Genomic DNA, 558,889 nt, shown 5'->3' on the forward strand with positions numbered 1-558,889 from the left:
AGTGGTTTGCCATTCCCTTCTCCAGTGGACCACATTCTGTCAGACCTCTCCACCAAGACCTGCCCATCTTGGGTTGCCCCGCAGGCATGGCTTGGTTTCATTGAGTTAGACAAGGCTGTGGTCCTAGTGTGATTAGATTAACTAGTTTTCTGTGAGTATGGTTTCAGTGTGTCTGCCCTCTGATGCCCTCTTGCAACACCTACCATCTTACTTGGGTTTCTCTTACCTTGGGCGTGGGGTATCTCTTCATGGCTGTTCCAGCAAAGCGCAGCTGCTGCTCCTTACCTTGGACGAGGGGTATCTCCTCACCACCTCCCTTCCTAGTAAGCCCAATTGTGTAAAACTACGAAATACAGCCTTAGTTAGAGTTTGTGCCAAGATTATAGTGGCTGTGATACCTTTGGGAGCGCCCTCACACAGCAGGTGGTCTGTGTGTGTCACTCACTCACTCACTCACTTCAGTCCTGTCATGTCTGGCTCTTTGTTACACCATGAACCACAGGATGCCAGGCCTCCCTATTCATCACCAACTCCTGGAGTCCACCCAAACCCATGTCCATTGAGTCGGTGATGCCATCCAACCATCTCATCCTCTGTTGTCCCCTTCTCCTCCTGCCCTCAATCTTTCCCAGCATCAGGGTCTTTTCAAATGAGTCAGCTCTTCGCATCAGGTGGGCCAAAGTATTGGAGTTTCAGCTTCAACATCAGTCCTTCCAATGAACACCCAGGACTGATCTCCTTTAGGATGGACTGATTGAATTTCCCTGCAGTCTAAGGGACTCTCAAGAGTCTTCTCCAACACCATAGTTCAAAAGCACCAATTCTTCAGCACTCAGCTTTCTTTATAATCCAACTCTCACATCCATACACGACCACTGGAAAAAACATAGCCTTGACTAGACAGACTTTTGTTGACAAAGTAATGTCTCTGCTTTTTAATATGCTGTCTAGGTTGGTCATAACTTTCCTTCCAAGGAGTAAGTGTCTTTTAATTTCATGACTGCAATCGCCATCTGCAGTGATTTTGGAGTGTGTACCCCCAGGTATTAGGAGATGGGACACGGTCCTGCACCATGTGCTTGGGATGTTTGGGACTCATGGCAGTAAGATTATCATTCACTGCCCACATCCTGGTGTTTGTCTGGCCCCCTCCAGGGTTCACCCTGACCCCACTCCTATCCCACCCTGTTAGGGCAGGGCAGGATGCATTTCACAGACCATCTCCCTTAATGGCCAGTGACTGATTTCCAGAACTTATCACCTTTGTAGAGAAAAAAGCTGGAACTTAAACAGGTCCTAGAACCATGAGGATGCCTATACCAGGGAAACATATCTACAGAATCTATAGAGAAGCCTCAGGAAGGCCAGTCATCCTTGGTACCATGGATGCTAGGATAGGACACAGGTCCCAGGACATTGGGACCAACAGGACTGCCACAGGGGTGTACACCATTGTGGATAAAGGGAACAGGATTAGGTGGATGGGGATGCCTGGATCCAGTCCTGATTTAGAGAGTCCCCACAGGACCTCCGAATGCAAATGCTCCTCTCTGGTGTAAGAACATCCTCTCCTTGAAGGAATAATGGGGAACAACCTATTCCATTCTCAAGAGTCACTCCTCAGGTGAAGGAATAATGGGGAACAACCTATTCCATTCTCAAGAGTCACTCCTCAGGCGAATTTTGAGTCATTAGAACAAGTTGCCTCCAGACTTTTTAAAATGAAAAGGCTCATTTTCTTTTGTAATAAGGCTGAATCTCAATATAAACTTGAAGACAATGAGGCCTGGTAAGAAATTGGAAGCCTCAACTACAATATCATTCTACAGTCAGACATCTTTTGCAAAGGGCAGGGGAAATGGACAGAAGTTCCTTACATACAGGCTTTTATGGCCCCAAGAGAAAACCTGGAGCTATGAAAATCGTATTTTAGGTAACTTTGCCAGCTGGGACCCATTCAGGCTACATAGAAGCCCTCTCAAGCGGCAGCCCTGGAAGAACAGGAGCCCCATACAGAAGACCTGGGCCCCACACTCTTCCATCCTGTTCAGCCTCTCCCCTACCCTATAAGCCTCTTTACCCTTCTGTACCCAAAAATGCAAGCAGAGTCTCTTTGCCCCCATCAGGAATTATAGTAGATGGCCTCAGAGAATTATCAGAGTCCATACCCCTTTTTCCTTGCCTGACCTTAACCAAAGTCACATCACTTAGGCAGATTCTTGGAGGACTATAACTGGTTCACCAAAGAATTTGAGGCCAGAAGTTTGCCATGGCGCCCTAAACTTCTCTCAGCCTTTTTATTGATGCAGTCTTCAGTGTTTTTAACAATAGAGACCAGGCTGAGGATAAAAACAGTGAATAGCCTGACTTAAGGAAGAGATGATGGCAAGCCAGGCTTTTGACAACTGTCCTGACAAGACCTAACCCACCTCTGAAAAGTGAGAGTGAAGTCGCTCAGTCAATGTCCTACTCTTTGCAACACCATGGACTGTAGCCTACCACGCTCCTCCATCCATGGGATTTTCCAGGCAAGAGATCTGGTGTGGGTTGCCATTTCCTTCTCCAACCCACCTCTTGGTCACATCAAAAGTACTCCCAGAAGACCTCTCCCAAGAAAAGGAGAAAATTTCAGTTTGGGGTGTCTTGAACACTGAAGTAAGGAATGCTCAGGAAATAGGCCCCAGCCTATGACCAAACACTGTGCTCAGTCTGAAAATATATGGGCCACTGACAGAGGGGATTCCCTCAGGTCTAAAGGGAACAAGGAAATTCCCCCATGCCAGTCATGGCAGTGACTGACAGGACCTGGAACTTCCTAAGGCTCCCAAGAAAACAGTCATCATCGCAAGGGAGAAACCGCAGATGAGGTGACCGTTGATGTGACAGTCTTTTGTCGTTTACATTTTTGTACTCTGATGCTGTTACAAAAAGTGCTTCTTTTATCAAGGAGATCCACAGGAAGGTTAAGGAAACAGTTACAACAGTTCCACATCAAGGTGCTGGCTATGCAAGGATTCCAGCTGATACCAACTTAAAACAAGGAGCTGTCCTGCCCCTGGGCCCACAGTTCAGGCATCCAGAGATTTTAACTCCCTGACAGGCAGGGTCAATGGCCCTACTCAGCCTTGAAGCAGTTACAGGAGACGAACCATGGGCCTTCTGCTTCTCATAAAAATATGGGAGTAAAATCTTTGAAGGGAACAAGAAACAAGAGGCAATGGGGCAGGGCACAACCTTTAAAAAATGACAGAGCCATAGGACATGACAAAAACTGGTTAGAAGCAACATGGCAGACAAGTCAACCTCTAATAGACCTTGAGCCTTATCATACACTCACTGTAATACATTAGCAGTAAATGATACACCCACCAGCACCATGACAGTTCTGAGGCTTACCATAAAATGCCAAAAAGTGGGCAGTGGCCCAGTTCCTGGAAATCTCCACTCCTTCATCAAAATAATTGGAATAATCTTCCTACTCATTGGGCTTTCCTGGTTGCTTAGATGATAAAGAATCTGTCTGCAATGCAGGAGACCTGGGTTTGATCCCTGGGTCAGGAAGATCCCCTGGAGTAGGGAATGGCAACCCACTCCAGTATTCTTGCCTGAAGAATTCCATGGACAGAGGAACCTGGTGGGCGACAGTCCATGGGCTGACAAAGAATCGGACAGCACTGATCGACTAATACACACTTATTAGCCTATGAAATTACTCACCCTGTAAAAATTAACCACGTCATATGATGGCCCACACTGCCTGTGGAAAGTGTTTCTCTCTAAATAAATCCACTTTTAACCTATCGCTTTCTCTCCAAATTTTTTCCTGACAAAGCAGGAACATTAAATTCACTGGCAACAAGAGAAATTCAAATACAAATAAGAAGGGTGTTCACTTAAAAGTTCATAAAGCTCAGTATGTCATTTTAATTCAATTTGGAAAGATTTTGGAACATTTCAATAAAGTAAATAAGAGAGCCATAGACTCCCAATATTGGCCCATGTGAAGGTGACATTCATTTGTCATCTTTAAATACATTTATTCAAGAACTGAGAGAAATTTCAGGGAAAAAGTCACTGAAAAAAGAAAACTAATGAAATAAATGAAAATTATTCTGACATCAAAGATAGAACTATTACCAAAAAATGTTTCATCATATTAAAAGAAGTAATTCAGAAAGTGGAAGAGTTAACTTTCCAACAGAATAATAATGACTAGATTCTGGGATTGTTTAATAATCCAGTCAGTGAAGAGGAGTTAACCTTATGACTGTGTTACAGAAAGATTTACATTCTTCACTGACAAACTGACACCTATGAGGATAATATACAACACATAATATGCCTCTATAAAAAGGACATGGATGACCAACTGATTAATCAATCAATGATTATTTCTCAATTCAAAGAGTGTTTAAGATTAGTTACCACTGGAAAAAACTCGATAGGCTCTGGAGTCTTGAAATCATATAGGAAAGAAATTTGTTGGAGGTTCCCCCCAAATTGACAACAACTGTAAACATTTACATGACATTTCCAATAACAAGTCATGAAACTGGAAAATTTTTAAACTGTCAAGAAAAAAACATGGAACAAACATGCTACAAATAAGACTGACTTGTCTCCTCTCTGCAGAGCTATTATTAAATTGGTGACATTTGGAGATGTAATCTGAGTAGATTTTTTGAACAGGTAGCTCAAAAAAGGTAACAAAAGATATTTTAGTCATACATCAGAGAGCTAATAAAATATAATTTTTCTAGACTTTCTGATATTTATGGTGTTGGTCAGCATTTTTAAGCTTTGAATTTTATGATTTCTCATGCTAAGTAAATTATGACTTTCAAATCTCAAAAAAAAAAATTAGTGCTGGAATGTATTGTTAAGAATTTAACGTGGAGTTTGAACTGAAAAAAGTGTCACTAGCCTTTTTAGCAAGGCAGTACTAAATGATGGTGAATTTTATTCCCTCACAGACAGTAAAGATGAGGAGGTGTCTTCTGCAAAACTTGTCTTTTTCAAAACTTATTCAAAGTGTCTTACTCAAAACTTGAATAGTATAACACTCTTCCAAATCAGAAAATAAAATAGTACATCTTTATATCTATGGGACATGCATGTTCAATCTAATTTCTATCCAATAAAATAATCTGGTTTCTATAAACTTTAAATCTTAACTCGTAACAGACTCTGGGAGAAACATAGGTAATATGGTAAAATAATACATCTATGCTCAGAAAGGGCTTCCCTGGTAGCTCAGAAGGTAAAGTGTCTGCCTGCAATGTGGGACACCTGGGTTCAATCCCTGGGTTGGGAGATCCCCTTGAGAAGGACCTGGCAACCCACTCCAGTACTCTTGCCTGGAAAATTCCATGGACTAAGGAGCCTAGTAGGCTACAGTCCATGGGATCGCAAAGAGTCGGACACGACTCGGGCGACTTCACTCACTACTATGCTCAGGAAACTTAGCATGACAGGTCTGGAAGACGGTATAGTTTATTCTAACAACTTTCAGCTCCCTTGAACTGGAGCAGGGCTCACTCTTTGAGCATTATGTACACCTCTGGGACTCAGGAGTAGTGCCTTCCGGCCATCTGCTTTTCATTTCACAGCTCTACATCCCTCAGAGTGAAAACTAGGGTAGATCTTATCACTAATGTTACCATTTGGAAGTTTCAGAGTGATTCTTTCCACAATCATCATTTTCTCGGTTTCCTTTCCTATTCCTTCCACCTGTGCTAAGTCTCTTGATATTTGTTTATCTCTGTGCCTCCTATGGGGCTTCCTAGGTGGCTCAGTGATAAAGAATTTGCCTGCAATGGTTTGATCCTTGGGTCGGGAAGATCCCCTGGAGAAGAGAGTGGCAACCCACTCCAACACTCTTGCCAGGAGAATTCCATGGACAGAAGAGAACATGGTCACAAAGAGTTGGACATGACTGAATGACTAACCCTTGTGTCTCCTATCCCAATCCTAAGCTCATTTGAAAGCAAGTTCTTTCTCTCTGATTTACCTCTGTAACTCTGTTTCTAGGCATAGAAGTTCTATATAGTAAAAATCTAACACGTTTGTAAAATAAAATACCTCTTCAGAATTAAAGGAAAATTAAAATGTCACAGTTATGCATTGGTAATTCCATATATTCTATAATGTTGTTAGCATTATATCAGAACATATAACTTCTGTTTCTTCATTTCAACTGTATTGCACCAAAAGGAATAAATTTAAAGAAAACTGAAAACACTGAGGCAGAAGACAGTCTCTCTGGGAGGGAGCCATGAGGTATTTGGATATTCCCTCAACATTTCAGTGTTAACATTCGACAATGTTAAGGTAACATTCAATGCTTGTTTAGTCAACAAATAACTATTGAATATATTCTAGATGCATGGCCATTTTCCAGGCTCTGAGCTAAAAATGGTGTCCAGGAGATGTGGTCTTAGTCCTCATGGAATCAGGTCACAGCATCAGTCCAATGGAAACAGGATTTATTTTTATAAATTAGTGGAAGCCTAGTTTGAACTTATAAGCTATACTAAATATACTGCAGGACAAGTACATTTAGAAGCAGCACAGTCTGAGGTCCCAGGATTGTGAAACAGTTTTCAATAGGCATCTTCTTTCAAAGTTTCACTGTTGAGACGTGGCAGAGAAAACTGAGCCAAAACTTGGTTTGGAGCAATACTGAATTCTAACTGTGAGGAAGTCTGTTCTGCTCAGCATATTCCAAGTCCTTTCTCATTAGGTTATTCTGGAAGAACAAATCAAGGCTAACAAGTCAAAAGAAAAAAGTCTTTTCTTCATAAATTTCCAAGAATGAGTTTGCAATACAAACCAACATGAGTGTATTGGTATGTTCTATATCCCTACATTTCCTAAGCTTGAGAACTAAAGTAAGATTTTTCTAAAGAGAATATCAATACATAGCATTGTAAAGAGAATATCAATACATAGCATTGTTATTAGCCATGTCTACTTGATTTCAGAGCTGGAAGAGTCTTTTTTAACTTAAAAAAAGATCAGCAAAAACTGCAGGCTGCTAAAGAATCTAGTGGATAAAACAAACTAGGTGACTTTTCTACCAAATAAAGAATTTAACAAAGAAATTTTTGGATAATGGAAATGTTTTAGATCTGAATTATGATGATGATTAGACAACTATAAAAATTTACTAAAAGCCATTGAATTGTACATTTATAATACTGCTGCTGCTAAGTCGCTTCAGTCGTGTCCGACTCTTTGCGACCCCATGGACTCTCCTCCGCCCATGGGATTTTCCAGGCAAGAATACTGGAGTGGGGTGTCATTGCCTTCTCCGACACTTATAATAATAAGTGAATTTTGTTCTTTTTAAATTACACTTCCATGGGGGGAGAGCAAATTAGCCAAGATGGCGTGTATAGGCTCTCTTGCCCCATGCGCTGTAAATAATGATTATGTAACAGCTGAGAGCATTTATAGCAGTGTGCACGTGTGTCATGAGGGACTCACTTGGTCACGTGTCACTTTGTGCTGTAGGGATATACAAGCTCCACCTAGAAAGTGGGGCATTTACTGCGGTGTCACAGTTGTGTCTACTGGGTCAGTAGCTAGAGGAGAGAATATGGTGTTTCTACTGCTATGGCTGCTGCTTCAGCTGGGAGCAATACTGTTATGGCTGCTATGCCAGTCAGGAGAGAAATTATGTGTGTTAGGTTATGCTATGGCTGCTGCGTCAGCTGGGAGAGAATAAACACGTCTGCAGTTCCTACGGATCCTTTAGTCCCCTTCCAGCCTCTTAGCTCGCACCTTGCCTACCCTGGGTCCAGTGAACACTGCACATAGTGAGATACAGCAAGACAATTGGCGTCACGAACAGGATGAAGAGCGATACAACTTCAAAAAAGTTGTTTGTAAAGAGACAATAAACCTTCTCCAAAGAAAGTTTCTCCAATAGATCTTCACTTGGTAACAAATCTCTAATAGCAGAAAAAATTCACTTGTACGACTTTGTATACTTTGGATACAAAGGAAGGCATATTTGCTGGAGACAATAACTATTTCTAGGAATCATGATATTCCAAAAGAAATGAGAATGAGGCTATTTGCTAAGATTATGTATTGCCTCCCAAACTTCTTCCACTCACATGAATGTGATATACGCATGGGCTCAGGTAGAAGCCATCACATTTACTCTGAAGTTGTAATACCAGTAACAGAAACAAGAACTTGTGCAGGGCTCTCAGTGTGTTTTCTCATTGACAGGCACAGGCAAGCTCACATCTCTGCCTCTAAGCCCACACTTTCCTTCCAAAGATTGTTTAATGAGTCCATCAGAGCTATTACAACTTAGAAGGCAAAGAAGGTGAGGAAGGGAAGAAACCCCAACAAAATTAAGCCAGGTTGCATTTCTTTAAATTGTTCATAATGAGCCCAGAAAATATATTATTGCCAACATTTATTGTTCTGCAATTTAAGCTATAATGTACTGGGTACTGTTTTTTTAAAAAGGCTAATTTGTAATTTGAGAGATACTTCAAAGAATCATTTAATTGTTCAGTGAGTTCCTCTAAAAATGAAAGTTAGGAATTCAAATATTTTTCCATCCACAAATTTCAAGTGAAAGAAGCATATATAAATATATGAAAAACTTAAATATCAAATGAAAAAGATACAAATGTTCTGTAAAAGATATTTGAGCTGAAATTTACAGAATTAGACTGAGATCTGCCATTCTATCATGGCAGAATATAGAATGAATTCTGCTTTGTTCAGACAGGTAGGAAGAAATTTTGGGGTATAGAGACTATATACAGACTAAAACAGTTGAAAATGTTCGATAGGTTACAACATAGCCCCCAGTTTTTATGTGTTTGGACAGTTTGGGGCTGTTTTGTGGGTCAAAGCACTCACATTATATTATAGTTTTTTGGGGTTTTTTTTTGTAATTTGAAAAGAGCAAGCAATACACCCTATAGTCATGGTCTAAATAAAAAGTTTATCAATGAGATTAATTATAATGTGAGTGGGTGTGTCTTTGGAATGGGAGTGGGTCTTCCACACACGACATCAGCTGGGTTCCCCATACATGCTTACATGCATAGTTGCTTCAGTCATAACCAACTCTTTGTGACCCCCATGGACTATACGCTTCTCTGTTCTTGGGATTCTCCAGGCAAGAATACTGGAGTTGGTTTCCATGCCCTCCTCCAGGGGATCTTCCCGACCCATAGATCAAACCCATATCTCTTACATCTCCTGCATTGGCAGGAGTGTTCTTTACCACTAGTGACACCTGGGAAGCCTAGGGGCCCTATAATTCAACTCAATTTCAACACTATCCACCCAGAGACAGCATCAGATTCCATTGGTTAAGGGCACAGTCCCTCAAGTCTGCCTCCACTTCAGCTGCCAATTGCAGGTCCAGGTTGTAACTTGTACTTCTGACTGACCAGATATAACTAAGGCAAAATTACCATGACCACCTCCTTGAGTTTAATCTGTTAGAGAGGCTCACAGACCTCAGCAAAACATTTTACTTGCTAGATTCCTGGCTAATTACAAAAAGCTATTAACTCTGAATCAGCCACATGGAAGCAGAGGGCAAGTTATGTAGAAAGAGCACAAAGCTTCTGTACTCTTTCCAGGCATGCCACTCTCCTCAAATCTCTACAGGAATACCAAGCTGCTCTCTGAACCTAATCCTTCTGGGTTCAGGTAATGCTAGCCTCATTACCTAGGCAGAACTGATTAAATCTTTGGCCATTGGTGATTGAATTCAATTTCCAACTCACTCCCCTCCTCAGAAGTCACTGGGGTGGGACTAAAAGATTCCAACCGTCTGATCACATCATTGGTTCCTCTGGCAAACAGAACCCATCTTAGATGCAATCTGAAAGTCACCTCTTTAACAAAAGACATCTCCATCCCTCTTCTTAAGTAGGAAATTCTAAGAGTTTTAGGACCTCTGTTCCTGGTGGCTCAGACGGTTAAGCGTCTGTCTACAATGCAGGAGACCCGGGTTCAATCGCTGGGTCACGAAGATCCCCTGAAGAAGGAAATGGCAATCCACTCCAGTACTATTGCCTGGAAAATCCCATGGACAGAGGAGCCTGATAGGTTACAGTCCATGGGGTCACAAAGAGTCGGACACGACTGAGCGACTTCACTTCTTCCAAAAACAGGGACAAGGACCAAATATATAGTTTCTTCTTATAAATTGCAGTATCACAACTCAAGCTCATAATTATGGATATATTAGGCTGGGTAATTTGTTATTATGGCAAGCTGTTCTATACAATGCAGAATGCATTGCAGCCTCCTTGGTCTCCATCCAGTAAACACCCATAGTATTTCTGCCCCAATTAGACAACCAAAATGTCGCAGAAACTGACAAATTCCCCCTGGGAGCAAAATTATCCATAGCTAAAAACCAATGGTCTAAATAATAAGTCCAAATTCTTTAGTCAAAAGATTGCATATGAATTTGGAAAAAAATATAATGTCTCTTGCCATCAAATTACCCAGATAAACTTTAAATCTGTTGATACCGAAACAATGCAAAGTGAGTATCTTGGAAAGTTTAGACATTTGCAGGAAGGAAAGTATCATTAGTTATGTTTTATTTCATCAGCAAACGGCAGCATCAGGAATAGTGAGTGAGGTGAATGAGTCTGTTTTAAACTTTCAAACTACATAAAAAGAGACTGATTTTTACTACATGGCTGATCTCCATTATGCTAAATAAATTGCCTTTATTATGAAATATTAGCAACGAGTCAAAAGACAAAATCAAAAATCTATACCCAACCAAAGTTTATCACCACATTTGACTAAAAAGCCCCACTGTATATACAGATGGTCACTTAATTAATTAAAATGAGAGGAGACAGAATGTGCTTATTTTTGAAGAGCAGTGTTTGTTGACAGACATTAAAATTCTCTTCAGTAAACTGAATTAACACTCTGTTCTAACTGCAACCTCTTCACTTTGTTGGTTATGGAAAAATCCACCATTCCAAATGGCGCAAGATGGTTAAACACACAACACCAAACACTGGAAAGGTGAAATAGCAGTTAGAGTCACATATACTCACAGTCTGGGGGAGAATGAAACTCTGTTCCGTGAAGGGATGAACTGGGGTTGCATTTGAGAGCAGAACAAGCAAGGACTGTGAGGGGAAGGCTTTGAAGTAACAAGAGTGTGGGAGCGGCCCTTGGTTCCCATCTGAGGATGTGATTGGCTTGTTTGAAAAACTCGGGCTGGCAGGGAAGTGAAATCTGTTTCGTTGAGGACTGAGAGGAATACAGCTGTTCTGGCTGATAGAGAATTAGCCAGGTGGGGAGCTTTTCATGCTAAATGGGGCTGTTCATGCACCTAGAGCAAGAACAGGGAATTCATGGTTACCTCTGACAGGTGGAAGTGATGTATGATGCCTTGCTCATCCTGAATGCAAAGAGAAGACCATGTGATAGGTATATTTTTCCTGTATGAGTTAGCTGTGTTAAACCTTTTCAAACTGAAGTGAATCTAAAAATAATAGACCTGTGATATTTCCAGCATCCTTTCAAGACCTGCACTGTGTACAGAGCATACTTGAGCACTGAGGGAATCTATAGAGGAAGCAGGAAACACAGATTTTTTTTTCTTTAAATAGCTTCAGGTCTACATCCTCAGATAATTTTGCATTGATCTCAGTGCTCCTGTGGGGCTTTTCCACACAGATCACCGTGCAAAGGAGAAACTAAGGTGATGCCATGGGTTGCAGTATTTCACACCTGTGCACATGCAGCCCACACATGATGGTGAACCTTTACACTGTCTCATGCCCTAGAAACAACACAAGGGCAAACCCTGAAATCTGGTCATGTGTGTGAGCTCTGTTGTGCCTTACTGTTTTGCAACCCCCATGGACTCTAGCCTGACAGGCTCCATTGTCCATGGAATTTTCCAGGCAAAAATCCTGCAGTGGGTTACCCTTTCTTACTCCAGGGGTTCTTCCCAACCCAGGGATTAAACCCAAGTCTTCTGTATCTCCCACATTGGCAGGCAGATTCTTTACCACGGAGCCACCTGGGAAGGTTGAAATTCCGAGATCAGATGATAACTTTCTGTGAGAACCATGAAACAATAAACAGTCCCCCACCAAGTAACATTAACATTTATTTTATTTTTTCAAGTGCTTATGTAAAAACCAGGTATCTAATGCAAATCTAAGAAACGCTTTGAGGCAAATATAAACATGGTGTCAGAGCTCTGGCTTTGAAAACTTTCTCTGATACTTTCTAGCGTATGAGCTTAGAAAAGGCTCCTAGTCACCCAGAACCTGTGGTCCTGAGTCTCTAATGGGGTCACTGGGGGCATTACATATGAAAGTAATTAGGACTCTATGGAACAAATGATAGACAATTCTATTTATCTATCTATCCATCCACCGGTCTATATACAGCATACAAAATATTAAGAATCTTGGATTTACAAGAAAATCAATTTGAGTAAAACAGTAAAAATAGGGGCAAAAGCACAAAAGATGCAGTTCTGTGTAAGCCATAGATATCCTGTCAGGGCATGCAAGGGAGGCTTATAAAGGAGGATATAGTTGTTGGTATTGAATTTTGGTCCCCGTGTCATGTTCAGTATAAGCACTAAATTGCCATGCTCACTTGTAGGTAGAGAAGTTGGCTGAGAGTCCTAAACTTACTCAACATTTAGGGGCCTCTCTACTGCTTTACCATCAACTTTGGGAATTTATCTTATAGCTCTGAATCATAAATCAGAAAGGATGCTGAAACAGTACTTAATTTCCAGTTGGTGTACCAGAGATTTCATAAGATACTCTTATTGAAAGTAAAAATGTTGAATGGTACTGTTTCTTGAGAATTTCAGATTAATTAAATTAGGACTATTATACAGCCCATAAGTTAATGAGGTTTTTAAAAATATATATTTTATTTCCTGAAGTGGGAGGTAGGACAGGAGAGGGTGTGTGGGGTATGTGTTTGCCTTTATGGTCGATAGGGAAGTAAAAGCACTCTAGCTGCTAACCATGCTTGCACAAACTGATCTTGTCTGATTTTCTCTATAAAGAAGGTTAGAAAATCTGGAACATCAGTAGAAATTGGGTGTCATGTGTGTCACTGATATTTATGACTCCTCAAATAAATTCTAGAATCTACCCTTGAGTACTGGAAAAATTAATAGTAAATAGAAAGAACCTCAAGTTTTGTATCAGCTTCCCAGGTGGTGCAGTGGTAAAGAATTCATCTACCAATGCAAGAGATTCAAGATTAACGGGCTCGATCCCTGGTCGGGAAGATACCCTGGCATAGTAACTGGCAACCCACTCCAGTATTCTTACCTGGAAAATTCCATGGACAAAAGAAACTGGTGGGTTACAGTCCATGGAGTTGCAAAGAATCGAACACGACTGAGCACACACGCACACACACACACACACACACACACACATGCACAGATTTGTATAACTCATTAACATTTTCAAAGTACTTTCACTATTATCTCATTTGATTATGCCTACCTACTCCAGCCTGCACAAAAATAAAGTACCCACTAGTAGATGAGAAGACTAGGTGAGAGGCTCCCGGCAGCCCCAGAGCACAGCAGTGTCTTATGTACTGCTGGCGCGCTGAAAAGCAGCTCTCCTCTGTCAGACCCTGTCATTAAGAGGGTTTAATGGTGATTGCTAGATATCTTGCTTTAGTTCTCCCTTTTTCTTTCCTGAGGCAGCTAGGGAGTCCCAAAGACATCAGCTCAAGGTCACCTGCAGAGTGTTTCTTCTCTCCCCCTGCTTAGAGCCCAGTGGAAAACTACAGGGAACAGCAGCTAGTGTGCATGGGCAGCAGTGAAAGAAACAGGATTCTAAAAATCTGCTCTCTTCTCTCTTTGCCCAAATTGTTCAGAGTTAGAGGAATGGTGGAGAGGGCAGAAATTTAAAGAAGGTATGAGAAAAGAGATGAGAGGGTTAGACAGCATTACTGACTCAATGGGCATGAGTTTGAGCAAGCTCTAGGAGACAGTGAAGGACAGGAAAGCCTTCTGGGCAGCAGCCCATGGGGTTGCAAAGAGTTAGACAAGACTTAGCAACTGAACAACAGCAACATGAGAAAGCTGAAATTCTTCCCTTTCTCTAAACCCAGGAATCATTCTTGGCACTCCTGCCAATCAGTAAATTAAATAGCTCAAAAGTCATTAGCATAAGCATTTCAACAGAACCTCGCTGTGGGTGTTAGAACAGAACATTCACAGCTCTGGAAGACAGCCAACCCTAAGGTCCATACCTTGGGTGTAGCTGTATTTGATCAATATGGTCATCATATCATGCACAGAAGCAATGTTTGTTGATGAGTTGAATGATTCCAGGTGACAAGATGCCAGCACTCCTCTACCAGCCACTGACCATATTGAACACTTTTATTTATAAACTGTAACATAGACATATACTTTCCCTTTCTATTGAAACAGTCCCAGTGAGCTTTAAGAATCAAAGAAGATACCTTCCCTAAACACACACATATACATACATACACACATTTAAAGACTTAAGTTTGGGTACCAGGAGAGAGTAGAATCAGGCACAATGGAAAGTAATGTTTGATGTACCCACATGGACTGCAGGAGACAAAAGGCCCAGAAGTTCTAGCTTTTGCTCCTCACACAGTGATCTGGTTTGCTCAGCAACCAGCCAAGTTTTTGCATCTTCTTGATCTCTTTCCCAACTTACATCATTAGCCAGATACAACAAACTTGATCTATTTAGTTCTGACTCTAAAATTTGTAAGAATAAAGAGAGCATTATGATTGTAGGACACTAAATAATAATACAGAGGAAGAGTACATTACATCTTTTGTGAGATACCATTTTAATAAAACTGAAATAAAGGACACACAGCTTTAATTAAATAGCACAGTCAGACAACTATTATTTCAACAACACTCAGAGATGACGCTAGCAATGTTTTTAGTAGCATTAGCTGAAATGTGTGTGTGGGAGACAGAGAGAGTGAGCAAGTGTTCATTATGGAAAATGAACACAGCCATGTGATATAGCGGAACAGGCATTGGACCTGAAATCAAGATAGCTGAATTTCAATCCCAGCTCCTATGTAATCACAATTAATATAACATATAACTTTGGAGAATCACTTACCCTCTCCAATTATTGGTATCTTCATTTCTTGAAGTGAGTGTGGTGCTGATTCATTTCCAACATCCATTCCAGCTATAAAATGTCAGTTCTGATTTGCTCACATTGGGCACATTTTTATTTAATCCAGTTAACTTATGCTTGTTTACCTAGATTAAACAAATGGATATGACTTGTTTTCAGCAATGTTATAGCAAGCAAAAACTTCCTTGTTGGTTGGGAGTAGAAGCATGCTAAAATAAGATTGAGAACCTAAAGGTTCATACAAGCTTTGTTTTTCATCACACACACTCAGGAGAAAATGTCTCATGGGAGAGAAATTTATGTTCTATCCTCCCCTTAATCTTATATAAATCCATAATATGTTTTATCACATTTTAAAAAGTGATGTCTTTGTCTATTACGGTATTACCACCAAATTTGCATGGAGAGAATGTAGTATATTGCTGACTGTGTGTGTGTAAGGAAAGAGGGGAAAAAAGGGGTAAAGAGTGGAGGAAGCATTAGTTACTGATATTTTGAGCAGAACGTATGCAGCAACTTTGATATTCCTTTAGTTTTGTGTGATCATCATATCCTTGGCTTCCATACGAGAGCTGACTCCTCTAGAACCTCTGCCCTCTATAAATATACCCTAATGTATCCATACCAAAGAGAAAGCTTTATTTAGTTCTCTCTTAATCAAAATGTTACATTTCAAAGAAAAGAAATAGATATCACTAACTATTCAGTGCTGTTATTAATGTCATAAGTGAACAATACAAAAAAAAAGAGGAAAATAATAGAATGGGAAAGATCTCTTCAAGGAAATTAAAGATATCAAGAGAACATTACACACAAGGATGGGCATGATAAAGGACAGAAATGGTAAGGAACAGAAGCAGAAGAGATTAACAAGAAGTGACAAGAATACACAGAAGAACTACACGAAAAAGTTCTTAATGCCCAGATAACCAGGATGGTGTGGTCACTCACCTACAGCCAGACATTCTGGAGTATGAAATCAGGTGGGCCTTAGGAAGCATTGTGGAGGTAATGGAATTCACACTGAGCTATTTAAAATCACAAAAGATGATGCTGTTAAAGTGATGCACTCAATATGTCAGCAAATTTGGAAAACTCAGAAGTGGTCACAGGGCAAGAAAAGGTCAGTTTTCATTTCAATCCCAAAGAAGGGCAATGCTAAAGAATGGTCAAACCACCACTCTATTGTACTCATTTCACATGGCAGCAAGGTAATGCTTCAAATCTTTCAAACTAGGCTTCAGCAGTATATGAACTGAGACCTTCCAGATGCACAAGCTAGGTTCAGCAAAGGCAGAGGAACCAGAAATCAAATTGCCAACATTCATTGGATTATAGAGAAAGCAAGTGAATTCCAGGAAAACATCTATTTCTGCATCATTGACTATGCTAAGGCCTTCGGCTGTGTGGACCACAACAGACTGTGGGAAATTCTTAAAGAGATGGAAATAACAGACGACCTTACCTGTCTCCTGAGAAACTTGTATGCAGGTCAAGAAGCAACATTTAGAACCAGATATGGAATGAGTATGTCAAGGCTGTATATTGTCACCTTGCTTATTTAACATATATGCAGATTGTTGCTGCTGTTCAGTTGCCAAGCAGTGTCCAACTCTTTAAAACACCATGGACTGCAGCACGTCACTTCTCTCTTTCTTGCCATCTCCTGGAGTTTGCCCAAGTTCATGTCCATTGAATTGGTGATGCGATCCAACAATCTCATCCTCTGTCACCCTCTTATCCTTCTGCTTTCAAACTTTCCCAGCTTCAGGGTCTTTTCCAATGAGTCAGCTCTTTGCATCCAGCGGCCAAAGTACTGGAGCTTCAGATTCAGCATCCGTCCTTCCAAAGAGTATTCAAGGTTGATTTCCTTTAAGATTGACTGGTTTGATCTCCTTGCATTCCAAAGGACTCTCTAAGAGTCTTCTCCAGCACAAGAGTTCGAAAGCACCAACTCTTTGGTGCTCTGCCTTCTTTATTGTCCAGCTCTCACATCTGTACATGACTATCGGAAAGACCATAGCCTTGACTATAGGATCCTTTGGCTGCAAAGTGAAGTTCTTGCTTTTAACACACTCTAGTTTTGTCATAGTTTTCCTGCCAAGAAGCAATTGTCTTTTAATTTCATGGGTGCAGTCACCATCCAAAGTGATTTTAGAGCCCAAGAAGAGGAAATCAGTCACTACTTCCACCTTTCTTCGCTTCTATTTACCATGAAATGATAGGACTGGATGCCATGATCTTGGTTTTTTTTTTTAACATTTATTTTTAAGCTGGCTTTTTCACTCTCCTTCACCCTCATAAGTGAAAGTGAAGTCATTCAGTCGTGTCCGACTCTGTGCAACCCCGTGGACTGTAGCCCAACAGGTTCCTCTGTCCATGGGATTTTCCAGGCAAGAGTACTGGAGTGGGTTGCCATTTCCTTCTCCAACTCTCATAAAAAGGCTCTTTAGTTTCTCTTCACTTTCTGCCAGAGGGTGGTATCATCTACATGTCTGAGGTGGTTGACATTTCTCCCAGCAATCTTGATTCCAGTCTGTAACTCATTCGGCCTGACATTTCTCATGAGGTGCTCTGCATATAAGTTAAATAAACAGGGTGAAAATACATCATGTGAAATGCCAGACTTGATGACTCACAAGCTGGAATCAATATTGCTGGAAGAAATATCAACAAACTCGTATATGTATATATGCGCTCTAATGGCAGAAAGTGAAGACAAACTAAAGAGCCTCTTGATGAAGGTGAAAGAGGAGAGTGAAAAAGCTGGCTTTAAGTTCAACATTCAAAAAATAAAGATCATGGCATCTGGTCCCATCACTTCTTGGCAAGTAGGTGGGTAAACAGTGCAAACAGTGACAGATTTTATTTTCTGGGCTCCAAAATCACTGTGAATGGTGACTGCAACCATGAAATTAAAAGATGCTTGCTCCTTAAGAGGAAAGCTATCACAGACCTAGACAAGGAATTAAGCAGCAGAGACATCACTTTGTTGACAAAGTTCTGTATAGTCAAAGCCATGGTTTTGCCAGTAGTTGTGTATGGATATGAGAGCTGGAGCATTAAGAATTCTGAGCACCAAAAAACTGATGCTTTTAAATTGCAGTGCCAGAGAAGATTCATAAGAAGCTTTGGATTGTAAGGAAATCAAACCAGCCAACCTAACAGAAATCAACTCTGAATATTCTTTGGAAGGACTGATGCTGAAGCTGAGGCTCCAATACTTTGGCCATCTGATGCAAAAGTTGACTCATAGGAAAAGGTCCTGATGCTGGGAAAGATGTAAGGCAAAAGGAGAAGAGGGCAGCAGAGAATGAGATGGTTAGACAGCATCACCAACTCAGTGGACATTACTTTGAGCAAACTCCAGGAGACAGTGGAGGACAGGGAAGCCTGGGGTGCTACAGTTCATGGGGTCACGAAGAGTCACAGACAGCTTAGCAACCAAACAACAACATTCAGTGACCTTAAAAAATGTACCTCTTATCTGGATTTCTTCAATTAGAAAAAAAAATGTTGTATTCTCAAATAACAGTCTTTATTATATATTCAACCCTTACCTTTTAATGCTTCAAGGGCTAGTGGCAGAACCATTTATGAATGTTTCCCCAAAATGAAAGTACTCTATTTTTCTGTGTATTATACATTCTACCCTTATGCTTCATAGACTGGGGTAAACCTATAATGTTAGGGAAATAATAACATTTTTATTTATTGATAGAATGAAGAAATATTAAGAAATCTCTTAAAAATAAAAATTTCTCCAATATTCTATCTAGATTTTATTTTCTATCTTTCATAAAAAAGATATATCTTCTAATTCAAGCACACTTACCACTGGGGTTTAAAATTCAGTTTCAGATATGACTCTAATTTTATTACTTCTCCCATTACTACAATTTATCAGAGGAAAGGTATTATAAAAGTTTAAAATAACATTTTAAGCTAATATATTAATATCAAAAGATTTTTCTTTGAACCCACTGCTTCATATGTTTGTAATGTGAAACTTTTCATTTACTAAACTAAATTCAAGACAATAATTTTCAACAAAGACTCAATTCAAACAAGTTCCATAAAATGCACATTTTATTCTGTATCATGAAAAAATATTCACATTTAAATAAAGTGGGGAAAAATGAAAGTTAATCCTCCCTGATGAAATACAGTTTATTGTGCTGAAACCCAGAATTCTTTTGGGTTAGAAACTTCCACCTGCCAATTCACTTTTTAAAAATGATTTTTTTCTTGAGAACAAATCTTAAGTAAAGTGATAATCACCATAAACTTCCCAGAAATAATTAAATTTTGATTACAAGCATTCAAAACATTTTCACACATTCTCTCAGCAATCAGTTATAAGTCAATAGTACATACAAAATGTCTGCATTACACACTGCAATACCTTTAAGTAGAAAAAATGATCTATTAAACATGAATTAATTTTGAACAGAACAAACTAGTACTGCTTAGCATAGGTATTAAAAACATCACAAGAAGTATTTGCATTATTTCCTTGGCCAATACATAAATCAGTTGTTTCCAGTGAATTAACCTTTATAGATACAGACATTTTTAATATCCCAAATTCCCATTAGTATGGTTGCAGTGGCAAAAACATTTACAAATTTGCAAAAGTGAATTTCCATAGTAACATCAGTGTTTTAGTCAGGAATCTGCAGTATAATATACAAAACACTGCAACTACTGTAAACAAAGTCACTAGAGTATAGAATAGAAAGAAATCTATAGTCTCTTATTTATCATAAATGTGCACATTTTACTTTGTTCTGTCTGAGTACCAAGCACTTCTAGGAATCATTGCTTTTCCCATAAACTACAATGGACATTTGGGTAGAAATAGATCTAAACTGGCTTCCAGTTTCAGTGCAGTTATAATCACATTGTTCTTAACATCAAGTTCATGTTTTAGCTGACTTTAACTGTGAATAGAATCTAAGGAGGAAGATGGCTGCTCAGTGGAAGATGGCAGTGCTGCCAATAAGATGGATGGGACAAGACATCAAGACATTTTAACCCTCTTTGAAAAAGAACACTGAGAATCATAACATGAAAACATTTCTGAAGAGATCAAAAACCAATCTTTGCTACTATTTTTATAAATATGGAATATTTTAAATAATCTTGATTTTAAATGAAAGCACATTGGGCTTTTTTTTAATAAACTGGCAATGCATGACTATGATATATTGTTATTAAATACCCAGGTCTATCGAAATGTCTTTCATATGAAATTAAAAATGAATCTCAATCATGATTTTGCATAGTTTGCTAGCTGTTCTTCCTTTTTACCTCAATCATGGTCTCATCTAGAATCTTTCCCATCATACTTTGGTTGGAAAAAGTTGAAGAGCAAATGAGGGATTCATGATACAAACATCTCTGTGACCTAAGTAATCTTTATGTTGCCCTAATCACAAACTCCAGTTTCCCAATAGAGAGCCTGACTGTGGAAGGAAGAGGTTAAATTTCATGTCACTGAAGAGGATTTAGCAGAGGAAGATAAATTATTTGGTAGTGAATGACTTAATTTGGTTACTATGAGTACTCAGTATGGTTTATTTAGGCATCAGTGTAGATATTTTCAGCTTGATTGGGCTCATCATTCAACAGCCAGTACATATGCATGAATGAGAGAGTGATCAGATCATTTTGGTTTTACCCCATGAAGACAGAGCCCAACCAGCTAGGTACTTATGGGCCTCGGCTTCTAGGTTAGAGCTAGAGGTTCTAAACGCAATTGATGGGGGAGCACTCACTTATATATGTATTAAAGCTATGGCACTTGACAAACTTTCACATCACATCCTGTGTTTCATTAAAGGTTCAACGATCTTTTTTTGACAACATAAATCATCTATAAATAAATAAACATCTAAAAGCATCACACAGAGGAAAACACATTAAGAGGAAGCAACTGTTATTCCCACTCCTCTTTTATTTTCCTCAATTATAACTCGGCCCAGTTGCACTTTTAGGTCAGCTATTCCTTGAACAAATATATTTAGATGTAGCACAAGTCATGACCTTATTTCTATAGTAACACAGTGATAATGTAAAAGCCAGGGATGAAAGTGAACCAACTATAAAAGCTTTCTGCAGTGTCATCGGGGTCCTCCCCAGTTGTTATGAAAAAGGTAGACTGATCTTTTCTATGGTTACCTCTCATTGTATTATCATCAAAGTGAAAACAAGATGGTTTGGGCCGAGGGTCCCAGAGTATAATGTAATACCTTGCTTTTCCTCCTTATACCAAAACATTAGTTTAAAAACATTTCAAAGGATAGAATAAATAAATCACATTAAGAAAATTAACATTTTTTCCATTAGAGAAAACTATTTAAACTCTCTGAAGTACATCTGTGTCTCTTTTGCTGTCTTGCATACAGGGTTATCGTTACCATCTTTCCAAAGGTTCGATGTAGGATACAGGATGCTTGGGGCTGGTACACTGGGATGACCCAGAGGGAGGGTATGGGGAGGGAAGTGGGAAGGGGTTTCAGGATGGGGAACATGTGTACACCTGTGGCGGATTCATGTTGATGTATGGCAAAACCAATATAACATTGTAAAGTAAAAAAAAAAAAAAAAATTAATTAATTTAAAAAAAAACTCTGAATTAAATATACATACAAAAAGTTAATTAAATTTGGAAATAATAAAAATTGCTATTCTAAGCTGAAATAGTTCATTTGGATAATGCATTTAGTAGTGATTTGGCCAAGAAGCCAACAGTGCTATAATTAAAAAAAGAAAAGATATGCATAATCTACCTAGAACTCAGTGGGCCAAAATAAATTTTAAAAATAAAATATTCTATAGTCTCATGCAAATACCAATAATAAAAAGTAAGAGAGATTATAGGCAAAAAAATTGAATGTCTTGTTTTTCTTGAATATCATACATTACCTCTTTATATTAAAATAAAGTTGGAAAAAGAAATATTAATACTAGTAACCACAACTTGCTTCTTACTTATAACCACATTTGGCAACTTACCTCTACTGATACCTGTCAATTGTGGGGAGAAATAAAGGAAAAGTTCATTATTAGAATGAGGCACTCTGTGCTTGCAACAGTTATGACTTCAATCTCTGTCATTTATTCCAATCTACTATGGAATTTTTAAAAACTACATTTATATCATAGAATGAAGTTTTAAAAATTATTTTAATTTTAGGAAACTTTTAAAGTATGTGTCTTGAAATATTTGAAATTTGTGGTTGGACTAAATAGCCCTTGCAATGACAGTAGTTTGTAAAATAAAGTTTTCTCTCCAGGGTCTGCCTGCCTGTGTTAAAGTCTCAATAGCTATGCTATCCTGACAAGCTTCCTCATCCACTCCCCAGCCATATATACATGATGATTAATGAAAGATTCAGACTTAGCTACCCCTTCTCATTCAGAAGGCTGCACATATTTACACAGAGCAGTCAATAAAAGTAATGTAAAGCAATGTACACCATTAAAACTAAGGGAAGTAAAAAAAAAAAAAAAAGAAAAAAATTCTACATAAACTCACCAAAGTTGATCTGATTGTACCTGTAAGCTTTGCCAAAGACCACACTCACATCTCCATGCACTAAACTGCAATCTACATTCTTTGTAGATTTGTTCCAAATGTGAAAATGCAAATCCTGATTTGGACTCCTGTGAAATCATGCAGTCTGGCATGACTATCCTACTTAAAACCTTACTCTGTTTTTCTTCTGATCCTGTAGTCCCCATGTATAACTTGTTGGTATGTTTTCTCAGATCAAGATGAGAAGAATTTTCCTATAATGTCAAATTAATATATATCAACCCTCTAAAAAATAATAAATGTCATGCCATACTTGGAAGAGTCTTTATTACTGAAGTTGCTAACAACATTTAGGAAGTACCAGTTTATACTGAGAGCAAGCTGATTGAAACCATTTATTCACATATGCAAATACATATGTAATAAGACTGTGAGCTGGAATGCCACAGGCCCATCACAGTAGATAAAAATATGTTACTGACCACCTAGCAAATAACTCATAAGGATTACAATGCATAGTAAAAAGTCATGGTCAATGATGATCTATCTATCTATCCCTTTAAACTTTCTCTAATACTCCTTGAAAGTTTCAAACAGTTATAACTATTCTTCCTTTAACTTGAGATATTGTGTCTGTTTTCAAAATAACACCTAATTCCTAATTTTTAATAGCAATTTTAAAATGCTGATTTGATGGAAAGATTAGAAAATCCAATAAGAGATCTAAATACCTTTTGTAGTACATTAAAACTTCCCCTTTGTTTCTACATACTTTTGCTGTTTTCTTTGCTCAAAGGGTCATAGCAAATGTAATACAGCAGGTTTGAGTGTATCTCTTAGCTTGAAAGACTGTCTTTGCAGAATGAACAATCATTAAGAAAATGAATCTCATTTTTGAAAATAAATTTTTACATACTGTAAGTAGCTTCTTTTGACTTATTGACATCACTAATTATAAATTATAACTTTTAAAAATTAAAACACTCTCATTAGGATACAACATGAGTAGTTAGTTCTCTAATGTAATTAAAATGGTTTTCCTTTTTTAAAACTGTTCATTTTCCAGTTCAAGTTACACATTGAAAAACTGGTCATTGGAAAGGATTCTTTCATAGTTAAAAATTTTGGTATAAGAGCATCTACCTACATGGAGACACTATCTTGAGTAAGTCATGATTATTTTCATACAAAAGGTTGAAGATGAGATATACCTTGAATACTCAATTTGTTTACATTTTCTCACAAAATTGAGAATTTTTGCTGAGCTATATGATTAAATAGAATAAGAAAAATCATAATATTTATATATGACTTTTTCTCTTATTTCTCTCTTTTCTAAAAGTTCTTCATTCTTTTCATGTTTGATTAGTAGCTCTATATCCCCAGATAATTTTCAAATCTTATGTTCACACATCAGTGACCAATAATTATTTAGCCACTTATGTCTTTCGCCACCACCGTCTGACCAGAGAAGTCTTCTCTAAAACCTAGAATATTTAGAAAATACATCTTGGCTGGTCTTCTATGAAAGAAAAAACAAAACAACATGATAATTTGTCTTTAATGTTATTTTCATCAAAGAGGAAGATGATTTTCCACTGACCTAATATTATCTTGATATAAGAAGAGGACAGTTCTTATGAATTACTGATTGGGAAACGGAAGCCCAGATATACTAAAAAACAGCTAACCTGCCCATAGTTACTGTGATTATGGCAAAGACAGAGATTCTGAATCCAAGACAGAGCTCAGATAGTCATCCTAGGATTGAATTCTAGTTTTCCAAAAAGATGTTCTTTCTTCTCTCCCTTTCCATCTAGACCACAAGAGAAATACTCTTATACATAAAGTATGAAACACAACACATGATTACAAATATTCCTGTTTTAAAGTTATCCATGTATGGTATGTACATTCTAGACAAATTCTCTGATTACCTACATGAAATTTTGGAAAGGAGACATAAAATTAATTAAAAGATAAAAATTTTACAAGATAGTTGAATTTATTAGGGATACGACAAATAATTTCACTAGTATCAGCCACTGCATACTTCATAAACAATCATTGCTCTGAAGGCTAATTTAAAAATAAAGCTTTCTAAAAGAATTTAATTATTTAAACTAGAACAGGTGAACCAAATCTCCTTAAAGTTAAGGACAGAAAACTGAGATTTTCATTTAGGCTCCAATAAGATTAGCTTTCAAAATGCACTTTAGTTAGTGGTCATAATTAATATTCCTATTAAAGTGCTGGGTACTCTAGGAATATATATTTGTTCTTAGGAATAATTTTAAACTCCAAACTTTCTAAATCTCTTGCTCTGATCTACATAATTTTTTTAACTGAATATTTAGGACATTTGTGTTGCTGTTGTTGTTCAGTTGGTAAGTCATGTCCAACTCTTTGCGACCCCATAGATCAAAGCCAGAGAATTAGAACGGACATTTGTACTGCTATACTTAATGTAAGATGAAACCTGTGTCATAACAAAAAAAATTCCAGTTTTAACAATGAAGTCTGTGTCTCTATTCAACATCTATGCCCAGACCATTCTAAAGACTGTTTATGTCAATGTGGTACATGAACTGTTTTGAAATTGTCATCTGCCTTTTGTGTTCCTGTCTGCCTTTATCATAAGCTCCTCTATTTACTAGATCAATGTAGTGCAATAATATCCTAATATAGACTGATAAAACTTGTCATCCTGATATGCAGCTCACATTTTGTTTTTGTTTGACTTCTGCTATCATGTTGCAACCACCTGTCCCGGGTACAGCATCTGATCTTATACATATCATAGAAGAATATTGAAGATGTGTAAGTTGCTTTGGAAAATGTTCCAATTTTAAATACATATCTATTTACTCCTATTATTACATTGTTCAGAAAGATATAATAAAAAAATTTATTTTGGATGCACCAAGAGCATCTATACAGCGTAAGAATAAAACATGCAGTCCTCTGGTCCCCTAAAAGAGAACCTACTGTCTATGTGCTGGTTGAGGCAACACAGAACATGATTGTATCATTATTGGACATATTAAAGTAAGCGATCACCCTTTACCCAAGTCTGAGTAAGTCTGACTGGAAAGAGTTGTGGAATCTGGGAACCTATAAGATTACTCTATATACAATGTTTGCTGAACACATGCATTTCTGCTGAAAACAGCAGAGTGTATTCAGCGCCACATCACATCATGCACACAGGAACAGGGGTGGCTGGAGAGAATACTGTGATAACTGCACCGTAAATAAGCAACTTATACTCTTCCCTCCTTTGTACTAAAGTAGTTTTAAGCCATATATTTCTTTTCCCAATACATGAACATCAATATTGTAGGTCAATTAGATGAAGTCAATGTTAGAACACAGTAAATATTAGCAATGCCAATAAGCAAAGGCAACTACAAACCACTCTGATGTTTCAGTTACTCATCTTTTTACACCAACCGTTATTTCTGAAGCACGTGGCTAAAGTTAAACTAACCATTTCTGTACTCAGATTATTTTTTACCACTCACTTTTGAAAGCTTAGGCAAGTTTGTCTCAGACATGGTTAAATAGAAAATACCCTGAAATTCAATAAATATCAGAGGTCAAGGAAAAGTACCATCCTCATCATGAAAGCAGTGGAGTCCCACTTTCAACGTTGACTTCTTACACCATGATTATTTCATTGTCCTGTGCCTATGGTAGGTAGTTATTGTAGCATAGCATGAAGACGTGCTACCCTGAAAACTTCCATTATGAGTAATGGAAGTTATGGGCACAAAAATAGGAAAATGGAACCCATGGCACATAACATCTGTCCTGAAATTCCTGGATTAAAGAGGCACATCTTGTGGGCATGTGAAGAAGCTCTAGTAGAAATTCTAAAATATCAACTGTTTACAAATCATTTTGCTTTATACTTCTCCAGGCGGATGGTTGTAACTTGTCTTTTAGTTCTGTTGTTTTTGTTTGGGGATCCTGGGAGATAGTTTAAAAAGCTCATAAAAATGGGTACAATACATCAAAATATCTCTTTTGATTTTGCTATCATCTCGTGTATGTTAATATATATGTACAGATGGTCCAATAATATACAAATCACTGTTATATATTTTCAACTCAATGCAAACATTAACTGCCCTGCCTCCACTATTAAACATCATTCATGCACCAATTTAAAAGTATGCCTCTCTGATCAACTTTACAAAATAAACTTTAGTCAAAAGAAATAAACTTTCCTAAGTTCTTACAAATGAATGTGCATTTTATTCTCAATACATAGCATTTGAGAGTGTAGCTATACATGATCTTTTGTAACTTTTTTTTTAGTTGATAATAGGCACTTTCTAAGAAGAGGATTTGTGGCCCCAAAGACATTTGGTCTTTAGTACCCTCCTTTCATAAGCAGATCTGCCTGAGCCTTAGTAGTCTATTGTATCAACTCAGCAGAAGTCCAGCAGTAGAACTGTGTGCAAAAAAAGCTTTAGAAAATTGTAACTAGAATAATATTATAGAAAAGCAGTTGTCTGAGTTGAACAACTTAACATCTACTTTTTAGTGTTTTGGTTTTTTCTTCCTAACCACATTTCACGTAGTACCTCTACAAGCACTAAGAATCGGGTGTGAACAATTCTGTACTTGTGTTTCATTCTTTCTAAGTCACAAATATGCTACAAAACTTCTCTTTTTTATATTCTTTTTTGTTTTATGTCATTCTAGTTAAATTTTTTATATGTTAAATATTGTTTGCTTGATTTTCTTTTGCTAAGAACCTTTCAAGTTCATCTTTGAGCAAGTTTAAAAAAAAAACAAATTTAGAACATTCATCACCTTTGGAAAATCAGCATCTCTAACATAAATTGTTAAAAAGACCCTTTTACCCTGTGGTGCAGTATTTCTATAATAATATACACTATATTAATAGTTCAGTATTTATGGGGTTGAAAAACATGAGCTTATAAGATGGTGGCTGTTATCCAAGATGAAGGGAGTAGGGATATCCTTACATAAGAGTTAATGACTACTATCTAAGTGAATGTTAAACAAGGAAAGGTACAGTTGAGCAAAAATGCAATTCATGCACAAACCCCAGAGTAATAAGTTCCATATCCCACGTCGATGTCTGACTGAGGCAACAAAACAGTTATTTCAATGGAGCAAATACTGCTTGTTGTGGAAAATAACCTAACATTATATTACAGAAAAATATCCTATGGAATGAAATCATAAAATGGCACTAATAGTTTAAAAGGTTGAATGATTCCTTGGCATTAATTTATACTTTTAACTTAACAGAAGATGAGGAAATGACAGATCAGTATACTCAGCCTGAGATCAAATTTGTCATGGCAACATTGGCAGGTTGGACCCTGATTCTTCAACTATTACACTGCCTTGGTTAACAAAAATCATACTTTAAAAATTACAGAATAGAGATTATAAATAAATGTCAATTGTGCATGCAGTCAACTGCATAATATACAAGCAATATCTATGTTTTTAATAATTATCTTCTTTGGCAGGCCAGAATCCAGCTGGACATGCAATATTTACACATCAAAATCCATATTGTATTCATCATATTGAAAGCAAGTGAAAATATATATATGTATATACTGTATATATACACATATGTATATAGATGTATATACTGTTTTTAATATATTAACAAATATATACGTATATATATATTAAAAGTGGATTTCATCTTTGTCAGATTCAGGTGACTCAGGCCTTGAAACACTAAAAATATCCTGACAGGGTATTTGAGGAGGTACTTGGAGAGGCATTTGGGATTTTGGAGAAGAGATTGGGGGTGCACTTTTCTCTGAGAGTATTTTTAAGATTTCTGCCACCTGCTTCTCCAGGGCAGTCATTCTGCAGCTTAGCAGCTGAATGTCCTCTTTGAGTTCATGTTTGACTTCCTGCAGTGTGGTCTGTAAGGCCTGCTCCGGGATGGGATAGAAGGGGTGTTTGGCATCAGCCTGGATGGGGCTGTGCTCTAATGGACTTCGTGCCTCCCCAGCCTTATCCAAACGAAGGTCACTTTTTGTAATCCCACTGTCACAGGAATCCGTTTTCCTTAATGGGTTTTTGGTCACACGGTTCTCTGAGTCACTGCCCTTGGGGTCCTCGGACAATAGCCCCATCGACTCAGCTTTAGTGACGTTATTCCAGTCTTCCTTCTTCTCCTCATGGGCTCCCATATTATTCTTGAGTCGCAGCCACCCTTTCCCATTTCCATTCTTCATTCTTATGGGGCTGTTGACTTTGAGGCATTTGGGGTCAGCGCCACCACTGGGCTTGAGTTCCATGGCATCGCGGTTGTTTTGCTTGAGGGACTCGCTGGTTTTCACGTAGGCCAGAGACGTCTGAATGGGCGTGATCTGTGACACGGTGACCACGCTGGTGCCGGTGATGGGCGCTCCATTCTGTAAGGAGCGGCTTTCTACCTGCAGCTGGTTCCGCTCGGGGTCGCTCTGCGTTGACCCCTGATTCCGCAGCTCCTTCTGCTGCTTGAATTTCTGGAAGAGCTTTCTTACCGGATGATCCACCGGGATGCTGAGGGTGACCTCATTCTTTTGCCTGAGGCGCTCCTCCTCTTCTTTCTTCACATCACTGATTTTGCGGAAAATGATCTGTGGAGGGGCAGAAAGATTAAAAACTTGACTATAAAAACAGATGACTTTATACTTGTGTGACAAGATACCAGGTGTATTCTGTTTTCCAAAGGAAACTCTTGCAGACAGGGCAAGCCAGACCACTTCTGAAGGGAAAAATAGTCCAGTGCCAGTTAACAGGTACAATACACTTGAAATCAGACATAGAAACACTGACTAAGCTTGCTCAGCTCATTTTGTCCCACTTCCTTGCATATCAGAGGGGGAATGTAGTAAAGAAACAACTAAATAGAGCTATTTACTTTCTTGTTCACATTCTCATTTCACAGAAAATATACAAATACATAAATGTAAACATCTACTAACCTGTTAGTACATATGTATATGCATATATGTATACATGCATGTGCAAGAAAACATATTTGTCTCTTTGCAATATATCACTATTTTCTGTAAGTTTTTCTTTTTTCTTTTAGATCATATTATTATTCAAACCCATTCTAAATGTCACCCTCTGTTTAGAGGTCAAATAATAAGAGTTCTAAGCTATAAAAATACTGAAAAGTTAGGCAGTCTACCGACAGCAGTGTAAGTTGGGTAGAAGGAGGGATTAAATTTATATATGTGGCTCTGAGGCCAGAACAAGGATTTATATATAGAAGCTTTGGGAAGGTAAATACCAGGTCAGTATACAAACTTCATTTCAAACTACTATGCGTTAACGGATTACACTGCCTCAAAAACTCATGAAACTCACACCACTGAAATATTTGAACAGAAATAAGAATGTTGTCCATGTAATACTTTCACTGAGTAGGAGGCTGGACTCTTCAAATTCCAATATTTAAAAAATTCAAATGCAAAGTTAAATACATAGTACATGCAGGATTAGATGAGCACTCACAAATAAGTAAGCATGCTGTTGCTAAGTCGCTTCAGTCGTGTCCGACTCTGTGCGACCCCAGAGACGGCAGCCCACCAGGCTCCCCCATCCCTGGGATTCTCCAGGAAAGAACACTGGAGTGGGTTGCCATTTCCTTCTCCAGTGCATGAAAGTGAAAAGTGAAAGTGAAGTCGCTCAGTTGTGTCTGACTCTCAGCAACCCCATGGGCTGCAGCCTACCAGGCTCCTCCACCCATGGGATTTTCCAGGCAAGAGTACTGGAGTGGGTTGCTATTGCCTTCTCTGATAAGTAAGCATAGATTTTATTAAAAATGGATTTTGAAAATAATACTGTGAAGAAGTTACAATTCCATCAAGAAAAATATAAAAGACTGACTATGTAAGAAATTATTACCATTTATATTATCAGAGTCAGAGGTGAATTTGGAAAGTGCGAGATTTTTTTACTCAGTCTTCTAAAGAACAAAATAACTACAGATGAGGGTTATAAGGAATATTCACAAGGGAGTTATATTAATGTGCTTTCAGAATCAGATAATTCTATGATGCTAGCAAAATTACTTGCCTCCATCACCCTCTCTTATTAAGCTGTTGGTTGGATTAGAAATACATGTGAAGTATATAGTCTCTCTCATGTAATAGACTCTCAAAATATGTAGATTATCTTCCTTGAACTCTCATAAAACACTTTCTGTTTGAAACCATTTTCATCACCTCTGTCTCTGTATAGTCATTGATCTCATGCTAGAACCAATACTAGTAATGATCACTGTAAACAGAGAAGTCAGGGAGAAGCAATTCTCCCTATAAAAGCACATTTTCTAAATTGATATTGATGCACTAAATATAGCTTATCAAGGAGTAATAATTTATATTTTAAAATAAATATTCTCTAAATTCAGTAACTGACTATAAAGACCAGCATATTTTCCCTTCTCTACTAGTACATGAAATGGATCTTTTTTGAAAAATGTAATTCGAATCTCTTTAGCCTGACATCAAAGCTCCAGCAGTTTAATAAGAAGTCTTTCAAAGGGTTGACATGTTTCTCATGCTTCCTAGGTAAATAAGGCTTGTGCTAAACTTCAAGATATTAACACTTTTTGAGACCAGACAAATCCAAACATGGAAATGAAGATCCTCTGTTCCTGGAGCATTCCCTTTCACTGTAAAGGCAGTTACTTTGATTCTATGAACTGACATAAAGGGACTAATGGAAATGGTGGGTGACATCCTTCTTCCCACTGGACTCCAGCCTTGTTTGTTTTTAAATGTAGTTAGTTAGCCTTGAAAAGACACAGCCTTGGTGAGGGGTGGTAACTGAGGTTACCCTTCACATTTTGGGGGTGGGGAAATGCATCTATGTCAAATGAACAGTGGAGGAAGGCAAGTGCCTGGTGCACAGGGATGTCAGATAAAATACAAGACATCCATGCAATATTTAGGACACACTAAAAAATCATACATTATTTATCTGAATGGGATAAATTTATACTGCCATGTGAGGTTCACAGATGAAAGATTTGGAGTTAGTGGAGACTGAGAATCTGTGGGCATCTTAGGCTATACCTTCATGCTTTAAATTTTCAATAGAATGGCTAATAATTGCTTCTAATTATTGTGTGCTTACCAAATTTGGGATGCTTTGTGATTTAAGGATGTAATATGCCCAAGTAAAACATCAGTAAAAAAAAAAAAAAAAAAAAGCCTTCTTTCTCCAGTTTCCCTTACCAGCCAGGCCCTCTCCATCAACCAAAAAACAACAAAGGGCTTTGACACTGCGACCATTAAGTGGAGAACAAAGACTTCTAATGCCATACTCCTGAGTACAAGGGGAGTTCTGCGACAGGGCCAGGGACATCAAGGGACAAATGAAATAGAACTGGGTTGGCGTAGTTTGTCACCAAAAAGATGTAAAAGCAAATGAGAAAAAGAAAGAATGAGGTTTTATATATGAAAAACAGAATCTGAAGAATTCATACTTGGATTTAATCAACTATTTAGCATAAACAGACTTGTAAGTCAGAGCTCACTTAAAAAAAAAAAAAAACAACTTTTAAATTGAATGGAGTTTCCTGAATGAGACTAAATTTATCTATTTTGACTGTAGAACAGAAATTATGACTTACTCAAAAATACTTGTAAAAATACTTATAAAAAAAGAGGTTACTTCTACATGCGTATTATCTCATTTAACTGTCATTACTCCTCTGTGAGATAGGTCCTATTATTCTCATGTTACAGAAAAGAAGACTGAAGCACAAAAAGTTTGAATGGTTTGCAGTAGGTCACACAGCTAGTAAATGGCCAGGATACAAATCCATGGGGTCAGATTCCAAACAGTTAACCATTACAGTCTAATGCAGTTCTTCAGGATAACTTTGACACCACCTCCTGGACCTGTGAAAACCCAGACAGGTGAATGGATGAAGTAGGGAGTGATACAGCAGTTTAACATCCAAAAGGTAACCCTTGACAGAGCATTTGTCATGATGAACCATCCCTCAAAGTGGAGAAATTTAATAAACAGTTGAAGCTCTGTGCTTGTTGAATAAGCAGAGTTGACAAACACTTGCTGAGTAGAATCAAGTTCAAATTTTTGACCCACAGATCAATCTTTAAAGAACTTGAGTAAGAATCCTTGAACTGTAAGAATAGAATAATACCCATTAGAATGTATTTTCTAGCTGATGACAAAGCAAAACTGTCCTAATGTGAGGTACGAGAATATAGGCCCTGAAATTTAAAAAAAAATTACAGAGGTGTCACAACCAGTTGGCCTATGTCTTCCGTGCAAAGCCTGATAGACTTTGCTATCACTTATAAAAAATGTGCAGGATCCTCTATGATCCACCTCCCAGAATTCTGGAAATAAAAGCAAAAATAAACAAATGGGATCTAATTAAAATTAAAAGCTTCTGCACAACAAAGGAAAATATAAGCAAGGTGAAAAGACAGCCTTCGGAATGGGAGAAAATAATAGCAAATGAAGGAACTGACAAACAACTAATCTCAAAAATATACAAGCAACTTATGCAGCTCAATCCCAGAAAAATAAACGACCCAATCAAAAAATGGGCCAAAGAACTAAATAGACATTTCTCCAAAGAAGACATACGGATGGCTAACAAACACATGAAAAGATGCTCAACATCACTCATTATTAGAGAAATGCAAATCAAAACCACAATGAGGTACCACTTCACACCAGTCAGAATAGCTGCGATCCAAAAATCTACAAGCAATAAATGCTGGAGAGGGTGTGGAGAAAAGGGAACCCTCCTACACTGTTGGTGGGAATGCAAACTAGTACAGCCACTATGGAGAACAGTGTGGAGATTCCTTAAAAAATTGCAGATAGAACTGCCTTATGACCCAGCAATCCCACTGCTGGGCATACACACCGAGGAAACCAGAATTGAAAGAGACACATGTACCCCAATGTTCATCGCAGCACTGTTTATAATAGCCAGGACATGGAAACAACCTAGATGTCCATCAGCAGATGAATGGATAAGAAAGCTGTGGTACATATACACAATGGAGTATTACTCAGCCGTTAAAAAGAATTCATTTGAATCAGTTCTGATGAGATGGATGAAACTGGAGCTGATTATACAGAGTGAAGTAAGCCAGAAAGAAAAACACCAATACAGTATACTAACACATATATATGGAATTTAGAAAGATGGCAATGACGACCCTGTATGCAAGACAGGAAAAAAGACACAGCTGTGTATAACGGACTTTTGGACTCAGAGGGAGAGGGAGAGGGTGGGATGATTTGGGAGAATGGTATTCTATCATGTATACTATCATGTAGGAATTGAATCGCCAGTCTATGTCTGACGCAGGATACGGCATGCTTGGGGCTGGTGCATGGGGATGACCCACAGAGATGTTATGGGGAGGGAGGTGGGAGGGGGGTTCATGTTTGGGAACACATGTAAGAATTAAAGATTTTAAAATTAAAAAAATAATAATAATAATTAAAATAATAATAATAAAAAAATAAAATTTTATCTTTAAAAAAAAAACAAAAACAAATAAGAAAATAAAATCACCATATTTCAAAAACACTAAATGTAGTAACATTAAATATAATAAATGCTCATAGTTTGAAGATAGTTTTATGACTCTAAACCCCAACTTTGTATAACAACATGTTTTTATTATGAAGAAGACATTTCGTCATAAAAAAAGGATGAAAATTATTCTACATTACCATTACAAGCATGAACATTCTCATATAAATTTATCTCATATAAATTATCCAATGTTTCCTTCTAGAGAAGTGCTTCTTACCTTTAATGTTTTAATCATGTAGAATAAAATGGTTTAAATTCATAAGGAAGAGAAAGATTGATAATTTTTAGTTAGCTAAATCTTCAAAAAATAGTGTGTTTTTATTTTAGATTAAAATAATCTGCAGGCTACTTTTTGGCATTGAAAGAATCTTCAAATAATAAGAGTTTTCATTATCCAATTGATTCTTACATAGGCAATGTGTCATACAGGAAGTAAAAAATTTCCTATTAATTCAATACATAAGCTATATACATTAATTCTGCTAAATGATAACATAAAATTATGATTATTTTTCATTAGAAAACAAAGATTAAAAATAAAATCCCCCAAAACATTATTTTAAAAAATAATTAAAGGATCTGAGTGAAGTTCAGAGGAGATCAACTTATATAAGAATTAAATCATGTAAAGAAACAATTTGGATTAAAATAAATCAGCTTTTAAAAATGCAATATTTACTTTTTTCTTTAGGAACCTTTAGCAAGAGGTTCCTACAACCTCTTGCACTGTGTCTATCTTTTGCTGAATGGCAAGTCAAATTGCTAATAAACACTAAAAAATTAAGGACAGAATTAGAAAAGAAAAATCACAAATCAGAATATGATTAGAGCCACACATTTAGTGGTAGAATGCACAATAGCCTGTACTGTTTCTATGAGTAAAGGGGTTTATTTCATTTAAGCTTTTCTTCTCCTTGCTTCATTATGTTCTGTGGAGCCCATGCTGGAAGGTTTAATTTATTTAAATGATAAAAGCTTCTTAAACTTGACAGGGAACATGGCCAACTGAGCTTTCCATTTCAAAAGTAGGACATTTGATAATAAAAGGGATATCAAAATTGAATAATTTGAATGTGTACTGAACTTTGAAATCCAATAAAAGCAAGGGGAAAAAAAGGGTTAGAATCATTTATTTAATGACATGCATTTAGTATTCTGTAATTTGGAGGATAGTGCTATACTCTCTGAAATGGCTCATCACTTCCCAGATCTGTGAATCTATAGAATTGACTAGGAATTTATAGCTATTTATACAATCAAACACTAGCTCCAGATTATCTGACTCTCTTTAAGGACTTAGTTGTTTTGGTGCTTTGGTTCCTTTTACTGTTTCTATAAACTTAGCCACTATTCTAACTCTAGTCTTTTCAACCATTCCAACCTGAACTAATACAACAAAGAAGTACTTAGCAATCACTATTGTGTATATATCAGATGCTACAAACTTTTTTTAACAAAGGCCGCAGTGACAGAGCTGTAGGAGGTGACCATGTGTGACTGAAGGATAACAATGATACACAATACTCTGATTTGAAATATGGCTCCCTTGCTTCATTCAACCATTCATAGGCTCTTCCAGGGCAAACAATGTGTTACAGATCTAGTTCAGCCTCTTAGGTCCTAAATGAGCTTTGAGGAATTAATTAATTAAGTGATTAATACAAAGAAAAAGGAAGGAAAGGAGGTGAGTAGAAAGGAAAAAGTAAGGAAATGAGAGAAAAAGAAAATTGTTTGATTTTGTTAATGTGTTGGGAAATACAAATAGGTGTGGTTCATAAGACGCAAATGCAGGACATTCTCAGAGAAGGCAACGGCACCCCACTCCAGTACTCTTGCCTGGAAACTCCCATGGATGGAGGACCCTGGTGGGCTGCAGTCCATGGGGTCGCTAAAGTTGGTCGGACACGCCTGAGCTACTTCACTTTCACTTTTCACTTTCATGCATTGGAGAAGGAAATGGCAACCCACTCCAGTGTTCTTGCCTGGAGAATCCCAGGGACGGGGAAGCCTGGTGGGCTGCCGTCTGTGGGGTCGCACAGAGTCGGACACAACTGAAGCAACTTAGCAGCAGCAGCAGCAGCAGGACATTCTAGAATTAACTGTTAAAATCACACATTTCTATTACTAAAGTTCTTTCATTAAAAAAATATAAAAGAAGGAAGCCAAAGTCTTCAAAACCAAGAATATAGCTAGTCCAAGGTAAAACTGGCCAAGTTTAGACTCAGTCTCAAATATTGCAATAATCCATGATTTGTCTTCCCTGTCTCAGTTTCTACCTTTATTTCCCTTTATTCCATTCTTTTCTATTATATATCAAATATGATAGTGTCCCACAGAAAAAATCACAGAGTAAAATCAAAACTCTTTAATGCAGTCAGCAAGCCTACAGTGGTTAGTTAACCTTCCTTTCCAACTTCTGTTTTCCTTCACTCTCACTTGACCTTCACACACCAGCTACTGAATCAATTTGAGATTTAGAGTCTAACACTGCACATAGTGTTCTCTCTCCTCCTCCTCACCTGCTGGGGAGCTCCTATTTATCCTTTAATCCTCAGCTCACTCGGCTCTTCTTTATGAGGCAGGACCAGCTAAACAATGTGCTTAGTGTGCTTTTTTTTTTTTTTTTTTTTAGTTGCTCAGTCATGTCCAACTCTGTGACTCCATTGAATGTAGCCCACCAGGCTCCTCTGTCCATGTGGATTCTCCAGGCAAGAATACTGGAGTGAGTTTCCATGGCCTCCTCCAGGGGATCAACCCAGGGATTGAGCCCAGGTCTCCTGCATTACAGGCATATTCTTTACCATCTGAGCCAACAGGAAAGCCTGGCTATACAATATGTAAGGCTAAATACAACACAAAAATTCAGGGCCTCTAATATCATACTTAATGGTAAAATACTGAAAGCTCTTTCAAGAGTTCAGGAAAGAGACAGGTACGTACCATCTTGTCAATCCTATTCATCACTGTGCTAAAGCGAATAGTCAGGGAAATTGTCAAGAAAATGAAATAAAAGACATCCAGAGTGAAGAAGAATTAAAACCATCTCTATTTGGAGATGACATGATTAGGTACACAGAAAATCCTAAGGAATCCACATACAATTATGCATGCACGCACACACACACAAACATACAGCCAAAAAATCTAGTAGAGCTAATAAGGGACTTCAGCAAAAATGTAGGATACAAAATCAATAAAATGTTAGTTGCATTTCTATACTAGTAATGAATGATCTAAAAATAAAACTAAGAAAATAATGTCAGAAGACAGCATCAAAGAAAATAGAATACTTAGGAAAAATTTTAACAAAAGAAACACAGGACTTAAACACAAAAACTATAAAACATTGTTCAAATAAACTAAAGATCCAAATCAACAGATATTCATGTTTATAAATTAAAGACTAAGTATTGTTAGCATGACCTTATCCCCCAAATTCATCTGTAGATTTTATTCCTAAATTAATTAGGAATTAAAATAAAAACTTTATTTTTCAGGAACTGACAAGCTGACCCTAAAATATAGGTGGAAATGCGAGGGACCCAGAATATCTAAAAATATAAAAATATAAGAATGTAGTTGGCGGATTCATACTTTCCAGTTTAAAATTTTATTCCAAAGCTTTAGTAATCAAGACAATGTGGTACTGGCATAAGGACAGACATATACATCAATGGAATAGACTAAGAGTCTAAAAATAAACCTATGCATTTATGGTCAATTGCTTTTTGACAAGAATGCCAAGAGGATTCAATTAGGAAAGATTAACCTTTTCAACAAATGGTGCTGGAGCAACTGCATGTTCACAAAAAAGAAAAATAGATAGATAGACAGACAGAGATGCCAGTCTCATACCATACAGAAAATTCAACTACAAAATGTATCAAAGACTAAAATGTATCAAAGACTTAAATGTAAGAGCTAAAACCATAAAATTCCTAGAAAGAACCCAAGGCATAAATTGTAGTGACCTTGAATTAGGCAAAGCTTTCTTAGACACCTAAATCTCAAGCCATCAAAAATATTAAATAATTTGGACTTCACTAAACTTTAAAACTTAATCATAAAAAAGAATGAAATAATACCATTTGCAACAATATGGATGGACCTAGAGATTATCATGCTAAGTAATTCAGAGAGAAAGACAAATGTAATAACACTTATATATGAAATCTGAAAAAGCTTTCACAAATGAACTTATATACAAAAGAGAAATAGGCCAATAGAAATAGAAAACGAACTTATGCTTACCAGAAGAGAATCAGTAAGGGGGAGGGATCAATTAATAATGAAAGTCACTTTGCTTTACACTTGAAACTAATACAACATTGTGAATCAACTGTACTTCAATAAAAATTGACAAAAATACTCAAAGAATTAGAAAAGATATTTACCCAAAGATGCTACACAAATTATCAACTGGCGCATGAAAAGGCTCTCAGCATCATTAGTCATTAGGGAAATGCAAGCCAAAACCACAATTTCACATCCTCTAGGATGGCTATAATAAAAAGATAACAAGTATTATTAATAGCAGAAAATACCAAGTGTTGGGAGGATGTAGAGTAACTGTAACCCTCGTACACTGCTGGTGCAAACATAAAAATGCCTCTGTGGAAAACAGCTTGTCAGTTTCTCAAAAATGTAACACAGAGTAGCCATACAACCCAGCAATTCCACTGCTGCTGCTGCTGCTGCTAAGTCGCTTCAGTCATGTCTGACTCTGTGCGACCCCAGAGACGGCAGCCCATCAGGCTCCCCCGTCCCTGGGATTCTCCAGGCAAGAACACTGGAGTGGGTTGCCATTTCCTTCTCCAGTGCATGAAAGTGAAAAGTGAAAGTGAAGCCGCTCAGTCGTGTCCAACTCTTAGCGACCCCACAGACTGTAGTCCATCAGGCTCCTCCATCCATGGGATTTTCCAGGCAAGAGTACTGGAGTGGGGTGCCATTGCCTTCTCCCAAGCAATTCCACTAGTAGGTATATATCCAAGAAAAATAAAAATGTAGTGATGCCAAAACTTGTACATGAATGTTCATAGTGGCATTATTTATGATAGCCAAAAAGTAGAAACAATCCAAATATCTAATAATGAATGAATCAGCAAACAAAATGTGGTATACTCATACAAAAAATACTACCTAGCCATAAAAGGAAACAAAGTACTGATCCATGTGACACCTTGAAAATATTACCCCAAGTGCAAGAAGCCTGATACACAGTGTCATGGATTGTATGATTTCACTTATATAAAATGTTTAACATAGGCAAATTTAGTCAGGAAGTTATGTTTTCCAAAGTTTAGGGGATATGGGAAATGCGGAATGAGTACTAGCAAGTGTGAGATTTCTTTTGAGGGTAATGAAAATATTCTGGAGTTAGATAGTGGTGATGGTTGCACAGTTTTGTGAATGTACTAAAAATCACTGAACTGTCTCCTTTAAAATGGTGAATTGTATGGTGCATGAATTATATCACTAAAAAAAAAGCAGGTCTCCTTGTTCAAAATGATGAAGAATTTCAAGATAGCAGCAACAGAGTATTCAACCAAGATCAGGGCTCTTTGCCTGAGAGCAAAGTCTTAAGGCTGGGCATCCAGGAAGCCACCATGCTGGGAGACTTTCACTCACTGCCCCTGGGTAGAACTGGTCCTGTCCTATTCTGCACCCTCAGGGCATTTATTTTATGACACATGAATGGTGGGATACAGAAGCAAATAAGATAATCATTCAAACTGTATTTATTAAACACTTACCATGTTTCAAGCCCTGTTTAAGAGTTATGTATATATCAAAACAAAACAAAACCTCTTAACTATTCCATAGAATGTCAGGTGATGTGGGCTACAAAGAAAAAGAAAGAGTATCAGGACCTAGAGAAGGCAAAGTGGTTGGATCTCTATTGGGAAGTGATATTGGAGCAAAGACAGTCATGGAATGAAGAAGCTGGCCATGCAGACGGCCATGGGGACAGGGGGAACCCGAGCTGAGAGCGTCTGCATGTTTGACGAACAGTGAGGAAGACAGAGCAGCTGGCATTTAGTAACCATGGGGAGAATTACTGCCGAGGAGGTTGGAGAGGAGGCCATGGACTTCGGTTTTTAAATGTGAGGAGACGCCATGGGAGACTTTGGAGCAGAGGGTCTCACTTCCACTCTGAAAGGATAGCTCAGGCTGTTGTGGGAAAAATAAATTATATAATCAGAAGGACAAGAAGAAGATACCAGTTAAGAAGCTTTTTGGGTAACTCTGCTGAGACATCATGTTTGACTAAGACAAGAGAGATAGAAATGCAAGTAGTGACAAGTGGTCAAATTCTGAATTTATTTTGCCAGTAAGACTAATGGAGTTTGCAGATGTACTGGATAAACAATCTTAGAAATATAAAAAAAATTTAAAGTCTCTCTTTAGGCCACACAAAAGTATAAATAGCAGTACCATTTTCTGATGGTGAAACCTGATATGGTGTCCTGTAAACTAGAAAGACAAGTTATCTGTCCCCCAATACACACACACACACACACACACACACACACACACACACACAGATGCATATATACATACATGCATATATAAACATGTGCACAATGTATCAAAGTGGAACAAAAGCAGTATAATTGACTTAGCACTCCTATTAAAGGCTGTAGGGAATCACAACTGAGAGGCTCAGCCATCACTGGTCCACAGCAATGATGAGATCTGCCAGGCAGGCACTGTGATGCCCCTCTGCCCCGGTAGTGGGGTAAAGTCCTTTATTAGTTTCTCAGTCTGCTCTTTGGGATAAGTTCTGTCATCCACTGTTCTCTGTGGCTCATGATTCCTTTTCTTTGGATGCTCATTTTTGTCCATTTCCCTCTACAGTTCAAACCTGTTATCAGGGTTGGAAATTTTATCCTATTTCAAGATTGTAGAGCTTCCTCAGCTTCTTCCTGCCTGCAGATTAGGGGCCTGAGGTTTGGTTTTGAGCTCACATTAGAAACAAAAAAATGATTTTTTAAGACCAAGCTTAAGAGTGAAGGCAGGAGGAGAAGGGGGCGACAGAGGATGAAATGGTTGGATGGCATCACTGACTCAATGGACATGAGTTTGGGTAAACTCCGTGAGTTGGTGATGGACAGGGAGGCCTGGCATGCTGCAGTTCATGGGGTTGCAAAGAGTCAGACACAACTGAGTGACTGAACTGAACTCAACTGATGGTTTCTTTGGCCATATAATTATCTTTAAAAAATTAGCTTCTGATCTGTTTATAGTCGATTCCATATTCCTGCAACCTCACAAAAAGGTATTTCCTAGATACAGTTTCTCAAGTCTGGTTTAATCCTTTACTTTCTTGGCACCAGCCTCTGTTACTCTCAGTCTCTGCCTCTGTCTCTTTCTCCATGATGGAAACTACATTGAAAGCATCAGGCTTGATGGGATGTCACATCTCTCTTATCTGGTCTTCGCCATGTGAAAGTCACTCAGCCGTGTCCGACTCTTTGCAACCCCATAGACTGTACAGTGCATGGCATTCTCCAGGCCAAAATACTGGAGTGGGTGGCCATTCCTTTCTCCAGGGGATCTTCCTAATCCGGGTACCAAACCCAGGTCTCCTACATTACAGGCGGATTCCTTATCAGTTGAGCCACCAGGGAAACCATGAAACCATCTAAATAGACTCTTTTTTTGTACCAAAAAGCCATTTTTGTACAAAAACTTTTCTGTCTTATTTTTACATTTTCATGTTCAAAATCCTTTCCATATCTGCTTACAGGCCATCCAATTCCATGCCTTGCTAAATGTAACCAGTCACAACTCCTACTCACTACTAGTATTGTGCTTTCCAAACTTTCCCAAAAGAACTAGTGCATTGGAACACAATCTCAGGTGGCCACTATACCACATGTTCCATCACTGTAAAATATTGGTTTCCATCTTTTCATGTCTCAAATATCAATTTTCTTACTTATTTCTACTCCTGTTAAGTTACTGCCTCATATTTTAGAATTAATGTTGGCAGAGTCTCACTCTTGGTATTAACTTAAGCTGATAGCCAACAATTTATTTCCAGTGACACAAATATGAGAATATGTTTAACACAGTGGACTATATGGTTTAAATAAAGCTGGTAAATTTTTATATTTTTTCCAACAATTAAGAATTCAAATAATATCTAAAAATAGAATCATAAACTTTTTTTAAAATTACCTTCAATTCTAAAAAGTCCTCTTGCACAAAAAAATATATAAATTCATCAATAAATAGACATGAAATTAAGACTATGTCCATAACTACTGATCAAGACAAACTAAAACACTGATCATTAACCAAGAAGGAAAATAAATTACATAAGACAAGAACAATGGAAGGGTAATAATTAAACAAACACTCACACAGTTTTACTGGCAACAGATATATGGGAGATTCAAATTTGAATTCAACATCACAGTTTCAAGAGTACTGAGCAGAAAACTGTCATTTACATACTTGAAAGAAAAAGAAAGTGAAGTCACTCAGTCATGCCCAACTCTTTGCGAGCCCATGGCCATGGGATTCTCCAGGCAAGAATACTGGAGTGGGTTGCCATTTCCTTCTCCAGAGGATCTTCCCTACACAGGGATCGAGTCCAGGTCTCCCACACTGCAGGAAGACTCTTTACTGTCTGAGCCACCAGGGGCTCCATACTTGACATATCGATAAAAACAAAAATGAAATTAATTTTGGGGAACAAGTCATAAAAGGAAATAATTGTTAAGGCAGTGCTAAACAAAAATTAGAGAACATTTATTTTCCCAGAATCTGAACACAACATACATATATTATTAGAAAAAGGATCCTTCTTAAAGAACTATAATTTTCAACTGCAACTATTTGTAAGCATTTAGATATTTAGAAGAAGATTCAGAAGAATAAAGTTATTTTACTTTTAAGTTCTTATAGAATTTTTAGCACACTCAAGTTTAAAGGAACAAAATTGATTAAAAAAAAAATCACCATTACATGTTGCTTGCTATGCAATGTAAGACGAAAGCCACTAGTACTGGCTTAAATCCATAAATGGAACATTAGATCACAATGTTTTTGATAACATAGTTATTCTGTCACAGTAGCAATTGTGTCCACATGTCTTCATCTTGGTATTGCTGCAATAAAAATACCAGATTGGGGGGTTGTACTAAGTATTTCCCATGGATTATTTACTCCTCTAAATTGAACAATAATCCATTTTATAGACTAAAACACTGAGGCTTAGAGAGATTTTTAAAATCTTCCCCAAGTCTACACAACTAATGAGAGACAAAACTAGGTTTCCAACCTGGTTCTGTTGAACTCAAAAACTAGATTTCTCTGATTTAAGAATGCCTGATCTAAGTTTAGGAGAGATGCAAAGGATCTAAAGGCTAAAAGGCCTAGAGAGAAGGAAATTAAATGATAAATGAGGTTAAATCACTTTAGTAATAGCATACACCAAAGTCATGACTGGGCTGAAAGTTTAACACACAGAAGGAGATACAGACATATGAATATGTAATAGGACTTTTCAGTATGCAAGTAGAAAATAACACTGCTTAACATTTGTCAAATGTGATACATTTTATAACACACTTTAGCATATGTTGCCTCATTCCCCTTCTCCAAACTCTACAAGTCAGGCAGGGCAATTATTATTATCCCTATTTGACAGATGAAGGTCAGAGAAGTTACATGAGTTGCCTGAATTCATTTAGCTAGCAAATGGCCAAGCCCGGACTGAAATCTATTTTCTACTGCCAACTCCAGTGTTCCTTCCACTATTCCACGCTGACACTCCTAATGCTATGTATAATTTTGTTTTATAGTTTACAATGAACTTTCAGCTATATTACTCTATCAGATCTCATTTGATACTATTTCTTTGTTCCCAGGAACATATTTAATATGTGGCTTTAGCATTTGCCTTGTAAGATAATTGCTGTGCCTCAGGGAGAACCACTATTGAAGTAAGGCAGTTACAATACCTCAAAAAAAATATTTTCTTAATGAAAGAAAATTTCTATGGTTTTGTCTGAAAAATCCACTCTAGTATATATAAATATGTGTTAATTTTTGCCCCTGATGCTAAAAGAATGTTGCAGCTTTTAGTTACTATCACACACAAATTCTTTGCTGCTGGGAAATATAGATTGATAGGTAAATAATTATCTGTTGGAGTGTTATCTTCTAGAAAGATTTAGCTATGTATATCTAGTCTAGACGCTATCTTATTGTTTCAATCTTTTACATTTGGAATCAAATTTACATGAAATAATTCTTGGATATTTCTTTATTTTGTGGAATTTGATAGCTGAAACTCGAGAGGAATCAAGTGAATGGCACTTGGATGGATAGGCAACCATTCAGTTAGATTCAGAACTAAGTCCACTCTCTTGTTCATAGATTAAAATGGTGCATCATTTTTTTTTTTTAAAGATGTCTCTGAGAGTCAGGAGACTAGGGTTTGAATACTATCTCTGACTACCTGTAGACAGTTGGCCAAGCCACTCAGTCTTTCTAAATATCAGATGTACTTAAATATCTATTTATACAGGTAAATAATTCTCTATTTCATCAGGGTGATTTAGCTATTCTATGTCAAACAGACATCAATTGCTTATGTTGAATCTGCTGCTAAGTTGCTTCAGGTGTGTCCGACTCTGTGCAACCCCAGAGATGGCAGCCCACCAGGTTCTCCTGTCCCTGGGATTCTCCAGGCAAGAACACTGGAGTGGTTTGCCATTTCCTTCTCCAGTGTATAAAAGTGAAAAGTGAAAGTGAAGTCGCTCAGTCATGTCCGACTCTTCGTGACCCCATGGACTGCAGCCTACCAGGCTCCTCCATCCATGGGATTTTCCAGACAAGAGTACTGGAGTGGGTTGCCATTGCCTTCTCCAATGTTGAATCTAATGAGTGGTATAAATATAGCATATGTTGACCCAGCTGAATTCAAAATGGTGTCTGTATTTGTTGACTGCAAAATAACCAAGTTCTTGTGTAGAAATCACTCCTCTTTCATTCACCACTTGGATTATTGAACTTTCCATAAAAGCTAAATTAAATGTGCAAGTAATTTTTCCCTGCCTCTTTGGAACATCAATATTCCATTTGAATAACTTGTATAATACTTTCAATACATTACATTCTAGTAAAAGGCTAGTAGAAACAGAATTGGTGATAAGTGCCCCCTTCCAACTTAAAAACACCTTTTGCAAGTGACTTGATGTTTAGAGGATCCAGTGGAAAGAACAATGATGGGTCATTTGGAGACTGGAATTCTAGTCCTACCCAGGGATCTAATTAGCTATGTGACCTTGTGTACAAGTCCCATAATCTTTTGGGACTTTAGTTTCTTTACTTAAAGACTTATCTCTTGGGCTTCCCTGACAGCTCAACTTGTAGAGAATCCGCCTGCAGTACAGGAGGACTGGGTTCCATCCCTGGGCTGGGAAGATCCCCTGGAGAAGGGAAAGGCTACCCACGCCAGTGTTCTGACCTGGAGAATCCCGTGGACTGTGTCATCCATGGGGTCACAAAAAGTCAGACATGACTATCATCAGATATATGAAATAAATCAGACAACCTATTTTACTCTCTTTAAATTATTCCTAACATAACTTTTTCTTGCTAGAAGATTGCCCCTTTGCCTAATTTTCCAAATGTCAAAATTCTTTTCATCAAACCCTGGCTCTGCTGAGGCTCCTATGACCCTCAGTAACAATTACAGAGCTAGGATACATACATGTGCTGCTTTTATTTTTGTTTTGATTCTGCTTCCTCCACAGGCAACTGCTCACATGCTGTGCTAAGATAAGATGAAAGTTTGCTGCTAATTACCAAGGTTGTGCTTCTAAAGAGTGTGGGCCAGTAATTGAATTGCAGTGTCTAGAGTTGGGTATTAGCTAATAACTTTGTTCCCACAGTGCTACGCTGTAATTAGTTATTCTAGTCAAAGAAGAGTGAGAAGCTCTGTGGCTGTTTCTTTAGTGCTGCCGTTGTCAGGAGTTGGAAACTATAGTTTTAAAAGAACAGAGCTGCGGATTGACTGAGTGATTGAGAAGTGTCAGTTCAGTTTCCCACCAACATGCATGTGCAGACACACACTGCAGAGCCAACAGAGGCTCCTGGAAGTAAAGTTTGACCTCTCATCATTGTCAGGTCTGGTTAAAGATATCTAGGCTTTGGGGCGCAAATTTTGAAAAATCATATGTGAGTATTAGATGGCAGTATAATATATGATAACCTCACATATATTCATGTATTGTTATGAAATTACTATTCATTCATTAAAACATATATCTGTGATTTATTCGATTTGGAAATATGTTTACAAATATGCTTACAGTCAAGATAGATCTGCCAGTATCATTTTCTATTTATTATTAGCTATTATTTATTGCTAGCTAGTTGTGTTATCCTTATGTGGAAGGGCATCATATTCCATACATTACTGTGATTGGAGGTATTGTCTCCTAATAACACAGGTAAAATAATATGTAACTTGAGAAGAATATTTGCCCTGTTTTCTTAGAAAGCACAAACTATATAGCTCATCTGATAATTCAGAGAATTCTGGATCTGAATGAAAGATAATCTCTGAGGAGCAAGCTAATTATTTTTAGTTGAGAATCACATGGGATAAAAGGAAGAATATGAGAGATCATAGTTGATTGTGGACATAAGCAGGGAAGGAGAGGGAGTATAAGAGTTTATGTTTTTGAGGGTCAGCTGGGTTCCAGGAAAATTTTGCATAGAGAATATAAAAAATAAATGATAAATAAATGCAGAGATAGACCATGTATATGGTTTGGAACACTGACTATAATGAAGATGGAAGAAGCTCTCCCCTAATTTATTCATAGATTTATTATAATGCAAATCAAAATCCTAGGAGGATCTTTTGAAGAATTAACAAGGCAACTTTATAATGTATACGGATATGTAAAATGTATACAACAGCCAGATCACAACCAATTGATAGGAAAAATGCTAGAAGACATACTGCCTATATTTTCCTACTAAAAACTATAGTAATTAAGATACTTTGGTATAACATATGTCTTAGTCTTGTCAGGCTGCCACAACAGAATATTATAGACTGGGAGATTTATCAGTTCAGTTCAGTTCAGTCACTCAGTCAGTCATGTCTCTTTGTGACACCATGGACTGCAGCATGCCAGGCCACCTTGTCCATCGCCAACTCCTGAAGTTTACTCAAACTCATGTCCATTGAGTCAGAGATGCCATCCAACCACCTCATCCTCTGTCTCGTCCCCTTCTCTGCCTGCCCTCAATCTTTCCCAGCATCAGCGTCTTTTCATATGAGTCAGTTCTTCACATCAGGTGGCCAAAGTATTGGGGTTTCAACTTCAACATCAGTCCTTCCAAAGAATATTCAGGACTGATTTCCTTTAGCATGGACTGGTTGGATCTCCTTGCAGTCCAAGGGACTCTCAAGAGACTTCTCCAACACCACAGGTCAAAAGCATCCATTCTTCAGTGCTCAGCTTTCTTTATAGTCCAACTCTCACATCCATACATGACTACTGGACAAACCATAGCCTTGACTAGAAGGACCTTTGTTGGCAAAGTATTATCTCTGCTTTTTAATATGCTGTCTAGGTTGGTCATAACTTTTCTTCCAAGGAGTGTCTTTTAATTTCATGGCTGCATGAATTTCATGGCTGACTTATAAATACCAGAAATTTATTTCTCACAGTTCGAGAAGTTGGGAAATCCAAGATCAAGACGTTGGTGGATTTGGTATCTGGTGAGGCAAGAATACACAGAAAAACTGTACAAAAAGGATCTTCACAACCCGGATAATCACGATGGTGTGATCAGTCACCTAGAGCCAGACATCGTGGAATGTGAAGTCAAGTGGGCCTTAGAAAGCATCACTACAAACAAAGCTAGTGGAGGTGATGGAATTCCAGTAGAGCTACTTCAAATCCTGAAAGATGATGTTGTCAAAGTGCTGCAATCAATATGCCAGCAAATTTGGAAAACTCAGCAGTGGCCACACAACTGGAAAAGGTCAGTTTTCATTCCAATCCCAGAGAAAGGCAATGCCAAAGAATGCTCAAACTACCACACAATTGCACTCATCTCACATGCCAGTAAAGTAATGCTCAAAATTCTCCAAGCTAGGCTTCAGCAATACATGAACTGTGAACTTCCTGATGTTCAAGCTGGTTTTAGAAAAGGCAGAGGAACCAGAGATCAAATTGCCAACATCCGCTGGATCATCAAAAAAGCAAGAGAGTTCCACAAAAACATATATTTCTGCTTTATTGACTATGCCAAAGCCTTTGACTGTGTGGATCACAAGAAACTGTAGAAAATTCTGAGAGATGGGAATACCAGACCACCTAACCTGCCTCTTGAGAAATCTGTATGCAAGTCAGGAAACAACAGTTAGAACTGGACATGGGACAACAGACTGGTTCCAAATAGGAAAAGGAGTACGTCAAGGCTGTATATTGTCATTGTGCTTATTTAACTTATATGCAGAGTACATCATGAGAAACGCTGGACTGGAAGAAGCACAAGCTGGAATCAAGATTGCCGGGAGAAATATCAATAACCTCAGATATGCAGATGACACCATCCTTATGGCAGAAAGTGAAGAGGAACTAAAAAGCCACTTGATGAAAGTGAAAGAGGAGAGTGGAAAAAGTTGGCTTAAAGCTCAACATTCAGAAAACGAAGATCATGGCATCCAGTCCCATCACTTCATGGGAAATAGATGGGGAAACAGGGGAAACAGTGTCAGGCTTTATTTTGAGGGGCTCCAAAATCACCACAGATGGTGATTGCAGCCATGATATTAAAAGACGCTTGCTCCTTGAAAGAAAAGTTATGACCAACCTAGATAGTATATTCAAAAGCAGAGACATTACTTTGCCAACAAAGGTCCGTCTAGTCAAGGCTATGGTTTTTCCAGTGGTCACGTATGGATGTGAGAGTTGGACTGTGAAGAAGGCTGAGCGCTGAATAATTGATGCTTTTGACCTGTGGTGTTGGAGAAGACTCTTGCGAGTCCCTTGGACTGCAAGGAGATCCAACCAGTCCATTCTGAAGGAGATCAGCTCAGGAATTTCTTTGGAAGGACTGATGCTAAAGCTGAAACTCCAGTACTTTGGCCACCTCATGTGAAGAGTTGAATCATTGGAAAAGACTCTGATGCTGGGAGGGATTGGGGGCAGGAGGAGAAGGGAACAACAGAGGATGAGATGGCTGGATGGCATCATGGACTCAATGGACGTGAATCTGAGTGAACTCCGGGAGTTGGTGATGGACAGGGAGGCCTGGCGTGCTGCGATTCATGGGGTCGCAAAGAAGTGGACATGACTGAGTGACTGAACTGAACTGAACTGAGGCCCATTTCTTGGTTTTTTGTTTTTTTTTCTTTTTACTTTATTTTACTTTACAGTACTGTATTGGTTTTGCCATACATCAACATGAATCCGCCACGGATGTACATGAGTTCCCAATCCTGAACCCCCCTCCCACCTCCCTCCTCATACCATCTCTCTGGGTCATCCCAGTGTACCAGCCCCAAGCATCCTGTATCCTGTAGACTGGAGATTCGTTTCTTACATGATATTATACATGTTTCAATGCCATTCTCCCAAATCATCCCACCCTCTCCCTCTCCCACAGAGTCCAAAAGTCTGTTCTATACATTTGTGTCTCTTTTGCTGTCTCACATACAGGGTTATCGTTACCATCTTTCTAAATTCCATATATATGTGTTAGTATGCTGTATTGGTATTTTTCTTTCTGGCTTACTTTACTCTGTATAATCGCTCCAGTTTCATCCACCTCATTAGAACTGATTCAAATGTATTCTTTTTAATGGCTGAGTAATATTCCATTGTGTATATGTACCACAGCTTTCTTATCCATTCATCTGCTGATGGACATCTAGGTTGCTTCCATGTCCTGGCTATTATAAACAATGCTGCGATGAACATTGGGGTACACGTGTCTCTTTCAATTCTGGTTTCCTCGGTGTGTATGCCCAGCAGTGGGATTGCTGGGTCATAAGGCAGCTCTATTTCCAGTTTTTTAAGGAATCTCCACACTATTCTCCATAGTGGCTATACTAGTTTGCATTCCCACCAACAGTGTAAGAGGGTTCCCTTTTCTCCACACCCTTTTCAGCATTTATTGCTTGTGTGTTTAGTCACTCAATCATGTTTGAATTTTTGAGACCCCATGGACTGTAACCCACAAGGCTCCTCCATCCATGGGATTCTCCAGGCAAGAACACTGGAGTGAGTAGCCATCCCCTTCTCCAGGGGATCTTCCTGACCCAGGGATGGAACCCAGGTCTCCTGCATTGTAGGCAGATTCTTTACCCTCTGAGCCACCAGGGAAGCCCTGGTTCATCTTTCACTGAAAGGAGAGGAAAATTCTCTGGGGCCTCTTTAATAAGGATTCTAATCCCATTTATGGCTCTACCAAATGACTTACTTATTTTCCAAAGGCCTGTCTTCAAAATACCATCACATTAGGGAGTAAATTTCAAGACATAGATTTTGAGGGAACATAATAATTCACTCTATAGTAGCACATTGATAGACAAGTAAACAAATGAAGAGAATAGACTGTCCAGAAATAGACCCATATGTATTTGGACACTAAATTATGATTAAAGTAATAGTATAGTAAATAGGGGGAAATAATCTCTTCAATACAGGTATATGATAAATGGAATACCTGAAATACCTTGCCTTTATCTCACATTATAACACAAAAATAAATGAGATAGATTGCAGATCCAAATGAGGAGAGCCATACCTATAATGCTCTTAAAAGAAAATATAGGAGAAAATCTTCAGTACCTTGAGATAAGAAAAGATCCCTTAAACAGCAAGCAGAAAGTGGGAATCAAAAAGGAGGAAAAGAATAAATGAAACTAACTACATTAAAATTAAAGCTCTCTGTTCTTTGAGAGACACCATGAAGGGAATCAAAAGACAATCAGAGTGAAATTCAATACCTATACCCTATAGAGGACTCACACGCAACATTTATGAAGAATTGTTACAAGTCATTAAGAATAAAGACAGATAACCCCAATAGAAAAATGAACATTTTACCAAGAAAAAGCTATATATAAATTACTATTAATTATATGGAACAGTACTCATCTTAAATAGGAATCAAGGCAGTGCAATTTAAAACCACAATGCGTTTCCCTTACACCCTCACCAGAATGGTTCCAATGAGAAAAAATAACAAATATTGGTGAGGATGTAGAAAAACTGAATGCTCATAAACTGCTTTTGGGTGTATAAATTCATACAACCACTTGTAAAATTTGTTTGATGAGTATCTACTAAAGCTAAAGATAAACATACTCTAAGAAATTTCACTTCTAGGTGTATATCTCCTCTCAAAAAATGTATACAAATGTAAATAAAGAGGCATAAACAAGATGTCTGTAGCAATATAGTTTCTAATAATCCAAACTGGAAACTCAAATGTCCATCAGGAGTAGAACAGACAAGTTGAAGTATATTTATTTAGTAGAAAACCACAGTGGATATTAGTGAACAACTATAGGCAACATGAACGATTCCAACAAAACAATATTGAGTGAAATAAGCCAGATAAAATGGGTATGAAATATGTATTTCTATTCATATAACTCTAAAAATCAAAGAGGTGGAACTAAACAAAAGTCAGAAGTCAGAACAGTAGTTAACTCTTGACCATAATCTGTCTGCAATGCAGACAAGCTGGGTTTGACCCCTGTATTGGGAAGATCCCCTGGAGAAAGGAATAGCAACCCAGTCTAGTATTCTTGCCTGGAGAATTCCATGGACAGGGGAGCCTGGCGGAGAATTTCATGGACAGGGGAGCCTGGCGGGGTGCAGTCACAAAGTGTTATGCTGAGCGACTCACACTTGAGATTTAATTTGAAATGTTACAACCATGAACACCTTAAAAGATCATAAGAGATTGCTATGAAGAATTACATGCCAATAACATGGACAATCCAAAAAAAATGGACAAATTCTTTAAAAGGTACAATCTCCCAAGACAAATTCTTAAAAAGGTACAATCTCTTAAGACCGATCCAGGAAGAAATAGAAAATATGAATACATAAGTACCAGTACTAAAATTGAACCAGTAATTTAAAAAGTCCCAACAAGCCAAAGTCCAGAACCAGATGGTTTCATAGGTAAATTCTATCAAATATTTAGAGAAGAGTTAACACTTATCCTTCTGAAATTGTTCCCCCAAAAATTTACAAGGTAGGAACACTTCTGAACTCATTCTGTGAGGCCAGTATCACCCTGATACCAAAAACAGACACAGATATTACAAAAAGGAAGAAAATTACAAGCCAATATCACTGATGAACATAGATGTAAAAATCCTCAAGAAAATATTAGGAAACTGAATCCAACAATATATTAAAAGGATTGTACCCAATGAGCATGTGTGATTTATCCCAGAAGTGCAAGGATTTTTCAATATATGCAAATACTCAGTGTAATACACCACATCAACAAAATGAAGAATGAAAACCATATGATCATCTCAACAGAGGCATATAAAGCTGTTGATAAAATTCAACATAAGTTTATAATTAAAAACTCTTCAGAAAATAGGCATAGAAGGAGCATACCTCAACATAATAAAGGCCATATAACAAACTAACAGTCAACATCATACTCAATAGTGAAAAGTTGAAAGCATTTTCTCTATGATCAGCAATATGACAAAGAAGTACATGTTCATCACTTTTATTCAACATAATTTTGTAAGTCCTAGCCACAGCAATCAGAAAAGAAAAAGAAACAAACGTAATACAAACTGGAAGGGAAGAAGTAAAACTGTCCCTGTTTGCAGATGACGTAATGCTATATATAGAAAATCCTAAAGATGCTACCAGAAAACTACTAGAGCTCATCAATGAATCTGGTAAAGTTTAAAAATCCAAAATTAATATACAGAAACCTGATGCATTTCTATGTATTAATATCAAACTATCAAGAAAAGAAATTAAGGAAATGATTCCATTTACCACTGCGTCCACAAGAATAAAATACCTAGGAAAAAACCTATCTAAGAAGGTAAGACCTCTAGTCAGAAAACTGTAAGACAGTGATGAAAGAAACTGAAGTCGACACAAACTGATGGAAGGATATAACACATTACTGCATCAGAATCCCTCTTGTTGTTAAAATGACAATACTACCAGAGGCAATCAATAGATTCAGTGATATCCCTATCAAAGTACCAATGGCATTTTTCACAGACAGAGCTAAAACAAATAATTTTAAAAACTGTATGGAAACACAAAAGATCCTGAATGGCCAAAGCAGTCTTAAGAAAGAGCAAAGTTGGAGGCATCAAGCTCCCTAACTTCAGACTCAACTACAAAACTTCAGTCATCAAAAAAGTGTGGTACTAGCACAAAAACACACATAGATCAATGAAGCAGAATAGAGATCCCAGAAACAAATTCACACACTTATTATCAATTAATATATGACAAATGAAACAAGAACAAATAATGGAGGAAAACCAATCTCAATAAATGGTGCTGGAAAAAACTGGATAGCTACATGTAAAAGGATAATGGTAGAGCCATCTGTAACATTGTACACAAAAATAAACTCAAAATGAATTAAAAACCGAAATGGATTAAGATTGCCACTATAAAATTCCTAGAGGAAAACATAGGCAGAACTTTTGGACATAAATTGTAGCAGTATTTTTTGGCTCTATCTTTGAAAGCAAAAGAAAGAAAGGCAAAAATAAATAAATGGAACCTAATTAAACTAAAAACTTTTTCCCAGCAAATGAAACCATCATCAAAACAAAAATATAACCAACTAAATGGGAGAAGATATTTGCAAATAATATGACCAGTAAAAGGTTAATTTCCAACATATATAAATAGCTCATAAAAGTCAATAGAAAAGGATTAAAAACAGGCAGAAAACTTGAGTAGATATTTTTCCAACACATACAACAGGCATCACGTGAAAAGATGTTCAATATCACTAATTATCAGAGAAATACAAATCAATACAACAATGAAATATCACCTCATACCTGTCAGAATGACTGTCATTAAAAAGACCACAAATACAAATATTGGAGAGGATATGAAAAAAGGGGACCTTTTTGTATATTGTTGGTAGGAATGCAAATTGGTACATCCAGTGGAAAAAAGGATAGATTTTATTTTCTTAGGCTTCAAATTCACTGCAAATGGTGACTGCAGCCATGAAATTAAGTGACACTTGCTCCTTGGAAGAAAAGCTATGTCAAACCTAGATACCATATTAAAAAGCAGACATTACTTTGCTGACAGAGGCCTGTATAGTCAACACTATGGTTTTTCCACTAGTCATGTATGGATATGAAAGTTGGACAATAAAGAAAACTGAGTACCAAGACCCATGGAGAGCAAGGAGATCAAACCAGTCAATTCTAAAGGAAATCAGTCCTAAATATTCATTAGAAGGACTGATGCTGAAGCTCCAATACTTTGGCCACAAGATGTGAAAAGCCAACTCGGAAAAGATCCTGATGCTGGGAAAGATTGAGGGCAGGAGGAGAAGAGGGCAACAGAAGATGAGACGGTTAGCATCACCAATTCAACAAACATGAGTTTGAGCAAACTCCAGGAGATAGTGAAGGACAGGAACTCTGGCATACTGCAGTCCATGGGATCTCAAAGATTCAGACATGACTGAGTGACTGAACAAAAACTATGGAAAACAGCATGGGGGTTTCTCAAAAAACTAAATAGAACTAAATATGACCCAACAATTCCAGTACTGGGTATATATCCAAAAAAAAAAAAAAAACGCAAAAACACTAATTCAAAAAGATAGATGTACCCCAATGTTCATAGCAGCATTATTTACAAGTGCCAAAACATGGAAACAACCTAAGTGTCCATCAAGAGACTAAACGGACAGAAAATGGTGTAGTACATGCATATACATATATATATGTAAATATATATATCTATATTTTACACATACATATATGTACATGTCATAACTTTCTTTCCAAGGAGTAAGCGTCTTTTAATTCCATGGCTGCAATCACCATCTGCAGTGATTTTGGAGCCCAGAAAAATAAAGTCTGCCACTGTTTCCACTGTTTCCCCATCTATTTGCCATGAAGTGATGGGACCAAATGCCATGTTCTTCGTTTTCTTAATGTTGAGCTTTAAGCCAACTTTTTCACTCTCCTCTTTCACTATCATCAAGAGGCTCTTTCATTTTTCCAGTAGTCATGTACGGATATGAGAGCTGGACTATAAAGAAAGCTGAGTGCCGAAGAATTGATGCTTTTGAACTGTGATGTTGGAGAAGACTTGAGAGTCCCTTGGACTGCAAGGAGATCCAACCAGTCCTGTGCTAAAGGAAATCAGTCCTGGGTGTTCATTGGAAGGACTGATGTTGAAGCTGAAGCTCCAGTACTTTGGCCACCTGATGTGAAGAGCTGAATCATTTGAAAAAAACCTGATGCTGGGAAAGATTGAGGGCAGGAGGAGAAGGGGACGGCAGAGGATGAAATAGCTGGATGGCATCACCGACTCGATGCACGTGAGTTTGGGTGAACTCCGGGAGTTGATAATGGACAGGGAGGCCTGGTGTGCTGCAATTCATGGGGTCGCAAAGAGTTGGACACGACTGAGCGACTGAACTGACTGACTGATATGTATGTGTGTGTATACAAAAATGGAATATCATGCCTGTATTCTCAGTCATATCCGACTCTTTGCAATCCCATGGACTGTAGCTCTCTGGGCTCCTGTGTCCATGGGATTTTCCATGCAAGAATACTGGAGTAGGTTGCCACTTCCTCCTCCAGGGGATCTTTCTGACCCAGAGATCAAACCATATCTCTTGTGTATCCTGCATTGGCAGGAGGATTCTTTAACACTGAGTCACCTGGGGATCCCTAGCAGAATACCACTCAGCCATTAAAAAGAAACATGAAATTTTATCATTTATAACAACATAAAAGGACCTGAAGGGCATTATGATAGTGAAATAACAGACGTAGAAAAACAAATTCTGCACGATATCGCTTTTATGTGGAATCTAAAAAAGTACAGCAAATTAATAAATAATAAATAAACACAACAAAAGCAAACCCACAGACTTAGAGGACAAACTAATGGTTACCAGTGGGGAGAAGGAAGGGGAAGGTGCCTTACAGGGTTAAGGGAAAGAATGGATTATAATGGGATTATATGAAATCATGCATGTTCAACTTTTAAAAACTGTAAAGCACTATAGAATTTAAAGAATGCTTCATTCAATTTAATTAAGCAATTAATTAAAGTGATAATGAATTATTTGGCTTTTCAAGCTAGATGGTGATTATATCTGTGTGCTCAGTTTGTAAAAATCTCAGGCTGTAGAAATCAGTCCTAAATATTCACTAGAAGAACTGATGCTGAAGCTGAAGCTCCAATACTTTGGCCACCTGATGCAAAGAACTGATTCACTAGAAAAGACCCTGATGCTGGGAAAGATTGAAGGCAGGAGGAAAGGGGACAATAGAGGATGAGATGGTTGGATGGCATCACCAAGTTGATGGGCATGAGTTTCCGCAAGCTCTAGAAGTTAGTGATGGACAGGGAAGCCTTGTGTGCTGCAGTCCATGGGGTCACAAAGAATTAGACACAACTGAGTGGCTGAACTGAACTGAATATTTTGGTTTATACATATATCTATATATAAGTTATTTATCAATTAATAGTTTACTTAAGTAATAAATGGGTTTATCCTTTCCCCTACAATTATCACTGTAGTAGATACGAGTAGATCCTCTCATTAGCATGCTACTAAAATGCAGTAGGATAACTTAGTATAATTCATCACAAATTTATAGGAGCCCTTATCATGTGCATGATAGGTTTGTAGGAGCTGATAATATAACGATGATTAAAATAAGCTTGCTTAGGTTGGATCTTGGGAGGAAGGAATAACTAATGATAGTTAATTGTGTGAAGTCACTAATGTTGCCTTGGATGGGGACTGGGAAAGTTTCCTAAACTTTTGAGCAAGATCTTTAATCATGAGTAGAATGGAAGGAATTGTAGGCAGAAAGACTCATCTGGTAGAACATGCAGAAGATGAAGATCATGGTGTGTAAAAAGAAACTTGGTAAAACTTTGACTTGGAATCAAAGTTTCTTGGGACTAAAAGATGGAAGGTTAATCTAAAAATGTAATTTAAACTTACTTTTAAAATTTTTCACTCTTTTTCAGAAGACTGTGAGTTCTATAGGGCTTCTCTGATAGCTCAGTTGGTAAAGAATCCTCCTGCAATGCAGGAGACCCCAGTTCAATCCCTGGGTTGGAAAGATCCACTGGAGAAGTGAATTCCATGAAAGTAGTCATCATTTCTACCTTTTCTCCAAATCATGTGACCTCCACATTCTCCTACTTCACTTCCTAGTCACTGGCCTTAGTTTCCTTTTCTGGATCCTCATCTTCTTCCTGATTTCTAAATATCAGAGTGCCTAAGGGTCTACCATTTTAAATAACAGACATATCCCAAAGAATAACCAAAAAATTTCTGTAGTCATAATCTAAACTTCAAGCTTTCATATTCACATATCATCTAAAATGAATATATTTTAGATAGAGAAGTTCCTATTAACAATTATTCCAAGGTAAGCATAAATCAGGACTGTCCTGGGCAAAGCAGAACATCAGGACACCACATATATATAGCTACTGACCCAATATCGCCAATAGGCACGTAAACCTCAACATGGCTCAAAACAAATTCTTCATATTCAAATGAGAGAAAGAGGGTGGCACACTGTTCGGAGATTCCAGACATTGAACTGGATACAGTGCTTAGATGAGACTTGCTATTGTCTACTCTGTTTTCTGTAAGACATATAGTCAATATCCATTGCAGATTACTAATTTATCACTAAACTTTTTTTCCCCCTTGCACAAGGCTGGATGACATTTCTTGCCTCACTTAGAAGTTGCCACATAACAGCTCTAGCTATGGGAACATGTTCAGAAATTAAGTGGTGCCATGCCCATGCCTAATCTAGAATAACTTCCATACAGGATCCACTCTTGTCAGTTGGAAGTGAAAGGCCAATGCATCTAGGGAATGATGGAGTAAAAAGATGGAAAATTCTGGGTCCCTGAATCACTCTATTGGAGACTACACAGCAAACATTTTCTTTGGGTTTTTACATAAACAACAATTAAAATTTTATGATAATACTGAAATTTGGGAGATTATTGATATTTTGATGCTAGAATTTCCTTTACAAAGAAACTAATAGACTTTCTGTGAATTTTCAATTTGATTTAAATGTTGTCATAAATATTTTGTTGAAGTCAAAGAGTATGTTTAAAATAATCTACATTTTGCATGCAAAGCAGAATACAAGCATGCAAATTTATCCCAGGAATTTCCTTTTATAGTTTGAAATAAAAAATGATCCTTTGGGACTTAATGGACTACATCAAGGACAAGAAATATGGGTCAAGTATTATCTTCTGATCCTTATTTTTTAAAAGCCCAAATAAAATAGCTGATAGACTCTAGCTATTTAATCTCAAGCATTGCTTTAGAATTAATGATTCCTGTTGATAAGATTATCTTACCTTCTTTGATAGTTATGGAGAAAATAGGTTGCAAGACAGCAAAATAAATAACTTTACAGCAAAAATGTTCACAGTGAATCAAGTGCTACAATCAATGGCATAGTAAATCAATTTATCTGACACATCACTCCTCTTTATTTTCCTTTGGTTACTCTTCATTACATGGAAAGAAATCTCTCCAAGTTATTTCACTTTGTTTAATATTAACAGAATTAAGAAACCTCTTTCCATATCTAATCAAGAACAACACATGGAAAGTTTATTTGTTAAATGAATCAGGAAACAGACTCTCAGAAATCTTTATTTTTGTCAGGAAGACATTATATACAATTAAAATCTGTCTTTACTGATAGGCAGATTATATCCCTGACACAAGAATGCATATTTAAAGTTGGTAGAATAAAACTACAGAGGCACAATATCAAATTGTATGTTATTTAATCATATTCCAAACAATAGGTATAGATTTGGGATGTGTGTAGCTGAAGCATGTGCCACTCTTTTATAACAATACCATTTTCCCATTGATTTTACTGGCAAAAATTAATGATTTAGGAATTTTGAAATTGTTTAACAACTGATCATTTTAAAATACTAATCATATTAATTGTTGTTGTTTGGACACTAAGCTGTGTCCCACTCTTTGCGACTTCATAGACTGCAGCATGCCAGGTTTCTCAGTCCTTCACTATCTCCCAGAGATTGCTCAAACTCATGTCCATTGAGTCAGCAATGCATTCCAACCATCTCATCTTCAGTCACTTCCTTCTTCTCTTGCTCTCAATCATTCCCAGCTTCAGAGTCTTCTCCAATGAGTCTGTTCTTGGAGGCCAGAGTATTGAAGCCTCAGATTCAGCATCAGTCCTGCAATGAATATTCAGGTTTGAAATCCTTTATGATTGACTGGTTTTTTCCTAGGGACTCTGAAGTCTTCTCCAGCACCACAATTTGAAAGCATCAATTCTTTGGTCGTCAGCCTTCTTTATAGTCCAACTCTCACATCCATACATGACTACTAGAAAAACAATAGTTTTGACTAGATGGACCTTTGTTGGCAAAGTGATGTCTCTGCTTTCTGATACATTGTCTATGATTTTCATAGCTTTCTTCCAAGGAGCAAGTGTCTTTTAATTTCATGGCTGCAGTCACCATCTGCAGTGATTTTGGAGCCCAAGAAAGTAAAATCTGTCACTGTTTCCACTTTTTACCCTCCTATTTGTCATGAAGAAATGGGACCAAATGCCATGATCTTAGTTTTTTGAATGTTGATTTCAAGCAAGTTTTTTTCACTCTCCGCTTTCATCTGCATCAAGAGGCTCTTTAGTTCCTCTTTGCTTTCTGCCATTAGAGTGGTATCATCTGCATATCTGAGGTTGCTGATATTTCTCCCAGCAAACTTGATTCCAACGTGTGATTAATCCAGTCTGGTATTTTGCATGATGTACTCTGCATAAAAGTTAAATAAGCAGGGTGACAATATACAACCTGGACATACTCCTTTGCCAATTTGGAACCAGTATGTTGTTTCATGTCCAGTTCTAACTGTCGCTTCTTGACCTGCATACAGGTTTCTCAGGAGGCAGGTAAGGTGGTCTGGTATTCCCATCTCTTTAAGAATTTTCCACAGCTTGTTGTGATACACAGTCAACGGCTTTAGCATAGTCAGTGAAGTAGAAGTAGATGTTTTTCTGGAACTTCCTTGCCTTTTCTATGATCCAACAGATGTTGGCAATTTGATCTCTGGTTCCTCTGCCTTTTCTAAGTCTAGCTTGTGGATCTGGGAGTTTTCAGTTCAGGTACTGCTGAAGCCTAGCTTGAAGGATTTTAAGCATTACTTTGTTGGCATGTGAAATGAGTGCATTTGTATGGTAGTTTGAATATTCTTTGGCATTGCCCTTCTTTGGGGTTGTAATGAAAATTGACCGTTTCCAGTCCTGTAGCCACTGCTGAGTTTTCCAGATTTACTGGCATACTGAGTGGTTAAAAGATGCTTGCTCCTTGGAAGAAAAGCTATAACCAACCTGAAAGTGAAAGTGAAAGTAACTCAGTCATGTCCAACTCTTTGCGACCCCATAGACTTTACAGTCCATGAAATTCTCCAGGCCAGCAGAATACTGGAGTGGGTAGCCTATCCATTCTCCAGCAGATCTTCCCAACCCAGGAATTGAACCGGGGTCTCCTGCATTGCCGGCGGATTCTTTACTAACTTAGCATTTAGGGAAGCCAATAACCAACCTAGACAGCATATTAAAAAGCAAAGACATTACTCTGTTAACAATGGTCTGTCTAGTCAAAGCTATAATTTTCCCAGTTCAGTTCAGTTAGCTCAGTTATGTCCAACTCTTTGTGACCCCATAAATTGCAGCACACCAAGCCTGCCTGTCTATCACCAATTCCCGGAGTTCACTCAGACTCATGTCCATCGAGTCAGTGATGCCATCCAGCCATCTCATCCTTTGTCATCCCCTGCTCTTCCTGCCCCCAATCCTTCCCAGCATCAGAGTCTTTTCCAATGAGTCAACTCTTCACATGAGGTGGCCAAAGTACTGGAGTTTCAGCTTTAGCATCAGTCCTTCCAAAGAACACCCAGAATTGATCTCCTTTAGAATGGACTGGTTGGATCTCCTTGCAGTCCAAGGGACTCTCAAGAGTCTTCTCCAACACCACAGTTCAAAAGCATCAATTCTTCGGCGCTCAGCTTTCTTCATAGTCCAACTCTCACATCCATACATGACTACTGGAAAAACCATAGCCTTGACTAGACGGACCTTTGTTGGCAAAGTAATGTCTCTGTTTTTGAATATACTATCTAGGTTGGTCATAACTCTCCTTCCAAGGAGTAAGCGTCTTTTAATTTCATGGCTGCAATCACCATCTGCAGTGATTTTGGAGCCCCCCAAAATAAAGTCTGACACTGTTTCTACTGTTTCCCCTTGATTTCCCATGAAGTGATGCGACCAGATGCCATGATCTTCATTTTCTGAATGTTGAGCTTTAAGCCAACTTTTTCACTCTCCTCTTTCACTTTCATTGAGAGGCATTTTAGTTCCTCTTCACTTTCTGGCATAAGGGTGGTGTCATCTGCATAGTCATGCATATATGTGAGACTTGCACCATAAAGAAAGCTGAACCCTAAAGAATTGATGTTTTTGAACTATGATGTTGGAAAGACTCTTGAGAGTCCCTTGGAATGCAAGGAGATCTAACCAGTCCATCCTAAAGGAAATCAGTCCTGAATATTCACTGGAAGGGCTGATGCTGAAGCTCAAACTCCAATACTTTGGCCACCTGATGTGAAGAACTGACTCATTAGAAAAGACCCTGATGCTGGGAAAGATTGAAGGCAGGAGGAGAAGGGGACAACAGAGGATGAGATGGTTGGATGTCCATGGGGTCACAAAGAGTCAGACATGACTGAGCAACTGAACTGAACTGAACTGAGTGCAGCACTTAAATAGCATCATCTTCAGGATTTGAAATAGCTCAACCAGAATTCCATCACCTCCACTAGCTTTGATTGTAGTGATGCTTCCTAAGGCCCACTTGACCTCACACTCCAGGGTGTCTGGCTCTAGGTGAGTGACCACACCATCATGGTTGTCTGGGTCATTAAGAGGGCAGACAGTAGAAGAAAGAACTACAATCCCATAGCCTCCAGAATGAAAACCACAATCACACGAAACTAACCAAAATGATCACATGAATCACAGCCTTGTGTAACTCAGTGAAGCTATGATCAATGCTGTGTAGGGCTACTCAACATGGACAGGTCATGGTGGAGAGTTCCTAAAAAACATGGTCCACTAGAGAAGGGAATGGCAAACCATTCCAGCATTCTTGCCTCAAGAACCCTATGAACAGTATGAAAATGCAAAAAGATATGACACCAAAGATGAGCCCTTCAGGTTAATAGGTATCCAATATGCTCCTGGGGAGTAGAGAAATAGTTCCAGAAAGAATGTAGAGGTTGGGCCAAGGCAGAAATGACATTCAATCATATTGACATATTGATAGGAAAAAGAAAAGAAAATACTACAATAATTCAATGTAGTTCTCTATTTTGAGACACAATATTAATTTGTTAGTTATAAGCTGCATGGAATTAGCAAATACCATTAATGGTTTACACAGGCAATGTAGAGATATAAATATTATTCAATTGTTTACTAAAATTTGAACCTACACTATGTGACATTTGCTTTAACCTTCAGAAAAAAATGTGTTACACTAAGAATGAAAATGATAGCTAAGATACTTATAGATATTTTATCTAAAGTTAATGAAATATTTCCAAGAATGCCACCATTAGCATGGATTTAAGTATATATGTTGCCAGTATACTTTTAAAATAGCACCCAAAAGAAGATGGAGAAAATTAAATTATTATAGTTGTGTGAGATGGATATTTAGGGAATATCACCAATGGCCTCATTTCCTTTGGTCTTACTCTGCTACCAAACTAATGTGATAAAACCTGTATCCTGAAGCATCCCTTTAACTGGCCTTGCATTATATCATCAGGCTGTATAGAGAACAATCCCTCAGTCACATATATAGGGCACATGTGAAAGCTCAGGATCTCCAACATTAACCAGGCTTTCAATGGGTACATGAGGTCTTGATCACTTCCTGCTTCTGCTCCCCACAGTGTCCGTTTAAAAGATATATAGTTCTCCTCCAATCCACCCAGATATTCCACCCTCAAGAGATCTGGGTTCAATCACTGGGTCAGAAAGATTCCCTGGAGGAAGGCACAGCAATCCCCTCTTGTATTGTTGCCTGGAAAATCCCAAGGACAGAAGAGACTGGCAAGGATCAGTTCACAAGGTCACAGAGTTGGACACAAATTAAGTGACTTTGCATGCACGTATGCTCAACAGATGATCATATCCTTTCTATGGAGAATTCTTTCAATTTCTTACCTCTCCCCTTTACTACCTATAGTTTCAGTACAACTGTGCTTCTTCCTCTTGTTCTTGCCAAACTGAGAAAATAAGATGTTCTTCCTTCTGTTTAAAGACTCCCCTTCACTTTGACTCTTTATCACCTGAATTCTCCAGGACTTGTCTCTATCATTTACCCTTAAATACTCCAATAGAATGAACTTTTCTATTGAGTTTTTAACCTCAGCTTTTAGCTCTCTGCATGCTTGGAAGAAAAGTTATGACCAACCTAGATAGCATATTCAAGCAGAGACATTACTTTGCCATCTAAGGTCCATCTAGTCAAGGCTATGGTTTTTCCTGTGGTCATGTATGGATGTGAGAGTTGGACTGTGAAGAAGGCTGAGCACCGAAGAGTTGATGCTTTTGAACTGTGGTGTTGGAGAAGACTCTTGAGAGTCTCTTGGACTGCAAGGAGATCCAATCAGTCCATTCTGAAGGAGATCAGCCCTGGGATTTCTTTGGAAGGAATGATGCCAAAGCTGAAATTCCAGTACTTTGGCCACCTCATGTGAAGAGTTGACTCATTGGAAAAGACTTTGATGCTGGGAGGGATTGGGGGCAGGAAGAGAAGGGGACGACAGAGGATGCGATGGCTGGATGGCATCACTGACTCAATGGATGTAAATCTGAGTGAACTCCGGGAGTTGGTGATGGACAGGCAGGCCTGGCGTGCTGCGATTCATGGGGTCGCAAAGAGTTGGACACAACTGAGTGACTGAACTGAACTGAACTGATGCTGGTAAAGTGGGAAAACACTTAATAAAACTCAACCCCTTCCTTGGACTCTGTAGCCACTTTAACTAATACTATATCTTCTTCCTGTTCTACTCAAACTAATTTTGTACTGAATATATTCCATGTGCCCCTCCAGATCCACTCGTCACCCTGCTTGACCTTGCTCTGTGCACTGGATGTTGGCCTGTATGTATCAATGGACCTACTTTCTGCCTTGCTTCCAGTTAGGTTTGGCCAATGGGAAGCACTAGAAGGAAGAGTTTAAGGAAGTAAGGAGACTGAGGATTGGACTTTCTTATCCCAGCTCCTCCTGGAGTGTCCCCATGGTCTGGCTTAATTCCTTATTTAAATGTCACAGATTCTATCAGGCAACTTTCTTGATACAAGCTGTCTCTCTCTTTTTCTTCTTATCCCTCTCTCCCTCCTTTCTCCTACCTCATTTAGGTCAATAGACAGTAACTGTGTGCTGTAACTTCTCCATGGGTAGCAGTATCCTTTATGTGGAGAAACCATAAGAGCTACCCACATTTTGTATGTAAGTCTTTTATTTACATCATCTCAAATTATCCAATAAGAGTCTGTGATTTTTCTCCTTCTAGGTTCCACTTGATATAATTTCCTTGAAAGAACAGTTTATACTGATACTACTTGTCGTTGTTGTTCAGTTGCTCAGACACATGTGACTCTTTGCGACCCCATGAACTGCAGCATGCCCAGCTTCCCTGTCCTTCACCGTCTCTCAGAGTTTGCTCAAACTCATACCCATTGAGTCAATGATACCATCCAACTGTCTCATCCTCTGTTGTCCCCTTCTCCTCCTGCCTTCGATCTTTCCCAGCATCAGGGTATTTTCTAATGAGTCAGTTCTTTGCATCAGGTGGCCAAAGTATTGGAGCTTTAGCATCAGTCCTTCCAAAGAATAGTTAGAGTTGATTTCCTTGAGGATTGACTGGTTGGATCTCCTTGTAGTCCAAGGGACTCTCAACAGTCTTCTCCAACACCACAGTTCAAAAGCATCAATTCTTTGGTGCTAAACCTTCTTTATGGTCCAACTCTTATATCCATACATTACTATTGGAAAAACCATAGCTTTGATTATCCATAACTTTGTTGGCAAAATAATGTCTGCTTTTTAATATACTGTCTAGGTCTAGCATAACTTTTTGTCCAAGGAGCAAGGGTCTTTTAATTTCTGCATGGCTGCAATCACCATCTGCAGTGATTTTGGAGCATAAGAAAATGAAGTCTGTCACTTTTTCTATTGCTTCCCCATCTATTTGTCATGAAGTGATGGGAATGGATGCCATGATCTTAGTTTTTTGAATGCTGAGTTTTAAACCAGTTTTTCTACTCTCTTCTTTTACCTTCATCAAGAGGCTCTTGATATACTACTCACACACATCCTATTTAGTTATCAACCTATACAACTTAGCTTTTGTCCCATCATCCCTACACTGAATGTATTTTCTTTCTCTCTGGTCAATATTGCTGGTCTCTACATAGACAAATCCAGTGGTCATCCTTTCAGTTATATTTTACTTGACATTTTTTTCTCCATTTTATACTGTTGACCACTTCATTCTTCTAGGAAATTAACTCCCTTAGACTCATCAAATGCTTTTTGCTGTCCCTCTTTATCTCATTCCTGAGTTCCTCTTACTATTATTCCTTCCAATATTGGTGTTCCTCATGGTTCAGTCCTTTACCTAGTTCCCTTTTAACATTATATGATTTTCCTAAGTTAAGCCCTTCACCCTCAAGACATTAAGCATTTCCAAAACAGTTCAAATTCAGCCATTCACTTAGACACAAGTACTTTACATTCTAATGATACTTTAAGTGCACCATGGCCAATATTACAATCACTGTCTTTACACTACATGCCTCAGAACTTCTCTTTTCCTCTAGGCTAATGGCTCCATTCATTCAATCAGAAGTCTGAGTCATTCTAGTATCCTCTCTCTTCCCCACTCCTTACCATATCAGCTTTCTCACAATTCACTGGAAATTACTGTTATGCTTCTACCAGAGAGAAATTCTGGAGTGAAACATCTGACCAGGCCACTCCACTATATAGGACCCTTAAATGACTAGCTTGAGCTCTTTCAAGGCAAACAAGTGTTTTCTTCCATGTTAAACCTTACTTGTATCCTCAGTCTCAGCAGTTGGGATTATCATGCTTTGTGCTTTCCGTGTTATTAATACCAAACTGCTTATAGTTCCCACTTCAAATCCTACTATTTTATGCCTCCACGTCTTCTTTTAAAATTTTTTATTTATTTAATTTTAATTGGAGGCTAATTGCTTTACGATATTGTGGTGGTTTTGCCATACATTCATATGAATCAGCCATGGGTGTACATGTGTTCCCCATCCTGACCCTCTCTCCCACCTCCCTCCCCATTCCATCTCTCGGGGTCATTCCAGTGCTCCAGCCCTGAGTACGCTGCCTCATGCATCAAATCTGGACTGGCGATCTATTTCACATATGTTAATATACATGATTCAATGCTATTCTCTCAAATCATCCCACCCTTGCCTTCTCCCACATAGTCCAACAGTCTGTTCTTTATACCTGTGTCTCTTTTGCTGTCTCACATATAGGGTCATCGTTACCATCTTCCTAAATTCCATATATGTATGTTAGCATACTGTATTGATGTTTTTCTCTTTTTTTTTTGAATTTTTATTTTTACTTTATTTTACTTTACAATACTGTATTGGTTTTGCCATACATTGACATAAATCCACTACGGGTATACATGAGTTCCCAAACATGAACCCCCCTCCCACCTCCCACCCCATATCATCTCTCTGGATCATCCCCGTGCACCAGCCCCATACCATGTTCATGGATCGGAAGAATCAACATAGTGAAAATGAGTATACTACCCAAAGCAATCTACAGATTCAATGCAATCCCTATCAAGCTACCAGTGGTATTTTTCACAGAACTAGAACAAATAATTTCAAGATTTGTATGGAAATACAAAAAACCTCGAATAGCCAAAGCAATCTTGAGAAAGAAGAATGGAACTGGAGGAATCAACTTGCCTGACTTCAGGCTCTACTACAAAGCCACAGTCATCAAGACAGTATGGTACTGGCACAAAGACAGAAATATAGATCAATGGAACAAAATAGAAAGCCCAGAGATAAACCCACACACATATGGACACCTTATCTTTGACAAAGGAGGCAAGAATATACAATGGAGTAAAGACAATCTCTTTAACAAGTGGTGCATGATGTTTTTCTTTCTGGCTTACTTGACTCTATAATCGGCTCCAGTTTCATCCACCTCATTAGAACTGATTCAAATGTACTCTTTTTAATAGCTGAGTAATATTCCATTGTGTATATGTACCACAGCTTTCTTATCCATTTGTCTGCCAATGGACATCTAGGTTGCTTCCATATCCTGGCCATTGTAAACAGTGCCACAATGAACACTGGGGTACATGTGTCTCTTTCAATTCTGATTTCCTTAGTGTGTATGTCCAGCAGTGGATTGCTGGGTTGTATGGAAGTTCTATTTGCAGCTTCTAAGGGATCTCCACACTGTTCTCCATAGTGGATGTACTAGTTTGCATTCCCACCAACAGTGTAAGAGGGTTCCTTTTTCTCTGCACACTCTCCAGCATTTATTGTTTGTAGACGTTTTGATAGCAGTCATTCTGACCGGTGTGAGATGGTACCTCATTGTGGTTTTCATTTGCATTTCTCCAATAGTAAATTATGTTGACCATCTTTTCATGTGCTTGTTAGCCATCTGTATGTCCTCTTTGGAAAAATGTCTGTTTAGTTATTTGGCCCATTTTTTAATTGGGTCGCTTATTTTTCTGGAACTGAGCTGCAGGAGCAGCTTGTATATTTTTGAGATTAATTCTTTCTCAATTGCTTCATTTGCTATTATTTCCTCCCATTCTGAAGGCTGTCTTCTCACCTTGCTTATAGTTTCCTTCGTTGTGCAAAAGCTTTTAAGTTTAATTAGTTCTTATTTGTTTATTTATGCTTCTATTTCCATTACTCTGGGAGGTGGGTCATAGAGGATATGGCTGTGATTTATGTCAGAGAGTGTTTTGCCTGTGTTTTACTCTAAGAGTTTTATGGTTTCTGGTCTTATATTTAGATCTTTAATCCATTTTGAGTTTATTTTTGTGTATGGGTTAGAAAGTGTTCTAGTTTCATTCTTTTACAAGTGGTTGACCAGTTTTCCCAGCACTACTTGCTAAAGAGATTGTCTTTTCTCCATTGTATATTCTTGCCTCCTCTGTCCAAGATAAGGTGTCCATAGGTGCATGGGTTTATCCCTGGGCTTTCTATTTTGTTCCATTGATCTATGTTTCTGTCTTTGTGCCAGTACTATACTGTCTTGATGACTGTTGCTATGTAGTATAGCCTGAAGTCAGGCAAGTTGATTCCTCCAGTTCCATTCTTCTTTCTCAAGATTGCTTTGGCTATTCGAGGTTTTTTGTATTTCCATACAAATTGTGAAATTATTTGTTCTAATTCTCTGAAAAATACCATTGATAGCTTGATAGGGATTGCATTGAATCTATAGATTGTTTGGGTAGTATACTCATTTTTACTATATTCATTCTTCTGATCCATGAACATGGTATATTTCTCCATCTATTTGTGTCATCTTGGATTTCCTTCATCAGTGTTTTATAGTTTTCTATATATAGGTCTTTTGTTTCTTTAGGTAGATTTATTCCTAAGTATTTTATTCTTTTTGTTGCAATGGTGAATGGAATTGTTTCCTTAATTTCTCTTTCTGTTTTCTCATTGTTAGTGTATAGGAATGCAAGGGATTTCTGTGTGTTAATTTTATATCCTGCAACTTTACTGTATTAATTAATTAACTCTAGTAATTTTCTGGTGGAGTCTTTAGGGTTTTCTATGTAGAGGATCATGTCATCTGCAAACAGTGAGAGTTTTACTTCATCTTTTCCAATCTGGATTCCTTTTATTTCTTTTTCTGCTCTCATTGCTGTGGCCAAAACTTGCAAAACTATGTTGAATAGTAGTGGTGAGAGTGGGCATCCTTCTCTTGTTCCCGACTTTAGGGGAAATGCTTTCAGTTTTTCACCACTGAGGATAATGTTTGCTGTGGATTTATCATATATGGCTTTTATTACGTTGAGGTATGTTCCTTCTATGCCTGCATTCTGGAGGGTTTTTATCATAAATGGATGTTGAATTTTGTCAAAGGCTTTCTCTGCATCTATTGAGATAATCATATGGGTTTTTTCCTTTTAATTTGTTAATGTGGTGTATCACATTGATTGATTTGTGAATATTGAAGTTTCTTTGCATCCCTGGGATAAAGCTCACTTGGTCATGATGTATGATCTTTTTAATATGTTGTTGGATTCTGTTTTCTAGAATTTTGTTAAGGATTTTTGCATCTATGTTCATCAGTGATATTGGCCTGTAGTTTTCTTTTTTGGTGGCATCTTTGTTTGCTTTTGATATTAGGATGATGGTGGCCTCACAGAGTGAGTTTGGAAGTTTATCTACCTCTGCAATTTTCTGGAAGTGTTTGAGTAGTATAGATGTGGGTGTTAGCTCTTCTCTAAGTTTTTGGTAGAATTCACTTGTGAAGCCATCTGGTCCCGGGCTTTTTTTTGTTGTTGGAAGATTTCTGATTACAGTTTTCGATTTCTGTGCTTGTGGTGGGTCTGTTAAGATTTTCTGTTTCTTCCTGGTTCAGCTTAGGAAAGTTAAACTTTTCTAAGAATTTGTCCATTGCTTCCAAGTTGTCCATTTTATTGGCATATAGTTGCTGATAGTAGTCTCTTATGATCCTTTGTATTTCTGTGTTGTCTGTTGTGATGTCTCCATTTTCATTTCTAATTTTCTTGATTTGATTCTTCTCCCTTTGTTTCTTGATGAGTCTGGTTTGTCTATTTTATTTATCTTCTCAAAGAACCAGCTTTTAGCTTTGTTGATTTTTCTATGGTCTCTTTTGTTTCTTTTGCATTTATTTCTGCCCTAATTTTTGTGATTTCTTTCTTTCTACCAACCCTGGGGTTTTTCATTTCTTCCTTTTCTAGTTGCTTTAAATGTAGAGTTAGATTATTTAATTGATTCCTCTCCTGTTTCTTGAGGTAGGCTTGTACTGCTATGAACCTTCCACTTAGCATTGCTTTTACTGAATCCCATAGGTTTTGGGTTGTTGTGTTTTCATTTTCATTCATTTCTATGCATATTTTGATTTCTTTTTTTATTTCTTCTGTGATTTATTGATTATTTAGAATTGTGTTGTTTAGCCTCCATATGTTTGTATTTTTCATAGTTTTTTTTCCTGTCAGTTCAGTTCAGTCAGTTCAGTAGCTCAGTCATGTCCGACTCTTTGCGACCCCATGAATCGCAGCATGCCAGGCCTCCCTGTCCATCACCAACTCCCAGAGCTCACTCAGATTCACTTCCATCGAGTCAGTGATGCCATCCAGCCATCTCATCCTCTGTCGGCCCCTTCTCCTCCTGCCCTCAATCCCTCCCAGCATCAGAGTCTTTTCCAATGATTCAACTCTTTGCATGAGGTGGCCAAAGTACTGGAGTTTCAGCTTCAGCATCATTCCTTCCAAAGAACACCCAGGGCTGATCTCCTTTAGAATGGACTGGTTGGATCTCCTTGCAGTCCAAGGAACTCTCAAGAGTCTTCTCCAACACCACACTTCAAAAGCATCAATTCTTCGGCGCTCAGCTATCTTCATAGTCCAACTCTCACATCCATACATGACTACTGGAAAAACCATAGCCTTGACTAGATGGACCTTTGTTGGCAAAATAATGTCTCTGCTTTTGAATATGCTATCTAAGTTGGTCATAACTTTTCTTCCAAAGAGTAAGTGTCTTTTAATTTCATGGCTGCAGTCACCATCTGCAGTGATTTTGGAGCCCAAAAAAATAAAGTCTGACACTGTTTCCACTGTTTCCCCATCTATTTCCCATGAAGTGATGGGACCAGATTCCATGATCTTCGTTTTCTGAATGTTGAGCTTTAAGCCAACTTTTTCACTCTCCTCTTTCACTTTCATCAAGAGGCTTTTTAGTTCCTCTTCACTTTCTGCCATAAGGGTGGTGTCATCTGCATATCTGAGGTGATTGATATTTCTCCTGGCAATCTTGATTCCAGCTTGTGTTTCTTCCAGTCCAGCGTTTCTCATGATGTACTCTGCATATAAGTTAAATAAGCAGGGTGACAATATACAGTCTTGACGTACTCCTTTTCCTATTTGGAACCAGTCTGTTGTTCCATGTCCGATTCTAACTGTTGCTTCCTGACCTGCATACAGATTTCTCAAGAGGTAGTTAACATCTAATCTTACCACACTGTGATCAGAAAAGATGCTTGAGATGATTTCAGTTTTTTTTTAATTTACCAAGGCTAGCTTTTTGGCCTAGGATGTGACCTCTCCTGGATAAGATTCCACGTGCACTTGAGAAAAAGGTGAAATTCATTGTTGTGTGCAATGTCCTATAGATATCAATTAGGTCTAACTGGTCTATTGTATCATTTAAAGTTTGTGTTTCCTTGCTAATTTTCTGTTTAGTTGATCTATCCATAGATGTGAGTGGGGTATTAAAGTCTCCCACTATTATTCCCCTTTCATATTTGTTAGCATTTGCCTTACATATTGTGGTGCTCCTATGTTGTGTGCATATATATTTATAATTGTTATATCTTCTTCTTGGATTGATCCTTAGATCCTTATGTAGTGTCCTTCTTTGTCTCTTTTCACAGCCTTTATTTCAAAGTCTATTTTATCTTATATGAGTATTGCTACTCCTTCTTTTGGTCTCCATTTGGTGAAATATCTTTTTCCAGCCCTTCACTTTCAGTCTGTATGTGTCCCTAGGTTTGAGGTGGGTCTCTCATAGACAGCATATATAGGGGTCTTGTTTTTGTATCCATTCAGCCAGTCTTTGTCTTTTCGTTGGGGGATTCAACCCATTTACATTTAAGGTAATTATTGATAAGTATGATACCATTGCCATTTATTTTGTTGTTTTGGGTTTGAGTTTATAAACCCTTTCTGTGTTTCCTGTCTAGAGGAGATCCTTTAGCATTTTTCGGGGAGCTGGTTTGGTGGTGCTGAATTCTCTGAGCTTTTGCTTGTCTGTAAAGCTTTTGATTTCTCCTTCATATCTGAATGAGATCCTTGCTGGGTACAGTAATCTGGGTTGTAGGTTTTTCTCTTTCATCACTTTAAGTATGTCCTGCCATTCCCTTCTGGCTTGAAGAGTTTCTATTGAAAGATCAGCTGTTATCCTCATGGAGATCCCCTTGTGGGTTAATTGTTTTTCCCTTGATGCTTTTAATATTGTTCTTTGTGTTTGATCTTCATTAATTTGATTAATACGTGTCTTGGGATGTTTCACCTTGGGTTTATCTTGTTTGGGACTCTCTGGGTTTCTTGGACTTGGGTGGCTATATCCTTCCCCATTTTAGGGAAGTTTTCAATTATTATCTCCTCAAGTATTTTCTTGTGGCCTTTCTTTTTTGTCTTTTTCTTCAGTGACTCCTATGATTCGAATGTTGGGTTGTTTGACATTGTCCCAGAGGTCTCTGAGGTTGTCCTCATTTCTTTTAATTCTTTTTTCTTTTTTCCTGTCTGCTTCATTTATTTCCACCATTCTATCCTCCACCTCACTTATCCTATCTTCTGCCTCAGTTATTCTACTATTGGTTCCCTCCAGAGTGCTTTGGATCACAGCTATTGCATTATTCATTATTGATTGATTCTTGTTTATTTCTTCTAGGTCCTTGTAAAACTTTTCTTGCATCTTCTCAATCCTTGTCTCCAGACTATTTATCTTTAACTCCATTTTGTTTTCCAAATTTTGGGTCATTTTTACTATCATTATTCTGAATTCATTTTCAGTTAGACTCCCTATCTCCTCCTCTTTTGTTTGGTTTGCTGGGCTTTTATCCTGTTCCTTTACCTGCTGCTGAATATTTCTCTGCCTTTTCATCTTGTTTAGGTTGCTGTGTTTGGGGAGGCCTTTCTGTGTGCTGGCATATTGAGCACAGCATTTTCACAGCATCATCTTTCAGGATTTGAAATAACTCAACTGGAATTCCATCACCTCCACTAGCTTTGTTCATAGTTATGCTTCCTAAGGCCCACTTGACTTCACATTCCAGGATATCTGGCTCTAGGTGAGTGATCACACCATCATAGTTATCTGGGCCATGAAGATCTTTCTTGTAGAGTTCTTCTGTGTATTCTTGCCACCTCTTCTTAACATCTTCTGCTTCTGTTAGGTCTATACTATTTCTGTCCTTTATTGAGCCCATCTTTGCATGAAATGTTCCCTTGGTATCTCTAACTTTCTTGAAGAGATCTCTAGTCTTTCCCATTCTGTTGTTTTCCTCTATTTCTTTGCACTGATCACTGAGGAAGGCTTTCTTGTCTCTCCTTGCTATTCTTTGGAACTCTGCACTTGGATGGGTATATCTTTCCTTTCCTCTTTTGCCTTTAGCTTCTCTTCTTTTCTCAGCTATTTGTAGAAAGTGAAAGTGAAGTTGCTCAGTCGTGTCTGATGCTTTGCGACCCATGGACTGTAGCCCACCAAGCTCCTCCATCCATGGGATTCTCTAGGCAAGAATACTGGCGTGTGTTGCCATTTCCTTCAGACCTCCTCAAACAACCATTTTGCTTTTTTGTATTTCTTTTTCTTGGGGATAGTCTTGATCACTGCCTCCTGTACCAATGTCACGAAGCTCCATCCATAGTTCTTCAGGCACTCTATAAGATCTAATTCCTTGAATCTATTTCTCACTTCCTCTGTATAATTGTAAGGGATTTGATTCAGGTCTTACCTGAATGGTCTGGTGGTTTTCCCTATTTTCTTCAATTTAAGTCTGAATTTGGCAAGAAGGAGTTCATGATCTGAGCCAGTCTGGGCCACAGTCAGCAACCAGTCTTGTTTGTGCTGACTATATAGAACTTCTTCATCTCTGACTGCAACGAATATAACCAATTTGATTTTGGTGTTGACCATCTGGTGATATCCATGTGTAGAGTGTTCTCTTGTGTTGCTGGAAGAAGGTGTTTGCTATGACCAGTGTGTTCTCTTGGCAAAACTCTGTTAGCCTCTGACCTGCTCTGTTTTGTACTCCAAAGCAGAATTTGCCTGTTACTCCAGATTGGAGAAGGCAATGGTCCCCCACCCCAGTACTCTTGCCTGGAAAATCCCATGGACGGAGGAGCCTGGTAGGCTGCAGTCCATGGGGCCACGAAAAGTCAGACATGACTGAGCAACTTCACTTTCACTTTTCACTTTCATGCATTGGAGAAGGAAATGGCAACCCACTCCAGTGTTCTTGCCTGGAGAATCCCAGGGATGGGGTAGCCTGGTGGGCTGTCATCTATGGGGTCACACAGATCAGACACGACTGAAGTGACTTAGCAGCAGCAGCAGCCAGATGGTTCTTGACTTCCTACTTTTGCATTCCAGTCCCCTATAATGAAAAGGACATCTCTTTTTGGGTGTTAGTTCTAGAAGAACTTGTAGATCTTGTCTTCATAGAACCCTTCAACTTCAGCTTCTTCAGCATTACTGGTCAGGGCATAGACTTGGATTACTGTACCAAATTACCTTGGAAGAGAGTAGAGGTCATCTGTTGTTTTGGAGATTGCACCCAAGTAGTGCATTTTGGACTTTTTTATTGACTATGATGGCTATTCCAGTTCTTCTAAGGGATTCTTGCCCACAGTAGTAGATATAATGGTCATCTGAGTTCAATTCACCCATTCCAGTCCGTTTTAGTTCACTGATTCCTAAATGCCAATGTCCACTCTTGCCATCTCCTGTTTGCCCACTTTCAATTTGCCTTGATTCATGGACCTAACATTCCAGGTTCCTATGAAATATTGCTCTTTACAGCAATATTGAGTGCTGTGCTGATGTGCTCAGTTGCTACTGACTCTTTGCATTCCCATGGACTGTAGCCCACAAGTTTCCTCTGTCCGTGGAATTTTCCAGGCAAGAATACTTTAATTAGTAGTAATTGCAAGCTTCTTATTACTACTTAACATCAGTGTCACTACTTAGAAAATGAATATGGAAACACTTTGGATATTGAAACATTTTGGATAGCCATGAAAAACCTAGTATTCCGATATATTATAGGAAAGTTTTTCAAAGTCATGAATTGATTTATTATATACAGCAGCCATATACCAGTATAAGGTTCTACATTATGTATTCACTTGAAATTAAGACAAGTGCAACCAAGTACTTGGTGCAGATGAGGCTGGATTTTTACATCTCAAGGCCAAGGAAGGTGTCATGTCAAAATGTTCTCACTGATTATATATATATAGTGATTATATATAATCACTGTACCTGAGACCCTGTTAGAGATATTGCAGGAAACAAAGCTTAATGATGTTCAGTTTGGAAAGTAGGAGGACAACTTTGTAGCATGCAGACTTTTAGGTTCAAGAGGAAGAGTTGATATCAATTTTGGTGACATAAAGAGGTAACAAGAATGCTGGAGCTGCAGCTGCAGTTAGGAATCCCCTTGGGTGGCCTCAGGAATGGTAATTATCCCAGTTACAGGGCAAAGCAAACAGTGGAACACAGTGAGGCAAGACAACTTAGGACCATGTGAGCTACCTAGAGACCCCTTGAACTGAAGAGAGGTATTTGATGTCTGATGTTCCTCAGATGCTTTCCTCTTGCATCACCTAAAGAAATATGCATTTGTTATATACTCTTGAAGTATAAATAATTGAAAATATATACTTCAATTAGTCTGTAAATATTGATGCTTACTATTTCCACTAATACCAATACCATTCTGGTCTAAGCCACTACTACAGGCTGAATTGTGTCCCTCAGGAAAGATCTATTGTAGCTTTTACCTCTAGTACTTCAGAATGTGGCTTCATTTGGAAACAGCCTTTATAGAGGTAATCAAGTTAAAATAAAGTCTCTAGGATTAACCCTAAACCAATATGACTGGTGTTTTCATAGAAAGAGGAAACTCAGAGACAGACATATACAGTGGAAAGATGTGATGACATAGGAAGAAGACAGCCACATGACTGAAGTGATATGCCTACAAGCCAAGAAATGCCAAGGATTCAGCAGAAGCTAATAAAGGCAAGCAAGGATTCTCCCCTAGAGGCATCAGACAGAGTATAGCTCTGCTGACACCTTGATTTCAGACTTGGGGACTCCAGAACTGTGAGACAATAAATTTTGTTCTAAGCCGCCCAGATTTTGGTGCTTTATGAAGGCATCTTTAGCAAACTAATGCAGCCCCAACACTTGAGTAGGTGCAATAGCCTCCTCACTGGTCTCTCACTTTGCATTTCTACATCTCCCTGCTTCTCTACCCCATAACATATTCTTAGCGAATAAGATGGAAGCAAAAGTGCATCTTTAAAGCATGTATGTCATCATGCCTTACTAGCCTTCTACTCCAAATTCTCCCATGGTTTCCCATCTTATTCAGAGTAGAAATCAAAGCTCTTATAGTAGCTCCTAGACTCTGTACATTTTGATCTTATCTCTCACTAGCCTCTCTTTTGCTTGTCACAGTCTGGCCTCATTGGCCCCATTTCTGTCCCTCAGACATGCTAAGAAAAATCTTATTTCAGCCCTCTGCACTTGCTATTTCCTCTGCATAAAGTCCCTCAATATCATAAGACTTTCTCCAACTTTTTTAGGTCTTGCCTCAAGAGTCACTTTTTCACAAGGTATAATTATCCTATGTACAGTTGCAATCCTCTGAAAATGCACCAATCCCTTTCCTTGCTTCATTTTCCTCCACATTATTTATTACTATATAATAAATTATATATTTCCTTTATTGAATTTGTTGTTTTTCCAGCCTGAATTTAATCTTTAAAAAAGATTTGATATTTGTTTTTTTGTCCACTGATGTACACTGAGTGCTTAGAGCACACAGCATCTGGCACAATGTATAAGGTGTACCTGTTGAGTGAATAAATAGATTTCTAATTCCTTAGAGGTAGCACAAAGTAGAATGACACTGACTGCCACAGGAGTTAGAATTCCTGGGTTCTATACCCATGGAATCATTTACTGAGGGTAAGTGGACTGGTGTGGGTCATCTCTGAGTCTGTTTATTCATCTGTGAAAATGGGAACAAAATCCACTCTATCTACTTCACAGTGTTGTTTTGAGGATCAACTTGGATGATACATATAAAAGTCCAAATGTAATTTATACCATGCTATATAAATATGAGCTATTATTAAAATAATTCTATTCAGAGTTTTATAGAGTGAAAGTGATTCTCTACATTGAGATAAGTAATAAAAAATGGCATTCTTAATTGTGGAGAAGTCAGACTTACTGAAAATAGGTTCTAAAAAAGAAAAAATAAAATAAATCCCTGCCAAGCATGACTTAAAGATTTTTTAAAGTGGGAGCTGAGAAATGCAATATTCATTATTAACAACTACTACTTACTAAGAGTTATTGAACATAAGAACCCAGGACATTTACACTTTCTTGAAACATGAAGAATTCATTGTGAGTGAATAAGACTCGGCACTATTGCCTGAAAGCGTATCACTCCATAAAAAAGGGAAGAGAAAACACTTTAAAATATCATACTGTGATTTCTTTAATTTACCTTACCCACTGTGATTTACATATGCTAATATATTACTGCCAAGTAAGTATTCTATGGATAATGTATAGTGCTCATCTTCCTATCAAATCCTAAAATCGCATTTAGGATATCTAGTATAAACTTAACATTCACCCCAAAATTAAACAGAAATCATTTTTTAAGTATCTGTTGAGGGTCAGGCAGTGACTGATGGAGGGAGCAATGATGAATAAAACATAGTCTCACTCTTATAGCACTTTGCAATCTACTTAGGAATATACAGCCATATAAACCTCAATACAAATCAAACTCTAAAAGGCCTTTAATAGAAGGAACTCTCTCATACACACATACAAAGCACATTATGAAAGATGGAAAGTGACTGAAGTGTTCTCAAAGAGATTTTAGAGATGGTAGTATTTTAGCTGAGTCTTAAAGGACTTAACAGAAAGAGAAGTAGGGAGGATGTAGGGCATGCCAGGCAGTGGGAGTAGCTTGATCAGGAGTAGTACCAACTTCAGGAAGAATTTAGACAGACTTGTGGTAACTTCGTCTGTAAGTAGATTTTAATGGTAATGTGGATATTTAGGGGTCATCCTTGATCTGTGGAAATTAATAACGGCAGCAGTAAACTTTCTGTCCAGTAAAAATTATAGTATGGTTCCAGAGTCAAAGGCAGTGGTATACAGCATGCCTTATTAACTAAATTGAAAGAAGTGTTCAATCTCTTGTGAGGTCATGTGCTTCTTTGTGAATAATAAGGCTTATAAAATATCCCTCAAGAATATATATTGCCCAAGACATGAAACATTTTAAATGTTATTTCAAAAATTTAATAATTTCTTTGAAGTTTGATTTGAACAAAGGTTTATAAACTTTAGTCCAAATGGCATGGCTCTTTGGGGATTTTTTGTTTCCTTTTTTGTGTCGGTGTAAATTTAAGAGTTCTTAGAGAGGGAGTTCTGAGGCAGTGCTAAGGTAACACATCATTTGAAAAACAAAAACTTATGCATCAGTGTGCTGAAGGACATCTAAGATATTGTTAGCATGCCAAGTCGCTCCAGTCATGTCAGACTCTTTGAGACCCCATGGACTGTAGCGTGCCAGGCTCCTCTGTTCATGCGGTTTCTCCAGGCAAGAATACTGGAATGGGTTGTCATATTCCTCTCCAGGGGATCTTCCAGACCTGGGATTGAACCCAAGTCTCCTGCATTGGCAAGTGGGATCTTTACTGCTAGCGCCACCTGGAAAGCCCCAGATATTGTTTAATAAATACCAATATTTACCATCTTAACAGAGAAACCTGTTAAGGAGCATAGGGAGTTCTGTGACCCATTGAAACTATAAATCCCAAGGGCCACCAACTTCAATCATGGCACCATTGTGCAGATTGAAATTCTATGAGAAAGTTCTGCCCGAACATTTTAAGTGGACAAAGATTTATGTTCCTATAGACTCAGGGCATGGGATTTGAGTGTTATTCTTTGTTATATAAACCTGAAAGAAGTTTGAAGAATTGAAGGGAAAGTTTGCTGCATAGCTCAAGGATTGCCAATAGCACATTATCTTTAATTTACAATAGCATTTAATGGTGCTTTATAGATAGGCCATAAACATAAAATATAATCAAATGTGAACCTTTTAGCAAAGTAAGATGGTGTTTTTGGTGGTGTGGGATAAGAATGCTTTAAAATCTGAATCAGCACTGCTAAAAATCCTTTCTCTGACAAACAGACCATATAAATAGCTAAGCTGCTTTCCATTCCTATAATCACACATTTAAATAAGTCTGGTTAACTAATAGAAGAAAGAAAATCAAGTAGGAGTCAGTTTGTAATAGAATCATTACATGGACTAAAACATTAATGTATGTCTTTCAAACCAAAATGTGGCCACATTATACAGCAGGTATGTATACGGGCATTTGTGAGGATATATTTGACTACAGAAAGACACACTTCGTGTCATTCTTCACATTTGTCTATTGTTCAACCTTTCTGTGTGTATATGTGTGTGTATTTGTCTTATCCGATCTTATAAATGCAATTATAATAATGACCTTCATATCTCTTACCTAGGTGTTCAGACAAAGGTAGCCTCATTTCATCTACTTTTTAATCTATTTCTCTCCTCTTGCTCATCAGCTCCCTACACTATGTTGCTCTCCTGCTGATTTTCCCAACATTACACCCGAAATTTCTCCTTGCTTTCATCTCGTTCTGAAAAAGTCTTACTATTCTGTGAAGTTAGTTCAAAGAATGTGACTTTTAAGAGATATAATCCCAAAAAGAAAACATTCCTATGCTCTAACCTCATTCTGGTTTTCTTCTTTTATTTTAGTAAGCTCACCTTGCTATTTTGACAAGCTATACATAAAAGATATTTAATACTGTGGTAGAAATGAAGTTTAATCAACTGTACATTCACAGCTAATTGTTTAGTGTCAAGAAATCATTTTTGGATAATTCTTAGTAAGAATGAAATTAGTAGCCACCAACATATAAAGCCTTCTCCCTGTCTCTTTAGAGCAATACTGACTGATGAGCTCCATGCTGCAATTTAAAACAAAGAACTCATGGGAAACCTTTAATCGTCTTATTTCTGGCTTCCATTACTTACTTAACTAGACTTAATCTGCTAGTTTGCAGACATGTCTTATTTTTAAGTAGAAGTCACTTAAACATATGCCTTGATTTCACTGAGTGTGAAAAAAAAAAAGGAAAATGCTTATAAATATAAAAGACATCCTTCTCCCATTCTAAGGGCAAGCATTATCATCTTAAACTCTGTAGATAACTATGTGAAGAAGACTTCTAATGGAATGGTCCCAGCAAAACAAGCATACTTTCAGATGAAGTGGCTTGGATCTATTCTTCAGAACTTTTCTAAGGTACTTAATGCTTCAGATGTAGGGAAAAAAGACTATATTATATTTTCAGATGAGAGGATGATTGACAATACAAGGACCTGTTCTGTCAATAGACTAGATTAAGATGGGAGAAAAGCATTAAGGACAGCTCATGATACTGCAGATAGAATGATCTTCTAACTCTGTACTGCAGATTGCCTGTAGATAGTGAACTACTAGCATAGTACCATACCATGGCTCATTTTTTTAACGAACCGAACATGCCAAACCAACTTTCAGTTAAAATTGATTGAGTTATCCAGATTTCAGATTGTAAAAACTCTGTCATCTCTTCCAATATCCTGTAGAATCTCTGAGTCCTCTCCCCCCACCCATAATAGTGTAAGGCTCGGAGAGAATTCATCCACATGAGTGATATTTGCAACTTACTTAGAATGACTTTTTAAAATGTATTGCCAGAGAGAGAGAAATGGAATATGATAAAGAAACTTTTAGCTAATAGAAGTTAGCATTATTTTCTAAAAATTATATTATCTATCTAATATTCTTCCCTGGCAATACATAGCAATAAAGTTTCATTTTCTGCTTTTATTTTAAAAACAGCCTCTACATTTGTGTTCTAGCAAAAAAGAATAGAATTAGTAAGAAGTATTACAAATTGTTAATTCTATAAAAATCATCTGTGATTTATTTTTAACTATAAGAAAAGACCAGGTTTACACTCTTTGGTCTTCTGTGGATCTCAGTTTTCTGGATTACACAATGGAACCACAATATCTTCCTCAAAGGCCTGGTAGGATTAAATGTAATCATATCTGTAAACAAGTGGCATGAAAAGCATACAAAATATTTAGAAACTTTAGTTTGCTAATGTCACAAAAAGAGAGTATGAGGTACCTTATAATATGTGATTCAACTTACTTTTTTACAGCAAAATTATTTTATTTTATTATTTTATTTTTTAATTTTTCTTGCCACACAGTGTAACTAAGTGGTTATCTTAGTTTCCCAATCAGGAATGGAACCTGTATCTGCTGCAGTAGATATGCAGAGTCAACTCTGTAAAGGCAAGAGTCAGAAATCTGCATCAAAAGACAAACTTGCCTTTACACACAAACCTCCAACTTGGCCTCACTGCTAAGGCCGGGATGGTCCTTCACCACCCAAATGTATCTTGCCTACATTTATTTCAGAGGAGTAAATATTTGGATTTTTCCACTGGACTCCACCTCCAACTTGGTTAATTAAATTAACCAAATCAGTTCCCAGAATAAAATTGACACTCAAAAGAGGTTTTTTACTTCATTATTATTTTTCATTCCCTTCAACCTTTTGTCACACAGTAGTCATTCAACATATATTTGTTGATCTACATATTTGTGGATCTCTGTCTTAGTCTGATTGGGCTGTTGTAACAACAATGACATAAACCACATGGCTCATATAGATCTCACAGTTCTGGAGGCAGAGGGGTGCAAGATGGAGATGCTAGTAGCTTTTGTGTCTAGTACCTCTTTTCTGTTTCATAGATAGTCTCTTCTCTCTATGTCTTCACATGGTGGAATGGGGTGAGGGAGTTTCTTGCATCTCTTATTGTTTTTTATTTTTATAACCAATTGAACATTTGTTATTTGCAACACTCTATTATTATTATTATTTGCAAACTCTACCAAGTTTGTGTTTGTTTTTCTTTTTTTAACTTCTAAATTTTTTTAATTGGAGTATCATTGTTTCACAACATTGTGTTAGTTTCTGCTGTACAACAATGTGAATCAACTATATGTTCACATCTATCCCCCACTCTTGAGCCTCCCAGCATCCCCCCATTCCACACCTCTAGATCTTCACAGAACACTGAGCTGAGCGGCCTGTGCTATACAGCAGCTTCCCACTAGCTATCTGTTTTACATATGGTAGTGTATATATGTCAACGTTACTCTCTAAGGCCCCTTTTATAAAGGAACTAATCCCATTCACATGGAACACAGCCTTATCTAACTCAGTGAAACCATGAACCATGCCATGTAGGGTCATCCAAGATAGATGGGTCATGATGGAGAGTTCTGACAAAACGTGGTCTACTGGAGAAGGGAATGGTAAACCACTTCAGCATTCTTGCCTTGAGAAGCCCATGAACAGTATGAAAAGGCAAAAATATAGGACACTGAATGATGAACTCCCCGGGTTGGTAGGTGCCCAATATGCTACAGGAGAAGAGACGAGAAATAGCTCCAGAAGGAATGAAGAGGCTGAGTAAAGCAGAAAAAACACCCAGCTGGAGATGTGTCTGGTGGTGAAAGTAAACTCTGATGCTGTAAAGAACAATATTGCATAGGAACCTGTAATGTTAGGTCCATGAATCAAAGTAAATTGGAAGTGGTCAAACAGGAGATGTCAAGAGTCAACACTGATATTTTAGGAATCAGTGAACTAAAATGGACTGGAATCAGTGAATTTAATTCAGATGACCATTATATCTACTACTGTGGGTAAGAATCCTTTAGAAGAAATGGAGTAGACCTCATAGTCATCAAAAGAGTCTGAAAGTGCAGTACTTGGGTGCAATCTCAAAAATGGCAGAATGATCTCTGTTAGTTTCCAAGGCAAACCATTCACTATCACAGTAATCCAAGTCTATGCCCCACTAATGCCAAAGAAGCTGAAGTTGACTGGTTCCATGAAGACCTACAATACGTTCTAGAACTAACACCCAAACAAGATGTCCTTTTCATCATAAGGGACTGGAATGCAAAAGTAGGAAGTCAAGAGATACTTGGAGTAACAGGCAAATTTGGCCTTGGAGTACAAAATGAAGCAGGGCAAAGGCTAGCAGAGTTTTGCCAAGAGAACGCATTGGTCATAGCGAACACCCTCTTCTAACAACACAAGAGAAGACTCTACACATGGACATCACCAGATGGTCAATACCGAAATCAGATTGATTACATTCTTTGCAGTCAAAGATGGAGAAGCTCTACACAGTCAGCATAAGGAACCTACTATATAGCATAGGGAACTCCTCTCAATACTCTGTAATGGCCTACATGGGAAAAGAGTCTAGAAAACAGTAGATATTACATATATATATATATGATTCACTTTTCTGCACAACAGAAACTAACATAATATTTTAAATCAACTACAAAGATACATATTCTTTGTAAGAAACAAATTCTTTAAAAATAATTAAGTCCAAAGACTAAAAATCAAGTTTAAAAACTGCTATCCAACTACAAAGCTACAGTCATTAAGACGGTATGGTACTGGCACAAAGACAGAAATATAGATCAGTGGGACAAAATAGAAAGCCCAGAGATAATCCATGCACCTATGGACACCTTGTCTTTGACAAAGGTGGCAAAAATATACAATGGAGAAAAGACAATCTCTTTAACAAGTGGTGCTGGGAAAACTGGTCAACCACCTGTAAATGAAACTAGAACACTTTCTAACACCATAAACAAAACTAAACTCAAAATGGATAAAAGATCTAAATGTAAGACCAGAAATTATAAAACTCTTAGAAGAAAACACAGGCAGAATACTCTCTGACATAAATCACAGCAAGATTCTCTATGATCCACCTCCCAGAAAATGGAAATAAAAATAAACAAATGGGACCTAATTAAATTTAAAAGATTTTTCACAACAAAGGAAACTGAAAGCAAGGTGAAAAGTCAGTCTTCAGAATGAGGGAAAATAATAGCAAATGAAGCAACTGACAAAGAATTAATCTCTAAAATATACAAGCAGCTCATGCAGCTCAATACCAGAAAAATAAATGTCCCAAATAAAAAATGAGCCAAAGAACTAAACAGACATTTCTCCAAAGGAGATATACAGATGGCTAACAAATACATGAAAAGATGCCCAACACCACTCATTATTGCAGAAATGCAAGTCAAAACCACAATTAAATATCATCTCACTCCAGATAGAATGGCTGCCATCAAAAAGTCTACAAACAATAAATGTTGGAGAGAGTATGGAGAAAAGGGAACCCTCTTACACTGTTGGTGGGAATGCAAACTGGTACAATCACTATGGAGAACAGTGTGGAGATTCCTTAAAAAACTGGAAATAGAACTGCCATATGACCCAGCAGTCCCACTGCTGGGCATACACACTGAGGAAACCAGAATTGAAAGAGACACATGTACCTGAGTGTTCTTTACAGCACTGTTTACAATAGCTAGAACATAGAAGCAATCTAGATATCCACCAGCAGATTGAATGGATAAGGAAGTTGTGGTACATATTCACAATGGAATATTACTCAGCTATAAAAAAGAATGCATTTGAGTCAGTTCTAATAAGGTAGATGAAACTGGACCCTATTATACAGAGTGAAGTAAGCCAGAAAGAGAAATACCAATACAGTATATTAACACATACATATGGAATTTAGAAAGACGGTAATGACAACCCTATATGCAAGACAGCAAAAGAGACACAGATGTAAAGAACAGACTTTTGGACTATGTAGGAGAAGGCGATGATGGGACAATATGAGAGAATAGCATTGAAACATGTATATTACCCAGAGAAGGCAATGGCACCCCACTCCAGTACTCTTGCCTGGAAAATCCCATGGATGGAGGAGCCTGGTAGGCTGCAGCCCATCAGGTCGCTAAGAGTCAGACACAACTGAGCGACTTCACTTTCACTTTTCACTTTCATGCATTGGAGAAGGAAATGGCAACCCACTCCAGCATTCTTGCCTGGAGAATCCCAGGGATGGAGGAGCCTGGTAGGCTGCTGTCTATGGGGTCACACAGAGTCGGACACGACTGAAGTGACTTAGCAGTAGCATGTATATTACCATATGTAAAATAGATGACCAGTGCATTTTTGATGCATGAAGCAGGGCACTCAAAGCTGACAACCCAGAGGGATGGGGTAGGGAGGGAGATGGGAGGGGGTTTCAGGATGGTGAGACACATGTACACCCATGGCTGATTCATGTCGACATGTGGCAAAAACCACCACAATATTGTAAAGTAATTAACCTCCAATTAAGATAAATTAATTAATTTTAAAAATTGCTATCCAAATGTTTACCTCTATATTAATTTCTTTATTTCATATGAGCTTTGAATCCTTCTAATCTCAACGAACTAAAGAGAAAAGTAAGAATCTCAAGGGTTTCATTAGTAAAAAACAATCTTGCTTTATTAAATATTAATATACCCTTGTATAGCTATTGATTTTTTAAACCCTTTTGCTCTACCTCACTTAACTTCTCTTAATAATTCCCTGAGTTCTGTAGAACATATTCATATAAGGGAAAAATTAGTAGACTTTCTGAAGATGGGTTTTGGTTCCAGAACTGTTATTTGCCATTTCATATTGAGAGGTCTTGGTAAGTTATGTTGCTTTTATAGGCCCTGGTTTTCTCATTTATTAAATGGAGATATGATCCCTGAAGGATACATAAAATATTGCATTTTAAATAGATTCCTAAACTTCAAGAGCTACAAATGTGTCAGATATTACAACTATTTCAGTTTTAAAGATGACCAGATTGAGGCACAATAGGTTAAATGGCCAATCAATATAAAGAGTAAATAAGAAATGTTACCTTGGTTTAAATATAGATTCTCTCATTCTTAGTCAATAATTTCTTTTTCATATTACCACAAATACTCTCAGAACATGGCCAAATGGACTTTTTGACATCAAACCAAGTTAAAAAAAAAATCTATGTCTATTTATATCTATCTATATCCACATATAGATATAAAGAAGAAGAATCAGAATTTTGAAAAAAAATCAAGTAAAATATCACAGCTTTCAGAATGCCTAATTCAAAATCTGATTTCAAATCTAAAAGACTCTCAGGTGCAATGAATGGAGAAGGAAGGAACTGAGATAAGTAACCAGGAAGAATGTAAAGGGTATGTCCATCCAAGGACATATTAATATCAACAGGCTTACACAGTTTAGTCTTCTCCTCTACATTTTGTTTTGACCTGGAGTTTAGCAGAGTTCTTTACCACTTGCTTTCCTATAACACACTTATATTACACAAATTGACAGCAAGAGTGAAAGTCAAATTGTCAGGCTTTTAATGTACAAAAGTGATCTTGCATGGCAAATCAATTCAGTAGCTGGTTACTCAGTTTGTCTATGAAGATCATACTCATAATGTAGAAAGCCTTAAAGAATCACTGATCCCCCCACCTTAAGGCCTGCGTTGTCTAAGACGGAGCAGCAGTCATGTTACTTGTAAAGAAGGACAAGCTGTCCTCATGCTACGAGTGGTTATCATCTTAGACAAGGCAGCTTTAACCTAAAATCAGTATTGAGTCTGACTTTCAAACAAAAGCAGTATTTCCTCAGAATATTTAACATCATAGGGAATGTTCTAAAGCACCAAGTTGATCAACTCTCTAAACGAGGATGATTTAAAAGATCTATATGGTATATAATTTAAAATGGGCTTCCCAGGTGGCACTCATGGTAAATAATCTGCCTGCCAATGGAGGAGATACAAGAGATGTGGATTCAGTTCCTGGGTTGGAGTAGATCCCCTGGTCAAAGATTCCCTGGAGTATGAAGTGGGAACCCACTCCAGTAAATTCCATGACAGAGGAGGAGCCTGGCAGGCTATAGTCCATAGGGCCACAAGAGTTGGACATGACTGAGCGACAGGGCACACAGCACATATAGTTTAAAACTTTTGGAGAACCAATCACATGTATTTTATCCATTTTTATTTAAGCAATCATTGGAAGAGGGTCTTTCATTAGAGCGAGTGGCCAGAGAGATATTTAAGATAAGGACTGCAGGGGACTGAGGATTGGCCAGGGGGAAGGCATTAATCACAGAAGCCCTAAACAAGACAGACTGGATACTAGTCAGTGCCCTGCTTCTCACGTGCACCAGATGTCCTAGTGTAGACCTAAAGTGCCAGAAATCTCTGGGAAGGAAATACTGCACACTTGGAACCATCCTCAATTCCCTTACAAAGCAGCCATTTCCCTGGTTACCCTTAGTCTCTGAAGAGTCTTCACTCAGAATTTAAAGACTTCATCTTCTCCATCTCTTTTCAGTAGGGAACAAGGGATCACAAAGGCAGTCACAACCCTGGGTAGGCAATTGCCACTTTAGCAATGGCTTTCCACCCATGCTGGGCATGTGAATCACTTGGAGTGAATTTTCCTGATTCAGGGCTAATGCACTAGAAAGTCCACTTGATAAAGCTCTAAAGCAACAACCTCCAATCTGCTTTACCAGTAGTAATATTTATAATTTAATAACTTGATTGGTTGCAAATATGAGTTAGACAAAGAGTTTTTATATCTTAGATCCGTCAGACCTCTACCACACTCCAAAAGATGCTATAGTCAACAGAAGACTGGGTGTTTCTAAGTTCCAAAAAGCTACATGGAGAATAAAGCTTGGGTAGGAAGGACAGAGGCAAAACTAGAAGTTTTAGAAGGTAGTAGGGAGATATGAATGCATTAAAGGGAAAAATTATAATTTTTTTTTACAACCTGTCTCTACTGCAGATTTTTATGACATAAGCTCCTCTTCAAAAAATTCTTAAAATAATCTAACCTCTTTAAACTTTTCGTAGAGATATTATTATGTTCAGTTCAGTTCAGTCGCTCAGTTGTGTCCAACTCTTTGCGATCCCAAGAACTGCAGCATGCCAGGACTCCCTGTCCATCACCAACTCCCGGAGTCCACCCAAACCCTTGTCCATTGAGTCGGTGATGCCATTCCTCCATCTCATCCTCTTTCGTCCCCTTCTCTTCCTGCCCTCAATCTTTCCCAGCATCAGGGTCTTTTCAAATGAGTCAGCTCTTTGCATTAGGTGGACAAAGGATTGGAGCTTCAGCATAAACATCAGTCCTCCCAATGAACACTCAGGACTCATCTCCTTTAGGATGGACTGGATGGATCTCCTTGCAGTCCAAGGGACTCTCAAGAGTCTTCTCCAACACCACAGTTCAAAAGCATCAATTCTTTGGCATTCAGCTTTCTTGATAGTCCAACTCTCACGTTCATATAGGACCACTGGAAAAACCATAGCTTTGACTAGACGGACCTTTGTTGGCAAAGTAATGCCTCTGCTTTTTCATATGCTGTCTAGGTTGGTCATAACTTTTCTTCCAAGGAGTAAGCGTCTTTTAATTTCATGGCTGCAGTCACCATCTGCAGTGATTTTGGAGCTCCCCAAAATGAAGTCTGACACTGTTTCCACTGTTTCCCCATCTATTGCCCATGAAGTGGTGGGACCAGATGCCATGATCTTCGTTTTCTGAATGTTGAGCTTTAAGCCAACTTTTTCACTCTCCTCTTTCACTTTCATCAAGAGGCTCTTTAGTTCCTCTTCACTTTCTGCCATAAGGGTGGTATCATCTGCATATCTGAGGTTATTGATATTTCTCCCAGCAATCTTGATTCCAGCCTGTGCTTCATCCAGCCCAGTGTTTCTCATGATGTACTCTGCTGCCAGGGGCCAGTGTGAGGAACTCCGCCCATGGCAAAGGTCATGAGGAAGGAGGCTTGGCATACGCAAAGGTGTGATCAAGCCTCAGGAAACCCCCTGTTCCCGAGCATCTAACCCCAAAACCAGAGTCTGTTTTATGCTCTCACCTACACCTCTGACTTTACGGGGGGCTCTCCCCCATAACCGTTTCTCTCGGAGAAGGAGTAAATGTGCAGCTCCAAGGCAATAAAAATTCTTGGGCGTGACAAGAGTGTTTCAGCTTATGGACTGCTCTGAAGGTTATCTAGCCCGCCTGTATAGGTTAGTCCGGCCACATGTGATTGTTTACAGCCTCCCAACCTGAGAGGCACGAGATGTTTTAGACTTACTAAAGGCAAATTCTTTTGGGGAGTTAGAAATTATTAGTATAATGGGTTGGTTAGGAATTATATTGGTGAAGGGTTTTTTCATTTGTTGTGTCAATAATTGCTGCTAATTCCCTGCTCTGGGTGGGACAAGGATGTCTCAGGTCAAACCTCTCTGCTGACAGACTAGCTTGTGTGACAGGATTATCCATACTCCTGCCACATGATTGTTTACTACCTCTCAACCATAAACAGCACAGAGAGTTTTGGAGTATTTTGAGAGTCTTAATTAGCATAGGGCTTTTTCTTCTTGTTGAGTCAATGATTGCCGCCAGGCCTCCATATCCTTAGGTAACTGGGAATATATTAATCAATGTATTTGGAATATAGCAAAGGAAATATAGTAGTTTTTGATGTTAGCAATACTAGACTTTTTGAGTTAATGGATTTTCTCTTTTGTAATAGATCACTGTACTTTGTTATAAATCACTGTGTCCTTGCTATGTAAGAATGTAACTTTATCATATCTTAAGACTAAATAGATCTTAAGGGGAGCATTGGTGAAAGGATTTTCATTTGTTGGGCTGATGTTTGCTGCTAAATCTCCATGTTCCCTACACTTATAATGACTATAACTAGCATATAGGAAGAAATAAGTATTAACCTTTAAACATACAGGAGAAATAAGTATTAACCTTTAAGACTAATCATGTTAACCTTGGGTTAAATAAATTCCTTTCTTGATTGTAACTCACTACACCCTCACCCTATAGGAATGCAACTTTATTTGGAGGGTGGTGCCTGGTTTAAGAAAAAAGACCCTTGGAAGAAATAAGTTTTTTGGTTATCAGAAAGAAAGGATCATAAAATGTCAGCAGGTCTCACTCATGGCCAGAAGATGATGTAATATTCCTAAGACCTTTTTTTGTACATTTATGTGAAGCACCTGATTTTGATAAAGGTCAGGACTGCTGACTCCCGCATGACTCTGTATTCATCCCTATGTAAAACAAAAGGTATATAAGCAAACCCAAAAATAAAGAAATCGGATCAGTTTCCGGAAAGACTGATTCCCCCATGTCGCTTCTTTCTTGCTCCCGTTTTTCTGGCTGAATTCCCATCTGGAGCATGGATGCTATTCCACATAATCCAAGTTATTCAGCCTCCTTTTCTCCACTAATCTTCCTACTACACTATCCATTTCTAATCTCTTTATATCTGTGATTAAATATGTATTTTTCCAAAGACGCTGACTCTGTCCCCACCTTCGAATCACCCTGGATCCACCGGGGCTGGACCCCGGCACTCTGCATATAAGTTAAAAAAGCAGGGTGACAATATATAGCCTTGACATACTCTTTTTCCTATTTGGAACCAGTCTGTTGTTCCATGTCCAGTTCTAACTGTTGCTTCCTGACCTGCATACAGGTTTCTCAAGAGGCAGGTTAGGCGGTCTGGTATTCCCATTTCTTTCAGAATTTTCCATGGTTTATTGTGATCCACACAGTCAATGGCTTTGGCATAGTCAATAAAGCAGAAATAGATGTTTTTCTGGAACTCTCTTGCTTTTTCGATGACCCAGCAGATGTTGGCAATTTGATCAGGGAATATAAATCTGTGTACATGATAGCTATGTTCAATCCTCTTGCAAATAGGATGCACTCCAAATATTGATTCACTCATTTGTCAAACATTTTGAACAACACATATAAAATGCTAGTAGATGCTATGATTACACTATTCACAATCTTTGACCTCAAGTAGTTAACAATTCTGTGAGAAAAATGGACTAAATGTAAGAAGTATAATAAGAGTATTAAGTACTAAGCTCAAGGAGTTACTTCCTTAAGTTACCATGGCTTTGATGTAAAAGTACCTCATGCCCAGATGACACAGGTACCATCCAGGGTATAGGTGAAGTTCACTTCAATGGCCCGGTCTGCCACCTATCCTGGAGAGAGAACTTCCCTGAGCTGTATTTTTGATGAGGGACTTTCTCTAATTCATGAGTTGCTCTTTTTACATGACAGTTCTCTCTTCCTGCATTTCTTTTAATTAATAACCCTGCGGGATGTTTTTCATTAAAAATGAATTTTACCTTTACTATGAAATGTCAAACATGAATAAAATGAGCAACTTTTTCTTGCAGAGAATATTAAAAAAAGAAAGATATTAATTCACCTTTACTTTGACAAATTTGACTGGTGGAATGAGCTTGTTAAAGCAATATATCTCATTCTTCCCATACCAGAGGGCTCTCTATTATGTTTTTTCACAAGCAGATGAATGGATGCAAATAATTTTTTTTAATCAAGTCCTTCAAAGATGCCAGAATGTTAAGGGCAGGTAAAGCTAAAATTCTTATGGAAACAAAATGTAGTTGCCTCTTACTTCTAAAAGAAGTTCAAATTTGAATTTGCAATTCAAATTTAGCTCGAGGTTCTAAATAAGAGTAAACTTAGCTCTTGGTTTATAGAACTACGAGGTTAATACTAAGCACAGATTAGAAAAGTTTTTTTTCTATTTTTCCCAGTGCCTCCCGAGTGTTTCCGATTACTGAAACACATTTATGTAATAACTATTTCTATATCCACAGGGTCATAGTTAATAGGACAGTATTTCAATAGATTGCAGAGTGCTCGGACAATCAAATTTTATAGATAAAATTCAGCATGAGTTTAGAACCGTTAGCTAAAGTACACATTTTAGATCAAGTTAAATTGGTAATATTAATCTTCACACACACACAAAAAACAGAGGATGGAAGTGTGTTCATTAACCTACATTAGAGAAATGCAATTCATGGGTTAAAAGGGCCAGGAGCTATGCTTGACATCATAACCCCTGCCTGTTCTCTTAACGTGTATCATTAGCAAAATCATTTCCTCAAATATTAGGGACCACAGCTGCGATTTTAACCCTAACAGAGGTTATGCATGCTGAATACGTGAAGTTGAGATAATACAGTAATACTGAGACTAAAGGTTGACCTTTTCTTCCCATTAGAATTTTAAGAGGGTCTTGCATACCAGTCTGGCACAGACATTTATGAAATGCATCCTTATCAACATCTTCATCACCATCATCATCCCCATCAATACCACTAATCTCCACTAAGACCCTCATGGGATAGTCTCTATGCATTTAACATTTGCAAAAACCCTATGAGGAGGGTACAAGACTCTAAGCCCCATGAGGACAGGCAACTATTCGTTTTATTCACTCCTAATATTCCTGATTTACAAAAGTATCTGGCACTTAAGAGGCACCTCTTGCATGTTTATTTACTGTTATCTCATTTCATAGATGTACAAACAGATATACTAAGTAGACCAAGATCACACTCTTGAGCCCAAAGCTGGCTCTCAAGTTCTCACAAAGATAGATCCTGGAACATACCCTATTAAAGAGCATAGATGTCCTTTGACTATGGGTGTAAACAAAACTGCTTTTAGTTCTGAATCGGGTGGAAGCTGTGGTCCACTTTTCCCCCCGAGTTTGTTAGGAAAGAAGCAGCCACGTGTTTGGGACATATTTTCCCTTTTTCTCTTTTCACCAAAACAACAACTAAAGATTCATCCTAAATTCAGCGCCTACTACTGGCAAAAAAAAGAATTCGGGTACCTCTTGGAGAGTCCCCAATATTACCATTTTCCCTCAATATTTTTGGACAGGTTTTAATCAGTTAAAATATATCTGCTCAGAGTTACCCCATGGCAAGTCTACATTTTTTATCTTTAATTTCCCAAGGAATGTTTTTAAATTCTCAAAAATGTAATCTTTGCAAATTCCTATTAAAGATGTATTCAAAATGATCCCAGTAGTTATCAGAATTTTTAAAAATATGAAATTGGATATCTCTTTTCCTGCTACTTTACTCTCAGTACTTACTCCCCCATGGGTATCAAGCTCTGCTGCCAGAAAGGGAAGCAGCACACAGTGCTTGAAAGTAATGAACTCTGCAATAGCACTACTCATTCGATCAACGAATGTCAGGGGAGTGCTGGAGCACAAAGAACAGTCGGATGTCGGGGATAATAGACATTTCTCTGTTTTCAAGAGCTTGACAGTCAATGTATGGGGACAGGGCATCTGTTCAATACATATAGCCCTTCAAAATAGCATACAGTAAACACTGAATAAATGACACAGTGGTGGGTAGTACAAGAGTAAAGAGAAGGAAGAGGTCCTGTGAAGCTGGAGTAGGTGGGGAGGCCCATGGAGAAGGTGGGGGCAAAGCTGATCCTGGAGAAGGCAGCGGAAGTCATAGGATAGGTGATTGATTGCTTTCATAAAACTGCAATTCAAGTGGCACATATCTTTTTCCTTGTAATATATTCTTTTCCCAAGCTCTCCTGTATTTGTCTAAATCTTGATGATTCCATTGTCCCATATTTTAAAGATGTGATCTCAAATTTTTAGTTTTGAGAAAAAATGTCTGTTATCATTCAATAAAGGAACACTTTTGCCTTTGTTCTATATTTAAAAGAACTACTTCTTAGCTGTATGAATTGTTATACTTTGCCTTTATTGTAACCCTGGTCATTCTTTTCTTTTTTCTTTTTGGCCACATAGTGTAGCATGCAGAACTTCCCTAGGGATTGAACCTAAGCCCGCTGTAGTGGAAGCACGGAGTCTTAACCACTGGATCACCAGGGAAGTCCACCAGCTTGACTTTATTTTGGTGGTATTAACTGCATTTCTGATATCCTTTAATAGAAATTAATCAGCTGCATTTTTGACAAAGTAGAACACATCTGAGTGTTGAATACTTCCACTGTCTGAAATCTACACTAAAAGTATCAGTTTTCCAATTTGGACATATTTTTCCAAAGAGGATTTGGACAAAATGAGAAAATGCCTGAATGATTTAAAGCTTTATGGCAACAATTATCTATTGGTTTCAACTATTTGGATATTTGACCATGGGAAATGCAGAGGTGCCTTGCTTTCAGAAAAAGAGTGATGTGTTTGCTTTATAAAAGTTCAAAAGCTGGAGATCTAAATCTCTTATATCTTGTTATATAAAGTCAGCTTACCCTTCAATCATCAGATACATTTTCGTATAATTGCATTTGTTGCAAGTCTTTTCTGTTGACAGACTTGCTCTGATTGATGTTCTGCATTTTTAAAGTCTCTCCCTCTGCATTGTTTGAGCTTCATTACTGTTGCCAACCTCCATAGAATTTCTGGTTCATAATTAAAACATCCATCTAAAAGGAGTATGCCAAGTAGAATGGCCTAGGAACGTAAAATAGAGATTTTGCAGTTTGGCAAAACTACCAAATTCAAATCTACTTTCATAGTTTTCTCACCAGAGCAAAGGTCCACATTAAGTCCTCTTTTTGCAAGCTCTTTGGAAAAGTCAGCTGCATTAGAATGAAGGTGCTCAAGCCTTGTCAGGTAGTTTTCTTTGCTCTCAATCCATACCCATTCCAAAGAGCCTACAGATAAAGTCCTCCTAGTGTGTGATTTCAGTAACAAGCCACTTGGTGATTGCCAGGTGTGAAAATGTTGCTATTAGCAAACCCGCAGACAGCCTCATTTTTATGGAGTCATAAATCCAGCAGGCTGGATCTGATGTTTCATGCTTGCTTTTTGCTCACATAACAGACCCTTCCCCATGTAATAGCATGCCCTACAATGGCTAAGTAGGTCATTCTACATCCTGGTGTCTGAATTTCCAAGCATTAGGGAACACTATTTTCTTACTCAGAAGGGGCACAACACAACTTCTCATCACAGTAAACTACTTTCAAAGGACCTGTGTTACATATCACCCATTTTACGTGCTGGAATTATGATGCAGTCCACAACCATATCCAAGGTAGTTGCTAAGGCATCTGCTGAAGGAAGGAAGCAAATTCCTGGACAAAGTCCAATGCCCCACACCACCTCTCTTTGCTGCCTGCAGGGAAAACTGAGTGCATTTTACATGCAGATTTAGCAGTTACAGTTTTTACTCTCAGTTTCCATTCCATACTGTGACTTCCTAAGGGACAGCACCTCTGCTGAACTTCTACAGATGACATCACTCCCTAACTGTGGACACAGAATTAACCTCTGTAAAATTAAACGTCAGCTTCTCAAAATGTTGGGTGAATCAAGTATAACCTGATTCAGAAAGAGGCAGAAAATGAAGGATTTTTTCCAGGAGAACCTAGCATCTCCGGGTCATCTGAGTGTCTCTGGCTATTTAGTAGAATGACTTGATTGGATTCCTTTGGGAAAAGATAACTTGATTGGAATGTCAAAATCTGTGACATGCATCTCTGAGCTGAGGAAAAAAATAGACATTCCAAGACGGCAGATTCTATTCTGGTCAAAACAATCAACTGTTAAGAAGTAAATCTAACCACAGAACAGCTCTCTATTTTCTCATTTGCAAAATGTATACAATGCTTTAAAATTCTTCTTTGTTTTATAAAAATTGTAATGTTTTATTACAATATTTGTTTTACTTTATTGGAAAAAGTCTGAATTCTCAATAAACATCTTGAAACTCCTCTCTGAATAACCAGACCCTTCTCAAAATATTACAAACCTACTTCTCAAAATCAGTGTGAAAGGCCTTTGAATACATGACTTTTGAGCTCTCTATTTCCTCAGGTACAGAAAAGGCTGAGTCAATAGGTTTTACTTGAAAAGTGAAGGAAGAAATCTCTACAATAAGTTCAGGTGTTGTCTTGGGGATTGAGGAGGAAGGAATTCCCACAAAAGAACTCTGCCTAAAAATTCATTAAAATGCAGATCCATAAATAGATCCAGATTTGGTATTTTACATTCAACCACATACATTGACTTCTTTTTCCATAAGAGAGAAAGAAAAAGAAAATACAATAGGAGAAATTGCATGCATACCAAATTTAAATAAATACCAAAAGGCATTAGGGAATTAAAAATATGTATATTTCAGCCTTAATACTAATAAAAGTCTTTGCTTTTACATTCAAAAGGAGTATTTTTCTTTAAATGAAGATGGCATGATACAGCACCAGGCTTTCTGTGGTCCCTTGTCAAATATTAATTTCTGAGAATTAAGAATGGTAGACATATTGGAAATGAACAATCTGGCATCCAGTTATGATGCTCCTAGAAAGGCACTACTGTAAGGCAGAATTCAACTCTAAAATAAAACAAATGATTGTTTCAAGTGATTGTTGGCTACTTTGAGAATTCCCAAGAAAAATAACTTATCAAATATCTACCTTCTTTTATTATGTTAGTTAAATACTCTTCTGTCTACAAGTTTATTCATTTTGTTCTTATTTACTACTAAAACACACACTGTCTTGCAATCAGAATAAATTCCAGTGTTGCAAAAGGTGGTCAAAGGATAGCATAATCTACTGGCAAGTATGTTGATAAATTATTCAATCTAGCCCCCCTCTGAAACTTGGGAAACTCTGTCCTTAGCTAATGCTTTTTGGAGGCATTACTGAAGAGCAACGTATCTGTGAACCTATGTCCTGGTGACTAAATGTGGGGAAAGTTTCTTTTCTGTCTGGAAGCAGACCAACATAGAGCTCTAAATAGAAGCAGCTTAAAGGCTCAGAGGACTACATAATTAGGTTTCTGCTTCATCTAAATGCACATGACAAACATCTGGAATTGCTGAAAGTCAGATCCTTTTTACCAACATTAGTGAAATGAGAGCTATCTTGGAGTTGGGAAACCAAGGCTGGGGCCTCAGGACCGTTATCAGCTCTGTGGCCCCAGCAAGTCATCTCATCTCTCTTTGTTCACTTCCCTATAGTGTTGATTTGAAGCTAAAATGAGATAACGCCTGTGGTGTGCAAACTACATCAGTTTAGAGGTGAAAGTTCTACAAACCATAGCGTGTAAGCAGAGCAATTGCAAGCAGGGCCAGTAGTTCACAGTGAATTTGCAATCCTGATATTCAATTGAGGTCATGAGAGTTATAACAACACTCTACTCAGATTCAAGTGTGGTGTGCAGATTCTTCAAAGGAAACTGCAAAATTAAAAAAAAAAAGTTTGCTTTTGGAAGTTATTTAGAATGAGATTAAGGCACTGTCGTGGTAAACATAGCCCCTGGCATCAGGTGATCTTAATTCATTCAACAGTGGTGATAAAATTGCTTTACTATCCTGAGAACACTAGCATTATACAGAATCTACAGACATAAATGGTTAGAAACTGCAGCTGAAGTTAACTGTAATTGTGATTTAACACTAATTAGTAACAGTCATTTTCATAATCCTATTTCATAAGGCTCTTTGCCAAAGTTGTCAAGACTATCATTTGTTTCTCAGAATGACCGAGATTATTTTGTGCTGGGCAGCATGACTGATTCATATTTCACTCCTTCAATTAGCAAGCACTACAGGTACTATTCTGGTCACTGGCAATAAAGAGATTACAGAAAATATCTTCTTTAGGAAGCTTGTTTTTCTGTTGAAAAAACAAAAATGTAGATAGGAAACCAAAATATCACAATCAATGCTGTGAGAGAAGTAAACATAGGTACTATATAGAATACTTCAGAGTTTTATATATCTTTTGTTTCAACTGTGGACAATGTTTTCTTAATGTCTTTTTCATGGGATTAAGAAATATGGATTTGTGAAATGAATGTGCTCCCATATTTTATCTAGCAGATATGGGCAGGAAGGGGGCAAAGAAGGTAGTGAAGCTGCAATTTCCATTATCACATTTCTAAACTATTTCCTCAAAGATGCCAGTCTTGACTATTAAAATAAGTGTGGGCCACAACACAAGTACACCAATAAAACACTTTAGACTTGTTTGATATCCAATTTCAGAATGTTTTCCATCCACAAAAGGTAACTGCTATAGAGATGCTTCATTGCTCACAGAAAATAGGGCATTCTGCGCCGCTGGATTTCCCATTTTAAGAACGCTGTCTGGAAAGAAACACCATTACTTAGTTCTGAGCCTATGATAATGCAAGAGTGAGTCTAAACCACTATTTCTTAGCACTGACACATTAAAATACAGAATTGGTACTGTGCTTATCCATGAAATTGCCAGTTGGCTTCAACTGCCCTCTACTTAAAAACAATGCCATCTGTGGAGGATTCTGGCTTTATGGGGAAAAGAACACTACATGTACCTGTACCCCTACTTCTGTTTTTCCAACTGAGAATTTGTGTTGATCATTCTTGGAAATTTTTCTAAATTTAAATGAGAATCCTTTCTCATATTCCTGTATTCAAAGTGCAAGAACATTTATTAGGTATCGATAATTATGCACTTCCCGGGGGCGGGGGGGGGGGGTGGGGTGGGGTGGGGGGTGGGGGGAATAAAAAAAAACAGTGCTGAATATTGATACTGTTGAACATCCCCAGTAATACAGACCTATTTCAGCTGTAACTTTTGATTTTAGAATATTTCTAAAAATTACTCCTTCACATTTAATTTAAAAAAATAGGATTGTTATGGACTGAATTTTTCTTACCTGCCTTCCCAATTCACATATTGAAACCCTAACACTTAATGTGACTGTACTTAAAGGTGGGATCTCTAAGGAAGCAATAAAAGTTACAAGAGGTCATAAGAGTAGGCCACTGCTCTGGGGAATTTTCTTTTTGCTTTTTTTTATTGTGGTAAAAGTTACATAGTATAAAATATACTATTTTAACCATATACGACCCAGATAATCATGATGATGTGATCACTCATCTAGAGCCAGACAGCTTGGAATATGAAGTCAAGTGGGCCTTAGAAAGCATCACTAATAACAAAGCTAGTGGAGGTGATGGAATTCCAGTTGAGCTGTTTCAAATCCTCAAAGATGATGCTGTGAAAGTGCTGCACTCAATATGCCAGCAAGTTTGCAAAACTCAGCAGTGGCCACAGGACTGGAAAAGGTCAGTTTTTATTCCAATCCCAAAGAAAGGCAATGCCAAAGAATGCTCAAACTACCGCACAATTGCACTCATCTCACATGCTAGTAAAGTAATGCTCAAAATTCTCCAAGTCAGACTTCAGCAATACGTGAACCATGAACTCCCTGATGTTCAAGCTGGTTTTAGAAAAGGCAGAGGAACCAGAGATCAAATTGCCAACATCTGCTGGATCATGGAAAAAGCAAGAGAGTTCCAGGAAAACATCTATTTCTGCTTTATTGACTATGCCAAAGCCTTTGACTGTGTGGATCACAAGAAACTGTGGAAAATTCTGAAAGAGATGGGAATACCAGACCACCTAACTTGCCTTTTGAGAAATCTGTATGCAGGTCAGGAAGCAACAGTTAGAACTGGACATGGAACAACAGACTGGTTCCAAATAGAAAAAGGAGTACGTCAAGGCTGTATATTGTCATTGTGCTTATTTAACTTATATGCAGAGTACATCATGAGAAATGTGGGGCTGGAAGAAGCACAAGCTGGAATCAAGATTGCCAGGAGAAATATCAATAACCTCAGATATGCAGATGACACCACACTTATGGCAGAAAGTGAAGAGGAGCTAAAGAGCCTCTTGATGAAAGTGAAAGAGGAGAGCGAAAAAGTTGGCTTAAAGCTCAACATTCAGAAAACGAAGATCATGGCATCTGGTCCCATCACTTCATGGGAAATAGATGGGCAAACAGTAGAAACATTGTCACACTATTTTTTTGGGCTCCAAAATCACTGAAGATGGTGATTGCAGCCATGAAATTAAAAGACGCTTACTCCTTGGAAGAAAAGTTATGACCAACCTAGACAGTATATTCAAAAGCAGAGACATTACTTTGCCGACTAAGGTCCATCTAGTCAAGGCTATGGTTTTTCCTGTGGTCATGTATGGATGTGAGAGTTGGACTGTGAAGAAGGCTGAGTGCCGAAGAATTGATGCTTTTGAACTGTGGTGTTGGAGAAGACTCTTGAGAGTCCCTTGGACTGCAAGGAGATCCAACCAGTCCATTCTGAAGGAGATCAGCCCTGGGATTTCTTTGGAAGGAATGATGCTAAAGCTGAAACTCCAGTACTTTGGCCACCTCATGCGAAGAGTTGACTCATTGGAAAAGACTTTGATGCTGGGAGGGATTGGGGACAGGAGGAGAAGGGGACGACCCAGGATGAGATGGCTGGATGGCATCACGGACTCGATGGACGTGAGTCTGAGTGAACTCCGGGAGATGGTGATGGACAGGGAGGCCTGGTGTGCTGCAATTCATGGGGTCGCAAAGAGTCAGACACGACTGAGCGACTGAACTGAACTGAACTGAACCATATTTAACTGTACAGTTCAGTGGCACTAAGTACATTCACATTATTGTGGAACTCTTTCCATTATCAATCTCCTGAATTTTTCCCCTTCCTAAACTAGAACTCTGTCCCCATTAAACACTAACTCCCCACTCACCCTCTCCATTACGCTTCCCCTTTTCCCATCAACCCCTGACATCTAAAAATGTACTTTCTAACTCTATGAATTTGACAATACTAGGTACCTCATATAAACGAAATCAAACAATATTTTCTACTTCATACATCATGCATATATATACACTGTATAAAGTGGAAGTTGCTCGGTCATGTCCAACTCTTTGCGACCCCATGGACTATACAGTCCATGGAATTCTCTAGGTCAGAATACTGGAGTGGGTAGCCTTTCCCTTCTCCAGGGGATCTTCCCAAGCCAGGGATTGTATTGCAGGTGGAGTCTTTAGCAGCTGAGCCACCAGGGAAGCCCATACACAATACACAGCAGTGTGTATACATCAATCCCAATTTCCCATTCCATCCCACCACCCACCACGCCACCGGGTGTCCATATGTTTCCTTTATGTCTGTGTCTATAATTTTTATAAAAAGAGACATCAGAGAGTCCACTGTCTCTTTCCCCATACTCAAACACAGAGTACTGGCCGGCCATGTGAGGACACAGCAAGAGGGGAGCCATCTGTGACCCAAGAGAGTTCCCACCAGACACCAACCCTGCCAGCACCTTGATCTTGGACTTCTAGCCTCCAGATCCTGTGAGAAAATAAATTTCTGTTTAACGACCCAGTCTGTGTTATTTTGTTATGGCTTTCTGAGCAGACTAATACAAGGGTTAAAAAAATATCATTGAGGTGTTTCAGATTACCCTGTCTTGAACGAAAGGATACAGAAATGTATGGTAAAAAGCAGTATCAACCAGAAGCAAGAGGATTCTCTGAGGCAACATGGAGGCATTTCTTTGCAACTACAACTAACAGGCAAGCATCTGTTTGGCGTCATTTTTTATCAATATCCAATGGGCTCCCCTCCATGAACAAGCCTCTAAGGGTCCTCTCTCTAATTCCGCCAGCAATGAGTTGTGATAACACCTGTGAAGTGTTGCCACCAGGGATGCTCATTATGGACTCAGTGCCCAGGGATTTTACTGGAGTTTAGCCAATAGGTATCCTCTGTCTAGCACATACTAAAATTCCACACTCCTTGAAGGAAAGCAGATGTCCAGCATGAACCATATTGTTTGAACAAACAGTAGGCATAGTGAGCTACTCTTACCTGTCAAAGTATTAGAAACCATCTTAAAATTCAAGTTCTCAAATGCCAGCCAAGGGCCCACTTTAGAAATAGGACTTTCGAAGTCTAGCAGTCATGCCTGCTAGGTTAACTCTATACACAAACAGTAAACATCAGTTAATAACAGGAGGCAGAATAAGCAGAAGTATGATGGTTACTTTTATTTTATTTTTTTAATATAAATTTATTTATTTTAATTGGAAGCTAATTACTTTACAATATTATATTGGTTTTGCCATAGATCAACATGAATCTGCCATGGTTGTACACGTGTTCCCCATCCTGAACCCTCCTCCCTGATGGTTACTTTTAAAGTCTGATTAGAATTCTTTAAACTTTAGATATCACCTTCACTGGTTTTGCTGTGTGCCTTCTGGGCCTATAACTGAGTGCCAGTCCTCAAATTAATAAAAGAATTTAGTCATTTCAGGAAACGGTATCTTAGATTGGTAAAGGAAATAATCTATGAATAAAGTCAGAAAGTATGGCAACCTTCCTCTGCTGCTTTCCTATGCCTTTTCTGAATATGTTTAAATTTATTGGAAACTATAGAATTGCCTTATTATTACTGAAAACTATATACCAATCAGTTCTTTTGCTCAACTTAGCCCAGTTTCTGACTCTCATATTGGGGGTGGGAAGGGGAGTGGAGTGGTGGTGCTGTCTTAATCTCCAGAAGTCTGGTAAAGCCTGTGAAATAGGCCTCATTCCAGAAGAGTTGCTTTAACAACTCTTAAAAGAACAAAACAAAACAAAATACATAGTGTTGCAAAGGAAATATAATGAAATTCAATTATCAAAATATTAAAAGCAATTTAGAAAACAATAATCTATGTGCTTTTTTATTAACACAATAACACATCTAGCAGCAGGTCTAATAACTATCATAATTATGAAGCACTGATTAGCATGAACATTTCAGGATGTCTTCAACAAAAATAATGTGCTATGAAAACATAATCTCTTTTGGTACCAAAATAAAACCATAGTTTGGTATTAACATTCATAATTGAGAGAAAAGCTAAATTCCACTTAGAAATTAATAATGTAATAATTTTTCTCATCCAAATTTACAAGATCCAGGTAAAAATATCGGGCTTCTAATATCATAAGATCAGGGTTCATGAAATCATTCCATTCAGTTCGGAGATTGTTGACAAAGGGCAGGTAGACCTGTTTTGTTTCACTGGGATTCCAAGGCAAATACAATCAGAGTAAGTAGCAGCTTCCCTTTCACATTTGGAATGAGTTCTCTGGTCTTCACAGACACATAGTCTTAACTCATGTGTGTTGTCTGACTCCTATAGCCACCTCTTTTTTTGCTTTGTTCGTTTAGATTTTGTTTTCATCTGCATCCACCTCTTATATGGCTGTGCGGGCGCCAGAGGGCCTAGAGGAGCTATTCCACATACAAGGTCTGGAGGGGCGGCGGTGAGGAGATATCCCTCGTCCAGGGTAAGGAGCAGTGGCTGTGCTTTGCTGGAGCAGCCGTGAAGAGATACCCCACGTCCAAGGTAAGAGAAACCCAAGTAAGGCGGTAGGTGTTGCAAGAGGGCATCAAAGGGCAGACACACTGAAACCATAATCACAGAAAACTAGTCAATCTAATCACACTAGGACCACAGCCTTGTCTAACTCAATGAAACTAGGGCATGCCCTGTGGGGCATGGTGGAGAGGTCTGACAGAATGTGGTCCACTGGAAAAGAGAATGGCAAACCACTGCAGTATTCTTGCCTTGAGAATCCCATGAACAGTATGAAAAGGCAAAATGATAGGATACTGAAGAGGAACTCCCCAGGTCAGTAGGTACCCAGTATGCTACTGGAGATCAGTGGAGAAATAACTCCAGGAAGAAGGAAGGGATGGAGCCAAAGCAAAAACAATACCCAGTTGTGGATGTGACTGGTGATAGAAGCAAGGTCCGATGCTGTAAGAGCAATATTGCATAGGAACCTGGAATGTCAAGTCCATGAATCAAGGCAAATTGGAAGTGGTCAAACAGGAGATGGCAAGAGTGAACATCAACATTCTAGGAAACAGGGAACTAAAATGGACTGGAATGGGTGAATATAACTCAGATCACCATTATATCTACTACTGTGGGCAGGAATCCCTTAGAAGAAATGGAGCAGCCATCATGGTCAGCAAAAGAGTCTGAAATGCAGTACTTGGATGCAATCTCAAAAACGACAGAATGATCTCTGTTCGTTTCCAAGGCAAACCATTCAATATCACAGTAATGCAAGTGTATGCCCCAACCAGTAATGCTGAAGAAGCTGAAGTTGAACGGGTCTATGAAGACATACTGAGCGCCAAAGAATTGATGCTTTTGAACAATGGTGTTGGAGAAGACTCTTGAGAGTCCCTTGGACTGCAAGGAGATCCAGCCAGTCCATTCTGAAGGAGATCAGCCCTGGGATTTCTTTGGAAGGAATGATACTAAAGCTGAAACTCCAGTATTTTGGCCACCTCATGCTAACAGTTGACTCATTGGAAAAGACTCTAATGCTGAGGGATTGGAGGCAGGAGGAGAAGGGGATGACAGAAGATGAGATGGCAGGATGGCATCACTGACTCGATGGACATGAGTCTGAATGAACTCCGGGAGTTGGTGATGGAGAGGGAGGCCTGGCGCGCTGTGATTCATGGGGTTGCAAAGAGTTGGACACGACTGAGTGACTGAACTGAACAGAACTGATGAAGACCTACAAGACATTTAGAACTAACACCCAAAAAAGATGTCCTTTTCATTATAGGTGACTGGAATGCAAAAGTAGAAAGTCAAGAAACACCTGGAGTAACAGGCAAATTTGGCCTTGGAATATGGAATGAAGCACGGAAAAGACTAATAGAGTTTTGCCAAGAAAATGCACTGGTCATAGCAAATACCCACTTCCAACAACACAAGAGAAGACTCTACACATGGACATCACCAGATGGTCAACACTGAAATCAGACTGATTATATTCTTTGCAGCCAAAGATGGAGAAGCTCTATACAGTCAGCAAAAACAATACCAGGAGCTGACTGTGGCTCATATCATGAACTCCTTCTTGCCAAATTCAGACTGAAACTGAAGAAAGTAGGGAAAACCACTAGACCAGTCAGGTATGACCTAAGTCAAATCCCTTATGATTATACAGTGGAAGTGAGAAATAGATTTAGAGAACTAGATCTGATAGACAGAGTGCCTGATGAACTATAGATGGAGGTTCGTGACATTGTACAGGAGACAGGGATCAAGACCATCCCCATGGAAAAGAAATGCAAAAAAGCAAAATGGCTGTCTGGGGTGGCCTTACAAATAGCTGTGAAAAGAAGAGAAGTGAAAATCAAAGGAGAAAAGGAAAGATATAAGCAACTGAATGCAGAGTCCAAAGAATAGCAAGGAGAGATAAGAAAGCCTCCTCAGTGATCAATACAAAGAAATAGAGGAAAACAACAGAATGGGAAAGACTAGAGATCTCCTCAAGAAAATTAGAGATACCAAGGGAATATTTCCTGCAAAAACGGGCTGGATAAAGGACAGAAATGGTCTGGACCTAACAGAAGCAGAAGATATTAAGAAGAGGTGGCAAGAATACACAGAAGAACTGTACAAAAAAGGTCTTCATGACCCAGATAATCACAATGGTGTGATCACTCACCTAGAGCCAGATATCCTGGAATGTGAAGTCAAGTGGGCCTTAGAAAACATCTCTACGAACAAAGCTAGTGGAGGTAATGGAATTCCAGTGGAGCTATTTCAGATCTTGAAAGATGATGCTGTGAAAGTGCTGCACTCAATATGCCAGCAAATTTGGAAAACTCAGCAGTGGCCACAGGACTGGAAAAGGTCAGTTTTCATTCCAATTCCAAAGAAAGGCAATGCCAAAGAATGCTCAAACTATGCACAATTGCACTCATCTCACATGCTAGTAAAGTAATGCTCAAAATTCTCCAAGCCAGGCTTCAGCAATACGTGAACCATGAACTTCCTGATGTTCAAGCTGGTTTTAGAAAAGGCAGAGGAACCAGAGACCAAATTGCCAACACCTGCTGGATAATGAAAAAAGCAAGAGAGTTCCAGAAAAACATCTATTTCTGCCTTACTGATTATGCCAAAGCCTTTGACTGTGTGGATCACAATGAACTGTGGAGAATTCTTCAATGGATGGGAATACCAGACCACCTGATCTGCCTCTTGAGAAACCTATATGCAGGTCAGGAAGTAACAGTTAGAACTGGACATGGAACAACAGACTGGTTCCAAATAGAAAAAGGAGTACGTCAAGGCTGTATATTGTCACCCTGCTTATTTAACTTATATGCAGAGTACCTCATGAGAAATGCTGGGTTGGAAGAACCACAAGCTGGAATCAAGATTGCCAGGAGAAATATCAATCACCTCAGATATACAGATGACACCACCCTTATGGCAGAAAGTGAAGAGGAGCTAAAGAGCCTCTTGATGAAAGTGAAAGAGGAGAGCGAAAAAGTTGGCTTAAAGCTCAACATTCAGAAAACGAAGATCATGGCATCTGGTCCCATCACTTCATGGGAAATAGATGGGGAAACAGTAGAACCATTGTCAGACTTTATTTTTTTGGTGTCCAAAATCACTGCAGATGGTGACTGCAGCCATGAAATTAAAAAACGCTTACTCCTTGGAAGAAAAGTTATGACCAACCTAGATAGCATATTCAAAAGCAGAGACATTACTTTGCCAACAAAGGTCTATCTAGTCAAGGCTATGGTTTTTCCAATGGTCATTTACGGATGTGAGAGTTGGACTGTGAAGAAAGCTGAGCGCTGAAGAATTGATGCTTTTGAACTATGGTGTTGGAGAAGACTCTTGAGGGTCCCTTGGACTGCAAGGAGATCCAACCAGTCCATTCTGAAGGAGATCAGCCCTGGGATTTCTTTGGAAGGAATGATACTAAAGCTGAAACTCCAGTACTTTGGCCACCTGATACAAAGAGTTGACTCATTGGAAAAGACTCTGATACTGGGAGGGATTGGGGGCAGGAGGCGATGGGGACGACGGAGGATGAGGTGGCTGGATGGCATCACTGACTCAATGGATGTGAATCTGAGTGAACTCCGGGAGTTGGTGATGAAGAGGGAGGCCTGGCGTGCTGCAATTCATGGGGTCGCAAAGAGTCAGACATGACCTAGCAACTGAACTGAACTGAACTGAACTTCTTATATATGGCATTTTCCATTTCATGATAACCCTCTATGTTGGTGGCACTTAGCAGAGATTTGTTTTCTAATAAAGGGAGAACTCTATTTGCAAACCTTCTGCCATTCCCATCTGACTTGGAGGCTTCCACTCAGCTATTGACACACTAAGGCCCACCAGAAGCCGCCTGTATTTATAAACAAATTTTCACTGAAGCACAGCAAACCTCATTTATTTACATACTATCTTTGGTTGCTATGGACTGTACTGGGTCCTCCTGATATTAATATGGTGAAGTGCCAATCCCCTCAATATGATGATATTTGAAGAGTTTCTGGGAAATAATTAGGATTAGATGAGGCCATGAGGGTTCTCCAGAGAAGGTGATGCCACCCCACTCCAGTACTATTGCCTGGAAAATCCCACGGAAAGAGGAGCCTGGTAGGCTGCGGTCCATGGGGTCGCGAAGAGTCGGACATGACTGAGCAACTTCCCTTTCACTTTTCACTTTCATGCGTTGGAGAAGGAAATGGCAACCCACTCCAGTGTTCTTGCCTGGAAAATCCCAGGGACGGGGGAGCCTGGTGGGCTGCCGTCTATGGGGTCACACAGAGTTGGACACGACTGAAGTGACTTAGCAGCAGCAGCAGCAGCAGCATGAGGGTCCTCATGATAAAATTTAGGGCCTTTATAATTGGGCTTCCAGGTGGCTCAGACAGTAAAGAATCTGCTTGCAGTGCTTGCAGTGCAGGAGACCTAGGTTCGATCCCTCGGTCAAGAAGACCCCTGGAGAAGGGAATGGCTACCTACTCCAGTGTTCTTGCCTGGAAAATTCCATGGACAGAGAAGCCTGGTGGGCTCCAGTCCATGGGGGGCAAAGAGCTGGACACAACTGAGTGACTGACACTTTTAGTTTCACAAGAAGAGATACCAGAGAAATTGCTTCCAAACTCTCTGTCCACCACATGAGGGCACAGAAAGAATCAGATGTCACCAAACCAGAAACAAGAGTCCTTATTGGGGACCCGAATTGACCAGCACCTTGATCTTAGAGTTAACCTCCAGAACTGTGAGCAGTAAATTCCCATTGGTGAAACCAACCAATCTATGGTGTTTTGTAATGGCAACCCAAGTTAAGACAGCTATATCATGCTACAGTAGGAGAGCTGAGTGGTTGAGACAGGAACTATAAGGCCCTCAAATATCTTGTCCTTGCCAGAAAAGTTTGCCAACTCCTTCTCTAGTTTTTGGATGAAAATACCAGTTACAATTATAGAAATTTTATATTGAGGGACCTAATAATGGTTAGTGGGAGCCATATTTGCATAACAAGCATCTTGTTTCTCTTTAATGGATATGAAAGCAAGCAGCTCGTGCTATCACATTCCTCCTACTACAGCCACTGAGAACTACACACTATAGAAAACTCCCCACTGAGACACCTTAAGTGCTTATGTGGCCAGAGCTACAAATCTATGAAGGCTGAAAACCTGGCTCCCAAATATGCTTCCCCAACTTAGTAGGAGCACACTCTTAATTAATGGTTACGATAGCTAGAAGACGTCAATGGTATGCTAAAGACATACTTGACTCTGTAATTCACAAGGAATATTCACTTCAAGAATGCTTAAAATGGTAGCAATAAGAACAAAATATTTTTTGTTAATAGTTCAGTGGGGAAACTATTAGTGGAAGTGTGTCTGTGGGATATTGTTGTGGGGGGAAGAGTCAGCTATTCAAAAAACAAAATCAACACCATATAAACTAAAGAATATGGGCTTTAGAACAGGCAGAGATGGATTCAAATCTAGGCTGTGACCCGTCATTTATTTGGCATCCAGCTATCTCACTCTCGGAATCTCAACCTCCTCATCAATGAAATGCCTCATTTGCAGGTTGTTGATATTTAATTTGATTAATTATATGTAAAATATGTTGAAGTACATGGATATAAAATAGACTTTCAAAATGGTAGCTCTTCTCATGAATCATAGGAAGATACTGTCTCAGTTTCTCTTATTTATGAAAATACTTCTATCTGAGAATGAAGTGGCACTGATGAGAAATACACCTGACCCAACATTCAAGTTATTGACACCATTCATCAATTACAGAAGGGCAGGGAATATTTTTTGAAAACAAGCAAACAAAAATCCTGACACACATTATAACAAGGAACAGGTTATTAAGGGAAGAAGTCATTTGATTTAACTCACACACTGGCACCTACAGAGGCAGGTGTACAATTCCTGGGTCCCATTAAAAAATAGCACAAGTTTTCTGCTCTACTTCTATGCCTGTCAGAGATAGACATGCTGCTACACACACTTGGCTCTCATAACCAGTGTGTGTGTGTGTGTGTGTGTGTCCAGACACGTGTGATACGCATGTGCTCAGATGTTTGAAAGAGAAAAAAGATGATAGAGCTTTGTGATTAACACATTTTGAAGAACTAAAGTTTATTTTGTCTTTATTACCCCTCTTTGAGGGATACAATCATTTACATTGCAAGTATATCACTTGGTTATTTAATACTAATCCCTCCCATGTGTTTTGCAGGGAAAACAACTGCCCTTTTTTCCCACAAGAATATTATAAACATCAGATGAGATAATATATAAACAACAATACTTAGAAGAGGACAGTGATAAATAATATCTGCCCTGAGGACTGTAAGGACAGATCCAGGTTATGGTAAGTTTGTAGCATGTGGGAAGATTCTAAAACTGGCAAAATGTATATTGGGAAGATTTAATAAAATATGAGTTTCAAATATCCACCAGGCAGCCCTGTAGAAGAGGAATTTGTCACTGGAAAAGGTAGAGCACAGAGTGAAGAGACATATTTCTGTGTAATAACAGACAGGACTCCGATCTCCCCAATGAAGGAACAGGTGCTCTGTTTAATTCATATTTGGCACCAGTCTCCCAGGTTTATCATTACCTTAAATCCCAATTACTTGTACAAAGAGATGTTTCACATATTTGCATTTCACATAACATTCACACTCACCTGTCAGCTCTTTGAGCATAAAGACTGTGTTATTCAGGCCTCATGTTCTCTATAGCTCTTTACATTTTGTCTTTCAGGTTGTGGATGCTCAATAACTATTTGTTAACAAAATATAAACTGAAACTGCTTTTCAAATATAAATCAAGTGTTGTGACACTAGTATGAATAGGACTCCTGCAGTCTTATCCCCTCTTAGAACCCTGAGTAGAGAATTGTATTGATTTGCTTATGCTCATTTCTTTGTTGATGCAGTATAGATGTTAATTTGCCGCTTGGATTGATTTTTTTTCTCTATGTTAACTAGCAGGAAGGTTCTATTTAAGGGGTTGGTGGAAGGGAAGGCTTGTTATTTCAAAATACTTCATTGCAGACAGGCAATCATCTTAGATGAAATTCCTTAAGTGCAGTTATCCAAACGTCTATTTCAGTCTTGGCAATAAAAGAGCCCTCACCAATGTCCAATGACCTATAAATCAGAGCTAGAAGAATTCTTTATGCAAATTAAATTTGTGCCACATTCATCAATAAAAAAGAAAACAGCAAGAAGATTAAATTTGCAGCAGCCACACAAAGTAAAGGATTCCTGTATCTATTTGTAGGATATGTCAGTATGGCTTATTATTTTTTGAGATAGTGTACTTTGAAAGAATTAATGGGAAATGAGCTTTATGAATTGATTATTAAATGAGAGGGAGGGCGTAAAGAGAGTCAGGAATATAAAGTAGGCAACCAGTTTGATTAAACTTAGAAGCTTTAAAAGACTCACATAATAAAGTAAGAGACACTGATATTAATTTTACAGCAGTATTATAAACCCCAGGAATTAACTAATTATATTATAGAACAGTTTGTTCCTCCTCAGGTCCATTTTTCATTTTACATTTAAATAATAGATATTCAAACCTTTATCCATGTATTCAGGGTTTTTATCACTCCTTTAAAAAGTAAGCAAAATAAAAAGAAAGGGGGAAAATTATGTCACTTTACATTGATGGGAATGTACTACTACAAAATAAAATCACTATACCACTCTTTAACTAATAGAATATAACGTATTAACCCGCTAGTGGCTAGTAAGTGGAAATGGATCCAGACAACTTACCCGTTTTCTTAGATTGCAAGTAAGAGTGAGATTCCTTGAGAACGAGTTTGCAAAAGCTGTATAAAAGTCCAGGACTTTAAGCAAGGCTTCTCGCTTGATGATGTGGAGGTCACAGTATGTCAGTGCTCGGACATTGGCACAAGCGTGAGCAAGGGTAGTTTCCTTCCAGAAGATGTCTCCAAACACATCTCCTTTCCCTGGAAAATAGTTAAGATTCATACATTCAAGTACCTACACTAGTTTTTTTTTTTTTTTTTTATCCTAGTCATGTTCTTTTTTCGAATTCAGTTTCATATGTTACTGATCATTGAACATAATTTAAAGTCTAAGTATGCAACACCACATATGTACATATAACAATGCACAACACTTTCATATAATATGTAAAGTAACATCATCCTAAATTCAGTCTTTGATGGAAATCTCGAGTGACATGAATAAACGAAATCCAACAGAGAAGCCAAGAACCTCATTTTAAGAAATAGTTTTATTACCTTCTGCCACCTTAACTTTTCCCATTCTGACTAAAAGGAGCAAAGGTGACTTCTCAGTTTCATCTTTTTTTCTGCTCCTTCTGGTAGAAATGACAGTAAAATGCAATATGCAAGAACCTCCTGTTATAGCTTTATAAATCTGGAACTGACTCGACATATATTAAACATAAATTATTCAGCACCTAGGGCTTGTGCTGGAGGCAAACAAAAGCTCACCAAAACTGATTCTCCAAGGATGCCTTTCCCTCTTCACAGAACTAAACCTCATGCACAGCTTCAGAGCCCCTGGAGAGAGCTCTAGTTCACAATTACAGAACCAAAGAAACTAAGCTGGGTAAAACACAGAGGCCCAGATTTGCTATGCCATAAACAGTTCCATAAAGAGTGCTGTACTGTAGTCAAATGTGGATGTTAAAATAATAGAACACAGAAATCAACTATTTACTTCAGAGCAACACCCACTGGTGATCTGAAATCAACAGTTCACCATCCTGAGTCAAGAGTACTTAGTTGCCCAAACACAGGGAAATGAGGAAGCTTCAGAGTAAGTGCTAAAAGGTTTTTCTGCTGAGGCAGTTCCATACATGCCCCTGGCTTGTGAAGGGCCATCAACTGTGTTCTCCATTCTTCTGCAGGAAGGAGAAGGTTTTAAAGTGAAAAAGATGGGGAATATATCCAGGAGGGAAAAAAATATCTTTCTACAGTCACTCTTTCAAAGATTTATTTTTTATGTACTCTAACCACAGAGATAAGTGAAGATTAAAGTGAAGAATAAAACGTTCTCATCATGAAGATTAAAGTCAGAACTGACAGGAACTAAGGAAGAAGAAAGATGCCTTATAACACGTCAGGCATCAGACCAACAGAGAAAAGATAGCATGCAACCAGATAAATGAGAGAAAAAGAGAGAGAGAGAAAAAGAGACAGAAAGAGAGGCTGAGGTTAAGTGAGATTATGGATTCTTTGCCTACCCCACACAGAAAGTTTGGAAATCCTTATAGAACCAAGAGCCACTCTGGGATGGAGAGAGAAAACACATATATCACTGAGGGGGTAGTTAAAACCACTATGTGATCAAATGATCATCATAAAACAACCATGATAGATACTTAATAAATATTGAGCAATCTCATTTGTTTCCAGATTCTCCCAACATTTACTTTTTAGTTAGTGATGATGACCTTTTAAGCTGCTGCTGAACAGCTTAACTGTATGACAGTCACATATTTGTTCAAGGAAGGATTAGGGACCTGAGAGCCAAATAAGATGTCTAGGGTGATACAGCATCTAAACAATCCAGGGAGACTTTAACCATAGAAATTTAAAAGATAAACCCTACCTCCCCTCAACACAGATGAATTTTAGAGCTCCATTTTCTTTAAACTAGCAATTCCAATTACAGGTATTTATTTCAATTGCATTATCTGAAGTACCGAGTTCACTGAAGTGATATTTATAATTGCCAGAAAGGGTAGAAACAATATAAATGTGAGTAAAAATAAATAAATAACTGATGGAATATCATGCAGACACTAAACATCATAATTTTTTAAAGTGACAGCAAATTTGCCTCAGCACAGGAGTCAGTGTGACAGTCTCATAAAAATGACAGAGAAATGTTCACATTATGTGAAACAATAAAAGCAGAATATTAAATCATACATATAGTATAACCTCATGTTCAGTTCAGTTCAGTTCAGTCAGCCAGTCGTGTCCGACCTTTGCAACCCCATGAATCGCAGCACACCAGGCCTCCCTGTCCATCACCAACTCCCGGAGTTCACTCAGACTCACGTCCATCGAGTCAGTGATGCCATCCAGCCATCTCATCCTCGGTCGTCCCCTTCTCCTCCTGCCTCCAATCCCTCCCAGCATCAAAGTCTTCTCCAGTGAGTCAACTCTTCACATGAGGTGGCCAAAGTACTGGAGTTTCCGCTTTAGCATCATTCCTTCCAAAGAATCCCAGGACTGATCTCCTTCAGAATGGACTGGTTAGGCACCCTCTTCCCAGAAACACACACAAAGCAAATGTATCAAATAGTAGGTTTTCTTGTAAAAGGATAATTGTTGTTGTTCAGTCGCAAAGTCGTGTCACACTCTTTGTGACCCCATGAACTGCAGCACGCCAGGCTTCCCTGTCCTTTACTATTTGCCTAAGTTTACTCAGACTAATGTCCATCGAGTCAGTGATGTCATCCAACCATCTCATTCTCTGTGGCTCCCATTTCATCTTGCCCTCGATCTTTTCCAGCATCAGGAAAAGAGTTTGCTCTTCACATCAAGATAATGGATCAGTTTTACTACATCTTTTAATTTACATGTGCTATTTTTTAACCAGAAGAAATCAACTATTATTATTATAGTCCCCGGTGTTATGGAAATAACAGGTCTTTTAAAGGGCTGCTTTGAGCCACTATTGTGATTCCTCTCCCCCTATTGCCATTGTTACTCTTTTTATACTGGGTTTTACATTGAAGAGAGACAAATGGTTACATTTCTTTCTGAATCATTTCTGAAACGTTTTCTCAAGCTATCACTTATATTACAAGCTCTGACCTATTTATAAATACTCATTACTTTTCAACTATTTGATTTTCATGTATAGCAACAACAATAATTATTAGTGTCTTTGACCCAGTAATTTTGCTTCTGGGACTCAATCAAAAGATTTAAAACAAATGCATATAATATTCACTGAAGTGCTATTAACTATAACCTCAGATTGGCAAAAATAAATAAATTTAAAAATCCAAATACAACAGAAATCTATAGCTATGTATATATTAATTCATGAGAATTCAAACTAGTTTCAGAAATTCCATGCAAAAATGTAGATCTCATAATGTTAAGCAAAAAATAAAGATACAATTACGGTTACAGCTATAGTAAAGTACACAAAAATGAAACTGAAAATTTAATAGAATTTTCTATTAAAAGTCTATCTCGACACTTCTCCAAAGAAGACATACAGATGGCCAATAAAAACATGAAAAGATCTCAACATCACTAATTATTCAGTTCAGTTCAGTTCAGTCACTCAGTCGTGTCTGACTCTGCGACCCCATGAACTGCAGCACACCAGGCCTCCCTGTCCATCACCAACTCTGAGTCCACCCAAACCCATGTCCATTGAGTCAGTGATCCAATCCAGCCATCTCATCCTCTGTTGTCCCTTCTCCTCCTGCCCTCAATCTTTCCCAGCATCAGGGTCTTTTCTTTTTTTTTTTTAATTTTATTATTTATTTATTTATTTTTTATTTTAAAACCTTTAATACTTACATGTGTTCCCAAACATGAACCCCCCTCCCACCTCCCTCCCCATAACATCTCTGTGGGTCATCCCCATGCACCAGCCCCAACCATGCTGTATCCTGCGTCAGACATAGACTGGCGATTCAATTCTTACATGATAGTATACATGATAGAATGCCATTCTCCCAAATCATCCCACCCTCTCCCTCTCCCTCTGAGTCCAAAAGTCCGTTATACACAGCTGTGTCTTTTTTCCTGTCTTGCATACAGGGTCGTCATTGCCATCTTTCTAAATTCCACATATATGTGTTAGTATACTGTATTGGTGTTTTTCTTTCTGGCTTACTTCACTCTGTATAATCGGCTCCAGTTTCATCCATCTCATCAGAACTGATTCAAATGAATTCTTTTTAATAGCTGAGTAATACTCCATTGTGTATATGTACCACAGCTTTCTTATCCATTCATCTGCTGATGGACATCTAGGTTGTTTCCATGTCCTGGCTATTATAAACAGTGCTGCGATGAACACTGGGGTACATGTGTCTCTTTCAATTCTGGTTTCTTCGGTGTGTATGCCCAGCAGTGGGATGGCTGGGTCATAAGGTAGTTCTATTTGCAATTTTTTAAGGAATCTCCACACTGTTCTCCATAGTGGCTGTACTAGTTTGCATTCCCACCAACAGTGTAGGAGGGTTCCCTTTTCTCCACACCCTCTCCAGCATTTATTGCTTGCAGATTTTTGGATCGCAGCCATTCTGACTGGTGTGAAGTGGTACCTCATTGTGGTTTTGATTTGCATTTCTCTAATAATGAGTGATGTTGAGCATCTTTTCATATGTTTGTTAGCCATCCGTATGTCTTCTTTGGAGAAATGTCTATTTAGTTCTTTGGCCCATTTTTTGATTGGGTCATTTATTTTTCTGGAATTGAGCTTCATAAGTTGCTTGTATATTTTTGAGATTAGTTGTTTGTCAGTTGCTTCATTTGCTATTATTTTCTCCCATTCAGAAGGCTGTCTTTTCACCTTGCTGATATTTTCCTTTGTTGTGCAGAAGCTTTTAATTTTAATTAGATTCCATTTGTTTATTTTTGCGTTTATTTCCAGAATTCTGGGAGGTGGATCATAGAGGATCCTGCTGTGATTTATGTCGGAGAGTGTTTTGCCTATGTTCTCCTCTAGGAGTTTTATAGTTTCTGGTCTTACATTTAGATCTTTAATCCATTTTGAGTTTATTTTTGTGTGCGGTGTTAGAAAGTGATCTAGTTTCATTCTTTTACAAGTGGTTGACCAGTTTTCCCAGCACCACTTGTTAAAGAGATTGTCTTTACTCCATTGTATATTCTTGCCTCCTTTGTCAAAGATAAGGTGTCCATATGTGTGTGGATTTATCTCTGGGCTTTCTATTTTGTTCCATTGATCTATATGTCTGTCTTTGTGCCAGTACCATGCAGTCTTGATGACTGTGGCTTTGTAGTAGAGCCTGAAGTCAGGCAAGTTGATTCCTCCAGTTCCATTCTTCTTTCTCAAGATTGCTTTGGCAATTCGAGGTTTTTTGTATTTCCATACAAATCTTGAAATTATTTGTTCTAGTTCTGTGAAAAATATGGCTGGTAGCTTGATAGGGATTGCATTGAATTTGTAAATTGCTTTGGGTAGTATACTCATTTTTACTATATTGATTCTTCCGATCCATGAACATGGTATATTTCTCCATCTATTAGTGTCCTCTTTGATTTCTTTCATCAGTGTTTTATAGTTTTCTATATATAGGTCTTTAGTTTCTTTGGGTAGATATATTCCTAAGTATTTTATTCTTTTTGTTGCAATGGTGAATGGAATTGTTTCCTTAATTTCTTTTTCTACTTTCTCATTATTAGTGTATATGAATGCAAGGGATTTCTGTGGGTTGATTTTATATCCTGCAACTTTACTATATTCATTGATGAACTCTAGTAATTTTCTGGTGGAGTCTTTAGGGTTTTCCATGTAGAGGATCATCATGAGAAAATCCTTGAGGAGATAATAGTTGAAAACTTCCCTAAAATGGGGAAGGAAATAATCACCCAAGTCCAAGAAACACAGAGAGTTCCAAATAGGATAAACCCAAGGCGAAACACCCCAAGACACATATTAATTAAATTAACAAAGATCAAACACAAAGAACAAATATTAAAAGCAGCAAGGGAAAACAACAAATAACACACAAGGGGATTCCGATAAGGATAAGAGCTGATCTTTCAATAGAAACTCTTCAGGCCAGGAGGGAATGGCAAGACATACTTAAAGTGATGAAAGAAAATAACCTACAGCCCAGATTACTGTACCCAGCAAGGATCTCATTCAAATACGAAGGAGAAATCATAAGCTTTACAGACAAGCAAAAGCTGAGAGAATTCAGCACCACCAAACCAGCTCTCCAACAAATTCTAAAGGATATTCTCTAGACAGGAAACACGAAAAGGGTGTACAAACCCGAACCCAAAACAATAAAGTAAATGGTAACTGGATCATACTTATCAATAATTACCTTAAACGTAAATGGGTTGAACGCCCCAACCAAAAGACAAAGACTGGCCGAATGGATACAAAAACAAGACCCCTCTATATGCTGCTTACAAGAGACCCACCTCAAAACAAGGGACACATACAGACTGAAAGTGAAGGGCTGGAAAAAGATATACCATGCAAATAGAGACCAAAAGAAAGTAGGAGTGGCAATACTCATATCTGATAAAATAGACTTTAAAACAAAGGCTGTGAAAAGAGACAAAGAAGGCCACTACATAATGATCAAAGGATCAATTCAAGAAGAAGATATAACAATTATAAATATATATGTACCCAATATAGGAGCACCGCAATATGTAAGACAAATGCTAACAAGTATGAAAGGGGAAATCAACAATAACACAATAATAGTGGGAGACTTTAATACCCCATTCACACCTATGGACAGATCAACTAAACAGAAAATTAACAAAGAAACTCAAACTTTAAATGATACATTAGATCAATTAGACCTAATTGATATCTATAGGACATTTCACCCCAAAACAATGAATTTCACCTTTTTTTCAAGTGCTCATGGAACCTTCTCCAGGATAGATCACATCCTGGGCCATAAATCTAAACTTGATAAATTCAAAAAAATCGAAATCATTCCAAGCATCTTTTCTGACCATAATGCATTAAGATTAGATCTCAATTACAGGAGAAAAACTACTAAAAATTCCAACATATGGAGGTTGAAAAACACACTTCTGAATAACCAACAAATCACAGAAGAAATCAAAAAAGAAATCAAAATATGCATAGAAACTAATGAAAATGAAAACACAACAACCCAAAACCTGTGGGACACTATAAAAGCAGTGCTAAGAGGAAAGTTCATAGCAATACAGGCATACCTCAAGAAACAAGAAAAAAGTCAAATAAATAACCTAACTCTACAACTAAAGCAACTAGAAAAGGAAGAATTGGAGAACCCCAGAGTTAGTAGAAGGAAAGAAATCTTAAAAATTAGGGCAGAAATAAATGCTAAAGAAACAAAAGAGACCATAGCAAAAATCAACAAGGCCAAAAGCTGGTTCTTTGAAAGGATAAATAAAATTGACAAACCACTAGCCAGACTCATCAAGAAGCAAAGAGAGAAAAATCAAATCAATAAAATTAGAAATGAAAATGGAGAGATCACAACAGACAACACAGAAATACAAAGGATCATAAGAGACTACTATCAGCAGTTGTATGCCAATAAAATGGACAACATGGAAGAAATGGACAAATTCTTAGAAAAGTATAATTTTCCAAAACTGAACCAGGAAGAAATAGAAAATCTTAACAGACCCATCACAAGCACGGAAATTGAAACTGTAATCAGAAATCTTCCAGCAAACAAAAGCCCAGGTCCAGACGGCTTCACAGCTGAATTCTACCAAAAATTTCGAGAAGAGCTAACACCTATCCTCCTCAAACTCTTCCAGAAAATTGCAGAGGAAGGTAAACTTCCAAACTCATTCTATGAGGCCACCATCACCCTAATGCCAAAACCTGACAAAGATGTCACAAAAAAAGAAAACTACAGGCCAATATCACTGATGAACATAGATGCAAAAATCCTCAACAAAATTCTAGCAATCAGAATCCAACAACACATTAAAAAGATCATACACCATGACCAAGTGGGCTTTATCCCAGGGATGCAAGGATTCTTCAATATCCGCAAATCAATCAATGTAATTCACCACATTAACAAATTGAAAAATAAAAACCATATGATTATCTCAATAGATGCAGAGAAGGCCTTTGACAAAATTCAACATCCATTTATGATAAAAACTCTCCAGAAAGCAGGAATAGAAGGAACATACCTCAACATAATAAAAGCTATATATGACAAACCCACAGCAAACTTTATCCTCAATGGTGAAAAATTGAAAGCATTTCCCCTAAAGTCAGGAACAAGACAAGGGTGTCCACTTTCACCGCTACTATTCAACATAGTTCTGGAAGTTTTGGCCACAGCAATCAGAGCAGAAAAAGAAATAAAAGGAATCCAAATTGGAAAAGAAGAAGTAAAACTCTCACTGTTTGCAGATGACATGATCCTCTACATGGAAAACCCTAAAGACTCCACCAGAAAGTTACTAGAGCTCATCAATGAATATAGTAAAGTTGCAGGATATAAAATCAACACACAGAAATCCCTTGCATTCCTATACACTAATAATGAGAAAGTAGAAAAAGAAATTAAGGAAGCATCAGGGTCTTTTCAAATGAGTCAGCTCTTTGCATCAGATGGCCAAAGTCATTATTACAGAAATGTAAATCAAAACTACAGTGAGATACACATCATGCCAGTCATAATGGCCATCATCAAGAAAATCTACAAACAATAAATTCTAAAGAGGATGTGGAGGAAAGGGAACCCTCTTGCACTGTTAGCGGAATGTAAATAAAGCCGTTCTGGAGAACAGAATGGAGATTCCTCAAAAGACTAGGACTAAAACTACCATATGACCCAGGCATCCCAACTGCTGAGAGATATGCTGGGTGTATATGCTGAGAAAAACAGCAATTCAAAAAGACACATGTACTACAATGTTCACTGCAGCACTGCTTACAATAATCAGGACATAGAAGCAACCTAGATGTCTATCAACAGATGAATGAATAAAAGAAGTATGGTACATATATACAATGGAATATTACTCAGCCATAAAAAGGAACAAATTTTAGTCAGTTGTAGTGAGGTGGATAAACCTAGATCCTGTTATACAGAGTAAAATAAGACAGAAAGATAAAAATATATAGAATATATTAAAGCATATATATGGAATGTAGAAAAATAGTACTCATGAAACTATTTGCAGGGAAGAAGGAATAGAGAAACAGATATGGAGGACAGACTTGTGGACACAGAGGGGGAAGGGAGGGTAGAATGAATTGAGAAAGTAGCATTGACATATACATACTACCATGTGTGAAAATAGCTAGCTAGTGGGAAGCTGCTGTGTAACAGAGGGAGTCCAGCCTGGCACTCTGTGACGACTTAGAGAGGAGGAAGAGGGGTGGGGTGGGAGGGAGTTTCAAGAGGGAGGAGATATAAATAAAGAGTTATGACTGATTCTTGATGTTACACAGCAGAAAACAACAAAACATTGTAAAGCAATTATCCTCCAATAAAACATCTACTATTCCTTAATTTCTTATAGAAGAGTAATCTTGATGGACACAAAATTATTATGTTTTATTATTCTATGTTAGTCTATAGGGTATATTATAGGTTACTATTATTTATCAATTGATAATAAATTGTGTTAAAAATCAAAAGGCACATAAGACAAAAGAAAATGCATATAACTATTTCAGAAATTGGCTTCAAGTGATGTGTTCATTGTTTTCCTTCTCTCTACTTTTTGTTTTCTAAATTTTTTCTAATGAATTTTTTATATAAAAATAACAAATTATGTTCACAGATGTTTTTCCTTATAGTTTTTAGTGGGACTGAATTAATAAAGTAGGTACACATATCTGCAGAACAGTAAATAAATATCCATTAATAAATAAGTGTATCATCAATAGATAAAAGATACTCAATATATACATAAATTTCCCTTTGCCACTATAGATCATTTTAAATTGTGGAGGCATTCAAATGTCTGTTATATGTTTTATTTTACCTAAATCGATGAAATTAAAATTCTCACCATATTTCTATCAACATTTTAAAATTTAAATTCTTTATCTTTTTTAGTATCATGGGGAAATAAAAAGTCTATGAGGCTGAAAAGTAACACGGGAAGTTAACCGACTCAACCACAGTAAAATTAGCCTCTGCTCCTCTCCCTAAAAAATGTCTAGAGAAGCATAGCAAAATTGATAAATATGAATTATCCTACTCCAAACATGAGAACTCATGTTACATATAAGTAATACTGATTGTTTTCTAATACAGAATTTCCATTAGGACACACAGTGTATCAATCAGACATTAATTAAACTATTTTTCTTTATCCAGTTTTCCATATCACCTAATTGTCACTTAATTCACAACTTTTAAGGCACTTGTGGGAAGATGGTTGTCACATAACTCAACTAACAAATTTACAACCTGACTAATGTTCCTCAGGAAATATTATGCACATTTATGCTGAGTAACATGCAGGAATCACAGCAGTGAAGACACAGGGTTATGTATGGACTGTCGAATAGAAAAACACCCTTTTTTTCATCACAAAGGCTTTGTACACTTTTAGAACTGGGAAATCCTGTTCATCCTCTTAACTATAGAATATTTGATATTAGTTTTTAGGTCAGCTCCCTCTGGGTGCAAATAGTTTCATCTATAAACATTTTAGAGTTTGAGAAAACTAACCTTCTCCCAAAGTGCTAAAATTAGTAGAAAAGCTCACACTCTAAATGAAAGTTGTTGTTTGGTCTATTTATATTTTCTCAGTTCTTTGCATCAAGTCTTATGAATCATTTCACTTCCAAACCACAGGAAACTGGATTGTAAAATAGAAGAAAATGTAACAATTTATACAGCAGAAAGCTGGAAAATTTAAGACAAAATAGAGACAAATAGTTACAACGTAATTAAAGGAGTAATACAGATCATAGTATGCCAGTCCCCTGATGTGCTGATTTAACAGTGTTTTTATTTTAATGTAAAACACATCATTTGATGAGTTGATGATATAGATAAAATGAATTCATAAAAATTATCTCAGTTATTCATCAATGAGTACAGCGATCCACTATAGCCAATGACTTCCTAAAAATAGAGTGCTTGAGGCTACTTAGGTAGTTTTCTGTGACTATATGTGATACAGTGATAGCTCTATTTAACAATTCGTCTATAGAACGGACTTAATTCACCTATTTACTTTTATTAGTCAGCCCTTCACTATAACAGATTGTTGTAGTCGGCTCATAAACTTTATTGTGAATTCATATGCACAAAAATTCATTTATAAATTAACAAAACTAAGAGTTCTTAAATTGTGTGATTTTAAATTGACTTTGACTTTATAAACAGCAAATGTTATAAAGTAATATTTTGAAGGAAAAGAACATGATGAGCACTAAAACTCAGAGATTATATAGGTGTGTTAGAATAGAGTTTTTGAAACATTTAGAACTGATGCCTGCCAGTCTTTAGTGATTGATCTTGTTGAAAAATTATAACAGATGCAAATCTGACACCTTGAGAGAAGCAAATAATTCTTATCTACCTAAAAAATTACTGATTTAGCTTATGAATTTTTATTGACATGCACAAAGAATGAGCCAAATAGTTCTCATTAAGTGGATGTATAAAAACAGAAAGTATTCTGATGAATAAGTGAAGGACAATGGCAGCTACCTTTGCGAAGGTAGAAGATGTGGTAATAAGCAGGCTGAAAATCCTGAATTTGGCACTATTAGTATTAAGAACAAATTGGTTATATACAGAAATCTGAACATGTGTCCAAATCAAGAAAGTTAGTAGCATATTATTTTTTTTAAGTCTAAGTAAGAGACTAAATTAAAAAGTAGTTGAGTCTTAAAATTCTATTTTCTCTTTCAAAGAAAGTATTCAGAGTTGAGACTTATTATAATTTCATACTACTTTCACATCTGTCAAATGGGAGAAATGATGGCTGTCCACTTCACCCCATTCAATGAATGGAGCTAGCATCCTAACCCTAACTCTAGCACTACACTTAAGCTAGAAAAATGTGTTTTATACTGTGGGGGAAAAGACATGCAGAAAATAGAAATCCTGCTCTCAAGAATTTTTAAGTATATAATACAAGAGACATGTCCAAAAAATATAAGTACTGTAGGATCAGGAATGACAAAGTACATAAGAGAAAATGTTTATTTTTAATTCAAGGGAGTTTCGTTAAGACCTCACAAGTAAAATAGTGTGTGAGTTTAATCACAGTGGAGACTTTGAGAGAAGAGCAGTATTTTTTTTTGTGGAAGAGCAGCATGAACATGATTTGCCCAGGGCATGATGAGCAGTGTTACCCCGATACTAGAACCCTATGGGATGTAGAGAGAAGGCCACGTCCAGAGGGAAAAAAGAGCATCCAAGACGGAGAAACATTAGTGCTGTGCAACAGTCTGCTTCATCCTGTTCGAAAGACAGAACCACCAGAACTGTTTCAAGTAAAGACAGTCATGGCCTATTCGGTGCTTTAGTGATGGTATGAAGCGTGTCAAAGGAAGTACTGCTACATCACTGAGAGACAACCATATGATATTTCAGAGATTACAGACATGTGACTTCACCTTGCCTCACAACCACTCATCACAAGTTAAGACAGTGACAAGATTAAAGAGGAAAGAAAGATATAAAGGACATGATAGTAGAAAACAAAAGCTCCATGATTTGTCTGTTGATGCGAGTGAGATCGAGGGAGTAACATATTTAAAATAGTCTAGGAAGAAATATGAACCAAGAATTCCATACCCAGCAAAACTGATTTTCAAGAGCTCAGGGATTTTGCTCCCATGGATTTTCCCCAAGATTAGTGAATATCCTTTAGACAACTAAATTACCTAGAGAGACACTGATACAGACTAGTGGTAGCCCTAACTATATAGTTACTTGCAGAATTAAGACTAAACAAAGGTTAAAGGGAAAGGGTACAGTATGCTATGCTATAGGCTCTGAAAATATAGAGTTAGTACAGCTGCTAAAAATAATGATGGGTGGGGAAGAATGGGAAAACAAGCATATGCAAAAATCTTTATATGTATTTTCAGTAATTATACTGGTGGTAATGGTATTAGTATGTTATTCTGAGGTTGCTATATTTGTAATGTCACATAAAGCAACTGAGCATTTATGCAATACTTTAATTTGATCATCCCCAGCATTCTTAATATGGAAGAAGTAGTTGAAGATGTAATACAGAAGTGAATAAATAAAGCCCTACTATATTGAATTTTAGTTAAATATAATCTGTATTAACTCATTAGAAATTTTATTTTATCTATCTATATATATGGGTGTATATACACATATATACAGAGACACAGACACAGATACGTCTTTCTCCTCATTTTATTTATTAAATGGACCAAGAAACAATGACTGACTCAGTAGCTGTGAATATCTGTAGGACCAAAACTGTGAAATAAATTTCACAAAAAATGAATTCAAGCTTCTTGGAGAAATGCATCAGGTGTGAGGCAGATTTATACAAGATGAGGATCTGCTCATACTGCATAGCAATGAAGTCATCAAAGACTACTGTATCAAAAAGACATAGGAGCCAACTTGAAGGGGCTCTAACTTGGCAAAGACAGGACACTGGCATTTCAATAATGGTCAAAATTGTAATGCACTGAAATTCATTTGTTTAAATTCATTAGTCCATAAAGATATTTTTAAGGAACTATCTAGGTACCCTTAAAGGACAAGAAACCAACTGGCTATCTTAAAAGCTGGTAAATAATGGAAAAGTATTAAGTATATGTGCAGTCACTCCTATGTGAACTGCATGCGGCTGCTAAGTCGCTTCAGTCGTGTCTGACTGCCATAGACGGCAGCCCACCAGCCTCCTCTGTCCCTAGGATTCTTCAGGCAAGAATACTGGAGTGGGTTGCCATTTCCTTCTCCTGTGAACTGCATACTGGGTAACCAAATAGTAGTTGAGAGGTGACTCTTTATAAAAGCACTCCAATCAAAAACAAAAATATAAACTAGAATAATTCCCTTTTGCAACTCCCAATGAGTTAATGGAGCTAGGCATTGAGTATTGACAGTTGCTGCTGCTGCTGCTAAGTCACTTCAGTCATGTCCGACTCTGTGCGACCCCATGGACGGCAGCCCACCAGCTCCCCCATCCCTGGGATTCTCCAGGCAAGAGCACTGGAGTGGGTTGCCATTTCCTTCTCTAATGCATCAAAGTGAAAAGTGAAAGTGAAGTCGCTCAGTCGTGTCCAACCCTCAGCGACCCCATGGACTGCAGCCTTCCAGGCTCCTCCGTCCATGGGATTTTCCAGGCAAGAGTACTGGAGTAGGGTGCCATTGCCTTCTCCGTGACAGTTGCTAACAAAACAAAAATACAGCTAAAGACAAAAATACGTGTCATCTGATGAAGGAACACAGACCCACTTATAATCTTGCAAAGGGATTGAACCTGAGTCTGATGAGGGCTCTGGATCCAGCTGCTAGTTGACAGGAAATAGAGAGGATGGAGAAACCTGCTAAATGACAGTCAGGATGCAATCAGCAGAGTCCAGACTGTGGGAACTCTGCAGGACAAAGGGCTCAGGGTCTTCAGCAAACAATTATAAAGAAAAGAAAGGGGTAAAGGAGGAACTTGCAGATTTAAATGACAGATCAAATTCAGAAGTAGGGGAATTAAACTTGGTGTTTAGAATGGATCACAAGGTGTAACTTCTCCCAGGTGGATGGAGATTGTACAAGGTCTTTCACTTGACCTGTGAGACAGTCACAGGATCTTTGAACTACAGAGCTTCATTAGGTTATATGTTTAAATTGTTATACTTTATGAACCTGTTTTTTAGTTTACAAATTAAAAAATTCTAGTAGTTTTGATGTGCACCTACTCACTAACACCTCCACCTCCATATACCAAAAGAAGACTGACTTCTCAATGGCATTCACAGAGCAAGTCAACAAACACCTACAATATACTAGCTTTGATCTTCTCAGTGACAAAACAAAACCAACTTATTAAACTTGTAATTAGTTAAACTTTCAATTTCTTAAAGGCTAAAGCACACTTGATACTTTTTGAGAAAATACGAAATGATGGGCTTGACTAAGGGAAGGCAGGGTAGAGAAGCATAGTGGGAGCAAGACACTGGTATGTAGGTAGGTATAAGAAATCTAGAAAAATAAAGATGAAGCTTTCTAAACATGGATGCCATGACTTCAGAAAAACAGAAGAGCAATGAGAAAAGCAAGACAAGCCTTCCAACTCTATCCAGGAACTGTTAGCACTTAAGGGAAGAGTGGAGGATTAAGCATAGGAACTGAGACAAGTCACCAGACCAGTACAGACTCAAGGAGTGGAAAAATAGACTCCACGTCTTCACGGAAGAAACTGAAAAGATTTGTAGCCATTCTTGCAATCGTGATGCATCCATCACATTCATACCCACCAACTAGATGGACTCTGAAATTTTCCAATACCCACATGAAAGACAGAACTTAATATCCTCATCTCATGTTCTGAGGGCTCATGTCAGTTCTCCCCAGACCTAAACACCTTTAGGGGGTAAACTAGTCACTTGGAGCAGGGCCATATCTGTAGACATTTAGTAGCTGATTAACCATCTTACACTTCGGTTAAAAAAAAAAAAAAAACTGTAAAGTGGAGTCACTCAGTTGTGTCTGACTCTTTGTGACGCCATGGACTATATATAGCCTACCAGGTTCCTCCGTCCATGGGATTCTCCAGGCAAGAATACTGGAGTGGGTTGCCATCTCCTTCTACAGGGGATCTTCCTAACCCAGGGATAGAACCCAGGTCTCCTGCATTGCAGGCAGACGCTTTATCCTCTGAGCCACCAGGGAAGCCCTTTTACACTTTACTTTTTATGGTACTTTTTTTAAGATATGATTTATTTTTTATTGATTCACAATTAAGCAATTGATTTTAATTTATCAATTAAATTATTAATAAATTTAGTTTATTTAATTTATTAATTGATTTGTTTAATTGTAAATAGTTAATTTATGATTTTGTGTTAATTACTGGTATGGTATTTAACAGTGTTGTTAGAAGAAAAGCTTATTTTTGGCTGTGTGGCATGTGGGATCTTAGTTCCTCAACAATGGATCAAACCCATGGCCCCTGAATGGAAGAGCAGAATCTTAACCACTGGACCTTGAGAGAAGTCCCAGAAAAAAATATTTTTAGTAAAAGGGAACAAAGCGGTAAAGTTAATATTCGGCACTCTAATTTTTGTCAAGATTAAACCAAAATTTCAAATTCTATTTTAAAATTCCTGGTAAAGAAAGCATCACATTTGAAATGTGATGGTTAAGAGAATGGACACTGAGTCAGACAAATCTGGGTTCAAATCCTACACCCACCATTCATTTTCTAGGCATGACCTAGGGTGACTCACTGACACTGCAAAGCACTGGCTTCTTCATCTGTAAGATGAATTCCCTAGGGCTCAGATGGTAAAGAATCTGCCTGCAATGCAGGAGATGACCTCGGTTCGATACCTGGGTCAGGAAGGCTCCCTGGAGAAGGGAATGGCAACTTACTCCAATATTCTTCCCTGGAGAATGCCATGGACAGAAGTGCCTGGTGGGCTACGTGTATGGGGGTCACAAAGAATCAGACACAACTGAGCAACTAACAAGATGACTATACTAAACACTTTTTTCACAGATAAATTAGAGAATCTGATGTAATAATATTTATAAGATAGTGAATATTTAACAACTATTAGTATTTAAACCAAATTTTCAAAGGAGTCTAGGGGTCTAGACTGTATTTCTCAAAAATATACTTTAAAAGCTGTGATAGGAAATCTTAAAATCCAAACATATCTAGGTGTTTAAATTGTACTTAAGCATGGGCATGTTCAATTACTAACTAGAGATAAGATGTTTCTTTCTATAAGTCCCTTTTAACCCTAAAGCATTGATATTCCAATAAATAATACTAATTTGTAGATCTATCCATTCCAGTTGATGGTAAAAGTAATGGCAATTTCATGAATTAAAGCCAAATTCCCTTCCAAAGGAAAAAAATTTTCTACCATGGCAAACAACCAGAGTGTAAGTTCAATTCTTTCTTGATACTGGGAGTTGCTAATGGAGAACAAGGAAACGGTGTTTTAGTAAAGAGTTTTTAGTGGCCTGAGATATTTATCATTTATCCCTTCGTATTCTCCATGTTCAAATTGCCCAACTAACAGTAGGGAAGTGTTTTCTCAGTTTGTATTAGATCTATGCTAAAGCTAGGATCCTAGAGACACACGTTTTACAAAAACCACATAGATGAAAGAGAAACAGAGGGTAGTCAGTATCTCAAGATAAAACAAAGAAAATGGCAACAGAATACAACACAAGAACTAAAACAGCTGTAAAAACAACTTAATGGCAAAACGAAGTGCTGAATAATTTGGCTCATTGAACCCTTACTGCTGCTGCTGCTGCTAAGTCACTTCAGTCGTGTCTGACTCTGTGCGACCCCAGAGATGGCAGCCCACCAGGCTCCCCCGTCCCTGGGATTCTCCAGGCAAGAACACTGGAGTGGGTTGCCATTTCCTTCTCCAATGCATGAAAGTGAAAAGGGAAAGTGAAGTCACTCAGTCATGTCTGGCTCAGCGAACCCATGGACTGCAGCCCACCAGGCTTCTCCATCCATGGGATTTTCCAAGAGTACTGGAGTGGGTTGCCATTGCCTTCTCTTAACCTTTACTGAGAACCTATTAAAGAGGTCCTTATCACAGATTCCCTGGCGGCTCAGATGGTAAAGCGTCTGCCTGCAATGCAGGAGACCTCGGTTCTATCCCTGGGTCAGGAAGATCCCCTGGAGAAGGAAATGGCAACCCACTCCAGAACTCTTGCCTGGAAAATTTCATGGATGGAGGAGCCTGGTAGGCTACAGTCCATAGGGTTGTGAAAAGTTGGACAAGGCTGAGCAACTTCACCTTATCACAGATGACAGAGAGACAAAAATGAGTAAGACCTTTCAAGTACTCACAACACAGTAGAAGAATAAAAGTAAAAGACAGATGAAGAACCCTGTATAGGCATGTAATGGAAGCCCAGATTAGAGGTACTTAGTCCAGACCAGGGAAAAAAGGGAGAGGGTAAAAGAAGATGAAGAAGCAAGAGTCAGACAAAAAGAGGAGAAAAGATGTTTTAATCAAAGAAGCAGTGTATGCAATTGCTTGCCAGGAAGAGAGAACATGGTGCTCTGAAAATTTTCTGTAATTCAATATGGTGAAAAGAGAGCAGGAATAGGGAATGGCACAAATCAGGCTGGAAAGCAGGGCAGACCTGAACCTAAAAGGCCTCACAGTCTAGGCTAAAAGTCATGTTTTTATCCTGAAGGGGCTAAAAAGCCAATCCTAACTAAGAGACTAAAAAGACATTCTATATTTTAGAAAAATTATTCTGATGGCAGCATAACATAGAACTGGAGGTTCAAGTTGACAACAGATAGCAAATAGATAGGCCGTTCAGATGGTAGCCATGACCCAGAACCGAAATTTTAAGAGCAGTGGTCATGGGAAAGGACATTCAGTTCAGTTCAGTCGCTCAGTCATGTGCGAATCTGCAACCCCATGGACTGCAGCAAGCCAGGCTTCCCTGTCCATCACCAACTCCTGGAGCTGAATCAAACTCATGCCCATTGAATCAGTGATGTCATACAACCTTCTCATCCTCTGACATCCCCTACTCCGCCTGCCTTCAGTCTTTCCCAGTGTCAGGGTCTTTTCAAATGAGTCAGTTCTTCATATCAGGTGGCCAAAGTATTGGAGCTTCAGCTTCAACATCAGTCTTTCCAATGAATATTCAGGACTGATTTCCTTTTAAGATTGACTGCTTTGAATTTGCGGTCTAAAGAACCCTCAAGAGTCTTCTCCAAACACCACAGTTCAAAAGCATCAATTCTTCGGTGACAGCTTTCTTTACAGTCCAACTCTCACATCCATACATGACTACTGGAAAACCCATTTGCTTTGACTAGATGGACCTTTGTTGGCAAAGTAATGTCTCTACTTTGTAATCTGCTCTTGAGGTTAGTCACAGCTTTTCTTCCAAGAGCAGTGCAGTTCAGTTCAGTTGCTCAGTCATGTCTGACTTTTTGCGAACGCAGGGACTGCAACACGCCAGGCCTCCCTGTCCATCACCAACTCCCAAAGTTTACTCAAATTCAAGTCCATTGAGTCAGTGATGCCATCCAACCATCTCATCCTCTGTCATCCCATTCTCCTCCTGCCATCAATCTTTTCCAGCATCAGGGTCTTTTCAAATGAGTCACCTCTTCCCAACAGGTGGCCAAAGTAGTGGACTTTCAGCTTCAACATCAGCCCTTCCAATGACTACCCAGGACTGATTTCCTTTAGCACGGACTGGTTGGATCTCCTTGCAGTCCAAGAGACTCTCAAGAGTCTTCTTCAACACCACAGTTCAAAAGCACCAATTCTTTCTTAGTCCAAATCTCACATTCATACATGACTACTGCAAAAACTGACCTTTGTTGGCAAAGTAACATCTCTGATTTTTAATATGCTATCTAGGTTGGGCATAACTGTTCTCCCAAGGAGTAAGCATCTTTTAATTTCATGACTGCAGTCACCAGATGCAGTGATTTTGGAGCCCAAAAAATAACGTCTGCCACTGTTTCCACTGTTTCTCCATCTATTTGCCATGAAGTGATGGGACAAGATACCATGATCTTAGATTTCTGAATGTCCAGTTTTAAGGCAATTTTTTCACTCTCTTCTTTCACTTTCATTAGAAGCTTTTTAGTTCTTCTCTAATTTCTGCCATAAGGGTGGTATCATCTGCATATCTGAGGTTATTGATATTTCTCCCAGCAATCTTGATTCCAGCTTGTGCTTTCTCCAGCCCAGCATTTCTCATGATGTACTCTGCATATAAATTAAATAAGCACAGTGACAGTATACAGTCTTGAGGTACTCTTTTTCTTATTTGGAACCAGTCTGTTGTTCCATGTCCAGTTCTAACTGTTGCTTCCTGACCTGCATATAGGTTTCTCAAAAGGCAGGTCAGGTGATCTGGTATTCCCATCTCTTTCAGAATTTTCCACAGTTTGTTGTGATCCACACAGTCAAAGGTTTTGGCATAGCCAATAAAGCAGAAATAGATGTTTTTATGGATCTCTCATGCTTTTTTTTTGATGATCCAGCAGATGTTGGCAATTTGATCTCTGGTTCCTCTGCCTTTTCTAAAACCAGCTTGTACATATGGAAGTTCATGGGTCACATATTGTTGAAGCCTGGCTTAGAGAATTTTGAGCATTCCTTTACTAGCATGTGAGATGAGTGCAATTGTGTGGTAGTTTGAGCATTCTTTGGCATTGTCTTTCTATGGAATTGGAATGAAAACTGACCTTTTTCAGTCTTGTGACCACTGCTGAATTGCTGACATATTGTGTGTAACACTTTCACAGCATCATGTTTTAGGATTTGAAATAGCTCAACTGTAATTCCATCACTTCCATTAGCTTTGTTCAAAGTGATGCTTTCTAAGGCCTACTTGACTTCACATTCCAGGATATCTGGCTCTAGGTGAGTGATCACACCATCATGATTATCTGGGTCATGAAGATCTTTTTTGTACAGTTCTGTGTATTCTTGCCAGCTCTTCTTAATATCTTCTGCTTCTGTTAGGGTCTAGACAATTTCTGTCCTTTATTGAGCCTATCTTTACATGAAATGCTCCCTTGGTATCTCTAATTTTCTTGAAGAGATCTCTAGTCTTCCCCCATTCTATTGTTTTCCTCTATTTCTTTGCACTGATCACTGAGGAAGGCTTTCTTATCTCTCCTTGCTATTCTTTGGAACTCTGCATTCGAATGGGTATATCTTTCCTTTCTTCCTTTGCTTTTTGCTTCCCTTCTTTTCACAGCTATTTATAAGGCCTCCTCAGACTGCCATTTTGCTTTTTTGCGTTTCTTTGGGGATGGTCTTGATCCCTGTCTCCTGTACAATGTCGCAAGCCTCTGTCCATAGTTCATCAGGCACTCTGTCAATCAGATCTAGTCCCTTAAATCCATTTCTCACTTCCATTGTATAATTGTTAGGGATTTAATTTAGGTCATACCTGAATGGTCTGGTGGTGTTCCATACTTTCTTCAATTTGAGTCTGAATTTGGCAATAAGGAGTTCATGATCTGAGCCACAGTCAGCTCCTGGTCTTGTTTTTGTTGACTGTATAGAGCTTCTCCATCTTTGGCTGCAAAGAATATAATCAATCTGATTTTGGTCTTGACCATCTGGTGATGTTCATGTGTAGAGCCTTCTCTTGTGTTGTTGGAAGAGGGTGTTTGCTATCACCAGTGTGTTCTCTTGGCAAAACTCTATTAGCCTTTGCCCTGCTTCATTCTGTACTCAAAGGTAAAATTTGCCTGTTAGGCCAGGTGTTTCTCGACTTCTACTTTTGCATTCTAGTCTCCTATAATGAAAAGGATATCTTTTTTGGGTGTTAGTTCTAGAAAGCCTTGTAGGTCTTCATAGAACCATTCAACTTCAGCTTCTTCAGCATTACTGGTCGGGGCACAGACTTGGATTACTGTGATATTGAATGGTTTGCCTTGGAAACTAACAGAGATCATTCTGTCATTTTTGAGATTGCACCCAAGTACTGCATTTATAGACTTTTTGTTCACTATGATGGCTACTCCATTTCTTCTAAGGGATTCTTGCCCACAGTAGTAGATATAATGGTCATCTGAGTTAAATTCACCCATCCCAGTTCATTTTAATTCACTGATTCCTAAAATGTTGACATTCACTCTTGCCATCTCCTGTTTGACCGCTTCCAATTTGCCTTAATTCATGGACCTAACATTCCAGGTTCCTGTGCAATATTGCTCTTTACAGCATCAGACCTTGCTTCCATCACCAATCACAACCACACCTGGTTGTTGTTGTTGTTGCTTTGGCTCCATCTCTTGATTCTTTCTGCAGTTATTTCTCCACTGATCTCCAGTAGCATATTGGGCACCTACCGACCTGGGGAGTTCATCTTTCAGTGTCCTATCTTTTTGCCTTTTCATACTGTTCATGGGGTTCTCAAGGCAAGAATACTGAAGTGGTTTGCCATTCCCTTCTCCAGGGGACCTCATTTTGTCAGAACTCTCCACCATGACTCGTCCATCTTGGATGGCCCTCCATAGAAAGGACATTAAGTGTAGGTTAAAGAGACACCAAGAAAATAGAATGAACAAGGTCCGTTTTGAAGGATGGTAGGGAAAGGGTGGGAACTTAAGTCTAAACGCTGTGCTGTTGTTTAGTCACTAAGTCGTGTCCAACTCTTGGTGACCCCATGGACTGTAGCCCACCAGGTTCCTCTGTCCATGGGATTTCTTAGGCAAGAATATTGGAGTGAGTTGCCATTTCCTTCTCCTAGATGTCTTCCCAACCCAGAGATCAAACCCAGGTATCCAGCACTGTCAGGAGGACTTTTTTCCTCTTTTTTTTTTTTTAAACTACTGAGGCAGCTGGGAACCCCCTAAGTCTAAATTACCAGATAATAAAGACTATATTTTACCTTAAAATCTACATACTGAGGAACTCTAAAGTGTACAATATAAGCTATAGACAAACAATGTTTTACTCAATCCTTAGAAAGTTTAAAAGAAGACAGGCATGAGTTTTTTAAAGCAAACAGTTGGTTTACTTTCATAAAAATGTCTAAATTAACTAAGTTCATCATCATCACAATATGTACGGCAAACTTACCTCGTTCATAGTACAGCATTTCAAAACAAAGAAATGTGGATACAAAAGAGAATAATTTTCTGGAGCTTGGGAAAAGCCCTCTAAAGAATTTAAGTGTGAAACACTTGACTTTCAACAAGTATATGGGAAGAAATCTTAGCCACACACTAAAGTAACATTTTCACAGATTCTCAAAATAGAAGAATATTAGTCATCACATCTCAGGTTTCTGTTTGTGGGGGGGCGATAAAAATAAGAAGTAGATTTTGAGTTCTTATGTTTTCTTCAAGAGAAATTTTCAAATTCTTTGAAGAATTTATGTTTTCTTTGATAACTGAAAATATTTATAAGAGATGAACTGATTCTAAATAACGATTCTAATTAAAATGGAATCTTTACCCAGGTAATAGAAATTACACTTTTCATATTACTGTTTGGGTTGTATGTGTGCGCTCAGTCTTGCCCAACTCTCTATGGACTCCATGGACTATAGACCAGCAGGCTCCTAAGTCCATGGAGTTTTCCAGGCAAGGATACTTCAGTCAGGTTGCCATTTACTACTCCAGGGGATCTTCTTCACCCAGGGATTGAACTTATGTCTCCTGTATTGGAGGCAGATTCTTTATCACTGTGCCACCTGGGAAGCCATTTTGTATTATTAAGTTCATTAAATTCTGTCTCTTTCTTCTTCTCTTATGCCTTCTTCCTCCAACTTAAAAACAACATTTAAGCCTCTGTTCAAACTCTACATAAAGAAGCATGGTTCTCTTGCGAACTTAAAGTTACAGTTAACAGTCTTAGATATAGATTGCCTTAAATTAATAATTCTAACCATATGATTCTAATAATCAGTAAAAAGAGAAAAGTCAAAATGTGAATGTAGTAAATCAACTATTTTAGAAGATGGGTCTAAAGTTAGTGGGGGAATGCCATTTGTATAGTCTCTATAAGGTACAGTATACTTTGTCAGACACTTAAAAGTAATCTGGCTATTTTAGGCATACCAATAAATCTGTTCACATTAAGTAATTATAGGGTAAAAACAAAAATGCAAGAAGATATTAAAGCACATACAATATTATGCATGCATCATGAACTTAATTTGGAATTCTTTGTGTTTTATAAAAAGTGGGAAGGTCAAAGAAAAAAAAAGTGGAGGTGTAAGAACTGAAATTCTTTCAGTTTAGAAAAAGACATGAACTGCAATTATCTTCATGTGCCCTATTTAGAAAACATCTTGAAGCCATCTCTCCATGTTAAAAAAGAAGGTATTTATTGACTATATTTTTATCTTTCCATTAATTAGTTCTGCTTCAGAACTTATTCATTAAACACCTTAACACTTTTGACACACTAAAGAATTATGGAGCTACCAAGAGACCGTTGAGAGGCAAAGATCCAAGGGAATGAACTGCATCTGGTTTTTGGATTCAGAGATTTTAATTAATTTTAAAATGACCTCACCTCTACTTTTCAACTGGCAAATAAATCAGCGTAAGAAAGAGCAAGGCCTACTTATTTCTCCTATCAGATCAACTTAGACAAATCCATTTTTCTGAGGTATATGCAGATGGGGGAGGGGATGCTGTTTCTGTCTGACCCACTTAAACATCTTAAGTGTTAAATAAAAAATAAAAATCCTTTTTAATTATAAAAGAAAGTATTGCTGGCTTAGAAAAGTCTGAAAACATGCATCCCCAGTGGAAACCACACTGTGAAGTCACACAACAGAGCTGGTGAGACAATCTACAAGTCAAGAAGCTGGTTCATTAAGCAAGACCCTTCTGGCAGGTTCCATGCCCCTTAGATGAAGCACAGGTGGCAACAGACACAAGCCTCAGCAGGCTCATAGATGGACCCTATAAGCCATATGAGCACAAGAGCATATCTGGACCATGGCAGACACACTCCCTGGGGCATGTGGTGCAAACACCTCTCACACGTGACATCACACACCATCTCCCGCAGAAAGTCACTATGAGTCCATACTCCTTCTGCACAATCTCCTCAGACTGCCTTCCTATAAAGCCAGATTGGTAGAAGGTGCAACACCAAGGCAGAGTTCTCAAAGTTTTTCCTCCACAACCATTTTGTCACTGATGATCCAAATCACAGACACCATGAGGATGTGACTTTGGCCAGCACTAGGGCACCTAGGCGACCCTTTGAGCCTCTCCAGCGTCATACCTTCCCACACACCCGCCCCCGCACTTATCTCTTCCTTGGAAGTTCACTTTCAGGGCAAATTGTTTTTTTTTAATGGAAACCTTTTGATTGCCTTTTGGCTGAGCTAATCTTTGTTAGAGACCCACAGAATAAAGGAAAGAAAGATCGCCAAAGAGGTATACATGTAATTTAACTCATTACACCAAGAGATGAAAAGTCTCTGAAATGTTCAGATTTCTGAGGAGGATAAACAAAAAGCATTCATTCAAAGAAATAAAATATGACAGATATATGATGAGACTGGACGAATACCCAGAGGCCCTGTGTTCATTTTTACTGTGTCATTGGGCAAAACTAGCTACCATTTTATTTTAAAATGGAAAGAAAATGCATTTTGTCTGTTTCACTGAGCAAATGATTCCAGCTTAGCAGACCTAGCCCAGAGGCACTGCACTCCGGGCTTTCTCAATCCATCTTTTTAGAAAAGAAACTAGCAAGGTGAAGCTGCAATGAAGAAAATAGGACAAAACAAATGACAATGAGTGCACAGTCTAGGAAATTTATCACAACAGTACTCGCTTTATTATATTTGATGTCTGCTATCCCACCCATCATTGACATGAACATGTAGGAAAAAATACACCTGTTTTGGGCTTGTGTTTTATCATCTTCTTTAAGCAAACAAGAATTGTTGTAGTGTGTATATGCTACATTTTACCACAAAGGATTGTTCTGGTGAAAAGTACACTTTTTATGAAGTATTATATAACTCCTTTATGCTCCAAGAAACAAAGCAGAACACACACTAAGCAATATTAAACACACCCAGAGTGCTGATTCTAAGAACTGCATGCATTTTTCCAACCAAACAAAAAAATAAATAAAAATAGCTTCTAAAAGAAATTTATGCATAATGTAATATTATTTCTCAACAGTTAAAGAAAGTTTTACAAACAATAGTATTCAGTCATTTGCATCCTTGAACTAATTTTTGTAACCCTTACAAATTTATTGAACCTATTTTCTTAAGAAGAATCATTGTTTCTCAATTCTCAATTCTGTCTCTTTCAGGTAATTGTGCTTTTTGAATCAATCCTTCATTTTGGGGCTGGATTTTGCTTTTGCAGTTTCTAAAATACATCAATCTTTTACTTATGAGAATAAGTAGCATTCAAGCTATGGTAGGTTGACCTCAGTACCTAAAAAATCCAATAGTTTAAAAATTGAGCTCATTTTTCATGAGGCAGAAGCCATGAAAAATGTGATCAAAAGAGAGCTGACATCCTACAATTCTAACTTATTTTACTTGAAGAAACACAAGAAATTATTCTCCTCTGGCCTCATTATTGCTTCCTTTTTTATCTATGTGGACTTCATGCTGCAGATATTTGAGCAGAAAATGATCTAAAATATCATTTAGCAATTTTTACCAAGATAAAATATAAAATATCCCCAAACATGCAATTTTTAAAAATCTTTTTTTCATTAGCCCAACTATATCACGTCTCTGAATTTTAGAACAAATTTATTACTAGCTGAATAATTTTCCTCACTCATAAATATAGATGGGTAGAACCAGCTTTAAAAACCTAAGTTTACTTGCATTGTGATCATTTCAATATAACAGGTCAAATTCATGTACCTCCTCATTACTTTCTGCTCATTACTTAGGTCCACTGCGAGCAAGCAGAAAGATTTGGGGAAAGATGATCTGTACTCAAGTACTAGTTCTCAGGTAACTAGCTGAACCAGCCACTGAACTGGTTGGCTGTTGTTGGATGTATAAAGCCTCAGTTTATACATCTCTAAAGGGAAGTGTTGATCTGCAAAGGTTCTGTTGTCCCTCTGAGACAAATACTGTAGGTTACTAACCTGACAATCATTTCACAAGCCATTTTCACACTTACCAACATGGAAGTTCAGTCACCCTAGGCTGTGATCACCTCTCGTCTAAAAGGCATTGTCGCACTGTTGCCAAAGAATGTTTAATCAAACCCTCGTGCAGCCCATTAAGCTATGACCAATACTAATGTTCTTTGCTGAAATGGCATTACTAGTTTTCACTGAGATTCATCATCTCATTAGTGACCCAATTTCCAAAGTCACCCAGCAAAGGAAATTTCTCTTAAGAAACCTGAGAAGTAAAACCTCTAAAACTGTTACACGTTTGCTACTACATTAGGAAAGTTCACAGTACCTAAAATAGCCACCACCTCATCATCCTGGATGACTTCCAAGGATCCTGACACCACAAAGCAGAGGGCATCCACACTTTCTCCAGCATGGTAAATGAGGTCCCCAGGAGCACAGTGAATAGTTTGGAATTCTACTGCCAAGGCTCGCAGACACCCATCGCTGGCCAATCGAAAAGCAGGATGTTCATTAAAAACCTTCCGGTTTAGATGAACACAAATATCGGCTCTCATGTCCTTGGGACAGATGGAGAGGACCTGAAGAAAGTGAGAGATGAATAAGTAAGAAAAAAAAAGAGAGAAAGACTATTTCCAACAAAAAGGAATCTGACAAATACTTATTGACTATAGCACAGTCTGCAAAATGCTGTATTGAGGAAAAAGGTAATGAGACACAGCTCTGCTCCGAAAGATCTAATAATCCAGTGAGATGAGCTGATGAGCATATGGGCTATTACAACACAGCACCATGTAGTGAATCTCTGAGTGGGTATGGATCTCAATCACGGAGCGAAGACAGTCTTAAGATGGCCGGGAAGAGTCTCAGAAAACAATGTATTACAATGTCATCAAATAAATAAAATAGGTCATTAACATTCATTTCAGTCTAGTTGCTACTTTATAATTATTTTCATAACTACCTCAAAATTCAGGACAGCGGACCTTACTACGCATTGGAAGTGGATTCATATTAACCAATTGCAAGACAACAAAATCAACAAATGCATCATTGCAATATGTCATGCAACTTGACATGGCTGATAACAACTCCACTCTCCATATGTTTTCTTCACTCTGAAATATTTTTATTTTACTAATAAATTTATGTTCAGGGAGCAAAACCGTATTCACCAGCCTTCTGTAAGGCTTAAAAAACTGGCAGTGTCCATGCTGGCAGAGGTGGGCACTGCAGGCGGCATGGTAGCCCTTGCTCATTCAGGTCTTTGACTCCTAAAGACTCCTGAGAGCAACAGCAGAATTCAAGCTCCAAGCACAATTTAGAAGGGGGGACAAATGGCAGAAACATGCTTACAGAGACGGAGGTATAGAAATTTTATTCCCTGTAGCTTTCAGACAAGGCAATTAAAGACCCAGATTAAAATGGACATATACTCACATTATCATCAGAGCATCATCGAGCAAGATATGATTATAGATGTCAGGACAGTCCCTGTGAAAGGTGCATGTGCAAACTCAGAATCCCCTCCCAACTCCCTTGGTAAACTCTTCCTAATAATCAGATATGTTTTTCTTTGATAGAATTTGAATCCCTTGAGCTGAAGTCTAAGTTGATTTGTCCTCATTAAATTATACCAAATAATGTTTTCATATAAAATAGTTTTCTTTCCTATGCTAATTGCATTTTAACCTTTAAAAAATGACCTAAGGCCTGGAATATTCCTTTCACTTGGAGCTCACTATCCATGAAAAGCAGGTTGCTTCTGTGTATAGAAGACGAGCTGTCGTAAATGTAAAGACCCTTAATTAAATTATGCTTTCAATATCCATCCCCTTAACCTTTCCTAATACTGTGATACCACGTCACATCACTTCAGGATCTTTGCAGATTTTTTCTTACTCTTCTGAACTCCTATATGCAATAGTGATCAGCTTTCCTATTTTCCTGAAAGAGTTCATCCTTGAAAAAAGGAACATCTAACAGAACTATAGAAGCAATTGGCACTTTCCAGATCAGTTAGTTTCCATAACAATACAATATTTTCTTTACTATATTAGTTTTCAGTGACTCCTGAAAATATTAGTCTTTCAATGGGCACTTACTGAGCTTCTACCGTGAGGCATGTCACGCATTAAATTCCTGGAACTAGAAGGGTAATACGCTGTCTTTGCCTTGGCAGAGCTAACGATGAAGCAGGGGGAGGTGGGAGGTAAAAAGACAATTATAATACCATGAGAAAAGTATGATAAGGGAACGGCCATGGTGACTTGGAAGAGTGCCTAGAGGTATCCTGAAAGATCAGCCTCAGGAGGCATAGTTCTGGGTACAGATCTACCACTTACCTTTGTAACCTAAGGCAACTTATTTATCACTGAATCTCATCTGTGAAATGGGATGATAGTGTTTATTTCATAGGTTCATTGTAGGGATTAAATGAAAGGATTTGAGTTTAGCCCAGTTTAGTCTTTCACATGGTAAATGTTAAAGAAAGGCTAGGCTTTATTTTCCCTACTGAACATCTGAGTATTCCAACAAAATGTAATGCTTTTTTTTAGCTCTCTTTCAAAGCCGTTTGCTTTTTTTTTTCCATTCTCCACTCCTGCCTGAATCCTGTTTCTTGACTGTTTGATGAAGTTCTAGGCAGAATTAAGAAAGTATTTCTGCATGAGCTTGAATATATTTCAAGTTTTATCTAATGTTAATATTTTCCTCAATTTGAAAATAGAATTGGTGCTAGGGGAGCAAAAACCATAAAAGCAATTTTAAAAGATATACATACATGTATAAATATTATACTGAATAGCTTAATGGTCAAACAGATCAATCTATTTCTATTTTTGTTACCTTACAAAATTTTCATTGTTTTAGATTCATTTTGGTGATAGTCATTTTACATCCTTTAAATTATTTCTTTCAATATTCATGCTGAAAATGAAATCTCTCAGTATTAGCAATATTCTCTGTTTAGTAGCATATCAAAAGAGGACTTTTATTACATTTTAAATGCATCTTCTTTTCTTCACTTTCCTTAAGACATTGACTTTTTTATTATTTTGATTCACAGAATATAAGAAAGTCCAAATGTCATAAAGTGACAAATTAAAACTAAGTGTTAAATAGACCAAAGTCACACCTACTGGCAAGCTCCACCCCGATCCCTTATATATAGCATGTGCTCTATCACGGTGTGTCTGTCATTGAGATATGAGCATAAAATTTTTTTTTCTGTAAATGAAAGCCCTAATAAGTATCTTTGTGCTGATGCTTGTGCTCAGTCATGTCCAACTCTCTGTGATCCCATGGGACTGTGGCCCACCAGGCTCCTCTATCCATGGAATTTTCCAGGCAAGAATACTGGAGGGGTTGCCATTTCCTCTTCTAGGGGATTTTCTTGACATAGGGATTGAACCCTCATCTCTTGTGTCTCCTGCATCAGTGAGCAGATTCTTTACAACTGCACTACCTGGGAAGCTAATAAATGTCTTGCCTGAATGTGTGTGTGCTAAGTCACTGCAGTGGTATCCATTTCTTTGCGACTCTATAGACAGTAGCCCTCCAGGCTCCTCTGTCCATGGGATTCTCCATGCAAGAATACTGGAGTGGGTTGTCACGCCCAGCTCCAGGAAGCTTCCTGATTCAGAGATCGAAACTGCCTCTCTTATGTCTCCTGCATTGGCAGGCAGGTTCTTTACCACTATTGCCAACTGGAAAGCCCAATAAGTGTCTTATGCAAGGCAAAATTTAGTTTTAAGTTATAAAATAAAACTTTCAAGATAACTGTCACACCTGGTCCATTATTCCCAATTTCAATGTACTCTGCTTTGAACGTCATATCCAATCTCTTGTCAAATAGCTCCCAACTGAGTATCTTATCAGTTCACTTTAGTCACTCAGCCACCAACTCCCAGAGCTTGCTCAAACACATGTCCATCGAGTCGGTGATATCATCCAAACATCTCATCCTCTGTAGTCCCCTTCTCTTTCTGCCTTCAATCTTTCCCAGCATCAGAGTCTTTTCTATGGAGCCAGTTCTTTGCATTAGGTGGCCAAAGTACTGGGGCTTCAGCTTCATCATCAGTCCTTCCAATGAATATTCAGGACTGAATTCCTTTATGACTAACTGGTTGGATCTCCTTGCAGCCCAAGGGACTCTCAAGAGACTTCTCCAACACCACAGTTCAAAAGCATCAATTCTTCGGTGCTCAGCTTTCTTTATGTGAGAGGTTCAACTCTCACATCAACACATTACTACTGGAAAAACCATAGCTTTGACTATACAGACCTTTGATGATAAAATAATGTCTATGCATTTTAATATGCTGTCTAGGTTGGTCATAGCTTTTCTTCCAAGGAGCAAGCGTCTTTTAATTTAATGGGTGCGGTCAACATCTGCAGTGATTTTGGAGCCCTCAAAAATAAAATCTGTCACTGTTTCCATTGATTTCCCATCTATTTGCCATGAAGTGATGGGACTGGATCACAACAAACTGTGGAAAATTCTTAAAGAGATCGGAATACCAGACCACCTGACCTGCCTCCTGAGAATCTATATGTAGGTCATAAAGCAACCGTTAGAATCGGACATGAAGCAACAGACTGGTTCCAAATCAGGAAAGGAGTATGTCAAGGCTGTATATATCACCCTGCTTATTTAACTCATATGCAGAGTACATTGTGAGGAATGCTGGACTGGATGAAGCATAAATGAATCAAGATTGCTGGGAGAAATATCAATAACCTCATATAGGCAGATGACACCACACTTATGGCAGAAAGTGAAGAAGAACTAAAGAGTATTTGATGAAAGTGAAAGAGCAGAGTAAAAAAGTTGGCTTAAAACTCAACATTCAGAAAAGTAAGATTATGGCATTGGGTCCCAACAGTTCATAGCAAATAGATGGAGAAACAAATGAAACAGTGACAGACTTTATATTTGGGGGCTCCAAAATCACTGCAGATGGTGACTGCAGCCATAAAATTAAAAGACGCTGGCTCCTTGGAAGAAAAGTTATAACCAACCTAGATGGCATATTAAAAAGCAGAGACATTACTTTGCCAACAAAGGGCCATCTAGTCAAAGCTATGGTTTTTCCAGTAGTCATGTATGCATGTGAGTCGGACTATAAAGAAAGCTGAAGAATTTATACTTTTGAACTGTGTTGTTGGAGAAGACTCTTGAGAGTCCCTTGGACAGAAAGGAGATCCAACCAGTCCATCCTAAAGGAAATCAGTCCTGAATATTCACTGGAAGGACTGATGCTGAAGCTGAAACTCCAATACTTTGGCCACCTGATGTGAAGAACTGATTCATAGGAAAAGACCCTGATGCTGGGAAAGATTGTAGGCAGGAGGAGCAGGGGACGACAGAGGATTAGATGGTTGGATGGTACCACCGACTCAATGGACGTGAGTTTGAGTAAGCTCTGGGAGTTGGTGATGGACAGGGAAGCCTGGCATGCTTCAGTCCATGGGGTTGCATAGAGTTGGACATGACTGAGTGACTGAACTGAACTGATGGGACTGGATGCCATGATGTCAGTGTTTGAAATTTGAGTTTTAAGCCAGCTTTTTCACTCTTCTCTTTCATTTTCAAGAAGCTCTTTTGTTCCTCTTCACTTTTCTCCATAAGGGTGGTGTCATCTGCATATCTGAGGTTATTGATATTTCTCCTGACAATCTTGATTCTAGCTTTTGCTTCATCCAGCCTAGCATGTCACATGATGTACTCTTATAGTCACAAACAAATGAAGCTACATTTCAGTAGACTATATCTAATAAATAGTAACTTCTTTTATTTGACTCCAGGGTTGATTTTTCTATCCCCTCTTCATGTCCTGCTGCTGCTGCTAAGTTAATTCAGTCATGTCCGACTCTGTGCAGCCCCATAGACTGCAGCCCACCAGGCTCCTCTGTCCACGGAATTCTCTAGGCAAGAATACTGGAGCAGGTTGCCATTTTTTTTCTCTGTCTTCATGTCCAGGTAGTAATAAATCAACATTTATTCTTAATTAAGACAGTATGCTTTGTCTTTGGAAGAGCTCTGGCTATATATACGGGATCTATTTTAGAATTCTGCAAGTTGAGCTCAGTTCAGTCACTCAGTCATGTCCAACTCTTTGCAACCCCTTGGATTGCAGCATGCCAGGTTTCCCTGTTCATCACCAACTCTCAGAGCTTGCTCAAACTCATGTCCATTGAGTCAGTGATGCCATCCAACCATCTCATCCTCTGTGGTACCCTCTCCTCCTTCAATCTTTCCCAGCATCACGGTCTTTTTCAATGAGTCATTTCTTCACATCAGGTGGCCAAAGTACTGGAGCTTCAGCTTCATCATCAGTCTTTTCAATGAATATTTAAGACTTATTTACTTTAGGATTGACATATTAGGATTGATATATATAAGGAATCATTTTTAGAATTCTGCCAACCAAGTGTGAAAAAAGAGAAAGTACGCCATTTTTCTGAAAAAAGATAACATTTTGGAGTGTTTACGATACCAGTTTCATTAAACTCAAGATCAAGAGGTATCTTAACAGATAACCCTCGGACTCCAAAGAGCTAATCTCAACACTGAGACTCATATGTGTTTTACTCATAGTAAAACACAAATATCTCACTTTCTTAAAAATCTAAAGGCTTGCTTCCCTACCCGATACAGCTCAAGTCCTAAGCAAGCATACAAGGCTTTTTATAGTGGGAGCCTCTTCCAGCCACATTTCTTACTATCTTCCTTCAACCTTGCACCCAAGTCTCATATTTCTTGCCTGTCTAAAGTTGGGCTTGCCTTGTGGCTCAACTGGTAAAGAATCATTCTGCAATGCAGGAGACCTGGGTTCAATCTCTGGGTTGGGAAGATCCCCTGGAGAAGCGAAAGGCTACCCACTCCAGTATTCTGGCCTGGAGAATTCCATGGACTTTACAGTCCATGGGGTCACAGACTCAGACATGACTGAGTGACTTTCACTCTCATTTTCAAAGTTGCCATGCTCACTTGTGATTGTTTCCCTTTGTGCATGCTGTTCCTTTGACTGGCATACCCCATCATCTCCTTCTCTGCCTTGTCACCTCCAATCCATCCATCAAAACACATATCATCCCTTGCTGTTTCACAAATACAACTTATACACAGCTCTATCATAGATTTTTAAATCGTACAGAAGGGAAAAATAAGAGTCACAGGTATTGTGATCTGCATTTTTAAATAATAGCACAATAGTAACATTAAATTATCACAGAATTGAAAAGACTTTATCCTAAAGCTTTTAAACTTTTATTTACAGCAGTAGAATTATCCTTTATGTTTTTAATGCAATCTTACCTTATGTCTACCTGATAGATAAAGCAGATACATGCACCATTATGCTGGCTGAAAATCTGATAGAAAAGCTGACTCCAGGCAGGGCTCCAGAGGACACATTCATTCATTTAACTCACGGCACTAAGCTCTGGTTATGTACTAGCCACATGCAGGCTACTATACAGGCCCTCTAGACCTGAGAGATAAAACTCTCATGGTGCCTATCTCCCTGGAGCCTCCAGTCAGGAACAGTTTGAAAAATCACTGTTCCTAGTCCAGTGTCCCATTTTACAAAAGAGTATCTGATGTGCTCAAGGCCTCTCAATAAAGTAGCAAAGCCTAAAACTCTTGAGTTCCAGCTCTTAAGCTAATGCTCCCAAGCAAAGCTCAACCAGTATTAAAATACAACATCTGGCACTTTCTGAGTCCTCTGGTTCTTAGTGTATTACAAAAGTATAACTGCTGATTTCTGAAAATCAAAGTCCAATTAATCAAACTAGTTTATTAGGAAATCAGTAATGCCACCACCACCATCACTGAACAGCCTCGATTCTTTGCAAATTTGTTTCCGTTTCTAACTAAACATTTTATTTTAGCTCCATTTGTATTGCATACAAAATATGTTGATAAAGACATGAGGATTCACTGAAAAAATATTAGTTTATTTCATTATCATTTGCCAGAGGGAAGGCATCTTATTCCATATGTAAGTTTTAGCCTATATATCGAAAGAATCTGAACTAGGTATTAGTATGAAAATGAAAGTGTTAGTCACTCAGTTGTGTCCCTGTCTGACTCTGCAACTCTATGGACTGTAGCCCACCAGTCTCCTCTACCCATGGAATTCTCCAGGTAAGAATACTGGCATTGGTAGTTATTTTCTTCTCCAGAGGATCTTCCTGACCCAAGTATTGAACCCAGTCTCCTGCTTTCTGGCAGATTCTTTACCATCTGAGCCACCAGGAGGCCCAGATTATATCATAAAGAGAAAATTTGATAAATGTCATCCAGGTAGGTCCCTCCCCCAACAACTTCATCCTCTATACGGTATTAGTGTTTAGAAGAAGCTTAGCAGAAGAGAGACCTAAATATTTTCACTAGAAACCAAGAAGGTAAATCAAGATTCTCTGAGGAAATGATTGACTAGAGTCAAAGGAAAATGGCTGATTCTCTCTAATTCATTCTTTGACTATACTTTAAAATGTATTTTAATACTCATCATACAAAACATGGGAAGTCAAAAAACTATAAAGAAGAACACAGAATTTTTTCATTATTTATACATACTTATACACATACAGGGGCTTCCATGGTGTCTCAGATGGTAAAGAATCTGCCTGCAATGTAGGAGATCCACGTGGAACTAGTTGAAAAGAATGCACCTGCCAGTGTAGGAGATATTCCATCCCTGGGCTAGAAGATGCCCTGGAAGAAGACATGGCAACCCGCTCCAATATTCTTGCCTGGAGAATCCCATGGACAAACAAACCTGGTGGGCTGCAGTCAATGCGGTTGGTCACAAAGAGTTGTACATAACAGAGTACACATATATTCATGTAGAGTATTTTTATAAAACTTGAGTCTCTAAAGTTTTATTTCAGGCTATAGTCACTCAATGTCATGTCATAATTATTTCCCATGCCATGAAATACTGATTCAAAAACATAATTTGAATCACTGCAAAAAATTCCTAATATAATTATAACACAATTCATTTAACCATTGCATTATAATAGGATGTCGAGATTTTCAGTTTTCCCTTTCATAAAACAAGTCATAACAAATACCCTGTGCCTTTTTTTCTAGCCATCAACACTTCATATCAGATTGTCTTAAGGACAGCAATTTTAGAAGTAAAATTACTAAGTAAAGTATAAAAACATTTTTAAGGCTCTTTCCAAATTGTTTCCTGGAAAATTTGTACCAAATTACACTTAACTGGTAGTATATGAGAGTATCTTACACAATTTTAGAATCTGTCTCTAAAATCTCTTGCTTGCATTTGAAAGAGAAACAAATGGCAATTTCATCTGAAACAAAAGAACTGTATAGTGTAATGAGACAGGGGCTGGAGAGCTTTAGTTTTAGTGGAGGTATCTCCTACCACTGCTCCTGAATTCAGTGATCACAGATAGACCACTTCTAACTCATTTTCAACAAATCTTTAATATGAAAATGGGGATAATAAGTACAATCGTATTTTAAGTGCCTGAAGGTAGTGAACTAAACAAGCTCCCTCTTGACATCTCTTACTTCTTTAAAATGTTTTACTGTTTATCTATAAAATTTTATATCAGGAATAATATAGTGCTAGTTTTTTAATAATAGTTGATCACTGAAAATGATCATCTCCCAGTTTTCTTTTTTAAAACAATAGAATAAATACATTGATGACATTTTGATAGGCATTGAAGTCATCATTCACATTCTTCAAAATTCCTGCTCCCTTTGTTGCAATTAAGTTATGCCTGCTAATTAATCCCTGTTCACCAGTCCAACTGAATTAGTATTAAGTTAGTGAAAATTAGTTCAAAATGTCAAGCAAATGACATTTGCACCTAAAACATTTTTACTATCTTTCCTGGGAATGAGAAGCTCAAGCAGTGCTAAAGCAGTGTTCTCTGCAGGAATTCAATTCTCATTCACTTTATGGGAAGAAAAGAAAGTTAACCTTACTATTATTATTATTACTATTTTTCTTTTGAGTATAGCCAGGCAGCCATGTAGACCAAAGGAGAGCAGCTGACTGGATGTTAGTCTGCCAATTCCTGGGGTGTCAAAATCCCTACAGAATTAACTCAGAGAAATGTAATAAAACCAAAGTAAATTAATTTCCATTATTTAAAAGTAAAAGGACATTTTTAGCAATAGAGACTGCTATAATCATTGAATGATTATAGGTTAAAATTCATAGGTTACAATTTACATATAAATTTTCTGTGACTAGACTTCATATACAAAAGTGAGACATAGGTTTTTGTTTAAAAATACAGAAAGCCACTCCCACCAAGCTTTTCATGGTCTTTGTTTTCTAGCAAACTGAGCAGTGAAAAAAAAACAAATAGCAATTGTTATCAAGTTTTAACTTGTGAAAGCTACTGTTTGGGGCTATTAACTTTTCAAATGTAGGGCTCTGATGAAATTTAGAGTTTCTTTTGTTCTCTGTCTCATCTCTGTACTTTTATACATGCATAGGAAAAGGAGTACGTCAAGGCTGTATATTGTCATCCTACTTATTTAACTTCTATACAGAGTACACTATGAGAAACGCTAGGCTGGAGGAAGCACAAGCTGGAATCAAGATTGCCAGGAGAAATCTCAATAACCTCAGATACGCAGATGACACCACCCTTATGACAGAAAGTGAAGAACTAAAGAGCCTCTTGATGTAAGCGAAAGAGAAGAGTGAAAAAGTTGGCTTAAAGCTCAATATTCAGAAAACTGAGATCATGGCATCCAGTCCCATCACTCCATGGCAAATAGATGGGGAAACAGTGGAAACAGTGGCTGACTATTTTTATGGGCTCCAAAATTCCTGCAGATGGTGATTGCAGCCAAGAAATTAAAAGACGCTTACTCCTTGGAAAGAAAGTTATGACCAACCTAGACAGCATATGAAAAAGCAGAGACATTACTTTGCCAACAAGGTCCATCTAGTCAAGACTATGGTTCTTCCAGTAGTCATGTATGGATGTGAGAGTTGGACTGTGAAGAAAGCTGAGTGCCAAAGAATTGATGCTTGTGAACTGTGGTGTTGGAGAAGACTCTTAAGAGTCCCAAGGAGATCCAACCAGTCCATCCTAAAGGAGATCAGTCTTGGGTGTTCATTGGAAGGACTGGTGTTGATGCTGGAACTACAATACTTGGGCCACTTGATGCGAAAAGCTGACTCATTTGAAAAGATCCTGATGCTGGGAAAGATTGAGGGCAACAAGAGAAGAGGATGACAGAGGATGCAATGGTTGGATGGCATCACTGACTCAATGGACATGAGTTTTGGTAGGCTCCAGGAGTTAGTGATGGACAGGGAGGCCTGGCATGCTGCGATTCATGGGGTTGCAAAGAGTCAGACATGACTGAGTAACTGAACTGAACTGAACTGAATATAACTAAAAAGAACCTTTTCCACATGTGAAAATATTTTCTAAAATTATATTTTAGAAGTAATTTGATTAATTATCCAGTAGACTAGAAACAATCTGGCCATAATATTTGTAAAAGTCACCCATGGCAAATGATGTTCCTGGTGTCTTTAAAAGAAGGAGTTCCTCTCATATATTGTAGGTGGAAAGGAGTTACCTGACTGTATGACAAAACTGAATATATATATACATACAGACACACACACACACAGACATATATATATAAAATCAGTTGCTAAGTTGTGTCCAGCTCTCTGTGACCCCATGGACTGTAGCCTGCCAGGCTCCTCTATCATTGGAATTGTCCGGGCAAGAGTACTGGAATGAGTTTCCATTTCCTACTCCAGGGGATTTTTCAGATCCAGGGATTGAACCCTCATCTCCTGCATTGATAGGGAGATTCTTTACCACTGTGCCACATACACATGCACACACACACACACACACACACACACACACATATATATATACTTTCCTCAAGGACTGCAAGATCAAACCAGTCAATCCTAAAGGAAATCAACCCTGAATATTCATTAGAATGACTGATGCTGAAACTGAAACTCCAAAATTCTGGCCATCTAATGTGAACAGCCAACTTATTGCAAAAGACCCTGATGCTAGGAAATATTGAAGGCAACAGAAGTGGGTGGCAGAGGATGAGATGGTTAAGTAGCATCACTGATTCAATGGACATGAATTTGAGCAAACTCTGGGAGATAGTGATAGTGAAGGTCAGGGAAGCCTGGAGTGCTACAGTCCATGGGGTTGCAAAGAGTCAGACATGACTTTGCAAATCAATAACAACAGTCCATCCTAAAGGAGATCAGTCCTGAGTGTTCATTGGAAGGACTGATGTTGAAGCTGAAACTCCAATACTTTGGCCACCGGATGCAAAGAGCTGACCCATTTGAAAAGACTCTGATGCTGGGAAAGATTGAAGGCAGGAGGAGCAGGGGAAGACAGAGGATGAGATGGCTGAATGGCACCACCGACTCAATGGACATAAATAGGCTCCAGGAGTTGGTGATAGACAGGGAGGCCTGGCATACTGTGGTCCACGGGGTCACAAAGAGTGAGACACGACTGAGCAACTGAACTGAACTGAACAACAAAAATACAATACTTCATTCATTAATTTTACTTCTAAAAATGCTGTCCTTAGAAAATCTGATATAGGTAGAGGGTATTTGATATGGCTTTATATATACTTCTGGTGACAATTATTTCTAGAATGAAACATTATTTTATAACTCTTAACACTTAGATAAATAAGAAATAGTAATGTATGAATGTGTAAAATGACTAGGTACTATAAAACCAGAAATCATTCAAAGAACCCCAAGCTCTTCCATTCACTCTCCCAATATGCTGACATTTATCAGACTGGACACTGATCAATATGTTCTTAGTGAATAAAGCCTGCTTTGTTATTGTTTATAATTGAAATGGGATAGCAATACCAGACAGAGCTTCCTTATGTCTCAGGAATTTACCTCTCTGGGACCACTAGAACAGACAAAAAAAGTATAGTTACTTGAATATTTACATGCTCAAGTATTCCTCCTAAATTTTCTATGGCAGTATTTCATGCATAAGTAAGCTATAAGAAATAACATACAGACTACATTAAAACCAACTGTAAAAAAACTTGTATAATATAATTTTAAAAGTTAAGAAAATGAAATATAAGCCTTAGATTGAAAGAAGATATTTGTCACACATGTATCTTTCAAAGGAGACATATCCAAGATAAAATGAAAAAATTCTTCAATTGAATAGGAAATAGGCAGAGAATCTAATTTATAAAAAAGAAAGAAACTTATGCGTTGGGCAACTACAAAAGAGATTATCTAAACAATGTGATTTTTAAAGGTCTTCAAACTAATTAAATATGGGGAAATGCAAATTAAAACCACAATTACATGTCAATATATACACACACAGACTGCAATGGCTTAAATGTAAAAGGCTGCCAATATACCAAGAATATACCAAGAACATGGAGAACATATGGAGCAACCGGTCTACCAGGTATTCTAGTGGGAATGTCAAATAATGCTATCACTTTCAAGACTCTCTGACAACTTCTTAATAAAACCAAACTCCTACCAATACTACAACTCATCAATTTAATTCCTATGAATATACACTACAGAAGTCTGTAAATATGTTCACTAAAAGAAATTTCATGTTTATACATAACAGCCCCAACTTAGAAGCAACCCTCATGTTCATCAGCCACAGAATGAAGATGGCACCTTTGATATATCCATATAATTAAATACTGCATATATACTGTATGATTCCACTTATATGAAGTTCAGCATCAAAATAGTGATTACAACAAACAACTCAAATGTCCATCAATGGATAAATGAACAATCAAAATGTAGTAAATTCATGCAAGAGAATATTATTTACTCATTAAAAAGAAATAAAAGTACCGATACATGTTGTAACATGGATAAAACTGGAAGACATGCTAAATGAAATAAACCAGTCACAAAAGACCACATATCATGTGAATATGATTAACTTATAAGAAATGTCCAGAACTGCAAATCCATAGAGACAGAGAGTAGATTAGTTGTTTCCAAGGACTTGGGGGAAGGGATAATAGAAAGTTATCGCTAATGTGGCTGAAGTTTATTTTCCAGGTGATGAAAATGTTCTGGAGGGTGGTGATGGGTACACAACATTGTTAATCTACTAAAAACTACTGCATTGTACATTTTTAAATGGTGAAATTTATATGTGAATTATATCTCAATTTTTGAAACTGATTACTTCGGAGTGGGGAAAGTGAAATATGCATATGAAAGTGAAAGTGTTAGTCCCTCCGTTGTGTTCGACATTTGCAACTATATGGACTGTAGCTCTCCAGGCTCAGTCCATGAAATTCTCCAGGGAAAAATACTGGAGTGGGTGACCATTCCTTTTACCTGGGCATAGCATTAGATGCAACTTTCTGAGTGATAAAGATGTTTTTATCTTGATCTAAGTAGCAGTTATATAGTATACACATATATAAAAACATATTGATCCCTATGCCTATGATTTGTATGCATTATGTGTGTGTGTATATGGGTGTGTCAGATAAAACACTGTAATCATTACTATCACCAGTTTGCAACCACTAAAAATATCAGCATTAGGCAAATTGGGATAGAATTAAGATATACCACATATGGAATAGAACAGGAGACATGACTAATTTCATTAAATAATTACATAGTATTGCTACAGAATGTCTTTTACATGTAAAACATATAGGAGATGGCATTAATAGTTACAGTTTCTGCATGTGAGTTGCTTGCCTATCACACCAGAAAAGTAAAACACACTCACTAGTCAGTCAAAGTTACAGGGAAAGGTAAGCAAGTTGGGAAAAAAGAAGCCAGCTTTAGAGGAAATAATTGACAGCAGCTCAGAGGAGGGTATTATTAAGGAATGTTTGAAGGAAAGTGAGCTGGTCCACGTAGGCCAAACCAAAGTGAAAGTTGGCTATTTTATAATTAATCAATCTTATGAGTGTGAAATCTCTTTTTCACTTTACATAACTGAAATGACTTTTCTTAAATTATTGGTACATCAATTTCTATCACTAAATGCAGTGTCTACCATCTTAAATTTGTATCAGTGCTGTTCATAAGACTTGAAAACATAATGGTAAATACTGCTAGTTATTTCACTGTCTACTTAATAGTATGGTGATAGAAACAAGATTTGACACTGTAAAGAGCAATATTGCAAAGGACCCTGGAATGTTAGGTCCATGAATCAAGGCAAATAGGAAGTGGTCAAACCGGAGATGGCAAGAGAAAAAAATCGACATTCTAGGAATCAGCGAACTAAGATGGACTGGAATGGGTGAACTTAATCAGAGGACAATTATATCTACTACTGTGGGCAGGAATCCCTTAGAAGAAATGGAGTAGCCATCACAGTCAACAAAAGAGTCCAAAATGCAATACTTGAATGCAATCTCAAAAACGACAGAATGATCTTTGTTTGTTTCCAAGTCAAATCATTCAATATCATGGTAATCCAAGTCTATGCCCTGACCAGTAACACTAAAGAAGCTGACGTTGAACGGTGCTATGAAGACCTACAAGACCCTCTGGACCTAACACCCGAAAAAGATGTCCTTTTCATTATAGGCGAGTGGAATGCAAAAGTAGGAAGTCAAGACACACATCGAGTAACAGGCAAATTTGGCCTTGGAGTACAGAATGAAGCAGGGCAAAGGCAAATAAAGTTCTGCCAAGAGAATGCACCGGTCATAACAAACACTCTCTTCCAAAAACACAAGACTCTACACATGACATCACCAGATGGTCAACACCAAAATCAGATTGATTATATTCTTTGCAGCCAAAGATGGAGAAGCTCTATACAGTCAGCAAAAACAAGACTGGCAGCTGACTGTGGCCCAGATCATGAACTCCTTATTGCCAAATTCAGACTGAAATTGAAGAAAGTAAAGAAAACCACTAGACCATTCAGGTATGACCTAAGTCAAATCCCTTATGACTATACAGTGGAAGTGAGAAATAGATTTCATGGACTAGATCTGACAGACGGAGTGCCTGAGGAACTATGGATGGAGGTTCATGACATTGTACAGGAGACAGGGATCAAGACCATCCCCATGGAAAAGAAATACAAAAAAGCAAAATGGCTGTCTGGGGAGGCCTTAAAAATAGATGTGAAAAGAAGGGAAGTGAAAAGCAAAGGAAAAAAGGAAAGATATACCCATTTGAATGCAGAGTTCCGAAGAATAGCAAGGAGAGATTAGAAAGCCTTCCTCAGTGATCAATGCAAAGAAATAGAGGAAAACAACAGAATGGGAAATACTAGAGATCTCTTCAAGAAAATTAGAGATACCAAGGTAACATTTCATGAAAAGATGGGCTAAATAAAGGACAGAAGTGTAGGGACCTAACAGAAGCAGAAGATATTAAGAGGTGGCAAGAATATACAGAAGAACTGTACAAAAAAGATCTTCATGACCCAGATAATCACATGGAGTGATCACTCAGCTAGAGCCAGACATCCTGGAATGTGAAGTCAAGTGGGCCTTAGGCATCACTATGAACAAAGCTAGTGGAGGTGATGAAATTCCAGTTGAGCTGTTTCAAATCCTAAAAGATGATGCTGTGAAAGTGCTGCACTCAATATGTCAGCAAATTTGGAAAACTGAGCAGTGGCCACAGGACTGGAAAAGGTCAGTTTTCATTCCAATCCCTAAGAAAGGCAATGCCAAAAAATGCTCAAACTACCACACAATTGCACTCATCTCACATGCTCTTAAAGTAATGCTCAAAATTCTCCAAGCTAGGCTTCAGCAATATGTTAACCATGAACTTCCTAATGTTCAAGCTTGTTTTAGAAAAGGCAGAGAAACCAGAGATCAAATGGCCAACATCTGCTGGATCATCAGAAAAGCAAGAGAGTTCCAGGAAAACATCGATTTCTGCTTTATTGACTATGCCAAAGCCTTTGACTGTGTGGATCACAATAAACTGTGGAAAATTCTGAAAGAGATGGGAATACCAGACCACCTGACCTGCCTCTTGAGAAATCTGTATGCAGGTCAGGAAGCAACAGTTAGAACTGGACATGGAACAACAGACTGGTTTCAAATAGGAAAAGGAGTACGTCAAAGCTGTATATTGTCACCCTGCTTATTTAACTTATATGCAGAGTACATCATGAGAAACACGGGGCTGGAAGAAGCACAAGCTGGAATCAAGATTGCCGAGAGAAATAACAAAAACCTCAGATGTGCAGATGACACCACCCCTTATGGCAGAAAGTGAAGAGGAACTAAAAAGCCTCTTGATGAAAGTGAAAGAGGAGAGTGAAAAAGTTGGTTAAAGCTCAACATTTAGAAAACGAAGATCATGGCATCCAGTCCCATCACTTCACAGCAGATAGTTGGGGAAATAGGTGCAACAGTGGCTGACTTTATTTTTTTGAGCTCCAAAACCACTGCAGATGGTGATTGCAGCCATGAAATTAAAAGACACTTGCTCCTTGGAAAGAAAGTTATGACTAACCTAGACAGCATATTAAAAAGCAGAGACATTACTTTGCCAACAAAGGTCCGTCTAGTCAAAGCTATGGTTTTTCCAGTGGTCCTGTATGGATGTGAGTTGGACTATAAAGAAAGCTGAATGCTGAAGAATTGATGCTTTAGAACTGTGGTGTTGGGGAAGACTCTGGAGATTCCCTTGGAATGTAAGGAGATCCAACCAGTCCATCCTAAAGGAGATCAGTCCTGGGTGTTCATTGGTAGGACTGATGTTGAAGCTGAAACTCCAATACTTTGGCCACCTGATGCGAAGAGCTGACTCATTGGAAAAGACCCTGATGCTGGAAAGATTGAGGGCAGGAGGAGGAGGGGATGACAGAGGATGGGATGGTTGGATGGCATCACCGACTCAAGGGACATGGGTTTGGGTTTACTCTGGGAGTTGGTGATGGACAGGGACGCCTGGCGTGCTGCAGTTCATGGGGTCTCAAAGAGTCAGACATGACTGAGCAAACGAACTGAACTGAACAGAATAGTATGCATGTTGTCATGGTGACTAAACTGTTCTAATGTTTTAGGACCAAAAATAAACTTTTCTTATTTACATATGCTTTTTGTAAGTTTAAGATATTCTGTCAAAGCTCACTGGTCTACCATATTCCAGAAACCAAATTATCATCTTTCTGTTATAGCATGTTATGTTGACATTATTAAAAGGATTTTGGGGAAATTAACCCAAAATGAATTTTGATTTATGTATTACTTTCATTGATATTTGTCACCATTGTCTTCATTGCTGAGAAACCAGACATATCAGTAATCAAACTTGCAATTTTCATCATCCAGTAAACAGCCATGAACACAAAAGTATGCTGCTGCTGCTGCTAAGTCGCTTCAGTCGTGTCCAACTCTGTGCGACCCCACAGATGGCAGCCCACCAGGCTCCTCCGTCCCTGGGATTCTCCAGGCAAGAATACTGGAGTGGGTTGCCATTTCCTTCTCTAAGGCATGAAAGTGAAAAGTGAAAGTGAAGTCGCTCAGTCGTGTCCGACTCTTCGCGACCCCATGAACTGCAGCCTACCAGGCTCCTCTGTCCATAGGATTTTCCAGGCAAGAGTACTGGAGTGGGGTGCCATCAGAGTAAGCATAACTGCCCATGAAAAGAAGAAGACTTGCAAGCATATGATATCTGCCTCAGAGGTCACTTGATTCTCTTTTTTCAACCATATACTTAATTCAACAATTCTTTTTCTAACCATTCAATATATGGAATATTTATTCCATATTGAATACTATGATTTTTGTATATTATGATTTAGTTTCCATAGGCACCCCATGAAGTAGGTACCACTATTGTTCATCTCCATTTCACAGATGATGTCACTTGATTCTTTAAGGAACTCTACCAGAGTCCCAGATCCTGCAAACATGATCAAGTTTCTGCCCATGGCAAATCAAAGACAGCAAATTATTAGAAATTTTGCAGGCAGTGCATGCTGACTATGAGGAAAAGCAATAGATGAGAGCAGAGCCAAAGAAATAGTCAAGAAACTAAAACATAATGATGAACATGTGGAAATGAAAACTTAAATCATAGTATCAGCTATAATCTATAAAATAGCAAATCTATCAAAATATGGACAGGATCTATTTTCTGAAAATTACAAGATGTTGATGAAAAAAGTCAAAGAACATCTAAAGCAGTGGAGAGATATACAATATTAGTGAATTGGAAGACTCAACATATTGATAGTAATTAATTGGGTAATTCTCCCCAAATTTATCTATAACTTTAATGCAATTCCTATCAAAATTCCAGCAAAGTTTCTTGGCAGACATAGACAAGCTTATTCTTAAATGTAAACAGAAGGGTGTAATATCTAGAATAGCTAAGAGCATTGAAAAAGGAACAAGGTAGTAGAAATCACTCTATCCAGTGTTACAGCATATTCTTTCGCTGCATCAATGAAGACAGCACGATACTAGCAAATGTAGTCTTTCACCATTTGTTGGAAAAATTGCTGGAAAAAAGTGCTGGAAAAATTGGACTTACATTGGGGGGAAAGGCCAACTTCAACCTAAACATTACATCTTACACAAAAGTTAACTCAAAATGCATCATGAACTTAAATATAAAATGCAAGACTATAAAACTTGAAGAGAATTTAAAAGCCAACTACAAACTGGGAAAAAAATACTTGCACATATCTAACAAGAGACAAATATCTAAAATATATGAAAAGTATCAAAACTTGATGTTTAAAAAAAATCCATTTAGAAGAAAAGACATGAAAGATGTTTTACTAAAGAGACCATACAGATAAAAACTAAGCACTTGAATGTATGTTCACCATGATCAGCCATTATGAAAGCAGAAATGAAACCCATGATGTGGTATCATTGTACACCTAATGTAAGAAATATGATGACCCCAAATGATGAGAAGATGCAAAGAAATTAATTTATCCATATAATGCTGGTGAGTATACATAATTGTATATCTACTCTGGCACTTTCATACAAACCAAAAATGTGCTTAACATGTGACCTAACAATTACTCTCTGGGCATTTATCTCAGAAAAATGAAAATTAATGTCCACTCAAAAACCTGCCCACAAACGTTTATGGTTCTATTTGTAACAGCTCCAAATGGAAACAGTGTAAATTTTCTTCAGTGGGTGAACAGTTGAACAAACTGTTACAGTAACTGTTACAGTAACTGTTTACTGTTACTGTAGTGAATCTATGCCATAGCATCCATTCAGTAATAAAAAGGAACAAAACTAGCAATACATGCAGGAATTTAGATAGATCTCAAGGGAATTATGCATAATGAAAGAAGCTAACCTTAGAAGTTTGCATGGTTCTATTTATACAGCATTCTTGAAATGACAATATTAAAGTGCTGGAAAACAGATTAGTGGTTGCCAGGATTTAGGAAGGTGCAGGGGAGGGAGGTGACTGTGGCAGTGAAAGGTGAGCCCAGTGGTGGAACTGCCCTGTACCTAGACTGTGGCGGTGGTTGCATGAATTTATGCTTCTGATAAAATTGTTTGTTGTAGAACCAAGCACACACACACACACTCATGCACACACATACACAGAAATTAGTGTGTGTAAACGTGAAATTTCAATAAAGTTGATGATTCATATCAATGTCAACTTCTTGTTTATATGGTAAACTGGGTGAAAGGTAGATTCTCTCTATGTTATTTCTTATAATAGCTTGTGATCTACAATTTTCTCAAAATAATTTTTTTTAATAAAGTTAAGAGTTTTGTATTAACAAAAACTAAAAGTTTTTTCTCTCCCTGTCCAGGAAGAGAAAACTATCCCTTCAAACATGAAACATGTATAATATCATATAAAAAACAAATCGCCAGTCCAGGTTCGATGCAGGATACAGGATGCTTGGGGCTGGTGCACTGGGATGAACCAGAGGGATGGTACAGGGAAGGAGGTGGGAGGGGGGTTCAGGATGGGGAACACGTGTACACCTGGGGCGGATTCATGTTGATATATGACAAAACCAATACAATATTGTAAAGTAATTAGCCTCCAATTAAAATAAACAAATTTAAATTAAAAAAAAAAAACATTGTCTCTAGAACATCAGCTAATAACAGAGTGTTGCATTTGGTGACGTTAATACACTTTTATTAAGCATTACTTTTCATGAAGCCAAAAATACTTGAGAATGCCCCTCAGTAGGAGAACTGTCTGTATGCTCTGGATTTACATGAGCCAGCTTGGCTGGAAGATCAGCTTAATCTCATCAGAGACAACTACAGTTTGTCCCCCTGCCTCAGGGTAAACCCAATGCCAAACCTCTGACCTGAGCCATTAGTCTCTAGCACAAAGCCAAAGGCTTTAGCCAAAAAACATTTTGCTATGGGAAATCAAGCTGTAATTTTGCAATTTATAACAGAGCTCTCTATAAAATATTCCAGTTTCATCTTCTTAACTGCCAAGACCCTTCAAAACTGTACTGAAAATCTCATTGAGACAACGAATTTATTTGGATTTAGTGATGTTTTATATCTGAACAAAATCTTTATGCAATTATTTTGTTTTCATTTAGTGAATCCTTTAATGATATTAGCTTTGCAAATTGTAACTAATCTAATAAACTGAGAAGCAGTATCAAAGAAGTAAAGGGAATAACTCCTTCCCTAAATTCACAATTCTATCAGTTTGCTATTTCATTTGCTCATTAGTTGATGGTCACCTATGAATTCTAGAATGAATGGTTTGTCTTTCAGATATAGACAAAAAAATATATACAGCCATTACCTTCAGAAGTTTCTAGTTTTCTGATTAAGATAGTTTAACAACAACAATAACTAAAACTAATGTATGTTATGAATGAATTATCAATAACATTCTGGGAAAGTCCAAAGACCTAAGTGACTCAGAAGTTATCTTGCCCTGAACAGTCAGCAGCCTTCAGCCTATTTTTGAAATCACAGTATCTAGTAAGTAGGAAACAAAATATCCCTCTTCTAAGGTTCAAATATAGCTTGAAAGGGATTTCAATATCGTTTTCTTAGATTCAGTTGGTTTGCACTTTGAAAGAAATAGAAAATGACACTATTTTAATCCGTATGAAAATGATACAAAGCAGATCTTATTTCCATTTTACAAGGTTGATAATAAATTCATGGTCTGGGTGACTTAAAGTCCCTTTGCTCTTTCTATAACATAGCATTTTCTTATATCTGTTGGCTATTTGTATGTCTTTTATGGAGAAATGTCTATTCATGACTTTCCCCTATTTTTTAATTGGGTTATTTGGTTTTGTCACTATTAAGTTTTTTGAGTTCCTAATATATTTTGGATATTAATCTCTCATCAGATATAGGGTTTGCAAATATTTTTTCCCATTCTATAAGTTGTCTTTTCACCTGTTATTTTCTTCCTTTGCTATGCAGAGGCTTTTTCATTTGGTAGAGTCTCATTTGTCTATTTTTTGCTTTTGTTGCCTGTGCTATTGGTTATATCCAAAAAAGTCACTGCAAAAATTTAAATATAAGACCTGAAACTCTAAATTTCTTGGAAGGAAACACAGGGGAACGCTTCTTGACATTGGTCATAGCAATTTCTTAATTCATTTTGAGTTGATTTTTGTTGATTTTGGGGGCTTCCCTGGTGGCTTAGAGGGTAAAGCATCCGCCTGCAATGCGGGACACCCGGGTTAGATCCAAGATCAGGGTTCAATCCCTGGGTTGGGAAAATCCCCTGGAGAAGGAAATGGTAACCCACTCTAGTACTTGTTCCCTGAAAAATCCCATGGACCGAGGAATCTGGTAGGCTACAGTCCATGGGGTCACAAAGAGTTGGACACGACTGAGCAATTTCACTTTTTCAGGTAAGAACCCAATTTCATTCTTTCACATGCAAATGTCCATTTTCCAAACACCAATTATTGAAAAGACTATCTTTTCCCCATTGTGAATTTTTAGCACCCTTATCAAAGATCAGTTGACTATCTATGTGCCAATTTAATTCTGGGCTCTGTATTGTGTTCCTTGGTCTATATGTCTGTCTTTATGCATGTACCACATATTTTAATGACTGTAGATATTTTAAGTATTTTGTTATCAGTTAAGTGTGATGTTTCCAGTTTTGTTCTTTCTCAAGATTGCTTTGGTTATTTGAGGTGCTTTGTGGTTTCATATGAAACTGTGGGGAAAAGAGGTCAAACTGAACTTTCTTTTCCCCATTAAGCCCAATAACATTTATGGTCTTGCCTTTCTCACTCATGTATTAACACGCTGGTGGATCTCTGTCATATATAATATCTCCTCATATGTTTGGGCTATTTTTTAGATTTATTAACTTGTGCCATTGTGGCTCTAGTGGTAAAGAACCCACCTGCCAACGCAGAAGACTGAGAAATGGGTTTGATTCCTGGGTCGGGAAGATCCCCGGGAGTAGGACTTGCAACCCACTCCAGTATTCTTGCCAGGAGAATCTCCATGGACAGAGGACCTGGCCGAACACAACTGAAGCAACTTAGCATGCACACACACCATTACCATATCTTAATTTGATCATCCCTATGCCAAAATCACACTCCTAATTACTACACATTACTGCTCCTCACTTCAATGTTGCATCTGTCTCCACTACTCTAAAAAACCTGCTTCTATTATATCAAGTCCACCAACATGTTCTATGTTGAAAAATCCAAGCAGACTGTTTCACGTTTCATTTATATTTTAGAAGATTTCAAGATAGTTGTCCATTTTCTCTTTTGACTTCCATGAAATCAAATATTTCTGCTTTTGATCTGATATCACCAACCACTTTTCAATGTTCTTTCAGGCCTTTTCTCATTTTTTCACCTAAATGTAGGAGCCTCTCAAAGCTTGATCCTATTCTCTTTTCTCTTTCCTAGCTACAGTGTCATTTTGAGTTATCACAGATAAATGCTTATGGCATTTTATATATTAATGGCTTCCAAATTTATATGTCCTATAAACATCAGAACTATACCTATTGATAAAATAAGTACTGATCATATAACACGTACCAGTCACTATTCTAGGTGCTAATTATTTAGCAATGAACACAAGACACAAAACTCCTTGCCTGTGTGAAATGTTTATTCTAATAGTGACGCAACGAATAAAGAAATGAACTATGTATACAGTATTTAAGGTTGTGATAAGTTCTCTGAAGAAAATTAAATAACAGAAGGGACCTAAAGACTCTAAGGGTAGAGATGTTGTAATTTTAAATAGGATAGAAATCTGCAATCTGACTAGAGATGTAGTAATCTTAAGCAGAGGTCACCCAACTAAGACCTGAGGGCCAAATGTGGACTGCTACCTGTGTTTGGATGGCCAGTGAGCTAAGAATGGTTTTTACATTTTTAAGTGATCAGTGAAAAAAAGGAAAGTAATGTTTTGACATGTAAAAATATATGAAATTCAAATTAATGTGACTATAAATAAGCTTTTATTGGGAAACAGCAATGTTCATTATTTACATTTTGTCTGCGGCTCTTTCCACACTACAATTGCAAAGTTTAGTAGTTGAGACAAAGCCCACACGGCTCACAAACTCTAAACTTTGTATTTTCCTGTCCTTTATATAAGAACTTTGCTGATTCCTATCTTAATCAATACACTCTATTGTTTGCAAACAAAAGATTTGCATAACAAAGTCCTCTTTGGGTCTAATGGCAGCAGCAAGTATTTTAGTGTTTAGGCAAATATGTTTTCTTCCTTTAGTAGACATTATTTCTCTTTTTTAACTCAGCTTTCCAGAAAAACAAAATCTCAATAAGAGCAAGTTCAATAAAAATTAGACTGCAGGTGGTTGGACACCTATATTGCGTGTAATCCTTTCCTTGTAAATGTATGTGGAAGTGTTTGTGCATGGCTTATATTGTCTTGTTTTCTATTGGTTTTAATTTTATGAGAAGTCTAATTTTGTGGGAAAATGTATGCATATATGAACAAACAAGGATACATTTGATACACTATTTTAAAAGGTTACCCTTAAGATTATAGTAACAAAACTGCCTAACCCTATTATGGAATTTGGAATTAAGGGGATAAATTTGGAGTTCGAGTACGTGTCCAAATTCATGAGGAGGTATAGTGCTCCTGGTGATGAAAATATTTTCTTAATTTATGTAATGTATAATATACACTATAAAGAAAATATGTAGTGTCATTTGAAAGACTTTTCTCAAATTTCTGTTTAAATAATTGTGCAGGAAGGTACAAAGTTGTCTGGAAAATACACTCCTATGAAATAACTCATGCTTTCACACTGACATTTTTATGTATCATTGCCAATAGCGAACAAAAGTATATTAAGATTAAGCGATATCAGGTCACATGTTTTATTAGTTAGAAAGTAAATGTCATATAATTAAGACTTGGGGTTTTCTATCAGATCTTCTGAATCTTCTATAATATACTTTATTTTTTTTTAATTCTTTTTTTTTTGTATTAAGTTTTTTATTTTTTTAATTTTAAAATCTTTAATTCTTACATGTGTTCCCAAACATGAACCCCCCCTCCCACCTCCCTCCCCATAACATCTCTGTGGGTCATCCCCATGCACCAGCCCCAAGCATGCTGTATCCTGCGTCAGACATGGACTAGCGATTCAATTCTTACATGATAGTATACATGATAGAATGCCATTCTCTATAATATACTTTAAAACTAAGCTATCAAAAAGGAAAAATTAGACTGGGTGTTTTTGTTCATTTGCTTGTTTATTTTGGTTTGTTTTGTTTATGAACATCTTTTTGTCTTACTTTTGAACCTTTTACAATAGCCCTCAAAATGTCAGATAAATGAAATTCTTCCTTTGTGAATTTATAGGGAGATTTTACTACAAGAACTTTCTTAAAACCAATTAAAGATAAATCTATTATCAAATATACTAGCTCTAGTACTCTACTAAATTTTGATTACAGAATCAGGTCTTTTTTACTATGTGTTCTACATAAGTAACAAGTTCGATGGCAGTACCACTACTAATACATTCATTCTGTACTTTCTTATTGTGGTACTGTACATTTCTTAGCTTAAATAAGGCCTCACGGCTTTCTGAAATCTGTTCATTAAAAAGTTTTTAAGGGAACTGAAGTTCTTAAAGGAATTTAAGAAAACAAACTTTGCATGTTTTTTCCAAAGAGTACGTACTAAACATCTGCAAAAATGAAAGCAGCTTTTCTTAACCCCAATACAAATAAGAATACAGGAACTCTTTTTTTTTTCAGTATTGAAAACCCTGCTGCCGCTGCCACTGCTGCTCTTTGGTTGCTAAGTTGTGTTTGGATCTTTGTGGCCCCATGGACTGTAGCCCGCCAGGCTCCTCTGTCCATGGCATTTCCCAGGCAAGAATACTGGAGTAGGCTGCCATTTCCTTCTCCAGAGGATCTTCCTGACCCAGGGATTGAACCTGTGTCTCAGTATTAATCTAACATTTATCCCAATTTTAGGCAGCATAAGCTCACTAAAATTCAAATTTTCACTGTTCTTTGTTGTAATTATATCAATTCAGTCTAATAAAATTACATATCTCCTATTGATAATTAAAAACAATACTTGTCATAATAATGTGATTAGTTTGCTTCAGGGTATTTACAAGGTAGCAGTCGAAAATCACCTCATTGTAACATTTACATATGTGGCTCAGATGGTAAAGAGCCCACTTTCAGGGCAGAAGACCTGGGTTGGAAAGATTACTGGGTTGGGAAGATCCCCTGGAGGAGGGCATGGAAACACACTACAGTATTCTTGCCTGAAGAATCCCCACGGACAAAGGTGCCTGGCAGGCTACAGTCCATGGGGTTGCAAACAGTTGGACACGACTGAGCAACTACACACAGAAAGCACAAAATGTTTATAGTTCAGTTGAGTTCAGTCACTCAGTCATGTCCGACTCTTGGCGACCCCATGAATCGCAGCACGCCAGGCCTTCCTGTCCATCACCAACTCCCGGAGTTCACCCAAACTCATGTCCATCGAGTTGGTGATGCCATCCAGCCATCTCATCCTCTGTTGTCTCCTTCTCCTCCTGTCCCCAATCCCTCCCAGCATCAGGGTCTTTTCCAATCAGTCAACTCTTCACATGAGGTAGCCAAAGTATTGGAGTTTCAACTTCAACATCAGTCCTACCAACGAACACCCAGGACTGGTCTCCTTTAGGATGGACTGCTTGGATCTCCTTGCAGTCCAAGGGACTCTCAAGAGTCTTCTCCAACACCACAGCTCAAAAGCATCAGTTCTTCGGCGCTCAGCTTTCTTTACAGTCCAACTCTCACATCTATACCTGACCACTGGAAAAACCATAACCTTGAAGAGACAGACCTTTGTTGGCAAAGTAATGTCTCTGCTTTTTAATATGTTGTCTAGGTTGGTCATAACTTTCCTCCCAAGCAGTAAGTGTCTTTTAATTTCATGGCTGCAATCACCATTTGCAGGGATTTTGGAGCCCCCCAAAATAAAGTCTGACACTGTTTCCACTGTTTCCCCATCTATTTCCCATGAAGTGATAGGACCAGATGCCATGATCTTCGTTTTCTGAATGTTGAGCTTTCAGCCAACTTTTTCACTCTCTTCTTTCACTTTCATCAAGAGGCTTTTTAGTTCCTCTTCACAAAGATTCTGCTAAATCACAGAGCACAGTAGATTTAGGAGTAGCACTTTTACTCACCATTCTCAATGCAAGCAGAATCAGCCTTCTCTATGTTAAGAAAGAATACCAAAGATTTTTTTTTTAATTTCTTCTTTCACACTGAATGCTAACACTTCAAAATTATTTAGATTTTTAATAGGGATTAGAAAATATTAATAATTCACTCAATTATTTTTCTGTCTCCTCCACTAGACTGTAGGTTTTTCAAGGCAAAGACCTTACCTATCTTGTTCAGTTTCATCTCCATTGCCTGGTATAGTGTCTGGAACACAATAGGTTTAGATTGAGTGGTGCAGGGCAAAGAGCATGAAATTGGGAATTAGAACCCTAAGAAACAGAATCAAATTCTGAATCACCATCATATTCATTAAATGTGTGTTCTGTTATCCTTCAATTCTTGGTCTATACATTCTTCCAGGTTCTCCAGACCTGGGGGCCAAGTGCCACTTGGTGTAATTATAAAAGATTATCAGTAGGTCAAAGAGAGTGAAATTGACTTGATCAGTCTGTTAGACTTGGAGTCCTGTAGAACATGCACTCTCCCACTCACCATTGCAATTCCAGAGACTAGAACAATGTCTTTAATATAAATAGAGGTTTAATCAACATTTATTATTAAATACTGGAACAGGAAACAAATCTTTAATGTATTGATAAACACCAACCTACACATCAATATGTTTCTAAATATTTATGCATTCTTAATTAAACTTCTCAGAATTTCACCTCCATTTAAAAAGAATTTTCCATTTTTCCTCTAACCATACAATATTTGATTACAGTTAATTAGCCATTATTAAATCAAAATCCCTCTAACAGAACATTTAAATGATAATGAATTGTTACCATGAACAGTAAAGAGGATTTTGAGTTTGAGGTTTTAGTTTCATTTGCTTCCTTCCTTACCATATGGAAGGATGGTTCTCAACGGTCTTGAGAATGGCTGAATAAATAACTTACTTCTAATCATACTGTGATTTATTGAAGTATATCAACCATTTAAAAATGCTAAAATTATGCAGCCATTGATTTAACTACTTTTCAAGGTACTCTGAAGTCAAGTAATAACTGTCAGATTAACTGGGCATAGTTCTCTTGAAGGTTCTTGCATTTAAATTGTGCCATTAAACAAGAGGGATCTTAATGGAAATAATGGGTATAACTCATAACTCACTGACTAGGCTGGCTTGTTTCTCCTTTTATAGTAACTGGTTTTCCCTCAGAAAACTGCTTTTGCTTTCCATTAATTTCTCATTTACTGTCAAGCTAAAGTTAGATATAAGGATTACAATATTAAACTATTAATTGAGACCCTATTTTCTGATTTTTCTTGATAAAAAGAAACTACTAACATTTCTCAAAAAATCTTTCCAAAATTTAATTTTGGAAGTGGAAAGATCACTAAGTGTAATACCCTTCAAGTGTATCCATGTGTTGTTGCAAATATATGGAATCTAAAAAAAAATAAAACCAGTGAATGTAACACTAAAGAAACAAACCCACAGATGTAGAGAGTAAACTAGTGGTTACCAGTGGGAAGATGGAAGAGGGGAAGAGGAAAGAGAGGGGAAAAGGATCAAGAGGTACAAACTACTATGTATAAAATAATCAAACATATACTACTACATATAAAATAAATAAGCTGCAAGCATGTATTGTACAGACAGGGAATTTAGCCAATATTTAAAATATTATAAATGAAGTATAACCCTTAAAAACAGTGAATCACTATGTTGTATATCTGACTTATACTGAATACCAAATATACCTAAACTTAAAAACAATTTAAAGATCATGAAAGAATATATATTCTGAGACCAAATGAGTTTAAGTGATTGGTCATTCACTGGAAAATGGCAAGTTGACTGGAAGGCCAGCTGACTAGAATGCAAGTCTCCCTACTGCTGATCTAGCATTTTGTTCCTCATACTCACCTACACAACCTCCAGTTTGCACCCAAACTATGGAGTTTTGATCTTCTAAGAGTGGAACCTCTAACTCTGCAGTAGAAGACCTATTTCCAATATCTTTAATTGCTTCTCATGAGCTCACCACATCTCATCTGACAACCTGTACAAGTTTTCAGATGGCCTCTGTGGTATGTTTTAACTCTGAGATTCTGACAATGCAACTCCAATCAAAAGCTACTGGGATTTATCTATGGGGATATAGGAAGATGATAAGTAGAAAGGATAGGGAAACACTGCTTGGAAATGTAAACATGTGAAAAAATAGGAACAAATAAGATGTGAAATCTCAATAACCTCAGATATGCAGATGACACCACCCTTATGGCAGAAAGTGAAGTGGAACTAAAAAGCCTCTTGACGAAAGTAAAAGAGGAGAGTGAAAAAGTTGGCTTAAAGCTCAACATTCAGAAAACGAAGATCATGGCATCCAGTCCCATCACTTCATGGGAAATAGATGGCGAAACAGTGGAAACAGTGTCAGACTTTATTTTTTGAGCTCCAAAATCACTGCAGGTGGTGACTGCAGCCATGAAATTAAAAGACGCTTACTCCTTTGAAGAAAAGTTATGACTAACCTAGATAGCATATTCAAAAGCAGAGACATTACTTTGCCGACTAAGGTCCATCTAGTCAAGGCTATGGTTTTTCCAGTAGTCATGTATGCATGTGAGAGTTGGACTGTGAAGAAAGCTGAGCACTGAAGAATTGATGCTTTTGAACTGTGGTGTTGGAGAAGACTCTTGAGAGTCCCTTGGACTGCAAGGAGATCCAACCAGTCCATTCTGAAGGAGATCAGCCCTGGGATTCTTTGGAAGGACTGATGCTAAAGCTGAAACTCCAGTACTTTGGCCACCTCATGAGAAGAGTTGACTCATTGGAAAAGACTTTGATGCTGGGAGGGATTAGGGGCAGGAGGAGAAGGGGACAACAGAGGATGAGATGGCTGGATGGCATCACGGACTCGATGGACGTGAGTCTGAATGAGCTCCAGGAGTTGGTGATGGACAGGGAGGCCTGGCGTGCTGCGATTCATGGAGTCGCAAAGAGTCGGACACAACTGAGCGACTGAAATGAACTGAACTGAACTGAAGGAGATACTTGTCTACTAGATAACAATATGCAACAAGGGATACAGTGGCTAAAAGCATAGCACCTGTAATACAGATCTGGTCCACATCCAAGTTTCGATATGTGTGATCTAAAGCACAGCTGGTCTTTACCTCCTGCTATGCAGGAGACCTGGGTTCGATCCCTGGGTTGGGAAAATCCCCTAGAGAAGGGAAAGGCTACCCAGTATTCTGGCCTGGAGAATTCCATGGGCTGTGTAGTCCATGGAGTCATAAAGAGTCGGACACGACTGAGTGACTTTCACTTTCACTTTCAAGGCAGTCATTTACTCTCTTACAGCATAGTGTCCATATTAACAAATGGGAATGATTATGGCATTTATGTGTTGGAAAGAATAAAAATTCACATAATAAAACTATTAAATTCATGAAGATTAAAAGAAGATCACTACCTGCTCTTAACAATGCTATTCTGAAAAAGGACACATATAAACTTATGTTGGTTACAGCTCATTTGATCTTTTAGAAGAAATGAACAATAAAAATAATATAAACTTTAAAATGTGAATACCCTTTGACTGACAAGTTCCATGCTCAGTGTTTACCTTAATAGAATTCTAAGCCATCTTAAATACCCAATACTAGGACATTGATAAACTATGATATATTCTTTAAACAGACTACAAATGGGTAGGTAGCATATAAGTGAAAGTGAAAGTCACTCAGTTTTGTCCAATTCTTTGCGACCCTATGGACTATACAATCCATGGAATTCTCCAGGCCAGAATACTGGAGTGGGTAGCCTTTACCTTCTCCAGGGCATCTTCCCAACCCAGGTTTCAAACCCAGGTCTCCCACATTGCAGATGGATTCTTTACCAGCTGAAACACAAGGGAAGCTCAAGAATACTGGAGTGGGTACCATATAACATAAAGCATTTCACAAAATCTCACAGCATAAATGTGGCAAGCTATATTCCTGTGAGTGGTAGGATTATGGGTGATTTATAATAGTTTATTCTTTTTCTAGCACTCATTTTTTATTCTTTATAACAGTCATGTATCTCTATTAAATAAACATTTGGGGAAAAATGGTTAGAAAAATATTTTTCTTCTAACATTTATCCATCCATGGTAGAAAAGATATTAACAGAATATTTAAAGTCTACTCTAATCATGAATGTATTCTCTAATATTTGTCTACAAAAGCAGCAGGCCTATTTATAAACAAATATATGCTAATTACTTTAATCAAAATTGGGGTACCAAGGAAGCTAATATGTTCCCATATGTATTGTTACTGCTTTTAGAATAAGCTTTTTAGCCAATATGAATGTTCAGTTCAAACTAGTTGATAGCACATAGAATTTGAGTTGGCAACTGGACGGAGAAGGCAATGGCAACCCACTCCAGTACTCTTGCTGGGAAGGTCCCATGGACAGAGGAGCCTGGTAGACTGCAGTCCACGGGATCGCTAGGAGTCGGACACGACTTTACTTTCATTTTCGTGTGTTGGAGAAGGAAATGGCAACCCACTCCAGTCTTCTTGCCTGGAGACTCCCATGGACGGGAAAGCCAGGTGGGCTGCCGTCTATGGGGTCGCACAGAGTCAGACACGACTGAAGCAACTTAGCAGAATGTATAATCTAGGTAAAGTTAATTATTAATTTGAGTAATTAATTGCCGGGGGCCAGCGTGAGGAATTCCGCCCATGGCAAAGGTCATGAGGAAGGAGGCTTGGCATACGCAAAGGCGTGATCAAGCCTCAGGAAACCCCCTGTTCCCGAGCATCTAACCCCAAAACCAGAGTCTGTTTTATGCTCTCACCTACACCTCTGACTTTACAGGGGGCTCTCCCCCATAACCGTTTCTCTCGGAGAAGGAGTAAACGTGCAGCTCCAAGGCAATAAAAATTCTTGGGCGTGACAAGAGTGTTTCAGCTTACTGACTCCTCTGAAGGTGAACTAGCCCGCCTGTATAGGTTCGTCCAGCCACATGTGATTGTTTACAGCCTCCCAACCTGAGAGGCATGAGATGTTTTAGACTTACTAAAGGCAAATTCTTTGGGGGAGTTAGAAATTATTAGTAGAGTGTGTTGGTTAGGAATTATATTGGTGAAGGGTTTTTCATTTGTTGTGTCAATAATTGCTGCTAATTCCCTGCTCTGGGTGGGACAAGGATGTCTCAATTAATGGACTAAATAGATCTTTGCTTTTTCTTCTTTTTTTCCCCATTTTCTGACCGATCAGTTGAAGATAAGCACATAGCTAATTTGAGTTTTGTTATAAAATTCATGAAGTTTCCTTTTGTAACAAACTTTTATGTCCAAATTTTATTTCTTTCTCTATTGCCTTCTTTAACCAACATCTTCCAATCTAAAGTAGATTTACTCTCTCTCCTTTTATTTTTAAATATTCTATAGCTCCCTGTATTGTATTTCAAGTGTCCTCACAATTTGGACTCACACACTTATCTCTGTGGTTATTTAAGCCTTTCCTCTCACAATAAACTCAGAGCAACACAAAATCAGAAACTATGTTTATTTTCTTTACTGCTGCTGCTGCTGCTGCTGGTGCTAAGTCGCTTCAGTCATGTCTGACCCTGTGAGACCCCACAGACGGCAGCCCACCAGGCTCCCCCGTCCCTGGGATTCTCCGGGCAAGAACACTGGAGTGGGTTGCCATTTCCTTCTCCAATGCATAAAAGTGAAAAGGGAAAGGGAAATCACTCAGTCGTGTCCGACTCTTCACAACCCCATGGACCACAGCCTACCAGACTCCTCTGTCCATGGGATTTTCCAGGCAAGAGTACTAGAGTGGGGTGCCATTGCCTTCTCCATTTTTATTTACTACTCCATAGCAATTACAACAATATCCTACAAAACTATGTTTTCCTTTTCTTCCTTTCTATCAACTTGATTTACAATATCATAATTGTTTCAGGTGCATAACATCGTGATTCAAAATGTTTATAGATTATACTCAATTTAAAGTTATTATAAAATACTGACTATATTCCCAGTGCTGTATAATACATCCTTGTAGGTTATTTATTTTATGCATAGTAGTTTATACCTCTTAATCTTCTATCGCTATGTTTCCCCTCCAGCCTTCCCTCTCCCCACCAGTAAGAGTAGTTTCCTCTCTGTGAGTCTGTTTATTATATTCATTTGCTTTATTTTAGGCTGCATATATAAAGTGAAAGCATACAGTACTTGTCTCTCTCTATCTGGCTTACTGTACTAAGTGCAATATCCTCCAGGTACCTCCATGTTGCTGCAAATGGTAAAATTTCAATCTTTTTATGGGTGAGTAGTATTCCATTGTGTGTGCATGTGTTTGTGTATGGCATGTCAATTTATTCATTCACATGTCGATGAACATTTAGATTACTTCCATACCTTGGCTACAGTACATAGTGCTGCTATAAACACTGAGGCACATGTATCTTTACAAATTAAGTGTTTTTCTTTTCTTTGGATATGTACCCTGCAGAACAATTGCTGAATTGTATATTAATAACAGTTCTATGTTTAGTTTGTTGAGGAACCTCCAAACTGTTTTTTATAGTGTCTGTATCAATCTGCATTCCCACCAACAGTCTACAAGGGTTCACTTTTCTCTACAACCTTGCTAACATTTGTTATTTCTGGTCTTTTTGATAACGGCCATTCTGATGGGTATGAGGTGATATCTCATTGCTCTTTTGAATTGCATTTCTCTAATGATTAGCAATGTTGAGCATCTTTGCATGTGCCTGCTGGTCACATACACGTCTTCTCTGGAAAAACATATATTCAGATCTTCATATACCTTTTAATCAAGCTGGTTTATATTTTTATATTAAACTATATAAGCTATTAATATATTTTGGGTATTTTTTAACAGCCATATAATTTACAAATATTTCCATTCAGTAGATTATTTCTTCATTTTATTGATGTTTTCCTTTTGTATGTAAAAATTTTTAGGTTTAATTACCACCTGACCTGCCTCTTGAGAAACCTATATGCAGGTCAGGTAGCAACAGTTAGAACTGGACATGGAAAAACAGACTAGTTCCAAATAGGAAAAGGAGTACGTCAAGGCTGTATATTGTCACCCTGCTTATTTAACTTATATGCAGAGTACATCATGAGAAACACTGGGCTGGAAGAAGCAGAAGCTGGAATCAGGATTGCCAGGAGAAATATCAATAACCTCAGATATGCAGATGACACCACCCTTTATGGCAGAAAGTGAAGAGGAACTAAAAAGCCTCTTGATGAAAGTGAAAGAGGAGAATGAAAAAGTTGGCTTAAAGCTCAACATTCAGAAAATGAAGATCATGACATCCAGTCCCATCAGTCAGTTCTGTTCAGTTCATTTACCAAGAAGTGATCCAGTCCCATCACTTCACGGCAAATAGATGGAGAAACAGTAGAAACAGTGGCTGACTTTACTTTGGGGCTCCAAAATCACTGCAGATGGTGACTGCAGCCATGAAATTAAAAGACGCTTACTCCTTGGAAGGAAAGTTATGACCAACCTAGACAGCATATTTGTCTCATAAAAACAGAGACATTACTTTGTCAACAAAGGTCTGTCTAGACAAAGCTATGGTTTTTCCAGTGGTCATGTATGGATGTGAGAGTTGGACTGTGAAGAAAGCTGAGCGCCAAATAACTGATGCTTTTGAACTGTGGTGTTGGAGAAGACTCTTGAGAGTCCCTTGGACTGCAAGGAGATCCAACCAGTCCATTCTAAAGGAGGTCAGTCCTGGGTGTTCTTTGGAAGGACTGATGCTAAAGCTGAAACTCCAATACTTTGGCCACCTCATGCAAAGAATTGACTCATTGGAAAAGACTCTGATTTTGGGAGGGATTGGGGGCAGGAGGAGAAGGAGATGACAGAGAATGAGATGGCTGGATGGCCTCACTGACTCGATGGACGTGAGATTGGGTGAACTCCGGGAGTTGGTGATGGACAGGGAGGCCTGGTGTGCTGCAATTCATGGGATCGCAGAGAGTCGGATACAACTGAGTGACTGGACTAAACTGAACTGAGGCCTCATTTGTTAATATTTGCTTGTTTCATTTGCCTCAGGAGACAGATCCAATAAGAATATTACTACAACATATATCAAAGAGTTTTCTACCTATGTTTTCTTCTAGGAGTTTTATGGTTTCTAGTCTTATAGATCTTTAAACCGTTTCAAGTATTTTTTTATATGGTTGAGGAAATGTTCTGATTTCATTCTTTTACATGTGACTAACCAGTTTCCCAGCATCACTTATTGAAGACTGTCTTTTCCCCATAATATATTATTTTTATGTTTTTTACTGCTTTTGAGTTCACTTTATTTTTATTGGAATATAATTACTTTACAATGCTGTATTGGTTTCTGGTGTACAATATTGTGAATCAGCCAGATATATATATATATATATCTGTGCCTCCCTCCCACCCCCCAACTCCACCCCTCTAGATCATCCATGTGTATTCTTGCCTCCTTTGTTGTAGATCAACCTATTATAGGTGTGTGGGTTTATTTCTAAGCTCTCTATTCCATTCCATCGATTTCTGTGTCTGTTTTTGTGCCAATACAATACTATTTTGATTACTGTAGCTCTGTAGTATAGTCTGAACTCAAGGAGTGTGATACTTCCAGCTCTGTTCTCCTTTCTCAAAATTATTTTGTCTACTGGGTCTTCTGTGTTTTCATACAAATTTTTGAGATTATTTGGTCTAGTTCTGTGAAAAAAAAAAACCTTGGTATTTTGATAGGAGCTGCACTGAATCTGTATATTGCTTTGGATGGTATGATAATATTAGCAACATTAATTCTTCCAATTCATGAACATAGTATATATTTCCATCTGTTTGAGTCATCTTCAATTTCTTTCATCAGTATTTTAAAATTTTCCAAGTACAAATCTTTCATCTCCTTAGTTAGATTTATTCCTAGGTATTTTGTCCTTTTTGATAGGATTGTTTTCTTATTTTCTCTTTCTGATAGTTTGTTGTTGTTGTTGTTGTTGTGCAGTCACCCAGTTGTGTCCAACTCTTGTGACCTCGTGGACTGCAGCATGCCACACTTCCCTGTTCTTCACCATTTTCCAAAGATTGCTCAAACTCATGTCCCCTGAGTCAGGGATGCCATCCAACCATCTCATTCACTGTTGTCCCCTTCTCCTCCCACCTTCAATCTTTCCCAGCATCAGGTTCTTTTCCAATAAGTCAGTTATTTGCATCAGGTGGCCAAAGTAATAGAGCTTCGGCTTCAGCTTTAGCATCAGTCCTTCCAATGAATATTCAGGGCTGATTTCCTTTAGGATTTGCTGGTTTGATCACCTTGCTATCCAAGTTTGTTGTTAGTGAATAGAAATGTAACAGATATTTGTATATCAATTTTGTATTCTGCAACTTTACCAAATTCATTGATGAGGTGTCATATTTTTTTGCAGGTATCTTTAGGATTTTTTAAGTATAGTATCATGTCATCTGCAAATAGTGACAATTTTACCTCTTTTCTGATTTGTATACCTATAATTTCTTTTTCTTGCCTGGCGACTCTGGCCAGAATTTCCAATAGTATGTTGAATTAAAGTGGAGAAAGTGAGCACCCTTGTCTTATTCCTGATTTTAGTGTAAATGTTTTCAGCTTTTTACCATTCAGTATGATGTTAGCTTTGAGCTTATCATAATGGCCCTTAATATGCGAGGTTTGTTCCTTCTGTACCAACTTTTTGGAGTTTTTTCATAAATGCATGCTGAATTTTGTCGAATTCACAAGCTTTTTCTACATCTATAGAGATTATCATCATATGACTTTTTATTCTTTAATTTTTTAATGTGATAGATCACATCATTTGATCTGTGAATGCTGAATCAACCTGGCATCTATAGGATAAATCTCACTTGATTGTGGTGCATGATCCTTTCTATATACTGTTGAAATTGGTTTAGGGTTGAATTTGATTCATAGGATGAATTCATTGAATTCATTCACAGAATGAATTTGAAAGCATTCTTTCCTCTGCAAATTTCTGAAATAGTTTGAGAAGGATAGATTAACACCTGAACATTCTCTAAATATTTGGTGTAATTGAGCAGTGAAGTCACTTAGTCCTGGAATTTTGTTTGCTGAGAATTTTTTTTATTAATGACTCAGTTTCATTACTGGAAATTTTCCTGTTCATATGTTCTAGTTCTTCCTGGTTCAGTCTTGGAAGATTGTACATTTATAGGAAATTGTCCATTTCCTGTAAGATGTCCACTTTATTGGCACATAATTATTTGTAGTAACCTCATATGATCCTTTACATTTCTGTGATGTTGGGTGTAACTTCCCTTTTGTTACTGACTGTATTGTTTCAGGACCTCTTACTTGGTTTCTTGTTATGACTGACTAAAGGTTTATCAGTTTTGCTTACCTTTTCAAAAAACCAGCTTTTCGTTTACTAAAAAAATTTTGTTCAATCTCTATTTAATTTTTACTGCTCTAACCTTTATGACTTCTTTTCTTCTACTAACTTTGGGGTTTGTTTTTTCTTCTTTGACTAGTATAAGGTTAGGTTGTTTGCTGTGTACTCATTTAATTTGTCTCAAGGTATCTTTTTTATTTCTTCTTTGAAATAAAAGATTACATGATTCACTTGTTTAGCAGCATACTGTTTAGACTTCCTGTGTTTGTGTATTTTTTGCAATTTTATCTTGTAGTTGATTTCTAGTCTCAAAGTATTATGGTCAGGAAAGATGCTTAATATGATTTCAATCCTCTTAAATTTACTGAAACTTTTGTGAACAATCATATGATCTATCTTGGAGAATGTAAAATCATGCTTCCCTTTGATGTGGATGTAAATTTTAAAAGATAGCCATTTTCCTTTTTGTAAATTCTACCATAGCATTGATGCTTCCTTAATTGATGTCTTGGAGATAGCCCAGCAGAAATCAGGGAAATGAAAACTTCCACAAGGAAGTTTGAGATATAAAGAAATAAGAAAGTATGTTAATATAGGAAAACAAGAGAATGTTGAAAGGTCTCAAAACAGATCAATACCCAAAAGAAGGAAAATTTAAAGAAAGATGCTACATTGCATGGCAATATGTCTCTCTCCTTAACTCCAGGAACATCCACAGAGGAGGGAATGAAGCAGCATCTCAGGCAATTGTCAGTGAACAACTAGAGGAATTTCTTTCTTAAATAACAAATATTCATTCTCTTGTTATGTATTTACTCTATTTTCTCCACTCTCTTGCTGCCTTCGGCTGTGCCAGACAGGGCTGATCATGGTTATCTGGCACTACTAATAAAGAAGTTAAACATAGCTTTTTATACTTCATAGACAATGAATGACCAAAATAAAAAACTATCATCCTGAGCTAAAAAAATAGGCATTTTTTAGTCATTATCATAAAAACCAGGAAAGAGATGGGAAAGTGGATGAAGTGTAGAAAGTCACAGGTCCTGAAATAAAAAATAAAACAGACATCCTGGCATGTGAAGTCAAGTGGGCCTTAAAAAGCATCACAAAGCAAGTAGAGGTGGTGGAATTCCAGCTGAGTTATTTCAAATCTTAAAAGATCATGCTGTTAAAGTGCTGCACTCAAAATTCTTAAAGAGATGAGAATACCAGACAACCTTACCTGCCTCCTGAGAAACCTGTATGTAGGTCAAGAAGCAACAGTTACAACCAGACACGGAAAGATGGACTGGTTCCAAACTGCAAAAGGAATACGTCAAGGCTCTATATTGTCACTCTGTTTATTTAACTTATATGCAGAGCACATCATGTAAAATGCCAAGCTGGATGAAGCACAAGCTGGAATCAAAATTGCTAGGAGAAATGTCAATAACATCATATATGTAGATGACATCACCCTAATTGCAGAGAGCAAAGAAGAAGTAAAAAGCCCCTTGATGAACGTGAAAGTGGAAAGTCAAAAGTCTGGCTTTAAATTCAACATCCAGAAAATGAAGCTCATGGAATCCAGTCCCATCAGTTCATGGCAAATAGACGGGGAAATGATGAAAACAGTGACAGACTATTTTCTTGGGCTCCAAGAGCACTGTGGATGGTGACTGCAGCCATGAAATTAAAAGACACTTACTCCTTGGAAGAAAGGGTCTGACAAACCTAGACAGTGTATTAAAAAGCAAAGACTACTTTTTCAATAAAGGTCAATACAGTCAAAGCTATGGTTTTTCCAGTGGTCATGTATGGATGTGAGAGTTGGACCATAAAGAAGCCTGAAGAATTGATGCTTTTGAACTGTGGTGTTGGAGAAGACTCTTCAGAGTCCCTTGAACTTCAACAAAATAAACCCAGTCCATCCTAAAGGAAATCAACCATGAATATTCATTGGAAGGACTGATGCTGAAGCTGAAGCTCCAATACTTTGGCCACCTGATGCAAAGAGCCAACTCAGTATAAAAGAGCCTGTTGCTAAGAAAGATTGAAGGCAAAAGGAGAAGGGGATGACAGAGAACGAGATGGTTGGATGGCATCCCCAACTCAGTTGACATGAATTTGAGCAAGCTCAGTGAATGGTGAAAGACAGGGCAGCCTGGCATGCTGCAGTCCATGGTGTCACAGATAGCTGGACATGACTGAGTGATTGAACAACAGTATCAACAACAACAGAAATAACGCAAGTGGAAGTTTTTTTTTAAAGCTTAGTTTATAAAATCCAACCATTTAAACAATCCTACCTTTATCTCATACGCTGCAAAAATTGTAGGAAACAGTATAATATCATTCATAAAATAAGTATTTTGATGGCCATTTCTACAGATTGGCTGTAGTAAGTTTAGAGAGTTTAAGAACAGAGCAATCAAGGTGGCTTAGTACAAAATAATAAGTTGTTTACAAACACCTACTCATATTGTAACACCACCTACAACATTCATGGATTTTTTTTTCACCAAAGTCCAAAATATATTTATTTTCATTCATGGTGTTTGTATATATAAATATTTTATTCATCCAAATTGTCCTCCAACTGAGGTTCTATTTTCATCTATATTTAAAGACAACAGTACGTTAAAAAGAATACATTTGAATCAGTTCTGATGAGATGGATGAAACTGGAGCCAATTATACAGAGTGAAGTAAGCCAGAAACAAAAACACCCAATACAGTACACTAACACATATATATGGAATTTAGAAAGATGGCAATGATGACCCTGTATGCAAGACAGCAAAAAAGACACAGATGTGTATAGCGGACTTTTGGACTCAGAGGGAGAGAGAGAGGGTGAGATGATTTGGGAGATTGGGATTGAAACATGTATAATATCATGTAAGAATCGAATCGCCAGTCTATGTCTGATGCAGGATACAGCATGCTTGGGGCTGGTGCAAGGGGATGACCCAGAGAGATGTTATGGGGAGGGAGGTGGGGGGGGTGGCTCATATTTGGGAACGCATGTACACCCGTGGTGGATTCATGTCAATGTATGGCAAAACCAATACAGAATTGTAAAGTAAAATAAAGTAAAAATAAAAATATAAAAAAATAAATTAAATAAAGACAACAGTATGCAGTGAATTACAAGCAAAGACTATGATTAAAAATGGTGCCATGCATAACCTAATTCTTATAGTTTATGATTGGTAAAGGAAGAAATCAAAAGTAACCACAATAAATGAAATTATTTGATATCGTATATTACTGCTTATCTTATGCAAGCCCTATGTGCACACTTTTCATACTCTAACCAACTAAGTGACAGTAATCTCTATTGCGGGTGTGAGTTTCATAAAAGCATTGAAAGCAATTCTCATATCAAGATGAATCCAGGCTACTGAGCAAATCAGGTCTTATATGAACAACTCCTTCTCACTCCTGGACTATAGCTATCAAATGATTCCTTAGTCCCTTCCTCAGAGGCTATGACAAGAATGTTGAGAGAATGAAATACAAACTAGCCCTCTCTAATGCACTAAGGTAATTTCAACATGATACAAAAAAAAAGTGCACTTAATATTATTCTTAGAGAATGATTTGAGCCACTCTGGTTTTAACCTGTTATACAATGTCTCCCTGCCATTTGGAGGAAAATAATACCACCTACTCCTTGACACACAAAATTTACTACTAATTATACTAGCTAACAGTAAAATAAAGCTGGCACTGGAGCACTCTTAAAATATTTCAAAAGCCATGACACATCCAATATAACTTGACGTTTCAAATTACTATCACCAAAAATATTACTTAAAATTCCTATCTACTTACAATGTTTCTAATAAACCCTTGAATGGTATTTTGGTTAACTTCTGATTCATTAAAGGAAAAATATAATTGAGGTTTTAGATAAAGTCTACCTTTTCAGATAATGCCTTCAGGTGAGCTAGGAAAGTGTGAATGCCTACCCTGTAATTTTTCAGAAGATAACAACTGAGAAGCACATGCAGACATGATAATAATAAAGTTTCCTTGCCATGTTAAGGTATAGATAGAAAAGTCATAGTTTTCAGATATTTGGAGCATGTTACTTTCACACAACAGGCTGAAGAATAGTTTCCTAAAATAATAAACCACCCAAAGTCTCTTTTGCTCAACAAGCAGTTTATTTAAAAACCATATGAAAAAAAATGCTAGTTGTCCCATGGGCCTGGCCTGGCTTAGCCACATCAGAGATTCTGAATCCTCAAGATTATTTTTAAGATGGTGTTTGTTATGCCACATTGGAAAAACCAGTTAGTTTCATGTGTAAACTACAGCCATTAGATGTACTAATAAAAATTGTTGAGAAATAAGTATTGAATCATTATTGTATTTTATTATATAACATTCAATAAAGGATTTCTTGAATATATGTTTTTGAATTGTAAAACGGCTATGATGTTTAATAGTACTCTAAGTCATTTAGATACAATTAGCATGTAATTTTAGTGTTGGGACCCTCAAAATTCACTTTGCACCCTGCTCTGTCTATATTCTTACTGGCAGGGAGTTAATTGCTGCCTGATGCAGACAGAGCACTCATCTTTAAATACTTCCAATATCTAAGGTTTCCCATCATACCTCTTTCCAAAATCTCTAATTAGACAAACTAAGTGTTCATATTTCTTTAACTATTCATCTATAACGAGAGTCCCAGAAATTTATGGTATCATGATTATGCTCTCATATGTGTACTGTCATTTGATAACATTTCTTTAAAATATTCAGCTAAACATAATACTTTGCCTATAATATGAATAGCATGGACTATATTGGGATGATTATTACCTCCCTTGACCCAAATGCAAAAGTCCTATTAACTCTCTTTAAGATCAATTCAGTTTTGTTTAACTATCTTCACATGTGTAGGCTTACATGGCATCTTTACCAGGTGAGGCTCTTAGAAAGCCAGTGCCTTCACTCGGGTTCAGCTATAGAAACTTCTCGAAGTACTTAATAATTTAAATATTGAACCAAGGATAATGACACCATGAATACATAAGAATGTCATCCCTGTTTTTCACATTTAGGAATACAAAGAAATATTTAGACAGGCTTTTCTAATTGAAAAACAGTATAAAAGTAAAAAAATTAAAAGAAAGTTAATTGTAGAAAAATATATATATTGCCTACCTATATTTGGAAGAAATAAAGTGCTTTGGTGAAAGATATGCTTAAAATAATCCAAGATTTTAACATACTCAAAATCAATCTCTTTATATTCTAAAGGCATAAATCTGCTTGAATGTTTTGCATAATTCTGCCAGAACTTTTCATATAATGGGATCTGCCTACTGATACTTCATGCTTATTACAAAACCACATGAAACAAGAAATGAAGACCAAAGAATTTTTTTCTTATTGAGATTTGTCAAAGAATATATTAGAAAAAAATGTGTTAAGACAGTGGAAAATAAAAAACAGTAAGGTTTTAAACTATATTCTACAAAACAAGCAGAAAATAAATCCAGTATTATGAGAAATATGTGGTCCCCACATAATACAAGTTGTGTAGTATTTCATATACTCCTAAAGCTGAAATAAACTCTCTAGGCATTTACGTCATTTAAATTATTTCTCAGAAAAGTTACCTCAAACCGTGGGATAGATTTTTTTAGGTTTAACGATCATCATTTCTATTTCCTCCCCATAATTTGCTCTTTCCCTTTTAAATCCTCTCCTTCCACCCATTTCTCTTGTCTTTTAAGGCCACAGAATGTTATCAAGTAGCAAAAGGCCAGAGGATGGATTTTGGCTATTGAAGTTAAAAAACTAAAGCAACTATAGTAATTAGTAGTCAATAAAATACTTTCAACCAAATAAAATTAATCTAGATACTGTTCTGTATTTTTAAATTTCCTAAGGCAAACTTTCAGGATAAAAATGCTACAACTTCACATCAGTACTAATCTTAATGCCACAACTTATATTAGAGAAAGCATTATTCACAAAAGACAAGTTAAGACTGAATTAAATCACAGTGACTAATTTGCTTGTGGGTTTAAAGCTAAATTCAAAAAAAAAATCTATAAACTAAATATGTGGAAGCAGTAGAATAAAATCTCAGTAATTGGGGTGAAGGTTTTCTCTAATTAGCTGCAATGCATCATTAAATTCTATAGCACCAGCAGCTGAAAAAATATATATATAGCTGTTTTAAAACTAACAAGAGAAGCATTAGAACAAAGATTTTGTTTCACACATTATTTTTATTCCAGAAAATAATACTGAAGTGGGTAGTAGCCATTCCCTTCTCTAGGAGATCTTCCTGACCCAGGGGTCAAACCTGGGTCTCCTGCATTACAGACAGATTTTTTTAAGATCTGAGCCACCAGAGAAGCCCAGTGTCAAACAGCATAACTCTTAAAAACCAGGTGCTGTTTACTAAAGCTATCTTCAAGTAAATCCATATTTCTAAGATTATTTCTACAACTATAAGATTTATGTGATTACTGTCATCAAACTTTCATTTTCTCTCTTCTATCCTATTTTAACAGGCTCAATCAATGTCATTCCTATTATCAAAAGTAAAGATGAATTATATAACAGATAGACATACAATGGATGAATGGATGGATGGATGGATTAGATAAATAAGATGAAAAGAGAGACAAGAGAGGAACAGAAAAGATAGAAAGCTTTATTATGAAAGCCAAATAAGCTTACTGGTTGCCATTTTGAAAATAATTTATAAAGGGACAGGGGAGGATGCACAGATCAATCACTTGGCTACAAAATAACATACATAGGACAAAAGAGAGTGACTTTAACCAAGTAATAGCAATGGAGGTGGTGAGAAATAGAGATGGAGCCAACAGGATTTGGTGGAAGTTTCAATGTAGGAGGTTTGTCATAAACAACTGAGGGGTGGAGTTTCTATGAATTGCACTGGGGAAGAATGTCAGTGGAGTTGGTTTATGGGAGATGATTAGGAGTTCAGTTCTGGACAATTTCATTGGATATGAGTAGGCAGTTGAATAGGGGAATCTGTGGATCAGAGAATAAGTCCAGGATGATTATGTACACTAGGGTGGTGTTAGCATATATTATTATAGTCATCAGATTGTATGATATCACTAAAGGAGAGATTCTAGACAGAAGAGGGTAGAGGCATAGTGACTGAGGTCTAGATACTTCCAAATTTTGTATATTTTCTTGGTCAAACTGCTTTCAAAAGAAGTGCCCTACTAAATTACATATAGACCAGAATAACATAATAGTATCAGTCACTACAGTCTATGTTAATATTGGGAATTATCTTTAACAGTCTCTTGTTCCTTAGGTATTTATTCATTACAAGTGAAAGGAAGACATTTTGTATGTTTATTAGTAATTTGTATTTTTGCCTTCTATAAGTTATCCTGCAAACAAAAAATATATGGGGATAAGATTAAACTTCTTATAAAAATATAATAAATATATATAACTTATATAAAATATATTCTAATTTTTCCTATTGCTCTGTAAGTCACTTTACATATTAAGGCAAAAGTACGAAGTCAAGAAACACCTGGAGTAACAGGCAAGTTTGGCCTTGGAGTACAGAATGAAGTAGGACAAAGTTAACAGGGTTCTGCCAAGAGAATGCATTGGTCATAGCAAACATCCTCTTCCAACAATACAGGAGAAGACTCTACACATGGACATCACCAGATGGTCAACACCAAAATCAGACTGATTATATCCTTTGCCGCCAAAGATGGAGAAGCTCTATACAGTCAACAAAAACAACACCAGGAGCTGACTGTGGCTCAGATCATGAACTCCTTATTGCCAAATTCAGACTTAAATTGAAGAAAGTGGGAAAACCACTAGACCATTCAGGTATGACCTAAATCAATCCCGTATGATTATACAGTGGAAGTGAGAAATAGATTTAAGGGACTAGATCTGATAGACAGAGTGCCTGAAACTATGGATGGAGATTCATGACATTGTACAGGAGACAGGAATCAAGACCATCCCCAAGAAAAAGAAATGCAAAAAAGCAAAACGGCTCTCTGAGGAAGCCTTACAAATAGCTGTGAAAAGAAGAGAAGTTAAAAGCAAAGGAGAAAAGGAAAGATATTCCCATTTGAATGCAGAGTTCCAAAGAATAGCATGGAGAAATAAGAAAGCCTTCCTCAGCGATCAATGCAAAGAAATAGATGAAAATAGAATGGGAAAGACAAGAGACCTCTTCAAGAAAATTAGAGACACCAAGGAAATATTTCATGCAAAGATGGGCACAATAAAGGAAAGAAATGGTATGGACCTAACAGAAGCAGAAGATATTAAGAAGAGCCAGCAAGAATACACAGAAGAATTGTACAAAAAAGATCTTCATGACCCAGATAATCACGAAGGTATCACACTCATCTAGAGCCGGACATCCTGGAATGTGAAGTCAGGTGGGCCTTAGGAAGCACCACCACGAACAAAGCTAGTGGAGGCGATGGAATTCCAGTGAGCTATTTCAAATTCTAAAAGATGATGTTGTGAAAGTCTGCACTCATATGCCAGCAATTTGGAAAACCAGCAGTGGCCACAGGACTGGAAAAGGTCAGTTTTTATTCCAATCCCAAGAAAGGCAATGCCAAAGAATGCTCAAACTACTGCATAATTGCACTCATCTCACACGCTAGTAAAGTAATGCTCAAAATTCTCCAAGCCAGGCTTTAGAAATACATGAACCGTGAACTTCCAGATATTCAAGCTGGTTGTAGAAAAGGCAGAGGAACCAGAGATCAAATTGCCAACATTTGCTGGATCATTGAAAAAGGAAGAGAGTTCCAGAAAAATATATATTTCTGCTTTATTGACTATGCCAAAGCCTTTGACTGTGTGGAACACAATAAACTGTGGAAAATTCTGAAAGAGATGGGAATACCACACCACCTGAATGCCTCTTGAGAAACCTGTACACAGGTCAGGAAGCAACAGTTAGAATTGGACATGGAACAACAGACTGGTTCCAAATAGGAAAAGGAGTACGTCAAGGTTGTATATTGTCACCCTGCCTTTTTAATTTATATGCAGAGTATATCATGAGAAATGGTGGGCTGGAGGAAGCACAAGCTGGAATCAAGATTGCCGGGAGAAATATCAATAACCTCAGATATGCAGATGACACCACCCTTATGGCAGAAAGTGAAGAAGAACTAAAGAGCCTCTTGATGAAAGTGAAAGAGGAGAGTGAAAAAGTTGCCTTGAAGCTCAACATTCAGAAAACTAAGATCATGGCATCCATTCCTATCACTTCATGGCAAATAGATAGAGATACAGTGGAAACTGTGGCTGACTTTATTTTTCTGGGCTTCAAAATCACTGCAGATAGTGACTGCAGCCAGGAAATTAAAAGACGCTTACTCCTTGGAAGGAAAGTTATGACCAACCTAGACAGCATATTAAAAAGCAGAGACATTACTTTGCCAACAAAGGTCCGTCTAGTCAAGGCTATGGTTTTTCCTGTGGTCATGTATGGATGTTAGAGTTGGACTATAAAGAAAGCTGAGCACAGAAGTATTGATGCTTTTGAACTGTGGTGTTAGAGAAGACTCTTGAGAGTCCCTTGGACTGCAAGGAGACCCAACCAGTCCATCTTAAAGGAGATTAGTCCTGGGTGTTCATTGGCAGGACTGATGTTGAAGCTGAAACTTCAATACTTTGGCCACCTGATGCAGAGAGCTGACTCATTTGAAAAGACCCTGATGCTGAGAAAGATTGAAGGTGGGATGAGAAGGAGATGACAGAGGATGAGATGGTTGGATGGCGTCACCGACACAATGGACATGGGTTTGGGTGGACTCCGGGAGTTGGTGATGGACAGGGAGGCCTGGCATGCTGCGGTTCATGGGGTCGCAAAGATTCGGACACAACTGAGCAACTGAACTGCACTGAACTGAATTCATTTTAATATTTTTACTTATTTCTTTAAAAACATTTTCATGTGAATAAAAATTTTATTTCAATTTTAATATTATCTTCATCTTTTTTCCCTAACACTCCATTTTCCGTCAATATTCTACCAATCAGTAGTACATTCCTATGACCATAAATAGTGAATAGCAAACAACCAAAAAAATGTCCATACTGAAACGTCATTGTGGATGCACTTCTACCGGGGGCCAGCATGAGGAACTCTGCCCATGGCAAAGGTCATGAGGAAGGAGGCTTGGCATAAGCAAAGGCGTGATCAAGCCTCAGGAAACCCCCTGTTCCCGAGCATCTAACCCCAAAGCCAGAGTCTGTTTTATGCTCTCACCTGCACCTCTGACTTTACGGGGGGCTCTCCCCCATAACTGTTTCTCTCGGAGAAGGAGTAAACGTGCAGCTCCAAGGCAATAAAAATTCTTGGGCGTGACAAGAGTGTTTCAGCTTACGGACTCCTCTGAAGATTATCTAGCCCACCTGTATAGGTTCGTCCAGCCACATGTGATTGTTTACAGCCTCCCAATCTGAGAGGCACGAGATGTTTTAGACTTACTAAAGACAAATTCTTTTGGGGAGTTAGAAATTATTAGTAGAGTGTGTTGGTTAGGAATTATATTGGTGAAGGCTTTTTTATTTGTTGTGTCAATAATTGCTGCTAATTCCCTGCTCTGGGTGGGACAAAGATGTCTCAGGTCAAACCTCTCTGCTGACAGACTAGCTTGTGTGACAGGATTATCCATACTCCTGCCACATGATTGTTTACTACCTCTTAACCATAAACAGCACAAAGAGTTTTAGAGTATTTTGAGAGTCTAAATTAGCATAGGGCTTTTTCTTCTTGTTGAGTCAATGATTGCCACCAGGCCTCCATATCCTTAGGCACCTGGGAATATATTAATAAATACAGTAGTTTTTGATGTTAGCAATACTAGACTTTTTGAGTTAATGGATTTTCTCTTTTATAATAGATCACTGTACTTTGTTATAAATCACTGTGTAAGCATATAGGAGAAATAAGTATTAACCTTTAAGACTAATCATGTTAACCTTGGGTTAAATAAATTCCTTTCTTGATTGTAACTCACTACACCCTCACCCTATAGGAATGTAACTTTATTTGGAGGGTGGTGCCTGGTTTAAGAAAAAACACACTTGGAAAAAATAAGTTTTTTGGTTATCAGAAAGAAAGGATCATAAAATGTCAGCAGGTCTCACTCGTGGCCAGAAGATGATGTAATATCCCTAAGACCTTTTTTTATACATTTACGTGAAGCACCTGATTTTGATAAAGGTCAGGACTGCTGACCCCTGCGTGACTCTGTATTCATCCCTATGTGTAACAAAAGGTATATAAGCAAACCCAAAAATAAAGAAATCGGATCAGTTTCTGGAAAGACTGATTCCCCCATGTCGCTTCTTTCTTGCTCCCGTTTTTCTGGCTGAATTCCCATCTGGAGCATGGATGCTATTCCACGTAATCCAAGTTATTCAGCCTCCTTTTTTCCACTAATCTTCCTACTACACTATCCATTTCTAATCTCTCTATATCTGTGATTATATATGTATTTTTCCAAAGACGCCGACTCCGTCCCCACCTTCGAATCACCCTGGATCTGCCGGGGCTGGATCCCGGCACACTTCTATACACACCCGATTCCAGTGCATTATACCCTAACTGTATCATGAAGCAGACAGGTGAGTAAGTACTAGAGGGGAAGCTTGTGAGAATCTGTTGATTCCATTATTCCCAGTATCTGGGAATTCAGAGAGAGAAAGGAACTCGAAGATCAGATCCGTACCAGATCTGTGGCATAGGCTCTGGGTTTATGTAAACAGCTATCATTCCAACATTTTACTGATGTTTTCTGTCAGCTACCATTAGACCCCACTGAATTTTCTGGAAAGAAAAGCTTCTGACCAAGACACTGATTGACAAGGTAGATGGTTGCCTCTGAGCTCAGTTTCACTGAGTGTGGACCTCAAAGAAAATCCTGCATTTGGCAATTTAAACACTGATTCCCACATGCACCTCTGAGGAAGACTTTTCCTTCTTGGATTCCCTCACTAATAACCTTATATCAGTTCAGGCACACATTAATCAAATTCCACAATGTGCAATTTGTCCTTTCCCCTCTGTGGTCACATATTCCACATTAAGGGACCATTTAATTGCATCTTGCAAACTGTGGAAAAACGAGCAAATAATTCCCTCTTTCATAATTCTTCCACACAGCTATCCTCCAGAATCTCACTTGCACTCTCTGCAGGCTTCAGTCCTTCAACTCTTACTTTTCAAGTCCATTCCCTTCAACTCCCCTCAGCCGTTCTGCCCCTAACAACAGCTGTTCTGGCTTAAAACGTCCTACTTGCTTCATGAAATTCCCCTAACTAAAAATCTACTTTGTTCGTTGGTTCTTTCACCATGACACTGAAAGGTGCTTGTTGAGACGGTCTGAAAGAAATTCTATGTCAACCTCCTATGATTAAAAACACAAAATTTGTGGGAAATGGCAAGGAAGATTATGTGCTGATTTGCTGTTGTTTTTCATTCGCTCAGTCATGTCCAACTCTTTGCGATCCCATGGCCTGCAGCATGCCAGGCCTCTCTGTCCTTCACCATCTCCTGGAGCTTACTCAAATTCATGTCCATTGAGTCAGTGATGACATCCAACCATCTCATCCTCTGTCATCCCCTTCTCTTCCTGCCTTCAATCTTTTCCAGCATCAGAGTCTTTTCTAATGAGTCAGTTCTTCGCATCAGCTGGCCAAAGTATTGGAGCTTCAGCTTCAGCATTAGTCTTTCCAATGAATATCCGGGACTAATTTCCTTTAGGATGGACTGGTTGGATCTCCTTGCAGTCCAAGGGACTCGCAAGAGTCTTCTCTAATACCACAGTTCAAAAGCATCAATTCTTCAGCGCTCAGCCTTCTTTATGGTCCAACTCTCACATCCATATATGACTACTGGTAAAACTATAGCTTTGACTATATGGACTTTTGTAGGCCAAGTTATGTGCTGATTACCATATGTCAAAAATGTGCTGATTACCAAATGTACTGATTACCATATGTCAAAAATCAGTACCTAAAAATAAAGCCTTCATCAATGCTTATAAAGTGAAATAGTTCAAGATCAGTTTTCTCTAAAATTCTTATATGCAAGCCCTACTTGTCATTCGCTACATTTGATGTGAATCAGCTGGGTATAGGAAGTGAGGACTTTTTAATTTGACTTTATCTATCATGAGAGGACTTTGATTTCTTCTTTCACCCTGGTATAAGTTAGATCGTAAAAATTTAGAGATTCCATGAAAAGACAAGATAGAATTTAGCAATGTCAGGTGGATTCCAGAGGTGGTATTCATTTCATAAGTTTTGTAAAGAAATGGGAAAAACAAGGAATTTTAAGTTGCATTATAAAACATAAAAGTGAGAGAAGAGGAATTTAAGTAGAGGGTAAAATAGAAGACACATAACCTTTTAGCTATAATCAAGGACATTTCTAAATTTTAAATGAGCAAAGTGTCAAAAGAGAAATGAGGAATAAAATCTAGCAGGAGAAATGGCAACACTGTTAGCATTTTTGAGGAATTTGGAAAATTATTCTGAGTGTAATGAAAGTGTTTTAGGCAAATGAAGTAATCAGTTGTTTTCAGGAACCACAATCCCTAAATTAAGTGTGATGACTACTAGTACTAATTGATGATTAATGGTTGACTGCTTTCTACCTTCTAAGTGCTAAGTAATATGATTGACTGATATTTGCTTGTGAAATACAGAATAACAATAATATACAAGTAATATGTGAGTGACAAAGTTACATGCATCTGAAGATCCTATTGAAACATAAAATCAGTAACAAAAACAGTTATAATAATCCATACCTTTTCTGTGTCAATGCCTTTCGACATGGACCATGTTGAGACAATATAATCCATGACTCGTTCACTAAGGCCTTTGGGGACCTGATAGAGTTTCAGAAAGTCCCGTACATTATTTAGCATCTCATGGTATCGGTTGGTGTTGGCATACATTTGCTGGAAAATTGTGGTAACATTTCCAAAAATAGTTGCATAAAGAAGAGCTGAAAGAGAAGAAATGATGAAAATAAAACAAATATCCCAAGTGAAAATAAATGATATGAATACTGGCCAGATCAATAAATTATCTGACAAAGATACCTTAGTAAACTTTTCAGGATTATGCATGATAACTCCCTGAGAAGAGTGCCTACAATTTGGTGTTCACTCAGTAAATCTTATCTTTAGTATGATAAACATGATTTTATGAGTGACCACCAGCTAGTCAATTTGGTAAAACATGATGGTGATTGATAGATTTCATGAAGAATTAGATGATCCAAGTTTATGATTTGCCTCTTAGCCTTATCACTAAAATTATCCTCCAGCCCTGTCTTCCTGAATGAAGCTTAATCAATTTAAAATTTTGAGGAATTGATGATTCAGTTTAGAAATATATGCTCATTCTCATTGCATGCTTCTTCCAGCTTTTGGAATATTTCCCTGCTTATCAATATTTTTGACAGAATATCAAAAATATAGGATGAGAAGGCAAACCAAGGTGTTTCATTTCTAGAAGATTCTAGGAAGAAACAGAATTGGAATTAACAGCTAAAATAAAACTTTGGGAGTGCCTATAATTTCTACTTACTAAGTTTATGTCAGTAATCCAGTACTGTAAGGATTTTTTTTTACTTCATTATTTTAAGAATAACTTGTAACCTGCAAACCACTGTTATTTATCTACAGTAGCTAAAGAAAAGTATAAGGTGTTCTAATGCCCATAATTGCTACTTCCTCCATCAACCAATAATGTGCCAACTCCTCTTTCTCCAGATCTATCAGGTTACTAATGTTGACCTGATCTTGAAAAAACTTTTAAAAGCAGTTGAGTTCAGAGCCAAATAAATACATCTTCAATCACACACCACTCCTAACCTATCCTGTCCCTTTAGTTTTATCCCTTAACAGCCCTCTTTTGAAAAGAAGGCACTATTTTATTCCCTTTAATATTCAGTAAACACTATGTTTAATAACCACACTCATTGCAAAAGCATTTCACAAGTAAGTAGAATATCAGATGATGATCACTTCCATTCCTGTTCCTGTAAGCATTTGAAAAAATAATTCCTCTGAACAAAACGTATGAACTGTTTCATTTCACAGTTTCATCAATCAAATTCCATTTGATGGAAAGAGTATTATATCAAATCAGCGAACCAACTTAAGATCCTCAATCTATTCTCAGAAAATCACTTGTTTTCTTTAAGAACAGTGGCTCTTTGAGCATAACAAATTAAAATTTCACAATAGGAAGCTATGATTTTACAAGCAGTTACTCGGGTTCTGTTTTAAAATCACTTTTTAGGGTTTTTTTGTTGTTGTTTTTATGGGGGGGTTGCTATTATTTTGGGATGTTGGTGTCAGCACAGAACAATTTTTAAGATAGACAATATTTTGTTAAAACTAAGTAGGAAGAATATAATGCTGACACTTCTCAACAAGATCTTTAAATCGTTGAATATTTATATTTAAAAACAACAAAAAAGTAGAGGTAATCACCGACTTAAAACTCTATTCCTCATTGTTGGTATTAAGAAAGACAAGCACAGAAATAATGTGAACAAACTAACGGTAGAAGAATCATATAACAAACATGGAATTTTGAATTTCCAAGAAAGTGACATGAAGAAAATCTGTTTTTTAAATAATGAGCTTTTTACAGGTTAATTAAATAATGCTACAATCATGCTTTTGAATAGCCTCCAGCTATTTTAAGATGTCAATGAATATTACAGAACTATTATTTTGACATGTTCAACTTGTTTGGCTCCGTAAGATGCTTGTAATATGCTCTATTTGCCAAAGTGTCTTACTACTGTCTTTTAGTTAAACAAATTACCACACATTTCATCTTTTGGGGTACATTAAATATGCACACATTCTAGTCATATGAATAGCTTAAGCACTGAAATATGAATAAAACTGTCAAGGTATTTACAGTTTTCAGCATTAATAAATGAAGGATATAATCAACATCCCATTAAGCTGGGTATATTACAAAGATATCTTCTGCCTCCAGCTTTCATGTGAGTGTGGTGTCCTATACTGAATAAGATTAATCAAGGTCATAATTTAAGGTAAGACATTCAACTATATACATATAATTATGTGCATGCATATATGTATATATAATATATGTAATTTATTTGTATAAATACATATGTATATTTGTACAGACATACATATTTGTAATACATACAATATATGCATAATTATATATACATATATAATACATACATTATTATGTATAAAATTTTTTACTTTGAAATGTTATAAGAAGGAAATAGCAACCCACCCCAATACTCTTGCCTAGAGAATCCCATGGACAGAATTGGAGGGCTACAGTCCATGGGGTCACAAAGAGTCGGACATGACTTAGTGACTGAACAACAAAAACAAACAGACATTATATTTAACTAGTATTTTACATGCAGTCATTTTGGGGGTATCCAACGTTATGTAAGTTTTATCATCTATACAAATCTATGTAATAAATGTGTATTTTTAAAAAGAGAAATCACTTCTTTAAAAATATTTTCCACATTTAAGACTAGTGCACATTTCATAAAATATGGTGACAGCAAGTATGACATTCCATGGCAAGCAACAATATTGCTTCCCACCACAGTTTCCGTTCACAGGATACAAGAGTACATCCTTAAGGAAAGTGACCATGGAACATGACACCCAACAATGAAAGAAATCGATCTCAGTAGAAACTAGCTCTATGCTGCTAACTCCCAAAGTAATAACCTCTCTCTTGAACTACAGACAAACAGATATTCTTGAATGTCTAATGCCATTCAAATCTAACATGTTCAAAAGAGAACTCATTTAACACTACCTTCTCTTCAACAACCAAGTGCATTTTTCATCTCATTAAATTGCAAAGCCACACCTATTTCCTCAGATTAAAGCTACAGAGTCTTTCTTCAATTCACTCTTTGATTCATCTAATCTACTCCATTATCAATTCTTATTGGCTCTACCTTCAAAATAGAGCCTCAATTCAATTTCTTCTCACCACCTCTACCAGCCTTCTTGTCTCCTTTAAGAGTACATGCTTTCCCACTGACTAGCTATGTGTCTTTGGACCAGTTACTAGAGCTTTTGAGTATCCTATTTCCTCTCTTTCAACTTTACAGTTACTCTAGACTCCTTACAAAGGAGTTGTGCTAAATGAGATAACTCATATAAAATAGTTTTAAAAGAGTCCAATACGGAGTAAGCATCCATGAAATGTTATGTATATATCAGCATCAGCATCATGGAAATAGCTTCCAAACAATTGACTTTCACTCAGCAAAAAAAACATCCCCTTCCTTCAGCATCAGTCTCCACCCCCTATTATGTCTGTTCCTAAACTTATTCATCACTACTTTAATTTATATGACATATTTATCTGTTGATATCTACCTTCCCAATTAGAAATGCAAAATCCATAAATACTAGCCTGGGCCTTGTTCTTTTTTGCTCACTGTTGTATTTCCAGAACAAAGATCAGTTCCTGGAACATTATAGGTATTTAAATATTTTTCTTTCAGTAAACTGACACACCAAAAACCTAGGAAACATTTTTTTCAGAAACATTCTTTTTTTCAAATCAAAGTTTCACTACTGGTGACGAAAAACACAGAAGAAGTACACATTATTAATGCACGTGAGAGAATAAAGTGTTGAGAAACCAAGGTGATACATGTCCTGGCCATATTAAGATAGCAAATGAATTGGGAAGTCCTATTGTCATTCATCAAACACGAATGCTCTTGCTTGACCCAGCAAGGTTTGTAGGGGACTATTATATAACTTTATACTTTGAATGGGATGCCATAGAGGTAATTTTCCTATTTTACTACCTGGTGGCTCAGATGGTAAAGCATTTGCCTACAATGCGGGAGAGCCGGCTTCAATCCCTGGGTCAGGAAGTTCTCCTGGAGAAGGAAATGGCAACCCACTCCAATATTCTTGTCTCCCTCTGCCCCCCGCAAAAAAAAAGGGGGGATCAAAGAAATATATTTTAGAACTTCCCTGGTGGCTGAGATGGTAAAGCGTCTGCCTACAATCCGGGAGACACAGGTTCTGTCCCTGGGTCGGGAAGATCCCCTGGAGAAGGAAAAAGCAAACCACTCCAGTACTCTTACCTGGAAAATCCCATGGATGGAGGAGCCTGGTGGGCTACAGTCCATGGCGTCACAAAGAGTCGGACAAGACAGCGATTTCACTTTCATTTTCACTTTCTTTGAATGGGATGCCATAGAGGTAATTTTCCTACTTTACTACTAATAATTTGATTGACCAGTTAAAATTTGTTAAGCCTCTTTTTATATGCTCTCCTGTAGCCTTTTAAGCTTGATACAATTTAAGACAAGCCCAGTTTTACTAGCTTATCATATTTAAGTGCTTCCCTCGTGGCTCAGCTGGTAAAGAATCCACCTCCAAAATGGAAGACCTGGGACCAGTCCCTCGATTGGGAAGATCCTCTGCAGTAGGGAAAGGCTACCCACTCCAGTATTCTGGCCTGGAGAATTCCATGGACTGTATAGTCCATGGGATCACAAAGAGTTGGACGCGACTAAGTGACTTTCACTTTCACATCATATTTAAAGACTTGGTAATTCTGACATCAGTTAGGTTCAGTCACTCACTCGTGTCCGACTCTTTGCGACCCCATGAATCGCAGCACGCCAGGCCTCCCTGTCCATCACCAACTCCCGGAGTTCACTCAGATTCACATTCATCGAGTCCGTGATGCCATTCAGCCATCTCATCCTCTGTCGTCCCCTTCTCCTCCTGCCCCCAATCCCTCCCAGCATCAAAGTCTTTTCCAATGAGTCAACTCTTTGCATGAGGTGGCCAAAGTACTGGACTTTCAGCTTCAGCATCATTCCTTCCAAAGAAATCCCAGGGCTGATCTCCTTCAGAATGGACTGGTTGGATCTCCTTGCAGTCCAAGGGACTCTCAAGAGTCTTCTCCAACACCACAGTTCAAAAACATCAATTCTTCCGTGCTCAGCTTTCTTCACAGTCCAACTCTCACATCCATATATGACCACTGGAAAAACCATAGCCTTGACTAGACGGACCTTTGTTGGCAAAGAAATGTCTCTGCTTTTGAATATGCTATCTAGGCTGGTCATAACTTTCCTTCCAAGGAGTAAGCGTCTTTTAATTTCATGGCTGCAGTCACCATCTGTAGTGATTTTGGAGCACAAAAAATAAAGTCTGACACTGTTTCCACTGTTTCCCCATCTATTTGCCATGAAGTGATGGGACCAGATGCCATGATCTTCGTTTTCTGAATGTTGCGCTTTAAGCCAACTTTTTCATTCTCCTCCCTCACTTTCATCAAGAGGCTCTTTAGTTCCTCTTCACTTTTTGCTATAAGGATGGTGTCATCTGCATATCTGAGGTTATTGATATTTCTCCCGGCAATCTTGATTCCAGCTTGTGCTTCTTCCAGCCCAGTGTTTCTCATGATGTACTCTGCACATAAGTCAAATAAGCAGGGTGACAGTATACAGCCTTGACATACTCCTTTTCCTATTTGGAACCAGTCTGTTGTTCCATGTCCAGTTCTAACTGTTGCTTCTTGACCTGCATATAGGTTTCTCAAGAGGCAGGTCAGGTGGTCTGGTATTTCCATCTCTTTCAGAATTTTCCACAGTTTATTGTGACATATATACTGTAAATATCATACCTAAAAGCCCTATAGTTTTCTTATTCACTGTAAGGGGATTATTTTAAAGAAAATTATATTAGATTAAAGATGGCTATAATTGTCTGACACTCTTCCCATAGATAGCCATAGTCTTTTTTCCTTTCCCTTGAATCTAGGCATACTCTATAAACTATTTTACTAACGGATTATGGTAACTATAATCACATGCCAATATCTGGGCCCATGCCTTATGAAACTAGAAATTTCTAATTCCTCACTACTAAAATACCTGCTAAATTAACTAGAATATAGTTTCTGTGTTGTGAAGGAGCCAGAATATTCCTCTGGAAAAGTCCACATGGAGAGAAATCAAGGCCCCTGGCTAAGGGTCTTGGCTTAGCTCCCAGCTAAACAATGGCCTTAGGCTGAACAATTTTAACTATGGATGTAAGAAGACATTTCTGATAACACTTAAGGCAGGGTGGATGGTTCAACCATCACTTCCCCTTCTATTTATACTGATATTTAATAATGATAGTTAAGATGGGAAGGAAAATGTCCTATCAATTTATGATTCCGTATGCAGCACATAGCTTGACAACATCAGCTTACTAGCCATGTATGTGGCTGAGCCAACTAAGAAGTGAATTTTTCAGACCCACTCAAGCAAACCCAGCAATAACATATGTCCCAGAAATAAGCCATGCCTTCCTAGCCCTGCACAAATTATAGATTCTTGAGTGAAATAAATGGCTGTTCTTGTCTTAAGCCACTAATTTTGATTAGTTATGTAACTCTAATGTTCTAATAAACAGTTTTATGAATAGTTGATTCTCAACTGATTAGTAAACCTGAGAGAGGAGAGTAGTGAGTGCCTTATGATACACATCAGAGTCTAATAGCATATTTAGGAAAAATAAATTTTAATATATTTTATTGAATATATCTTAATACTCAAAAATATCCATTATTTTTATAATATAAACATTGAAGTCATGAATGAATGCTTTCAAAAAGAAACAAAGTTTAAATGATTGAATAATGTCATATAACTTAATCCCAGATTTCATTCATGCATTGCTTAATTCCATGGATATTTATTGAACATCTATTATACGCCTCCACTACAATAGTCACTAAGGATAAAACATAATCTCTGTTCTCAAGTAGTACTTACTACTTCCAAAGGAAAAGTGTTAACCCTTAATTCTCCAAAATCATAGCCTTTGAAAGAAAACTAGTGATCATCATATCCTTTGCATAGTTTACAAAAATTCACAAATGCACTTATACCAATACCAACTATATAAATTAAGTATAGTTTATTTCTCATGGTTAAACAACTGGCAGCATCAAACAGAATCTGTATTGAGCTAATTAATTCTAACTTTACCTACACTCTTATAAGTTGCACAGAATAACAGATCAGATGATGATATCCAGTTCTTTGAATAAATTATGTTCTCAGTCACTTCATTTTGTTTGCTCCTTAGGTCATGCTGCAGCCATTCACCTTCTTATAATAATTTATATTTTTCAGACTTTTTGTGCCCATTCATGTTGACATCAAACATTTATTTTTCCTAGTTATCTTTCTTTTATAAATCTTGGCAAGTAATCATTAGCCTTAAACTATGTAGTTTAAAATACTTATATAAGGATTTTTGCATCTATGTTCATCAGTGATATTGGCCTGCAGTTTTCTTTTTTTGTGGCATCTTTGTCAGGTTTTGGTATTAGGGTGATGGTGGCCTCATAGAATGAGTTTGGAAGTTTACCTTCCTCTGCAATTTTCTGGAAGAGTTCGAGTAGGATAGGTGTTAGCTCTTCTCGAAATTTTTGGTAGAATTCAACTGTGAAGCCCTCTGGACCTGGTCTTTTGTTTGCTGGAAGATTTCTGATTACAGTTTCAATTTCCGTGCTTGTGATGGGTCTGTTAAGATTTTCTATTTCTTCCTTGTTCAGTTTTGGAAAGTTGTACTTTTCTAAGAATCTGTCCATTTCTTCCACGTTGTCCATTTTATTGGCATATAATTGCTGACAGTAGTCTCTTATCATCCTTTGTATTTCTGAGTTGTCTGTTGTGATCTCTCCATTTTCATTTCTAATTTTATTAATTTGATTTTTCTCCCTTTGTTTCTTGATGAGTCTGGCTAATGGTTTGTCAATTTTATTTATCCTTTCAAAGAACCAGCTTTTGGCTTTGTTGATTTTTGCTATGGTCTCTTTTGTTTCTTTTGCATTTATTTCTGCTCTAATTTTTAAGATTTCTTTCCTTCTACTAACCCAGGGGTTCTTCATTTCTTCCTTTGCTAGTTGCTTTAGGTGCAGAGTTAGGTTATTTATTTGACTTTTTTCTTATTTCTTGAGGTATGCCTGTATTGCTATGAACTTTTCCCACGCACCTATGGACACCTTATCTTTGACAAAGGAGGCAAGAATATACAATGGGGAAAAGAGAATCTCTTTAACAAGTGGTGCTGGGAAAACTAGTCAACCACTTGTAAAAGAATGAAACTAGAACACAATCTAACACCATATGCAAAAATAAACGCATAGATTAAAGATCTAAACATAAGGCCAGAAACTATAAAACTCCTAGAGGAGAACATACGCAAAACACTCTCTGACATAAATCACAGCAGGATCCTCTATGACCCACCTCCCAGAATATTGGAAATAAAACCAAAAATAAACAAATGGGACCTAATTAAAATTAAAAGCTTCTGCACAACAAAAGAATCTATAAGCAAGGTGAAAAGACAGCCTTCTGAATGGGAGAAAATAATAGCAAATGAAGCAACTGACAAACAACTAATCTCAAAAATATACAAGCAACTCCTGCAGCTCAATTCCAGAAAAATAAATGATCCAATCAATCAAAAAATGGGCCAAAGAACTAAACAGACATTTCTCCAAAGAAGACATACGGATGGCTAACAAACACATGAAAAGATGTGTTTCAACATCACTGCTTATCAGAGAAATGCAAATCAAAACTATCACGCCAGTCAGAATGGCTGCAATCTAAAACTCTACAAACAATAAATACTGGAGAGGGTGTGGAGAAAAGGGAACCCTCTTACACTGTTGGTGGGAATGCAAACTAGTACAGCCACTATGGAGAATAGTGTGGAGATTCCTTTAAAAATTGCAAATAGAACTGCCTTATGACCCAGCAATCCCACTGCTGGGCATACACACTGAGGAAACCAGAATTGAAAGAGACACGTGTACCCCAATGTTCATTGCAGCACTGTTTATAATAGCCAGGACATGGAAGCAACCTAGATATCCATCAGCAGATGAATGGATAAGAAAGCTGTGGTACATATACACAATGGAGTATTACTCAGCCATTAAAAACAATACATTTGAATCAGTTCTAATGAGGTGGATGAAACTGGAGCCGATTATACAAAGTGAAGTAAGCCAGAAAGAAAAACACCAATACAGTATACTAACGCATATATATGGAATTTAGAAAGATGGTAATGATAACCCTGTACGCAAGACAGCAAAAGAGACACAGATGTATAGAACAGTCTTTTGGACTCTGTGGGAGAGGGAGAGGGTGGGATGATTTGGGAGAATGGCATTGAAACATATATAATATCATATAAGACGAATTGCCAGTCTAGATTTGATGCAGCGACAAGATGCTTGGGGCTGGTGCACTGGGATGACCCAGAGGGATGGTACGGGGAGGGAGGTGGGAGAGGGGTTCAGGATGGGGAACACGTGTGCACCCGTGGTGGATTCATGTTGATGTGTGGCAAAACCAATACAATATTGTAAAGTAATTAGCCTCCAATTAAAATAAATAAATTTAAATTTAAAAAAGTTAAAAAAAATAAATTACTACAGAAAAAAAAAATACTTCTATAAGAATGCATTTTGTTAACCATTAAGGCCACATAAGTGGTTCAACCATTTCCATTTCTATTTCTATTTACTAAAGTCTACCTTTAATAAATGAAATTTAAGACATGGAAGGAAAATGTTCCACTAAAATATGATTGTATATGTATCACATAGCCTGTTAAAACACTTGAAATCACTCCAAGTGGCTGAACAAATGAAGCTGATCATCAGGTCTCCAATTTGGAACTTTTATTCTCCTTCCAGCTGTCTCATAATGGCTTCAGGTTTCCTTGGATGCTCTTTTGCAATGACCCATAAAAGAAAGCACCCTCCAGGCATCAGTTATGAACCAGATATTTTCTCTTTCCCAGTATTCACTTAATCCATGTCCCATTTCACCTAGTACCCGAACCATGCCAACTATCTTGTTAGAAATTAATTTCATTAATTACTTGATGTTAAGTGTTAAATATTGAAAACTATTTGTTACACTATCCCTCTTAGGGATGTTGGCATTTTGAAGGAGGAATTCCAGGTAATACAATGAATTGACTGAATTATTATTAGAATTAATGCTCAACTAGTAAGATAAGTTGATACCGAGAAGAAAATATTTTTTAACTTTATCAAATTATAGCAAGATATTGGAAAGATTTCAATAGCTTTCAGCTGATACCATGATCATCATGAAAACTGACTATATCAAACTAGTTTCAATAATTACATGTGTGCATGCTAAGTTGCTTCAGTTGTGTCTGACTCTTTGCAACCCCATGGACTGTAGCCCTCCAGGCTCCTCTGTCCATGGAATTCTCCAGGCAAGAATGTGGGAATGGGTTGCCTTGCTCTCCTCCAGGGATCTTCTCAACCCAGGGATCAAACCAGTGTCTCTTACATCTCCTGCATTGGCAGGCAGTTTCTTTATCACTAGAGCCATCTGAGAAGCCTGCAATAATTATATGGCAATGCTTACTATTTTTTATTGAAGTGTAATTCATTTACATAATACTCTCAGATATGCAGGCTTCCCTGATGTCTCAGTCAGTAAAGAATCTGCCTGTAATGCAGGAGACCCCGGTTCAATTCCTGGGTCAAGAAGATCCACTGGAAAATGGATAGGCTACCAACTCCAGTATTCTTGGACTTCCCTTGTGACTCAGCTGGTAAAGAATCCACCTGCAATGCAGGAGACCTGAGTTCGATTCCTGGGTTAGGAAGATTTTCTGGAGAAGGGAAAGGCTACACACTCCAGTATTCTGGCCTGGAGAATTCCATGAACTGTATAGTCCATGGGGATGCAAAGACTTGGACATGGCTGAGCGACTTCCACTGCTCACTACAATGTGAGCTATTTATATATTTTGGATATTAACTTCTTTCCAGCCATATAATTTGTATATTTTCTCCCATTGAGTGTGTTGTCCTTTCATTTTGTCAATGGTTTGTTTTGCTGTGTAAAAGCTTTTAAGGTTAATTAGGATCTGTTTGTTTAGCTTTGCTTTTGTTTCCTTTACATTAGAAGACAGATCCAAAAAAAAATAATATTATGTCCAGAAGTGTTCTGCCTGTTTTCTTCTAGGAGTTTTGTGGTTTCTAGTCTTACATTTAGGTCTTTAGTCCATTTTGAATTTATTTTTGTATATAGCATGAAGAAATGTTCTTATCTCATTCTTTTAACTGTCATGTTTTCCTGGCACCACCTCCTGAAGAGAGTCTTTTCTGCATTGTATATTCTTGTCTCCTTTGTCTAAGATTAATTGACCATATGTGTGTGGGTTAATTTCTAAGCTCTCTATTTATTCTGTTGATCTATGTGTCTGTTTTGTGGCAGAATCATACTGTCTTGATTATTATATCTTTGTAACACCGTCTGAAAACAAAGAGCCTATATTACAGGGAGGCCATAATATAGTTTGAAAACAGTCTGATACTTATAGCTTTGTCCATTAAGAATCTTCTGCGGTTCCATATTAATTTTAGGACTATTCGTTCTAGTTCTGTGAAATTTTTCATAGGTATTTTGATAGGGATTATATTAAATCTGTAGATTGCTTTGGGTAGAATGACCATTTTAAAAATATTAATTCTTCCAATCCAAGAGAATGGGCTATCTTTAAATTTACTTCTATCATATTTAGTTTCTTTCATAAGTGTTTTGTTGTTTTCAGAGTTCAGTTCTTTTACCACCTTGGTTAATTTTATTGCTAGGTATTTTACTCTTTTTGATAGGATCTTAAATAGAATTATTTTCTCTTTCTTATAGGTCATTATTGGTATATAGAAAGATAACAGACTTCTGCAGATTAATCCTATGTCCTGCAACTTGATTGAATTCATTTATTAGTTATATTTTTCAGGGTATTCATATATATTCTTATACCTTTTTATTTAAAAAACTTTAAAACACAAAATAATCCAACTACAATGGTGAGATCAGATAGTCTTGAAGTAGTTCAATGATTTGATGCAGAGATTTCCCTTTTCTCTTCAAATTATAAAATGCAAACATCAATTCACTATACCAAGTTGTATGTCTAGTTTTATCAGCTACAGAAAAGAAAAAAAGTAAAAGAAAAAATATGGTGAATACAGAATGGATCCACTATAGTGAAAAAATAAATTTATTTACAACTCTCTTCTGTTTATTTTGTACTAAATAGACATTTTAAATGTAATTTTCATTAATTATACCTGTAAGCCATTTCTCTAATCTTCAGCACCAGAATGTAAAAAGACATAGTAGAGGGAGGTAACATTAGATCACTTATTCTTTCTATATAAAGTGGGTGTTACTATTATACTTACATTAACATGGAAGCATTAAATATAAAACTTGAGATAATATTAAAATACATCTTTGCCAAAACATGAGTATTATTGATCCAAGACTCAGAATGAAATGGCACTGCCAACAACCTAAATAAACTGTTGAGGCTACTAAGAATGGTATCTGTGGGACAGACAAAATTTTCTCATATATTCTGAAAAATAGTGTCATAACCTATCTTCTTGGTGAGCCTCCAACAGTTTACTCTTGCTTCCAAATCTTTGTCATTAAGTTCCTTTGTGGTAGATTTCAAAATCTGACCATACATTTTTCCTATCTTGGTATGTACATCATTTTGCAATAAGACTTTATTGCTTTTCCCACCAAAAGGTGGAATATGCTTCCTTTCATATGGGCTGGTTTATGACTTCCAATAGAATATGGCGGTGATGATATTATGCAATTTCCAGAGCCAGACATTAAAGGGACTGGCATATTTTAGAATGTTGTCTTAAGATCATGATTCCTGAAGAAACCTAGAATGTACTAGCAGACCGCAAGAAAGCAAGAATGGCAAGTTATTCAGTGGTCTCAGCTGAAGTCTTAATGGGTACACTGTTTGAACCAATTATTCCATTTCTTGGAAGTTACACCATGACATTATAAAATAAGTGCACAAAAATGATAACTGAAGTGTTCTTTATAATATGCAGAAAGAGTAAAATATTCAACAATAAAGATTGGGTAATACAAATGATGGCAAAACAACACAATTGAAAACTAGGTGACCATTAAGATGATGAAGGGGATCTCTTAGGAGAAATCTGAAAAGATTAACAGCATATTTTTAATTATAAAAGCCACATTTATTAATTCATACATATATTTGGCAAATATGATTTATAATGATTTTGATGTTCTTTACACTTCAGCATTATGCAATATTTGCATTAAACAAAAAGAAATACCAAATTTTTTTAAAAAAAGAATAATTTATTTGTATTCCTTAGAAAGGTAGAAGCTATAAATCTCTTTAGAGAACATTTAGGTCAATCCCCAGGTGACACATACAGAAAAGATCATCAGGAAACCTGAGATGAGCAACAGCACCACTGATCTCAGGTCTGTTGTTATCTCCAATCTCTGTTTGACCCCTTTATAAAATTAATTACCAAGAGTTTTCATTCTGCCTTCAGAATGTTTCAGACTAATATCCTCCTTTCAATTAAGAGCCTAAAATCTGTTCTTTCAACCTATGGATAGGTTACCACCGCAGCTTCCTTGCTGTTCAGTCGCCAGTCTCTGCTGGAATACAGCTGGCACACGGCTATTTGGCAAAATTTCCTAAAATATTAAAATGTTGTGATCTTATTTTCTCCATAAAAAATACTTCGTGTATACACACAGCCTTTAAGGTAAGGGCACTCTGAAAGAATCTATGGGATCTATTCAATGGGGGAAAGTTTCTACCTACCAGACTCAGTACTTTGTATTGATATTTCTTCCATAAGCTAATTTATCATTTCCCTATCTGCACTCATTTCCCTGCACACAACAACAGCAATCTCTCCAACTGCCTGTATGGTATATGAATAATCTTAACGCCTAACAAAATTTCATGTAATGCATAGCAAACAATTCATAAAAGGGTAGGCAATATAATCCTTAAATAAATTTTTACTCTAAGCTCTTTAATGTAGAGCCAGTAGTATCAATTTCCTTCATAATCCCTAAGAATAACTAGACGGTAATGACAATCCTATATGCAGGGCAGCGAAAGAGAAACATATGTAAAGAACAGACTTTTGGACTATGTGGGAGAAGGCAAGGATGGGACAATATGAGAGAACAGCATTGAAACATGTATATTACCATACGTAAAATAGATGACCAGTGCAAGTTCAATGAATGAAGCAGGGCATCCAAAGTCAGCGCTCTGGGACAAACTAGAGGGGTGGAGTGGGGAGAGAGGTGGGACGGGGGTTCAGAATGGGGGACACATGTGTACCTGTAGCTGATTCATGGCGATGTATTGCAAAAACCATCACAATATTGTAAAGTAATTATCCTCCAATTAAAATATTTTTAAGTGGGTTACTGATAGAAGTAGTCAACTAATATGAAAATATTAAAACAGTTAGCCTACACTCTGTACCTTATGGTGAAATGATAAAACTAGTTTGTGTCTCTATGCAAGACATTAAATTGTATCAGTCAGTTCAGTTGCTCAGTCGTGTCTTACTCTTTGCGACCCCATGGACTGCAGCACTCCAGGCTTCCCTGTCCATCACCAACTCCCGGGGCTTACTCAAACTCATATCCATTGAGCTGGTGGTGCCATCCAACCATCTCATCCTTTGTTATCCCCTGCTCCTCCTGTCTTCAATCTTTCCAAGCATCAGGGTCTTTTCAAATGAGTCAGTTCTTTGCATCAAGTGGCCAAAGTACTGGAGTTTCAGCTTCAAAATCAGTCCTTCCAATGAATATTCAGGACTGATTTCCTTTAGGAATGACTGGTTGGATCTCCTTGCAGTACAAGGGACTCTCAAGAGTCTTCTCCAACCATAATTCAAAAGCATCAATTCTTCAGCACTCAGCTTTCTTTATAGTCCAACTCTTACATCCATACATGACTACTGGAAAAACCATAGCTTTAACTAGATGGACCTTTGTTGGCAAAGTAATGTCTCTGATTTTTAATATGCTGTCTAGGTTGGTCATAACTTTCCTTCCAAGGAGCAAGTGTCTTTTAATGTCATGGCTTCAGTCACATCTGCAGTGATTTTGGAGCCCAAGAAGATAAAGCCTGTCACTGTTTCTATTGTCTCCCCATCTATTTGCCATGAACTGTTGAGACCCAATGCCATGGTCTTAGTTTTCTGAATGTTGAGTTTTAAGCCAACTTTTTCACTCTCCTCTTTCAGTTTCATCAAGACTTTCTGCCATAAGGGTGGTATCATCTACATATCTGAGGTTATTGATATTTCTCCCGGAAATCTTGATTCCAGCTTGTGCTTCATCCAGCCCAGCGTTTCTCATGATGTACTCTGCATAGAAGTTAAATAAGCAGGGTGACAATATACAGCCTTGACGTACCTTTTTTCCAATTTGGAACCAGTCTGTTGTTCCATGTACAGTTCTAACTGTTGCTTCTTGACCTACATACATATTTCTCAGAAGGCAGGTCAGGTGACCTGGTATTCCCATCTTTTGAAGAATTTCCCAAGGTGTTTTTTTTTTTTTTGTTTTTGTTTTTTTTTTGTGAACCACAAAGTCAAAGGCTTTGGTGTAGTCAATAAAGCAGTAGTTAGATATTTTCTGGAACTCTCTTGCTTTATCAATGATCCGGAGGATGTTGGCAATTTGATCTCTGGTTCTGCCTTTTCTAAATCCAGCTTGAACATCTGGAAGTTCATGGTTCACTTACTGTTAAAGCCTGGCTTGAAGAATTTTGAGCATTCCTTTGCTAGTGTGTGAGATGAGTGCAATTGTTCAGTAGTTTGAACAGTCTGTCCAATTTTAAATTCATTTAAATTGTATGCCCACTGTCAAAACTTCTAAAAAGGTGTTTTAGCTATTTTATAATTATATTTATGTCTTTTTGGTACTAGCCAGTAATTAGATTATACATTAACATGTCAAGTACACATTTATTAAGTGCTTACTGTGTGTAAATGCAATACTAAGTGCTATGGAAGATAAAGAGATGCACAGTTTCATATATATAATTTTATTTTCTGACTAGTACTTAAAGCTATTTAGTTGTAAAAGTCTATGCTCAAGAATGATTATTAATTTTCTCTTATTTCTTAAAAATCTTCCAAACAATGTATCAGAAATCTGACAAAATATCAACAATAAGAGACCTGATCATTTAATAATAATACAGTTGGCAAAATGTCCTGAAGGGTCAATAAGGTCAAAACTGAACAGGTAACTTACTCTCCTACTGAAACTATTCTACATTAAAATCTTAGGTCTGCCTCATCATCACTGACTTAACATTGCCCTTAACAACTTTCATTATTTTTTTCCTTTTAAGTAATGTTTATTTCCTTCACATTTAGGACACATTGATTCTTATCTTCTCCCTTATCTTAACTGTCTATAGAATTAATCAATCAAACCAACACTTTCTTGAGAGTGAAAGAGGGCAATCTTATTAGTTATGCTGGGACAACAAGGGTAAGGAGAGGTATCCCAGGTAAACCAGACACACCATGGGTGACTCCATGTTTATTCCAATTCCTTTCTCTATGGCCCCTTCTCTTACTACAAGAGACAAAGTCTGTGGGCTTGTAATGATCACTTGTATCACAGCTCACTCTAAGAACTTCTGTTCATTCATGGGATCTCAACTAACATCTGAACTCATATGTCTTCCCTGATTACATGCTGTATCATCCCATGACATTAAGAGGCTACACAATCACCTTATTTGGATAACTGTATCTATCAAACTGCCTGATGCAATGCCTAAAAGGAATCATGTCATTTCCTCCTAGCTGAGAATACTACTCTTCCCCAAACTGCTTTTTACATTCCCTGGAATGGGCATGAAGCATAAAACCAAGGCTCTAGAAGCTAAAACCACTATGCTGCTTTTTTTTGCTGAGACTGTATACAGACTAATATAACTGACCATGGAATTTTAAAATGAACAATGAAAATTTTTTAATATGAGTGATACGAAAACAATATTTTCTAGAGAAGGAATGATGACTTGTTCACGGTATAAGCAATTAGATTTGACATGCAGTCCAAAATTTGCAAAATTTATTCTTTGGAACACTATAATTCCCTGTGATGGTGACAGATGTTTGTCTTTAAAAAAAAGTTTCTGGATCAAATAAGTTTTATATTAGTTCTCCCTCTTAGAATCCCAATTCACATTAGCATATCACAATGCATGTTAGCATATCAAAAGCATCAAGAAGCCTTGCAGTAAAGACACCCTTCTTCATACTAGTTTGTTCTTAGAACCCTTTTTCTTCATTAAAAACCTTGTAACATTTTGCAGATCTCCATGCAAACCATTTCACAATCATTGCAGTAGACAGGAAGAAGCAGATGCAGGCATTGGAGCACAGAAGAAATTGTTGCCACAATCCCAGGATGCTCATGCATGTGAGCAACTGAGGGACCCATTTTAGCAAATCTAAAAACTGGTGTGCTACATCAACCCATGTCACAGATTGATGGAGAGAAGGAACTAGTTATGAAAGGTAACACCAATCTGTAGGAAAAGCAAGAGTAAAAGTGCCAGGTGATGAAGTCAAACTCAAATTTGGTCAAAAAATAACCTAGGCAAGTGGCAGAGAGCAAGGTGAAGAACAGTATATGTGAGCTGACGAGGCTCCTTACTTTCTCTAGCCAAGGCTTGTTGAAGTTTTAGGCATAGACTTCCTGCAGTCCTCTGACACTATGCTATGTGAGTCTCTAAAGTGGCATTCCTTAATTGACTCTTGAATCAATGTTTGATGAATAATGGATAAAAGGCAAATTGAAAAAAGGCATATTTTTATCATTTCAGACAAGCTTACTAGAGTGGGAAAAAGATTACAACAGGCAAACAAGCTACCAGCTTGGATACCATCTCTGTGGAGCTAAAATGATGAGGATCTAGAAGATAAACCAAAAGACATGAAGAAAATTCAGCAATGCAGAGCAACTGAACTTAAGTCAATGGACTCTAACACAGTTATGTTCTTGTAGTCTTGGAGAACCTGAGAAAGGTTGGCTATAACTTGACACTAATCAGTCTGTCTTTCCTTTATGTTGATCTGTATCTTCTAAGTTCTATTTTTTTCTCTTGTCAGTTGTATATCTTTAGAATCTCCACAGAAGTGTAAATTGATTAGGCATGAGAAAATATATATTCCATGAATTGCACATTTCCCAGGAGAATCTTGTACACTGATTGCAACAACAAATTAACTGATGTTAAGCAAGCACTGTAAGTATGTATTTTATATATGATAGGGTACTTCCCTGACTTATTTTAATGATAATATCCCATCCTATATTTAGACAGGATTGGATCTCTTGGTGAGTAATCATCAAGAGATTATAATGTGTAAGACAGTCATATCATCATAAAATTAAAAGAACAAATTCATGTAATAATATATAAAAGCATGAAAAAATCCATCAGCTAGAAACTTAAAAAGCAGAATATATTACTCACTTATGATTCCTGGGAACTATCATTCCTAGAAACTTTGAGCATTCTATCTACAGAAACTTTGTAACCTCTGTCTTTTCATTAGGATCTGGCTAAAGAGTAACCCACTCCAGTGTTCTTGCCTGGAGAATCCCAGGGACAGGGGAGCCTGGTGGGCTGCCATCTATGGGGTCGCACAGAGTCGGACACGACTGAAGTGACTTAGCAGCAGCAAAGAGTAACAGTTAACTGCTTATAATGAATGCAGTCAACACAAACCTGTTATGTCTATAAAAATGGCATTGATTTAAAATATTTCAAAGGTTTTAATTCTTGATAATATAAAATTATCTTCATCTTTCTAATTTTCAAGATGGTGTAGCCCGTGAAACACTGTGTATACAAAAAACAGCATGATACATTACTAAACTTCTTTATCTCCCACATGACTAGGTTTCATTTTTTTCTAGTAACACTAGGTATGAAATGTTCACTTTTTCAATAAATCATTACTGTCAAAGTCTGACATGTATGGAATAAAGCCATACCAAGTTCATTTTACTGGGCACATCACTGTGGCAGAAATGTCAACTATAATAAACGTGTGATGAAAAAGATCTTCAGGGCTCCCATCAGGTGGTACCTAACCTGACAGTGGGTTACAACGGAACACTTCTGGAAAGGTCGGTGAATGAGGCTGATGGCTGCCATTAGCATTCTGAAGAAGAAAGACGCTACCTAAGAGTCTCTGGCTGTCACAGTTCACATGTGCCCTCACAATCCCATTTAATCCTTCTAACAAACACGGGCCTGGGCATTACTCCCCCCATCTACAGATAAGAAATCTGCCTCTTCTCCCCACCCATACTACCACTGTTGTGGTTAAGCACTCATCACCTCTCAGCCTCCGGACTGACAGCCTTGCCAAAGATCATGTTCCAGTTGTAATAATTGGATAATATTAAGCTTTTCTGGGGAGAAAAGCTTTTCAGAGGGCAGACACACTGAAACCATAATCACAGAAAACTAGCCAATCTGATCACATGGACCACAGCCTTGTCTAACTCAATGAAACTAAGCCATGCCTGTGGGTCTGCCCAAGATGGGAGGGTCAGGGTGCAGAGGTCTGACAGAATGTGGTCCACTGGAGAAGGGAATGGCAAACCACTTCAGTATTCTTCCCTTGAGAACCCCCTGAACAGTATGAAAAGGCAAAATGATAGGATACTGAAAGGGGAACTCCCCGGGTGGGCAGGTGCCCAATATGCTACTGGAGATTAGTGGAGAAATAACTCCAGAAAGAATGAAGGGATGGAGTCCAAGCAAAAACAATACCAAGTTGTGGATGTGACTGGTGATAGAAGCAAGGTCTGATGCTGTAAAGAGCAATACTGCGTAGGAACCTGGAATGTCAGGTCCATGAATCAAGGCAAATTGGAAGTGGTCAAACAGGAGATGGCAAGAGTGAATGTTGACATTCTAGGAATCAGCGATTTAAAATAGACTGGAATGTGTGAATTTAACTCAGATGACCATTATATCTACTACTGTGGGCAGGAATCCCTTAGAAGAAATGGAGTAGACATCATGGTCAACAAAAGAGTCCAAAATGCAGTACTTGGATGCAATCTCAAAAACGACAGAATGATCTCTGTTCATTTCCAAGGAAAACCATTCAATATCATGTAATCCAAGCCTATGCTCCAACCAGTAACACTGAAGAAGCTGAGGTTGAACAGTTCTATGAAGATCTGCAAGACCTTTTAGAACTAACACCCAAAAAAGATGTCCTTTTCATTATAGGGGACTGGAATGCAAAAATAGGAAGTCAAGAAACACCTGGAGTAACAGGCAAATTTGGCCTTGGAATATGGAATGAAGCAGGGAAAACACTAATAAGAGTTTTGCCAACATAACACACTAGATATAGCAAATACCCTCTTTCAACAACACAAGAGACGACTCTACATATGGACATCACCAGATGGTCAACACCAAAATCAGACTGATTATATTCTTTGCAGCCAAAGATGGAGAAGTTCTATACAGTCAACAAAAACAAGACCAGGAGCTGACTGTGGCTCAGATCATGAACTCATTGCCAAATTCAGACTTAAATTGAAGAAAGTGGGGAAAACCACAAGACCATTCAGGTATGACCTAAATCAAATCCCTTATGATTATACAGTGGAAGTGAGAAATAGATTTAAGGGACTAGATCTGATAGACAGAGTGCCTGATGAACTATGGACGGAGATTCGTGACATTGTACAGGAGACAAGGATCAAGACCATCCCCATGGAAAAGAGACACAAAAAAGCAAAATGGCTGTCTGAGGAGGCCTTACAAATAGCTGTGAAAAGAAGAGAAGTTAAAAGCAAAGGAAAAAAGGAAAGATATAAGCATCTGAATGCAAAGTTCCAAAAAACAGCAATGAGCGATAAGAAAGCCTTCTTCAGCAATCAATGCAAAGAAATAGAGGAAAACAACAGAATGAGAAAGACTAGAGATCTCTTCAAGAAAATTAGAGATACCAAGGGAATATTTCATGCAAAGATGGGCTCAATAAAGGACAGAAATGGTATGGACCTAATGGAAGCAGATGTTAAGAAGAGGTGGCAAGAATATACAGAAGAACTGTACAAAAAAGAGCTTCATGACCAAGATAATCACGATGGTGTGATCACTCACCTAGAGCCAGACATACTGGAATGTGAAGTCAGGTGGGCCTTAGAAAGCATCACTACAAACAAAGCTAGTGGAGGTGATGGAATTCCAGTTGAGCTATTTCAAATCCTGAAAGATGATGCTGTGAAAGTGCTGCATTCAATATGCCAGCAAATTTGGAAAACTCAGCAGTGGCCACAGGACTGGAAAAGACCAGTTTTCATTCCAACCCCAAAGAAAGGCAATGCCTAAGAATGCTCAAAGTACCTCATAATTACACTCATCTCACACACTAGTAAAGTAACGCTCAAAATTCTCCAAGACAGTCTTCAGCAATACGTGAACCATGAACTTCCAGATGTTCAAGCTCGTTTTAGAAAAGGCAGAGGAACAAGGGATCAAATTGCCAACATCTGCTGGATCATCGAAAAAGCAAGAAAGTTCCAGAAAAACATCTATTTCTGCTTTAGTGGCTATGCCAAAGCCTTTGACTGTGTGGATCACAATAAACTGTGGAAAATTCTGAAAGAGATGGGAATACCACACCACCTGAATGCTTCTTGAGAAACCTATATACAGGTCAGGAAGCAACAGTTAGAACTGGACATGGAACAACAGACTGGTTCCAAATAGGAAAAGGAGTACATCAAGGCTGTATATTGTCACCCTGCTTCTTTAACTTATATGCAGAGTACATCATGAAAAACGCTCAGCTGGAAGAAGCACAAGCTGGAATCAAGATTTCCCAGAGAAATATCAATAACCTCAGATATGCAGATGACACCACCCTTATGGCAGAAAGTCTTGATGAAAGTGAAAGAGGAGGGTGAAAAAGTTGTCTTAAAGCTTAACATTCAGAAAACTAAGATAATGGCATCTGGTCCCATCACTTCATGGGAAATAAATGGGGAAACAGTGGAAACAGTGTCAGACTTTATTTTGGGGGGCTCCAAAATCACTGCAGATGGTGATTGCAGCCATGAAATTAAAAGATGCTTACTCCTTGGAAGAAAAGTTATGACCGACTAAGATAACATATTAAAAAGCAGAGATATTACTTTGCCAGCAAAGGTCCATCTAGTCAAGGCTACGGTTTTTCCAGTGGTCATGTATAGATGTGAAAGTTGGACTGTGAAGAAAGCTGAGGGCCAAATAATTAATGCTTTTGAACTGTGTTCTTGGAGAAGACTCTTGAGAGTCCCTTGGACTGCAAGGAGGTCCAACCAGTCCATCCTAAAGGAGATCAGTCCTGGGTGTTCATTGGAAGGACTGATGCTGAAACTGAAACTCCACTACTTTGGCCACCTCATGCGAAGAGTTGACTCACTGGAAAAGACTCTGATGCTGGGAGGGATTGGGGGCAGGAAGAGAAGGGGATGACAGAGGATGAGATGGCTGGATGGCATCACTGACTTGATGGACATGAGTTTGAGTGAACTCCGGGAGTTGGTGATGGACAGGGAGGCCTGGCATGCTGTGATTCACAGGGTTGCAAAGAGTCAGACACAACTGAGTGACTGAACTGAACTGAGGGGAGAAAAGAATATGAAAATACAGTTGCTTAATAATAATCAATTTTCACTTATAGTTCACAACCACAGGGTGGATGTGGATCACAGAGTTCTCTGTGTTGTTACCAGTCTAAAGGCGTATAACTTGGCTCTTTCTGAATGAAACAAATGCCTTTTGTAATTGTTTAAGTCATTAGGCAAATTTGTATAATTATCTGATAATAAAAACTATACACAAATCAGATATTCCAGCACATATTGTATGCTATATACCCTTGGGCCCTTGATAAAAATGAGTTGTCCAACCAGTTAAATCATAGAATGTATATTTGGGGAGAATGATTGTCTAATGTCCCGATATTTTGAATTTCTTTAACTATTGTCTGGAGGCACTTAAAAAAGTGAACACTAATATTTTCTTTTTTGAGATTTGGAGTAGAAGAAAATGCTACAATTTTTTACCTATTTATCATAAATCCAAAAATCCTACTCAATATTTTCTCCCAGTTAAAGGATCAGGTGGCAGGATATAGAAGTAGCTGGAGAGGAGAACAAGCCCTTAGACTTTGCAAAGCACATGAGTGACTGTCACCAGTCTGCTTCTGACAGATGCAAAGTGATTTCTCTCTCTGTGGATGTCAGCTGACAGCTCAGCTCCAAGGGCTGATGCATTTTGAGCTTTCCATTTTTTATTTTAAACCCAGAATTCTAACATAAGAGGGTTTTTTAAGGGGCTAATACCTATTAACTCTTAAGCAAACAGGAAACCTGAAACTCCTGAAGCTAATGATGAAAACAGTTTATAATAATATTCTAATTGTTCAGTTCCTAAGTCATGTCTGACTATTTGAGACACCATGGAATGCAGCACGCCAGGCTTCCCTGTCCTTCACTATCTCCTGGAGCTTGCTCAAATTCATGACCATTGAGTTGGTGATGCCATCGAACCATCTCATCCTCTCTTGCCCTCTTCTCCTTCTGCCTTCAATTTTTTCCAACATCAGGCTCTTTTCCAAGAACTCAGCTCTTTACATTATGTGATCAAAGTATTGGAGCTTCAGCTTCAGCATCAGTTCTCCCAAAGAATATTCAGGGTTGATTTCCTTTAGAATTGACTGGTTTGATCTCCTTGCTGTTCAAGAGACTCTGAAGAGTCTTCTCCAGTGCCACAGTTCAAAAGCATCAGTTCTTTGGCACTGATCCTTCTTTATGGTTAAACTCTCACATTCGTACATGACTCCTGGAAAAAGTAATTAAACTAAATTATAAACATAATTAAACTAAAAATATCCTTCCATAGAAGAAGGAACAGAGTATAGACTGAAGCTTATCTCCTGTACTCCATTTCTGAAGACATGAGGTTTTTTTCTGGAGACTCTGCTTGTGTGTTTGTTACCACAGAAGACCTGAACTTCACAAAGTAGCTCATAATAAAAAGTTATAAAAATGCTGTGTATAAATGTGCTTCTTTTATTTTAAATGGCTGGCAAGATTAAGAGCATGGGATTTTTGAATCAGGTGAATATGGGTGCAAGTCCCAAAATTACTACAGACTAGTTTCTAATCTTGTTCAAAGTGAAAGTGAAGTCGCTAAGTTGTGTCTGACTCTTTATAACCCTGTGGACTGTAGCCCACCAGGCTCCTCCATCCATGGGATTCTCCAGGCAAGAGTACTGGAGTGGGTTGCCATTTCTTCCTCCAGGGGATCTTCCCGACCCAGGGATCAAACCCAGGTCTCCTGCATTGCAAGCAGACACTCTAACCTCTGAGCCACCAGGGAAGCCCTCTAATCTTGTTAAATTTATTCAATTTTTCTAAACTGTTTCCTCAGATAAAAAATAACAATAATAGTATGCCTTGCCTTTTCTATATGGTTTGGGGAGAAAATTGAATGACATCATGTGTATAAAATGGTCTGTACAGAGGTTGCCACATGCAAACACTCAGGAAAAGTGAGCTATAGTTCTAAAATAAGAAATAGAAAAATTTTTTTAATATTTACTTATTTTAACTGGAGGATAATTACTTTACAATATTGTGATGAATTTTGCCATACGTCAACATGACTCAGCCACAGATGTGCCCGTGTCACCCCTCCTGAACCCTCCTCTCTCCTCTCACCTCCCTCCCCACCCTATCCCTCTGGGTTGTTCCAGAGGACTGGTTTTGGGTGCCCTGTTTCATGCATTGAACTTGCTTTGCTTATCTATTTTACATATGGTAATGTACATGTTTCAATGCTATTCTCTCAAATCATCCCACCCTCTCATTCTCCCACTGAGTCCAAAAGTCAGCTCTTTGTATGTTGTTAAATGAGAAACTTGAAATCTGACATTAATATCATATTGACATACATAAAGATTTTGGAAGCCAGAAAAATACTTCTTAAGCATTTTCATGACAAGAACTTGAGTGCAGGTGATCAGCAAAATCCCAAATTCTAAGATTTTCTTGCTATCTTAAATGTATTTTGGATTTTTTCTTTATTAGTCTTAAATAGTAACCTATTGTTTTAAAAATTCTACAAAGCAAATAAACAAGATGGCAAGGTATGAAGTCTGCTTTTAAAAGTATTGCCTGATGAAAAGCTAATAAGGCTAATTTAGACTAGAAAGATTTATTTTTTGTAATTTTTCTTGTTTCCCATTAAGTTCATCTCTGAACAAGGTGAAATTATGGTAGATATGTTTTAGGGAAAATTAAGTGATTTTCTAAAAATGAAACCTGAATTTCTTCCAACCATGATAAAGTAATTGATAACAGACATATCTTCTCATTGTAGATAATGAGAGAACAAAAATAAACAAAAAACATCTAACAACTGATTTAAAAGTTGGGAAGGAAAAGGACATAACTATTACACTGAGGGACAGGGAGTAAATAAGATGAGCCAAACAACTACCTTGAATATCTTTTTGGAGACAAAAGAATTGGGTGGAAGAGAAAGAAGAAAAAATGGATTTCAAGTTGATGAGGGTGATCAGGCTGAGCTGATGAGACTGAGATCAGAATTTGGGGAAGGCTAACAAACTAAGATTTTTGTGATTAAATATGAGAAATGAATATGCTAAGCAAAGGGAAAAGCTCCAGAAATAAACATATACCCCCCATTTTGAGTTTTTGTCTGAATATTATGCTGTATATGGACAAAGAAAAACTCCTTAGACCAAATAAAAATAGCTGTTGAATATGTATGCTGAATCCAGATATCATAAAAAGCTATCATTGACTTACTTCCAAAAACCCAGAATGAAGAGACCTTATTGAATATACAGGACACTCACTAGAGAGCACAGAATAGTCATGTCTTGGGAGTAGGGTCAAACTAGTAAAAGAATAAAGGATATTTCATTGTTGTTGTTGTTCAGTCACCCAGTTGTGTCCGACTCTTTGTGACCCCATGGACTGCAGCACGCCAGGCCTCCCTGTCCCTCATCATCTCCCAGAGTTTGCCCAAGTTCATGTTCATTGCATCAGTGATGTGGTACAGCCATCTCATCCTCTAATGCCCTTTCCTCCTTCTGCCCTTGATCTTTCCCAGCATCAGGAACTTCTCCAATGAGTCATCTGTTCACATCAAATGACCAAAATACTGCAGCTTCAGCTTCAGAACTTCTAGTGAATATTTAGGGTTGACTTATTACATCTCCTTAAGATTGACTGATTACATCTCCTTGCTGTCCAAGGGACTTTCAGGAGTCTTCTCCAGCACTTCAGTTCAAAGGCATCAATTCTTTGGCATTCTGCCTTCTTTACAGCCCAGCTCTCACAACCACTGGGTTCTTATCATGAAAAAGCTCCCAGCATGTGACCACTGGGAGGACCATGCTGCTGCTGCTGCTAAGTGGCTTCAGTCATGTCCGACTCTGTGTGACCCCATAGACGGCAGCCCACAAGCTTCACTATATGGACCATTGTCAGCAGAGTAACGTCTCTGCTTTTAAACACACTGTCTAGGTCTGTCATCACTTTACTACCAAGAAGCAATCGTCTTCTGATTTCATGACTGCAGTCAGTCTGAAGTGATTTTGGAGCCCAAGAAGAGGAAATCTGTCATTACTTTGACCTTTCCCCCTTCTATTTGCCATGCAGTAATGGGACTGGATAATAATAGAATGGGAAAGACTAGAGATCTCCTCAAGAAAATTAGAGATACCAAGGGAACATTTCATGCAAAGATAGACTCAATAAAGGACATAAATGGTATGGGCCTAACAGAAGCAGAAGATATTTAGAAGAGGTGGCAAGAATACACAGAAGAACTGTATGGAAAAAAAAAAAAAAAGAAAGATCTTCATGGCCCAGATACTCACAATGGTGTGATCACTCACCTAGAGCCAGACATCCTGGAATGTGAAGTCAAGTGGGCCTTAGGAAGCATCGCTACAAAGCTAGTGATGGAATTCCAGTTGAGCTATTTCAAATCCTAAAAGATGATGCTATGAAAGTGCTATATTCAATACGCCAGCAAATTTGGAAAACTCAGCAGTGGCCACAGACTGGAAAAGGTCAGTTTTCATTCCAATCCCTAAGAAAGGCAATGCCAAAGAATGCTCAAACTACCGCAAAATTGCACTCATCTCACACACTAGCAAAGAAATGTTCAAAATTCTCCAAGGCAGGCTTCAGCAATACGTGAACCATGAACTTCCAGATGCTCAAGCTGATTTTCGAAAAGGCAGAGGAGCCAGAGATCAAATTTACAATATCCGCTGGATCATCGAAAAAGCAAGAGAGTTCCAGAAAAACATCTATTTCTGCTTTATTGACTATGCCAAAGCCTTTGACTGTGTGGATCACAAAAAAACTGTGGAAAATTCTGAAAGAGTTGGGAATACCAGACCACCTGACCTGCCTCTTGAGAAATCTGTATGCAGGTTAGGAAGCAACAGTTAGAACTGGACATGGAACAACAGACTGGTTCCAAATCGGGAAAGGAGTATGACAAGGCTGTATATTGTCACCCTGCTTATTTAACTTATATGCAGAGTACATCATGAGAAACGCTGGGCTGGAAGATGCACAAGCTGGAATCAAGATTGTCAGAAGAAATATCAATAATCTCAGATATGCAGATGACACCACCCTTATGGCAGAAAGTGAAGAAGAACTAAAGAGCCTCTTGATGAAAGTGAAAGAGGAGAGTGAAAGAGTTGGTTAAAGCTCAACATTTAGAAAATGAAGATCATGGCATCTGATCCCATCACTTCATGGCAAATAGGTAGGGGAACAATGGAAACAGTGACAGACTTTTTTTTTTTTTTTTTTTTGCCCCAATGTCACTGCAGATGGTGATTGCAGCCATGAAATTAAAAGATATTTGCTCCTTGGAAGAAAAGTTATGATCAACCTAGACAGCATATTAAAAATCAGAGACATTACTTTGCCAACAAAGGTCCATCTAGTCAATGCTATGGTTTTTCCAGTGGTCATGTATGGTTGTGAGAGCTGGACTATAAAGAAAGATAAGCACCGAAGAATTGATTCTTTTGAACTGTGGTGTTGGAGAAGACTCTTGAGAGTCCCTTGGACTGCAAGGGGATCCAACCAGTCCATCCTAAAGGAAATCAGTCCTGAATATTCATTGGAAGGATTGATGCTGAAGTTGAAACTCCAATATTTGGCCATCTGATGCAAAGAACTAACTCATTTGAAAAGACCCTGATGCTGGGAATGATTGAAGGCAGGTGGATCAGGGGATGACAGAGGATGAAATGGTTAGATGGCATCACCAACTCGATGAGATGAGTTTGAGTAGGCTTCAGGAGTTGGTGATGGACAGGGAAGCCTAGCATGCTGCAGTCCATGGAGTCACAAAGAGTGAGATACGACTGAGTGACTGAACTGAACTGAACACAAAGACTTTAGTGTACTTAGTGAAACAGATATAGATGTTTTTCTGAAATTCCCTTGTCTTTTTTATAATCCAACAAATGTCAGCAATTTGATCTCTCATTCCACTTCCTTTTAAACCCAGCTTGGACATCTGCCAGTTCTTAGTTCACATAATGCTGAAACCTAGCATGCACGATTTTAGGCATGACCTTACTAGCATGGGAGATGAGTGCAATTGTCCAATGGTTCGCACATTCTTTGGTGGGATTGGGATGAGGATTTACCTTTTCTAGTCCTATGGCCAGTGCTGAGTCTTCCAGATATGCTGACATAATGAATGTGAAAACTTGTTGGCCTCCTCCTTTAGGAATGTGAATAGTTCTGCTGGAATTTCATCACATTCACTAGTTCTATCAACAGCAGTGCTTACTAAGGCCCACTTGACTTAGGACTTCCCTGATAGCTCAGTTGGTAAAGAATCTGTCTGCAATGCAGGAGACCCTGATTCGATTCCTGGGTCAGGAAGATCTCCTGGAGAAGGGATAGGCTACCCACTCCAATGTTCTTGGGCTTCTCTTGTGGCTCAGTTGGTAAAGAATCCACCTGCCGTGTGGGAGACCTGGGTTTGATCCCTGAGTTGGGAAGATTTTCTGGAGAAAGAAAAGGCTACCCATTCCAGTACTCTGGCCTGGAGAATTCCATGGATAGTCCATGGGGTTGCAAAGAGTCAGACACAGACTGAGCGACTTTCACTTTCACACTCACTTTACTTCCCATCCCAGAATGTCTGGCTCTGGGGGATTAACCACACCATCATAATAATCTGGTTCATAAAGATCTTTTTTACACATTCTTTCATGTATTCCTTCCATCTCTTCTTGATCTCGTCAGCATCTCTGAGGTCTCTATCATTTTTATCCTATATCGTGCTCATCATTGGGTGGAAATCTCCCTTGATGTTTTTAATTTTCCTGAAGAGATCTTCAGTCTTTCCGCTGTTGCTGTTTTCTTTCTTTCTTTTTTTTTTTTTTTTTGTTTTCTTCTATTATTAAACACTGTTCATTGAAGAAAGCCTTCCTGTTTTTTCTAGATATTCTTTTAAACTCTGCATTTAATTGGTTGTATCTTAGCCTCTCTCCCTTGCTTTTCACTTCTCTTCTTTCTTCCACTATTCATAAAGCCTCCTCAGATAACCACTTCGCTTTCTTGCTTTTCTTTTTCTCTGGGATGGTTTTGTTCGCCACCTCCTATACAATATTATGGACCTTTGTCCATAGTTCTTTGGGCACACTGTTATCTAGATCTAGTCCTTTGACTCTATTCTTTACTTCTACTGAAAATTCATACAGGATTTGTCATATCTGGCTGGCCTAGTGTTTTTTCCAATTTTCTTTAGTTTAAGCCTGAATTTAGTTACAAGAAGCTTATGATATGAGCCAGTCAGTTCCAGGTCTTGCTTTTGCTGAATGTATACAATTCTTAGGCTACAAAGAATGTAATCAATTTGATTTCAGTATTGATCATTTGATGATGTTCATGTCCAAAATCACTGCAGATGGTGATTGCAGCCATGAAATTAAAAGACGCTTACTTCTTGGAAAGAAAGTTATGACCAACCTAGATAGCATATGAAAAAGCAGAGACATTACTTTGCCAACAAAGGTCCATCTAGTCAAGACTATGGTTTTTCCAGTAGTCATGTATGGATGTGAGAGTTGGACTGTGAAGTAAGCTGAGTGCCAAAGAATTGATGCTTTTGAACTGTGGTGTTGGAGAAGACTCCTGAGAGTCCCTTGGACTGCAAGGAGATCCAACCAGTCCATTCTAAAGATCAGTCCCGGGTGTTCTTTGGAAGGAATGATGCTGAAGCTGAAACTCCACTACTTTGGCCACCTCATGCGAAGAGTTGACTCATTGGAAAAGACTCTGATGCTGGGAGGGATTGGGGGCAGGAGGAGAAGGGGACGATAGAGGATGAGATGGCTGGATGGCATCACCGACTCAATGGACATGAGTCTGAGTGAACTCCAGGAGTTGATGATGGACAGGGAGGCCTGGCGTGCTGCGATTCATGGGGTCCCAAATAGTCGGACACAACTGAGCAACTGAACTGAACTGATGTAAAGTCATCTCTTGTGTTGTTGAAAAAGAGTATTTGCTATCACTAGTGCATTCTCTTGGCAGAATTCAGCTAGCCTTTGCCCCACTTCATTTTGTTCTCCAAGGCCAAATTTGGGTTTTACTCCAGGTATATCTTGACTTCCTACTTTGCATTCTAATTCCCAATGATGAATACAACATCTTTTTTTAGGCGCTAGTTCTAGGAGGTCTCCTTGGTCTTCATAGAACTGATCAACTTCATCTTCTTTGGCATCAGTTGTATGGGCATAGACTTGGAGTACTGTGATGTTAAATGACTTGCCTTGGAAACAAACTGCAATCATACTGTCATTTTTGAGGTTGCACCCATGTATTGTATTTCAGACTCTTTTTGTTGATTATGAGGGTTACTCCATTTCTTCTATGGGATTCTTGTCCACAGAATGGTGGTAGTAGTAGAATGGTCATCTGAATTAAATTCGCCCATTCCCATTCATTTTAGTTCATTGATTCCTAGGATGTCGATGTTTATTCTTAGCATCTCCTGCTTGACACATTCAATTTTCCTTGATTCATGGGCATGACATTCCAGGTTCCCATACAGTACTGTTCTTTGCAGCATCAGATTTTACTTCCATCACCAGGCACACCAACAACTGAGTGTTGTATCCACTTTGGCCCATCCGCTTCATTCATTCTGGGGCTATGGATAATTCTCCTCTGTTCTTCCCTAGTACCATGTTGGATACCTTCAGACTTGGGGGAATATGGGATGGTTTGCCATTCCTTCATCCAGTGGATCATGTTTTATTAGAACTCTCTGCTATGACCTGTCCATCTTGGGCATCCCTGAATGGCATGGCTTATAGCTTCAATGAGGTAATGCAAGCCCCTTCATAACAACAAGGCAGTGATCCATGAAGAAGAGTCTTTTAGCCTCATCTAAAGGAACTGGCCTTCCAATGCAGGGAACATGGGTTTGATCCCTGGATCAGGAAGATCCCCTGGAGAAAGAAATGTCAGCGCCACTCCAGTATTCTTGCCTGGGAAATCCCATAGACAGAGGAGCCTGATGATTGCAGTTCATATAGTTACAAAAGGGCTGGGCATGATTTAGCAACTAAATGACAACAATAAAGCTTTTAAAACAAGCCTTAAAAGGATAAAAATAATCTTCAAATTACCAGTTCAGTTCAGTTCAGTCGCTCAGTCGTGTCCAACTCTTTGCGACCCCATGACTCACAGCACGCCAGGCCTCCCTGTCCATCACCAAATCCCGGAGTTCACTGAGACTCGCGTCCATCGAGTCCGTGATGCCATCCAGCCAGCTCATCCTCTGTCGTCCCCTTCTCCTCCTGCCCTCAATCCCTCCCAGCATCAAAGTCTAAGCCATGTATAAAAACAATATTCAAAACACTTCAAGTGAAGGCAATAAAATCTAATCAATAACATAAAACTGATAATGCTTAACATTTGTTCAAAAATTACTAGATACATGAATAAGAAAACATGATGTACAGACAGAAAAAAAAATTAGTCAATATAAATAGATTAAAAGGGCTGATATAACTAGCACACAATAACTTTAAAATGACTTTTATAAATACACTTAAGGATTTAAATAAAAATATGAGCATAAAGTGGAGAGAAAGGGAAGGTGTAAAAACAACCAGATAGAACTTCTAGAGAGAAATATACAAAATCTAGAATAAAAAATGTACTGGATAGGGTTTATAGCTGATTAAACTCTTTCACAAGAAAGAAACAGTAAGCTCGAAGACATAGCAATAGAAATTATCCAAACTGAAGAATGAGTGAAAAGACTTAAACACATGAACAGAACATGAATAACCCACGGAACATGGCAAATCCTTTTACGTGTATTACTTAGAGTTCTGCTGCTGCTGCTGCTAAGTCGCTTCAGTTGTGTCCAACTCTGTGCGACCCTATAGACGGCAGCCCACTAGGCGCCCCCGTCCCTAGGATTCTCCAGGCAAGAACACTGGAGTGGGTTGCCATTTCCTTCTCCAATGCATGAAAGTGAAAAGTGAAAGTGAAGTTGCTCAGCCATGTCCGACTCTTTGCAACCCCATGGACTGCGGCCTACCAGGCTCCTCCGTCCATGGTATTTTCCAGGCAAGAGTACTGGAGTTGGGTGCCATTGCCTTCTCCTAGGAAGATAAAAAAGATAGCAAAATATATTTAAGGAAAAGGAGATGAAATGCTCCCAAATTTAATGAAAATTCAAGGCATAGATTGAAAAAGTGCAATAATCCCCAAGCAGGATAAAATATCCCCTGAAGGAGGGCATGGCAACCCACTCCAGTATTCTTGCCTGGACAATCCCCACGGACAGAGGAATCTGGTGGGCTACATTCCATGGAGTCGCAAAGAGTCAGACATGACTGAGCAACTAAGCATAGGACACAAGATAAAATATATATATAAAAAAGAGTGCATCATAATCAAATTGTAAAACCATTGGTAAAAGAAAACTCTGTCAACATATAATTTTATATCCCATGAAAATATTCTTGAAAAATAAAGACAAAAATATCTTCACAAAAATATAATTTGGGGAATTCATCACTAGAAAACTTGCACAACAAGAAATATTAAATAAAGTTTTCTAGGCAGAAGGAAAATAACTCCAGATGAAAAATGAGGCCTATATAAAAGAATGAAGAACATTGGAAAGAATAAATATATGGGTAAGTATAAAAGACATTTTCACATATTTAAATTTATTTAATGTAAAGTGACTACTTAAAATAAAAAATAATACATTGTAGAGTTCACAACATATTTAAAAGTAAAGTATATTATAGCCATAGCAAAAGAATAGTGATAGAATTTAAATTTAAATTTTAAAGTGATAGAATTTGAACAGCTTACATTATAAGTAAAGCAGCCTTCCCAAGTGGCACAATCATAAAGAATCTTCCTGCCAGTGCAGGAGAGAGGAGAGATGTGGGTTCAATCCCTGGGTCACTAAGATCCCCTAGTAGGAACTAGCAACTTAACTCCAGGATTCTTGCCTGGAAAATTCCATGGAGAGAGGAGGCTGGAGGCCTAAAGTCCATCGGGTTGCAAAGAGCCAGACACAGTTGAGCACCTGAGCACGTGCACACGCGCGCGCACACACACACACACACACACACACACACAATATAGTGATAAAGCATCATGTGGAGGTAAAATACAGTGATAAAGTTACATATTGTAAACCATAGAAGAATCATTAAAAATTAGAATGAAGAGGTTTAGCTAATTAACCAACAGAAGCAATAAAATTGAATGTGTAAAAATACTCACTAAATATCAAGGCAGAGGGGAGAAGAAAAGAAAAACAGCAAAAACAAATAGCAAAATAGTACATATAAACCCAACTGTAATGACAACACATTAAAAGAAAATATTCTAAGCATTCCAATTAAAAAGCAGAGAAAGTCACATTAACTAAATATGCAAGACCAAACTATAAGAAGTGTGCTTTTAATATGAAGACACAGCTTGAAACTTTAAAATGGCCAAAAATACAGTAAACATAAGAAAGCTAGGTGTACACCTGTGGCAGATTCAGGTCAATGGATGGCAAAACCAGTACAATACTGTAAAGTAATTAACCTCCAATTAAAATAAATAAATTTATATTTTTTAAAAAGAAAGCTAGGTGGGATAAATTTATCAAAGGAGGCTTCAGTATAAGAAATACTAATAGAGGAATACTTTATGATAATGAACTCATTACTTCATTAAGAATACACAAAAATTTTAAATGTGTATGCGTCTAGAAAAGAGTCTCAACATAAATAAAGCAAAAACTATAAGAATTAAACTTGGAAAGAGTCAATATCGCAAATAGAGCTTTTAATTCTCCTCTCTCAGGAATTCATTGAACAAGTATGGGAAAATCAATTTTAAAAATGTAAAACCTGAACACTACTATCAAGCAACTTGACCTAACCAACTATAAAACATTATTCCAAACAATGTCAAAATATACTAAATTTTCAGGTGTATATCAAATATTCACCTGGCTAGACCATACACCATACGATGAAACTGTTCATGACTGACACTAAACTAACACAGTGCCATGAAAACAGAAAATTTGAAGAGCATATTAAAGATATGACATTTGAAATTAAAGGTCTTCCCACAAATAAAACTCTACCCAGATGGCGTTTCTAGGGAGTTTCTCAAATATTTAAGGAAAAGATGTTTGGAATCTTAAGGTTTTTTTCGGAAAACAGATTCTTAAAAAATAATTCCTGACTTATTTGATGAAGGTAGCATTACCCTGATGCTAAAACTAGTCAAATGTGTTAGAATACTAATATTACAGAACTGGAGAAGGAAATGGCAACCCAAGCCAGTACTTTTGCCTGAAAAATTCAATGGATAGAGAAGCCTGGTGGGCTACAATTCTTAGGGTTGCAAAACTGAGAAACCTGTATGCAGGTCAGGAAGCAACAGTTAGAACTGCACATGGAACAACAGACTGGTTCCAAATAGGAAAAGGAGTACATCAAGGCTGTATATTGTCACCCTGCTTATTTAACTTCTATGCAGAGTACATCATGAGAAATGCTGGGCTGGAAGAAACACAAGCTGGAATCAAGATTGCCGGGAGAAATATCAATAACCTCAGATATGCAGATGACACCACCCTTACGGCAGAAAGTGAAGAGGAGCTAAAAAGCCTCTTGATGAAAGTGAAAGAGGAGAGTGAAAAAGTTGGCTGAAAGCTTAACATTCAGAAAACGCAGATCATGGCATCCGGTCCCATCCCTTCATGGGAAATAGATGGGGAAACAGTAGAAACAGTGTCAGACTTTATTTTGGGGGGCTCCAAAATCACTGCAGATGGTGACTGCAGCCATGAAATTAAAAGATGCTTACTCCTTGGAAGAAAAGTTATGACCAACCTAGATAGTATATTCAAAAGCAGAGACATTACTTTGCCAACTAAGGTCCGTCTAGTCAAGGCTATGGTTTTTCCTGTGGTCACGTATGGATGTGAGAGTTGAACTGTGAAGAAGGCTGAGAGTCAAAGAATTGATGCTTTTGAACTGTGGTGTTGGAGAAGACTCTTGAGAGTCCCTTGGACTGCAAGGACATCCAACCAGTCCATTCTGAAGGAGATCAACCCTGGGATTTCTTTGGAGGGAATGATGCTAAAGCTGAAACTCCAGTACTTTGGCCACCTCATGCGAAGAGTTGACTCATTGGAAAAGACTTTGATGCTGGGAGGGATTGGGGGCAGGAGGAGAAGGGGATGACCGAAGATGAGATGGCTGGATGGCATCACGGACTCGATGGACGTGAGTCTGAGTGAACTCCGGGAGATGGTGATGGACAGGGAGGCCTGGCGTGCTGCGATTCATGGGGTCGCAAAGAGTCGGATACGACTGAGCAACTGAACTGAACTGAACTTGTGACTTATCAAGCATGCACTACAGAATACTACAAACCAATAACTCATAAATGTTAATACAAAAGTACTCAGTAAAATATTTACAAATTTAATTCAGCAATATTTTTAAAAGATAAGTATCACAACCAAGCATGATTTATCCTAGAAAGGCAATGTTGATATAAAATTTGGAAAATTAATTAACCTAATTCACCATAATAACAGACTAAAGCAGCAAAATCATACAATCATCTCAATAGATTCCAAGAAAGCACTTTATAAAATTTAATAGCCATTACTGATGAAAACGCTCAGAAAAGTAGAATTTGGTTGGAATATCTTCAAAGGAATAGAAGTAATTCACAAAAACAAAGGTGATATATTTAAAATTAAATGATTTAAGATCTTCCTCTAAGGTGGGAAGTAAAGCATATTGATGCTCAACACTTGTATTTTATATTATGTTGAAATCTTAACCAGTGGAATAAGGCAGGAAAAGGAAAAGACACAGTAGTTCGAAAGGTGAAGGATAGCTGCTTTGCAAATAACATGATCATACAAATAGAAAATCCCAAGAAATCTACCAAAAGCTATTGGAACAAAAAAGTGTGAACATACTCATGTGCAAGACACAAAAAGAATAAACAAAAATCTAATTTTATTTCTATATACTACCAATAAATAACATAATAATTAAATTTATAAAGCAATAATACTTAAAAATCAATATCAAATAGTGCAAAATACTTAAAATAAGTTTAAATATATGTACAGAACAATAAAATTCTACAAACATACTATATATTACATACTATATATTACATACTATATAGTGATCTTTATCAAGATAACATTGTATTGCCATATGGGTAAGTTATATAGATTAATGGAACAAAATAGAGTCCAGAAAGTTAGTTTATGCTTGTTCAGGTAATTAAACAGAGAAAAGACAGTAGTCCACAGTAAAAAGAGGTGGAAAAATAGCATCTTTACACACATACACAAAATCTTGACTCTTACCATACATCACATATTTTTTAAAATTCAAAGTATAATCATAGACTTAAAGTTAAAACCAGAGCCACAAAATTACTAAAAGTAAACATCAGACAAAATCTTACTGACTTTAAGGTAAAAACAGTATTTCTACAGAACACCAAAAGCACTAAATATTTTCAAAATTGATAGACTGCACTTCTTACAAATTAAAACCTTCTGCACTCCAAAGTATTTTCATTACAAAATAAAAATTCACATTACAAACAGGGGACAAATGTTCCCAATACATATATACAAGTATATGTGGATATATGTATATTCAAAACATATAAAGAATATGTTTTAAATCAGTATCTTAACTAAAAATGGCCAAAAAGTTCAAAGCCCCTTTGTACTAGTTTGCTATGGTGCCCATAAGAAAGTACCCAAAACTGAATGACTTTAAAATAATCAGAAATTTATTTTCTCACAAGTCTAGAAGCTAGAATTCTGAGATCAAGGTATTTATTAGCAGTCCTTTCTCCTTGGTCTACACATCATGTTATCCCTGTGTCTTCAATAATCTTCCTTCTGTGCATGTCTCTGTTCAAATTTTCTATTCTTACAAGGATATAACTCATAATGAATTAGAGCCTACCATAATTACCTTACTTCAACTTAATCACCTCTTTAAAGAATCTATATTCAAATAAGGCCACATTCTGAGGTATTAAACAACTTATGAATTTAGGGGGCACAATTCAGCCTATAAAACTTTCATTAAAAAATATATATATAGTAATGAATAATAATCATGATCTCTGATTTCAAGCTATATTATAAAATTATAAAGACTAGAACAGAATGGTATTGGTATTAAAGCAGACATAGAGCCATGGGAATAGAACAGAGCCCAAGAAATAAACTCATGCATATATGGTCAGTTAATTCGACAAAGTACCCAAGAAGATAAAATGAGGAAAAGACAGTCTTTTCAATAAACTGTGTTGGGAAAACTAGATGGTCACATGTAAAAAGAAAGAATCTTCAACACTATTCTAGACCATATGCAGAAATGAGCCTGGAATGGATTAAAGGCTTGAATGTAAGAGCTGAAACCATAAAACACCTAGAAAAAAACAGAGTTGGTAAGCCCTTTGACATAGATCTTAGCAATGATGTTTTTTTTTATTCTGACACCAAAAGAAAGAATAAATAAGTGGGACTATATCAAACTTAAAAGCCTATGTACATCAAGAGAAACCCTCAGCAAAATGAAAAGCCAACACACTAAATGGGAGAAAATATTTGCACATCAATCTGATAAGGGACTAATACCCCAAATATATGAAGATCACATACAACTCAGTAGTAAAAAACAAACAATACAATTTTTTAAATGGGCAAAAGGTCTGAATAGACATTGTTCCAAAGAAGAAATACGGATGGTCCACAGATACATGTAAGAAATTTCTCAACATCAGTAATCATCAGGGAAATACAAATTAAACCACAATGAAATATCACCTCACACCTTTTACACTGGACATTATCAAAAAGACAGTAAATTACAAGTGTTGGTGAGGACATGGAGAAAAGGGAACCCTGTACACTATTAGTGAGAGTGCAAAATGGCTCAGTCATATAGAAAACAGTATGGAGGTTCATCAAAAAATTAAAAATATAAATTTACGATCAGTAAATTTATTCCTAAATATTCACCCAAAGAAAATAAAAACATTAACTTGAAAAGTTATATGCACCCCCATGTTCACTGCAGCATTGTTAAAAGAGCCAAGACATGGACATAACCTAAGTGCCTATCAATGGATGAATTGTTAAGAAAATATGTGTATACACTGGAATATTCTTCAATCATAAGAAAGAATCAAATCTTGCCATTTATGACAACATGGATGGACTGGAGGACATTTTGCTAAGAAAATAAGTCACACAGAGAAACACAAATAACATGTAATCTCTCTTATATGTGGAATCTAAGAAAATAAACAAAAAAACAAGTTCATAGAGAGAGCAGACTGGTAGTTGCTAGAGGTGGGGATGGGGGTTAAGAGAAATGGGTGAACTGAAACTAAAAGAATGATTAATAAGAACAAAATGAATTCTCAAAACCTTTAACAGATAGGCCGATACAAATTTATCACAATGAGATATTACTACACACCCACCAGAATGGGTAAAGTTATAAAGACTAATTACACAATATGTTGAAAAGTACATAGAATAACCAAAACTCTCATACCAAGCCAATGGAAATGCAAAGTGGTACAACAACTGGGAAAAAACAAGTTTGGCAGTCTCATTTTTACCATACAACCAGAAACCTCATGTAATCCATGTGATTAAACTCTTAATATTTTAATCTATGTGTAGTATCAAATCACGTACATGTCATCTGTCCCCAGCAATACCCCCAGAGACTAGAACAGTGTGTGGCATATAGTGAATATAGACAAAATACTTACTAAATGAATGAAAGCATTTCTTTAACAAGTTCATTATTATTGAACATTTAGTTTATTTTCAATGTAAAGGCAAACTTTTACCTTCAATCACATTTCTGGTAACTTAAGCACATTTTAAGTTCCTTGAAACATATTTCCTACTATCCAAGAAACTTGTAGCAATTTATATTCCCATCTGTAGTGTGATACAGCTGTCTCATTCTCTCTCTACCCAGTATCAGGCATTAAAATTTATTGCAATTTTGCCAATTTGATTTGAGATTTACATTCTATTTGCATACTGTTAATTATCAGAGTATAAAAAATCTTTTCAGAATGTAAAAAACTAGAAAGCAGCATCTGGTTTTCAATGCTGGTATAATGAGAAACTGTTTGATCTCATTTGGCACACCTATTAGGATACTGTTGCATTCTACAACCAAAAGGAGATTCTCACTCAAAAAAAAAAAAAAAGTGTTTAGTACCAACTATGATCCAGAACTACACGCAATTGCAAGTTTTTAGGCTGATATTAAAACAATGATGTATAGATGTTCTGGGGAACAAGGGCAAGAGATAAAAGAAACTGGGCTGTAGGCAGACAGAAAAGAGAAGATTCTGAAGAATTTCATTAGCATTAGTGGCAATTTTATCACTGTGCACAACTTTCATTTATTTCCTCTTTTTTAAAATAAGAAACAGCCATTATGGATTTGGTGTGCTATTTGTCCATTTTAAAATATCTGAGAAACCTAGATCTATTTTTAGAAAAAGATGGAAAATAAGTTCTGGATATGTTTGTTGCCATGTTGAACTTGGAACTAACAAAGGTTCCACATACAGAGCCAGCCAGCCACTAATATATGGCTCAGTCCTTCCTTTAATTGACATGGCCTGGCAAAAATTGCTACAAACTGCAATAGCTCAGTTGGTAAAGAATCTGCCTGCAATGCAGGAGACCTGGGTTCCATCCCTGGGTTGGGAAGATCCCCTGGAGAAGGGAATGGCTACCCACTTCAGTACTCTTGCTTGGAGAATTCCCTGGACAGAGGAGCCTAGTGGGCTACAGTCCATGGGATCGCAAAGTCAGACTGTGTGACTATGTCCAATTCAGTTTAGCAGCCACTTTATAAGAGCTGAGTTTATTGAACTTTATCAACTTCTTATTGGAACAAAATTGCTTTACACTGTTGTGTTAGTTTCTGCTGTAGGAGATCGTGAATCGGCCATATGTATATCCTCACCCTCTTAAGCCTACTCTCCTTCTGTCCATCTTGGTCATCACAGAGCACCAAGTTGAGCTCCCTGTGTGAATTATCATACAGAGTAAATTAAATCAGAAAGAGAAGAACAAATATCACATATTAATGTATATATATGGATTATAGAAAAATGGTACTGATGAATCTATTTACAGGGCAGGAACAGAGGTGCAGAAATAGGTGTTCCTCTGGAACTCTCTTGCTTTTTCGATGATCCAGCCAAAGTTAGCAATTTGATCTCTGGTTCCTCTGCTTTTTCTAAAACCAGCTTGAACATCTGGAAGTTCACAGTTCACATATTGCTGAAGCCTGGCTTGGAGAATTTTGAGCATTACTTTACTCATTTGTGAGATGAGTGCAATTATGCAGTAGTTTGAGCATTCCCTGGCATTGCCTTTCTTTGGGATTGGAATGAAAACTGCCCTTTCCAGTCCTGTGGCCACTGCTGAGTTTTCCAAATTTGCTGGCATATTGAGTGCAGCATTTTCACAGCATCATCTTTCAGGATTTGAAATAGCTCAACTGGAATTCCATCATCTCCACTAACTTTGTCTGTAGATATCTCCTAAGGCCCACTTGACTTCACATTTCAGGATGTCTGGTGTGAGTGATCACACCATCGTGATTATCTGGGTCGTGAAGATCTTTTTTGTATAGGTCTTCTGTGTATTCTTGCCACCTCTTCTTAATATCTTCTGCTTCTGTTAGGTCCAGACCATTTCTGTCCTTTATTGAGTCCATCTTTGCATGAAATGTTCCCTTGGTATCTCTACTTTTCTTGAAGCGAACTCTAGGCTTTCCTATTCTATTATTTTCCTCTATTTCTTTGCATTAATCTCTGAGGAAGGCTTTCTTAGCTCTCCTTGCTATTCTTTGGAACTCTGAACTCAAATGGGTATATCTTTCATTTTCTCCTTTGCTTTTCACCTCTCTTCTTTTCATAGCTATTTGTAAGGCTTCCTCAGACAGCCATTTTGCTTTCTTAGATTTCTTTTTCTTGGGGATGGTCTTGATCCCTGTCTCCTGTACAATGTCATGAAACTCCATCCATAGTTAATCAGGCACTCTGTCTGTCAGATCTAGTCCCTTAAATCTATTTCTCACTTCCACTGTATAATCATAAGGGATTTGATTTAGGTCATACCTGAATAGTCTAGTGGTTTTCCCCACTTTCTTCAATTTAAGTCTGAATTTGACCAAAATCACTGCAGATGATAATTGCAGCCATGAAATTAAAAGGTGCTTACTCCTTAGAAGGAAAGTTATAACCAACCTAGACAGCATATTAAAAAGCAGAGACATTACTTTGCCAACAAAGGTCTGTCTAGTCAAGGCTATGGTTTTTCCAGTAGTCATGTATGGATGTGAGAGTTGGACTGTAAAGAAAGCTAAGAGCTGAAGAATTGATGCTTTTGAACTATGGTATTGGAGAAGACTCTTGAGAGTCCCTTGGACTGCAAGGAGATCTAACCAGTCCATCCTAAAGGAAATCAGTCCTGGGTGTTCATTGGAAGGACTGATGTTGAAGCTGAAACTCGAATATTATGGCTACCTGATGCGAAGAGCTGACTCATTAGAAAAGACCCTGATGTTGGGAAAGATTGAAGGCAGGAGGAGAAGGCGACAACAGAGGATAAGATGGTTAGATGGCATCACCAACTCGATGGACATGAGTTTGGGTAAACTCTGAGAGTTGGTGATGGACAGGGAGGCCTGATGACAGGGAGGCCTGGCGTGCTGCAGTTCATGGGGTCGCAAAGAGTCGGACATGACTGAGCGACTGAACTGCGCTGAACTGAACAGGGTGCAGGTGTAGAGAATGGACTTGTGGACACAGTGGGGGAAGGAAAAGGGGTGCGAGTTGAGAAATATTGACATATGTAAATTTGTCACTTATCAACCATTGACTTGACACTGCATAAAAACACCATTAAGGCATCAGTAAAATTCATATACATTAGGGGATATTTGTGCTGCCTAACGGGTTTCCACCTAATGTGAAGAACTGACTCATTTGAAAATACCCTGATGCTGGGAAAGACTGAAGGCGGCAGGAGAAGGGGACAACACAGGATGAGATGGTTGGATGGCATCACTGACTCAATGGACACGAGTTTGAGTAAACTCCAGGAGTTGGTGATGGACAGAGAAGCCTGGCATGCTACAGTCCATGGGGTCGCAAAAAGTTGGACACAACTGAGTGACTGAACTGAACTGAATGGGTTTCCCAGGTGGCTCAGTGGTAAAGCATATGCCTGCCAATATAGGAGATGCAGGAGACGTGAGTTTGATCCCTGGGTCGGGAAGATACCCCAGAGGAGGAAATGACAGCCCACTCCAATATTCTTTCCTGAAAAATCCCATGAACATAGGAGTCCGGTGGGCTACACTCCATAGGGTCTCAAAGAATTGGGCACAACTGAGCATGCACAAGTATAAGAAGTCCCATATTTGGCAGTATAGGTGATCAGTGGTACACTGAAATGGTGCTTAGCTTCCAAGAGCTTATATTCTAAAATAAGCAACAGTGAGGTACACAAGAACAAAAGAAACTAAATACATATCACTTGTCTAAAGATGTCCATGGAAGATTGCATTAGTTCCACTGTTGATAAATTCTCATGACAAGAATGTCTCACTTCTGAATTCTCTGAAATGCCTTGTGCTGTAACAAATGGAAAATATCTCATTATCACTGTATATATTGCTAGTAATAGTGCCATTTAAGAAGCACTTTGTATCACAATACTCTGTGAAGTTGATATAAATTTCCATATTTTACAGATCTAGATGAAGAAGAAGGATATTCAGTAGATTAAATAACTTCTCAAAGTTACATTGTTAGTGAGCAGTGAAGGCTGGGTTCAAATTAATTTCAGGCTACTTTCAAAATCCTGCCTCCTGATCAGATATATTCTTCTAAAATAACTCTGATGGTTCACTATATTTTTACCACCCTCAAAAACCTTTTATTTTAGACATTTAATCATCTTTTAAGGACATTCTGGAATCCACTGAAAACTCTTCAATCTTATTTTCCAGCCTCGTCAGCTTGGGAGGAAGCTGAAAGACTTTGTTAAAAGTCTTCAGGAAAATAATCATTGCTTCTAAGGGGAGTGAATGTGAGTTACACAATCAGTATTGAGCTTCATGCTGTTATTTCTATGTTCAATGGCATGCAACACCATGGGACTTTAGCCAGGTCTGATAAGCAACGTGCTCAGTTAGTTCCATTAGGTCGCTCAGTCATATTCAACTCTGAGACCACATGGACTGCAGCACTCCAGGCTTCCCTATCCATCAACAACTTCAGGAGCTTGCTCAAACTCATGTCCATCGAGTCAGTGATGTCATCCAACCATCTCATCCTCTGTAGTCCCCTTCTCCTTCCGCCTTCAATCTTTCCCAGCATCAGGGTCTTTTCTAATGACTCAGCTCTTTGCATCAGGTGGCCAAAGTACTGGAGTTTCAGCTTCAGCATCAGTCCTTCCAATGAATATTCAGGACTGATTTCCTTTAGGATTGACTGGTTTGATCTCCTTGCAGTCCAAGGGAATCTCAAGAGTCTTCTCCAACACCACAGTTCAAAAGCATCAATTCTTCGGGACTCAGCCTTCTTTATGGTCCAACTCTCACATCCATACATGACTACTGGAAAAAACATAGCTTTGACTAGATGGATATTTGTCAGCAAAGTAATGTCTCTGCTTTTTAATATGCTGTCTAGGTTGGTCCTTTTCTTCCAAGGAGCAAACATCTTTGAATTTCATAGCTTCAGTCACCATCTGCAGTGATTTTGGAGCCTAAAATAAAGCCTATCACTGTTTCCATTGTTTCCCCATCTATTTGCCATGAAGTGATGGGACTGGATGCCATGATCTTGGTTTTTTAAATGTTGAGTTTTAAGCCAGCTTTTTCACCCTCCTCTTTCACTTTCATCAAGAGGCTCTTTAGTTCTCCTTCACTTTTCTGCCTTAAGGGTGGTGTCATCTGCATATCTGAGGTTATTGATTTTCTCCCGGCAATCTTGATTTTAGCTTGTGTTCCATCCAGCCCAGCGTTTCTCATGATGTATTCTGCATAGAAGTTAAATAAGCAAGGTGAAAATATACAGCCTTGACATCTCCTTTCTCAATTGGAACCAGTTGGTTGTTCCATGTCTGGTTCTAACTGTTGCTTCTTGACCTGCATCCAGATTTCTCAGGAGGCAGGTAAGGTGGTGTGGTGTTACCATCTCTTTAAGAATTTTCTGCAGTTTGCTGTGATCCAATAACAAGCAATGTACCACACACTCAGCAATCAGACTCATGCTTCATATGTAACACTAATAACTTGACAGTGTTCACAATATAGCCCTAGACTATAGAGCAGGGCCGCGTGCCTTTGTGGTTGTAATTTATACTGTAATATGTGTCCTGGAGTAACAGTGCCACTGTTCTCACTCACTCAACAGTCACTTCAAAACTCAGCTTCGAATGTTCATTTTCTTGCCTTTTCTTTCCTCATGAAGCTCAATAAATCTGTTTTACTATTAAAATACATGCTGAACATGCTTCTTGGGTGGATTTTAACTGAGAGGCATTTAAGGCTTCAGGATTAGACACAGATGCAAATTTACAACCAATCAAGGCTTTTATTAATAAAACACGCAACTTCCGCCTCATATTGGTCAAATGAATTAGCATTTAGGAAACTAAGCTAAAGAAAACATTTAAGTACTTTCTGGACAACATGAGTTTGTAGCTTTCTATTACTTCCTTTCTACTATATGGCCTAAGAAATTTTTCTAATATGCCTGAAAGTTTTATCAATAGTTTACAATGACAAGCTTCTGCAGTTAGGTTTTAAGTCTCTGACATCAGATTAGCCTGAAATTACACTGAGGAATCATAGTGGGAACTGTTTAATGAGTTAATTAGTACTCACTCTACAAATAGAGCTGCACTCATTAATCTGGGAGATAAACAGCAGATGCTTGCTTTCTGCTCTCTGAAGTATGGTTCTTCTCCCACATCCTTTTGTCCATATAACTATTTGATCCAATCAGGACAACTTTGTGAGTAAGAATTAGATCTATCTCCAAGTTCAATAGAAATAAATTACCCATGCAAAGAAGGAAATGGCAATTCACTCCAGGACTATTGCCTGGAAAATCCCATGGACAGAGGAGCCTGGTAGGCTACAGTCCATGGGGTCGCAAAGAGTCAGACACGACTGAGCAATTTCACTCGAGTCACTCGATGCAATATCGAGGAAAATTTAGCTGCCCAGTTTAGAAAGCTCATAAATGAGTTAGTTCCTTAGGTACTCCATGAAATGTAATGATTTCGCCTGAAAAGAGCAGAAGTTTTTCTCAGTATGGAGTATCATGATTAACTAGAGACTGCTTCTAAGTTCAGGACAACTCTGCTGTTAACTCTGCTGCTTCATGTTAAAATAAAAAAACAACTGAAGACAGCCTTGAAACATTCCCCGATGTGACAAAACCAGGCAAACAAGCAAAGCTGAATTTAGCTTATTTTGCAAGCCTAACATCGCTCAGTTGTGTCTGACTCTACGACCCCATGAATTGCAGCACGCCAGGCCTCCCTGTCCGTCACCAACTCCCAGAGTTCACCCAAAATCATGTCCATTGAGTCGGTGATGCCATCCAGCCAGCTCATCCTTTGTCGTCCCCTTCTCCTGCCCCCAATCCCTCCCAGCATCAGAGTCTTTTCCAAGGAGTCAACTCTTCGCATGAGGTGGCCGAAGTATTGGAGTTTCAGCTTTAGCATCAGTCCTTTCAAAGAACACCCAGGACTGATCTCCTTTAAAATGGACTGAGCGACTGAACTGAACTGAACTGAACTGAACATAGCCTGGGTCATTTCTTGCTTATACCTCTGGAAATCATAAGCTAACCTAAACTGCTTCCCAAAGTTGATAAGAGATAACCACAAAAAAATTTCCCATCATTTAAGAAAACTCTGGTATTATAACCACACACTGTGAAGGATTAAACAATGACTGTTTTCTTACTTTATAAACTGTTTTATAACCATATACCCCTGAGCCTTCTTCCATGTTTTGGTTTGAGTGTTTCTGGTTTGCAAGCTGTCCTTTTGGTTTATGCAGAATAAATTTTCACTAATTACTATTTGGTAAATTCATTGGTTTTACCTCTGTTATTTTTAAACTTTTGACATTTTATGGCATCAGAATTGGGATCTAAAGAAGACTCTCAATGACTCTGGAGCAGGTCCTGATATCCACAGGGCTCACTGAGTTCACAGCTTTCTCAGTGACTCCAGAATTTGAGAGTAAGTTTCTTGGATGTGAGCTCTCTGCTCTCATTTTGTTTTGAATGCTTAGATTATATTATACACACCTGTATTTTGTTTCTTGGTAAGTTATCCTAATCTGTTCAAAAAGGGAGAAAATATGTGATTCCCTGTGTTTTGGAACTGCTGTTGGTGGGGGGAAGAAAACACCCCTCACCGTTAGACATCTTAGAAAACCTAAAGACAAAATTGGGTTCCACCTGGTCTATGGGCAAAGCTCTTGTGCCTTTGGTGAAACAAGTGACCTTTCAGGAACTGTAGTAGCTGTTTTGGAACCTTTATCTTAGGTAAAACCACCTTAAAGAACACCCTTAAAAGAGAGGATTCCAAAACTCTCAGAGCTTCCCTAGTGGCACAGTCATAAAGCACCGGCCCACCAGTGTAGGAAACCTGAAATACATGGGTTCAACCCCAGGGTTCGGAAGGTCCCCTGGAGAAGGAACTGGCCACTCACTCCAGTATTCTTGCCCAGAAAATTCCATGGACAGAGCCCAGTGGACTACAGTCCATGGAGTCTCAAAGAGTCAGACACAAATGAGCATGTACATACAGAAGCTTGTAAAAGGCAAAATGACTCCAAAATTAGCTCAGTATGCAAATAAAAATCTTTAGTGAAAAATTCTGGCTATCTGAGCAGGTAAAATTAACTTTAGTGTGTCTGCAAGAAATATAATTTGGATCCATGTATAATTTGAGTTTTATATCTACAACATGGCTAGAATTTTTAAAACAAAAGCTACGGGATTCCTCCTTGCATCTATATGTCTATTTATGTATGTCTATGTCCATGTTTTAGATATGTGATATTATTCTACCTTAGGATGATATTGTCAAAATTAATTTCTAAAGAGCTCCATTTAATTGGCTTAAAGAAAAAATTTTATATAAATTTGGTATTCCTAAAACTCTCAGAAATATAGAAAATAACACAAATTTCTTTCAAGTTCACATGATCTGGGGAAATTTTTCATGAATGAAAGCTAGTTTATGTTTGTTGGCTTAATGAAAGAAGGCATTTCTTCACATTTGTCCACTACAAAAATAAGATGATAGCTGTTTAATCTCTGATCCAAGCATAATTGTTTAAAAAAGTAACTTATGTAAGTGGAAATTAGACAAAAGTTTATGCTAAATTAAACTAAATAATATATATTCATTGAACATCTAAGTAATTTCAAATAAGAAAAATACTGAAACATTAATTAGTCAGGATAAATTTATCCACCTTGGCCTCTTAATTTTTATAGAGAGATGAAGGCTATCTGAGCCTATTAATACTTAAGTCTCTTGTCACATTAGAAAATTATACTATAAAAGCATGTCTTTGAAAAATGCTTTTATAACTACATATTTAGAATTTGCTAATCTAATACAGGATGATAATGATTGTTCAAAATTTCCTCCTTCCTTGTTTTCACTGGAAAGCAAAGAAAAGTAAAAAAGAAAAGAAAATGCATTATATAAAAAGTAGGTAAGAAGAAATAGAATGTGTTATTTTGATAAGAAAAGGTATGAAGGACAAGGGTATGGGGTTTATTTGTTTCTTTGTTTTTATTAAGGCAAAAAAGAAAACATTTTGTCCTAAATTAAAATAATTATTCTAGAATAAGAAAGGAAAAAGAATAAACCTAAATGAATATAGAAAGTGACAGAAGGTTTGTGGAATAGGAATCTTGAGAAATGAAATCTTATGCGTGGTCAAGCTAAAAGTGAAATGAATTTAAATTTAAAAAGAGAAATATAGGATGGGGTGGTATAGGGGGATGCAATTAAAAGACAAAACTAACTCTGTAAAACAAAAGATTCAAAAATGCAGTACTCGGATACAACCTCAAAAATGACAGAATGATCTCTGTTCATTTCCAAAGCAAACCACTCAATATCATAGTAATCCAAGTCTATGCCACAACCAGTAATGCTGAAGAAGCTGAAGTTGAACAGTTCTATGCAGACCTACAAGACCGTTTAGAACTAACACCCAAAAAAGATGTCCTTTTCATTATAGGGGACTGGAATGCAAAAGTAGGAAGTCAAGAAACACGTGGAGCAACAGGCAAATTTGGCCTTGGACTATAGAATGAAGCAGGGCAAAGGAAAATAGAGTTAGCCTGAAATTAATAGTTTAGTTAGAGAATTAACTAATAGTTTAGTTAGAGAACACACTAGTCATAAAAACACCCTCTTCCAAAAACACAAGAGAAGACTCTACACATGGACATCACCAGATGGCCAACACCAAAATCAGACTGATTATATTCTTTGCAGCCAAAAATGGAGAAGATCTATACAGTCAGCAAAAACAAGACTGGGAGCTGATGGTGGCTCAGATCATGAACTCCTTATTGCCAAATTCAGACTTAAACTGACAAAGGTAGGGAAAACCACTAGACCATTCAGGTATGACCTAAGTCAAACCCCTTATGATTATACAGTGGAAGTGAGAAATAGATTCAAGGGACTAGATCTGACAGAGTGCCTGATGAACTATGGATGGAGGTTCGTGACATTGTACAAGAGACAGGGATCAAGCCCATCCCCAAGAAAAAGAAATGCAAAAAAGCAAAATGGCTGTCTGAGGACACCTTATAAATAGCTTTGAAAAGAAGAGAAGCAAAAAGCAAAGGAGAAAAGGAAAGATATACCCATTTGAATGCAGAGTTCCAAAGAATAGCAAGGAGAGATAAGAAAGCCTTCCTCGGTGATCAGTGCAAAGAAACAGAGGAAAGCAATAGAATGGGAAAGACTAGAGATCTCTTCAAGAAAACTAGAGATACCAAGGGAACATTTCATGCACAGATGGGCTCAATAAAGGACAGAAATGGTATGGACCTAAAAGAAGCAGAAGATATTAAGAAGAGGTGGCAAGATAACACAGAAGAACTGTACAAAAAAGATCATCACAACCCAGATATTCATGATAGTGTGATCACTCACCTAGAGCCAGATATCCAGGAATGTGAAGTCAAGTAGGCCTTAGGAAGCATCACTATGAACAAAGCTAGTCCATGGGGTCGCTAAGAGTCAGACATGACTGAGCGATTTCACTTTCAATTTTCACCTTCATACATTGGAAAAGGAAATGGCAACCCACTCCAGTGTTCTTGCCTGGAGAATCCCAGGGACAGGGGAGCCTGGTGGGCTGCCATCTCTGGGGTCGCACAGAGTCGGACAAGACTGAAGCGACTCAGCAGCAGCAGCGGAGGTAATGGAATTTCAGTTGAGCTATTTCAAATCTTAAAAGATGATGCTGTGAAAGTGTTGCACTCAATATGCCAGCAAATCTGGAAAATTCAGCAGTGGCCTCAGGATAAGAAAAGGTTAGTTTTCATTCCAATCCCTAAGAAAGGCAATGCCAAAGAATGTTTAAACTACTGCACAGTTGCACTCATCTCACACAGTAGCAAAGGAATGCTCAAAATTCTCCAAGCCATGCTTCAGCAATACGTGAACTGTGAACTTCCAGATGTACAAGCTGGTTTTACAAAAGGCAGAGGAACCAGAGATCAAATTGCCAGCATCTTCTGGATCATTAAAAAAACAACAGAGTCCCATAAAAACATCTATTTCTGCTTTATTGACTATGCCAAAGCCTTTGACTGTGTGGATCACAATCAACTGTGGAAAATTCTGAGATAGATGGGAATACCAGCCCACCTGACCTGCCTCTTGAGAAATCTGTATGCAGGTCAGGAACCAACAGTTAGAACTGGACATGGAACTACAGACTGGTTCCAAATAGGAAAAGGAGTATATCAAGGCTATATACTGTCACTCTGCTTATTTAACTTCTATGCAGAGTACATCATGAGAAATGCTGGGCTGCATGAAGTACAAGCTGGAATCAAGATTGTCGGGAAAAATATCATTAACCTAATATATGCAGATGACACCACCCATAAGGCAGAAAGTGATGAAGAATTAAAGAGCTTTTTGATGAAAGTGAAAGAGCAGAGTGAAAAAGTTGGCTTAAAGCTCAACATTCAGAAAATGAAGATCAAGGCTTCCAGTCCCATAACTTCATGGCGAATAGATGGAGAAATGGTGGAAACAGTGTCAGACTTTATTTTTGGGGGCTCCAAAATCACTGCAGATGGTGATGGACAGGGAGGCCTGGCATGCTGCAGTCCATGGGGTTACAAAGAGTTGGACACATTGAGCAACTAAACTGAATTGAACTCTGTATAAAATAAATAAGCAATAAAGATATATTGTATAGTATAGGGAAATGTAGCCATTGTTTTTAATAACTTTAAATTAATAAAAAGTACAAAAATATTGAATCACTATGTTGTATACCTGAAACTAATATAATATTGTAAATGAGCTATATTCAATTTTTAAAAGTTTTAATATTAAAAGTATACTGGAGCAAAATAAGAATTTTATTTTCTCCATTAAATCCCAGATATTTTAAATTATTGATCTGCTCTTAATAAGAAATTATAAACAAAGCTTTCTTTATATTTAATGTAATCTGCCTAGGAAACAGAAAATTCTGTATCTCATGGAAAAAATTTCCTATGCTTCACCTTGTCTATGTCAGGACTTTGGCTACTTAGGAAAAAATGGTGTTTTCAATATTAAGGGAACTAAGGTTTTTTTCAGAACTATGTAACTTTTTTTTTTTAATTGAAGGATAATTGCTTTACAGAATTTTGTTGTTTTCTGTCAAACCTCAAAATGAATCAGCCATAGGTATACACATATCCCCTCCTTTTTGAACCTCACTCCTGTCTCCCTCCCCATCCCATCCCTCTAGACTGATACAGAGCCCCTATTTTAGTTTCCTGATCCATACAGCAAATTCCTGTTGGCTGTCTATTTTACATATGGTAATGTAAGTTTCCTTGTTACTCTTTCCATACATCTCACCCTCTCCTCCCCTATCCCCATGTCCATAAGTCTGTCCTCTATGTCTGTTTCTCCATCACTACCTTATAAATAAATTCAGACATGAACGTGAAGTCACTCAGTCATGTCTGACTCTTTGCGACCCCATGGACTGTAGCCTACCAGGCTCCTCTGTCCATGGGATTTTCCAGGCAATAGTACTGGAGTGGATTGCCATTTCCTTCTCTAAGGAATCTTCCCAACCCAGGAATCGAACCCGAGTCAAATTCTTAGAATCTGAGATGTTTTAATATAATGTTATATCATAATTCCATCTTGAAATTTAAACTTAATCTTGAAATATTCTTATATCACAAAAGTAACCAAATGTCCTTGATAATTGCATTATCATGAGCTCTCACTAGGTCTTTAACCATGGCTATTCTTAGTTCTGTTGACACTCACAGTTATTGTTTTCTTTTGAAGCATTTGCAAAAGTATTCCTACAAAAATGCTTCATCTTCAAAGAGATCCATAGGGAAAGAGTCTTTAATGAAAAACTGATTCATAAAGCCACTAACTCAGGGTCAAGGAAAATAAGAATTAATTACATAAGACTAAACGAACAGATAAAAATGATTATAATTTTTGTGACTTCATTTAAAACATTGTTAGCTAATTTAATGTTTTATTTTCCAGTTTTAAATAACCTCTTTTTCTCTGGCCTTTTAAGTTTTCTATGGCTTACAGCAATTTGGTAAAGTATGCCTTTGCAACAAAGATTGAAACATTTATCTTTTTTTCTTTACCTGACACTTCTAGAGTTCTGAAACATTAAATATTTTTATTGTTCATGACAATATAGATATTTACTTGAATTCAATAAGAATCTATTCTCCTATTTAAAAAACTCTTTTGGACAAGTCCTCAATGACTTTCTTAACCTAAAGGGATGCTGAAGGTGTAATCTGAGCTTCCCTATTACCAAGCAATTTTAAAGAGCCAAAATTGACGATAGAGTCAATTAAAACCTCTTGTATATTATCAAAACTTTGAAATGTCGTATTTGAGAACATGCATAGAATTACTGTTCTGAACCCACTTCGGTCTATAATCAAGTCAGTTCAATAACAGTAGGCTTATTTCATAAACAAATCAATTTCATTATAAGTATTATTTGATAAAAATGGAATTAATATCAAAAACTGTGTTTTAATTAAAAACTATAGTGTATCCGTTATCAAATTCTAATCCTGTCTTTGATGTTTTATCTACTTGGAATCTTCAGAAAAACAAAAACACAACAGGTTACTTATGGACAAGCTTTATCCCTATTGCTGTATGGGCCACTCAAGTAAGCTCTGTAGACATGTGTGACATCATCAAAGATATTCAAACTGCAAACCAGAAAAATTCATCAGACAGAAACTGTCATCTTTATTCCACCATCTAGAGATGCTTAGAACTTCAATCCAGAAATTTTTTAAGCTAACTTCTCTTCAAACTCTGAAGCTAAATTTATGATTTGTTCAAACTACCAAGCTTTGTTTTTCTTTTGTTAACATAGAAACACATCTCATTAAATTATCTGATTGCTCATACCATACAGAAGCCTAATTGAGGTGGAAGCTTATCTGCATCACCACCTCCTGAAATAAAGTTATCTTCACATTCATCCTGTCCTAAGTAATCATGAGTACATGTAACTGCCAATACATCAGGCTGTGCCCACGTAAATAACTTTAAGGAGTTATAACCCATTTAAGTTATTTAATTGGTTAAATCTTGGCTCCTGGGACTCTCTGCTCCAGGAAATTTTTTTATTCTTGGTTACAGTTCTCCTTTTAGTCATCATATTAACCTTTTTAGTGTGTTGTGTTTGCTCAAAGATTTAAAAGCCTGTCTCCAGCCACTCACACGTGAAATGGTATCTATTACAATCAGACAAATCAACAAACACAATCAAATCAACAAAAAACACATAAATGATGAAGACGGTGACTAGACAGCCCTCTGGCCTAATGACTCAACCTAATGGAAAAACAACTATATGATTCTTGGGTCTGACTACATCCACAGTGGTAACTGAGAGTAAGGCTACACTGGTTGGTCTTACTCTCAGCCTCCTGAGAGAATGCCCAAAGGGGGGTGGGATTTTTAAAATCACCAATAGAGACCAGACTTGAATAACTCCCTAAGCAGACAACACCAGTTTAATCAAACAAGCAAAGCTTAATTTAACTTTTCTTTTTTTTTTGCAAGACTAACTTAGCCTTGCTTATGCCTTTGGAAATCATAAGTAAACAGTTCCCCAAGGTTGATATGAGGTGACCACCAGCCAATTCCCTATCATTTAAGACAATTCTAATATTATAACTAATCATTGGAATACTAAACAGTGACTGCTTTCTTATATAATCTGCTTGATAACCATATATCCCCAAGCCTCCTACATTTTGGTTTGAGTGCTCCCAGTTTGCAAATTGTCTATTTGGCATGTGTACAATATTATGAATAAAATAATAAAACAAAACAAAATTTTACTAATTACTACTTCAGTAATTCCCTGACTTTACTTTTGCTATTTTTGAGCTTTTGACAAACGTGTGTGTGCATACTGAGTTGCTCAGTTGTGTCTGACTCTTTGTGACCCTATGGACTGTAGCCCACCAGGTTCCTCTGTGCATGGGATTTTCCAGCTAAGAATACTGAAGTGAATTGCCATTTCCTTCTCCAGGGGATCTTCTTGACCCAGGGATAGAGCCCATATCTCCTGCTTGGTAGGTGAACTCTTTACTGAGCCACCAGGGAAGGTCTTTGACATATGGAATGTAAATTTTAAACCATCAAAATTCTAGTATACTTTGAGATGCCTGGTTCATTAAGATCAGACTTGTAAATGGTATATTCAAAGAGAAAAACTGAGATTGAGATAAGCCAATGAAATCTACCTGTAGGTACATAAAAACTCTATTAAATACACAAGAAAGCTATTAATCACACTAATTGCATTCGTTGACTGGAATGACGGAGGGAAACATTAACATTTCATTTTACACCCTGCTGTTCTTTTTCTACCATAGGTATGTATTACAGCAATAATAATTACAATAACTTAAAAATGGGTGTAAAGAGCAAATGTGGTGGAGTGAGCACAAAGAATCTTTAAGCCATGGAGGATAATGTCCTTTGCTCCCAAGTAGAATATCTGGATATATCCATAGCCATCTGCCTTCTCTTACGCAGACACAGACATTTAACAAGTATTATCCCAAGAGAATCTACCTGATAACCACGGTCCTTTTTGCCACTTGGAGAGTCGCCAATACTGAAGAAAGGGCATTTTATAAAGTTCTGCTTTAGAATTAAAATTTTTTTTCTAATTGAAATTATAATAAAACTGGACAATAGCTCACAAAATCCCATTTAACTTGTAATATATCTATAATACTAATAACATTCAGAATGTATTATATTTATACACTTAAAATTCTGATTTCCCTGAGTCTGTAATTTGCATTCCAAACAACTGACTTAGAAGTGAAAATTATTACTCTAGGCTTACCATTTACTCAGCTTTAAGGTACATATATGTAGAGAATATAAATATGCCATGAATATGCCAGATGTTTTTAAAACGCAAATGACAAACACAAAAGAACAGAAAACTAAATAATAAGCTAGTAAGTGAAAAGTATTGATGACATAAACATTAAAACTCTAAGCTTGAATTATTACAAGTTCACAGTCCAGAAAAGTTTCATCTGAATTCTATAACACACAATTATATCAATTCCAGTATGAAGTGAGTACATTTTGAAACAAACTATACGATTTTATAAAAAAAATTGAAAAAGACACATATTCAATTTATGAATTATTTGTACAGCTTTGTACGATGCCAGTATACAAAAAAAAAATAAAACAAAGATGATCGCAAATCCTTAAAAAACAAGTATTGTCCAAAAGTCCGCTCTACACATCTGTGTCTCTTTTGCTGTCTCGCATACAGGATCATCATTGCCATCTTTCTAAATTCCATATATATGTGTTAGTATACTGTATTGGTGTTTTTCTTTCTGGCTTACTTCACTCTGTATAATCAGCTCCAGTTTCATCCATCTCATTAGAACTGATTCAAATGTATTCTTTTTAATGGCTGAGTAATACTCCACTGTGTATATGTACCACAGCTTTCTTATCCATTCGTCTGCTGATGGGCATCTAGGTTGTTTCCATGTCCTGGCTATTATAAACAGTGCTGCGATGAACACTGGGGTACATGTGTCTCTTTCTATTCTGGTTTCCTCGGTGTGTATGCCCAGCAGTGGGATTGCTGGGTTCTATTTGGCAGTTCTATTTGCAATTTTTTAAGGAATCGCCACACTGTTCTCCATAGTGGCTGTACTAGTTTGCATTCCCACCAACAGTGCAAGAGTGTTCCCTTTTCTCCACACCCTCCCCAGCATTTATTGCTTGTAGACTTTTGGATCACAGCCATTCTGACTGGTGGGAAGTGGTACCTCATTGTGGTCTTGATTTGCATTCCTCTGATAATGAGTGATGTTGAGCATCTTTTCATGTGTTTAGCCATCCATATGTCTTCTTTGGAGAAATGTCTATTTAGTTCTTTGGCCCGTTTTTTGATCGGGTCGTTTATTTTTCTGGAATTGACCTGCATAAGTTGCTTGTATATTTTTGAGATTAGTTGTTTGTCAGTTGCTTTATTTGCTATTATTTTCTCCCAATCAGAAGGCTGTCTTTTCACCTTGCTTATATTTTCCTTTGTTGTGCAGAAGCTTTTAATTTTAATTAGATCCCATTTGTTTATTTTTGCTTTTATTTCCAGAATTCTGGGGGGTGGATCATAGAGGATCCTGCTGTGATTTATGTCGGAGAGTGTTTTGCCTATGTTCTCCTCTAGGAGTTTTATAGTTTCTGGTCTTACATTTAGATCTTTAATCCATTTTGAGCTTATTTTTGTGTGTGGTGTTAGAAAGTGATCTAGTTTCATTCTTTTACAAGTGGTTGACCATTTTTCCCAGCACCATTTGTTAAAGAGATTGTCTTTACTCCATTGTATATTCTTGCCTCCTTTCTTGACACCTTATCTCTATAAGGTGTCCATAGGTGTGTGGATTTATCTCTGGGCTTTCTATTTTGTTCCATTGATCTATATTTCTGTCTTTGTGCCAGTACCATACTGTCTTGATGACTGTGGGAGAGGGTAGGATGATTTGGGAGAATGGCATTGAAACATGTATACTATCATGTAAGAAACGAATTGCCAGTCTATGTTTGATGCAGGATACAGGATGCTTGGGGCTGGTGCACGGGGATGATCCAGAGAGATGATATGGGGTGGGAGGTGGGAGGGGGGTTCATGTTTGGGAACTCATGTACACCCGTGGTGGATTCATGTCAATGTATGGCAAAACCAATACAGTATTGTAAAATAAAATAAAGTAAAAATTAAAATTTAAAAAAAAATAAGTATTGTACTTTAAGGAATAAAATGTAAAGACTAGTTCTTGAAGAATGAATTGGATAATGATAGCAATTATATTTCCATGTTTGACCTTGGTGCTTAGGAAAAGATTCTTGAAATGCCATCAGACTAAATATATATAATACATAAAATCAAACAATCCACAACTGAAACTAATACCTACCCATACGGTACTAGACAAATCGGGTCATCACTGTGTACTTTATTTTCATGTTTTTCCCTTGGATTATGTATGGCAAAACCAACACAGTATTGTAAAGTAAAAATAATAAGAATAACATTAAAAAGTCTACAAAAAAAAGAAAAAAAAGAAAGTTCTTTTAAGTTCTAAGATAATTATGTTAGTTATAATTATTATTATATCCTGAATTTCAAGAATATAGTAAGCATATAATGTTACAGGAGACTATATAAGGGAAAAGTATTTTCCCAGACTGCGATGAGAAGATAGATTTATAACTAAGATTATCAGTTTCTATCATTGGCCAGGCTCACAAATAATAATTTAAAAATCATTGTTAAAATTACTTCTGACAGGAGACAATGACAAAATTACATGGCCTGTGCTTTAGGGAGTGTTAGATTCCAGTGGAAGTAGCAAGTAGTTAAACAAGTAAATACTTTAAAATATTACGGGTATAAAGTTTGTTGACAGAATGGTGAAGATCACTGTCAAACTATCCCTTTGTGTTTCAGAGTTATTACTTATCATCACAGAGTAGAAGGGAGAAATAATTAAATACAAAGTTAGATAGAGAATATATATCATATATTTTTATAAAAATAAATAAAATGTTGAAGTTCCAAAGAAAGACTGTTAGAAGAAAAGGGAAAATGAAGCCCTAAATCCCACAGCACTTCTCTAATGTAATAATTTCTGCTTTGGATTCTGTGCTGCCAACACTTGACTGTTCGCAGATAAACATCTCACAATTATTAGCCATGTTTGCTCAAGCTGAACATTTATCTCCTTGAAAATTAAGCACCTGCAGAGAAAACATAAACGCACACACAAGAATATCTCTCTTCTGAACATCCTTAGGCTGCAACAACTCTGGTACAGACATGCCAAGACGTCTATAATTATAAACTGGTTTCCTATGGAACCCACCAAACCAAAATTAACATCCAAGCATGAAGCAATTTTGTGAAAAACTATACTTGTTACATGTAAAATCTGTGCTTTTATTTTTGTAGTATGTCATGTGGTCTGCATGAAAAACTATCAAAAAAAATAAAACAGGATCCTGCTGGATACAGGTTTTCAAGAACATGACCACATGTTATCCTTCATGGTTATGCTGCACAAAAGCTGTGGCACAGCAAGGCTTCCCATGGCTTTAACTGGGAGTGGACTGAGAGTATGTTTGGAAACTCACAATGATTATAATAACACTTGAAATTTTAAAAAGAATAGTTTGCCATTTGCTCCATGAAATTCTTGAAGTTGTCAAACTTGAGTTGAACCTTGAAAGAAACTGATCATGAGCTCTTTGAAAAACTGGCTTCTTCAATCATGCTTTTCAGGGAAAAATATGGTTCCTCTCAACATGAGCATTAAAATAATATACACACCTGGTTGAAAATGTATTTGCTTCCAAACACTTGGCTAATGCAATAGGCTTGTGAAGTTTATGAAGCATTTTGAAAAAAACATAAAATGGGTAAATTACTATATCTTTGCATTAAAAAGACAAAAAACAAAAATTGTGAGGACTTAAGGCCAGAACTGGAAGTGAGGGACAGGGAAGCCTGGCGTGCTGTGGTTCATGGAGTCACAAAGAGTCAGACACGACTGAGCAACTGAACTGAACTGAATGCAGGAACAGCTAAGACTGTTAAATGAGACTACTCAATAACAGAACATTTATATATGAGTAGAACTGGTATGGTATGGACCTAACAGAATTAGAAGATATTAAGAAAAGGTGGCAAAAATACACAGAAGAATTATACAAAAAAGATCATCAACCCAGATAACCATGATTGTGTGATCACTTACCTAGAGCAAGATATCTTGGAATGCAAAGTCAAGTGGGCCTTAAGAAGTATTACTATGAACAAAGCTAGCGGAGGCGATCGAATTCCAGTTGAGCTATTTGAAATCCTTAAAGATGATTCTGTGAAAGTGCTGCACTCGATATGTCAGCAAACCTGGAAAACTCAGCAGCAGCCTGAGCACTGAAAAAGATCAGCTTTCATTCCAATCCCTAAGAAAGGCAATGCCAAACAATGTTCAAACTACTGCAAAATTGCACTCATCTCACACACCAACGAAGTAATGCTCAAAATTCTCCAAGCCAGGCTTCAGCAATATGTGAACCATGAACTTCCAGATGTTCAAGCTAGATTTAGAAAAGGCACAAGAACCAGAGATCAAATTGCCAACATCTGCTGGATCATGGAAAAAGCAAGAGAGTTCCAGAAAAACATCTATTTTTGCTTTATTGACTATGCCAAAGCCTTTGACTGTGTGGATCACAATACACTGTGGAAAATTCTGAAAGAGATGGGAATACCAGACCACCTGATCTGCCTCCTGAGAATCTGTATGCAGGTCAAGAAGCAACAGTTAGAACTGGACATGGAACAACAGACTGGTTCCAAATCGGGAAAGGAGTACGTCAAGGCTGTATATTGTCACCCTGCTTATTTAACTTATATGCAGAGTACATCATGAGAAAAGCTGGGCTGGATGAAGCACGAGCTGGAATCAAGATTGCTGGGAGAAATATCAATAACCACAGATGTGCAGATGACACCCTTATGGCAAAACGTGAAGAAGAACTAAACAGCTGCATGATGAAAGTGAAAGAGGAGAGTGAAGAAGTTGGCTTAAAACTCAACATTCAGAAAACTAAGACCATGGCATCCAGTACCATCACTTCATGGCAAATAGATGGGGAAATAATAGAAACAGTGACAGACTATATTTTGGGGGCCTCAAAAAACACTGAAGATGGTGACTGGAGCCATGAAATTCAAAGATGCTTGCCCCTTGGAAGAAAAGCTATGACCAACCTAGACAACATATTAAAAATCAGAGACATTACTTTGCCAACAAAGATCCATTTAGTCAAAGCTATGGTTTTCCCAGTAGTCATCTATGGATGTGAGAGTTGGACTGACTGTAAAGAAAAGATGAGCACTGAAGAACTGATGCTTTTGAACTGCGGTATTGGAGAAGACTCTTGAGAGTCCCTTGGACTGCAAGGAAATCATACCAGTCAACCATAAAGGAAATCAGTCCTGAATATTCATTGGAAGGAGTGATGCTGAAGTTGAAACTCCAATACTTTGGCCACCTGATGCAAAGAACCAACTCACTGGTAAAGACCTTGATGCTTGGAAAGGTTGAAGGCAGGAATAGAAGGGGACGACAGAGGCTGAAATGGTTGGATGGCATCACCGACACGATGGATATGAGTTTGAATAGACTCTGGAAGTTGGTGATGGACAGAGAGGCCTGGCGTGCTGCAGTCCATGGGGTCACCAAAAGTTGGACACAACTGAGTGACTGAACCGAACTGAACTTAGAACTGGTAGTGTGAAGATATGGGAAGCTATACTTCTCAGGGGTTTAAAATAATACTTCTAAACCTAAGGAAATGCCACATTTGGCATTACCTAATCCTCCATCTCTGACAATAACAAAGGGAATTCTAAGGAAGAATAAATAATTAGTCCTTTTGCTCCTATTTCTCCTGATATAAATTGTTATTATGCTATCTTTGTTAAATGAGATGGCTATTTTACTATTATCATTGAAGAAATCTGACAAAATATGGGTCTAATTATTTCCACATACTAAACCTGGACTCCAGGTAGACTTCATAACAATTCTACTCTGCTTGTGTGGTCTTTCTGGCAACAGAAGGAAAGGAGTACAAGCCAAATCAGTTCTCAGTTGAGGCAAGAGCAACACAGCACTATTTAGATAGTCTGCCCAAGACTTCTGGTTAGCGCTGTATGGCCCATACAATTCAATATTTGAGTTTTAAAGTTCTGTGGCGAATATTTCCAAACGTAAGAAGACAAAACACAGAGTATGAGAAAAAAGCAAGACAAAATTGCCTCTTATCAACGCTTCAAAAATCATTTGGATATATTAAAAAAACAAAAACAAAAAAGAACTATGGAAGTAAGCTTTCAACCTAAAGCTTGGTACTGAACACATCAGATAAAATAACACTGAGCATGATATAAAGTTTGAAGATCCTAGAAGGGAACTGACTTCATTAAAACAGAAAAAAGCCTTGGCACTGGGGTCAGAACCAGTGTATTCTACCATCAGCTTTGCCTTTGAGAGACCAGCATGAAACTCTTGGAACTCCAAAGCTTTTTCTTTAATTGTGGTCAAACATATAGTCTCATCACTTTTTAGGACCCAATTCTTCCTCTTTAAAATAGGAAGTTGCAGGTGAGATGGCTTTTAGTCTCACTTATCTATGAAATTTTATTAAACCTTTCTACTAATTTTAATGCATGTGCTTCTAAGAGCATTTTACATTTCCTTTACCTAAGAATGATCAAAAATGTTGGCATGAACATTCTCAAGCAAGAGTTTGAGGTTCTGCAGATAACCTTGAATCTTCTGTATTTTACTAGATGCATTGTGCTTTGTCTTACCAAGAGCACAAAACCTCTGCCATGAAAAAAAAGGAGAAAACCTTTTATTTTACCCTCTAATCCCATTTAGCTAAAACTACAAAGACTCAAAAGCCCTGTACATGTTGTAGAAAGATGCACTTATAACACTGCAGATTATTTCAGAAGCTTTCTATGAAAGGAAAATTTAAGCAGAAATTATGAGAACATATATTACCTTTTGGACTATAACCAATAAGTGAGATTTATTTTATTTCAAAGCTTTGCTATGTCACCCTTGGCAGGAAAATCATTCAACCTATTTGGGTCTCAGATGTATGCTTGTGTGAAATTCGAATTACACCTAACCTGCCTGTAAGCAGGCATCTAAAATAGATGATTTCTTAAGGTGGCTTTCAGCTCTAAGATCTATATTTCTGTGGTTTTAAGTGGGAAAATAATTCAATATACATTCCTATAATTCTCCTCACATAACTACATTAAATTCACAGTGGCAGAAATAGAGACACTAGATATTAAAAGCAAGTGTCAGTGTACATCTTGACCTACACAACGATATTATCACTTGTAGACTTTCTAAGATTGCAGAATGCCTGTTGCCTATCCACATAATCCATTTGGATCTGTGTCCTTATTTGCAATGTTTACTTTTCATACCACAGAAAAGATCACTGACCCCAACCAAATAGATAGCGTACAAAAATAAGTCCACTTATCTAAGAATTTCCTTAAATTGCCCTTTGATAAAGCTGAAGAACTTAAACTGATCACATGGACCACAGCCTTGTCTAACTCAAGGAAACGATGAGCCATGCCCTGTAGGGCCACCCAAGACAGATGGGTTATAGTGGAGAGCTCTAACAAAACATGGTCCACTGGAGAATAGAATGGCAAACCACTTCAGTACTCTTGCCTTGAGAAACCCATGAACAGTATTAAAAGGCAAAAAGATAGGACATGGAAAGATGAATGCCCCAAGTCAGTAGGTGCCCAATATGCTACTGGAGATCAGTAGAGAAATAACTCCAGAAATAATGAAGAGATGGAGTCAAAGCAAAAACAACACCCAGTTGTGAATTTGACTGGTGATGAAGTAAAGTCCGGTAAAGAGCAATATTGCATAGGAACCTGGAATGGTTAGGTCCATGAATCAAGGCAAATTGGAAGTGGTCAAACAGGAGATGGCAAGAATGAACATTGACGTTTTATGAATCAGTGAACTAAAATGGACTGGAATGGGTGAATTGAACTCAGACGACCATTATATCTACTACTGTGGGCAAGAATCCTTTAGAAGAAATGGAGTAGCCATTACAGTCAATAAAAGAGTCCGAAATGCAGTACTTGGATGCAGTCTCAAAAATGACAGAATGCTCTCTGTTCAATATCACGGTAATCCAAGTCTATGACTCAACCAGTAATGCTGAAGAAGCTGACGTTGACTGGTTCTATGAAGACCTACACAACACAAGACCTTTTAGAACTAACACCCAAAAAAGATGTCCTTTTCATTATAGGGGATTGGAATGCAAAAGTAGGAAGTCAAAAGCTACCCGAAAAACAGGTAAATTTGGCCTTGGAGTACAAAACAAAGCAGGGCAAAGACTAACATAATTATGCCAACAGAACGCACTGGTCATAGCAAACACCCTCTTCCAACAACACAAGAGAAGACTCTCCACACAGACATCACCAGATGGTCAATACTGAAATAAGATTGATTATATTCTTTGCAGCCAAAGATTGAGAAGCTCTGTACAGTCAGTGAAAATAAGACAGGGAGCTGACTATGGCTCCGATCGTGAGCTCCTTATTGCCAAATTCAGACTTAAATTGAAGAAAGTGGGGAAAACCACTGAACTATTCAGATATGACCTAAATCAAACCCCTTATGATTATACAGTGGAAGTGAGAAATAGATTTAAGGGACTGGATCTGATAGAATGCCTGAAGAACTGCGGACAGAGGTTCATGACATTGTACATGAGGCAGGGATCAAGACCATCCCTGAGAAAAAGAAATGCAAAAAGGCAAGATGGCTGAGGAGGCCTTACAAATAGCTGAGAAAAGAAGAGAAGCTAAAGGCAAAGGAGAAAAAGGGAAAGTTATATCCATTTGAATGCAGATCTTAAAGATATAAGGAGAGATATGAAAGCCTTCCTTGGTGATCAATGCAAAGAGAAGAGGAAAGTAATAGAATGGGAAAGACTAGAGATCTCCTCAAGAAAATTAGAGATACCAAGGGAAAAGGGAAATAAATGGTATGGACCTAAAAGAAGCAGAAGATACTAAGAAGAGGTGGCAAGAATACAAAGAAGAACTATACAAAAAAAAGATCTTCATGACCCAGATAATCATGATGGTGTGATCACTCATCTAGAGCCAGACATCCTGGAATGTAAAGACAAGTGGGCCTTAGGAAGCATCACTATGAACAAAGCTAGTGGAGGTGATGGAATTCCAGCTGAGCTACTTCAAATCCTAAAAGATGATTCTGTGAAAGTGCTGCACTCAATATGCCAGCAAATTTGGAAAACTCAGCAGTGGCTACAGGACTGGAAAAGGTCAGTTTTCATTCCATTCCCAAAGAATGTTCAAACTACTGCACAATTGCACTCATCTCACATGCTAGAAAGTAATGCTCAAAATTATCCAAGCCAAGAAGAACAAAGAGCCTCTTGAGGAAAGTGAAAAAGTTGGCTTAACACTCAGCATTCAGAAAACTAAGACCATGGCATCTGGTCCCATTACTTCATAGCAAATAGATGGAGAAACAATGGAAAGAGTGACAGACTTTATTCTAGGGGCTCCAAAATCACTGCAGATCCTGACGGCAGCCATGAAATTAAAAGATGCTTGCTCCTTGGAAGAAAAGTTATGAACATCCTAAACAGCATATTAAAAAGCAAAGACATTATTTTACAAACAAAGGTCCACCTAGTCAAAGCTATGGTTTTTCCAGTAGTCAAAGACAGAAATATAGATCAATGGAACAAAATAGAAAGCCCAGAGATAAATCCACACACCTATGGACACCTTATCTTCGACAAAGGCGGCAAGAATATACAATGGAGTAAAGACAATCTCTTTAACAAGTGGTGCTGGGAAAAATGGTCAACCACTTGTAAAAGAATGAAACTAGAACACTTTCTAACACCACACACAAAAATAAACTCAAAATGGATTACAGATCTAAACGTAAGACCAGAAACTATAAAACTCCTAGAGGAGAACATAGGCAAAACACTCTCCGACATAAATCACAGCAGGATCCTCCATGATCCACCTCCCAGAATACTGGAAATAAAAGCAAAAATAAACAAATGGGATCTAATTAAAATTAAAAGCTTCTGCACAACAAAGGAAACTATAAGTAAGGGGAAAAGACAGCCTTCTGAATGGGAGAAAACAATAGCAAATGAAACAACTGACAAACAACTAATCTCAAAAATATACAAGCAACTTATGCAGCTCAATTCCAGAAAAATAAACGACCCAATCAAAAAATGGGCCAAAGAACTAAATAGGCATTTCTTCAAAGAAGACATACAGATGGCTAACAAACACATGAAAAGATGCTCAACATCACTCATTATCAGAGAAATGCAAATCAAGCCACAATGAAGTGCCATTTCACACCAGTCAGAATGGCTGCGATCCAAAAGTCTACAAGCAATAAATGCTGGTGAGGATGTGAAGAAAAGGGAACCCTCTTACACTGTTGGTGGGAATGCAAACTAGTACAGCCACTATGGAAAACAGTGTGGCGATTCCTTAAAAAAATTGCAAATAGAACTGCCTTATGACCCAGCAATCCCACTGCTGGGCATACACACCAAGGAAACCAGAATTGAAAGAGACACATGTACCCCAATGTTCATTGCAGCACTGTTTATAATAGCCAGGACATGGAAACAACCTAGATGTCCATCAGCAGATGAATGGATAAGAAAGCTGTGGTACATACACACAATGGAGTATTACTCAGCCATTAAAAAGAATACATTTGAATCAGTTCTAATGAGATGGATGAAACTGGAGCCGATTTTACAAAGTGAAGTTAGCCAGAAAGAAAAACACCAATACAGTATACTGACACATATATACGGAATTTAGAAAGATGTAATGATGACCCTGTATGTGAGACAGCAAAAGAGACACAGATGTATAGAATGGACTTTTGGACTCAGAGGGAGAGAGAGAGGGTGGGATGATTTGGGAGAATGGCATTGAAACATGTATACTATCATGTAAGAAATGAAGTGCCAGTCTATGTTCGATACAGGATACAGGATGCTTGGGGCTGGTGCATGGGGATGATCCAGAGAGATGACATGGGGTGGGAGGTGGGAGGGGGATTCAGGATTGGGAGCTTGTATACACCCGTGGTGGATTCATGTCAATGTATGGCAAAACCAATACAGTATTGTAAAGTAAAATTAGGTAAAAATTTAAAAAAAAAAAAGAAAGAAAGCTGAGCACTGAAGAATTGATGTTTTTGAACTGTGCTGTTGGAGAAGACTCTTGAGAGTCCCTTGGACTGCAAGGAGATCCAACCAGTCCATCCTAAAGGAAATCAATCCTAAATATTCATTGGAAGGACTGATGCTGAAGCTGCATCTCCAATACTTTGGTATCTGATACAAAGAACTGACTCTCTGGAAAAGACCCTGATGCTGGGAAAGATTGAAGGCAGGAAAAGGGGATGACAGAGGATGAGATTGGCATCACCGACCTGATCGACATGAGTTTGAGTATGCCCTGGGAGTTGGTGATGGACAGGGAGGCCTGGTATGCTGCAGTCCATGAGGTCTCAAAGAGTTGGACACAACCAAGCAACTGAACTGAACTGAAATAAGAATTTCTTAGTCATAAAAACATCTAATTTGGGAGAGGCCAGAGTCTCTTGGAGACTCTAATTCATCCTTAGGTCCCACTTGCAACACAGTCTAATGGGTGATAACACATTACCATATTAACATCTTTGTTTATATCATGCAGTATATGGCCATGGGCTACGAGTTGGCTAGTAGATGTACATGAACTGTAAGAAAGAGGGGATTTTGTCCAAGTTCCTCTATTACCCCATAGACAATGCAAGTTCAGTTCAGTTCAGTCGCTCAGTCGTGTCCGACTCTTTGCGACCCCATGAATCGCAGCACGCCAGGCCTCCCTGTCCATCACCATCTCCCGGAGTTCACTCAGACTCACGTCCATCGAGTCCATGATGCCATCTGGCCATCTCATCCTCGGTCGTCCCCTTCTCCTCCTGCCCCCAATCCCTCCCAGCATCAGAGTCTTTTCCAATGAGTCAACTCTTTGCATGAGGTGGCCAAAGTACTGGAGCTTCAACTTTAGCATCATTCCTTCCAAAGAAATCCCAGGGTTGATCTCCTTCAGAATGGAGTGGTTGGATCTCCTTGCAGTCCAAGGGACTCTCAAGAGTCTTCTCCAACACCACAGTTCAAAATCATCAATTCTTCGGCGCTCAGCCTTCTTCACAGTCCAACTCTCACATCCATACATGACCACAGGAAAAACCATAGCCTTGACTAGACGGACCTTAGTCAGCAAAGTAATGTCTGTGCTTTTGAATATACTGCCTAGGTTGGTCATAACTTTTCTTCCAAGGAGTAAGCGTCTTTTAATTTCATGGCTGCAGTCACCATGAAAAAGATTACTCATGGCAATTCAAAGGTGAGAGAATTGAGGAAAACAAAATGATACAGACAAAAGAAAGTAAATTTCAATCAACATGTACTTATTAATTGAAAGTCTGTCCCCTGCCAAGCACTGACATAGACACTGAAGACATAGTATTGAATGAAATAGAGAAATACCCTCCCCTGTGGAGCTTTCATCCTAGCAGAACATCACATGTGGACCCAGTCAGGGAAGACAGAGATTGCACCAAGGAAACTCAATCATAGGGGAACAGTATATCAGGAATAGCACAGCCAAGTGACAGGAAGTAAAGAGAGGCAAGAACCAAGAGTCAGATACCCAGAATCTGGGGGAAAGATGATACAGTAGTCTACAGAGCAGCCCATGATCACAGTAAGTAACAGGGCAGGGCTGGGTTTTCATGCAGGTGCAGTTCCCATTGCTCTGAGTCTTGAGAATCAAATCTTCCCAAGGTGAGAAGCCAGGACAGATACTGACATTCAGGCTATTTCCATACCACAGTGTTTTGGATATGAGACAAAATTGGCTCATTAAGTACCAAATTCTGCACAGTAACAATTCTGTATGGTAATAAATTATTCTGCTTAGTTCCTATGTATTTGGGGCTTCCCAGGTGATGGTGGTGGTAAAGAACCCACCTGCCAATGCAGGAGAAATAAGAGATGTGAGTTCGATCCCTGAGTCAGGAAGATCCCCTGGAGGAAGGCATGGCAACCCACTCCAGTGTTCTTGCCTGGAGAATCCCATGGACAGAGGAGCCTGGTGAGGTACAGTCCATACGGTCACAGTCAGACACAACTGAAGCAACTTTGCATGCATATGTGCCTGTGTATTTCAGTTGAGTATATAACTCCATAGGAGATAAGCTGCTGCTGCTGCTACTGCTAAGTCGCTTCAGTCGCGTTCGACTCTGTGCGACCCCATAGACGGCAGCCCACCAGGCTCCCCCGTCCCTGGGATTCTCCAGGCAAGAACACTGGAGTGGGTTGCCATTTCCTTCTCCAGTGCATGAAAGTGAAAAGTGAAAGAGAAGTCGCTCAGTCGTGTCCGACTCTTAGCAACCCCATGGACTGCAGCCCACCAGACTCCTCCATCCATGGGATTTTCCAGGCAAGAGTACTGGAGTGGGGTGCCATTGCCTTCTCTGAGGAGATAAGCTAGTTACCCACAAGTATTGAAGACAGTTGTTCAAAAAGGCATTAGAAGGTTAAGTAGAAAACTTAGAAGCTGAAGGTTATAAAAATGTCATGGATTAAATGGGCATCAAATCGTCAAATCAACATGAGTCACCAAGACTTGAAACTAAACATTATGCCCCTAATTCCATAACCCTGTACTCAGAAACACACACACACACACACACAAATACCACAAAACATGCACGCACACAGAATGTAAGTATCAAAGAGAAGGAATCTGTATCTTAGGAGGTATGGGAGTGGGAAAGGAAGCATTCAGATCGGTAAGTAATAAATGCTGTCATCAACTTAGGGGTATAAGCCACTTTATTGTTCTCTTGTGTTTGCAAATGCATTTGTGTTCAGCTACCTCATAAATTTCCTCCATATCAAGTAGCGACAACACTAAATCAGCCTGTTACTTACTCCAGCAAATTTTTCCATCTTTACTTTTATCAGTATATTTAAACTGAATGTTCAAACCGCACTCCTCAGAATACCTAAAAATCAAGGTTACTAATGATTTCCCCTATATCATGACAAAAGCTGTCTAACATTGGTTAACATCCAGCCAACTCTAGATAATTTTTGTCTGACTATTTGCTAAATTATAAACCAAAAGTTCATTGTAAGTCATTCCCCACTCTTACGCCTCTGCAGAGAACAGTTTCCTCCGCCTAATGGCCTTAACTAAACGGATCCACCTTCGATTTTCATTAAATGTGCTGAAATTAAACTCACCAAGGCTCAATAAACTTTTCAGATATTTCAAAAGATAACTCTCAATTTAATTTCTTTAATTCTGAATGAATGCATTCTCCTCATCTTCTACAGCTAAGAATCTATAGATGACCAAGCTTATAATATACTCTAATTGGTAACTGAGAAACAGAGCAAAATACCTTAAATTCATACCATTCATAACAATGGAAGGAAACTTGACTTTACATAGTTTTAGACTCAGTTAACAAAATTACAAACAACATGTAATTCCCGTGTGTTCAATTAATTCTTAAATAAGCCTTTTAATCTTTGGAAATGTGAGATAACAAGGTTCTTTGCTACTTTCTATTTGGGATATTTTAGAGTGCTAATGTTAATTATAAATGTCATTTGTTGTTTTATTTACTTCAGTCTCCTAGGAAATTATACAAAGATTCTGATAACCTAGCACCCACAAATTTAATCTTTGTATTACCAGTAGAGATGAAGGAACTCATTAGTCAACATTAGCTCATTCAACATAATGATGTGAATAAAGCAAATTATTTTTTTTGAGTCAGGATGGAAGCAAAGGACAAATTGAAATGTGCCACTTATGATCACAATCTTCTGAGTTCAGAGATATGACAAATATACCTTGAAATTTCAGACAACCAGAAGACTCATGTCTTTTTCTCACAAAAATCTACTGATGGAACTTCTGCTCCAAAGAGATGTCTTAAAAAGATCCATCAGCATTACTGAAGAACAGCTCTTTGTAGCATACATGAATAGCCTACATCAGGTTCTCCTTTCTATGAATTCCTGTAGCAGGTATAACACTTACTCCATTTGGGTAAAGACTTAATTCACTCTCCTAGTAGGGAAAAAGATGGTGAAGGGTGGGGCATAGAAAGAAGAAATTGTTTTCACATCACAAGTTATGCCAGTAGGAAGAAATGATAGAATTCAATCCAACAGTGTATTCAATCCAACAGTCTGTAGGCATATCCAGAAACAGGGAACCTACAAAACAATCTCAAGATGTTGCTCTCCCTGATGGCAATTCTCTGGAACTATGAGGGGAAGGGCAGAGGTCATGGTCATTAGTGGCACCAAGCACATCCTTCTTTTTCATTTGAAATGTTAACAGGTCACTGCAATTCTAAACTATGAATCAACCAGAACTACATTCTGTTTTGACTGCAAAGGGCCTCTACAGCAATACAATAGAACATTTTGATTTACTTTTGTCAGCAAATAGTAGGTAACTGACATAAATATTTTTTTTCCAGGTAAGGAGAGGTCAAGATGGAGGCCTGCTACTGGTAAAGTTACTTCAATTCTTTATCTTGCATTGCCAGTGAATATTGGGCATTGTGAGGGAATCTTCCTTCTACCTTCCTCTTACTGTGGGGAGCATCATTAAAGAAAAAATAAAAAGCAGACTGATCCATATATTTCAAAAATCTTTCTCAGGTTCATTCAGAGTTCACTTTTATGATCAATATAGTATATGTTGCACAGTCATCAATAGAATTTACACAAGAAACTGCTTTTTTGACTTAAAGACTATGAAATGAATTCCTGTTTCTTTTATAGGCATTTTGATCAGAATTCAAAGATTTTATTGTTTTGTTTTAAACAAAGATCTTCATGAGTCCTTAAGAAGCCCTCTTTTAATCCATTTCAGTTCCAGTAACCTTGGGCTTCCCTGGTGTTCAGCTGCAAAGTACCCACCTAACAATAGAGGGGAACGCAGATTCATTCCCTGGATTGGGAAGATTCCCAGGAGATGGAAATGGCAACCCATTCCAGCGTTCTTGCCTGGGAAATGCCACAGACAGAGGAGCTGGCGGACTACAGTCCATGGGGCGGTAAAGAATCAGACATGACTTAGCAACTAAACAACAACAAAACAGTAACAAATAATATCAATAAAAGATTTAAAATTTGTTTAAGATCATATAGATAATATCACATGGTCACATATGAGGAATACATGTAAAGAGCACCTGGCCTCTCTTTAGGAAAAAAAAATTAAGAACTATTGAAGCTACTAAGGGCATCACCAACTCAATGGACATGACTCCATCTGCAAACTCTGGGAGACGGTGAAGGGCAGAGAAGCCTGGCATGCTGCAGTCCATGGGGGTCTCAAAGAGTAGGACACAACTTAGCAACTCAACAACTAATTCCAAATTACTCTGCAGCAACTGAATAAGGTGACAAAAGTCACTTTGAGGCAGTGGTTAGAACTAATAAATTTTGATCACTAACGTGCGTTATGGTGATGGTTCCCTGTTCTCTACTTTCAACTGGTGTTTCAAATTCTACTTACACTTTATTGACATCACAAGCAAACTGAAAATGACTAAAGACAATGAATGAGTATTCTGAGCAAGCGTCTGAGAAACAAACAGCAATAACTCCTGATTAGCATGACTTTTAGCCAGAGGTTATAAATAATGAGTAACATATGTCTGACCTGGAGTCCTTTATTACATTATCTTAAGTGAAATTCAGGTTTATTTTTAAGCTATTCTTGAATCAGATACTGTAAGGCAAAAAAAGTATTTCTATTACTGGGAAAGAAATGTTTTTCTAGATGAACCAAGTAGAAAAGATAAGGCTAAAAAATTAACAAGGGTGTTTATCATATAATGAAGAAAAAGGATTTTTATCTGAAAGATGATAAAATATTAAAAAAAGAACATTATGGATAAGAAGAAAAGAGATTTACATCTGTCTTGGGTCTATCATGGCTTTGTTTGATGCAGGAGGAGGCCAAGGAATAAAATGTTATCACTTTCTCATCTACAGCATGGGAACCTTAAGAGAACTCATAGAGGTCAATAATTTGAAAGAAAAGAATATAGTTAGGAAGAAGAGCAGCAAATGAAAAAATGGAACCATATGAGTTTTACTGCTTTTCACATAGTCACAAATTGCAACAATATTTTGTGCATTCCCCATTGTTTCTTTTTATCTCTATCTCTACCCAATACTTTCAGTACCAACTTGACCTGGTAACTGAAACATCCAGTTGAATCAGTCGCAAGGAAATGGAGCATGAAAAAACAATACTAACCATAGCAGAAAAAAAAATCTCTAAATCTTTTAACTTGAATGGTAAGTTTCTCAGTTAATGAAAACTCATGAGTATAATTGAAAGCTAAGTCAATGAGCCAGTAAATTATTAACTACCTACTAAGTACATGGCTTTCCCTACTTTCTACAATTTAAGTCTGAATTTGGCAATAAGGAGTTCATGATCTGAGCCACAGTCAGCTCCTGGTCTTGTTTTTGTTGATTGTATAGAGCTTCTCCATCTTTGGCTGCAAAGAATATAATTAATCTGATTTCAGTGTTGACCATCTGGTGATGTCCATGTGTAGAGTCTTCTCTTGTGTTGTTGGAAGAGGGTGTTTGCTATGACCAGTGCATTTTCTTGGCAAAACTCTATTAGTCGTTGCCCTGCTTCATTCCATATTCCAAGGCCAAATCTGCCTCTTGCTTCAGATGTTTCATGACTTCCTACTTTTGCATTCCAGTCCCCTTTAATGAAAAGGATATCTTTTTTGGGTGTTAGTTCTAAAAGGTCTTTTAGGTCTTCATAGAAGACCTACAACTTCAACTTCAGCTTCTTCAGCATTACTGGTTGGGACATAGACTCGGATTACTGTGATATTGAATGGTTTGCCTTGGAAACGAACAGAGATCATTCTGTCATTTTTGAGATTGCATCCAAGTTCTGCATTTTGGACTCTTTTGTTGACCATGATGGCTACTCCATTTCTTTTAAGGGATTCCTGCCCACAGTAGTAGAGATAACGGTCATCTGAGTTAAATTCACCCATTCCAGTCCATTTTAGATCACTGTTTCCTAGAATGTCAACATTCACTCTTGCCATCACCTGTTTGACCACTTTCAATTTGCCTTGATTCATGGCCCTGACATTCCAGGTTCCTATGCAATATTGCTATTTATAGCATCAGACCTTGCTTCTATCACCAGTCACATCCACGACTGGGTATTGTTTTTGCTTTGGCTCCATCCCTTTATTCTTTCTGGAGTTATTTTTCCACTGATTTCAGTAGCATATTGGGCACCTACTGACCTGGGGAGTTCCTCTTTCAGTATCCTATCATTTTGCCTTTTCATACTGTTCATGGGACTCTCAAGGCAAGAATACTGAAGTGGTTTGCCATTCCCTTCTCCAGTTGGCCACATTCTGTCAGACTTAAATTGAAGAAAGTAGGGAAAACCACTAGGCCATTCAGGTATGACCTAAATCAAATCCCTTATGATTATACAGTGGAAGTGAGAAATAGATTTAAGGGACGAGATCTGATAGATAGATTGCCTGATGAACTATGGACTGAGTTTCGTGACATTGTACAGGAGACAGGGATTAAGACCATCCCCATGGAAAAGAAATGCAAAAAAGCAAGATGGCTGTCTGAGGAGGCCTTACAAATAGCTGTGAAAAGAAGAGAGGCAAAAAGCAAAGGATAAAAGGAAAGATATAAGCATTGAATGCAAAGTTCCAAAGAATAGCAAGAAGAGATAAGAAAGCCTTCTTTAGCGATCGATGCAAAGAAATAGAGGAAAACAACAGAACGGGAAAGACTAGAGATCTCAAGAAAATCAGAGATACCAAGGGAATATTTCATGCAAACATGGGCTCGATAAAGGACAGAAATGGTCTGGACCTAACAGAAGCAGAAGATATTAAGAACAGGTGGCAAGAATACACAGAAGAACTGTACAAAAAAGATCTTCACAACCCAGATAATCACAATGGTGTAATCACTCACCTAGAGCCAGACATCCTGGAATGTGAAGTCAAGTGGGCCTTAGGAAGCATCACTATGACCAAAGCTAGTGGAGGTGATGCAATTCCAGTGGAGCTACTTCAAATCCTGAAAGATGATGCTGTGAAAGTGCTGCACTCAATATACCAGCAAACTGGGAAAACTCAGCAGTGGCCATAGGACTGGAAAAGGTCAGTTTTCACCAATTCCAAAGAAAGGCAATGCCAAAGAATGCTCAAACTACCACACAATTGCACTCATCTCACACACCAACAAAGTAATGCTCAAAATTCTCCAAGCCAGGCTTCAGCAATACGTGAACCGTGAACTTCCAGATGTTCAAGCTGGTTTTAGAAAAGGCAGAGGAACCAGAGATCAAATTGCCAACATCCTCTGGATCATGGAAAAAGCAAGAGAGTTCCAGAAAAAACATCTATTTCTGCTTTATTGACTATGCCAAAGCCTTTGACTGTGTGGATCACAATACACTGTGGAAAATTCTGAAAGAGATGGGAATACCAGTCACCTAACCTGCCTCTTGAGAAACCTATATGCAGGTCAGGAAGCAACAGTTAGAACTGCACATGGAACAACAGACTGGTTCCAAATAGGAAAAGGAGTACGTCAAGGCTGTATATTGTCACCCTGCTTATATTTAACTTATATGCAGAGTACATCATGAGAAATGCTGGGCTGGAAAATGCACAAGCTGGAATCAAGATTGCCAGGAGAAATATCGATAACCTCAGATATGCAGATGACACCACCCTTATGGCAGGAAGTGAAGAGGAACTAAAAAGCCTCTTGATGAAAGTGAAAGAGGAGAGTGAAAAAGTTGGCTTAAGGCTCAACATTCAGAAAATGAAGATCATGGCATCTGGTCCCATCACTTCATGGGAAATAGATGGGGAAACAGTGGAACCAGTGTCAGACTTAATTTGGGGGGCTCCAAATTCACTGCAGATGGTGACTGCAGCCATGAAAGTAAAAGATGCTTACTTCTAGGAAGCACAGTTATGACCAACCTAGATAGCATATGAAAAAGCAGAGACATTACTTTCCCAACAAAGGTCGGTCTAGTCAAAGCTATAGTTTTTCCTGTGGTCATGTATGGATGTGAGAGTTGGACTGTGAAGAAGGCTGAGTGCCGAAGAATTGATGATTTTGAACTGTGGTGTTGGAGAAGACTCTTGAGAGTCCTTTGGACTGCAAGGAGATTCAACCAGTCCATTCTGGAGGAGATCAGCCCTGGGATTTCTTTGGAAGGAATGATGCTAAAGCTGAAACTCCAGTACTTTGGCCACCTCACACGAAGAGTTGACTCATTGGAAAAGACTCTGATGCTGGGAGGCATTGGGGGCAGGAGGAGAAGGGGACGACAGAGGATGAGATGTCGGATGGCATCACTGAGCCAATGGACGTGAGTCTGTGTGTACTCCGGGAGTTGTTGATGGACAGGGAGGCCTGGCGTGCTGCAATTCATGGGGTAGCAAAGAGTCAGACATGACTGAGCGACTGAACTGAACTGAAGTACATGGCATTGTCTCAAGCACTGTGATTTAATAAAAAATAAAATCAGATACCTGGTCTTAAGGAATATAGGATATATTAGAGACACAGAATGGAGAATATAATCTATCATATAATAAAATAAAGATTAAATTCTAAGGTTACATTTTAGAAATCAAGAGAAAAAATAGTCACATTTTGTATATTTTAGTGACTATGATACCTAATTTCTGGCATTAAAAAATAGATGGAATAAAAAACTAGAATAATACTAAAAAGCTCAGAAAGGAATGAGTGAAGCTGATTTTAAATCCCATATATTTCACTAAAAGAAGGTAAAGATACTCATTAACAGTAGACTTTGTTACACATTACACATACTCATTAAGATATCTAGAGAAATCACTAAAAGAATAGACATGGAAAGTATAACTCCCAAAACAGTACACAGGGAAAAACTCGATCAAAAAAAAAAAAAAACAGAAAAGAAGGAAAAGAAATAGAAAAATTAAAAATTGAAAAATCAAAGTAAGATTATATATATATATATTTTACAATATTGGTAATTAAAACTAATGCAAGTAAACAAAAATCTTTGATTAAAAGCCAGATTGTTAAAGTGAACTTTTTAAAAATACAACATGAATGTTTATAAAAGATTCAAAAGAAAACAGGAACATTGAAAGGTTGAACATAAAGGCTAAATTTATATGCCAGATAAAGCATAATTGAAATAATTATGGTATTAATAACAGATAAAATAGTCATCCATCTAAATATCATTGTTAGAGATAAATGCATACAATGCTAGAGATCTAATTATTTAAAATTATTGCTAGAGATATTGTAAATTACTGCTAGACATATAATGAATACATAATAGACATGAGATGCATAATAGTGATATGTAGAGCAACTACATATTGATCAAAATTTCAATCACCTAGGAAGACATAATTTTAAATGGTATGCACCTTGTAACATAGCTTCAAAATATATAAAGCAAACTGCCAATATACAAAGAGATTTTGAAAAATTTACAGAGATAATTGGAGTTATTAAACATCTGATTTACCAAACAACTGATTTATCAAGCAAAAAAAAAAAAAAAAGAGTAAAGATATTGAATAACACAATTCAAAACCAGGATGTTTGACAAAATTAACTATATCAAGGTCATCAACAAGTCTTGACAAATTTCAAAAACACTAATACAATGCAGAATATATTTCTTACTAAAAGCACAAATAATCAGCCAATACAAAAAATAAAATACTCATGAATTTGGAAATGTTAAAATAGGCTTTTACATAACCTATTGGTCAAATAAGAAAGAAGACATCTAACTTCTAAAATAGAAATTAGAAAATACTTAGAGCTGAGCACTATCTCGTACGTAATACAAGGCATGTACATATCATGTATGTAATCCACATTTTTCATATTTTAATATTTCAGAAATTGTATCTTATAATCAATGATGACTTTCAATTTTACTTGACCAGATGACATAATTGCATTAACTGCATTTAACTGTTATTCCTGGTGACTTAACAAGAATATTGTACCCTCCCTACTTCAGTGTACACAATATTTAGAACCATTTGAGGAAGAAATACAAATCCTATTTGCTGACCAAAAATGATCCAGAGACATACTTCTGGGAAGATCAAAAGAGCACCAGCATCAAAACTCACATTTTGGAAAAGAATTCCAGGGAAAATGGTAAAGCACTCTTTAATGAAAGCTCTTAATAGCACAGAGGATGACATAATGCAAACAAAAATAAGAGTCCATGACTCTGAATCAACAAATGATTCAGAAGAGCTGGATCTGGATGTGAAGAAGTTTATTAAATATCTTAACCAATTTAGTTTTGTATTTTATTTCATATGTAGGAAAGCTTATATTTTAAAACATTTAAAGAATCTTTCAACAAGTATAAATAAAAATTAGAAATTGTGAAAAGCTATTATGCTATCATTGTATTTTTCTAAGTGTTATATAAAATAATGCTCATAACAGGTGCTGAACATGGTACCACATATGAAAATTATAAGATAAAGCTTAGAGAAAGTAAGTATTGAATACTTACAACACAGAAATGAAAAGCTGAAAATGAGTTCAGTATACGAATGAAGAAGTTTTAAAAAAAATAAAATGAAATTTAATAAATGAAAAAGCTAAATGCAAAAACTAACAAAAATGAAAGCAAAAATTGGATAAAGACAATAAACAAACCAAAAGTTGGTTCTTTGGAGAAAAAAAAAAGAATGAAAGTACCTAACAACCTAGTGTCAAAGGAAAAAAGAAATGAAAAAAAAATAAAATTAAAAATAAACATAAATGATGATACAGCAGATATTAACAACTTTTTGTCAGAGTTGAAAACTGTGATAATAAATTTGAAAATTTACTACAAAATGTAATTTAGTAGAACTTAATACAGCAAAGGGCTTCCCTGATAGCTCAGTTGGTAAAGAATACGCCTGCAATGCAGGAGACCCTAGTTTGATTCCTGGATTGAGAAGATCCACTGGAGAAGGGACAGGCTACACACGCCAGTATTCCTGGGCTTCCCTTGTGGCTCACCTGGTAAAGAATCTGCCTGCAATGTGGTAGACCTGGGCTTGATCCCTGGGTTGGGAAGATCCCCTGGAGAAGGCAAAGGCTATCCACTCCAGTATTCTGGCCTGGAGAATTCCATGGGCTGTATAGTCGTGGGGTTGCAAAAAGCTGGACACAACTGAGCGACTTCACTTTCATTTTCAATATAGCAAAGTAGCTCAAAAAAGGAGAAAATCTCCTTTGATACTATAAATATTATAAATAGTACTATAAATCTTGAAAAAATTGAATTAGAATTAATATCAGAACAAAAAGTATCAAGTATAGATGGTTTTTCAGAAACATTCTATGAAACATTAAAGAAACAGATTAAGTCAGTCGAACATTCAAAAAACTAAAATCATGGTAACCAATCCCATCACTTCACGGTGTATAGATGTGGAAAAAGCGGAAACAGTGACATATTTTATTTTCTTAGGCTCCAAAATCACTGTGGACAGTGACTGCAGCCATGAAATTTTAAAACCCTTGCTCCTTGGAAGAAAAGCTATGACCAACCTAGATAGCATATTAAAAAGCAGAGACATTACTTTGCTGACAAACGTCCATCTAGTCAAAGCTATTGTTTTTCCAGTAGTCATGGATGGATGTGAGAGTTGGGCTATAAAGAAAGCTGAGCACTGAAGAACTGATGCTTTTGAGCTGTGGTGTTGGAGAAGACTTTTGAGAGTCCCTTGGACTGCAAGGAAATCCAACCAGTTCATCCTAAAAGAAATCAGTCCTGAATACTCATTGGAAGGACTGATGCTGAACCTGAAGCTCCAATACTTTGGCCATCTGATGCAAAGAGCTGAGTCATTAGAAAAGACCCTGATGCTGGGAATGATTGAAGGCAGGAAGAGAAGGGGACAACAGAGGATGAGATGACTGGATGGCATCACCGACTCGATGGACATGAGTTTGAGCAAACTCTGGGAGATAGTGAAGGATAGGGAAGCCTGTCAGTGCTGCAGTTTATGGAGTCGCAAAGAGTCAGACAAAACCTAGTGACTGAACATCAACAACTGTCTATCATTAGCTCCTTCAGAATCCGGAAAAGTTAGGAAAAGTCCTAGTCTTCTCTGAGGCTAGTTTCCTTTAATACAAAAACTAGGCACAGGACTTCCCAGGTGGTCCAGTGTTTAAGACTCTGTGCTCCAAATGCAGAGGGCCTGGGTTATCCCTGGTCAGGGAATTAGATTCTACATGCCACTTAACAGATCCTGCATGCCACAACTAAGACCCAGCACAGCCAGATAAAAATAATTTTTTTTTAATTAGACAAAAGCAGTATATATAAAAAAAAACTACTGCCACTCACTTATGAATATAAATGTAAAATTCTCAATAAAATATTAGCAAAAATAACTCCATAATCTATTAAAAAGTTATGCATCTATATGATAATTATGCATAATGACTAAACGAGTTCATTCCTAGAACACAATATTGAATCATCATTATAAATTGCATTGCTGAAAATTCACTATGTTAACAGATTAAAAGAGGAAAAAACAAATAATCTTCTCAATAAATACAGAGAATTGTTTGATAATATTTGATTATTTGTTACGAAATTATAAGCAGACTAGAGTAAAAGGACCCCTCTTTAATATGACAAAGGTTATTTTAAAAACCCTAGAGCAAACATAATATTTGATGGTAAAATAGAGAAGTATTTCTTTTGGAAGCAAGAACAAGATAGAATATTTCTCATTACTGCACTAGAGATTCTAGCTGGTTCCAATAAGAAGAGAAAATGAAGTGTTAGGATTAGAAGAAAAATTATGTTGTATTTAATAACATACAAATCACAAAAGAACCTTCAGACAAATATTTAGAAATGATAAAAGATTGTCATTATAATTGGCTATAAGTTCAATTAAGAAAGATTAAGAGCTTTCCTATTCAACATCTATAAATGGTAAGAGGACACAATTTTAAAGTATTCTACTGCTGCTGCTGCTGCTGCTGCTGCTGCTGCTGCTGCTGCTAAGTCGCTTCAGTCGTGTCCGACTCTGTGAGATCCCATAGACGGCAGCCCACCAGGCTCCGCCATCCCTGGGATTCTCCAGGGGAACACTGGAGTGGGTTGCATTTCCTTCTCCAATGCATGAAAGTGAAAAGTGAAAGTGAAGTCGCTCAGTTGTGTCCGACTCTTAGTGACCCCATGGACTGCAGCCTACCAGGCTATATTACTAGAATTTATTAATTCAAGAAGTATCTATAAAGTGACCATTATGTATCATACACTAGTTCATGTACTGGAACTTTATAATTTAAAAATAAGTAAATAAAAGACAAAAATTTCTGTCCTTCTGAAGCTTACAAACTAAGTAAATAAGTTAACGTATAATATATCATATTTTACACATGTGTATTTAGAAATAAACTCAACAATAGACAGGTAAAACTTTTATGGAGGAAATTATAAATACATTGAAAGATAAGCCATGCTCAATATCATGAGATGCCAGTTGTCCACCAATTTTTCTACAGTTTCAATGTATCAAATTTATTAATCAAATTTGTTAATAATTTGTAGATATTGCTGTGGGGGAGGGGTATAAATTTGCTTAGTGATTCTAAAACTTAAATGAAAGATAAAAATACCAAGAAAGGTCACAACACTCTGACATAAGCAGCACCAGATTGGAAGATCTGCCATACTTAATACTAATATGAATCACAAATCTCTAATACTAAAAGGGAACTAGTAAATATTGGAGAGGCAGCACAGTGTAAAGAGCCAGACTGCTTGTGCTGGAACCTGGGGTCTGCTACTTTTTGGATGTGACCTTGGATACTTAACCTTCGTACTATGATTGCTACATCTATAAAATGAGGGTATTAAGGGTACCTTCCTTATAAAAATTGTATGTTAGCTTAGAACAGTGTCTGGCATATGGTAAAGATATATACAAACTTGATACTGTGGTTTATAACACTAAATTATATGGAAAGATAGATAACTCCGAACAATGCCATGCATATATGAAATCCTGATATATGAAACAAGTGGCGGTACAGATGGTTGGGGCAGTGGGAGGTGAACAACTCACTAAATGGTGCTAGAATCATTGACTATCCACATGAAGTAAAGTGAAAAGAAATATCCTAATAAAAATAAGTTGCAGACTTGTCCAGAATTTAAGCATCTGAATGCAGAGTTCCAGAGAATAGCAAGAAGAGATAAGAAAGCCTTCTTCAGTGATCGATGCAAAGAAATAGAGGAAAACAACAGAATGGGAAAGACTAGAGATTTCAAGAAAATCAGAGATACCAAGGGAACATTTCATGCAAAGATGGGCTCAATAAAGGACAGAAATGGTATGGACCTAACAGAAGCAGAAGATATTAAGAAGAAGTGGCAAGAATACACAGAAGAACTGTACAAAAAAGATCTTCATGACCCAGATAATCATGATAGTGTGATCACTAATCTAGAGCCAGACATCTTGGAATGTGAAGTCAAGTGGGCCTTAGAAAGCATCACTATGAACGAAGCTAGTGGAGGTGATGGAATTCCAATTGAGCTGTTTCAAATCCTGAAAGATGATGCTGTGAAAGTGCTGCACTCAATATGCCAGCAAATTTGGAAAACTCAGCAGTGGCCACAGGACTGGAAAAGGTCAGTTTTCATTCCAATTCCAAATAAAGGCAATGCCAAAGAATGCTCAAACTACCGCACAATTGCACTCATCTCACACGCTAGTAAAGTAATGCTCAAAATTCTCCAAGCCAGGCTTCAGCAATATGTGAACCGTGAATTTCCAGATGTTCAAGCTGGTTTTAGAAAAGGCACAGGAAACAGAGATCAAATTGCCAACATCCGCTGGATCATGGGAAAAGCAAGAGAGTTCAAGAAAAACATCTATTTCTGCTTTATTGACTATGCCAAAGCCTTTGGCTGTGTGGATCACAATACACTGTGGAAAATTCTGAAAGAGATGGGAATACCAGCCCACCTGACCTGCCTCTTGAGAAATCTGTATGCAGGTCAGGAAGCAGCAGTTAGAACTGGACATGGAACAACAGACTGGTTCCAAATAGGAAAAGCAGTACGTCAAGGCTGTGTATTGTCACCCTGCTTATTTAACTTATATGCAGAGTACATTATGAGAAACGCTGGACTGGAAGAAACACAAGCTGGAATCAAGATTGCCGGGAGAAATATCAATAACCTCAGATATGCAGATGACACCACCCTTATGGCAGGAAGTGAAGAGGAACTAAAAAGCCTCTTGATGAAAGTGAAAGAGGAGAGTGGAAAAGTTGGCCTAAGCTCAACATTCAGAAAACGAAGATCATCCGGTCCCTACACTTCATGGGAAATAGATGGGGAAACAGTGGAAACAGTGTCAGACTTTATTTTGGGGGGCTCCAAAATCACTGCAGATGGTGACTGCAGCCATGAAATTAAAAGACACTTACTCCTTGGAAGAAAAGTTATGACCAACCTAGATAGCATATTGAAAAGCAGAGACATTACTTTGCCGACTAAGGTCCATCTAGTCAGAGCTATGGTTTTTCCTGTGGTCATGTATGGCTGTGAGAGTTGGACTGTGAAGAAGGCTGAGTGCCGAAGAATTGATGCTTTTGAACTGTGGTGTTGGAGAAGACTCTTGAGAGTCCCTTGGACTGCAAGGAGATCCAACCAGTCCATTCTGAAGGAGATCAGCCCTGGGATTTCTTTGGAAGGAATGATGCTAAAGCTGAAGCTCCAGTACTTTGGCCATCTCATGTGAAGAGTTGACTCATTGGAAGAGACTCTGATGCTGGAAGGGATTGGGGGCAGGAGGAGAAGGGGACGACAGAGGATGAGATGGCTGGATGGCATCACTGACTCGATGGACGTGAGTCTGAGTAAACTCTGGGAGTTGCTGATGGACAGGGAGGCCTGGCGTGCTGCGATTCATGGGGTCGCAAAGAGTCAGACACAACTGATCGACTGAACTGAACTGAGAAAAAAATTTAAATATGCGGAAGGAAACATAGGAGAATAGTTCTAAAATCTCAAAAAGATGGCAAAAGCATAAAGCATGAACAACTGATTTAACCACACTAAATGAAGATCTATTCATAAGAAGATATCATAATGAAAATGAAAAGATATATGACATACTGTCAGAAGATCTGCAATATATATACAGGTAACCAATAAAGGATATATTCAGAATATGAAAAGAACTCTTATGAACCAATTAAAAAGACAGGTCAAAGAAAATGAACAGAAGACTTGAAAAGATCCATTATAGTAGGAGACATCTGAATTTATTCTTCTCTTTTATAAAATTCTTATTAATAATCAGAGAATTGTAATCTGAAAATACAACTATTTCATTCCCAGCAATTTGGTGGTAATGGAGTAAAATTTCACATCATCTTATAAAATTGACCAAGTACATGGCAATTCCACTCCCAGGTGTATAAATATTTTGTACACATGTGCAGTGAGAGATGTGTGCAAAAATGTTTATATAAGCATTGTGTATACAAAAAATAGAACTAGAGATAATCATGATATCTACCACACGTTGCACTGGTTAAGAAAAGAACTGCAGCACTCTTACAATGGAATACTTAGCAGTGGGGAAAAAAATGAACTACAATGTCACATATCATGATGACGAATCTAAAACACATAGTGTTGAGGCAAATAATCAAGTCATACATAGCATAGGAATCCATTTATACTAAATGCCAAAAAACAGGCAAGACTAAACAATACATTGTATGTGGACATTGTTGTATGAAAACAAACCAGGATACTGCCTTCTAGGACTGAAGGATTGGTAGAGATTTCTTTTTTTTTTCTTTAAGCTGCATGCTAAGTACATTTTCTGCTTTGATACCCTATATATATTTAATAAATATTCTTTAGATGTATGATGTATCACACAACAAAAAATCTTAATAATGTACTTATAATCTCTTCCCTCATTAAAATCCATAACACTTCTTAAAAGTACATGTAAACAGATGTGTACTTTAGAATATTTAATATGAGGTCTACCCTTAATAGCTTTTCAAGTGTACAACACAATTATTGTCATCTGTAGGCACAATGTTGTACTGCAGATCTATAGAACTTACTCATTTTGCATAACTGAATCTTGCTAATCTGTGGGTATGTGGTTTCACACTCGTTTTCTGACTTGCATATTTATCTCCTCATTCTTGGAAACTATGACTTAATTACCTCTCTAAAACCAGCCTAGGTTGGGTCTGATCGAAGCAGTGTAGTCTATTTCTTAAGAGAGTCCAACTCTGTAGTCAGAGAAACATGGCTTAAATCCTAGCACTTCAATTTTCTTTTCTGAAAAAGGTGCGGATAATAATATCTATTTCATAAGACTGTTATAAATGCATTTATGAAAGTTATATGATTTTTCATAAGTTATGAAAATTAAACACTGTCAGTCTCATTATTAGGGCATAATAAATAGTTGAACAGAATACTATAGTCCTTCAGTTAATGTTTTACAAGTGGAAAAAAAAGAGCTCCCTTCTTCCTCTTCACTCCACACAAATGTTCCTGTCAAAAGATGGAATCCTCAAACCACCACCACCATCACCACTGCACACACACACACACACACACATATATATACTCCTATACTACCAATTCTCCATCCATTATTGGTTTCCATTTAGCTAAAAATCTTCTCAGGATGAGACTATGTCAAGTGTTTAATATAGAAATTAGGATTATCCCAGAGAGAGAAGGAATGGGAACCAACTGAGTCTGTTCCTGAATAAATAAGGAGGAACCATTTATTTTTCTGAGATTAAAAGGAAAGATGGGCTGGAAATGCAGACAGTTAAAATGAATATAAAAATTGTTTGGATATCATCAATTTTATTACTTTGATCTCTAGACCTCAGTCTCATTGACAATGCATTTCGGTCCCCTTCAGTTCTAACACTCCACTAGCCCATGAAGAACTCTGAGTGCCTGTGGACACAGAAAAAGTCATCTAGACGTGACAGGGAAAGTGCCAGGGTTTCAGTGATAAACAAATAAAAGATGGCTTCACAATGACAAAGATGGACTGGACTGCAACATTCACAAGGCCTGAGGAAACAGCTAGAAAAATAATAAATGGATAGATAGATGGATGATTAGTCCCATTCTTAGGGTTGTCAAGTTATATAAATTGCATGATTACTACTGCTATTATAATAGTTTAATATTAAAAAGTTGATCAGACTCTATATATTAAAAAGTTCATTATACTGCAAATCATGCTTGTTTACTTTTCAGAAAATATTGTGAGGTGACCACAGTCTTTTTTTCTTGAATGAAAAATACCATTCTTACACCACTTTCTTAAGGAATTGTAACGTTTATGTGCAATTAAGTGTTTTCTAATGTCTCAAAATGGTGGCATTCCTATAAAAATACCTTAAGAATACACCCTGATGAATTTGTTACAGATGCAACTCCCTCAGAAATGCACACCATCTTCATTAATAACATTTGAAAAAGTAATTGTTTCTACATTGGCATATAAATAATTTTCATCTAAGCAATCTCTATATATCAAGAATGAGATTATCAGAATATTTTCTCTTCATCATAGACATGTTTTTCCTTCATTGGCAAGACTCTGTTATTCCACACTGTGAAGGTTCTCCACCACACTGAACTCAAGCACACTCTCCCACTTTTATGCTACCATTATAAAAGGAAAAGAGGAGGAAACCTAGTTAGCGGTTGCCTAGTTAATTATAATGGAGAATGTGTTATGTTTGATTTCTCCCATCCAATCACAGAGATCCTCTCATCTTTAGCAGAATCCCACCCACACACTAATCCAATGGTCCTCAAAAGTTTCCTCATAAACTACACCTTCTCTGATCTAGAGAACTTGTCATACTCACACACACAAGCACATATACACACATACACACTCTACAGAAATTTAGCCCTCATCAAAGGTAGAAAACAGTTTTCTTTTAGACATGTTTATCATTTCTTATATTTTTACACATATATCATCTTAATCATTATAATACAATAATCATCTTAAACTGAGGCTTAAGTGGTAATCTCTAGCCCAGACTTTGACAAAAGTCCTGAATTCCAACTTGGGATGTATTTCTCAGCTCATTTTGCCCCTCACAACAAGCCAAATTGAGGTCTTTCATCTGAAATTTGATGAGGTTTGACTTCTGCTAACCCGCCAGTGATAATTATTAGTTCACATGTTCAAGTTCTGCTTTTGAGATAAAAGGAAGCTTTAAAAGGAAATGCGGGGCTTCCCTGGTGGCTCAGTGGTCAAGAATCTGCCTGCCAATGCAGGAGACATGGGTTCTATTCCTGGTCTGGGAAGATCCCACATGCCTAGGAACAATTGAGCCCGTTCACCACAACTATTGAGCCTGTGCTCTAGAGCTCAGGAGCCACAAATATTCAAGGCTGCAAGTGCTTAGCGCTTGGGCTCCATAACAAGAGAAGCCACCACAATGACAAGCCCATGTACAACAATGACAAGCCTGCGCACCACAATGACAATCCCGTGCAACACAGGTAAAGAGTAGCCCTCACTCTCCACAACTAGATAAAAACCCACTCAACAATGAAGACCCAGCACAGCCAAAAAATTAAAATTTTTTTTAAAAAGGAAATGAAACATACTTAGAGTATAATGTAAAGGACATTCATTATAAAATTCATAATTTACCCACCACTGATCCAGATGCACTTCTGAGTGTCAGTTTATTTCTTTAGAGTGTTCACAAAATCAAAGAGATTAAGAAGTCATTGAAAAATCACCAAGCCAGTTACCTGGGTTCAGATGGAATTGAACCCATACTAGACTTAGGAAATATCTCCTTCTAATGAACTCCAAATAAACAACCACAACTTCCCCCCTTATCTCCAAATCTCAAAACCTCACCAGTTAATCAGATCCTGTGAATGACAATCAAGACTCTTTGTTTCAAATGTAAGGGAAAATACTTGACAAAATTTGCATTATAACCTTAATACCAAAAGTTACTAGTGAATATAGAAAATAATGAGTCACAGGGAAAAGGCTGTAGGAGGCTGGAATCATGCATGTCTGCCCTGAAAACCACCATCATTCTAGACTTGATTTCATAGGTACTATAAGATGAAAGTTTGGATTTTTTCCATCTTATTTTCCCCTTTCTTGCTAAGATCTCTTTTCCTTTCTTCTCTTTAACTTTAGGAGAAAACAAAATGACAAATGTAAGATACGAGTCCTGGACTTTCCCAACAAAGAGGAAGCCATGAACTCATGAAGTTGCCAAAAGTTAGAAAATTACTCTGCTGAATGTGTTCAGCTGCTGTGAAAACCCCTATTACCTTTCCTGCTCTCCAGTAAATGAACCACCTTTCTGTTCTGTGAACCAACTGTTAGTGGAGGGGAGTGAACAAACCGGCCTTCCAGGATGAGCCAAGGGGGTTTAGTTCTCTTCTGGCTTTGATCACTCACACTTGCTATATCAACTAACACCACACACAAAAATAAACTCAAAATGGATTAAAGATCTAAATGTAAGGCCAGAAACTATAAAACTCCTAGAGGAGAATATAGGCAAAACACTCTCAGACATAAATCACAGCAGGATCCTCTATGATCCACCCCCCAGAATACTGGAAATAAAAGCAAAAATAAACAAATGGGATCTAATTAAAATTAAAAGCTTCTGCACAACAAAGGAAAATATAAGCAAGGTGAAAAGACAGCCTTCTGAATGGGAGAAAATAATAGCAAATGAAGCAACTGACAAACAACTAATCTCAAAAATATGCAAGCAACTTATGGAGCTCAATTCCAGAAAAATAAACGACCCAATCAAAAAAATGGGCCAAAGAACTAAACAGACATTTCTCCAAAGAAGACATACGGATGGCTAACAAACACATGAAAAGATGCTCAACATCACTCATTATTAGAGAAATGCAAATCAAAACAACCATGAGGTACCACTTCACACCAGTCAGAATGTCGGCGACCCAAAAATCTGCAAGCAATAAATGCTGGAGAGGGTGTAGAGAAAAGAGAACCCTCCTACACTGTTGGTGGGAATGCAAACTAGCACAGCCAGTTTGGAGAACAGTGTGGAGATTCCTTAAAAAATTGCAAATAGAACTGCCTTATGACCTAGCAATCCCACTGCTGGGCATACACACCGAGGAAACCAGAATTGAAAGAGACACATGTACCCCAGTGTTCATCGCAGCACTGTTTATAATAGCCAGGACATGGAAACAACCTAGATGTCCATCAGCAGATGAATGGATAAGAAAGCTGTGGTACATATACACAATGGAGTATTACTCAGCCGTTAAAAAGAATACATTTGAATCAGTTCTGATGAGATGGATGAAACTGGAGCCTATTATACAGAGTGAAGTAAGCCAGAAAGAAAAACACCAATACAGTATACTAACACATATATATGGAATTTAGAAAGATGGCAATGACGACCCTGTATGCAAGACAGCAAAAAAGACACAGATGTGTATAATGGACTTTTGGACTCAGAGGGAGAGGGAGAGGGTGGGATGATTTGGGAGAATGGCATTGTAACATGTATACTATCATGTAAGAATCGAATCGCCAGTCTACGTCCGATGCAGGGTACAGCATGCTTGGGGCTGGTGCACAGTGATGACCCAGAGAGATGTTATGGGGAGGGAGGTGGGAGGGGGGTTCATGTTTGGGAACGCATGTACACCCGTGGTGGATTCATGTCAACGTATGGCAAAACCAATACAGTATTGTAAAGTAAAATAAAGTAAAAATAAAAATTAAAAAAAAAAAAAAAAAAGGACCTGCAGAGTGCTTTTAATGGGGCTTTCAATTGCACGATCAAAGAGAAACAGTTGTCAATATTGGGTCGAGACAGAGGCTGGAATAAGGTCCACTTCACCTCCATCTGCCACCCACCCAGCACGTGACAGCATGGCCTCTTACCCACCACTCTGTCTCTTCTGTGTTTGGAAATTTGCTTCCTTACTCAAAAGGTAACACACTTACTATAAAACTTTTTAAGTGAAAACTCCTTTCATGGGCAATGACCACATTTTTATTCATCCTCATAATTTTTTTTTCTTTTTCAAATTATTTTAGTATCTAGACTATATCCACTTGTTCACTGTCTCATTCATTTATTGAGAGTCTACTAGGTGTCAGATACTAGGCTTCAATTAGAAAATAGTGAGCCAGAACTTGCACATTTCCTATGTTCAGAGGCACTTACAGTCTATCTACTGTGGAATATTAAATTAAAAAGTCACAAATAGGACCTCTGTACGCAGATGTGTGTCACACACAGACTCCTACATATACTCAGTGCTTTGAATATATGAAAGGCTGAGCCAGCATTGTCCAGAGGTCAGAGAAGACTTCTCTAATGAAACACTGATCGAGCTGAGAGGTAGAGGAACATCAAAGCTCATTCTGTAACAAAACCACTTTCCTATCTTTTATAAAAATCTATATATTTCAGTTGAATCAACACAGTTTCCACTAAAAATGAGAATAATCCATCTTCCCTTTAAAAAAAAAAAGGTTGAATACTGAAAATATAAAACCCATTCATCTCTCTGTTAAACAATAAACAGAACTCAGTCAGGCTTTTACCCTTTGCTTTCCCATTGAAACTGTGAAATCCATAAAGAAAAATTGAATAGACCACCCTTCACATTTAAAGTCAGGTTCCTCATGCACGCCAAGCAGGATACAAATTAGAGAATCTGTTTTCTTTTTCCTTAATAACAAAATACTTTTTTTTCTTGTCTCATCTTATGGTGACATCTATATTCTTTATCATTCCAATTTCCCCATGAAAGTACATATGTGAAAATACTGCACTGGATAGAAGAAGGGATCCAAAGCCAGTCCACACCAAAGCATTCTCAGACAATTTACCTAAAATGTCTCAAAAGACAAAAGTTGTATCCTTCACTGAAAAATTTACAACACACTCTCAGTTCTTCCTGGATTCTTTGTTCAAATACACCTTGCATCTTCAAGCCCCAGTGTATTTTCTTAATGTTACAATCTCAACCTCTTCCTGCTATTCTAACTATAACCTTCCACATGAAAGAAGCCTCTCATGGTCTTTTCTAGATGGACAGAGTTAGTTTAATTCTTTATTTAGCTCTGTTGCCCTGATTTTTGTTTAGCACAACTTATTCAGCATATTGGCTCGGGTGCAGACTCTCAGAAAAACTGGGCAGATTAATCAGGCTTGGTGACAAAGATCCTGTTTCTCAACTGTATGGAAACATAAAATATGGCCTGTCATACCTGGAGTGTTTCAGGAGTAATCACAGGGAAGCAACATAGATCTTGTCCATTACTCCCCCTTGTTTATGAGGACTGTCACTCTATCAGGGAAGAAAATGAAATAAGTCTACCATGATTTGTCTTCACAGAACCACACTGCTTCCTAGTTTATCATGCGTTCATATTCTCTCCCACATAACGGTCTTATTGATAGTCTCATGCAAGTCTTGAAGTAGAGGGCAACTGCCAAGGTTAGTATATAACAAAGGGCCTAGAATCCAAGGAGATCAGTGTCTGGGACAAGCAGTAAAGTAGCTTCAATCCAGGAATGCCTACAGAATGTAGAATCTGAGAATTGGTAGCTGAACAAGAAGTCTGAGTAACAAGTATTAGAAATTAAAAGTAAGTCAGATCTCAATACAAAGTTACATCTTTTTGTCATTTCATGTTTATTCATATGTTTTCTGTAATGCAGGAAGCAGTTCTCAAGCTGCAGGGAGCCGTCTGCTGGAATGGCAAGTGATAGTCCAAAGCAGAGCAGCATCTGGACCTTACTCTGGACACCTCCCTTATGTAGCAGCATCACAAATAAGAGATCATCTGATGGTCAGTGCCCTCCTGTGGCTAGATCCACATACGAGCATTGTGAAAGACAGAGTCATCTCCTGCAACACTGTCTTCAAAATATCGGGGATACATTCCCAGACATCCCAAGGGTATATCCTTGATCAATATATCAACAAAGTCATTCTCTAAATGATTATCAAATAGTTATCAGTGTAAACTAAACAATCTCTTAGGAATGATAGATTCCACATGTTTACAACTTAGTTTGTATAAAAGTATCATATTTCATTTTATTTAACCTAAAAAAAATCAATATTTATTAAACACTGAATATGTGGTGATACAAACTTATTTGTCATTCTTCAACTCACTTCATCTTTACAAGATTGCTATGACGTCCATTTTACAGGTCAGGAAACTAAAGCTCAGTTGGGTTGACTACTCTTTTAGTAGTCAGGAGAGCAGAGATGAGCAGACATATGACAGAACAAGTCTGACTTCCAAACACCTGCCTGCCTCCGTTCACAAGTCTACTTCCTATTCACACCAAAAGCGCCTCCTGAATTGTTGGTCAAGATGGCAGCCTTAGTCCACGCCATGGTCTCTCCTTCCTATCCCAAATTCCTATTACAAAATAGCCTGTTGTAACTTAGATGAGGAAACCTAAGCAACCCCCATATTCAGGGAAACTTTCAGGAATCCATCCAAAATAGGAAACAGCATCTAAACAAAGAGAGAAATGAAACCAGAACATCCAGAGGAATGGACTAGAACTCAACAGTGGTAAATAAGGAGAGATTGCTAATAATAGCAACAACCATTTGAAATAACTGCAACAGTTTGGAACAAATTCTAGATAATGTCAACATGGTGGTTAACAAGGGATAGAGAAGAAGAGGAGAAAATTAAAAGAATACTATAGGTCTTTTCTTGGATAAGGCAGAGAAACATATAATCAATTCTGAGCTCTGCTAAATATATATGTATATATATTTAATAAATACATGTATATAAATATATATGTATATATATTTAATAAATACATGTATATAAATATATATGTATATAAGTCCCTTCAGTTATGTCCCACTTTGTGCAACCCTGTGGACTACAGCCCACCAGGCTCCTCTGTCCATGAGATTCTCCAGGCAAGAATACTGGAGTGGGTTGCTGTTTGCTCTTCTAGGGGATCTTCTTGACCCAGGGACCAAATTGACATCTCTTGCATCTCCTGCACTGGCAGTCAGGTTCTTTACCATTAGTGCCACCTGGCACTATATACATATGGCTTCCCAGTGGCTCAGATGGTAAAGAATCTGCCTGCAATACAGGAGACTGGGGTTTGATCCCTGAGTTGGGTAGATATTCTAGAGAAGGAATTGGCTACCCACTCCTCTATTCATGCCTGAAGAATCCCAAGTATGAAACGGCATGGCAGGCTACAGTCCACATAGTCACCCCAGTCAGACACAAGTGAGCAACTAACACTTGAACTTAAACATGAAAGAAAATATATATTTTTGTCTGAAAAATCATTGCTGCAGTTGTTTAGTTTCTAAGTTGTGCAACTCCATGGACTGCAGCCTGCAAAATTCCTCTATTCATGGGATTTTCCCAGCAAGAATATTGGAGTGGGTTGCCAGTTCCTACTCCAAGGGATACTCCTGACCCAGAGATCAAACCTGCATTTCCTGCATTAGCAGGCAGATTCTTTACTGCTGAACCACCAGGGAAGCTACATACTTAAATATATTATATGTTAAAAATAAATGTATACTTAGTAGGGCTCTAAATTGGTTATATGTCATATATACAAGTATATTTTTGTAAGTCAAATAATTGTGTTTTAAATATATAATTATATATAAATCATATGTATTGGAAATATATTTCAAAACATAAAATTTTACATTTTAAATATACCTAGTTTATTGTTTTTATATTATATATTATTACATGTCAATGTATTTCAACAAATTTACTTTAAAAAGAAACCAAGTATGTGCATTAAAAATTTAGAATGCCAATCAGATAAATTTTCAAATAATGAAAGGGGACATAAATTTTAAAAGCAACTACAACAGCAAACACAACAAGATGGTCAATTCAGCAAAAGGCTGGAAAAAACGTGGGGAAAGTGTGAGAAGTATGAGAAACATAAAGTGATATCAATTTTGCATAATTCATACTAAACAGAACTATATTAGATGTAATTTTTAAACTACAAGTTTTCATCAATGCTGTTAAATGGAAATATACCTAAAGCAAAATTTCACACAAGTGTAGAAATTAGAGGGGAAAAATGATATACCTAAAAAGTTAATAAAAGTCAGAAAGCTTGCAATGGTGAAAAGGAAGCAGAGGAAGAGGGAAGAGGGAGGGGAATCTAGCAATATGAAAAGCAAGAAGAACAGGAACTAAAAGGAGTATTTAAAATTAATTAAAGAAAAGTGAAGAAGCAAGATACATAATATTTCAAAAAATGCAATAAAATTAAGAGAAACTGATAAATCTACACACATATTGGGATTTCAATATACCTAACAAATCAAGATTTTTAAACAGAATATAGATTTGATTAGTATTAATAAGTTGTATATATATATATATATATATATATATACACACACCACAGAAATATGCATCATTTTCAAACATGCAAGAGACAGCCTCAAAAGCTATTAGAATACATCATACTTCAAAAGAACTTATTTCATAATAGTCACAATCAATGGGCAGAATAAAAGAAAATTACAACTAAAAGAGACATCAAAAAACAAAGCAAAAATTTTACCTTGGAGATAAAGTAATTTAAAATAACTCATGTATTAAGAAATAAATTTAAAGGCAAATTGACACTAGAAAATTTAACAATAATGAGAGCATTACATATCAAAACCAGTGGTGTATATCCAAAGAGATTCTCCAAGGAAGTTTTCAGAATTAGATATGCTTAAAAGAAAATAAAAATACAAACAAAAGATGTACATTTTCAATTAAAGATAAAAACAAAGTAAACTCAAAGGAAATACAAAGGTAAAAGTTTAATTAAATCAAGAACAAAATTATCAACTTTTGAAATAAGTTGCTTTCAAATAAACAGAGAAATGGCAAATAAGCATATAAAAAGTTGTTCAAAGTCATTAGTCACCAGGAAAACAAAAATTAAAATCAATATATCATCACACAGCTATCAGAATGGATAAAATAAGAAACAATTAAAGCATCAAAGGCTGGAAAGGGGAAACTGCATCATTCATGAAATGGCAACCCACTCCAGTGTTCTTGCCTGGAGAATTCCAGAGACGGGGGAGCCTGGTGGGCTGCCATCTATGGGGTCGCACAGAGTCAGACACGACTGAAGCGACTTAGTAGTAGTAGTAATGGAAAGTTACAATGGTAGTAGTTCAAAAGACAGTTTGGCAGTTTCTTATAAAACTAAACACAATTATCACAAGACCAAACAATTGCACTATTGAGCATTTATCCCAGAAAAAGGAAAATGTATATTCACACAAAAACTTGTCAATAAAAGCTCATGGCAATTTCATTTGTAATAGCCAGATATCTATATATTCCATGGAATATTGTCCAGGAATAAAAAGAGATGCTTTTTTGGAAAGGCACAACAATTTTGATGAATCTTTGGGAAATTATGCTGAGAGAAAAAAAAATATTTTGATATAAAAATTCTTAGGAAAGGAAAAAAGATTAGTGATTGCTAGGGATAAAAACATCTACTCCTACTTCATTGACTACCCTAAAGCCTTTACAATGTGGATCATGACAAACTGTGGAAAACTCTTAAAGAGATGAGACTATCAGACCACCTGACCTGACTCCTGAGAAACGTGTATGCAGATTCAGAAGCAACAGTTAGAACTAGACATAGAACAACAGGCTGGTTCAAAAGAAAGCATCAGTTCTTCAGTGCTCAGTTTTCTTTATGGTCCAACTTTCACATCCATACATGACGACTGGAAAGACCACAGCTTTGTCTAGACGGACCTTCGTCAGCAAAGTAATGTCTCTGCTTTTTAATATGCTATCTAGGTTGGTCATAACTTTTCTTCCAGGGAGCAAGCATCTTTTAATTTCAAGGCTGCAGCCCACCTGCAGTGATTTTCGAGACCAAGAAAATAAAGTCTGTCATGATTTCCATTGTTTTGCCATCTATTTGCCATGAAGTGATGGGAAACCAGACACCATGATCTTCGTTTTCTGAATGTTGAGCTTTAAGCCAACTTGAAAAACTTTCCTCTTACACTTTCATCAAGAGGCTCTTTAGTTCTTCACTTTCTGCCCTAAGGGTGGTGCCATCTGCATATCTGAGATTATTGATATTTCTCCCAACAATCTTGATTCCAGCTTGTGCTTCATCCAGCCCAGCGTTTCTCATGATGTATTCTGCATAGAATTTAAATAAGCAGGTGACGATATACAGCCTTGACGTACTCCTAGTCCTATTTGGAACCAGTCTGTTCTTCCATGTCCAGTTCTAACTGTTGCTTCCTGACCTGAATACAGGTTTCTCAAGAGGCACGTTAGATGGTGTGGTATTCCCATCTCTTTCAGAATTTTCCACAGTTTATTGTGATCCACACAGTCAAAGGCTTTGGCATAGTCAATAAAGAAGAAATAGATGTTTTTCTGGAACTCTCTTGCTTTTTCCATGATCCAGCAGATGTTGGCAATTTGATCCCTGGTTCCTCTGCCTTTTCTAAAACCAGCTTAAACATCTGGAAGTAGGGGCATTTTATATCCCCAATACCTATAACAGTACCCTAAAAGTAGTATGTGTTCAAAAAATATTGTGTGAAGGACATATAATACCTGAATTAATTGAGCTATATCATGTGCATGGAAGGGAATGTTGATGCTATAAATATGTTAATTATTCCAATTTAACCCATAAATTTATTATGATCTTAATCAAGAGTCAAATAGAATGTTGTTATGGAACTTGACAAGATAATTCTGAAATGCATATAGAAGAGACAATGGTCAGGAATAGCCAAAGCTTGGTGGTTCAGAAATTGACAATTTGATCAATAAAATAGAAGATAAATAAGTGGGACCATTATATGTGAAAATTTTGTATGTAAGAGGAATCAGCATTTCAGTTTAGTGGGCAAAGGCTTTTAAATACTTTTTAAAAATTCAGGAAATATAAAGTGCTTTACATACTCCTCTGTTTATTTCAAAATATATACCTATTTCAATGCATCACATGATACACCTTAAATTTACACAATATTATATCTCAACAATATCTAAGTGAAGGTAGGGAGAAAAATATACTGAAAAAATATATATGACTAAAGATTATTCATACCTAAGTCTGCCTAACTCTTACCACTGTGAGAATCAAATGAAATGCTACTTGTAAAAGAATAATAAAGCATATCAAGATGACTTTAATATAATAACAGCTTATAAATTAAGTATTAAGAATTATTTCATAATTTTATAATAATAATTGAAAACTGAGGGATGGCAACAATCAAATCTTTTTTTTTTTTTTAGTACTTAGAATGTTCGCTGAATTACATCAGAATCTGGTCTTCTATTCTCTTACCTTGGTCTATTATCTTTTAGTTTCTCTTATATATTGATTTATTTTAATAATTAGCTAGAAAAGCAATCTTCCATCTACAAATACAACACAATTAAATCTTGTATTTACCACTCATATAAAGCCATTTTCAGTGTGAAATTAAAAGGGACTAGAAAGCTTCAACTGTTTTTTGTTTTGTTTTTTAGACATAGAAGCCAGGTATGTTTCCCTTTCAGTTTCACGGTTTGGTACATCTATCTACTTAAATCTAAACCCCTGCTGGGATTATAAATTGCTACAGAGAACAAAAATAGTTAAGTTTTTCTTCCCTCAAACTGTGGAGAATTACCTACCAAATATATTTATATTTTTTAATAACAGCTATTTGAAAAATGACTTCTAAATTGTTACTTAGTTAAAAAAACTCTTTCCAAGGAGTAAAAATGTAAGTGAGGAGGGATTACAGCAGTTATTTGTCAAGACAAATGAAGCCACAGGATAAATCAACTGCATCTTTGTGGCTTAGGATATAAAATAAGCCATGAAAGATCAATGACATAAATCAAGGACAGACTGCATGTTGAAATAAATTTGAAACTTCTGTACATGGCATGGACTGGTGGGCAACTGATTCAATAGGTAATGCAGCAATGGTTTGTCTAATTTACAGAGACTCTCTGAATTCAATTTGTATAACCACCTAGAAAATTACAGCACTCAGGAGAAGTTAAAGAGCATGAACACTAAAAATCTAAGCCAAAATGGTTTTTAATGCATACTGGAAAAAGCTTTGATTTCTTAGATTCATAATCATCACCTAAAATAACATAGTTTGTCAAAGAATTTTATTCATCTTTCAAGTAACCATAGAGCAGTAATATTTCCCTGAGGCTTAAAAAAAAAATTGCTCTTGGCTTTCGTCTTATGTTAAGCTCCTTGAGTCATGGAGAGAGAAGCAATAATTTTAGCCTCAAACCTTCCCAACTAAAATCCCTCACCCTTGTATAAAAATCAGGAATTAATTCTCACTTCATCCTCACGTCTGACTAAAAAACACATTCACAGAAATTCTGGTAATGGAAATAAGCAGAGTGAAAATGGATGGATTTTTAGGAGTAGATGAACACTAATTTATTTTCTTAAAATAGAAAAATATATTAGGGGTTATTATAAAAATTAAATTTTCTAATGATATATGAAGAGCTCTCAGATGTTAACCATATCCCTTCTCTAAAAAATAGAAATCATTAATCACCATCTCAATCGAGTTACTCATTGTGAGTCATCATTTATATTGATCTAATGTGGTCCGGGATAGTCTCACTCATGATTATATTTTCTGTAGGCCCCCAAATCACTCCTTTAAATTGGAAGAGATACAATGAGGGGAAAGAAGTAAAGACTGGCATAGGGATCTGTATCACCATGGAACTCTCAGCTATGAGCTATCCAGAACTTCATGAATAAGATAAATAAAACTAGCCTCTAACAGAGACACAGTTGAAAACAGAACATTAGAATCATGATTTTAGATGAAACCTCATTTTAACAGGGTGGTTACAATGTAGCTTTATAAGTGACCAGAATTATTCCTTTTCTGGGAATTTTCCATTTCAAGAAAAGAAAACAATCTCATTTCTGTCTTCTCACATTTATATGTAATCTTTGTTGTTGTTTAGTCGCTAAGTCCTGTCCAACTCTTTTGCAACCTCATGGACTGTAACCCACCAGGCTCCTCTGTTCATGGGATTTCCCAGGCAAAAATATTAGATTGGGATGCCATTTCCTTCTCCAGGGGATCTTCTCAACCCAAGGATCTAACCCAAGTCTCCTGAATTGGCAGGTGTATTCTTTATCACTGAGCCACGAGGGAAGCCCCACATGTAATCTACATGTACATAAAACATGTTATGTGTACATTTACACATATTACATGTACATGTTTCTTTGAAGATATGTAAGGGACATGCAGAGTATCAGTGGGAAAAAAAAAATAGCAGAATGCCCAACCTTTGGCAATGAAAACAAGAGACTTGGTTTAGATCATGTTGCTGGGATGATAAAACAGTTTGGGGTAAAGTCTTAATCTCATTTTTGCTGTGAGGACTAAATAACAAAATTCAGAACAATTTGCACGCCCTGTCTATATTCTATCTGTGCCTTAATTTACATCTTAAATACCACTGATTCCACAAAACCAGTTCAAGGCCTACATCAGATCATAGGCTCCTGCTGCAGTAATATAATTGAAGAGTGACTGTTATTTGTCAGACACAATGTGGGGCAGATTGCATATATGTAGTTTCCCTTTATCCCATTTACACTGCTATAGGCACATTGGCTTCCTCTTCATTATTCCTTAGACATTAACACAGCAGTCACAATCCCACCAAAGGGCTTTCCATCTGCCGTTGCTTCCATCTCGAAGGTGCTCTCACAAGAAATGCACAGGTAACCTCATCACCTTCACACCTTTCCTTGAACATCACCATCTTAGTGAACATACCTGATGCTGTCCCTGCCCCCACACTCCCAAACACCCAGCTTCTGCTCTACTTATCCTTTGTCTGCCTAGTGATTACTATCTGCTTGTTGGTGTTCAGTCACCCAGTCATGTCTGACTCTTTGCAACCCCACAGACTGTAGCACGCCAGGCCTCCCTGTCTCTCACCACTCCATCTCCCAAAGTTTGCCCAAGTTCATGTCAATTGCATGGCCATCCAGCCATCTCATCTTTGGATGCCCCCTTCTCCTGCCCTCAATTCTTTCCAGCATCAGGGACTTTTCCAATGAGTCAGCCATTAGCATCGGGTGAACAAAATACTGGAGTTTCAGTGTTAGCATCAGTCCTTCCAACTAGTATTCAGGATTGAATTCCTTTAAAATGGACTGGTTTGATCTCCTTGTTGTCCAAGGGACTTTCAGGAGTCTTCTCCAGCACCACAGTTCAAAGGCATCAAATCTTTGGTGCTCTGCCTTCTTTACAGTCCCGCTCTCACAACTTCATGTGACCTCTGGGAAGACCAGAGCCTTGACTTATGTGGACCTTTGTTGACAGAGTATGTCTCTGTTTTTCAACACACTGTCTAGATTTGTCATTGCTTTCCTGTCAAGAAGCAATCATCTTCTAAGTTCACGGCTGCAGTCACCATCCACAGTGATTTTAGAGCCCAAGAAGAGGAAATCTGTCACTATGTCTACCTTTTCCTTTATATTTGCCATGAAGTTATGGGGCCAGATGCCATAATCTTGGTTTTTTAATACTTAGTTTTAAGCCAGCTTTTTCACTCTCCTCCTTTGCCATCATGGAGAGCCTCTTTAGTTCCTCTTCACTTTCTGCCACTGGAGCAGTATCATCCACATATCTGAGGTGGTTGATGTTTCTCCTGCCTATCTTGATTCCAGCTCATGACTCATCCAGCCTGGCATTTAATATACTATCAATTCTCTTATTTACTGTGTCCATTATTTATTGCCTGTCTTCCCCCTTTAGAATGTTGGCTCCATGAGAGTAGGAATCTTTGTTTAGCTCACTCTTAAATTCCAAAAGCCCACAACAGTATCTGATACATGTGTGTGTGCTACGTCACTTCAGTCATTTCCAATTCTTTGTGATTCTATGGACCATAGTCCCCAGGCTCTTCTGTCCATAGGATTCTCTAGCAAGAATATTGGAGTGGGTTGCCATGCTCTCCTGCAGGGGGTCTTCCCAACCCAGGGATAAAACCCATGTCTCTTCTATTATCAGCAACTATATGACAATAAAATTGCCAACTTGGAAGAAATGGACGAATTCTTAGAAAAGTATAACCTTCCAAAACTGAACCAGGAAGAAATAGAAAATCTTAACATACCCATCACAAGCACAAAAATCGAAACTGTAATCAAAAATCTTCCAACAAACAAAAGCCCAGGACCAGATGGATTCAAAGGTGAATTCTATCCAAAAATTCAGAGAAGAGATAACACCTATCCTACTCTTCCAGAAAATTGCAGAGGAACGTAAACTGGCAAACTCATTCTATGAGGCCACCATCACCCTAATACCAAAAGCAAACAAAGATGCCACGAAAAAAGAAAACTACAGGCCAATATCACTGATAAACATAGATGCAAAAATCCTCAACAAAATTCTAGCAAACAGAATCCAACAACATATTAAAAAGATTATACATCATGACTAAGTGGGCTTTATCCCAGGGATGCAAGGATTCTTCAATATTCACAAATCAATCATGTGATACACCACATTAACAAATTGAAAGATAAAAACCATATTATTATCTCAACAGATGCAGAGAAGGCCTTTAACAAAATTCAGCATCTATTTATGATAAAAACCCTCCAGAAAGCAGGCATAGAAGGGACATACCTCAACATAATAAAAGCTATATATGATAAACCCACAATAAACAGTATCCTCAGTGGTGAAAAATTGAAAGCATTTACCCTAAAGTCAGGAACAAAACAAGGATGCCCACTCTCACCACTACTGTTCAACATAGTTTTGGACGTTTTGGCCACAGCAATCAGAGCAGAAAAAGAAATAAAAGGAATCCAGATTGGAAAATAAGAAGTAAAACTCTCACTGTTTGCAAATGACATGATCCTCTACATAGAAAACCCTAAAGACACCACCAGAAAATTACTAGAGCTAATAAATGAATATAGCAAGGTTGCAGGATATAAAATTAATAAATCCCTTGCATTCCTATACACTAACAATGAGAAAAAGGGAAGAGAAATTAAGGAAACAATTCTATTCACCATTGTGATGAAAAAAATAAAATAGGAATAAATCTACCTAAAGAAACAAAAGACCTATATATAGAAAACTATAAAACACTGATGAAAGAAATCAAAGATGACACAAATAGATGGAGAAATATACCATATTCATGGATCAGAAGAATCAATGTAGTGAAAATGAGTATACTATCCAAAGTAATCTATAGATTCAATGCAATCCCAATCAAGCTACTGACCATATTTTTCACAGAACTAGAACAAATAATTTCAATATTTGTGTGTAAATACAAAAAAAAAACCTTTGAATATCCAAAGCAATCTTGAGAAATAAGAATGGAACTGGAGGAATCAGTCTGCCTGACTTCAGGCTATACTACAAAGTTACAGTCATTAAGACAGTATGGTACCAGCACAAAGACAGAAACATAGATCAATGGAACAAAGTAAAAAGCCCAGAGATAAACCCATGCACCTATGGACACCTTACCTTTGACAAAGCAGGCAAGAATATACAATGGAGAAAAGACAATCTCTTTAACAAGGAGTGCTGGGAAAACTGGTCAACCACCTATAAAAGAATGAAACTAGAACACTTTCCATAAACAAAAATAAACTCAAAATTGATTAAAGATCTAAATGTAAGACAAGAAACTATAAAACTCCTGGAGGGAAACACAGGACAAAACACTCTCTGACATAAATCACAGCAGTATCCTCTATGACCCACCTCCCAGAGTAATGGAAATGAAAGCAAAAATAAACAAATGGGATCTAATTAAACTTAAAAGCTATTGCACAGCAAAGGAAACTATGAGTAAGGTGAAAAGACAGCCTTCAGAATGGAGAAAATAGTAGCAAATGAAGCAATTGACAAAGAATTAATCTCTAAAATATACAAGCAGCTTATGCAGCTCAATACCAGAAAAATAAACAACCCAATCAAAAAATGGACCAAAGAACAAAACAGACATTTCTCCAAAGAGGACATACAGATGGCTAACAAATACATGAAACTATGCTCAGCATCACTCATTATCAGAGAAATGCAAATCAAAACAACCATGAGGTACCATTTCACGCCGGTCAGAATGGCTGCTATCCAAAAGTCTACAAGCAATAAATGCTGGACAGGGTGTGCAGAAAAGGGAACCCTTTTACACTGTTGGTGGGAATGCAGCCAGTAGTACAGCCACTATGGAGAACAGTGTGGAGATCCCTTAAAAAACTGGAAATAGAACTGCCATATGACCCAGTAATCCCACTGCTAGGCATACACACTGAGGAAACCAGAATTGAAAGAGACACGTGTACCCCAATGTTCATCACAGCACTGTTTACAATAGCTAGGACATGGAAGCAACCTAGATGTCCATTGGCAGACAAATGGATAAGAAAGCTGTGATACATATGCACAATGGAATATTATTCAGCCATTAAAAAGAATGCATTTGAATCAGTTCTAATGAGGTGGATGAAACTGGAACCTATTGTACAGAGTGAAGTAAGTCAGAAAGAAAAACACCAGTACAGTATATTAACACATATATATGGAATTTAGAAAGATAGTAACAATGACCCTATATGCAAGACAGCAAAAGAGACACACAGACTTTTGGACTCTGTGGGAGAAGGTGAAGGTGGGATGATTTGAGAGAATAGCACTGAAATAGCATTGAAACATGTAAATTACCATATGTGAAATAGATCACCAGTAAGTTCAATGCATGAAACAGAGCACTCAAAGTTGGTGCACTGGGACAACCCTGAGGGATGGGATGGGGAGGGATATGGGAGGGGGTTTCAGGATGGGGGACACATGTACAACCATAGCTGATTCATGTCAATGTATGGCAAAAACCACTACAATATTGTAAAGTAATTAGCCACCAATTAAACTAAATTAATTAATTTTAAAAAAACATGTCTCTTATATCTCCTGCATTGGCAGGCAGATTCTTTATTACTAGCACTATCTGAAAATTAGTGTGCAATAAATACTTGGTTAATGAACAAATGAACATATGTCTCCAACCCTCACAATGACCCATAAGATAGGTATCACATTTAACTTAAGATGAAAAACAAACCTCAAAAAGACCAATAAGTGATCCAAGGTGACACAATCAGGAAGTACAGAATTATTACTGCATTATTATTACTTACATTATTACACCTACTACTTTGACCTCAAATATAACATCAGTTGTACGCATGCCTCATCATTTTCCCCAGGAGTACACTGTCTGGTGTTTATTAAGTGCTCAGTAAACAAGTTTCTGCCTGCAATGCGGGAGACCCAGGTTCAATCCCTGGGTCAGGAAGATCCCCTGGAGAAGGAAATGGCAACCCACTCCAGTACTCTTACCTGGAAAATTCCATGGATGAAGGAGCCTGGTAGGCTACAGTCCATGGGGTCGCAAAGAGTCAGAGACAACTAAGCGACTTCACTTCAGTTCAGTTCACTTCAAACATATCAGAGACAGGAAGGAGAAGGAACAGGTCAAAACCCCTATCCATTATCAGCAGTTCTGATTTTCAAAAAGTAAGCTATGAATGGGAACAACATTACAAATTAATAGTCAATTTCCCAGAACCACCATCCTTAAGAAAGTCAAGTAGAAGGATAACCCATCTGTCATAATAAAAGCAGCCTACATATTACTGGAGAAGGAAATGGCAACTCACTCCAGTACTCTTGCTTGGAAAATCCCATGGACAGAGGAGCCTGGTAGGCTACCATCTGTGGGGTCGCAAAGAGTCGGACACAACTGAGCGACTTCACTTTCACTTTTCACTTTCACATATTACTAGCTACCTTAATTCTTCTTTAGAAAAATGATATTTTCTATTCTTATTCCAGTCTGTAGGTACTAGTCTAGAAAATGACCTGAAATTAATAATATGACAGTTTTAAATATGACAATCTAGAAATAAATGACTTGTTTTTAACCTGACCTTTCTTGATTTGTGTCATTTTTCAGCTTCAGTACAAAGTATGATTCCATTGGGAAAAAATATCTATTAGAAATTATCATGGAACTAGTTGCTTTGATATTTTCTTAATGTACCCTTCCCTAACTTTTTAAGGAATCCCCTGTCACTGTATTAATACGATGTTTCTAAATACAGTAGTGTTTATTTGTAGAAGTACACACATGACCTTCATAATCTGGCAATTATACGCAATACTGCCATGTGAGATGCTACAAAGAATGAAACTTTGATTAAATACTTATGAGAATATTCAAGTTTTAAATGTGCATATCTTGCCATTTGAGCAGTGAAAAAAGACAGAAAGTAAATTCTTAAGGATAAATTATCAGGGAAATTCCCACTAGATATTGGATTTTTTATACTTTGAGAACAGGTTCTTTGTCTTATTCACCTTTGAATTTTCAGAGCTGAGTCAGTTCCTGGCACAGAACAAACATTTAATAAATGTTTATAGAATCCAATCAGTATACCACAGGTCTCGTCTAGAGATCTCCTTGCTTCAATTAAGCACTCTATGAAGAATAATAATTGTTTTATCTAATTGACTCTGTAACTTTATAACTGGCCAAAACTCTTGTGAGGTACCCACCAATTATTTGGGTATAACTAATTGTGCTTTTGTAATTTTTCTGCATTGAATTAATGCAATCAACCTACTATATAAATATGCATATTCTTCTAACTATCCCCCTATTTCTTGAGAGTGGGGACTGTGTGCTCTGGTGTATACTTCATTTAATAGAATATTTAAGGCTTGTAAAGTTCCAGAACTACTGTCATTTATAGAAGAAATCTAAAGAAGAAACACCAAAGCAAGAAATCGAACTCTTGGGGGTATAGGCTTTTATTCTTTCCCAGTAGACTTTTTAAGGGTTACAAATCCCATAAAAATTTACACATGATATTTAAACAAGTGTAAAGAAACCTGAGCACTGAAGAATTGATGCTTTTAAACTGTGGTGCTGGAGAAGATTCTTGAGAGTCCCTTGGCCTGCAAGGAGATCAAACCAGTCAATCCTAAAGGAAATCAATCTTGAATATTCAAGACTGATGGCTGAAGCTCTAATACTTAGGCCACATGATGCAAACAGCTGACTCATTAGAAAAGACCCTGATGCTAGAAAAGATTGAAGGCAGGAGGAGAAGGGGATGACAGAGAATGAGATGGTTGATGGCATCACTGGCTCGACGGACATGAGTTTGAGCAAGCTCCAGGAGCTGAAGATGGACAGGGAGGCCTGGCGGGCTGCAGTCCATGGGGTCACAAAGAGTTGGACATGACTGAGCAACTGAACTGAACTGATTTAAACAAGTGAAGTCAGTAAAAGTAAACATGGAATTATCTCATAAGCTCCTAAGTTTCCAAGAGTCATGTACTATTCTATCTATATCCCAGTGTTAGAAACATAGCAGATCCTCAACATGTTGAAGTGAAAGTATATGTAAATGGGGAAAATATTATTCCAAAAGTCATTTTCTAAAGGTTAGCTCTTTATGGAAGTACCACCATTTTGGTAACAATCATACCTAATCGTAGTACTAAATCTTTTTTTATTGAACACTTATTTGACGCCAGGTGCTATGAAAGCATTTTATGTATATTATCTCACTTAATCTTAAAATGCAACTTCAATAAGAGAAAGGCATTATAATGCCCACTTGACAAATGAGGAAATTGTGGTTTAGAAACAAGCAACTTGCCCAAAGTCATTCTTGGCCCAAAGCCAGGATTTGAATCCGCGTGTGGCTGATGTATACATTCTCTACCACAACCGTGCCTGGAGTAATCAACTGACTGGGGGATCACTACTGAAAGGAAGACATAGCTAAAAAGAAGGTCAGTACATTTCTTAAGCATCCAAATTTTAATGCTATTTTTTAAACATGTTAAAAATTAGGCTTCTTCTTAAGGTTACAGTTTTATTATATTAGAAAGAACAACCCTGATGTGAGAAGTAATTAACTTCAGGGGAAAGCCCCTGATTCAATGAAGCCTTTTTATTAAAACACTGAAACAATTAAGTTTCTTGTACCACTGAAGTGCCTTTTCTGTTTTCCTGATGAGAAAAAATCTTTCCCTGTTGTTATATAAACTCTGGATTCTGTTCTGAAAACCTCCAGGCCAGAAAACACAACTAATGGGATTTGAGAACACAGAGATGCTCTGGAACTGAAAGGTTTGATTAGATAGGCGAGAAGCACAACTCAACAGAAGCTCACACCAATATGCTCACAAGGCGGTACAGGTGCAAATACATGCTGAGCCTCAGAAAACATTTTCTTATCCTTTCAGGCTCTCAATCCCAACAAGTAACTGACAATTCAGCTGAAAGAGAAGAGGTCCAGATGAAGGTAAAAATAACAGAGCCCACATTGTACAGGGAGGCAATTTTCTATCCACTTAATCACTGAGCAGGATCCTGAAAGACTGAGAAGCAATTTATATGGGAGGTAATGTGGTTCATTTTCTAGAAATCTGAGAAATTGGGTTTTGAGGGTCCATACCAATAAAATAGGGATATAGACTAGCATAAAAACTGGAGCCTACCCTATAGTTTAAAATATGTTTAACTACCATGAAGGAGGTTATATTTTATTTTGCTATAATCAGCATAAGATCTGCTTTACTTCTATTATATGGCTTTACATTGTCATATAACTTCTTTTGTTCTGCATTAAATGTCCTAACATTTTTTATGAGACTGAGCTCTGTTTATCTCATTGCAAGAACAGAAATTATTCACTTACTACTGCCTATTTAAATGTATTCTTGGGGGACAAAAGGGCAAAAAAACAATGTTTACTTTTTGCATTGTCTTAAATACAGTCCTTGCTGAAAATATGAGTGCATTCATACATGTACTGATAGTTAATGATATACTATCAACTGAAATCTATACACCTCTTAAATAGTGAATTTTGACTGGAAGACTGAAAATGTTCTGTGAATGAGAAATTTATCTGCTGCAAAATCCAGTATAATACCAGGGATAAAATCTTTTCTAATTGTACATGTAAAATCCTGCTTAATACTTGCTCTGACTATTTACTGGAAATGAGACGAGGGAAGAGTTTGCTCAATACGCCTGCCTGAAAATGGACCGAGCATTCCAACGTGGGGCTCTCTTATTGACCCATTTTTACAAATTAACTTAACTACTTGGACATCATACTCTTAATTCTTAAAATCCAAAGCATACCCCCACATTATTCTTCATCTTAACATTCCTATGGCTCTTTTCTTTTAATGTCTAATTGCTTTTCCACTGAAATTCCTTTCAAAAGACTCAAATGGAATCCGATTACTAGAAGAAGCATCATATTAACAGTTAAGGATTCAATTCCTAATCTTTCTATTAAAAGAGGGAAATATTTTTCAGCAGGAGGCTGGACATTTAACCTTTTTATTCCTCTGCTTTCTTATCTGTGTAAGAGGGCATAGTGAAGGGCCATGGCTGAGAGTGTGGCTTTCAGTTCAGTTCAGTTCAGTCACTCAGTCGTGTCCGACTCTTTGCGACCCCATGAACTGCAGCATGCCAGGCCTCCCTGTCCATCAACAACTCCTGAAGTTCACTCAAACTCATGTTCATCAAGTCGGTGATGCCATCCAGCCATCTCATCCTCTGTCGTCCCCTTCTCCTCCTGCTCCCAATCCCTCCCAGCATCAGAGTCTTTTCCAATGAGTCAACTCTTCACATGCGGTGGCCAAAGTATTGGAGTTTCAGCTTTAGCATCAGTCCTTCCAAAGAACACCCAAGACTGATCTTTAAAATGGACTGGTTGGATCTCCTTGCAGTCCAAAGGACTCTCAAGAGTCTTCTCCAACACCACAGTTCAAAAGCATCAATTCTTCAGTGCTCAGCTTTCTTTTTTTTTTTAATATAAATTGATTTATTTTAATTGGAGGTTAATTACTTTACAATATTGTATTGGTTTTCCCATACATCAACATGGCTTTTCTTCACAGTCCAACTCCCACATACATGACCACTGGAAAAACCATAGCCTTGACTAGATGGACCTTTGTTGGCAAAGTAATATCTCTGCTTTTCAATATGCTATCTAGGTTGGTCATAACTTTCCTTCCAAGGAGTAAGCGTCTTTTAATTTCATGGCTGTAATCACCATCTGCAGTGATTTCGGAGCCCCAAAAAATAAATAAAGTCTGACACTGTTTCCACTGTTTTGGCATCAGTCTCATTCTAATCCTTACTAGATGAGATTTGAGGTAAGTGATTTACGCCCTTCTTCTGATTTCCCTCATTTGAGAAATGATGTGTAGAGTGGACTTTTGGACTCTGAGGGAGGGAGAGGTGGGATGATTTGGGAGAATGGCATTGAAACATGTATACTATCATGTAAGAAACGAATCGCCAGTCTATGTTCGATGCAGGATATAGGATGCTTGGGGCTGGTGCACGGGGATGATCCAAAGAGATGATATGGGGTGGGAGGTGGGAGAAGGGTTCATGTTTGGGAACTCATGTACACCCGTGGTGGATTCATGTCAATGTATGGCAAAACCAATACAGTACTGTAACGTAAAATAAAGTTAAAATAAAAATTTTTTTTAAAAAGTAACATTATATTAGGAACTAGAATAAATGAAAAAGTGTTTGTGAAAGCCTAGTAAACTTAAAAGAGATTGACTAATAAATGACAGTTACATAGCTTGGTTTTGTATCCTGCCAGAGGAAGTCCCTTCTAAATTTTGGGGTAAAGGAGGTTTTATTAAGAATGCCTAAAAATCCAGAAGAATCCATTAAATATTTGTTTGAGCACATAAATTTTAAAATTTTAATGCAAATAATAAATAGACAAATCATAAACTATAAAATGAGGCTAAAGAAGTAACTCCCAAACTGAAAAAAATTATTTGTAACACACTGAATAAACAATTATCTTTCATATATAAAAAATTAGTAAAAAGAAACTACACATGAACAAAAACAATGGATAGATAACATTAATAGGTGCATAACTTGCAAAATATACACATATACAGGTATAAATGGTCGATAAGCATAATACATATATTCAAACCTACTCATCATTGAAGTATCAGAAATAAAAACAAAATTTTTTCAACTCTCAAACAGGCAAAGCTATTTTAAAACTGACAAAATCAACATTGGAAAGAAGTAAAAGAAATGAGAATACTCAAAATATATTTGTAGATTGTAGTTATAGCCTTTCTGGTTTGACACTATATAGCCAAATAAAAATAAGAATGCCCTTTGTGCCACAAATCCCACCTTCAGGAATTTGCTTCCAAAAAAGCACTTGTCCACATAACAAAAGATCTGTGGAAATCATGTTTACTATAATATTGTTTATAACATATATTTTGGAAGTGACTGTTGTTCAATATGGGACTGCTTAAATATATTATGTTAAAGCCATATAAGGTGAAAGTCACTCAGTCGTGTCTGACTTTTTGTGACTCCATGAACTATACAGTCTATGAAATTCTCCAGGCCAGAATATTGGAGTGGGTAGCCTTTCCCTTCTCCAGGGGATCTTCCCAACCCAGGGGTCTCTCGCACTGCAGGCAGATTTTTTACCAGCTGAGCCACAAGGGAAGTCCATATAAAGCAGTACGATATAACCATTCTAAAACATGGTATATACTTATTGTCATGGCCACAGAAAAGACATCCCTAATACACTGTGAGCACAGGAATAGGTTACAGAACAATATGTATACTTTTGTGCTACTTAATAAAAAGCTATATGGGAAACAGATAGGGAAACAGTGGAAACAGTGTCAGGCTTTATTTTTTTGGGCTCCAAAATCACTGCAGATGGTGACTGCAGCCATGAAATTAAAAGACGCTTACTCCTTGGAAGAAAAGTTATCACCAACCTAGATAGCATATTCAAAAGCAGAGACATTACTTTGCCGACTAAGGTCCGTCTAGTCAAGGCTATGATTTTTTCTGTGGTCATGTATGGATGTGAGAGTTGGACTGTGAAGAAGGCTGAGCACCGAAGAATTGATGCTTTTGAACTGTGGTGTTGGAGAAGACTCTTGAGGGTCCCTTGGACTGCAAGGAGATCCAACCAGTCCATTCTGAAGGAGATCAGCCCTGGGATTTCTTTGGAAGGAATGATGCTAAAGCTGAAACTCCAGTACTTTGGCCACCTCATGCGAAGAGTTGACTCATTGGAAAAGACTTTGATGCTGGGAGGGATTGGGGGCCCAAGGAGAAGGCGACGACCAAGGATGAGATGGCTGGATGGCATCACGGACTTGATGGACGTGAGTCTGAGTGAACTCCGGGAGATGGTGATGGACAGGAAGGCCTGGAGTGCTGTGATTCATGGGGTCGCAAAGAGTCGGACACAACTGAGCGACTGAACTGAACTGAATTTCCCTGGTGGCTCAGATGGTAAAGCGTCTGCTTGCAATGCAGGAGACCTGGGTTCAATCCTTGGGTCAGGAAGTTCCCCTGGAGAAGGAAATGGCAACACACTCCAGTACTCTTGCCTGAAAAATTCTATGGACTGAGGAGCCTGGTCAGCTACCATCCATGGGGTCGCAAAGAGTCAGACATGACTGAGCAACTTCACATTAACTTCACTTTCACATGTACATGGAGAAATTTCAGAAAGTGTATTCATCCAAATACGTCTAGGTAGTGGGACTTCAGATGATTATGATCTCACATTTATATTTTCTGTATGGTTTCAATTTTCTTCAAAAGTGTACATTACTTTTCTATTCAGAACAAAATGAAATTATTTTTATCTTATTAGCAAACAAATATTATAGCTAATTCCCTAGAAATGATGTTTTAATAACAACATAACTTCTCTAGGTTTTGTTGTTTTTTTTTTTTTCCTGAAAGCTTTATAAGGTTAGAAAAGCATTCTGGGATCCACAGGGATTTTAAAAAAAACATAAAAGGAAATTACAGTATTGCTGAGATGATTGAACTGGAAGCATCTCACATCCTAGACTAGAGTGAAACTTAACCAAGTTCCATAACTTACGAGCTGGTCAGCTTTCAACAAGTGACTCAACCTGTCTACGCTCAATTTCTCTCCTCTGTGAAACATGGGCAATAATATCACTTAACTCAGAAGATTATTATGGGGATGAAATGAGTCAAATTATGTAAAGCACTTAGATTCATACTTGACATCCTAAAAAGAATTGTCAGCTATTCACTATAAAATGAGATCCTCTAAAGAATCATTCTTCCCTGTCATGGAAGTATATGAAATATTTACTGTTGTTATCATCTACCTGCTCACAATGCGTCACCCAAAGACACTGTGAGAGGATGAATCATTTTCTCTGTCTCAGAATACCAAGGGTCAAACAGTCTTTTGAACGTGATTAAATTTACATATAATATCACCAAACCAAAGGTAGAAAGAGAGGTCAATGAAGGCTTAGGGAGGCAGACCAGACTGCCAAGGTCCCAGGGTATCTGAGGATGTCCAGTCTTGGCAAAATGATATTAGTTACTCTGACAAATCAATAAAGTCCTATAAAAAAAACTATTACTAATACCTTACATTTACACAGTGCATGACAGTTTTCAGGGAGCTTGCCCATCTCCATAATGGGTTGACAGTGTCTCTGATCACTGTGCCAGTTCAACAGGGAAATGGAGACTGATGCTTGACCAGCACTTTAGGACACCATCTCCCACTAGGGCAAATGGTACAGTAGAGCTGGAGGTCTAGGAACAATGGTGGAGAAAAATGTGGAAGAAGAGGCAGATGATTGGAAGAGGAGCCAGGATACTCCTGTGTATGAGGAGCAGCAATAGGGCAGGACACCCCAGAGAATGTTTTACATCAACTCTGGAACTCCTCTAGTGAAATCTGGAAAGTTTACTCTGAGTGCAATGAAGAAAATGAGAAAAACTGAGCCTCTCAAGCTAAAGCAGGGTTGGAAGAGTGGGGGTTAATTTGTTCATCCATTTATTCTGATGTACAGAGCATTCTAAGTGTCAGATTACAATGAGATGCAAAACTCTCATGGGTTACACAGTGTGGTACCCTGCCAGCTCACCTCTCTTACCCCTCTTCCAATTCCAGGGTGACCCTAAGAAATCTTCAACCCTCCAATACAATTTAAAAACCACTGGACTCAGTGTCGTTGTAGTTTTTAAAAAATTTCTCACAATAAATTTATTTAGGTTATTTTGTCAAGAAATAAAAATTACAGTCTTGAAAATAAAATTCATTAAACATGAAATCTAAAACACCAATAAATTATTCAAAGCTATTAATTTCTGAAAAATAATTTCTCTTCCCATTCCCTCATTAACAATTTATAGTAATTTATCTCATTAGGGAACTTAGTTCTGAATGTATACGATAAAGAAAAATGCTGTCTGAAAATTTAAAAAACATAAACACATTACCAAGACTCCCCTAAAACAGAGGTCATGCATTCATTTATAAACTTGTGAACATTCTCATTACATAAAAGAAATCCTGCAAACTATAAAAGAGCTTTCTATTTCAATAAAGCAGTTAAGTACATTAATTGTTCAGTGTTATCACTTAAAAGCAGCACAATTAATTTGTCATTCTATTAATGTCTATTAATTCTATTAATGTGTGGCTGTCTATCATTTAGGTATCTCAAGGTGCTTTCCAAACCATTTATTTTATTTTTACCCTTTGTTGTAGAGGTGAAAAACACATTTCGTAGCAGACTGGAGAGCTTGACATTAGTTTAGAAACAACAACAAAAAAAATGGTCAAATGCAGCTCAGCATGTTCCATAATTAAACACGTTTGCAAGGACATAGGGCTCTGTTTTCACTTTCTTGCTACAAAAAACTTCTTATTAATCCTAAGCAAATCAAAACAGAATCTTAAAAACCTACCACTTCTCTGAATAAATGGAAGATAAATTAAGCTTGTTCTTTGAAACACAAGAAAGTATGATTTGTGTTTCATGACTTTGTGGATAGAATCTCAAATCCTAACGAATATGTCATAGACCATTAGTAAGAAGAAGAAAATGCCTGTGTATTATACCCAGAAATTGAATGTAGTGGAGAAAGGTTTAGAGACAACTCCATCAGTTCTGACCAAGTTTTGGGTCATCAATATCCCAGGAAATCTCCATGAAGACACATGATTTTTTATGACTAGAAATAACTCTCTAAAGCCACACACACCACCGGGGGAAAGAACTGCACCATAGAACCACACGTAAGCAGGTATGTACACATCTCACTGGCTGTTCCCTGAGACCTCCAGTGAATCAGGACCCACTTGCCTCTCAGTACCCACCAGGCTGGTTGTGACCTGATTTCAGGATGGGCAAGAACTGATTCTTCCACCTCTCAGCCTTCTGGGCTCAGATATGATGAATAAAATACATCTTGATTTGCCTCATTTTGACAGGAACAGACACACAGGGGCTGGATTTTGAGTATTTTGAGAATATCAACAATAATTTTTGTGCTTAAAAATTTAAAACAAAATGTGCTCATGATGCATTATTTCATCTGGCCTCATAACAACTCTATGACATACATAGGACTCAATGATTATATCTATAACCAGACTCTCTTTCTGGTTTATTCCAAGAGATAATGATGTAGAGGACATATATTCTGGGTTCTACCTTACATGAGTGCATTCAGGTTTCTAAATTTTATTTCTTCCATATTCAACTTTATAAGGCAGTTTTTCTTTAATATCTCTGAGGTCTGGAGAGCAGGAAAATGACTGTACCTCATTTTGTATCCTTAGGCCTAGATATCTATAGCTATACCTATCTCTATTAGATAGATAGATGGGCTTCCCAGGTAGTGCTAGTGGTGAAGTACCCACCTGCCAATGCAGGAGACATAAGAGATGTGGGTCAGGAAGATCCCCTGGAGGAGAGCATGGCAACTCACTCCAGTATTCTTGCCTGGAGAATCCCATGGACAGAGGAGCCTGGCAGGTTACAGTCCATAGGGTTACAGAGTCAGATATGACTGAAGCCACAACACAGCTTAGAATCAACTTAGGATGCATGCTAATAGATAGATAAAAAGATAGCCAGGCAAAGACATAAGAAATTAAGGCACTGGGGCATACAAATTTGTATCAAATAGTAGATATATATATAAATATGAAATTTCTTACATAAGTGCTTGATTAATAGTCAAACGAAGACCTAGAAATTCTTTCTTTTTAGTTAAGGAAAGTATAACAAGAAGAAAAAATACATATACTAACATAATAAAGATGGGCTGAAACTGGGTATCTGAACCACACTTATTTTTGTCAACTGGAATTTAGACCTAGCACCAAGAATAAGAGAGAGAATACCACATAAATTACTCTGTGTTTAACTAAAAAACATATGTTTCCCTATCCCACTTCAAAACTAATTAAGGCACATATTCATTTTAAATTGAAAATAAACCACAAAAGGTTTAAAACAAATTAATGTACGACATTAAACCATATGGCTTTCTTTTGTGTAACTGTAGTTTGCATATTTAACTATTCATCTAAATGTTTCCTCTTCTTTGAAAATTCTCCACAAGTACACTGTTTTGTTTTTCCTTTAAGTACCATAATGAATTAAGATACATAATGTTACACAGGATATGCATATGTGTGTGTGTGTTCAGTCATGTCCAACTCTTTGTGACCCCATGGACTGTAGACCACCAGGCTCTCTGTCGATGGGATTTTCCATGCAAGAATACTAGAGTGGGGTGCCATTCCCTTCTCCAGGGGATCTTCCCGACCCAGGGATCAAACCTGGGTCTCCCAGATAGCAGACAGATTCTTTGCAGTCTGAGCCACTAGGGAAGCTTAGACATTACATATTCATTCTGCATTTCACAGGTAGAAGATAAACAATTAACCAACCTCTCCATTGCCCCTGGTATCTACCTGGTATCTTTAAACCATTAAATTCCTAGTGAGTAGCCATTCTCTTTTGTGCCTATATAACAGAGATGGTCCGTAGTCTGTATCACATAGCCACAGCACAGCTTATAATCAACTCTTGTAGACATAATTCTGGAATCTGAAGTTAGATTTCCAATTATGGATTTCCAGAGACTGCATATAATAGTTTAATGTTTTAGTGTTTTCTGACAAAATATTGAAGAAGAAAGAAATGTCCATATTAAGAAAAATAAAATCTGGAAGAATTACAGAAAAGACCTCACAGGTACTGTCTTTTTTGTTGTTTCTAATACATAAACCAGAGGAACATATAAAAAGAAGTTCTTGCCATTCCAGGTTGCAAAGGCTTTAAAAATTACAAAGACTACATATTGATCAAGAAAAGATGAATGCTTCATAAATCCTGGAATACCATACAGTAAACATTTCAAAATGTTTCAGGCAGAAAATATTACAAGTGATTAGTACAGAAGGAAAATAAGGGGGCAAGAGGAAAGAAAAGGATGCAAAGGAAGAAAGAAACATAGGCTTGCATCAGCAACTCAACCTTTAATTTTAGGAAATTAAAGTAATTCAGTGCAAAGGAGCCTGACAAGCTGGACGTGCACCTTCGTAGCTGCTCTGATAAATATACGAAACTTTCAGATGCTCTTCAGCACCAAGTACTATGTTGGATGCAGTTAAAGGAACTGCCAGCATTTCAAAGCCTAAATTGGGAGTTATTGCTGGGCAGACAGTTAACTAGATTGTTAGGAAATCTAAAGTCCACAAAGAACTAATGTTTGAAAAAAATGCCAAGAATAAGTAGTAGCAAAAAAACAGAGTCCCACTATCTTAGTCTGTCTGAGTTGCCATAACCTTTACCACAGACTGTGTGTTTCAAACAACAAAAACTTATTTTCTCATAGTTCTGGAGGCTGGTAGTAAGGCTCCAGCATGGGGTTCTGATGAGAGCTTTCTTCCCAGCTTCCAACAGGTCACCTTCTTGCTGTGTCCTCACACGGGAGAGAGAAAGCCCTGTTGTCCTTTTCTCTTCCTAGAAGGGCACCAGTTCCACCAGATCAGGGCTTCATGCTATGACTTCATTTAACCTAATTTAACCTTAATCATCTCCTTAAGGGCCTTATCTCCAGTACAGTCACATGGAGGTGAGGGCTTCAACACATGTATTTCAGAGAGAAACAATTCTGTCCATGCTACCTGCTTCTTGGGTTGAAAGATCAGGTCCCACTACCTTTCTAACCTCACCCTACACCATTCCCTCCATTCTCTATTCCAGAAATTCTGACCACTTGATTTACAATGAGGATACAACATTTTCATAAAATCCTTAAGGCTTTACCAGTAACCATGATGATTTTTATTAGCTAGCCTTCTCTTGATGTAAATTTCTCTATGTAAAGTTCTATCAGACAACAGAAAAGCTCTCCCCATATCACAATAGGAAAACATTTCATTTTTACTACTGCTCAGCTGGTAAGCCTGTACTCTATAAACCTATTTAGGACTTCAGACTCAAGCTCAAGACTTTAAAGGTAACGCTTGTATAACAATGTTCACAAGATAGAGCTTCACAGGAAGACCAGTGATTTTCCCTGCAAAGCAGCTTTCATCAAAGGCACATATGTTCCCATCCAACACTGTCTGCCTCAGTGAAGTATTCCAGCTGACAGAATTTCAGAGAAAACACAAACTGAGAAACACCTATAACAGGTTTCTCAAAAAATCCAAACATCACTGTGCTATATTCACTATAGTCTATTTCATGCTATTTATTAAAGGCTGATAGAAGAGGAATTTAGCCCTGACTGGCTTAAATTTAGCCCCTCATACTGAGGGTGGTTTTTCCTTTCACTCTTTTATTGCTGACCATGTCTAGTCCTAAGAATGTAAGAGAATCCTGACACTAAGAAATTGAATATATTCTGGTCTGGCTTCATTCATCATACTGGTAAATTTGATGCCTCCCTTTAACTCTCATGTATAAACCTACAGGAAAAGGTTAGACTTCATCCACCCAAATCAATCTAGCTAATGACAGTGTTTAATCATTTTTACAGTGTCATTCTATATATTTAGGGGATTGGGAAAAGATACTCTGCTGGAGATGGGCTTGAAGACTGATGTAGTATGAGAGAAAGCTTGGCGCCAATGCATACAGGGGAAAAGAACACAAAAGAGAATGACTGAGCAGAGACAGTCATAACAGCACAGGAACGCCAAAGATCAGGGACCATATGGCACAGCTGCGAAGTCAAGCAGACACTGGAGTGGACTTGCAGGTTAAGGAGACACATATTATATCCATGGACTTCTGATGGGTTTAGTAAGGATGTGTATTCCCTACTAAGTAGGGAATTCCCTACTCAGGAGACTGAGACAAGTGGCAAATACTAGTGCAAAATTTTAGATCAACGGCTGTACAAATCTGGAGAATACACAGAGGAAAGAGAAGTAAGAACCAGTGTAACTGACAGAAGCATGCAAAAAGACAGAAAGGCCCAGCCAACATGGTCAAAATGATTCTTTACATTTATGCGCCTCTGCTACTTCCCAAAATTCCACAAAATAACAGTAAATAGATTTTTAAACCATGATCCTACAAGGACAAATGAAATAGGAGAACAACAAAGAAAACTTTTTAAAGCTGGAAGAACAAGTACTAACTGACTTAGCAGTTAGTTATGATTGAGGATGAGGAACTTGTGAGATTGTGTGTGCCTGTGCGCACACACACACATTCACGCACACACAGCATTTTCGTCCCTCTAATTCTTTGTTCTTCCTAATGGCCCCTCTGCTGTCCTCCCGATGAAATGGTAGCAGTCACTTTTCAAAGGAAGTGCAAAGACAGCTAAGAACAAAGAAAACAGCATAGCTTTGAGTTTCAAATTAGACATTTTTTAAGCCCATAGCCAAAACAGTCATCATGAAAGCATAGATTTTCTTTGCGAGTGCCAGGCCCCTGAGACAGCAAATGGCTTTTTCTGTTGTGGTTATTCTTATTGTGCTCTGTTTTTAAGGTTAAACCTTAGTTCTTTTTCCAGAAAACATGGGGTCAAAGGAAGGAGCAGTGAAACATAGGTGGGCAGAATAGAAAGAAATATAGGTGAAAAAAGAAACCTAAAATAGGTTTAAAGGGAAATGCGAAAAGAACAGAGAAGTGTATCCTGTCTCCCATCCAGAATTCTGGGACTTGACAGACACATAGGGATAGGAACAACCACAGGACAGATGCAACATTAAAGGGGACTTTCAAGGGTAGAAAAGAGTCAGGGTGGCAGGAGTATGGAGGTCACCAACTCAGCGAGCTCAGCTACAGAAAACTGAATCTCCCACATTTATTCATGTATCTAAGTTTTAATATCTATTTAAACCCACCACTAAAAACTCAGGTATGGAGAACCAGTGCAGTTTTGCTTTGCTCTGAATTTACAAATTTTCACACATGGAATATCAAAATCCATTCATTTCTAAAGAATTTATTGAACACCTACTATGTTCCTATTATACCAGGTATAGAGAGTTGAATCAGACAGACAAGATTCCAATCTTCTCGGCTCCCATTTTAGTTGGAGAGACAAGCAATAAGTATATAAAGAAGAAAAGAGTATAATTACAGACCACAATAAAAGGATAATGAGATATAAATAGAGGACAGGGATACTTTAGACAGACTTTGGAAGAAAGTTCTCATGGCAGGAAACCAGAGAAAAGGGGCGTGAATCATCAATCCTTGATTATTTTCCCAACTTAGAGCTAGAAAGAAAAAAAATGTCCTTCTCTAAGAGTCTCTTCACTCTTGGCATCATCACCTTAGCTCCTTTCCATGCCTGCCTGCCAAACAGCACCCCATGTTCCAAATGTTTTCTTCACCCTCCTCTGAAATCTCAGCATCTCTTTTCTCTTCATTGTGACAGTGAACTACTTTGAAATTCAGTCTGAGCGGACATGGTGATAGAGGCTAGACTTACACCTTTCAGAGAACAAAATGGCAGTTTCACAGGGGCCTTCTGCAGGGAAGGACATGTAAAGAAAAGATCATCAGGCAAAACAATCAGGAATAGATCTTTAAGTTGGCTGACTCCCTTAAATCACTCCTTGTAAGGAGACACTGCTCAGCCTATCAGGAGAGCTGCCTTTGATCTTTCAATAAATTGTTGCCAGTATCACGGTGTTCAATATTTAAGAGACAGACAGAGTACAACGATCCAACAAAGCAAACAGAGAAGAAATACCCAGAGCAGTGGGAGGGTACCAGGGAGAAATAAACATCAAAGAAGCTGTGAAAGATGACATTAGTAGAGACATTTAAAACAGAGCCAGAGAAACCATTCCAGGGAAACATCCTTGCACATCACATTTTCTATACTTATGAACTGCACCAATCTGCCACCATTTTAAGAAGGCTGCAAAATAAACCAGAATATTCTTTCTGTTGAAAGGATTGATAAATGAGCTTTTACCTAGTGACCATGTCACCTAACCGATCGAAGTACAAATCTAGCTTTATATCATCTTATGTCAATGAACACTTCTAAGAAAAACAACTTACTTCATCTCCCTCTTTCTCTTGAGAAAAAAAACCCTGATCTCCTCTCCTTTGATCAGAAGACTATTTGGGTTTCTACCTATATCTGTGTACCTTCAACTGTAATTCTTTGATCCCAAATAAACATTTTGCCTCTTGAACTGGATTCTTGTTTTTCAGGTTGACAAAACCAAGGAAGGTGCTACTATATGGATGAAAAGGTGTTTGTGAAATTTAGCAAATGTACTTTGAGAGGTGGTATAGGAGAAGTACACTGTCAATAGGTAGAAAGTAGAGCTACACAATACTTTAGGAAAGACACATGCTTTAGGAAAGACACATGCTTTAGGAAGCCTGCTTAAGGGTAGAACTGGCAGATTGTCAATAGTTAAAGAGAGTGCAAAGTCACGTGTTTTATTTACATATGTGTATGTTTTTACATTCCAATCCCAAAGAAAGGCAATGCCAAAGAATGCTCAAACTACTGCACAATTGCAATCATCTCACACGCTAGTAAAGTAACGCTCAAAATTCTCCAAGCCAGGCTTCAGCAATACATGAACCATGAACTTCCAGATGTTCAAACTGTTTTTAGAAAAGGCAGAGGAACCAGAGATCAAATTGCCAACATCCGCTGGATCATGGAAAAAGCAAGAGAGTTCCAGAAAAACATCTATTTCTGCTTTATTGACTATGCCAAAGCCTTTGACTGTGTGGATCACAATAAACTGTGGAAGATTCTTCAAGAGATGGGAGTACCAGACCACTTGACTTGCCTCTTGAGAAATCTGTATGCAGGTAAGGAAGCAACAGTTAGAACTGGACATGGAACAACAAAGTGAAAGTGAAGTCGCTCGGTCGTGTCCAACTCTTTGCGACCCCATGGACTGTAGCCTACCAAGCTCCTCTATCCATGGGATTTTCCAGGCAATAGTACTGGAGTGGATTGCCATTTCCTTCTGGGATCGAACCCGGGTCTCCCGCATTGTAGATAGATGCTTTACCATCTGAGCCACCAGGGAAGTCATGGAACAACAGACTGGTTCCAAATAGGAAAAGGAGTGCGTCAAGGCTGTATACTGTCACCCTGCTTATTTAACTTATATGCAGAGTACATCATGAGAAATGCTGGACTGGAAGAAGCACAAGCTGGAATCAAGATTGCCAGGAGAAATATCAATAACCTCAGATATGCAGATGACACCACCCTTATGGCAGAAAGTGAAGAGGAACTAAAAAACCTCTTGATGAAAGTGAAAGAGGAGAGTGAAAAAGTTGGCTTAAAGCTCAACATTCAGAAAACGAAGATCATGGGGTCTGGCCCCATCACTTCATGGGAAATAGACGGGGAAACAGTGGAAACAGTGTCAGACTTTATTTTTTTGGGCTCCAAAATCACTGCAGATGGTGACTGCAGCCATGAAAGTAAAAGACGCTTACTCCTTGGAAGAAAAGTTATGACCAATCTAGATAGCATATTAAAAAGCAGAGACATTACTTTGCCGACTAAGGTCCATCTAGTCAAGGCTATAGTTTTTCCTGTGGTCATGTATGGATGTGAGAGTTGGACTGTGAAGAAAGCTGAGCACCAAAGAACTGATGCTTTTGAAATGTGATGTTAGAGAAGACTCTTGAGAGTCCCTTGGACTGCAAGGAGATCCAACCACTCCATTCTGAAGGAGATCAGCCCTGGGATTTCTTTGGAAGGAATGATGCTAAAGCTGAAACTCCAGTACTTTGGCCACCTCATGCGAAGAGTTGACTCATTGGAAAAGACTTTGATGCTGGGAGGGATTGGGGGCCCAAGGAAAAGGGGACAACAGAGGATAAGATGGCTGGATGGCATCACTGACTCGATGGGCATGAATCTGAGTCAACTCCGGGAGTTGCTGATGGACAGGGAGGCCTGGCGTGCTGCGATTCATGGGGTCGCAAAGAGTCGGACACGACTGAGTGACTGAACTGAACTGAGCATGTTTATAGGGTGATGACAAAGAGCCAGTAGAAAGACAGATGGACAACACAGGAAAAAAGAAGGGAAAAAAACTGGAGGAAAGAAAACACCAAGAGACAAAATAAATCTATGTCCATATCCTAGACCACTTCACAGAACTCTAGGTTCATACTGAATACTGCCCACTAGACTCGACAAATGACCATGCACAACTTAGCTTCATAGTCTCTAATACCAAAAGGCTAAAAGTGAATCGGCACCTTAACTTTCTCTCAAACCCTCACATTTTGTTGGCGCTAACCAACTGTCCAGAATCTAACCAATTCTAACCACCATGATCATCTTCTCTCACCTTAACTATTAACCTGTCTGCCCACTTCCATCCTTGTCCCTTACAGTCCATTTTCCATGCAGCAGCCAAATTTATCTTCATTAATTATAAGACAAATCACGCCATTCTTTGGCCCCAAACTTTCAAAAGTAACGCCATTTAAGTCAGAAGAAAAGCTACTACATTGGCCTATAACATAACTGTGTGTTTTACTCACCTCATCTCTCACCCCTTACCCTCCTCTAGCCTGCCTTTGTCAGAAAGGGGTCAGGAATGAAAAGAATGTATGTCTGCTATAACTGTCCTTTCTTTTTCAAAGAAATAAAAGGAGGGCCAACGGTTGAGATGAAAAATACTGGTCATAGGTTTAAAGAAGTGGGAAGAAAACATATTGCAAGTTGCATAAGAATAGCTACTCTGCAAACATGAGCAGGTGATGACCTGAAAGAAGTAAGGATTCCTAAGGCTGTGAACCATGCATTTTAGTGGTGCCTGTTCACAGGGATGTGTGGTTTATTCCAGCCAGTACTCAGCAATCCTGGAAGAGGAGCAAAAGAGACAGACAAATCCAGGTTGGGAATTATTTAGGTACAATGGAATCTAGAGTGCCTGTGTGTGTAATAGTGGGAGAGGCACAGAGAAGTGATGTTATTCTCCAGACTGGGCCTCCTCTGGGAAGGGAGCTGGGGAAACTCACCTACTATGAAGGTCTTTTGAAGCCTTTTCTAAGGAATTTTACAAACACATAAGCAGTGTAGTATAGGAAAAGTTCCCGATGTCTTAGCTTCCACCCCAAAGTCTCATTGAAAGAGTTAACACTAGATCTGTCATCTTTGCTAAAGTCTAACCAGAAGCATGAGTTTAAGCTTCCTTCCTTTAATTCATTTTAAACCTGTAAGGTTCCCAATTTAGAGTTCCACAGATTAAGAGTTTTGGGGGTTGTTAAACATAAATTCAACTTGAAAGAAGATAGGAGCTAAAAGCGTAGTTCCAGAGCGAGCTTCAAAGAGAATTTTTTAAATTCTAGCAGTTGAACTCCAAGGGAGGCCTACCTCAGTCATCACAATTTTTGTAAAAATTAACAACAGCAACAACAAATATATAGGTAAGAAGCAGTCACTTGGGAACTAACTGGATTAGAAAGTGTCCCAAAGAAAAGTCTCTTGGAGCATTCCAAAGCAATACTTAAATCCATGCCTAAAGGTCTTTGACAAACATAGTCAATGTGTTAAAAAGCAAACACATTGCTTTCCCAACAAAGATCTGTAGAGTCAGGGATATGGTCTATCCAGTAATCATGTATGGTTGTTAGAGCTGGACCATAAAGAAGGCAGAGCACCAAAGAATAGGTGCTTTTGAACTGTGATGATGGAAAAGGCTCTTGAGACACCATCCCCAAGAGAAAGAAAAGTAAAAAGGCAAACAGTTGTCTGAGGAGGCCTTACAAATAGCTATGAAAAGAAGAGAAGCTAAAGGCAAAGGAAAAAAGGAAAGATATACCTGTCTGAATGCAGAGTTCCAAAGAATATCAAGGAGAGATAAGTCTCCTCAGTGATCAATGCAAAGAAATAGAGGAAAACAATAGAATGGGAAAGACTAGACATCTCCTCAAGAAAATTAGAGATACAAAGGAATATTCCATGCAAAGATGGGAACAATAAAGGCCAGAAACAGTATGGGCCTAACAGAAGCAGAAGATATTAAGATGTGGCAAGAATACACAGGAGAACTATACAAAAAAGATCTTCATGACCTAGATAACCATGATGGTATGATCACTCACCTAGAGCCAGACATCCTGAAATGTGAAGTCAAGTGGGCCTTAGGAAGCATCACTATAAACAAAGCTAGTGGAGGTGATGGAATTCCAGTTGAGCTATTTCAAACTGTAAAAGATGATGCTGTGAAAGTGCTGCACTCAATATGCCAGCAAATTTGGAAAACTCAGCAGTGGCCACAGGACTGGAAAAGGTCAGTTTTCATTCCAATCTCAAAGAAAGGTAATACCAAAGAATGCTCAAACTACCACACAATTGCACTCATCTCACACACTAGCAAAGGAATGCTCAAAATTCTCCAAGCCAGGCTTCAATAGCACATGAACTGTGAAGTTCCGGATGTTCAAGCTGGTTTAAGATAATGCAGAGGAACCAGAGTTCAAATTCAACATCAGTTGAATCATAGAAAAAGCAAGAAAGTTCCAGAAAAAATTACTTTTGCTTTATTGACTACACCAAATCCTTTGACTATGTAGATCACAACAAACTGTGGAAAATTCTTCAAGAGATGGGAATACCAGACCACCTGACCTGCCTCCTGAGAAATCTGTATGCAGGACAAGAAGCAACAGTAAGAACTGGTCATGGAACAACAGACTGGTTGCAAATTGGGAAGGAGTACATCAAGGCTGTATATTGTCACCATGCTTATTTAACTCATATACAGAGCAAATTATGCAAAATGCCAGGCTGGATGAAGCACAAGCTGGAATCAAGATTGCTGGGAGAAAAATCAATAACCTCAAATATGCAGATGACACCATCTGCGAAGAGGAACTAAAAGCTTACAGAAACTAAAGAGCCTCTTGATAAAAGTGAAAGAGGAAAGTGAAAAAGCTGGCTTAAAATTCAGCATTCAAAAACCTAAGATCATGGCATCCAGTCCCATTACTTCATGGCAAATAGATGGGGAAACAATGGAAACAATAACAGACTTTATTTTCTTGGACTGCAAAATCACTGCAGATGGTGACCAGCCATGAACTTAAAAGATGCTTGCTCCTTGGAAGAAAAGCTATGATAAACCTAGACAGAATATTAAAAGCAGATACATTACTTTGCTGACAAAGGTCCATCTAGTCAAAAGATATTGTTTTTCCAGTAGTCACGTATGGATGTGAGAGTTGGACCATAATGAAAGCTGAACACCAAAGAACTGATGCTTTTGAACTGTGGTGCAGAAGACCTTTGAGAGTCCTTGGACTTCAAGGAGATCAAAGCAATCAGTCATAAAGGAAATCAGTCTTGAATATTCATTAGAAAGACCATTGCTGAAGGTGAAGCTCCAATAATTTGGCCACCTGATACGAATTACTGACTCATTGGAAAAGACCCTGATGCTGGGAAAAATTGAAGGCAGGAGGAGAAGGGGACACCAGAGGATGAGATGGTTGGATGGCATCACCAACTCAACGGACATGAGTTTGAGCATTCTCCGGGTGTTGGTGATGGACAGAGAAGCCTGGCATGCTGCAGTCCATGGGATGGCAAAGATTCACACATGACTTGGTGACTGAACAACAACAGAGGTCTTTGTGGATGACTTTTATCTTAACATGTTCTAAATATAGTCATCTTTGAATTTGTTAGTCTTTCAATACATAGGGGGAAAAAATCTAACTATTTTATCTCCATCAAAATTTAAATCATATGTTCATTGATCCTTGATACTACATATGTAAGGATCATTAAGTCCTCAATGTTTCTCTATAGCAGAGCACCACTTTCCATTTAAAGCAACAACCTGCCCCAGGCAATATACACAATCATGGAAATCAAAACTAAATTTATTTAAAGGTCCCAAAGTATCTTGTTGTCATCAGTAAATAAAATTCTCCCCTGACTGGGAAAGGGGAGAACAGCTCCAGAGGGAGGGGATATGACTGATTCAAGTTGTTGTATGGCAGAAACCAACTCAACATTGTAAAACAAATATCCTCCAACTAAATATAAAATAAAATCCTCCCCTGACTAACATACCTGTTCTTAGAAAGCAGACTTTCATTAAAAGCTTCTCTCAAAATCATTTTTTCGTCTTCTACTTTGTAACATGAAAGGAAATCCCATGCATATATAATAACCAAATATGTATTTTCTTGAAATTGAAAGTGGAATCCAAAGCCACACTTCTAAATTTTATCACTTCTAACCTAGTAGACATTTCTAACAAATGACCTGCAAATCCCTCACACTCAGCATCTCCTAAAAGGAACTGCCCTCTTGTCCCAGTATAACCTGCCCCTTCTTTCCCACCGTAGAAAGAGCTTTGTCATTCTCTCATCGGAATTAGCCAGAAATCTACAAGTCCTTTTGAACTCTTCTTTCTACTCTCACTCATTCATTCATTCACCAAAACAACTTAAATGTTTCAGGAACTGTACATCAGTTCAGTTCAGTCGCTCAGTCACGTCGACTCTTTGCGATGCCATGGACTGCAGCATGCCAGGAATTTTACATACAATCCCTTATTTAGCATTTCAAATGACTCTGTATGTAGGGCCTATTATCTCCATTTTATAGATGACAGTTTAGATAATTAATGCAATTTCTTAATAAAAGATAAAAAATGAACCTAGATTTGTCTGATTTCAAAGTTCAAGGTCTTTTTATAAGCCAAACTGCCTATGCTAGACCATGGGCAACTATGGGCCATGTGCCAACTCTGGCCATCTATATCTGTTTAAAGTTTTATTAGAATGTAGCAGGCTCGTTTGTTTGTATGCTTTCTATGGCTGCTTTAGCACTACAACAGCAAAGATGAGTAGTTTCAAAAGAGACATTAGCCTGTGAAGCCTAAGACAAGTATCTGGCCCTTTATAAAAAAATAGAAGATTTTGCCAGTTCTAAGCTGTATCATCCATCATATCTCTACCAACTCAGTTTATGTCTTCCTGGATTACTCCAAGAGAACCCTAACTGGTTTCTTTGCCCACAGCCTGCATCTCCTTCAATCTATCTTCCACACTGAACAATAAAATCCTTATTTATCTTATAACCATCAGCAAAAATGACCAAATCCTTCTCAAACTATACAAGGTCTTTGGCATCTTGGTACCTTTCTTCCTCACCTTCCTCCTACTTTCCATTCAAGCTAAAGTGAAATACGCAGAGAACAGCAGATAGATCAACTCAGTTCATTCCTGTGTTTTTTCACATAAGTTCCCTTTCCCTGGAAAGTACCTTAGTCTTGCCTCATTTACCTACTTGCTTTTGCATCCTGAGCTCAAGAGTCAGTTCCTCCTAGAAACCTTCCTGGATTCCTCAAGCTAAACTAGGTGAAAATTTTTTTATTATTTTTTTTCAACATATGTTCAATGAGCACATCTACCAACTGCTGCTGCTGCTGCCAAGTCACTTCAGTCGTGTCCGACTCTGTGTGACCCCACAGACGGCAGCCCACCAGGCTCCCCCGTCCCTGGGATTCTCCAGGCAAGAACACTGGAGTGGGTTGCCATTTTCTTCTCCAATGCATGAAAGTGAAAAGTGAAAGTGAAGTCGCTCAGTAGTGTCCGACTCCTAGCGACCCCATGGACTGCAGCCTACCAGGCTCCTCCATCCATGGGATTTTCCAGGCAAGAGTACTGGAGTGGGGTGCCATTGCCTTCTCCGCATCTACCAACTAGGGCTTCCCTATTGACTCCGACAGTAAAGAATCTGACTGCAATGCAGGAGACCTGGATGCAATACCTGGGATGGAAGATCCTCTGGAGAAAGGAATTGCTATCCACCCCAGTACTCCTGCCTGGAGAATTCCAAGGAAAGAGGAGCCTGGTCAGCTATGGTCCATAGTGTTGCAAAGAGTCAGACATAACTGAGCAACAGATAATTTCACTTTCATCAACTAGGCACAATACTTTGTACTAAACACATGACAAACAGGACAATTTTCAAACAGTTTTCAAACTACTGGACTGTACATCTGAAACTAATAAACCATAAAAAAGGTGCCCATAACCGGGAGTTGGTGATGGACAGGGAGGCCTGGCATGCTGCGATTCATGGGGTCACAAAGAGTCGGACACGACTGAGCGACTGAACTGAACTGAACCCTGAACTTTGGGCTCCACAAAATATGTTTCTTCATGGGATATTAAGCTCATTAAAGAAAAGGGAAGAAAAAAGTATTTTTACAAGCAAGGGTAAAGCAGATAGAAAGAACTGACCCAGTTTCCAAAATAAACATTAAGCTTCAAGCTCTCTCCATCTGGCTAAACTAAAACCAGAAATGAAAATCAGCATGTCCACACTCTATGTCCTAACTATACCACAATAGTAAAGAAAAAATTTAACATATAACTTATTATTATATCTGTGTCACCTGAAGTCTCATGTTAAGATTTATAGACAAATTTTTTAAAATTTTTTGGAGAAGTATAACAACTCTTAACCCTTTTAAAAGGTTAACAACTTTTAACCCTGCCTAGATATTCAGACCAAATATCCCTGAGTCCCCACTGGGCATTCTCCCTGGGTCCATTCCTTTACCCTGAGGCAAACATCTTTCAGTCTTCCAAGCTGCCTACCTTCTATAGGGTAAAACGCTGTTATTTCCAAAAGCTTAATTTCTTTTCTCCATAATATCCCTTGGCAGTCTTCCCTCTCAACTCATTACTGAATATATTCTGTACAAGACATATCACACTCTCTATAAAACAAAGTATGCACTGTACATGAAAAGTCCTAAACTTTTAAGGGACATCTCTTCTTTTTCCATATTAACCTCATCTCCAATAACCAGTCCAAGTCTAAGAACAGGGTCATAACTATACTAACCAAACCTCAGATATATCGAATGTCAGTACTGAAAGAGACCTTAAAAGTTATTTATTTCAATTTCTGCATTTTGCACTTGAAAAAATTAAAATCTAAAGAGATCCAAAGCCATCCAAGGTCACAAAGACCTTTGCTCCAGCTTATTCTATTAATATATTTTTACAGTCTCTGAGTCTCACCGTCTTGCATTTATTTCTGTTTCCTATGGAGCGGGGTAAGTACAACACCACACTCTCAGATTGGCTTTTATCTAAACTCCACTGAGTGTGCTAAATAAGCCCACGTACTAGAGAATATGTGTGGCATCTGTCTCCTCTGCATGATGTTGAGTGACCAGTGTGTAACTAACTGCTCCCAGGTCTCTCTTAACTACCCTCGTGGAGATCTGAATTTCCTGTCATACATATCCCACTGGCAGATGGTCCTGCTAGTTTTCTAAATGTGTTAAACCATTTTCATGATGCATTATAAACCATACCAGTCAATTATAGAAAGTTCTTAGACTGTTGGAGTATCATCAATTACAGACCATTTAAAAATTACAGTAGCATTGTTATGACTGGGTTTCCTCTCTTCCAGTTAAGCCCAGGCAGTTTTCACATTTGTAGTTTTTGTTTTGCTTTGTTTTACTTTTAAAGACTTACTTTGTATGGCATCCTACCAGGACAGATTCTGATCATTATAGACTCCATGAGTCAGGCTGCTTCAATTGGCAACTAAGCAGGCAACAATGGAAAAAGTGAAAACTGTTTTTAAATAAAATAAATACCCAAGTATTTATAGACCTTTGAAATAGGCTGTTAACATGTTTACTAACATGTATAATATTTTATAATATATTAAAACAAAACAAAGCAAATGAAAAGAAAATTTTGGTTGAACATAATTTATGGCAAAAGTTATATAAAACATTCTTATTTTATGTTTCTTTTTTTATAAAGCTGTAATGAAAAACACAAGTGTATAGTTTTTTACAATGGTTAGAATAAGCTAAAATGCAATTTATGTGATTATTTAGTAATGAAGCAAGAGCTAAGCAATTGTTTTCTTGATACTTCTGTCAGGGGGAGTGTGTAATTTCCTCGGTTCTGTCTCGTCACAGCAAAAATTTGAAGCGACAGACAAACCAGTGTTACAGCTCCATGTTACAGCTCAGCTTTATTTGGCAAGCAAAGGAAAACACACCCTTGAGGCATGTGGGCAGGCTGACCCAAAAGACGCAAAGAGAAGAGAAGCCCCGGCTCAATTTTGGCTCCTCTTTTTATGTTTTTCTCCTTCCCCTGAGCCTGCCCTATGTAAACTGGGTTGCCAGGAGGGCTGTTTGTTTTACCTGAGGTCCTCACTCTGGTCCTTGGACCTTCCTTTGTTCTATTTTCATGGACTTTTCCCTTCTTTCTTTTAGCCACCACCATTTTGGACTCCTTTTTTCTATTCTAACTACCTAACACATCTTTAAAAGAGGATTCATAAAAATATTAAGGCAAAAAGGATAATTATATCAGAAAATTTTATAACTCATGTTCCTTTGTTTTATAGCAATCAAAACAAGTCATCAGCATATGAAGGTGTTTTCTGAATAGAAAAGCAAAATTAGTCTGCTAATCTTCAGAAGAAAAGAAAGTTATTAGGGGCTCAATAATAAGATTGTATGAATGAAATGGAATAGAAAGCATTTTAGGAAGGCATCATTAAGTATTGATTTACTGAGCAAACTGGCAGAGATTACCCACATTTTGATCTAAAAAAGAAAAGGTATGCTGCTCTTCACAACTACTGCAGAACTAAACTTTGAAAATGCTCTTTTTCACAAAAGCCCTTTAGTGGTGATTAGTGACTATTAGCAGAGTAGTTAGGTTCATTCATGATTAGACAGACGAATGAGGAGGGGCTGACTGTCCTGGGGTAGTAATGGCTGCTTCCAGAACCAAGCGGGTGCACTCAAGGCATAGAGCATAGAAGAAAAGATAAATCTGAGAAAAAGAACACATGGTAATAGACCTATGTAAGAAACAACCCTTCCAGATCTGGAATCTGAGCAGAAGCAAATGTAAGCACACTAAATTTAAGCCTAAGAAATCCCTAGGTAGCAGAAAAGAGAAATACCCTGGGACACTGCTGACACAGAAGGTATCAAGAGGAAACAGAAGGTGCCTGGGGTTGAAGGGAGGCCATGGTCAAAAAATATGATATCAACAAGGAGAATCTTGAGAGTGTGGTCCAGGACAGAGTTCACACAATTCAGCATCAGGGAGAAAGAACTGAGGAGTCTGAGAAGATAGGCCGTTAAAGAAAGAAGAAGGAAAAAAAAAAAAAAAGAAAGAAGAAGGTTCCGAAAGGCTCTAGGAACTGGAATTGCTGCCATTTAAATTTTTAAACTTTGCTGGAAGGCACGAAAGTTTCAGGTGGCTTTCTCCAGAAAAAAAAGAATCGATCATTTACAAGCAGTGATTACTTTCTCAACAGAAAATAGGCAGTTGGTATCTCCATCAACCTTCTGAAAAACGTCTTTCTCAGTTATTGAGCTATAAGGTTACAGGTGGTACTTCTCAAGCAGCCAGCACAGATTGACTGGAATCCTAGCACAACTGAAAGCACAGACCTGTTTTTTATCTCCTTCCTCCCCTTGTCCATCTCACACACACACACACACACACACACACACACACACACACATGCGCACTATCTCTGGATAAGTCTGAGGCTGATAACACTTCTTAGGTTCTAAGAACACTTACTAGGTTTGTTTTCCTCTGTTTTCCTTGGTGCTGTCACAGGAAAATAATTATATTGGAAAAAAATGATATTAAGAACACAAATAGCTGCAACAGCCACATTTGGCTGATATTTCGTACACATGTGTGTAATAGGATTTGGGATTGTGGGAAGTTACTGTAACACTTCATGGCACTTAACAGTTTTCAATCATCTTCTTGGGTTGCTTCAAAGGAAGCATTCCATGAAATTACCAAGAACCCAAGGACTAAGAAGGAAATTAAAAGGCATCTCCTTGGAACACTCTGGCTACAGAAGATGGATTTTTTCAGAGGCATAAAAAGAAAACCGAACTCAAAAGATATCAGAAATTGGTTTATTCAGGTTTGAAAGGAGATATAGCAGAAACTCAAGAAGGGAAAGGATCCACTTTTTGCCCAAATCATCTTGAAATCAAGACAGGAACTGAAGAGAAGGAGACAGGAGAAAGAAATGTTGATATAGCAATATAATTGGCTATACATGAAGTAGGGAAGAAGGAGGCCAACAGCGAACTAAATGACGTTTTGAAAACTCAACTGAATCTATGTGAAAATGTCTAGAGGTGGTAGTTTCAAGCAGCCAGCACAGACTGACTGGAATCCTAGCACAACTGAAAGCACAAACCTGTTTTTTATCTCCTTCCTCCCCTTGTCCATCACACACACACACACAGACACACACACACGCACGCACGCACACGCGCGCACGTACTATCTCTGGTAAAAAACAAAAACTACAGTGGGAGAAATGGTTGTTGGTGACTCTACTGCCTCGCCTCTCAGAACTCATTATCAGGCCACATGAGAAACTTCAGGCTGGGACACCCCATGGACAGAAGAGCCTGGCAGGCGACAGTCCACGAGGTCGCAAAAGAGTCGGACAGGACTTAACAACGAAACGACAACAGCAACAATCCGCTGAAGTAGCTGCTGCACTACCACGGGCAGACAATGGAGGGCGAGCTCACCAGGCTTTCACAAAGGAATCACGGCTGCAATTCAAAGTGTGCTTTCCTCTGGCATGTGTGTTCATCAGAGATCCAAATGGGGTGCAATCAAGGACTGGAGATTTTCATTACGATCATCAGGGACAGCTTCAACTTCATTCACCATACAACACATTTGGATTGGGCACAGCATTAAGAACTGTTTAGAAGTTGAGTATATAGAGACCAAAAAAAAAAAAAAAAAGCAGACAAAGGCCATACTGTCATGGAGCTTACATTCTGAAGAAAAGGAAAACAGAGTAAAAATGGTTTCAGGCCTTGTAGGCACAATAAAGAGAAGATTAAAGGGAAGAGAACAAGAGTGACTGGCATTGCAGTGGGTAGCACTGAGAAGAGTTTCTGGAGAGGTGGTTTGATTGGAGACCTGCCTGAATTGAGGCATAAGTCAGGGGAAGGGTTTATAAGCAGTGGGGGAAGCAGTACAAGGAACCTGAGACGGTACTATTTTCTGATGTGTACAACAATATGGTTGGCATGGATTGAGTAGGATAAGCAAGAGTGGGAACGGTAAGAAGTGAGGTGAGTAAGGCAGGTGAGGGCCAGACCATTAAAGCTTTGATTGAAGGGGTGGGAGATCAGGATTTTATTTGAAATGCAATGTAAAACACTGGAAGACTCTGAACACAGGAACAATGTGTTCTTACTTTCTGAGCAGAGATTATGAGTCAAGGGTAAAAATAGAAGCAACATATAGGAGATTATTAGTTTATCTTGGATGGTAAGCTACAGAAGTGGGGAGACATAATCAAATATACTTTAATGGTAAAGTCAACAAGAGTTGTTATGAATAATGTAATACATAAGAAGAATATGAATCTAAGATAATTCCCAGGTGGGGTCTGAGAAACAAAATGAATAATGGTGTCCTTCAGCTCTACATAGATTTTATTTTTCTGTTATTGTCTTGTTGAAAAATTAAACTACGCTAATATGCCTACTCTGAAAAATAGTTTGACAAGTTCTTTTATAAAAGTAGAACACTATTTGTCCAAGAAATTTCTTTTCTGGATATTTATCCCAGAGAACTGAAAAGTTATGTCCAAACAAAAAACTATACACAAACAAGGTATGCTATTCTCCACAACTGCTTCAGAACTAAACTTTGAAAATGTTCTTTTCACAAAAGCCCTTTAGCAATGAATTTAGTGAATTTATTTATTATAATAATCAAAAACTGGAAATTATCAAAATGTCCTTCAGTGGATGAATGATTAAGCAGCAGTATACCCAAACCATGAAATACTATTCAGGAATAAGAAGGAACAAACTATTAATACACTCAACCACTTGGACAGATTTCAAGAGACTGAATGGAAAAGACCAATTTCAGAAAACCACATTTTGCATGATTCCACTTATGTAACATTTTCAAAATCACAAAATTATATAGATAAAGAACAGTTCAGTAGTTGCCAGGGTTAGGGAGGCTTGGGGGAAGGGGTGGGTGTGACATAAAGGAGATCTTTGAAGTAACAGAATAATTCTGTGTTTTGATTTCAGCAGTGGTTACAAGAATCCACAAATGTGATAATACAACACAGAGCTATCCACACACTGTATCACAGCCAATGTTGATGTTGTACTAGAGCCCTATAAGATATAACTATTGTAGGAAACTAAGGGAAGAGCACAAAGTCCTCACTATTCTTTCTTTTTTTTTTTTTTTTTTGAGTTAAATTTCTTTACAATGTTGTGCTGTTTCTGTTATACAACCAGAACCAGCTATATGTATGCACACATCCCCTCCCTCTTGAGCCTCCTTCCCACCTCCCTACCCCTACATCCCATTCCTCTAGGTTATCATAGAGCACCAAACTGAGATCCCTGGTCTATACAGCAGGTTCCCACTATCTGCCTTTTTAACACACAATAATGTACAAATGTCATTCCTACTCTCCCAATTTGTCTTATCCTCCCCTTCCACTAGACTATCTTTGCAAATTTCAGTAGTCTAATTACTTCAAAATGATTTTTTTTTACTTTACCATGTTCAAGTATAAGGCAAAATGCATTAAATAAATATTAAAAAGTAGTATAATAATAAATACTATATCTGACAAAATGTTGTCTCTGAATTTATAAAGCACCTCTTCTGCCAATACATCTTATCTGAAGATACTTCAGTATGTAGGCAGCACTTTAATTAAGAGATCATCAAGATCTTGTTGTGAGAACACTTTCCTCCTAAAAGCCTGTGGAGCAAACATCACTTGGAATTGACACTCTACCTCTCGCACTTTTAAGCAGCAAAGAGAATCTGTGTGTTCTTGTTTCTGTACCCAATTAAAAGAGTATGGAAAACTAAACACTGTTAACATCAGTGTCCAGTAACTTGCAGACATTCTGAACTCTGCAAAATACCTTATTTAGACCCAATATACTGACCTTCCACAAGTCAAATGACATTCCTAGACTCTAACATTTTTCCCATTATTGTCAAAATATAAAATTGCATAACATGGAATCTCAAAAAGGATGGCTTAGACCAAAAACAATTAACATGACCCAAAGGCTACATAGTAACACTAATCATAACTTCAGTCCTAAGGTTATTCCAGGTCTCAGAACTAGGCTTGGATAAATCATCCAAGTCAATGTGACACATGGTGTATATGGTGGTGAAGTCTCCCTAAAAATCTCCTTTTTCAACAGCTTCTTTTGCATACATTTCCTTAATGTTCTGATCTCCTGTATTGTCCAGTCTCAGTCTGATGATGGTGATAGAATACCTGGTCCTTCACTCCTGTAGAGAAGCATCCTACTCCCAAGAACATCATCAAGTCGTTTGGTACTCAGGTCTGCATGCCTCATCCTAGACACATTCATCATTGCTGAATGCTCTGACAATTACTAATCCCCTCATTCTCTCAACCTGGCATATATTCCACCTAGAATTCTGTAATGGAGACTAGATTTATAAACACTTTTACTAGTCTAAATTGTAAAAGCCTACATAAGACTATTAACTAAAACATTTTATAAACAGGCTATCTCACATCACATCCTGTCTACTTTTCATAATTTAGTGCATTGCCAACAAAACCTTTGGAATATGCCAGACACTGTCTTTCTTGATGTTGCTCTTTCTTTGGAAATAGCTCTGCTAGGAACAATGCTATAAACAGAATTAAATCAAAGAAATAACATTCTGATTTTTTTATCACTCCATTCATACTGTTTTTCATGTGCTAATACATTCTAAAGAGTAAAATATATGTTTGCATTTCTATTTTCTAAGGCTGAATAAAAATTAAAGCAAGGTAAATGAAATGGACTGAACATCCCTCTGAAGACAAAGTAGTTTCATTTTACTCCTATCCAAGATTGGAGCTGAAGAGCTGCCAACAATAATACTTTTTGAAAAAGCAGAAAAGATACTTACAGCCAACCATCATCATGGCCACTGAAAACATCTTCTCCACGTCTGTGGTAGGAGCTATGTTTCCAAATCCTATGGTTGTAAGGCTTGTCATGGTAAAGTAGAGAGAGGACACATACAGGGAATCCTTGCTGGGTCCTCCTTCCCATATCCCTGCACTGGTATTGTATCGATACGGAGTCCCAATGCTCAAGGCCAGCTGGTAGAGCCAACTGTCTATCTGGATGGTGTTCGTGACTTCATCGATGACCTCGTAGTCCCCAATGCTGTACCATATGCAGGCCAGCCAGTGAGCAACTAGTCCGAACACACAAACCAGGAGCACAAGGACGGCTGCTCCATACTCCAGGTAATGGTCCAATTTCCTGGCAACACGGCCCAGTCTCAAGAGACGCACCACTTTTAAAGAACTGAAGAGACTGCTGATTCCCTGAATAAACGAAAAGAAATGATACAACATTTTCAGAAAAGCAAAGGCTGGTGAAAACAAACAATGGCTCACCTTAATGAACTCAAGCACAATTCATATACTAAGAACATACACATACATAATACAGCTCTGACTTTAAGCCAACAAAAATGTTTAAAAGATAAAGAAAGTTTTTATGTGCAGATTCCTTCCCACAAGGAAATAAGATATTTGTGAATTATTAGACTTACAAAAAGTTTCATTAGGTAAGACCCAGTTTATTCTCATAAGGGGAGTATAAATAGCACAGAGAAAAACCAAAGAAGAAAATAGCTCAGATGCAATACACAGAGTATAGAAATAGGGTGATAAATTCAGACCTTTCATTTCTTCTTCTTGTAAAATGTTTCCTCTACTCTAAAAGATTTTATTTTATTTCTTACTTTATAAACATTATGAACAGCAAAACTTCTGAAAAAAGGAATCCTAGTTTTACTGTCAAGCAAACAGGAAATATTTTTGTGTATATTATATTAGAAGAATGAGCAAATGTCACTGCTGCTTCTACCACCTCCTGCCAGTTATGAACATCACTAAATTTGTAGAGCTGTGAAAAAGTGAAGACTTGAACCTAGAATGGGATACCTATGAAATCCTATCATCCTCTAGCAATAGTCATAGAAAAGAATACTATAAGGGAATAGCAGCAAGAAGATTCATATTCTGTTGAGAAGCTCAAAATACCAAATAGAGCATTATCCAAATGGAAACAGAGCATAGACTTTATTCAACACACCATAGACTTTATTCAGTCCATGAAGTTCCCAAAGTTACTTTTTTTGCAAAGCATGCAATAAGCCACTCAGAGAGGTTAATGTCATTCCTGATGCAGGAGAGGAAGACAAAGCAGTGACCCAGGACTCTCTCATCTGATCATCAAGTCTCACAGAGTCCATGACTTCCTTACTGCTAATTCTGTCTCCCAGAGGGGAGACAAGGAATCTAACGTAATTTGAAAGTGAAGTGAAAGTGTCAGCTGCTCAGTTATGTCCAACTCTTTGTGACTTCGTGGACTGTAACCCACCAGGCTCCTCTGTCCATGGAATTCTCCAGGTAAGAACACTGGAATGGATAGCCATTCCCTTTTCCAGAGGATCTTCCCAACCCAGGGATCAAACCCAGGTCTCCTGAATTGGGTAGATTCTTTACCTAATCTGAGCTTAATTCTGACCAACATAGAAGAACTATCTGGTAAAGTAGAACAGATGCAATATTAATGAGACTCTAACTATAGCGTTGTACAGTTACAGTGAAAAAGGTTAAGAATGCATTTTATCATACTCTATATGATGGTATATGTTTGAAATTTTAAAAAAGAAAAATGTGAAATAGAGAGAGTGAAAACAAAGAGAAGGAGAAACAGGAGACCTAGAGGAAGCAAAAGAGGAACAGGAGCATCCTGTCTCAGTTTTCAGTCTCAAGCTCAATATCCTTAGGCCTGGCTCTATTTAGATTCCTACGCTCAAAGCTGTGGCATATACATGGCCTTAAATCAATCCTTATTTCACTTGAACACTTGGGGGAGGGGAGATATTGAAATTCAAACACTTCAAAAGGGTAGCATTAATAAAATTCAGATGATGAGTGGCATCATTCAGTGACATGAGATGTTGAGAGGTAAGAAGATTCAAGAGAGTCTGGAAGCTCTCAAATCAAAGGAACTATGTAATTATGAACAAGAAGACCAAAATAAGTATTTATCAAGCATTTCTATATGTCAGGCTATGAGTTGGGCCCTGGGGACATTAAGACAAATATGCCTGGCTTCTGCTCTAAAGAAACCTGTAGTCAAAATGCATGAACTCAAACAGGGTTAAATTTAAAAATAAATACAGTGCTGTAGATGTTTTCTTCCACTTGGCTCCAATTTTTTAAAGAACCGTGGTACTTCTATTTAAATACTACAGAGAAAATTTATTTCTACTATAATATTTTTTCTAAAAACAAAGGAAAAAGACACGGAGTCTTTATCCCCAAATCAAACTAAAAAATAGCCATAACCTTCAGCTAGACTGTGAAGAATCAGGACCTACTAGAATTAAGGCCAAATGATGGAAGAACATACTCTCTTGACCTCTGATGTGGGCAGATCTCTACGAGAGAAGGTGATCCACCCTGAGGACCACCTGCTCTAGATGCCAATCAATCAAAAAGCACCATTTTCTGTAGCCATGTTCAATATCATTTCAATATTACAAAATATTTGGTAAGAATTGTAAAGGGTTCTATGATACCACTTCCTCCTAGATCTTAGTCAGCTCCCCGGCTGACATCTCTTGCAAAATCATTTTCTGGGGCTAGCCTTATCCCTGCTTCTATTATGCATTAGGATTCTCAATACAATTACCCTCAACCTCTCCTGGCTGATTTACTGCCTATCCATGTTTCAACTGACTTCAATACATGAAGGATTCACAGGTTTACTTCTTAGCACAAAACTCTTTCCCTAAATTCCTGATACAGAAGCCAAATGCCTGCTGCACATTTCCATTTAGGTATTCCATAGGTGTTCAACAGGTAAACTTCCCAAAGGGAATCTCATTTCTCCTGAATCAGTTCTTCATCTACTTCTCTTGTGAACATCACTATGAAGCCCACCCCCTTTCCTGCCACACCCAGACAGTTATCAAGTTTTGAGGATCTCAGCATTCAAACTGCTCAAAATAAATCTCAATAAATCTCTCAAAAAATGTCCCTTCTTTCCTATTCCCAAGGTCATGTCTTGGTCATGGATTCATAGATTCCTCCCTGTGTGACAGAAATAGGCTCTCCATCAGCCACCCCACCTCCATTCTCACCCCCTTTACTTATCTGATCACCCTGGATAGGCTAGCCTGGTATCGTTTTATATGACATATATATATATTCATATATATATATAAAATCATGTCCCTCTCTGACCTAAAATCTTTGGTGGCTCATTACATAAAGGATTAAGTGTTTACGCCTTACTTCTTACTCTGACATGAAAAATTCTTCAGGACCTTGCATCTGTCTATCTGGTCAGCATCTCCCCAGCAATTCCTCCCCATGCTATCTAGGCTCACACCGTGCTCAGCTACGTAAAGCTCCCAGAGTGCCCATGCTGCTTCATGCCACATTATAAGTTGTTCCCTCTGCTTAAAGCACCCTTCCCTCCCACTCTCTTGATAGCCAGGGCCTTACTTAGAGTTTGTGACAAAGACTCTCTCCTCCATATGCATTTCTCTGACATCTTCCTCCCCAACCTATCATCTACATGGTCATACTCACTGTGAAAGTTAGCTATTCTTCCTTTGTGTTATTATATACTCTTTGCTCATCTATATTACAATAATCATCACAATAGTACTTTATTACAAGTCTCTGTGTGCACAATATGCCAGGAAATGTTAAATCACTTGAAGAACATACCTAGTATCAATCACAAAGCTTGTTGTTGATATTATTCAGCTGCTCAGTCATGTCCAACTATTTGCGACCCCATGGACTGCAGCACACCAGGATTCCCTGTCCTTCACCATCTTCCAGAGCTTGCCCAAACTCATGTCCATTGAGTCATTGATGCCATCCAACCATCTCAACCTCTGTTGTCCCCTTTTCTTTCCTGCCCTCAATCTTTCCCAGCATCAGGGTCTTTTCCAATGAGTCAGCTCTTCACATCAGGTGGCCAAAGTACAGGAACTTCAGCTTCAGCATCAGTCCTTCCAATGAATATTCAGGACTGATTTCCTTTATGATTGACTGGTTTGACCTCCTTGCAGTCCAAGGAATTCTCAAGAGTCTTCTCTAACACCACAGTTCAAAAGCGTCAGTTCTTGGGTACTCAGCCTTCATTATGGTCCAACTCTTACATCTGTACAGGACTACAGGAAAAACCATAGCTTTGACTGTATGGACCTTTGTCAGCAAAGTAATGTCTCTGCTTTTTAATACACTGTCTAGGTTTGTCATAGCTTTTCTTTCAAGGAGCAAGCATCTTTTAATTTCATGGCTGCAGTCACCATCCACAGTGATATTGGAGCCAAAGAAAACAAAGTCGTTTACTGTTTCCATTGTTTCCCCATCTATATTTCATGAAGTGATGGGACCAGATGCCATGATATTCTTTTTTTGAATGTTGAGTTCTAAGTCAGCTTTTTGACTCTCCTCTTTCACTTTCATCAAGAGGCTCTTTAGTTTCTCTTCACTTTCTGCCCTAAGAGTGGCATCATCTGCATATCTGAGGTTACTGATATTTCTCCTGGTAATCTTGATCCCAGCTTATGATTCAGTCAGCCTGGCATTTCACATGATGTACTCTGCATATAAGTAAAATAGGCAGGAAGACAATCTACAGCCTTGAAGCATTCCTTTCCCAATTTTGAACCAGTCTGTTGTTCCATGTCCAGCTCTAAGTTTTGCTTTTTGACCTGCATACAGGTTTCTCAGGAGGCAGGTAAGGTGGTTAGTTTATGCAGTTTATTCCCATCTCTTTAAGAATATTCCACAGTTTGCTATGATCCACACAGTCAAAGCCTTTAGCATAGTCAATGAGGCAGAAGTAGATGTTTTTCTGGAATCTCTTGCTTTTTCTATGATCAAATGGATTTTGGCAATGTGATCTCTGGTTCCTCTGCCTTTTTTCAATTAAACCCAGCTTGCCAGCTTGTACATCTGGAAGTTGTTGGTTCATGTACTGTTGAAGCCTAGCTTGGAGGATTTTGAGCATGACCTTGCTAGCATGTGAAATGAGTGCAATTGTGCATTCATTTCAACACTCTTTTGCATGGCCTTTCTTTGGTTTTGGAATGAAAGCTCACCTTTTCCAGTCCTGTGGCCACTGCTGAGTTTTCCAAATTTGTTGGCATATTGCATTGCAAAGCTTGGCACACAGTAATATGTTAAGCAATCAATATATTCAGTAATGTATGAAAAACTTTTTACAACACAAGTATTTGTGAGTGTGATGAATTGAATGTGTCACGGGGCAGGGAGGCAGCATAGTTAACAATCCTATATGATAGGTATCACTACTAAAATATAGCCTAGAAAAATTAAGTACAGTAATTTGGCTAAGTTTATGTAACTGGTAAGAGGAGGAGCTGGATTCAATTATAGATAGTCTCATCCACACTCCTTGTTCCTAACCACTTCACTATCTGACCTCATTCTAAACATCACTGTATCTAGAGCATAATATATTATTTAACTAATCACATTAGTACCCACAGTATTGGCTAAAACACAAGCATTCTCTAGAAGACTGAATCAAGAAGAGTAAATAGCTTGCTTTCCTCTTATTCCCACCCAGGCACAGCAGTGACCCCCTTAGGAGTCTGTGAAGGCCCTAGAACCCTGGAGAATCTATAGTTCTCTAACATGGACCAACTCATTTCATCCTCACAATATCAGGACTCCTATATCCATTGTTCATAGGAGGACACTGAAGCTCAGACAGGTTAAACAACCTGTCAAAAGTCATACAGCTAGCAAGGAATGGAAGCATCACTCAGACCTAGTCTTCAGATTCTACATGCATTTCCCATGATAGCCAATGGCAGCACAGTCTTCCTGTCCTCAATCACAATAATCATTGCAATAATAATCTTCCTAGAAGAATATCAAGTGTATCCTCCAGGAGATCATCATAGACATTAAACACAGTCTCTTCTACTGGCCTTCCAGGTCCACAAGTCCATCTCTAAACAGCTGGGTCATTTCCAACCATGACTTTGCTGAACAATAATGTTCCAGTCAAACCAAACTTTTTGTTCTCAAAAACAACCCCAAAATTTCACCTTTTAGTTTGTCCACAGTATCCCTTTCATCTACTTATGAAACCAGAAACTGTTATTCAAAATAAGTAATACAGATATAAGGAAGTTTGCTTTATTTGGAAAGGTTTTTTTTCCAACTATATCATTCTCCATTGTTTTGCATCCAAAAAAATTTACTGCAATCACTATAATCAAAACTCAAAGTTAAATGACTTTCTTTTAAAACTTGATAAAATACTTAAAACTTGAAACATTCCAAATGTTCATCTCTGGTAGAAATGATTTTAAAAGTCATTGCATATTTACTTGATGAAATACTATCCAGAAATAAACAAGAACAAACTGGAAGTATATGAAATAACAAGAATAAATCTAAAAAGTGTCATATTGAACAAAAGAGTATATACTGCATGATCCCATTTATAAAAGTTTATAAACAAATGGAACTACTCTTAGGGATTAGAAGTCATTAGAAGTCAAAATGGCTTTCTTTGTTTGGGGAGGGATTGTGACTATGTAAGGCCTGAATAGGCTCTGGCAATATTCTGTTTCCTAATATGGCATTACTAGGAATTACTAGGTGTGTTTGCTTTGTGAAAATCCCTCGAGCTCTACTTATGATTGTAAGATTGATGGAATTTTTAAAGTATAGTATATTTAAATATCAGGAAAAAAGTGTTAAGAAAAATCCATTAGTTACTGTTGTATCATTAGGGTTAACATTTCACCACAGTACATAATCTGGATTAATGATTTCCTCTGCATCATATGATTTGGAGAGAGGAGAAGAGGAGTCATACTCAACTCAATCCAAAATAAGATTTCACTTATTTTATAACTCACCCTCATAACTTTAGATTGGGTCTCAAATTATACTTAATCCACTGTTAGGAATTTTAATTTAACCCATGTGGTAATACTGGATACTTTGATTGTCCAAAATAAAATTACTTCCTTCTGTACTACCACCTATTTATAACAAGCTCTTGATTCTGTACTTTGAACCAGTTTTGTCTGCTCATTCATTTTCTGCTTAATTTCACTGCATGCTTTCCAATGTCTTCTGTGCCCTCATCTCTACTCCAGTGGCATTCTGCCTCTATCCCAACCTCTGAGCTCTTAGCTCACAAATCCCTGGGGTTCCACTGGTGAAAGAGAATATCAAACACATCAAATGCACAATAGAACACAGCAGGGCTAATGGAGAACTTTCAGTCATCAGCCTTCCCTTCTAGCCAATTTCCCTACTTGACAAGCTCCTTAAGCCATGAGAGCACAGAGAACAATATCCTGGAGATATCTCAGTGTTATTTACTCTTCAAGGTATTTTTGTGGATTCCCACATTAAAAGTACATGGGGTGTCATTAGCATAAAAATAATGTCTTGCAATGATAAATCCATTTAAAATATAACTCAATTCTCTCAATCAAGCCAAAGATAATAGATAACTCAGCTAGTATTCTTTCCTACCTTCTTTCCCCATTGTTTCATAAACAGAAAAGGAGTAATCAAATAACTTATCCAAGGACATACAACAATTAAGTGGGGCTGCGAGAACAGGAATACAGCTTTATAATATTCAGTTGCTTGGTTTTCCACCTACATCTAACATTCTCTCATATAGGATGTATAGTAGATTGTTTGAAAAAAGCAGCTGCAGTCATTTCCTTCCCTGTATCTATACCCTTTAGCCACATGGCTTTGCAACTTCTCCCAACAAAAGATAGACTCTATTTCCATATCTTGACTTGAGTCTAGACTGGCTTTATAATCTACTTTGGCCAACAGAATATAGTGTAAGTGACATTTGTGCCAGTTCCAAGCCTAGACCTCAAGAAGCATAACCTCTAATCATGGTCTTAGAACCTATGGCCACTCTAAGTTGTCATATGAAGAATGGCAACTAGTTTTGAGGAGGATGAGAGGTCATAAGAACAGTCCTTTAAGTTATCCATGAGCCATCCCAGATCAGCTAGCCACCAGCCATCTTAGCAATCTACCATGGATGCATGGGTGAACGTAGTTGAAATGAGCCAAACCTAGCCAAAGCCAGCAGAATTACTCAGAACACAGACAAATAAGTCAAATAAATGGTGATAGAACTATCCATAAAGTTTTGGAGTAGTCTGTCATGCAGGGAAAAAAAGCTAACTGACACAAATGTGAGGAAAGAATATGTATTTATGAGCACATTATTTCATACTTGTATGACATAAAATGGGGGCAAAATAAATACATATTTGGCATCTGGTCCCATCACTTCATGGCAAATAGATGGGGAAACAGTAGAAACAGTGACAAACTTTATTCTTGGGGTCTTCAAAATCACTGCAGATGGTGACTGCAGCCATGAAATCAAAACACGCTTGCTCCTTGGAAGAAAAGTTATGACTAACCTAGACAGCATATTAAAAAGCAGAGATATTACTTTGCCAACAAAGGTCCATCTAGTCAAGGCTATGGTTTTTCCAGTAGCCATGTATGGATGTGAGAGTTGGACTATAAAGAAAGTTGAGTGCTGAAGAATTGATGCTTTTAAACTGTGGTGTTGGAGAAGACTCTTGAGAGTCCCTTGGACTGCAAGGAGATCCAACCAGTCCATCCTAAAGGAAATCAGTCCTGAATATTCTTTGGAAGGACTGATGCTGAAGCCGAAACTCCAGTACTTTGGCCACCTCAGGCGAAGAACTGATTCACTGGGAAAGATCCTGATGCTGGGAAAGACTGAAGGTGGGAGGAGAAGGGGACAACAGAGGTTGAGATGGTTGGATGGCATCACCGACTCAATGGACATGAGTTTGATTAAACTCCAGGAGTTGGTGATAGACAGGGAGGCCTGGTGTGCTGCAGTCCATGGGGTCACAAAGAGTCGGACACGACTGAGTGACTGAACTGAACTGATAAAGAAGTCTCATTTTAACAAGACAGTCTCCTAAATAGATAAGATATGAATGTATAAAATAAACTTTAATATACAGTTGGTAGATAAGAAATGGCAACCCACTCCAGTGTTCTTGCCTGGAGAATCCCAGGGATGGAGGAGCCTGGTAGGCTGCCGTCTATGGGGTCGCACAGAGTCAGACATCACTGAAGCGACTTAGCAGCAGCAGCAGCAGCAGTTTACCTTTTGTGTTGAGAAATATGTCACTATCTTGCCTTGTAAGAATTTATCATGATAAATTCAACAGAAAAATAATAGAATTCTATATCACCAAAACTACCATTTAATGGGAAAATCTATAATCACTTTTTAAAATCCAGATGCATATCAGGGTTATCTTGGAATTTTTTTTGAAAAATTCAAAGCTCAGTTATTACTTTTTTTCTCCAAAGTTCCAGATATGTTTCTAATGAGCAGCCATGTTTAAAAACAACTGGACTCTATGATGATCTTCTACCTTTACCTAGCTTGTTTCACTTCTTCTATTTCATATTCAATGCTCCCATTTCATTTAGTTTATATTTTCCAATTGCTCCATCTATATTTTTATGTTCTTTTGCAAGGCTTTATCAAGCGTAGTAGAAAAGCTTTTGTATACTATATATAAATAGTCTGTATACTATATATATTTTAGAAAACTTATGAATTTTTGCCTCACTAAAAAACTTATGACATTTTGATTCCACTTATTTGACTTAGCATGAACAGAATGTTAGATTTCTAATTTAAACAATGGATATGTAAAAAGCAACAAAGTTTTACTGTATAGCACATGGACTTATAGTCAATATTTTATAATAACCTATAATGGAAAATAATCTGAAAAATAACATATGTGTATATGTATAACTGAATCTCCTTGCTGTGCACCTGAAATTTGTAAATCAACTTTACTTCAATAAAATGTATATATTAAGAAAAAATGATATAGGGCAGAAATCACTGCTTATGAGTAGAGGAACACAAGGCATCTTCTTCCTCAGGATCTGACTTCAGAGCAGTCTTTATTGCAGTCCTCAGAGCTATGTTCCTTGTGAACTTCCCACCAGGGGACAAATCAGAAGTGAGCAAATAAGACTCAACCGGCTGGTACTGAATCCATCCTACTCTGAAAATCTTAATAACTGAAATTGTCTAGCCCCATACTTAGCTTGGACACAGAGAATTGAAACCATAATTAACCATCTATATTGACATGACTTGGTACTATTCGTGTCTTCCTTAGCATGATCGTATTCTTCAGGACTTCTGCCAGGCAAATAGTTTTATTATGCACTATAGGAACTACCCAAAGACCCATTAACTCTTCAGTAGAAAGCATCAACAGTTTAAGCCCTAAGATTCTTTGAACTTTTTGCCTCAAAATCATCACCTTACTGTTTCCACCAATCCTGGACTATGATTGATTCTTAAACCTTACCCAATTCTAAAAAAGCCTACCCTCCTAAACCTTTCCTGATTTAAAAAGTGAAGTGAAGTGAAGTGAAGTCACTCAGTCGTGTCCGACTCTTTGCGACCCCGTGGACTGTAGCCTGCCAGGCTCCTCTGTCCATGGGATTCTCCAGGCAAGAATACTAGAGTGGGTTACCATTTCCTTCTCCAGGGGATCTTCCCGACCCAGGGATCGAACCCAGGTCTCCCGCATTGCAGGCAGACACTTTAACCTCGGAGCCACCAGGGAAGCCCAAGATCCACCTTAAATCACACTTCCAGTTCCCAATAAATTCTCTCATTTTCTCAGAAGACACTATCAAATGTCTGAGATGCTACCAAATCTTTGCAAGATAGTGTTCTCCCATCAAATGGTAAGCAATAAACACAGCTCAGCTTTGTCTTATCAATGAATTGTGTTTGTAGTTCTAGCTTTTGATTCTTCATGCCCTACCTAACTTAATACCTATAATGACAATACAACTATAACTTTCAGAGTTCCATAAGAGATAGGCTCAGAATTGTATCAGTCAGGGAACCCTTAAGCTATGGTGTCCTTGTCAAGTTATTTATAGCTCATTAAAAGTTCTTTGCAGTTCAGATGAAATTTACCCATTTTATATATCTATATATATATAATATTACTTTAAATCTAAGTAATATTGCCTAGAAACACAGATAGCATATTTCCTTCATCAGTTCCCAGAGAGGAAGAATGGAAGACAGCTGACCAAAGGTAAAGCTGTCATGCAGGAGAAATGGTTTTTAACCCTTTATTAAACAAATTTCTTAAGGATAAAAAATTTCCATATAAAGGTAACCATGTTTCCTGTGAGTTAGCATGTGTTATGTGAAAGCAGAGATAAAATTATAGTATAAAATAAAGTAATAAAAAGACTAAATGGAGTAGGAATGGAAGTTTAGAACTTCCTTCAAAGAAGAATGAGGAAATGATGAATTCTCAGCATAGTGATAATTATTATACAAATAGTAAAGAGCAATTTCTAAGCAAGTATCCATGGTTAATTAAGGCAAAATTTTTAAGTGTTATAGTATACATATTGTAATATATTTCACCCTTCTTTGCCTTTATATCAGAGTCATTTCCTAATGCTTAACAACAGGAAGCATTTACCACGAATGAAGATCAGTACACATAAAAATTTCTATTTATGTAAGCAACAAAAATCTAATAAAGGAATCTCACTGCTGTCCTCTTCGCTTATAACTTTCTATCCTCCCAAAGCTAATTTACTCAGTTAAACAGATTGTTTTGTCTCTGTATAAAATTAATGCAAAAGAATATATTCCTGGAATATCACCAGTTTTTTCAAATATAAGAAGGATATCTATCTTTAAACCTTCTTATTACCCAAACTTCATAACATTCTGTGCCACCAATCCCACTTGGAAAAGAATTTAAAAGTCCAACCTACTGCTACTCTGCTCCAATTTGAAATCTGTGGCTGATTCTCATCCATTTCCCAAATCCTTTCCCCATCTCCTCTTTCACACTGACTTCTCTTTTATTCACACTTTTAAATAGTTTGTGCGAAAGTTTTACTCTCAAGCTAGAAGGTAGGTACATTTGAGTTCAGTGACTAAGCCTTGTACATCTTTGTATTGTTTGTCCACAATGCTTTGTACTCATAGTGAGAGATCCCAGCTTGGGGACCTAAACCCTTTGGTAACCCCTAAACATGTATTGAAAGTTGGTAGGGTAGGACATCTGACTGGAAGATTATTTATATGAAAATTCATGAAAAGAAACTTATGAATGGAGAGTTGAGCACAGTAGCCAAAGGATAATGCTAGATTTTCTGAGTGGAGGATTTGGGGTCACAGATAAGATTGTGTCACAAAGATTGCCCTTGTCCCTGTCTTTTTCATTACTAACAAGAAATGGTTTATGTCTCATTCACTTCAATAGAAATATATATAGTGTGACAACTATGTTCCAGGAACTTCAAATCCAAGATATTAGGAAGATAAAATCTTTGCACTGAAGAAGCATAACATCTATTTTTTATTCCACCAGAAATGAGCACGGGGCCTAACCCTTGGTTTTCTAAAGATCTTTGTTGTATTTGACCTCTTAACTTGACATAAAATTGAAGCATAAAAACTAGAGTCACCCGTAAACCTTCCCCTGAGCATACAGATGAAAGATGAGTGTTAGTAAACCACTAATCCAATCCTCAATAAAAATATAAATGTTTTTATTGTTATTAGAAGCTCTAGGATTACTAGTGGGCTTTCTAAAGTAAAGACCTGGTAGTTAACTAGGACTTAAAATTGCAGCTAAAGTTTTTAAAGCAAGCTACTAAGAAACTAAAAAGAAAAAAAAAAAAACTTAAATAGAGAAAATCCCATGGAGAAGGTAACATCCTCCCAGAAATAATATATTTCATCACAGATAATATATGTGATAAAAAACAGCACATCCAGAAACATCTTATACTTTTCAGAGTTAAGTAAATTTCAGTGATAAAGAGGAATGCTATATAAATGATAAAGGGATTAATTCTCCAAGAAGGTATAACAATTCTTGCATGCATGAACCTAACAAAAACTAATAGAGCTTCAAGTACAAATGAGGTTAATCCACTACTATCTTTACAGACTTCAACATCCCTCTGTCAGAGACAGTCAGATCTAACAGGCAAGAAACCAGTAAGGACATAGTGGAAGGCAATGGCACCATCAATCAACAGTCTATTATTGACATCCTTGACTACTTTATACAATAACAGCAAAAAAAAAAAAGCTGATGTGAAACATTTACCAATATAGACCATATCCTGGGCTATAAAACACACCTTAACAAAATTAATACAACAGAAATCATACAACAGCTGCTTTTGGATCACAGTGAAATTAAACTAGAAATCAATAACAAATATAACTGGAAAATACAAAACTATGTAGAAATTAAACAACACATTTATAAGTAAAATATGTATCAGAGAAGAAATATCAAGAAAAACGTATTGTTCTTTGTATTAAATGAAACTGAAAATACAACTTACCAAAATTTGTGGGATGTAGCAAAGCAGTACTCAAGAGGAAAATTTACAGCTTAGAATGCATATATTAAAAAGTAATAAAGAAGTAAAATCAATAACCTAAATTTCTAAGCTTAGCAAACTAGAAAAAGAAAAGCAAATTAAATCCAAAATAATAAGAAGAAAAAAACATATTAAAATTAGAGCAAAAATCCATGAAATTGATAACAGGAAATCAGTAGAGAAAATCAACAAAATTTTAAAAGCTTTTTCTTTGAAAGCATCAGTAAAATTGTAAAACCTCTAGCCACACTAACCAAGAAAAAAAGAGGACATAATTACTAAAATGAGAAATGAAAGATAGGACATCACTACAGACACTATAGACAATTAAAGTGCAACAATTGCAATAATAATAACTATAACAATAATAGAACAATATGAACAACTCTGTAGCCATAAATTTGATAATCAAAATGAAATGGATCAATTCCTTGAAAGACACAATCTACCAAAACTCAAATATACACACAAAAATAATTATTTGAAGAGAACTATATCTATTAAACAAATTGAGTCAATAATTAATAATCTTCCAAAACACATAACCCCATAGCCAGATTAACTCATGAGTGAATTCTACCAAATATTTAAGTAAAAAATTATACCAGTTCTCTACAGTCTCTTCCAGAAAAGAAGCAGAAACAATACTTTCTAACCCAGTTTTAAGAGGCCAGCTTTACTCAAATACCAATACTCAAATACACAAACACAGTATCTGAAAAGAACACTACAAATGAATATCTCTAATACATAGATGCAGAAATCTCAACAAAACACTAGCAAATCAAATCCAACAATATATAGAAATAATCATACAGTATGGCCAAGAAAGATTTATCCTAGGTATGCATGGCTGGTTCAACAATCAAAAATCAATTAAGGTAATCAATAACATCACAGACTAAAGAAGAAAAAGTCATATGTTTATATCAATAGATGCAGAAAAGGCATTTGACAAAATGCAGCAATTACTCATGATAAAAAAAAAAGTCTCAAAAAGCTAGCTACAGAGAAGAATTTCTCAACTTGAAAAAGAACATACACAAAACCTTACAGATTATATCATATCATTTTAAAAAAAGGAAATAACAGGTATACAGATTAGGAAGGGAAAAAAATATCTTTCTTTAGAGATGACATAATAGTCGGACACAGAAAATCCAAACAAACTGACCTGGGGGTGGTGGGAGGAAGGAGGAGTCTGGAACTAATTAGCAATTAAAGGAAGTTTGCAGGATATATGGTCAATATAAAAAAGCCAATCACTTTCCTGTATACCAACAATGAACAAGTGGAATTTAAAATTTTAAACACGATACCATTTATATTAGCATAAGAAACTTAGGTATAAGTCTAACAAAATATGTACAGCCTGTACACTAGGAAACCTATGAAACTGATGAAAGAAATCAAAGAACTAAATAAATGGAGCAATTATGGACAGAAACATTTAATATTGTGAAGACGTCAGTTATTCTAGACTTGATCTAAAGCTACAATGTAATCTCAATCAGAATTCCATTAAATCGTTTTGTATATATCAATAAACATTGTAAAGATTATATGAAAGAATAAAAAATGTGCAAAATAGCCAACACGGTACTGAAGGAGAACAAAGTCAGAGGACAGACACTCAACTTCAATACTTGCTATAAAGCTGTAGTAACCAAGACAGTGTGGTACTGGTGGAAAAAAAAATAAACAAATGGATCAATGGTACAGAATAGAGAGCCTAGAAACAGAACCCCATAAATATAGTCAACTTACCTTTGACAAAGGAGCAAAGGAAATACAACAAAGAAAAGATCGTTTTCAACAAATCTTGATAGAACACATGGACATCCAATGGAAAAAAAAAATGAATCTAGTCACAGACCTTATACCCTTCAAAAAATAAAATAAAACAGATCATAGACATAAACATAAAACACAAACTGTAAAGCTATAAGAAGATAACATGGGAGAAAATCTAGGTGACCTTGAGTAATCATTTTTCAGATATACCACCAAAGGTACAATCCATGAAAGAAATAATAAACTTGAATTCACTAAAATTAAATATGTTGCTCTGTGAAAGATACTGTCAAAAGAATGAGAAGACAAGCCACAGACTAGAGGAAAATATTTGCAAAAGACATGTGCAAATAACAAAGGAGTATTACCCAAAATATGCAACGAACTCTTAAAACTCAACAATAATAAAATTAACAACCCCATTAAAAATGAGCAAAAGATCTGAACAGACACCTGACAAAAGGAGATACTCAGATGGCAAATAAGCATATGAAAATATGTTCATATATCACTGTGTGTGCATGCTAAGTCACTTCACTCATGTCTGACTCTTTGTGACCCCATGGACCACAGCCCAAGCAGACTCCTCTGTCCATGGGATTCTCCAGGCAAGCATCCCGGAATGGGCTGCCATGCCCTCCTTCAGGAGATCTTCCTGCCTCAGGGATCGAATCCATGTCTCTTACATCTCCTGCTCTGGCAGACAGGTTCTTTACCACTAGGACCAACTGGAAAGTCCCCTCATATATCATCAGAAATTTTCAAATTAAAACAAGATATCACAAGTCCTGGAATGGCTAAAATCAAAAACATTAATAATGCCAAAAACTGGTGAGAATGTGAGTCAATAGGAATTGTCATTCATTGTTGGTGGAAATGCAAAATGGTGAAAACCACTTCGAAAGATAGTTTGGCAGTTTATAACAAAACTAAACATTTTACATGATCCAGCAACCTTGCTATTTGATATTCACCGAAACGATCTGATAACTTACCCCAAAGGTTTTGCCTACACAAAAACCTACACTCAAAAGTTTATAGCAGCTTTATGCATAATTACTCAAATTGGGGAGCAATCAAAATATCCTTCAGTAGTAGGTGAATGGAAAAATAAACTTGATATGTCCAGACAATGGAATATTACTCAGCACTCAAATTAGCTATCAGCCATGAAAAAACATGGAAGAACCTTAAATATTATTAAGTGAGAGAAGTCAATCTGAAAAGGCTTTCTACTGTAGGATTCCAACTATATGACATTCTGGAAAATGCAAAACTATAGAGATAGTAAAAGGATCAGTGGTTGCTAGAGGTTAGGAAGGAAGAAGGGATGAAGAAGCAGAGCACAGAGCTTTAGGACAGTGACACTACTCTGTATGATACTACAATATGTCCTTATGCATTTGTCAAAATCCATAAAATGCACAACAGCGCCATGAGTGAACCCTACTGTAAACTATGGACTTTGAACAACCTGATGTGTCAATGTAGTTTCATTCTAGTGGGGGGTGTTGATAACGAGGGAGGTTATGAATGTGTCGGGGCAGCCTCTATTATGGGAAGTCTCTGTAGCTTCTTCTCAATTTTGCTGTCAACCGAAAACGGCTCTTTTAAAAAGTCTTATTATCACACTAATAACAAAAATCAATAATTATAAGGTGACTTGGCAATGTTTCTATGGATTTAATAAGACTAAAACTAGTAAAACTAAAAACAAATATTATGAAATCCTCTCCTATACCACTCAAACATTATTTTTAATTATCTAAAGGTTTTAATGAAAAAGTAATGATGATCAAATTATAATAAATAGCAATTTCCAATATATCCTTAATAGAGGGTCTGAAATTTCTCAAAAGTGACAAAATAAATATATGAATACAATTAGCTTTGATTTCCAATTTTTTGATACCTAGATAAGAGATAAAATTTGCCATATAAACAGATATGCTAAAATGAAATGATGTATGTGCCCATTTTTCATTGGAAGGACTGACGTTGAAGCTGAAACTCCAATACTCTGGCCACCTGATGCAAAGAGCTGACTCATTTGAAAAGACCTTGATGCTGGGAAAGATTGAGAGCAAGAGGAGAACGGGACAACAGAGGATGAGATGGTTGGATGGCATCACCAACTCGATGGACATGGATTTGGGTGGACTCCAGGAGTTGGTGATGGACAGGGAGGCCTGGCATGCTGTGGTTCATGGGGTCACAAACAGTCGGACATGACTGAGCGACTGAACTGAACTGAACTGAATGTGCCCATTTGACAAGCATAAATCAAGAAAAATTATAATTTAGAAAATGATTTTCCTAAACTTTTCTGGAAATTAAAAATATTTGTAATACTTCCACCTATCAGTTTCTGGCTCAATCATTTTGTCTCCTGAAACAGTGCATTAGTGATCACTTTTCCAATTTCAATTTGTTCTACCTGGTTTACTGTGTTTACCACTAATACCATTCATTGTCCCCTGAATTCCCCAAGTATCATGTTTCCTAATTACTTTTATTCTACCAAGCTGTTTGTCACCTGCAGCTGCCCCATATTTCTATGATGTCTTATAATTCAGTTCCCCCTAACCTCCCAGAAATCAAGCTCCCTGGACCTCCCAGAGCTGTGTTCAAATACTACAAAAGAGTTTGTTTTTATTCCTTAGATTCCTGTGATAGTGTCTTTTACCCCCATTATATTATCTAGGAAATTGACATTTCTTTTCAAACAGAATTCTTTCCTTCAGTGGACTCTATCTTCCCAGCCTCATAGTTCTCTTAAAGAATAGCATATCCAGTTAGTGAATTCCTAGTAAATCAAGTTGTCTTCAGAAAGCATGTCATCTGAGACACTCTTGAATATGAAAATGTCATTACATCCTAAACTATTTTGTACCGTATCATGTTAAAGGAGTAAGGTGTGATCTTCAGACTCACATTCTCCTATTCCCAAGCTACCAGTAGCTCAATTCCTCATTTTTAAGTTCTATTTTGTTTTATGTCCTTGTATAATCTACTAAAACCTTACTAACACTTTATTGCTTCAGGTTGGTGAGTCACCAATATGCAGTAAGCAGTGAAGAAATGCCAAGGAGATGGAACTCATTCCTAACCATCACAGGGCTTGTCGCCAAGCTGAAGAAATAGACACACACAAGTGAAACAATAATATCCCCTCAAACATGCACAATTCTACAAACAAAAATCATTCATATCTATTTTTCCATCAACTCTTTAAAAACATCTTGTGAAGTAAAAATGTCAAGCATCCCTTCCCTTTTTTTTACAGATATGGAAACTGAAATCTATAGTCACCATCCCAAAGGCTCACAATAAACAAAGTCCTAAAGAAGCCACCCAATAATTGAAAGAGAAACTTGAAAAAACTGTGGAACCAAAATGTAAGACAACTCTAGTTTGAAAAATGAGAAGGCTAACAGAGGCCCTTGATTTATTTAGAAGGGCAAAGATACTTATAAGTCAAATACTGGAGATAAAGATATTAAGAGCAATCAATTAATACAAAAACTTCCAATCCATTAGAGGGAATCCAGAAGATTTTTAAAATTCAGTTAATCCAAAAAATGGCAGAAAAGAAGAAGAAGAAAGTAAAAAAGAGAGAGAAAAGTGAATAAAACACACTTTAGAGTGGAAAATAAGATGGTCTACCTAAAGCAAAAAGTAATTAATTACAATAAATGTAAACAGACTAAAGTTGCCAGTTAGAGAAACTCTCAGAATGTATAGGCTATTTACAAAAGATACAATTAAAGTATAATGATCTAGAATGATGAAAAGTTAAACACTAGAAATACATATAACAAGTAATATACAAATGCTAGTTTAGCTCTTAGTATTAAGCCAAACAAACTTTAAGGGGTAAATAAAGGCATTGTCAGTTACAAGAAAAGTTGGAAAATAATGTTGAGAAAATTTTCCAGAAAGTATAGCAAAAAGATAAAGGATTGGAAAATAAGGAAAGAGGGGAAAAGGAATTAGAAAAGTCTACTAGGTGTTAGAACAAAAGGAATTTCAACAAGAGAGAGAAAAGAGAAGAGCAGGAAAGGAGATGGTGAAAAATCATAAGAAAAAATATTAAAACAGAAGACATGCTTTCCAGATTGAAAAAGACTACCCAGACACTGCCCAGCAAAACAGATGAAAATGGACTCACAATAAAGCATAGCACTGGAAAGATTCAGAATCCTAAACAGAGAAGATATATCAAATTTCCAGAAAGAGAAAATAGGTCACAATGCCTCAAAGTTTCTTACGAGAATTATTAGAAGGTACACTGTAATGGAACCATGCCCTTCAAAATCTGAGGAGAAATTATCAATGGCCTAGAATATTACAGATAGTCAAACTGTCCATCAGGTGGGAGAGTAGGATGAAGAGAGATCTGTTTCAGAAAATGATGTTGATAGAACATTGCTTGCATCGATGCAAGGAAGGGAGGTTTAGACAATTGGCAAAGAGTTTAGTGGTGGAGTGAGTGATGAGTAAAACAAAGCAAATGATGAGACCAGACAAGTATCAACTCTCAGGAAAATGGGAAGTGCAGAAGAGGAAAAGTAATCACAGTATGTTGAAGGTTTCAGTTATAAATGAGCTTCCCTTGTGGCTCAGCTGGTAAAGAATCTGCCTGCAATGAGGGAGACGTGGGTTCAGTCCCTGGGTTGGAAAGATCCTCTGGAGAAGGGAAAGGCTACCCACTCCAGTATTCTGGCCTGGAGAATTCCATGGACTGTATAGTCCCTGGGGTCACAAAGAGTCGAACACAACTGAGCAACTTTCACTTTCACTTTCAGTCATAAATAGCATATTTGTAGACATAATGATATAAACACTATTTATGGAACCAAAAGGATGATATATCTATATTGTGAGAATGAGGCAATGGAAATCAGTGCATGGATACCGTGAGGGCAGGGACAAAGAGGCTGAAACCTCCAATTTGATAATAAGAAGTCAAAGACAAGTCCCAAAACTGAAAAACCAAAAGGAGTAAGTACACAGTCTTGCTGTTTGGTGATGGAAGCAAATATTAAAAGAATCCCCTAGACAGTCTGAAAGTGGTTGTCTCTAGGGTCTTCTCTTTTAAAAAATTAGATACTGCCAATCATTCTTCATGTAAGTTTTACCAGTATTCCCTTGAGCAATGTATAAGAGACTTCATACCATCACTGTATCAATTCAGATCCCTTACTGAGCGATGCCAAGTCAGGGTTAGATATGCAAGACTTTCACTGAGATAAATGCCTATGAAGGAGAAAGGAGGGAGGCGTCTTCAGACCACAATGCATGTCTGAAACCTATGAAGATGGAAGGAAGAATTGTGTAGAAAGAGCCTCAACCACAGCACAGGTAAATGGGGAGTTTCAGGGCAAAAGCTGCTCAGCAGAGGAGTTCTTCGTTGAGCAGGAGTAGGCTAATTATAATATTGGTGGTGGTGGTTTAGTCGCTAAGTCGTGTCTGACTCTTTGTGACTCCACGGACTGTAGCCAGGCTCTTCTGTTCATGGGATTTTCCAGGCAATAATACTGGAGTGGATTGCCACTTCCTTCTCCAGGGAATCTTCCTGACCCAGGGATCAAACTCACGTCTCCTGCTTGGCAGGTGGATTCTTTACCACTGAGCCACCTGATAAGCCCAATCATAATATTACCACTATTCTTAGTCATTGGTTGAGTACAGCCTTGGGGAAACAGCTTTGAACTGTGACCTGCAGCAGATCAGAAAGCCACAGCAATTGTCAGTCAACTGTATTCAGTGGTATATTGGTAAATGGTTAACAACTAATGCTTTAGAAAGTTTTTTTTTTAAGCCTTTATCCATAGCATTTGCCATTTTAAAGGTGTAAATACTCCCATTGTGGCTAGTTTCAAGCTATGAGGGTGACAGTGTGATATCACTGAATGCTGAGTTTGAAAGGGATGCTAAAGAATGTCTTTTCCAAACCAGGAGCCACTTCCAGGAAGCCCCTAACTGTGCTTCATGCAGCAGGTTTCCATGAAGGGAGATCTGAGTAGTACACATTCTCAGACACCATATTCTCCCACCCAGTGAGTGTGATAACTGATGGTATGTGAGTATAGTCTATAAGTTTACTTTGCATTTTCCTTAATAAGTCTGAGGATATAGTCATATATTTATATAGTACACTAGATGCATTTATTATTATGCAATCTAATTTACTTTCTTTTCTGTGAACTAAACCAATCTTTTGATTATTTGTATTAAAGTCTTTATGCCAATGTTCTAAATAATGGAAATCCTAATGCATTGATCTTAATATATTAATCTATTTAGTAAGTGAATATATAAATACTATTATCTTATCATAAGATTAGCATTTTCAAAATTAACCCCTATCAATCCTTCCAGAAGGGAAATAAGAAATATACCTTAAAGCTGATGTAGGTGGAATTTAAAATTAGAAACAAATTACTATGATTCTTTTTTCCTTGAATTTTTAAATTAACAATTATGTGTATAGCATCAAAATACAATGTCTATACTAAACTTTCTGAAAATATTTTTTAGTATCATTAAAGTTGATTCAATGCAGAAATCTTCATGGGAAAAGATCCTGAAGAAAAGCTGCAATCTACCTCCCAACACACACAGAATGACAACAATGTAGCGGAGAATTTTCTATCCAAACAGTCTATGAGGACAGAGTAGAATCTTTAGGGAAATTAAGTTTGTAATTATTATGAACACATTTTAAAAACAGATACATTCTATATTGATTCATTTATATACATCCTTGGTATAGCAAGTTGAAAAATCATCCACAACTAAGTTAGAAACTAAGAAGCCTTGGATGAAATGGTCCTTAAAACATTACATATGTTTTAATATTTCTAGTTGTGTAGATGACACTGAATAAGCAAAATCTTGAATTAGACCAGATATCAGAAGTCATCTAATACAGTCTCTAACCACAAATGATTAGGCAAAACTTAAAGCAAAAATGATAAAGAAAAAAAAAGAAAGAAAGAAAAAGAAACCAAAAAGGCAAAATTTCAAGAATTTCTCTACCATAAAAGCTTTCTGGATCTTTTTGTTAACACAAGCACTGCTACCATATGTACCTGGAGGGGAGGAGTCAAAACATTTGTGGGTTCACAGACTTTTAAAATGCTACTGTTTTCCAAAAAAAAAAAATACATCTATTTCATTATCTTTCAATCAACTGTCCAGTTCTTAAGCCATATTTGACTTCAAAGGCTGTGGCTTTTCTTCTCCTCTTTCAAACACAATCCCAACCACAGCCATTTCCTAGTAATTTCAACCAGAAATTTTTTAAAGCGTGAATAAAAATTATAAAGCAATAAAATATGATCATTTATGGCAGGTATTTAGTAGGATGAAGGTTGAAAGTGGTGACTATAAAGAAGTTTAGGTTGTTTATAAACTCCTTTTATCCTAATTTTCTCAAAACGTGATTAAAGTACTAAAAACACAAAAAACAAGAAACTTACCTCATCCACATTTTCAAAGGCATTGATGATGTCATAAGGTAAACAAGACAACAGATCGATCACAAACCAAGTTTTCAGATAATTCATCCTTATCAACTTGGGGTCAGAAATAACCTCTCCACCAGGTCCCACAAAGGTTGTGTGAAAATTTAAAACAATGTCAACCAGAAAAATAACGTCCACCACACTGTCCAGCACCAGCCAGGCTATGTTGTTCTGCTTCGTTTTGAAGGAGACGTTGTAAGGAACCATAATGGCGGTGTAGAAGGTAAGAATTAAAATCACCCAATCCCAAGTTGTTTTAAAAGCACAATAGTGTAAAATAATGTGTGGTGGTGTCTTTGGCGCTTCTTGCTTATACTGAGGAAGGATATCTGATCCCAGCTGAAGAACCTAAAAGAGACAAAATGTATTTATAAGTGACCTGGACATCTCTGCAAAGTTAGTAATGAATTCAAATTTTCTGGCAGGCAAACCACTGGTTTCAAAGCCAGCCATGCTCTGTAATTATATCTCTTCTCCTGAGTTGTATCAAGGTTCGTTCAAAGTCACTGCAAGTCCAATCACTGTATCAAAGTTGATCTGTCTGCCATTCCCTCTGACTTCCTCTCCCATGGCCAACTCATTCAGAAACTGGTGCCCACACACGGAGGGCAGAAAGAGATCAAAGAAAGGCAGACTTCGCCAGATTGGCAGGTGGCAGTTTTCATAGGCAAGGGAACTTACAAGGTTTTATTGAGTAGCCACAAAGCCAGAGGTCTCAGAACCCACCCACCCAATCTTAAAAGTTTACACAGAGGTTTAACTGGCTTCAGTCACATATACAGTCCAGATGTTCTCAGCCACAGCTAGCTCTCTCAAGGTTGTATCCTTGAAAATGGCTCCCACAATGGGAATGGTGGGCAGAAAGTACATTTCAAGGACTAGGGAGGGGGTGAGGAGTTTCCAGTTGCCTTGGTCCAGCTCAAGGATCACCTGGCAGTCCCATCCTCTTGATGACCTCCTCCAACACCAACACTGATCCACAGCACTGCTGGACATCCACTACTGGAAGTGCCTTCTTCACATTCACTGGGCAAAAGTGCCTAGAATCACACATCTCACAGACTGTCCAGGTGTCATTTGCATGGCCCACCATTACCCATTCTTTACATATTTGGAATTTGAAGGAGCATAACTTTGATTCTAAAGGCTTTGCTGAACCTCAGGGCCCCACGATTAGTGATCTTGCTGTTGCATGGGACTCAACCAGGGCCCTAATGACGGACACAGCAGTATCAGAGCTATAAATGTTATAGCCTGCTTTCCCCTGTTTCCCTTCAGATTTAAAGAATATTGGATTTTCTGCCCAGATGCAAATTTCCTTTAGAAAAAAATTCTAAATACTCAGGTTTGTTTCTCCATACCTTTTTGACACATTGACAATTTTCCATACAAGGTTATATGAACACTGACTTATTCTGATTAGGTCTCATTAAAGAGACAATGAGAAAAAAAGCAGATGACAGTGCAAGAGCAGAGGTCTGGGCAACCCTGGGAAAAGGTAACAAACACAGGACTTAGCACTTCCTTCCAGAACCTGGAACACGGAAATTGTGAGAAGGAGTTGAAAAAGCAGGTTGAAGACCTCTGCTTCATGCCCCCAATGAAGCTATAACTGAGTAAACCTGTGTATTAAGGAGTCTGTAAGTGGGACATTGATGAAAAATATTTTCAGCAGCTTTACCATCTTATGCACTCAATTATTCAGTGTCCCTAAAACTAACGGGACCCAGAAAGTAGGAGTCAACAAGTTCAAATTATAAAATTATAAATGCACTAAATTTATGTCAATGCACAAATAGATGTAAACAAAAATACCTGTTAGCCTGTAATTTATATGCAACAAAGCAAAATAAGTAAACTAGCATTTTCTGAAATTTGAGACTTACCCTGAAGTCTCTCATATGTAGAACTTACACAACTGAAAACTAAGCATATAATATAATCATTGCTATTTTGAAATGTGAAAAAATCACTGATATTCTCTTTAGGTGTATATTATAATTATTGTTTTAAGCTTGGGAGTTATAAGAATTATTTATAAAGATTTTTACATATTTATGCTCATTATCAGTACCCCAGTAATGCTTTGTCCATGAGATCTTAAATTACTTAGCAACAAATTATCGTACAGGTAGATTAAGTTTCATGTTGAGATACAGAATTGCATATAAAGACTCCTACAGAATCATGGCTTCTCCTTCACCTTTCAACCACAGGTCTGTTCATTCCAACATCACTGTGTTAAACATGAAAATTTCCTTCATACTCAATCTTAGTATTATACCATCTGTATTTACACAGTCTGTAGTTTGAGCACAAAGAAACACACTTAGAAAATAAACTCAGTGCCAGGTTGCATTAGGACCTTAAAGGGCACTTGGTACTTTTGCCTTCCTGGACTTCTTCCTCCTTAAAAATAATAAAATAAAAATTATACTTTATGTAATATTTTTATATTTATTTAAATATAAATGCAACATAAATGTATAAAGTTTATTTAAAATTACATTTTAATAAAAATATTAAATAGTTTAATATTTATATTTTATTTAAAATTATATTTTTATTTTAGCATTATTACAAAGATGAACATTTAATTATTTATTTTTTTACCTAAAAGTTCATTTTTTTCCTTCAACTGCTAGTAGAAATTCAGGCATCCTAGTGGACACCTTAACGTGTTATTGGTGCTACACTCTGTGCTAACAGACAAACTGATCCCCCTCAGCACCCTGGAATAATATAAGGTGTCTCCTCTAGAGATGAACTCACTCTTGAGTTCAGTATTTCCCAAATCTGGCTACAAACTAAAATCATCTAGAGCAGTTGTTAAAAAAACAGTATACTCATGCTTAGACCCCTATGCCAGAAAATAATTAAATTCATTTTGTGTATTAAATTAAATTCAGAGAATCTGTACTTTCAAAATCTTTCCAGGTGATGATAGCGTATAGTTCAAAATAAAAACCCTTGCTTCTGCACAACAAAGGAAAATATAAGCAAGGTGAAAAGACAGCCTTCTGAATGGCAGAAAATAATAGCAAATGAAGCAACTGACAAACAACTAATCTCAAAAATATACAAGCAACTTATGCAGCTCAATTCCAGAAAAATAAACGACCAAATCAAAAACTGGGCCAAAGAACTAAATAGACATTTCTCCAAAGAAGACATGCGGATGGCTAACAAACACATGGAAAGATGCTCAATATCACTCATTATCAGAGAAATGCAAATCAAGACCACAGTGAGGTGCCACTTCACACCAGTCAGAATGGCTGCAATTCAAAAGTCTGCAAGCAATAAATGCTGGAGAGGGTGTGGAGAAAAGGGAACCCTCTTACACTGTTGGTGGGAATGCAAACTAGTACAGCCACTATGGAGAACAGTGTGGAGAGTCCTTTAAAAGTTGCAAATAGAACTACCTTATGACCCAGCAATCCCACTGCTGGGCATATACACCGAGGAAACCAGAACTGAAAGAGACACATGTACCCCAATGTTCATCGCAGCACTGTTTATAATAGCCAGGACATGGAAACAACCTAGATGTCCATCAGCAGGTGAATGGATAAGAAAGCTGTGGTACATATACACAATGGAGTATTACTCAGCCATTAAAAAGAATACATTTGAATCAGTTCTAATGAGATGGATGAAACTGGAGCTGATTATACAGAGTGAAGTAAGCCAGAAAGAAAAACACCAATACAGTATACTAACACATATATATGGAATTTAGAAAGATGGTAATGATGACCCTGTATGCGAGACAGCAAAAGAGAGGACTCTGAGGGAGAGGGAGAGGGTGGGATGATTTGGGAGAATGGCATTGAAACATGTATACTATCATGTAAGAAACAAATCACCAGTCTATGTTTGATGCAGGATACAGGATGCTTAGGGCTGGTGCACGGGCATGATCCAGAGAGATGATATGGGGTGGGAGGGGGGAGGGGGGTTCATGTTTGGGAACTCATGTACACCCATGGTGGATGCATGTCAATGTATGGCAAAACCAATACAGTATTGTAAAGTAAAATAAAGTAAAAATTAAAATTTAAAAAAAAAAAACCCTTGTCTTCTATTTCTTTAAACATTCATAACCCAGTTCTTCAGATGGTGACTGGAATTTTTAAAGCAATCCAAAACTGCTCCAAGAGAAAAAGGAAGAGTAGGAGAAGAAAGGCAACACCACACCGACAAAGCAAGGCATGGGACACACCGTGTGCTTCAGTTTTGATGTTTCTCCTGTGTAGAGCACTGCTTTAGTCTCAGCCCCGTCACTGGGGCTTTTCTATAAAGCAGTGAGTAACAACTGTTCGCTTTATTTCATTTGTACTTTCAGGAGCAGTAAGCCTTGGATAGATGGGGATGAAATCACATGTCCTGATGTATTTTTGTACTGATACCGACACATTCTTTCTCTCTGAATATCGGGAGCACACTGACTCTAAAGGAATCAGAACCACAGATGTGAGTGGAAGCTGAATTCAATCAGTAGAATGTCAGAACATGTTAAAACTGATGAATTGCCTACACAGACACCAGAATCCTTGAAACTGGGGATCAGCTCTAAATTTAAGAGGCCTAGTGGAAATAAGATAAAATGTATATGTGTTGGAAAAAGTGAAAGGGCCTGAAATTTAACAGCAAATCCAAATACTCAAGCTGAGCAAATTACATGATTCTGACTACAGCTGGAAAAATTGTCTTTCTGCTAACTTGGTGCCTCTTTTCGGTCAGTCTTTGAAAACCTAAGAGTACACATACACTACATCTCTGTAGAAAACCGTGTTATTTCCACATGTTCTCTGAAATCAAGGCCTAAGACCTGACATAAAGCAGTTTTGTATCTGAATCAGCTTTATAAATTAGAGATGACTGATAAAGAAATGAACAATAACCAAAAGGCAAAGTAAAGAAAGAAAAAAATCAGATGGGAAGAAACAGGAATGAAAATTCATCAAGAGTAAAAATGAAAAGTGATGAGCTGTCCAGGGGATAGGAACTCTCCATTTGAGGCAGAGGAAAAAACCATCTTCAGTGATTTGGGGTGCTAAGGTAGAAATTTTTCCTCTCTATAGTCTCTTTCCTCATGTTCTTGCCCAGTTGTATTAACAAAGAAAGAAAAACTAAATAGGGTGTAGTTAAGACCTAGAAAGAATCATGACAAAAAAAAATCAGTAGTCACAGAAACAAGCTCCTACACTTTACCTTGATTTATAGAAAGAAACGAACAGCCGAAGGCAGAAGAGAAAGTAGCTTCAAAATCAAGTAGTACTTAGTAAAAAACACTATATGAAAAAGGAAGTTGTATCTGAGTGCATTAAATCTTGTGTCAACTGCATATTATCTTTTAAAATATTATGATGACTATTATCATTTAACATTTGATTTGTTAATGTCTTACTTGGGTTTTTAAAAACATTTCTACACATCAAAGTATTACTCTCTCCTCAAAGGTACCAGAAAATCAGACACATGGCCCTGTTACCTATGTTCCAAGAAAAACTACAGAACCCTCCAATTTAAAGAATATACTTTGTTCCCTAACTTTCTCCAAATGAAATTTAGTATCTGCAACAAGTTAAGAAAGTTACTCTGGAGAAATCCAGCTAACCTTTCACCAGCAAAACAAACTGATGAACTTACATATTTAATTGTATCTTTCTCTTCCTTGGTTAGTTACCTCAGAATATTTTGTGAGTGCCCAGTAAGTGCTCAGCACAGTTTTTGGTAACTTGATTAACTATTTTGTCATCTTTTGTACCAGTAAGACACAAGATGATTATGTAAAACATGTCAACAGCAAAATTTCTAGCTGCCTTGGAGGTCTGTCCTCATTCCTTTTCAGTATACTCTGTATGGGTAACATCACCCAGTCCTCTGACTTAAATAGCCATATCTGTGAGGATGATACCAAGGCCTTCAACTCAAACATAGATACCCCCTTGAGAGGCAGACCCATAAATCCCACTTCCTTTTAAAGATCTCCACTTGAATTTCCTGTCAGGAACTTCAAACTTAGTATGCCCAAGAGCAAATCTACTATCGTTCCTCCCAAACCTTCTTTTCTTCCTCTTCTATCTGAGATTTTACTAACCAACAGTAGCCACCATCTGTTAAAGTGCTGCACTCAATATGCCAGCAAATTTGGAAAATGTAGCAGTGGCCACAGGTCTTGAAAAGGTCAGTCTTCATTCTAATCCCAAAGAAGGGCAGTGCCAAAGAACGTTCAAACTTTCATACAAGTGCACTTATTTCACATGCTGGTAAGATTATGCTCAACATCCTTCAAGCTAGGCTTCAGCAATACATGAACTTCCAGATGTACCAGCTGGATTTAGAAAAGGCAGAGGAAACAGAGATCAAATATTTTGCCAATATCCACTGGATCATAGAAAAAGCAAGAGAATTCCAGAAAAACATCTACTTCTGCTTCATTGACTGTGCTAAAGTCTTTGATTGTGTGGATCACAACAAAATGTGGGAAATTCTTAAATAGATGGGAATACCAGACCACCTGACCTGTCTCCTGATAAACCTATATGCAAGTCAAGAAGCAACAGTTAGAACCAGACATGAAACAACTGACTGGTTCAAAATTGGGAAAGGAGTACTACAAGGCTGTATGTTGTCACCCTGCTTATTTAACTTATATGCAGAGTGCATCAGTGAAATGCTGGACTGGATGAATCATAAGCTGGAATCAAGATTGCCAGGAGAAATATCAACAGCTCCAGATATGCAGATGATACTACCCTAATGGCAGAAAGTAAAGAGGACCTAAAGAGCATCTTGATGAGGGTGAAAGAGGAGAGTGAAAAACCTGGCTTAAAATTCAACATCCAAAAAACTAAGTTCTTGGCATCAATCACATCACTTCATGGCAAATACAAGGGGAAAAAAATGAAAGTAGTGATAGATTTTATCTGGGGGATCTCCAAGAATCCACCTGTAATGCAGGAGACCCCGGTTTGATTCCTGGGTTGGGAAGATCCCCTGGAGAAGGGAAAAGCTACCCACACCAGTATTCTGGTCTGGAGAATTCCATGGACTGTATAATCCATGTGGTCACAAAGAGTCGGTCATGACTGAGCGACTTTCACTTTCACTTTCAAAATCCCTGCAGACGATGACTGTAGCCATGAAATTAAAAGACCCTTGCTCCTTGGAAGAAGAACTCTGAAAAACCTACACAGAATATTAAAACAGAAAGACATCACTTTGCTGACAAAGGTCCCTAGAGTCAAATTATAGCTTTTCCAGTAGTCATATACAGATGTGAGAGCTGGACCATAAAGAAGATTAAGCACTGAAGAACTGATGCTTTCAAACTGTGGTGCTGGAAGACTCAAGAGCTGCTTGCACTGTAAGGAGATCAAACCAGTCAACACTCAAGGAAATCAACCCTGAATATTCATTGGAAGGACTGATGCTGAAGCTCCAATACTTTGTCCAGCTGATGTGAAGAACTGATGTGGTCTTCTCACCAGAGAAGACCCTGATACTGGGAAAGACTGAAGGCAAAAGGAGAAGAGGGAGGCAGAGAATGAGATGGTTAGATACCACCACCAACTTAATAGACATGAATTTGGGCAAACTCAGGATAGGAAAACTTGGCATGCTGCAGTCCATGGGATCTCAGAGTTGGACACAACAACTGAACAACAACAACAATACTATCTGCCCATCCAGCTGTTCAAGCCAAAAACATAGAGCTGACCTTGACTCATCCCCTTTCTCACATTCATTTCTAAACATCAACAAATGTGTTGACTCTAATCTTAGTACATCTGCAATCTGTCCTCTTCTGCTACTGGCCCCCTTGCTTAAGGTCATAGTTGTCCAAGCTGAATTACTACCAGAACCTCTCAACTTGTTTCTCTAGTTACCATTTCAACATAGAGCCACTAGGTCAAACAAGGGTTCTTGACCATTTTTGTGCCATGGGCCTCTTGGGAATCTGGTGACATCTATGGATGTCAACTTCTTAGAATAATGTTTTCAAATTAATACAGTTAAAACAGGATTACAAATACCATGGAGACCAATCTCCCTTTGAGAGGTTTGTGAAGCACAAATACAACTATATCATTTCCCTGGCACATGGGACACCAACCACTTCTGTTCACTATATACCACCTTAACCTTTCCTTTCCTACCTGACTTCATTCACATTGAATTCACAGTCAAAGGCATGATACTATCTCATCGCTGAGTCTTTGGACATACTGGCCTCTCTGGCATAAATGACCTTCATCTCTTCTTCACTACATTTTTCCTTCAAGATTCACTCAGCCCAATAATTCTGGAGAAAACTCTAATTTGAAAAGATACATGCACCCTAATATGTATAACAGAACTATTTATAATAGCCAAGACACGGAAGTAATCTATATGTCCACGGACAGAGAAATAGATGTGGTACATATATACAATGGAATATTACTCATCCATTACAAAGAATGAAATAATGCCATTTGCAGCAACATGGATGGATCTGGAGATTATCCAACTACATGAAGTCAGTCAGACAAAGAAAGACAAATATCATATATCACTGATATATAGAATATAAAATCTGATACCAATTAACTTATTTACAGACTAGAAACAGACTCACAGACTTTGAAAACAAACTTAAAGTAACCAAAGGGGAAGGAGGGAGTGAAAAATTAGGAGCTTAGAATTAGCAGATACAAACTAGTATGCATAAAATAGATAAACAACATATATTTAAAGTTTTATAATAACTACTATATATTCAATGTCTTATAATAACCTATAATTCAAAGAAAATGAAAAATACATACTATATCATAAATATATATATATAGATAATCACTTTGCTGTATACCAGAAACTAATAACAACATTTAAATCAACTATAATTTTTAAAAATAATTCACTTAGCCCAAGTATCATCTCATTCAGGTACCACCCCTCTTCTCTGATGGATATTTAACTCCTTGATGACAGGGTCCATGGCCTATTCATCTTTATATCCTTTGCATAGTACCAAGCATAGAGCAAACCCTCAATAAGTCTATGCTGCACACACAAGTGAATGAATGAACTTGCTATCTCATTTGCTCAAAGAAAACCTCATATTCTACAGACATCACCTAGGATGTTGTAAAGTACCTTCCCATTTTCAAAGTAGGAGAGCATAAAAAGAAATTTATGGAATTTCTACAATTCTACAAGGGAAAATCAATTAACACATAAGTATTTGTAAAATAATAGACAGAAATATCAATATTGAGACATTTGGATGGGGGAAATGTACCACCACCAGCATGTTCAGAAGTTAATCTTGCACTTACTTCAGCTAGTCTTGAATGTTTGTGGACCACCTCTGTTTTATTCATTGGCGTGAGCTGTTGCAAAACACTTCGGCTATTTGTCAAAGCCCGTGTCAATCGGGCAAATTTTGTCCAACCTTAAAAATAAGGAAAGAAAGTCTCAGTTTTTCACACATAATGAATATAGAAGTCAATATTCTTGCTCATAATCAAGGGATCTCAAAAATAGAATAAGTAATGAAAAGTTAGCACTTCATACTAATGAAAATGCAGAACTAATGAAAAGTATCAACCTAAAGCATTTTATTTTTACACAGGCATCAGCATATACTTCAAGGGCAGTTATAAAATAATAAGTAAATTTTATGTGTGATCTTTGTGTTTTGTGCAAAAACAGCTAGGTGTCCATAAAATTCTATCCTCTCCCTTGCATTGTATAGGTTTGTTATTGGGAAACAGTTGCTCAGCCAGGAATGCATTTTCCAGCATTCTGTGCCTCTAGGTATGGGCATGTCTCTAGTTCTCACCAATGGAATGAGAGCAGAAGTGATGTGTGTCACTTCCATGCATGCAAGAACTTAAGAGGCAAAAGAGGCATACTTTCTCTCTTCTTCTGTTTGCTGTATGAAAATGACAATAAGGTCCCAGGGGATGGCAAAGCCACTGAATCAGAGCATAGAAGAATGCCACATGCCAAGGATCAATTGCTTGTATTGTTATATGAGCAAGAAATAGGCTTCTATTGTGTTAAACTACTTAAGTTGGGGGATATTTATTATAGAAGGTAGCATTACCATAATAAAAAGTCATTGTGTACTTATGTGAAGATACACATATATAAGAGAATAAAGTCCAACTTCAACAAATCTCACATACTGTAGTTCATATCACACAGGTCCATCTTCTTTGTAACATAGCAAAATGTTATTTCTCTCTTACTAACAATTTCATTGGTATTTTAGGATTATTTTGGGAATATATAGAATCTTTAATAACGTTTTCTATAAGTGTAGTAACTTTGACTTCTGAGGGGAAGGAATGTGAATTTAATAAAAAAAAGAATTTTCTTCCATTATTTCCATTATTAAAATCATTAATTTTTCATTATTAAGCTAATTAACTTTAAGGGAATGTCAATGAGATGTGACCAAGTGGAACAAAACCAACCACAGTCTGCTCCTATCTCAATTAGCCTTTCTCTAGCTATCCCAAAAAGCTCTAATCTATTACAAACTCCATTAAGATCACTTGATAATTTCCACAGTACTACCTTTAACTAGGGTATTTACCAAACAACTCCTTAAAAATGAAAACTCATGATGGTCCAGTGGAATGACTCTAACAGAATTGATGAAATTTCAGACAATGTGACAAAAAATGAAGGAAGAAATCCTGGGCAAACACAACCAAATGTCTTTCAAGCCATACAAGGTAGATGACATCATACTTTACTGCTGTTCTTCAGTCGAATTCTGGCTTCATTTAGGTTTTATTGTCCCATCAATTCAGCTCACTCTGTGATATCAACTATTGGATTGGGGGAAAGAGTAAACTGGTACTGGTTGATAGAAGATTCTTTATTCTTTTTCATTAACAGTGCTCATCCTAGTGACTAGAATGTTAGGTTTTGGAAATTGTATGCATCCCTGAAGTTTGCCCTGTGCAATATGCTAGAAAAACAAGGAAGCACCAGATATGCCATCAACTCTAAGAACTAAACATCAGCATAAAATACTATCAAGCAAATCTATATCACCAACTTAGACTTTTCTTCCAAGTACTAGACCTATGTCTAATTGGTCATTGGTCACCTCTTACTCAGATGACTCTTAACATGTTCAAAACTGATCTTAACATCACCTTCTCCCCACATTTCCGACTCTGCTTTTTTCATGGATTCTTGGTCTCAGTGAATGACTCAACAATATTTCCAGCTGTCTGAATCAGAAACTTGAGATTCACCAGCTTTCTTCACTATCACATCACACACACACACACACACACACACATCCAATTCCTTCCATAAATATCCTAAAATTTAATCTCCTTTCTCCATCGCTAATATGTCATGTCATATATATCATCTTTCACCTGAGTTAGACAGTAGTTCCTAAAAACTATAGTCTATATTCCGTTCTCTGACCACATATTTTCCACATTGCTGCCAGAGTTCTTTCTACAGCACAAGTTTTACTTTGCCCTTCTTCCATTTTTAATTCTTTAAGAGATCCCTAGAGGTCATCAGGATAACACTGAATATCCTTGGTATATGTGTCCTTTAGTTTCTGACCCTAAAGATTTGCTCTGCATCCATCTCTTACTTCTCATACACACTCTATACTCAAATCACTGCCAAATTAAAATGACAAATTGAAAAACAAAACTAAATCCATTAGGAATTTTTTGTTCACCCTATGACATTCAATGCTTTCATGCTTTCACACGTTATAATCATGCTGCCTGCCTGAAATGCTTTTTCCCTTCCCATCATTCTGGCTAATGCTTACTGGTACCTCCAAACTCAAAGCATTCTGGGATCCACTGGAAGCTTCCTGGATCCACCCATTAGAGATGTACTCTCCTCTGTGCATTCACACTACAGGATACATACCTCACATGGCACTAGCAACACTAATGCAATCACTGATAAGCATGTCAGTCACTCCTATTACACTGCATTCCTCTCTCCATTCTCAGAACTTGGTAGAGGCTTGCCATAAAATAGACCTTTAATTGACTAACTAATCAACAGTTACTTGTAACTTTAAAAATAAGCTGCTTGAACATTAACATGAAATATTGTCATGTATTATTATCACTGGGTTTTGGTTTAGTTTTTTATTTATTGGGTTAAAATGATGAGGATGTCCTCAGATGACAGAGACTATATTGGCAGCAGGTGTGTTAAAATATTTCCTGTTGATCATTTCTCTTTTTACAGCAACTGAGTATTATAATTGCAGTGAATATTTTTAGAAACTTCCAAGTCAACATTGATTCAGTTTCTTTTCTTTTTCTCTGAATGAGCCACAAGTCTTGCAGGATCTTAGTTCCCTGATGAGAGATCAAACTCAGGCCCTCAACAATGAAATCACAGAGTCCTAGCAACTGGACTGCCAAGAATTACTGCAAGTCAATCTTATAGTAACTTAGGGTTCATATTTCAAAGATAAATAATGTTGCACCTATTAGTACATCTGATTATTAGATTAAAAGAGAAGATAATTTTTATTTCCTGTGTGTGATAATGGTTTGTTCAGAAAGTATTTTTAAAAAATTAAAGGAGACATCAAAGGAATAAGTTCAATAACACATGGAAGAATACAAATCATCTAATACCATGTGTTCACTCCTTTCCTAGGATAGTACAGGGAAGCAAATGTGTGAGGAAGGAGAAACATGATGATGAATCTTTATCATCATCCTCTGGCTTTCTATTTCAAGAATCATGAGTACACGCTACCGTTCCTTAATGAGGAAGCAGCAGTTCCTCATTTAAACATAAAACAAACGTGCCTGTGTATGTGTATCTCATTTTACACATGAAGTCAACATAATCACGAACTATTTCATCCCTTTACCTTATTTCAATGTCCTGGAGGAAGACAAAATGTTAAAACTGTGAAAATAAAACACATACACTTTTCTTCATGGTAAACAGTAGAAAGAAACAGAAAGAAAAACGTTAATTCTTCAACCTGAAACTTTATTCTGTGTGAGACAACCCTTAAACATAGATGAAAAGGGAGTTAACTGCATGGTATGACTTTTAGGTGCCAGATTTTATTCTTTCTATCCTTGTTGTCTAGTTCCATGACTGGCACATAGTGAGCACTAGACACATTTTTGAATGAATGAGAACATTAGTTAAAAAGATATATAGAAATTAACAAGGCACCCAGATCATATGTATTAATAGTTAAAATTAGAAAATAAAGAAGCAAATCTTCTGGTTTTCTATGATCAGCTCTTAGCAGATACTAATACAACTCTGTCTTGTGAAGGAAGGGCTTTGGGTTGGAGAAACTAGAAAGGGTATGGTAGATGGTTGAGGAGGAAGTGTGGAGGACTATAATTTTTCTCTCAAAATGAAAACTGAGGAGTTGCTAACAAAAACAACAAAAAAAGTGGTGACAATTGTCAAACTGACTCAGACATACTGAGAGAAGTTTAGAAGGAAACATCAATACTTGGTAAGGATTCTTCCTAGAGACAGCAAAGGCAGTTGTCTAATCATTTAACCATTTAAGAGCTTCAATATCAAAATGCTCACAGAGCTAGAAAAGCAATGCAAAGCCGAGGAGTGTTTTGATTCACATTTAAATCAAAGGGAGCACTCAAAGATGCACTCCCTAAATTGCTCAGTGATCTTTTCTCTCTGGTGAGAGCTTTCTTGCAGTCCTCAGTTCTAAAGAGCATTATTTTCTTTATGCTGTCCCTCTATCCTCACTCTCAGCAGATTACCTTACCAAATATGTTATTGAAAAAGCAGAAGACAGAGGAAACACAACAGCCTTCAACTTTCCTTCTGTTCCCTCCATCTCAAGTTCCACCCAACCATGGTAACTGATTCTTGCCTGTACCTTTATTATCTCAGAGAATTAGGCATTTTCTTTTTTCTGATCATGTATATATTCTACTTACGAACATTTAAGTGGCTTCTAGATTTTTCACTATCACTAACAATGCCACAGTGAATTTCCTTATACCTATACCTTTGTGCCCTTGGATACATCTGGAATTGCCCGTGTGATTAGATGAATTAGTTCCTTTGATCTGTCAGTAGCCCCCACTAAACAGTCAAACTTTGAAAAAGTTAAGCAGTCACACTGTCTAGGTCAGAGGGAAAAAAAGGCATATCAGCAGTTCTAACTTTCCCCAGCGATACATTTACTGATTTCACCTTTACTGAGACCTAACTGGTGTGACTGATTATTCAGCACAGTTCGCTGATGTTACTTAGATGTGGTCGATATGGGGTAATGTGAACAGACAGCTGAATATGAAGAGCCTAATACTTGCTCTATAAGTTGTTCATGGCATTATGAGAACATTTGTTCTCCTAAAAGCTTAGGGTACCAACTCCTTCTTAATAAAACATTAGTTTAGCTCTATTGGGTTGCAATTAACCTCTTTGTCATGGACTGCCTAATCTTAAAAATAAAAGGAAGTCACAGAGGCAGTTCAATCAATCTACTAGAGTGCAACACAAGATTCTAATCTATAAGAAAAAAGCTTAGGTAAACAATTATACTCTTGGCCAAAGAGACTATATGGTATAATTACTCATATTTCATCTGTTGTTTCCTCTCTAAAGAAAACCATTGGCTTCCTACAAAGGGAAGGCTGCTATTTTTACTGTTATTTTCATTCTACAGGAACTTTTTTTGTCTCAATTATTGGCACAAAGATTCCATAACTATTTGGCACAGGATATTTCACACTGTTAAGTGTCTTGGCAGTTTTTGAATCTGTTTGAAAATACTGTACTATATAAATGGGCAGAGATTTGAGCCATCGCTTTTAGAACACATATGGATAATCAACAGAATGGATTTCTTGGCTGTCATTTTTCCCCTTTGTACTATTATAAATGATGTATCAGGTACCACTGACTAATAATCTGAGCAACAGCTCCAGGACCTCAGTATCAGAAACAAGAGATAACAAAAACACTTTTCCCTCCTTGAATTATCATCAGTAAATTCTGTTGATTCAAAACAGTACAGTCCTGTCAGAATCAGACTGTTCTCAACCTGTGCTTCATCTTTGTAGGGAAAAAGGAAAGCAGGGGGTTTAAGGTGGCCAAACCCCAATAAGTATCCACTGGAAAGGGAGAAGGCAGCATGGTCCAATAGAGAGAACACTGGATTGAAAATCAGTCAGACTTTGAGTGTCAGAATCTTCAACAGTAAAATGGAGATAATAATACTAATTTTCAGAATTATAGGAATGAGCTATAAAGAATACAAAGCTCCTGACACATATTAACTGCTTCATCAAAACTGGTTTCTTCCCCTTCAATAGTTTCTGCTACCACTCATCATGTATATATAAGTTGACATCACTCGGGACCATTCATTTTAATGGCAGAAATTCATCTAGAATGAAGTTTTGGTGATCATAGGATTCATTATGAGGAAGTGCTACTCTCAAATTAGTTGGCTGCCATTACACTCTACTTACCATTCCAGATACAACTTAGAAGTACAATTCACGGTTAGCCAATTTACTCAGGTTTTTCACCTATATGTCTGAGTTTCTTGGTAAAAATACCAATATAAGCCGAAGGAGACTGATACCAACTTCAATCACTTTTGTCACATTCTTAAAAGATATGGGCCTTCGTTCCAATCACTGCCCCTTTTCCACATTAAAAAAAGGTAAAATGGCCTTGTTCTAGAAATGTTTTAAAAAATTATATCCTGGCTTTCCTATGTGTGGATTCACTTGTTCGTTCTGCATTTAAAACACTATTTTCTCTATCTGCAGCCAAGCTTTTATTATCTAAGTATTGCTTTAAATTTTTGCAAACACCTTCAACCTACTCTCTTGCAAATATCCTCAGCTCCTGATCCCTTCTCCCTGATCCTTGAGCTCCCTGATTCTTTTCATCTTGCTCACCTAACCAAATCCCAATTCTGGTTGGATCCAACTCACCTACTTCACCATCTACACACCTTTGACCATACTAGGGTGGAGTAAACACATAATCATGCTCATAGATACTAATGAAGTGTATGACCATAAGTCTCACGTGGACCTTAGTGCTGCACTGCAAACCTGCTGAGTTTAACCTTAGCTACTCACTGCTCCACTCTCTACACAACTGTTTCATACCTCCTCCTCGTCTCTCCTTCAACCTCTCCTTACCTCCTCACCATCCTTAATCTCAGTTGATAACCATGTTTCCTCTTTTACTGAGAAAATAAGAGTAATCAGAAGAAAGCTTCCATTATATATCAATCTGTTTTCACACCACCCCTCTCCCCATTAGGATATGATGGAAGGAACTTTGTATCTCCAAGACCTAGTTAATAGTGCCAGCACCATACTGTGTCCTCAGTCAGCATGCTTGGTTGGGGAAAAATAAATAAATAAAATAAACAAAAAGAACAAATGCTCCTAGAAGAGTCACGAAAAGGCTCATGTTAAGTAACTCTGATGCCCAAGGTGGAATCTAAAGTAAGATTACTATATATGGAGAATCTAGAAAAAAATGGTACAGATGAACCTGTTTTCAAGGCAGGAAGAGAGATGCAGACATACAGAATGGACATGTGGGCATAGTGCAGGGCGGGGTAGGGTGGGGTGAAGAGAGAGAGAGATTAGGATTACCATATATACACCACCGTGTGTTAAATAGATAGTTGGTGAGAAGCTGCTCTAAGCACAAGTTCAGCAAGGTGTTCTGTGATGATCTAGAGAGGTGAGAGGAGGCTGTGGGAGGGAGCTCCAAGAGGGAAGGGATGTATGTATACGACTGATTCACTTGATCGTACAGCAGGAACCAACACAAAATGCAAAGCCTTTATATTCCAATAAAAACGTAAGATTGCTGCCTCCATGTTCAATGTTCTATACTCAGATCATACTGATCCTCTGGCGTTATCACAAAATCTCATCTGCTCTTTCCCAAAAGTTCTATGGTTCCCCTTTGCTCAAACTAAAAAGTTGAAAGATGCATTTTTGCACCAAGTTTTCAAAATATACTTTCTGATATGCTAGCTTCATAGGGATAGTTGGATGATTGCTTAATGGCATAAATATTTTAGCTCTATTGAATTTTTCATATTAAATTTACAACTCACATGAATAATAGAAAGTAGCTGATATACACCATTCACAGTTACATTGTTCAATACTTTTTTCGAAATCTGTTATGTATTTGAAAGGTGTGGAGGAGTCTCAAAGTAAAAAAATCTATTTAAAATAAGCTCTTCCACTACAAATTCTGGTTTGGAAAGAGATATTTTACTCTAAGGTGTTCACAATGAGGTTTGATTTTTCCCTATAAATTTTAATTTACAGGTCTATTGAACAGATTACTCAAAAATCAAGTGGTCTGAGTTGTCTCGAGTTTATCTGAATGGAGTTCATTTTTGTAAGAATAAAATAATGCATTCAAAAGAGAAAGAGCTCTATGAGTCTGATGAAAGGATGCAGAGAGACGGAGGTAGAGGCAGATAAATGGAGCGCTATTAGCTTGAGAAATAAAGGTCAGTCTTTCAACATTAGCACCCTTTTTCCCAACCTCATTGTAAAATGCTGCCAACTTTTAGTTTCCATAAACAGATACCACCATTAATGTTCAGCAGGTCAAACCTATGAGAAAGCACTGTACTTTTCTTGGCCAACTTTAGCTGTGCCATGAAGTTAGTTAAAATGAATGAGAAAAACAATAACCGTTAAATATGAAAGTTAAAAGTGCATAAATATTTTTGAGGGGAAAAGTCTGTAGTTTTTCTCTCAGTCTGGCAATCACTCATGTATTATTCATGCAAGAAAAATTCATCTGAAGGATATGCTGGGTCACAAGTTTTATTTTAGAATATAGCACTTTATCAAAATTTACAAACAATTCACTGAAGCTCAATATTGAAAAAACAAACAATCAAATCAAAAAACTAGGCAGAAGACAAGAATAGATGTTTCTCCAGAGAAGACATACAGATGGCCAAGAGGCACATGTTCAACAACGCTGATTATTATAAGAGAAAAACAAATCAAAACTATAATGATATATCACCTCACACTTGTCAGAATGACCTTCATCAAAGTCTGCTGCTACTGCTAAGTCACTTCAGTCGTGTCCGACTCTGTGTGACCCCATAGATGGCAGCCCACCAGGCTCCCCCATCCCTAGGATTCTCTAGGCAAGAACACTGGAGTGGGTTGCCAGTTCCTTCCCCAATTCATGAAAGTGAAAAGTGAAAGTGAAGTCGCTCAGTTGTGTACGACTCCTGGCGACATCAAAGTCTTCAAACAATAAATAAAAGCAAGGGCAGGGAGAAAAGGCAACTCTCCCATACTGTCAGTGGGAATGTAAATTGGTGCAGCCACTATGGAAAATAGTATGGAGATTCCTTAAGAAAACTAAAGATAGATCTACCATATAACCCAGCAATCCCACGCCTGAGCATATATCACAAGAAAAACGTGGTTCGAAAGGGTATGTGCACTGCGATGTTCATTGCAGCACCATTTACAATAGCCAGGACATGAAAGCAACCTAAAAGTCCATCAAGAGATGAGTGAATAAAGATGTGCTATAAATAAACAAATATATATATATACACATATATATAGGAATATAACTCAGTCATTAGAAAGATTAAAATAACGCCATCTGCAGCAACATGGATGGACCTGGAGATTATCAAAATAAGTGAAGTAAGTCAGACAGAGAAAGACAAATATCATAAGATATCACTTATATGCAGAATGTTTAAAAAATGATACAAACAGATACATACAAAACAGAAACAGACTAACAGAGAACAAACTTATGGTTACCAGGGGGTAAGGGTAGAGGGAAGGACAGGTTGGGAGATTGACATGTGCACATTGCTATTTTTAAATGGATAACCAATAAGGACCTACTGTGTAGCATAGGGAACTCTGCCCAATACTTTGTAATAAATTAAATGGGGAAAGAATTTGAAAAAGAATAGACACATGTTTATGTATAACTGAATCACTTTGCTGTACACCTGAAACTATTAATAACACAACATAGTTAATCAACTCTACTCTACCATAAAATAAAAATTAAAAAAATATATATGGCACTTTAAGATACAGACAGCTGTTAGCTGCAGGTTTTTTATAAATGTTTCTTATCAAGTTAAGGAAGTTCTTTATTCCTATTTTGCTGTGAGTTTTTATCATGAACAACTTTTGTGTGTGACAAAATACTTTCTCTATGCCAACTGATATGATCAAATCAATTTTCTTCTTTAACCTAATATCAGTACTATGAATGAGAGTGATAGGTTTTTTAATTTTGAAACACCTTTCCATGTGGAATAAATCTCACTTAGTTATTAAGTGTAATTCTTTTAACACATCCTCGCAATCTATTTTTGTTGAGGACTTTTATATCTACATTTACAAGAAATGTTGGTCTGTAATATCTTTTTCTGGTTTGGGTATGATGGAACTGGCCTCATAGAATGAGTAAGAAGAGTTTTCTCTACCACTGTTTTCTGGAAGAGACTGTGAATCCACCAATAAAACTATCTGCACTTCTTATTTTGGAACTTTATTAACTATTAATTTATTTAATAGATATAGGACAATTCAGGTTATCTATTCCTTCTATCATGAGTTGTGGTAGTTTGTGTCTTTCAAGGAATTGGTCCATTTTAACTAAGTTATCGATTCAGTGGTTATCAAGTCACTCAAAGTATTTCTTTACATGCTTTTATGCTCATGGGATATGTAGTGATGGTCCTTTAATTTCTGGTAATGGTACTTTGTGCCTTCTCCCTTTTTCTTGGTTATCCTGGCTAGAGGTTTGCTAACGTTCTTTTCTAAGAATCAGCTTTTGGGTTTCAGTGATTCTCTCTAATTTTTTCCTATTTCATTGATTTCTACTCTAAGGTTTATTACTTCTTGTCTTCAGCTTCCTTTGGTTTAAATTATTCTTCTTTGTCTAGTTGCCTAAGGTGAAAGCTTAGATATTTAGTTTCATAACTTTCTTCATTTCAAATATATGCATTTAATGATATACATTTCCCTTTAAGCACTGCTTTTACATCTCAGAAACTTGATATGTCATATTTAAATCTTCATTTAGTTCAAAATGTTTTTATAATTTATCTTAAGACTTCTTCTTTGACCCGTGGGGTATTTAGAAATCTGTTAATTTCCAAATATTTGGGGATTTTCTACCTGTCTTCCTCTCATTGATTCCTGGCTTCACTCCATTGTGATCTGAGAACATACCTTGCAAGATTTACACTCTTTTAAAGCTTTTAAAAGTGTGTTTTATGGCCAGAATATGATCTATCTAGTGAATGTTCCACGTAATTTGAGAAGAATAAGCATTCTGCTGCTGTTGGATGGAGCACCTTGAATTTCAAAACAAAGGGTCAATACACCTAAACACTATCAGAAAACTATTCTATTAAAAATAGTATTACAATATATCCTAAACTTCCTAGATACTGGTAAAATCCGCAACAGGTAGTACAAGTCGAAAAGTGAATACTTTATTTGAACTTCCAGGAGATGATTTTGCATACACATTTTCAGAAATGGTCACAATGAATTGTTCTCTGTCATACTTTAAATGGTATGCACTTCATAAAATTTTCCTCCTGCAATTTGATTCTAAACAGAAACTGAGCATACACACACATACATGAGTTTACATATATGAGATATATATATACATACATGTAATTTTTCTCTGATTATGATTACAGTTGAAAAGATTAAAATTGCTGTGCCAGTTTTTTTTAAAGAGGTAAAAAAATACAATGTTTGCTAAATATAAAGAAAACATTCCATTTTTAGTCTCCTAAGAGATACTTAAAAATACCATTTCATAAAAACTTCTTCTAAGGGTATTTAACATTCTTCATTTATATGATATCAGTTTCTAATTTAAAAATAATTAGAAAGAATAAAATGAGAGTAAATTACATATAAGAGGGGATAGAAGCACATACCACTCACTAATGTCTTCTAGAGTAGTCTCTCTGAATATTATAGTCAATAAGACTCCAATCAGAATGTTTGCATTTTGCCAGCTACTTTCTGGATGACAAAATTGTTCTTCACATAATTAAACAACATCTACCCAAGAGAATCTACAACAACTAAATAAAGGAAGAAAAGTTGCCTGAAAAAGTAAACTATTCATGCTCTAATCAATATAACAAAATTCAGTCAACTAATCAACTGTGCTCCAGTAGAACTTCACCAAACAACCCCACAAGCTGTTACAGTTTTTGTTTCTAAGTATCAGTATGATAGAAGTTGTTGAAATTCCCATATTGATTCAAAATTATAATGCTCCGTGAAATCTCTTCCTTATAGTTCATCTCAATTTCTCTTATAATACTTAAGTTAACTACCTAATATTTCAATGTCCTATTTCCATTCAAACAATATGATTGAATAAAATTGATTCTGGACAATTACTAGAATAAATATAAAGCCAAAGAAAGGCCACATAATAAACTTTTGTTTTAAAAGTTCAACCCATGGATATTGTTAAAATAATAATACTATATTTAAATGACAGGCCAATCCTTAAGCATGGTAATTCCTTTGAAAATTACCTTTTGTTGAATCATCCTCTATTGGCTGTTTGAACAACGTAATATCCTTGAAAGTGCATAGGAACAAAACCACCTTTTCATGTTCATTTCTTATTGGTGCAATTTGCATATAAAACCAAACAGGGGTTCCTGGAAAAGAGAAAATGGACAACAGAGTGTGATGCAGACACCACAACGATTTGGTCTCCCGCTTTCCCTCCTCCTTCAGCCATGAACTGCTATGCCAGGAACCAGCACCAAACCAACAGTATTTTAATTACTGAAAAGAATCAGTAAAATTTTCATTTTATATCAACTACCAGTTGCTCAAAAATTAATGAATATGTTTTCCAAATCAAAATATCAAAATTTGAAAATAAAGCACAGGGCATCATTTCATAATACAGTAGAATAAAGGCAGTCTTGCTATGTAAGTATTGTTAACGGGGCTTCCTGGTGGCTGGGATGATAAAGAATCTGCCTGCAGTGAGGGAGGCCTGGGTCAGGAAGATCCTCTGGAGAAGGGAATGGCTACCCACTCCTGCATTCTTGCCTAGAAATTTCCATGGACAGAGGCGCCTGGTGAGCTACAGCCTCTGGGGTCACAAGGAATTGGACATGACTGAGGGACTAACACTTTCACTGTCTTTCAGTGTCACCGCTAGATCGGGGTCTCTACACCACCGCTGCTTTCACCAACTCCCTTCCATATTCTCACCAAGTGTGAGCATTCCTATGTGCTTCTCCATGTTACTTCGAAAAGTGTTTCCGGTCAACTTCAACATCAATACCTGATGCTTTGATAAGTATCTCTCTTGCAGGAACTTTCAAATTGCTGTTTCCACCTCAAGGTTCTCTCATCATTCAAACAGACTTAAACACTTCAGCTCTGACCACATCCCCACATCAGAGAGATAGGATGTCAGCAACACTACAAGCCTGATATACACAAAGCTATACCTGAAGACTTTAAGGCAGTGTTAAAGAAAAAAATGTCCCCAGGCCTTGAAAGTGTCAGACATCTTCATGAGACACTGCTTCCAACCTCCCTTGCTCAAAGCATGAGCCTGGACTCTCACAATGATCTTCAAACAATCGCTCCTGCAGACTTCGGAAGACACAGTGTTTCAAAGTATTCAAGCCTTAGGATTTGGACAAATCAGAAACTGGCATTATATCAAATAATAAATATTTGAAGACACAAGAAATGCCTTCAAAGGAGTAATTACTCACCAAATGATAAAACACTGAGGGAATTTTCCATCAGAATGAAAATGATGCATTTTTCATTGTAGTCTTTCCAAGCCACAGTGTAGTAAAGCCTCTCTGAATAGTCTATTTTAAAGACATATGGTCTTTTGTCAGGTTTAGGATTTGGGGAGTGAGATGTGCAGCTGTTAATATTTAATCTTTAGAGGAAAGTCGACAGCCTGTTAGTGACTTTCAGTGAAAACCCATAAGAAGCATCTCCATATCCGTAGTCAAAAATTGTCCACTGGTAATATCACCATAAAGGGAAATTTGCCATTTACACAGAATAGGTGACTTGACTACTGGATGCTAGAAGTCAAAGAATTCCAGAAAGAGGTTTTTAAAAACATTCAGTTCTGACAACCAGGTCCTTTGCAACCCCAGGGAGCCCACAGAAGGACATAGCCTTTTCCAAAATGATTACAGGATGAGACAGGGACCTCAAAAACAACCCCACCATCTCGCAGAAAGGCTTGTTCTTTGTTTTCTGCTTCTTATTTTACACAGTGTGTCCATGAACTGTGAGTGATGTGCACAGTTTGACAAATCACCAGACCCAGACGCTCGCAGATACATGGCCTATGGCTGTTCCAACACAGTGAGCTTGAGGCAGTAGGTCATAAACAGAGAGAAAGGGGCATTAAAAATAAGTCGTTTTCCAAGGTCTGCTAGAAATCTAAACAGAAAGAGATGATGTTACAGCTCAGACCTTCCAAGGAAAACAGCAACTTTTCAAATTTCGGCATTGAGTCAGAGCTGTTGTTAAAATTGCTTTCAGAAATCACAGTATACTTTTTTCAAGTTTAGTCACAGGCTTAGACTTCTCCAAGGAGGCTTAGTTTTTGCTGCATGGCTGATGAATATCTATATTCTGGATTTGAAGTTCAAGGTGATGGAAAGTCTGGGAGGGTTAGGTAGAGAGACCTGTAGCTGCTGGAAACTCAAGGCAATGCCCTGGCATTGATTATTTGGAGTTGCCCTAGCTATCACAGTTCTGCCTTTGTGTAAACAGAAAGATCCATTTTCAGTCATCCTCCCAGAGCCACTGCTTTTTTTCTCAACAGTGTAAGCAACCCACTGTAATCAGAGCAATGGACCTAAAGAATTGAGGTTGCAAACTGAAATGTCAATCGTGATACATATTAAACCAGATATCTCAATCTCTCCTTTTGCAAATGGTGTTTAGCTAATTATTTAATGCAAGTGTTGGGAGGACTTGGCATTCAGGCCAAGATTTTGGCATTCCCAAATCAGTTCTCTACAGATGTGTGAATTTTTCTAACATTAAAAAACATAATAAGAGCACACTTTTTTCAGTTGATGTTCAGAAGCCTTTAGCTAACTATTTACAAGATTTTTTAAAGCTGCTTTTAAGTATAGGAGAACTCCATTATAGTGCATGAACAATATCTATTCTTCATATTAAGGAAAAACTCAATGCAGATACTATCCAGAAATGACAGGAGTTTTAATATAGAGTACTATGTGCCATAACTCCTACTGACTCCACACAGACAACTATGCTTATATAGGTTATCTGAAAAGAACCAGATAGGCCTGAACAAGGGCCAGACAATTATTACACGCCATTAAAATAAAGCAAACTATCCAAACCATCTTCATAGGAAACTTTTAGAAATGAAATATTAAAGTTATTGCTAACATGATTTAAAGGATATAAACAAAACAAAATTTCCACAAGGTATTTTTTAGAAAATCAGAAACTATGGATCTGGCTTTGAAGCTTTAAAATCAGAAAAAAAAGGTTATTCTGTTCAAATCTCAGGGTAAAAATGACCTCAGTGAAGTAAAAGTCACTCAGCCGTGTCCAACTCTACAGTCCATGGAACTCTCCAGTCAGAATACTGGAGTGGGTAGCCTTTCCCTTCTCCAGGGCATCTTCCCAATCCAGAGACCAAACCCAGGTCTCCCACATTACAGGCAAATTGTTTACCAGATGAGCCACAAGGGAAGCCCAAGAATACTGGAGTGGGTAGCCCATCTCTTGTTCAGAGGATCTTCCCGACCCAGGAATCAAATCAGGGTCTCCTACATTGCACACAGACTCTTTATCAACAGAGCTATCAAGGAAGCCCCTAAAATGACCTTAGTAATATGGAATAATATTAAATCATTTGCTAAACTTGAAGTACATATTGAAGTCATTCAAGGGGTAACAACCCTGTATTAAAATGAAAGGGGGCATTTCCTGGTGGTTCAGTGGTTAGGACCCTACACTTCCACTGCAGGGGCATGAGTCAATCCCTGGTGAGGGAATTAAGATCCTCCCTTGTGGTGAGGCAAATAAAAGAAAGCAAGAAAGGGAGTTTTGGCCTACAAGTTTTGGCTACAAAATATCAGTATGTGTTTGGATCTAGTGAAAAAGCCCAGAAAGCAGCTAGAAACTGGTTTTTCTCTTATAGAAGACAGAGCTGATTATTCAGAATGGATTGTTCTCTAGTTGACAAGCCAATAGACATTTGGATACCATGTCAAAGAGAAATATATTTTCAGTCTTGATTCTAAAAGGAAAGATAAGATGATAGAACATTCCTTAGGTAAAACCACTGAAACTAATTCTTCCATTGCCAGTAGCACCTGGTAATGGGAAATTCACTACTAATGTGAAGCAATGCCTATGGTTTTCATTATCCCTATGATGTACTATTAATAAAAAGAAAACCTAAATATTCAACAGAGAATAAACATTTAAGGTACAATGGAGAGGATAAACTATGCTTCACAAAACCCAACCAGCACTAAACTTGGTACAAGCATTTCTTGTTGAAGCTAGAATGCTTCCTGAACTGGGAAAGAATTTAGTAACCATCAATTTTCACTAAAGATAATAATTGGCTTTGCTATCATTTAGCCATTAACACTAAATAAATTGACTCATCTTATGCAGTGACTGTTCTTTAAAAAAAAAAAAAGGCCCATTTGGAAATGCAACATAAAAGAAATAAAGTAAGTGACTATTCACAGAAAACAAATTAGAAAGGAGACTTGGTTAATGAGTGTATTAGTTGGTTTTTTGTTTGTTGTTTGTTTCCTCCAAACTCTATTGGAGAGACTCATCAAACTCACTCATAATTACCTAAGACCCTTATCATGAGGTATTATGTGATTGTATAATGGACAACTGACCACTCATACCTCGCATCATTAGACAACAGCACATACAATCAATACAAAGATACCAGATGTGAATGGTACTTTCTGAAAGTAACAACTATTTTCACCAGTCTTCCAACAAAGCAATCTGGTTTAGCAAACAGCCATATTGGTAAAGATTCACCTCAGGTAGATACCATACACTCACATGCCATCTATGTATATGTTGAAAGATAACATACTCATTGATAACAATCCACTTTCCCTTTAACAATAAGAAAAAAATGAACGAATTTCTCAGTCACTTTTGGCTGCTGTCACGTAACTATAGGATCTTTACCATGGGTATTAATCACAAAACAACCTGCCATCTGACACACAAAAGAAATCACATTCAAAACGCATTATATTTTTCTTTCATTCCTCAAAAGGCTGTTTTTCATAAGTATTATTTATTAATTTTGCTATCTAATTTTTATAAATACCTCCTGCCAAGAGAAGCAATAAATCTTTTATATTCTCTCTACACTATAGCTTAGCTACCACTTACCAATATATAATATTAATAAGGAGTTGACGCAGCTTATTGATGACTTAGATACCTACTGTTTTTCTTGTACAAAAGAACTTCAAAGCAGTTTGACTCGTAGTTGTCAAAAGTCTGCCTGACTTTCTCAATGGTTTTTTTGTCAGTCAATTCTCCATACATAAAACTGGAAGAAAAAAAAAAAAAACAAACAATCCATTTCAGTTTGGGGTTGCTTTTCAAATGCTACATAAAATCATATACTTGTTTTTTTAATTAAGTATTCAATTTAGTTACAAAATAATTGCTCCCACAAAATGAACTAAAATAGTTAAACCATGTTTTAATCATGACTATTAAACTCTTGCTAGAAGATAGCTTTTTAAGTGATTTTGAACATATAGTGAGAAAGAGTAAGAGAGAAAACAGTCCTTACTTTACACAAGTCCAGTACGCATCAATTTTAGTTACTTCAACAATCCTTTTGTTAAATAATACCAGTCTCCCAAATTTAGGTTTTCATAGTATATTAACTATGATTGATACCATAAAGTATAAACTTTGCTGCTAGATCATCAGTCTACAAGTCACGAATAAATAACAAGTACCCATACCAATCAGTGATCAATTTCACGACTTGGTTTAAAGCCTGTCAGAATTTCAGTGCATCCACTACTCAGCTCACGCACAGACAGCAAAGTGTGCAGTTGTGTTGTCTCCTTGTCTCTCAGTGGTACACTCATGAGACATTTTACAAAAATGGATAAATAAAAGCAGGAGTTCACCATCAAAGATTAAAGCCCACCCAAGAAATGTAAAGTGATCATGGTGGAGGTGAAATTCAAATTAAACATAAAAGAAGTTCTTTCTTCTTAAACAAGGGTGGGATGTTGACACTGCTGTACTTGAGATACTTGAAATATGCAGCCAGAGGACCCTAGTGAGGACAAACCCATCAACATAAATCAGGAAAAGAACTGTTGTAAAAAAGACCAATGTTTCCCAGAGGATGGAATACCATTAAAAAACAAACAAACAAACAAAAAAACCCTTCACATTAAAGGAGGACTAGGAAGTAATTCACAGTACTGAAAGTAAAAGGATACAGTTGAAGAGGATTCAAACTTAAAAGAAGTATACTGTTTGCTAAGAGGTAGAAAAAAATGCTCTCTTCATATCATAAAATATATTACAAGAATGCAAGAATTGTTCAAATGACTTGATAGGTTTTTGCAAAGAAATGAAACACTTTAATCTCAATGTTCCTAATGTTATAGATCATTAAATAATGTACTAAATAAATATTAGTGTTACTATTATTTTCATTTCCCTGCACTTAAAACCAACAGAAAGAGATTTTTTTCTAATGCTTTGACACACATTGTTAAAGGTCAAGGAACAATCATACTTTTTCATTGAGTATTAAGGTCACACTGCATGCTTTCAGCTTGTATGGTTTTTTTCACATTCCCATACTACAATGAAATGTAAAGTTTCAGTATAATATGCATTACTGAATTGGCATTCTCATTACTTACGAGGATTTTTTTGAAATACATACAAGTAGACCTAATGGAAGGAAAATAAAGGAGAGAAACTGAAGGGGACACATGCTATTACTATGGCTGCTGCTGCTGCTGCTAAGTCGCTTCAGTCGTGTCCGACTCTGTGCGACCCCATAGACGGCAGCCCACCAGGCTCCCCCGTCCCTGGGATTCTCCAGGCAAGAACACTGGAATGGGTTGCCATTTCCTTCTCCAATGCATGAAAGTGAAAAGTGAAAGTGAAGTCACTAGAGGAACATAAAAACAGAGGTCAAGAGTAAACTTCCACATCTCACAAACATTTCCAAACGTGGATGAAACTGGAGCCAATTATACAGAGTGAAGTAAGCCAGAAAGAAAAACAATACAGTATACTAACACATATATATGGAATTTAGAAAGATGGCAATGATGACCCTGTATGCAAGACAGCAAAAGAGACACAGATGTGTAGAGCGGACTTTTGGACTCTGAGGGAGAGGGAGAGGGTGGGATGATTTGGGAGAATGGCATTGAAACATGTATACTATCATGTAAGAATCGAATCACCAGTCTATGTCCCATGCAGGATACAGGATGCTTGGGGCTGGTGCACGGGGATGACCCAGAGGGATGTTGTGGGGAGGAAGGTGGGAGGAGGGTTCATGTTTGGGATCGCATATACACCCGTGGTAGATTCATGTCAATGTATGGCAAAACCAATACAGTGTTGTAAAGTAAAATAAAGTAAAAATAAAAATTTAATTAAAAAAAAAAAAGAAGAGAAAAAGAAAAAAAAAAGAAAGTTAGAAGGAAATACAGTCTTAAAATATTAATTCAGGGGTATGGCACTCAGCATAGGTATCAATGCCAAAGAAGATCTGAACTATTTACTATTTCCCATGATGCAATGTAATACAGAATATATTAATTACCTTGTATTTAGCGATGAATCATTTCTGATAATTTGTGCCTTCCTAATAATTTTTGAATTTTATGTAATTGTCAAATTTATGGACACAGATTTGTTCATGATATCACTTGATTGTCTTAATTTCTGTAAATTCTGGAGCTCTCTCTTTCATTCCTGCTATTGATAAGTTGTGTCTTCACTTTTGTTTTCTATTGATCCAGCCAGAAGTTTATTTTTCTGTTCTTTAGAAAAATCCTTTCATTTTACTGACTTTTCTTACTAGTTCCTGTTGACTTATTTACTTATGTTCTATTGTCCTTGTCTTAGTTATCTTTTTCCTCATTTCTTTAGGTATTAATACAAATTATTTCAGATCTTTCTTTTTTCTAATATAATTATTTAAACCCTTAAGTTTCCTCTAGGCAATATATTAGCAGTATCTCACCTATGTTGACATATTATGTTTTCATTTATATTTAACAGGAATATTTTTAAAAGCTTTGTGAATTTCTCTTGACTCGTGGTTTTATAGAAATGATTTGATTAATGTTCAGGTATTTGGAAATTGTCTAGATAGATTTCTGCTGTCATTTTAAAATTTAATTCTGTTACATGCAAAAAAAAAAAGAAATTATCTATTTTTTTAAGAGAACTTTTCCAAAAGTTTGCAAATTTACAGAACAGAACTCAGTCAAAGGAGTACAAGACTCTAAAACTATTCTTGATGCTGTTGCAATCATAAGCTGTGCATCTGGTTTCAAATACCCAGTTCTACTAGTTACTATGATTGTCCAGGTAATTTCTTCCACCAGGAAAAATATGTGTGACTTGACAGTTTTTGAAGCCTCAAATATATCTTTGTCATTGCTTTTCTTAGAATTTCCAAGACATCAACTTATTAGCCAGCAGTAAATCCAAGTGTGGTGGGGCCTGAAGCGTATACAGCTCGAGAGGCCCTCTTTAAGGAGCAGAATACTAAATTTATAAAACAAAATTAAATACAGAGCCTTGAAAGCCATACACTCACAGAAAGGCGTAAAGGTTTAAGGTTTTTTATCTTCATAGGAAATCTGCTCCTGAATATCTCAATCTAGAAAGTTTACAGCATGAAAAGCATAGTTTGTTAGCAAGAACCAGCAAGACTAGCAGGATTCAACAATGATACCAGATCACAACTAAAAATTACAGAGTAACGACCCATCTTATGGTAACACCAACCTGAGCAACTAAAATTCTAGAAACTAAGTACTGATAGATGAAAGTGTTAGTAGCTCGGCTGTGTCTGACATTTTGTGACTCCCATGGACCGTAGCCCACCAGGCTCCTCTGTCCATGGAATTCTCCAGGCAAGAGTACTAGAGTGGGTAGCCACTCACTTCTCCAGGGGATCTTCTGGACCCCAGGATCAAATCCTGCATTGCAGGCAGGTTCTTTACTGTCTGAACCATCAGGGAAGCCCATTGATAGATGTCACTAACCAAATGTTCTCCAATCTGTATCCTGAATTTTCAATTACTTTTATTTTTTGTTAAAAAGGAATAGTTAATTGTCATTATAATAATAAAATAAGCAAGAAAATCTTAGAATAGGATGACAGGTTCTAACTCCATAATCTTACAGCCAGACTAGCACATGATGCTTCAGAGGTCACTGAAAAGCCACTGTTCCTGTCAAAGCCTGACTTACCATCATGTGAGTTTTATAAAAATCTCTGAGGGCATCAAAATTAAATTAGAATTCATCAGTTAGTGAACAAAGTCACCCTCCTTTCCTCCACCAAAACAAAACACTAGTTTAATACTGCTAATATTTTTTTACAGATAGGTAAACATTTTATTGACTGATATTTTTAATCTAAAGTGAAAGTGAAGTCACTCAGTCGTGTCCGACCCTTAGCAACCCCTTGGACTGCAGCCCACTAGGCTCCTCCGTCCATGGGATTTTCCAGGCAAGAGTACTGGAGGGCGGTGCCATCGCCTTCTCCGGTTTTGAGTCCCTGCTGCTGCGGCTGCTTAGTCGCTTCAGCGACTTAGTCGCTTAGTCGTGTCCGGCTCTGTGCGACCCCATAGACGGCAGCCCATCAGGCTCCCCCGTCCCTGAGATTCTCCAGGCAAGAATACTGGAGTAGGTTGCCATTTCCTTCTCCAATGCATGAAAGTGAAAAGTGAAAGTGAAGTCGCTCAGTCGTATCCGAATCTTAGCGACCACATGGACTGCAGCCTACCAGGCTCCTCCGCCCATGGGATTTTCCAGGCAAGAGTACTGGAGTGGGGTGCCATTGCCTCCTCCTATTTTTAATCTAAAGACTCTACTAAAGAGACAATATTAAAACACACAAAAGCAAAAAGTATGATATGAGTAATTAAACTACTAAATGTGTGTGGTCTTTAAGAAAAGAAAAAGCATTTTATTCCTATTACTAAATGTCAGAGTCTATGGTTCAATAAACCAAAACACAATATTCACAATTGGCCAACAAAAAATCATGAAAAAGATATCTAAAATATAACAAGGAACAAGAATAAAATTGATAAAAAAAATTAACTCTAATAGGATTAAAGATAAATTACAACTCAAAAAAAAATTAAAGAAACTATCTTGGAAACTGATGTTAACAGTAACACTTAAGAAGGAATACAATACAAGTTTGATTCAGCTAAAATTCTAAAGAGAAGGTGAAAACAAGCAGTTTCTCAAACTCTGAAAATTCTATAACCCATTCCTCTTTAGCTCTCCCAATGCTAAAATAGCCTGTTCTAAGAAAAACAGGGGCATTTTAAGAAAAAAAATCCCAGATTATTATACTCTGAATAATTTTTCAAAAATAATATTTTATATCTTATATTGTTTCACTCATATTTTTACTTCAAGCTTATTAAACTATGTATTTCCAGTGACAACACATATTTTAAGTAGTAAAATGCAGCAGTTAAATAGTAAAAGGTATTTCAAAATGACCCAAAATAATGTTTGAAATGTATTAACCATTCTTCGAAGGCAAGTGTTCTGGAAAGTAATTCAAATCTTGAAAGTATTTCCACCCAACACTGTCCAAACCAAAATGACTAAACCAGTGCTTCTGCATATACTATGGGTACTATGGGTGTGGCACATTTGCTTACTTGCTCAGCTTTCCTTATATGTAAATGCTGAATTTCTTTACAGAGGTTTCCTGCAACCTGATTCCAGATGATTGAAGCTCAGTGCAGTCTTTGAATGGTTAATGGTATTTGAATGGAAACAAGATTTAGAAATGATAATCATCAGACTTTAGAAACCACATATCTATAAAATAATTTTATATAGCTTTTATGTATCTCATTGACTATCCTCCCAGAATATATAATGGGAATACTAAAAAACTATAGAACTTCAAATTACTGTATTGGATCACAAAACTCCCCTTCAGTAATGATAAATGACTTCCACAACTGCATTGTTGTCTTATTGGACAGAAAATAAAATTAGGTGCACAGAAGCAATCTATCCCTGCTATAATATGAAGCAGCCATGATATAACAGAGGACCACCACACTTAGAGGATCACTTATAAACCGTATAATCCATGGCCAAGTTGTTTAACTTCTCTGACTCTTAGTTCTTTCATCCGTGAAAAGTGAAAATGTTAATCGCTCAGACATGTCCAACTCTTTGTGACCCCATGGACTGTAGCCTACCAGACTCCCCTGTCCATGGAATTTGCCAGGCAAGAACGCTGGAGTGGGTAGACATTCCCTTCTCCAGGGGAATCTTCCCTATCCAGGAATCAAACTGGGGTCTCCTTGCCTGCAAGCAGATTCTTTACCTTCTGAGCCACCAGGGATGATAATGTTAATATAACTCAGACAGTGAGAATTAAAAAGGATAATGTACATGAAGTTATAAATTATAATATACTATAAAATTTCTGAATTATTACTGGAATGTTTCTCATGGGTGGAGTTAGAAGGCCCTTCCAGCCCCAACCCTACTCCCTTGACCCTTTACAATTTGACGGCAAGAGCAGGTTCATTCCTGCTACTGGGCAGAGTCACTGTGTCTGAAAGAGATACACACATCATTTTGTGTGTCTTCTTTCTTTGTGAGCCCATGACATTGAGGTATAAACTCACCCACAGCTTGCTGCTGGATACTCTGGCCACTTATCTTGCCACACAACTAACTTGTGGGAAGATTTGATCTTGGGAGATTTCCTGAAGGCTGCTGCTGCTGCTGCTAAGTCGCTTCAGTTGCGTCCGAACTGTGTGCAACCCCATAGACGGCAGCCCACCAGGCTCCGCCGTCCCTGGGATTCTCCAGGCAAGAACTAGCTTGGGCCATAGCTAGCTTGCCTGAGCATTTGGCAGTGTGTCTTTCACGTACATCCTACCCTGGAAACTTCTAGGGACAGGCTTTGCTTTATAGCAAGATTTACTTATTTTGGGATCCCTTGTTCTGCCATCATAATCTCACAAACGAGCCTCATTATGATACCAGACAGGAAGGATGGCAACCATGTTGACAGACTTCCATGGGACAAAGGAAACTGCACACTGAGAAAATATATAAGCTAATCATAAACACTGCCCATCTATATTAACCTGCTAATGGCCAACAATGTGAACTTACTGACTAGCTCAGGGAACTCTACTCAGTGCTCTGTAGTGACCTAAATGCGAAGGAAATCCACAAAAGAAGGGATATATGTATACATAAGGGCTTCCCTGGTAGCCCTGGTAAAGAATCCACTGCAATGCAGGAACTGATTAACTTCACTGTACAGTAGAAACTAACTTTATAATATCTGCTAAGGGTTAACAATGTTCTTGGACTAAGCATACATTCAGTCCCCACAAGTAAAGGATAATATTACATACAGGCTGTAGTTCACAGCCTAGCAAATGCTTCATCACAGAAACCACACAGACGCACTTAAAAATATGTGGTCTCCACCTCAGAATCAGCCACAAAAGTAAAATCATCATGAAAGTTAATCACAGGATGGGCTGAAATCTATAGTCAAAGGATCAAAAAGAAGCCTAAGAGAGAGTGAGGAGAAGGATTTAGAAATAAATAGGAATAGCTTTCAAAATCTGAAAGAAGTAATTTCATAATGAATCAAACCATTACATATTTCCTACAATGGATCATAAAAGGTTTCACAGCCCATTAATTTATATGAGCTTAAAAGGATTTAGATTGAGTCATAAAAGGTAAATCCATGACATGTAATTAAGGGAAACTAGAACTAGCATCAGACATCTCTAATGTTCGGAGTGCGACATGATCACTGAGGCACTCTGCCCTCCAGTACTTTTCTCAGTGTGAAGCAAAGCCCTCAGCCAGATGGAAAGGGACTGACTGATATCCATCATATGGAATGTTCTCTTGTTGACTGAGGTAACCCTGTGTTAATAAAACTACTTGTGAAAACAAAGTGTCATTTAACATCTCTGCTTTATTGTCTAATCTGATAGCTTGGTTAAGGATTATTAATGGGCTTCCAGGGGGGCAAAAATTGTATTCAAATGCATCTCTCTACTCCTATCCTCCCTACCTATATGATTGGTCTTCCCACCCTTCTATCTTAAAAAGTAAAAATAAATAAAAATAATTTTTAAAAAGGCAGAACAGGCTTTTAAAAGGCTCAGATTAATCAAAAGTAGAATGCTAACGTGGTTTTTACTGGAACTATGACAGTATGCCTCTAATGTCAGGGCTTTATAGGGGTCTGAGATAAGATCAGACATTTTTAAATGCCACTCCCCCAAAACCTACATACAATCTCTTTCTAACACACAATGTGTTTTATGTCCTTCAGTACAGAGCAACAGTCCAAAAGCTTGGAAATGTAATTATTAAATAATAACATGAACATTTGAAATTCCTAGGAATTCAGAAATTTCATAAAAAATAGTTTTTGAAATTTTAGCTGAAATAAAAATGAGACAGTACATGGCACATATCAGATTTTTTAAAATAGAAATTTAGCTGCTATTATAAAGTACAAGGATGTGAAAGTGAAGTCGCTCAGTTATGTTTGACTCTTTGCGACCCCATGGACTGTAGCCTACCAGGTTCTTCTGTCCATGGGATTTTCCAGGCAAGAATACTGGAGTGGATTGCCACTTCCTTCTCCAGGAGATCCTCCCAACCCAGGGATTGAACCCGGGTCTCCCACATTGTAGGCAGATGCTTTACCGTCTGAGCCACCAGGGAAGTCTATAACCCTCCCTCAAGGCAGATGAGAGTGAAAACAGAGGGCCGTTCCGGACAGCAATCTGACAGCAGTTAATTTACAATTTCTACATATATTCTACTGTACAGCAATCTTATTTCTGGGCATAGTGACAGACAACTTCTCACATGGGGCCACAAGAAGATGGCTAAAAGGATGTTTTCCTCCTTGTTTTTGGAGTAGCAAAGTGGCAGAAGTTGGCATTCAAGACTACTAAAGTGGTGATAGAAAATGAAGGCTATGAGAACACTATAAAATGGTCAGGCATGATGAAACAGATTATGATATAGCAACAAAAAAAAACTCAAGAACATAATGGTGAATGAAAAGAGCAAGAAATTGTATATTTTACTGCGTGGTATAAATTAGGCAGGCCTTAAAAACAAATGCACATAAAGCAACATCATTATAAGAATACACATATTTATTTTACAAATGGAATTGTTAGAAAGACATAAAATAAATACACTAAAATGAATAACTATGGAAGATGAAGGAGGATGGAATGAAGGAGAAAAGAAATAAAATGAATCAAATAAAATAGAGACTTTGTCTGGAGTAATCACAATGATAATATTGGAACAAACTGAGGAATATATTTAATTTTTTACTCTATACACCTGCTCTAATGAGAGAAGGATTGGGAAAGACAAATACTCACTGATGTGTAGTTTCTTATTCTGTCTAAAACTTGTCATTATTAAAATCAGTAAAACTCTTTGATTTGTTTACAAGGTTACCCTCACTATGAAATTATTTGTGTCCGTATTTAACTAGAATTCAGTGATTTCAAAACTATATAATGACATTTAATCTAAACCCTGCTGAGACATAAGGGAGCAGAAATGGTCCATACAAACCTTAGCCTCCCAGAACTTAGAACACACACCTCAATGAGAGTGCTAGGCCAAGAGCTAATATATCCGCCCAGCAGACAAAAGGCACAAGAAACAACCGTGCTAACAAAGAGAGTCTTTCCAAGAGGGGCCACCGTTTTCCACTGTTCCCACTTACCAATTTCATGCCTGAAAGTGAAGGCTGAATGTGAGAATGACTTTAATAGAGACAAAATGAGGATCACTGGAAGAGGATAAGTGGAAGAAGAGGGTGTTTGAACAGATAGTTTCTTAAAGCTCACTAAGCATCAGAACTATCTGAGCTGCTGGTTAAAAGTACTGATTCCTGCTCCCACCTACCCACCTGGGGTGATCCTTTTTCAATAGGCTTAAGGTGAGGTCTGAGAATCTATGTTTTGCTAAACCTCTGTAAGTGATTTCCATAAATAGTCAGGTTTAGACTCCATATGAAATCCCTACCCTTCATGAAGACGTAGAATATATATATTTGTACGTGCATATAATGTTTTGCAGCATAAATGGGCAGGAAAAAAAGAAAGAAAGAAATAGGTAGAAAAAAATCAATCACTGTTTCCCTGGGCAAATCCCTTAACCTAACTCTACCTCAAGTTTTTTCTTCTGAAAAATAAAGAATATGGAGTAGAAAATAATTCATATACCTTGCAGTTCTAAAATAACATGATTTTGGTACTTAGTTAAGTGGGAGCATTAAAGAAAAATTAACTCAAAGAAAAAGCATCCCATCTGGTCTTACTGAAATATTGTGAGAAGTTTTCAGTTCTAAATAGGTTCCTTACATAGAGCTTCCTTTTCTTTTTTAGGATCTTTTTTGGTAATACTCTCTTTAAGCTCACAGATACGGAATATTTTAAAAGCATTGTTATAAATAATATAAATGCCAGATTCTGTTTTACATAAGTCAAACAAAATAGCAGTGGTACAGCCTACCAACATGACAAAAGTATGTGTGATTTATTCAAGATGAAAGAACTTTTGATCTTTTTAAGTGTTTAAAAGCATGTCCTACTTGGTTGATGGTTGCTGACTTTGTTCAAGACAGTTTTAGCAACTCAAAAAGTGCTGATGACCCTATATCAGTGGGTCTCTGACATAGGCTGCTCCAATGATCACTTTTAATTTTTGCCTTTTCATACAGTTCATGGAGTTCTCAAGGCAAGAATGTTCAAGTGGCTTGCCATTCCCTTCTCCAGTGGACCAAATTTTGTCAGAACTGTCCACCATGACCCGTCCACTTTACATGGCCCTACATGGCATGGTTCATAGTTTCATTGAGTTAGACAAGGCTGTGATCCCACGTGATCAGTTTTGGTTAGTTTTCTGTGATGGTGGTTTCATTCTGTCTGCCCTCTGATGAATGAGGATAAGAGGCTTGTGGAAGCTTCCTGATTGGGAGGTTCTGGCTGTGAGTAAACCTGGGTCTTGCTCTGGTGCGCAGGGCCATGCTCAGTAAATCTTTAATCCAATTGTCTGCTGATAGGAAGCTAGGAGTAATGGCAATAATGGGCTTCCCTGGTGGCTCAGCTGGTAAAGAATCTGCCTGCAATGCAGAAGACCTGGGTTCAATCTCTGGGTTGGGAAGATCCCCCGCAGAAGAGAAAGGCTACCCACTCCAGTATTCTGGCCTGGAGAATTCCATGGACTGTATAGTCCATGGAGTCACAAAGAGTCAGACATGACTGAACATCTTTCACAATGTTGGTAAGGTGACCTCCTTCAAAAGGATCTATGCCATCAAGCCACAGCTCCCAGGACTGCTGTATTCAGTGCCCCTGGCCCTGCAGCATGCCACTGTCGACCCACACCTCTGCCAGAAACTCCTGGACACAGGCACATCTGGTTCAGTCTTTTGTAGGTCCTGATGAGCAGAAGGTTTTGATTGTGCCCTCCATAAGTCTGTTTCTCCAGTCCTGTGGTATTGGAGAAGACTCTTTAGAGTGCCTTGGACTGCAAGGAGATCAAACTGGTCAATCCTAAAAGAAATCAACCCTGAATATTCATTGGAAGGACTAATGCTGAAGCTCCAATACTTTGGTCATCTGATGCGAAGACCTGACTCATTAGAAAAGACCCTGATGCTGGGAAAGATTGAAGGCAGGAGGAGAAGGGGACGACAGAGGAAGAGATGGTTGGATGGCACCACCGACTCAATGGACATGAGTTTCGGCAAGCTCCAAGAGATGGTGAAGGACAGGGAAGCCTTGCATGCTGTAGTCCATGGGGTTGCAAAGAGTCAGACATGACTGAGCAACTGAACAACAACAACATTGATAATCTGGCACATAGAATAGTTCATGGCCCCTAGAGGGTGATTAAAAAATATTTATTGAATGAATTGATAAATTCACAGCTATGCAAAAATACTTCTCTTAGCAAAAGCTCTTACCAGTGCCTCTTAAACTATATATTTCTACTGACAATTTAATCTCCTTAATATTCTAATATAATTTTTGCCCTATAGGTTTTATGTGAGTCAATAGGTTCTCAATTCCAATCTGGGGAAGAGGGGAATTGGAATTCCAATTCCAACTATCTATCCAGAGGCAGCATCAGATTTTGCAGGTTGAACACTTAGGGTTCTGTCCCACATGACATGCCCGCTTACTTCAGGCATCAGCACAAGCCTAGGTGTTGGCTGTGCTTCTGATCCACCTAATTCAGACTGGTTCCCAACCTTAGACTTGAGCACCAGTTATAAATCAGAGGTTCCAAAGACCTCTTCCTTTGGTTTGAATAATTTGCTAGAGCAACTCACAGAGCTCAGAGAAACATTTTACTTACCAGACTTCTGGTTTATCATAAGAGGATATAACTCAGAAACGGGCACATGGAACAGATGCAGAGGCTAGGTAGAGGACTTCCACACCCTTAGCAGATATGCTACTCGGCTCTTCTACACGTTGCCCAAACTGGAAGGTCTCTGAACCTGTCCTCTGAGTTTTTATGGAAGCTTCATTTACACACTCATAACTGATTAAATCATTGCCACTGGTACTGATTCAACCTCCAGGCCCTCTCCAGGAGACTGGGGAAAAGTTGTGCTTCTAATCACATGGTTGATTTCTCTGGCAGTCAACCCCATCCTTAGGTTATCTAAGGGCTTTCCAAAAGTTACCTCATTAACATATCACAAGAAAAGCCAAGAATTGAGGAGCTCTGTGCCAGGAACTGGGTGGAAGACCAAATATGTATTTCTTATCACAAATCATGATATCACAGTGAACCTAAATTTAGGCCTTTTAATCACCTTCAACATTTAGTTAAACTTTAGAAAACTTTCTTGGGCTGTTCTTTTACCTACCTGCAAGTGCTACTCTTCTGCATGACGTCAGCTCGATGATACCCAGAGAGTTTGCAAAAACCGTCATTACTATAAACTACAGGCCAGTCCACAATCTGGGCATTTCCCAGTAAGAAACTCGATTCTAAAGAAGAAAGAAGAAAAGGGAAGTTTTTTAGCTTCATTTAACAATGTACAAGTAATTAAAAACACAAATTTATAAAAATAAACAAATGTAACTGTTGTTTTTATAGCACAAACAGTAAAGCATACCCTTGAAATTATTATTAGCATAGCATGACCAACAAGTGAGATCTGCAACAAGTATGAGATTTGCATATGAACTAAAAACTCCATTGAAAAGAAGCTAGTTTACAATACTCTTGCATTCAAGCAAATACTATGCTATGAAAATCAAGTATGGTTAATATTAAATAAATGTTAATGACTATAACAATCACAGCTGAAAACAGTTTATTAAGACTAAGGCTACAGTCACTTCTTCACAAATTGAGAATATTAAACTTAAAAGCAGAGGCAACTTTGGATAACTCCTCCAAAAAGTGTATTAATGTAATTTAAACATGATGGGACCAATTCTTTGTATATCAGTTTGATTTACAGAAGGGTTTCCCTGGTGGCTCAGATGGTAAGGAATCTGCCTCCAATGTGGGAGACCAGGGTTTGATCCCTAGGTCGGGAAGATCCCCTGGAGAAGGGAATGGCTATCCACTCCAGTATTCTTGCCTGGAGAATCCCATGAACAGAAGAGCCTGGAGGGCTACAGTCCATGGCGTTGCAAAGAATCAGACATGACTTGAATGACTAACCTTTCCTTTCCTTTCCTTGATTTCAGTTCAGTTCAGTTCAGTTGCTCAGTCGTGTCCAACTCTTTGCAACCCCATGGACTGCAGCACGCCAGGACTCCCTGTCCATACCCATCTCCTGGAGTTTACTCAAACTTATGTCCATTGAGTCGGTGATGCCATCCAGCCATCTCATCCTCTGTCGTTTCCTTCTCCTCCTGCCTTCAATCTTTCTCAGCATCAGGGTCTTTTCCAAGGAGTCAGTCCTTCACATCAGGTGGCCAAAGTATTGAAGTTTTAGCTTCAGCATCAGTCCTTCCAATGAATATTTAGGACTGATTTCCTTGATTTACAGAAGTCTAACTTAAAATTTTTAAAGCTTCTTTTTAAAATAAAATTATTCAAAGACATTATTTTCAACCACACGCTACAAGATCAAACCAGTCAATCCTAAAGGAAATCAGTCCTGGAAGGACTGATGCTGAAGCTAAAACTCCAATACATTGGCCACCTGATGTGAAGAACTGATTCATTAGAAAAGACCCTGATTCTGGGAAAGACTGAAAGCAGGAGAAAAGGAAACAACAGAGGATGAGATGGTTGGATGGCATCGCTGACTCGTTGGACATGAGTTTGAACAAGCTCTGGAAGTTTGATGATAGGGAAATCTGACATTCTGCATTCCATGGGGTCTCAAAGAGTCAGACACGACTGAGCAACTGAACTGACTGATATTTTCTGACCTCAGAGTAATTAAATCAGAAGTCATCTTTTAATTATCTAGAAAAATCTAAAGCATTTGGATGTTATCCAATTCATTTCTAAACACTGGGTCAAAGTAGAATTAAAAGAAATATAGAAGTTACTTTTAACTGGATGATAATAAGTTTGTGGTATATATTTAAAGCAGTGCTTAGGGAGAGATTTCTCATTTTAAAAGTTTATTTTTAATGAAAAGTTTAAAATCAATGATCTAAACTTTTACATGGAAAAAAACTAGAAAAATAATAGCTATTAAACCAAAATTAAATAGGAGGAAATAAACAAACATTGGAATGTTGACAAGTGAAATAAAAAACATTCAAAGAAAAGTGAACTATTAAAGAAAGAATTACTGACCAATAGATGTTATGAATGTATTTGTAAAAATCCAGAAGAAATCATGGCAAATAGAATCTAGCAGTACATAAAAAGAAAATAGATCATAACCAAGCGGGATTTATCTCATAAACATAATTTGATGTATCATTATAAAATCAATCAAGGTAATCCATCAACCAAATAAAAGAAAAAAGCCACACGATTATATTTCAATAAATGCAGAAAAAAGCATTTGACAAAATTCATACTTATTCATGATTAAAATATCTCAACAAACTAAGAATAAAAGAAAACTTCTTCAAACTGATAGAGGAGACCTACTAAAAAATCCATAGCTAACATCAGTTTTAAAGCTAAAATACTGAACATTTTTCCCCCAAATTAGGAAAAAGTCAATGATATATACTCAATATTTTATTGGATTTCCAACTAATGAGATAAAAAGAAAAGAAAGAAAAAGAAAGAAACAGAAAAAATACCAAAGATATAAATGTGAAAAAGGTAAATGCAATTTTTATCTATTTTCAGATGATATAACTGTTTACATAGAAAATCCTAAGGTATATTCAAAAGAATATCTAAAATTATTAAGTGAATTTAGCAAGGTTACCATATATAAAGGCAATATAAAAGTATATTTTATTTCCATTAACTAACCTTAAATTGGAAAATAAAAAGTAATTTTACTTAGAATTATATCAAAAAATATAAAGTACTTAGAAATAAATTTAACAAGATACATGCAAGACCTCTAGAGTTAAAACTAAAAAAAGCTGCTCTCAAATGGCTTCAACAAATAGACTGCCATGTAAAAGAACTGAAAGACTAGATATTTGAAGACTTCAATTCTCTTCAAATTAGTCTACAGATGTAAACAATTCCAATGAAATTACCAACAGGCTTTTTTGAAGTAACTGACAAAATAATTATAGAATATGAAAATACAAATTATAAGAAATAACCCAAAATAAATTCTGAAAAAGAAGAACCAAGTTGTAGAACTATACAGCTATGGTAATTAATATAGTATGAAATTGGAGTGAGGACAAATAGATTGACGAAACAGATTAAAGAATTCAGAAATTGACATGGATATGGTCGACTGATTTTTAGCAGATGCCAAGGCAATTTCATTAATAAAAACAACTTCAATGAACTGTGCTAAAACAACTGGCTATCCACAAAAGCAAAATTGAACCATGACCCCTACCTCATGCCACACACACAAAAGTAATAGAAAACAGGTCATAGACCCAAATACAAGAGTGAAAACTAAAAAGAACACATAGGAGGAGATCTTCGCAGCTCTGAGAAGACAGAAATTTCTAAGACTCTTTCAGGGGGTGCGTGTATGTCTGTGTGTGTGTGAATGTGCACACTCCATCACATCCAACTCTTTGCAACCCCATGGACTATAGCCCACCAGGCTCCCCTGTCCATGGAATTTTCCAGGTAAAAATACTGGAGAAAGAATACTAGGGGATCTTCCCAATCCAGGAATCAAACCTGTGTCTCTTGAGTCTCCTGCATTGGCAAGCAGATTCTTTACCACTTGCACAACCTAGGAAGCTCAAGACTCTTAATCAACATAAAATAAAGTGTTGATAAATAAACTGTTTTTGGTGGCTAAGTCATGCCCAACTGTTTTGTGATCCCATGGACTGAAGCCCACCAGCCTCTTCTCTGCATGGGATTTCCCAAGCAAGAATACTGGAATGGGTTACCATTTTCTTCTCCAGAGTATCTCCCCAACCCAAGGGTTAAACCCACATCTCCTACATTGCAGGCAGATTCTTTACTGTTGAGCCACCAGAAAAAATAAATTAGACATTATCAAAATTAAAATCAACTGCTCATTCAAGGATACTGTCAAGTAAATGAAAAAGAAATCCACATATTGAGAGAAAATATTCACATGCTGATACCCAAGAAAAAATTTGTATCCAAAACAGGTCCCAAAAATCCTACCAGAGGGCAAATAACCCAATTAACAAAATGAGCAAATGACCTGAACAGACATTTCACAGGAGAAGATATACAATGGCCAATAAACACAAGAATAAGATGTTCACCATCATCATGCATTAGGGGAATACAAACTAAAAACACAATGATATATCTCTGCTCAACCACTAGAGTGGTTATAAAGGCTAAGGATACAAAATGTTGACAAAAATGTGGAAAAACTGAAATTCTTTATAAAACGCTAATGAGAATATAAAATTGTATGATCACTTTGGAAAACAGTTTCAAGTAAAGTTAAATATTCAACTATGACCCAGAAATTTCACTACGAAGCATTTACTCAAGTGAAATGAAAATATATGTTAACAAAAAGACTTGAAAGTTGTTCACATCAGATTTATTCATAATAGCCAAAAATCAAAAACAATGCAAATGTTCATCAACAAAAGAATGGATTAAAAATTGTGGTATAAAAAAAAAATTGTGGTATATTCCTACAAGACACTACCCAGCTGTACAATGGAATGAACTACTGATCATGCTTCACTTTAGTCGTTCAGTCATGTCCAACTTTTTGTAACCCCATGGACTGCAGCACACCAGGCCTCCCTGTCCATCAACAACTCCTGGAGTCCACACAAACTCATGTCCATTGAGTCAGTGATGCCATCCAACCATCTCATCCTCTGTCATCCCCTTTTCTGCCTGCCCTCAATCTTTCCCAGCATCAGGGTCTTTTCAAATGAGTCAGCTCTTCGCATCAGGTGGCCAAAGTATTGGAGTTTCAGCTTCAACCACCAGTCCTTCCAATGAACAGCCAGGACTGATCACCTTTAGGATGGACTGGTTGGATCTCCTTGCAGTCCAAGGGACTCTCAAGAGTCTTTTCCAACACCACAGTTCAAAAGCATCAATTCTTCGGTGCTCAGCTTTCTTTATAGTCCAACTCTCACATCCATACATGACTACTGGAAAAACCATAGCCTCGTCTATACAGACCTTTGTTGACAAAGTAATGTCTCTGCTTTTTAATATGCTGTCTAGGTTGGTCATAACTTTCCTTCCAAGGAGTAAGCATCTTTTAATTTCATGACTGCAGTCACCATCTGCAGTGATTTTGGAGCCCCAAAAAATAAAGTCAGCCACTGTTCCCACTATTTCCCCACCTATTTGCCATGAAGTGATGGGACCAGATGCCATGATCTTCGTTTTCTGAATGTTGAGCTTTAAGCCAACTTTTTCACTCTCCTCTTTCGCTCTCATCAAGAGGCTCTTTAGTTCTTCTTCACTTTCTGCCACATAAGGGTGGTGTCATCTGCATATCTGAGGTTACTGACATTTCTCCTGGCAATCTTGATTCCAGCCTGTGCTTCATCCAGCCCAGCATTTCTCATGATGAAATTACTGATAGATTGCAACAATACAAATTAATCTGAGAAACATTATGTGGAGCTAGTGGTAAAGAACCCGCCTGCCAATGCAGGAGAAATAAGAAACATGGGTTTGATGCCTGGGTCAGGAAGATCCCCTGGAGGAGAGCATGGCTCCAGTACTCTTGCCTGGAGGATCCCATGGACAAAGGAACCTGGCTGGCTATGGTCCACGGGGTTGCAGAGAGTTGGACACAACTGAAGTGCCTTAATACACACACACACACATGTGTTTTCCCTCCTTCTCCATACTGATAGATTGCAACACTGCAAATTCATCTGAAAAATATTATGATGACTAAAAGAAGTCAGAAACCAAGATTTCATTCAAATGAAGTTTAAATATTGTCAGGTTAATCTACGGTGATATGGATCAGAGCAATGATTTCTGAAGGGGGCAGATGGAAGAGGGACTGACAGGAAAGATGCAAAAAGAACTTCTTGGAGAAGGTCGTTTTCTATCTTTATAGAGATATAAATTATTGAGGTATATACATACATTTGTCAAAACTAATTCAACTGAACCCAAGATCTGTATCTTTCACTTCAAATAAAGTAGACCTCAAAGTTCAAAGAAAACACAAGGAGCACAAAGGGCCAGAGGATCACAAGTTTTAGGATACCAGTTTCATGTAAGCTGTCCTCTAGCTATAAGAATGATAATACTACCTTTCTCTGATACATATAGTGATTAGAGATTAAATAAGCTTATTTCTATATACATGCTTCATAAAGTATAAATTCTTCTATAAATATATAATATTTTCATTTATATATAGCATCAGTTATAAAGATTTGTAATATGATCACATAAAATTAACCTCTTTCCCCTTTTAGCCCAGGCCAGTGCTAGATAGCTTACCCTAATTCACATGCTCCCCACTTCACAACTAGGTCAGCTGTGGCAGTGCATAAAGCTTGTTATACAAGGTTTCCCTGTCTCAATTCATCCTGATGTTCAGGCTGATTTTCAAACTAACATTCATTTATCCCCCTCAAACCCTGCCTCCTTCCTACTACTCTTCATTCAGATCAAATCTCACAACTGGTTATATCGTTGGGTCCTATTCCAGACTTACAAAATCCTCTGAAATAAGCTTCAGCCTCTCTACCTGTACAAACATATTTCTCATTACTCCTAAAAGTCCATACTTTATGTCAGTTTTCCTCATTATGTCACCAAAAGATAATCATTCATGATGCCCTCTGTCCTCATGAAATACTTTTTCTCTATCTCTTTGCCTATCAAAACGTTTAAAAACCAGTTCAATCATCCATTCTCTATGGCACATTTAGTGGTTACCAGTCAACCCACATTTTCTGGCTATCAGTATGTGTGCCCAAACCTTCACAGGACAAACTTTCCATAAAAGTTGCCTGTTCTCACGGGCTCTTTCTTCTCAGCTCCTATTCACTCAACTCACTTCTATCTGGCTATGTCCTCACCACTCAAAGACAGCCTAGGTCACCAATTACTGAGGTCACCAATTACTGAGAGGGTAACAGGCAGGAAGGCCAGGGGTCTCAAAACGGAGGAAATAGCCTGCAAGTGTCAGACATTTTTATCTCTCTTAAGCAGCAGGAGGAAACAAACTAGCGATATTTTTTTCCTTCTCTATACAAAGTTAAAAGCAGGTTTCTCTTTAAATAATGTGTTGCCATAATGACACCTGGTTTCACCTGAAGTTAACTATTCTCAAACCTTGAGATAGCCAATGCATTTTTCTTATGGAAATGTTTGTCTTCAGCTATGCTAATGTGCTATGCATTTACCCCAAACTCTGTCTTCAAGTCGGTTCCACTTCATGGCTCAGAACTTACTTGACAAATCAGTATGTTATACTCAGATATTGTTCCCCTAATCTATGTAAGAGTGAAAAAGTTGGCTTAAAGCTCAACATTCAGAAAACGAAGATCATGGCATCTGGTCCCATCACTTCATGGCAAATAGATGGGGAAACAGTGGAAACAGTGTCAGACTTTATTTTGGGGGCTCCAAAATCACTGCAGATGGTGACTGCAGCCATGAAATTAAAAGACGCTTACTCCTTGGAAGAAAAGTTATCACCAACCTAGATAGCATATTCAAAAGCAGAGACATTACTTTGCCAACAAAGGTCCATCTGGTCAAGGCTATGGTTTTTCCTGTGGTCATGTATGGATGTGAGAGTTGGACTGTGAAGAAAGCTGAGTGTGAAGAATTGATGCTTTTGAACTGTGGTGTTGGAGAAGACTCTTGAGAGTCCCTTGGACTGCAAGGACATCCAACCAGTCCATTCTGAAGGGGATCAGCCCTGGGATTTCTTTGGAAGGAATGATGCTAAAGCTGAAACTCCAGTACTTTGGCCACCTCATGTAAAGAGTTGACTCATTGGAAAAGACTCTGATGCTGGGAGGGATTGGGGGCAGGAAGAGAAGGGGACGACAGAGGATGAGATGGCTGGATGGCATCACCTACTCGATGGACGTGAGTTTGGGTGAGCTCCAGGAGTTGGTGATGGACAGGGAGGCCTGGCGCGGTGCGATTCATGGGGTCGCAAAGAGTCAGACACGACTGAGTGACTGAACTGAACTGCACTGAATCTATGTAAATGAAACTATTTGTATGGTAATCTGTCCTTCTACAAGATTCAAGTTAATCATTTTATGGCCCAGGATGAAACATTTGGTGCCAAGATTATCCCAGAATGCATCTTATGGGTGAGGGGCCTGGTGCCATTCTGAGTTTTAAGACATTCCTTTCTTTCATTAACAGACTACTAAGACGGAGGAGCCTGGTGGGCTGCAGTCCCTGGGGTCAGTAAGAGTCAAACACGACTGAGCGACTTCACTTTCACTTTTCACTTTCATGCATTGGAGAAGGCAATGGCAACCCACTCCAGGGTTCTTGCCTGGAGAATCCCAGGGATGGGGTAGTCTGGTGGGCTGCCATCTACGGGGTCGCACAGAGTCGGACACGACTGAAGCAACTTAGCAGCAGCAGCAGCAGCAGTGACTATATAACATCCAGCTGAAGACTAGCAGGGGGTACTCTTTCTGCCCTCTTCTGATGCCTATGTCAGAAGCTTTCTCTATCTCCTTTATACTTTAATAAAACTTTAATACACAAAAGCTCTGAGTGATCAAGCCTCATCTCTGGCCCCGGATTGAGTTCTTCTCCTCAGGGGCCAAGAATCCTGGCCTCTTTTCGTTCAACAAGAACCTTTCATTACTTCTCATGGCACTGAATCCAAAGGACATTTTTTGCTCTTTTCACTTAATTCAGAAGCACTGGTAACCACTCCCTCCTTAAACATGTTTCAATCCTTAGCTCTCATTAAAAAACATCTCCCTGCTTCTCTATATACTCCTCCTCTTCTCTGCAGGCTCAACGTTCTTTATCCAGTGAGTACATATTCAAGTTCCTTCATGCCCACTTCTCTTATGCTTTCATCTGTCTCCATAGATTCAGTAGCTTATAACTGCATCGTATCACCAGACCAGACCTCTCCTAGAAACTCTAGATCTTTATACCCAGGTTGACCCCTCCTCTTAGATGGCTTAAGTGTACCTCAGTAGCATGTATATGACCTGTCATTCCCCCAGGTCAGATATTCTCCCAGTGGTCCCTGTTTTAGAGGAATTATGCAATTATGAATCTCCAATACTCTGACCACCTGACGCGACGAGCCGACTCATTGGAAAAGACCCTAGTGCTGGGAAAGATTGAGGGCAGGAGGAAAAAGGGGCGACAGAGGATGAGATAGTTGGATGGCATCACCAACTCAGTGGACGTTAGTTTGAGGAGACTCCATGGGGTAGGTTAAGGGCAGGGAAGCTGGCATGCTGCAGTCCACGGGGTCGCAAAGAGTCGGATATGACTCAGCAACTGCACAACAACAACAATGCAATTATGTAAGCCAGAAATCTGGGAGCCATCTTTCAAGATCCTTCTGATCACCTTATATCTAATGTATTACCAAATCTTATTAATTCTATCTCCTAAAACCCTTTCAAATCTCACCATTTCTCTAGATCCTCATCATCATCTTCCAATTCCAAGCTTCCATCATCTCTCCCCTAGAGCATGCCAAGATCTATCTAATCAGTTTACTCAGACGCTCTCAATGAAGGAATCACTGGGGACTATTTCAGTGATTATCCCCACTGAAGCCAAGCAGGTCTTTTCAAAATTCAAACCAGATCACGTCCCCTTCCTGCTGTAACATCCATCAGTAACTTATCAGAACCCTCCAACGTATCCATGGTCTATAATGACCTCAAAGTCTGTCAGGCCTCAGCTCTCAGCATTCTGCCCCTTGCCCTGAGCATGACAGCCACAGTGACTTTTCCTTTCTCTTGTAAGCTTCATCCTCTTCCATCACAGGAGGCCTTTTAACTTGACATTCTCGCTGTCTAAACATCATTCTTTCCCCCTGTATCTAGTTGACATCTACATTTATTTAGACCTTAACTCAATTGTCATGACCCTAGTGAACCTTTCCCTGACCTTTGGACCAGGTCATCCCTAATAATGTTACACACAGTGTGCCTCTCCATCACAGCCCTTATCAAGGTTGCAATTTCATCCCTATCTGTGTCATGACATGACATGATTAACACATACCTTCCTGGTGAGCTGTAAGGTCCTATTTGACCCTCCAATACCTAACACAGTGCCTCGCATATAATATATGCTTGCTAACTGAGTGACTATATCAATGTTTTTGTTGTTTTAGTTGCTAGATTGTGTCTAATGCTTTTGCAACCCTGTGGATTGTAACCCGCTGGGCTCCTCTGTCTATGGGATTTCCCAGCAAGAATAGTAGAGTGGGTTGCCATTCCCTTCTTCAGGGAAACTGCCTGACCCAGGGATTGAGCCTGCATCTCTTGCACCGCAGGCAAATCTTTACTGCTGCTCTACCTGGGAAGCCCTGACTATATCAATAAATAGACACATTCATAGATTCTTACAGGGATCTCTTTATATAATTAATATCATTAAATTTAGTGTGAAGTACCTCCCTAAATACCTCATGTATGCTTTCATCTGTGGTAATTTTCGTCTTTTCATATGGATGATATAGTCCTCAGAATTATACATTTTATGCCTACTGTGCATACAAAATCCCAACACAGTGATTACTTTTTTGATTAGAGGAATTGCCCAGTACCCCAGGAAAGGGAATTCCACAGTTCTAAAACAGAAGGACTATAAACATTAAAGGGCTTTCTTTCCCCCAAAACTATCCAAATCAGTGTTTTTCAATTTTGTTTAATTAAAGCTGATAGTAAGAGATAAATTTTACATAGTGACTCAGTGTGTTTACACACATGCACACATGTATGCACAACTGAAAATATTTCTCAGAAAACTCTTTCTGTACAAGATGTACTCCACTTCTGTTCCATTTCAGCCTTTTAGTGTGCCAGTCAAGACTCATTAAATCGATCTATGCCCTGTGAAGAGTCATATCTCCTGGTTTTGAAAACCTGCTTCAAACTATTCCCAAAGGCCTTGCACGTCTGCCTCTCTCATAAATAGACTTGTTTTCAAGACATTTTTAAAGATTTAGATCAGAAGTTCTTACTGTCCCTAGTTAAGTCTGTTATTAAAAATATCAGCCTGCCCCAACATACCACTTTCAACAGTTCCACATGGGAAAAGGAAGACTCCAGCTCAGCAGGGCTCAGCTGTCATGATCCACTTGCTGTTGTTTGTTATTTCATTTGTATCCTAGTATTACTGTGTAATAACAAAATTAATAACAAAAGCAGCCAGGAGCAGAGCCCTTGCTCTATACCAGGTCTTGGACCATATGTCATATGTACAACTCCATTCAGTAATGAGTGAGAGACTCACGAAGCCCCAGTGCCCCAGGAGGTCAGAAGCAGGAAGCACAAAGCTCTTTAAATTCCAATTCTTGACTGAGATATTTGCAAATGCAAACCTTTTCTATGGGAAATATGACTAGGAATGAAAGGTAAGTCTTAAAACAATTCACACCAAAGAAGACTAATTCTTATATTAGCTTGAAGGCAAAGTGGTTTGGGGAAAAGAATACAGAAGTTGGAATCAAAAGCAAGCTGTTTTACTCTACCTCAATAGAACTGACTCAAATACATTCCTTTTCATGGCTGAGTAATATTCCACTGTACATATATGTACCACAATTTCTTAAAATATCATATATTGATGAATATTTATGGAATCTAGAAAAATGGTACTGATGAACCTATTTGCAGGGCAAGAATAGAGATGCAGACATAGAGAACAGACTTTGGACTCCATGGGGGAAGGAGAGGGTGGGATGAATCAAGAGAGTAGCACTGAAAAATATACTTTATCATATGTAAAAATGATAGCTAATGGAAAGCTGATGTATAACACAGGGAGCTCAAAGCAGTACTCTGTGATAACCTAGAGGGGTGGGATGGGGTACAGGGGGCTTGAAGAGGGAGAGACCATATGTATACTTATGGCTGATACACGTTGTTGCACGGCAGAAGCCAACACAATATTGTAAAGTAATTATCCTCCAATTAAAAATAATTTTTTTAAAACAGTGAGTTGTTGAAATATTGTCTGACTTCAATCTTACTTTTAAAATAAATGTACTTAATTTTAACTAATAATATAGAATATGGACAATCCAGATATTTGCTAGGTACATACTAGAATATTTGCTTGTACTGAGTTTAAAGTTAAAAAAAAAATAGTCAAAGAAATATGCTCTCCGTTCATCTTTATGCTTGGAGTTTGATTCCATTAATTTAGACCAACAGAGAGCAAAGTAACTAAACTGTGTGCTCACCAGCTCTTACCTCAAAGTCTTAATGATTACATGTTAGCAATATGTGTTCTGGGTTTAGGGAGGCCAACTTAAGAACTGCTTCTACCATTTCTGAATATTTTATAAAGTCTAACTGAGAATTGACTATGCCAAAGCCTTTGACTATGTGGATCACAATAAACTGTGGAAAATTATGAAAGAGATGGGAATACCAGACCACCTGACCTGCCTCTTGAGAAACCTGTATGCAGGTCAGGAAGCAAAAGTTAGAATTGGACATGGAAAAACAGACTGGTTCCGAATAGGACAAGGAGTATGTCAAGGCTGTATATTGTCACCCTGCTCATTTAACTTATATGCGCACAAGCTGGAATCAAGATTGCCGGGAGAAATATCAATCACCTCAGATATGCAGATGACACCACCCTTGTGGCAGAAAGTGAAGAACTAAAGAGCTTCTTGATGAAAGTGAAAGAGGAGAGTGAAAAAGTTGGCTTAAAGCTCAACATTCAGAAAACGAATATCATGGCATCTGGTCCCATCACTTCATGGCAAATAGGTGGGGAAACAGTGGGAACAGTGGCTGACTTTATTTTGGGGGGCTCCAAAATCACTGCAGATGGTAATTGCAGCCATGAAATTAAAAGACACTCCTTGGAAGGAAAGTTATGACCAACCTAGATAGCATATTGAAAAGCAGAGACATTCCTTTACGAACAAAGGTCCATCTAGTCAAGGCCATGGTTTTTCCAGTGGTCCTGTATGGATGTGAGAGTTGGACTGTGAAGAAAGCTGAGCACCGAAGAATTGATGCTTTTGAACTGTGGTGCTGGAAAAGACTCTTGAGAGTCCCTTGGACTGCAAGGAGATCCAACCAGTCCATCCTAAAGGAGATCAGTCCTGGGTGTTCATTGGAAGGACTGATGAAGCTGAAACTCCAATACTTTGGCCACCTGATGCAAAGAGCTGACTCATTTGAAAAGACCCTGATGCTGGGAAAGACTGAGGGCGGGCAGAGAAGGGGACAACAGAGGATGAGATAGTTGGATGGCATCACCAACTCAATGGACACAGGTTTGGGTAGACTCTGGGAGTTGGTGATGGACAGGGAGGCCTGGCGTGCTGCAATTCATGGGGTTGCAAAGTCGGACACGACTGAGCAACTGAACTGAGAAAATTAACCATAGTGCTAGCTCCTTCATATAACAAGTCATCAACTAGTAAATTTTCATTACAAATTATCACCAAACTACTCAAAGCTCTGTGGTGACCTAAATAGGAAGGAAATCTAAAAAACAGGATGTGTGCATACATATAGCTGATTCACTTTGCTGTACAGCAGAAACTAACACAACATTGTAAAGCAACTATACTCCAATTTTAAAAAATTGTCTTTTTAATTATTGCTAGAAGCCCTTTCCACAAATTTTCTGCCCACACTTGGATTGTCTCAATACAACCAAGGGAGCTACTGTGAAAAACCTGGGGAATTTTAGTTAGGTTATTGGTTTCCTTATAGCAATGCCTACCACTCTGGGTAGTTTATGGAGATTAGAATAATGTGAGCAAAATCCTTATAAGCTAACCGTTGGAGTAAAAATTACCTATAAACTATAAACTATTATTGTTTATTATGTACAAGATTCTTTTACAACTGTATTATATACACAGAGCTTTCTGTGTAAGCTCTCTGTGTGTGTGTATAAACAAATAACCTAGGAAAAATAAAAATTTAAATGTTGACCCTGCAAACCAAAATCTATAAAATTATACTAAGAGCTAAACTACAAAATAAAATATTAGGAGAAAGTGGGAAAAAAAGACAGACATTTTTATTTTAAAGGCTAAATTAAATGGAAATTACTAAGTATTAAATGAATAGTCCAGGAGCTTCTTTTGGAAACTGATCTGTTTGTTGAAACTCAGTATGTAATATGAAATATTCACACAACTGCTCCATTTCCCTATAGTCATGAAAATTATTATTGCAGTAAATGTGAAATCTGGTATTATTAACAAATATTAAGAACAAGATAGCAGAGTAATTAAAATTGCTTCCAGAAAATTTTAATTCCCTTTGGCTTTAAAACATGGCAGGGAAAAGCAATCTAGTTACTGAAGGATAACGTCTTTTGCAAAGGAGATAGTTGCAAATCTCGAAAGTGAGACCACCTCAGAAGTTTTGAAACACAAAGCCATTAAAGAAATTGCCCATAATTCTGAGTTACCATCACAATCCTGATTATTATGGAATGAATGTATGCATTCTCCCAAAACTGATACATTGAAACCTTACTTCTCCTGTGATGGTATTAGGAGGTGGGACTTTGGGGTTTGCTTAGGATTCAATGAGGTCATGAGGATGGAGCCCGTCATGACTGGGATTAGGACACTTATAATAATGACAAGGGAGCTTGCTCTCTCTGCTTGGCTTCCAATCATATGAGGAAGATATGATGAGAGTCAGCAGTCTACAACCAGGAAAAGCATTCTCACCAGAATCTGACAATGCTGGCACCCTGACCATGGCTTTGCAGACCTCAGAACAGTGAGAAATAAATTTGTGTTGGTTATAAGCCATGTGATTTAGCAACAATCATGTCCCAATGTTTTAAATACACATATGTTCCTATTGTGTATTCTTCCTGTTGGAGAAGGCAACGGCACCCCACTCCAGTACTTTTGCCTGGAAAATCCCATGGATGGAGGAGCCTGGTAGGCTGCAGTCCATGGGGTCGCTAAGAGTCAGACACGACTGAGCGACTTCACTTTGACTTTTTACTTTCATGCATTGGAGAAGGAAATGGCAACCCACTCCAGTATTCTTGCCTAGAGAATCCCAGGGATGGGGGAGCCTGGTGGGCTGCTGTCTATGGGGGTCACACAGAGTTGGACATGACTGAAGCGACTTAGCAGCAGTAGCATGTTCCTATTGAAGCATCTAAGAATTGGGTAATTTTCTGTCACAGGTGGTAGTAGTCCAGTAAAACATTTCAGAAGCAATAATCCCACACAAGAACAGATTCTCAAACGGATCTCTGCAAGAGTCTGGGGCTCAAAAACATTTCATTGTATTTTCTTCAAGACCATCCAATATCCTCCCAGAGATGGACATGAAGTGAAACACTTTTTCCTCAAGGGTTGGAAGGTCAAAAACTAAATTACAAGACCACCAGGATCTTTATGAGTGTTTCTCATATTTGACTATTCATTTGATTGGGATGGAGATTGAGGAGAATTGAAGGGGATCACAGGAGTTACTCGTTCTGGGCCCCACCTCTCAAAAGAGTGGTTTCATGGATCTGGAGTGAGAAACAGGCATAAGTATCAATATTTAAATCTTCTTAAGTGATCTAACATGTAGCCAGGGTGGAGAAGCCCTGATCTACTGCAATAAACCCTAAATGTTGGCAGCCACACAAAAATACAGTGGCCACCCACTCCAGTACTCTTGACCTAGAAAACCCCATGGACGGAGGAGCCTGGTAGGCTGCAGTCCATGAGGTCGCAAAGAGTCAGACACAACTGAGCGACTTCACTTTCACTTTTCCCTTTCATACACTGGAGAAGGAAATGGCAACCTGCTCCAGTGTTCTTGCCTGAAGAATCCCAGGGATGTCAGAGCCTGGTGGGCTGCCGTCTATGGGGTCGCACAGAGTCGGACACGACTGAAGCGACTTAGCAGCAGCCACACAAAAATACAGCCACAAAGGTCAGCCTCATGCTGTCAGGTCTGGAGAACTTTGCTCTCATACCTTGCTACTCAAAGCATGGACCAGTATCACCTGGGAGTTTATGAGCAATGTAGAATCTGGGACCCACACAGAGCGAATGAATCAGAATCTGCTTTTTAGTGAGGTCATCAAGTGATTCCCCAAGCTCATGAATACACTCATCTTATGCATCCTTTCCTTACTTTTAAGGATAGGAAAGCCAGCCAGGGAGGCTAGAAAATTTGGCAAACACAGGTAAAGGGAATTTAGTGGGGGAGAAAGATAGAATTAGGTCTCACTATCTAAGACTTTCTCTTCTGCCATTATATTTCTGAACTGCTGTTTAAACTTATGTTTTCATGTAATATAAAGGAAGCCCTTCCTCTTTACAGGGCTATTTCTTCAGACAACAAGGAAAATAACTACATTCAATTTAACACCACTACACATTAATCCCATTCCTAAGGGAGATGGTGTACAAACCATGAGGTCAATAATTTTGCTGACAGAAGTTTCTGGAAGAAGAAAGGTTATATTCAGTCAATGAAAACAATATAAAAGCATATTAGATGCTCCCCTTCCTAGGAAAATTATGCCTTTCCTCTACTGCAACATTAGCTGTGTCTGGCATGATTCAATACTTATCAAGGTTTTTGTTTCATTTATTTTGTTTTTAATGAAAACTACACCCTTTTCTGATCCAGAAATTTCATAAACAATAACAAGTATGGAACACCTGTTGAGGGGTTAGACCTCTCTCTCCTCCTCTCATCATTTTTATGCAAATTACCCTAGAGAGAAGTATTTCACCATACAAGCACAGAGAAATTTTTGGATATTTTAACAAGTGCTACCATAACGCAGGAGACCAGGGTTTGATCCGTGGGTCAGGAAGATCCCCTGGAGAAGGGGATGGCCACCCACTCCAGTATTCTTGCCTGGAGATTCCATGGACAGAGGAGCCTGGTGGGTCCCAGTCCATGAGACTGCAGAGTCAGACACAATGGAGAGACTAACTTCTGCTTTTAAAAGACACAAAGGAATTCTATAGAGTCCTGAGGAAGAGAGAAGACAGGCAGTGGAGGTAGGAAAGGCAAGGTCTTCACAAAAAGAAGCCAGAAGCACTGAATAAAACTTGCTCACAAATTTATATTTCTTCCAAGCTCTAGAGCTGCTTCTGAGGGAAGTCAACCAGATTCTCCTTCTGATTATATTCATTTAGTCCTAACCTTGGAGAAGCACATCACCTAGAAGTCATCACTCTTATTCTGAAAGCCCTAAAACCCTGGCATAGAGCTCCTCCAACGGAGGTGAAACCCACAAAATGAGCACTGGAAGGGAAGGACTGGGGTGTAGACTCTCAAAGCTCCAAGTATTACCCCGCCCTCCACAATCCTCCGATTCAAAGAGCAAAAGAATTCAAATTCCAAAAATCAGTGGCCAAGAAGGGAAATTTGAAGCTTGAAAGCAACAAAATGAAATTCATGAACCAATCACTGTTTTCTAAGAGGGATTGAAAGGTTATTACAACACTGAAAAGTGAAATTGAAAGGTCTCCTGCACTGCAGGCGGATTCTTTACTATCCAAGCCACCCAGGAAGCCTAAGAATACTGGAGTCAGTAGCCTATCCCTTCTCCAGCAGATCTTCCTGCCCCAGGAATTGAACTGGGTCTCCTGCATTGCAGGCAGATTTTTTACCAGCTGAGCTACTGACTGTCAAATATTCATTATAAAGTTACATTTGATTTAGAATTTTGGTTAGAGAAGGGAGTAGGGATGAGATAGGGATAGGAGACTGACCTACAAACTATTGATACTATATAAAATAAATAAGCTACAAGTTATAAGCACAGAGAGTATAGCCAATATTTCATCATAACTTTAAATGTAGTATAATCTATAAAAATTTTAAATCATTATGTTATACTTCTGAAATTAATATAGCATTATAAATCAACTATACTTACTTCAATTTAAAAAACCCACTTAAGAAACATACATACATACCCCTCAGAATTTTGTCTCTCATATGAGCCGGCCTCCTATTAAAATCTGAAGCTACATGTTTCTAATCCACAAAACAACCAGACTGATCAGGTTAATTACCTGACCTGTGATACTCTTCTGAACCTCTGAAAGAAAAATACAGAAATCACTTCTGCACACAATCACACTGAGCAAAGCTCTCTTTGGCTGCATTATTTTCTTCCAAGGAATGAAAAGGGAGCTAGAAGGCAAAGTGATAATGCAGGTGATATCTAGAGCTTCACACTATACCTAGTAATCTTCCAATTTTCTCCATCTCAGTTTTCCCCATCTCCATCCCTACCTCCATCTATTCCCAGGTGCTTGAGTCAAAACCCCTTGCTTCACACCTCTTCATTCATGCCATCCAATTCATCACTTATTGCAATTCATCCTTTTGCAAAATTCAGGCTCAAATTGAATAAAGCCATTTGAGTATGACCTAAATCAAATCCCTTGTGATTACACAGTGGAGGTGACGAACAGATTCAACGGATTAGATCTGGTAGACAGAGTGCCTGAAGAACTATGGACGGAGATTCATAACACTGCACAGGAAGTGGTGACCAAAACCATTCCCAAGAAAAAGAAATACAAGAAGGCAAAGTGGTTGAGGAGGGCTTACAAATAGCTCAGGAAAGAAGAGAAGTGAAAGGCAAAGGAGAAAGGGAAAGATATACCCAACTGGATGCAGAATTCCAGAGAAAAGCAAGGAAAGATAAGAAAGCCTTCTTAAGTGAACAATGCAACAAAACAGAGGAAAACAATAGAATAGGAAAGACTAGAGATATCTTTGAGAAAATTGTAGATATCAAGGGAACATTTCATGCAAAGATGGGCATAATAAAGGACAGAAATGGCAAAGACCTAATAGAAGCAGAAGAGATTAAGAAAAGGCAGCACAGAAAGAATACACAGAACTGTACAAAAATGGTCTTAATCACCCAGATAATCACAATGGTGTAGTCGGTCACTCACATAGAGCCAGATATCCTGGAGTGTGAAGTTGAGTGGGCCTTAGCAAGCATTGCTACAAACAAAGCTAGTGGAGGTGATGGAATTCCAGCTGAGCTATTTCAAATCCTAAAAAAATGATGTTGTGAAAGTGCCACACTCAATATGCCAGCAAATTTGGAAAACTCAGCAGTGGACACAGGACTGGAATAAGTCAGTTTTCATTCCAATCCCAAAGAAAGGCAATGCCAAAGAATGTTCAAATTACCATAGAATTGTGCTCATTTCACATACTAGCAAGGTAATACTCAAAATCCTTCAAGCTAGGCTTCAGCAGTACATGAACTGAGAACTTCAAGATGTACAAGCTGGATTTAGAAAAGGCAGGAGAACCAGAGATCAAACTGCCAACAATCGCTGGATCATAGGGAATTCCAGAAAAATATCTACTTCTGCTTCATTGACTATGCAAAAACCTTTGACTATGTGGATCACAACAAACTATGGAATATTCTTGAAGAGACTGGACTGTCAGACCACCTTACCTGCCTCCTGAGAAACCTATATGCAGGACAAGAAGCATCAGTTAGAACTGGACATAATGGACTGGTTCAAACTTCAACACTAAACCCCAATAATTTTACCAGCAGAAGCAACCACTTCTCTTAAACTCTACAGGTACCATTCCAGGCAAAATACTCCACCATTTCTTGCCCAGACTATCACAAGAGTCTCCTGGCTAGTCCCCTACTAGCACTGTCCTTTCCTCCAACCCAGCTTGCCATTATACAGCAAATGACCCCTGTAGCCAGATCTGTCCACTGCACTTGGAGTACAAAGCAAAGCCTTTCCCTGAACAGCCAGGGTTCTGTCTCTCCAACCTGGTTTTCCACATTTCTCTTTTTTTGTCCACTGAGAACAACTACACTGGCTTCTAAGCTTCACAAACCCAGCCACTCATTTTCTCTTTCCTCTTAGGACTGTTTACAAGTTTTCTCTGTCTGAAATATTCTTCTGTCCATTCATCATCTATTTACCTCTTACTTTAGGTCTGACGGAGAAGGCAATGGCACCCCACTCCAGTACTCTTGCCTGGAAAATCCCATGGACTGAGGAGCCTGGTAGGCGCCAGTCCATGGGGTCGTGAAGAGTCAGGCACGACTGTGTGACTTCACTTTCACTTTTCACTTTCCTGCATTGGAGAAGGAAATGGCAACCCACTCCAGTGTTCTTGCCTGGAGAATCCCAGGGACAGAGGACCCTAGTGGGCTGCCGTCTATGGGGTCGCACAGAGTCGGAGACAACTGAAGCGACTTAGCAGCAGTAGCAGCAGCAGCTTAGGTCTGAATTCAACACTACTTTCTTAGGAATGTCTTCCCAGACACCATCTCCCAGTCAAAATTAGTCTCTAATACACTTAACCACAGTACCTTCCCCTGTTCCTTCAAAATGCTTACCACAATTTATAATTTATATTTGGTTTGGGTTGGTGAAATGCCTGTTTCCACACCAGACTACAAGTTCCATGAGGGCAGAGACCATGTCTGTTGGTTCACCACTGTATACACACAAAAGTTTGTTGAAGGATCAAATCAAATAGAAAAATTCTTATTCCTAAAGTCATATAGTCAATAAATAATTATTAGAGCAATGATAGGCATTGTCAAGAATATAGATAAGGATTGTGCTAAGTTTTTTTTAAAGAATGAACAGTTCTATTAAAAAAAAAAAAAAAAAAGACTAGGTGTTCCAACACAGATTTACCTGAACTCTGGAAACTTGTGAATTTAAATCATGTAGCACATATTACTTTTTAAACTTGTCTTCTGGGTGAGTGGTATCTATAGATGTATTTAAGTTTCAGAGAACAGAAACCGCAGAACAATCCCTGAGGCACATATAGCACATTTTATTTGGGTTAAATAAAATCCTGGCACAGATGGCTAAACAAAAGCATAAATAATTTATCTGTCATGCCCACATCCACAATGTTGATTTCTGGTAGGTGTGTTACCCACTTCTACTATGTCAACAACAGAATATAAGACTGGTATGTCTCAGTCCTCACAAATATACATTTATCCTACAGCTCTGTATCAAAGAAATGTGTGTGTGCGTATGTGTGTGTGTGTGTGTAGACACATATGCTTTGTACCTTTCACAATGAGACTAATTATTACATAATAATATTGGCAACATTAAGCAGACCATCACTGTGGGAGTTTGAAATATGCAAAAAAAATCTGTTAATTTATTCAAACTTGTTCAGCTGTCATTAAAGATAAAAATATGCCTCCACTTTTCATCTCCTTCAAGATCAAAGGTACATTTTTAAGTTTCTGTGTTTCTTTGATGGCATTAAATTCCTTTTTCCATCCAGCAAAAGTGGATCAGGATTCACAAGCTATTTTAACATATATTCCTGAAATTCCAATGGTAGAAAAATAGCAATTTTGTTATAGAAAATATTTCTATACACACATACATAAAAGAATGTCCAACAATTCAAGGTTTCTACTTTTAATAACTGGTGTTTTCTTCATGAAAGATATGTTCCTTAAAAGTACACTCGTCAGCATCATTAAAAATAAAAGATAACTGCAATGATGGCCCATGTGATTTGTAGTCTCATAGTATAACAGAAAATCTTCACCCATGTAGATAAAAACAAATTTTTACTGAATTTTATTACAATGATATTTCTTAAAATACACAAGGATGTAAAACATTCACTAGTTACATAATCTTGGATAGAAGCTAAATCAGTCAAGTTATGTTTATCAGTGGGGCAAAGTATTACATATTTAATGTTTAAGCATCATTTTCAATCTTGAAAATAAACAAACCTTATTTTTGTAAATGAACTGCAGCTCTTATAAAGGGATTCTATTTCCTTTAGAGTTTACCTTTTAAGGCTATCAAACACTAATGGCAAGATAACTAATGAAGAATTTCAATTAAAAGACTAGTCTCAGCTCCACACCTGGTAGAAAAATAGAAGCGAGGCTTTTCTAAATACATTTATAATCCAATTAATTGCTAAAGCTTTGTCCTATATATATATTTTTTTTTTAATTTCTACTATCTATGCAATAGGAGCTAATTGTTCAAGGGAAAGATACAGATCACATATTCAAATTTCTCTCCTTTGGCCAGATTTAACTGAGCCGATTACAAAAAGAAGCTAAATTTCTGCCTTCTTCTTGAGCTCATCCAAGCATTACCAATTACTGAGGCGAAAAGAACTGATACCTTCTTTGACTGTAAGTAGTAGTTTTTTGTTGTTGTCATTGTAGGGAAGAACAGTGTTTGTTTTGTTTTTTTCTCCAAATAAGTACGCCCTTGGTAAAGTGAAGCCAAATGCATGCCCCTAAGATCCACCAGGATAAAACTTAAGAAAGTCTCAGCTATTTAATATTTCCTTTCTTCAGGTTAAAAAAGAAAAAAGAAAAAATCACCCCTACTTTAGAGAAAAATAGGAACAGGTGAATATTTTTTAAGCCCTTGATGAGGCACAGTGCCAGAGCCACCACATTTGTGAGTTTGCTGAATCTGTCCAGCAACCCTGCAAGGTAATCATTAATACTGTAATTCTGTAGAGTCCTAGATGTCACCTAGAGCGATGGCTAGAGCCAGGATGGAAGTCTGTGTCGAGACAAGATGGAAATGCCTTTTATGTGTTGAGAGCACTGTTTTCTGCCCTATAGAGTTCCAGAAAGATGACCGGTTACCTTGACTATGGTTGCTCTAGTAGAAAAAGAGGCTGCTTAGGAATGAACAAGAAGAACATATCACACCTTTCATTCCTCATTCTCAGAGGAGATCTTTCGTTTCTGGGCCCAGTTAATGATGCAACTCTTCTTTCAACCTGTAACTCCTACTTTAGTCCATCATACTTGTACACATTGGCCGTACGTGATGCCAGTTATGGACACATCTGATGCCTTGAGATGAGTCAGTACAGTGAACTATCATGAATCCACTCACTCTGCACCCAGCACTTATAAAGAGTACAGCAGGAGTATATGGCAAAATTCTTACCCCTAGAGATTACTAATCTGGTTAAGAAGTAAGACTAGTATTATAATGCATGGGAAGCCAAAAATGACCCTAAAATTTCTAGACTAAATAATTAAAATATTAAAGACACCTTTGACAGAAATGGGGAAATACCAAAGGAAGTAAGTCTGCTTGACACCACAAACAACGATAAATTCAATGCTGTGACCACACTGAGTTTTAGATAACTTGTGGGGAGCACAGGAGAAATTCTGTAGGCCACTGGTTACATGGAACTGGAGAACAGAAAGGATAAAGTTTAAATTACGACAGAGGACAAACTTGCTCTGAAAAGAAGGGTATAAATGTAAGAAAGACAGTTGAAAGTTGAACCTGAGTTGAACCTCCCCTTTGGAAGGGGAGAAAGGAGGGGATGGGAGGGAAGGGGAGTGGAAAGAGAATAGAAAATGAAAGGGAAAGGGGCAAGAGAAAGTACAAAGTCATGAAAGCCAAAAAGTGAGGAGAGGATAGGGGAGCAGAGTCTTAAATCCTGCAAAACTAGAAAAATATGGACAAATGAAAGGTTTCTGGATTCACAAGAATGCTCACTTGTAACCTTCTAGCAAGTCTCAACATTTCAGTTTAGTCAGAAGTCCACTGAAAGCAGGTTCGAAAGGAAGTGGTGACCAAGAATTAAAGGCATCAACTACAAATGGTGCATTCAAAGTGTTAAACATCTAAATAACAACAATAACTAGCTACACTAATACTGACCTGGAACTTGTTAAGTGCCAGGCTCTGTTCTCAGCACTTTGCACATATCTTCTCATTTAATCCTCACTTCAGCACCGTAAGCTAGGCACTATTAATACTTGCATTTTGCAGAGCAGAAAACTAGGGACAGACAAGTTTGTCACAGAGCTAGTAAGCATCAGAGCCAGGACTTTAATGCAAGCCTCCAGAACCCATGGTGCCTAACCAGTCTGTACACTGCCCATCACAGAAAGAAAAAGAGGGCGGGGATGAAACATTTGTTTTATCATTGTGTTCAATGTGCAGCCCCATTGCTTAGATCAGAGTCTAGTACATGGTGGGCACTCAACAAATTTATGTCAAATTATTGAATTAGTGAATGATTAACTAGAAAGAGTATGAAGGTCAAGCAAAAGGATGGGAGTTATTTTAGGTGAGTTTATTCCCAGACTGTTTAATCCTCATTGAAAATTTTCTCTATTCTCTCAACACTATGAAAATAAACTCATTGTGCTATAATTTGTCCCAAATTAAAAATATGCCAGGAGACATGAAAAGGCTTACAGAAAAGATGAGGATAAAGATGAACTTATGCTCTTTCTTAATCTAAGTGAGTTGTTTTCCAGTTAAACTTGGCGACCTGAGGCTGACCCTGCAGGCTCTAACAAGCCAAAATCTATCCTGCCTCTTCTGATTACTGCACAGGACTGCCAGCTGCTTCTCAAGGCGGAACTCACTCAGAAGATACATAAATTGATATAGACCAATTCCCAAGGATAAAACTTACCATCAATAACACCTAATGCAAAATTGTTTTACAAAAAGAATTAATTAGAATCAATAAATTTATACAGTTATTTCCTATATAAAATAGTCTACATTTTAAGCCTTGGAAATCAGAACAAAAAATGATAGGAAATATTTCAGCTGTATATCCAGTTGCAATAAAAGATGAATGTGAGACCACTCACCCATTCACCTCTCACACTCTCGAGTCCCATCTGATTTTCCCCATTCAATGTGATTTCCATGTTCAGATCTACACAATGGTTATCTAAATATTTTAAACTATGCAATTACTGATACAAGCTTACCTAATAGATTTAATCAGCAGTGTTTTAGAAAAACATCGATTCTAGACTTGGTTAATTTTGGAGACAAAATTAAAAAAACATTTATTCAACTAGTACATAGTGTTATGTGCTCTTCACAGTGGAGGACATAAAGGTATGTGTAAGGTATAACCCATATCCTCAAGCAGCTTAGTCCATATACCAACATTTCCCTGACTTCCCAGTTATTTGTCATTATCTCTAGAAACTGCTGATTGTGCACCTAAGCTCAGATCTAAAATCATATATCTTGTGAAATCAATAGGACTTAGTACTTATGTTTCCCTGATGGAACCAGACCCAATAAAGAAAGAAATCCGTTTCAATAAGATTTCAAATTGCTTTTCAACCACTCTTCCTCTATAAATTACTTCATTTTTTATTTAATTGTATCTTTTCCCATGTGAAAGCTTAATATATCAAAAAACCATTATCTAGAATGTATACAAATACTTCTTTGCATTAATAATAATATTCATAAACAACCAAATATTAAAATAATGTCTAAAGTGCACTCTGAAATATGTGACAATATTGTCAGTGTTCATTTGATCAACTATCTTTCAAGACCAAGTCTTTCCAATATTAAAACATCTACATTATATAAAATGAGAATATTCAAATGACTCTTTTTAGTCATTCTTCAATGATGAAAAGGAGTTATATCCTACATTATTAAGCTAGCGTATTTAGTGAAATACACTGAGGATGTTTTTTCAGGCTTGCTGAGGTATAACTGACAAATTAAAATTGTATATATTTAAAGTATATAACTTGATGATTTGATATCATATACAATCAAGCTGATCAACATGTCCATCATTTCACACAGCTACTATTTTGCTTTATTGTGTACGTGGCAAGAACATGAGACTGGAGTTTTTAAAATTCTGTTAGTAAAGAAAAATATTTTACAGATGTCCATTTCTTACAACACATAAAGGCTATTTTCTTTGACCTCAATTTCCACAATAATTACCACTGGTTTGTGACTTGTTATTCAGGTTTATTTGCTTTCACACTATATCTATGTTATTCATAAAAGTACTGTATGACACATTTTAATTTTTCCCACTAAAACTTGATTTTGTTTGGGACATTTCAGAGCATCTCTCAAAATATGGTTTCTAACCGTACCAAAAAGAAAAAAAAAAATCCCTAAAACCAAAATTCAAACTTGATGACAGACAAGAAATAAAACCTCTTAAAGAAGTACTATACCTCCAATCATATTTTTTGAGAGTTTAATAAGTTTGGAAAACTTTGAAGAATATTTTAGCTCTGTATTTTATTTTTAAAGTTTGTATAACATTGAACTACTATAATCATGTAACATCTTAGGTAAGTATCTGTAAATTTGTAAACTATCTTTTAATAAAATCAAAGCACTATCATGAACTGATTCTATTTGATCAAACTTAATCAAAATTATATTAAGACATCTGATGAGGAAATTTTTTGTTGAAACAGAAAATATGTATTCATCCTTCTAATGTGAACATTATTTATACATAATTATTCTGCAAAACTTCATATTTGATATATATTATCACCACACTGAGATGGTTACAATAACATTTTGTTCATCTGCTAAAGTGAATGTCACACTAATCTAAAATTTGAATTTGTTTCCATAAACTGTTTTTACTAATATCACATTCAGTCAGAAAATGTTGGTTATCATCAACTAATATAAGATTTCAATTCCTTTCTTCATTTCACTTTCTTAAAGGTCTTCTATTTTAGATATTTTCTGCCAAGAGTGACAACTAACTTCATTGATTTTTAACCCCCAAATGAGGAAAAGGACAGAAAAGAGAAACAGATATAAATTAGTTTACCTGTGGCAGAACCTATAGTGCCCTCTTGTGGTGAATCTTAACTACAGTACTCCGGAGAACAGTGCAACCTTTTCCTAAACTAAAGGCTGGAGAATGTAGAAGCATTGTTCCTCCATGCTAGCAAGCAGCTGTTATTAACAATGAAAGCAAAAGATAAATATTGACTAAACTAAAAGACTCCTTTACAGAAATTTACTCAGTCACTGTCAAAACAATCAGAGCTACTCCCTTCTACTCTATAAAATACTGTGCTATAGGCTCCTTAGAGTAGGGCAGTTGACAGATAGCCAAGCGTGTGGATTTCTTATGCACTCTACCTCTGCAGTCCATGGGGTCGCAAAGGGGTGGACACAGCTGAGCGACTGAACTGAACTGGACTACTTCTGGAATCAAGCAAAAGATAGACAAACAGAGCAATTTCTAGTGAACACAAGGATGTCCTGGGATAAGCAGCTCCCTAGTCAACAAAGTACTGCATCTCTTATATAAGGCAATGTGGACTCTGAAGCATGGGGCAATCCTCTGGCTTACTTATAAATATAATTTAGGAAGTGGTCAGTGTAATTTCAACCTCTATGATATTTTAAAAGTAGAGCTGATATATCATAAGACTTGGATAAACCAAAGCTTCAGAAATTCTAAGTGGCTTTATCAATATCCCCTGAAGAATCTTTTAGATCTTTCAAGAAAAAATATCAAGTACACTATACCAAAAACAAATTTGTCCTTCATCATTTTTTTAAATTAGATGATATTTATGAGTCATTCTTTATTTTTTAATCACTAGTTTTCCACTTCCTCTCCTATAGGGTCTCATTGAAGATCTCAGTTTTTACAAATATTAACTATAGCACAAAAATTATTTTAGATTTTCCTATTGGTAAGAGCAAAGAAAGTACTTGGGGAGGTATTTCGAGTAAAATGGAAAACTGAGTATACTGAGTTGCTTCTCTTGAAGGGTAAGCAGTTCATAAAATAGTGCTTTTTCTGTTTTCTTCTTTCCTGAGCCCCTTTTTTTCCTCTAAAAAGAAAATACTTCTATTTTTTCCTAATATCTAAAATATTAAAGAACAATAGCTATATTCTAATTTAAAAGAAATTATTTTTATAGTTAAAAATTTCAAAATGGTAACTAGCTTACTGTCACTCAAACTAATAATGTCTGCCTATTTGCTAAGGAATCAAAGACAACATATACACAAAAATGTACTGCCCAAAGCAGTAATCACATTGAAGCCCTTGGAAATATTTTGTTTTGTTTAAATCTAAAGTTCCACCTAAAAGTCTTTTAAAAACTGCTACTTTCTTTCAGGTACCTACCCTCTACCCATAAGTGTACTGCTCCCTACAGCCCAAAACATATGGATGAAGAGCTTGCAAAAATACTGAAATTTAAATAAGGAAAGCTAACCTAATAATGTTTCAGACACAGATTCAGTCAGTAAGCACTTTGGATGGAAGCCTTCTATGAGACATTGCATGCCTGTAATGAACTCGCCACATAGTTCCTAAACTATCTTCCTAACTATATATTTTGATTTTACTAGCCAAAAATGTATCTAAATTTTGCTGTTGCATTTATGCTCTTGACCTTTACAACTTCTTAAATAATGTGCACTCTCTACCTATTAGAATCACATGTAATGATTGTAATTCCTTTTATTTGTCTAAAAATGATCTTATCTTTTATCTTAAAACTAAAAAGAGGAATTTCCTACTTCTACCATTTGGGTATTTGGCTATATAGTATGTTTGTATCTATCCTACTCAATGGCCCTCATTATTTTATTTTATAGACTTTGAATCACCAATAACAATTTGAAATGCTTTCCCATAACAGACTGAGTCAACTAAGTAAGGAAAATAAAAATCCAATCTCAAGAAGCGTAAAATAAGAGCAAATAGGCTATAGTGCCACTCTAGGGCAAAGAATACAGCACCGTTACTCTGGAAAACTGCAACTGAGGAGTTTGGAACTCTATTAGGAAATCCTCATGTTTAAACACTATACCCAAATATATCACACTTCTTGCTCTTTTATTCTTCATCAAGAAGTATTCTGATGGATTTCTAATTGACCAAGATTTCAGCTCATTAGTGATAGCCTAATAAATAAAAGCTTGTATCCCTCCTTTTCTCTCTCCCCTACTTCCTGTTCCCTCCCTCTCTGTATTCTGCTACTTTTTACATCTCTCTTTTGCCCATTGAGTGTGTGAAAGAATGTATCTCCTCTGCATCTGTCTTTGTGTCTGAGTGGATACCTGTCTGTATTTCATCTGTGTTCATCTCTACCTATGTTTCTACTCCATCTGATTCTCACTAAAAGATCTGATCTCTTCATAAGAAGAAAATGAGGTTGTATCAGAAAGAGAAGAATTTCATGGAGTACAGGTAAATAGTCAATCCCAAACCATCTTTCTTTTTCTTAAATATACTGGGAGTACTGCTTCCCTTTTTTTCCACTAAAGCTCTGCCAATACATCACTTTCAATGTTGTTAAGTTATTGAATAATGAAATCTTTACTGTGACAAACTCAATCCATCTGTGAGAACCCTGATGGGTATTTTCTGTTAATCTCAATTAAACAATTTCTCAGAAAGAATTTTTTGATTTCTCTGCCAAATCACACAGAAGTGACAACAACTATGGGATATTCCCATAAAACTGAACACTGTAATTCTCAATTTCTGAGGTACTTCCTGTGTAAGTGGCACTGAGACATTTCAGTACTGATTACATACACAAGGACATATACTTACCTCGAATATCTAACACATTTCAAACAAAGCTGAGAGGTTTTGAGTAGCTGTATTGTAAGTTAGCCACAAGCAATTAGAGGTGATATTTAAAATGCGAAAACAGATGAATTTTCATTTGTACTTCGTGCTATCCATGGAAAGAAACATTAAGCCAGTGAAGCAATTATAACATGAAGTGTAAAAAGGATAAAACGTTCATTAATTTGGATAGTGGATTTAATATGGAGGCAATAGAAGCAGCTATTTCTAAGCCACATAAAGTAAGTCATAATTTCATGGTATATCAGAAATAAAAGATATTCTGCAAACTGGCTCATAGTTTCAGTCTGTATAAGAAGTTTCATCCAAAGATGCTATAAGAGTAAACTTCAGTCAATTCTCATCTACTTTCTAGTTACCATGCCGAGCGATAGAGAACCCTCCAGATTTTTTTAAGGCCTTCTCTTAAAAGTCCTCTTGCAGACCAAATTGCATGGAGTTGAAATAACCCAAGAGGATGAGAAAGCTGAAAAAAAGGGGCTCTATCTTAAAAGCTATATCTTAAATAGCTAATTCCAATAAACTTTAAATTTCCCAAACTGGTTGTTTTAACAGTAATATCCCTTTGTACTCCAGATTTCTATACAATATTAATATAGGAAATAATGTATAAACACATAAATCATCTACCATAATGAGTTCATATTTTATATTATCATAAAAATCAAACACACATTCAAAATCACACTGGAATGGCTAAAAATATTATAGTTATTTTTTAAAACTAGACCAGGCCTATTAGCCATTTTTTCCAACCCCAAAAAGTCAGTTCAAGACTTGAAACAGACATTGATAAAATAGGAAGAAATAAAGTCAAAAGTCACAAATTAAAGCCTAATACCATGTCAGAGATTGATGAAAAGTACCTTGGGACGCTTACATTACAGTCCCAAAATCAAGGGAAATATTTGCAAACCTGGTTTCAGAAGAGATTATATCCTGAGAATTAATACAACCTAATCTACCAATTCAGGAAAAGCACAATTGTGCCTCTCTCTGTTTTGCACACTAAGCAGGGAGCTTTTTGAAAGCAGAAGTGTTTTAATCATTTTTTATCCAAAGGACCCCACAGAGTGTCTCTTGTATAAGGCATCCAAATAAATACTGTTTAATTGAATGAATGAATGATTAAACAATGATTATGGAACTGCATAGAGTATTTCCACTGCTTTAGTCCAAGATCTACTGTAATTAATATGCAGAAATGTCTTTCTCATAATTCTCCAAGCAAAGGATCTCAAAATAAAATAACTGGCTTCTGAAGGAAAAAAGGAACAACTTTAAAGCATATTTTACACATCTTGCTTGTAAAATTAAAAGTTATATAAAAGATTTGAAAACAAGTAGAAGATATATATTTCAGTAAAATGCAAAGTTTACAAGGTCCTAAAAGGTGAAATATATAACCATCCCCCCATTCAGATATCTTAGAGGAAATGAACACACAAATGGACAGAAATTTAAAGTCACTCTAATGCAAGAAAATCCTAGCCTCAGTAGCAAAGTAGGACGGCATTTTTTAAATTGTTTCTTTAGTTACTTTAAAAGCACAGTAGCTATTGCTTCCCCTCTACATTTCTCCTGTTTAAGTCAAATCAAATATATCATATAGATCAACAAAGACCAATGCCTCAGAAAAAAGAAACTTCAAATTTGACCAAAATAATCGCCTTTCCCTTTTTCCAGAACCGACTCTTTCTTAGGTTCAACTCCAAGCACACTCCCAAACACTAGGCTCCTTTCAACGGTACCCATTGGGCCTGAAAGCCATTCCAGAGACTTAAATTTTAAGGAGCCACTTTCACAGCCATTCCCAACTTAAGGGAAGCCCTTCCACCGAGATTAAAAATTTGATCAGTCTCTGCAGTCTACTTGATTTTAAAAAAAAAAAAAAACGTGGTGGAAAGACGAACAAGAAAGGCATCCCTCAACAAACTCAACTCTGTTCTCCAGCTGTACCTCCTCCCTACCCGCCGCTCCCCTTCGACTTCCTCTGCTCCCAGCTCTGGACAGGTGGGAGGGGGGTGAGTACGTCCTGGGGAGGGGCTGCAACAAACTTTCCTTCTGCCACCTCGTTCCCACCCCCACCTCACATCAGGTCCAGCTGGTAACTGAAGCCACTGGGAAGGGCCGTCCGTATCCCCTTCCCCCCTTGGGAGAGGGATGAGATGAGGTGGATGGGGGGCGTGGGTGGGCAGGATGCAGGTGAAGGGGTGTTCTGACTGTAACTCTTCTTACCACTGGAGCGCCTGACGATGTTTTCCAGAAACGTGTTCTGCGGTGCCACCAGCCCTCTCTTGCCCCCCGGCATCCTGGGTCTAAAGAGCAGCGGCCAGGATCCGCGGCGGGGGAGGGGGGGTTGCAGGAAGAGAAGGTGGAGCAAGAAGAGGAAAAGGTGGAAGAGAAGATCGAGCCGAAAGAAGAGGGGTCGCGGCGGCGGCGGCGGGGTCCCCTGACTGCGTCTCCAGCCCGACCCGGATGAGCAGCTCTGGGGAGAAGGACCAGGCAGTTCATGGTAGTAGCACTGCCCCGGCCGCCGCTGCCCAGACTGTGGCGGTGCCGCGCACGGGGCTCGGGAACTGCAGGCTCCGCGGGGCACAGTGCGCCTGCGCCGCCCCCGCTGTCGCTGTCCCGCCGGTGTTGATGCTGAAGCTGCCGCTGAGGCTGTTGTCGCGGCGGCGGTCACCTAGGCGCGGGCTCAGCATTTCTCCCCCTGCCCCGACCACCGGGGCTGAGGGAGCAGGAAAAGCCCACTCGAAGCCCTCTCTTCTGGACCCTTTGCTGCCCCTTCCTCTCTCCCTTCCCTCATCCACCCCTCTGGCACGGCTCGTTCGGGGCTGCCCCGCTGAGCCCAACTTCTGCCCGGCCGTGCGCCCGGTGGCCGCTCTTCTCTCGCTGGAGATCGAGGCTAATGCTCGCTGTCCAGTGGGGCCCTGGAGAGGGCAAGAAAGTGGGGAGAGGCAGGCAGGATGCCAAAGAGAGCAATGGGCAGTCACAGGGGGTCACATCTCGGTTTCTCCAGCCAAGATCCCCAGTCCTGACTGCTCCCGGGAACGCGGCTGCCGGGGCGGAGGTGTTGACCATCTCCCGCTCCAGCCCAGGCTGAGAGCGGAAAGGGGACTGACTGGGCGGCGCGCGGGGACGCAGAGCAGCCACCTGACGCTGCTACTGCCCCCCTCTGGGCTTGGGCGCCCGAAGCTTAACAGGGGAGCTCTCTACACCCGCCCTAGCCCACGCCTTGGAGCCAGAGCCAGATAAGGTCCGAGCGCAAAGCTGGGCAGGGCGGGGGCCGGAAATGGCCCCTGCACCCCAGGCTGGGTCTGGCGCGCGGTGGGGCGCTGCGACTGCACTGGGATCCTTCCCAGGGCTGCGGAGCGCAGAGGCGAGCGGCAAGCTCCACCGCCTCTAAGTTGCGGGAAAGGTTGCGCTTAATGAAACGAGTAGGGGAAGAGGGTGACCAATTCACCCTCCGAGAGAAGGAGAGTGCAGCGAGCAGCGTTTGCGGTGGAAAAACAGTGAAGGCGGTGGGCGCGGAGCTGCCCAGGACCGGAGCCTGCGAGCGGGAATCGTTTACAACAAAGCTCGGAACGGGCGACAGGAGGGGAATCCTTAAAAACAGAGCCCACAAGCCAGAGTCTGTGACGGAGAAGGGAAAATAGCCTAAGTGCGAAAGGACTGGGGAAACAGAGGGAAAGAAATGAGGGCGCTCATGACAGCAAGGATACCTCCTTTTATCTAAGGCCGTGGTTCTAAGGGGTCCCGGACTGGAAGCACCTCCTAAGAACTTGTTTAAAATGCAAATTATTCGGCTCTACCCCAGAGCTCGGAAACCAGGAACTCTGGGAGCTGGGGCTAACAATGCTTTAAGAAGCCCTCCGGATAAATATTCTTGCACAAGTTTAAGCAGAACTGATCTAAGGCTTTCGCTCCGGAGGCTTCGCCCGGGCCTGTCTAGAAAGGACGACTGCATAAACGGTGTTGAGGAGTGAGGACAGAAAGTGCGCTCAGGCCGGGTCAGAGGTTGGTGTCGAGGCAAAGCATAAAGTAGGAAGGCTAAAGGAGAGTTGGATGGGGGCGTCCCCTTTGCTGGCACCTGTGCTAGATAACCCTTGCTAGAAATGGTCAAACTGGGCTGCTCAGAAGCAGTAGGATTCTCCCTGGAAGAGGTCAGAGGAAATAACCTCTACTCCGCCCCTACTCTGGGCAGGGGGATAGGGAAGCCGGGGTGGTGTCTCGACTTCCTTTGGAGACCCCTAGATTACCAGTCACTTGTCTCAAGTTACTGTCCCCCTCTCCAGAGCAGTATGTGTAAGGGCCATAGCCTGTAGCCAAAGTGAGTGAAATGAAGTTGCTCAGTCGTGTCCGACTCTGCAACCCCATGGACTGTGACCTACCGGGCTCCTCCATCCATGGGATTTTCCAGGCAAGAGTTCCAGAGTGGGTTGCCATTTCCTTCTCCAGGGGATCCTCCTGACCCAGGGACTGAACACAATGCAGGAGGACGCTTTACCCTCTGATCCCGGAGGGAAGCTAGCCTGTAGCCAAGAGACACATAAATACACAGCCAATATCCAGGCTTTAGTTTAGGGTCATTTTCTCCCTCTCCTCTGAAATTTCCACCTGTTCCTCCAGAGATTGGGCGACTGATCAAACCCAGAAGGTTGATGCACTGTAAGAAGCAGTTTGCTCTGCTAGGATTCTTTCCACACAAAATCAAGAGACTTGGAATAACACTAGCCTAGCCTTGCTTTCTGGGCTTCCTCCAGTGGCTCAGTGGTAAAGAATCCACCTGCAATGCAGGAACCACAGGAGACGCAGGTTCTATCTCTGGGTCAGGAAGATCCCCTAGAAGAAGGCGTGGCAACCTACTCCAGTATTCTTGCCTTAAGAGTCCCATGGACAGAGGAGCCTGGCGGGCTACAGTCCGTAGGATCTCAAAGAGTCGGACATGACTGAAGCAACTTAGTACACTGGCAGGCAGCCTTGATTTCTACCCCAAGCACTCTTGGTGGTGCCAGTTTATTTCCTGATAACTAGAATGTCTTATAAATATATCAGTTCAGTTCAGTCGCTCAGTTGGGTCCGACTCTTTGCGACCCCATGGATCGCAGCACGCCAGGCCTCCCTGTCCATCACCAACTCCCGGAGTTCACTCAGACTCACAGCCATCTAGTTGGTGATGCCATCCAGCCATCTCATCCTCTGTCGTGTTTTTTAGTAGAAATGCATTGGGGTGTCTTTAGTGAAATAACAAGGAGCTCAGGTTCAGATTGGATCCTGGTGATTAGCCTGCCAGGACAGGAGTCAGAGAGGTGGCTGAGGTTACAGCTGTCTTTCTGACGTTTATTGTGTGTGATTTAAGAGGAAAATGAAAGTCAAAATCTCTCAGTTGTGTCCAACTGTTTGGGACCCCATAGACTGTAGCCTTCCAGGCTCCATGGAATTCTCCAGACAAGAATACTGAAGTTGGTATCCATTGCCTTCTCCAAGGGATCTTCCCAACCCCGAGGTCGAACCCATGTATCCTGCATTGCAGGCAGATTCTGTGCTGTCTGAGCCATCAGGGAAGTCTGTATAAGCAGAAGAGGAACTGGAAACCTGAGCTTAGACACACAGTTGGATTTTGCCCCTCTTCTGATATTTTTCTGTGACCTCTGCTTATGGCTACTAGTCTACTGTACAGACCACAACTAATCAGCCATTCACAGACTTAGTACTGAGATAATGAACAAGCAGGCTAATTTCATATATATAATAGAAAATATATAAATATCTATAAAATACATGCATAATATCAATATATTTCATAGATTGCGATCCTAGACTTCTAACATATGATAAATCTATCATCACCATTTACAGGAAATATCCCAAATCTATATGTTCTTTTGCACATCGTCAGCTGCCCACATCTTGCCTCTGGGTATTGATATAAATCTCAGATTGCTAGCATTTCCCATCTAGTATAAATATCTCTGTTCCTAATCACTCCTCTGTGGGTATATTAGCTCACACTTCCCAAAGAGGAAACTCTTTTGGACTCCATTAAGACATAGTCACACAATTACTGGTAGAATTTCCCCACTTATTTCCAGCTTCAGATTTAATTAAAATGACATCCTTTTTTCTTTGTCCTTCATAATATCATAGCATTATAACTTTGAAATTATTTTGATTATTGCAAAAAAATTGATTGTTAAAGTGTCAAATCCTTGGTTTAAACACTTTTCTTAATCCTCTAGTTTAAATTTTCAATATACAGAAGAGGAAAGCAAGGCCTGGAGAGATAAGGTGTCTAATCCAAGATGCCACAGTGCTTTAGAGGCTACACTGTGACTAGAATCAAGCCTTCTAAACCTGAGAGCTCCTTGTAGATAATAGAAAACAACCTAATGTTGGTATAGCGTGGTAGTGATCAGCAACATCTGATGATCTCTATGGCCATCGCTGGTTTTGCACAACTGCAGAGAAGAGAAACCCCTCCTAATCAACATAGAATTAAGGAAAACAGAGCAGAACTGGCACCGTATGGACTGACTGGCTCGAAGGAATGTGCTGGCAGATTGCAGCAGGTACCAATACAGCATCTTAAAAGTGGTTTTCAGACAGAGTCCATATGTTGTAACCAAGCCACAGGATATACAGGTGAGACAGACAGGAATCAGCAAGCTTTCAATGTCACACAAAGGGCATTTCACTGCAAAGATTACATTTTTAAAGCAGAATCATTGTCCTTTCCTTCTGTCTTGGGGTATTGCAATTAGAGTGGTGTTGTCTGTGAGAGCCAAGAGTTCCAATGCCCAGAGGTGTTCACCAACTCCTAAGTCACAGCTATGAAATGAAGGGAAAGCTAGCTGAGCTGCAGGTGTACGTCTGCCTACAACACGGGAGACCTGGGTTCGGTCCCTGGGATGGGAAGATCCCCTGGAGAAGGAAATGGCAACCACTCCAGAACTCTTGCCTGGAAAACCCCATAGGCAGAGGAGCCTGGTAGGCTACAGTCCATGAGGTCACAAAGAGTTGGACACGACTGAGCAACTTCCAGTTTAACAGCAACCAGTACAAGAGTGAAGAGTTAGAAAATGATATATTAGGAAGCGATGGTTTGTAATTACTATAGGTTTGCTGAAGAATTCTTTTATCCCTCCTTTGAGGATTTAAAATATAGTTAATTTGACAGTAGCTATAATTATGTGTAAACTCTCAGAAATGCATTAAAAATAGGTCCAGTCTAACACTGTTTGATCTTTTATTTGAAAATGGCTCACCCACTAATCTCTCTGGGGATGCTTTTCTCTCCGTCCCTGCTCTCTGTTTCTGAGCAGAGGTATAAGATGCAACCTGTAGATGCTAAATGGGTGGTTCTGATGGGGAAATAGGAGGGAAGAAGAAAACAAAAATCCAGAAGCTGCTCTCCATCCTGGCCTCCAGGATTGGTGACATTAGCTGCAATATCAGTTCAAACCATTTCTGGTTTCCCAATCCATTTTCCAAATCTCACTCTCCACCTCCTCCAGAGCCCCACCTCTGCTCTAGCAATAAAATATCCAAATTATTATCTGATTCCCTTGCTTGCACAAAGTCCCACACTTAAACTTATAATCTTCCTCCTTCTCCCTCCTACCCCAGAATCTAAGAGAAAGCAGAATATTTAGCTTCAATTTACCCTGCTGTAAAAATGGAAATTTGAAATTCTACTTAAGAGAGCTGTTACGAGGATGAAACGAGATCCTATTTGATAGCTTTTAAAATAATAGCTGGCATGTAACAAGGACCATATAAGTGTTTGTCAATAAGCCTTTTCATCCCTTTCTATTTTCATCTACAATAATAGCTCCACGTGGTGGTCACTACTTATGCTCACCAATAACCAAGCACCTTCTCCACTTCCTTGAAATTAATTATGGCCATAAACTATTAATAGTTCTGGTCAATGAACTGTGAATAGAGGCAATGTTTATTACTTCCTGGTGAAAGCAGATAAGAGTTAGAACCCAGTGTTTGATGCTCCTCTTCCTCTGCTTCAGTGACTGTGGAATGCCAAGCAACACAAGAACAGCTACAGGAAGGATTACCTAGACCAGTGATAGACATTATATAAACAGGAAATAAGCTTCTGTCAAGACACTGAGATTCTGGCACTGTTCCTTACTGTACCATACCCTGATCTACCCTAACTGATATGGATTGTGAACTTGCTTTAGCTACAGCAAATTAGGGGAACAATAATTCCCTGACTGTACACTAGAATCACCTGGGGAGCTTATAAAAATCCCAATGTCCTGGCCACAGCCCCCAGACCAAGTACACCAGAATTTCTGAGTGTGAGACTCATACATCAGTAGCTTTTTAAGTTCCCGAGGTGATCTCAACGTGCAGCAAAGTTAAGAGCCATTGTCCTACATGGTAGCATCTTAAATGTCCATCAACAGAGGAATGGATAAAGATGTGGTACATACACAATCAACTATGGTTTCAACCATAAAAAGGAACAAAACTGTGCAATTTGAAGAAATGTGGATGGACCTGGAGACTGTCACACAGGATGAAATGTCAGAAAGAGATAAATATTGCATATGAACACATACGTGGAATCTAGAAAAATGGTATGATGAACCTATTTACTAAGCAGAAATAGAGATACAAATGTTGAGAACAAACGTATGGACACCAGAGGGGCAGGAGATAAACTGGGAGACTGGGACTGATATATATATGTGTATATATATATGTGTATATATACACTGCTGCTGCTGTCACTTCAGTCGTGTCCGACTCTGTGCAACCCCTTAGACGGCAGACCACCAGGCTCCCGCATCCCTGGGATTCTCCAGGCAAGAACACTGGAGTGGGTTGCCATTTCCTTCTCCATGCATGAAAGTGAAAAGTGAAAGTGAAGCCGCTCAGTCGTGTCCGACCCTCAGCGACCCCATGGACTTCAGCCTTCCAGGCTCCTCCGTCCATGGGATTTTCGGGCAAGAGTACTGGAGTGGGGTGCCATTGCCTTCTCTGATATATACACTGCTGCTTCTGCTGCTGTTGCTGCTGCTGCTAAGTCTACTATGTGTAAAATAACTACTGAGAATCTACCATGTAGCAAACGGAACTCTATTCAATGCTCTGTGACCTAAGTGGGAAGGAAATCCAAAAAAGAGGGGATAACTGTGTAGCTGTAACTCATTCACTTTGCAGCAGAAACTAACACATTGTAAAGCAACAACATGCCAATAATAGTTTTTAATAAAATAAAATGCATAGTATTTGCATATAAAAAAGAACCATTGTCTTAGAGCAATGCTGCACTCTATGGGACTCTCTGGGATTTAGACATTGTGCCAAGATCCTCCAATGGCAACCCACTCCAGTACTCTTGCCTGGAAAATCCCATGGACAGAGGAGCCTGGTAGGCTACAGTCCATGGGGTTGCTAAGAGTTGGACAGGACTGAGCGACTTCACTTTCACTTTTCACTTTCATGCATTGGAGAAGGAAATGGCAACCCACTCCAGTGTTCTTGCCTGGAGAATCCCAGGGATGCTGGAGCCTGGTGGGCTGCCATCTATGGGATCGCACAGAGTCGGACATGACTGAAGCAACTTAGCAGCAGCAGCCTCAACTCTCAAGGATCAGACCTATGGTACAACCACCCAGCAAAGACTCCACACTAATATATCCAACTATGAGTTTCTCTATACTCGTAGCTGCTGAGCTTCTCAGGAGAGAATCACAAAAGCTCCAAGATTGAGGCACCAGAAACTCAAGGTCTCCATAATCAATTTGCCTCTCCATTGAATATATTAGGCATCTAGGCATGCCTTCTACACATCCCTAGTCAACTGACCCTTCCATTCTCTACAGTAGCTTTCCAAAGCTGCTTCTCTCTTTTCACACCTCAGATGTACCCTCTTACCTCTCCGTCTCAGAAGATGAGCCACAGAGAACAGGTTATGTTGTCAACCCTTAGATTTCCTGCTTTGGCTCTCTTCTTTATCTTCTTTCTTCATAGTGAGCAGAAAGCAATTCCCCTTACCATCTCTCCACTAGCACTCTAGATCCTATTCACTCATGCCTCCTGAAGAACTTCACTTTACTAGCTCCCCCCTCATTCCTCTTAGGAGAAGGCAATGGCAACCCACTCCAGTACTCTTGCCTGGAAAATCCCATGGATGGAGGAGCCTGGTAGGCTGCAGTCTATGGGGTCACTAAGAGTTGGACAGGACTGAGCGACTTCCCTTTCACTTTTCACTTTCATGCATTGGAGAAGGAAATGGCAACCCACTCCAGTGTTCTTGCCTGGAGAATCCCAGGGACAGGGGAGCCTGGTGGGCTGCCGTCTATGGGGTTGCACAGAGTCAGACACGACTGAAGCGACTTAGCAGCAGCAGCCTCATTCCTCTCTCTTCAACATCTAATATGCTTTAAGAATGCTTTCTTTACTCACTGTTCTGTTCATATTTCTTAATTGCCAAATCCAGTGAGGCAATTTCATTCTTAATTTCACTTTACCTGCCTATGATGGTTGACCCTGTTCCAACTCCTTTCTGCTCAAAACGTTCTCCTGCCTTAGACTGCCTGGTTTTAAATATTATTGTGTGACCTCAGTATTTTAATTAACCTATGTGTGTTTGAGTTTCTTTATTAGTAAAAAGAGAATAACAACAGTCCCGATCTCATATAATTGATTGAAGAATTAAATGAGATATAGAGTCAATACTCTGTAATTGCCTATATGAGAAAAGAATCTAAAAAAGAGTGGATATATATATATATGTACAACTGATTCACTTTGCTGTGCACCTGAAACTAACAAAACATTGTAAATCAACTATACTCCAAAAAAAAAAAATTTTTTTAAGGAATAGACAGTCAACAGGGGCCTACTGTATAGCACAGGGAAATCTACTCACTATTTTGTAATAACCTATATGGAAAGAGAATCTGGAGGAGAAGGGGACGACAGAGGATGAGATGGCTGGATGGCATCGCTGACTCGATGGACGTGAGTCTGAGTGAACTCTGGGAGTTGCTGATAGACAGGGAGGCCTGGAGTACTGCGATTCATGGGGTCGCAAAGAGTCGGACACAACTGAGCGACTGAACTGAACTGAACTGAACTGATGTAGATATATAACTGGATCACTATGCTATACACCTGAAACTAGCATAGCATTATAAGTCAGCTATAGTCCAATATAAAATAAAAATTAAATTTAAAAAATAATAAAAATATTGATTTCTCAGCCAAAAAAAAAAGGCTGAGAAAAATCATTAAACAAGAAAAAAACAGAATTAAATGAGATAATGCAGGTGTGCAGTCTTGTATCCCCATTTCTTAATGTAAAACTCTGAAATCCTAAACTTCTTTTTCATAAATTTGTTACAAACTCATTTGCCAGAAAAGTCTGACCTGAACTGTCATGAAGTTATTTGTACTATTTTGTTATCCCGCTTGCTGTGAATATACATGTTTTGCTTCATAGACACTGATGTGTTTGATAACAGGAAATTTTGTCACTAATCTTTATAGGAGAAAAAAATATATTGAAATCCACAAATTTCTGAATTCCAAAATACAGATCTCTTCCTGTAACTCTAGACATGCCTACCTATGTGCTGACTGACCCTCTTTATGTAGCAATGCCATGGAGACCCCAAAATCAACATATCCAAAACAGATGTAGCATTTTGCAGCCTGCCCAGTCATTCTCTCCCTCCAGTGTATATCACCTCCATCCACCCAGTTGTCAAGTCAATAGATTCAAGCTTCAATTCTTCTCTGTCCCTAGCTCTGACAGCCAATCTTGTTTATTCTACCATCCAGAGGTCTCTTAAAAGTTGCCACTTACTATCACTGTTGGCACTGCTGGAGGTCAGACCTCCTATGCAATCAACATTGAGAATTCTTGTTACCTTAATTTCATGTACCTAGAGCATATTCATAATCTATATCCATCAGGATAAACACTTCAGGGTCTCATCATCCACTTGGATTACCGCAACAGTGATGTAAATTTATCTCCCTGCTGTACTGCTCTCTGCCTCCATCCCCAAGTTCCACCCAATTCATTCTTTACCCTAAAGTTCTTAAAGCATAAATCTATTTACATCACACTCCTGAATTGTTCTTTGTCCTCAGCTAAAAGTCCAATGCCCTAAATTAGCCTTTTTTTAATCCTTCTCTATCAGACTCCTGCATACTTACCCCAGTGTCAGTGCTCACCATTCCCCTTTGCAACCCACCTCCTCCTACTTTCTTGCTCCCCACACTCCTTTTTGTTTCTTGTACTTACCATGCTCTCTTTCTTCCTTTGTTATTGTTTAGTTGCTAAGTCGTGTCTGGCTCTTTTGCAACCCCATGAACTGTAGCCCACCAGCCTCCCTGTCCATGGGGTTTTCCAACCGAAAATACTGGAGTGGATTGTCATTTCCTTCTCCAGGGGCTCTTCCCAACCCAGGGATCAAACTCGTGTCTCCAGCATTGGCAAGCAGATTCTTTACCACTGAGCTACCAGGGAAGGCCCTTTCTTCCTTTACCCATATCCTATATCACCAGGCATATTTCTTCTGAACCTAGATTAGATAACTTTTCCTCCAAAAGGCTTTCTTTGACTGTCCAAGACTTAATGAAGAGCCCTTCCTGTGTCTTCTTCCAATGCCACCATATGCTTTTTCTACTGTAGCTTTTGCCTCACTGTTATAAAAAAAGGTTATGAATACAGTTGAGATCCTAATTATCTTCACACTAGAGCTTCCACTAACCAGTCTGGCATCTTCATAATAATTAAGAAATCCTCTTTGGACAGTCATAGGCCCAAGGCAAGGACATCAATTGGTGAAATTATTGTGATCTGGATTTCAATTTCTATTTATCCCTCTGATGGGTGCCCTCAGTGGCAAGAAGGAGGAAATCTTTCTACATGAGAGAAATAGGAAAGGGAAATTCACAGTAATAGGAAAGTTTATGATATGTGACCAAAAGTGAATAATTCAGATTTAACAAAGACAAACAGGAGACAGAATTGGAGACACAGATAAGGACTCATTATTAGGGACTTTGGCTTATTCTGTAGGCAACAAAAGATATGTTTTGAGTAAAAAAGTAACATGGTTTTTTAGGAGAAGGAATCTATATGTAATGGATACATAAGATGCTTTGGAGACTCATCACAAAAATTTTTTTTGTGACTATGCATTTTGACAGATGTTAACTAGATTTGTTATGGTGACCATTTTACAGTATGTGCAAATACCTAACCACTATGTTGTATATCAAAATTAATATAATGTTGTATGTGAGTTATACCTTAATTTTTTTAATGCTTTGGGGAAGGGGAAGATCAGGATTAGAGAAACAAAATAAGAGACTCCTGCATATGAAGAGATCTTACTTTGAAATATAAATGTTTTCCTTCAACTTCTATATTTACAGTTATTCTCTTGCTATCACCAATATATATATTTATTTAGCTCTCATTAAGTGTCTATAACATGCAGAACACAAATTGATTTCTTAATTATTCAATGCTATTGACAAAAATTTTTAGTATAGAATTAAAGATCTTAATTTCCACCCACAATTCACACCACATGCCACTATAAATTCCAAATATACTACTGAGTTAAATACTTTAAAACTGTTAAAAGTAGGTTTCTAAGTATTTCCTAAATTTTCTGAAACATAGGAAATTATAAATAACAAGGTAAGCAGGTTTGATTACATCAAACCATATCACCTGCACACACACAAAAAGCATAATGGAGATGAAGAGGAATTTGAAAGAATGAAAAAACATTCATGATTAATTTGACAGGGAAACTTTTTTTTCAAAATCTGCTTGGAATGAATACAAATCTATATATAAAAGATTCCAATGAACAAATAGCCCAATGAATTAATGGATAATAACCATAATTGTAAATTTTTGCATGATTCTCAACCACATCTTGTGAGATTAATAGAACAAGTATAATTATTTCTATTGCTCACATTTTCTAAATGCCCCAAATATATTAAGTGACTTTTAGAAGATCCTCAGCCAGTATGTGGCAAGTCAAAGCTCAGCCCAATTCTTTGGATACTGTGTTCAATATCCTTTCCTCTATGTCACATTGAAATATCAATAATATAGGGCAAGGGTATAACTCAAATGAGAAAATACATTTATGAAAATTGCTAAAACTAAACTATGTGTTATTGCTAATAAACTTAAATGACCCAAATATTTAGATACGAATAAATCAATAAGCAAATCACAGTATGTAAATTTAATTATAAGCAAAATTCCATTGAAATTGACACATTCAAGGACTATGTAGAAATATGGAAAAGATCTTTAAAAATACAGGCCAATGGAAAAACATATGTAATGTGAAGCATTACATATTCATTGATTTCTACAATATACATTTTGACTTGTAATCAGGAACATGATAAAAGACTATAGATTTTATGACTCAGTGGTGATTTACAAGATTGGGGTTTTGTTTTTCCTTTTCATATAATAATATTTATGACCAACCTAGACAGCACATTAAAGAGCAAAAACATTACTTTGCCAACAAAGGTCTGTCTAGTCAAGGCTATGGTTTTTCCAGTAGTCATGTATGGATGTGAGAGTTGGACCATAAAGAAAGCTGAGCACTGAAGAACTGATGCTTTTGAACTGTGGTATTGGAGAAAACTCTTGAGAGTCCCTTGAACTGCAAGGAGATCCAACCAGTCCATCCTAAAGGAAATCAGTCCTGAATGTTCATTGGAAGGACTGATGTTGAAGCTGAAACTTCAATACTTTGGCCACTTGATGCAAAGAGCTGACTCACTGGAAAAGACACTGATGCTGGGAAAGATTGAAGGCGAGAGAAGAAGGGAACGACAGAGGATGAGATGGTTGGATGGCATCACTGACTCAATGGACATGAGTTTGAGTAAACTCCAGGAGTTGTTGATGGACAGGGAGGCCTGGTGAGCTGCGGTTCACAGGATCACAAAGAGTCGGACACGACTGAGCAACTGAACAGAACTATTGATTTTGATGTTTCTATTAAATGTTCACTGTCAGTTGTTAATAGATCATTTAAAACCAAAGCAAAAACCTGCCTGAAAGAAATGATACACACACACATAAAATGTCTAGGGAATAAGTATAAAGCAACTTATTTCCAAAAACAAAAGGCTATATTGAGGTATAACTGACATACAATAAACTACACATATTTAAAAAGTTAAATTTATTGGCTTTTGACATTTTGTTGTTCACTCACTCAGTCACGTCTGACTATTTGCAACCCCATGAATGCAGCACACCAGGCTTCCCTGTCCATCACCAAGTCCTGGAACTTGCTCAAACTCGTGTGCATCAAGCTGGTGTTGCCATCTAACCATCTCATCCTCTTTCATCCCCTTCTCCTCCTGCTTTCAATCTTTCCCAGCATCAGGGTCTTTTTAATGAGTCAGTTCTTAGCATCAGGTCGCCAAAGCATTGGAACTTCAGTTTCAGTATCAGTCCTTCCAATGACTATTCAAGGTTGATTTCCTTTAGGATTGACTGGTTTGATCTCCTTGCTCTCCAGGGGACTCTCAAGAGTCTTCTCCAGCACCACATTTTGAAACCATCAGTTCTTCAGTGCTCAGCCCTCTTTATGGTCCAACTCTCACATCTGTACATGACTACTGGAAAAAACATAGCTTTGACTCTATGGACCTTTTTCAGCAAAGTGATGTCTCTGCTTTTTAATATACTCTCTAGGTTTGTCATTACTTTTCTTCCAAGGAGCAAAGTGAAAGTTGCTTAGTCATGTCCAACTCTTTGCGACCCCATGGACTATACAGTACATGGAATTCTTCAGGCCAGAATAGCCTTTCCCTTCTCCAGGGGATCTTCCCAACCCAGGGATTGAACCTAGGTCTCTCTCATTGCAGGCAGATTCTTTACCAGCTGAGCCACAAGGGAAGCCCTCTAAGGAGCAAGTGTCTTTTAATTTCATGGCTGCAGTCATTGTCCACAGTGATTTTGGAGCACAAGAAAATAAACTCTATCACTGTTTCCATCATTTCCCCATCTATTTGCCATGAAGTGATGAGATCGGATGCCATGATCTTAGTTTTTGGAAGCTGAGTTTTAAGCCAGCTTTTGTTAAACCATCACCACAAACCTGAAAAGTTTCCTGATGCCCCTTGGCAATCCATGCCTCTTTCATGGTCCATAGGCAACCACTGATCTGCTTTCTTTCACTATAGTTTCCATTTTCTAGAATGGTATTAAACGAAATGATGCCATAGGTACTGTGTTTTTTTTGTTTGTCTTCTTTCACTCAGGATAATTACTTTGAAATTCAGGTACATTTTTGTGGATGTGACTAGAAAGATAATTTCCATGTACACTGAAGTTTGATAACTATAGTCAAATGGCATTAATAATGACGAAAATATAATTTCCTTCTGGCATTTGCAGAATTTGTTGATGGAGGCACAGTGGGTATTTTTCAATTCTTCTTTTACCAACAGTCAGCCAGCAGGAATGTTCCCCAGTTGGAAAGTGGGGTGGGGACTCTGGCTCCAATGCTGCCTGCAGTTCTTGGGGTTCAGCTCAAATTTTGGTAATGTAGTTTTCTTATCTGTGAAATGAAGTTAGACTGACTTCTTCTGGTGAATAGGAACCACTTCCCCACCCCACAAGCTGTTAACATCTCTAGACTTGAGAGAACAAGAGGATTACATGGGGAAATACACGGGAAATGCCAAAAAGGCAGACTGGGGAGGGGGCTGAGTGGTGGAAGAAGCCAGTGAATAGATGTTTTCTTTTCTTTAGGTCAGAAGCTTAGTAATCTTACAGACACTAATCTATTTGCTGTTTAGTAACCCTACATTTGCTGAGAAGGCAGGCTGAGAAAGTTGTTTTGCAGTCAGAACTGGACTTGAATCTCACCCAAGCCCATGTCACTTCCCTTCTCATGGTGTATCGGAAAAATGAGAACAAAGAAAAACAGGCAAGATATCTGATAGATTGTTCTGAAGATAAAATGAGACAGAATTTAATAACCAAAAAACTTCACCTTTAAAATGAAGACCATTTTAAATGGAAGTGATGAAGTTCAGAGCTCTCGACATTTCAGGAATATTTGGTAGCAACAAAAATCCAGGTCCACCTAGCTAGAAAACAAAAGGAAATGGAGGGAATCCCTGGGCAGAATCCCTTCTGTAGGTCTCTCCACAGTGCTTCCCTTGAGGAACCTGTATTCTGCAGACAGACCCTCTCTATCTAGTGAAGGAATTGTCCACACCACAACAGCCTTTTGTTCAGTGATATGTTGAAACTAGCTTCTACTGGCTTGTGAGAGCCCACTTTTAAATTTTCAGGGATCTAGTGAGTCGGTGGTTAATCACTAACAAAAAGTAAATTATAGTGGTTTGCAATTAAATGACATATTTAAAAGGAAGGCAATCAATACTCAAAACTCCTTGCTTTCTAATTGTGTAACTACATTTTACTATTATCTCTGCTGTTAAGGCTATTGATTTCTGGTAAATCTGTATAGTGAAAATCCACTATACTGGCATGCTACAGCACATTAATTTCCAACCCCCATATTCAGTGATGTCATATTGGAACCTTGAAGTCAGCCATGGATCTCAGCTAATGCTACAAATCAGGGTTTGATTTACTGTTTGTTGATTATCTAGACTTCAGAAAATAATGGGGGAAATGCAGATTATGAACAATGAGGATTAAATTTAAGTGTTTGTGTCTATAGCTGTTATATTGTAAATACTAATAAGCAAATATTCTTCCAATATTCAAAAACTATTACCCAGTTCAATAAAGAAGTCACTCACATCATTAATATAAATATAAATTCTAGCCCATATCTTCATCATTTCATTTCTATCACTAAGATAAATTAAAATACCAACTAATGATTGTGTTGGAACTACATTATCCTCAATGACAACCATAGGTTGACAACAGACTTAAGAGTCAAGCAAAACTCAGTGAAAGTATCCTGTGAGAATCAATGGGCTATATGAAATTCACAATAAACAGTACTGAATATTTTACTGTTGCTTAAAATTTGTGCTATACACCTCTTATATCAGTGGACTTTATAATAAATTTAAATATATGCATATATATGCATTTCTTGGAAGTCAGCCAGAGATAGCCATTAAACGTTTACCTGTATGCTAATGTCCAGACTCACCAATTCTGAGTTTAGTTTAGTACTCCCAGTTTAAATAGAAACCTCTCTTTTCACTATCTAAGCATCTGTCCACTGTGTCACTCATCTACACGTCTGTGCTTGCACCAACAATGGTTGCGTAGTGTACTGCTGCTGCTGCTAAGTTGCTTCAGTCGTGTCCGACTCTGTGTGACCCCATAGACAGCAGCCCACCAGGCTCCCCCATCCTTGGGATTCTCCAGGCAAGAATACTGGAGTGGGGTGCCATTTCCTTCTCTAATGCATGAAAGTGAAAAGTGAAAGTGAAGACGCTCAGTCGTATCCGACTCTTAGAGACCCCATGGACTGCAGTCTACCAGGCTCCTCCATCCATGGGATTTTCCAGGCAAGAGTACTGGAATGGGGTGCCATTGCCTTCTCTGAGTGTACATAGTACAGGAACTGACGTAGCATGGGGCAAGTGCCAGGCAATACCATATTTGATAATCTCACTGGCTACAGAGACAGGTACAGTTCCCCAAAAGGAACAGAGATACTGGACAAACAAAATCAGCAGATGCCCATTACAGTAGGTCTTCCTTAAATAGTAACTCACTATCATGTAAAGCAGCTCTGACCTTTTAATCTCAGGAAAGAAGATGAGTGACAGTTTATTCATGCAGTAGTACATCTGACATTCTAAGATTAAATAATCTGCAACATATTTAAATAAGTTGTCAATAGGTTTTCCAGCCATCAGTAGTTTATGATTCATTCTTTCTTCTAACCAGCATTTCTTGAGCTTCTACTTTTTAAGGAACTGGGTTAGGTACTCTGGAACTACTTAAGTTTACTCTAAATTTGATAAATGGCAATTTAGCTTGCTCACAAGCCCATCTGTTGTATCTCAAACATCCTGTTCTGAATATGGTACCACTTCTTTAAAAAACAGTTTATGCCACCTCAGCTTTAGTAGACTAATTGAACCAAACATGTTCAAAGAGGCAAACTCTAAGAATAAATCCCCAAATGTCAACGCTGTCTAGGAGGAATGCAGAAACATATGGGATCCCAGCCATTCTTCAAATTATTCCTGCTAAGGTGTCTGAGGGGGCCGGGCTCTAGAGAAAAGCTTTATGCCTTCCAGAAAAGTCATATGGTCATGTAATTCTAATTGTAACCTTGAAAAAAGTAATAAATTGTGCACTTGGAAATCATTGCAAAAATACTCTTATCACAAAGGGCCATCACATTACATCCTATTTGCAGTTCAAAGCACTGTTACAGCCTTAAAAATGCGCAAGAAATGTCCCCCTATTGTAAGAACATCATTTGCATGTGAACATAACGAATGTCATCCACCCTATACCTCATATTTGTGGAGATCAGGCCAATGTCTTCTCTGGAGATGACTATAGTGTTCTTTGAAAATGCATCTTACTTACTTCCAAAAGAGAACAAATGGCTCTTATGCTAGAAAGAAATAGATCAAAGTGGCTCAGATGTGTAAACTAGAGGCAGTTAAAAAAGAGTTTTTGTTTAAAGGATATGGGCCAAAAAGAAAACATAAGCTCAGGAAGTTAAAGCAGTCAACTCAGCTCAAATCAAAAGAGAAAAAACAGCCTGAAACAGTTGACGCAACTCTGCAGACATAGGACAGAATCTGTGTCATGGGCTGGGGGAATGGGAGAAAGGAGCTAGGACAGAGGAGCTAGAGCAGGCAGGGTGGGAGGCTTGAGTGCCAGCTATATGCGAGGCTCTGCTTTAGCTACTTGTCATAGGAAATCAGTAACCCTCTCTTCAAGATAGGTATTATATATCCTTAAATGAAAGATGGGGAAACTAAGGCTCAAAGAAGTCAATCACGTGTCTCAGATCACACAACTAAAAAGTGTCAGAACGAGAATTCCAGTTTAGAACTCTTTGGTTCCAAACTGCTCTTCCTGGTTTGGCTCCAATGAAACTGGACAGCAAGCAAATGCAAATCCTAATATCCAAAGGAACAGTGATGAGCTTGATTCCAGTGAAGGCTGTCATCTATACCTGGGAGTGAAAGCTCTAGACAGTGGCAATATTTTCAGTCAGGTCATGAAACAGGCAGGAAGAGTAGAAGGACAAGTAGAAGAGAATATTCTATCTGATTCAGGATCTTAGACGCAGGATCTTAGCCAATGGCTAGGGATGGAACAAGTCCAGGTCCAGGGAGAAAGCCTGGTATGGCTATACAGGCTTACCTTATTGTGCTTCACAGATATTGCTTTTAAAAAAAAAAAAAAAAAAAATTGAAGGTTTGTGACAACCCTGCATTGAGCGAGTCTACTAGCATCATTTTTCTAACAGCATTTGCTCACATCATGTCTGTGTGCCACATTCTGGTAATCTGTGCAATATTTCAGACTTCTTCATTATTGTTGTATTTGTTGTGGTGATCTATGATCAGTGATCTTTGATGTTACTGTTGTCATTGTTTTGGAAAGCCACAAACTATTCCCACAAAAGACAGTGAACTTAATTGATAAATGTGTGTATTCTGATTGCTCCACTGACAGACACTACCCTATCTCTCTCCCTCTCCTTGAGCCTCTCTATCCCCTCTTTAAACAACAATATTTAAATAAGACCAACTAATAACCCTACAATGGCCTCTAAGGGTTCAAATGAAGAGTTGCACATCTCTCACTTTAAATCAAAAGCTAGACATGATTAAGTTTAGTGAGGAAACCATGTCAAAAACTAGGCCTCTTGTCCCAGTTAGTCAAGAAGTGAATACAAAAGAAAAGTTCTTAAATGAAATGAGAAGTGCTACTCTACTAGACACAAATGATAAGAGTGAAATAGCCTTATTGCTAATATGGAGAAGGTTGTTGTGATCTGAACAGAGGCTCAAACCAGCCACAACATTTCCATAAGTCAAAGCCTAACCCAGAGCAAGGCCCCAACTCTCTTCAATTCTGTAAAAGCTGAGAGTGGTGAGGAAGCTGTAGCAGAAAAGTTTGAGGCTAGAGGAGGTTGATTCAATAAAGTTTAAGGAAAGCAGTCATCTCCATAACATAAAAGTACATAGTAGAGCAGCTGACGTAGAAACCACAGAAAGTTATCCTGAAGATCTTGCTAAAATAATTAATGAAGGTCACTACACTAAACAATAGATTTCCAATGTAGATGAAAGAGCATTCTACTGGAAGAAGATGCCATCAAGGACTTTCACAGATAGAGAGGAGAACTTAATGCCTGGCTTCAAATCTTCATAAGACAGCTGACTGTCTTCTTAGGGGCTAATACAGCTGGGGACTTGATGTTGAAACCAGGGTTCATTTGCTATTCTGAAAATCCTAGCACCCCTAAGAATTCTCGGAAATCGACTCTGCCTGTGCCTGTAAAAGAGAACAACAAAGTCTAGATAACAGAACATACACTGTTTATAACATGGTTTACTGATTATATGAAGCCCAATTAGAAGACTTACTGCTCAGAAAAAAATATATTCCTTTCAAAATATTGATAATACAGTTGATCACCCAAGAACTCTGATGGAGGTGTACAATAAAACTAATCCTATTTTCATGCCTGCTAACACAAGTTCATCCTGCAGTTTACGGTTTGGGAGTAGTTCTGACCTCCAAGTCTTCTCATTTAAGAAGTACAGTTTGTAAGGCTTTAACTGCCAAACTTTCCAAACCAGGCTTCAACAATACATGAACCATGAACTTCCAGATGTTTAAGCTGATTTTAGAAAAGGCAGAGGAACCAGAGATCAAATTGCCAACATCCGCTGGATCATTGAAAAAGCAAGAGAGTTCCAGAAAAACATCTATTTCTGCTTTATTGACTAAGCCAAAGCCTTTGACTGTTTGGATGACAAAAAACTGTGGAAAATTCTGAAAGAGATGGGAATACCAGACCACCTGACCTGCCTCTTGAGAAACCTGTATGCAGGTCAGGAAGCAACAGTTAGAACTGGACATGGAACAACAGACTGGTTTCAAATAGGAAAAGGAATACATGAAGGCCGTATATTGTCACCGTGCTTATTTAACTTATATGCAGAATACATCATGAGAAACGCTGGGCTGGAGGAAGCACAAGCTGGAATCAAGATTGCCGGGAGAAATATTAATAACCTCAGATATGCAGATGACACCACCCTTATGGCAGAAAGTGAAGAAGAACTAAAGAGCCTCTTGTTGAAAGTGCAAGAGGAGAGTGAAAAAGTTAGCTTAAAGCTCAATATTCAGAAAACTAAGATCATGGCATCTGGTCCCATCACTTCATGGCAAATAGATGGAGAAACAGTGGAAACAGTGGCAAACTTTATTTTTCTGGGCTCCAAAATCACTGCAGATGGTGACTGCATCCATGAAATTAAAAGACAGTTACTCCTTGGAAGAAAAGTTATGACCAACCTAGATGGCATATTAAAAAGCAGAGATATTACTTTGCCAACAAAGGTCCATCTACTCAAGGCTATGGTTTTTCCAGTAGTCATGTATGGATGTGAGAGTTGAGCTATAAAGAAAGCTGAGCACTGAAGAATTGATGCTTTTGAACTATGGTATTGGAGAAGACTCTTGAGAGTCCCTTGGACTGCAAGGAGATTTAACCAGTCCATCCTAAAGGAAATCAGTCCTGAATGTTCATTGGAAGGACTGATACTGAAGCTGAAACTTCAATACTTTGGCCACTTGATGCAAAGAGCTGACTCACTGGAAAAGACCCTGATGCTGGGAAAGATTGAAGGCGAGAGAAGAAGGGGACGACAGAGGATGAGATGGTTGGATGGCATCACCGACTCAATGGACATGAGTTTGAGTAAACTCCAGGAATTGTTGATGGGCCAGGAGGCCTGGCATGCTGCAGTCCATGGGGTCGCAAAGAGTTGGACACAACTGAGCGACTGAACTGAACTGAACTAAACTGCCATATATGGCGATTTCTCTGATGGATCTGGGCAAAGTACATTGAAAACCTTCTGGAAATGATTCACCATTCTAGATGGAATCGGGAATATTTGTGATTCGTAGGAAGAGGTCAAAATATCAACATTAACACGAGTCTGGAAGAAGTTAATTCTAACCCTCACAGATGACTTTGAAGGGTTCAGTACTTCAACAGTTAAAAAAAAAAAAAAAAACTGAAAATGTGGTAGATATATCAAGAGAACTAGAATTAGAAATGAAGTCTGAAGATATGACTGACTTGCTGCAATCTTACTATAGAACTTTAATAGATGAAGAGTTACTTTTTATGGATAAGCAAAGGAAGTGATTTCTTGAAATGGAATCTACTCTTGGTGAAGATGCTCTGAAGCATTTTTAAATGAACACAAAGTATTTAGAATACTACATAAACTTTGACAATAAAGCAGTGTCAGGGTTTAACAGGACAGACTCTAATTTTGAAAGAAGTTCTGCTGTGGATGAAGTGCTATCAAATAGTACTGCCTGCTATAGAGAAACCATTCATGAAAGGAAGAGACAGTCAATGCAGCAAATATTATTACTGTCATATGTCAAGACATTGCCACCACCACCCCAACCTTTAGCAATCTGATCAGTCAGCAGCCATCAACCCTGAGACAAAACCCTCCACCAGCAAAAAGATTACAATCCCTGAAGGCCTAGATGATTATTCAGATTTTAAGAAATGAAGTATTTTTAACTAAGGTATATACGTTTTATACATAATTCTTTTTCATACTTAATAGACTACAGTATAGTATAAACATAACTTTTATATACCTTGGGAGTTCAAAAAATTCCTGTCACTGGCTTTATTGTGAGATTCAATTTATTGTAGTGGTCTGAAACTAAGAACTGTCAATCCTAGCTGGCAAATGAAATTCAAACTCAAACTGGAGGTAGAAGCCCCATCATATGGAACAGCTGCCTGGGGGAAGAGAATGGGATGAAAGTTGCAGCTATGCACCACAAGCTCCTAGCACCCCAGTCACTGTATCTTGGACTTTGGCAGCAAAATCACACCTGACAGGGACATACCTCCTTAGGTCCTGAGATGGCCTCAGCCTCTGAGTGGAGTTAAGCCTGAAGGCTGAAGGTCTTCAGCACTGGTATCCAAGCATGGCTTCTAGCAGAGGAGAAACAGATTGAGTAAGAAGACCAAAAAAGAAGTGAAATATTTGTAAACACCATAAAAGTTCTAAGAAAGGAAAAAACAAAAGATGGAGCTCAAAGAGAGATGTAAAGGGAAAAGGGACATTCTTTAGATTAAATGTTTATAGGAAGTCTCTCTGGGAAGGTCATATTTAAGCTGCAAACTAATGGGAAGGAGAGAACATAGCCCAAGTGGAGTAGAAGGAAGAGCAGACCAGGCAGAGGGGAAAGTGCTCGTACCAGGCTGCAAGTGCAGCTAAGTATGGGATGTTAAAGAAACCACAAGAAAGTGAGGCTCATGTGGGGTAATGCAGGGGAGAGGAATGAAAAGTGATGCTGGATGTAACAAATGCAATATCATTCAGTCTGCAGACCAAGGTAAGGAGTTAGAACTTTTCCCTGCAAAGTACAGAGAAGCCATCAAGGAACTTACAGGTGGGGTGTAGCATGATCACTCTGCAGCAGAAAGAAACAGGAGAGGGAGTGTGGGACCAACGAGAAGGCTGTTACCATCATCTAGGCAAGAGGTGAGTGTCCTGCCACAAAATGAACAGTGAAGACAGGAAGAAGAGGACAGGGTGCAGATAAAACTAGGAGACAAAATCAACAAGGACTCACTGATGAAATAGGTGTGGGAAGAAAGGACAAGGGAAAAGTCAGGGATAAATGTTGGAGTCCAGCCCCAATGGATCCAGGGTAATTCGAAGGGGAGATGGAGTATGCGTTCTAGGAAAAAACTTATTTAATTACAGATATAGAGAGAGATTAGAAACGGATAGTGTAGTAGGAAAATTAGTGGAGAAAAGGAGGCTGAATAACTTGGTTTACGTGGAATACCAATCACCACCTACGTAGGCCACAGGCATCTTTCCGTTCTCCCGAAAGAGAGGAGGCACTGAGGCCTCCCCGGTCCGACCTTAGAAGCCCAGGCAGAATTAGTAGGCTTGGTGAGTACCCACGTACCAGATGGGAATTCAGCCAGAAAAATGGGGAGCAAGAAAGAAATGACACAGGGGAATCAGTCTTTCCAGAAACTGATCCCATTTCTTTATTTTTCAGTTTTGCTTATATACTTTTTGTTATACATAGGGATGAATACAGAGTCACGCGGGGGTCAGCAGACCTGACCCTTGTCACAATCAGGTGCTTCATATGAAATTATACAAAGGTCTTATGAGTTTTACATCATCTTAGGGCCATGAGGCCTGCTGACATGTTATGATCCTTTCTTTCTGATAACCAAAAAACTTATTTTTTCCAAGGGTGTTTTTTCTTAAACCAGGCACCACCCTCTGAAGGTAATAGATAAAGTTGCATTCCTATAGGGTGAGGGTGTAGCGGGTTACAATCAAGAAAGGAACGTACTTAGCCTAAGGTTTAACATGATTAATCTTAAAGGTTAATACTTATTTTTCCTATATGCTAGTTATATTCATTATAAGGGCAGGGAATATGGAGATTTAGCAGCAAATATTGGCTCAACAAATGAAAACCCTTCACTAATGTTCCCCTTAAAATCTATTTAGTCTTAAGATAGTGATAAAGTTACATTTTTGCATAGCAAGGATACAGAGATTTATAACAAAGTACAATGATCTATAACAAAAGAAAAAATTCATTAACTCAAAAAGTCTAGTATTGCTAACATCAAAAACTACTATATTTCCTTTTCTATATTCCAAATACATTGATTAATATATTCCCAGGTGCCTAAGGATATGGAGGCCTGGCAGCAATCATTGACTCAACAATGAGAAAAGCCCTATGCTAATTAAGACTTTCAAAATACTCCAAACTCTCTGTGCTGTTTATGGTTGAGAGGTGTCACACAAGCTAGTCTGTCAGCAGAGAGGTCTGACCTGAGGCACCCTTGTCACACCCAGGGCAGGGAATTAGCAGTAATTATTGGCACAATAAATGAAAAACCCTTCACCAATATAATTTCTAATCAACCCACTATACTATACTAATAATTTTCTAACTTCTCAAGAGAGTCTGTATATAGAAAGTTTAAAGCATCTGTGCCTCTCACGGCTGGGAGGCTGTAAACAATCACATGTGGCCGGATGAACCCGCTCAGGCAGGCTAGAGAAACTTCAGAGGAGTTTGTAGGCTGAAACACTCTTGTCACGCCCAGGAATTTTTATTAACTGGAGCTGCAAGTTAACTCCTTCTCTGAGAAAAATGGTGATGGGGGAGAGCCCCCCCGTAAAGTCAGAGGTGTAGATGAGAGCATAAAACAGACTCTGGTTTGGGGGGTAGATGCTCAGGAACAGGGGGTTTCCTGAGGCTCGATCCTGCCTTTGCATATGCTGAGCCTCCTTCCTCATGACCTTTGCCATGGGTGGAGTTCCTCACGCTGGCTCCCGGCAGATAAATTTATTCCTGCCATCAGCAGCTGGGTGAACAATGGCACTGTTGGCTGAGATGGGAAAGTTCTGTTAGTGAAAGACATGTTTCAGAAGATAAATCAGAAGATGTATTTCGGACACGTTGAATCTGATATATCCAAAATGGAAATGTCAAGGAAGGCACTTGATAGTTGAGGGTGGAGCTCACAGGAAAAGTTTTGACTCCTGGGAGCAGATGATGTTGTTTAATCGCTAAGTCACATCTGATTCTTTTGTGGCCCCATGGACTGTAGCTCACCAGGCTCCTCTGTCCATGGGATTTCCCAGCCAAGAATACTGAAGTGGGTTGCCATTTCCTTCTCCAGGGGATCTTCCTGACCCGTGATCGAACCCACGTCTCCTTCATTGTCGGGTGGATTCATTACCGCTGAGCCACCAGAGAAGTTCTGGGAACAGATGGAACTATCCCAGAAGGGAATTCTACAAGGATTTCCTCTTGAGGTATCTACAATCTACCTCTGTGTCTACATTACCAATTCCATAATTGCACACATATGTTACAGAGTATGTTCTTTTATACCTTTCATGTCTTAGTAAATAAAGAAATTGGAAGTAGAAAGAGGTATAATAACACAAGAATCACAACAAAAAGACTAAATCCTCAAGCACTAGTCATATTAGGAAAACACTAGAAAAACCTAATTACCATCAGTAGGCACTAGGCTAAATAAATTATTGCACATTCCTTAAATGAAATATAATTCAGCCCACTTGAAATTACTACCATAAATCTATATTTATTTTCTAATATGGAAGATATACAAATTGTGTTATACGGAAAAGGCATATTATAAAAACAAGAGTATATAAGTCATGTCATGTATTTGTTAGAGATAAATTAATAACCATATGGATATAACTGCCCCAAAGCCTTGAGAAATATATGTTCCAAAATTTAAATAGTTACTTTGGGTGTTGAAATGCTGAGTGCATTCTACTTTCTTCTTCATACTTTGATACATTACCAGGTTATACTTTACAATGAATACACATTTCTATACATGTATGCTTTATATCTTTATAGTCAAAGAACAAAAACCATCATTTTTATTTAGGGAAAACGAAACAAACAACAGTCTGGAAACTTCAGGTGGAAACTGGAGAGAGCCAGGCTGGCAGCCAGCTGCTCTGCCACTGCCGTGATCAAAACATGGTTTGCATTTATTTAACAGACACTTCCCATGCACCTATTCTGAGCCAGATTCTGGTTAGATGGTGAGTAAGCATAGATCTATCCACCATATTTTGTGACCTAAATAAACTCACAAGGAAACAACCTGGCTTTAGATACACAGTTATGGAAGATTGTATTATTTTGCTAGGGTAACAAAAGGCCACAGACAATATGGCTTAAACAACAGGAATTTACTAGCTCTTAGTTCTGGAGACTGGAAGTCCAAGAGTGAGGTGTCAGTTGGCAGGTTGGGTTTCTACCGAGGCATCTCTCCTTGGCTTGCAGACGGTCGCTTTCTCTCTCTGCCCTCACATAGTTTTTCCTTTGTGCTGGAAATCTGTGTGTTCAGATTTCCTCTTCTTATAAGTCAGATTGTATTAGGGCCCATGTTTAGGACCTCATTTTAACTTTATCACCTTTTAAAGACCCTATCTCTAAATGCAGTCATATTCTGAGGTATTGGATGTTATGGCTTTAACATATGAGTTGGTAAAGAATCTACCTGCAATGCAGGAGACCCCAGTTCAGTTCCTGGGTTGGGAAGATCCCCTGGAGAAGGGAACAGCTATCCACTCCAGTATTCTGGCGTGGAGAATTCCATGGACTGTATAGTCAATGAGGTTGCAAAGAGTCGGACACGACTGAGCGACTTTCACTTGGGGAGATGCAACTCAGCCCATAACAAGAATCCACAAAGTTAAAACTTCAACTGAAGTTTGTAAGAATGCTATTTATTTTGTGATTCACTCTGATGTCTTTTAAATTTTCTTTGTGAAATCTGGACCAGATACTCAGAAATATCTTACAAAATAATAATAATCAGATAAAGAAAATTATTCCGTCTTCTTATAAAATGATTGAAAGTGTGTAAGTCACTTAGTCATGTCTGACTCTCTGTGACCCCTTGGACTATAGTCCTCCAGGCTCCTCTGTCCATGGAATTCAGGCAAGAACACTGGAATGGGTTGCCATTCCCTTCTCCAGGGGATCTTCCCGACCCAGGGATCAAACCCAGGTCTCCTACATTGCAGGCAGATTCTTTACCATCTGAGCCACCAGGGAAGCCCTATAAAATGATTAGATACTATTAATATATGACACATTCACCTTTATGTTTTAGGTTTAAGATATAGAAAAATTTACCAAAATGTAGCGAGACAAAGAAAGTTGACAAAAGTGGGAGTTGCCTGGGAAAGGGCGTGATATGGTGATAATTTTCTATATCTTGATAGGTGTTTGCGTCACACAGAGGTGTTCATTTGTTGAGACAATAAATATACACTTAAGATTTGTGCATTTCTTTGTAATATGTATATTCTACTGTAAAAGACAATACCTGTAAATAAATATTATAGACTATATGCTGACGTCTGCAGTTGACTTTGAGAAAAAAAAAGAAATTTGACAAAGAAACTTTCATTCTGGAACCTATGAAACCTAGAATATGAGTATTCAGAATAAAATTTCCAGTGAGTGAGATTATGCCTATTAATGCAATAGATTTTTATAAACTGTTAATAACTCTTCAATTCACTTTGTTTTACATGCAATGAGGAGAATCAGACTGAAATAAAATCAGGAATTTAAAAGCTAGAACCACCTCTAAGATTTTTAAAAAATATTTTTCTATTATGTCATGTTCATCAAACCTCTCAATCCTAAAGGAAACCAACCCTGAATATTGGTTGGAAGGACTGATGCTGAAGCTGAAGAGCCAAGACTTTGGTCACCTGATTCGAAGAACCAACTCGTCGGAAAAGATCCTGATGCTGGGAAAGACTGAGGGCAGGAGGAGAAAGGGGTGACAGAGGATGAGATGGTTGGATGGTGTCACTGACTCAATGGACATGAGTTTAAGCAAAGTTCAGGAGATAGTAAAGGGCAGGAAAGCCTAGCCTGCTGCATTTCCTGGGGTCACAAAAAGTTTGACACGACTTAGCGACTGAACAACAGCAATGCCATGTTCAAAAAATCAACTCACTTTGTTCAGGAATCCTCAAAATACATTTTGGCTTAAATAATTTCAAATGAAAGGAAAAGAAAGCACTTCTTCATTGGAGGAAAGAGGGCTTCCCAAGAGATTTAATTGAGCAAACACCAAACATATTATAGCTGCCCATGGTAACAAAAATCAAATGAAAGACAACTAAATTTCAAGCAAGGTCACACCTTCTCAGCAATATCCAGGTTAATGCTATCAACATATGCAACTGAGAACACTTGAAAAAAAGACGATTCCATTCCTACCTCCTCTGCATTCTCTTTTATGCAAGATTCTACCCGTGAAACAGGAAGGAAGCGGGGATGCCAAAAACAATAGCAGCATTTACCACCACAGTGCTGGGTATAGAGTCGATTATCAGTACATGTGTAGGGGATGTTCTTTGCTCCTTCTGTGAAATGTATTCCCCTATTGCCCCCTCTTCCTTCTCAATTGTACCCAAGGTACCTTTGGTAGCAATTTCAGTCATATGGTGTAGACTGCACGACCAACTCTGGGAAAGAAGTCTATATTGCTTAAGTCAGTCAGCATTTCCTATCTACCATTACTGTTTTAAAAATGAGCACATTACTTAGTCAGAACCAAAGAGATGTGAAAAGACTTTACTGAACACTCCTGGGAAGAAGAAGCTTTCTTTATCTCCCCTAGTCAGTAGATTATGAAGCCTAGAATTAAAGCAGTGATTTTTGGTACCTAAAAGGAACAGCCTGAGGCTATAATGGGTCAACAAATGGAGCTTCCAGCTGACACCCTCACATGCATCCTTGGCATCTAGATCTGATTATTACATCAGGGTGACATATAATTCCCTTAATTGTTTAAGCTCCTTTGAATTATGATTTTTGTCACTTGTAACCAAAAGATCTCTAATTTAAGTGGGGAAAAAATGAATGAAAGAAGTGATAAGCCAGGCATCCAGCCCTAGCAGGTATATGGGGAAAGATTGCCATAGGCATATTCTATACGCATGCACTATGAACAAGATTGTAATCTGTCATACAAAGACAAAGGGAAAAATTGCTCCCAATTTCCTCTACAAGATAAAATTAAGATAAATCTACCCAATAGTCCTAATTCCCACCTCTACTTTCGATGGTCAATTTTCAACAACATATAGACGATTCAGGCTTATGACCTACCTAGACAGCATATTAAAAAGCAGAGACATTACTTTGCCAACAAAAGTCCATCTAGTCAAGGCTATGGTTTTTCCAGTAGTTATGTACGGATGTGAGAGTTGGACTATAAAGAAAGCTGAATGCCAAAGAATTGATGCTTTTGAACTGTGGTGCTGGAAAAGACTCTCGAGAGTCCCTTGGATTGCAAGGGGATCCATCCAGTCCATCCTAAAGGAAATAGGTTCTGAATATTCATTGGAAGGACTGATATTGAAGCTGAAACTCCAATACTTTGGCCACCTGATGCAAAGAAATGACTCATTTGAAAAGACCCTGATGCTGGAAAAGATTGAAGGTGGAAGGAGAACGGGACAACAGAGGATGAGATGGTTGGATGGCATGACTGACTTGATGAATATGAGTTTGAGTAAATTCCAGGAGTTGGTGATGAACAGGGAGGCCTGGTGTGCTGCAGTCCATGGGGTCGCAAAGAGTCAGACATGACTGAGCGACTGAACTGAACTGAGACAATTCAATTTATAAATTCCCAGTAGAAAATATTCAATTCCAACATAACTTTTTTCTTCACATTTAATCATCAGTTGCTATATTTGATCGTTTTGACATAATTGAGCACATATTTTAGAAATGTTGGGGATGAAACTACTGTATCTATCTATTAGAAGAAAAATACATGCTAAATTCTGTTAGGAACTTTACGTACATAATCTCATTAAATTGCACAATAACCCTGTGGGAAAGATTATAATGGCCTCATTTTAATTAATAAAAAGGAGAGGATATGGAGTATGCCCAGGTTTACATACAAGTAAGTCATAGAACTGAGATTCCAGCCCAGGTCTAATGATTAAAACTGCACTTCTGATTTATACATTAAACAAAAATAATTTTTGCATGTCACTGTGACATACAATGATGGGAATGCAAAGGAGAATTTTTACAAGGTTCTCCCTTCAAGTGATGCACAGTCTCACTAAGGAAAATACATATATGCAGTTGAATTACCACAATACATAAAAACTGCTTTTACAGGGACTTCTCTGGCGGTCCAGTGGTTAAGAATCTGCTTTCCAATGCAGAGAACGTGGATTTGATCCCTGGTCAAGGAACTAAGATCCCATATGGCACAGGGCAGCTAAGCCTGTGCCTTCTAGAGCCTGCCTGCCACAACAAAAGATCCTACAAGCGGCACTAAGACCTGATGCAGCCAAATAAATATATTTTTTTAAACCTGCTTTCACAGAGCAATGAACAAAGTAGGATAGAAGTTAGAGTGCATGAATAAAAGAAAAGTTTCATAAAGCAGGTTGATCCTGGGACTCAAAGAATGAAGAAGTAAAGAAGAGAAAAAAGAAATGTCAAAGCAAAAGCCACAGCACTGAAAAGAAAGAGAGAGAGAAAGAAAGGTGGGGCTAGGGGAGGGAGGGAGGAAGTAGAGAAGAAGAAAAGGCGAGAAGGAAAGAGGGAAGGAGCGAAATAGAGCCTGGAGTGTTCCAGACACCAAAGACTGGCTATACCAAAAGACTCAGGGGCAGGGTGTGGTCAGAGAAATAGAGGAATACGAAATGAAACTGGAGAGGTCTGCTACGTAATGGAGAGAAATGGGGAAAATATTAGTATACATCCTGCCTCTTTTTAGGAGAAGGCAATGGCACCCCACTCCAGTACTCTTGCCTGGAAAATCCCATGGACAGAGGAGCCTGGTAGGCTGCAGTCCATGGGGTCACGAACTGTCGGACACGACTGAGCGACTTCACTTTCACTTTTCACTTTCATGCATTGGAGAGGGAAATGGCAACCCACTCCAGCGTTCTTGCCTGGAGAATCCCAAGGACGGGAGAGCCTGGTGGGCTGCCATCTCTGGGGTTGCACAGAGTCGGACACGACTGAAGTGACTTAGCAGTAGTAGCAGCAGCCTCTTTTTAAATAGATCTGGGGCCGGGGGTGAACCAAAATTTGACTTTTAACGGTAATATCATTTTTGGTTTTGTTTCTCAAGAGAAATCAGTCTGACAGTGAGATAGGAGCAAGAAACCGTGATTTAAGTAGAAACCGTGGTGCAATAGAAAGCACTAGGCTCTCCACCCTATGGTCTCTACCCTATGGTCTATCTATCTAGCATACTGCCAGTGAAGAGAGAAGGTACTTATGTTTGCCAAGGAGAAGAGATGGTAGGTAATCACATTATATGTGTCATTTGCTTTAAAACCTGGAAAGCCAATGGCACACTTTTGTGAAATATTGTTGAAGTTGGAAGTTTCAAAGAATATTCAACAATTACTGGGAACTTTCAAATGTAAGGATTTCTGTCAACCATAAAAGTATCTACCTCCTGAGGCATGAGGTAGAAAGATAATAACTCATTTTATTTAATTGAAGTAGAAAGCGTCAGGTGTTAATCCACCCATGTAGGCTAAGCTTTAAAAAATTAAAACAGTGTAACAGCTGTTGAGTAGAAAGAACCTTCTTGTGTTCTGCACTATCTTTTATATTAAATTCCTTTTTCTTGAGAATGATTAAGTCTGTGCTTCAGTTTCCTAATACAGCTAATGACAATGCTGGGTTTACAGAAAATAAAATTATTATTCTGCTCTGATTGCTGCCTCCACTGTTGAAAGATAACATGGTAATTTCAGTCACCAACAGTTAACAGTGTTTACTTCAGTGGGATGTTAAATCTCAGAGATAGTGAAATTAAGTTACTTGACTAATAAATGTCACCGATGCATGTTTTTAAACGAAGACAATATAGTCCTGGAGAGTAGTTAGACAAGAAAATTATAGCTTAGGAAATAAGTCACAACTAACATTTAATATTTCAGATAGGTAAGGCAGGCTTTTAAAAGTCACTGGCAGCATGATAGCATTGCGGTCAGAATACAAAGTCTCTGAGGCAGGTAAGAGTATGAACCTTGGAGCTAGATCGAGGCTTGAGTTCCAGTTCTGTTGCTTGCTGGCTAAGTGGCCACAGATTTAGCCTTTATCTGTAAAGTGAAAATGGTAATAGTGCTTACTACAAAGGGTTTTTTGAGGATTAAATAACATTTTTATAAATAACCACTGTTGCATGAATATACCATTATATATATATATATATATATATATATATGATTAACATATATATATGTTAATCCCTTACTCCATGTATTAGTTGGACTGCAAGGAAATCCAACCAGTCCATTCTAAAGGAGATCAGTCCTGGGTGTTCTTTGGAAGGACTGATGCTAAAGCTGAAACTCCAGTACTTTGGCCACCTCATGCAAGGAGTTGACTCATTGGAAAAGACTCTGATGCTGGGAGGGATTGGGGGCAGGAGGAGAAGGGGACGATTGAGGATGAGATCACTGGATGGCATCACCTACTCGATGGATGTGAGTTTGGGTGAATTCCGGGAGTTGGTGATGGACAGGGAGGCCTGGTGTGCTGCAATTCATGGGGTCGCAAAGAGTCAGACATGACTGAGCAACTGAACTGAACTGAGCCGAACCCCTTACTCCATGTATTAGTTGGGATTCTTCAAAGAAACCAGCACCAATAGGAGATTATTTATACCTATATGTATCAAGATTGCCAGAAGAAATATCAACAACCTCAGATATGTAGATGACACCATCCTTATAGCAGAAAGCAAAGAGAAACTAAAGAGCCTCTTGATGAAAGTGAAAGAAGAGAGTGAAACAGCTGGCTTAAAACTCAACATTCAAAAAACTAAGATCATGGCATCCAGTCCCATCACTTCATGGCAAGCGGATGCGGAAACAATGGAAACAGTGACAGACTTTATTTTCCTGGGCTCCAAAATCACTGCAGATAGTGAGTGCAGCCATGAAATTAAAAGATGCTTGCTCCTCGGAAGAAAAGTTATGACCAACCTAGACATCATATTAAAAAGCAGAGATGTTACTTTGCTGACAAAGGTCCATCTAGTCAAAGCTATGGTTTCTCCAGTAGTTATGTATGGATGCTGAAGGTGAAGCTCCAATACTTTAGCCACCTGATGTGAAGAGCCGACTCATTGGAAAAGACCCTGATGCTGGGGAAGATTGAGGGCAGGAGGAGAAGGGGGCAACGGAGGACACAATGGTTGAACAGTATCACAGACTCAATGCACATGAGTTTGAGCAAACTCGGAGATAGTGAAGGACAGGGAAGCCTGGCATGCCCCAGTACATGGGGTCGTAAAGAGTTGGACATGACTGAGCGGCTGAACAATCTATATCTATTTGTTGCTGTTGTTTAGTCACTCAGTCATATCCAACTCTTTCATGACCTCATGGACTGTAGCGCACTAGGTTCCTTGGTCCATGTGATTTCCAGGCAAGAATACTGTAGTGGGTTGTCATTTCTTTCTCAAGGGGATCTTCCCAACCCAGAGATCAAAGCCAGTCTCCTGCATTGGCAGGCAGATTCTTTGCCACTGAGCCACCAGGGAAGCTTATAGATATAGATATCTATATTTATACCTATAAAGAGATGTATTATAGAAATTGGCTCTTGTGAGTACAGAATACTCTGTATAATCTGCCATCTGTAAGCTGAAGAACCATGAAGCCAATGATACAATTCAGCCCAAGGCTGACGCCTGAGAACTAGGGTCCACTGATATAAGCCCTGGAGTCCAGAGGCCCCAGAGCCAGGACCTCTGATGTCCAAAGGCATGAAAAAATGCACATCCCAGCTCAAGGAGAATTTGCCCTTCCATGTATTTTTGTTCTTCTTCTAGTTAGGCCCTCCACAGACTGGATGATGTCTGCCCACACTGGTGAGGGGATGCTCTTCATCAGGCTACTGAATCAAATACTAACCTCTTCTGGAAATACCCTTTTAGTCACATCTAGAAATGATGTTTTTCTGGTTATCCCAGCATTCCTTGGGCTAGCCAAGCTGACACATAAAAATAATTATCACATTTCACAGAAAGCCTTAAACTCTGTGGAAAACAAGTAAATGAGCACAGTTCAGTTCAGGGGCTCAGTCATGTACGACTCTTTGTGACCCCATGAATCACAGCATGCCAGGCCTCCCTGTCATCACCAACTCCCGGAGTTCACTCAGACTCACATCCATTGAGTCAGTGATGCCATCCAGCCATCTCATCCTCTGTCGTCCCCTTCTCCTCCTGACCCCAATCCCTCCCAGCATCAGAGTCTTTTCCAATGAGTCAACTCTTCGCATGAGTTGGCCAAAGTACTGGAGTTTCAGCGTTAGCATCATTCCTTCCAAAGAAATCCCAGAGCTGATCTCCTTCAGAATGGACTGGATAGATCTCCTTGCAATCCAAGGGACTCTCAAGAGTCTTCTCCAACACCACAGTTCAAAAGCATCAATTCTTTGGTGCTCAGCTTTCTTCAAAGTCCAACTCTCACATCCATACATGACCACTGGAAAAACCATAGCCTTGACTAGACGGACCTTTCTTGGCAAAGAAATGTCTCTGCTTTTCAATATGCTATGTAGGTTGGTCATAACTTTTCTTCCAAGGAGTAAGCGTCTTTTAATTTCATGGCTGCAGTCACCATCTGCAGTGATTTTGGAGCCCCCAAAAAATAAAATCTGCTACTGTTTCCACTGTTTCCCCATCTATTTCCCATGAAGTGATGGGACCAGATGCCATGATCTTCGTTTTCTGAATGTTGAGCTTTAAGCCAACTTTTTCACTCTCCTCTTTCACTTTCATCAAGAGGCTTTTTTGTTCCTCCTCACTTTCTGCCATAAGGGTGGTATCATCTGCATATCTGAGGTTATTGATATTTCTCCCAGCAGTCTTGATTCCAGCTTGTGCTTCTTCCAGCCCAGTGTTTCTCATGATGTACTCTGCATATAAGTTAAATAAGCAGGGTGACAATATACAGCCTTGACGTACTCCTTTTCCTATTTGGAACCAGTCTGTTGTTCTATGTCCAGTTTTAACTGTTGCTTCCTGACCTGCATATAGGTTTCTCAAGAGGCAGGTCAGGTAGTCTGGTATTCCAATCTCTTTCAGAATTTTCCACAGTTGATTGTGATCCACACAGTCAAAGGCTTTGGCATAGTCAATAAAGCAGAAATAGATGTTTTTCTGGAACTCTCTTGCTTTTTCCATGATCCAGCGAATGTTGGCAATTTGATCTCTGGTTCCTCTGCCTTTTCTAAAACCAGCTTGAACATCTGGAAGTTCACGGTTCATGTATTGCTGAAGCCTGGCTTGGAGAATTTTGAGCATTACTTTACTAGCGTGTGAGATGAGTGCAATTGTGTAGTAGTTTGAGCATTCTTTGGCATTGCCTTTCTTTGGGATTGGAATGAACACTGACCTTTTCCAGTCCTGTGGCCACTGCTGAGTTTTCCAAATTAGCTGGCATATTGAGTGCAGCACTTTCACAGCATCATCTTTCAGGATTTGAAACAGCTCAATTGGAATTCCATCACCTCCACTAGCTTTGTTCGTAGTGATGCTTTCTAAGGCCCATTGGACTTCACAATCCAGGATGTCTGGCTCTAGGTGAGTGATCACACCATCATGATTATCCGGGTCATGAAGCTCTTTTTGTACAGTTCTGTGTATTCTTGCCACTCACCTACAATTAGATCTCTGAAGACCTAGGCTCAGGGAAGATTTCCTGGTTGACAATATTCTGTACACACTGTCATATATCATTGCTGGAAGAAATAAGCACTGTCAGCTCCATTGGAAGAGGACAATGGGAAGTTTGTACCTAGTCGCACCTGGATTCTGCCCTAGGCAACTGGTTACCTTGTTGATTTCAGTCTCTATCTTTCATATAACAAATTGCAGCCATGAATATAACAACTTTTCTGAATTCTGTGATTCCTTCTAGTGAACCACTAAATCGTAGTATGGTCCTGGGGACCCCTGACACTGGATGCAAAATAACCAGGACCTTAAAGGATGGGCAGGATTTTAGCAGTTCAAATAGGGAGCAAAAGTCAATTCAGGAAACTTGAAAATTGCACTACAGAGAGAAACTATAAATATTTCTATGTCAACACAGTCTCAAGATTGGAAATTATTTGTAAACATTGAGACATATAGAGCTACAAATACTATAATTACTATAATTGATTTGATTAACAAGTCAATTTCTAGCAGGAACATATTGTATACAAAATGTGTACATGAGTAATTTACAATTTTGTCATTATTTGTGATTCATCCTATGATAAATAAAGACATTCTTTTTGTCATTAAATATAAATGATAGCATACTTGTTCTATATGTAGCTCTCATTTTAAAGCTTATCATTTTCTCCATAATATATAGGATTAGATGTTTATTTAAAATCACCAGATGGCTTTTTTTAAAACTTTGATACATTTGTATTTGGTAATTTCAAAATAGACTGATGTGCAATAAAGATTTTTATATGTATTAAAATACGTTTTGCCCAAACTAGGTCATTTACATTGCAAAGGTATATTAAACAGTTATTAAAAGCAATGAAATCTTGCCATTTGCAGTGACACAGAAGGGCGTACAGGGTATTATGCTAAGTGAAATAAGTCATACAGAGAAAGGCAAATACTGTATGTTTTTACTTATATGTGGAATCAAAAACTAATGAAAACAAATGAGCCAACGTAACAGGAGAGAAACAAACCTACAGATACAGAGAACAAACTAGTGTTTGCCAGAAAGGAGGAGCAGGCACAAAACAGGTGAAGGGGATTCAGAGGTACAAACTCCAGTTGTAAAATTAATGTCACAGGATGTATAGCATAGGAAAAATAGTCAATAATATTAAAATAACTTTATATGGTGTATAATCTATAAAATACTGAATCACTGTGTTATCCACCTGAAACCAAAATAATACTGTAAATCACCTATCCTTAAATTTTTAAAAAATACTGATATGTTTTTATTTATCAGATTGACTAAGATATTTCTAGATTATAAAAAAATATTTATTCCAATGGTAGTAGTTACCCTGAGTAATAATTTTCCAATACATGAAAATCACTTTTGTAGACATCTGCTTCCAGCAACAAAGATTATTATTAAAGCTTGAAGCAGACTCATATATCCCATAATCTACTTCAATCCTCTTTAGATAACCAATTGGCTTTTCCTTTTCTTTGGGCATAAGTTGCTCAGCTTTGCAGTATTTGAAGAATTAGCCACATACCTCATAATTGTCAAGGATAAAGCATTTGGGACTACTGTGACTAAAGAACAGGGCTACCTACTAATACTTTTAAATAAAGGTGTAACAACAACAAAGAGCATAAAAAAACGAAAAAGTCTGCCAGGAAGCTCCCGGCAATGAGTGGCTCTTGGAATGTGGGAGTCTGGTGCCATGATCTGGGAAGGATACATTGTTTCCTGCTTCTGAACCCAGATAGTTATGGAAATCCTGACTCAGTCACCTGTTAGTGGTGGTGTGGGCAATGATAACTACAAATATTTTCATTTATACTATCTGTTCCACTTACTGCATTTCAGAACAAAAATCAATTCCGGTTACTATAACTGCATAACAAATTATTACAAAATTTACAGGCTCAGAACAACATTTAATTTGCTCATGGATCTGTAATCTGAGCAGAGCTTGGTTAAGACAGCTCATCCCTGCTTTACTGGGCACCAGCTGGGATGACTTGAAGGATAGAATTGGAATCACCTGAAAGCTTGCTCACTTACTTGACTGATATCTAATGCTGGCTGTGGGCTGAGACCTTAGCTGGCAATGTTGGCCAGAACACTTTTGTATGGCCTGGGTTCCTGGCAATTTTCCATGAGTGAGCATCCCAAGAGGAGGGGAGGGAGGGATGGAAAGAGAGAGAGAGACTGTTGCAATCCTTTACTCAGATTCTTTTAATGTTGCTTTCAGAAGACACATTCCAGATACTAATCTTACAATCAGAGGACTTTAGGGGAATGAAAAAAAGAAGCAACACCCCTATGAATGATAAAACTAAATGCTCTGTTTAATTTATTGCAACACCTAGTAATATCAGAATGGAGAATAAAACCTTCTACTGAGCTATAACACATAATCAATTTTATAAAAAATTTAGTCACTGATTATTTCAGGAGAAAATTACATCATGAAAACTGAGAGAACTGACATATCTCTAGGCCTTTAACTTATCCTATAAACTGTATTATAATTGTCCCTGACAGACAAGACTGTTAAAACCAAGAAACAAAACCTTCCTGGAGATATCCTCAGCCTTTGTACATGAACATGATAATGCTTATTTTAATATAAAAGATACAATTGAGACTATTCATATTAACACATTTTATTTATACATCAATACCCTAAGAAGACCAAAATTCTCTTTTGATTTGCTGATTTCGTGTATTGTTCTTTTATCTTGTGTTTGGTAAACAAAAGTACCCTCACAATAGTTGTGAATTAAGTAAAACATAGTACCCAGCAAGCATAATTATTCCTATATACTTTCTTTTGTAAGGATGAAGGAGGAGGAAATCTTTGAGTTTCCTGGTGGCTATTCCAGGAAACCCAAATATAATTTAGACATAAAAGTAATCTTAATAATTTCATTGTTATGAATTTGGGGTTTAAGTTTGGGAATGGCAAAATCCAGGTGACTTGTGACAAAATCCAAGTGACAAAACAGAAGATAAGTCATAAATACCCAAAGACAAACTGTTACACGCAACATTTAAAAATATGTAACCATAACTAATAATTTTAAGAAAATAATCCTTTTGCAAAGTAATTTATGAGTATTCAAAAAGCACAGAGTTAGAACAATTTATTAATAAAAGAAATCTCTGTTATCTGGACGCAGATTATTATTATTTGCTACACAGAAGAAAGCTAAAAAGCCTCAAATTCTAGTTTTATTCTTTGTGAACTTAATCTATTTGACAATTTGAGATAGAGGATTTGTATATGTATAAATCCATACAAACTGGCAAAATTTTCAACACTGCTTTTCAAGTCATTAATTGTAGGCATTATAATTAAAAATACAGCCTCAACTTTGTCTCTTTTAGCTTTATCAAGGCTGACATCTTTCAGAAACAAAGTTGCAAAATTCCTTAAGAAAATTCTAGGAAATGAAATCCAGTAAAATTACCACACAGTCAAGTGGAGTTTACCCTAGAAATGTAACTTTAGTTTAACATTCCAAAACCAACTGGTATAATTCATCATGTTAAAAAAAAATAAAGGAAGAAAACCACACGATCATTTAAATAGATGCAAAATATGCATTTAACAAAACTCGATAGCCATATATAATAAGGCTTAGCAAGTTAAAAACAAAAGGAAACTTTTTTAACCTGATAAGAGACAGGCATCCAAAAACTCCTAACATGATACATAATTGTGAAATATTGAATGCTTTCTCTCTAAGATCAAGACAAGGGCAATTGATAAAATTTTAATATGAACATGGATGAATCTTGAAAACATTATGCTAAGTGAAAGATGCCAGCCACAAAAGACCCCAAATCATATTATTCCACTTATATGACATATCCAAATTAGGCAAATCTGTAGAAACTGAAAGTAGATTAGTGCTTGCTTAGAGTTAGGGAGGATGGTTGGGGAGAGGGATGATGGCTAAACTGTTTCTTTTTGAGATGATGAAATGTTCTAAAACTGTGGTGATGGCCACATCTATCCATGAATATTCTAGAACCCTTGATCTGATTTCTTTAAAAGGACCAATAAAATGAATTTTATTCTCAGTAAAGATATAATTTAAAAATTAAATGGTCCTATATGCATGCTCTGTTTCTCAAAATTCATATTATCTTAGATCATCTTCCCTAGCAGCAGAGCGAGTCTGGGATTCATAATGCATATTGTATATTGAGGGACTGCTCTTGAGGAAAACCTTCAAGAGAGTGAGGACTGCAGTTCTAGCAGAGGAAAGAGTCAGGCATGGGTCAAGTTTAGTTCCAGAGCCTAAACTGCCCCTGTAGAATTAGTCCGATTTGAATCAAGAGGGCTAGTCTTACTTATCCTCATATTAGTCAGGCTTTGGCTTGCAGCTGCCACCAGCAGTTGAGGTTGTAACCTTCTAGCAGCAGGTTCCCATTAGCTGAGAGCTGCCGTCTATCTGGTGAAAGCCAGTAGCTGTGAGTCATTAGCAGTCAAAACATAGCCCCTAAGAGATGGAGGCATTTGTCCAGTACAGGGGATCTGGGCACAGCAACATCCATTCTACTAGTCACCCTAAAGGAGTTCTCATGGAAGTTGGAAAATATTTAAGGAAAATAATTCACTCTATTATTGTTTGTAATAACAAGAACTACATTTAATTTCCTAACAATTTAGGAGGTATATGTTTTGTTCATACTGCAGGATGCCGTTAGCCATTAACAATATACTAAAAGACCATTTACAGAAGTGGAAATAAATTCCAGAAATATCGTGAGGTGGACAAACCACAAAAATATAAACAGTATAATCCCATTTTTATAAATGTAGTAGTATGTTTATCTTGTACACATTCTTTCCCCTTTTGGGGAAGGATGTATTGACATAAAAATATAAATAGCAGTTACTGTTCAGTAGAAGGATTAAAGCTATTTTTATTATCTGTATTTTGTTTATCTGTTTATTCTGTTTCCCTTATATAAAGAGGTAATTTCAAATATTATACACCAAAAAATTAATTCTCAAATTTGAAATTAATGACTGTGGTCATGCTCAAAAGCTGTGAGATTAAAAACTCCAAACCCAAATCTGATTCTTGAAGAGGTCGCCATTCTAATGTGTAGTTCTCCACTTTGCACATTCAGTTTTGTCATTACACCTAAGGCTGGTCAGATGGATGGTCGCTGCCCAATCAGAGATCTACAGACCAAATATCCATGTACTAATTTTCGATGGCATGACCACGACATTTCTGCCACCACTGCACTCATGACTTATTCACAGCCCCATGTTCCCAAGGTCAGGAACCTGAGAAGAAATGTGAGTTAACAGAAGGTGTTTTGGTGAGTATATGAAACCAATGGCCTGAGAATATATTCATCCAGGTTTTATGTAGATTTCTGATGACCCCCATAAAACAACCCAGGACCTCCCTACTCACCTCTTCTCCTGTAAGTTATCTATCAACCCTGGCCACAGCTGACAGGATAATGAGTATGGATCTGAATCAGAAGCAGCATTCTGCTCTGGGCAGGGACTTGGTGTGACTTGGAGAAAAAAGGTGATATGATCTGAGTTGACTCCCTTAGAAATTTTAATTAGACATTATTAAGATAATGAGGCTGCAAGAGAGCAGAAACCGGCGCAGTCATGAAATCTTGTGAGAGCCATGGTAGATCACAGAGAACCAAAGTTAAGAGGCAGAAAAGAAACCACAGAGAGAAACAAGACACCGTGAGCACAGAGACTACGGCAGCGCACGAAGAGACAGTCTCCCCTGGTCTGTAACATGATCTCAGTTCTTGGCTGCTTTCCTTTATCAGCTCACAGACACCCTCATGATAAGCGGGACTGAGCAAGACTGTGAGTTTCTTGTATCAAAAGCACTTCACCAAGAACAACACTCTGACACAAACCACAGCAAGATCTTTTTTGACCCACCTCCTAGAATAACAAAAATAAACAACTGTCACCTAATTAAGCTTAAAAGCTTTTCCACAGCAAAGAAAACTATAAACAAGATGAAAAGACAACCCTCAGAATGAGAGAGAACATTTGTGAATGAAGCAACAGACAAAAGGTTAATCTCCAAGATATATATACAGCTCAAGGAGCTCAATATAAAAAACACAAGCAATACAATCAAAAAATGGACAGAAGATCTAAAGAGATATCTCTCCAAAGAAGGCATACAGATGGCCAAAAGGCATGTGAAAGGACTCAGCATCACTAATTATTAGATAAATGCAAATCAAAACCACAATGAGGTGCACCTCACACTGGCCAAGATGGCCATCATCAAAAATCTACAAATAATAAACTCTATAGAGGGTGTAGAGAAAAGGGAACCCGCTTATACTGTTTGCAGGAATGTAAATTGATACAGCCACTGTGGAGAACAGTATGGAAGTTCCTTTAAAAAAACTAAACCTAAAACTACCATATGACCCAGCAATCCCACTACTGGGCACATACCCAGGCAAAAGGCATAACTCAAAAGGACACGTACTCCAGTGTTCATTGCAGCACTATTTACAACAGTCAGGACATGGAAGCAACCTAGATGTCCATTGACAGATGAATGGATAAAGAAGATGTGGTATATATAGAAATATAATGGAATATTACTCAGCCACAAAAAGGACCAAAATTGAGTCAGTGTCGTGATGAACCTAGAGCCTGTCATACAAAGTGAAGCCAGGAAAAGAAAAGCAAATACTGTATATTAACTCATATATATGGAATCTAGAAACATGGTACTGATGAGCCTATTTGCAGGGCAGGAATAGAGATGGAGACATAAATAACAGACTTATGGACACAGCAGGGGAAGGAGAGGGTGGGATGAATTGAAAGAGTAGCCCTGACATGTATACACTATCATGTGTAAAATACATAGCTAGTGGGAAGCTGCTATATAGCAGAGGGAGCTCAGCTGGGTGCTCTGTGATGACCTAGATGGGTAGAATCAGGGGGTGGGAGGGAGGCTCCAGAGGGGAAGGATATATGTATACATATGGCTGACTCACGTTGTTGTACAGCAGAAACTAACACAACGTTGTGACGCAATTTTATTTCAATTTTTTTAAAAAGCAATTTACCTGCACTATTTCTGACTTACTGCCAAGTAACCGTAAGCCTACCATAATCAGTATCTCTTTGGAACCCAGGTAAGTTTATTCTCTAAAGAGAAGAGTCTACAGAGTGGTTCTTCAGTGTGCTTCTTTGAAACAATGATAGTCTCCACACTCTAGACTCAGCTTCCTGAGAGCCGCAACCTCATCTGGTTCTGCACACCCATGTATACCCAGCATAGTGCCAGCACACAGACTCTTTCAGTAAACATATTTTGAATGAAAGAAACCACAAGTCATTTTAAAATGTTCAATTTAATTTCCACAACAGCCCTGTGAGATATTTCTCTTAACCACAGCTTATTGCAATACAGTTGTTGTCTATTGGCCCATGTAATATTATACTTTTTACCAGTTTCATCTGAACCATTAAAATAAAGAGCCAGAATAATAGTTAAATTTTAGTATTTTCATTAGTCCCTATAGTCAAAGAAAGAGAACAAATAATCCCTTGCTTCTCTAAAGTGCAACAAACCATTTTTGTTATTCTAATTTAATATTCCCATCAACCATATGAAATAATATTGCATTCTCACTTTACAGACAAAATTCAAGGCAGAGAGGAGTTATATAACTGGAAAGGAATGAAGTCAGAATTCAAACATTAGGTCAGACTTAAAAATCAGTTCCTTCCCTTTGTCCTAAGCTGCTCACAGCAATCTTAGAGATCACCCAATTCACCCTTTTGTTTTACATGTGGGAAAATGTAAAGGTCTTACAGTAGAACTTCTGATTCCTGACTCTGAGAGTTGAGAAGACATAAACATCATTGTTCTGCTGATGAAAAGATACCAACACGAAGCCAGGATAATTCTTGACTGGAGTCATTGAACGTATTGAGGATTTTTTATCCAGATATTAGTATTGCTGATTCCATTTTACTACTGAAGTTGTTCCATTGGCCATAGAAGAAAACTTAAATCTCATAATCTACTGTTAGTTTTTCTTATGGTATGCATGCATGCATGGATAGATCAATGGATATATCCCTCTATCTATATATATGCATAGATAATTTCCCCTGCATAGGAAATTGTTATACTTTACATGATCAGTTCCTCCAAATTCAAGCAAATGTAGATTTTTTAATAATTTTGTAGAGCCACATTTGGTCCAGGTAATTTTTTCTATATGCCACTTTACTAATGTAGAGTCATAAGAGAAGCCTACATTTTCCCAAGTCTTCATTCATCTGGGGAATTAAAATCTTCTGTATAAAATCTGAGTCATCATGAAAAGATCTCATCTTCCAATTGTTCAGCATTCATGAGTCCTATTCCTTCCAAGAGAGATGAAAGTGTGAATCACTGCCAGTACTATGTCCTGAGTGCTAATTTCTAAAACTCTATTACCAGACCTCTGGCTTCATCTCATGCTCATTAAATTAATTTTAATCTCATAGTGATTCAAAATCCCACCAGCAGGTTGCACTGAATTTTATAATAATTTAGAGTTTTTTAAGTTTCAGTTTTCTAAATTCATTGCAATTCATTAGCAGTGATACCCTTGCACTAGAGGTCATCAGGGAAAAACACCCAAAGGCAAGATCTCTGCTTTCAAAGTGATATGTGTGTGTGTGTGTGTGTGTGTGATGTCCATGCTAAGCAGGTCAGGCAAATGCTAGACCAGGTCCACGTTTAGGCTCTGCAATTGTGGTCTCTAGATCCACTGGGATTCCAACCTACTTCAAATCTTGATTTGCAAGTTGGTAGACTATTACAAAATATGCACACGTGCACACACACACACACACACACACATACATCTACCTATTAAATCCATGCACTGTGATAATTTACTATGCTTGGATGCCTTCTTTAAAACATTCTTACCACTACCTGGTAAAGTATAAAGATCATAAACTTCAGAGTCTGACTTCTAATCTAAGTTCTGTCATATACTAGTTTGTTTGCTATTATGCTAGAACAAGTTACTAAACCTCTCTTCTCATTTTTTTTTCATTTTTATAAGGACAGTCCTGAATGTTCATTGGAAGGACTGATGTTGAAGCTGAAACTCCAATACTTTGGCCACCTGATGCAAAGAGCTGACTTATTTGAAAAGATCCTGATGCTGAGAAAGATTGAAGGCGGGAGGAGAAGGGGACGACAGAGGATGAGATGGTTGGATGACATCACCGACTCAGTGGACATGAGTCTGAGTGAACTCCGGGAGTTGGTGATGGACAGGGAGGCCTGGCATGCTGCAATCCATGGGGTTGCAAAGAGTTGGACATGACTGAGTACACTGAACTGAACTGATAAGGACAATTACACATATCCTCATAATAACACTCTATGGATTAAATAAAATAATGCAGGTAATTCACCCAGGACAGCACTCAGACACAAATACTCAATGAAAGTCTCTGTCTAAAAAGAACAGAAGGCACCATTAGGTCACAAAGGTAGGCCACCAATTCATATTTCAAAAATTACTTACGATTATATGGAGAGCAAAACGTACAAGTGCCTGGCAAACAATATGGAATATTTAGAAATTCAGAATAAAATGGTCTAAAATCAAAATACCCCTAGCTGTCTTCTTATGAAAATGAATTATAACTTTCAGTTTGAAGTGTATTTTTCTTAGGAATTTATCTCTGAGACATTTTGCTTTAAGGCATTGGTTTAAAGAGTTGAAATTTCATCAACTTGAAACTGGTAGTATAAAGACCTCTTAAATCCAAATGGGAACACATGGAATTTATCTGCAAAATAATTTTTACAGAAAGATAAAAGAGAGAAGATGTTCTACAAAGTCATGACATTGAACATAAAAGATAACTATGAAACAGCATAACAAGTTTCATTTTCCAGTTAAGTATGATATTTTAGGGGATCATATAATTATTAGGCCAGGTAGTGTCTTCAGGCCTCTCTGAATCTTACTGCACTTGGGCCTGGAGTGACTTAAACCTGGTCAGACAAATGGGCCTCCATCATTTCAAAAGAGCCTTGTTATAAGCTCTAGAGGTTCACAGACAAATCGTAGCAATAAAATTCATAGAAAAATCTTTTGAGAACTATCTAAAATGGGTGAGGTTAATTGAATAAAACAAAGTAACTGGTACTGGTACAGACATCTTTTAAAGGCCATTTGTCCTCCAAACAAATTACTTAAGGAGTAAACCAAATTTAACCTTCTAGGCAGATGAGTGACTTAAGTCTTTGGTGTACTTTCTTTATACAGTGATCATAGATAAGGGCAAATATGCTACATGGGGAACCACTTGAATCATACAAACCATGAATGCAGAGTCCAGAAGATAATGATAAAATGTTGGTTTGTAAATCTATCAGTGGACATAATGGCTTAAGCCCAGCACGAGTCTTAATGACAGATCAAGTCAAATAAATTGGATAATTTTCATAAAAGGCAACAAATTAATAGCATAAAGGTCACTTATTTTTAAAAAAGATGTTTTCACAGATAATGTACACACTGAAGAATGGAAACACCAGAGAGAAGGCATAGGGTATAGGGGTTCAGTTCAGTCGCTCAGTCGTGTCTGACTCTTTGTGACCCCATGAATCGTAGCACGCCAGGCCTCCCTGTCCATCACTAACTCCCGGAGTTTACCCAAACTCATGTGTATCGAGTCAGTGATGCCATCCAGCCATCTCATCCTCTGTCGTCCCCTTCTCCTCCTGCCCCCAATCCCTCCCAACATCAGGGTCTTTTCCAATGAGACAACCTTTCTCATGAGGTGGCCAAAGTATTGGAGTTTCAGCCTCAACATCAGTCCTTCCAATGAACACCCAGGACTGGTCTCCTTTAGGATGGACTGGTTGAATCTTCTTGCAGTATATGGGGTAGTGTCAACATTTCTCTTCCCTGAGACCATTCATTGGTGGTATATACTCCTGAGAGATAAAAAGGAAGTTAACTACAGAAGTTCAAACTAGTGGAACTTCCCTGGTGGTTCAGTGGTTAAGAATGCACTTTCCAATGCAGAGCACATAGCTTCCATCCCTGGTCAGGGAACTAAGATTCCACATGCTGCAGGGCAGCTAAGCCTGGGCACCACAACTACTGAGCTCACATGCTACAACTAGTGAGAAATCCACACAACACAACAAAAGATCCCACATGCTGCAACTAAGACCTGACACAGTCAAATAAAAATAAATGAATGAAGCTCAAACTAAAAATAAGGACTTTTATCACTGTGTCTTTTGATCCAAAGATTTAATCAAATTGAGGCAGAAATGCTCCAAAAATCAGAATACTCAGTATATGAAAGGAACCTGTTTCTCACATGTTTTCAATAATTAGTAATTGTTATTATAATTAACATTGTTACAATTATAAATAATTAAAACAACTAATAACAGTATTTTGCTTCCCAGGGGGTGCTAGTGGTAAGGAACCTGCCTGCCAACACAGGAGACATAAGAGACACTGGTTCAATTCCTGGGTCAGGAAGATCCCCTGGAGAAGGAAATGGAAACCCACTCCAGTATTCTTGCCCGGAGAATCCCATGGACAGAGGAGCCTGGAGGGCTATGGTGCATGGGGTCGCAGAATCAAACATGACTGAAGCGACTTTAGCACCTACAGTGTTGCTTACTGTGTTTAACAACTACATTCAGATTCATAGTCTCTTTTAAGTCTTCAAAAAATACCATATGTTGTGTCATATCATACAGATAAAAAAATGGAAGTAAAAGAGATTAATTAACCTGACCAAGACAGCACAGCTAGTAAATGGTCCAGGTAACATTTAATGTTGTTTTCTCTAGTCTCACAAATTCACTTGAATGGTACAGATACAACGTATGTAATGACCTCATTTTAAAATATCCTAGGATAAAAATAAAATCACAAACATAACACAAAAGTGTAACAGAAGTACAAAGATCATCAATTCTTTGGAGAAAAGTGGCCTTGGGTAAGCTAGCACAGAACAATTATTATTATTCATTAAGAGAAAATAATAACTTTCTGAGGATATTTGATTTACTGTAATATTAATAAAGCTTTAGAAAGCCCAAAAGGATGGTTTATTGTGTGGAAGCAGTGGGGAGTGTGATTTTTCTTGATTGTATGGTCTTTTTTTTTTTAATTCATTGTCTTTGCTTGGTCTAGTAATTACATTTTGAAGTTCCATAGCACAAAGAAGCTGATGTAGCAAGTAAGCGAATTTGAATAGCTTTTTCACTGTTTCTCATAAAGACATGATTTGCAGTTACAATATTTTCCTTCACCCAATGCCTTCAGATGATCAAATCCTCCCTCAGGAAAGGAAACAAAACCAGCCAAATTGCCAACATTCTTCACCTCTTGAGACAGCTTATTTGCATGTTGCAATGAAGGCTCTTAATATCTCTTATTCCATCTTGAATCTAGAATACTTTATTGTGATCTTAAAACAAAAAGACCTTGATGAGTCTGATGATGTCCCTCTTGATAAGCTTGACCCTCTGCCATTTTCTCAAGTTATATTTTGGGTCAATTTGCAAGTACTTTTTAAAACATGCGTTTAAGAACTTTTCCAAAACACAGAACGAGCACCTAATAGATTTCCTCCTTATATGAAATCAATAGCACCCTCCCTTCCTACTTAATCTGTGTAACCAAGGTTCCACAATACTGAGTCAACTCATTCAGATTCAAAAGACCTATTATAAAATTAACGTTTCTAATACACTGAGTAACATCTGAGCAGAATCAGAGATGCAAAAGAAAACATTTCCAAAGGGAGCTGTGGGAAGAGATGACACACATAGAACTGAGCCTTCTCATCCTTGAACTGAGCTTTGGAGATGCTCAGACACCATGAAGAAGTTAACAGAACTCAGAAGACCTAAACCACTGTGCAGACAGAATTTAGGACCCAGAGGTGCAGGAAGTGGCTGCTCAGAACAGAAGATGGCCGGGAACCGCACCACGGACAGAAAGCAGGCTATGGGGAGCTGTTTGACCTCCCGACATGCTCTGTGTAACAAATGAGTTGCACCAACCTGTGATCAGCCAGCTGCAGGAGGGAGCCAATAACCACAGGACAGGACAGTCGTTCCTCCCTAGAGCCCAGTAGCGACAACTGTGAGAAGCACCCGTGAGGAAAGTGAAGTGCCCAAGACAAAGTCACAAAGGGAAGTGGATGGACTGAGATAGGGTCTGGCAGAGGCCAGCCTCCCTCTCGGTCAGCCAGGTGAGCACAGGAAGTGTTGCCTTGGCTAGAAGACCAAGGAAATTCTTTTCTGCTAAACACTCATCTTTGTATTTCCTTTCTGCTTTGCTCTCTGCTAGCAATTTTTCCCTCCGGAGAAGGCAATGGCACCCCACTCCAATACTCTTGCCTGGAAAATCCCATGGATGGAGGAGCCTGGAAGGCTGCAGTCCATGGGGTCGCGAAGAGTCGGACACAACTGAGTGACTTCACTTTCACTTTTCACTTTCATGCATTAGAGAAGGAAATGGCAACCCACTCCAGTGTTCTTGCCTGGAGAATCCCAGGGACGGGGGAGCCTGGTGGGCTGCTGTCTATGGGGTCGCACAGAGTAGGACACGACTGAAGCGACTTAGCAGCAGCAGCAGCAATTTCTTCCTCACCTGGAACTACCTCCTGACTTCAATTCTTACAGCATTTCACCACCAGTTCAGAGCAGGGAGAACAGATGATAATGAAGATTAAAAAGGAGAGAAGAGAAGAGAAATCGGTGAGTCATCTCTTTGATTCCTCCTGCCCCAGCTTTGGTGCATCCTTACATTTCACTATAAAAACCTAATCTGCTGACATTAATATAAGATGCTGTGGAGTGCATGCCTATCACATACCAGGCTCAGGGCCACTTGCTTGACAAATATTATATAATTCAGTACAACATCTTGGGGCAAGGCTCATTGCCCCTAATTCAGAGGTGATGAAAGTCTTAAAATTTAAAAGTCTTAAAATCTATCCAGGCATACATATTTTATACATGTTCAAATCCAAGATTCAAATCCAGATCAGGGTGGCTCCAAAGACCATATTTAAGTATGATCTTCACTACCATTTCTAGAATTCCCTTTGAAAATACCAAACAAGCTGGCATCTACAGCCAGGTGTAACTCAGATGCCTTTATAGGTTAGGAAGGTGATTCTCGATACCCAGGCAGTGGAAACAGGCTACCTTGCCCATCCTCCTCACCAGGGATTCTCCCTGAGTGAGGCAGGATGGAAAGAAAAATGGTTTAAAAAAAAAAAAAAAAGGATGCTTTTGTCTTTTCTAGTCATACTTTTGGAGAAGAAAATGGCAAACCACTCTAGTATCTCACCTGGAAAATCCTATGGACAGAGGAGCTTGGTAGGCTACAGTCCATGGGGTCACAAAGAATCGGACAGGACTGAAGCAATTTAGCACACACAGAGACAGTCATACTTTCTCTGTCCTCTGAGTTCTGTGTCAGAGAAAGAACACAACCCCTATTTGATTCCTACTCAAAACACAAGGCATGAAGGTTGAGCACCGTGTATGGCAAGGCAAATGAAATTTGAACACTAGATATTCCCCAAAGACTCCATGCTTCTCTGCTCCTCAAGCTCTCCTCTCTCAGGAATCCTCTTTGCAGAACACTTCGGTGCTCTGCCCACTGTGGCTTGGCTTGTGCATCACGTCTTTTCTAAGGTTCATTCATGTGCTTTGCTCAATAACAGACCAGCTTCTCCGAGTTCCCTCATTTATGTGTCCAGAAGAACAGGACAAAAGCCCATTTTCCTCTCTTTTCTCTTCCCCTCTCCCATCAGCTCTCAGATAGGGGTTCGTTTTTCTCACCTATGTAAATTATTCTACCTACTTTGAACGTCAGATGCTTTTCACTGTAGTCAGGGTTTTTTTTAAGTGCTCTTACTAACATTAATTAAGAAGTTACTTATAACTTACTAATAATTTAGTTACACAGAAAACATCTGTCTCTTCAAATGAGGTAGTGAGAGGTGATCTTACTAATTCTCTAAGGTCACTGGCAGACCAGTACAGTGCTTAGACTATAACACTTTAGAGAAAAAGTATTTAATCCCAGACCATGCTATTAAAATGCTCTTTAGTTAATATTTTCCTACAAAATCTTTAGCAATACCAATTTAGTTACAAAGAGACTGGTCTATGTTTTAGCCACATGGAAGGAGAGGTGTTCCAGAACTTCCAAGGCAGTGGGATGGCCCCAGATGTGAGGAGAGCTCCGAAATGCAGCTGGAAACTGCTCAGACCCTCACTGGTAGGTTACAACGGGAACCAGGAAAGAGCAACAAGCTCCCTTGACAGAAAGTGGGGAGAGCAGAGCACAGGGCAGAGCTTTGGAGTGCCCCATCTCCCCTGTGCAGAAAGAGCTAAGACTATTTCTACTATTTTTTAAAAGGATTTAAGTGGTTCCTGAAAACCAAGATCAATGTTTTGCATAAGTTTAGCCTTCATGGCTGCTGAAATTTTTTATCTGACTTCTCTTTTCCTCCAAACGATGTTCTTGGAACATGTTCTGAAATCTCAGAGTAAAAAAATAAAGGCAAGCCAGGACCTCCAGCATTTGTTAAAATGTTTTGTGTAATCCATCCCGGTTTATTTGACTCCAGGACAGGCTGATTTTAATCCTCATATGCAGTCCTTTCTGACCCTTTGCCCACAAAGATAAGAGGAGTAAAGCTTTTACAATAATGCAATATTATATCTGGAAAGGATTCCACAAATCCTGTAAGATTGGTATGAAAAAAATCCAATTTAGCAAAAGCTTTAAATACACACACAGGCATGCAACTGCATAATACAGTGTACCTCCGACCTGGGAAGCTCACAGTGAACAGGGACCAAAGGGAAACAGAGGTCTGTATTCTGAAAAAGCACACCCCTTCAGCACGCAAGTCTTAATTCAGCAATTTTGTAAATAGATACTGAACTAGTTATTAAATAAATATTAAGATCACTCGACTTTCTTTTTCTCTTCCTGTTTGCTCTGGATCTCAGACTATAAAAATAAAACTATTGTTTTACCTTATGAAGCTCCCAATTTTTTCTTGCAAAATGTCTAGCTTTGACAGTTTTGCTTTCCCTTCTCCTTTACCATGTATTACCATGATTTCAGAGTAAAATCCTTTCTTTTTTCTAATTTTAAGCTTGCTGCTTTATGCTTATAGTATTATCCAGATTTAATGGAGAATTAGTAAACAAACACACACTAAAATCAGCCTAATGGTTTCCCAACCAGCAGTAGTGCAGATAAAAGTAGTTTGCTTCCCCTTGGCAGATTTTGACCAACATTACACAATGACCTTATCTGGTAAAGCAAAGCGATCAGCCTCCCCCAGAGCAGCCACCCAAACTACCTGCTCAGGTTGTCTATTTTCATTACCCACATTTTTATTCTACTTTATGTGTGCCCCTAGTTGTTTTGGGGTTGATACAGTTTAGCCTGGTGGGGTCGCATAGAGTCAGACATGGCTGAAACAACTTAGCGTGCACACACGCACAGTTTACAGGTTCAGGCAATGAGATGTAGCAGTAGAGTCACATGCCTTAAAAGAGAACAAATGCTAGAGGCCTGTGTGTGAAACTGACAGACCTTGCATCGAGGTAGAGCTGGAAAGTTGTATAAAAAATTTTTTTAAATAAAATTCTCTCGTCTTTCCAGAGAACACTGCTAATTTATTCTACAGTGAATTCTTTCCTAAAACCAAGTATCACTTGGTGACACAGTTACACTTCCTCTTATTTATCTGTTTTAAATCTGGATCTTTATTTGTTGGGTTTCATTGAACGAATTTCATTTACTCACAAATTCCATCTTCATCCCTTTCTGATTGCACCACATGCTCTATGACAATCCCAGTCCTTTTTTCTTTTGCACAAACAACAAATGCACTTGCATGTGCATGGAAGCTTTGTCTCTGCCCATCGTTCTTCACCCACCTTCGCTGGGACATCTTTATTTCCCTTATTTCCTGACTTTAAAGTCCTTAGTCCCCACATTCCACCTCTTGTAGTTGTCAGTTTCCATGTCTCGTTTCCCTACCAGATGATCATTTCAAAGGTCAGAACCAAGTCAGGCCTTGTTTTTTATCACCCAAAGCCTACAAAATAGGTTCTCAATAATTATTTGCTGAATTTGAACCGTTTTTCTTTCATCTTCATCCAAGCCTCCTCTGACACCAGTTCAAGCAAACTGAGTTACAACACAAAATCTAAATACCTTGTGTAGCATACAAGACTGGCCATATACTTGTCCGTTTCTCAGCCCTATCTCTTCCATCCATCCAGAACTATGTGCCAACTCATATATATATTTAAGCTATATTGATTAAATAACAAAGTTGTTGCTTAGCCGCTAAGTCATGTCCTACTCTTTTTGAGACCTCATGGACTGTAGCCCACCAAGCTCTTCTGTCTATGGGATTTCCAGGCAAGAATATTGGAGTGGGTTGCCACTTCCTTCTCCAGGATCTTCCCAACCCAGGGATTAAACTTGCAAGTCCTGCAATATCAGGCAAATTCTTTACTACTGAGCCAACAGGAATCCTCAAATAAAAATGTACCATATTATTTTAGGGGTTCCCTGGTGGTTCAGATGGTAAAGAATCCGCCTGTGATGTGGGAGATGTGGGTTCAGTCCCTGGTTGGGAAGATCCCCTGGAAGACGGCATGGCAACCCACTCCAGTATTCTCGCCTGGAGAATCCCCATGGACAGAGTAGCCTGGCAGGCTACAGTCCACGGAGTCGCAAACAGTCAGACACGACTGAGCAACTAAGTACATATTATTTTAAAAGAACAAATTGTGTAAGTCTTAAGCATATTACTTATCTTCCCCATAAGTGTTTATTTCAATGACTAATTGGTTCTCTATGTTAATTTTCATTTTTAAATTTCAGTTCCCCCAGCTAATATTACCTTTTGCTTCTGTACTTTTGCCCATTATCCTCCTTCTTGGAACACTCCCTACCCTGACCCCTTGTCTACTAACTCCTCCCTCCAATGACTCGGAATTCAAATCTCTATTCCCAGATTCTCTCCTGATTCCTAAAACTATACATATAATTGACTTGTTCATCTCTACCAAGAGATATTAGGAGTCTGTGGCATTGATCCAGTTGAAATACTATAGTGATAGCTGTGAAGATGGGTGAAAGAAGTAGTCTGGGATATATTTTTGAGAGCTGTATCAGTGGGAATGTCTATGACATATAGATGCGGATTACTTCACGTTATTAGAAGTTAACCACAATGAGGCTGAGAGCATAAGCTCACTTTCCTGTTAACTTTGCTCCTCTTCATTCTTAAAGATCTCCTGGCTAAACACCCTGTAAGCAGATGCCTTGCAATCACATGAGTTTAGTTGTCAGACTCCTTTTTGGAAATCCGGACTTACATCTCCACCTTCCTTCTCAAAATTTCTACTTAAATGTCTCTCAGTTATTTAACATATCCCAAACTGAACTCTTGTATCTTATGCTACCTCAAACTGCTCTTTCTCTAGTGTGCCTTACCTAAAAAGTTGGGCATTTCTTCACCTAGTGCCAGAAACTTGGGAGTCAATTTTAATGATGATCTCTGTTTCTGCTTAGATCTAAATGATCGTCATGTCCAAATGATTCTGCTGCTGCTGCTGCTGCTGCCAAGTCACTTCAGTCGTGTCCGACTCTGTGCGACCCCAGAGACAGCAGCCCACCAGGCTCCCCCGTCCCTAGGATTCTCCAGGCAAGAACACTGGAGTGGGTTGCCATTTCCTTCAACCGCTAAATTATTACTTGAAGTCATATATTTATGTCCATTTCTGTGGCGACCACCCTGGTTCAATCCAATTTCATCTCTCAGTGGACTAGCCTGAACAGTTATCCTTTCTGCCTCTACTCTAGACTTTCCTCAGTGCTTCTACCCAAGCCAGCATGTTGTTTTAAAACTTCAAATCTAATTATATCTCCTCCATTTTACATTCTTCAATGCCTTCTAATCCTTTTAGAACAAAATTTTTTTAAATCCTCACCCTGGTTTATAGTACCATGCATAATTTGGTTCCTACCCATCTTTCTAACTGCGTCCCACAACATTCTTTCCCCTTACTCACTTGGCTCCAGACACACTAAGTTTCTCTCTGTCTTTACAAATTCATCAGCTCCACACCTGTGATCTCCTCTACTACATACTCAGCACCTAGGCCATGCTTGGCACATACATGTTCAATTAGTTCAATTAATGTTTATTAAATATATAAAATAATTAATGAGTTCTGAGGACCGTCACCTTTATGCCAGAAGAATAATTCAATCTATTATGATCCTTTTAGCTATAAGTAATGGAGGAGCCAATGAACAGAGGTCTCAATATTAAGAATTTTATTATGTCACACAACTAGAAAACCAAGGAAAGGGCAGTTTTGACTCAGCTTTGACCAATTATTTTAGCTTCAGAATAACATCCTAAAGCCTCCAGGTTCTTTTCTTCTCTCTGCTCTGCATGGCCAGCATGCAGGAGCAGGCCCATCCCCTAATAGTCACAAGAAAACTGGAGAATTTCAAATATCACAGGTAGATGACAACATCCAGCTAACCATGGGAGTGTTTTTCCTCCATTCAGCTCCTTTTATTAATGAAAAAACATCAGATCTCTCTCAAACCAACTCCTTTACAACCCTACCCCCTGCCCTCTACCCTCATCATTTCTTGCCCAGGTTTTTTGTAATAAATCCCATGGTAATACATCTTCCCCTGATAGTCTAATCCTCCCTCTTTCAACCACAATGATATTTCTAAAATAAACATCCAAAGTTATTTTCTTTCTTACAATTTTTCCCCCCAGCTGTGGAAAGGTCGACACCTCAGCGGGCCCTGAAAGCCCCACCATGATTTAGTCCTCACTTTGTCTCTAGCCTGGACTTCCCTGGTGGCTCAGATGGTAAAGAATTTCCCTGTAGTGCAGGAGACCCAGGTTCGATCCCTGGGCTGGGAAGATCCCCTGGAGAAGGGAATGGCTCCCCACCCCAGTATTCTTGCCTAGAGAACCTGATGGACAGAGGCTACAATCCATGGGATAGCAAAGAGCTGGGCAGGACAGAGCGACTAACAGTCTCACTTTCACTTGTCTCCAGCCTAATTTCTAAGACTTGCCTACTCATGAGGAGAGGGGGTCTTACTGATAGAGTCCAGACTCTGAAGTCCAACTTCCTGAGTTTGAATCTTGGCTCTGTCACTTCCTTAAATACTGGAACAAGCAATTGAACCTCTATATGTCTCTGCTTTCCCATCTATAAATAATATTCCCTGAAAATTAAGTGAGGCAATATATGCAAAGTATGTGAAACAGTGCCTAGCCCAACACTAGTTACCATCTCATGGACAAACCATTCCAAGTTTCTTTGAAACTGATTTTTTTTGTTCTATCTCTGTGCCTCTTCCTCACTTTATTTGTGAGGCAAAGTCCTCACTGTTCAAAAGTCACTCAAGAGCCCTAGCTTGTGAGGACTTTAAGCTTTCAGATGCGTTATCAGCTACTTCTTAACATTTGCTCCAGTTTAGAGAAAGTTCAGTTTTTCTATCAATACCAGTCTTCCCTATCAGGCAGTCTCCTACTCATTCTTGGTGACTTCTTCTGGACTCTTAAGACTCCAGAAACAAACTCTTGATCCTTCAGTCCAATTTAAAAAATAAAAAGTTAGGCATTTGTAGAAAACTAATCTTAGACTTCAGAAGTGACATAAAGGAATTCTTCATCATTCACTTTATTCAACAAGCACTTACTGAGCATTGATTACTGGCACCATACAAAGAGCAGGGATCACAAAGAATAGTAATATGAGTTTATAGTCTAAAGTACAGACCGACATGATCAGCGGAACTTTCTGTGATTATGTAAATGTTCTATAGTTTCTTTTGCCAAAATAGTGACAATTAGCCAGATGTGGCTATGGAACACTTGGAATGTAACTCATGCAACTGATGAAATGAATATTTAATGTTATTTAATTCTAAGTAATTTAAATAGCCACATGTGACTAGTGACTACCATATTGGACAACATAATATAAACCATTATATAAAGAAATAATTACCAGGTAACCAAGACTGTTGAAGAGATACATGTAAAGTAAAATAGGAGCAAAGAGAAGCGAGTGACCAATTGTTTATGGTGGTGAGAAAAGCTTCCAATATTTGGTCACAAAGAATGCGTAGAAGACTGCATGACGGGGAAGAGTGGTACAAATGGAGAAAGAAACTTTCTCCAGCTCAGACAGAATCTAAAGAAATAGCTGACAGCCCATCTGAAAGCTGAATGAAGATCTCACAAGCTGCGGCTTTTGTCACTAAATGCTTCCTTTAAGATGTATATACCACACCACTTGTTGGTTTTTAATCTTCAGTGAAACTGAAAGAGCACAATTAGGAAGGAATGGAGAGAAATGAATGAAGATGAGTGAATTATGCTGTACATAAAAGTGTGAAATATTATATTTTGAGATAAGTGACCTCACAGATTATAATGTAGTAGAGAATATTTCTTCATCTCTGAGTTTATACTATATTAAACTAATTTCTGAGAATTTATGTGTCCTTAGGGAGTATGTGTGTGTTGTAATGTGATATGTGTGTACTTGAGAGGGAACCATTTATCACTCAACAAGGAGTATAAGGAATATAAAATCTGTACTCATCTTAATAGAGAGATTTAGGGGAAAGAACTAGGCTCCAGACTGAAGGCTCCATTCCAAAGCCATCCTGCACTGTCTTCCCAGAGCCCCTAAGGCATATCTCTACACTACACTACTCTGACTCTGACAAACATAATACTGGGTTAAAAGGAGAGATCCTGAAGTCATACTTGACCCTATGGAAAAGGTTTCCAAAGGATGAGCAGAGATTCACCCTGAGGAAGTTAGGAGAGAAGGTAAACCTGGGGACACAAAAACAAATTTACAAGAGGGTGGGACACATTGAGAGAGTAGCACTGAAACATGTATATTACCATATGCACATTTAGATAGCAGGAAGAAATTCACTGTATGATGCAAGGGGCTCAAATCTAGTGCCCTGTGACAACCTAGAGGAGTGGGATAAGATGGGAGGTGGGAGGGAGGTTTAAGAAGGAGGGACATACATATACCTATGGCTAAATCATGTTGATGTATGGCAGGAACAAACACAGTATTGTTAAGCAATCATCCTCCAATTTTGAAAAGTTAATTATAAAAAATTAAATAATTTATAGTTTTGCTTTTTACATTTAAAAATAAATAAAAAGCTAGGAAATGTTACAGCAGAATGACAACTGCCCACAAAGTGGCTGACGATGGTTTAACCTCTTGGATATATTTCTATTGAGTCATGAGATAGGTAGCACTTTGAAGAAAGTTTTAAATGTTTTTCTTTGATATAATCCTTGTTTTTCAGATAACTTAGCACATTGAAGTCCTTAAACAAAATGAGGAAGAGCATGAAGAGAAGTGAGCCCTGCCAAATGTTCAATATCTCTACCTCCTCCACAGCCCTCTCCACAGTGGCCTTGAGACAGGAACAACACTGTCTTAAAGGTACTGTGGACAGTTTGTTGTTAGATTTCACTCTTAACAACAACAGCCATGTCCAGCAGTAGAATGAAAAGTGGTAGGTGGGAAGATGAGACGCAGAAGAGCAATGATCCAGTGAATGGAGGACGAGAAGATCCAAGACTTCTCTCCTTGAGCTTGTACACACACACACACACACACACACACACAACTACACAAAGATACTAGAGGGTGATGACTTTCAAGGGATGAAAAATGCCAAAATTTTGATAACAGTGAGAAATGCATTCCAATAAGCTTGTATGCAAGTTACTGTATAATATTTGAGAACCGTGCCTAACTCCATACCATTATACCTGTTTTAGTCTACTTGAAGAAAAATCTGAATTAGTGAAAAGTCTTAATCATATATGATTTTTAAGGATATACAATTATACTTTTTAGTGAGTTGAACACACCTAGTGAGTGATACAACCCAGCCAAGCAGAGGTCCACAAGATTGGCCTTAATGGTTAGTTAATTAGCAATATCAGCAAATAAAACCATTCACAAATTGAAAATTACTGCTTCCTTCTTCCTATCTGACTATTCATTTAGTGATCTCTATTCTTCATGAATGATACAGGTAAACCACAAACTAGCCCTTTGTTCAAATAAGCATAACTTAATTTTTAAAAACCACACACAAAGTAAAGAATATTATCAAAGTAAGTCAGCAAACCTCGTATAAGGCAGGTTCTATTCCAGCATAAGCAGCAGGCAGAAGCTAGAGTCAGAGTCTAGTCAAGCTGTGTTGACACCTGCAAGTGAAGCAAGTTCTCTGATGTTTTTTTCCAACAAAAACTAATTCTAGTCTAGAAGTCAAGTACAGCAAGTTCTCTGTTACTTTCCAACATAAAATAACTGTAGAAGTCAAAAACATAACTTCTTTCCCCTTTAGGCTCCAGGCATGGTATGCTAGTTAACTGCTTAACAACTGGCTCTCTAAGTTTAATTCTCACTTAAATTTTGGTTGATGTTTTGGTTTTTGTTAGGCAGAAAGATGAATTTAAAATATTTAAGTTGAAACTGTACCAGTTTGCCAATTATATGAACACATTCTTTGCTGAACCAGATGATAATTTTCTAACACTGGAAAACTATTTTTTCTTCTTTTGTGCTACTCACAATGAAACAGCTAAAAACATCACATATTTAAATTTAATCTTCATTATTAGCTTTTCCTCCGTTACTTTCTTAGGTCTAGATAGACAATTAACAAAATAATAGCTCAAACCTTAGTTTTTAGTGTTTGCTGATTTCCATTGTGTAAGTTTTCTCACCATGGACCCCTCCAGCTACCAACAGGATGCCAATGAATGCAGACTTGGGAAGAGATACACAGTAGCCTAATATTAACTAATTTTCATCACACAGATAAATACAAATAACCTCAAGAGCATAGGGATAATTACAGTGTGAAATAATTAAGAAATAACAAGTTTTTCCTTTGTTTTTAATATAACTCATTTCATTGTAAGTTTACATAATTTAATGTTGACAGTGCTTAACATCCAGCTTGCAAAATTCCCAAAAATTTAACAATCAGCTCTCAGGGGACAGTAGAGCAGATGCTCCAGTATGCAACTGGTCCAGCCATAGCCTGTATATATAAAATACAATTCTGAACAGAGTAACATGCAACCTGCTAGTATCCTCCAACATGTGAGCTTGTGTGAGCTTCAGAGACTTCAGAGAACAGAGCACTGTAGCAAAGAGACACGAGGCTAAAAAAAAAATACAGAGAATATTTGTAACAACCAAATAAATATAGGAGTAGATATAATACAAAGCACTGAGTATGTTAGAAAGGGTTGTTACATTAAAAGTATCACAGATTAGGCTTTTACCTACCCACCCAATACCTATTTTCCCTATAGATTAGTCTGTCAGCTGCCTGTCAAATATCCATTCTCCCTTCCCTTTTTGCTAAAAGGACACTGCTATTCTTGGGAGCACCCTGAGCCCAATTAATAAATTATACTTTCGACTGAAGTGACTTAGCAGCAGCAGCAGCAGCAGCAGCAGCCTCCTTTGCAGCCATGTGGCAGTTTGAGCCAATGAAAGTAAATGTAAGTCATGGCTTCCAAGAAGACTTTATTAAAGAATTCACGCTGTCACATGATGTTTGTTTCTCAGTCTTTTTCTCCCCCATCTGGAATTCTGTGTCAAGGCCCTGAGACCTGAAGGCTGAGAAAACATGCTTGAGATATTTGGCAGAAAGAGAAAAGTCAGATCCCTGATGACATCCTTGATCACATTGCCATCCCTACCCTGCCTACCTCCAGCTTTTCATTATGTGAGGAAAACAGAAAACATAACTAGATTATATCCAAGCTACTTTCGCTTTGATTTTTCTGCTCCATGCAGCCAAACTTAAAAAGTCTAATTAATAAGGGATCAACATGAGAAGACCAGGAAAGATTGTCAAACAAGAATATGATAAAGTTTAGCCATCAGCATCACCATTCCAGCTTAAACTGCATCTGAAAGAGTCCTTCATTAATTCTCACTCAACCTCCCACTAGACATGCACAAGGACCATAAAGGAAAACTAGGGCTGACTGTTAATGTACCCTAAGAATTTGAAAGGAATTTCAACTAACTGTGAGGCCATTAAAGTTGGAATGAAAAATAATTGGTGACCTATGGGTCATCCTTTGCTACCAGAAGCATACGTAACAAGAAGGTAGATAGACACTTTGTCCCTCTGCCACTATATCAGCCAGTGCTTATTTTCTTTTCTTTTCTTTTCTTTTTTTTTTTTTTTACTTTACAATATTGTATTGGTTTTGCCATACATCAACATGAATCCACCATGGGTGTACACGTGTTCCCCATCCTGAACCCCTCCTCCCACCTCCCTCCCAATACCATCCATCTGGGTCATCCCAGTACACCAGCCCCAAGCATCCTATATCATGCATCAAACCTGGACTGGCGATTCATTACACATATGATATTATACATGTTTCAATGCCATTCTCCCAAATCATCCCACCCTCGCCCTCTCCCACGGAGTCCAAAACACTGTTCTATGCATCTGTGCCTCTTTTGCTGTCTTGCATACAGGGTTATCGTTACCATCTTTCTAAATTCCATATATAAGTGTTAGTATACTGTATTGGTTTTTTTCTTTCTGAATACTTCACTCTGTATAATAGGCTCCAGTTTCATCCACCTCATTAGGACTGATTCAAATGTATTCTTTTTAATGGCTGAGTAATACTCCATTGTGTATACGTACCATAGCTTTCTTACCCATTCGTCTGTTGCTGGACATCTAGGTTGCTTCCATGTCCAGGCTATTATAAACAGTGCTGTGATGAACATTGGGGTACACGTGTCTCTTTCAATTCTGGTTTCCTCAGTGTATATGCCCAGCAGTGGGATTGCTGGGTCATATGGCAGGTCTATTTCCAGTTTTTTAAGGGATCTCCACACTGTTCTCCATAGTGGCTGTACTAGTTTGCATTCTCACCAACAGTGTAAGAGGGTTCCATTTTCTCCACACCCTCTCCAGCATTTATTGCTTGTAGACTTTTGGATAGCAGCCATTCTGACTGGCATGAAATGGTACCTCACTGTGATTTTAATTTGCATTTCTCTGATAATGAGTGATGTTGAGCATCTTTTCATGTGTTTGTTAGACATCTGTATGTCTTCTTTGGAGAATGTCTATTTAGTTCTTTGGCCCATTTTTTGATTGGGTCATTTATTTTTCTGGAATTGAGCTGCAGGTGTTGCTTGTAAATTTTTGAGATTAATTCTTTGTCAGTTGTTTCATTTGCTATTAGTTTCTCCCATTCTGAAGGCTGTCTTTTCACTTGGCTTATAGTTTCCTTTGTTGTGCAGAAGCTTTTAATTTTGATTAGGTCCCATTTGTTTATTTTTGGTTTTATTTCCAATATTCTGGGAGGTGGGTCATAGAGGATCTTGCTGTGATTTATGTCGGAAAGTGTTTTGCCTATAGTTTCTGGTCTTATGTTTAGATCTTTAATCCATTTTGAGTTTATTTTTGTGTATGGTGTTAGAAAGTGTTCTAGTTTCAGTCTTTTACAAGTGGTTGACCAGTTTTCCCAGCACCACTTGTTAAAGAGATTGTCTTTTCTCCATTGTATATTCTTGCCTCCTTTGTCAAAGATAAGGTGCCCATAGGTGTGTGGATTTATCTCTGGGCTTTCTATTTTGTTCCATTGATCTATATTTCTGTCTTTGTGCCAGTACCAAACTATCTTGATGACTGTGGCTTTGTAGTAGAGCCTGAAATCAGGCAGGTTGATTCCTCCAGTTCCATTCTTCTTTCTCAAGATTACTTTAGCTATTCGAGGTTTTTTGTATTTCCATACAAATTGTGAAATTATTTCTTCTAGCTCTGTGAAAAATACCCTTGGTAGTTTGATAGGGATTGCATTGAATCTATAGATTGCTTTGGGTAGTATACTCATTTTCACTATATTGATTCTTCCAATCCATGAACACGCTATATTTTTCCATTTATTAGTGTCCTTTTTGATTTCTTTCACCAGTGTTTTATAGTTTTATATATATAGGTCTTTAGTTTCTTTTAGTAGATATATTCCTAAGTATTTTATTACTTTCGTTGCAATGGTGAATGGAATTGTTTCCTTAATTTCTCTATTTTCTCATTATTAGTGTATAGGAATGCAAGGGATTTCTGTGTGTTGATTTTATATCCTGCAACTTTACTATATTCATTGATTAGCTCTAGCAATTTTCTGGTGGAGTCCTTAGGGTTTTCTATGTACAGGATCATGTCATCTGCAAACAGTGAGAGTTTTACTTCTTCTTTTCCAATTTGGATTTCTTTTATTTCTTTTTCTGCTCTGATTTCTGTGGCCAAAACTTCCAAAACTATGTTGAATAGTAGTGGTGAAAGTGGGCACCCTTGTCTTGTTCCTGACTTTAGGGGAAATGCTTTCAATTTTTCACCATTGAGGATGATGTTTGCTGTGGGTTTGTCATATATAGCTTTTATTATGTTGAGGTATGTTCCTTCTCTTCCTGCTTTCTGGAGAGTTTTTATCATGAATGGATGTTGAATTTTGAGAAGAGGGCGAATCAAAAGGGGAGAGAGCAAGCTAGCCAGTAATCAATTCCCTATGTGCTCTCCACAGTCTGGATCCCTCAGAGATGTTCACAGAGTTACACAGAGAAGAGGAGAGGGAGGAAGGAGACAGAGGTGGCCAGGAGGATAAAGGGGGGAATCAAAGGGAGAGAGACAGATCCAGCCAGTAATCAGGTCCCTAAGTGTTCTCCACTATCCGAAACACACAAAAAGATTCACAGAGTTGGGTAGAGAAGAGAAGGGGGAGGGAGGAGCTAGAGGCGACCTGGTGGAGAAAAAGGAGAGTCCAAAGGGGGAGAGAGCAGTCAAGCCAGTAATCTCGCTCCCAGGTAAAAATGGGTACTGGAGATTGGGTTCTTAAAGGTACAAAATTGATAACAAATACCAAAATACTAGAGGTTGGATTTTCAAAAATACAATATTAAAGAAAAGAAAACAAGTAACAAAAATTATTATATATATATATATATATATATATATATATATATGTTAGCTTTTAAAAATAGGGTCTCTCTTTTGCAAAGTAATAATAGGTTATAAAAATGAAAATTAAAGGAGTAATAGAGAACTTAAAATTTTTTTAATTTAAAAAATAAAGAATGATAGTAAAAATATATATAGGACTTTGGTGTTATTGTGGGCAATGTGGGGTCAGTTCATTTTCGGATAGTTCCTTGATCCAACTTATATTTCTCAAGATCTATAGGCCCCTTCCTATGTAGTCGGTACTAACTACAGGGTTTTAATCTATTGTACCTGTCACTTCCAAGGAGGTTCCTTCTGTTTTAGCTGCTTCTGTTTGCTGGTCTCTTCAGTGTCTAACTTCCACCCTGACACAAGGGGGCAGTGGTGGACACTTTTTAAGGCTTACTTGTTCAGTCGTGCTGTGGGGAGGGAGGAACGCTGCAAACAAATAGTACTGGCATGTGCTCGCAGTGTCTCGGCCACACTGGGTTTGTCCCTGCTCACAGTGTGTGTGCTTTCCCTGTCTACACTGCTTAGGCTCTAGGTGGCTCCGCCGGAAACTGTCCGAGGCCAGTCCTGGGCTACATGCACCTCTCAGGTCTAAGCCACTCAGGTTCAGGCACTCAGGTAGTCCTCAGAGGCACAGACTCGGTTGGGCCTGAGTTTTGTGCCCTTCCCAGGTCTGAGCAGCTCAGGTGATCAGGTGTTTGGCGAGCATGGTCACTTCAACTTATTGCCTCCCCCATCCCTGCTGCTCAGTTTTCTGGGTGTACAACCAGTGCACCTTCTCAGACAGATGTTGACCATCCTGAATCCCAACAATTCTTAGTTAGCAATGAAGCCTGCTTGCAGTTTGGTAGATAATGCCTCTCTGGGGCCACAATTGCCCCCTTCCAGCTCTGGCTCCCTGTCACCAGAGGGGGATGGTCTGCAGCTGGCTAGCTCTGCTCAGTCCTTTGTTCTGTCAGCAGGCCGGTGTCTTAGGTTAGGGCTTTTCGCATGGTAGCTATCCCACAGTCTGGTTTGCTAGCCCAAGTTAGTTCCCTCAGATTGCCCTTGGGGCATTCAGGCCCAGCCCTTACTCTAAGCAATGCAGCCTGAACCACCATGCTCAGCCCCCACTTGCTAGTGGCAGATGCAGGCATCTGCACTGCTTCTCCGCTGAGGGAGTTACCGTTGGGCACGTAATCTGTGGGGCTTAATTATTTATTTATTTTTCCTCCCAGTTATGTTGCCCTCTGTGGTTCAAGGCTCGCCAGACTCAGCAGTGAGAGTGTTTCCTGGTGTTTAGAAACTTCTCTCTTTTTTAAGACTCCCTTCCCGGGACGGAGCTCCATCCCTACCTCTTTTGTCTCTCTTTTTGTCTTTTATATTTTTTTCTACCTCCTTTCAAAGACAATGGGCTATTTTTCTAGGTGCCTGATGTCCTCTGCCAGCATTCAGAAGTTGTTTTGTGGAATATACTCAGCTTTCAAATGTTCTTTTGATGAATTTGTAGGGGAGAAAGCGGTCTCCCCATCCTATTCCTCCTCCATTTTAGGACCGCCCTCCGCTTGTTTTCAAATAATAGAAATTCAACACAAATTAGCATAACAGTTCAGGCAGAGATCAATCTAGGAGCTTGAACTACATTATTAAGACTCAGCTCCTCTTCATGTTTTGACTCTGTGCTTTTTCACATTGACTGTATTGAATGGATTTCAGGTTCCATGAGGTGGCCTGCACCAGCTCCAAGATCATATTCTCCTGCGCTCAAATGCAAAGAAAAAGAATATCTATCTTTTCTCAGTCTGGGAAAATTATCTCTCATTGGCTCTGCCTGGGTCATATCCTATCTTTGAAAGAGTCACTGTGACCAAGGAAACATGCAACGCTCTGATTTCCCCACTCCAGAGCCACCTGTCTCCTCCCTAGAACCAGAAAAGGAGTCCCTTTGAAAATACCTTAAGAAATGGAGTGTTTTCTGTCATATCAGTAAACAAGACTGTAACAGTCATCAGCTACTGCAGCCCTCTGATGTGAGCCCTAAGGGCACTCAGGAAGGAGAACAATACCTGAGAGGCCAGCCATCAGGCTGTAGCCACTCCCTACAGTGAGCCCCAAGGAAGCTCAGTTCAATTGCTCAGTCGTGTCTGGCTCTTTGAGACCTGATGGACTACAGCACTCCAGACTTCCCTGTCCATCACCAACTCCCAGAGCTTGCTCAAATTCATGTCCATCGAATCGGTGATGCAATCCAACCATCTCATCATCCTCTGTCCTCCCCTTCTCCTGCCTTCAATCTTTCCCAGAATCAGGGTCTTTTCCAGTGAGTCAGTTCTTCGCATCAGGTGGCCAAAGTATGGAGTTTCAGCTTCAGCATCAGTCCTTCAAGGGAGCTTAGTATATGAAAAGCTCAGGATACTGGCCCCAGGATAGCTGAGATGCATATGAAAGGAATGATTTCAGTGAGCAGAGGCTCTTGCATCTTCCCATACATGCGCTAAATCGCTTCAGACCCTTCTGAATCTTTGGGACACTGTGCACTAAATTCCTTAACTTGAGATATCTGGTTTTCTTTAATTAACAGTAATCGTTTGATGTTTTCACTACCTACCCTTTATTACTAAACTTCTATAAAACCTGGCTCCTCCCCTCACCTTTTCAGAGCAGTTCTCTCAGGAGAACTGAGAGGCTGTCCCCCGGGCTTGAAATCCTAAAAATTCCCACCAAATAAAACAACTCTCAGCTTTCCAGTTGTGACTATTTTTTAAGTCGACAACAAGAACTGAGTGGAATTACATCAGTTATTGTCAGTTTCTACCTACAGGGCCAGTGAGGACACACAAAGCTACACCTTGGCCACTTTCTCAAATGATTCAATTTTCTGAGACAGGATCACTTTGGGAAAATGTGCTCAAGTGGAACAGTTGCTTCCTTATTCCCATCTCATGTCAGCTCTGGAGAATAGAAAAAGAGCAATCTCTCAAAAAAAATTGAATTTTATACCAAAAGAAGGACGAATACATAGAAGAAGACAAAAACAATGTCCATTATACTCTTTGTTTTCCTCAGGATAGAAATTCTGAGTTTGCACTAATGAAAAACTGAGCAAGTCCCTCTCCTGTGGTGGGAATTTATTCAGAAATACCACTCCTCAGATTGTTCAGACATAACTACACTGTTTTGACTTTACACACACTGGGAGGCTACAACTTCAAGGAACCAGCTAAGTAGGCAGGTGGGGGGAGGAGCATGAGGTAGAAGAACCTCAGTGTAGGACATTGGAGGGAGGTAGAGAAAGGAAAAGCCCTGGATGAAGGTCAATGCCAGGAATTATGACTTTTCACCTGCCACAGTGATTCATAGAGTCAGAAGCAGTAGAATCACAATAAGATCCTACCTCAACCATGCAGTTACCACACCACATGAATGCCTTCCAGACATTAGGAAGCAAATTGGAAGCCCTTTGTAACAAAAATGAGAAGATGAAGATATATTTATCAGATGGAAAAGAAACAAAAAAGTGAGAGACACATACCAATTACAAAGATTTAAGCAGCAGAGGCATTTATGTTGACAAAAAGAACAAACCACCATAAATGTTTACATCAACTATGCAGAGCAAAAACTATTATAAATTTTTAAAATTGATCAAAACTATCATTTCAGATTGACAAAAACACAAATAAAATCACTACCTGTCAAAACGTATCAGTAATATAATCTAAATATTTATACTGGAGAATTGTTCTAGTTATTTATTCAGTGGAGGGAAAAAAACCACCCCAGGACAAAGACTTCAAAATTAGTTCTCTCTCCTACCTTTTATTATCCTAATCAGCAACCTACTTGAAAACGGAATAGCCTTGAATGGTTCTGTCTTTTCACAGTGGTCTTTGTTCTACTTACTGTATTCTCTGCTTTTCTTCTTCACTACACCCAGGCTATACTCTTAACTGTGCATGCTTGCTAAGTCGCTTCAGTCATGTCTGGCTCTTTGCCACCTCATGGACTGTAACCCACCAGGCTCCTCTGTCCATGGGATTCCCCAGGTAAGAATACTGGAGTGGATTACCATGCCCTCCTATATTCTACCTACCACCTATCCAATTACTTACTTAATATTACATCTTATTGACCTATTGTTTCGACTCAAATAATTTTTTAAAGGGGAACTGGTCAATAAGAAAATATAAGGAGCAAAGGTAGAAAGGACCATCCATGCCCTTGTAATTAGAGTGCAGAATGAGAAATACCATATGGAAAGTACTCTAGTTTGTTAGGACTGCTGCAAGGACGTGCCATAGTCTGGGTAGCTTAAACAACAGACAACACTATGAGACAACATTTCTATGTTATCTCACAGCTGTGGAAGCCAGAAGTCTGAGATCAAGGGGTCAGCCACGTTGGTTCCTTCCAAGGGCCATAAGGGAAGGATCTGTTCCAGGCCTCTGTTGTTGGCTTGTAGATGGCCATCTTCTCCCCGCGTGTTTTTGCATCTTCTTCCTTCTGTGCATTACTGACTCTGTATCTAAATTTCCCCTTCTTATAAGGATACCAGTCATACTGGATTAAGGCCCACCCTAATGACTTCATTTTAACTTGATTACCTTTTTAAAGACTCTATTTCCCAAAAGTTCACATTCTGAGACACTAGGGTTCCAGCATATCTTTTTTTCTTTTTTCAGGGTTTGGGGAGAGACACAACTGAATGCGTAACAGGAGGGATGGCTCTTCCTGAGAATGGACCAGAATAGAATTGGTGCCACCTGCTATCCAATGAGAAAAGCTTATATCTCTTTAATAAGTCACTTAAAATTGTCACATGAAGAAATGCTTTCCTTCATATTTTTTGCCTTATCACTACTTAATTCACATTATGCAACTCCTCTCCTCTCATAAATCAACTGGATCTATATTTTCCTATTTCATTGAATTTTTTGTCACTTAGTAAATAAAGCACATTCCTTCTTAATAAAGCAAAACCAAAGTTACCATACACAGGCACAAGAGTGGTATAAAGCCCTTCATAACTGGTCCCTGAATATCTCTAATCTACAAATGGACCCAATGAGTCCCTCTTAGGCTCTGAACCCAATCTTACTAATACACAGTGATTGTAAGAGTCTGGTCTCAAGCTATACTTCTGGTTCCAGGCTAATAGAAAACTTCAGTTTGTCAGTAATTGATTTCCTGATTTGTGATCCAGGCTCTCTGTGACTGAATCCTTATCTTTTCTTATTATTATTCATTATCTAAGTTCCTAATTTCTGGTCCAGTATCTCATGGTTAGATTCTCACTTTCCCCTTTAAGAGTAGGATTTACAATTTCTGAATTCTCTGCCTGCTATCTCAATATGACCAAGAAATATATTATTGTCCTGGACTTCACTCTCCTTAGAACTGAGTCACTGATACTGGGTTGCAAAGTTTTATAATGCTAAACACATACCCCCTTGAAAAATTGTTTGTCCTGTCTCCACTTGAATATTATGGTATCTGCATACAGTAAGTTTATAGCAAATGTTTGTGTGTTTTGAATAGATATCAATTGGTGTTGGATAGTAAGCATTTATTAATGTCACTCCTTCCTTACCAGGCCAAGGACGAATACCCTAAAAGTATATCTTGTTTCAAGCTCACATGATTGCCCTTCCATCCTTAAAAAGGTCTTACTTTTCTCCTATGTATAAATCCTGATCTTTATGGGAGTAAATGAGTCTCTGCAGATTCAAATTCAGGACTTGCTCAGACTAGGACTCAAATCAAGTCATGTCAGCTCTGATCAGACACTGACACTACCACTACCACGTGTAGTGTGGCTCCACATTATTAGTAAAAATTGCTCAGTTCTAAAATAAAGAAATGATCAAGCATCCTCCAATTAGCCCTAATATCTCCTTCTTGCTAATAGATCAAGACCTATTTTGACAGAATCATTCCAAGAAAGTTCAAGCAGCCTCTACAGAAAGGGGTTAACTCAGGCTGATTGTTCCAGCCCCCAGCACATTCTAAAGAAAAATCTGATTTGAGAGGACCTGGCTCTTGGTCAGCTTCTGGGAGACAATCTCCAAGCCTTCACCAATTCACCTTTAACCCTTGCTGGTTTTAATCTATATCCTCTCACTGTGATAAACAATAACTGAATGTAACAGCTTTTCTGAATCCTTGCAAGTCCTTCTAGCAAATCATCAAGTCTGAGTACTATCTTGAGGAACCCTGATTCAGAGCCACTTTGAGTGAATACCAAGGACAAGAAGCCAAGTATTTTAGCTTTTTTTATCCCTGTTGATTTTTGGTATTAAGAAATTTATAAATTTTATATAATCTAATTATTTTTCTTGGTTTTCACTTACATATTCTCAAATGAACTGACAATATCTAGAAACTTTTTTAATACCTAAATGCATTGACCAAGAAAATCAGCCTCCACAGATTTAGCAAAAGGAAATGTTCACACATGTCACATAGACAGGCATAAAAGATTTATTCCAGTATGACTTGTAAAAAAAAAAATCAGAAGTGACATATATCCTTCAGCACAGGAATGTTATAATACATACCTTGGAATATTATGTAGCTGGACACTGCTATGAAATGCAATCCAAAAAAGATTCTGGGGGTTAACAATCTAGTATGCAGAACACAGCTTCATTTTTGTAAAAAGAAGATGAAATCTTAGTTCTTTTTTGTTTGTATAATGGAAGAAAATGAAGTGGACTCTCATCCAGTGGGGACCATGAAGCAAAGAAGGGAGGATGGAATAAGCGGAAATTTCTTTGGTATTATTTAAATACTTTTCAGCCATTTTTTGGCTTGGTTTAGTAACACTTTTGCAATTTTCCCAGATTTCCAACATACCAGACATTCCAACTTTTAACCATTTTGCCTTTATCTACAATGCCAAAACACCTGGCACTAATCACAAAAGTCAGCAACGTCAGAGTTGCTGTAGCATTTATCTCTACTTCTCCCTCTGGACAAATCTCACCTGAACTGTGGTTCTGGTTTAGCAGATGCAATCTGGCTCACCAGGTGTGAGAATAGTTAGCTGGAGGGGAGCTGGCAGATACCCTGAATGAGAATGAGCCTCCTTTAGAGGTATTTATTTGACCTTACCTTAAAGATTTTTGAAGTATGAATGCCCTGTTTTCTCTGGGTCACAAAACATCCCAAGCAGGATTTCCTCCCATGAGCCTTTGGAGCTGGGGGAGCTCTTCACCAATGAAGAGCAGTGTGAGTACTGAACGACCATTATGATATGATTAAGAGCATTTTTCCTAGCTATATTCCTCCTTAGCCAACTGGTGATGTTACCTCATGCAAATCCACTTCTACCCCAGACAGCAGTTTTCATCATCTGTAAGAATCATGAATAGATCATCTCTAATGCCTTTCACAGCACTACAATTTTAACTGTATATCACAATAAATTAGCTCCATTTTCCTTTACCTGGACACAGTTTTTCCCCCTCTACACAGCTACTGCTTCCAAGCAAATACCCTTGTCATTTCCATCAAGAGAAGAAAAGGTTAGGCTGATGTAGGAAAAAAATAAAAAATAAACAGGGTGATTCTTGTGGGGAAAGAATCACCCACCACACAACTCACCTAAAATGAGGATAAATAAATATGTTAAATACTTCTCATGTTTACAATAAAGCTATATATTTCATATTAGTTGTATTATATAATTCTAACACAGCAATTTATGTCTTTTGATGTTTATCAAGAAGATGAATTAAAACTTTGATTAATGAAAAGAACATGTTTCATATTTATATATTCTCTTTAATCTTTTGTGTGAATAAGAAAGGAACATTAATCTCTGACAAAACAAAAGGAAGCCTCAGTGTGGGGAGAATAAGGAATAGACCACAATGTTAACAGAAATGTAAGAACTCATGATCATTTTCAGTTTCTAGGACCAACTTCTAGCTATTCTGAACATTTATTTTTGTCTTTCAATTTGAAGTCCTATCAGGAAATACAAAAAGAAAAACATTCATTTATAGTCTTCATTTCCAGAATAAATTGAGCCTCATTATAAAATATCCACACTATTCTGCTGAAATTAATCTGTTCACAAGAAGACCAAATTCAGAAGATTAATGGATCACTAATAAGGGCTGCTGTACATGACAGAATGACTGCCACCATCACCTCAGTCATGGCACTACATGACCTAAGTGTTCAGTTCTTCCACAAAAAATTCCAACACATAAATGTGGCACTAATTCTGCTTCCAAAACAGCTTGGCATTATGTGTTCCTGAAATTTTATTTATATTCTTTTTTACTTTTGCAATTATAAATTCCTACAGTTAAGGGTCATGGAAAAATGTTGGTAAAGTCTGTTCTATAGCCCTAAATGGGCAGTGGATATCAACAGTATTTGTGGTGTTCTTGGGACAGCTTTTGTGCTTCAAATTGTTTACTAAAGGAGCTAATTTTAGGTTGAATACCAATAACACCTGAAAAAAATAACCTTGGAAAACTACACAAATAGCAACTGAAAGGCAACGTGATGTGATGCTGTAATTTAGCTAGGGAGCACATTTAGAGAACAGCTGTAAATCAGCAGATTTTATTAAGATCTGAGGTAGGCACAAAATATATAGATGACAAAGTCCTTTTCTTCAAAAACTAACACTGTACATAGTGCCCAGAGCATAGACAAGAACACTGTAATTTGGTAAGGAAAGGTATAAATTCATCTGAAATCAAATTGAGAATGTACATTCTAAGAGTCGATCAGAAGAAGGTGTGACACAAACCAGAAAGGATTAAACGTGTATGGCACATACTCAGGGGAGCTTGTTTAGAAGGAAGACGTAACAAATGAAAATATTTTATGGAATAGTAGAAATGCCCTCAAGGCTGGATGTAAAAATTGGAAAGGGCAATAGAAATATCAGATGGAGACAGGAATCAGTAACATTTTGGCAGACTCTTTCTGATACTTCTTGAGTACTGCTTGGGGAAAGCAAAGTATAGGGATACTCAAACTACCTGGACTGGAATCTCAGAGGAAAGATAAGGGTAGCGACACTAGGCACTCACGTTATCAAGAGATTCTGGGAAAACCTAGGATGCTTGGAGAATCATGTATGCATATTCATACTTTAGGGTTCCATTTTAGAAATTCTAACTACTGTACAATGGTGGGCATGTGTGTTAGTCACTCAGTCATGTCTGACTCATTGCAACCCCATGGATGGTAGCCCACCAGGCTCCTCTGTCCAAGGAATTCTGTAGGCAAGAATACTGGAGTGAGTATTCCCTTCTCCAGGGGATCTTCCTGACCCAGGGATCGAATCTGGGTCTCTCACCTTGCGAGCAGATTCTTTAGCATCTGAGCCACCACTTTAGAAATTCCAACCACTGTATGATGGTAGCAAACAATATCAATGCTGCATACCTTCTGTGATTAATCTCAAGGCAATTCTTCCTCAATCTGGTTGGTTTTGCATAACAGTTTTAAATACCTACACATGAGCCTGACTCATATTTTAAAATTCTGAAAATTACTTGTACAACCAAATCCTTGATATTAGCTTCTTTTTTGTTATTTCTTTCACTTAAAGGTATATTTAAAAGCTTTCAATAGCAACCATAATAGGATAGCTGGTAACCAAACTAATCACCCACTGAATAAATTGCAATATTTTTAAATAACTTTGGGTATTGGAGGGAATGGAGTTTTGGCACATGTGAGAAGAAAGGAACAGGTTTATCATATTCATCTGTCTCTTTCCTTGAGATTGCTTTCAAGTCAGAAATATGGTGGTCTAAATGGTCTATGGAGAAAGAGTTTGGGGTTTTGGTGGCCAATGCAGCTGGCACTTGAAGATTAAAATCACAGAAGATAAGGAGCTTCAGGAAAGCAACCTCATGATCTGTATAGAAATCCCCCTCAAGTCACTAACACCTGAACTTCACACTGAAGAGTTTGAGCATAATAGAGGTAATTTCTAGCACATTCAATAAGGCAAGAAAGAAAGAAAAGCCATTGAGTTTGTCATCCAATCTCAAACAATGTGATCATCTATTAGAACATTCCACTAAATCTATATTTTTTAAAAAAGCCTTTAGAACCAATAAGTGGACTTAGCAAGACCATAAGATACAAAAAGCAATTGTATTTGAACATACTCAAACAACTGACGATTAGAAACTGAAATTAAAGAAATATACTATTTACAATAGCACTTCAGGAGCAAATCTAACAAAATAAGTATAGTTATTTTATATTGAAAAATACACAACAGTGATCAAAGGAATCACACTTAGGATAAAGCTGAGCTAAACTAGGGGACGACAGAGGATGAGATGGCTGGATGGCATCACCGACTCGATGGACGTCTGAATGAACTCTGGGAGTTGGTGATGGACAGGGAGACCTGGCATGCTGCAATTCATGGGGTCGCAAAGAGTCGAACATGACTGAGTTACTGAACTGAACTGAAACTAATGAGACACACACTTTTCATTGATCAGAAGACTGTCATCAATTTTTCCCAAATTGATCTTTAGACGCAACATCATCTCAGTGAAGGGCTTCCCTGGTAGCTCAGTGGTGAACAATTCACCTGCCAACGCAGGAGACACAGATTCTATCCCTGAGTCAAGAAGATCCCCTAAAGAAGGAAATGACAACCCACTCCAGTATTCTTGCCTGGGAAATCCCATGGATAGAGGAGCCTGGCGGGTTACAGTCCATGGGGTCACAAAAGGTTTGGACATGATTCAGCTATTAAAAACAAAGCAAAATTTCAGTGAAAATCCTAGTATTTTTAGTAGAGAACAACAAACTATTTCTAACATTTATGTCAAAGACAAAGGGCTAAATCAGTCAATACAATTTTTTAAAGACGAGCAAAGCTGGAGAATTCCTGCTGCCTAATTTCAAGAAAATACGAAACTCTAGTATCCAAGACAGTAACGTACTAGTGAAAGAACAGACACAGATGAGCATAGCAGAGTAAAGGCTCCAGAAATAGGCTCATGGAAACAAGGCCAATGGACTTTTGACAAAGATGTTAAGGAAATTCAGTGCAGAAGACATAGTCATTTAAACAATTGGGCATGTGTATGAAAATAAAATCTTCTCAAGAAATGAGAAATAAGAAAGAATCCATCAGAAAAGGAATGGATAAATTGTGGTATACTCATTCAGTTGAATATTACACAGTGCTAGAAAAGAACAAATTCCTAGATACTCAAGAAAATGGATAAATTTCACAGACATTAGTTTAGAAGCCAGACATGAAAGACTATATACCAGTGTGATGCCATTTATATGAATGTCTATAATACGTAAAACTAGCTCATGAAAACAGACATCAAAATAATGATTTCGTTTGAGGAATACCAATGGAAGAGAAAAAGAAAGCCTTTTTGAGTGGTGATAAATGTCTTTATCTTGACCTGATAGCAGTTACACAGGCATATACATGTAAAAAAATTCAATGAAATGAACCCTTAGGATTTGTACACTTTGTTGTATTTATGTTGTATGTCTTAATTTTAAAAGTAGGAAGGAGGGGAAAATGAAGAGCAAGGGAGAAAGGAAGAGAAGGGGAGGGAAGGGGAGGAAGAGAGAACTTTATATACTGCTGTGGCGTGATGATGTGATCTCCAGGGTATGTTGTCAAGTAAAAAATTGAAACTCAGAACGATATTTACAACATGACACTTTTATCTAAGAATGGAGACAGGGAGATACCAATACGTATATTTATCAAAAAGTAACAATTGAGGTGGAGAAGGCAATGGTAACCCACTCCAGTACTCTTGCCTGGAAAACCCCATGGGCAGAGGAGCCTGGTAGGCTGAAGTCCATGGGGTCGCTACGAGTCGGACATGACTGAGCGACTTCACTTTCACTTTTCACTTTCTTGCATTGGAGAAGGCAATGGCAGCCCACTCCAGTGTTCTTGCCTGGAGAATCCCGGGGACGGAGGAGCCTCGTGGGCTGCCGTCTATGGGGTTGCACAGAGTCGGACACGACTGAAGCGACTTAGCAGCAGCAGCAGCAGCAACAATTGAGGAATAAACCAAAAATGAATAAACTGCTCCATATAGGGCAGGAAGAGAATAGAATGCAGGCAACAAGGATGAAAGCTACATTTCTGAATGTACCTTGTTTATTGTTTATATTTTGGAGCCATGTAAATGCTCTTACATAATTTTTAAAATAGATTTTTTAAAGTGCTCTGTAAAATAGGATTGATAGTATGACTATATAGAGAAGAATTATTTCAAGTGACTCTAAAACACAACATTTGAGTGTATCTCCCCCTGGGAATGCATACAAAAGACAAAAGAACTGCCAAGAAATCACAAATTGTATTCATGCTCTAAGTCTTTTGCTAGGATAGCAGGAGAGGGCGCTCTTGAGAGCTGTGAAGCCTAGAAATCTACCCTAGCCTTACACCTCCACAGGAACTTCCTGCTAACCACAAAAAAACTAATCTCATTAAAATATGAGTAACAGCAACAAGGAAATATAAAAAGATGAAAAAGAGCATGATAACTTTCTTACAGATAGTGAAAACACCAGAAAAATATTGACACAAAACAGGTTCAAAAGCGCAACTTAACATTTCAGCTGAGAATTTTCAACCTTTATGTACCAACTGAAACTGCAAAGGAGAAATACCAAAACTCAAAGAAGAGGTGATCAGACAAGAGGAAGTAATAGTTGATAACAGGAGGATAGGCAAGATGAACTGACAGTGCTCAGAAAAGAAAAAGAAAAAAAATGACAAAGTCATTTCAGAAATAAAGGCTATATTATAAAATAAAATAAAAAATACAAGGAAGAACAGACACCATCAGTAAGGATAGAGAGGACAGAAAAAGAAAATCAAACAAAATACAAAGTGAAATAGAAAGAGGCAAAAAGGACCACATTTAAAAAGTCAGGACTACAAGATTATAGATAGATCTATGTATCTCTGTTCTTCCCAGGTGGCACTAGTGGTAAAGAACCTGCATGTCAATGCAGGAGATATAAGAGATCCAGCTTTGATCCCTGGGTCAGGAAGATCCCCTGAAGAAGGGAATGGCTACCCACCCAAGCATTCTTGCCTGGAGAATCCCACGGACAAAGGAACCTGGCGGGCTACAGTCCATGGGGTCGCAAAGAGTTGAATGTGACTGAGGACACACGCATTTACTTATGCCTTTGCTCACACATGATTACAGTGTGGTCTTTTTGTCTTACACTATCTTGTGACCTTGTCTGATTTTGATATCTGTGATGTGTGAGTTCAACAGCAGAATATCATGGGCCAATTCCTGTCAGTGAATAACACAGGCAAAAGCAGAAATGAATGAGTTAAAACAGAAACTCAATACAACAAATATCTGAAACAACAGCAACAGATGATGAGATGGTTGGATGGCATCACCAACTCAATGAACATGAGCTTGAGCAAACTCCAGGAGACAGTGAAGGAAAGGGAACCCTGGCATGCTGCAGTCCATGGGGTCACAAAGAGACAGACACGACTTAGCAACTAAACAATATATACAGTCATTTTACTATGTCATGAGAGTGGCAGGGAAAGGTGCAAAGCAGAATGAATGAATAGGTGAGAAGAGAAACAACTCCCAACTTGAGGGAGTTTTGCTAATTCCTCTTCAAAGACACATTTTATAAATATCTAATATTGATCACTAATAATTAAACATTTTAATAGTGACAAAATGAATCTCTTTTTGATTGTCACTGTAGAAGGCTACATGAAATAATTTAACTTTTTATTTTATATTGGAGCATATCTGACTAACAATGTTGTGATAGTTTCAGGTATACAGCAGAGCAACTCAGCCAAGCCTAAATATGTATCCATTCTTCCCCAAACTCCTCTTCCATCCAGACTGCCACATGACATTGAGTAGAGTTTCCTGTGCTATATAGAGTAGGACCCTGTTGGTTATTCACTTTGAACATAGCAGCATGTACCTGTTCAGCCCAGCTCCCTAACTATCCCTTCCCTGCCTCCCCTTCCCCTCTAGTAATCATAAGTTCATTCTCTACATCTGTGGGTCTGTTTCTGTTTTGTAAGTAAGTTCATTTGTATCATATTTTTTTAGATGCTTCATGTAAGGGATATCATATGATATTTCTCTAACACTATTGAGATAATTTTTAAAACTTTAACACAAACCTTTCTAGACTAATAGAATCACAGGCTCTAATTTTACAAATCTCTCTTCTTCTAGCATCAACAGTTAAAATTTGCAGAACAAAAACAATTTTCTAAAAACAAGATGTCAGCTACTACTTATGGGAAAAGTGCTGCTAGTTTTCAATAACATAACATAAGGTCGATAAATGAGAGAAAGAGAGACAGAGATTGAACAGAGAGTTTGAGGAAAGGCGTACATTTTCTGTGCATGCTTTTTTCCCCACTGATATGAGTCAACAATATAATTTTTTAAAGAGAAAAATATAAGGATTTTAGAAGGCTCTGGAAATGAATTCAATAATCAAGAAGACAAAGCATCTCCTTCCTACAGGGTTTTTCCCATCAGTCTCTAAACACACCTATTAATAGAAGTGACTTCAGTGACTCATCACTTTCTTTTGTGAGAAGAACCATGAGCCTCACCAGCAGTGCCGTGGGGACCTTTGGCAATGCAGGTAGTATGGGCTGTAGCCTGAAATAATGTATTCTATAGAGTTTCCAAGTTGGTTACACAGTATAAACAGTCTGAATGGAACAGAATGAGAAAGGGGAGCCAAATGAAAAGAAAACCAAGGCAGGAACTGAAGTGAGGCAAATCTTCAGTAACAAAAGGAAGAAATGACTCTCTGAGCAAATTCTGGGGCTTCCTATAGCTTTCTAGGCACAATCTTCCCCCTCAAGCATGCCACACTTGAGGTGGGCAGGTTGAAAGACATTAAAGCAAAAGAACTCCTCATTTCTGTCTGGGGCATCCAAAGATGACACTCTGATTCTTCCAGAAACTAACACACAGCAGGTATCAAAAGTAACCTACTGCTGATCCAGAGCTTCTGGATCTGTATCACCTTGGTGACCACACTAGATAGACAGATAGATGAATAGATATTTTTCCCTCTTTCTTTTTTAATTGCTAAAATGCTGAACTTGTTCTGTTTTTTCCTATAGTACACTACATACTCAATCCAGATAAAAGACTTACCCACGTATACAATAGAAAATTGTCAACAACACTTACATCGAGCACAACAGTCAGCCATTTACAAAGGCTTTGTAACAAGCCTTTGTAAATGGCTGCCTGGACAGTGTTATCTGAAATGAAAAGAAATGTTCACCCTGAAAAGTACCTCCCTGATTATCCTGGCACATTGTAGGCCAGTTCTGATTACCTCTGAAAACTTGTGGCACGAATGCTACCCAACTGAGCAGGCCATAATAAAGCAGATTTAAAGAAGAAGACAGGGCCTGGAGTTAGTGATGCTTAAATTTTTACTAAATAATCAAAACTGTGATTAATAGGATAAACATTATTATAAGATTTCTTAACAAAGAGAACATATTTCAAAGTATTTTATACACCAACAATGTACAAACAACAAACACTGAATTTCCAACATCCAAATGAAACTTACCCCAAATGGTAACAATCTAGAACTTGAAATGCATTTTGTAATTAGAGCAGGGGTATAAACCTGCTCTGCTAAACAACAGATAGTTCCTCAGACCAGCCCAAAAGAGACATTTTTCCCTCCTGACCAAACTTTTTTCTCTAGTTCACTTCCATCAACATGTACCTCGGTTCTCTCCATTATATCTACTTCCCATTCATTTTTCAGTCTAGGATGTGCTACCCTCTAAACAGCTCTTCTCAAATTGTTTCCAGTAGGGTCCACTCTTCACTCCCTCCCTACTCCCCTTCTTCATATGTCCCAATTTGGACCCCCTCCATACTAGCCCCCACTCCCAGAATCCAGTTCAGAAATGACACAAAGCAGAATTAATCACCAACCACGGTCCAACAGCTCACCAGAAAAAGCATTCCCTTTGGGGCAGGTACTGATGAAGAAGGAGGGTTTATCCAGGGACACATCCCATTTATAACTTCTAATCTGTATAACTGGATTGAGGAAAATTGAGGATTGAGGGAAAATCCAGAGGGGTTCCTGAATCTGACTAGGGGGTCTTTCAGACCAATGACTTCACCTGGTTGACATCCAGAGTTTCCTCAAGTTACTCTTAACAGGGAGGAAAGGCCCATCTAGATGAAACAAAAAACAGAGAGCAGAAACAATTCAGGTCATGCTGTTATCAGAGGGAGGAAACAAGTTGCCCCAGGTATCAAACCCAACTTGGACCATTGAGACCATGGAGAAGATGGTAGAACACAGAGGCTGACCCAGTATAAAAACATGTTCCTAAAGGGAGTCAAGATTGCCGGGAGAAATATCAATAACCTCAGATATGCAGATGACACCACCCTTATGGCAGAAAGTGAAGAGGAACTAAAAAGCCTCTTGATAAAAGTCAAAGAGGAGAGTGAAAAAGTTGGCTTAAAGCTCAACATTCAGAAAACGAAGATCATGGCATCTGGTCCCATTACTTCATGGCAAATAGATGGGGAAACAGTGGAAACAGTGCCAGACTTTACTTCTCTGGGCTCCAAAATCACTGCAGATGGTGACTGCAGCCATGAAATTAAAAGACGCTTACTCGTTGGAAGAAAAGTTATGATCAACCTAGATAGCATCTTGAAAAGCAGAGACATTACTTTGCCAACAAAGGTCCGTCTGGTCAAGGCTATGGTTTTTCCAGTAGTCATATATGGATGTGAGAGTTGGACTGTGAAGAAAGCTGAGCACCAAAGAATTGATGCTTTTGAAGTGTGGTATTGGAGAAGACTCTTGAGAGTCCCTTGGACTTCAAGGAGGTCCGACCAGTCCTTTCTGAAGGAGATCAGTCCTGGGTGTTCTTTGGAAGGAATGATGCTAAAGCTGAAACTCCAGTACTTTGGCCACTTCCTGCGAAGAGTCGACTCACTGGAAAAGACTTTGATGCTGGGAGGGATTGGGGGCAGGAAGAAAAGGGGATGACAGAGGATGAGATGGCTGGATGGTATCACCGACTCGATGGACGTGAGTCTGAGTGAGAGATCAGTCCTGGGTGTTCTTTGGAAGGAATGATGCTAAAGCTGAAACTCCAGTACTTTGGCCACTTCCTGCAAAGAGTCGACTCACTGGAAAAGACTTTGATGCTGGGAGGGATTGGGGGCAGGAAGAAAAGGGGACGACAGAGGATGAGATGGCTGGATGGTATCACCGACTCAATGGACGTGAGTCTGAGTGAACTCCAGGAGATGGTGATGGACAGGGAGGCCTGGCATGCTGCGATTCATGGGGTCGCAAAGAGTCGGACATGACTGAGTGAATGAACTGAACTGAAAGGGAGTCCAGGCAGCAGGAAAGAAATCTATGTATTGGAAAGAGATAAAGTCAATCAGGAGCCAACAAAAAACCCTGCAGCATTTCTACAACACTCAGGGGATGCCTCTGAATCTATACCACCACTGACCCTAAGTCGCTGGAAAGGAATGCAATCCTGAGGTTATATTTCATTTCCTGAAGTGCCTCCAACATTAGGTGTAAACTTCAGAACCCAGAAATAGGACCATATACCCCTACCTCTCTCCTGGTTGAGGTTATTTACCAGGTGTTTAATAACTGAGATATAGAGAAGGAAAAGTCAGAGCATTAAAAGGCCCAGAGGTAAGCCCACCTCCTTGCTGTTACCCTCCATCCTCAACTGGTTGGCACAGGGAATCTGGACTAACTGCCCACAGAAACCTCAAGTCTGGTGAGCCACCCCCAGCCCCCACCAAAGGATAGCAAGCCAAGGAGACAAGGAACAGTCAGTGCATGCACATATGTAAACAAGAGGGACCACTGGAAGGGAGAATGCCCTCGTCGCCCCCAAAGGGGAATGGAAATGGCAGATCCCAGCTTCCACCCTTGAAGGCAGATGGTCCAAACAGAGGAAGAAAGATGAGGCCAGGGCCTCCTAAGCTGGCACTCCAATTGACCCTTAAGGAGACCCAACTGACACTGGATTGGGTCAGGAGGGTGGTAAGCCTATTGAATTCTTAGTCGATGCTAATGCCATTTATTTGGTTCTGAATACCAAATCAGGTAAACTCAGTCACAGAGTTGTAAAATTATGGAGGTATCAGGGAAGGCCCAAGAATGGGCACTCATAGAGCCATCAAAATGTAAACTGGTTTAACACATGCTTACCCATTCCTTCCTGTATGTCTTCAAATGCCAAATACGCCTGCTGGGAAGAGCTATCTTACATGCGTTGAGGGCTATCATTCACCTGATGAGAGACAAATTGGAGACTGGTGTCCCCGTAGACAAGGGGCACCAAATGATGCTTAATGGCTGAGGACAGACCTCTGCAGACAGAATGAGTCAACCTCCCTGGAGTCAGAAACAAATAAGACAAACTATGGGAGCCAGTCTTGTGCTAGTCCATCTAAAATGTAACATACATGGCCCAAAAGGAACAGTACCCTCTCCATCAGAATACTTTTTTGGCCTTGCCTCTGTTACACAAGGCTTAAATGACCATGGTCAACCAGCCTGTGACACCCCCATTCTTTCTGTTAAAAAACCCAGTGGCGAATACTGGATGATACAGGACCTCAGGGCAGTCAGTAAAGCCCCTGAGGATATACATCCAGTAGTTTCTAATCTCTATACCATGTTGGTTACTCTACTACCACCAGGATGTGGTATTTTGTGTTAGATTTAAAAGACGCCTTCTTCTGTATTCATTAGCCTCAGAGTCACAAGAAACGTTTGCTTCTGAGTTGCAGGACCCAAACATGCAACAAAAACAACAATCTTGCTGGACAGTCTTGTCCCAAATGTTCAAAATTCCCCCACCATTTTTGAGGAAACTTTAGCTAAACACCTAAAGGATCTACATCTGGATGAGGGGACCTTCTGCCAGTATGTGGACAATACTCTGACCACCAGTTCTGCTAACGGGGCCTCTGACAAAATACTGTTAATACTCTGAATCATCTAGCCAATAAAGGATATAAGGAGCCCAAGAAAGAGGCTCAAATATCACAAGCTAAGGTGACCTAGCTAGGCTTCATTCTCACAGTAGGTCAGAGAACCCTAGCCCAGGAAAGGAAAGAAGACGTTTTTGCAACCTCACCTCTCCTAAAGACCACTTGGGGGTTCCCTGGGATGATCAGCTTTTGATGCATCTGATATCCAAAAATGGTCTAATAGCTAGGCCTTTAAATGAAAAATTAAAGGAAAAAGATGATGATCCTTTTGGATGGAATTCAGAATGGGACCTTTCAAGAACTGAAAAAGCAATTACTTCAGGCCCCTGAATTGGCCCTCCCAGATTTAGCTAAAACCTGTGACCTTTACATTCATGAGAATAGGGGAATCACCTTCAGGGTATTAGCTAAAAAACTGGGACTCCTTACTCTGTTGGTTGCTATTTCTCTAAACAATTAGATCAAACCACTACGGGATTGCTTCCTTGCCCATAGGAAGTAGCAGCTACTACAGTCCTAAAGGAAGCTGAAAAGTTAAGCGGTTTGGTCAGCTGGTCATTAAATGGACTTCACACCAGTTCAGGCTATCGTGAGTTCTAAGGAAATGGAATGGCTATCTCCTGGAAGTTTGACTCAAGTTCAGGCTCTGCTCTTAGATAACCCAGTGGTTACCATAAAAGCCTGTGGCACACTAAATCCTCCCACCCTGCTACCCACAGAAATGGAGCCCCTGGTGCACAACTGTACAGAAACAATCGACATGATCTAGACCAGTCACCTTGACTTGGGAAGTGAGCTTCTCCCAAATGCCAAAGAGAAATGGTTCACAGACTGGAGCAGTTTTATCAGAGATGGGGAAAGGTTGGCAGGATACACGGTAACCTCACAGACCTAAGTCACAGAAACAAGAAGTCTACCTCCAGGGACTCATGCCCAAAAGGCCAAGCTGGCGGTACTTGCCAGAATGTTAACAGTCAGAACAGGGAAGATCTTAAATTTTTTCACAGACATTCTGTATGTGTATGCCACCCAACACACACACAGGGCTATTTGGAAGAAAAGAGCTATATTTACTGCAGAGAATAAACAGGTGAAACATGGCTTAAGGATATTCACGTTCTTAGAAGCAGTACAGCTTCAAAATCTGGTGGTGGTGATTTAGCGTAGGGGTCACCAAACAGGGGGCACAGAGGTAATAAAGGAAACAAAAAGGCAGACCAAACTACCAACAGGGCAACCCTAGAACCACGTGGCTATTTCCCTCACACCTTGAAAGCCAGATCCATCCAATTATTACCCAGTCCACACAAAAGAAGATTAGAAAAAGCCCAAAGAGGGGGCTTCAGCAGAGACCTAGAAAGCCAGGCGTGGCTAGTTAATGAATGTGGCAGTACTGCTCTCCTCAAATTGCAGCTTGTCAAGCCATCAGGGAGGCGCATCAAGGAACTCACTGTTGGAAGGAAGCCCTAGGTAACTGGTTAGTTGAGGTCATGGTAACTCCTGGCATTAAAAGTACAGTCCGTCAGATAGTTGAGACATGTCCCATCTACACAATGAACAACCCCAACACTACTGGTGTGACCCTCTCTCTGACCTGAAGCTTCTCTTCTGAAAAACACTAAAAATGTGAACAGGGATATTCAGGCCAGGGCAGTGAGCCTCAGCAGCAGGGCACGATTGTGCCTTCAGGCAAAAGACCTAGATGCCTTTATTTTCAGGAAAAACTTGACTTGTGTCTATTATTCTCTTGCTAATACATGTGCCAAGCATCTGAAATTGTCTGGTGTCCTTTGTCTCCCAAAGGTTAACCAATGGTGGTCCCTAGGGATAGAGTCTGGACTGAGGTCTGTGACTATCACACACATCTAAAGGCATTTGGGGAGAAACTCTTTTCCTCCACGTGGGGTTCTGACAACACCCAAACTCATCAAGAAGACAGACCCACGCCCCTTAGTGCCCTCAAGAACAAGGATCAGGACAAAAGACAGCGAAGGAATTTATCACCGGCAAAGCCCATTAATAATTCCCAGAAAGTAAAGATAGACTCTGAGAAATAACATCTAACCTTTTTTTTTTAAATTTCCCTTGGTGCCTTGTCTAGTTTCACTTGCTTGTAGGAGCCCACACTGAGGCCTTACCTGGCCCTTCAGACCAGAGTTCCTGGTGCAAACCTGCTGTGCCCACGCCTCTGCGGGGCAAGCCATTCAAAATGGCGGTAGCGGGCCGTGTGCAGAGACATTGCCCCGTGAGAACTCTGCTCCCCTCCCCACTCTGACAAGAGCCCTAGGAGGCAGCCCCACCCACAGCCTGCCTGTAGGGGAGTTTGTGCTCTAGAACGTGAGCTCGCACCTCTCCATTCTTTGATCAAAAGAAAAGTTTTCCTTCACTTCTGACCTGGACTTGGTCTATTCTGTTGGCTCTAGTGACACCAAGCAGGAGGATCCTTGCTGAGGATGGACTTGAAAGGGTCAGTAACAACTTTTCCTCTCCATCCCATTCTTGACTCCACAACAGAAACTGAAGTCCATTTTTGGTTCCTTGACCATTCCATGCTTCCTCCTGCCTCAGAACCCTTATCCTCTCTGCTGGACTCCTTTGCCTGAAAACTCTCTCCCTCTTTCCTTACTTTCTACTCAGAACACCCAATTCCCATACAGGTGCACCACATATGGTTGTACAGGCTGTGCACTGAGCAACTCCAGGAGAACGCCATTCACATCTGAGTCTATGTGACCAGATCTCTGGACCATCCTCTGGACATTTGTAGTGTCTACATGATAGCTCTACACAGTCATACATGATAGCTCTGGTCCACCAGTGTTATCCATACAGTTCTTGCTCTTTCCTTAAGTCTCTGTTTGCTGCTGCTGCTAAGGCGCTCCAGTTGTGTCCGACTCTGTGCGACCCCAGACGGCAGCCCACCAGGCTCCCCCATCCCTGGGATTCTCCAGGCAAGAACGCTGGAGTGGGTTGCCATTTCCTTCTCCAATGCATAAAAGTGAAAAGTGAAAGTGAAGTCGCTCAGTCATGTCTGACTCTTAGCGACCCCATGGGCTGCAGCCTACCAGGCTCCTCCATCCATGGGATTTTCCAGACAAGAGTACTGGAATGGGGTGCCATTGCTAGAAGTTCCCTTTCTTCAGGAAGTTCTTCTGGACTTCCCCTCTTGGTCAAAGTTAGGACCTGTCTTCTGTCCTCCTTTGGGACATCATGCTATTGAAGACAGCCCTTTTCACAAAATATTGCAACCATCCGTTTTCCTCTGCTAGCCCCTACTAGACTGTTTATGGTTCAGCATGTCCAAGCCAAACTTAATAACTTCTCCTCACCCCGACCTCACTCACCCAGTCATTCACTTTCCATCACCCAAACTTCCCTTATTCTATATTTTCTACTTTAAACTATTTATTCACTCAATTCTTCAACCCATTCTTTGACAATATTCTCATTTTACAATCAAAATTACTTAGTAACCACAGCACTTTTACCAAGACTTCCAAGATAGCACGTATCAACCTGAGCTATATTGTAATTTTTGCTTCACATGCTAATTTCTCCACAAACCATGAACTTAAAGACACAAGACTTCCTCCCTTTCACCAATATCTCACATAATGCTTGAAACTATTCTGTATTAATATCTTTAGTAAACTACAAATCCAAATAAACCATTTGTTAGAACCCTGTTCATTCCTTCTTATGCCTTGGGACATTGATTCTTTTAATTATATCTTATTCATTTGAAATTTGGCTTTCATTCAGAGAAATACTAAAAAGGCAATTTTTCTATAATCAAATGAACATTTTCTCATATAAATAAAAATAATTTAGTGTACATTCACATTTATCACTACTTGTGAAATCTACCTCATTGCTGGAAATTTAACTGGCATAAAATAGATATTGGCAATTATGGTGACAAAAGGATGTTGTTCAGAAGAACACCATATATAGTAAAGCAGTCCAAAAATAAAATCAGAATTCTAAAAACTGTTCTTTTAAGTAAATTTCCATCACTTTGTTGATAACCAAACATTATTATTGGTTAGAGATATAAAAACATAAATGTTTCCTTTTAACAATAAAATCTCTCCCTACAAAAGAAAATTAAATAGCTACTGTTTGAGTCTAGGCTCTGATGCTTACTGATTTGGGGATCTTGGACAAGTCAGTTAATGCTACAAAGCCTCAGTATCCTTGTCTGTAAACAAAAGAGAAGTAATCATAATATGATCTCACAGAGTTAAATATTAAGATTAAATGTGAATTGGTAAGTAAAGGTGATTTCTAAACTCTAAAGTGTTAGGTCACCATTATAATCTTTGTTATGATTCCTACAAGGTAAATGCCTCTCCAAAGAATGACCCAATCCCCATATGGATTTAGTCCTCACTCCCTGTTGTTACTTACTATTGGAGCTGGCTGTGAAAGACAAAGTTTCAGGTAGTGTTATCATGAAACTGGATAAGAAAATATAGTATGTATAAACAAAATGTACATGTACAGTAGTATTTTGGCATAGAGTATATTTGCATTGAATATTTTAATGATTCTCAGGAAATTAAGCCATAGGAAACCAACGCTCCAAGTCTTGCTTTCAGCCACCAAATAGTATAGAACAGAGTAAATATTCCAGGCTTTGCAAACCATATGATCTCTGGTACCACAACTACTTAATTAAGATTGCAAAAACAGCTATAAACAATATGCATATGCATGAGAATGACTGTGTTCCAATAAAACCTTACTTATGCATGTGAAATTTTGAATTTTACATTATTTTTAAATGGCCATGAAGTATTATTCTTCTTTTTATTTTTGAAACCATTTAATAATGTGAAAACAGCCCATAGAATGTACTAAAGGCAGGTGTCAGGCCAGATTTGGTCAATGTGCCAACTCCTAGTATAAAAGACAACATCTCAAATCAAAGAATATACAAATAAATAGAAAGATATTCAGTGTTTGTGGACTGGAAGAACTAATATTGCTAAAATGGCCATAGTACCCAAAGCAATCTACAGATTTAATGCAATCCCTATCAAAATACCCATGACATTTTCCACAGGACTAGAACATGTCCTAGAATAAACAATCCTAAAATTCATAGGGGACCACAAAAGACTGAAAATTGTCAAAGCAATCTTGAGAAAAATGAACAAAGCTAGAGGAATCAGGCATCCTGACTTCAGGCTATCCTGCAAAGCTATAGTAATCAAAACAGCATTGTACTGGCACCAAAACAAACACAGATCAACGAGACAGAACAGCCAAGAAATAAACCTACACACCTATGGTCAATTAATCCACAACAAAGGAGGCAAGAATACATAAAGGAAACAAAACAGTATTTTTAATAAGTGGTGCTAGGAAAACTGAACAGCTATATGCAAAAAAATGAGACTAGAATATTTCCTCACACCATATACAAAACTCCGAATGGATTAAAGACGTAAATTTAAGACCTCGAACCATAAAACTCCTAAAAGAGAATATAAGCAGAATACACTTTGACATAAGTCATAGCAATATCTTTTAGGATCTGTCTACTAAGACAAAAGAAAAAAACAAAAATAAACAAATGGTACCTAATTCAGCTTAAAAGCTTTCGCACAGCAAGGGAAACCACTGACAAAATGAAAAGACAAGCTACAAATAGGAAAAAATATTTTTAAATTATATGATCAACAAGGGGTTAATATCCAAAATATACAAACAACTCGTTCATTTTTTAAGTGGGTGTGCATGCTAAGTCCCTTCAGTCGTGTCCAAGTCTTTGTGATCTTATGGACCATAGCCAGGCTTCTCTATCCAAGGGATTCTCCAGGCAAGAATACTGGAGTGAATCGCTATGTCCTCCTTCAGGGGATCTTTCAGACTCAGGGATCGGACATGTATCTCTTACATCTCCTGCACTGACAGGCAGAATCTTTACCACTTGTGCCAAAGACTTTAATAGACATTTTTCCAATGAAGACATACAGATGCCCAAAAGGCACATGAAAAGATGTTCAACATCCCTAATTATTAGAGAAATGCAGAGCAAAACAAGAAGGTATCACCTCACACCTGCCATGATGGCTATCTTTCATCAAAAAGCCTACAAATAACAAATGTTGGAGAGGATGTGGATATAAGGGAAACTTGCACAGTGTTGGTGGGAATGTAAATTAAGGCAGCCACTACGGAAAACAGTAGGGAGGTTCCTCAAAAAATTGAAAATAGGACTACCATATGACCCAACAATTCCATTCCTGGGTATGTATCCAGAAAAATAATGAAAACTAATTTGAAAAGATAGATGTACTCCCAATGCCCATAGCAGCATTATTTACAAAAGCCAAGATACGGAAGCAATGCATGTTGCCATCAACAGATGAATGGATAAAGATATGGTATATATATTCAATAGAATATTACTCAGCCATAAAAAAGAATAAAATTTTTCAACAACATGGATAGACATGGAGGGTATTATGCTTAGTGAAACTTCAGAAAAGGACCAATACTATACATTATTACTTACATGTATAATCTAAAAAAAAAAAACAAATAAATTAATATAACAAAACAGAAATAGATCACAGACACACTAGAACAACCTAGTGGTTACCATCTCTCTTACCTAGTGGGAAGAGAGATGAGGGAGGGGTAAAATAGGGGTAGGAAATTAAGAGGTACAAATGACTATGTATAAAATAAATGAGATACAAGGGTACATTGTACAGCACAGGGAAAGCAGTCAACATTTTATAACTTTAAATGAAGTGTAACCTATAAAAAATATTTAGTCCCTATCCTATACAAGTGAAATGAATTCAGCATTGTAAACCAAATATATTTTAATTAAAAAATAAACATATAAGTAAATAAAAGATAACAGCTCACATTGGACAGTTTTCTCATAAAAGCAATGCAGGTTAACTCCTTTTGGTGTAGTAATTTAGCCAAGTTTGGCAGTTTTCTAAATTAGAATACTTTTGAGATTATATTATATATAAAATTCTTGATTGTTTCTATAAACATTGTCAGAGGAAATTGGAAGTAGCTATCCCACAGGAGGTCACTGTCTACTTTAATTTAAGGTACGACAAAATATACTTATGCATATCCTGTAACACATCATCTGTCTTCAGGTGGCCTATCATGTAATTTGGAAAGACTTATATACAGTGATTTCTCATTATACATTTGCATCTGCAAAATCTTTGCAACTTGTTCATTTATTCTATTTCCCGGGCAGTGTAATGAGAGTGTGGTTCAGAGAGCCACTCAAACCATGCTTAAATCCCAGCTTCCCACTTAATACCTGTGTGACTTAAAGAGAATTCATCAAATTCATTAAAATTAAGTCATTTCCAAGACAAGAAAAATGACAAGAGTATCTGCAGAGTTGCTTTGAAATGAAAGATCATGTATCTAAAATGCCTAGAGCAAAGAATGGTTCCTTTTCCTCATTCTACTTCCAATTTCAAAAGTTTCAAAATCCATCTCCTACTCTGAGTTAAGGTGAATTTCCCTCTTTGATTTCTCCTTTGTCTGATTCAGTATGATCGTACAAGGAACCATTAATATTTATAAATTTTTATCAGCATTTTATCTACATTTTAAAACACTTTTTTATGGAGAAGGCAATGGCAACCCACTCCAGAACTCTTGCCTGGAAAATCCCATGGACAGAGGAGCCTGATAGACTACAGTCCATGGGGTTGCGAAGAGTCAGACATGACTGAGCGACTTCACTTTCACTTTTTTTAACAATGAAGCTGAGTACTCATTTTATAGAAACATTTAGAGACCTGTTTTTAAAGCACAGAGATTCACAAGAACATCTAAGCATTAACCTCAAGTACATATGTGTGTTCTAAGTCACTTCAGTCCTGTCCAACTCTTGGCCACCCCATGGACTGTAGTTCCCCAGGCTCCTCTGTTCATGGGATTCTCCGGATAATGATACTGGAACGGGTTGCTATGCCCTCCTCCAGGGGATCTTCCTGACCCAAAGTGCCAAAAAGTTCCAGAAATCATTCATATTTTCCCTTATAAAACATTAATATCCTTTATATTTGTTTAAAAAAAAAACAAGTCTACTTTGTTTTTCTTTTAGATGTACAAACATTTAAAATTGTCAATCTTTCCTTTTTTCATCAAACCAAAAATCTACTGAGAATTTTCATCATCGAACTGGAAAAAACTGAGGAAAAAAAAAAAAAATCTCTTGACAATGAAGGGCCAGCGATCAGAGCCAATCAGGTATCCTTCCCAGCTATTTTCTCACTTGCCCCTCAGATCACTGATTTGGCAGAAGGTTCTGGAGTCTGCCTATGCTCAAATTTCAGTTCTTCAACTAGAAGGTTGAGTAATATTGGGCAAGTTTAGTAACCTTCTCTGTGCCTCAGTTTCCTCTTCTATCAAATGGAGGTAAGACTAGTATCAGCTCACAGGAAGGTCTGTAGTGAGGATTAAATTGTGTGTCTCAAACTGGGTCCTCTCAAAATTGAGAATGAAATGGGTTTGGGTTCAGGTAGCCTGCCTGGGAGGTGCTCCCAAGGAGCAGGGATTGTAAGACAACAGAGGGAGAAACTCCAAGTCCATTCAGATGCGTTCATGCTAGGACTACTTACTGCTCCAAGTCACTTGGCTCAGTCCTGCAGGGAGACTTCTGAAGAGCCTTATATTAATAGAATGACCCTCAAAGTTATACCTTTAAAGGACAGGAAGCTGGAGGCATTAGTCTGCTAACGCCTACTCATTTGTAGTGGTTCACTCCCAGTAGCTTAACGTCCCCCTCACAAGCTGGCTGGCTTGTTCTCTGACTGAGCAGACTTCCTCAGCTTCAGAGGAAGCCCAGAGGCAGGACAGCTGAGGCATGTCCTTGAGGTGACATGATATCAGCAAGCACAGAACTTTTCATCTTGGCTGCACTAAACACCAATGGCAATAGGTTCAGAAACTCTCTAGCACAATATATGAAACATCAAGCACAGCATTTGGAAAATAGTAAGGCAATGGCACCCCACACCAGCACTCTTGCCTGGAAAATCCCATGGACGGAGGAGCCTGGTAGGCTGCAGACCATGGGGTCGCTGACAGTCGGACATGACTGAGCAACTTCACTTTCACTTTTCACTTTCATGCATTGGAGAAGGAAATGGCAACCCACTCCAGTGTTCTTGCCTGGAGAATCCCAGGGACAGGGGAGCTGGTGGGCTGCCATCTATGGGGTCAAACGGAGTTGGACACGACTGAAGTGACGCAGCAGCAGCAGCAGCGGCGGCAACTCCTGAATAAATCACAGTTCTTAATATTAATTTTGTTTTATCAGAATCAACTTTGTGCTATAGAAAGACAAACCCTATTCATCCTTTGGATCCTGAATACTGAATAACAATGACACAGACCCAGATAGGAAATGCCAGCAAGAGTGCAACTAGCAGAAGGGCACAAAAATAATGAGCTCAGTTAGGATTTCACAGGGTTTTAGGTGCCTACAGGGTCCTCTGGTGAAGATAACTAACAGACAGATAGGAATTTGGTCTGGAACTTAGGAGAGCAGGAGATGGAGACTTTGGAACCACCAGCATCTACATTAGAGTTCAAATATTAATACTTGATCATAGACAAAGACAAGCTGAGTGGAGAAAAGAGGGCTAAGAATAGAACCTTAAGCCATAGTAGCATTTAAGAGACTATGAAAATAGGGCAACACTGAAAAGCAAACACAAAATAACTCTGCCAGGGAGGTAGGAGGAAAGCAGGAGAGGCTGGTGTCATGGAAACCAGAGCAGAGAAGAAGAGGAAAGTTTCCAGAAGGAGGGAGTATCCAACAGGGTCAAATACTGCAGAGATCAACATGAAAACAATCAGAACATGCTCATTACATACATAGTTTAAAGTATGTATTTGTTTTTAATGGAGCATTTTTTAGTTGGGAAAAATAGAAACAACAGGGCAATTTAAAGACTGAGACACAGCAAATCTATCAAATTCAATTCAATACAAAAGATTTTTACTGCACACCTGCAGTGTGCCCAGAGCATAACTGAAACTGAGGATCCAAAAATCACTTAAAACTAAAAAAAAAAAAAAAAAAAAAAACACATAAAACTAATAATTTAAGTTTCTTAGAATCTATCTTTTTCTGTCCTTAAGAGTGAGCTTTATAATGTGAACATTTGATATCATGAAATTGGCCTCAAGCTTTAACTCTATTTGTGTGCATTGCTTATTAGCAAGCATTCCCGATTGCTCTTTCCACACTAGAATGCAAAGCATGTCAGTTGAACAATGGAAGCTATGCAAGCCAACCTCATTATTAATACGCCCACTGGGTTTTCCAAACATATGCTTAAATATCTTCTTCATTCTAGGATTTGATAGTTTAGTATCTCAAAACAAGAAAAACCTTGCTGGTTTCGTTGCCGAAATAACCAATCGTCTTTTAGTTTTGTGGTTGGAAGCCATTGGCCACTAGGTGGAGAAAGATACCAAGTGACGCCCTAGCTAAAGGCATGAACTGAATTTTTAGTTCCCCAGATTCACTTGGTGACTTCTGTAAATAATAGGTTGGATTCAGTTACGAACAAAGGAAATCTCTATGAATGGTGATGTCAAGTATTCCATGCACTTGGGGGTCATTCTTTTCCCTGGAATCTGTGCATTCACTTTGCAAGAATGAGTTCCCTGCCCTTCTCATCAAGATAACCCTCAGAATTTGAATTAATGAGTTATTGTTCTGCCTCTCAGCCTTGAGCCTTCCACACAGCACTGGTAACATAGTTCTTGCTCCATGAATGAAATCAAGGGGAGGACACCCCATGAATCATCTTCCAGGCCCTGTACCATACTCAGATACCACCCTTCCCCTCAAAAACACAACCATACCCTTCAGAAATATTTGAATTTTTACTGGGGATCTCAGAAGGACAAAAGATCTTTAGAATTGAAAGTGAGAAAACTCTCAAGGGTGAAATTTGAGAACCATGACTGGCATACCAATAACTCACCCAGAATCTGTCTTGACCTGAATCATAGTAAATTTACTGTTATCTTGAATAGCTTATGTAAATAGTATTTTATAGAGAAATATGTTCCTCTAGTCAAAATACATTTTTATTCAAGTAAGTTTTATTAAAAATTAACTATTCAATTCCTTTTTGCTATGTTCTTTCTTTCAAACTTTTAAAATCACAATATAATTTTCATCCTTTTCCTTTCTAAAGTTTTTCTCTAATACATCTCTCTTAATTTTAATGAATTAATCACTTTCACAAAAGACTTTAAATAAATGTTTTTAACTTTCTCTCCAAGTAAAGTTATATGTTTATTTTCTCACCCCTAATCCAAACATGTCCAAATATGTGAGTTATTTACTGGAAAATATTTCCCACTTTGCAATTAATCACTGTTTGCAGAAAGGAAAAATAAAAAGTCATAATTATTTCATAGACAGGATTTTCTTCTTGTCCAAGACTATTCTAGCATTTGCCAATTTAAATCTTACATAGATTTTTAAATGTAAGGAGTGGATCCTAAGTGTTCTTATTATAAGAAAAAAAAATTTATAACTCTATGAGATGATGGATCTTAACTAAACTTATTAAGGTAATCATTTCAAAATAAATATGTCATTATGATTAACACTTTAAACTTATTTTTAAAATGAATAGATAAAAGTGGAATAGTGGATGGACAAAATTAGTTAGAGAAGATTATAAAGCTAAAAAGGAAACACAGTGAGAAAATGAAAGAAGTAAAGACTGAATGGAAAAACATTTAACAGAGTCATGGGGTTGTATCTTAAGACTTTGTTGCTGATTTTTATCCCAGGCTCATCCCTTTCTAACCATAAGTCTTTGCAGAATTGATCTGTTACTCACTCCATCTCCATATTCACTGCTTTCCCTGATGTTTTAGATCTTGTAAAGACGGCAGTAGACTAACGATAAGCATTAACTTTATTTCAAAGAAAAACCCCTATAAATAACTTAGTGACCTATTAACTACCAGGTTATTACCTTCTATAACTAACTTAGTTGGCCTGAAAATTGTGAGCTCAAGTCTTTTATTCTGTTAGATATTTCAGCCTTTAAGAAAGCAAGCCCCATGAATAGGTGCTTACTCCACACACAAACAGGATCACAGGAGTGAAGACCTTGGGAAGAGTTAATCTCAGCCCCATCATTTAAACGACATGGTATCGAATCCTGAGGAAGGAAAGCACCTTCCCTTGCATCTCCTAATGCTGGTGAGTGAGTGAGTGAGTTAAGTCGCACAGTTGCGTCCGACTCCGCGACCCCATGGACTGTAGCCTACCAGGCTCTCTGTCCATGGGATTTTCCAGGCAATAGTACTGGAATGGATTGCCATTTCCTTCTCCAGGGGATCTTCCTGACCCAGGGATCGAACCCGGGTCTCCTGCATAGGAGGCAGACGCTTTACCGACTGAGCCACCAGGGAAGTCCTCCTAATGCTGGTGAATGGATTCAAACCTTGAGGCAGTGCTCCTCATGCTAGTCCAGTGCTCATTCCACATCACAATTTTCCTGAAATAAAGCTGAGTTCAGCCTGCACTTTGTCTGTTTGTTGCTTTTCTAAGACAACAGCAGACACTCTGACTTCCACCAGCAGAAGCAAACAGCATCGTCTGTACAGCTCAGATTTCTCTAACTGCTGGAGTTTATCACGTGAAGGGCTTGGAGGGCCATGAGCCCAAGATTGAAATTTAGACTTCACTATCTCACTTTATCTTTGATTAACATTGTTACAGAAAGACATAAACCGAACTGAAAGATATTTCCCACACAACTTCAAACTTGGACCCCTTCCAGACCACCCTGTGGGGCACCAGGATCCCATGAATAATACAATCATGTTGCATGATACTTTTTGTGTGTATGTGCACGTGCTACTGACATTGATTTGTTACATATAGTTACATAAACTACATATCTGCTTTTGCATTTCACCTCTTCATATACCAAAAGGTTCAAAAATGAAAATGCTCAGAACTCTTTGGATATCTGAGAAGCTCTGCTGACAGGAATACCAGATTGTGTTGTAGGAAAATAGGAAATTCCTCCAACACGGAGGCACCATTCACTATGCACACTCATCCTCTGCTGGGTGTGCTCTTTGGAGTTTTGTAATATTATACCACGTAATAACAATATGTCATCCTCATGACATAGGTACTGTTATAGCACCCAGTTTATAGATGAGGAAAGGAGGTTGAGGTTAAGGGCTCTAGCATAGACAACTAGTATATAATTGAGGCAGGACTAGAGAGAAAACCCAGAGAAGGAAATGGCAACCCACTCCAGTGTTCTTAGCAGCAGCAGCAGAGACAGAACCCAGTCCTGGCTGACACTAAAGTCATATTCTTACCCCCTGGATCACCACCTCTCAAGGTGGGTTAATTTCCATGACAAAACCCTACTGGTTCAGAAAAATCCATGGAAAGTCTTCAACCCCCACCTAGTGACCTATTGAAACTAAAGTGTTGGTCACTCGGTCGTGTTTGACTCTTTGCCACCCCATGAAATGTAGCCCACCAGGCTCCTCTGCCCACAGAATTCTCCAGGCAAGAATATTGGAGTGGGTAACCATTCCCTTCTCCAGGGGATCTTCCTGACCCAGGGACCAAACCCAGGTCTCCTGTACTGCAGGCAGATTCTTTACCATCTGAGCAATTAACCACATAATAAGCTCTTCCCCTCAGCGCATAGTACTCTTGTTAACAAGGAGGAAGTGAGACACTCCAGCCTATGCCAGAAACAGTCTGTGTAATAGTCGAGTGTGTACATTACATTCAGAGCTTAATGTTGGAGACGTGAGGACTAACTGCCGGTTGACTTACCTGTAATCCTGGACCCTTTCCCTGACGTCTGTCTCTAACACATTTCCCACACTAGCCATTTTTTGTCCCAGTTTTACATGATAATCTATTGAATTAGTGCATTTATGGTTTATTCCTCAGCTTTTCTGCCTGCTTCCAAATAATAACCAAATCCGGTTTCTGTTTCTTTCTCTGTTAACTCCAAAAGACAATGGTTTAGTCCAGTATGCTCTCAGCCTCCATGATACACCAAACCACATCAAAGCCTAAAGTTATGTGAACTACTTACCTAGGACTCACACTCACATGTGATCGATCAGTCATGTCTGACCCTTTGCAACCCCATGGACTGTAGCCTACTATGCTCCTCTGTCTATGGGATTTTACAGGCAGGAATACTAGAGTGGGTTGCCATGCCCTACTCCAGGGGATCTTCCCAACCCAGAGATCAAACCCTTGTGTTTCCTGTATTGGCAGGCAGGTTCTTTACCACTAGCTCCACCTATGAAGAGCTCACCCAGAACTGGGAACAGGTAAAGGCAGAAAAATGGTTAATTTGTCCCAGTGTCTCACTCTATTCACTCCATGTATAAGTCTCTTCTGCTCTATTCTCCCCAGACCTCTTATGCCCACATACTACTCTGAATTCCTATAGTTAGGAAAGATCATGATATTACTAACTATATGATTGACTGGTCACTGTTCCTTATCCTGCAAAGGACTCCTGGAGGGAACAATGCCCTTGCTAGAATTTCAGACACTGTATACCTGGTAGGGAGAGTTTTTGGTAGGAGTATTCATTATAATAGTTAAGCATTATTTGGTTACACAAAATTGACCCTTCTTGGAGCCAAGCACAACTCAGAGGATGGCCAGGTTTCTGCCCGCTTCCCTGAGGCAGGATGAGGCACCCTAGAGAAGAACAGAAAACCCAACCCACCCAATGAGGACAGCCAGGCTTCAAGGACAAGTGCAGGCTGAGAAACAGAACACACAGTTTCCAAAGGATTCACAGCAACAGAGAAAGGAAGTGGTCAGTCAAGCTTCACCTTCAGGAACATCCTGAAACTGGAAGGAGTGTCCCAACAGACAAGCGAAACAGTAAGGGGAGATTCACCCTGGAGTAGGTCACGCTCTGAGACCCCAGCCGGAAAGAGACATGGGGAAACTTAGCAGCCAGGCTGAGCAGGAGCAGTGCTTGAATTCTTGGCAGGAGGAATTACCAGACCAACAGAGGTCCCTGACTCTAAAGGGACCAAAATACAAGGCATGTATCTGAGATATCAGTTCAGTTCAGTTCAGTCACTCAGCCATGTCTGACTCTTTGCAACCCCATGGACTGCAACACACCAGGCCTCCCTGTCCATCACCAACCCCCACAGTTTACTCAAACTCATGTCCATTGAGTCGGTGATGCCATCCAACCACCTTATCCTCTGTCGTCCCCTTCTCCTCCTGCCTTCAATCTTTCCCAGCATCAGGGTCTGTTCAAAAGAGTCAGTTCTTCATATCAGGTGGCCAAAGTATTGGAATTTCAGCTTCAGCATCATTCCTTACAATGAATATTCAGGACTGATTTCTTTTAGAATGGACTGATTAGATCTCCTTGCAGTCCAAGGGACTCTCAAGAGTCTACTCCAACACCACAGTTCAAAAGCATCAATTCTTCCGAGATACCAATTTGGCTCAAAGAATAAGACAAGAATCTATCTCTTACATATAAATGGGAAGCCAGAGTCTTGGGATAAACTTCCCTAATCAGAATAGAAACACAGTTCAGAGCCAGACTCATGTTCTGACCCCTGGACAGAGGACTACAGGCTCTCTGCGTGTTGTCAGAATGAAGACTTGGGTGTTGCTGGCCCAGCAACTGAAAGAATGGTGGTCCCAGTTTGGAGGTCTGAGAGTTAGATTGGGCCATAAGCCTATATAACACTTTATGCTAATAAGAAAAAGGCATCCTGTGCACACAACGGTAAACCTGTTATCACAGCTCTCAGCAAGTGAACATCTTTATGTTCTTTATAAAAAGATGCCCATCCCAGTTGGGCACAGACTTGTGCAGGTCACAGTCTGGTATCTGGAACACAGCTAGATTCTAGCCACCTTCTTATTCCTCAATCAGCCACCCTTGGGCAGTCAACAACCTGTCCAACCATACCCAGATGACCTGGAAAGTATCATACAATGGCTTAACAGTAGGGGAAAGCCTGTTCTGGAAAAGTCTAGAATCAGGGGCAAGGAAAGGATTTTCCTTCTCTCCTCTAAGGTATAACCAAGCCTCATCCACGTACCCCATCAAACATAAAAAGTGGAATCAAGAGGAACGTGCATCAGCAGCTGATCAAAAGACTTATTTCCTCTCAGAAAGAACATTTCAATGTGAATTCAAGCTAAGTAATCTGAGAAACTCCAAAATAAATGCTTTGGCAAAAACATGCGTTTCAAGACTTTCTTTTCATAGACCAGTTATGTTCCTTCTTTGTTTTTTTCCAGGCCTGCCTAACAAGAGTTTTTATTATCTATGACCAAGTGGAAGATAAGTTGGACAGATGCAGCATTCCAAGGCCAAGATCCTCACAGCAGGTTTTATTTTTTTTCTAGAAGCAACATCTGGCTGTATGTCTCTTTTCCCCTTGGAGATGCAGCGGCTGTGGACGTGGCTGGCTGCTCAGTTTGTTTGCCGCTGTAGAACTGCATCCCAAGTTGTTTCTGGCATAAGCTGCAGCTGGGCAACATCTGACTTCGTCCTTCCGCAACCTCCTCCATCCTTTTATATAAAGCAGACCCCAAAGGAGTTGGGGCAAGATTCTGGATGATGTCAGCCCTCTGGCCCTATGCCCTCGGTAGACATTGAAAGTGAGGCCCAGTGGTGTAGGGACCAGCATTCTGTACCATGTGAAGGTTTAGGAAAGAGCATAATCCCATCAGTCAGGCAGGAGCTGGGGGCAAAAAATGAGTTTCTGTTCACAGGGGAGATGAAATGAAAAATATTTTTGGAGCATGGGACTTTCTTGTCAGTGATGCCTGAAGATAAAGAATGAAGAGAGGAACCTATAAAGATGCTCATGAGAGAAAGGAGGCCAACAGTCCCCAAGGGTTCCAGGAATACCTTTGAATTGGAAGAATTCCAGTCTGATAACTTTTTGAAAACAATGTTTTCATTTTCCAAATGATACATAGTCACTGAAGAAACTATAGAAAAAGAAAGTGAAAAATACACACCTAGAGAGAACGCTATTTCTATCATCCAAACTCAGCCCATTTAGGAGATTTCCTTCCTATCTTTTTTTTTTTTTCCTCCCAGTATATGGAATGAGGAGAGGATCGCCCTAGATTCACTCACACATGATATGTTTTTATATACATTATTTAGGTTCAGAGGTCACTGGAGAAACATTTTCAAAAAGGCAACAGAAACAGTAATAAATAAGTAAATAAAAATAAAGATTGGACTTAGATAATGAGAAGGAAGAAAAAGTTGACATAAACTGAAAGATTTATATGGACTGGGAAACTAGCAGGATGACAATACAAATAGTAGAAATTCTGAAGCTGGACCTTAGAGCTTGTCTAGTTCTTTGATACTCAAAGTGTGGTCCTCAAACCACCAGCATCATCTGGGAGTGTGTTAGTGTTAGGCGTGCAGAATCTCCTCCTCCACCCCAGACCTCCTGAATCAGAACCTGCATTTTCCAAAGACCTTTGGGGAGCTCATTTGTGCATTAGAGAGCAAGGATCATTGGTTTAGAACAATTTCCTCCCCTACCCAGAGAGGTAAAATCTGACCATAGTCACACACTTGTTAGCCACAGCCCTGATTTCTGTGTCTTTCTACTAAACCCAAATTGGTACTATCCAACTAGTAATAATAATAGATAATATTTATCAGTAACTATGTGCCAGGAATTATTCAAATTGTTTTACATTTAATCCTTATAACAACCCTGCTAGTGTCTCTATGTTATAAATGATTTTTAAATAACTTGCCCAAGGCCAGATAGTAATTGACAGAGCTGAGACAGAGCTCCATTACTTGAGCTCCTAACCACTGAACTGGATGGGTCGATGGACCATTTTGCTATACTTTAGTTTAGCTTATCTGACACACATCACACTTGAGTATGTTAGAGACCTACACAAGGGACAGTGTGCAGAGCTATATGGATCTGAACTGAAAAGTCTAGTTCCAAAGCCCCCACCTGCTCTTAATGAATCACTAGGCCAGCAAAACTGCAAAAGAGAACAGTACATCCTGCTGTCTGAAAATCACTACAGCCAGTGTAAGGAGTCTTAATCTGCAAGATGTCGCCTATATGTTAGGCTTCCTTTCTATTGAGTTTTCTATTATTTTCTATTTACCCATTATTGATTTCTTCTCCCAATTTATTCATTCACCTTAATCTTTTATCATGCCTAATTTTTCTTTATTAGTTATTATAGCACTGTATAGAAGACTATGTCAGAAGACAGTCTCTGCCCTCCTAGATTTTACAATGCAAAAAGAAAGATAAAGATTAAATAAATAATCATATGAAGTATAAATATAGTGATAATATATTAATATTGTTTATATGAATACGTTTAACTTCAAGTAGTGCTATGCGGAGAAGGCGAGGGCACCCCACTCCAGTATTCTTGCCTGGAAAATCCCATGGATGGAGGAGCCTGGTAGGCTGCAGTCCATGGGGTCGTGAAGAGTCAGACACGACTGAGTGACTTCACTTTCACTTTTCACTTTTCACTTTCCTGCATTGGAGAAGGAAATGGCAACCCACTCCAGTGTTCTTGCCTGGAGAATCGCAGGGACAGCGGAGCCTGGTAGGCTGCTGTCTATGGGGTCACACAGAGTCGGACAAGACTGAAGTGACTTAGCAGCAGTAGCAGGAGCAGTGCTATGAAGGAAAATTACAAGGGCTGAGAAAAACTAGCATGCGCTTGTGGCCTCATCTTGGAGTCAACCTTAGTCAGGTCTACACACTCCCTGCAATTTCACACACACATTACCTTCCTTCATCACTGTCTCTCCACCTAAACATCAAACTCATTTTACAAATAGTCACATTTTTTTCAAATCAGAAAGCTTTCTAACATCCCCATTAAATTCAGTACCTGAATTACTTTCCTACTGCTATTATAACTAATTACCACAAACTAAGTGGCTTAAAACAAATTTATTATTTTAAAGTTCTGGAGGTAAGTAGTCCAAAATGGATCACCCTGGTGGCTAAACTGCTAAAATCAAGGTGTGGCAGGACCTCGTTCCTTTTAGAGGTTCTCGAGGGGATTGACTTCCTGGCCTTTCCTGGCTTTTAGAGGCTCTCCTCTTCTAGCCAGCAGTTTTAACCCTGACCGCCACTTCTGTTGTCACATCTCCTTCTCTATGATTCTCCTACCCCCTCTTTCATTTATGGGAACCCCTTACATTGAGCCCATCTGGATAAGTCAGGATAATCTGCCTAACTCAAGATTCGTCACTTAATTCCATCTGCAAAGTTCCCTTTGCCATGTGTAATAACACAGGTTCAGGAGATTGGGAGGTGGATGTGTGTGGGGGTCGTTATCCTGCGACAACAGCAGGCTCATGCTGTGTCCCTCACCCTGTTCCTAGGCTGTGTCTGTACCTAGTAGCTTCATCCTATCACCACTGTCTCTTTCTCATTCTTTCCCCTCATAATACAACCACGTAATGATTCCAGTAACACACCAGCTAAACAGGAAGAAGGAAGCATAATGGGGCAACCTCTGAACCACACTTTTCCACTGCAGCATAGCCTTTCTCCTTTTTTTTTTCAAAGCAAGCTTTTGTCTTGGACTTGATTTTCTGAAAAAAGCCAAAACAGCACATTTCCTGATTCAGAATGTGCCTACAAAACAAAAGAAAGACTGTCATTTTTTCCAGGTAACTTTTATAAAGGAAAAAGTTACACTGAAACAGTTCGTTATATTGGTAGAGACATTGGGAAGGTTGATTAGAACGGATCAAAAGGAACTTCAACTCCAAAAATCTATCCCCAAAACAATTAGAGATGAAGCACAATGATGTACAATCATTTAAAAATGAAGAGGTGAAAACAACCTAATTATTCAAGGTTACAGGATTGAAAAAAAAAAAGATTGCAGGATTGAATTATTATATGTTTGTACAGTGGTTCACTCTGTAGCCTTTGAAATAATATTGTGATACATATTAAGTGACATGGAAATAGAGTAGTGATATCAATTTTCAGAACCATGCAGCATGGTTAATTAATATACGTGATTATGTTCAAAATTATATAACTAAGATAACCACGGCGTTCTTTTTTTTAGTTCTTTTGGCTTTATTTGTAATTTTCTAATTGTTCCACTATAACTTAGATTGCTAAGCCATAAAAAAGCAGAGCTTTTCAAGTAGGGTTTACTGATGAAATCATAGAGATATTTAATCATTAAAATAATAGCAATAATAACCAGAATGCATTTAGTTATTTTCATTTTGCGAAGCACATTCTTATGCAAATTTTATACCCACTAAATGATTTGGACACTAGCCAGGAATATTTATATCCTAAACAATCGATGAGAATCCACATGGCCATAAATAGCAGGCCCAAGATAGCTTTTACCATCTATCCCTCTCCCCATGATCCCCATGCTCTTGCAACACAGAACTTCCACCGTTCTTTCAAACGTGCCACACTATTGTCACCAGAGGACCTGTACACTGACTGTCCCCTCTGCTTGAAATACTCTTCCCACAGATCTTCACATGGCTGGCTCTTTCTTATCATTTAAGAATCAACTCAAATGGCACCTCCTCCTCCTCAAAGAAGTCTTTCCTCACTACCTCGACTAGAGTATTGGCCCCAGCCCTTCTCCCAGACAGTTCTTTCATGGTGCCTGTCTGAAATGATTTTCCCCTTTAAGGTGTCTGTTTGTTTACAGCGTGCATCTTCTCCCCACTCCCATCCTTTTCTTCCCCCAAAATGCATAGCACATGAAAACAAGGCTATTTTTTCTCTGTTCACTAATTCCTAGAACATGCCTCATACACAGGAGGTACTCAACACATTTTTTGTTAAATAAAAGAATTACCAGAAAACTGTATCTATTGCCTTATAGAACATGGGCTACAGGAGAGTTTTGTTTTCCTTTGCAGCACTCAATTCCTTACCATGATTCTGGAAGGTTCTTTACTTTTTTTTTAATAGTATCATCATGTACATAGAGTGAAATACACAGATCTTAAGTGTACAATTTGATGAATTTTGACAATTACATAGGCTCACTTAACCCCAACCAATATATATAGCTTTTAAATCACTCTAGCAAGTTTACTTTGCAAACCCTTCTAGGCGTCTCCACAGAGGCAATAATTATTCTGATTTCTATCACTATAGATTGGAACTCCCTGTTCTGGAGCTTCATATAAAAGAAATAATATAGTACTATGTTCTTTTTTTGGCTACATGCTTTCATTCATTATACTTCTAAGATCTGCCCATATTGTTGCATTTAGCAATAATTTATTCATTCTCAATACTGTGCAGTATTACATTGTATGAATATTTTTCTATTCTTTTATTTGCAGACATGTGCCTTAGTCCCAGTTTGGGGTATTATAAATAAAGCTGGTAAAAACGTCCTTGTATAAGTATTTTTGTTAATATCCATTTTCATTTTTCTTGGCGAAATAACCAGGAATAGGATTACTGGGCTATACAGTAATTATATAGTTTATACAAAAAAACCGTCAAACTGTTTCTCCAAAATAGCTGTGCTGTTTTACATTAACACCAGCAAAGCATGGAAGCTCTGTTGTTTCACATTCTCACTGACAGTTGGTGTTGTCAGTCTTTTTAACTTGGAACATTCTGGCAAGCATGACATGACATACCCGTGTGGTTCTAAATTGCACTCTCCTCATGACAAATCATGTTGAGTACCTTTCATGCATTTGTTGTTCATTTTTATACCTTCTGAATAAAATGCCTGCCTGTTCAGCTATTTTGCCCATTTTCTCATGTGGATGGTGTGGGTTTTCATTTTTCGCTATAGCAGGTGTTTTTTATATACTGGTTGTAAGTTCTTTGCCAGATGCATAGATTATAGCTACTGTCTCCTAGTCTGTGACTTACCTGTTCATTTCCTTAATGATGCCTATAGATAAATTGAGGCTTTCAACTGAAGTCCAGTTTATCTTTTTATTCTATAGCTAATGCTTTTTGTATCCCATGGGCTTCCCTGGTGGCTCAAAGGTTAAAGCGTCTGCCTGCAATGCAGGAGACCTGGGTTTGATCCCTGGGTTGGGACGATCCCCTGGAGAAGGAAATGGCAACCCATTCCAGTATTCTTGCCTGGAGAATCCCATGGACACAGGAGCCTGGTGGGCTACAGTCCACAGGGTCGCAAAAAGTCAGACACGACTGAGCGACTTCACTTCACTAAGAAATCTTCGTATGCCCCAAAGTCAGAAAAATACTGTCCCATTTTGAATCAATAGTATGTATGGTATATAGTAGGAATTGGTACTCATCTTTCTCATACACTTATCTTGTTCTTTCGGTACCATCTGCTGAAAAACCATCATTTTACCTAGAATTGCTATAGTGTCTTTGCTGAAAACTAATTGACCATTAAAAGAGAGTGGATCTATTTCTAAACTACTGTATTCCATAGGTCTATTTTTCTATCCTTAGTTTAATATCACGCTAGCTTGATTGCTGTATCTTCATAGTTAATCTTGGAATCGGGTAATGTAATTTCTCCAATTGTGTCCTTTTTTTTTAAGGACTATTAGTAATTTCTATTTCTTATACAAGTTTTATAAGTTGTATCTTTCAACTAAGTTATTGAATATCTTGACAGAGTTATTCATAATATTCTTCTATACTTTCAGTGTCTGAGATTTGTAGTTACGTCTTAACTTCCACTCCTGCTAATAATAATTTATAAGGTTTTTTTCCATCTTCATCAGTTTTGCTAGGAGAACATCAACCCTATTAATCCTTTAAGATTCAATTTGGGCTTTGTTGCTTTTCTCTATTTGGCTGTTGTGTCTGGTTACTTTAAAGATTTTCTCTTGTTTTAACTGATTTTTAGCAATTTGACTTGGATTGTCCAAGGTTTTCTTTAGAGTTTGTCAAGCCTCATGCATCTATGAGATAATGACTTTCATCATATTTGAAAAATTCTTTGCCCCATTTTCTCTCTCTTCTTCCTCCTCTTGTATTCCAAATGTGTCATGATTGTGGACTGCTTGAAATTATTCTACAGGTTACTCTTCTGAAACTTTTTCTAACCTCTTCACTTTCATTTGGGTAATTTTTATTGGAATGGTTTTAAGTGTACTGATCAACAATCAATGTCCTGTCTAGTTTGAACCCATACACTGCTATTTTTTAGTTCAGAAATTACCTTGCTCTAGTTACAAGTAAGAAACTACCCTTCATCTCTGACCCATGAGTTCTGTGACTTCTACCAACATCCATGAAATTGTGGTAGGCTCACTTGTTAGCTTGCAAATACATGGGCATGAATCAGAGCAAACTCTGGGAGATGGTTAAGGACAGGGAAGCCAGGCGTGCTGCAGTGCACAGGGTCAAAAGGAGTCAGACATGACTTAGCAACTGAACAAAACAACAACAGTAAAATCTCAGACCTTCACAGTCTGATAACCAGAATTTAAGCTAACAAGTGTTTGGAGACTGCAATTTAAGATATTATTTTATTCATCTTTATATTTAATTGTGGTAGAACCCTGGAATTCACTCCCACAGGAAGATGTGAAGCAATATTTCTCTCTGTTTTTTAGCTCTTCATCCATTGCAGCTTACTCAACAATCTTCAAGGATAGTGGGGATCAAGCAATTTGCTTTGGTCTCTAATCCTCTTCCAGATTCCAGTTCATTCCACCTGCCCATGTAATCATCTAAGGCTTGAGTGATTTCTTCTCATCCCTACAAGATTTCTCGGTCTATGGCAGGTTTGCAACACCATCTGCCCAAACAGAGACTGACGACTTGATCCAAGGTATAAAAGCTGCCACACGTATCTGTTCATCCATAAAGAACTCCTTCCTCTCTTTTTCTCCTTTTCTTTATTTCTTTCTCTCTTTCAACTAAGATGTAAGTTCTTCATAGGTTCCTGCATTCACCCTTCTCCACTAGCCCCATATAAAAAAATAATTTTTATTTTATCTGGCTTTTTAGCTGTTGTACCATCAGTTCAGTTCAGTCGCTCAGTCGTGTCCAACTCTGCGGCCCCATGAACTGTAGCACACCAGGCCTCCCTGTCCATCACCATCTCCAGAAACTTGCTCAAACTCATGTCCATCGAGTCGGTGATGCCATCCAACCATCTCATCCTCTGTTGTCCCTTCTCCTCCTGCCCTCAATCTTTCCCAGCATCAGGGTCTTTTCCAATGAGTCAGTTCTTCACATCAGGTGTCCAAAGTATTGGAGCTTCAGCTTCAGCATCAGTCTTTCCAAAGAATATTCAGGACTGATTTTCTTTAGGATTGACTGGTTGGATCTCCTTGCAGTCCAAGAGACTCTCAAGAGTCTTCTCCAACACCACAGTTCAAAAGCATCAATTCTTCATCACTCAGTTTTCTTTATGGTGCAACACTCATATCCATACCTGATTACTGGAAAAACCATAGTTTTGACTATATGAACCTTTGTTAGTAAAGTAATGTCTTTGCTTTTTAATATGATATCTAGGTTTGTCATAGATTTTCCTGCAAAGAGCTAGTGTCTCTTAATTTCATGGCTGCAGTCACCACCTGCAGTGATTTTTGAGCCCAAGAAAATAAAGTCTCTCACTATTTCTACTCTTTCCTCATCTATCTGCCTTGAAGTAATGGAACTGTTGTTGTACCATATCAGGGAGTAAATAGCTTTCCTATTCTTCTATATCACAACCAGAAGTTTCAACCCTGATTCTGATATATACCTTTGCAATGTAATGTATAAAAATTCCAAAGGTATTTTATACAAAAATTCAGGAGCTGTATCATTGTTCTTGGGTATATACATTTAAGGCCTTCCCTGGTAGTTCAGCTAGTAAAGAATCACCTGCTATGCAGGAGAATCCAGTTTGATTCCTGGGTTGGGAAGATCCCTTGGAGAAGGGATAGGTTACCCACTCATTTTCTTGGGCTTCTCTGGTGGTTCAGATGGTAAAGAATCCACCTGCAATGTGGGAGACCTGAGTTCAAACCCTGGGTTGGGAAGATCCCCTGGAGGAGGGCATGGTAACTCCCTCTGGTATTCTTGCCTGGAGAATCCCTATGGACAGAGGAGCCTGGCAAGCTACAGTCCATGGGGCCTAAAGAGTTGGACACAACTGAGCAACTAAGCATAGCACAGCACATATGTGTTTAAATTCAGCTCAACAACAACAACTTTTAGATGTAATCAACAAACTTTAACCACTAGGCTAGTGTAGTTAAGTGACAACTCACAGCTGCTGATGCTGGGAAAGATTGAAGGCAGGAGGAGAAGGGGACAACAAAGGAAGAGATTGTTGGATGGCATCACCACCTTGATGGACATGACTTTGAGCAAGCTCCAGGAGTTGGTGATGGACAGGCAAGCCTGGGGTGCTGCAGTCCATGAGGTTGCAAAGAGTCAGACATAGCTGAATGACTAAACTGAACTGAACTAACAGCTGCTAGCAGTGCTGCTCACTAAAACTCATTTTACTTTGCTTAGAATGATAATCCTCAGTGACCAAAAATGAGAAATTTAAGAGTTAGATTTGATTGCATGATTAAAACTAAGGACAGAAAGCAACTATAGAAACGATGTTAAGAAAAGGTCTTTCTTTTTATATCATCATATTGAAAAAGACATAAAAATGTTGAACTGAAGTTGTTGAAAATCAATAATTTAGCACAACAGGGATCATCCACCTTCAAAATTTGAAAATTTAGCTGTACACTATAGTAAAACCTCCTTAAAATGCTCCCACTGTTTTATGAGTTTGGTCTTTACTGAGAGTTGAATTCATCCTACGGGACCCATGGGTAAGTAAATAGAGACTTTATTTCCCATCAGATCAGAGACCATAGCAGAGCAAGCCATGGTTTTTTTAAGCACCCCTTCCCACAAAACTGGAAAAGACTGATCTTCTACCAACTAACCTCGTGCCTCTTTAGTTATAATAGCACCCACTACTACTCAACTTTATTGGTTAGGAATTTTCTCACTTCCTCTGTAGTATAAAAGTACTTTATCTCAAGAAACATCCATGAGCATCTACTGCATATCTAACATAAATGCAACGCTAAGGGTGTGAGAGTAAATGGGATGCACTCACTGCCCTTGAAGATTTCAGGACGATCTTATCTCAGGTTACCACCTGAAATTTCAGCTCCTCTCAGTCCCCTCCCCTTCCATGTTCCCAATCCCAATCAATCCCATTGCCTGTCATCCCCAGTAAAATTTACTTCCCACTGCTGACTGCCTTCCACACCCCTGACTCCGATTTGAAACAATACTGGCCCCTCTACCTTGTGCTGGAAAGCTTGAGCTCAGTGTTTCTCACAGACTCTCCTTCTGAATTCAGAGGCATCCTAACCCCAAGATCCAGATCTTTTTATTCAGGGAGCATATCCTCTTGGTTACACTCCAGAGGAAGTCATTCCCAACCTTGAGTGCCCTCAAGTAAATACAACTAATATATGCTCACTCATTAAGCCTCCTAGTTCATTGAACACACCCCAAAATGTAACACATTATACCATAGGAAGCTAATGGTATGTATCACCCACTCAGAACCAGACATTCTTCCTTAGTCTTTTAGTCTAATCCTGCACGCTCCCTGTCCTGATCTTCCCTTAGGGTAGAATAAAAATAAGAAGACCACAGATCCCATGTAGTGCCTATGTAAATTTCAGACCTGGATCAGAGGATGTCTCAGACTTTAATTTCCCTAGATGCTTTCCAATCCTAGATTTTGAGAAATAGAATTGCCTAGTATTCGTGGTAAACTGTTCAGAGAGATGGACACAACAGTAGCTCCCATCTCATCAGTTCAGTCCAGTTCAGTTCAGTCACTCAGTCATGTCTGACTCTTTGTGACCTTATGGACTGCAGTATGCCAGGCCTCCCTGTCCATCACCAACTCCCAGAATCTACTCAAACACATGTCCCATCTCATACACCTTTTGCAATTAGAGTTTTCTACTACTCTCATGAAGCTATGGAGCCTCCCATGAGATCTGCACTGACCCTCTGACTTGATTTTACCTAAAGACTGCAGTAGAAGTGAAGATGTGTGCCTTCTAATACCAGGCTTTCAGAGACCTTGTACCTTCTAATTCTATGATACTGGAACACTCCCTATTGGAATCCTGTCTCACATGCCTTAAGGAAGCCTAAGCTAATCACATGGGGAAGCCACAAGATAAAGAATCATAGTGTCCCAATTGCAACTTCAACTGAACCTGGACTTGAGCCAATCTGACATCTGAAGGTAGCCATATGAGTGACGCCAGACAACAGAAGAACTGCCCAGCCAATCCACAGAATCATAAAAAATAGGTACATTTTGGGATGGTTGTTACACAGCAGTGAAAACTGAAATACTATTTAAGGGCATTATTTAAGGAACAACAGTGTCTGGGTTTGTTTCGCACTTACTCTTTCAGTTATTAGCTTTTTAGCCTTAGGCAAGTTATCCAACCTCTCTATGGAATTAAATGTCGACCTCTTTTTTCACAGTAATATAATTTTCCTTGGTACACAACAACTCAGCTAGACCTCATTTTCAAGCCTCCCTTACATTTAGTCACTATGCAGCTAACCAATGTGAGCAGAATACACATTTACCATTTCTTGGCCTGGACCTTAAGACATTAGACATGCACTTCTTCATACTCTCTTCCCTTTCTGCAGGACTGGATAATGGATGTGCCCATAACCTGACTTCAGCCATGCAACAACAAAGGCAATCTCCTAGAAGACAGTGCAGAAACAAGGTGAAAGGAAACTGGTTCCCTGAATGGCTACATGGAACAGAAATATCCACCTAGACCATAGCACAAGGGAAATAGGCTTCTATATTCTTTAAACGAAGATCATGACATCTGGTCCCATCACTTCATGGCAAATAAATGGGGAAAAAATGGAAACAGTGAGAGACTTTATTTTCTTGGGCTCCAAAATCACTGAAGACAATGACTGCAGCCATGAAATTAAAAGATGCTTGTTCCTTGGAAGAAAAGCTATGACAAACCTAGACAGTGTGTTGAAAAGCAGAGACATTACTTTGCTGACAAAGGTCCGTATAGTCAAATATATGATTTTGCCTTGTGAGAGTTGGACCATAAAGAAGGCTGAAGACTGAAGAACTGATGTTTTCAAACTGTGGTGTTGGAGAAGACTCTTGAGAATCATTGGACTGCAAGGAGATGAAACCAGTCAATCCCAAAGGAAATCAACTTTGAATATTAATTGGAAGAACTGATACTGAAACTGAAGCTCCAATACTTTGGCCACCTGATACAAAAAGCCAGCTCATTGGAAAAGACCCTGATGCTGGGAAAGATTGAGGGCAGGAAAAGAAGGGGACAACAAAGGATGAGATGGTTGGATGGCATCATCCACTCAATGGACATGAGTCTGAGTAAACTCCGGGAGATGGTGAAGGACAGGGAAGCTTGGCATGCTGTAGTCCATGGGGTCACAAAGAGTTGGACGTGACTGAGCAACTGAACAGCAATGACTCTTTAAACTGAAGTAGTATTCAGTTTCCTTGTTACAGTATCTTAGTCTTTACCTAATATAATCTCTGTGCCTTAGCTTTAAATAATGCTTGAGGGCAATTTGAAATTGGTTGGCATTCCTTCCATGAAAGGAAAATACCAGGAACATTATAAAAATTATTAGTGTCTTTCAGTATTCCCCCACAGGAAAAGTGTCTTGCTGTAACTGAACACTAGAAGAGAGTCTAAGACCATGTTTTGCAAGAAAACATCTTATAATTTATTATAAAATACAATGTATTCAAGGCCACAAAATCTTTTTCTGTAGTTTTTAGTTGAAAGATATTCTAAGAGCACTCAAAGTATTCAATCTATTATTGGGCGAGGATTAGTTGCTATTGTCAGCAATGTTTATTTTTGAAATGTCCAGTCTCAGTACTTGACCAGATGAGGTGAGGTGATGGATGGTAAACATTTTCTAATTTATTAGTTCTATATAAGGCAATTGGTTACCAGATGTGATACACTACTAAAGAGCATAAGATATACTTGTCTATCTTGTAATCCATTTCATTGCCTTGTGGGTGACCCATGATTGTGGGTCAATCATGAAGACAATATGATTGAATGGAATACATTTTCTATAATTATTTTTAACCCGGTGGAACTCATTTGAGAATTAAGCAGATAGAAATACAGGACAAGGAGGCCAATTTTTATGGGAGGGGATTAAGCACAAGTACCTTATTTGAATATTCATGCTTAAAAGGAATTCTCTCTGAAATCTCTGTCATTTAGAGCAGTCCTTATACAGCAGGAATTTTGGTAAACTTGTTATAACCTTTGAGCAGGTATAGAACAAGATAAAATGTGGCCCAATGTTTATCAGTCTGAAAAAAATCACAAAACTGTACTACTTTATGTGAGTCTGCCAAAATTTGTACTGGATGACACATTAGAAGTTTATAAAATAAAAATATGCAAAAGCCTTATGTTATTTTTCATGTTTTATGGCTGTTACAGAATTTGTATTAAAATTGATGATAACAAGTCTAAGAGAATAAGACTTTAATGCAAGAATAAAACGAAAACAAGCATTGTTGTACGTTTATTCACAGATATATGACTAGATTCTTAAAGTTTTAAGATCTGTCTGGCATTCTAAGATTGGTAAGTGTTGGAAATGTGACACGAGGTATAAAAGCCAATAACCTAATCCAGGATATTCATGAAAGTGAAAGTTGCTCAGTCATCTCTGACTGTTTGTGACCCCATGGACTATGCAGTCAATGGAATTCTCCAGGCCAGAACACTGGAGTGGGCAGCCTTTCCCTTTTACAGGGGATCTCACCAACTAGGGATTGAACCCAGGTCTCCCGCATTGCAGGCAGATTCTTACCAGCTGAGCCAACAGAGAAGTTAGGAATGTTAAAATCCTTATGAAGAGGGAAAATAAGGCAATGATAACGTATATAAAATAGTGTGAATGTATATTGAATAATACTCAGACAGCCTTTCTTTGGACAGCCTCTATTTGGTTATTAGGGAAAGCAGGGGTGGTATAGAGACCAGATGTTATCTTCTGTCTTCCAGAATGGGCTGGAACCACATCAGGAATTTGATCTGGTGCCACCACTCTTCCAGCTTAACCCCATGGTGTGACTGAGAGATTTAGACAAATGCAGCTTAGAGGCTGAACAAATTAATATGGGTTCCATGCCAGGTTCAGTTAACTTGCTTCTAGATTCCTAGTTTATCTTTCTCCCAAGAATCTGGCAATTAAAAAATCAGGCTTTGAGTTGTAGCTTTGAAGGGAAAAGCGTTACCTTAAATTTTAACTCTCTCAGATTTACTTTAACTCTTTACAATTACTTCATATTATAAAGGGACAAAGTGTAACTTTATTCTGAGGAGTCCAGCAAGTGTAGTTTAATGAAGTGACCAAAGTTAACATCACCAATAATCAAGTTAACTGGATCATTTGCCTCCTAACATGGTGCACTGGGAATAATACAGTTCTAACTGCATTAACGAGCTTATCCATAAAACAGAAAGACTTATAGGAGTAGAAAATAAACTTATAATTAACAGGGAGTAAGGAGGGGGGATAAATTGGAAGACTGGGGTTGATATATACACACTACTTATACCAAATGAATAACTAAAAGGACCTACTATATAGGGCAAGGAACTCTACTCAGTACTCTGTAATGACTATATAGCAAAAGAATTTTTAAGAGTTGATATGTTTCTATATATAACTGATTCACTTTGCTGTACCCTGTACCCCTGAAATTAACACAACATTGTAAATCAACTATACTCCAACAAAAATGTTTTTAAATACAAACCCTAACTTATATAGTATTCCTACCAAAAAATGCATAACCTGAGCCTGATCCTAAGAAAACATCAGCTGAACCTGAAGTGAGGAGCATTTTATAAATATCAATCTATATTCTTCAAAACTTACATCTTAAAATACAAATAAAGAATAAGGAACTGCTCAAAGTAGAGGATTTAAAGAGATATGATGACTAAATGAAATGCATGATCTTAGATTGAATTCTCTACTGAAGGGTTGTAGGGAGGGGAAGGACTGCTATGAAGAAACTTGAATATAGGCTGCAAATTATGAAATGGTGTTATAAAGATGCTGTTATTTTCTGAATGTAACCATTGCACTAGAGTCATGCATGAGAATGAGCTTATTCTTAGGAAATACAATATTTAAGTATTTAGGAGTAAAGGAATATAAAATCTGCAACATATTCTCAAAAGATGCAAGAAATACCATATAAACAAAGAGGGGGGTGACACAATAAAGCAAATGTCACAAAATGTTAATAATTGGTAAATCTGAATTACCAATGCATGGGAGTTCTTTCTAAAATTCTTTCAATTTTTATTTAAAGTTATTCTAAATTGTAAAGTATTTAACCCTATTTTTAAAACACAAGGTTATTAAGACATGAAAGACATGAAAAGTTATTGTTTTTAGAGTTTTGCCAAGAGAACGCACTGGTCATAGCAAACACTCTCTTCCAACAACACAGGAGAAGACTCTACACATGGACATCACCAGATGGTCAACACCGAAATCAGATTGATTATATTCTTTGCAGCCAAAGATGGAGAAGCTCTATACAGTCAGCAAAAACAAGACTGGAAGCTGACTGTGGCTCAGATCATGAACTCCTTATTGCCAAATTCAGACTTAAATTGAAGAAAGTAGGGAAAACCACTAGACCATTCAGGTATGATCTAAATCAAATTCCTTATGATTATACAGTGGAAGTGAGAAATAGATTTAAGGGCCTAGATCTGATAGACAGAGTGCCTGATGAACTATGGACAGAGGTTCATGACACTGTACAGGAGACAGGGATCAAGACCATCCCCATGGAAAAGAAATGCAAAAAAGCAAAATGGCTGTCTGGGGAGGCCTTACAAATAGCTGTGAAAAGAAGAGAAGTGCAAAGCAAAAGAGAAAAGGAAAGATATAAGCATCTGTATGCAGAGTTCCAACGAATAGCAAGAAGAGATAAGGAAGCCTTCCTCAGCAATCAATGCAAAGAAATAGAGGAAAACAACAGAATGGGAAAGACTAGAGATCTCTTCAAGAAAATCAGAGATACCAAGGGAACATTTCATGCAAGGATGGGCTCGATAAAGGACAGAAATGGTATGGACCCAACAGAAGCAGAAGATATTAAGAAGAGATGGCAAGAATACACAGAAGAACTGTACAAAAAAAAGATCTTCAAGACCAAGATAATCACGATGGTGTGATCACTCACCTAGAGCCAGACATCCTGGAATGTGAAGTCAAAAGGGCCTTAGAAAGCATCACGACGAACAAAGCTAGTGGAGGTGATGGAATTTCAGTTGAGCTATTTCAAATCCTGGAAGGTGATGCTGTGAAAGTGCTGCACTCAATATGTCAGCAAATTTGGAAAACTCAGCAGTGGTCACAGGACTGGAAAAGGTCAGTTTTCATTCCAATCCCAAAGAAAGGCAATGCAAAAGAATGCTCAAACTACCACACAATTACACTCATCTCACACGCTAGTAAAGTAATGCTCAAAATTCTCCAAGCCAGGCTTCAGCAATACATGAACCGTGAACTTCCTGATGTTCAAGCTGGTTTTAGAAAAGGCATAGGAACCAGAGATCAAATTGCCAACATCTGCTGGATCATGGAAAAAGCAAGAGAGTTCCAGAAAAACAGCTATTTCTGCTTTTTTAACTATGCCAAAGCCTTTGACTGTGTGGATCACAATAAACCGTGGAAAATTCTGAAAGAGATGGGAATACTAGACCACCTGACCTGCCTCTTGAGAAACCTATATGCAGGTCAGGAAGCAACAGTTATAACTGGACATGGAACAACAGACTGGTTCCAAATAGGAAAAGGAATACGTCAAGGCTGTATATTGTCACCCTGCTTATTTAACTTCTATGCAGAGTACATCATGAGAAACGCTGGGGGGCAGAGAAGCACAAGCTGGAATCAAAATTGCCGGGAGAAATATCAATAACCTCAGATATGCAGATGACACCCTTATGGTAGAAAGTGAAGAGGAGCTAAAAAGCCTCTTGATGAATGTGAAAGAGGAGAGTGAAAAAGTTGGCTTAAAGCTCAACGTTCAGAAAACGAAGATCATGGCATCTGGTCCCATCACTTCATGGGAAACAGTGGAAACAGTGTCAGACTTTATTTTGGGAGGCTCCAAAATCACTGCAGATGGTGATTTCAGCCATGAAATTAAAAGACGCTTACTCCTTGGAAGGAAAGTTATGACCAACCTAGATAGCATATTGAAAAGCAGAGACATTACTTTGCCAACAAAGGTCCATCTAGTCAAGGCTATGGTTTTTCCTGTGGTCATGTATGGATGAGAGTTGGACTGTGAAGAAAGCTGAGCACCGAAGAATTGATGCTTTTGAACTGTGGTGTTGGAAAAGACTCTTGAGAGTCCCTTGGACTTCAAGGAGATCCAAACAGTCCATCTTAAAGGAGATCAGTCCTGGGTGTTCTTGGAAGGACTGATGCTAAAGCTGAAACTCCAATACTTTGGCCACCTCATGCAAATAGTTGACTCATTGGAAAAAGACTCTGATGGTGGGAGGGATTGGGGGCAGGAGGAGAAGGGGACGACACAGGATGAGATGGTTGCATGGCATCACCAACTCAATGGACGTGAGTCCGAGTGAACTCCGGAAGATGGTGATGGACAGGGAGGCCTGGGTTGCTGCAATTCATGGGGTCTCAAAGAGTCGGACACGACTGAGCGACTGAACTGAACTGAACTGAATACACTCTATCTGGGTTAATAATATTAGGGAGTCCTAACACTACACGGGATTGCAAAGAGTCAGACATGACTGAGACTGAACTGACTGAGAACAACAACAACAAAAAAGATGTTTATCTCTTAGCAAACTAAGAATACAGATCATTAGAGCTACTCATTGAACATACAGTTTTAAGTGTTCATGGACATGTTCAAAATAGACACTTTTCCAGAGTGTTTTTCCATTTGTTTTTATTTTTCATGGCCATGTCACTTGGCATGTGGGATCTTAATTTCCCAACCAAGGATTGAAACCAAGGACCCTGCCGCGGAAGGGCAGAATATTAATGACTGGGCCACCAGGGAAGTCCCCAGAGTGTTGTTCTTCCCTGGTAGTTTCACTGGAAATGTCTGAGGATTGAGATTGTTTCAAGTGGATGCCATTAACCACCTAACATCCAGAAAGATAAACTTTGAAAAGCAGGCGTCTGTACTATACATGTTGTTCAGTCACTAAGTCACGTCTGACTCTTTGTGACCCCGTGCACTGCACACGCTAGGCTTCCCTGTCCTTCACTATCTCCCAGAGTTTGTTCCCAACTCATGTACATTGAGTTGGTGATGCTATCTAACCACCTCATCCTGTCACCCCTTCTCCTTCTGTCCTCAGTCTTTCCCAGGATCAGAGTCTTTTCCAGTAAGTCGGCTCTTCACTTCAGGTGGCCAAAGTATTGGAGTTTTAGTTTCAGTATCAGTCCTTCCAATGAATATTCAGAGTTTATTTCCCTGAGGAGTGACTGGTTTGATCTTCTTGCAGTCCGAGGGACTCTCCAAAGTCTTCTCCAGCACCACAGTTTGAAAGCATCAATTCTTTGGCACTCAATCTTCACATCTGTACATGACTACTAGAAAACCATACCTTTGACTATACCTTTGTTGGCAAAGTGATGTATTTGCTTTTTAATATATTAAGTTTGTCATGGAGGAGAGTGAAAAAGCTGGCTTAAAACTCAACATTAAAAAAACTAAGATCATGGTATCTGGTTCCATCATTTCATGGAAAATAGAAGGGGAAAAGATGGAAACAGTGACAGACTTTATTTTCTTGGGCTCCAAATCACCACAGGTGGAGACTGCAGCCATGAAATTAAAGGCTTGATCCTTAGAAGGAAAGCTTGACAAACCTAGACAGCGTACTATGCATGGTGCCCTCCAAATCCAAAGATCCATGGCTCCTCTACAAAGTCATTCAGCATCATTGGGCCCCCATTGCATGTCAGATGCCACATTGTTTGTGGGCTGATTCACAACACAACCATAGTTTCCAATAAGCTGTCAGTTCATAAATAGATCACTTCCAGCCCAGACCTCTCTCCTGAGCTGCAACTCCACATGGGCCACAGCCTACTCTATCTCTTCACTGGATGCCTGACAGACATCTTAGCCTGCACCTGCCAAACTGCACTCTAAACCTGTGTATCCTCCAGTCTTTCTCTCTTTCAATAAATATGGAATCCTTCTAGTTGATTCGGGGAGAAATATTGGAGTCACCTTCACCATCTTCCATTGTATCACCATGACAGCCTAACCATTACCAAATCCGCTTGATCCTATCTCTAAATATATCTTCACCTACTTTTTTCATCTCCATCTAAGAAAGACAAATAATTTAGTGATTAAGATCATGAAGTATGGAATCAGATTACTTGGATTGAAATCCAAGCTCCAATCTCTCAGCTGCGTGTCCCTAGACATGTTGCTTTGCTTCATTGTGCCTCAGTTTCTTTATCTGTAAAATTGGTATCAGTAATAGTATCTATTTCTTTTGAATTTATTTTATTTTTGACTGTACTGGGTCCTTGTTGCTGCACAGGCTTTCTCTAGTTGCAGCTGCTGCTGCTGCTGCTAAGTCACTTCAGTCGTGTCCGACTCTGTGCGACCCCATAGACAGCAGCCCACCAGGCTCCCCCGTCCCTGGGATTCTCCAAGCAAGAACACTGGAGTTGTTGCCATTTTCTTCTCCAGGGCATGAAAGTGAAAAGTGAAAGTGAAGTTGCTCTGTCGTGTCCAACTCTTAGCAACCCCATGGACTGCAGCCTCCCAGGCTCCTCCATCTATGGGATTTTCCAGGCAAGCGTACTGGAGTGGGGTGCCATTGCCTTCTGCCAGTTGCAGCAAGCAGGGTCTACTCTCTAGTTGCTCTGTGTAGGCTTCTCGTTGCAATGGCTTCTCTTGTTGCAAAGCCTCTAGGGCATGCAGGCTTCAGTAGTTGCAGCTCTCAGGCTCAGCAGTTGTGGCTCACAGGCAATAAAGTGTGTGCTCAGTAGCTGTGGTGCACAGGCTTAGTTGCTCCATGGCACGTGGAATCTTCCCAGACCAGGGGTCAAATCTTTGTCCCCTGCATTGGCAGGCAGATTCTTAGCCACTAAACCACAGGGCAGCCCTATTTCATAGGATTATTATAGTAACTACTCAGTAAATGCTGACTACTACCGTCTCCTTTGCCACCACTCTGATCCAAATAATCATCACCTGTCAGCCTCTAATTCCACAGTTGTACCTCTCTGATCAATACTACTAGAGGATCTGTATTTGAAACCATGATAAAAGTATGTTATTTCCCTGCTTAATGTGTTTCAGTGGCTTTCCACTGCCCTTGATTATAATCTGAACACATTTCCAAAGGCTACATGTCCCTGCATGACCGAGCCTAGTGATTCTCCAAATTTTGACAGCTGAAGACCACATGATGGGCAGTCAGTTGGCACAGTGCTACAAATTTCAGGTTAAAAAAAAGACAAAACTCATCCCAATATTAAAGAATAAAAATATAACTTTAAAATAACAATTACATGTAAGTGAGAAGTAGAATATTGTTTGCAGTTTTTTACTAAGTCATCCAGCTCCATGGCAACTTTCATCAGTTTCCATCCAATATAGGTGACTTATTTTCTTCTACTTTATCTCTAATAAGCTGTACTATCCTAAATCACAACTGTATCACGATTGTAGATATCAGGAATGGCAATCAAGGATGGACCTGTCAGAGCACTTAAAACTGAATTAAGCAGAGAATCCAAAAATTACATGATAATTTTTTGCTCAAGATCACTTTCAAAGCTCTGTCAGATGCTAAGTGAAGGAGTACATCAGACATGAGAGCAGAAAGGTTAGCAATTTGAACCAATTTCAAATCTGACAGCATCCAGTTCTAACAGCATCTATTCATGTTCTAGTATAGCATTTAGATATGGTTTGCAAATAATACATAATCATTTTTATCTGGGCCCAGTGAAGAACATCATCATGTGCTGGCGGGGGAAAAAAAAAAAAAAAAAACAGGTTCTCAGCAGTGGAGACTTCTTCACTATAGGTCAATCTTTGTAATGAATCCTGCCATTTTACATTTAAAATCTTGAAATGTTGGCTTTCAAATAATGGATCAGGCTGTTTGAGATTCTGATATCACTGAGATACACCACTTGAAAATAGATTTCAGTGATAAAGCTGTCATTATCAGATCATCAAGAAGAAATACTTTTATCTCTTTCCTCATTGCAAAAGCTTGTGAACACCTTTCCTCTCACCAACAATTCTCTGTCTTCTGAATCTTTATTTTCCTATTTATTAGGTCATTATCACTGGCATAAAAAACTATGCTGTTATTCCTTTATTTAAAAGAGTAAGAACTGGGACCTCCCTAGTAGTTCAGTGGTTAAGACTCCATACTTCCCCCACAAGGGACACTGGTTCAGTCCCTGGTTATGGAAACTTAGATCCGGCATGCTTCACGGAGTGGCCAAATAAAAACATAAAATAAAATATCTTTTTAAAAAAGAATAAGAAACTTTAATTTCTCTGATCTATCTTTTAAACCTCTCCAGTCAGTTTTAGGTTCCCATAAACGTCACCAAAATCACTTTTGTCAAGATTACCAGGGACACTGACATTGCAAAATCCCATAGTCAGTTGTCAGTCCTCCTCTTACTTGAATGTTAGCAGCATTTGGCACTGTTGATTACTACATCCTCGGGAAACACCTTCCTCACTTGGTCTCCTGGATACCATGTGCTCTTAGGTTCCTCCTTGAGGGGCTCTCCTTGCTCCCTTCAATCTCCTTTGTGCTTCTAAACTTAAGAGGGTTCTCCTTTCTCCAGGGAGGCAAATCTACACCCTAAGCCTCAGTTCTCCCTTAAAATCCAGGACCAAATATGTCTCTATCCAATAGATATACCATTTCCAAAACTGAAGTCTTGACCTTAGTTACTCTTAAATCTCCACTCGCAGTCCCAGTTAATGGAAGTGTTATCTTTCTGGTTTCTCAGGCCAGAATCATCAGGGTTCATCTTTGATTCATTTTGTTCTCTCACAGACTGCATACAATCCTTCAGATCACTATTGTATCCAGAACACAACCTCTTCTCTCATTTTCTCTCTGGCCCAAGCCACCAACATATTTCAACTGGATTATTGCTACTGATCTCCTTGCTTTCATCCTCCAGTAACTTCCAGTCTATGTTCCTCACAGAAGCTAGGGTGATCATTTTAAAATATGCCCAGTTAGAAGCCACAGAAATGTGTAAGAGCAGATACAGAGTTCCAGAGAATAGCAAGGAGAGATAAGAAAGACTTCTTAAGTGAACAATGCAAAGAAATAGAGGAAAACAGTAGAGTGGGAAAGACTAGACATTTCTTCAAGAAAATTGGAGATACCAAGAGAACATTGCATGCAAAGATGGGCACAATAAAGGACAGAAACTGTAAGGACCTAATAGAAGCAGAAGAGATTAAGAAGAGCTGGCAAGAATATACGGAAGAACAAAAAAGATCTTAATGACCCAGATAACTTACAATGGCGTGATCACTCACTTAGAGCCAGATCCTGGAGTGTGAAGTCAAGTGCGCCTTAGGAAATATCACTACGAACAAAACTAGTGGAGGTGATGGAATTTCAGCTGAGCTATTTCAAATCCTACAAGATGATGCTGTGAAAGTGCCACAGTAAATATGCCAGCAAATTGGGAAAACTCAGCAGGGACCACAGGACTGGAAAAGGTCAGTTTTCATTCCAATCCCAAAGAAGGGTAATGCCAAAGAGTGTGCAAACTACCGCACAATTGCACTCATCTCACACGCCAGCAAGGTAATGCACAAAACCCTTCAAGCTAGGCTTCAACAGGACACGAACGCAGAGCTTCCAGATGTACAAGCTGGACTTAGGAAAGGCAGAGGAACCAGCAACCAAATGCCAACATCCATTGGATCACAGAAAAAGCAAGAAAATTCCAGAAAAACACCTGCTTCATTGGCTATGCTAAAGCCTTTGATGGTGTGGATCACAACAAACTGTGGGAAATTCTGAAAGAGATGGGAATATCAGACCACCTTACCTGCTTCCTGAGAAACCTGTATGCAGGTCAAGAAGCAACAGTTAGAACCATACATGGAACAATGGACTGGTACAAAATTGGGAAAGGAGTACATCAAGGCTGTATATTGTCTCATTGCTTACTTAACTTATATGTAGTGTACATCATATGAAAGGCCAGGCTGGATGAAGCACAAGCTGGAATCACGATTGCTGGGAGAAATATCAATAACCACAGATATGCAGATGACACTACCCTTATGGCAGAAAGCGAAGAGGAACTAAAGAGCCTCGTGATGAAGGTGAAAGAGGAGAGTGAAAAAGCTGACTTAAACTCAACATTCAAAAAACAAAGATCATGGCATCTGGTCCCATCACTTCATGGCAAAAGGATGGGAAACAATGGAAACAGTGATAGAGTTTATAGTCTTAGGCTCCAAAATCACTGTGGATATTAACTACAGCCATGAAATTAAAAGATGCTGCTGCTACTGCTGCTAAGTCGCTTCAGTCGTGTACGACTGTGCGACCCCATAGACAGCAGCCCACCAGGCTCCCTCATCCCTGGGATTCTCTAGGCAAGAATACTGGAATGGGTTTCCATTTCCTTCTCCAATGCATGAAAGTGATAAGTCAAAGTGAAGTCGCTCAGTCGTGTCCGACTCTTCGCGACCCCATGGACTTCAGCCCACCAGGCTCCTCCGTCCATGGGATTTTCCAGGCAAGAGTAGGGTGCCATTGCCTTCTCCAATTTTTTTTTTCCGCCCTAGTAACATGTTACTTTTTATAACATCAAATCAAAAGGTAAATTGAAAAGAATAATTGTGTTAAAGCTTAGACAAATTTTACTTCAGTGAGATTCATAGCTCTAAGTTACATGTCTTTTTAATTAATCTTCACTTTCCTATTTCTCTGACTCAGTAATAAGCTGAGAGTCTGCCTACTTTGCTTCACTAGCAATGCTGGACTGGTTCTCATGAGCCAGTAATCTTTTCTTTCTCCTTCAGTACCTACACTCTTCTAACAATTAACATTAGCTGAAAGATTTTGAAATCATGGAAGCCTGGATTTCAGTGTTGGCTCTGCCACAAATCACACTCAGAGTGAATTACTGTCTTTATTTCCTCTCTGAAAATGTATTATCTGCCTCACAGAGTTGTTGAGAAACTATAATGAGAGAGTACAATAAGCGCATGCTGCTGCTGCTGCTGCTGAGTATCTTCAGTCGTGTCCGACTCTGTGCAAGCCAAGAGACGGCAGCCCACCAGGCTCCTCCATCCCTAGGATTCTCCAGGCAAGATGCTTGCTCCTTGGAAGCAAAGCTATGACCAACCTAGACAGCATATGAAAAAGCAGAGACATTACTTTGCTGACAATGGTCCATATAGTCAAAGTTATGGTTTTTCCAGTAGTCATGTATAGCTGTGAGAGTTGGACCATAAAGAAGGCTGAGCCCTGAAGAACTGATGTTTTTGAATTGTAGTCCTGGGGAAGACTCTGGAGCATCTCTTGGACAGTAAGGAGATCCAACGAGTCAATCCTAAAGGATATCAGTCCTGAATCTTTATTGGAAGGACTGATGCTGAAGCTGAAACTCCAATACTTTGGCCACCTGATGCAAAGAGCTAACTCACTAGAAAAGACTCTGATGCTGGGTAAGATTGAAGGCAGGAGGAGAAGGGGATGACAGGATGAGATGGTTGGATGGCATCACTGACTCAACGGACATGCTGCTGCTGCTAAGTCGCTTCAGTCATGTCCGACTGTGCAACCCCTAGACGGAAGCCCACCAGGCTCCTCCATCCCTGAGATTCTCCAGGCAAGAACACTGGAGTGGGTTGCCATTTCCTTCTCCAATGCATGAAAGTGAAAAGCAAAAGTGAAGTCACTCAGTCGTGTCTGTCTCTTAATGACCCCATGGACTGCAGCCTACCAGGCTCCTCCGCCCATGGGACTTTCCAGACAAGAGTACAGGAGTGGGTTGCCACTACCTTATCTAATGGACATGAGTTTGAGCAAACTCCGGGAGGTGGTAAAGGATGGGAAAGCCTGGTATGCTGCAGTCCATGATGTCGCAAAGAGTCAGACACAACTGTGCAACTGAACAAGAACAAGTGCCCCATAGAATAGCCCTCTTCTTCTCCAATTCCTCATTTGATTTTTCCAGCAGAACTGTGAGAGGAGCTATGTCATTCCAGCGTCAATTGTAGAATTATGTCTGAGGTTAAGAAAAGGCTTAAAGAAAGACAGTGGGAAATCTAAATTTCTGTAAAGTTATATCAAACCAATTGAACTGTCACTTCATTTTATGGAATCTGCTTCTTTCAGTATACTCAGGCCTGCATCTAAAATCGCAGAAAGTTTACCTAATCAGGCTTCACAAATCCCATCCCCTCAACCAGATATTGAAAGTTCACATTTACTCGAAGGGAGCTTTCCCTAATGACATAAAGGGAATTTAAACATTTTTTTTAAAAAGATCTTCAGTCCAGAATAATTTAAGATTTAAGCATTGTACTGATTCCAGTGGTTTAAGAAATACTAGGAATAACTATATGAGACAGATGTTAACTGAAGGAAAAAGAACTTTAGAAATGGATATAGTTATTCCCCTGCAATGTTGTTATTCATCCAATTGATTTGGTCTGGTAACAGTGTCTCTCATGTTTTCATGGCATAGAGAACATGATGGCTTAATTTTCTGAACATATATTGTATCCAAAATACATTTCAAAGAAGGAATACAGTGGGGAAAATTGTATTTAGTTTTTGTTTATTTTTTTTAAGTGGTATCAAAGGTAGTCAATACACCTGACAATAAGTTTTTGTACCCAAAGCAGGAGGAAATAGACACTCCCTATTATGTGCCCAAATTACCTCCTGGAAAAAAAAAAATTAAGCCAAACAAAAGGTTCAATGACTTCTGTTCTATATCAAATCAAGAAATTATGGCTATAGTCACACATCTAAGCAATAATGCTGCAGATTACCATTCCAATCCTCTTTTTATTATGCAATAGATAGCCATGAAAACAAGCAAGAGAGAAGAGTATTTAAGATGCATCCTTGGAATTAGCTGCAGAGATCATATACTAAGAAATAGAGTGCTTTATCAACATCTTCAGTAAGAATAAAAATAAATGTATAGAAAATGATCTGAAGTACCAGAGTTCAGTAACTGATAGGTTATCCCATGTGGTTTATATAATCCCTGCAAACAGAGCAAATGAGGCATGGATTGTAGGGCACAGCACTAAATGTTACTGCAGGTTATGGGCTCTTAAAAGGCCAAAGATTATAACTGATGGGTAGAACTGAATGTCGGGCACTCACTATGACTCAATCATTCATTTTAAACACAAGCAAGAGCATCCTGTAGCCAAAGCGCTTGTGGGAATCCTGGCTCTGCTACTTCCTGGGAATGTGAACTTAATCTCTGTGTTTTAGCAATACTATCTGTAAGGAGAGAAGTTTTGGTACCCTTAGCATAGAGTTGTGGTAAGGGTTAGATATGTTAATATATGCTAACACACACGGTCATATGATTATCATCATCATTATTACTACTACCACCAGTTGTACTCATTATTATTATTACTTTTTTTTTCCACTTCTTTTCCTAATATCAATATCTAGAGTTTCCTCCCTCATTCCCCTTTTCCATTTTCAGACCTGTGATTCCATGGGCACAAGTTGTGCAGCTTGATTGGCTTAAATCCATCAGCATATCTCACTTAACCCAAGTCGGAGAGGAACTTGTGAGGAAATACGAAGATATACAGTCTGCTTCCTAACAGGCTGGGTGACTGAGGAAGTGAAACTTACCTCCATCGTGTCCGTGGAGTGGCAGAGAGATGCCAGCGGCCATTTGGTAGAGCCTGTTGTTGTTGTTCAGTTGCTCAGTCATGTCTGACTCTTTGCGTTCCCACGGACTATAGCACGCCAGGCTTCGCTGTCCTTCACCATCTCCTGGACCTTGCTCAAACTCATGTCCATTGAGTCAGTGATGCCATCCAAGCATCTCATCCCCTGTCATCCCCTTCTCCTCCTGCCTTCAATCTTTCCCAGCATCAGTCTTTTCTAATGAGTCAGCTCTTCACATCAGGTAGCCAAAGTGTTGGAGTTTCAGCATCAGTCCTTCCAGTGAATATTCAGGGTTGATTTCCTTTAGGATTGACTGGTTGGATCTCTTTCCAGTCCAAGGGACTCTCAAGAATCTTCTCTAACACTACAGTTCAAAAGCATCAATTCTTCAGCACTCAGCTTTCCTTATAGTCCAGCTCTCACGTCTGTACATGACTACTTGGAAAAAGCATAGCTTTGACTAGACAGACATTTGTTGGCAAAGTAATGTCTCTGCTTTTGAATATGCTGTCTAGGTTTGTCATAGCTTCGCTTCCAAGGAGCAAGTATCTTTTAATTTCATGGCTACAGTCACCATCTGCAGTGATTTTGGAGCCCAAGAAACTAAAGCCTGTCAATGTTTCCATTGTTTGCCCCATCTATTTGCCATGAAGTGATGGGCCCAGATGCCATGATCTTCTTTTTTTGACTGCTGAGTTTTAAGTCAGATTTTTCACTCTCCTCTTTCATGTACATCAACAGCTTGAGGATGGAACTAACCCAGAAGTAGGAGGCCAAGAATGGATCCTACTGATAACATTAATCCTGGATTAGTCAAACCCAGTAATAGTAAATCTCAGTTGCTGCTGCTGCTATGGCTGCTAAGTCGCTTCAGTCGTGTCTGACTCTGTGTGACCCCATAGACGGCAGCCCACAAGGCTCCCCCGTCCCTGGGATTCTCCAGGCAAGAACACTGGAGTGGGCTGCCGTTTCCTTCTCCAATGCGTGAAAGTGAAAAGTGAAAGTGAGGTCTCTCAGTCATGCCCAATTCTTAGCGACCCCATGGACTGCAGCCCACCAGGCTCCTCCATCCATGGGATTTTCCAGGCAAGAGTACTGGAGTGGGGTGCCATTGCCTTCTCCAAGTAAATCTCAGTTCAGTTCAGTTCAGTTCAGTCACTCAGTTGTGTCCGACTCTTTGCGACCCCATGAATTGCAGCACGCCAGGCCTCCCTGTTCATCACCATCTCCCGGAGTTCACTCAGACTCACGTTCATCGAGTCCGTGATCCCATCCAGCCATCTCATCCTCTATCGTCCCCTTCTCCTCCTGCCCCCAATCCTTCCCATCATCAGAGTCTTTTCCAATGAGTCAACTCTTCGCATGAGGTGGCCAAGGTACTGGAGTTTCAGCTTTAGCATCATTCTTTCCAAAGAAATCCCAGGGTTGATCTCCTTCAGAATGGACTGGTTGCATCTCCTTGCAGTCCAAGGGACTCTCAAGAGTCTCCTCCAACACCACAGTTCAAAAGCATCAATTCTTTGACTCTCAGCCTTCTTCACAGTCCAACTCTCACAGCCATACACGACCACAGGAAAAACCATAGCCTTGACTAGATGGACCTTAGTCGGCAAAGTAGTGTCTCTGCTTTTGAATATACTATCTAGGTTGGTCATAACTTTTCTTCCAAGGAGCAAGTGTCTTTTAATTCATGGCTGCAGTCACCACCTGCAGTGATTTTGGAGCCCCCAAAAAAGTAAAGTCTGACACTGTTTGCACTGTTTCCCCATCTATTTCCCATGAAGTGATGGGACCAGATGCCACGATCTTGGTTTTCTGAATGTTGAGCTTTAAGCCAACTTTTTCACTCTCCTCTTTCACTTTCATCAAGAGGCTTTTTAGTTCCTCTTCACTTTCTGCCATAAGGGTGGTGTCATCTGCATATCTGAGGTTATTGATATTTCTCCCGGCAATCTTGATTCCAGCTTATGTTTCTTCCAGTCCAGCGTTTCTCATGATGTACTCTGCATATAAGTTTTATACAACTATAAATGGCTTTTAGCTTAAGTTAGCTGGAGTCTAACTATGTTCCCTAGATCTTTTTATATATTTATAACTATGTTCTAGAGATGTGATAGTTTATTTTTATTTAAAAGGCAAAATTAATTATTTATTGAGGATTTTTTTATAGTCTACCCAAATAGGGGCTTAAGTGACTTATATCTAGTTCTTAACCATGTGTCTTAGTCTGTTTGGGCTGCTATAACATAATAGTAGACTGTTGTAAACAACAGAAATTTATTTCTCATAGTTCTGAAGGTTAGGCAGTCCAAGATCAAGGTTCCAATAGGTTTGGTGTCTAGTGGGAGCCCACTTCCTGGTCCATAGACAGCTGTCTCCTTGCTGTGTCCTCACGTGGTAGGAGAGGCAAGGGAGCCCTCTTACAAAAGAGCACTAATACGGACACTAGATCATGAGGGCTTCATCCTCATGATCTAACCACTTTGCAAGACCCTACTTTCAAACCTCATCACATTGGGAATAAGATTTCCACATATAAATCTTGAGGGGACACAAACATTCAGTCTATAGTACCATGTAAAAACAAAAGCATAAGTTTGAACAGAAAATCAGCTCGTTATAATCACGTGTCTGGAATGCTCCTCCAAAATTTCATACCTTTGTTTAGCAGGCATAGACTTATTAAGCACGTCCTCTCTTTATGCATCGTCTTAAATACCACATGGCAAAGCATAGTTTACCTAAGACTTCCCCATCCATCTTTCAGGCACCAACCAGGGCTCCTTCAAGTTATTTTCAACCAAAATGGGAATGCATTGGCATATTCAAAAGGGAAATCCAGAGCTGTGTTAAGAATAGCTGGATCCAAGGGCTCAATCTGGGTGACCTGGAATCTGTTTTTCTCTCTCTGCTTCAGCTGTGTTTCTCTGTAGTATCAATATAATGGTTTAAAACTCTAGAAGAAAGCTGCCAATGAATCCTGGATCCACTACTTCTTAGTTGTCCGAAACTAACAAATCACCTGATTTCACTTAGCCTCAGTTCTTTAATCATAGAAATGGGGATAATAATAATGTTCACCTCATAAGTTTTAGGGAAGGATTAAACAGTTATAAAATAAAAACTACTTTATCGCCCTTATTATTATCTGCATCAGGCAGGATCTTTACACCTGGTGGCAAATAATGGCCCCAACAACAAATTTATGTGATTCTTAGAAAAGTTTTAGGGAAAAGAGCACCTCTTTCCAAAGAGAATCAGCTGAAGCTCTGAAGATAATTCTCATTCACCATTCTTGGATCATATGCCCACTCCTGCAGTAGAACATGGGGTTAGCCCCACATGATCAACTTGGACAGAGGATAAAAAAGAGCAGAAAGAAAACTGCTATCATCAAATGAGGAAAGATATCTTAGATAGGAAAAAACAACAAATGTCTACTACAGAGCCAACCACACCTTAATTATTAAAATAGTAAATAATAGATGTAGCTGTTTTATAGAGTGAACAATAATAGTCACAAAAAGGGTGCAGCCTGTGAGCCATGTTGTAAAGAAAATCCCTTTATTGTTTAGAAAGTTGAATTTAATAAATACAAAAATTTCCTTCCAGATTCAATGAGATTGAGATTTGGAAAGATTTTGAAACACAATAAAAATGAAAGTCCAACAGAAATAAATCTTTTGGTACTTAGAGTTTGCTATGTGTTGGAATAGATAAGAATGTATCATCAGTGTGGGCATTTTTAAAGGATTATCTTTCTTTGATATGGAAAAGTGAAATAAAGATAGATTAAAAAGTACACCTGAAATTTACAAAAACCACTTTAAGTATTGAATACATTGTCAATTTTCCCATTATCATCAGTAAAAATAATATGATTTTATCATACAAAATTAAAGTAAAAAGAAGTTACTTTTAGCCTTCCAGAGCAGACAAAGGAGATATGCATCTCACAAAATTCATTATAATTCTTTTAGTTTTCCAAAAAGTGAGGTAAAGTACAAAATAATTACCAAGTATAATATAGTCAAAAACAATAGATGCACACTAGAAACCACTATTTAACATTTTTAAAATACCAGCAGTACTTTTACTAAATCAGCACAATAAAGAGTGAAGAGAAAAGCAACAAAAAAAGAAAATTGCATAAAATTGTCTGGAATTCTCACTTCACAAGAATTTTCCATCTTAACAACTCTTACTGTCAAGGGACTGGTTTTCTAGGGCAGTCAACCTGAAAACCATGTGTCCATTTACCTAATGACTCCATCCATACTGTGCCCAGGGTTGCTAGCGTTATAATCATAGAAGACTTTCTCTTCTTTCCTCTCTCCTGGAAAGTTTTATAGACTTGTTTGAAGGTGTTTTCTTTCCCCTAACTCTCTTTCCACTTATCCCACTGGGAGGTGGTTTTCAGATCTTGCCTCTCAGTCCCTGTCATGCACAAGCTCTGAATCTGAGACTTAGGCTGTGATCACATCTCATGCTTAATAGTCTTTTAGTCTCTTATTTTCTGACACACTAATTGACACAAATCAATTAGTACATGGGTGTTCAAAGAAAGACAAACAGATACATTAAGTCTACGGAGTAGAATTGCATTTCCTCTGCATTTCGTGTTTCACTACAAGGGGTTGGCTGGTAACCTGCAGGCTCTCAGGAGGACACATTTTTGTGTTGAATCCAGTCACAACCAAAATGCCTCCTCATACATAATATATCTTGTATATATTATGTCTTGTATATATCCCGTATCACCTGTTATTGTTGACAGGAACTTCAAGTCCTCAATCCATGTACATTAATTTTTTATATAACAATAATGCATCCTAAGCAGAGGTCAAATTTCAAGTTTTCTAACAGAGACAAAAAATGTACACCAATCTTTCTCATTCTCCCAACAGACCCCACATGCAAAGAAGGCAACAGAAAGGACAAGGCCCAGAGCCCACAGAAGTTAAATCTATGGCAGTGACACTGATGCTAGTTCACTCAAACTATGACCAATCCAATGACCTTGGGCTTCTTGGGCCCATATCACTAACCTGTTGAAATAACCATCAACGAAATTTGTTGGACTCTAAGATGGCTATTTCCAGCAACTATTTCCTACTCCATGACCTTGACGGATGAACAACCTAATACCACTTCAATCTCAAATTTCTCCACCTTCCAAAATATATCTTTCCAGTCTGTAAGATCAGGAATCAATGTGAAATTTCTTTCTAAACTGTTCTCTGTCTCCAGATTTTCTGGATGGGGGGAACTTCAAAGTTCCCTAACCTCTTAGTTTCTATGGAGGGAGATCGAAACGTTAGATCATCTACTGGACTCTTTCTGGAACAAGGCATTGTTTTCAGAATTAAGGTATGCAATAGTGAAACACAGAAGATACATACACACGCACACACCTCAACTATTGGTTAAATTGGCCTCTTCTTTCCTAAGGCAGAAAGAAGTTTCCATCTGTCTTAGATCTGCAAGTAATCTATTTCTATCAGAATTAAGAGATTTGGGAAAGAAACAAAATTCCTTCAGGCAAGAAAAATGAAAGCCATTTCTGGAACTATAAAAAGAGCATATCCAAGAAGACATGGCTGATATATGATTACGATATGATTTATGATATGATAGGACATGGACACTGGCCGGAGGCCGAGTACAGGTAGCCTGAGAGATTGAAAAATACAAGTCCAGAAGGGTCCCTGGTGGCACTGGACTTGGGGAGGAGCAGTTCCAGTCCATACTTATCCCAGGACAGCCTGTTAACTTTTAGTAGTTCTCCAATTCACCTCGAGGTTTGGTCCCAGTCGGGGATTTGGGTCAGATCCCCTAAAACTATGCAGCCTTCCTACCTCACACCATACCCTCCACCTCTGGAGGCCTCACTTCCATATTAGCCCCACAGAGGGCTTTCTCTGGGGCTTCCCAGGTGAAGCCAGGGGTAAGGAATCCTCCTGCCAGTGCAGGAGACATAAGAGATGTGGGTTCGATTCCTCGATGGGGAAGATCCCCTGAAGAAGGATATGGCAACCCACTATAGTATTCTTGCCTGGAGAATCCGCATGGACAGAGGAGCCTGACAAACTACAGTTCACAGGGTCACTACAATCCATGGGGTCACAAAGAGTTGGATGTGACTGAAGCGACATAGCACGTAGGCACATACAGGTGGTCTCTGGAATGGGAGTGACTCATGGCTGGGCTGGGCTTGCCAGAATCATGGGAACCACACATATCCCACTTTCCTAGGCCTGGAGTCTTAACAGTCTCCTATGTAGAGGTTAGGCCAGAACCAGAGTATCTGATCCAATTGCATTATTTCCCTGAATAATTTCTAGTTTCAAGCACAAAAAGGGGGGAAAAAAAAAAAAAGACAAGGGAGAAAGTCTGGGCTCTTTTATTAAAGTCAGACTAAAACTGGAATCAATCAGAGAAATCAGAATTTTATGCAAAAATACTCTATCAGCATTTGGGAAAACTCATCTGAAGCCAAAGTTAACAGGACAAGAGGAAGTCAGGGAATTAAGGTCTCTTGGAAAAAGCAGGAAATATCGCCCAGCAAGATTTCACCATGTACTGTTAAGTTTGTGTAACTTGGTGCTTGAGGTAAACCAGATAATTAATGGCTACAAAACCACCACTCAGTTGTTGACATGGCCCAAGATCCTAAAGTACAGGCATCTGGTAAAAAATATTTTAGCAAATGGTCTTCAAACTTCTTCTAAACTCATACCTATAAACTTTTGAAATTAAAGTCTATTCTTGACCACTCTATCTAGACAAGTAGTCACAATTGTATTGACTCATGGACCTATAAGAGCAACACTGAATTTACACTTTTATTTACTTTTATTACTTTTTTATTTACTTATAATTTATTTTTTTAAGATTCTAATATTCTGATTCTAATGCTGGGAGGGATTAGGGGCAGGAGGAGAAGGGGACAACAGAGGATGAGATAGCTGGATGGCATCACTGACTCAATGTACATGAGTTTGAGTGAACTCCGGAACTTGGTGATGGACAGGGAGGCCTGGCATGCTACAATTCATGGGATCACAAAGAGTCGGACACGATTGAGCGACTGAACTGAACTGAATATTCTGACTCAGATCAGTTTTTAATGTTTGAAAAGACTTATTCTCATGTGGACAACATGATCCATATAATCAGCAGGTTAATAAAATTCTAACTTTTTTGACCATTTTTACTAGGATGTCATAAACATTTTCCCCTATAAATATTCACTTTGACCAGGGAGGGGATGTGGTCGAGGAATAGTAAATAGCAATGAAACAAGTTTAACTTGAGAAATACAGCATTGGCATAATCCATCTTTGCAAGTAATCCAATCCGTCAGGTTGGATTTTGAGTTAAAGGTAAAAGACCCATAATTGGTTGCTTCAGCTCTCTTAAATGTCTGTTAAACTGTAGTCCACGTGGAAATCAGCTTGGACTTAAATATCTGTGTCTGCTGGCATACTGTTTAGGTTTATACACAGATATAGCAAAATTTCACCCAATTTGATTTCCCATTCTTTTCCCAGGGCTTATTTGTAATGGAGGAACACAGACTGGGCAGCCACGTTTGAGAACTCCACATCTGAATTGAGTATTTACTCCATGCCACGTTTACTGCTGATCTTAGGTTCAAGGTCAAAGGCAGAACCTTCTCAAAGTTCTGCCAGACATATCATCACATGGTGCTCAAAGTGACCTTACTCATCTTCAGGGTGGAGTTCTTGACACTATCAATCACTCCTTTACCTGCACAGATTTTGTTTGGCTGCTGCCTTCACACTTGAGCCAATTGTAATTTTATTATTACAACTGTATTTTGTTATGTATTATTTTGTAAATGTATTATTACAGTTGTAATTTATGTTACTACATATTCCAGATGTTTCACACAAACTAAATGAAAATAAAATTATAAATCACATGCAGTTGTAGGTGCCTTCAAATATTTCAGATTGGTGCTAAACATGAAACAATTCAACTTTCACACCTCTTACTTAACCTCAACTAACCTATCTCTGATTGTTTAAACTATCTCAACTTTTCAGGCTGTTCATCAATATTTAGTTCTCACCTTCTTGGCACATGGTAGAATCATACTTCTAACCACATGCATGGGAATGTGACTTGCTTTGACCAATGAATGAACAGAAGTGTCACTTCCAGAGTGAAGCTTTAAGAGTCAATCTATAATAGACTATTATTCAGCCATAAAAAGAATGAGATAATACCATTTGTAGCAACGTGGGTGGACCTAGAGATTATCATACTAGGTGAAGTAAGCCACACAAATATCATATGATATTGCAAACAAAGATACAAAACAGAAAACAAACTTATTAAAGTTTCTGTTCTACACATACATTCATTTGATTTTTTGAAGATTCCACCTATATGTGAACACACAATATTTGTCTTTCTTTGACTTATTTCACTAAGCATAATATTCTCTAGGTCCATCCACATTGCTGCAAATGGCTGAATTTCATTTTTTGTGGTTGAATAATATTCCATTATATATATATATATATATATATATATATATATATATATATATATACACATATATAAAACACATCTTATTAATCTAATCACCTGATCATGGACACTTGGTTTGCTCCCACATGTTGACTATTATGAACAATGGGGTACTTGTATCTTTTCCAATTAGTGTTTTAATTTTTTTCCAGATATATACCAAAGAATGGAATTGATGCAATCTCAAAAACGACAGAATGATCTTTGTTCATCTCCAAGGCAAACCATTTAATATCACAGTTATCCAAGTCTATGCCCCAACCAGTAACGCTGAAGAAGCTGAAGTTGAATAGTTTTATGAAGACCTACAAGACCTTTTAGAACTAACACCCCAAAAAGATGTCCTTTTCATTATAGGGGACTGGAATGCAAAACTAGGAAGTCAAGAAACACCTGGAGTAACAGGCAAATTTGGCCTTGGAATGCGGAATGAAGCAGGGCAAAGGCTAATAGAGTTTTGCCAAGAAAATGCACTGGTCATAGCTAACACCCTCTTCCAACAACACCAGAGAAGACTCTACACATGGACATCACCAGATGGTCAACACCGAAATCAGATTGATTATATTCTTTGCAGCCAAAGATGGAGAAGCTCTATACAGTCAACAAAAACAAGACCGGGAGTTGACTGTGGCACAGATCACGAACTCTTTATTGCCAAATTCAGACTCAAGTTGAAGAAAATAGGAAAAACTGCTTGACCATTCAGGTATGACCTAAATCAAATTCCTTATGATTATACAGTGGAAGTGAGAAATAGATTTAAGGGCCTAGATCTGATAGACAGAGTGCCTGATGAACTATGGACAGAGGTTCATGACACTGTACAGGAGACAGGGATCAAGACCATCCCCATGGAAAAGAAATGCAAAAAAGCAAAATGGCTGTCTGGGGAGGCCTTACAAATAGCTGTGAAAAAAAGAGAGGTGAAAAGCAAAGGAGAAAAGGAAAGATATAAGCATCTGAATGCAGAGTTCCAAAGAATAGCAAGAAGAGATAAGAGAGCCTTCTTCAGCAATCAATGCAAAGAAATAGAGGAAAACAACAGAATGGGAAAGACTAGAGATCTCTTCAAGAAAATCAGAGATACCAAGGGAACATTTCATGCAAGGATGGGCTCAATAAAGGACAGAAATGGTATGGACCTAACAAAAGCAGAAAATATTAAGAAGAGGTGGCAAGAATACATGGAAGAACTGTACAAAAAAGATCTTCACGACCCAGATAATCATGATGATGTGATCACTCATCTAGAGCCAGACATCTTGGAATGTGAAGTCAAGTGGGCCTTAGAAAGCATCACTATGAACAAAGCTAGCGGAGGTGACAGAATTCCAGTTGAGCTATTTCAAATCCTGAAAGATGATGCTGTGAAAGTGCTGCACTCAATATGCCAGCAAATTTGGAAAACTCACTAGTGGCCACAGGACTGGAAAAGGTCAGCTTTCATTCCAATTCCAAAGAAAGGCAATGCCAAACAATGCTCAAACTACCGCACAATTGCACTCATCTCACACACTAGTAAAGTAATGCTCAAAATTCTCCAAGCCAGGCTTCAGCAATACGTGAACCGTGAACTTCCTGATGTTCAAGCTGGTTTTAGAAAAGGCAGAGGAAACAGAGATCAAATTGCCAACATCTGCTGGATCATGGAAACAGCAAGAGAGTTCCAGAAAAACATCTATTTCTGCTTTATTGGCTATGCCAAAGCCTTTGACTGTGTGGATCACAATAAACTGCCGAAAATTCTGAAAGAGATGGGAATACCAGACCACCTAACCTGCCTCTTGAGAAATCTGTATGCAGGTCAGCAAGCAACAGTTAGAACTGGACATGGAACAACAGACTGGTTCCAAATAGGAAAAGGAGTATGTCAAGGCTGTATATTGTCACCCTGCTTATTTAACTTATATGCAGAGTACATCATGAGAAATGCTGGGCTGGAAAATGCACAAGCTGGAATCAAGATTGCCGGGAGAAATATCAATAACCTCAGATATGCAGATGATACCACCCTTATGGCAGAAAGTGAAGAGGAACTAAAAAGCCTCTTGATGAAAGTGAAAGAGGAAAGCGAAAAAGTTGGCTTAAAGCTCAACATTCAGAAAACAAAGATCATGGCATCTGGTTCCATCACTTCATAAGAAATAGATGGGGAAACAGTGGAAACAGTGTCAGACTTTATTTTGCGGGGCTCCAAAATCACTGCAGACGGTGACTGCAGCCATGAAATTAAAAGACACTTACTCATTGGAAGAAAAGTTATGATCAACCTAGATAGTATATTCAAAAGCAGAGACATTACTTTGCTGACTAAGGTCTGTCTAATCAAGGCTATGGTTTTTCCAGTGGTCATGTATGGATGTGAGAGTTGGACTGTGAAGAAGGCAGAATGCCGAAGAATTGATGCTTTTGAACTGTGGTGTTGGAGAAGACTCTTGAGAGTCCCTTGGACTGCAAGGAGATGCAACCAGTCCATTCTGAAGGAGATCAACCCTGGGATTTCTTTGGAAGGAATGATGCTAAAGCTGAAGCTCCAGTACCTTGGCCACCTCATGCGAAGAGCTGACTCATTGGAAAAGACTCTGATGCTGGGAGGGATTGGGGGCAGGAGGAGAAGGGGACGACCAAGGATAAGATGGCTGGATGGCATCACGGACTCGATGGACGTGAGTCTGAGTGAACTCCGGGAGATGGTGATGGACAGGGAGGCCTGGCGTGCTGCGATTCATGGGGTCTCAAAGAGTAGGACACGACTGAGCGACTGAAATGAACTGAACTGAACTGATGGTAACTCTGTGTCGAGCAAGTCTATTGATGTCATTTTTACAACAGCCTTACTTTTTAAATAAGGTCTATACATATTTCTTTGGCCTTTTTTGGGCTTCCCTGGTACCTCAGTCAGTAAAGAAACTGCTGCAGTGCAGGAGACCCAGGTTCAGTCCCTGAGTCAGGAAGATCCCCTGGAGAAGGAAATGGCAACCCACTCCAGTATGCTTGCCTGGAAAACCCTACAGACACAGGAGCCTAGTGGGCTACAGTCTACGGGGTCGCAAGAGTCAGACATGACTTAGCGACTAAACCACCACCGCCATGGTAACTCTTTTACATTTTTGAGGAAACTCTATTTTGTTTTTCATAGTGACAGCACCAATTTACATTTGCACCAACATTGTACAAAGGTTCCCTTTTCTCCACTTCCTTACCAACACTTGCTGCTTGTAAACTTTTTATGATAGCCATTCTAACAGGTGTGAAGTGATACCTCATTGAAATAGATGTTATTTTAAATTATTGAGCATTGGGAGTTGCTATAGCAATATAATTTGGTAGAAACACAACAACCTAACCAAAACATCATCTCCTTATAGAAAAGAAATATTGGGACACTAAACACTATGGGAAATGTTACTACAATCCAACACAGAAGAAATATGAGAATATATTGGTTCTACAGTAGCATATGTATGTGGATATATATATTATTGATGCATGAGTGAGTGCACATGTGCTCAGTTGTGTTCGACTTTTGCTACCCCATGAACTATAGTACACCAGGTTCCCCTGTCCAAGGCATTTTCCAGGCAAGAATACTAGAGTGGTTTGCCATTTCCTACTCCAGGGGATCTTCCTGACCCAAGAATCAAACCACATCTCTTGCATCTCCTGCATTGGCAGGAGAATTCTTTATAGCCACTCATTAAAATAGACTTCTCACCCTACCCCTGGGGGGCGGGGGGGGAAACCTCCTCAAATCAATTGGATAATCTGAATTCTTAAAATCAATTCTCAAAAATCTCAAAGAAACACACAGTTCCCGCATCAAAAATGTACTTGACCCATTTGTCAGAAACACTTGCAGAGTTCCACTGCTTTTCTAAGATTGAGTACATTAATCACACTCAGTGCTTCAAAGGGGCTTCATTTTGAGTGACCCAACAGACAAATAAATTAGGTGCCAATGGCTCCTTTGTAATTGAAGAGGACCAGGCTGACCAAAGGGAGAAGACTAAATCAAAAATGGAACTGTTCAAGAAAAAGCAGCGTTTGGAGACCTGAAACAAACCAATAAAGCTGTCCCACATACTCTCATTTCCAAAAGTAAGGGTGAGCCAAGACATGTGTGTTTATTCGCTAATAAGAAGATGCAAACATCCCACATCTGATTGATTTCTTATGTGCTACAACCATAAAAATGTTTGTGTCTGGAATACACGTACGAGTGTTGAGCTCAAATGTGGCAGCTTATAAACCTGATCACACATCTTAAACCTACAATCTACAAGAACATTTCCCTTTGAAACAGTGAAACTCTGGAAGGTTTTCTTCTTTATTGCCAGGACAAAGTTCTTACGGTTTCTCGTTTAAGTATGTGAAGAACTGTCCAGTTTTAATTTGCAGAGCTTTCAACTGGTGACTCAGTGAGGAATGATGTCATATATTATCCTACAA

General features: G+C 38.2%; 1 protein-coding gene and 1 non-coding gene across 2 annotated transcripts; both read right to left on the reverse strand.

The window, feature by feature from the left end:
- Nucleotides 1-28,391: 28,391 nt before the first annotated feature.
- KCNH5 (potassium voltage-gated channel subfamily H member 5) lies at nucleotides 28,392-420,322 on the reverse strand. The gene is made up of 11 exons (XM_052646974.1): nucleotides 420,250-420,322; nucleotides 388,761-388,884; nucleotides 376,012-376,118; nucleotides 371,062-371,190; nucleotides 358,790-358,905; nucleotides 349,413-349,805; nucleotides 326,487-326,913; nucleotides 190,292-190,491; nucleotides 138,700-138,952; nucleotides 111,675-111,871; nucleotides 28,392-29,339 (listed from the first exon to the last, which is right to left on the reverse strand). Exons 1-11 carry the CDS (start codon nucleotides 420,320-420,322, stop codon nucleotides 28,392-28,394), a joined length of 2,967 nt encoding a protein of 988 aa, XP_052502934.1.
- Nucleotides 420,323-515,200: 94,878 nt separating this feature from the next.
- Nucleotides 515,201-515,273, reverse strand: TRNAR-CCU (transfer RNA arginine (anticodon CCU)). The gene has a single exon. It is a non-coding gene; the product is annotated as a tRNA-Arg (tRNA).
- Nucleotides 515,274-558,889: the final 43,616 nt, after the last annotated feature.

This window comes from Budorcas taxicolor, chromosome 10 (genome assembly GCF_023091745.1).
Source record: "Budorcas taxicolor isolate Tak-1 chromosome 10, Takin1.1, whole genome shotgun sequence".
NCBI classification, from domain to species: domain Eukaryota; kingdom Metazoa; phylum Chordata; class Mammalia; order Artiodactyla; family Bovidae; genus Budorcas; species Budorcas taxicolor.

Bases quoted from the DNA above. Each gene is read 5' to 3' on its own strand.
- KCNH5 (XM_052646974.1), bottom strand. From the start codon at position 420,322: ATGCCGGGGGGCAAGAGAGGGCTGGTGGCACCGCAGAACACGTTTCTG. The intron at 190,492-326,486 runs GTAAGTATCTTT...CTTCTCTTTCAG, and splicing joins GGCCATGATGATGGTTGGCT to CTCTTCTTTATGCAACTATT. The intron at 138,953-190,291 runs GTATGGATTATT...CACTTTCTTCAG, and splicing joins AAGGCATTGACACAGAAAAG to GTCCTCTCCATCTGTCCCAA.